This window comes from Cervus elaphus, chromosome 15, assembly GCF_910594005.1.
Source record: "Cervus elaphus chromosome 15, mCerEla1.1, whole genome shotgun sequence".
NCBI lineage: Eukaryota > Metazoa > Chordata > Mammalia > Artiodactyla > Cervidae > Cervus > Cervus elaphus.
In genome coordinates this window covers 14,790,158-15,366,873 of record NC_057829.1, presented here as the reverse complement: position 1 = coordinate 15,366,873, position 576,716 = coordinate 14,790,158, and the positions used below count along the sequence as shown (strand labels likewise).

Sequence of the window (576,716 nt, the reverse complement as noted above, 5' to 3'; positions counted from 1 at the left end):
TGTCTCCTTCAGTGGCAGACAGATGTTTTTACCACTGAGCCACAAGGGAAGCCCAGTGAACCAAAAACTGATACGTTGTTATTAACAAAGACCATAGTTTATTCATATTTCTTTAGTTTTTAACCTTTTTCTTTTCCTTTATAGACTCCTATCTAGGATACCATTTTCCATAGTTTTCATGTCTCTTTAGGCTCCTCTTAGCTATGATAGTTTCTCTGATTTTCCTTGTTTTTTTGTCTTGATAGTTCTGAGAAATGTTGGTCAGATGTTTTGAAGGAGGCCCCTCAATTGTAATTTATCTGATGTTTGTCTCACAAACAGACTTGTAAAATGAGCTTCAGGGAGAAAGACCACAGAGACAAAGTGCCAAATCACTGAGTGCCTTCTTTCACTTAGCCCTACACAGTTTAGATATATCTGTGTCTTTTTGTGGCTTGATAGCTCATTTCCTTTTTTCCAACTGTTCCGTTCCATTCAGTAACTCACTCATGTCTGACTCTTTGCGACCCCATGGACTGCAGCACGCCAGGCCTCCCTGTCCATCACCAACTCCCGGAGTTTACCCAAACTCATGTCCATTGAGTCGGTGATGCCAGCCAACCATCTTATCTGCTGTCATTGCCATTTCCTTCCGCCTTCAATCTTTCCCAGCATCAGAGTCTTTTCCAATGAGTCAGCTGTTCACGTCGGGTGTCCAAAGTGTTGGAGTTTAAGCTTCAACATCAGTCCTTCCAATGAACACTCAGGACTGATCTCCTTTAGGATGGACTGGTTGGATCTCCTTGCAGTCCAAGGGACCCTCAAGAGTCTTCCCAACACCACAGTTCACAAGCATCAGTTTTTCTGTGCTCAGCTTTTTTTTATAGTCCAACTCTCACATCCATACATGACTACTGGAAAAACCATAGCCTTGACTAGATGGACCTTTGTTGGCTAAAGGTCCACCTGTTAACAAATATTTATTGCATTTACTGTGTCATCCATATTGTGATAAAATATCCATAACATCAAATATATAATTTTCATCATTTTAAAATTACATTTAAAGATGTAATTGTCATCAATTTAGTGGCATTAAACACATTCACATTATTATGTAATCACCACTGCTGTCTTTTTTTTTTTTTTTACCATCAGCAACCGAAATTCTGTACCTGTTAGTCAATAACTCCCCATTTTCCTTTCCCTCAGCCCCTGGTAACCTTTATTCTACTTTCTGTCTCTATGAATTTGCCTGTTCTAGGAAGCTCATATAAGTGAAATTGCATGTATTTGTCCTTTTATGTCTACTTTTTCACTTAGGCTAATGTTTTCAAGGATCATCCATGTTGTAGCATGTATTAGAAATTCAGACCTTTTTAAAGCTGAATAATAATCCATTGTCAGTATATCCCACATTTTGTTTATCCACTGATTTGTTGATGTTCATTTGACCTATTTCCACCTTCTTGGCTATTGTGAATAATATTGTTATAAATATTAGTGCTTATTTTATTTTATTGCTGAATAATACTCTATGGTTGTATCGCAGTTTATCCATTCATTTGTTGAAGGGCATTTAGGTAGCTTCCAGAGTTTGGTAATTATGAATAAAGCTGCTCTAAACATTTGCAGCAGATTTTTGTGTAGACATAATTTTTCAAATCAATTAGATGAATACCTAGGAGCACAACTGCCATGTAATAGGTAAGACTATCTTTAGCTTTGTGAAAAACTGCCACGCTATGTCTCTATAAGTGGCTGGACCATTTTTCATCCCCACCAGCAGTGAGTGAGAGTTTCTATTGCTCCACATCCTCACCAGTGTTGGATTTGGCAATGTTGTGAATTTTAGCCTTTCTTATAAATAAGTAGTTGTATCACATTGTACTAATTTGTTTCCTAATGATATGTGCTGTTTAGCACCTTTCATATGCTTTCATATCCTTATACCCTTATCTGTATATCTTCTTTAATGATGTGTCTGTTCAGATCTTTTGCCTATTTTTAAATTGGGTTGTTTATTGCTGACTTTTAAGTGTTCTTTGTATCTTTTATATATAACTCCTATATCAGATATTTTTGCAAATATTTTCCCTTAATCTGTGGCTTATTTTTTCATTCTTTCACAGACTAACTTAATATTTTAATTTTATTGAGATCCGGCATTGCTTTTTTCTTTCAAGAATCATGCTTTTGATATTGTATCTAAAAACTCAAATCTATGGTCAATTAGATTTTCTCACATGCTTTCTTTTAGAAGTTTTATAGTTTGTTTTACATTTAGGTCTATGATCTATTTTGAGTTAATTTTTGTGAAAGGTTAAGATCTATATCAAAATTTTTTTTTTGCATTGGAAAGTCCAGTTGTTCTAGCACCATTTGTTGAAAAAGCAATTCTTTCTCCACTACTTTTCAATCTTTACTTCTTCAAAAAGGTCAGTTTCCCTCTTTAAGTTGGTCTATTTCTAGGCTCTTCGTTCTATTCCATTGATTTATGTGTCTGTCCTTTTGACAGTACTGTGCTCTGTTGATTGCTACAGCTTTATGTAAGATTTGAAGTTGAGTAGTCTCAGTCCTCAAAGTTTCTTTTTCTTCTTTGGTAATATTTTGCTATTCTAGGTCTTTTGTCTTTCCACATAAATTTTAGAATCAATTTATTCATAGCATCTTTCATATCAGAATAGTTTGCTGTGATTTTGACTGGAATTTCATTGAATCTGTGTATCATTTTGGAAAAATTAACGTGTTAACAATACTGAATTTCTAATTCATTAACAAATAATATCTCTCCATTAAGTTAGGTCTTCTTTGATTTCTTTGTCTGTTAATCTTTTCTTTGTTCTGAAGTCTGCTTTGTCTGAAATTAATGTAACTATTTTAGCTTTCTTTCAACTTATTATTAACATTAGTGTTAGCCTGATTAGTATATGTTTTTCCACCCCTTAACTTTTAACCTATATTTAAAGTGGATTTCTTATAGACAACATTGTAGTTGGGTCTATTTTGTATCATCTCTGATAATCTTTGACTATTAATTATAGTGTTTAGAGCATTCAGATTGAAAGTGACTATTGATATAGAGTAATATGTACCATATTGGAACTTCTTTGTTTGCTGCACTTTTCTTTCTTTTCCATTCCTATTTCTCTTGCCTTCCATGATAAATAAGACATTTATAGTAGCTCCATTTTTTCCTCTCTTAGTATATCAGTTATGCTTATTTTAAAAAAATTTTAGTAGCTGCCCTAGAGATTACAATAAATATTTATAGTTAATCTGCATCTTCTTTTAAATAACATTAAATTGCTTCTCAGGTAGAGCAGGTATTTTATAACACAGTATTCCCAGTTCTTCCCTCCTGTCCCAAATAAAATTATCATTTATTTTACTTATTGATGTTATAATGACATAATATGTTGTTGTTATTATTATTTTGAACAAGCATCTATTTTTTTCAATTAGTAATATGAAAGATAAAAAGATTCTATTTCATCTAAATTTATTCCTTCTATGGTGCTTTAATTTTATTATTTTTTAATTTTTATTTATTTATTTATTTTTTCCATTTATTTTTATTAGTAGGAGGCTAATTACTTTACAATATTGTAGTGGTTTTTGTCATACACTGACATGAATCAGCCATGGATTTGCATGTATTCCCCATCCCAATCCCCCCCTCCCACCTCCCTCTCCACCCGATCCCTCTGGGTCTTCCCAGTGCACCAGGCCCGAGCACTTGTCTCATGCATCCAACCTGGGCTGGTGATCTGTTTCACCCTAGATAATATACATGTTTCGATGCTGTTCTCTAGAAACATCCCACCCTAGCCTTCTCTGACAGAGTCCAAAAGTCTGTTCTGTACATCTGTGTCTCTTTTTCTGTTTTGCATATAGGGTTATCGTTACCATCTTTCTAAATTCCATATATATGTGTTCGTATACTGTAATGTTCTTTATCTTTCTGGCGTACTTCACTCTGTATGATGGGCTCCAGGTTCATCCATCGCATTAGAACTGATTCAAATGAATTCTTTTTAATGGCTGAGTAATATTCCATAGTGTATATGTACCACGGCTTCCTTATCCATTCGTCTGCTGATGGGCATCTAGGTTGCTTCCATGTCCTGGCTATTATAAACAGTGCTGCAATGAACATTGGGGTGCATGTGTCTCTTTCAGATCTGGTTTCCTTGGTGTGTGTGCCCAGAAGTGGGATTGCAGGGTTATATGGCAGTTCTATTTCCAGTTTTTTAAGGAATCTCCACACTGTTTTCCATAGTGGCTGTACTAGTTTGCATTCTCACCAACAGTGTAAGAGGGCTCGCTTTTCTCCACACCCTCTCCAGCATTTATTGCTTGTAGACTTTTGGATAGTAGCCATTCTGACTGGTGTGTAAAGGTACCTCATTGAGGTTTTGATTTGCATTTCTCTGATAATAAGTGATGTTGAACATCTTTTCATGTGTTTGTTAGCCATCTGCATGTCTTGTTTGGAGAAATGTCTGTTTAGTTCTCTGGCCCATTTTTTGATTGGGTCATTTATTTTTCTGGAATTGAGCTGCAGGAGTTGCTTGTATATTTTTGAGATTAATCCTTTGTCTGTTTCTTCATTTGCTATTATTTTCTCCCAATCTGAGGGTTGTCTTTTTACCTTGCTTATAGTTTCCTTTGCTGTGCAAAAGTTTTTAAGTTTCATTAGGTCCCATTTGTTTAGTTTTGCTTTTATTTCCAATATTCTGGGAGGTGGGTCATAGAGGATCCTGCTGTGATTTATGTCAGAGAGTGTTTTGCCTATGTTCTCCTCTAGGAGTTTTATAGTGTCTGGTCTTGCATTTAGATCTTTAATCTATTTTGAGTTTATTTTTGTGTATGGTGTTAGAAGGTGTTCTAGTTTCATTCTTTTACAAGGGGTTGACCAGGTTTCCCAGCACCACTTGTTAAAGAGGTTGTCTTTTTTCCATTGTATATCCTTGCCTCCTTTGTCAAAGATAAGGTGTCCATAGGTTCGTGGATTTATCTCTGGGCTTTCTATTCTGTTCCATTGATCTGTATTTCTGTCTTTGTGCCAGTACCATACTGTCTTGATGACTGTGGCTTTGTAGTATAGTCTGAAGTCAGGCAGGTTGATTCCTCCAGTTCCATTCTTCTTTCTCAAGATTACTTTGGCTATTTGAGGTTTTTTGTATTTCCATACAAATTGTGAAATTATTTGTTCTAGTTCTGTGAAGAATACCGTTGGTAGCTTTGATAGGGATTGCATTGAATCTATAGATTGCTTTGGGTAGTATAGTCATTTTGACAATATTGATTCTTCCAATCCATGAACACGGTATATTTCTCCATCTGTTTGTGTCCTCTTTGATTTATTTCATCAGTGTTTTATAGTTTCCTATGTATAGGTCTTTTGTTTCTTTAGGTAGATATACTCCTAAGTATTTTATTCTTTTTGTTGCAATGGTGAATGGTATTGCTTCCTTAATTTCTCTTTCTGTTTTCTCATGGTTAGTGTATAGGAATGCAAGGGATTTCTGTGTATTAATTTTATATCCTACAACATTACTATATTTGTTGATTAGCTCTAGTAATTTTCTAGTAGAGTCTATGGTTTTCTAAGTAGAGGATCATGTCGTCTGCAAATTGCGAGAGTTTCACTTCTTCTTTTCCTGTCTGGATTCCTTTTACTTCTTTATCTGCTCTGATTTCTGTGGCCAAAACTTCCAAAATTATGTTGAATAGTAGTGGTGAGAGTGGGCACCCTTGTCTTGTTCCTCATTTTAGGGGAAATACTTTCAATTTTTCACCACTGAGAGTAATGCTTGCTGTGGGTTTGTCATATATAGCTTTTATTATGTTCCTTCTATTCCTGCTTTCTGGAGAGTTTTAATCATAAATGGATGTTGAATTTTGTCAAAGGCTTTCTCTGCATCTATTGAGATAATCATATGGTTTTTAATCTTTCAGTTTGTTAATGTGGTGTATTACATTGATTGATTTGCGGATATTAAAGAATCCTTGCATTCCTGGGATAAAGCCCACTTGGTCATGATGTATGATTTTTTTAATATGTTGTTGGATTCTGTTTGCTAGAATTTTGTTAAGGATTTTTGCATCTATGTTCATCAGTGATATTGGCCTGTAGTTTTCTTTTTTTGAGGCATCTTTTTCTGGTTTTGGAATTAGGGTGGAATTAGAATGAGTTTGGAAGTTTACCTTCTGCAGTATTCTGGAAGAGTTTGAGTAAGATAGCTGTTAGCTCTTCTCTAAATTTTTGGTAGAATTCAGCTGTGAAGCCATCTGGTCCTGGACTTTTGTTTGCTGGAAGATTTCTGATTACAGTTTTGATTTCCGTGCTTGTGATAGGTATGCTAAGATCTATTTCTTTCTGGTTCAGTTTTCAAAAGTTATACTTTTCTAAGAATTTGTCCATTTCTTCCAAGTTGTCCATTTTAATGCCATAGAGCTGCTGGTAGTTGTCTCTTATGATCCTTTGTATTTCAGTGTTGTCTGTTGTGATCCCTCCATTTTCATTTCTAATTTTGTTGATTTGGTTCTTCTCCCCTTGTTTCTTAATGAGTCTTGCTAATGGTTTGTCAGTTTTGTTTATTTTTTAAAAAACCAGCTTTTAGCTTTGTTGATTTTTGCTATGGTCTCTTTGGTTTCTTTTGCATTTATTTCTGCCCTAAGTTTTAAGATTTCTTTCCTTCTACTAACCCCGGGGTTCTTCATTTCTTCCTTCTCTAGTTGCTTTAGGTGTAGAGTTAGTTTTTGTATTTGACTTTTTTTTTGTTTCTTGAGGTAAGCCTGTAATGCTATAAACCTTCCCCTTAGCACTGCTTTTACAGTGTCCTGTAGGTTTTGGGTTGTTGTGTTTTCATTTTCATTCATTTCTATGTATATTTTGATTTCTTTTTTCATTTCTTCTATGGTTTGTTGGTTTTTCAGAAGCATGTTATTTAGCCTCCATATGTTTGAATTTTTAATAGTTTTTTTCCCCAGTAATTGATATCTAATCTTACTGCATTGTGGTCAGAAAAGATGACTGGAATGATTTCAACTTGTTTTGAATTTCCCAAGGCTAGATTTATGGCCAAGGATGTGATCTATTCTGGAGAAGGTTCCATGTGCACTTGAGAAAAAGGTGAAATTGATTGTTTTGGGGTGAAATGTCCTATAGATATCAATTATGCCTAGCTGGTCCATTGTGTCATTTAAAGTTTGTGTTTCCTTGTTAATTTTCTGTTTAGTTGATCTATCCATAGTTGTGAGTGGGGTATTAAAGTCTCCCACTATTATTGTGTTATTGTCATTTCTCCTTTCATACTCATTAGCATTTGCCTTGCATATTGTGGTGCCCCTATGTTGGGTGCATATATCCTTATAATTGTTATATCTTCTTCTTGCATTGATCCTTTGATCATTATGTAGTGTCCTTCTTTGTCTCTTTTCACAGCCTTTATTTTAAAGTCTATTTTATCTGATATGAGTATTGTGACTCCTGCTTTCTTTTGGTCTCCATTTGCGTGAAATTTTTTTTCCCAGCCCTTCACTTTTAGTCTGTATGTGTCGCTTGTTTTGAGATGGGTCTCTTGCAGACAGCATATATAGGGACCTTGTTTTTGTATCGATTCAGCCAGTCTTTGTCTTTTGGTTGGAGCATTCAACCCATTTACATTTAAGGTAATTATTGATACGTATGGTCCCACTGCCATTTACTTTGTTGTTTGGGGTTCACGTTTATACAACCTTTCTGTGTTTCCTGTCTAGAGAAGATCCTTTAGCATTTGTTGAAGAGCTGGTTTGGTGGTGCTGAATTCTCTCAGCTTTTGCTTGTCTGTAAAGCTTTTGAATTCTCCTTCATATCTGAATGAGATCCTTGCTGGGTACAGTAATCTAGGCTGTAGGCTAGATTAGCTAGAGAATAGTTAGGCTATTCTCTTTCATTACTTTAAGTATGTCCTGCCATTCCCTTCTGGCCTGAAGAGTTTCTATTGAAAGATCAGCTGTCATCCTTATGGGAATCCCTTTGTGTGTTATTTGTTGTTTCTCCCTTGCTGCTTTTAATATTTGTTCTTTGTGTTTGATCTTTGTTAATATGATTAATATGTGTCTTAGGGTGTTTCGCCTTGGGTTTATCCTGTTTGGGACTCTCTGGGTTTCTTGGACATGTGTAACTATGTCCTTCCCCATTTTAGGGAAGTTTTCAGCTATTATCTCCTCGAGTATTTTCTCATGGCCTTTCTTTTTGTCTTCTTCTTCTGGGACTCCTATGATTTGAATGTTGGGGTGTTTCACATTGTCCCAGAGGTCCCTGAGGTTGTCCTCATTTCTTTTGGTTCTTTTTACTCTCTGCTTCATTTATTTCCACCATTTTATCTTCTACCTCACTTATCCTATCTTCTGTCTCCGTCATTCTACTCTTGGTTCCCTCCAGAGTGTTTTTGATCTCATTTATTGCATTATTCATTTTTAATTGACTCTTTTTTTATTTCTTCTAGGTCCTTGTTAAACATTTCTTGCATCTTCTCAATCCTTGTCTCCAGGCTATTTATCTGTAACTCCATTTTGTTTTCAAGATTTTGGATCCTTTTTATTATCATTATTCTCAATTCTTTTTCAGGTAGATTCCCTATCTCCTCCTCCCTTGTTTGACTTGGTGGGCATTTTTCATATTCCTTTACCTGTTGGGTATTTCTCTGACTTTTCATCTTGTTTAGATTGCTGTGTCTGGAGTGGACTTTCTGTATTCTTGTGGTCTGTGGTTCCTTTTTATTGTGGAGGTTTCTCCCAGTGGGTGGGGTTGGACGATTGGCTTGTCAAGGTTTCCTGGTTAGGGAAGCTTGCGTCGGTGTTCTGTTGCCTGGAACTAGATTTTTTCTCTCTGGAGTGCAATGGAGTGTCCAGTAGTGAGTTTTGAGATGGGCCTATGTGTTTGGTGTGACTTTGGGCAGCTGTATGTTGATGCTCAGGGCTATGTTCCTGCATTGCTGGAGTTTTGCATAGAATGTCTTGCTGTGGAACTTATTGGCTCTTGGGTGGTGGTTGGTTTCAGTGTAGTCATGGAAGCTTTTGGATGATCTCTTATTACTTAATGTTCCCTATAGTCATGAGTTTTCTGGTGTTCTCAGGTTTTGGGCTTAAGTCTCCTGCCTCTGGATTTCAGTCTTATTCTTCCAGTAGCCTCAAGACTTCTCCAACTGTACAGCACTGATAATAAAACTTCTAGGTTAATGGTGAAAAGATTCCCCACAGTGAGGAACACACCCAGAGAGGTTCACAGAGTTACATGAAGAAGAGGAGAGTGAGGAGGGAGATAGAGATGAGCAGGAGGAGAAAAAGGGGGACTCAAGAGGAGAGAGACAGATCTACGCAGTACTCTGTTCCCTAAGTGTTCTCTGTAGCCCAGATAACCACAGAGATTCACAGAAAATAATTGGGAAGAGAAGGGGGAGGGAGGAAATAGAGGTGATCTGGGAGAGAAAAAGGAGAGTCAAAAGTGGGAGAGGGCAATCAACACACTCCTGAATAAAAATCGGTACTCAATATTGTATTCTTATGTACAAAATTGATATCAAATACTGAAAAACAAAGATTAAAAATCTAGAATCAAGGCTAGACTCTTAAAAATACAATATTAAAAACAAAAACACAAAAAATTTTAGAAATACATATGAAGTTTGGTTTAAAAATAGGGCCAAAAAAAAAAATAGGGCCTCTTCTTCTTTTTTTTTTTGCAAGGTTATAGTGAAGTGATAGTTAAAATTACGGAGTAATAGAGGACTTTAAAATAAAATAAGAGAAAAAAATAAAAAAAGAAAAAATTTTTTTCTAATAAAAAATAGTAAAAATATATGAAAATGAAAATGAAAGTTAAGGAGTAATGGAGGAGTAGTAGGGAATTTTAAAAGAAAATAAAAGAGAAAAAAATTTTAAAGAAAGAAGAAAAGAAAATTTTTTTTAATTAAAAAAAAAAAGTAAAAATATATCTAGGAATGTCTCTGGAGCTGTTGTGGTCAGTGTGGGTTTGGTTCAGTTTCAGATATCTCCTCGTTCCAGCTTACACTTCTTGATATCTATGGGTCCCTTCCGGTATAGTCGGTGTTAACTACAGGTATTTTAATCTATTGCACCTGTCACTTCTGAAGCGGTTCCCTTTGTTTATTTGGCTTCTGTTTGCCGGTCTCCTCAGTGTCTAATTTCCGCCCTGACACAGGCGGGCGGAGGTGGTCTCTTGTTTAGGTTCGCTTGTTTAGTCGTGCTGCGGGAAGGGAGGGGCGCTATAGACAAATGTCACTGGCGTGTGTGGGGAGCACTCGCAGTGTTCTGGCCACACTGGGTTTGCCCCGCTCATGGCTGTATGCTTTCCCCATCTACACTGCTCAGGCTCCCGGCTGCTCTATAGGGAGCGGGTCCTGCGTTGCGTGGTTCCAGTTTTTGGGTATTCCACAAAAGTGCGGACTTGGTTGGGCCTGCGTTTTGTGCCTTCCCGCCCGAGCAGCTCAGGCAGCCAGGAGCTTGACAGGCGCACTCTCCCCGGGTGCAGTGCGCCTTATCCCCTCCGCGGTCCCAGCCTCAGTTTCCATGTGCGCCAGTCGGGTGCGTGTGCCTTGTGTCTGTTCTCAGGAGCTGGCCTCTAGCTGCGACCCTCCCGGCCGGATGTCGACCATCCAGAATCTCAGGAAGTCTTTGGTTAGAAGCTGGAGCCTGTTTGGAGTTTGGTAGGGGATACTGTCTCTGGGGCCGAGTTTGCTCCTTTCCCCTCCCCGCTGCCTCCTGCCTCCGGCGGGGGATGGGCCAGTCCGCAACCTGCTAGCTCTTCTCTGGAATTGCTCAGTCCCTTTGTTCTGTCCTCTCCGTTCCGCCCCCACTTGCTGGTGACGGATGCGGGCGTCTGGGGTACTTTTCTGCTGGGAGTTGCTTTTAGGCATGTAATCTGTGGGTTTTATTTATTTTTCCTCCCAGGTAGGTTACCCTCCGAGATTTGAAAACTTCCCCCAGACCCGCCAGTGAGAGGGTTTCCTGGTGTTTGGAAACTTCCTCTATTACGACTCCCTTCCCGGGATTGGTCTCCGTCCCTATCTCTTTTGTCTCTCTTTTTATATTTTATATTTTGTCCTACCTCCTTTCGAAGACGATGGGCTGCTTTTTTGGGCACCTGATGTCTTCTGCTAGCGGTCAGAAGTTTTGTGAAGTTTTCTCAGTGTTCAAATGTTCTTTTAATGAATTTGTAGGGGAGAAAGTGGTCTCCCCGTCCTATTCCCCTGCCGTCTTAGCTCCTCCCCCTTTCATTTTCTTAAGATAAATACCCAGAAGTGAAATTGTTAGAATATGGTAGTTCTCTTTTTAATTTTTTTGAGCAACCTCTGTACTGTTTTCCATAGTGGCTGTACCAGTTTATATTCTCACTGATACTGCATGACAGTTCCGTTTTATCTACATCCTCACCAATGTTTGTTATTTGTTGTCTTTTTCATAATAACCATTCTGACAAGTGTGATGTGGTATTTCATTGTGGTTTTGATCTACATTTCTCTGATAATGAGTGACACTGAGCATCATTTCATGTGCCTGTTGGCCCAAAGTCTGTTAATGTTTGCCTTATGTATTTACACACCTACCATAGGACCCCCTACTTGCGGTATGTGAGATCTTTAGTTGTGGCATGTGGAATCTAGTTCCCAGACCAAGGATTGACTCTGGGCCTCCTGCATTGGGAGCAAAGCATCTTAGCAACTAGACCACCCAAGAAGTCCCTTTCCTTCACCTTTGAAGGCTAATTTTGCTGGATATGTAATTATATATTGTTCTGTTGTTTTTTTTTCTTTCATCATTTAAAGTATTTTACTCCACTGTCTTATTGCTTGCAAGGTTTTTATTCTCCCCTGACTTATTTCAAGATTTTCTGTCTTTTTTTCCCCCTGGAGTTTGAATATGACATTCTTAATTGTAAAATTTTGGGTATTTATTCTATTGATGTTTTCTGAATTTCTGGATCTGTAATTTGGTATCTTCAGTTAAATTTTGAATCTTCTTGACTATAATTACTTCATTTTTTTTTCTGCTTATTGTTGGTCTTTTTCTGGTATTCCAATTGTGCTGTGTTACACCTTTTGGGATTGCCCCCACAGATCTTGGCTATTCTTTTTTTTTTTTCCTACATTTCATTTTTGAAGAAGAGTCAATCAAAGGCATTGTTCATTTCTGATACACTTTTTTTTTCTTCTAACATTTATTTTGATTCTTCTTACAGTTTTCACCTCTCTGCTTACATTCTTTATCTGCCCTTGTATACTATCTGCTTTTTCTTTTTATAAAATTTATTTATTTATTTTAATTGGAGTCTAATTACTTTACAATATTGTGCTGGTTTTTGCCATACATTCACATGAATCAGCCATGGGTATACATATGTTCCCCATCCTGAACCCTCCTCCTACCTCCCTCCCCATCCCATCCCTCAGGGTCATCCCAGTGCACCAACCCTGTCTCATGCATAGAAGAACCTCGACTGGTGATCTGGTGCACATATGGTAATATACATGTTTCAATGCTATTCTCTCAAATCATCCCACCCTCGCCTTCTCCCACAGAGTCCAAAAATCTGTTCTTTACATCTGTGTCTCTTTTGCTGTCTCACATATAGGGTCATCGTTACCATCTTTCTAAATTTCATATATATGTGTTAATATACTGTATTGGTGTTTTCCTTTCTGACTTATTTCACTCTGTATAATAGGCTCCAGTTTCATCCACCTCGATAGAACTGATTAAAATGCATTCTTTTTAACAGCCGAGTAATACTCCATTGTGTATATGTACCACAGCTTCCTTATCCATTCGTCTGCTGACGGGCATCTAGGTTGCTTCCATGTCCTGGCTATTGTAAACAGTGCTGCGATGAACATTGGGGTACACGAGTCTCTTTTAATTCTGGTTTCCTCCGTGTGTATGCCCACCAGTGGGATTGCTGGGTTGTATGGCAGTTCTATTTCCAGTTTTTAAAGGAATCTCCACACTGTTCTCCATAGTGGCTGTACTAGTTTGCATTCCCACCAACAGTGTAAGAGGGTTCCTTTTTCTCCACACCCTCTCTAGCATTTATTGTTTGTAGACTTTTTGATGGCAGCCATTCTGACTGGCATGAGATGGTACCTCATTGTGATTTTTGATTTGCATTTCTCTGATAATGAGTGACGGTGAGCATCTTTTTCATGTGTTTGTTAGCCATCTGTATGTCTTCTTTGGAAAAATGTCTGTTTAGTTCTTTGGCCCGTTTTTTGATTGGATCATTTATTTTTCTGGGATTGAGCTGTAGGAGCTGCTTGTATTGTCTGCTTTTTCCATTAGACTCCTCAACATGTTAATCAAATCTATTTTAAATTCCCAGTCTGTTAATTCCAAAATGTGTTTCATATCTGAGTCTGGTTCTGATGCTTGCCTTACATCTTCAGACTTACTTTTAGCATTCTTTGTGATTTTTCTGTTATTGTTATCAAAAGCCAGATGTAACTTACAGTAAGAAATAAGGTACATAGATCTTAAGTGTGAGATTTTATGTTAATCTGGCTATGAGTTAGTCTTAATGTTTGTTTGTAAGTGTAGATGACATGGACCTCAAATTTCCCTCGTGTTCTTGAGTTTACCTTCACTGTTGCCTTTTGGTTTCCCTGAGGACTCCTTCCTAAAGAGTCTGAACCTTGCAGTTCTTTGAGTTGTAATCTGTTATACTGAAGCTGTGTTGATGTGGTGTTTAGGAGTGTGTTAGGAGTAGTATTCTGTAATCTCAAGACTAAATCCCAGTTTTTAGTGAGACTGTATTACTGGGATGTGAGTTTCACAAGAATTTAACTTTTTTTTCCCACTCTCTCTGCTCTCTTTTGGTGGTACAAGAGGCTTGCAAGGATGGGGGCTGGGTAATTGCTCTTCTGCTTGTGTAAGATAAGGCCATGCTAAAGTCTTTTTCAGTGGAGAATAACACTTTGTTATGGAGAATACAATGAACATATTTAAAAATGATTATTTTCCCCCTACACTTGCCAAATATAAGAGGGGATTTTTCTTGGCTCGGCATTGTGAGAACCTGGTGAAATTCCTGGAGCTAAAATCTATGAAAGTGTAAAGGTTTTCCTAAAACTTCAGCCCCCAGGAACTTCTCATTTTCCATGCTAGTCTGCACTTAGCCTCCAGCAATTTATCAAAATAACCATTGCAGTGTTCCTACCAATTTATGGCTCCAGTGGCTTTTGCTCTGGATAGCTGATGTTCACTGTATTTCTTTGTATTCTTCTGTCTCTCTAGATTTCATAGTGGCTGTCTGCCTGTGATTTTAATTCTCTGTTGGTTCAGGAAAACACACTGATTTTAAGTTTATTTAATTTTTTTCTTACTATAAGAATGGAAGTGCCAAAAAAAAAAAAAAATTGTCAGAGCGAAAACCAGAAATCTCTTAATATTCACTTTATAGATTTTAAAAACTTCTTCAAGCAAGAGACCTTCCTAAGTGATCTTCTATGAATCTAAGGTACAATTATTGTTAAAATTTTGTGAATTTGATAGATTGTCATCTTGAAAAAGGAGGAAAGGTATTGCTGTTTGAATGATGAAAGAGGATATCTTTTATCTGCTGTATGTGTGGGCTTGATAAAGATGTACCCTCAGTATAGATTACATTTGGGTCTTCTGAATCTGAAGTGAATTAATTGGAAAGATGTGATGTTTTATCTTAATTAAATGATAAGTGTCACTGCATGGGTCATTTATCCCCCTCTGGAAGCTTGCAGAGAGGAACCATTAAAAACCCTTCCACGTTTGTCAAAATGTAGAGCAAATAAAAAGGCCCATTTCCCCTGGGCCTTTCCCAATCTGCAGGCATCAAAGAAAGAGAAGTGAAAATGGAAAATGATAGTATATCTGAACTGTTAGAAAATTCTCTCAAGCTTACTGGCTGGAAAATTACAAGTGTGCACATACAGAGGACTTGAACAGAAAGCAGGATCTCCCTAATTTATTTCAAATGTGTCTGCAGCCCTCTCTGTGAAAAATAAGACGTGCCAATCTGATAAGGTGAGTAGACATTCAGCTAGGCTATAGGGCAACCATGAAATTCCACGTGGAGAAAGACCTGTAGGGGACATGGTACCAGTTTCTTCTGTTAGATTTTTTTGTTTTTATCAGAAGCAGTCAGAGGGCAGCACAACAGTTTGGTTTTAAATGCCAAAAATCTCTCTAAATGGACCCTTATGCCAAAGAAATGAACTACAGATGGTGTTTCTTATTCAAGGTTCACAGACACCTCCCACAAACACCAGACAAAGATATAGTCAGGCATTCAAATGAGAATAAGAATAAACATCTAAAATTTAGAGAAGCTATCTGAAAAAAAAATGGCAATAAAACTTTGATCAGCCAATCATAGCAAGTAGTGGAAGACTGAATGTATGGAAGGTAGGCAGATTTATTAAGTAGCATCCTGCTAAATAGAACCTTTAATCCTAAATAGAGTGGAAATCCTTTTAGACAAGTTAAAAAAAAAACTATTTTTGTACAGATATAATTTTTTAAAGCTCATTGCAGCAAATGTCTTTTAGAAGCTGTTTTGAAGTCACCTTTAGTCCAATGGCCTACACTGTCTGCCAGTCTATTTTCAGAAATAATCCCTGAAAAATTAAAGTCTAGAACAATGACCCTGAACTCATAAAAATAGACTTAATTCCATTCACCATATTTATACTTTTAGGAATGACTCATACATTTCGGAAATTCTATTTTTGCAAAAGTTGTTTCTGTCTAATCCTTAGGTAATCAGAAAATCTGATTAGCATGAACATTTATTATTGTTAAGTATTTTAGTTAATGTTTTCCTTTTATCTATTGTCCTTTAACCTGGACCATAGTTGTGTAGAAAGTCTGTCATATTCAAGGGCATTTCAGAACATAGCATTCAGTCTGTGAAAAAAGTAGGTCAACATCAAGATAAATTCTCTTTAGTTTATAGCAACATAACAAATTTAAACCAAGCTAACAATCCTATTGCATCATTCTGTAATCATGAGCTATTGTAGAGGAAGAGACTGGATCCATAAATACACAGGTAATTTTTTCTGAACCCTAAATCAGGGTATATAGTAATACTTTTGGGGAGAATGATCAATTATTTAAAATGTTGGTCTCTGCTAGAAAATTCAGGATGAAGAGTCATTATATCCACCATTATTCTTTTCTGCTGACTTGGAAAATTTCAGAGATTGTGAAGAAACTGTCAAATCCATTCATTCATTCATTCATTTAAAGTTCAGCCTTTCCAGATGCCCAGTTCAAATACAGCAGAAGGTCTTTGGGTTTGTGTTGCTTGATTTCTGCTTGACACGTGCAAAGCACTTTTCTTAAATGGAAAATGGGCCTGTTCTCACATGTCACTCTTGTGGAGAAGCATGTTTTCCTATTCTGGCAGATGCTTCACTTATGTCTGGGTTTCAGACCTTGATCCAAATGAAGTTTTTGACCAGTCTAGAATCTTTAATTAACAAAAGCAAAAAGCTTTGGTTGCCTCTGATTTATGTTAAGGTCAACTGGTGGAAATAAGTTCTCTAGGCTAATTTATGAGTGCCCTCGAATATCCATAGTTATTCATTTTGAAACAGGGAACAAATAAGATAACAGAGAGAGGCAAGTGTCTAAGACTTGGTATTTTGATTTCTTTGTTTGTTAGACTTTTGTTTTCCCTCAAGGAAGAGGCAGCATATCTTGCAGTCTTTCAAAACATGAATGTGAAGACGAGAGTATGCTTAATTTGGTGATATATAAAATGCTACTTATGGGTTTTTATCCTTTGTATTTTAAGGTGATTATTGCTGTATTAATATTACCATTATCATGTCTGGCTTCATTCTTTTCATATATTTAATTCTTTTACTCGGTAAGTATTTCTTTAAACAAAGCACTGACAGCATGACTGCTCTCCTTTTCCTCTGCCCATCCACATTCTCCTTTCAGGTAAACCTTAATAACCACTAATCATCTTTGGCATTCATTATTATATATTAAAAAGCAAATGTTTCCTGTTAAACTATGAGGGGATATAAATACAGACCTTTCCATGCCTTGAGTCAGACCTGGGCACAATCTTGGGGTTTAGAGAAAATGTGCGTGTATGTATCAGTTCACCTTGTTTTCAGCATCTCCAACTATACCCTCTCCTGGTACCCAATTTCTTCTTCCTTTCTCTGCTGAATGGCTGCATCCAAGACTCAGAGGGCTTGACTAATTTCTCCAAGATGTGAGCTAATGGTGGTTTATTTGTTGTTACTCAATGGTGATTTCCTATTCCTGGGGAACATTTGAGGGGTAGAAAATATTCGAAATTGGAGGCAATACATTTCTAGTGTCAGTATTTCAGGATACTTGAGGTCTTGGTGGAGATAAATTTCTTTTCACCCAGTGGGTAGCTTGGCATATGTCACCTCACACCAAGCAATCCATCATCCATTCTGCCTGTAATGAAAGCCCACTTAACCTTCTCTGTTTATAGAATCTGACAGCTGAATTTCTTTCTGACTCTGGCAGGCAAACCTTCTGGATGCAGTGTATTCAGCTGAGGTGGAAGAGAAAGGGAAGAGTTAACTAAAGTTACACTTAAGAGTTCAAGTGTTGATTCTCTTGGGAGCAGATTCTTTTGGGCTTGGATTCCACACCAGCTCCAAGCTTGACATCTGGAAGTTACAGATTTTATAGTACTTTCTGGGCAGAGGCTGTGTTTTAAGAATCTAAGTATCCTTCAGTACAGTTTGTTCAGATAGGTGCTCAATAATTCTTTAATGATTGACAGTATGAAGGCAATTAGTGGTTGCTCTCCTCATCAAAGAGAATATATATGTCCTCTATTTTGTGTCTGTGTGAATCTAAACATCAAGTACCAATAAACTAGAAATGATTCAACTTATCAAAAATAACAATGTTTAGTACTTAAGTAGTCAGAATATACCAATGGAGTTAAAAAGCAATAAATTTAAAAAACAATTTGAATTTTTAATCTTTTGATAAAACATTAAAATAAAAGCAAAACCTAGACATTAATAGTTTGGATGTAATATGAACTATTATCTTTCTAATAGTTTGGATGTAATATGAACTTTTATCTTTCTAATGAGAACTGTCTTACATATTTTTATTTCTGATTATGTAAATAACACATTCATTGGAGGAAAAATTAAAAATCCAGAGAATTTTAAAAAAATTTACCATCCAGAAATAGCCACTGTAGTATTCTGTTATATAGCTTTCCCTCTTTTTTTTTTCAATGAATATTGACATATGTTTCCTTTTTCAATTTTTACATAGATGGAATCATGTTTAAACATACTTTTGTAACCAGCCATCTTATCCTGCATATACTTGACTTTGCATGTTGATTGATAGCAGTCTAAATTGCCACATGGAAGTTCCATTATACAAATTTACAGAGACATATGGGCGTTTCTGCTGTTAACATAGTTGTACCATTACTAAGACAACATTTGTTGAAATGTCTTGCTCTTGACCTGCTTTGAAAATGTACTTTCAAGGCCTCTGAAGTGAGATGTTGAGTGAACTTTATAAATCACTGAGAAGAGCAGAAACCATAGGTGCTGGGACTGGATTGCTACAAATTCTGGTTGTTCAGAAGTATTTGCATTCTCAGGCCCCTGCTTTCATCAGAAAGGATTATGCTACCTCTCACAAATGAGGTAGTGCACTTTGAGGGACTGAAATTGGTTTTTCAGGCAACTTGAAAAAGTGTGTATCTTTCTTCTTATCCCCTCCTTCATATCCTGCTTACTGTGAAGGATTTGGAAGTCCTTTCACATTTATCTACATAGCTTTTACTTTCCTACAGAAACATTCCACTTTTCAGAAATACCAAATAAATATTTGTTGAAATCTGTGTCACGATGAATTTTCTGCTTGCTAATAATAATATTATCTTATGTGCAGTAGGAGTGGGACATTTCAAATTTAGGAACAAGAATATTTCTGCAGGAAAACTTGCCATGTGGGTTCAGCTTGTGGGTTGTTCAATTATCTTTTTTTGGAAATAAAATCCATTTGCTGATTTAACTCCAACTTGGATTACTCTGATTTTGCTGCTGAAGCTGGAGGAAAAACTAGTTTCTCTAAATATTTTCGTAAATACTTTATCGGTTGCATTTTGACATCTCAGAATTCTAGCTTCTGGAGCCAGAAGGAATTTAGAGAGTGCATAGATCCTTAACCTGGGGTAATTGAATGAACTTAAGGAGTCCATAACCTCCCAGAAATAATAATTTACAAATGTGTGTGTATCCACTTTTCTTACAGACAATGTCCAAAGCTTTCATTAGATTCCAAAAGGAATCCATGGTGGAAAAAAAAACATTAAAAAACACTCAAATTCAGTTTAGTTCAGTTGCTCAGTCATGTCTGACTCTTTGTGACCCCATGAACCGCAGCACGACAGGCCTCCCTGTCCATCACCGACTCCCGGAGTTTACTCAAACTCATGTCCATTGAGTCGGGGATGCCATCCAGCCATCTCATCCTCTGTCGTCCCCTTCTCCTTCTGCACCCAATCCCTCCCAACATCAGGGTCTTTTCCAATGAGTCAACTCTTCGCATGAGGTGGCCAAAGTACTGGAGCTTCAGCATCAGTCCTTCCAATGGACACCCAGGACTGATCTCCTTTAGGATGGACTGGTTGGATCTCCTTGCAGTCCAAGGGACTCTCAAGAGTCTTCTCCAACACCATAGTTCAAAAGCATCAATTCTTCAGCAGTCAGTCCAACTCTCACATCCATACATGACCACTGGAAAAACCATAGCCTTGACCAGACGGACCTTTGTTGGCAAAGTAATGTCTTTGCTTTTTAATATGCTATCTAGGTTGGTCATAACTTTCCTTCCAAGGAGTAAGCATCTTTTAATTTCATGGCTGCAGTCACCATCTGCAGTGATTTTGGAGCCCAAGAAAATAAAGTCTGACACTGCTCCCACTGTATCCCCATCTGTTTGCCATGAAGTGATGGGACCAGATGCCATGATTTTAGTTTTCTGAATGTTGAGCTTTAAGCCAACTTTTTCACTCTCCTCTTTCACTTTCATGAAGAGGCTTTTTAGTTCCTCTTCACTTTCTGCCATAAGGGTGGTGTCATCTGCATATCTGAGGTTATTGATATTTCTCCCGGCAATCTTGATTCCAGCTTGTGCTTCCTACAGCCCAGCATTTCTCATGATGTACTCTGCATATATGGATCATCGAAAAAGCATTAGAGTTCCAGAAAAACATCTATTTCTGCTTTATTGACTATGCCAAAGCCTTTGACTGTGTGGATCACAATAAACTGTGGAAAATTCTGAAAGAGATGGGAATACCAGACCACCTGACCTGCCTCTTGAGAAACCTGTCTATAGGTCAGGAAGCAACAGTTAGAACTGGACATGGAAAAACAGACTGGTTCCAAATAGGAAAAGGAGTACGTCAAGGCTATATATTGTCACCCTGCTTATTTAACTTATATGCTAAAAACACTCAAAGCCCTCATTAGAAAAGAAAAAAAAAGACCAAGAAACTTTCCCTAAGGTCAGAGAGCTAGTTGATGGCAGAGGACAAGTTGTAACCCCTCTCCTAAATTCTTCTACTCAGGAAGTGGAGCCCAGGGTTTTGTGTAGTGATGTGATAGCCGATGTTTAAGTCAGTTCTCAAGAAAAGTATGCATATAGGTAAAAACATAACTTTATTATAAATTTTATAGATATAAAGGATGTATATCACATCATGTACAAATAGTATAAAAGTGTAATATACTTTCATATAAATTCCATACACCTGTGACTTCAGTGTGACTTGCTATTTCTTGAAAAATCTATCAGTTTTCAAAAATTCTCTTGCCAACAGTAATGTCACAGAATCATTGATGACTATCCAGTCAAGAAGTCACTCACCTCACTGACAATCAAGTGTAGTTCTGACATAAACATTGAGTATACAAAAGTGAAATAACCCTTTTGCCAATGAGTGCATAACTCTTTGGTTTGAACTGACAGTAATTTTGAAATACTGTGATACTGAGAATTTAATTTTTTTTTTTTTTTTTTTGCTGACAAATGTCTGGCTAGTCAAACTTAGTCATGTATGGATGTGAGAGTTGGACTATAAAAAAAGCTGAACGCCTAAGAATTGATGCTTTTGAACTGTGGTGTTGGAGAAGAGTCTTGAGAGTCCCTGTAAGGAGATCCAACCAGTCAATCTTAAAGGAAATCAGTCCTGAATATTCATTGGAAGGACTGATGCTGAAGCTGAAACTCCAGTACTTTGGCCACCTGATGTGAAGAACTGACTCATTGGAAAAGACCCTGATGCTGGGAAAGATTGAAGGCAGGAGGAGAAGAGGACAACAGGGGATGAGATGTTTGAATGGCATCACCGACTCGATGGGCATGAGTTTGAGGAAGATCCGGAAGTTGGTGATGGACAGGAAAGCCTGGTGTCCTGCAGTCCATGGGGTTGCAAAGAGTCAGACACAACTGAGCAACTGAACTGAACTGAACTGAGAATCTGATTACTATAGATATCTACACTTTTCAGTTCAGTATGAATTATTAACTGAATTATTTTCTTCATCACTTTTTTTAGTCTAGACCATCAACAAAACTCTACATCAAGCCCCAGTTTGTATCATTTATTGTTTTCCATAGTATAAGTATTCTCATCATGGCAGATTTCAAACTGCCAATGAAACCTAACTGGCTGAGGAGTTGGGGAGAATTGCCTGATAGCACACTATTAGGTAGTGTCTTCACTCTTCAGAAACAATAGACATAAATAACTTCATAGCAGAGATAATAGTAAAATATAATGAAAGATTCAGAAGTAATCATCTTTTAGTATCTGTCACCCTTATTTTTTTGATGTAATGTGTTACTGTAAGTTTGTATAATTTAATTTTTAATAATGACTGAGTTTAACAATCACCTTCCAAAATTCCTGAAATTTTTAACAGTTGGCTTTCATGATGTAGTTAAAGTTAAGTCCAGCCCACGCCTGGTTCTGTCTCTGCAGTGGTTTTCAAGGCCCTGGTTTATGGTGAGAAAGGAGCAGCAGTGGGCTAACTGAATCCCACTACTTCAGAGCACAAGGGAACTGAAACAGTATGTGTGGCAAAGACAGGCTCCAAAGTCAAGAGCTTTTTCAAAAAAGAGTTCTGCAACACACCACCAGATCATAGGGTTATTGTGGTGGTGGTGATGGTATATTGGAATTTCTTTTTGGAAAATTTATTTACTTTTCTTTAAGACCTATTTTGGTAATTCTAATAATGTTTCCTTGAATGCTGCTGAAAAGATGTACAGATATTGATATCAGAGTAACCCTTATTATTGATGTTGTTCATACTCTTTTTCCACTACTAACATTATTTTTATATTTTGAAGCAATGTTATCTGGTTCATTAAGGGTTCATGATGGCTATGTAGTTTTGAAAATAATTTATTTTATCAAAAACAACAACGAAAAATTAAGTCAAGGAGACTCTTGAGTAAAGTGCCCCATTCCAAGAGGTTATTAAAGAGAATGAGATATATCTGTAAGCACCAAAGGAGAAAGCTGTCCATGATTTGTTAGGAAGTAAAAGTTTGCTTATTGTTTTTAAGTGTCCATGACTGTGTGTGTGTGTCTGTGTACAATGTGTGTGTGTATATAGTGATCAGTATATAGATACACCCTGAACTGTGTAACTGTGTCTACCTGGAGAATTGGTTAGCTATTCTTGACTTATTACAGTTGTTTTTCAGTGAATACTTGTATGTAAAGAAATGGAAACGACAAAAATAAAGCACCCTGAAAAAAATGAAAGACTAAGCTCAAATATAAACAAAGCAACAGACAAAAACTATGAGTCTGTAACTAAGGAATATCCATAGGGAGTAAGGAAATGAGAAGATTCTAAAAGGCAGCAGGAGACAAATCCCCAAGAAATTTCATTGGTAGTGAAACATGGATATCCAGACTCACTTCTATCAAGAAGCTGGCAGCCTTCATGCTGGGAAGACTTGCTAACAGTAAAATTTCCTGTTGCTATAGCCAGCTGCTCTGCCTTCTTGGTTCTTTTAACCGTTCGAACAAAAAACATCAGCATCAACAGCATTTTAGAAACAAGAAGAATGTTACTTTCAAAGACGTGCAAGGGAGTTGGACATCAGAAAGATTTTCTCATCAAATAAAAATATAATATTCATTGAAGGGAGAAAATGCAAGATGTCATTGGTTGCTAAATTAATAGTGGACTGCACCTGTTGACAAAACTAGAAATTTCTCACAATTATCACCACAAAGGCCAGGGCCTGTCTTCAGATGTTAGTATTATAAACACCAGGAATAAAATTGTTTACTTTAACAGCAAATGCTCAATGTTTCATTTATTTCAGGGAGCAGAACTTAACAAACTGACCTGTTATTTTTGGTTTATCTCGGTGCAGAGTTCAGGGAGCAGAACTTAAACTGACCTGTTATTCTTGGTTTATCTTGGTGCAGAGTGTTCTTTCTTTCTTTCTGAAGATGGTCATGATGTAGGTACGTACTTATAATGATAGAGGGCAATGTGTCCATTTTGCTTCCACACTCCTAAACAAAGTAATTTAGAAAGATTTTGAAGGAACAGAAAAATTATCTGGCAACTGAAAACCAAAGCACAGTACATGTCACATTATTAATATTAGAAAAAATTTAATTCTAACCTATGCTGATAATGATGCTGATGATCAACCAAATTGGAAGAATAAGTTTCCCATAAGATATTCTTCTGAGGGAAACCAAATGGGCAGAAAAAGAATGAGATTTTGTTAATAATCAGTTAGATGGACATGAGTTTGAGTAAACTCCGGGAGTTGGTGATGGACAGGGAGGCCTGGTGTGCTGCGATTCATGGGGTCGCAAAGAGTTGGACACAGCTGAACGACTGAACTGAACTAAATGAACTGAATTATTATTTTGAACCAAGCTATTGATACTTTCATGAAGTTCAAATTCAGTAGTGGAGGGAGATATAAGAGTTGCTCAGCCTATGCACTATTAAGAATAAGTTTCTGTTACTATATATAAAATAAAACAAGGTCCTACTGTATAGCACAGAAAATTATATTCAATATCCTGTAATAAACCATGTGAAAAAAAGATGCAAAAGAATATATATATATAAACCCAGTATATGTGTATATATATATATATACTAACATGACTAGCACAAGATACTTCAATTAAAACAATTTGTTAGAGTATTTTCTAAACTAAAATATTTCTTTAAAGCTGTCCTACACTTCACTTGATGTTTATCCTTCTGCTTTTTCTGTTTTATAAGTTGTATCAAAGATGCAGAAGAAATGACAAGCAGTTTATAATTAAGAAGACTTAACCAAACGTCAAGATTGAGGCAGAGGCTGGGTCAGTACTGAGTTAATCTCAGCTGTGCTTATCTCTGGGTATGCCTGGAATCATGATGCAGATCCTTGGCTAAATGTAAGTGCAGCGTCCTATATTCTATTTTCTTTGTTCTACTATTGAGACTTGTCAGTGTCCTGGTTTTTGGCTATATGACCAGAGACGTACAGAAGACTCCTCTTTGAGTAAGTGGTTCTTCTGAGACCAACCATCTTGCACGTATCTTAAATGGTTCTGGACCTGAAGACAAAACCTATCCTGTGAAACTGAGAAAGGACACCAGAATCTGTGCCTAGAAACTTTTTACTCTCTGATGTTTGCCTGGGCTTTATTTCTCCTGCTGTACTGTAATCTCTTAACCTCACTGAAACCTTTCCTGAGTACAACTTGAGAAATCCATGCATTCTTTCAGTTATTTGACCCTATATAATTACTGTAGCAATGCTAGGTTTTCTTCCATACATCTTAACAAAGCGACTTAGCAAGATTGAAGATTAGGCAAAGATATATCGGGCAATTACAATAACAAAGGAATGCAGACATCACATGATTGATATCAGACAACCCTCCATTTATGGGTGAAAGTATTTAATGGCGCAAAGAAGATGAGTTTATAATGATAAATAGTGCAATTCACAATGGTAAGTAACTGAATCTTTTGGAGCAAATTACATCATTATGGGAACATTAATACAAATCTTCCAGATATTCAAGCTGGATTTAGAAAAGGCAGAGGAACCAGAGATCAAATTGTCAACATCCGTTGGATCATTGAAAAAGCAAGAGAGTTCCAGAAATACATCTACTTCTGCTTTATTGACTACGCCAAAGCCTTTGACTGTGTAGATCACAACAAACTGTGGAAAATTCTTAAAGAGATGGGAATACCAGACCACCTGACCTGCCTCCTGAGAAATCTGTATGCAGGTCAAGAAGCAACAGTTAGAACTGGACATGGAACAACAGACTGGTTCCAAATCGGGAAAGGAGTACGTCAAGGCTGTATATTGTCACCCTGCTTATTTAACTTATATGTAGAGAACATCAAGCAAAATGCCAGGCTGGATGAAGGACAAGCCAGAATCAAGATTGCCAGGAGAAATACCAATAACCTCAGATATGCAGATGACACCACCCTTATGGCAGAAAGTGAAGAACTAGCGCCTCTTTCAGGAATTGTTAATCGTCCATCCTCGGACTGTAACCATCCTTTATCAGTAATCTTTGCTCCTCTTTTCTCATATCTTTCTAATTCTTCCTCAGTATATTGTGGCTTTTTCTGTTCCACAGGACCTGTCCAGATCAAAGGCGTCTGTAGTGAGGGGGTTTCGTAAAGTGCCGCTTTTTTGGCTTGAAAGTCAGCTAAAAACGGCAGCTACTTTACTCCCATCCCTGCTGTGCCCTTTGCAATGCATAACCGCTACTTCTTTAGGATAATATATAGCAGTTAAAAGTCTTTCGATCTCTCTGAAATGCTTAAGAGGTTCTCCTGTTGCTGTTTTAAACTGTCTTTCTTTCCATATTGCAGCATGAGCATGTAAAGTCAAATAAGCATACTTAGAATCAGTGTAAATATTTACTCGCTGCCCTTTGCTTAACTCTAGAGCTCGGGTCAGAGCCACTAGCCCTGCCAACTGGGCACTGGTTCCCTAGGGGAGAGATTTTGCTTCTAAAATCTGTTCAGCAGTCACCACAGCATAACCTGCTTTACGCTTTCCATCCCGAACAAGAGAACTGCCGTTGGTAAATATTTCCATGTCAGGATTGTCTAATGGGGTATCCATTAGATCCTCCCGAGCTGCATAGTTTAAAGTTAGGAATTGGGAACAATCGTGATCAGGTGTTTCATTTTCCTTCTCAGGAAGGAAAGTGGCAGGATTCAAATTTCCACAAACTTTAAGCTTAGTTACTGGTCCTTCTAACAACAGTGACTGATATTTAAGAAGCCTACTGTCTGTCATCCAAATATTAACCTTAGAATTTAAGATTCCACTCATGTCATGAGAAGTCAGTACAGTAAGGTTTCATCCATTAATTATTTTTAAAGCTTCAGGTGCTAATTAAGCCGTGGCCCCAATTACTCTTAGGCAGTGGGGCCACCCACGTGCAATTACATCTAATTCTCTGCTTAGATAAGCAGTAGGTTGCTGGTGAGGCCCTCGGGGTTGTGTTAAAACTCCCAAGGACATACCTTTTCTTTCAGTGACAAACACATTAAATTCTGACCCTGTGGGCAAGCTCAGAGCGGGAGCTTGCAGGAGAGCAGTCTGAAGAACCTTAAAAGCCTTTTGAGTATCTGGAGACCAAACCAGTTTGTCTGTTTGGGCCTGCTGAGTTTCAGCTATAAGTTTATGTAAAGGCCGGGCAAATTCCCCATAACCCAGAATCCAAATACAGTAGCCTGTGATTCCCAAAAATCCTCTCAGTTGTTTTAAAGTCATAGGTAGGGGATGGTTTAGTATAGGTTTAATTCTCTCGGGGCCTATGCCCTAGTCCCTTCTGATATGATTAAGCCCAGATATCTAACAGATTGTTGACAAAGCTGAGCCTTCTCTCTTGATGCCTGGTAACCGCAGCCTGCCAGAAAATTTAAGAAATCTTCTGAGGTTCATGAACAAGCTTCCTCTGTCTCAGCACAGAGCAAAATATCATCTACATATTGTAACACCACCGCTTCAGAGCTATTAAAGTTTTGTAGATCCCGTGGCAAACTTCGTCCAAATAAGTGAGGACTGTCACGAAATCCCTGGGGCAAAACTGTCCAGGTTAACTGAGAAGCTGGCTGAGTAGGGTCTTCAAAGGCAAATAGAAATTGACTTTCCTCCGCCAAAAGCACTGAATAGAAGGCATCTTTCAAATCAATTGCTGAGAAATATTTGGCTTGTTCAGGAATTTCAGACAATAGAGTATAAGGATTAGGCACCACGGGGTGTAAAGGAACTACAGCCTCATTTATTATTTGTAAGTCTTGAACCAATCTCCATTTATCATTTGATTTCTTTATACCCAAAATAGGAGTGTTGCATGGACTGTTACAGGGAACTAACAGTCCCTGCTCCTTTACATTCTCAATGATGGGTTTTAACCCTTCCTTAACCTCAGGTTTCAGTGGATACTGCTTCTTATGTGGGAATAGGTGTGGGTCTTTGAGCTTGACAACTACAGGAATAGCATTTTGTGCTCGACCCACAGATTTTCCATCAGCCCATACTCTAGGATTCACATTTTGTTCAACTAAAGGGAGAGAAAGGGAGGGCTCCATATTCATGAAAACAGAGGCATGGATCTTGCTCAGTATATCCCTCCCCAAAAGGGGTGAGGGTGATTCTGGCACGATCAGGAACTCGTGTGAAAATAGCACAGAATCCCAGTTGCAAGACAAAGAATAACTGAAATAATATCTTTTGGCTCATCCAGACAGTCCCATTACGGAAGCGGATCGGGAAGAAAGTGGGCCAGGGGCTTCAGTAAGCACGGAGTAAGTTGCCCCAGTATCTAAAAGGAAATTGACGGATTGGCCTCCCACAGTTATCAATACCCAGGGTTCCTCAGGTGTAATTAGGATGGGAGCTTGTGTGGGGACCCCCGGGCACCTTCAGTCTTGGTTGTCTTGAGAGTCTGACCCCTGAAACCTATGCCTCTGGGGGCAGTCTCTCTTCCAGTGTGGTCCTTTGCAGACCTGACGTGGAGCTGGGGGCGGCTTAGATGCCTGAGGGCAATCCTGCTTGAGATGCCCCTCCTTTCCACAGCAATAGCAAGCCCATCCCTTTTCACCTGGGTCCCTCTGGGCATTTTTCTCAGGCTGTTTAAGAACGGTTTTCATAGCCATTGCGAAGGCTTCTGCCTGTTCCTTTGTCTTTCTCTACCTTCCTTTCTTTTCCTCATATTCCCTCCCATAATAGACTGTCTGAGCCAGTTTTAACAGATTATCTAAAGACTGATTTGGCCCATATGCCCATTTTGATAACTTACGGCAAATATCTGGAGCCGACTGAGTGAGAAATCTATGTTTTAAGGTCACTTTTCCCTCCTCACTTTCGGGATCAATCTCAGTGTGTCTGCGAAGGGCCTCTCTCAGTCTGTCTAGGAATTTACCAGGAGCTTCCTTCTCCTCCTCTTCTATATTTGCCAGTTTGCCATAGTTTAAAGGCTTAGAACGCGCCTGCCTGAGTCCTTCAAGAATGCATCTGACAAAATGACTCTGATCGCATCTTCCTTGTTTAGTACAGAACCGGTCTAATTATAAAACAGTATTATACTTAAGAGACCCTCCAACTGGCCACTGTTCTCCATCCTCCAGTGGGTACCGCGGCCATACAGTATCACATAGGAAGACCACCACGTGTGTCTTCTTTAAGCCCTGTTTTATCCCAGTTTTTCAGGATACAGTTCAGAGGGGTGAGGCTGGAATTGTTAGCTCCCATCTGTAAGAGAGAAAAAAACCGACCAGCGACATTTTTCTACTGGAGGCATCCCTCCCTGTTCTAGATGGGGGTGTAGACAGACTTTACACCAAAAGCTTTTCCTTCCTGGTCGGACTTAGTCTGTCCCTTACTGATGCAGGCATCACATTCGTCCTTCCTGGTTCTACCACTGAGATGGTGTGGGGATGCACCAGGGGTAGACCTGATGGCATCCCTGACTGACATCCAGCTCTTCACCATTAAAACCTTGCTTGCCTCTGATGCCACCCGGGGTGCAACCAGAGTAACCTTCTGGAATGCCTCCCAAGCCAAGACGGCTGGGGGAAACATTCGTCACCTGAGTGCCTGTGCATGACCTTGAGTATATTCCTGATCACAGTAAGACCGATACAAACATAAAACTGAGATGTTTCTTCCAAGCGTCACCACACCAGTGTAAGAGCCTCCTCTGGTCCACTAAGAGCCAGTGTTACCAAAGGAAAAAAAATCCCTTGTAGTTCCAATCTGAGTAACCTTTAACCTCAGAGATGCTCTTGGAGCTAGAGCTCCATCTAGCTTCTGAACTTTCCATGCCTAGTGAGGCTAGGCGCTTCCTGACTACCAATCCAAGTTTGGGACCTAGGCCACAGTACATATTAGCAACATAGATTATAAGTCCCTTGAAAGTCTATGATCCGATAGATTAGGTTGTACTTCTAATTCCCAAAGAGTTATGAAATGGTCAAAGAAGATGGAAAAGTTTTACCGAGAAAGGAGAGTTTGGTCCACACGCTTTGCCCATTTCTGGTCGGTTCCTGAAGGAGACATTGGGTGCCTCTTGGCATTGGCAGGTCGGTATAAACCCCCGACAGGTTTCTGCCATAAGCCATATGAGGTCGCCGCGGAACTGCAGAGCAGGGCTCCTCGCTTGCTTCGCGCAGGGCATTTCATTCATTCACACACCACACTGTAGAGTTAGTAAAGTACAGCGGAAAACGTGTTCGCTAGGAGAACAAAGAACTAGAGCTCCAAGCATCCTTACCTTGTCCTGAAGGATCCCGGATGAGCCCCCAAGATGAAAGCTTGTTGCTGAATCACGCAAAGATGCTGGGGTTCTTGGCCTCCGGAGGAGAAGAATTCAATCCGGGGCCAGAGATGAGGCTGGATCACTCAGAGCTTTTGTGCAATAAAGTTTTATTAAACTATAAAGGAGATAGAGAAAGCTTCTGACATAGACATCAGAAGGGTGCTAGCCTTAGCACTGGAATTATATACTCTCAAATTAGTTATTACAGTGAATCACAAGAATGTCTAGAGGTTGTAAAGACCTCACCAGACCTACTCCCATGATTTACAAAAATGTTGAGATAACAGAATTAGCCAGAAGGTTTTTTCCAGAGACTGTCCTCAAGCAGGATACATTATTGTTATATAATCCTAAGGAATGTAGAGGGGGGGAAAAAGTTTGTCCTTTCTTCCTCCTTGAGAATTCCCTCTCTCCATGGGGACCCCTGGACTTCTTTATCAACCTGTCTAGGAATTGACTCTCTCATTATCAGTGACAGATTTCCTCTTCTTGGGCTCTACAATCACTGTGGATATTGGCTGCAGCCATCAAATCAGAAGATGATTGCTTCTTGGCAGGAAAGCTATGACAAACCTAGACAGTGTGTTGAAAACCAGAGACATCACTCTGCCGACAAAGGTCTGTATAGTCAAGGCTATCGTCTTCTCAGTGATCGTGTACCGTTGTAAGAGCTGGACCATGAAGAAGGCAGAATGCCAAAGAATTGATGCCTTCAAACTGTGCTGCTGGAGAAGACTCCTGAGAGTCCCCTGGACTCTGAGGAGATCAAACCAGTCAGTCTTAAAGAAAATCAATCCTGAATGCTTATTGGAAGGACTGATGCTGAAGCTCCAGTATTTTGGTCACCTGGTGTGAACAGCCAGCTCATTGGGAAAGTCCCGGATGCTGGGAAAGATCGAGGACATAAGGAGAGGAGAGCATCAGAGGAAGAGATGGCTGGATGGCATCACCGATGCAATGGACATGAGCTTGGGCAAACTCTGGGAGATGGTGAGGGATAGGGAGGCCTGACATGCTGCAGTCCATGGGGTCTCAAAGAGTCGGACTGACTGGGCAACTGAACACCAACGAAGTGTATATATGGGGCTTCCCAGGTGGCCCAGAGGTAAAGAAACTGCCTACCAATGAAAGAGGGGCAACAAACCCAGTTTCGATCACTGGGTCAGAAAGATCCCTTGGAATAGGAAATGGCAAAGTGATTTAGCTATCTAATTCCTTTTCAGAATCTTTTCTCATATAGTTACTGCAGAGTCGGGAGTATAGTTCCCTGGGCTATACAGTAGGTCCTTGTTAATTATCTATTTTTACACATAGTAGTGTGTTTATGCCAATCCCAGCCTCCCAATTCATCCCTCTCCCCTATTTTTCCCCCTTGGCAACCACAAACCCTCCCTCTAGGTCTGTGAGTCTATTTCTGTTTTGTAAACAAGTTCACCCTTATCATTTTAAAAATTAGATTACATATGTAAGTGACGTCTTTTTCTGACTTACTTCACTCATTATGATAATCTCTAGGTCCATCTATGTTGCTGAAAATGGCATTATTTTATTTTTTTAATTGCTGATTAATATTCCATTGTATATGTATATATACCACATCTTCTTTATCTGTTCATCTGTCAATAGACATATAGGTTGTTTCCATGTCTTCGCTATTGTAAATAATTCTTCTGTGAACATTGGGGTGCATGTATCTTTTCAGATTATGGTTTTCTGCAGATACATGCTCAGGAATGGGATTGCTGGATCAAATGGATTTATTTTTAGTTTTTTAAGGAACCTCCATACAGTCTCCATAGTGGCTGTACCAAGTTATATCCCCATCAACATTATAGGAGGGGATTTATTGTTTGTAGACTTTTTGATGATGACCATTCTGACAGGTGTAAATTGTAGGAGTATGGTAGTTTTGATCGCAGTTCTCTAATAATGAGCAATGTTGAGCTTCTTCTCATGTGCTCTTTGGCCATCTGTATGTCTTCTTTGTAAAAATGTTTATTTAGGTCTTCCCATTTTTTGATTGGTTTATTTTTTTATATTGAGCTACTTGAGCTACTTGTATATTTTGGAGATTAATCCTTTGTTGATCAATTTGTTGCAAATATTTTCTCCCCTTCTGTGGGTTGCTGTTCGGTTTTGTTGTTTATGGTTTCCTTTGCTGTTAAAAGCTTTTATATTAGGTCTCATTTGTTTATTTTTGTTTTTATTTTCATTACTCTAGGAAGTGGGTCAAAAAAGATACTGTTGTAATTTATGTCAAAGAGCATTCTGCCTATGCTTTTCTCTAAGAGTTTTATAGTATCTGATCTTAAATTTAGGCCTTTAATCCATTTTGAGTTTACTATTGTGTATAGTGTTAGATAATGTTCTAATTTAATTCTTTTATGTGTAGATGACCAGTTTTCCAAGCACCACTTATTGAAGAGACTTTTACTCCATTGTATATTCTTGCCTCCTTTGCCATAAATTAACCAGAGGTTCATTTATTCCTGAGCTTTCTGTCCTGTGCCATTGATCTAGGTGTCAGTTTTTGTGCCAGTAATATACTATTTTGATTACTGTAGCTTTGTAGTAACCATAAGTTCAATAATACTTTAATCAAGATATTTAAGTCCATAGAGCATAGTAACTGGATTCCCTTCATGTGACCTAGATAACAGAAACAGATAAAAATCTATTAAAAGTATGTAACAGAGGAGCTAAGATGATGGAGGAATAGGATGGGGAGACCACTTTCTCCCCTACAAATTCGTCAAAAGAACATTTGAACGCTGAGAAAACTCCACAAAACAACTTCTGATCGCTAGCAGAGTACATCAGGCGCCCATAAAAGCAGCCCATTGTCTTCAAAAGGAGGTAGGACTAAATATAAAAGATAAAAAGAGAGACAAAAGAGCTAGGACGAAGGGAGCTGTAATAGAGGAAGTTTCCAAACACCAGGAAACCCTCTCACTGGCGGGTCTGGGGAAAGTTTTCAAATCTCAGAGGGCAACCTACCTGGGAGGAAAAATAAATAAAACCCACAGATTACATGCCTAAAAGCAACTCCCAGCAGAAAAGTACCCCAGAAACCCGCATCTGCTACCAGCAAGTGGGGGCTGAACGGAGAGGAGTGGGTGGCATTGCTTAGGGTAAGGACCGGGCCTGAATGCCCTCAGGGCAATCGGAGGGAGCTAACGTGAGATAACAACTTTAACTGTGGGAGAGCAAGAGAGAGAGAGAAAATTAACTGGCAAAAAGCGCTAACCGAACACACTGCAGGCCCGTTCGCAGAACAAAGGAAGGACTGAGCAATTCCAGAGAAGAGCTAGCTGGCTGGTGACCCATCCCCCGCCAGAGACGGGGGTAGGGGTGGGGTGGCGGGTGTGGCGGGGAGGGGAAAGGGGCAAACTCAGCCCCAGAGACGGCATCCCCTATCAAACTGCAAACAGGCTTCCAGTTTCTAACCAAAGACGTCCTGAGATTCTGGATGGTTGACATCTGCCAGGAGGGTCGCGGCTAAAGACCAGCTCACCAGAACAGACACAAGGCACACCTAACCGGCGCGTGTGGAAACTGAGGCTGGGACTGCGGAGAGGATAAGGCGCACTGCACCTGGGGAGAGTGCGCTCATTAAGCTCCTGGTTGCCTGAGCTGCTCCGGCTGGGGAAGGCACAAAACGCAGGGCAACTAATAAAAATAAATGAAAAAAAAAAAAAAAAGCAGGCCCAACTGAGTCTGCACTTTTGTGGAGTACCCGAAAACTGGAACCGCATGCAACACAGGGCCCGCCCCCTATAGGGCAACCTGGAGCCTGAGCAGTGTAGACGGGGAAAACACACGTGCCTCGAGTGGGGGCAAACCCAGTGTGGCCTGAACACTGCGACTGCTCCCCACACAGGCCAGTGAGATTTGTCTGCAGTGCCCCTCCCTCCCCACAGCATGGCTGAACAAGCGAACTTAAACAAGAGACCACCTCCGCCCGCCTGTGTCAGGGCGGAAATTAGACACTGAAGAAACCAGCAAACGGAAGCCAAATAAACAAAGGGAATCGCTTCAGAAGTGACAGGTGCAACAGATTAAAATACCTGTAGTTAACACTGACTACACCGGAAGGGTCCCATCGATATGGAGAAGTGTAAGCTGGAACGAAGAGCTATCTGAAACTGAACCGAACCCACACTGACCGCAACAGCTCCAGAGAAATTCCTAGATATATTTTTACTTTAATTAAAAAAAAAATTTCTTTTTTCTTATTTTTTCTCTTTTATTTTCTTTTAAGTTCCCTATTACTCCTCTATTACTCCTTAATTTTCACTTTCTTTTATTTTCCTTTAAAGTCCTCAATTACTCCTTAATTTTCATTTTCATTTTCATATATTTTTACTATTTTTTAATGAAAAAAAAATTTATTAAAAAAATTTTTTTTAAAGTCCTCTATTATTACTCTATTACTCCTTAATTTTAACTTTCATTTCACTATAACCTTGCAAAAAAAAAGACCCTATTTTTAAAGTGAACTTCATATATATTTCTTAAATTTTTTGTTTTTGTTTTTAATATTGTATTTTTAAGAGTCTAGCCTTGACTCTAGATTTTTAATCTTTGTTTTTCAGTATTTGATATCAAATTTGGACATTTAAGAATCCAATATTCAGTACCGATTTTTACTCAGGAGTGTGATGATTACTCTCTCCCCCTTTTGACTCTCCTTTTTCTCCCCGAGATCACCTCTATTTCCTCACTCCCCCTTCTCTTCTCAATCCAATTCTGTGAATCTCTGTGGGTGTTCTGGGCTATGGAGAACACTTAGGGAACAGAGTGCTGCATAGATCTGTCTCTCTCCTCTTGAGTCCCCCTTTTTCTCCTCCTGCTCATCTCTATCTCCCTCTTCCCTCTCCTCTTCTTCATGTAACTCTGTGAACCTCTCTGGGTGTGTTCCTCACTGTGGGGAATCTTTTCACCATTAACCTAGAAGTTTTATTATCAGTGCTGTATAGTTGGAGAAGTCTTGAGGCTACTAGAAGAATAAGACTGAAATCCAGAGGCAGGAGACTTAAGCCCCAAACCTGAGAACACCAGAAAACTCCTGACTACAGGGAACATTAAGTAATAAGAGACCATCCAAAATCCTCCATGATTACACTGAAACCAACCACCACCCAAGAGCCAATAAGTTCCAGAGCAAGACATTCCACACAAATTCTCGAGCAACGCAGGAACATAGCCCTGAGCGTCAACATACAGGCTGCCCAAAGTCACACCAAACACATAGACCCATCTCAAAACTCACTGCTGGACACTCCATTGCACTCCAGAGAGAAGAAATCCAGTTCCACACACCAGAACACCGACGCAAGCTTCCCTAACCGGGACACCTTGACAAGCCAATCGTCCAACCCAACCCACTGGGAGAAACCTCCACAATAAAAAGGAACCACAGACAACCAGAATACTGAAAGGCCACTGCAAACATAGCAATCTAAACAAGATGAAAAGTCAGAGAAATACCCAGCAGGTAAAGGAACATGAAAAATGCCCCCCAAAGCCAAACAAGGGAGGAGGAGATAGGGAATCTACCTGAAAAAGAATTGAGAATAATGATAATAAAAAGGATCCAAAATCTTGAAAACAAAATGGAGTTACAGATAAATAGCCTGGAGACAAGGATTGAGAAGATGCAAGAAATGTTTAACAAGGACCTAGAAGAAATAAAAAAAAGAGTCAATTAAAAATGAATAATGCAATAAGTGAGATCAAAAACACTCTGGAGGGAACCAAGAGTAGAATAACGGAGACAGAAGATAGGATAAGTGAGGTAGAAGATAAAATGGTGGAAATAAATGAAGCAGAGAGAAAAAAGAAAAAAGAATCAAAACAAATGAGGGCAACCTCAGGGACCTCTGGGACAATGTGAAACACCCCAACATTTGAATCAAAGGAGTCCCAGAAGAAGAAGACAAAAAGAAAGGCCATGAGAAAATACTCGAGGAGATAATAGCTGAAAACTTCCCTAAAATGGGGAAGGAAATAGTTACACAAGTCCAAGAAACCCAGAGAGTCCCAAACAGGATAAACCCAAGGCGAAACACCCTTAGACACATATTAGTTATATTAACAAAGATCAAACACAAAGAACAAATATTAAAAGCAGCAAGGGAGAAACAACAAATAACACACAAAGGGATTCCCATAAGGATGACAGCTGATCTTTCAGTAGAAACTTTTCAGGCCAGAAGGGAATGGCAGGACATATTTAAAGTAATGAAAGAGAATAACCTACAGCCCAGATTACTGTACCCAGCAAGGATCTCATTCAGAGATGATGGAGAATTCAAAAGCTTTACAGACAAGCAAAAGCTGAGAGAATTCAGCACCACCAAACCAGCTCTTCAACAAATGCTAAAGGATCTTCTCTAGACAGGAAACACAGAAAGGTTGTATAAACGTGAACCCAAAACAACAAAGTAGATGGCAGTGGGACCTTACGTATCAATAATTACCTTAAATGTAAATGGGTTGAATGCTCCAACCAAAAGACAAAGACTGGCTGAATCGATACAAAAACAAGGCCCCTATATATGCTGTCTCCAAGAGACCCATCTCAAAACAAGGGACACATACAGACTAAAAGTGAAGGGCTGGAAAAAAATTTCATGCAAATGGAGACCAAAAGAAAGCAGGAGTTGCAATACTCATATCAGATAAAATAGACTTTAAAATAAAGGCTGTGAAAAGAGACAACGAAGGACACTACATAATGATCAAAGGATCAATGCAAGAAGAAGATATAACAATTCTAAGTATATATGCACCCAACATAGGAGCACCACAATATGCAAGGCAAATGCTAACGAGTATGAAAGGAGAAATGACAATAACACAATAATAGTGGGAGACTTTAATACCCCACTCACAACTATGGATAGATCAACTAAACAGAAAATTAACAAGGAAACACAAACTTTAAATGACACAATGGACCAGGTAGGCCTAATTGTTATATCTATAGGACATTTCACCCCAAAACAATCAATTTCACCTTTTTCTCAAGTGCACATGGAACATTCTCTAGAATAGATCACATCCTTGGCCATAAATCTAGCCTTGGGAAATTCAAAAAAAGTTGAAATCATTCCAGTCATCTTTTCTGATCACAATGCAGTAAGATTAGATATCAATTACTGGGAAAAAAATTATTAAAAATTCAAACATATGGAGGCTAAATAACATGCTTCTGAAAAACCAACAAACCATAGAAGAAATCAAAATATGCATAGAAACGAATGAAAATGAAAACAACCCAAAACCTACAGGACACTGTAAAAGCAGTGCTAAGGGGAAGGTTCATAGCATTACAGGTTTACCTCAAGAAATAAAAAAAAAGTCAAATAAATAACTTAACTCTATACCTAAAGCAACTAGAGAAGGAAGAAATGAAGAATCCTGGGGTTAGTAGAAGGAAAGAAATCTTAAAATTTAGGGCAGAAATAAATGCAAAAGAAACTAAAGAGACCATAGCAAAAATAAACAAAGCTAAAAGATGGTTTTTTTAAAAAATAAACAAAACTGACAAACCATTAGCAAGACTCATTAAGAAACGGAGAATAACCAAATCAACAAAATTAGAAATGAAAATGGAGAGATCACAACAGACAACACTGAAATTCAAAGGATCATAAGAGACTACTACCAGCAGCTCTATGGCAGTAAAATGGACAACTTGGAAGAAATGGACAAATTCTTAGAAAAGTATAACTTTCGAAAACTGAACCAGAAAGAAATAGAAGATCTTAGCATACCTATCACAAGCACGGAAATCAAAACTGTAATCAGAAATCTTCCAGCAAACCAAAGCCCAGGACCAGATGCATTCACAGCTGAATTCTACCAAAAATTTAGAGAAGAGCTAACACCTATCTTACTCAAACTCTTTCAGAACATTGCAGAAGAAGGTAAACTTCCAAACTCATTCTATGAGACCACCATCACCCTAATACCAAAACCAGACAAAGATGCCACAAAAAAGAAAGCTACAGGCCAATATCACTGATGAACATAGATGCAAAAATCCTTAACAAAATTCTAGCAAACAGAATCCAAAAACATATTAAAAAGATCATACATCATGACCAAGTGGGCTTTATCCCAGGAATGCAAGGATTCTTTAATGTCTGCAAATCAATCAATGTAATACACCACATTAACAAATTGAAAGATAAAAACCATATGATTATCTCAATAGATGCAGAGAAAGCCTTTGACAAAATTCAACATCCATTTATGATTAAAACTCTCCAGAAAGCAGGCATAGAAAGAACATAGTAAAAGCTATATATGACAAACCCACAGCAAACATTATCCTCAATGGTGAAAAATTGAAAGCATTTCCCCTAAAATCAGGAACAAGACAAGGGTGCCACTCTCACCACTACTATTCAACATAATTTTGGAAGTTTTGGCCACAGCAATCAGAGCAGAAAAAGAAGTAAAAGGAATTCAGATGGGAAAAGAAGAAGTGAAACTCTCGCAATTTGCAGACGACATGATCCTCTACATAGAAAACCCTATTTAAGACTCTACTAGAAAATTACTACAGCTAATCAACAAATATAAGTAATGTTGTAGGATATAAAATTAATACACAGAAATCCCTTGCATTCCTATACACTGACAATGAGAAAACAGAAAGAGAAATTAAGGAAACAATACCATTCACCATTGCAATAAAAAGAATAAAATACATAGGAGTATATCTACCTAAAGAAACAAAAGACCTATACATAGGAAACTATAAAACACTGAGAAATAAATCAAAGAGGACACAAACAGATGGAGAAATATACCGTGTTCATGGATTGGAAGACTCAATATTGTGAAAATGACTATACTACCCAAAGCAATCTATAGATTCAATGCAATCCCTATCATGCTACCAACGGTATTCTTCACAGAACTAGAACAAATAAGTTCACAATTTGTATGGAAATACAGAAAACCTCGAATAGCCAAAGTAATCTTGAGAAAGAAAAATGGAAATGGAGGAATCAACCTGCCTGACTTCAGACTATACTACAAAGCCACAGTCATCAAGACAGTATGGTACTGGCACAAAGACAGAAATATAGATCAATGGAACAGAATTGAAAGCCCAGAGATAAATCCATGAACCTATGGACACCTTATCTTCGACAAAGGAGGCAAGGATATACAATGGAAAAAAGACAACCTCTTTAACAAGTGGTGCTGGGAAACCTGGTCAACCCCTTGTAAAAGAATGAAACTAGAACACCTTCTAACACCATACACAAAAATAAACTCAAAATAGATTAAAGATCTAAATGCAAGACCAGAAACTATAAAACTCCTAGAGGAGAACATAGGCAAAACACTCTCCGACATAAATCACAGCAACATCCTCTATGACCCACCTCCCAGAATATTGGAAATAAACGCAAAAAAGCAAATGGGACCTATTTTAACTTAAAAGCTTTTGCAGAACGAAGGAAACTATAAGCAAGGTGAAAAGACAGCCTTCAGAATGGGAGACAATAATAGCAAATGAAGGAACAGACAAAGGATTAATCTCAAAAGTATACATGCAACTCCTTCAGAATTCCAGAAAAATAAATGACCCAGTCAAAAATTGGGCTAAAGACCTAAACAGACATTTCTCCAAACAAGATATACAGATGGCTAACAAACACATGAAAAGATGCTCAACATCACTCATTATCAGAGAAATGCAAATCAAAACCACAATGAGGTACCATTACACACCAGTCAGAATGGCTGCTATCCAAAAGTCTACAAGCAATAAATGCTGGAGAGGGTATGGAGAAAAGAGAACCCTCTTACACTGTTGGTGGGAATCCAAACTAATACAGCCACTATGGAGAACAGTGTGGAGATTCCTTTAAAAGCTGGAAATAGAACTTCCATATGACCCAGCAATCCCACTCCTGGGTATACACACTGAGGAAACCAGATCTGAAAGAGACATGTGCACCCCAATGTTCATTGCAGCACTGTTTATAATAGCCAGGACATGGAAGCAACCTAGATGTCCATCAGCAGATGAATGGATAAGGAAGCTGTGGTACATATACACCATGGAATATTACTCAGCCATTAAAAAGAATTCATTTGAATCAGTCCTAATGAGATGGATGAAACTGGAGCCCATCATACAGAGTGAAGTAAGCCAGAAGGATAAAGACCAATACAGTATACTAACGCATATATATGGAATTTAAAAAGATGGTAACGATAACCCTATATGCAAAACAGAAAAAGAGACACAGACGTACAGAACAGACTTTTGGACTCTGTGGGAGAAGGCGAGGGTGGGATGTTCTGAGAGAATAGCATTGAAACAAATACACTATCAAGGGTGAAACAGATCACCAGCCCAGGTTGGATGCATGAGACAAGTGCTCAGGGCTGGTGCACTGGGAAGACCCAGAGGGATGGGATGGAGAGGGAGGCGGGAGGGGGGATTGGGATGGGGAACACATGTAAATCCATGGCTGATTCATGTCAATGTATGGCAAAAACCACTGCAATATTGTAAAGTAATTAGCCTCCAACTAATAAAAATAATTGGGGAAAAAATATAAAAAAATAAGATAAAATGTAAAAAAAAAAAAAAAAGTATGTAACAATTTGACCTTTGGAGTTGGACTCCAAAAGCCATCATTTAGTACTTAAATAACATTCTAATCTGTTTGTACCTGTTTTATTGAATAAGATTATTTGAACAAAAATATTCTGCTGTGAAAATGATATACCACGTTTAAGTACTTCATTGGTTTAAATAACATTTAAAAGACTAATGACAAGTATCCTTTTCTACTTAGCCCTATTATTTTGAATTCCACCTATAAATCACTACTAAATGATTTTTATTTTATTTGGAGGCCCACATATGTGAGTTAAAATGCCATTGCTCCATTTTGCTACATATAACCTTGTTGACTTGTTTTTCTTTGGAGATCTGTTAAGCAAAGTCTTTGGTGGGGGGGAGGGGGCGCGAATTTTACTTTGAGATAAAACTTGTATTTCCATTCACAAAAAATTAATTCCACACTGGCTATGTCCTAAAGGAACCATAAACAGTGTAAGATAATTATCATTATTAAGGAAAAGGAGTCTCAGATTTTCAATGACTTAATATTTATACCAAAAAAGGTAAAAAATCAGGGAAACTAATACTGGGTAGTATTTAGAAATTTTCTTCCAAATTAGGATACTAGAGTCCCATAAATTAAAATATTTATAGGTAGACATTGGTCCATTGTTCTGTGTTTTCTCTCTTAGAAGCACGTAAGTGAAAGAAGGAAATCTCATTTTACTATTCTGGAGGTGTAGTCAAAGCTATGGTTTTTCCAGTAGTCATGTATGTATGTGTGAGTTGGACTATAAAGAAAGCTGAGCGCTGAAGAATTGTTGCTTTTGAACTATGGTGTTGGAGAAGATTCTCGAGGGTCCCTTGGACTGCAAGGAGATCCAACCAGTCCATCCTAAAGGAAATCAGTCCTGAATATGCACTGGAAGGACTGTTACTGAAGCTGAAACTCCAATACTTTGGCCACCTGATGCTAAGAGCTGACTCATTGGAAAAGACCCTGATTCTGGGAAGGATTGAAAGTGGGAGTAGAAGGGGATGGCAGAGGATGAGATGGTTGGATGGCATCACTGACTTGATGGGAGTGAGTTTAAGCAAGCTCTGGGAAGTGGTGAAGGACAGGGAAGCCAGGCGTGCTGCAGTCCATGGAGTTGCAAAGAGTTGGATACAACTGAAACTGAATCGAACTGAACCTGGAGAAGGAAATGGCAACCCATTCAAATATTCTTGCCTGGATAGTCCCATGGACATAGGAGCCTGGCAGACTACAGTCCATGGAGTCGCAAGAGTCAGACACCACTTAGCGACTAAACCACCACCACCACATTATACTATAACATAAATAGCATTTGCTTCGAGTGATTATTTGTAGAGCTTCAAAGAGGTAATTGTCTATAATAGATTGGATAGTTTTTTAACAAAATACTGTACCTAGACAGAGCATTGTAATATATCCTGGAATGAGGGAGCTGGAAACAGATAGTGGGAGGAGGAAAGATAAAAGATTTAAGACAGCTTCTAGCATACCTAAGGAGATTTGGCAGTTAGAATAATGAAGGCCTTCTATTCTGTGCCAAATGAGTGATAAAGGGAGTTAATGAGGTCACATTTTACATGAACTTGGCCTTGAAAAACACATAACAGTCAAGTTTTGGCCTCAATATTTTTTGGCCTCCAAATCTTTAAAAAATGTATCTAAATATCACAGTTGGCTCTCTGGGTATAGTATAAATTGTGTTTCATGTTTTGACTCTGGCAAATGGCTGGTACCAGTTTAGTTGGTAAATTTTGTCAGAGTTGCTTACTATTGTCTATATACATGTTATTTTGATGATGACTGTACTATTATTTTAACACTTATTATTACAATTTAAAATGTTTTCTTTCTGTAACTAACCATTTAAGTATTCATTATGTGGTTATGCTGGTATAAAAGCTAATGCTAATGTTTTTTAAGAATGCCCAAAATCAAGATCTTTGGAACAAAAAAATAAAGGTGATAAATAAAATACAGAAAAGAAGCTAAAGCAATCCCCAGCCTCCAAGACTTTCTTCTAACGATTAGAGATGGATGATGGTAAAAAAAATAAGCAGAATTAAAGAAAATCTACAGGAGTTATAGATTTATACATTAAAAGTATGCATCTCTTCTATGAGAATATTTGTATGAAAATGTATCAGTTTGAATTATGTGAGGTCCTCAGATATATACTCCTCACATAAAACATTATTGCTAGTTTCATAGGAAAGATGACATATCTGGAAAAGGCAAATTTATAGAGACAGAAAGTAGATTAGTTGTTCTTGAAACTGGGGATACAACTGGGATTAACTGTAAATGAGCATGAAGGATCTTATTGGAATGATGAAATGTCTAAAATGAGTCTGATGGAGTTAAAATCAAGGTGTAAGCACTGCTGCTTTCCTTCTGCAGGCTCCAGGAGCAAGTCTGTTCCTTGCTTGTTCCAGCTTGTAGAGGCTGTATCACTCCAACCTCTACTTCCATTGTTCCATCAACAACACTCCCATCCCTACCTCACTGCCTCTATTTTGGAAAGATCCTTGTGATTACATTTAGGGCCCACTCAGGTCATCCAAGGGTAATCTCCCAAATCAGGATCCTTATTTTAATGACCTATGCAAAGACCCTTTTGCCTTATGTGGTTACACATTCACAGGTTCTGTGGGTGAGAAGTGGGCATCTTTGAGGGTTGTGACAGTAGATGGGTAGAGAGAAGAAGGCAAGGACTTGGTTTCATTCAGCTTTGCTTTTTCCATGTTTAGCACTGTACTCAGCGCCTGGTGAATATGCATTTGCCAAATTGAGGGAGAACATGAGGAAAAGTACAAAGGTGGGAATAAGTAATATGTGTCCTGGGAACTCTGACTAGATTGTTAGATGTGGACTGAAGGATTCTAGAATTAAGGGTAGATGAAAATGGAGTAGAAAGACAGGTTGGAGCCACATTGCTGAGTGTTCTAAATATGAGGTCATACTTTTAGACTTAAACTAGTGATGAATTATTAAAGACTTTTGATTATGGGAAATAAATGATTATGGGCATTTTGATAAAAGGTTAATCTGGTGAAAACCAACCAAATGTGAGAGGAAATACTGGAGGCAGATACACATTTAGAGGTGACTTCAGCAATCCAACCATGAAATGATGAGATTGTGGCTTTAGTTGGAGTGGTCCTAAGAACGACAAGGTAGAACTGAAACAATATAAATAAAGAATTGCCAGCACTTAATAGCTGAGTCACTATAAGCAATATAACTGTTAAGATTAATTATATTTGTGCTACAAGGAATATAAATTCCAATATAGGTAAATAAAAGTTGTTTATTTTCTTTTATAACATAGAGACTGAAGGTAGGTGGCTGTGAATTCACATTAGCAATTTTTCCTATGATCTTCTAGCAAAATCCAGATGGGAGTATTGGGGCTACTGGGAGTTAGAACAACTTTTTTGAAACAAAGAAGTGGGAAATGTGAATACCAGATAAAACAGTGTTTGCCTTGCAAAGCAGAATGGGTTGGAAGAATGTTATCCTTAGGAACTTTCAAGGGTTTCTCAACATGAAATGAAATTTAACTATGCACTCACCATCCTTTGAATGACCTTGAGAGAAGGCAAACTATAAAGTCAGGACTCATATAAACCTCACAGCCTTGGACCACTTCAGATCCTTTGCTGTCTATTGATTGTATCTGCCGTTGGAGTTGGAAGGTGTGAGGAGCAGGAAATGTATTTTTTAATGGCTGTTTAGTGCCTATTAATGTAATGATTTTTGGTAATGACCATATCTTATTTTTCTCTAATATCTTAAGAAAAAAAAAAAAGAAGAGAGCTTTTAGGTCATCTTTGGTGGTCACAAATGGGCAGGAAGCAGAGTAAAAAGCCTTTCTATACAAATGTTTTCCCTTTATAATTGTACATGGTTGGTCTGAAAATCTTAAGTTCTGACTACATTGCAGATGTGGTAAACTCATAAATTTCACAAATAAGAAGAGATTGAATCTGGCAGTTTTTTAAAAAATAAGATATAAACTAATAATCCTGAAAATAACCAAGTTATTGACAGTTTGAAAAAATAGACTAAATTACATTGAAGGTATTCTAGGATTATACATATAACACAAAACATTAATTACATTCTTTACTATAACTTTAGAGAGGAATCTTCCCAGAGCAGAAACTTTGGCTGTCTATACGTGGCATAACCCCTGCTTGAATTTCCTAATTAGTTCCTTTCATTGATGAAAGTTTTTATAATTTCATAGTGGAAGAAGGCATGAAAATCTCAGCCACTACCATGCTTCTATAAAAAAAACTTTAAAAACAGTTGTTTATCAGTGTGATAAAGAAAATACCCACAGGCATATGGGAGCTCTGCCCTGGTCAATTCTGAAATATTCTCTTCCACACATGAAGGGTCAGTCTTCCTTTCAGAAAGGAACAGTTTCTTGTATTTTAATCACCAGTTAGAGTTCATTTACCAAAGGGGTATGTCTTGCAGACTCTCTTAACTCTTTCTCCTGCTCTGTGCAGGTGGTAGGTAGGTGAGTTGAGAGGTTTTACTCTCCAGATTTGAACTTCTCTTTCCAGGTTGTGTGGGCTCAGGCCCTGTCCTGCTAATTGACTCTCTCTGCATATGCATCTGAGAAGGAGTTGAGGATTTAGATTCAGGAGGCAGAAGACCTAAGCCTTTTGCTCCAAGTCCATTCTTTACCAGGGGTCATCAGATGCTGGCTTGAAAGGTACTATGTTTTTTTTTTTTAAGTACAATTGATTTACAATGTTGTGTTAATTACTACTGTCCAACAAAATAATTCAGATATATGTGTGTGTGGCGGGGGGTGCACTTTGTACTTAGTCATCCAGTCATGTCTGTCTCTTGTGACCCGACCCCATGGACTGTAGCCTGCCAGGCTTCTCTGTCCATGGATTCTCCAGGCAAGTATACTGGAGTGGATTGCCATTTCCTTCTCCAGGGGATCTTCCCAACCCAGGAATCAAAGCCAGGTTATCCTGCATTGCAGGCAGACTCTTTACCAACTGAGCTATGAGGGAAGTCCTACAGACACATATATATATACACACACATATATATACACACACACACATTCTTCTTTTATGTTCTTTTACATTTTGGTTTATAGTAGGATATTGAATATGGTTCCCTGTGCTTATTACTATAAGGACCTTGTTGTTTATCCATTTTATATATAATAGCTAATATCTGCTAATCCCAACATCCCACTCCATCCCTCACTCAACCCTCTTCTCCCTTGGTAACCACCAGTCTGTTCTCTGTGTCAGTGATTCTGCTTGTTTCATATGTTCATGTGTGTCATATTTTAGATTTCATATAAAAGTGATATCATACATTCTTTGTCTTACTCTTGCTGATTTATTTCACTTAGTATGATAATCACTAGTTGCATCCATGTTGCTGCAAATGGCATTATTTAATTTTTTTTGACTTTTACTTTTTAAAAATTAATTTATTTTTAATTGAAGGATAACTGCTTTATAGTATTGCATTGATTTCTACCACACATCAGTATGAATCAGCCATAGGTTTACCCATGTCCCCTATTTCATTCTTTTTTATGGCTGAGTAGTATTCTATTGTATATATGTACCACATCTTCTTTATCCATTCACCTGTCAGTAGCCATTTAGGTGAGCACCATCTTGGCTGTTGTGAGTAGTGCTGCTATGAACATAGGCATCATGTATCTTTCTGAATTACAGTTTTGTCTGGAATATATGCCTAGGGATAGGATTGATGGATCGTATGGTAATTCTATTTTTAGTTTCCTGAGGAATCTTCATACTGTTTTACACAGTGGCTGCATCAACTTGCATTCTCACTAACAATATAGGAGGGTTTCCTTTTCTACAAACTCTCTTCAGCATTTGTCACTTGTAGACTTTCTAATGATGGTCATTCTGACTAGTGTGAAGTGGTAGGTACCTCATTGTAATTTTCATTTGTGATTTGAACATCTTTTCATGTGCTTATTGGCCATGTGTATTTCTTCTTTGGAGAAATGTCTGTTTAGGTCTTCTGCCCACTTTTTGATTGGGTTATTTGGGTTTTTTGTTGTTGTTGTTGTTGAATTGTATGAGCTGTTTGTATATTTTGGAAATTAATCCCTTGTCACTCTCATCATTTGCAAATATTTTCTCCCATTCTGTAGGGTTACCTTTTTTTTTGTTGTTGTTTATGGTTTCCTTTACTGTGCAAAAGCTTGTAAGTTTGATTGGGTCCCATTTGTTTATTTTTGTTTCTATTGCCTTGGGAGATTGACCTAAGAGTAAACATTGGTACAATTTATGCCAGAATATTTTGCCTGTGTTCTCTTCTAGGAGCTTTATGGTGTCATGTCTTATGTTTAAGTCTTTAAGCCATTTTAAGTTTATTTTTGTGTATGGGAAGAGGGTGTCTTCTAACTTCATCGATTTACATGTAGCTGTTCAACTTTACCAACACCACTTGTTGAAGAGACAACATTTCCCCTTGTATGTTCTTGCTTCCTTTGTCGAAGATTGACCACAAGTGTATGGGTTTATTTATGGGCTCTCTATTCTCTTCTGTTGATTTTTATGTCTGTTTTTAATACCAATACAACACTGTTTTGATTACTGAAACTTTGTAGTATTATCTGAAGTCTGAGAGCACTATGACTCCTGATTTTTTTTTTTTTTTTTCCCCTCTCAGGATTGCTTTGGCAATTCTGGGTCTTTTATGGTTCCATGTAAATTTTTTTTTTTTATTTGCCCTAGTTCTGTGTGAAGGGTACTTTTAAAATTCAATTTCACCCTTGTCCCCTCAGTAGGAAAGAACCTGGTAGGGATAAGAAAAAGGCGGTGGTCAGCAGATCATTGTTTCATACCTAGCTGTACCATCACTGAATACTTTCACATTTAATTGTCCTCCATGTAAATTGATTTTACCAGTGTGGTGAACCATGTGGCTATGTTAGGTAAAGATAATGTTGCGTATACGCCATCCTCTGGCCAGCATTTCACTCTAGATATAGTGCTGGAGAAGCTTTCACACTTAAGATAAGAAGATACATACAAAAAAGTTTGTTGTAGCTTTGTGATAAGAAAAAATAAAATAAAAAGGGAATTACCTAAATGTTTATCATTGGGAGAAGGGATAAATTGTGACATGTTGATAGAAAACAGTTTTTTTAAGCAGTGAAAAATGAACCAGCTAGAGTTCACTTATAGAACTACTCTCTCATTTATAGAAATACTATATATGCATAGAAATGCATACATAATAGGAACAATGATACATATTTCAGTGAAGACATACACAGTGAAATGAAAATTGAGTTAAATTTACATTGAATCATTTTTTGAAAATTGAATAGCTTTTCAAAAATTGAGTAAATTAAATTGAAGGTGAGAGACACTAAATTCAGGAGAATGATTAATTCTGGATAGGGATACCAAGAAACAGAATTGTAGAAAGGTACTAAAAGGTATTAATTGTAATATTTTAATTTTTAAGCTATGTGTAGGATACACATATGCTCATTACATTGTTTTATATACACTTTCATATGCTTGAAATATTTTATTTCTAAGAATCCTCTAAACCCCAACAAATGCCAATACCAGGCAACGAACATTTACAGAAAGATATTTTTAGATCAAAATTTGAGGAATAACTGATTTGTCTTGAGAAACTCCTATGTTTTCTTTTCACTAGCAAGTTAAATCACTCACTCTTAATACTTCATCTCCTTTGACTGTTTTGGAAGTTCAGAAACAAATTTGAGTGCCAACTTTAATAACCAAATAGTATCTATACACTTTCTTCCTGAACTTTATTTTCTATCACAAAATGAATTTTTCCTTGTTTTTTCTGTTTTATGGTGCTATAAGCCTCTTCCCATTCTTTGAGAAAGAAAAAGAGTTTTAAAAATATAAAAATATTTTTCATGGTCTAGTTCTCTTTCTGTTCACACAAACAAAGTGTTCACACACGGCAGGACTGTGCATCTGCTAGTTTACCTTTATACCCCTCTGTGTCTAGCATAGCATCTGGCATGCAATGAACATTTCATTGTTCACTGATTAAATGAGTTTAATCAATCCACAAATTCATCCTTAAACAAATCTTGATTTTTCACATTTCAGAGGTGTCCAATTTGTTTTGTTATAAATTTAGATTTAGTAAAAATCTTGATGAATAGGGTTTTGAGTTATTTCCTAAGGTGGTTTTTCCAGAAGTAAAATTGCATGGGTCAAAAGAGATGATCACATAATGGCTATTGAAATGTTTTTCCAAGTTGCTCTCCAGAAAAGCTTTTACCAGTTTCTACAGCAACGAGCAATGTATGAGGGTAACATTTCCCCATAACACTGTCTGTGTTCATGCAAAATTTTGTTTTGTTCTGTTTTGAAATGTAATAGATGTAAATTTATACATTGATGTAGAGTTAATAATTTTTAAGTGTTAGTGTACCTACAGTTTTTATGGTGAATTTTATGTGCTCTTGTGAAAAATCACTTGACTTTTCCAGATCTCATCATAGATATTCATCATTTAATATAAACCGAGAGAAATCACCCATGAAAACTCTTGAGGCTTCTTAATTTACCCAAATTTCCTTTATGACTTATGGATAATGAACCTCTCTTGGGTTTAATTGCTCATCTGTAAACTCTATAAACTGGAGGTGAGAACATGTATCTTGGATGCCTATTGCATTACAAATCATGTATCTAAAATACTACCATATGGCAGGGGTCTATTAAATAATAACTATTACTGTTATTTTTTTTTTATTACTGTTATTTTTAATTTTAACCTGTAAAATTAGGTTCATGATCTGGATGAACATTGGGTTCATTTCCTGGTCTGCATATGTAGGAGACAAATATATACTAATGATGGATTCTTTTCATAAACTATCTTGAGCTATCTTAAGCAAAAAGTGAAATTTGCCAATAGAAGGGTAGAATAATGAGGAAAAAGGAAAGGGCAGGGATCCAGTAAGACCTCCAAGTGGAGAAGCCCTCGGTCCTGATGTTGCCAGAATGTTCTTTCATCAGCTCCCATATCTGGTTTTCCTTGCACCTGAGTGTCATTCTCTTTCTCCTCAAGTGAACTTTCCCCACACAACTGTTGAAAAATCCCTATGTTTTACACTTTGTGATTTCAGTTTTTGAGGAAGGATTGTCTGACAGTCCCTCAGGTTCTGAGTCCAAATAGGGAAGGGGCTTTTTGACCTACCTTGACTCAGGTGCCTGTATCTCCAATTTCTACTCAGTTCTGGCTGAGGTAAGGGTGTGGTTGGTTCACTTGAGAATATAACAGCTTCCATAGAAATTGTCAAGAAAAAAAGAGGTATTTTCGAAGGAATAAGGGATGAAAAAAACTTTCAATGTTGACCATAAATCTGAGTGGTCATAAACCTCTTGACTGGGAGGAGTTGATCTTTCGGAGATGGACATTCTTACAAGACCTGGGATAAAAACATGGCTAGAATAAAATAATAGATTCTGAGTGGCAGGAGGGTGAGCCAGTGCTGAATAAGGAGAGAGAGAGAAAGTGTGTGTGTATGTGTGTGTGTGTGTGTGAGAGAGAGAGTGTGCTTTGAAAGTCTTGCAAAGTATCCTACCTTAAGGTGCCCAAGGAATAATTGTTGAACGAGGAGAAACACTTAATAAAACAGCCAACCACAATACTTGGCTCATAATATGTGCTCAATAAACAGTTGTTGAATTGAGTAACTACAAGCCTGGGTTATACTCTGGTGTAATTCTAAAATTGAGTGTGGAGAACCTGCAGAGCCTCTGCGGCTCCTCCGGCTGCCCGGGCAGTGGGTGTCTGACGCCTGAACGCGGACGGTGCGGAGGTACCCTGTTTTTCTGTCAAGAGCTGACCATGTCAGAGTGAAAGGAAGCTATCTTTGTAGACTGCTGTCTGTGGAACCTTTGAAGACGGTAGAATAGCTTCTGCAAGGAGCCTGTGGATCAAGCTATGGTGGAAGATGTTTCGGAAAGGCAAAAAGCGCCACAGCAGCAGTAATTCCCAGAGCAGTAAAATCAGTACCAAGAGCAAGTCTGTAGATTCCAGCAGTGGGGGGCTCTCACGGTCCAGCACGGTGGCAAGCCTCGACACCGATTCCACCAAGAGCTCAGGACAAAGCAACAACAATTTAGACACCTGTGCAGAATTTCGAATAAAGTATGTTGGTGCCATTGAGAAACTGAAACTCTCAGAGAGGAAAAGTCTCAAAAGGGCCACTGGACCTGATAAATTATATAGATGTTGCTCAGCAAGATGGAAAGTTGCCCTTCGTTCCACTGGAGGAAGAATTTATTATGGGAGTTTCCAAGTACGGTATAAAAGTGTCCACATCAGATCAGTATGACGTTCTGCATCGGCACGCTCTGTATTTAATCATCCGGATGGTGTGTTACCACGACGGTCTTGGGGCAGGAAAGAGCTTACTGGCTCTGAAGACCACAGATGCGAGCAACCAAGAATACAGCCTGTGAGTTTACCAGTGCAACAGCCTGGAACAAGCACAAGCAATCTGCAAAATTTTATCCACTGCTTTCGACTCTGTATTGACTTCTGAGAAACCTTGAATTCTGCAAGGGGGAAGTAAGCTTCATGTGCAAATTGAGCTGTTTTCTCAATAGTTTCTGTTTCCAGTCTGCAGTGTTGAACTGTTACGGAAATATGGGCAATCTTTTGCTCTTGATTTTCTGAAGAAAATGCAGTGTATAAAATACCAGTCATTTGCTTTTTTCTAGTAAAAAATAAAATAAAATTGAGTGTGAAATAGTCTGGTGGTGACTGGAGGGCATAATCAAAGAAATGCATACCACAGGAAACAGCAGAATTCATGCCAATAGCAAGTTGACAATCAAAAGCAACTCCACTTAAGAGCACTGGACCCCAGTGAGATAGTGTATCAGGAGTGCCAGTGGGTTCTGGTACAATACAGGCTAAACTTCCTTAATACATCTCATTATGTTGTCTCCAAGGACTTGAAGGTCCTGGATCCTATAACTAGATAAAACTAACCAGCAGTGGTTCTGCAGGGAACTATTTTCTATTATCAGTGTTAGATGATGATGATAACAAAGAAATATCAATAACTCCAAAAGAAAACGTTTATTTGAGCATTTGGTTCATTCAGTTTCATTAGACTTTTCTCAGTCTAGGCTCGTGGGCTATAATCTAGACTATGGAGTGCAGCACCTCAGCGATTGTTCTGGTTCTTTTGGCCCTTCTGCTTCCTTAACATGTCTATCCCTGGACAACCCTGAACATACCCCTTTTCTGCTCGTATGTACAGGTGCTCCTGAAGATGATCACAAAGTGAAATTGGGGTCACCCAAAGTTAAAGAGTTTTCAATGCCAACATTGATCTATTTTACAGCTATCTTGTCTTGGTCTCTCTCCCCTTCATTTGCCACTAGTGCTGTTCTCAAGTTCAGCCTTTCTCCTCAAGCATTATATCCTTAGTTCACCTACTCAGCCTTGACGTGTATCCTAGAAATCTAGTTTCTCAGAGAAAGCAGAAGCCATCTACTGTAAGACATCTAGATATCCTGCCTTTCCCACCTTAAACTTACCTCTACCTGTGTCAGTGGTTGTCAACACTAGGTGCACATCAGTACTCTGTCTTGCCTTTGGATTCTGATTTAATTGGTCTGGGATGGGAATTGGTATTTTTAGAAAGCTTCCCACATGATTCTGTGTTCAGCCAGGGCTGAGATCCACTGACCTATATCCATTCTTCTCTCTTGTTCCCAAATCTCTGAAATACATTTCCTAGTCCCTTCAAATTTATTGTTTCTCCCTTTTTTGGTGAATGAGGAATTCTTGGCAGGAGTGCTAGACCTCTGGGCCTGCACCTGAGTCTTGTCCTAGGAGCAGTTCAGGTGACTTACTGTTCCCAAGAAACTTGAATAATAAGTGCAAATTGTGCCTGGGGAGGGCAGTGGGGGTACATGAGTAGTGTACTAGAGACTCTAGATCTCTCATAGAGTCAGGAACACAGGCTCAGAGTCCATCAAATCAGTTTAGTTCCTGCTCTGCCACTCACCAGCTGTATGACTTTGGCAAGTTCTTAAACCACTAGACCTATGTTTCTCCTTATGTAAAATGAGCTTCCTTTTGTGGTGCTATGAGCATAATTAATTTAAAGTTCTTTACCCAGAGCTCATAGGACATGATCAATAACTGGTGATCATGGACAGATTTGTTAAAGCTAAGCATCTTTTTTTTTTGGATTTCTTCACTAAGCACTCTGAGTGATTTCCTCTGCTTCCATAGTTTCCCAAGAACATATCTCCACTCTGTATGTAAATCTTGACTTTAACCTATCTCTGCCTTGATAATCCAATTTAGATTTATGATCTCTCATGTAGGATATGTCATTAATCAACTCACTTATTCACTAATTCATTCAAAAATGTCTCTTGATAGCTTACTATATGCCAGACCCTGTTCTAAGTACTGGGGATATAGATATGAATAAAACAAAGTCCCTGTCTTCAGGTATATATATTTTACCATTTCTTTTTCATCTTCACAGTCATTGTGTTAGTTAAGCCCATGGTACCAGTTTCCTGGCCCGCCTAGACTCCTCACTAGCCTCCCTGCCTCTCATGCTTTCTTCTAATAATTCTTCACAGAGGAGAGGGGTCATAATTTTAAACTTGAGATCTTTACAATCCAACATCTTGATTAAAATGCTTAAAAAATTCCCAAAAACTTGCTGGATTAACTTCTTAAAAATACCCTAATTCCTTTCTTATCTGCTTCTTTAGCCTCATTTCTTTACATATTCCTGCAAATCTGAGCAGCAGCAACACTAAACTTCTGTGGTTCCATAAATATGGTATGCTTATTTGTGTGTCTGCATAGACTTCCAATTATTGCTTTAACCTGCATACAGGTTTCTCAGGAGGCAGCTAAAGTGGTCTGGTATCCCCATCTCTTGAAGAATTTTCCACAGTTGGTTGTGATCCACACAGTCAAAGGCTTTAGCATAGTCAATGTAGCAGAAGTAGATGTTTTTCTGGAATTCTCTTGCTTTTTGTATGATACAATGAATGTTGGCAATTTGATCTCTGGTTTCTCTGCCTTTTCTAAATCCAGCTTGTACATCTGGAAGTTCTTGGTTCATGTACTGTTGAAGCCTAGCTTGGATGATTTTGAGCATTACCTTGCTAGCATGTGAAATGAGTGCAATTGTGCGGTAGTTTGAACATTCTTTGGCATTGCCTTTCTTTGGGATTGGAATGAAAACTGACCTTTTCCAGTCCTGTGGCCACTGCTTGTGTTTTCCAAATTTGCTGGCATATTGAGTGCAGCATTTTCACAGCATCATCTTTTAGGATTTGAAATAACTCAGCTGGAATTCCATCACCTCCACTGGCTTTGTTTGTAGAGATGCTTACTAAGGCCTGCTTAACTGCACACTCCACAATGGCTGGCTCTAGTGAGTGATCACACCATTGTGGTTATCTGGGTCATGAAGATCTTTTTTATATAGTTCTTCTGTGTATTCTTGCTACCTCTTAATATCTTCTGCTTCTGTTAAGTCCATTCCATTTCTGTTCTTTTTTTGTGCCTATCAATGCAGGAAATATTCCCCTGGTATCTCTAATTTTCTTAAGGAGACCTCTAGTCTTTCCCATTCTATTGTTTTCTTCTGGTTTTCTGCATTGTTCACTTAGTAAGGCTTTCTTATCTCTCCTTGATATTCTTTGGAACTCTGCATTCAGGTGGGGATATCTTTCTTTTTCTCCTCTTCCTTCTTCTTCTTTTCTTTTCTCAGCGATTTGTAAGGCCTCCTAGACAATCATTTTGCCTTTTTGCTTTTCTTTTTCTTGGGGATGGTTTTTATAACTGCCTCCTATACAGTGTTACGCATCTCCATCCATAGTTCTTCAGGCACTCTATCTATCAGATTTAATCCCTTGAATCAGTTTGTCACTTCTACTGTATAATCATAAGGGATTTGATTTAGGTTATACCTGAATGGCCTAGTGATTTTCCCTACTTTCTTCAATTTAAGAAGAAATGTAAGTTAAATTCAATTTAGGTCTGAATTTGGCAGTAAGGGGTTCATGATCTGAGCCACATTCAGCCCCTGGTCTTGTTTTTGCTGACTGTATAGAGCTTCTCCATCTTTGACAGCAAAGAATATACTCAGTCTGATTTCAGTATTGACCAACTGGTGATGTCCATGTGTAGAGTTGTCTCTTGTGTTGTTGGAAGAGAGTGTTTGCTATGATCAGTGCATTCCCTTGGGAAAACTCTGTTATCCTTTGCCCTCCTTCATTTTGTACTCCAAGGCCAAACTTGCCTGTTACTCCAGGTATCTCTTGACTTTCTACTTTTGCATTCCAGTCCCCTATGATGAAAAGAACATCTTTTTTTTTTTTTTTTGGTGTTAGTTCTAGAAGTTCTTGTAGATCTTCATAGAACCAATCAGCTTCACCTTCTTCAGCATTAGTGGTTGGGGCATAGACTTGTATTACTGTGATATTGAATAGTTTGCCTTGGAAACAAATCAAGATCATGCTGTCATTTTTGAGATTATACCCAAGAACTGCATTTCAGACTCTCTTGTTGACTATGAGGGCTGCTCCATTTCTTCTAAGGGATCTTGCCCACATTGGTTAAATGTTATTTCTGATGTATCCGTGAGAGTGTTTCCAGACGAGATTAACATTGGAACTGGTAGACTGAGTAAAGCAGATTGCCCTCCCCAATGTGGGTGAGCACCATCTAATATTTTGAGTGTCTGAACACAACCAAAAGGTAGAGGAAGGGAGAATTCTCTCTGCTTGAAAGTTTGAACTGAGACATTGGTCTTCTCCTAGTGTTGAACTGGGACTTATCCCATCAGTGCTCCCTGTTCTCATGCCTTTGGACTCAGATCAGAACTACCCCACTAGTTTCCTGCATTTCCATTTTGCAGATGGCACATCATAGGGCTTTGCAGCCTCCATGATCCTGTGAGTGAGTTCTTTATATATTGTATCTTTTTGTTATTAGATATAACATATATAGTAAACACATTATATAACTATATAAATATATATATTTGAAAATCCTACTGATTCTGCTTCCTTGGAGAACCCTAATATGGAGTCATAAGCAGCCAACTATAAGAAAGTGCCACCCAAATATAGGAACCTCAAATAAAAAATGAGATTGCTTCTGAAATGGAGGGGTCTCTGAAGAACTTGTGTATAGACTCCAAGAAAGAGAATCCCTTTAAGTATTCAGCAAGCTCAGAGATAGTTACTTAAACTGTCTGCTGCAGCCAGAGGAAACTGATACTGGGTATATCTTTGCATTTTAACTAGGATATTGCCTGCCCTTTTGTTCTTTTAGTTTGGGTTCCCACAGAAGCAGACCCTTAGCTATGGTTGTGAGTGTATATAGTTTATTTGGGAGGTGATCCCAAGAAGCACAGGCGGAGGGGTGGGTAGTGAGGTAAGGAAAGGAAGGAAGTCAGTAACACTTCAGAGATTGAGCAGGTTACTGCTGTGGGGTTGAAGGTCAATCCTCCTGCTCTGGATGTGGTGAAGAATATACCTCAGAGTTATTCCAACCAAAGGATCTGACTCTCCATCACTTCTTGTCAGGCATGTGATGAGGGCTGCTCCTTGAAGCTTGAATTCCTTAAAAGTTCTGGCCTGCTCTGGATGCACAAGGAGTGGGCTCCAGTGGCCAAAGCAAGTCCTCAGGTGTAGTGTTGGCACTTGGAGATGGAGGCCACGGGTGCCCTGTGCTGAGTGTGATGGCAGAGCAATGACAGCGGTTGCCTCCCCACTTCTGCCTGCAAGCACTTGAGTCCTGGAGGTCAGAAGCAGGCTCACAGGTGGGGAGAGCGGAGGAGCAACACCCCACTGGGAGATAGAAGAATCCCACTGCATGAAGGATTCCCATAGGCAGTAGCCCCAAGCTGAAGGAGGGGAGAAGCTCTATATTTGAGTGAAATTCTGAGTTTTTACTTTTGCCAGAACTGAGTGTTTCAGATGCCCAAAATGAGCACTCCTGGGACTAAAAGTGTAGTCATCAGGAATGTCATGGGACCTGTCCTAGATTTCATTGAATAAATGGAGAACGGCTCCAAGAAAAGGGCTTAATTGTAGTGTAAAACTCATTAGTTTTCTCATTGCAAGAGTTCTACTCATGTGCTGCTGCTGCTCCTAAGTCATTTCAGTTGTGTCCGACTCTGTGCAGCCCCATAGACAGCAGCCCACCAGGCTCCTCTGTCCCCAGGATTCTTCAGACAAGAATACTGAAGTGGGTTGCCATTTCCTTCTCCAATGCATGCATGCATGCTAAGTCGCTTCAGTCATGTCCAACTCTGTGTGACCCTATGGACAGCAACCCACCAGGCTCCTCCATCCACAGGCTCCTCCAGGCAAGAATGCTGGAGTGGGTTGCCATTTCCTTCTCCACTCATATGCTATCCAGCTGAAAAATTTAAGGACAGGGAAGCCTGGTGTGTAGCATCCATGGGGTTGCAAAGAGTTGAACATGACTGAGCGACTAAACAAAATCAGGTTTACTCTCTGTAGAGAGTATTCTCTGTAGAATAGCAAGTACTCATACTAATAAGGAGTGTTTATTGAGACATTTCCCTGTGACCAACTCTGCACTAAGAGCTAATATACTGTATAGGATAGGTCCCGGGCCATAAGTAGTGTTCACTATAGTATCGTTGGGAATCCTGGTTATTGGCAGAATTTTTCATTTTAATTGAGCAATTATGTGATCTCAAGGATTGTTTTTTCCATCTATTACTTACATATTGTGTTTTTTTAAAATAGCTATTAGTAATCTTGAAATAGGCCTTTACTTCCTGACATTCACTTAAATATTTACTATTACACTTACTGACTGTTAATTTCTTAAACTTTCTAAGTGGGAAGGAGGCTTCAGGTGAAGTGAAATCACAAATCTGTACATAAGATTGTTAAGTTTGATATATTATTTCACTAATTTGAGTTTATGGGTCACCTATATGATTATATAACTGAGGATTCCCAAAGCAACTGAGATATTTGTTAGCTCCAGATGTATCATGAGGTCAGCACAAGCAAAGGTGATAGAACATTTAAAGTAAATGTTCCTATTATCTAGGGTGAAACAGATCACCAGCCTAGGTTGGATGCATGAGACAAGTGCTTGGGCCTGGTGCACTGGGAAGACCCAGAGGGATCGGGTAGAGAGAGAGGTGGGAGGGGGGATCGGGATGGGGAATACATGTAAATCCATGGCTGATTCATGTCAATGTATGACAAAAACCACTACAATATTGTAAAGTAATTAGCCTCCAACTAATAAAAATAAAAAAATAAATAGAATAACAAAAAAAAAATAAAGTAAATTTTCCTTAAAATTAATATAAATACAACATTAATTAAAAATAAAGTTATTGAAGTTAACATAAAAAATGCAAAATGGGAAAAATGCTATTCTTCTAACTTATTAGACCAATTGACATAAAAGTGTTTGGTGGATAATCAGTCTCAATCATGCATGTGGGGAGGTCCTTGAGAAAAAGTTTATTAGACAGGGTATCTCTTCTTCTTGGTCTGCTTCAGAGTGGTCTGATGTTTTCCCTGATGGACTTGAGACTACCTGGTTATCTATGGTGGGTAAGGACAAGGACTAGGGGGAGGGGGTCAAATCCCCCATTGACCTGGACAGAGTGAGTATGGACTTGTCAGCCATGTTGGGGAGATCGGATGGTTTGGATGGGGAAGGAGGATCCTGTGACATAGTGAAAGAGCAGGGATTTGTCATGAAGAAATCAGGATTTGAATCACATCTTTGTCCCTTGCTCTGATTTTAGGCTATTCACTCGTCTCTTAGTTTCTCTTTCTACACCTGCAGAATAGAGATGCTAATTAAACTGGAAGTAAGGTCTTAGGTTCTGGCTCATGGTCTCCCTGTGCCTGTCAGATTGGAGTGATAATCAATCAATGGATTTTTTTTTTTTTAACCTGAAGGGAAAGACATTAGGTCCCGAAGTTGAGAAATGAACTAAACATCTTGATGATCTTTGATTAGTATTTGTTAATCACCTAGTCATTGTTTAGGCAATATAACATATTTTTACTACACTGAACACTTTTAACTTTGCTACAAGGTGGATGGCATTGTTTTCCCTATTTTCTGTGTAGGGAAACCAAAATTGAGGCAAAATGTCTTGCTTAATGTCACAAAGCCAATAGGGAACAGAGTCCAAGTTAGATAAGAATCAAGTTCTGTCAGAAACTAACACAACATTGTAAAGCAGTTATCCTTCAATTAAAAATAAATAAAAGAATTCAGTTCTCTTTGTCCTAAATCCTGTGTTCTTATGAATATAAGAAAGTTTGTTCAAGAAAATAACTGGGCATGTCCAAAAGCAGAGTCAACGTGTTACAAAATGAGAACAAAAGTAAGACAGGTCACTAGAGAGGTAAAGAATGCAAAAGATTGAGAATTCCCATGGGGGACAGAGAGGACAAACAGAACCACCTAAGACATCAGTCATATTTAATAGTAGAAAATAAGGTGCAAGCCATAAATTTTCTGTCATCCAAGAAAGTAAGTCAGCAAAAAGCTGGAAACCCTTACGTTGTGATTTCATGCCTGAACAGATATTAAAGTTGATATTGGGGAGTACACTCGCACCCTGACTAAATGAAAATAGCCTATTTGACATTAATTGTTACAGTTAAATTCACTGTGTCAGAGGAAATATCAGTCATTTTATTGAATAGGGGTTTCTGTAAAAACCAGTTGAATTAACATTTTTTTTACTTTTAAAATAGATATAAATTTAAATAAATAAATAAATTTAAAATAGATATAAATTCCTGACTTTTCTACTCCACCTCCTCAAAAAGTTGTCCAATAAAATGGACAACTTGGAAGAAATGGACAAATTCTTAGAAAAGTATAACTTTCCAAAACTGAACCAGGAAGAAATAGAAGATCTTAACAGACCCATCACAAGCATGGAAATCGAAACTGTAATCAGAACTCTTCCAGCAAACAAAAGCCCAGGACCAGATGCATTCACAGCTGAATTCTACCAAAAATTTAGAGATGAGCTAACACCTATCTTACTCAAACTCTTCCAGAAAATTGCAGAAGAAGGCAAACTTCCAAACTCATTCTATGAGGCCACCATCACCCTAATACCAAAACCAGACAAGGATGCCACAAAAAAGGAAAACTACAGGCCAATATCACTGATGAACATAGATGCAAAAATCCTTAACAAAATTCTAGCAAACAGAATCCAACAACATATTAAAAAAATCATACATCATGACCAAGTGGGCTTTATCCCAGGAATGCAAGTATTCTTTAATGTCTGCAAATCAATCAATGTAATACACCACATTAACAAACTGAAAGATAAAAACCGTATGATTATCTCAATAGATGAAGAGAAAGCCTTTGAAAAAATTCAACATCCATTTATGATTAAAACTCTCCAGAAAGCAGGAATAGAAGTAACATACCTCAACCTAATAAAAGCTATATATGACAAACGCACAGCAAACATTATCCTCAATGGTGAAAAATTGAAAGCATTTCCCTTAAAGTCAGGAACAAGACAAGGGTGTCCACTCTCACCACTACTATTCAACATAGTTTTGGAAGTTTTGGCCACAGCAATCAGAGCAGAAAAAGAAAGAAAAGGAATCCAGATAGGAAAAGAAGGAGTAAAACTCTCACTGTTTGCAGAAGACATGATCCTCTACTTAGAAAACCCTAAAGACTCTACTAGAAATTACTACAGCTAATCAATGAATACAGTAATGTTGCAGGATATAAAATTAACACACAGAAATCCCTTGAATTCCTATACACTAACCATGAGAAAACAGAAAGAGAAATTAAGGAAACAATACCATTCACCATTGCAACAAAAAGAATAAAATACTTAGGAGTATATCTACCTAAAGAAACAAAAGACCTATATATAGAAAACTATAAAACACTGATGAAATAAATCAAAGAGGACACAAATAGATGGAGAAATATACTGTGTTCATGGATTGGAAGACTCAATATTGTGAAAATGGCTATATTACCCAAAGCAATCTATAGATTCAATGTAATCCCTATCAAAGCTACCAACAGTATTCTTCACAGAACTAGAACAAATAATTTCACAATTTGTATGGAAATACAAAAAACCTCAAATAGCCAAAGCAATCTTGAGAAAGAAGAATGGAACTGGAGGAATCAACCTGCCTGACTTCAGACTCTACTACAAAGCCACAGTCATCAAGACAGTATGGTACTGGCACAAAGACAGAAATGTAGATCAATGGAACAGAATAGAAAGCCCAGAGATAAATCCACGAACCTATGGACACCTTATCTTTGACAAAGGAGGCAAGGATATACAATGGAAAAAAGACAACCTCTTTAACAAGTGGTGCTGGGAAACCTGGTCAACCCCTTGTAAAAGAATGAAACTAGAACACCTTCTAACACCATACACAAAAATAAACTCAAAATAGATTAAAGATCTAAATGTAAGACCAGACACTATAAAACTCCTAGAGGAGAACATAGGCAAAACACTCTCTGACATAAATCACAGCAGGATCCTCTATGACCCACCTCCCAGAATATTGGAAATAAACGCAAAAAAAACACAAATGGGACCTAATGAAACTTAAAAGCTTTTGCACAACAAAGGAAACTATAAGCAAGGTGAAAAGACAGCCTTCAGAATGGGAGACAATAATAGCAAATGAAGCAACAGACAAAGGATTGATCTAAAAATATACAAGCAACTCCTGAAGCTCAATTCCAGAAAAATAAATGACCCAATCAAAAAATGGGCCAAAGAACTAAACAGACATTTCTCCAAAGAAGACATACAGATGGCTAACAAACACATGAAAAATGCTCAACATCACTCATCATCAGAGAAATGCAAATCAAAACCACAATGAGGTACCATTACATGCCAGTCAGGATGGCTGCTATCCAAAACTACCAGCAATAAATGCTGGAGAGGGTGTGGAGAAAAGGGAACCCTCTTACACTGTTGGTGGGAATGCAAACTAATACAGCCACTATGGAGAACAGTGTGGAGATTTCTTAAAAAACTGGAAATAGAACTGCCATATGACCCAGCAATCCCACTTCTGGGCATACACACCAAGGAAACCAGATCTGAAAGAGACACATGCACCCCAATGTTCATCACAGCACTGTTTATAATAGCCAGGACATGGAAGCAACCTAGATGTCCATCAGCAGACGAATGGATAAGGAAGCTGTCATACATATACACAATGGAATATTACTCAGCCATTAAAAAGAATTCATTTGAATCAGTTCTAATGAGATGGATGAAACTGGAGCCCATTATACAGAGTGAAGTAAGCCAGAAAGAAAAACACCAATACAGTATACTAACGCATATATATGGGATTTAGAAAGATGGTAATGATAACCCAATATGCAAAACAGAAAAAGAGACACAGATGTACAGAACAGACTTTTGGACTCTGTGGGAGAAGGCGAGGGTGGGATGTTCTGAGAGAATAGCATTGAAACAAGTATACTATCAAGGGTGAAACACACCACCAGCCCAGGTTGGATGCATGAGACAAGTGCTCAGGGCTGGTGCACTGGGAAGACCCAGAGGGATGGGATGGAGAGGGAGATAAGAGGAGGGATCGGGATGGGGAATACATGTAACTCCATGGCTGATTCATGTCAGTGTATGGCAAAAACCACTGCAATATTGTAAAGTAATTAGCCTCCAACTAATAAAAATAAATGAAAAGGAAAAAATAATAATAAAAAGTAAAATAGATATAAATTTAAATAAATAAATTTAAATTTATAATAGATATAAATTTTAAATAGATATAAATTCCTGACTTTTCTACTCCACCTCCTTAAAAAGTAATATTTAAATGTCACTCTCTTAACCACAATAACTAGGCCAACCACATTCTGATTTTGTCATGGATACCATCAGAGTCCAATGCACAGTTTGGTCCTGCATCACATCCACAGAGGAAATAAGTCCAGAGATGTTTAGGAATTTATCCAGAAACAGGACTTGCACCAATGTTCCCACAGTAGGTTCTTGTTATCAACTAGTCTTTTATTCCTCCAAGCCAATCAAATAAATGCTTAAGAATATTAGATAATAGGATTTGGATTATTCTGTAAAAATCTTTTTAATATAAATAATAAATGCAGCTGAAGACAACCTTATTATAAATATGCTCCATGTAGGGGATAGTGATTCATAGCTCATTTGTGTCATGACTCATAGCTCTTGGAAAAGAACAAGTTCCAAGGAAATAATGATTTTTATTCAGATCTGGTCAGTTACTTAACCACTTTCATCTCCATCTTTTTGAAAAACAGCAACAACAAAAGTACTGCAGCCAGGTAGAGTGCTTATAAAAACAACAATATATAAATCTTCATTACCTGAATCACATTATAATAGAATTTCTCTGCTGTATTAATAAAATATGAGAAATTTGATAATAGTTATTTCTGGAAAGAATAGCTATCGATGAGAGGCTTTGAAAAGTAAGAATTAAGAGTGCATTATAAGAGATCATGATTATTCACTTAAGCTTTTCCATTGCTATGACTCAATCTTAATCCAGGTGTCATTCAGAACCTACAGTGTGTTTTGAAGATTAGCTTGTCATAACACAAATTGAAGAAGGTATCAGAATTCATTCAGACTGAAAGCGTACTAGATGATGGGATGAGTAATAAAATGTGCAGAAGAAAATTCTCTTGAGATAATAATCCTCCCCCAGCAGCTTCAGGGAAAGAAAAACTGCTCACTGCAAAAAATACATGCTCTCTTGGTTTTCCGGCTAAGAGATTATTTGAATGATACCTGTTACTTGACACTAATGCAGAATCTCTCCTTATCCTTTTCATATTTCTTTTTCCTTTGTCTTCCAACTATTGTAATCCAGGATGAAGATGAAAATAGATAACTTGTATAAATCAAGTCAGTTGCAAGTAATAATAAAACCAACAAAAGCTCAGCTCAGAATAGATTATAGAGTGATTGATTTATTGGCTTATATAACTGGAAAGTTCAAGGGAAATCAGGCATGGTTTGGATTAGGGACGCAAGGGATACTCGTGTATTTATGTGTCTGTGGGGTTCTGTCACTCAGGTCTACTGTTCTCCATATTGGTATTGTTCTGAGGCAGACTCTTCTCTAGAAGTGAGGTTTACTGAACCCAGTTCCCAATCTACCAGTTTATCAAGCTTAGGGAAAATGGGGGGAAATTCCATTAGATCTTTTCCAGTAAATCCAGACAAGCCCTTAGACTTCCATTGCACCAAATTGTGTTGAATGCCCAGACCTGTGTTGAATGCCCAGCTTCAGTGAATCAATCACTGAAGCTAAGGTAATAGATTGTGTTAATGGTCAGACCAGGGGGTTCTTGTGACTACCATGCTTGGTGAGGAGTGGGGCAAAGAGGTGAGGTCAGCCTTATGTGATCCACATGCACTGAAAGTGGGGGAGGAAAGCCATGTTTTCTGTTACTGGAAAAAGAGATAGGCAAGCAAAAGCAATTGATACTGTATAACATGCCAGTTTGCATTCTTTGAAACCAAAAGGGTTCCCTGGGGCTCAGAGCAAACTCTTTTTTTCCTTTGGTGGTGTTCCTGATGGGCAAAATGGATCCTGGAAGCCATCTGGCTTCTCCTGTCAACATCCTCTGCTCTGCCTCCATCTTAATCAAGTCTTGGGCCCAAATTCCCTCTTATTAGTCTGCCCCTTACTGGTTTCAACCCAGCCCATTTAGTCTACTAAAGAACCATTTTCTCTAAATTGCCTGAGGTGTATCACTATTCAACTTGAGGGGAAAGAAGCTTAGCAGAGAGTGAAGGGGAAAAATAATTTTTCTTCCCAGTGTATTATAGGAATTCATGTTGATTACATTTCCTTTTCTCAGGAAAGTCTAATTCCCCCATCAATCTGGAGCTATTAACACAAGTCCAAGGGACTGTAGTGGGTAAAGGATTAGATACAGGATGGTAGCTGGTTTGCCTTTGTATACAATCCTGATGTGCCAGACTTACCTTTGTCTAGTAGATACTGAAACATTTTTCTTAGGTTTTAAAAAAACTAAATCCTTTCAAGAAATAGAGCTCAAAATCAAATGAGACAATTGGAGAAGCTGAATTAATAAAAGCTCTGCTTATGATTGTACTTTTACTCCTAAGGAATTTATGAGTAACTGAAATTCTCTAGTCTGGAAATGGAAAACAGCTCAGTCAATATTGACATTTATTTAACATCTAGTTCATGTTTTCTCTGCAAACCAGAACTCAGCTCACTATTCAGCTAAATGTCTGCTTTGTTACATCCCTGCTGTTTTAAATGTTTGGCAATTGAATTGAATTCAAAACGAAGGTGCTAAAGCATTTTGCTCATCTGGAAACTGAATACCAAACCAGAGACATGACAGTTTTAAATTTCTTTTGGCTGCACCTCTCAAGATTGTCATGTCCTATGCCAAGCACCTTCTTCCAAAGTAAAGGATGAACTGGGCAGGTGGCCAGTGGATTGAACTGGAAGATTTTTCCTGAGTGGTGCTGAGATGAGGCCGCAATCACTGGCATAACAATGGAACTTGATTTGAGTGATGACTTACAAAGAGACAGCCTTAAACAACTGACTCACCATGTGAGTCACCCTTGCTGAGCCATGCACTTTCATTATCCCCAGAAAACTATCAAGAATTTGTCTCACTACTTGCCTAATGCAAATGGAAATGTCTAGCATGTTGATTCCACTCCCAGTTTATGCTCTGAATAGAGACCAGTTTACACCTGGCGAGTGTGCCAGGCTCCTGCTGGGGGAGAAGTGTGAAGCAGGTAGACATTGTCTTCCTGCAGTTCTTCTCATGCCCCCTTCTAGTGCATGGTTACCCTTACCTCTCAGAACCCAAGCTTTTCCCTCTCCTCCCCCTCTCTGTGTCTCTCCTTTCCTGTCTCTCTCTCCCTCTTTGCCTCACACGTACCCCACGCATGCACGTACATGCGTGTGCACACACACATACGTGTGCATTCCCCATCACTTACTAGCTTCTCATGGTGTTCCACTGTGACTCTCTCACAGAATGACACCTTCTGCCCTTAAACTTTCCCCAGTTTCTCACTCCCTCCCTCTGCACCACACCAGTTCCTCTATGTTCCTCTCCCTTGGGCCTTGCTAAGGGTTGAAGTTAATCTGATAAATGTGTATTAGACAAGGTAGTTGACAGGAGATATTTACATAATATCAGAGAAACCTAATTTATGGAAGACTCAAAACTTTCCTTCCAGCCAATATATGCATACTTGGCACCCAAATAACTACTATTTTGGAAAGGTATCATGGTTTGGTAACTCCTGGAGTATGGACCAGGAGTTAGACAGATTGTGTTCTCCATCTGGGTAATCTTGAATAAATCCTTTAACTTTTTTCTGATTAGGTATTCTTACCTCTAAAAAAGGAAGAACCAATACTTTCTTTTCTCACTGTGGTGGCCATCTGCTGGTTATGCCTGCTTGGCAGATATTTTCCCTCCTTCCTGATTTTCCTTTGTACAAACACCTCTCCCCACATTCAGTCTTTGTGCTTATCCTGGATGCCACTCAATGCAGCAATTAACTCAGAGTTAGTGTTGAGGCTTTTGCTGTACTACTAGAAAAGAAGTGAGCTCTTTCCACTGGTAACTTCAAGTGCCCAGTGGCCATCTTTACCACCACTTGGGGGGGAGACCTACAGGCCTGACACATGAGGTTGGCAACACCACAGAAGGATGTGATCAACTTCTTTCACTTGGGATCTGCCTATTAATCCCAGGAAAGATCACTGGTTGACTCTGATCTTTCAAGAGCCCGTACTTGAATCTGGCCATGCTTGCTGGCAGATCTATTCCTAAGCTACAGGATCCAGTACGTCCTCCTGTTTGCTTAAACTGTATTTGAGTTGGGCTTTTGTCGCTTATGGACAAGAGAGTTCCAACAAATCCAACTTGAAAACAGTAAAATGAATTCCGTGAACAACTGGCTCTTATTCTATAGCAGGGTTTGGCAAACTTTTTCTGTCAGGGGCCAAGTAGGAAATATTTCAGGATTTGTGGGCTACTGAGTCTGTCACAGCTCTCCAACTCTACCACTGTAGTAATAGAATGTGCGTGTGCGCTCATTCAGTCATGTCTGAATGTCAGTCATGTCTGTCATGTCTGACTCTTCGTAACCCCATGGACTGTAGCCTGCCAGGCTCCTCTATCCATGGGATTATCCAGGCAAGAATACTGAAGTGAGTCACCATTTCCTCCTCCAGGGGATCTTCCTGACCCAGGGATCGAACCCAGGTCTCCTGCATCTCCAGCATTGCTGATGGATTCTTTATCACCGCGCCACCGGGAAGCCCTAGTAAGAGAGCAGTCATAGGCAATGCAGAGATTAGTGAGTGTGGCTCTGTCACACTCATGTTTTAAAAACCTTTTTATTTTTGTATTAGAGTATAGCCAATTAACAATGTTGCAATAATTTTAGGAGAACAACTAAGAGACTCAGCCAGACATATATATGTTTCCATTCTCCCCCAAACTCCCCTTCCATCCATGGCGCCACATAGCATGGAGCAGAATTCCATATGCTCTCCAGTAGGTCCTTGTTGGTTATCCATTTTAAATATAGCAACACATTCATTTTTATATGGATCATATTTTATCTATAATTACTATTTATGGGCACTGAAATTTGAATTTCATATTGTTTTCAAGCACCTTGAAATGGTACTCTTTTTATTTTTTTCAGAAATTATAAATATGAAAATCACTCTTAGTATGAAAAGAAGAGACATGCAGTGGTTTTCTCACCATTGCTCTACAGAAATAGTTGACTGCAGGATGCCCAGCAGCTGTCTTTCTGGAAATTAAAAAAAGTGATTCAGTTGACAGAGAACACTTACAGCCCTCTGTATACTCACTGAATCAATAATTTTCAGTGATTCTGGGGGTTTTGTTTTTAGCTATCCTTGGAGCTAATTTCTGCCCAGTTAAAAGAGCTGGCCACAGAATGAATTTGATATGAATGTTAAATGGCCCAACTATTAGGTTTTCTAACATTTGTCAAACTGTAATTTTCTCTAAGGGACCTTTTAACTTAGAAAATCGACTTAGACACTGAATTGAAGAGATCCCTAAGTTAAGTAATTGATCAATGTAGTCAATAAAAAATAAAGACTCACCTAACAGAGAATACACTGAAGAGTACTTATCCTTTGAGAGGAATGTCTGCAACTGATTTATGTTCATGACACAAATATAAAGATGGTGGCTAAGAGAGGAAGGTAAAATGTGGTAGAAGAAATTCCAAATACTGAAATAGCAGGTGTATCAATGTACAGTGTTCATTATCATTGTTGTTAACACTCTTCTAGTATATGGATGCCTATGTGCTAGAGGCTCTTTATTATTATTACATATTGTTTTATATATCTATAACAGAAATCATGTGGACATCATTTTAAATTATGTGATGCCAGTTGAAAGTTGTTCAAAGACAGGAAAAAAAATATTAAAATTTGGGGGTAACATTCAAGCATGTGAACATAAGTAACCCAACACCTCATTAGTTCTCTTTTCAGATTGCTCAGAGTACAGTGATTATTTTTTAACATTGTGAATTATTTACCTAAAACAGTTATTGCCTATGAATTACAAAATCACTGAATGAATATTATTGAAAGACATTCCAAATACTTGAAATGACTTACAAGTAATCTTCAAGAAGTAACCCTACAGGTCCTGCTTTCATATAGAAAAGTTCCTTAAATGAAACACACCTTTAAAATGACTGTGAGAAAAGCGAGGTAAAAATACCTGAATGTCCAATTACCCTGACACCAAAATGAAAAACAATTCCACTTAAAAGTAAAAATCCTGTGTCTTCTATAGCACTTAAATTTTATTGAGATACTTGTATTCATGTATACCAAATCCAACCTGACTCCCATATAAAGCTGAGTGGGACAATCAGTTCAGTCACCCAGTAGTGTCAGACTCTTTTGTGACCCGATGGACTGCATCACAGCAGACTTCCCTGTCCATCACCGACTCCCAGAACTTGCTCAAACTTATGTCCATCGAGTTGGTGATGCCATCCAACCATCTCATCCTCTGTTGTCCCCTTCTCCTCCTGCCTTCAATCTTACCCAACCTCAGGGTCTTTTCCAATGAATCACTTCTTTGCATCACCGTGGCCAAAGTATTGGAGCTTCAGCTTTAGCATCAGTCCTTCCAGTGAATATTCAGGACTGATTTCCTTTAGGATTGACTGGTTTGATCTCCTTGCAGTCCAACAATGCAACCCTCCATTTCCTTTTGCTGCAGAGAGGAACTGATTCAGGAGAAAATTGGTGGTTTTCTGTTTGGTTTTGATTTTTTACTTTGTTTTCAGATGCTTGAACCTACACACCTTAATTGCTGTTGGGGCAAAGAGGTTTAGATAGGTAGACATCAGTAAAATCAGCATCAGGCTGTAGTGTCTCTAAACAAAAGGGATTCTTACATGTACATTAAAAAAGTCATGTTCTTTCAAGTAGGGTGAAAACAGCGATAAAATAATTTTCAGTGCCAATATCTTTCCATTTCATTTTCTATTATTTCTAGACCACAGTGCTTATTCAAGAGAAGAAATTTATCCAAAGTTGCCTCTCTCTCTTTTCTATATATTTCTCCCCTATTCTGTTCTAAAATCACTGCTCCGACCTTATTACTTCCCCCATTGAAAACTCTCAAGAGGTCCCAGTGGCAAAGAGCGAATGAAGTCCAAACTCTTAGCATAATAGTCAAGGCAGCTACTTTTGAATATTCAAGGATTCAGATCTCCACCGGAGATTTAAACTTGCCTTCCCAACGTGTATTTATTTCCACCAGTGCCCTTCAAATGTTGTTAGATGATCAGGAAATTTCACAATTTCTGGTTCATGCTCTTTCTTCCCTCCTCCCACCAAACCTTTTAGCAAATAGATTCTTCTCATACCATCTGCTGAAATTCTCTCTGTTCTTCAAATATAGTCACTTTCTCTAAGACACTTTCCAATATCCCCAGGTGGGGTTTGGATATTATTGTGTTCCCACAGCACTTTTTTTATAACACTCATTCTAATCTACTGTGGACTATATTAATGCGCATGTTTTTTATATATCATATTTCCTACTAAAGAACTTGCAGAGAATAATGAGATTTTTTTTCAGTCATTGAATTCCCTAGGATTTTGCTTTGAAACACATGTGCTGTGCTTAATTGCTCATGTCTGACTCTGCAACCGCATGGTTTGTAGCCCACCAGGCTCCTCGGTCCATGGGGATTCTCCATGTAAGAATACTGGAGTAGGTTGCCATGCCCTCCTCCACTGAAACACATAGGCAGTTCATAATGTTAGCTGTATTAGAAAACAAAACAATACTTCTCTCTTTACGTCTCCTTTTTATTTTCTTCACTTCTCTCTCTCTCTCTTTTTTTGTTGGCTCTTCCCCCCCCCCCCGCCCCCGTAATAATGTAGACTTTTTTCTTTGTCATTTTCAATTTTCTTCTTTATCTTTCCATTTCTCCTTCATTCATTTTTCTATGCCTTCACTTCTTCTGCTACCCCTTATTTTCATTTTTACTATTGTGGATTTAGCATATATTTTCCACCATTTATTTACCTGTCCTTTTGTGTTTTTTATTGTAAAATGAACATATTCTCAAGCAATTTTTGGCAGTGCATAATTATTTAATAACTCACTCACTGGGCTTCCCTGGTAGCTCAGTTGGTAAAGAATCTGCAATGCAGGAGACTCTGATTCAGTTCCTGGGATGGGAAGATCCACTAGAGAAGGGATAGGCTACCACCCACTCCAGTATTCTTGGGCTTCCCTGGTGGCTCAGCTGGTAAAGAATCCACCTGCAATGTGGGAGACCTGGGCTCAATCACTGGGTTAGGAAGATCCCCTGGAGAAGGGAAAGGCTATCCATTCCAGTATTCTGGCTGGAGAATTCCATGGACTGTGTAGTCTGTGGGGTCACAAAGAGTCGTACATGAATGAGTGACTTTCACTTTCATTTGTTTTACTTCATTTCATTAAATAACTATTTGTTGTTTAATCACTAGCACCAATCCCTGCTCTAAGCACTGGAGGTATAAATTGGTTAAGATGAACAGAGTCACTTTTTTCTTGGAGATTACTGTGGGAGGAGACAGAAAAAATTAAATCTCACCAAGAAACAAAAAATATTCTGTAATGCTGAGTGTTAGGTATAGACTTTGAAAATAGACACAGAATAGCAAATTGTTCATCCCAGCAATGATAGTTATGAGTATTCAGTTCAGTTCAGTTCAGTCGCTGTCGTGTCTGACTCTTTGCGACCCCATGAACCGCAGCACCCCAGGCCTCCCTGTCCATCACCGACTCCCAGAGTCCACCCAAACCCATGTCCATCGAGTCAGTGATACCATCCAACCATCTCATCCTCTGTCGTCCCCTTCTCCTCCTGCCCTCAATCTTTCCCAGCATCAAGGTCTTTTCAAATGAGTCAACTCTCTGCATCAGATGGCCAAAGTATTGGAGTTTCAGCTTCAGCATCAGTCCTTCCAGTGAACACCCAGGACTGATCTCCTTTAGGATGGACTGGTTGGATCTCCTTGCAGTCCAAGGGACTCTCAAGAGTCTTCTCCAACACCACAGTTCAAAAGCATCAATTCTTCAGTGCCCAGCTTTCTTTATAGTCCATCTCTCACATCCATACATGACCACTGGAAACACCATAGCCTTGACTAGACGGACCTTTGTTGACAAAGTAATGTCTCTGCTTTGTAATATGCTGTCTAGGTTGATCATAACTTTCCTTCCAAGGAGTAAGCATCTTTTAATTTCATGTCTGCAATCACCATCTGCAGTGATTTTGGAGCCCAGAAAAATAAAGTCAGCCACTGTTTCCACTGTTTCCCCAACTATTTGCCATGAAGTGATGGGACCAGATGCCATGATCTTGGTTTTCTGAATGTTGAGCTTTAAGCCAACTTTTTCACTCTCCTCTTTCACTTTCATCAAGAGTCTGTCTAGTTCTTCTTCACTTTCTGCCATAAGGGTGGTATCATCTGCATATCTGAGGTTATTGATATTTCTCCCAGCAATCTTGATTCCAGCTTGTGCTTCATTCAGCCCAGTGTTTCTCATGATGTGCTCTGCATAGAAGTTAAATAAGCAGGGTGACAATATACAGCCTTGACGTACTCCTTTTCCTATTTGGAACCAACCTGTTATTCCATGTCCAGTTCTAACTGTTGCTTCCTGACCTGCATACAGGTTTCTCAAGAGGCAGGTCAGGTGGTCTGGTATGCCCATCTCTTTCAGAATGTGTTAGGTAGTTAGAATAGGAAAAAGGAGTCCAGAATGGTGGTGGCTACAAGACAAAGAAGGGGAAAGTCCGCAAATATAGAAGAAAGGAACGTCCTAGGACCGAAGTGAGAACCTCAGGTAAAACAAACAGTCCTCCTGGCTAACCCAATTTACATAGGGCAGGCTCAAGGGGAGAAGAGAAAACATATAAAAAGAGGAGCCAAAATTGGACTGGAAGCTTGTCTTCCCTTTGCGTCTTTTGGGTTGGCCCACCATCACACTTCGAGGATTTATTTTCCTTTGCTTTCTAAATAAAACTGAGCTGTAGGAGCTGTAACACTGTTCCATCTGAGGAAATTACATGGGGCTGTATCACTGGCCCGTCCATTGCTTGAAATTTTTGTTGTGTTGAGACAGAACTGAGGAAATTACAAACTCCCCTGATGTCTATGGTGCTGTGACCCAGATTTAACCTGGCTGAAACAACCTCAGCTTGGCCCCCACGAGGTGGAGGCCAAGCCCAGCAGAAGCCCAACTCAGCAAAAGCTCCCGTGGTGGAAGCAGCATGCAAAGAAAACCCAGTACAGGGGAAGTGACAAGAAGTCCTGCATGCTGGAAACTGGGACAGCAAAAAACAAACTCAGCAGAAAGCTCACGTGGCTCAGTCTCAGATTCCAGAAGACCTCTGCTTAAGGTAGAGGTCCTCGCTCCTATGACTGGAAGGACATATGGCTAACAAAATCTTAACTCCTTTACAATCTCTCTTTTCTTGTTTCCTCAAACCCCCCTCGAACAGGTGAGCAGCAATAAGTGCAACTGAGGGACTCTGGCAGGGGCTACTCCTCAGTGTGTCCCAAAGGCTCCACTATCTGCTGAGCCTCAGTAGCTGTTGCCCAAGCATGTGGGGGTTCTTCTGTCCTTAATGTTTGTGCCCAGGATCAGGCCAATGAAAACTGTGAGCACAGGTCAGGTATTTAGCAGATTTTCCGGCAGGTTATGAAGGGGATTCCTCAGCACGTTTTCCCCACTGCTTTTTCCTCCCATCCTTCAGCTCCTCTCTCCTGGGATTTGAACCTGGCCAAAACCTGTGGTGTCTGGCTTCAGGACCTAATGAAGCTCAGGTTTTAATGTCTCATTGCAAAAATTCAGTGAGAGATACAGCAATAGGTAAGAGCTGGGTTTGTTTGGATTCAGAGCGAAGCACACACCACAGGGTGTGGGCCATCACAGAGGAGTGTGCAGTGGCCATGGAATGTGGTGTGGTTAGTTTTTGCAAGCTGGGTGATTTCATATGAGTGGGAAGATCATTCCAACAATTAGGGAGACACTCTTAGGTCTTTTGACAGTGCCTTGGAACTGTCCTGGTGCCTCTGGGTGTGTCATTTAGTTTGCAGATGGAGGATCAAGGTTTAGTTGAATTTGACTTGTCATCTTGGACTCATCTGATTTTAATCTGTTTATGTTATGCCCTTGGGCTATGCCATTCTTTCAAAAGTTGTGTCCTGCCCCCCTCCCTCCTGTTTCATGCTCTTTTCCTGAGCCCACAATGTTGTCTCTACAATCTTCTGGAGGACAACCAGAAAATAGCTGGCCCTTGCGTGAGAAATACTGTATAATATCCAATCCCTCTAGATATTCAGGCCTTCTTCTTCCATGTTTCCTACAACATGTGCAACAACAGCATCTCTCAGTGAACCTGCTAGGGTGGTGACAGACACGCAATGCCTGCTAGAAGTTCATCTGTTGGTGGCATCCCTTCAAGGGCAGTTTGGCTTCCAGGGATAATGTTTGCCACTTTGGGAGTTGGGCCCAAGTCCTTGCCAGCCTTCTCCTAAAGTTACAAACATACCCCTAGATCAAATCTCTACTCCACTTTTATGGGCCATCTCGTCTATTGCCTCTTATCAGTTTGTTCTTAAGTTGCTTACTAACTCCTACAACCAGGACTCTGCCCCACTGTAAGCAACCTTGCTCCATCCCAGTTATTATTATTATTAAAATATTCCTAACTCCCCTAACAGGACCAGATAACCCACTCTTTTGTCATTACTTCAGTTATTACCTAAAGTGGGTCTATGACAGTGAAATGTTTACCATTGGAGGCACTCTAACCTGCTCTTATGGAGGACTAGGGGAGAAAATCAGTGACTTACATTCCCTCAGAGCAATAAGAGAATAAGTCTTATGGCTATTTCTCCAGGTTCCCAGTCTCAGGGTACAAGCTTGGATTGCTTTACATCATGCTAACTATTCCCATCTGTGGTGAACAAACTGGCAATGAGTTAAGATTACAACCCAGCACTGGTCACGCGGAAGACCTTGGAGATGCCCAGCTCCAGTCTGGGGGTCCCATGAGGTCGACCTGCCTAGGAATCTGGTCCTCGAAAGGTTGTAACACCTCAACCTGCTTGGTGATTCGCCGGTCCAGGGGTTCCAGGAGGTCAACATGCCTCGACCTGCCCAGGGACCCAATTTTCAGGAGGCCAACCTGCCTTGACCTGCCCGGGGATTCAATATGCAAGAGGCTGTCATGCCTCAGCCTGCCTGGGGATCTGCACCCTGACCCAGGGACGCCTAGCTCTCAGGTTGCAACAGTACTGGCTAGGATAAGCTTCAGAAAGACTCATCCCTAAGGAAGCCCACCCATGGAAATAGAAGGAAGCCTAGCTGTGGGACTATGCCTGGTCTCAGCAATAACTCAGGAGTCCAATGAGAACCACATTGCCTTTCTGCAAAGGCTAAAAGTGGCCCTCCAGAAGTTTACAAATCTGGACTTAGACTCTTACAAGGGACAGGTGATTTTAAAGGACAAATTCCTGTCCCAGTGTGCATCAGACATCAGGATAAAGTTACAGTAGCTACAGCAGCAGAACCCTGCTGCCTCTTTAGATGAAATGGTCCAGACGGCCATCAATTTTATAACAGAGAACAGGAGTGGGAAGCCAAGGCTCAGGAAAGGGAGAAAAGGAAAGAGACAAGGCATGCCCAGATGCTGGCCTCCCTCCAGGGAAGCCCCATGGCAAAACCTGAGTCTTTGAAGGACATTGCCTAATCTGTTGACAAGCAGGACATTGGGCCAAAGTGTCCAAACCATGACAAGTCTCCTAAAATAGCTTGCTACATATGCCATCAGTTGGGACATTGGACGGCACTCTGCCCTCAGCACCCAAGAGCCTCAAGATCAAGTGCCACGCCTTCCTTCATGATGGTTCAACAGGACTGAAGTGGCCCACTCCAGCCAGCCCCCCTGTCAGAGATAACCATCATGGGGCTGGAGCCAAGGGTGCAACAGGATGTGGCAGGTAGGTCCAAGAATTTCTTGGTTGACACAGGGACTACCTACTCTGTCCTGATCTACTACTCCAGAGCCTTCTCCTCCCAAACCTGTATCATTTTGGATGCTACAGAAAAAACAATTGCTAAAAGATTTACCCAAGCACTTCTTTGTTCCTGGGATGGACAAATATTTTTCCACCAGTTTCTGGTGGTCCCTGAGTGTCCTTATTGGGAAGAGATATACTCACTAAACTGGGGACCACCCTTGTGATGGGAAGCTTTTCAGCCCCTAGAACCCTACAGCTTCTGGTTACTGCTGAGGACACCCTCTTACACCCTCTCCAATAGAGAGGGACCAAAAACAATGGGAGGACAAAATTAACCCCAGGTGTGGGACCAGGGGACTCCTGGATGAGCCCACCAAGCTGAACTGGTCATCATTGTCCTCCAAGATCCCCCTCAGTTTCCAAACCAGAAACAGTATCCCCTCAGAATAAAAGCTCAGGAGGGACTACTGCCTCTAATAAATTCCTTGCCTGTGGGCTATTGGTCCCCACCAATTTGCTTTGTAACACCCCTATCCTCCCTGTAAAGAAAAAGGATGGGACCTAGTGATTGGTTCAAGATCTCTGGATCATAAAATCATACTACAGTACCCAATCCCAAAGTAATCTTGGGAGAAATCCCACCCAGTGCCAAGTGGTTTACAGTCTTGGATCTCAAAGATGCATTCTTTTGCATATCATTGGCTAAGTAATCCCAGTATCTCTTTGCCTTTGAGTGGGAGGCTCCAGGAGAAAAATACCAACAGATGACTTGGACAATATTACCTGAGGGGTTCAGAGATAGCCCCCACCTGTTTGGGCAGGCTCTTAGCTGGAATCGCCTAGGTGTGGACCTGGGACCTAATGGGAAAATGTTACAATACGTAGATGACCTACTAATTTGTTCTCCAGATGAGAAAAATGCCCAACATGCAGTTCAGGTTCTAAACTTTTTGGCAGAGAGGGGATATAAAGTCTCCTGTGCTAAGGCACCGATGATGACAAAGGTCACTTACCTGAAAGTTCATATTACCCATGGGTCCAAGAGGCTGTCCTCTGATTGAGTACAAGGAATCCTCCAGTTGCCCTCCCCACAACTCGAAAAAAGTTGCGAGCTTTCCTGGGGCTAACTGGGTATTATAGAATCTGGATATCCAATTATGGTCTAATTGCCCATCCCTTATATGAAAGCTTGAAGAGATGGGGTGATTCAATACCACTGACATGGGGAACTCCTCAAAAGAAGGAAGAGGCTACACTAAAACAAGCCTTAACTCAAGCACCTACCTTGAGGTTGCCAGACCCAGAAAAAGCATTACAACTTTATGTCCATGAAAAAGAAGGACTAGCCTTGGGAGTATTAACTTAAAGCTTGGGGCCTGAGCCCCAGCCTGTAGCTTACTTATCCTAGAGGCTTGACCCAACCGCCCGAGGCTGGCATCCCTGCCATCGGAATCTTGCAGCTATTGCAATCCTGATAGAAGATGCTTTAAAACTATCTTTTGGGGGAAAACTAACTATTTTTACCAGCCACCGAGTGAAATAACTCCTAAATGGGAGACGCCATTTATGGATGTCTAATCAAAGAACCCTCAGATATTAAGTCGTGTTGATGGAAAATCCAGGCCTGACTATATCCCCTTGTGAGGTTCTTAACTCAGCCACCCTCCTGCCTGTCTCCGAGGGCTCTCTCCCCTTTCACTCTTGCCTAGAAACCTTGGACCACTGGACAAACCCCTGAGAGGGATTGTCAGAAGATCCTCTGACCAGTCCTGAGGAAATCTGGTACACTGATGGAAACAGCTTTGTCTTGGATGAAAAAGGAAGACCCAGATATGCAGTAGTCTCCAGTTTTGAAACCATAGAGGCTAAACCTTTGCCACTGGTGCTTCAGCCCAATTGGCTGAGCTCACAGCCCTGACTCAAGCCTTAGAACTGGAAAAAGGAAAAAGAGTAGCCATTTACATTGACTCCAAGTATGCCTTTCTGGTGCTACATGCACATGCTGCTATTTGGAAAGAAAGAAGCCACTTGACAACCTGAGGGTCCCCAGTCAAATCTGGTGATCAAATCCTTAGGCTCTTGGAGGCAGTTCATCTGCCCACTGAAGTTTCAGTGTCCCACTGTAAAGGACACCAAAACAGGAGAACGGAAGTGGCATGAGGGAACCAAGCAGCTGAGCAGGCAGCTAAGAGAGCAGCATTGAACAATGACCTAATGGGATTGCCCTCTTAGTTCCACAGACTAATTTGCCAGAAACTCCTTCATATACTGAAGATAAGACTCTTAAGGCTAAGAGTGAGGGCTTTCAAGAAGATCATATGGGGTGGTTCCAAAAGGAGGGACTCCTTTTTCTGCCTGGGAACCTCCAGTGGAAGTTGGTTAACTCCTTTCATGCCACCACTTATTTAGAGGAAAAGTCCCTACAAAGATGACTAGAAAGGTCCTTCAGAGGAACAGGCCTCCAAATGATTATAAGGCAAGCGGTCTCCTCTTGTCCCATTTGCCAATTAAACAACCCCCAAGGAGCTCTAAGACCCCAGCTGGCACAGCCTGTCCAATGATGTGGGACCTACCCAGGAGAGGACTGGCAGATGGACTTCATCCAGATGCCAGTTTCTCAAGGGTATAAATACCTATTAGTCATGATAGATACACTCACAGGATGGATTGAAGGCTTTCACACCCAGACTGAGAAGACTGAGGAGGTGGTAAAAAAAAAAACTGCTCCATGAAATAATTCCAAGATTTGGTCTGCCCAGGTCATTACAAAGTGACAGTGGGACATCATTTACTTCTAAGGTCACCCAAGGGGCCACTAAAGCATTGGGCATTACTTATTATCTCCATTGTGCCTGGAGGCCTCAGTCTTCAGGAAAAGTAGAAAGAGCCAACCAATTAAAATCACCGATAACAAAGATAACCCAGGAGACCTCCCTAGAATGGAAGGAGACTTTACCAATAGTTCCTCTCTGCACCTGTATTGCCCCTAAGGAACAGGTTGGTCTTAGCCCTTATGAGATGCTATATGGGAGACCTTTTGTTTATATCAGTGACCTCTTCCTAAATCCAGAGGCTCAGACCCCCAAATCTTATACCATGGCCATTGGGCAATTCCAACAGGATATACACTTGTGGGGTGTCAACCAGGACCCAAAAGGTTCTAAAGAGTCACCACTATATGCTCCAGGGACTCAAGTCCTAATTAAAGTCTGGAAAGATGGGTCCCCAAAGGCTCAACTGCAGCCCACATGGAAGGGCCCTTACCCTGTAATATTTTCTACCCCCACAGCGGTCAAGGTACCAGGACATGACTCCTGGATTCACTCCTCATGAGTCAAGCATGGAAGAAAACAGAAGAGGACACTCAATATACCTGTGAGACCCTGGGAGAGCTCAGATATCTTTTCAGGACTACAAATGAGTGCCATTCTAATGAACACACCCCAAATTAAGTTTCTGGGGATAACATTTCTCAGGATAGCTCTAAAGAGCCAACAGCTTGGCAGGGGTTGTACTCTAAAACAGACAAGAGCTAGATCTCCTGATCCCTGAACAAGGAGGGACTTGAGCCATCTTGAATGAGATGTGTTGTTTCTGGGTAAATACCTCCAACTAAGTTAAAGTCTCACAGTCCTCAAGAAAAACATTCAGACCCTACAGGATCTCAAAGAATAAGCTGGAGAGTTCTTGGGGTTGCTACAGTCTCTCTTTGGGGGATCCTTCTGCTGGTGAGGGGGAATTTGGAGTTGGCAAATGCTCCTACTAATCCCTGTGACTACCATAATGATGCTGCTTATGATTGTTCCATGTATTATCAATTGTCAAACCTGTTTTGTCTCTGCCCAGGTCAACAAGCTACAATATGCAGTGCTAGTTCAACAAGGATATATAAAACTACAGCTGACCACGGAAAATATCGCTCACCCTTAGATGGACACTGCTATAAGGACTCTGAGGCTTGAGACTAGCAAGAGGGGGAGGCCCAATGCCCCTTGCCATCCCCATTCAGCACGGAGTAGCCAGAGAGACTCGACACCCCTATTCCCAAAGAACTGGGCCTCCCATCTCTTGAGGGGGGAATGTTAGGTAATTAGAATAGGAAAAAGGAGTCCAAAATGGCGGTGGTTAAAAGACAAGAAGGGCAAAGCCCGCAACAATAGAACAAAGGAAGGTCTGAGGGCCTGAGTGAGAACCTCAGGTAAAACAAACAGCCCTCCTGGATAACCCAGCTTACATAGGGCAGGCTCAGGGGGAGAAGAAAAAAACATAAAAAGAGGAGCCAAAATTAGGTCAGGAACTTCTCTTCTCTTCGTGTCTTTTCAGTTGGCCCACCTTCACACCTCAAGGATTTATTTTCCTTTGCTTTCTAAATAAAACTGAGTTGTAATAGAGACCTGTAGCACTGGTCTGATGGAGGAAATTACACGGGGCTGTAACACTAGTCCATCCATTGCTTCAAATTTTTGTTGTGTTGAGACAGAATTGAGGAAATTACAAACTCCCCTGACATGACTGTCAGACTTATCCTTCAGCCACAAACAAATGTGAAAGTCAAAAAGTAATGGTCAGCAGCTCTTTTCAGGCATTCAACAGTAGATGTACAGGACTCCTATCATTAAAAAGATAGAAACATATGAGCTGAACAACACATTTACCCTGGCTTTCTGATCATGAGCACTTTCCAAACCATAGCACAATGAGATAGAAAACAAACAGAGATCAATAGTGTCCACAGTAACAGTTTAGAGATTTGTGGTGGATGGAATTTGTGAAGTAAGTTAATAGAGAGAACATAGCAATTTAAAGATGAAACGTCAGACATCTTTACCAAAGTTTTTTTTCAGCCACTGGCTCTCCACTCAGGTCCAAGACTCCATGCAACTCAGAAGTGAATTCCTTATGGGCTGTGAGATGGATAGAAATTTTAGAAGTTGAATAGTGTTGAGAATCATTAAAGGTCCATTGAGGCAGAGTAATGGGACCTTGTTCTGAATGAATACACTGGGTATTGGGAATTCAATTCAGATGCTAAGAAAACCACATATTAGGGCTTTTATCTACTCTTGCTATGGAGCAGGAGTTTCCTTTAGACATGTTCTAATGAAGCCTAAAGCAAAGCCTCAAGAAGATCAAATGGAGCCATTATCAGCCAGAAAGAAACTCAACACACTTCAAGGAAGAAAAAACAGGGATTTTTTAAAATGTTATGGTAAATCTGAAGTTGTACACCTAAAACTAACACAATATTGTAAATCAACTACAGTAAAAGAAAATTGTTGTTAAAGAAAATAACAAAATTTACTATCTTAAGCATTTTTCAGTGTGTAGTTATATGGGGCTTACTCACATTGTTGTACAACAAATCTCTAGAAATTTTTTCATTCTGCAAAACTGAAAACTCTGTACCAATTGAAATTTCCCATTTCCCTCTCGTCTCAATCCCTGGCAACCATTATTTATTTTTATATGAGATTGATTATTTTCCCAATAGCTCAGTTGGTAAACAATCTGCCTGCAATTCAGGAGACCCTGGTTCGATTTCTGGGTCGGGAAGATTCAGTGGAGAAGGGATAAGCTACCCACTCCAGTATTCTTGGGCTTCCCTGGTGGTTCAGCTGGTAAAGAATCCACCTGCAATGCGGGAGACCTGGGTTCAATTCCTGGGTTGAGAAGATCCCCAGGAGAGGGGAAAGGCTGCCCACTCCAGTATTCTGTCCTGGAGAATTCCGTGGACTCCATGGGGCTGCAAAGAGTTGGACACGACTGAGCGACTTTCACTTCGCATTCACACTTTTACAGTGAGAGCAGAATCTTAAAATATGTCTTTTTGTGACTACCTTGTTTCAATTGGCATAATGTCCTCGAGATTCATCAATGTTGTCTAATATGATAATATTTCTTTCTTTTGAGCTGAATAATATTCCAATGTAGGTAAAAACACATTTTCCTTTAAAAATATTTTTTTACTGAATGATTCTTCAAATTCTATAGTGCTCTACAATTTTCAAAACTTTTCATATGCATGATGTCATATACTACCATAATAACCCCTATCCCCCATTATTCCTGTCTTACCTTACCTCTCCCCACTGGTAACCACTGCAGTTTGTTCTCTGTATCTGCGAGTTATCTTCTTTCATATTGTATTCACTGTTTTAAAAAGATTCCACATATAAGTGATATCGTTCATATCATTCAATATTTGTCTTTCTTTGTCTTAATTCACTTAGCATAATGCCCTCCAAGCTCATCCATGTTGCAACAGTTGGCAAAATTTCATTCTTTTTTTAAATGACTGAGTAGTATTCTATTGTATATATGTACCACACCTTCTTTGTTCATTCATTTTTTGATGGACATTTAGGGTGCTTTCATACCTTGGCAATTGTAAATAATGTTGATATGAACATTGAGGTGAATGTATCTTTTCAAATTAGTGGTTATACACACACACACACACACACACACACTTGGTATATATGGTATATGGTAGTTCTATTTTTAGTTTTTTTGCGAAACCTCCATACTGTTTTCCACAGTGGCTGCACCAACTTATGTTTCTACCAACAGTGGAAATCCTCTCCAGTGTTTGTTATTTGTAGACTTGTTGTATACTATTTGTAGACATTCCACATTCTCTCCAGCATTTGTCATTTAAGGACTTTTTAATGTTAGCCATTCTGACTGGTGTGAGATGGAATCTCACTGTACATTTGACGAGCATTTCTTTAAAAATTAGTGATGTTGAGCATCTTTTCATGTGCCTGTTGGCCATTTGGATGTCTTCTTTAGAGAAGTGTCTATTTAGGTCCTCTCGTTTTTGATTGGGCTGTTTATATTTTTCTTGCTGAGTTGTATGACCTGTTTGTATATTTTGGAAGTTAACCCCTTGTTAGTTTCAGCATTTGCAAATTATCTCATTTGGTAGGTTGTCTTTTCATTTCTTTTTTAGGGGTTCCTTTGTTCTGCAAAAGCTTGTACGATTGATTCAGTTCAGTTCAGTTGCTCAGTCATGTCTCACTCTTTGCAACCCATGGACTGCAGCATGCCAGGCCTCCCTGTCCATCACCAACTCCTGGAGTTTACTCAAACTCATGTCCATTGAGTCAGTGATGCCATCCAACCATCTCATCCTCTGTTGTCCCCTTCTCCTCCCACCGTTAATCTTTCCCCACATTAGGGTCTTTTCAAATGAGTCAGCTCTTTGCATCAGGTGGCCAAGTATTGCAGTTTCAGCTTCAGCATCAGTTCTTGCAATGAACACCCAGGACTGATCTCCTTTAGGATGGACTGGTTGGATCTCCTTGCAGTCCAAGGGACTCTCAAGAGTCTTCTCCAACACCATAGTTAAAAAGCACCAATTTTTCAGTGCTCAACTTTCTTTATAGTCCAACTCTCACATCCATACATGACCACTGGAAACACGATAGCCTTGACTAGACGGACCTTTGTTGACAAAGTAATGTCTCTGCTTTTTAATGTGCTGTCTAGGTTGGTCATAACTTCCTGTCCAAGGAGTAAGCGACTTTCAATTTCATGGCTACAGTCACCATCTACAGTGATTTTGGAGCCCCCCTCCCCAAAAAAGTCTGCCATTGTTTCCACTGTTTCCCCATTTATTTCCCATGAGGTGATGGAACCGGATGCCATGATCTTAGTTTTCCGAATGTTGAGCTTTAAGCCAACTTCTTCACTCTCCTCTTTCACTTTCATCAAGAGGCTCTTTAATTCTTCTTCACTTTCTGCCATAAGGGTGGTATCATCTACATATCTGAGGTTATTGATATTTCTCCCAGCAGTCTTGATTCCAGCTTGTGCTTCATCCAGCCCAGCATTTTGCATGATTTACTCTGCACATAAGTTAAATCAGCCAGGTGACAATATACAGCCTTGATGCACTCCTTTTCCTATTTGGAACCAGTCTGTTGTTCCATGTCCAGTTCTAACTGTTGCTTCCTGACCTGCATACAGGTTTCTCAAGAGGCAGGTCAGGTGGTCTGGCATTCCCATTTCTTTAAGAATTTTCCACAGTTTGTTGTGATTCACATAGTCAAAGACTTTGGCGTAGTCAATAAAGGAGAAAGAGATGTTTTTAACTCTCTTGCTTTTTTGATGATCTAGCGGATGTTGGCAATTTGATCTCTGGTTCCTCTGCCTCTTCTAAAACCAGCTTGAACATCTGGAAGTTCTTGGTTCATGCATTGTTGAAGCCTGACTTGGAGAATTTTGAGCATTACTTTACTAGCGTGTGAGATTAGTGCAATTTTGCGGTAGTTTGAGCATTCTTTGGGATTGCCTTTCTTAGGGATTGGAATGAAAACTGACCTTTTCCAGTCCTGTGGCCACTGCTGAGTTTTCCAAATTTGCTGGCATATTGAGCGCAGCACTTGCACAGCATCATCTTTTAGGATTTGAAATAGCTCAACTGGGGTTCCATCACCTCTGCTAGCTTTGTTCATAATGATGCTTCCTAAGGCCCACTTGACTTCACATTCCAGGATGTCTGGCTCTAGGTGAGTGATCACACCATTGAGATTATCTGGATTGTAAAGATCTTTTTCCTACATGTCTTCTGTGTCTTCTTGCCACCTCTTCTTAATATCTTTTGCTTCTGTTAGGTCCATACCATTTCTCTCCTTTATTGAGCCCATCTTTGCATGAAATGTTGCCTTGGTATCTCTAATTTTCTTGAAGAGATCTCTAGTCTTTCCCATTCTGTTGTTTTCCTCTATTTCTTTGCCTTGATCGCTGAGGAAGGCTTTCTTATCTCTCCTGGCTATTCTTTGGAACTCTGCATTCAAATGGGAATATCTTTCCTTTTCTTCTTTGCTTTTTGCTTCTCTTCTTTTCACAGCTATTTGTAAGGCCTTCTCAGACAACCATTTTGTCTTTTTGCATTTCTCTTCCATGGGGATGGTCTTGATCCCTGTCTCCTGTACAATGTCATGAACCTCCGTCCATAGTTCATCAGGCTCTCTGTCTATCAGATCTAGTCCCTTAAATCTATTTCTCACTTCCACTGTATAGTCATAAGGGGTTTGATTTAGGTCGTACCTGAATGGTCTAGTGCTTATCCCTACTTTCTTCAGTTTAAGTCTGAATTTGGCAATAAGGAGTTCATGATGTGAGCCACAGTCAGCTGCCAGTCTTGTTTTTGCTGACTGTATAGAGCTTCTCCATTTTTGACTGCAGAGAATATAATCAATCTGATTTTGGTGTCGATCATCTGGTGATGTCCATGTGTAAATTCTTCTCTTGTGTTGTTGGAAGAGGGTGTTTGCTATGACCAGTGCGTTCTCTTGGCAAAACTCTATTAGCCTTTGCCCTGCTTCATTCTGTACTCCAAGGCCAAATTTGCCTGTTACTCCAGGTGTTTCTTGACTTCCTACTTTTGCATTCCAGTCCCCTATAATGAGAAGGACATCTTTTTGGGGTGTTAGTTCTAAAAGGTCTTGTAGATCTTCATAGAACCGTTCAACTTCAGCTTCTTCAGTGTTACTGGTTGGGCCACAGGCTTGGATTACCGTGATATTGAATGGTTTGCCTCGGAAACGAATGGAAATCATTCTGTCATTTTTGAGATTGCATCCAAGTACTGCATTTCAGACTCTTTTGTTGACCATGAGGGCTACTCTATTTCTTCTAAGGGATTCCTGCCCACAGTAATATATATAATGGTCATCTGAGTTTAATTCACCCATTCCAGTTCATTTTAGTTCACTGGTTCCTAGAATGTCGACATTCACTCTTGCCATCCCCTGTTTGACCACTTCCAATTTGCCTTGATTCATGGACCTAACATTCCAGGTTCCTATGCAATATTGCTCTTTACAGCATCAAACCTTGCTTCTATCACCAGTCACATCCACAACTGGGTATTGTTTTTGCTTTGGCTCCATCCCTTCATTCTTTCTGGAGTTATTTCTCCACTGATCTCTATTAGTATATTGGGCACCTACTGACCTGGGGAGTTCCTCTTTCAATATTCTATCAATTTGCCTTTTCCTACTGTTCATGTGGTTCTCAAGGCAAGAATTCTGAGGTGGTTTGCCATTCCCTTCTCCAGTGGACCACATTCTGTCAGACCTCCCCACCATGACCCGCCCGTCTTGGGTGGCCCTACACGGCATGGCTGTTTCATTGAGTTAGACACGACTGTGGTCCTGTGATCAGACTGGCTAGTTTTCTGTGATTATGGTTTTAGTGTGTCTGCCCCTCTGATGCCCTCTCGCAACACCTACTGTCTTACTTGGGTTTCTCTTACCTTGGACGTGGGGTATCTCTTCACGGCTGCTCCAGCAAAGCGCAGCTGCTGCTCCTTACCTTGGACAAGGGGTATCTTCTCACTGCCGCCCCTCCTGACCTTGAAAGTGGAGTAGCTCCTCTCGGCCCTCCTGCACCTCTGCAGCAGCCGCTCCTTGGAGGTGGGATTGCTCCTCTCGGCCGCCGCCCCTGACCTGGGGCCTGGGGTAGCTCCTCTCAGCCGCTGCCTCTAACCCCGGAAGTGGGGAAGCGCCTATCGGCCACTGCCCCTGACCTCGGACATGGGGAAGTTCCTCTGCGCTGCTCCTGCTCTGTCGCAGCCTGGCGCTCTCGGTCACCACCCCTGACCTTGGGCGAGGGGTAGTTCCTCACCGCCACGCTTCTGCGCGGTCCGTCGCAGCAGAGGATGTTTTGCCTCTTATCTCTGCTAGAAGTTTTTGGTGTTACGTCTTTAAGTCATTTAAGCTCATTTTAGAGGGTGTGTTTTAACTTCATTGATTTACATGTGGCACTCCAACTTTCCCAACAACATTTGCTAAAGAGACTTTTTTTTTTTCCCATTATGTATTCTTGCAGCATTTGTCAAATATTAATTGACTGTAGGTGTGTGAGTTTATTTATGGGCTCTCTATTCTTTGCCATTGATTCACATGTCTCTTTTTGTGTCAGTACCATGCTGTTTTGATTATTGTAGCTTTGTAGTATTGTCTGAAGGTGCAAGCCTTCTGCTTTGTGCTTTCTCTTCAGGATTAATTTGGCAATTCTGGGTCTTTAATGGTTTCATATAAATTTTAGGATTATTTGTTCTAGCTCTCTGAAAAATGTCAGGGGTTGTCTGAAAGGGCTCATGGTAACTTTGTAGATGGCTTTGGGTAGGATGGCCATTTTAACAATATGAATTCTTCCAATCCTAGGGCATGGATTATCTTTCTATTTCTTTGAATCATCTTCAGTTTCCTTAACTAATGTTTCATGGTTCTCAGCATATAAATCTATCACCTCCTTGGTCAGGTTTTTTCCTAAGTATTTTATTTTGGGGGGTGTGCTCTTAAAAGTTATTTTTCTGACATTTCCTTTCTGATCTTTTATTGTTAGTATAGAGAGATGAAACTAACTTATTTATGTTAAAGATTTATCCTATTACCTTGCTGATTTTTTGTTTCAATTCTAGTAGTCTGTGTGGCATTTTAGGGTTTTCAATATACAGTATCACATAATCTGCATATAATGATAATTTTACCTTTTCCCTTCAATTCTGGATACATTTTATTTCTTGTCTGATTGCTGTGACTAGGGCTTCCAATACCATGTTGAATAGAAGAGGTGAGAGTAGGCATCCTTGTCTTGTTCCAGATTTTAGCAGAAAGGCTTTCAAGTTTTTACCATTGTGTGTTATATTGGCTTTGTCATAAATAGTTTTTATTATATTGAGATATGTCCCTTGTATATACCCACTTTGGTAACAGTTTTTATCATGAATGGGTGTTGAATTTAGTCAAGTGCTATCCCTGCATCTATTGAGATGATCACATGGTTTTTGTTTTTTCTTTTTTGTGGTGTATCACATTGACTTATTTCCTTATGTTGAACCACCCTTGAGTTTAGGATGAGTCTTGCTTAGTTGTGGTTATATGATCTTTTTTATGTGTTATTGAATTCAGCCTGCTAATAGTTTGTTAAGAACTTTTGCATGTATATTCATCAAAGATATTGGCCTGTAATTAACTTTTTTGGTGGTGTACTTGTCTGGTTTTGATATCAGGGTGATGGCTTCGTAGAATGTCTTTGGGAGCATTCCCTCTTTCTTCAGTCTTTTGGAAGTTTTTTGTGTGTTTGGTAGAATTCACCTGTGAAGCTATGTGGGCCTGGATTTCTAGGGAGTTTTTTTCATTTGTTTGTTCTTCTTATTATAGATTGTCTTTTACTTCTAGTGATCAATCTGTTCAAGTTATTTATTTCTGCTTGATTCACTTTTGGTGATATATATAAATGGCAACCCACTTCAGCATTCTTGCCTGGGAAGTCCCATGGATAGAGGAGCCTGGTGGGCTACAGTCCATAGGGTCACAAAAGAATCGGATACAACTTAGCAACTGAAGAACAATGATGGATGTTTATAGAAACTTGTCCATCTCTTTTAGGTTGTTGAATGTTGGTGTATAATTGTTCATAGTATTCTGTTACGATTCTTTGTATTTCTGTGGTATCATTTCTGATTTCTCCTGTTTCTCCTTAGTTTGTTCATTTGGGTCTTCCCTCTTTTCTTCTTGGTGAGCCTTGGTGGTCACAGGTTTACCAATTTTGTTTACTGTTTAAAATAACCAGCTCTTGATTTTATTGATTTTTTTCTTTTGTTTTTTAATCTCCATGTTACTTACGTAGTCTCTGATCTTTAATATTTCCTTCCCTCTGCTGAATTTAGGTTTTGTTTGTTCTACTTTTTATAATTTTTTGCCTAGTAGGTTAGGGTATTTATTTGAGATTTTTCTTGTTTGTTAAAGAAGTCCTATGTATCACTATGTATTATATGCATCACTATGAACTTCCCACTAAGAACTGCTTTTGCTATATCCCATAGATTTTGTGTAGTTTTGTTTCATTGTCATTTGCCTCAAGGTATTTTTAAATTTCTTCTTTGATTTCATCGTTGACCCTATGGGTTTTTAGTAGCATGTTATTTAGTCTCCATGTAATTTTTTTTTCTTTTCTTTTTCTGTGGTTGTTTTTTCCTTTCATATAGTTGTGTTCAGAAAATATGCTTGAAATATTTTCTGTCCTCTTTAATTCATTGAGGCTTATTTTGTGCCTGGAAATTAAAAGATGCTTGCTTCTTGGAAGAAAAGCTATAACAAACATAGACAGCATGTTAAAAAACAGAAACATTGCTTTCCAACAACGGTCCATAAAGTCAAAGCTATGGTTTTTCCAGTAGTCATGTATGGATGTGAGAATAGGACCATAAAGAAAGAGGAACTCTGAAAAATTTACCCTTTGAACTGTGGTATTGGAAAAATCCCTTGAGAGTCCCTTGGACAGTAAGGAGGCCAAACCAGTCAATCCTAAAGGAAATCAGTCCTGCATATTCAATGGAAGGACTGATGCTGAAACTGAAACTCCAGTACTTTGGCCACCTGATGCGAAGAACTGACTCCTTAGAAAACACCCATATGCTGGGAAAGATTGACGGCAGGAGGAGAAGGGGACAACAGAGGATGAGATGGTTGGATGGTATCATCGACTCAGTGGACATGAGTTTAAGCAAACTCTGGGAGTTGGTGATGGACAGGGAAGCCTGGGGTGCTGCAGTCCATGGGGTTGCAAATAGTCGTACATGACTGAGCAACTGAACTGAATATTGTGCCTTAGTATTTAGTTGGTTCTAGATAAAATATCTTTGTGCACTTGAAAAGAATGTGTATCCTGATCTTTAGAATGTAATATCTGAGTGGGTATCCTGTGCTTTTTGGATGTAATGTCCAGAAAATATCAGTGAAGTCTAACTGTTCTATTGTTACCATTTAGGATATCTGTTGCCGAATTCATTTTCTGTCTCAATCTGCCCATTGATGTGAGTGGGTTCTTAAAATCTCCTACCATTATTATATTCCCATAAGTTTATCCCATTATGTCTATTAGTATTTGTTTTATGTATTTGGGTGCTCCTATATTGGGTACATGGGCTTCCCTGGTAGCTCAGCTGATAAAGAATCTGCCTGCAATGTGGAAGACCTGGGTTTGATCCCTGGGTTGGGAAGATCCCCTGGAGAAGGGAATGGCTACCTACTCCAGTAGGGAAGACCACTAGACCATTCAGGTATGACTTAATCATGCCTTTCAATTATACAGTGGAAGTGGCAAATAGAGTCAAGGGATTAAATCTGATAGAGTGCCTGAAGAACTACGGACAGAGGTTTGTAATGTTGTACAGGAGGCTGTGATCAAAACCATCCTCAAGAAAAAGAAATGCAAAAAGCAAAATGGTTGTCTGAGGAGGGCTTACAAATAGCTGTGAAAAGAAGAGAAACCAAAAGCAAAGGAGAAAAGGAAAGATATACCCATCTGAATACAGAGTTCGAAAGAATATCAAGGAGAGATAAGAAAGCCTTCCTCAGCGATCAAGGCAAAGAAATAGAGGAAAACAATAGAATGGGAAAGACTAGAGATCTCTTCAAGAAAATCAGAGATACCAAGGCAACACTTCATGCAAAGATGGGCACAATAAAGGACAGAAATGGTGTGGACCTGAAAGAAGCAAAAGATATTAAGAAGAGGTGGCAAGAAGACACAGAAGAACTGTACAAAAAAGGTCCAAATGCCTCAGATAATCATGATGGTGTGATCACTCACCTAGAGCCAGACATCCTGGAATCCGAAGTCAAGTGGGCCTTAGGAAGCAAAGCTAGTGGAGGTGATGGAATTCCAGCTGAGCTATTTCAAATCCTAAAAGATGATGCTGTGAAAGTGCTGCAATCTATGTGCCAGCAATTGGGAAAACTCAGCAGTGGCCACAGAACTGGAAAAGGTCAGTTTTCATTCCAACCCAAAGAAAGGTAATGCCAAAGAATGATCAAACTACTGCATAATTGCACTTATCTCACACGCTAGCAGAGTAATGTTCAAAATTCTCCAAGCTAGGCTTCAATAGTACATGAACCAAGAACTTGCAGATGTTCAAGCTGGATTTAGAAAAGGTAAAGAACCAGAGATCAAATTGCTAACATCCATTGGATCATAGAAAAATCAAGAGAGTTCCAGAAAAACATCTACTTCTGCTTCATTGACTATGCGAAAATCTTTGACTGTGTGGATCACAACGAACTGTGGAAAATTCTTAAAGAGATGGGAATACCAGTCCACCTGACCTGCCTTCTGAGAAACCTGTATGCAGGCCAAGAAGCAACATTTAGAACAGACATGGAATAATGGACTCGTTCCAAATTGGGAAAGGAGTATGCCAAGGCTGTATGTTATCACCCGGCTTATTTAACTTATATGCAGAGTATATATGTGAACTGCCAGGCTGGATGAAGCACAAACTGGAATCAGGATCATTGGGAGAAACATCAATAACCTCAGATATGCAGATGTACACCACCCTTATGACAGAAAGAGAAGAGGAACTGAAGAGCCTCTTGATGAAAGTGAAAGAGGAGAGTGAAAAAGCTGGCTTAAAACTCAACATTCAAAAAATTAAGATCATGGCATCTGGTCCCATCACTTCATGGCAAGTAGATAGGGAAACAATGGAAACAGTGACAGACTTAATTTTGGGGGGCTCAAAAATCACTGCAGATGGTGACTTCAGCCATGAAATTAAAAGATTCTTGCTCGTTGGAAGAAAAGCTATGATAAACCAATATAGCATATTAAAAAGCAGAGACATTACTTTGCCGAGAAATGTCTGTCTGGTCAAAGCGATGGTTTTTTCAGTAGTCATGTATGGGTGTGAGAATTGGACTATAAAGAAGACTGAGCACCGAAAAATTGATGCTTTTGAACTGCGGTGTTGGAGAAGACTCTGGAGAGTCCCTTGGACTGCAAGGAGATCAAAGCAGTGAACCCAAAGGAAATCAGTCCTGCAAATTCATTGAAAGGACTGATGCTGAAGCTGAAACTCTAATACTTTGGCCACCTGATGCAAATAACTGACTCCTTGGAAAAGACTGTGATGCTGGGAAAGGTTGAAGGCAAAGGAGAAGGGGACGACAGAGGATGAGATGGGTGGATAGCATCACAACTCGATCGACATGAGTTTGAGCATGCTCTGGAAGTTGGTGATGGACAGGGAAGCATGGCATGCTGTAGTCCATGCTGTCACAAAGAGTTGGACATGACTGATTGACTGAACTGATACTGCGCACATATATGTGAATGAGTGTAATATCTTTTCCTGTATTGATCCTTTTTATCATTGTATAGTATCTTTTCTCTTTAATCTTTGTTTTAAAGTGCATTTTGTCTAATATGAATATGTGACCCATGCTTTCTTTTCAGTTTAATTTGCATAAAAAAATTTTCCACTGCTTACTTTCCGTCTATGTATGTCCTTTTTCCTGAAGGGGATCCCTTGTAGGCAGCGTATTGTAGGCTCTCAATTTTCAACCCAATCTGCAACTCTATGTCTTTTGATTGGGACATTTAGTCCATTCACATTTAAGGTAATTATTGATAGATATGTATTTGTTGCCATTTATTATTATTGCCACCTTGTTTCCCTATTGATTTTATATTTCTTCTTTTTCCCTTTTTCCTTTTGTGTTTTGATGATTTTCTTTTGTATTATGCTAGAGTTGTCTTCTTTTTTGTTTTTGTGAATCTATTGTATGTTTTTGATTTGTGGTTTCCTTGTTTTTCAATTATATAACCTGTTCCTATATCTACTTGCTTTAGAATTGTAGCCATATAGCATCAAACACATTCTCAAAAAAAAAATGAAAAATAAAAATTTACATTTTCTTACTTTCCTCCCCCACATTTTATGATTCCTTTTCCATATCTTCATGTTCATCATTTTGCTGTTCATTGTGATTATATTCACTTTTGCAGAAGTCTTTTTATTTTTTTAAGTCTGTGTACTAGCCTTATTGATGTGATTCACTTTCCAGTTATGCAAATCACCTAAATATTAAACCTAAGATAATAACAGGTGCAGAGGAAGACATTCAAGCAAATATTTCTTAGCTGTTGTCGGAACACCAGTACATAAAAAATTGATAAATTAGGCTTTATCAAAATTATAAAATTCTGATCTTTGCTATTCCTTGAAAGACTCTAATAAGCTCATGAACTAGCAAGCCATAAGTTGAATATAATATATTCAAATATGGACTTTATCTGTAATTTCTTTAAATGGACAAATGGTTTATACATACACTTCACTTTTGAAGATATAAAGGCAATATATAAGCACATGAAGGAATATTAACATAATTAGGCATTGTTGTTGTTGTTTTTCAGTTGCTAAGTTGTGTCCAACTCTTTATGACCCCATGGACTATAGCACACCAGTCCTTCACTGTCTCTTGCAGTTTGTTCAGATTCATGTCCATTGAGTCAGTGATGCCATCCCACTGTCTCATCCTCTGTTGCCTCCTCTCCTCCTGCCCTCAGTCTTGTCCAGCATCAGGGTCTTTTCCAGTGAGTCAGCTCTTTGCATCAGGTGGTGAAAGTATTGGAGCCTCAACTTCAGCAACAGTCGTTCCAATGAATATTATTTTTCATTGCTGAAAATAATGAAACATTCAGGGTTGATTTCCTTTAGGATTAACTTGTTTGATCTCTTTGCTGTCCAAAGGACTCTCAAGTCTTCTCCAACACCACAATTCGAAAGCATCAGTTCTTCTGCACTCAGCCTTCTTTATGGACCAATTCTCACATCTCTGCATGACTACTGGAAAAACCATAGCTTTGACTACATGCACTTTTGTTGGCAAAATCATGTCCCTCCTTTCTAATAGACTGTCTAGGTTTATCTAGAGCTTCCCTTGTGGCTCAGCTGGTAAAGAACTACCTGCAATGCAGAAAACCTGGGTTCGATCCCTGGGTTGGGAAAATCCCCTGGAGAAGGGAAATGCTACCCAATCCAGTATTCTGGCCTGGAGAATTCCATGGACTTTATAGTCCATAGGGTTGCAAAGAGTTGGACACAACTGAGCGACTTTCACTTCACTCTAGGTTTATCATAGCTTTCCTTCTAAGGAACAAACTTCTCTTAATTTCATGGTTGCAGTCACTGTCTGCAGTGATTTTTGGAGCCCAAGAAAATAAAATCTGTCACTGCTTCCCTTTTTTCCCTTCTATTTGCCATGAAGTGATGGGATCAGATGCCATTATCACAGTGGTATAATATCAGAAATCTATAGCAAAGGGAAATTCTGAAAATTCACAGATATATACAAATCAAATAATACAGTCTTTAATGGATCAAAGACAAAAATCACAAGAGAAACTAAAAAATACTTTGAGGTGAGTGAAAATAAAAACAGTGTGCTAAAATTATAGGATACAGTTAAAACTGTTATTAGAGAGAAACTTGTTGTTGATACCTATATGTAGAAAGAGGAAAGATCTTAAATTGATAATTTAATGTTACATCTAAAAATAACTAGACAAAGAAGGAGAAATATTGTTTGGCATCCCTTATATGTGGAATCTGAAAAGAAATGATACAGATGAAATTGCAAAACAGAAATAGACCCACAGACTTCAAGAACAAACTTCTGGTTGAGGGATGAGGGGGCAGGGATGAGGGGAGGGGAAGTCAGGGAATTTGAGATCGACATAAACACACTGCTATTTAAAATGGGTAATCAATAAGGACCTGCAGAACCCTGCTCACTATTATGTGGCAGCCTGGATGGGAGGGGAGTTTGGGGGAGAATGGATACATGTGTATGTATAGCTGGGTCCCTTTGCTGTTCACCTGAAACTATCAAAACATTGCTAATTGGCTATACCCCAACACAAAATAAAAAGTTAAAAAATAAACGGAACCAGGAAAGAGAAAACTAAAACCAAAGCAACCAAAAAGAAAAAAAAAATAAGATTATAGGATAATCTTTAATAAATAATAAATAAAATTGAGGATAGAAAAATAGGTCAAATCAAAAGTTTGTTCTTTGAAAAGGTCAATAGAATTGACAAATCTTTATTTAGTTAGATCCACTATGAAAAAAAGAGATAAGATTCAAATTACTAAAATCAGAAATGTCAAGAAGGGGGCATTATTTCTGACCTTACAGAAATAAATCCAGTGATTTGAGAAATGAAGCTTCCATAAGTTTACTTCTGCCTTGAGCCAGTCAGACTTTGGAGAGACCTACACTGTCCTTGAGGCAGATGTGTTGACTAAGGTATAGCAGGTCAGTAGCGTTTGAGAAGAGTGACCCACAGGTCAGACTGAACTGGCAGGTGCTTTTCAGCTGTCTCACTTAGTAGTTTTTTTTTTTTTTTTTTAGTTTTTTTAAAATTTTAAATAAGTTAATGATATGTAAAAGTCAGGAGATTTCACATTTAAAATTTTATGACTTCTATAGAAAAATCTGAAGATTTAGCTGTCTACATTTCAGCATGACAGCTATTAGATATAGCTGAGAAGGACCCTGATCTTTGGAGGAGCCATGTATTTCTATTTCTTCATAGCCCTGTTGTCTTATGCCTCATCATTGCTTTCATTTACTCAATCTTCTAGCCCTCCTAAGAATATTTTCATCTCTGTTAACAGACCTAGATCCATGACCGATTCAGCCCAATATTCAGTGTATGACAGAAGTTCATTTTCTTAATATTAACCATTTTAATTCCTCTTGTAGATGTATGAACAGAGATATAAGAACATAAAAAGCTTTACTTAAGTTCACACAACCAGCCAGTGGCAGATCCGAAACTAGAACCTTAGGCATGTCTGTCAGTTCTTTTACACTGCATCCTGCCAATTTTAAGTCTTCCAAATCGTTTTGACAACTATTTAAATATTACCCGTACTAGTTCTTTGAGTTATGAATTCTGTGTTTGTTAACCTCTGTATAAAAATGCCTTCTCATGAATTGTCTGAGTTTTGCCTCTTTGCAAGGCTGGTATGAAGAGGTTTGGTTTAAAAAAATTCATATTCACCCCTTCTCCATGATCTCTTTTAAAATATGCTTTGGTCATTTCTTCTCCAGCCTTTGTCTTTTTTTTTTTTTTTTTTTTAATGATTTAAAGGTGAAAAGTGTTCATTTCTTTTCCGTATTTCTGCCCTGAGTTGAGCAGTTTGGGTTCATGGGGTAGTTCAGCTCCATGACACCCTTCAAGTCCTTCATTTTCCCTGTCTTCTTCACTAAGGACCACCTGGAGCAGAGGAACTGCAGCTCAAGAGCTCCAGGCCAGCCTGCTCCCTGTGTTAGTGTATAGAGGTTCACTAGGACGCAACCACACCGTGTATGTATATGTTATCTATGGCTGCTTTGAGGCTGCAAGCACAGAGATGAGAATTTCAGTGGCTTCATGGCTGCAGAGTATGCAGTATTTACTGTCTGACTCTTTACAGACAATGTTTAGCCTTTGTCTTTTAAAGAGCCTTAACTTCTTTGTGGGGCTTGCCTAGAGTCTAGAGGTCAGTTGGCTGTAGGTTTCTGTTTGATGCTTTAGGAAGACTCAAGGAATATGTTTGTAAGATTGCTTTCCACTCTACCTGCAAAGACTACCCCATTTAAAAGGGAGCTCCTTATGAGGGGAAAAAGGCTCAGCCCAAGAGCTGTTGAGAATTTCCGCATCGCTCTCCACTAGGTTCACTCTCATGCTCTACCATTTCTTTCCAGTGACTTTTCTAAACTTCGACTTTTCATTTTCAGACCTTTACACAAAGTTTTCCTTAATCCATTTATAGTGATGTTTTTCTGTTTATTTTTTACTTTTGCTTTTTTATCTCCTAATTCCTGCTCTTAATCCCTAATCATCTATATTTATATGAGTTTTGTCTAAAATTTTATTTCATGGATTTTTGTCCTTTATCTCTATTGCTTTTAGAGTTTAAGCCTTTAATCTCATTGACCTCTAGCCTTTTATACTGTATTTTACATGTCATTTATTTTCTTTTGTGATTTTGACTGTTGATCTTTTGCCTTCATTAGACTTTTTAGTCTCCCATTTTAATCCATACTTTGTTTTTCCTCCCTTCTCAATGTTTTAATGTTACTGTCTTTCTAACCTCGCATTCCTCCTTAATTGTTAAAAGTTGATCAATTTTTTAAATCATGACTGACAGAGAGTGTGATCATAGAAGGACTAACCACAGAGAAGATCAGTACTAGAATCCAGGGCAAGGGTAAGCTTTCATTTCTGCCCATGCTGCCTTCATGGGTCTCCTCTGTTTTTAAGAATTTTTATTGGAGTATATAGTTGATTTGATTGGAGTGTAGTTGTGTTAGTTTCAGGTGTACAGAAAAGTGAATCATGTATATCTACCTTTTTTTAGATTCTTTCCCCACATAGGTCATCAGAGAATATCGAAGAGTTCCCTGTGCTATACAGTAGTTATCTATTAGTTTCTATTAGTTTAATAGTTAGTTTAGTTAATCTATTAGTTATCTAGTAGTTTCTATTAGTTATCTATTTCATAAGTAGCAGTGTGCATATGTCAACCCCAATATCCCAATTTATCCCCCACCTTACCTCCTAATAACGACGTTTGTTCTCTACATCTACAACTCTGTTTCTGTTTTGTAGATAAGTTCATTTGTACTCTCTTTTTAGATTCCATGTATAAGTGATGTCATATCGCTTTGATGTCTTATATTACTCATGACAACTCCAGGTCCATCCAGCTGCAAATGACATTATTCCATTCTTTTCAATGGCTGAGTAATATTCTACTGTATATTTGTACCACATTTTCTTTATCCATTCCTCTGTTGATGGTCATTGCTCTGTTGCTTCCATGGCCTGGTTATTGTAAATAGTACAGAGCGACTTCACTTTCACTTTTCACTTTCAAGCATTGGAGAAGGAAATGGCAACCCACTCCAGTGTTCTTGCCTGGAGAATCTCAGGGACGGGGGAGCCTGGTGGGCTGCCGTCTGTGGGGTCGCACAGAGTTGGACACGACTGAAGCTGCTTAGCAGCAGCTGCTATGAATATTGGGATGCATGTATCTTTTGAGATTATGGTTTTCTTTGGATATGTGCCCAGGAATGGAATTGTTGAATCACATGGTAGCTTTGGTTTTTGTTTTTTAAGGAACAATCATACTGTTTTCCAAGGGCCTCCCTGGTAGCTCAGCTGGTGAAGAATCCGCCTGCAATGCAGGAGACTCTGGTTCAATTCCTGGTTTGAGAAGATCCCCTGAAAAGGGATAGGCCACCCACTCCAGTATTGTTGGGCTTCCCTGGTGGCTCAGATGGTAAAGAATCTGCCTGCAATGCAGGAGATCTGGGCTCAATCCCTGGGTTGGGAAGATTCCCCAGAGGAGGGCATGGCCACCCACTCCAGTATTCTTGCCTGGAGAATCCCCATGGACAGAGGAGCCTGGCGGGCTACAGTCCATGATGCTACAAAGAGCTGGACACGACTGAGTGACTATGCATGGCACAGCGCAGCATACTGTTTTCCATAGTGGCTGCATCAGTTTATGTTCCCACCAACAGTGTAGGAGGGTTCCCTTTTCTCCACACCCTCTCCAGAATGTATTGCTGTAAATTTTTTTGATGATGGCCATTCTGACTCGTGTGAGGTGATACCTCATTGTAATTTTGATTTGCATTTCTCTAATAATTAATAATATCATTTGCTTGTCTTTCTCCCAAACTTTTCATCTTTTTCTTGTGATTTCATAAGAGTGTTGAACATTTATTTAATTTCCTATAGTAGAGTTATTTTTCTCTGGGGACCTGAATTTGAGGTTAGCAGTGGTCGTACAGGATTCACCTAGAATCAAAAGGAATGAAAAGATTTATGCCATGTGGAACATTATTTTATTGATATTTATTTCAATTACTTCATCTTTAATGTGTAATCTGTCATTTTTGAAAATGTGAACAACATTCACAAAGTTTAAAGTTTAATATGATCTTCTGAATGCAATATTATAAGGGAAGTAAATAATTCTAGTTTATCTTTTTCTCTCTTGCTTTCATACTCTTTGCTAATCTGTAAAAATGAGGATTATAATGCTAATTCTGTAAACTTACAATGAGAATTAAGTGAGAAAAATACATGTTCTTATGTACAGCATAATGCATAAACTATAGTAGCTTCTCAGTGAAAATTTCCCTTTCTTTTTCTTCCTAGTCAATTAAAAATCATATCAAATAAATTGCATATATTAATCAGAGGGATTAATTTTGAAACCAGAATTTCATTGCTTATAGAAATAGCCAAAGCAGATTCTTATTATCAAATACAATTCAGTTTAGTTCATTTCAGTCGCTCAGTTGTGTCCAATTCTTTGCGACCCCATGGACTGCAGCACGCCTGGCTTCCCTGTCCATCACCAACTCCTGGAGCTTACTCAAACTCATGCCCATTGAGTTGGTGATGCCATCCAGCCATCTCATTCTCTGTCATCCCCTTCTCTTCCTGCCTTCAATCTTTCCCAGAATATGGGTCTTTTCAAATGAGTCAGTTCTTCGCATCAGGTAGCCAAAGTATTGCAGCTTGAGCTTCAGCATCAGTCCTTCCAATAAATATTCAGGACTGATTTCCTTTAGGATGAACTGGTTGGATCTCCTTGCTGTCCAAGGGACTCTCGAGTCTCCTCCAACACCACGGTTCAAAAGCATTAGTTCTTTGACACTCAACTTTCTTTATAGTCCAGCTCTCACATCCATACATGACTACAGAAAAAACCATAGCTTTCACTAGACAGACTTTTGTGGGCAAAGTAATGTCTCTGCTTTTTAATATGCTGTCTAGGTTGGTCATATCTTTTCTTCCAAGGAGCAAGTGTCTTTTAATTTCATGGCTGCAGTCACCATCTGCAGTGATTTTGGAACCCCCCAAAATAAATTCTGTTACTGTTTCCATTGTTTCCCCATCTCTTTGCCATGAACTGATGGGGCAAGGTGCCATGATCTTAGTTTTCTGAATGTTGAGTTTTAAGCCAGCCTTTTCACTCTCCTCTTTCACTTTCCTCAAGAGAGGCTCTTGAGTTCTTCTTTGCCTTCTGCCGTAAGGGTGGCATCATCTGCATATCTGAGGCTGTTGATATTTCTCCCAGCAATCTTGATTCCAGTTTGTGTTTCATCCAGTCCAGCATTTCTCATGATATACTCTGCATAGAAGTTAAATAAGCCGGGTGACAGTATACAGCCTTGGTGTACTCCTTTCCTGATTTGGAACCAGTCTGTTCCATGTCCAGTTCTAACTGTTGTTTCTTGACCTCCATACAGATTTCTTGGGAGGCAGGTCAGGTGGTCTGGTATTCTCATCTCTTGAAGAATTTTCCACACTTTGTTGTGATCCACATAGTCAAAGGCTTTGGCATAGTCAATAAAGCAGAAATAGATGTTTTTCTGGACCTCTCTTGCTTTTTTGATGATCCAGCAGATGTTGGGAATTTGATCTTTGGTTCCTCTGCCTTTTCTAAATCCAGCTTGAACATCTGGAAGTTCATGGTTCATGTACTGTTGAAACCTAGCTTGGAGAATTTTGAGCTTTACTTTGCTAGCATGTGAGATGAATGCAATTGTGTGGTAGTTTGATCATTCTTTGGCATTACCTTTCTTTGGGATTAGAATGAAAACTGACCTTTTCCAGTCCTGTGGCCATTGCTGAGTTTTCCAAATTTGTTGGCATATTGAGTGCAGCACTTTCACAGCATCATCTTTTAGGATTTGAAATACAATTAGCCTATGGAAATTGTACAAATACAATTAGCCTATGGAAATAAAAGACCTAAAAAACACACAGCAGTTGATTTTGTTAGTAGGTATTTTTTCACTTTGAAATGTGTTCTTTTACTGATGATTGGTGTCCTTATTATGGATTATACCAGGCCAGAACAGTATTTTTCTCCCTCCAAGTAAACTTAAGAACCAAAGATCCAGTGTAGGACCATATTTTTTTTTTCTTTTAGTATAAGATGAATCATTTTGTTTCTTAGGGTGACTCCGTGATATATTGGATATGCTTTTGGACTTCTATTATTGGGCTTCCCTGGTGGCTCAGACAGTAAAGCATTTGCCTGCAATGTGAGAGACCCGGGTTTGATCCCTGGGTTGGGAAGATCCCTTGGAGAAGGAAATGGCAACCCACTCCAGTACCCTTGCCTGGAAAATTCCATGGACTGAGGAGACTGGTAGGCTATAGTCCATGGGGTTGCAAAGAGTCAGACATAACTGAGTAACTTGGACTTCTAAATAAAAAATCCCTCAGAACACATACCTAAAAACTGATGATGGTAAAAATTGCAGAGAATGTCTATCCCAGAGCCCACACTGGAAAACATCTGGGGCGTGACCTTGTGTGGAGAACATCAATACAAGCTATAATGTAAGTGATGCCTCCTGGGCTCATGTGACTCTTAACAACCTGCATAGCTAATTTTGATGTCAGCACCATTTACTGTGTCAAGTTACCCTGTCTACTTCTTGCCATCTTGCCGTGCCAAGTCACTTCAGTCATGTCCGACTCCTTGTGACCCTGTGGACTGTAGCCCGCTAGGCTCCTTTTTCCATGAGATTCTCCAGGCAAGAATACTGGAGTGGGTTGCCATTTCTTTCTCCAGGGTTCTTCCTAACATAGGAATTGAACCTGAGTCTCCCATATTGCAGGCAGATTCTTTACCATCTGAGCCACCAGGGAAGCTCTTGCCATCTTAGTATGGTTTATTTTTCCCAAAATAAACATGACATTTTTAATGTGTAGCCTCACTCTCCCAGAGTCCATTACTCGTTCTCAGCTCAGGAGCTGAGAGAAGTCAGGTGGCCCAAGTCTTTGATACTGTTCTGACCTATTGCTATTCAAAGCCTGTTTAAAACTCTGATCTGATGCCTCAATGGAAAGTCTGTTCCTTCTCCTTTTATCAGTGATTTATTTGAGCTTAAATAGGTTCGTCTTCATTATGTCACAGCAAACGTGCGTCATCCAAGTGCCTGTTTTAAAATAAATGGTGGCCAGTTTAGAGTGACCTGGAAAGACTTCCACACTCTTTCTGTCAAATTTAAATGTTATGACAGTTTTCTTATCACTTTGAAAAGCCACTTTAATAAATGAAAGTAGGAAGAACTGAATTTAGATAGCATCTTTGATGCTATCCACAGAGCCAGATTCTGGATGTGTGAGGCTAAGATCTTGATGACTACTTGGCAGGAAGGGTTCATTTTCTCTGTTTTCACAAATCAAACTTGGAACTCCAAACTTTGAGGATCAGAACCTGCTTGCGAATCAGTTCTTCAGTTGCACAGTTAACCAAACAAACAAGCAGACAAGCAGAAAATCTTGCAACTGAGTAAAACACCTTGGGGAGGTGTCTTGCCAATGAAATCACTTTTACCAGAATGATGGTAAAGTCTCATTTGACTGCACCCAGAATATGATCTACTCCAGTGTTTCTCAAACTATGCCCAGACACATAGTTAGACAGTCTATATATTTTTGTGTGAGAATTTTAAAAATACTTTGTATTTATCTCAACAAAAACAATTTTATTTATTTTTTTCATTTATTTTTATTAATTGGAGGTATCTCAACAAAAACAATTTTAAAATAAAATTAAATAAAGCTCTCAACAGGAGCACATTCTGGATTTTCTGGATGACATCCTGTTGACCAGGGATATCCAGAGAAGCTCAGGGCCCATGCTAGGGATTGTATTAACGTCCTTGTGGCAGCATGCTAACTGGGAAATTTACACTAAGGCATGGAGAAGTGGTAGAATCAGATTTTTTAAAGAAGGGAGTATGGAGACCAACCACCAAGATGCAAATTTTCGAAGAAATTATTTAAGAATCGTCTATGACTTTTGGGCTTTTCATCCCTGTTGGAGATAGCAAAAATGGAGGTTTGGTGAGAATATTTTGAGAATTTATTTGGAAAAAACCGTGCTGCGAATCTCTCTCGCATGCTCTCTCTCTCTCTCTCACATACACACATACACAAACACACATGCAAGATGGAGGTGCTTTCATTGCCACAAGCATTGTAAAGGATTGAAGAAGAAAGACTGTAATAGCTTATATTGTTAAATATTAAAATATGGGTGCAGAGTGGATTAGTTCATGTCTCATAGGTAAGAGTCAACACTAGGAGTTCACTATATATTTCTTTTCTTTATAACTAATGCATGTATTACTCAAGCTGTAAAAATAATAACATATATAATTTTTTTAATGGATACCTTTAATTCTACAGAAATAAAAGCTTATTACACAGTTACCCTAAAATACCTTTAATTCTACAGAAATAAAAGCTTATTACACAGTTACCCTAAAATATATGTTTCTCTCTTGATTGCAAGTTTTGGCTTTTGGGGGATGGAATTCTAATTAATGAACAAATAAGAACTCTTTTACTCATCATCATGTGGAATTAGGTTCAGTGCTTTTACTCACTTTCCCCTAGTCTTTGATTAAATGTACAAATATCAGTTATGGGCTCAGTTGATTAGCTTAAAATAAGTCCTTTGTTTTTGATACATGTACTGACTTCAAGTGTCAGGGTTGATTGTTGTACTATTTTGATTAATCACACCACACTTTTCATCTCAGGAGTGTTTTCTGTTTATGGTACCCACCCCTCCTTTTTTTTTAAACTTTCTTGGCCAGGCCCTGTGCTATGTGGGATCTTAGTTCCTCAACCAAGTATCCAACCCGCGCCCCCTGCAGTGAAAGTTCAGAGTCTTAACCACTGGACTGTCAGGAAATTCCCTATTCATGGTTCCTTTTCAATTCAAAACTTTATGTCCTGAAATGACTTTTGCCTGGGACAGAGATAGACCTCTTCCATAGAGTGTAGACAAACATTCTTTGATGTGCAGATGTCATAATTTTATTATCGGGAACCAGCATGCTCCTAATACATAATCAAGTTGGCTCTGTAATTACTGCTGAGAAAAAAAAAAGGGATTGAGATGAAATATTTTAATACCCAAGGTTTTGTTTGGGGAGGGTGAGATTTACCCTGACATTTAACTTAACTCTTTTTAAATTTAACAACATTTCTATATGGCAAGTTTTAACTCTTCAGTTATGTTGTGTTATCTTTCGCAATGAGTTTGTTGTTAGAGGTGATATATCAGAGTACACAATTTTTAATCTGTAGTGTGAAATTTTGGGGCTTAACCACCTTTGCTTGTCTGTACTAAAGAAGAACCAATATAACCTTTCCCCCCCACTTTATACTGAAGGGTAGTTGATTTCCAGTATTAGTATCAGGTATACAGGATAGTGATTCAGTATTTTTGCAGATTGTACTCCGTTATAGATTATTACAAGATAATGGCTCTAATTCCCTGTGCTATGAAGTATATCCTACTTTACACGTAGTCATTTGTATCTATTAATACCATACCCCTACCTTGTCCCTTCCCCCTTCCCTCTCTGCTTTGGTAACGACAAGTTTTCTCCCTCTATCTATTGCTTTGTTTGTCAAGCACCGTTTCTGTATTCTGGAAGTTGTTTATTCGCTAAGTTGTGTCCAACTCTTCCCTATGGACTATAGCTCGCCAGGCTCCTCTGTCCACGGGATTTCTCTGGCAAGAATACTGGAGTGGGTTGCTGTTTCTTTCTTCAGGGCATCTTCCTGACCCAGGGATTGAACTTGCATCTCCTGAATTGGCAGGTGAATTCTTTACCCCTGAACCACCTGGGAAGCCATTCTGAAAACAGTAACCTTTTTTCATTAGAAGTTACGGGCCTACCCTGTTGTCAACTAAATGTCTGTGTCCCCACCCTCATCCCATTTATATGTTGAAGCCCTACCCACTGAGTGTGGCTGTTTTGGGAGATGAAGCCATCAAGGAAGTGATTAATATTAAATGAAGTCATAGGGTGGAACCTTTAGTATCCAATAGTTGCCACTAGTGGTCACGATCTAGGCAAAAGTTGCTGGCCTGAAAGAATGAAGCTAATATTTCCTTAAGGGCAGACATGAGAGAGGGAGAACATACTGATTGCAGTTAAGGCCTTGATTCCAGTTTTTTATGAGGCCCAACTGCACCTCTTTCTGTCTGGTAATTTCATTGTGTGCATGCTTAGTCACTCAGTCATGTCCGACTCTTTGCTACCCCATGGACTGTAGCCCACAAGGCTCCTCTGTCCATGGGATTTTCCAAGTGAGAATACTGGAATGAGTTGCCCTTTCCTCCTCTAGGGGATCTTCCTGACCCCGTAATCGAATCCGTGTCTCCTGTATTGCAGGTGATCCTTTACCTGTTGAACCATCGGGGAAGTCTGGTAATTTCATGGTGAGTCTGTTAATTCCATTTAGCCTAAGCTAGTTTAAACTTGATCTGTGTCGCTTGCAGCTTTAAATTCTGTCAAATACAGGGAGCATGGCTTCCAAGCTTAAGGTACTTCAATAAATGTTTGGTGGAACAAGCATGTTGTATATTGATGGACATGCAGCCCATTCATCCTTCATAAAACTTTCATAAAATTGTGCGCTAGCATGGTCTCAGTCTCCTGCACTGATGCATGGTGTCAGGAGCAACTCTCTAACACTCTTATAATTATCTTAAAAGTTTTAGGGAAATTGTACATGACATACTGTCCTCTATCTTACGATGAACAAAATAAATATATTTCTAGTTGGAGGCACTTAGACTAATTTGAGGATAACATCATGCTTTAGTTCAGGGGCATAGGGTTGGGTTTGAATCCCTAGAAATCAGATGAGGTTCTGCCACTTAGAAAAGTTGTGAATTCTTCATGGATAGGCTTGGAGGGCATAATGCTGACTGAATAAGTCCGACAGAAAAAGACAAATACTGTGTGATATCACTTACGTGTGGAGTCTTTAAAAATACAACAAACTAGTGAATAGAACAAAAAAAGAAACAGACTCAAAGACATACAGAACTAGTGTTTACTTGGGGGAGAGGGAAGGCGGGAGGGGCAAGATAGGGGTAGGGGATTAAGATGTGTGTGCCTGCATGTGAAGTCACTCATTTGTGTCCAGCTCTCTGCAATCCATGGACTGTAGCCTACCAGGCTCCTCTGTCCATGGAATTCTCCAGGCAAGAATACTGTAGTGTGTTGCTGCACCCTCCTCCAAGGGATCTTCCCAACCCAGATAACAAACCCTCGTCTCTTATGGCTCCTGCATTGGCAGGTGGATTCTTTATACTAGCGCCACCTGGGAAGCCATGTATAACATAAGCTACAAGGATATATTGTACAATGTGGGAAATATAGCCAATGTTTTATAACTATAAATGGAGTATTGCCTTTAAAAATTGTGAATCACTATACTGTACACCTGTAACATGTAATACTATACCTCAACTATACTTCAGTAAGAACAAAAGCTGTGAATTCTTGCAAAAAAGTAAGCACATTTGTGAAGTAATGATATATAATCCATGCTGGTGTATCGTACATTGTGGTTATAAGCCAATATATATGCACAGCGCTTTGTAAATTAGGAACCATAAATCATAAATGAGATTAATTAATTCCAATCTCACTTTCATGAATTTCAAGGTACCCTGTTCAGCTCTTTTGTTATTTTTTTTCCAACACTGTAGCTCTGAGTATTGCTGTATGTGGAAAACTGCACCTTGACAGAAGCTGTAGGTTGTGGGGAAAAAGTCAAGAATGAATATTGGCAGGATGGGTCAGCAATTCTGTTGGCCTAGGCTGGTGGAGATCTTTTATATGCTGTGTAGTTCCAGGTCTGGGGCTCTGGGTCCTTTCTGCAGATAAAAACCAAGGTCAGCCAAGGGTTTGTGCGTTCACAGCAGAATTATTTAATTTGGCTCACCCAAGGGTTTATTTGGTTTTCAGCATGTTGTCAGCTTCCATTTTAAATCTGTTTTGTTTCAAACTTTGAATTTTTCCCTTTAGGGTTGTGTGTGTGTGTGTGTGTATGTGTGTGTGTGTGTGTGTGACAGAGACAGAGAGAGAAGAAAGATTTAAATTTTTCCCTTCTGGTAAATGTTCATCAAAAATTATAGGATATGGAAAAAATATTCATAAAAATAGAATTTATCCTGTAACTTTACTGTGTAGAAACACACACTGCTAGCTATATATTTCTTTTCTGTGCATAATGTATTTATATAGTTGAGCTTATGTGTATATGCAATTTTGCATCCTGGCTTTTTGAAGATAATTTTATTTATGTCTGCGCTGAGTCTTTGTTGCTGTGCAGGCTTTTCTCTAGGTGTGGCAAGCAGGGGCTACTCTCTAGCTGTGGGCCATGGGCTTCTCATTGCAATAGCTTCTCTTGTTGTGGAGCACAGGCTCAGTAGTTGTGGCACATGGACTGACTTGTTCTGCGGCATGTGGGATCTTCCTGGATCAGGGATTGAGCCCATGTCTCCTACATTGGAAGGTGAATTCTTTACTACTGAACCATCAAGGAAGCTCCTGACTTTTGGAAATAGCATCATATCTTAATAATTTCTCAAATTCATTAAAATTCTTAGTAAATATAACTCATGTCTGTTTAGTAACTCATAATCTAGGCATGCCTTTTATCTTTCATCATTGCCCCACTTTTAGATATTTAGATGAATTCTAAATTTTTACTCTGATAAATGATCCTGTGATGACTTTTTTTCATTAAAGTCAGTACTCTTTAAAAAGAGTTTTCCATTTATCTGTGGCACTTCCTTTGCCATATTTGAAGATTTCTGCTTAAAGACAGGTTGGTTCTGAACATTATGTGTAAGTCCATTTGTTTTTACATCTAAAAAACCCAGCAAGAACTAGTACCATCTGTTGGCAGTAGGCAAAGACAAGGGACCTTGCTTTGGCTGGTGGTTGTATTTATTTCTGTCTAGGTCTCTAGGCTGAACATTCATAAGCTGATGAATTTATGTTCTAAATTCTTAGGTATTTAATTTGCTTCTAAGCTATTCATTAGTGCTATCCATTTATCCAATTTTACACCTTATTTTTATTTGAAAAGCATGCTCTGACTATATACACACAAAACACATGTACTGCAAAAAGGCAAAAAACATTGGAAATTCTGAAGAATAAAGTTAAAGTAGTAATGATCAGTGAGCGTACTGCATTTAACCTTTTTATACATTATTATCTCCGTGGGTATTTGTTATTTGTACTTCCCCTCCCCATATAATCAAACTTGTACTTTGTTGTTGTTTTTAGTTGCTCAGTTGTATCTGATTCTTCGCAACCCCATGGACTGCAGCACCCGGCTTCCCTGTCCTTCACCATCTCCCAGAGCTTGCTCAAACTTATGTCCATTGAGTCCATGATGCCAACCAACCACCTCGTCCTCTGTCATCTCCTTCTCCTCCTGCCTTCAGTCTTCTCCAGCATCAGGGTCTTTTCTAATGAGTTGGTTCTTTGCATCAGCTGGCCAAAGTATTAGAGCTTCAGCTTCAGCATCAATTCTTCCAATGAATATTCAGGACTGATTTCCTTTAGGATTGACTGGTTGGATTTCCTTGCAGTCCAAGGGACTCTTAAAAGTCTTCTCCAACACCATAGTTCAAAAGCATCAGTTCTTTGGCACTCAGCCTTCTTTATGGTCCAACTCTCACATCCATACATGACTACTGGAAAAACCATAGCTTTGACTAAATGGACCTTTGTGGGCAAAGTAATGTCTCTACTTTTTAATATGCTGTCTAGGTTGGTGATAGCTTTTCTTCCAAGGAGCAAGTATCTTTTAATTTCATGGCTGCAGTCACCATCTGCAGTGATTTTGGAGCCCCAGAAAATAAAGTATGTCACTGTTTCCATTGTTTCCCCATCTACTTGCCATGAAGTGATGGGTCCAGATGCCATGATCTTAATTTGCTGAATGTTGAGTTTTAAGCCAGCCTTTTCACTCTCCTCTTTCACTTTCAAAAAAAAGAGACTCTTTAGTTCCTCTTTGCTTTCTGCCATAAGGGTGGTGTCATCTGTACTTTATATACCTTGTATTCATGGAGGTCATCCTGTAGTGATTAGTCCTGCTGGTGTCCATTTCACATCTGGGTGTGTAAATGACTCCAGTTTTCTGTGGACCATCTTTTTGCACTGTGGCCTATCACTTTGCCAATCATATAATCACGTAACAGTGATAGTGAAATAGGTGCATAAAGTCTATTTTGTGGCCCATGAAGAACACAGATGTAAGGTTTAACTCCACATTGCATCTACTAACTCTTTGACCTGGGGCAAAGTTTAACCTCTCAGAGCCTTTGATTCTAGACCTATGAAACAGGATTGGCATGTGGATCAAATAGAATAATGGATATGAAAAGCAAAATGTGGCCTTTTCAGTCCTGTAGTCTTGTTGGCAAAAAAGTAAGAGATTTTTTAAAGTGGTAAAATGGTGGGAGGAGCATGGGAAAACAGTATCGGAACACTCTTGGCTGCAAAAGCCTTAAATCCAACACTTTGTTCCACTTAGCGAAAGGTTTAAGTATTGCAGTACTTGGCTCATCTTTTAGTTCTTTCCCACTTTTAACACTAGTTTAGAATCTTGTGGAAATTTTATCTTTGTAAGTGACAACAATAGATTTGTATAGTATGTGTTGAAAAGTGTTGGTCGCTCAATCGCGTCCATCTCTTTGCAACCCCATGGACTATATATAGCTTGCCAGGCTACTCTGTCCGTGGAGTCCTCCAGGCAAGAATACTGGAGGGGGTTGACATTCCCTTCTCTAAGGGATCTTCCTGACCCAGGGATCAAATCCAGGTCTCTCCCATTGCAGGCAGATTATTTTACTGTCTGAACCACCAGGGAACTGATTTGATCATTTACTCATGAAATAAAATAGTACGAGTATCTAACTGTGTGTCAGTTACTGTGCAAAGCTCTGGGGATAAGATGTAAGTAAGGCATAGAAATAAATCTTCAGGAGTATACAGTCTGGTGTAGGAAACATAAGCACAATCTTATGTTCATAGTGCAGACAACTTCTTGGGGAAATGAAGGTAAGGAAGCAGTCAGTTCTGAGTGGTAGTGGTGGGGAGAGAGGCTTGGATGATCACAAAAGGTGATGCTGGAATAAGTCTTAGATATGCAAAAGATGAAGAATGAGCCTTCTTGACTAGGAGGACAATGTACACAAAGGCCACAGAAGCCACACTTGGAGAAGAAAGAGGGAAGAATGGGCAAGGCTAGGACAGAGCACGTAAAAGGGAAATTTGTAGGAAACAAGAGAATCAAGTCTGGGATTTGTGGGGCTGGGTTTTTGTCTGCCCAACAACTCAGGGAACTCCCATTTTTAGTTCAAGTCGTCTAAATACAGTTGACCCCATCTCTTGTCTCAAGTGATGGTAATGTGACTTTGATTAAGAAGAATGGGAAAAATTACTTATTTAATAAAGATATCTTGTTGGATTCAAAAAACCTTGCAACAATGTAAGGCTTATGGAGAAAATTAATAAATGGAACTGCTGGCCTTGATGAAGTTTCAGAAGCACTAACCTGCATGGTAAGAAACGTGCCTCCAACTCTAATACTCAATTCAATATCATCTGAGTCAGGTCATGGGTACAGTTCTAGCAGCAACTTCAAGATATTTTACTGGTAGGAGAGAGCATAAAGTCATATTGACTGGGTAACTAGCACATTTGCTCTCGTGTGAGTCTTCAGCAATAATAGGCCATCCTATGGAAACCATGCTCACAAAGTTTGACCATTTATTTTGTCAACTGTTTAAATAAGTTTGTCTAGACTCATTATTTTCCCTGGAGCATCTGTGTCCTGGAGTCAACGCATATTTCTTTAGGCTTTACTTAATTTGTGTGGTGAGCTGGTGCATGTGTTATTGGCAATGTAATAAGGAAGGGAAGAAAATATTTTCAACCAGTGATTTTGGATCACCTTAGACTGCTTTTGGCTATTTCTGTAAACCCCGATTCTGACAGCTGTGAAATAGAGACATTGCCAAAGTGTGGGAGATCATTAGGGTTTTGATGCCATCTTAGAAGCAAACAAGACTGAGGACTACTTGGTTGCTACAGACTAACTTTGTCTTCTACATTCAAAAGTAAAACCAGCCTCCCTCCTCATAAGACAGAACAGTGGTAAGAAGCAGCAACACCAGGTGTTAATGGAAGAAAGGGCAGGCTGGAAGGGATCCCCCAATGAGTTAGAATTAGGAGGAGGGAGCATCTGGCCTGGAATGGTTACTTTTCCATTAATGTGAAAATATTGATGTTACCATTATCTTTACTCTTAGCTTGGTTATTAATCTTAAGGTTTCTCAGCTACGCACTGTTGAGGAAAATAAACTGAGTTGTTCTTTTTGTGCGGGGTTGAACAAAGGATTTAGTTCAGAGGAACTGTTCCTAATGCCATCAATTTGAAGTCCAGATGAAAGATTTTCTAGGCATCTCACCCAGGCAGCTACATGGCAATAAAAGTGTTTTATCTGGAAGATGTGTGAAGCTAGAAAAAAATATATAGTTACAAAGCATACTTTGTTAGAATTTCTGGTTGGGGGAAGAGATTCTCTGTGTTTCTGAGTCACACCATTTTGCTGATTTCTTTTAAAAAAGAAAAAAATGGGACATTCTAGCTTGACACAACTGGAGAGGAAATCAGCTTGATCCAGCTGTCTGAGGCATCAGAAATGATTGCAGCTGGCTAATCTCTAATTATAGAATCTCTATTATTGATGATGTAAGTGGCTGAATCTGTGGTTTGACTTCTGTGATCCCTGGCTTTGTGAAAAGCTGGGATTTTGAGGTAATGTTTTTTCCCTCTGTGTGATAAATTAAATAAGTTTAAATTAATTCTTGGGGCAAATATCATTAAGGAGCTGAAGATGATATTTTTGTTCCTTTGGCTGACTAGATTATGCCCTAACTGTGACTTTGGATGAAACTATTAAATCCTATTTCCATGGGATTCAGTCCAGAGCACTCGGCTCTGACGTCCTAAAGGTATTTGGAGAGGCCAGGGTCAACATCAGCAATTCTGAGTTTCAGAGAAAGTTTATTTCTCTAATGGTTTCTGTTTAGAGAAGATTTCAGCAGAATTACTGCATCTCAACTTTACCCTGAACCCTTCATTGATCATTTGCCTTTCTTGCTCTTATTCTTTCCACCAGTTCTGTTTTTGCAGACTGATTTAGAGAGAAACAAGTGGTGAGGTAAATCATCAGTGTCAATGTACTCATCTATTCAGGCTGCTATAAAAAATAGCGTAGACTGGGGACTTAAAACAACCGACATTTATTTCCCACAATCCTGGAGGCTGAGAAGTCCAAGGTCAACGTCCCGGCTGATTCCTGCTCCTGGTGGGAGCCCTCTTCCTGGTTTGTGGTTGATGGTCTCACTGGGCTCTTGCATGATGGATAGGGAGAGGTGAGTTCTCTGATCTCATCTTATAAGGGCAGCACTAATCCCACCCTGAGGCTTCCAGTCTTATGACCTCACCCAAACCGAGTTACTTCCAAGGCCCTACCTCCAAATACCATTACATTGGGGGTTAGAGCTTCAATATATGAACTTCAGGGGGCACACATATTCAGTCCATAACAGGAAAACCTTGATTAGTTAGAAATTATCAAACTAACTCTCAACATGTCACTTTAAGAGGAAGAGACAAATCACAGATCAACTTGGCTAAAAGATACCTCAAATAGCCTGAAGATGCTCATCCACCCAGCTTCAAGTATCGTTTTGTGTTTGGTATCAAGCCATCACAATCAGTGGTGGGAACATTGCTCAAAACACTGAAAAAAATCTCAAGATTCAGCAGTCAATATGAAGTATATTTTCTAAAGACATTCATAAACCCAGACTCAAACCACAAAAGTTTTCAATTTGGTTTTGGAGTGAAAAGATTTTAATTAAAAGCAAACCAGGAATTTTATATACAGAGTATCTTTTGTTCCTTGAATATGTTAGCAAGATATTATCTGGCTATTATAAAAATATACAATACAACTTCTATTTTTAATTTTTCAAGTAATCAATTGTTGGACAAACTTAACTATTCTTTACCAATCTGTTACCAAGCAATCACCAATCCTTACTCAGAAAATGTGTCTTTTGCTCTATGCATTAGCAAGCAAAGCCTAAGGCAAGGATTGAAGTGCTGAAACTTTATTTGAGAGATATAAATCTGTAGTGGTAAGGCTGAGGAGAAAGGCAAGTGAGCCAAAGAAATATATAATACTGCATGATATGATGTATTTCCACACTGACTGCCATGTCCCAGTGAGCCACAAAGAGAAGCAGCAGGTCATTCAGGAGGCATGCTCACTTATCACAGAGGACCTCCAGGAGGGCTGTCAGGAGGTTGTGCACCTCAAGGTGGGCTATAAAAGTGGTAAAGAAAGGCAGATGATCCGTCTGACACCCACCTGTCCCCAGTTCCCATGGGTCATGTTTCACTCTGCAGGGACTTAACGCCCCAGATTCTGGTTGTGCCGTCGGTCCCCTGCACAGCTTAGGAAGCTGCTGTATGGCTGTCATATCCTCAGAGGCAGGGGTAATTTGGCCTGAGGGCCATGGGACCATGGAGGCCTGAGAATTTAACTTTACATCTCCCGTCTCAGAGAATTTAGTGAATTGGTGGTGTGGTCCAGGAGACAGCCATTGCCTTAGGAGAGTAGGAGTCCGTCAGCCCATTGGAGTGGACATACAAGGTTCAGCCTGATACAAAACCCTACTGTCCAGTTTGAAACTTTTAACAGGGGAAATTTAGAAAAAAGTAAAAATGTAAAAGAAAAAGCATGAAAATGATTATTATTTAGGAAAATAGACCTATCCAGAAACAGGATTCTGAATCCTGAAATCCTAAAATTTAAAATCCTGATTTGAGTCACGATTTTCCATTGAAACAGAACCAATAGGAGATATCCATATCTATCTACTTACCTGTCTACCTACCTATCTACATACATATATGTACATCAGTTCAGTATAGTTCAGTCGCTCAGTCGTGTCCGACTCTGCGACCCCATGAATCGCAGCACGCCAGGCCTCCCTGTCCATCACCAACTCCCGGAGTTTACTCAAACTCATGTCCATCGAGTCGGTGATGCCATCCAGCCATCTCATCCTCTGTTGTCCCCTTCTCCAACTGCCCCCAATCCCTCCCAGCATCAGGGTCTTTTCCAATGAGTCAACTCTTCGCATGAGGTGGCCAGAGTATTGGAGTTTCAGCTTCAGCATCAGTCCTTCCAATGAACACTCAGGACTGATCTCCTTTAGGTTGGACATATATGTACAGAGTTCATTATAAAGAACTGGATTATACAGTGATGGAAGTTGGTAAGTCAAAAATCTGCAAGGTGTACCAGTGGTCCAAGAGACCTACAGAAAGCTATGTTTCAGTTTGAAGGTTGTCAGGCAGAAAGAGCCAGAGTCACAGATGAAGTCTGAAGGCCATCAGCTGGAAAATTCTCTTTACTTCGAGGGAGGGTCTGTCTTTTAGTTCTATTCAGACTTTCAACTGATTAGATGAAGTTCACCTGCATTCCTGAGGGCAACCTGCTTACTGTACTATTAAAATGTTAATCTAATTCAATGTTAAAGTTGAGTGATTTAGATGTTATTCTCATCTAAAAAACATCCTCCAGAAACATTCAGAATAATGTTTGACAAATATCTGGGCATCCTATGACCCCATCAAGTTGACCAATATAATTAACCATGAAAGGGGTCTATCTGTCTTACTAGGAAGTTCTTTTGGAAACAGTAGGAAGATAGTAGAGCTAAGAAGTTAAGAATTCAAGTCCAGGATCTGCTGGTTATTAACTATTTGACCCTTGTTGTTCAGTTGTCAAGTCATGTCCAACTCTGTGCGACCCCATGGCCTGCAGCACACCAGTGTCCCCTGTCCCTCACTATCTTCCAGAATTTGCTCAAATTATGTCTATTGAGTCCATGATGCTATCTAACCATCTCATCGTCTGCCACTCCCTTCTCCTTTTGCCTTCAATCTTTCCCAGCATCAGTGTCTTTTCCAATGAGTCGGCACTTTGCATCAGGTATATATATATTTTTTAAATATTTACTTATTTGACTGCACTTGGTCTTAGGTGTGACATGTGGGATCTTTAGTGGTAGCATATGAACTCTTAGCTGTGGCATGTGGGATCTAGTTCCTTAACCAGGGATCAAACCCAGGCCCCCTGCATTGGGAGCACTGAATCTTAGCCAATGGACCACCAGAGAAGTCCCCACAAATTATATATTTTGTTTAAATTTTTACTGTCTTAAATATCACTTGACATTTTAAGTGTCTGATTTTCTGTGAATAGCTGTTCAGGGCAAAAAAGTAGCTGCTACAACAGTGAAAGTGAAGACTTGAGAGACAAAATTGGGGAACTGGATTTGAAGAGGACAACTGTTGGAACATTGAGTGGGATGCAATTTTTCTTGTCCTGTTCCATCTTTTGTGGCTACACTGTAAAACTGTGGCATTTCTGGTTCTTTGTGATAATTTTCCTAGCACCCCTCTCTTCTTTCCCCAGTTGTTTCCTGTTGCCTTTGTGTAGGAATGGATGTGTTAGCATACAGAATCTAGCACTAAATATACTGCCAGCTATAAGAGGGAATACATCTTCCTAGATAATGATCATCAGGTTGAGTATATGTAACAATTATAATTAGATTACACCATAGGTTGTGTGCATGCATTATTATTAATATTATTATTAGCATATTATTATAAGCATTATTATTAATACCAAGTGGGTTTTTGTTGTTCTAGTGTGAGAGTATGAGAGATTGGCAGGTTTGGTAACTTTGCATAAACTTGAGAAATAGCAAATATTTGGTCATTTGGGTGAAAAAATTTCTTTTGATTTTTAAAAATCCAAATACACCTTCTCAAGGCAGTTTATTCTTTGGCCAATTTGCCATCTCCTGTGGGGGATACCTTTGATGTCCAAACCACATTCTGTAGATACTTCCCTTCCCTTTGATCAATGGTGCTTGAGAGAGACTTTTCTCTCCTTGGCTAGTTAATATCTAATTGTAACTGAAGTGAAAGTGTGTGTAGCAGTCATATTTCACAGTGGAAACAACAGAGAAAGCCAAACTGGGGCAAGAAGGGGCGGGGAGAAGGTAGAGAGAAGCAGGGGAGAAGAGGAGAAAACAGAGAATTAACCATGAAGAGAATAAATGAGAAATGGCAGAAGAACACAAAGCAAGTGTTAGTTCCTGTTCTTGTACCTATAACTTGTATCTAAAGTAAAGATTGCTAATGGGGATTTTATTGGTTAAATCCAATCCATAGAAGCATTTTGTTTGATCTACATAGTTTTAAAAAAATAAATATTTCCAATTGAGTGACTTTATATATATATATAAAATCATCAGTTGAGTTCAGTCGCTCAGTTGTGTCCTACTCTGCGAACCCCATGGCAGCTCACCAGGCTTCCCTGTCCATCACTGATTCTCAGAGCTAGCTCAAACTCATGTCCATCTAGTCGGTGATGCCATCCAACCATCTCACCCTCTGTCGTCCCCTTCTGCCTTCAATTTTTCCCAGCATCAGGATCTTTTCCAGTGATTCAGTTCTTCCCATAAGGTGGCCAAAGCACTGGAGCTGCAACTTCAGCATCAGTCCTTCCAGTGAATATTCAGGACTGATTTCCTTTAGGATTGACTTGGTTTGATTTCCTTGCTGCCCAAGGGACTCTCAAGAGTTTTCTCCAACACCACAGTTCAAAAGCATCAGTCCTTCAGCACTCAGCTTTCTTTATGGTCCAACTCTCATATCCATACTTGACTACTGGAAAAACCATAGCTTTGACTAGATGGCAAAGTAATATCTCTGTTTTTTAATATGCTGTCTAGGTTGGTGATAGCTTTGCTTTAAAGGAGCAAGCATCTTTTAATTTAAAGGCTACAGTCACCATCTGCAGTGATTTTGGAGCCCCCCCAAAAAACAGTCTGTCACTCTTTCCATTTTTCACCATCTATTTGCCATGAAGTGATGGGACCAGATGCTATGATCTTAGTTTTTTGAATGTTGAGTTTTAAGCCATATTTTGCATTCTACCCTTTCATTTTCATCAGGAGGTGTTTTAGTTCCTCTTTGCTTTCTGCCTTATGGGTAGTGTCATCTGCATTTCTGAGGTTATTGATATTTCTCCCTGCAGTCTTGATTCCAGCTTGTGCTTCATCCAGCCCAGAATTTTGCATGATGTACACTACGTATAAGTTAAATAAGCCGGGTGACAATATACAGCCTTGACATATTCCTTTCCCAATTTGGAACCAGTCTGCTGTTCCATGTCTAGTTCTAACTATTGCTTCTTGACCTATATACAAGTTTCTCAGGAGGTAGGTAAGGTGGTCTGTTATTCCCATCTCTTTAAGAATTTTCCAAAGTTTGTTTTGATCCACACAGTTAAGTCAAAAGCTTTAGCATAGTCAGTGAAGCAGAAGTAGATGTTGTTCTGGAATTCTGTTGCTTTTTCTATGACCCAGCAGATGTTGGCAATTTGATCTCTTGTTCCTCTGCATTTTCTAAATCCACCTTGAACATCTGGAAATTCTTGGTTCATGTACTGTTGAAGCCTAGCTTGGAAGATTTTGAGCATTACTTCAAAAACGTATGAGATGAGTGCAATTGTGCAGTAGTTTGAACATTCTTTGGCATTGCCTTTCTTGGGGACTGGAATGAAAACTGACCTTTTCCAGTCCTGTGGCCACTGCTGACTTTTCGAAATCTGCTGGTATTTTGAGTGCAGCACTTTCATAGCATCTTCTTTTAGGATTTGAAATAGCTCAGCTGGAATTCCATCACTCCGCTAGCTTTGTTTGTAGCGATGCTTCCTAAGGCCTACTTGACTTCGCATTATAGGATGTCTGATCTTGGTGAGTGATCACACCATCGTGGTTATCTGGGTCATGAAAATCTTTTTGTATAGTTCTGTGTATTCTTGCCACCTCTTCTTAATATCTTCTGCTTCTGTTAGGTTCATACCCTTTCTGTCCTTTATTGTGCCCATCTTTGCATGAATTATTCCCTTGGTATCTCTGATTTGCTTGAAGAGATCTCCCGTCTTTCCTGTTCTAATGTTTTCCTCTATTTCTTTGCATTGTTCACTTAGGAAGGCTTTCTCATCTCTTGTTGGTCCTTTAATGGACCGGAACCTGGTGGTTCCGAGAGTAAGAGAGAGGAAGAGGCTGATACCCCCTGGTTTACGCGGAAAGCCAATAGAGCCCTGTTCTTAGGGCTCGCGCTGCTGCACGTAGGCACCAGGCGCCCTCTCGAGTGGGTGAAGGCACAGTGCGCCTTCTCGAGAGGGGCTTAGAAGCCCGGGCAAGAAAGTGAGCTCAGCGGGCCTCCACGATCCAAGGGGTTAGCCAGAAATAGAGAGAGAGAAAGAGAGAAGGAATAGAAAGAAAGAAGGAAGGAAAGAAAGAAAGACACAGGGGACCAAAGCTCTGATGGAGCAAAGGTGTTTTAATCAACATGGCGTGGGCATATATACTGTAGTAATTCTCAGCAAAGATAAAGATTAAAATTCCAGACTTACAAAACGTAAGACGATCCCTATCAAAGAGAGACAGTTGCAAACAATCATCTTTTACCATTTGGCTCATAATAAGGAAGAGGGTACTTATCACTGTAATGAGAAATGCCTGGATTCCTCAGCCCCGGGAAAGGCGTGCCTCTCCTCTTAATTCCTGAATATTCAGGAATCAATAAGGGCCAGAGGGTTCCTGACAGATCCAAAAACAGCACACAGGAAGCCTCTTGTTAAATGCTTCCTGACAATCTCTCCTTGCTGTTCTTTTGAACTCTGTATTCAGATGGATATATCTTTCCTTTTCTCCTTTGCCTTTTGCTTTTGTTTATTTCTCAACTATTTATAAGGCCTCCTCAGACAACCATTTTGCCTTTTTGCCTCTATTAGATCTAATCCCTTGAATCTGTTTTTATAATCGTATAGGAGTTTAGGTCATGCCTGAAGTGAAGATGGAGAAGTTGTATATAGTCAGGTAAAACAAAGACTAGGAGCTGACTGTGGCTCAGATCATGAACTCCTTATTGCAAAATTCAAACTTAAATTGAAGAAAGTAGGGAAAACCACTAGACCATTCAGGTATGACCTAAATAAAAAAAAAAAAAAAATCCATATTCCTAACTATTTAAAAAAGCACAGGTTCTGGCAATCTTTGCCCCACATTCCCTCATGGGAACGATAGAACAGTGAGCTGCAGGTGGGCTGTAGGGGCCTCTTATAGACAGAACATAAAGTCTGTCCTGTTCACCACGGTCAACATCACCAACGTGACTCCTTCCCACCTGCTTCACTGGCTTAGGATGGCTACTTGGCCTGTCTGGGCTTTTGAGTTAAGAGTCTTGCAGGAGACTCTTCTATAGTCTGATCACCTTAAAACACCTTTCTTTCTAATCTGGTCAGCACATCATAGGTGCCAATGACTAACTATGGTTGATTCATAAAGATTTTGCTGGAAACAGGGCTGCTCTGAACATCTGAGGGACCTGGAGCAAGAATACAGATATTTAAAAGTAATGAAGCAAGTTTAGCAGACTCTTAAGTAAAATCCATTCTGTCCTCCTACTGTGGCAAATATATCTTTGTGATTGAATATATATATATATTTTTTGTGATTGAATATATTTTAAGCTATAGGTTTAACAGAATTAAATCTGTCACCTGCCAAAGATGACCAATTTTTTTTTTTTTTTAGATTTTTGTGCATCAATGGATGTTCTTTAAGTAAGCTAATGATAATTTGAGGAGTGATAAAATATAGATCTACATAATTTATGAATTACTATATATTTATCCCATAAATTTTTGAATTTTATTTCAGCAAAACAAATACTTATGCAAAATTTTCAAATAATTTATGGTCTATTCTCGACCATGTCATCTTCATGAGCTATTTTGGTTCTATACATTTTTTTAGTTCTATACAGTTTTTGGGCTTTCCTAGTTGCTCAGCTGGTGAAGAATCTGCCTGCAATGCAGGAGACCCCAGTTCAGTTCCTGAGTTGGGAAGATCCACTGGAGAAGGGATAGGCTACCCACCCAGTTTTCTTGGGCTTCCCTGGTGGCTCAGCTGGTAAAGAATCTGCCTGCATTGTGGGAGACCTGCGTTAAATCCCTGGGTTGGGAAGATCCCCTGGAGACAGAAACAGCTACTCACTCCAGTATTCTGGCCTGGAGAATTCCATAGGCTATATAGTCCACAGAGTTGCAAAGATTCAGACATGACTGAGTGACTTTCACTTCATACAGTTTTTTATTAACTATTTCAGGGAAACTTTATTTTCCGAAAGCAATAGCAAGTGAAATTGTGAAAAAACTGTTTAAAGCAGTATTTTGACCTAGAAATAATCAAGAACTTTAAATATCATACACAAACCATGAATTTATATATTATGTTTAAACATTATAATGGGATTGCATGTGATAAAATATGATCACAGAAAATATTATAAAATAATTTCATTACATAAATCTGTTATACTTTTCCTTAATTTTTACCCTATTTTAAAGCAATTTTAGATCCATATCATATTCTAAAGAAATGCTATCATGCTTCATGCACCTATGTCTTTAGGTATAACGAGATGTGTGTGTATCTGGTGTGTGTGTGTGCATTTGAACCATTCAGGTTAATCTACCCCAAAAGGGAAAATTTTATATGGTTCAGCCTGATACATTTTTAAGTCATTTGAATTGTTTCACACTGTAAAGTGTTTCTCAGCTGCCAATAGTTCACTAATTTTTGTCTTTAGAACTATGAGTAGGAAAGAAGAGAGGTGGAATGGGTGCTCAGCACTCCTGGGAAATACTTCATTATGCAGAAGTCTAGTGTATTCTGAGAGGAGGGATTGACAGGTTAGCTAATTTGTCTTTTCTCTTACTCAAGCTTTCCTGTCATTCAAATCCTCCCAGTTCTCTGGAGCAGTATCTGTGGAAAAACCTGCAAACTACTGGGGCATTAGGACACAGTCGCTTTTCTTTCCAAGAATATAAGGCAAGAGATATGGAGCAATGTTGCCCTGAGACTGTAGCAGGGTTAGAGACAGGCGTGAACATTTAACTGCTGGTCACACTTCCTTAGTGCCGAGGTCAAGGTCCCAAAGGACCCAGGAGTCACAGTATGGGTACGAACAGTCCTGTAAAGCACGGGCCCAGAACAGAACCCCTTCTTGCCCAAACCTGAGGGTGATGCTGGCTGTTCATACTCCTGAAGCATGCCTGTAATCAAAACAGGATCCTGTTCACCGATGCACAGAATAGAGTCAAACATGACGGCACAGGCTCCGGATGACTGGTCCCAACACAACCTGCAGGCCTTCCCTCCTCCTCTTGGCCTTTACTAGTCTCCTCAAGGGCAGAAACTGCGGCTAAATCGATAGTTTAGAGATACAGGCCACTACATGTGCATTGTTTCTTCCCATCCTTAAGATCTTGCAAGATTGTTTATAGTAGAATTTGAAACTTAAAAGCATTAACAGATTAGATGTTCAGTAATTTCTTTGCCACTCCCACCCAGATTTGTCTCTGAAGTCAAGCGGTGATTTTTTTCACCAAGGTAGGCTTTTCTCAAAAACCCAGCAGTGGCTTCTCCCTTCTATGCAGTCCCTCCTTGTCACACTTATTTTATTTTTTTAGTATTTTGCTTTTATTGGACTATAGTTGATTTACAATGTTGTGTTAGTTTCAGGTATACAGCAAAGTGATTCAATTATACAGACATCTATTCTTTTTCAGATTCTTTTCTCATATAGGTTATCACAGAATATTGGGTAGAGTTCCCTGTGCTACACAGTAGGTCCTTGTTGACTACGTATCTTATGATAAGATAGTAGTGTGTATATGTTCATCCCAAGTTCCTGATTTACCCCTCCTCGCACATTTCCCATATGGTAACCATAAGTTTGTTTTTGATGTCTGTAAGTCTATTTCTGTTTCGTAAATAAGTTCATTCCTATCTTTTTTTTTAATTAGACCACATATAAGTGATGTCATATAGTATTTCTCTTTCTCTATGTGACTTCACTTACTGTGATAATAATCTCTAGGTTCTTCTGTTTCTGCAAATGCCATTATTTTATTCTTTATTTGCCCCACATTTAAAATATGCTCAATTAATGTTTGTAGCCTGAATACACCCATATTTTTACCAGAAACCCAAAGGAATAAATATTCAAAGTTATGATATATTTTCCTTATTTTCTTTACACAGTATTTTCCTTTAGAAGAATGGCTTAATTTAATAAAAAGGAGCTTGACCTCACCCACACACTCCCCACAAAGTCCTCATTGAAATTTTACTTGCTAGTTCTCTTTGCTCCTGTTAGCATGGCTTAGACTGGCTGTTGGCCACATAAGGTGATGATTTCTGTTTAGAGCTCTCTGAGGTTCTGAATAGTCCTTGACAGTTTTTATTCCTGAGTGTGATAGTGAATTCCTAGCACAAGAGTTACTTCCATGGCTTTCCTAATAAAGCTATGAATAGAATAACTGAAAGAAATTTCAAATTGCATGTATATGAGGGTTTTGGTTGTTAGCAATCATAGACTACATATATGAGCTGGATACCATTTGGTAACTTAAAAAAAAAGCAATAATTAAAAATACTAAAGCACATAAAAATAAAAGTAAGTGGCCAGTAGATGACAGTGGGAACTCAAAAGACACACACCCACAGAACTTACTGTAGACATTAACATGACTTTACTGTTCTGCTGGGGTTTCCCAGGTGGCTCAGTGGTAAAGAATCCACTTGCCAGTGCAGGAGACACGGGAGTCACACGTTTGGCACCTGGGTCAGGAAGATCCCTTGAAGGAGAAAATGGCAACCCACTCTAGTCTCCTAGGCTGGAAAAATTCCATGGACAGAGGAGCCTGGCAGACTGGAGTCCATGGGGTTGCGAAGAGTCAGATGCAACTGAGCATGCACACATGCACTATTTGGCTGCTTAGCCAGTATAACTTTTTTATTCCACTGCCTTCATCAATGTGATTTCACTCTTCCATGGTACTGTTGCCCAGGAAGATAAAAGAAACTAATAAATTTATTGGTTGTTACAGGGTCTTCTCATAAAGCCCATTTAAATGAACATTAAGCTATTTAACTTTTTAACAGACAGCAACAAGCCAGTGTTTATGCCCCAGGACTTTTTTTGAACTCTGTGTCAAAGTCCTTACCTTACTGTATCCAGAGATTGTAAATGATTACATCATGATCCTTACTTAATCCTAATCATACCCCCCTCCCACTGAATGATCCCCCTTAAACTAGACTCCACAATCTACTAAATATCCCAAGTTTGCCATCCTTCCTTTAAAGAGAGTAGTAAGACTCTGGGAAGATGCTCGTCTGCGTTATCAGGTAAGAATAAACTCAGCTTTGTCTTATCAAAAGGCCATTTTGTTGATATTTTGTTGGTAGCCAGCATTTGCTAAAAGGAGAATGGCTGAATACTGATAATTGGTGAAGCCAAATATGTAACAAAAACATATGGTGTTTATTCTACTGATCTCTCTACTTTTGCGTATGTTGTAAAAGTTAAAAAAAAAAAAAAGAAATTTAAATCCTTGAGTTAAAACCTAGCTGGGCTGGAGGCCAACCAAGGAAAGGAGCTGCTGAGTGAGTGCTGAGAGCTCAAGACAGTGTGATACGTAGGGTGGAAAATGGAGCCCTGGTGTCAGTCCTCTGTGGCCCCACGATATAGTCTCCCTCAGTTTTAGGAGTGTGAACCTGAAACTCCCTACCCCGTTCTTGACAACATAGAGCACAGGAGAGCATCTCTGCCCACTTCTGAATGGTACAAGGCAAACACCAGACCATCCCACTGCTCTCGTGAGCATGCTCTATGTCTGTGCTGGTGCTCTCCCCAGAGCCTGGAGAATGTGAGGTGAAACCTCTTCCACTGCATTATTTCTTTTTTTTTTAATTTTTAAAAAGTATATTGAAGTATAGTTGATTTAAGTGTTGTGATAATTGCTGAAGTGAAGTGAAGTTGCTCAGTCATGTCCAACTCTTTGCCACCCCATGGACTGTAGCCTACAAGACTCCTCTTCCCATGGGGATTCTCCAGGCAAGAATACTGGAGTGGGTTGCCATTTCCTTCTCCAGGGGATCTTCCCAATCCAGGGATCAACCCCCGGTCTCCCTCTGAGCCACCAGGGAAGCCCTGTGATAATTTCTACTGTGTAGCAAAATGACTCAGTTTTACACATACACACACACACACACACAGCTTCCCAGGTGACTCAGAGGTAAAGAATCCACTTGCCAAGCAAGAGATGTGGGTTCAGTCCCTGGACTGGAAAGATCTCCTGGAGAAGCAGATGCAACCCACTCCAGTAGTCTTTCCTGGAAAATCCCATGGACAGGAGCCTGGCAGACTAGAGTCCATGGGGTTGCAAAGAGTTGGACATGCCTTAGTGACTAAACAACATCAACAACAGCAAAATACATTACACACACACACACACACACACACAGTCTTTTTCATATTCACTTCCATTATGGCTTATTACAGGAAATAGTTCCTTGTGCTATACACAGGTAAGTTATTTCTTAATGATGGTGGGAACAAGGTGCATACACTGGTAAGGGGATTGTTAGTGTGTGAAACAGCATAGAAGGCAGACAGGTGGGAGAATTTCAGGGCCTAATTGGAAATCCAAATATCCCCATTGCCTCTTAATATCCATACATACTTTGCCTGTCATTTCTTTCCTCACTTCCTTTCATACTTCTCATGACTCCCACTTTCTCCTTCTGAGTCTTCTCCATGACCTCAGTAGCTTCCAAACGCTTTCCTTCCCCCACACTTACTCTCAGACTTCCGGTCATTATGATGGGAGCTTTCTGTCGTCCCTTCCCCCCTCCCTCTCTTTTTCTCCCTCTCCCCCTTTCCTTCTTTCTTTCCTTTCTTCTTCCCTTCCCCACCCCACTTTTCCTCCCTTCCTCCCTTCCTCTGTCTGTCACTCCCTTAGTTCCTCTCCCTCCACCCCTCCCTCACTCCCGCTCCCTCACTGCCTCCCCCTTTCCTTTTTCTTTTTTTTCCCTCCCTTCCAAAAACAAGCCATGCAACTATTTTTTAAAAACTTTTTATTTTGTATTGGAATATAGCTGATTAGCAATGTTGTGCTAGTTTCAGGTAAACAGGGAGAGGGACTGAGCCATGCATATGCGTATTTCCATTCTCCCCCAAACTCCCTTCCCATCCAGGCTGCCACATGACATTGAGCAGAGTTCATTGTGCTATACAGTAGGACCTTGTTGGTTATCCATTTTAAATGTAGCAGTGTGTTCATGTCCATCCCAACTCCCTAACTATTCCTTTCCCCCATCTTTCCTCCTGGGCAACCATTAGTTTGTTTTGTAAGTCTGTGAGTTCCTTTCTGTTTTGTCAGTAATTCATTTGTATCATTTCTTTTTATATTCTACATATAAGAGATGTCATGCAGTACTTACATTTCCCAAGAACCACGAAATTCTAAATCTGCCCAAGTCATTAAGGACTGTCAAATCTAGCTACTTCCTAATTGAGGACAATGAGGTACAGGAAAGTTTAGCCACTCACCCCACACACATGATTGAGTGTGTTTGTGGTAGGAAGGAGGCATCTTTCAAGCCCCAGAACTCTCCACCTGTACTTCTTCTAAAATTATGCTGCTTTCTAGGCTTTTCTGCTTGCAGCATTTTAGTTATTAACAGTGTCTCTAATGAGTGATAAACATTTAAAAAACTTTATTTCTTTGTAAGTTGATTCCAGATACTCTATTTTTGCTCACTAGAGTGACCATTTCTGATCAGTGTTGTGGCAGGAATTCATGTCCTCTTGGTTCTAGGATTTGATATTTACTGTTGTAGCTGAGAGGCGCAGCGTCACACATGAATTTTTAATGATTTTGTGAGGACCATTAAGAAGTTAGTTGGTTTCTATGCAAAGTTCAGCCCAGCAACAACAGACCCAGTGCAGCCGAATCCTGCACTGTGGGATTGATACCAAATATAGAAACAGAGCAGCCCTGACTGCTCCAGGGCCCAAGGGAATGCATTCTCTCTGGATATATGTAAACCACCTGCAAATGACAGGCAGCTCACAAGGTCCATGGAAGCTGGAGCTAAGTCATTGTCTCAAGGAGGTGATAAGGGCAAGTTTTATTTTATAACAGTATATACTTAGTAATTAGAAATAGTTGTGGAATGAGACATTGTGCTTTTGAAACTATAAATATCTGCTGTTTTCAGTGTCAGCAAACAGTTTTCTTGTCCAATCTTAGCAATGTATGACTTCTGAGTTATTTTTTCCAGTATGATTGGTAGTTGGTACATTTTACTGTTTCATTAGCCCATATTTTCGAACTCTGTTGGGAGGGGGCTGGGAGAAGGAGAGAGAAAGGCAGAAGAGACAAGGGAGGACGTGACTAGAAGATTTTTCTTTGTCACTACTGAGCAAAATAAAATTCAAAATTGCTTCATAATTGGATTTTACCCAGATTTTATCTAGTTAGCTAATACTGGCTTCATTAACAACATGCTGTAAGCTGGAAGTTCTTAATCTTTTTTTTTTTCCTCTAAGCCATGCAGGATGGGTGATGGCTGGGGTGTGGAATTTTCCCATCTTGTGCCAGGGTTATGAGCAGTTCTCAGTGAAAGAGCTACAGCAACTCCACCCCTTAAATCTCCCCTGAAGAATGCAGTTGGGAATGCATGGGAGACAGAGTGATGCCATTATAGAAAAAAGCTTGGATCTACTCTAATTTATTATTTAGAAGTTCAGTTGTTCACAAATGTCAATATTTGAGAAATGTCTTGCAAGTTGCAACATGCCAGGTGTTCAGATAACACTGGTGAGGACTATTGCTTGTATTAACTAAATTAGGTAGCCAGACTTTTTGTTGCTTGAGAATACCAGGAATCTTGCCTCTCTTCTTAACAACAATATCATGTATGCGTATATATGTGATATATCCCAAAAGTATAGATTAATGGTCCATTGAAATGAGAAGTATAACTATCTGTCATGATTTTAAGGATAAGGAAGTCAACAATCAGTGTAAATGTCTCTGGCAGATTAAAGATAGATACAAATTCTTTGATGCTCCTCCTCTAAGGAGGTGGGTTCGTTATTCTGCCCTTGAATCTGAGCTGACTCATACCTGCTTTGAGCAACAGAGTATGGCAGAAGAGATGTTATACCAGTTCAGGGCAAGCCTTTCAGTGGACAGGAAGCTTCTACCTTGGTCTCTTGGAGGTCAGCCATCATTAAGAAGATAGATTACCCTGAGATCACAATACTATGAGAAGTTCAAGCCATGTGGCGAGGCCCTGAAGAAAGAGACACTGTGGGGAGATGTTGGCCAGGAACATTGAGTTGTTGTCTATCTGTAAAGAAGACAGTTTGGATGATGGTCCTCCAATCCCACCTGCCCCAGCTGACACCACATGGATCAGAACTGCCCAGCTGAATTCTTTTGGAATTCCTGACCCTCAAAATCATGAGCAAAAAAAAAAAAAAAAAAGTTTTTTTAAATCCATTAAAACTATAGATAACCAGAATCACCTAGGTTGAGAATTTTAAAGAGGCACAGAATGTCATGTGGTAAGCAAAAGCATTTATATAAGGAGATTACCAGTGAAAATGTGAGCAGATTTACATAGGCCCAAGCTCAGAGAGCATGTACAAAGAAGGAGGATGCTATTGAGAGTTAAAAATGAGTAGTTAAATGGAACTGTGGGAGGAGAAAGAAAAACTTAGAAATTTCTCTTGGAAGGTGTAGGAGGAATTATGGGGAGAAAAATACCCTTTCTCCTTCATAGAACAAAGGAAGTTTTGCTGAGTGGGCCCCAGGTATCTGAGATGCGTTCTGTCACGGGAACCCATGAAAGTGTGTGGCTGTCTTTTAGTGGGATGACTCATTAAGTTGCTATCTGTGTTTAACTAGAGTTTTAGCTATACCACTTTGCTGGAAGGAAGATGGTGTTGAAGAGGGGGGAATTGCCATTCCCACCTTGAATCAGTTTATGACTTCCAGCTGTGGCCTGGTAACCACGGGCCCCTCACTTTTCTGTCACTCTAGTAGCACCCCAAATGTTGGGCCCAAGCCCTTTTTCTCATTTCTTCTCTGCCTACCTACTACCTATAAAGGAACATAATTTCAAATAGTCTGAGTTTTACTATATTAAATAATTATTTAATGCATTCCTCCTGATTTATATAAATGAAAAATTTACAAGTTGAATAAAAGTATATTTATTGTAGTCCAAGCTATAGCTTTTCTAGTAGTCATGTACAGATGTGAGAATTGGACCATAAGGAAGGCTGGTTGCTGAAGAATAGATGTTTTCTAATTGTGGTGCTAGAGAAGACTCGTGAGAGTCCCTTGGACTGCAAGGAGATCAAGCCAAGTCAATCCTAAAGGAAATTAACCCTGGGCATCATTGGAAGGACTGTTGCTGAAGCTGAAGCTCTAATACTTTGGCCACCTGATGCGAAGAGTCGACTCATTGGAAAAGACCCTGATTCTATGAAAGAGTTAAGGCAAAAGAGAAGGAGGCAGCAGAGGTGGAGATGGTTAGATAGCATCACCGACTCAATGGACATGAATTTGAGCAATCTCTGGGAAATAGTGAAGGACAGGGAAGCCTGGTGTGCTGCAGACCATGCGGTTACAAAGAGTTGGACATGACTTAGCAGCTGAACAACAGCAAACCATATTTATTGTATGCTCCAGTTTTTGGAAGGACTCTATCTACAACAAACTGATTCTATGACACTGGAAGAGATAGTCATCATAATTTTTGCTAAAAATACATACTCTCAAAAGATTTGAAAGGTTGAATTTGATTGTATACAGTATCACCTCAGACACATAGAATTTCATAGGAACGTATGCAAAGCTGTGACTTGAGTTCCATAAACCCATTGCTCTCCTTTCGGAAGGCATGGATGTGGATCTGGATTAGCAGTTGACTTCAATAATTTGGGGCCATGGTGTGATGTAAATGGTAGAGCCACTCACAGTGGTCTTGGGTCATGCACAAAGAGTGTAATGTTAAAAAGAAGGAGATGATAATCCCATTTCACTCTTCATTGGACAAACCATGCCTGGAGTCATAATGTGTTCAGGGTAGCAGGTGCAATTTTTGAAGACATTTTCACAATTTATCCAATGCTACAACTCAGAAGGAAGTTGAGGGGGTCTTCTTCTTTTTTTTTTAATTTTTTATTTTTTGAAGCTGAAGGGATTCTAAATCACGTCATAAGAGAATGTACTGAAGAAAAGGGGAAAATTTGGCCAGGAGACCAGAAGACCAAGAAGGTTAGGTTTTAGGGGCTTTCAGTCATGTGTGAAAGTAACAAGAAGCAGGGGAGAGCTTAAGTGGAAACATTTTTTTTTTTTTTTAAAGAATTAAAGGAGTCCAATAGAGGAGTTGGTGAGCTGAAAATTTCTTCTTCCTGAAGGTTTCAAACAGCAGTTGGAGGGTTTTCCTGGTACGGGTTTAGATATTAAAAAAAAAAAATTAGACCAATTAGCTCCTGAGGTTCTTAAGAATCCTATCAATAGGAAGGATGTATTTGGTCATCTGAAAATTGAAACTAAGATGCTAATAGCAAAATGTGTTTTTTCCCAGGAAAATTTTTGTTTTAATAAGGTTTTCTAAATCAATAATTCTACTACCATGACCCCATCTTGTCCCCTAGAAATCACTGATGATTGATCAATTCTCCAGTGCTCTTTCTGGCTGGACTGGGACCACACCTCAGAAACAACGTTTTGGGAAGCTAGTACCATCAGCCATGTTGGCCTAACAACATGACATCTGTTTGTTATCCCTGCAAAGGGAAGGAAGGAATGTCTAAAACAGGAAAGCCTCATTACCTGCAGGTAATTTGTCTTGGAAAAAGCCCACTTAAGGTGAGTCACTTAAAACAGGAGCTAACATTTCAAAGTGAATAGAAAAATGAGGGATGAATAGACCTTTATCTTGAAAAAGAAAGTAGAACTGAATAATCACTCATTCTATTTCTCAAATATTTACTCGGTACCTACCCTGGTAGACACCAATTTCAGCCCTGGGGATACAGTAGTGAATAAGACTCAGAAATCTTTGTTTTCAAAGAGCCCCCATTCTAGAAGAAGAGGCAATTATAACACAAATAAACAAATATTAAATGTCAAGTAGCGACAGGTCCTATGAAGAAAAGACAATAAAGTGATGGGAGCTGCTAATTTCGGAAGTTTGGTCAGGGATGTTTTCCCCAAGGAAGCATATTTGAGCAGATCTGGGGGTGGTTTTCCCAGCAAAGGGAATAGCAAGTGCAAAGGGCCAAGGGAGGGATCAAGTTCACCTGTTATAATAAGCACAGGGAGACCACTATGATTGAAGCTAAGTTTCGAGTTGTCTCAGGGCCAGGGTGCATATGGCCTGGTAGGTCATGGGTAAACAGTAAATATATTATAAAAATATTCTTAGTTTATATTAGGAATATAATTTATAATAGTCAGCTAATTCTTAGAAATAGTCAAGAATAAATTATGCCCATTGGAGGTGATAGATACATATATATATGTATGTGTGTGTGTGTGTGTGTGCGCGTGTAATTTTTCTGCAAAAGTTTTAATAGCTCATCTAATGTTCACCTTCACTTCACATTTGACATGTACTGCATAATTATAAAAAGGTAACATTTAGAAAATTAATTAAGGGCTTCATAAATTTTTCCAAGAAACACTTTTAATCCTTTGATGTTTAACTCATTCCCTTCAATATTTACATGTTACCATCCTTGTAAATTTTTATTCTTTAGTCATTATTGCCAAAACCTCATTTATCGTTGGAGAAGGAAATGGCAACCCACTCCAGTGTTCTTGCCTAGAGAATCCCAGGGATGGGGGAGCATGGTGGGCTGCCATCTATGGGGTCGCACAGAGTTGGACACGACTGAAACGACTTAGCAGCAGCAGCAGCAGCATTTATCATTGGTTTTGAATGTGATTTAAGCCAGTCTTCATCATCTTTTACTGAGTTCATGAAATCCTGAATCTTCTGCCAAAGTTAAAATTTTGATAAGCTATCAGTTTACATTATATGTATATTTTGTTGTCAGATGGATCAGAAAGAGATTCTCAGACAAAGTTGGACTAGCATTAATTGGGGGAGGGATGTTTAAATAAGCTGGCTGCCATCAGTTTATATTTGGTATCTCAACTTTGCTTCCCTGGGCATCGTTGAATCTTTAGGAGGATACCACTCACGTCATGAGGCCTGTTTAGTAACGTCAGGTACTGGAACTGGTGAGAGAAAGGACAAGAGGACAGAGAATCAGGGAGAGACTTCTTTATGGAACATTATCTTTTCAGGCAAGAGTCCTCTTTTTCCACAGGGAAGTCTGATCACTTCCCAGGGTCCTGGCAGGAAGCTGCAAGTCACTGTGTGCAGGCCAGGAGAGCAGGCCTCTGTTGACTTCCTGGCATTGTGAAGATCCTGGCTCCTTGCCGCAGGGTCTTGCAGAAAGTGATTTCTCAGAATTGAATGGTCCTCTAGGGATGTGTGAGTATTTTACATGAAAGACCTATAAAGTGAGCACGAAGCCATTCTGGATGGAGCTCATTTCATTTTTAAGAGCAACATATCTACGTTTAGTAAAGTTTTCATTTTTATTGGTCTTAAAAAATACTATGTAAACACTGTGTCATTATAAGAAATAGAAAGAAAATATCATCTTTTAAACCTACTACCCAAGCACAGCAGTTTGTTCATCCTGTCCCATACTCCTGAATATAAAGCATTAACTTTATGTTAATATAGTCTTATTATTATAATAATAATAATTATAACGAGAACGTTTGTTGACCTTTTTGTGTCATTTTCAGCTATGTCATTTTATCTCCATTAAAAGCCATGAGGTAAGTTGTTATTGCCTCCAATTTTACAGTTGAGAAAACTTAGGCATGGAGTGCTTGTCCAAGTTCAAACTTCTATAACTGGTGGGTCTTGAACCCTGGCAACTCTAGAAATTTCTTTCTTGACCACTGTTTATTGCTTTGTATTTTGTATATAGCCAAGTCAATATATTAGACTTATTTTCAACTATAATAAAGACTACTGTTATTTAGTCTGAAGTTCAGATGTTGATTTTAAGAACACTGATAGAAAAAGTAAAACATGAAACTTTTATCATATAAATGAACATATTCAAATCCAGCATCTTCATTTTCCCTTTATTCTACTTATATTGTACAAAATAGGGTTGTACATACAGTGTACACTATATATCATATATGTGTACATACTACATAATTACTCTAAAACATGACAGGGACTATGTCTAGCTTGTTCATAGCTATGAAATAGTGACAATCATGTAGCATTATTTGTTGATTCATTCATTTGTTCAATTAATAATAATACTGGTTAATGTATTTTGCATTTTTCCCCTGACATACTTAGGAAATTCTTCCTCAGAATTCTTAGTTCAACATGATGTTAATAGGTAATGTATTTAACATAAACATGCCTCAGTTTTCTCAATTGTAAAATTGGAGGCAAGTCACTGTGTGCAGGCCACAAAAAACAGTTTAGTCTTCATTAAGTTTGAGAAATGTTGGTTGAGAAACAACAAAATGCTTTACTGCCCTGGAGAAGGAAATGGCAACCCACTCCAGTATTCTTGCCTGGAAAACCCCATGGATGGAGAAGCCTGGTGGGCTACAGTCCACGGAGTCACAGAGGGTTGGACACGACTGAGTGACTTCACTTTCACTTTAATCACAGAACTGCTGAAAATTCTTATTTCTTTTCCATAGACATTATTGAATACTTACATGTGTTTTATACATTTATTGTTCTTTGCAGATACTAATGGTGGTGGTTTTTGTTTTTGTTTTTTTTAACAATTTGAAGGTTTCTGGCAACCCTGTGTCAAGCCTTTTGTTGAGGATTCTTGTGTCTTTTGTCTATGTTCATCAGGGATGTTGGCCTGCAATTTTCTCTTTTTTTGTGATATCTTTGTCTGGTTTTGGTATCAGGGTGATGGTGGCCTTGTAAAATGAACTTGGACACATGTAAATGCATGGCTGATTCATGTCAATGTATGGCAAAAACCACTACAACATTGTAAAGTAACTAGCCTCCAAATAATAAAAATAAATGACAGGAAAAAAAAAAAAAACCAACTCTGTCCAGGAAAAAAAAATAATAATAAATGAAAAAAAAAGAAAGAAGTACTCCTTCCTCTGCAATTCACTGAAGGCATTTCAGAAGGATAGGTGTTAACTCTTCTCAAATGTTTGATAGAACTTGCCTGTGAAGGCAATTGTTCCTGGACTTTGTCTGTTGGAAGTTTTTCAATCACAGTTTCAATTTCAGTATTTGTGATTATCTGTTGATATTTTCTATTTCTCCCTGGTTCCATCTTAGAAGGTTGTTTACCTTGCTTAGAATTTGTACATTTCTTCCAGGTTGTCCATTTTATTGGTATATGATTGCTTGTAATAGTCTCTTATGATCCTTTATATTTCTGTGGTGTCAGTTGTGATTTCTTTTTCATTTCTAAATTTATTGAATCTTCCTTTTTTTCTTGATGGGTCTGGATAAAAGCTTATCAGTTTTTTATATCTTGTAAAAAGAACCAGCTTTTATTTTCATTGATCTCTGCTGTTGTTTTCTTTGTCTCTAGTTCATTTATTTCTGCTCTGATCTTTATGATTCAGGTAAGTCTTTGGCACTATTTTTCCAACACCATTGGCTCATCTTGTGTCTCTGTGTCATATTTTGATAATTCTCATAATATATCAAACTTTTTCATTATTGTTATGTTTGTTATGGTGATCTGTGATTAGTGCTCTTGGATGTTACTATTATAATTGTTTTGAGGGTACCACAAACCATGTCCATATAAGATGATGACCTTAACTGATAAATGTTCTCTGTGTTCTGACTGCTCCACCAATTGACCACTCCCTGTCTCTCTTTCCTTAGGCCTCCCTATTCCCCGAGGCACAAAGATACTGAAATTAGTCCAATTAACAACTCTACAATTGCCTCTAAGTATTCAAGTGAAAGGAAGAATTGCATATCTCTTCCTAGCATCTAAAACTAGAAATGATTAAACTAAGAAGAGGAAGGAATGTGAAAGCTAGGGCTCTTGTGCCACACAGTCAAGTTGTAAATACAAAGAAAGTGTTCTTGAAGGAAATTGAAACACAACATCCATTCTGCAGCCCATGAATCAAGGAGTAATTTAAACTTTCAAGTCTTACTAAGAAATACATTTTGTAAGGCTGTAGCTGCCCCAGGTTGTAATTCCTCTAACATCTCTGGACAAAGTGAATTGAAAACCTTCTGGAAAGAATTCACCATTCTAGACACCATTAGGAACATTTGTGGTTCATGAAAAGAGCTCAAAATACCAACATTAATAGCTGTTTGGAAGAAGTTGATTTTGACCCACATGGATGACTTTGAGGGGTGAAAGACTTCTGGGGAGGAAGTAACTGAAGATGTCATGGAAATAGCAAGAAAACTAGAATTAGAAGTGGAACTTGAAGATGTGACTGAATTGCTGCACTTTCGTGAAAGAACGTCAATGAATGAGTTGTTTCTTGTGGATAATAAAGTGATTTCTTGAGATAAAATCTACTCCTGGCAAAGATTTGCTGTGAGGATTATTGAAAAGACAGCAAAAGATTTAGAACACTATACAAATTTGGTTGATAAAGCAGTGACAGGATTTGAGAGAACTGAAGTTCTACTGTGAAGAAAATGGTATCGAATAGCATTTCCTTCTCCAGAGAAATCATTCATGAATGGAAGTGTAAATTGATGGTTTGATGTGGCTGACTTCATTGTCTTATTTTAAGAAATGACCACAGTCACTCCAGCCTTCAGATAACTACCACGCTGACCAGTAAGCAGTCATCAATATTGAGGCAAGAACCTCCCTCCACCAGCCAAAAAGATTACAGGTTCAGATGAGGTTAGTATTTTTTAGCAATAAAGTATTTTTAAATTAAGGTATATACTCTTTTTTTCAGACATAATGCTATTGTTTACTGAATGGACTAATAGTGTAGTGTAAACATAACTTTTACATATACTGGGAAACCAAAAAATTCCTGTGATGAGCTTTGTTGCAACATTTGCTTTATTGTGATGGTCTGGAACCAAACCTGAAGTATTTCCAAGGAATAACCTATATTAAGCTTTTATTCAGTTACTTTTCAAAATATTTAGAGAGGGGAAAGAAAAATCACAAAGGACATTAATGAAACCTGTTGTTCTTTGAAAACTCAATTTCAATTTTTCAGAGTATGTCTTTGAAAGTTAAAGAGATGACTTTTATAAAAATATAGGCACGTACCAGAGATCTATTAACTTATTAATGAGGGTATCTATAAGATGATGGAGAAGGAAATGGCAACCCATTCCAGTATTCTTGCCTGGAGAATCGCCATGGACTGAGGAGCCTGGCTGCAGTCCATGGGATAGCAAAGAGTCAGACACGACTGAGCGACTAAACACACACACATAAGATGATGATGCTCTTGGTTCCAAGAGTATTTTGAGCATCTGAATATTTACAGGCATTTAGAAAGAATGTTATTAATATTATAAGACTGTTAGGTTAGATACAAAATTGGTTCAAGTTGCATAATGCAATAAAACCATAAATACTGAGGTTTTCTTCTGGACAGATTGGACAAAATGTGCAAGGCTAGCACATAGCTCTGTAGTGTCCGAAATCTAACCAAGAGTGACTAGCAAGTGAAAGACAGTCCATTTTTGTATAGAATTAAGCAGTCCTTGGGTGGACCTGTGAAGCACTGTCTTGGTGTGACACTGAAAGATCTTGCTGTTTCGCCTTATTACCAAGTTTTGAATAATTTTTCTAATAATCTGAAAATTAAATTTTGATTTTTTTGGTGGTTGTTTAACTCATCATCTTATATAATTTAGACTAAAACCACCATCTCAGTCGCTTCTGAGTGTGAAGAGATTAAAAGAAGGGAATGAGGATCTTCTCAATTCAAAATAAGCATCTTTCCCAGGTAACTGTTCACTCCATATCAAGGTCAACCAGGCAGGAGAAATTAACCATGAAAAGAGAACAGGACAGACACCTCCTGGGGAATGAGGCAAGTGGGAGGCTGAGAGCCTTCCCTCCCCAGCAGGGCTGCCTTTATTTAACGCGGGCAGCACAGGTGGATTCCATCTCTCATCTTTTGTAAAGCTGGTTGGCAGCGGAGCTTGGGCCAGCGGCTCTGGCCAGAGCAAGCCCTACCCCGCGCACGTTCCCCCCAGTCACCAGCTAATGCCTGGAATAAATTCTCCCCTCTCCCTGAGTTGGTTCATTCAGAGCTTTGAGGTCCTGGGCTGGGCGCTTCCTCCTGGGGACTGAAATAACAGAGTGCAGACTGACTGGTGTAATGCTACGAGCCCTCTTTCAGGGCTCTTCTTTTTCTTCCTGGGCAATAAACATAGACACCAAAAACAGCAGTTATGATCCCCTCCCCCTTCTGGTTCCCTTCCAGCTTTTTCTGAACGATCTGTGCATCTCTGCGAGCCTCCATCCCTAGAGGGGGTAGCTCTTGTAAAACTGGTAGGAGACGTCTGGAAGAAAGCAAGTCCCCCGGGGATTTCAGCGCCTAGGTAGAAACAGTCGGGCTTTCCAGGGGGTGGCCGGCACGGGGAGGCCTGGATTAAAGGCGGCGCTGGGTTGGCGAGATTGAGGTCCCGGAGTACCGCTCCAGGTGCTCCTCGCGAGGGTCCCGGGTGCGGCTGGCTGCCGCGCCCCGCCCAGCTCTGTCCCCGCAGCCTCTCGGGCTGCCGGGCTTTGTGGTTCGCCCGTGCAGCTGGGCCCCTGCTGGGGGTGTCGTTGCGAGCATGTGCAGACAGCAGCCCAAGGTAGAGCGAGCGTGCCGGGTGAGCCCTGAGACTTGCCTTGCAATGCCATGTTTGTGTGTGTGCTCTAACTCCCAGAGAGCAACCAGGGAGACGGCTCCCCGGCCGGACTTGGCTGATGTTTTCTTGTTTCTGTTTCAGCCTTCAGGATAATTCCTTCAGCAGCACCGCTGTAACAGAGTAAGTGATTCTTGTCAATACAATAAGATTTGCATGCCTTTCTCAGGAAGCAACTAACGTGAAGGTATCCTCCCCCGTCCCCAGCTGCTCTGGGCACTAGATGCATTGTCTCCAGTAATCTGGGGCTGTGAAGACCGGGAGACATGGGGACTGATGGGGCCCAGAAATCTTTACAGGTTGAAATCAGCCTTTTAGCAACTATGGGAGGGCTATTAAAGCAAACTGATGGCTTACGGGAGCACAGTGCTCCCAGATTTGTGTTCTTGGAGTTCAGGTTTTTGAAAAATAAATCTCTTTGACATGTCAGCAAGGAAGCTTTGTTGTGTTTTGCCAACACTGGTATCTGTTTTCATGAGCACGCTGTGTACATTTACAGCAATTAGAAGATGGATGTGAAATGACTCGAGTTGAATTCCAGCATGTGATAAATAGGCTAAACAGCCTCATCCTCTCCTTTGTACAGACTTTTAAGACAGTAAACTTTTCTTGAATGCCCTTTGTCAATTTTGTCTTCTGCCCTCAGAGATCTGGTTATCTTAGGACTGTGTTAATCTAGTCCTATGGTTAAAGCTTTTGATTGGGACAACTAATACCATTCAAACATGGAATGAAGGAGTGTAAATATTTTACTCAAGACCAGCATGCATGGTATTTTTTATTAGATATTTAGAGTTTATGCTTTTAATTCTTGTCATCCTTTCCTTAATTTTTTTAATACTGTATTATATGTATATGTTAAAAATTAATGGGTAGTGTATTATGCTAATCTATATGTAACTGATATGTAATTTACATATATATACATATATATGTATGAAATATCTATGCTTTATTTAGCAGTCTTTCTTTAGGCTAACTCACAGTGTTTACTTCTGGGACCTTATGATAGAAGTTACTCTAAATAGTTTTTCAGGAAAAAGAGGTGTATATGGTTATATACTCAACTACATTAAAAAATGCTGCAAGTTTGATACAGAAGTCCCAGTAACTTGGGAACTATTTGCTGAAGTTCCCTAAAACGCAAATAAATGATGTGAGGTTCAGTTCAAGTCACTGGATCAATGACTTGGTAATGGAGGACTATAGGGCTTCCCAAGCCCTCTTGATTTTTACATTCTTTTGTTTCTCTGGATGCTACTCTCTTAGTGTAGAACTTTGGGCTATCTTAGGTGGAGTTACTTTTAAAAAAAAAAAAAAAAGATCCAGGGTTGATTTTAGAAGATCCAGTATAAAATACTCATTGAAACCTTCATCATGTTAATGAACTTGCTTGGTAACAGTGCTATAACTTTGCTTCTCTAAAAGCCTTAGCGTGGGGAGAGGTGCAGGCCAGAGATGAGGCTGTGACTTGCTGGTCTGGGTGCACGGGTGTTGCTTTCTTCCTTTTGCTCTGCATATAGCACCAAATGCTTCCTGGGCCTGACTCTCAGGACCTGGTGTGGCTGAATCCCCAAAGTCAGCCACAGGCGTAGCAGCTTCAAAATGGAGTTCCTTACTTTTAAATTTCACATGGACAGTGTTTTAAAAATGGTTTTAGTTAAATGCTGGGGAAAGTCTGGTACCTTGTCTTTGGACAGTCCCCAAGGAGTTCTGATTGCATAAGATCTTGTTGTTGTTTTGAGAGAAGTGACAGTGATTTATTTTAAAAGGCACTGAGTGACAATTGGGATGCCATCTGGCTAATCTAAAAATCTGAGGGGCATATTTGAAGCATACCAAGTATTCATAGGTGTAACAGGACAGCCTAGGTCCATTTATAACTAGTCATTGTCTAATATAGTATTTTCTCCTCCCCTCAGTTTTCCTTGGTTCTTTAGGCATGACCCCAAAGCCAGCAGGATCAGAATGTGCTATACTGAGACAGAGAAGTAGCAGGTGATTCATAAATGTTCAGGTCTGGTCTTGGTGTACAGCACTTGCCTCTATTTTATGTTTTGGATAAAAGAAAACATCGCCTTCTCCTGTCTCCACCCTACTCCTACTTCCTGCTACCCACTCACACATACTTATCTTTTCTACTGCCTGAAATTCTACCTAGAGATTTGGTTTTTTTTTTTTTTTTGATGAAGAACTCTGGTGGTGACCCTTATTAAAATGGAAATTTAAAAAGTCTGTGTCCCTGGTAGGTGGATTCAAATTGTCATTAATATTTTAATATAAATTATGTTATTGGGTAGTCTAACCTAAGAGGGTTCTGCTTGGCCAGCTGGGGGTCTTTTAAGAGTCAAAGGGAGTGGGAATTGGGAGGGACTCAAGGACACATTTTTTTCTCTTCCTAATTTTTCCCATGCCTTGTCTGTCTCTCTCTGTGCAAATGTGGCCCAGTTCAGTTTCTTTTTTCTACCCAGATTCTTCCAAGATAAGAATGGCCTTGGCCTTGTGTTCTCTATCTGTGTACCCTCTCATCTGTTGCTTTTCCGTGGTCATTTCCTATGTTGCCCTGGCTAACATGTTATTTGAAATGGAGCATACCCAGCAGTGAATTCTGCGGCAAATTAGTTATCATCCAAAGCAGTAACTCTCAAAACCAAAGGACTGTCAGTATCATTTGGGGAAGGGGTTAGGGGCTTATGAAAGAAAAATCCAGTTCCCAGGCTTTATTCTCAAGTGGAAACCTAGAGATGAGTGATCATGTTGGGATCAGCCAAATGCTGGTCTGGGTTTTGTAAACCTTTAGGTCAGCATTGAACATTTTGGAAGCATACTAGTTATGTGGGGGAAAAGTAATTTAAATGAAAACTCACATTCCTTGGCCCTATTCTCAGAGAGTCGATTTAGTGGGGCTAGCAGTGAGGATGAAGCTGGAACTTAACTGTATTTTTCCATTTTTAAAAATTAATTTATTTTAAAAATTGAAGTATAGTTGATTTACACTGTTGTGTTAATTTCCGCTGTACAGCGAAGTGACTCAGTTACACAAGTATATACATTCTTTTTTATATTCTTTTCTATTATGGTTGATCCCAGGAAACTGAATATAGCGCAGCTTGCCATCTTACTCAGACACTCCAAGTGGTGCCGACACAAATGGTTCTGGGGGCACACTTTGAGAAATCCCAGAGGATTGCAGCCTGTATCTCTGCAACTGTGCCTTCAAGGAACATGGTACTGCAGGGAATGGCAGTCCCCCTCATTACCAATCTGAGACCTCTGTACTTCTTTACCCCAAGTCAGAAAAGAGACTTATGGGTATTTCTTTCTCCACCATTCTTCTAAAAAAACAAGTCTTTCTCTCTCTCTTGAGCCTAGACTGAAGAGACTATTTGGTGGGCTTAGTGTGGAGCAGAAGCACCGCAGGCATCACTGCTTTATGCTTTGGAATCCTGGGAAATCCCTTAGCCACTGGGTGAAGGTAATGCTTACCTCACACCACTGTCAGGCTTATTTGAGATCACATGAAAGAGAAGATGAACTGCAAAGTACCTTTTAACGTTTTTTTGTTTGTGGTTGATTCAGTTCAGTTCAGTTCAGTTGCTCAGTTGTGTCTGACTCTTTGCGACCCCATGAATCGCAGCACGCCAGGCCTCCCTGTCCATCATAAACTCCCGGAGTTTACTCAAACACATGTCCATTGAGTCGGTGATGCCATCCAGCCATCTCATCCTCTGTTGTCCCCTTCTCCTCCTGCCCCCAATCCCTCCCAGCATCAGGGTCTTTTCCAATGACTCAACTCTTCGCATGAGGTGGCCAAAGTATTGGAGTTTCAGCTTCAGCATCAGGCCTTCCAATGAACACCCAGGACTGATCTCCTTTAGGATGGACTGGTTGGATCTCCTTGCAGTCCAAGGGACTCTCAAGAGTCTTCTCCAACACCACAGTTCAAAAGCATCAATTCTTTGGTGCTCAGCTTTCTTCACAGTCTAACTCTCACATCCATACATGACCACTGGAAAAACCATAGCCTTGACCAGATGGACCTTTGTTGGCAAAGTAATGTCTCTGCTTTTTAATATGCTATCTAGGTTGGTCATAACTTTCCTTCCAAGGAGTAAGCATCTTTTAACTTCATGGCTGCAGTCACCATCTGCAGTGGTGGTAGAGAAAGCAAAAGTCCAAGTAGAGAGATAACTAACTACCTTGAGCACTTCACAGGAAAATGATGACAAGGACAAATTATTCATGTATTATCTGGGCAACCACAAATTAAAAACTCTTGGACTTAGAATCTGGTTGATGAGAACCTCCAAGGAATCATTTGATAGAGGTGTCTTTACATTTTTACTGTGAACAGCACTAAAAAAAACATTTTATATTGCAGTCCAGCACACACATACATACATGATTTATTTAAACAAGTTTCGTGAAATAACACTTAGCCCTCACTATATTGACACTTTTTTTCTATTCTGTTTCTCTACCAATAATAAAAACAAAATGCTGGTAGCTGCTGTCTAATTTCAGGACCGTATAATTATTAACCGCGTATAATAGGTCACAATTTATAGTTTGAAAAACATTGTGCTAGAAGATGGTCAGTTTTGATATTTACGAAGATCATTAAAGAGATTGGTCTTTAAATTTCTTTATCAGAATAACATAGGAAGAGAATCTCATGCCTAGGACCAGTTGGGTACTTGATCTGAGTTGATTTTTTTCCCCCAGAGTTGGGATATCTGGATATGGGTTCCCACTGTGAAATCTAGTTTTATAATCGAGCCAGTATTGTGCATTTTCGGGGGGCTCTGGGGCAAGGACTCAGTAGAACAATCAGAAGATGTTAATTGAATAGAACTTGATGATCTTCACAGAAGCAAAGGAAAACCCAATTGAGCTTAAAGAGCTTGTGTATGTGCGCCCTGGAAGCCATAGAAAGATCTATCTCATTGCCATATCTACAACCTAGAAATTGTGTTTTCTTGGGTGATGGCTGGAGTTGTTCCGTAGCCCTTAAAATCTGATCAGCTAATTAGGTCTGGCCTGCTACTTCAGAAAGCATCTGCAACTTTGTATGTTCTAGTGTTGAGTTTCCATTTTTAACTAATTGTGCTTTGAGAAGAAAGATTAATAAATCAAATGAGGGGGATAAAATAAAAAGTTCTTACCAAATTCTTAAACAATAGGTATTGTTGAGCTCAAAGGTTGAACCTCTGTTTGAACCCTAGTTCTTTGGAAGCAACAATTCTCGATTTTTCTTCTTCATTAATCTTTCTACTTAGCTAGGTTGCTTTTATTGGGAAACATTTTAATTCACATTACAAAGTTCAAATGATCTATTAAAGCAGATGCCTCAAATAGTGGAGAACAAGATAGCATTTAGGAATTATTGTTTTCCATGAGGTGGACAGAGTGGGTTATTGGGACTTCAAAAATAAAAAAAAAAGGAAAAGCAAGGAAATTGATCCAAGGTTGCTAGAGTGGTTCATTTGCATGCTCTGGATCCATCCATGTCCCTCAGTGCTTGGCCTCTTTTTTATTTACATGTTTGCCTAGTTGTCCACCTATGGGGGGGGGGAGGGGCAACTAATTAGATATCATGAACAGGCTCAGAGGTTAGTAGGGAGATGTTCTATAGGCCATACATTTTATCATTCATACCTAACTGTCAGACAAACATTGTATATGTACTTTAAGCAGTACTCTTAAAGTCAGCAGTGCTAAACATCATGAGCAGCTATACTTGGTGACAACTTAGTGGAGAATTTTTCCATCCTGAACATTGGGGTTAAAAGTATGATTAGAAATAAAGCAATTACTTTCCATTAGAAGTCTCTGTTACCAAAATCAGTTGAATATTCTAGAAGTTTTTCTTTTTTGACAGAGAGAAGAACCAACTTTGCATCAGTTTACTGTTAGTAACAAAATCCATTTACCTAGTTAAAGTCAGTCTAATCTTAATCCTGACAACATACACATTTTTTTTTTCAAAATTCCTTTTTCACAAACTTTTTGTCACTTTCTAGATCCAGACAAATTTGTGCTGTAATTTTTCATATGGAAACAGACAACCGTAGGAAAAAATTATCATTTTTCCTCAATAAAAATATCTCCATTCTTTATACATTCTCTTTTTTGACAACATATATCCTACTTGCTTTACATACCAAAATGTTTCACTTATCATTTTTACATATGAGGACTCACCAAGAGTCCTCAACAGCAGTTGCAATTTTTAACCCTTGAAAGTTTTAACAAAACCAAGAAACAAGTGATTGAAATGTTACACCAGCATTTTCTGACTGCAAACTTAAGAACATTCTTCATAACTTCAAAAAAACCATACATTTTTTATAGCATAATTTTTCTTCAGTGGTACGACACATATGTTTAATAAACCCAAACATCTTTAGTTACCCTTTTGGTCTTACAAGAATACAAAAGTAGGTAATCAGTTTATGGAGTAGTCAGAATAGCCAAATTATCCGTTCAGTTTTAAAGCCTTTTTTCCTTTGCATAGTTAACCCAAGGCTGAAGATCAAGGCAAAGTGGACTGTGTTTGTATTTCAAGGACATGATAAATGTCACAAACTTTTTCTCAGGCGTATTTTTGTTTTCTCAGGATCTGAAAAAAAAATTATCAAGTTAGCTTTCCCTAACTGCATATGCAAAAAGAACCAGTTTTTTGAATTTCAGGGCTTTCCTCTTAATCTTCTTCAGATTCTGAAGAATACTGTAGCCATACATTGTCCAAAAAAAATCATCTTTCTTTTTTAGTCATAAATTCACAACTAAAATTTTTCTTAATGAATTGAACCTGAATTTCCCATTTTACATCAGGCAACAAGAATACCAATCACCACAGATGGAATATACACTCACACACCAAACAACAGATCCATCATAAACCTCTCTGAGAGTGACCAGTACAGAGTCCCAAACAAACACTTTACGAAGTCCCAAAACAAACGGTCCTCAATGGTAGTCAGATGTCAGAACCAATTGGCAAAATGCCCAAATGACACTCGGTGCTCACAAACAGTCCTCAGCGGTAGTCAGATGTCAGAACCAACTGGCAAGAATGCCCAAATAGCACTTCATGCTCACAAACGGTCCTCAGTGGCAGACAGACATCAGAACCATTGGCAAAAATGCCCAAATAGCAGTCAGTGCTCAAAAATGATCCTCAACATTAGACATATGTCAGAACCAACTGGCAAAATGCCCAAATAGCACCTCATGTCCCAAACAGTTCTCAACATCAGGCACACATCAGAACCAACTGTCAAGAATTTCCAAATAGCACTAGTGCTCACAAACAGTCCTCAACAGCAGTCAGAACCAATTGGCAAGCACTCACAAATGGGAATGTTGCCTGTGTGCGCACTGGTAGACTTACCCAGTCTTGGAGCTCGTCAGCTCAACCCAAATGCAAGTTTCCATTCCACCAAGAAAAGTGTAAGTTGGCAGCCAGTGCCAGTCAGGGGAGAAACAGGGAGGATCCTTAAAACAAATGGTTTCGGTTTTGGTTGTTTTCGGTACAGTTAATCTTCAGTTCCGGGGTGCTCATGTTCCCATTCCTTTGCGGTCAGTTCTCAGAATTGTGGCAGCTCAAGTCTTGGGTACAGTCTGGTCATCATGTAGTTAACTCCTCCACCTGGAGTTTTGGTATCTATGAGACAGCTCATAGGATATGGCTCAGAATATTATGTACAGCCCTTGAGAAAGAACTAAAGGTCCTTGTCTATGCTTAATGACTACCTTATTATTATTTAGTCTCCCTAGACTGTTTTCCTTTGTTTCAGCATTTCTCACTTCTCTGAGTAAACTTATTCTTTGATTAAGGTTTTTTACAGGCACAAGGCAGGCAGAAAACGTGGTGGTGGGGTGGGGGGGAGGGACCATATAGTCCTGCACCGTTTCATGATGACATAGAGGTGTGGGATTGTGAGGTGAGCGGGAGGGAGGTCCAAGAGGGCGGGGGTACATGTATGCACACAGCTGATTCACTTGTTGTACAGCAGAAACTAACACAACATTATAAAGCAATTATACTAAAAAAAAAAAAAAGTAGTGCTGCTCAAAGTGTGGGTTCACAAATTATAACTAGTCTGAGACAAGACCAGTACAGAAACAGGGAGCATGCTTTTAATAACTTTTATAAGAATTTGACATTCCTGTGACATTTTAACCAAATTATTTCTCCACAGTGGATTGGAAATAGAAAACCAACTGGTCAGTCCTGAATCCCAAAATTTTGAGAAGCACAGCTCCAGTGCCTAAGGCAGTACTTGGAAGGCAGTCAGTGCTCAGTAATGCTTGCTCAATTATTTCAGGCCCTTCCTGGTGGCTCAGACAGTAAAGAATCTACCTGCAAAGCAGGATACTTGGGATTGATCCCTGAGTCAGGAAAATTCCCTGGAGAAGGGAATAGCCACCCACTCCAGTATTCTTGCCTGGAGGAAGGAGTTTGGCACGCTACAGTCCGTGGGATCACAAAGAGTTGGACAAGACTGTGCGACTAGGCACACACACTTATTTCAGGGAACAGACTTGCTGAGGGGCCTGGGTTAATGATTTGATTCAAATATTTATTAAGTATCTACTCTGGGGTAACATTGTGGGCACTATGGCAGTATACCTAGAAAAAGACAGGATGGTATTTCTTTTCATGGAATTAACAACTAATTAAAAAGACCTCAGAGGTACAAAGAAACTACATAACAGCACTAGGCAAGAACTAGATGGTTACTAAAACCTCAGAATGAAAAGTAAACATTTAAGTACTAAGGTTAAAGTGGGAACATGGCATGTGGATGAACTTGGCAAGGAAAGTTCACAGAGCTTGTAAGGCTTGAGCAGTGAAGGCTGAGTAGGAGTTGAAGATAGAAAAAGCATTCCAGGTTGGAGCAGGGTGGGGTGAGGTTGGGTGGGATGGGGTGGGGAAGGCTGAGTACAGGAACAAAGTCTCCCTCATACACTGGGGTGAGACTGTGGTCCTCCTCAAGATGCCCTTAGGCAGTGTAGAACTCTGGAGATTTTTCAGTATGGAAAAGCCAAGAATTTTTCATAAGGTTATTTCATAAGTTTTGTGAAAAGGAAGGAGGTCAGGAAAGTCTGGAGGCCAGTGGAGCAAGCCAGATGGCAGCTGATGTGGTTTGGGACTGCCTAAGGCAGAAGAAATGCCAGGAGGCATGTAGCTGCATCCCTTTTGAGCCAACAACCATCTACAAGTCTTGGTGTCAGATGTTCCCTCAAGTGCTGTGAACACTTAGGTTGCTAAGGTCTTGTTAGTTGAGGTGATACAGAGAAGTGGATGAAAAAGGAGTGTTACCTCTGGTTCTAAGCATTTAAGCTCACATGATATGACAACATTGGTATCATTAATGGTAGACATCTGAGGAATTGACACTGGTTTGGGTGAGAGTGGTAAAGATTCTTCCTTTCTTTAGTTTCCTGTGCTAATCTTCAGATAATTCTAGAATATTGCTTCTTCTGCTTCAGGAGACAGTTGGATATGATGTGGTTTTATTTCCTCTCTTCAGGTGTGACGAAGACACAGTCTCTCTGCATGAAGATCAGACTGATTTCTCCAGTCTCAGGTAGGACCCACCATTGCCTGGTTCTTCATTATGAAGAACAGAAACCATCTGGTCTGGTGTCTTAACTCTCTTTGATTTCTAGTGATTTGTTCTCATGTCCTATTTCTTCTTATTAGCTCTTGAAGGAAGTTTTGTTCACTTTTGGATACCTGCTTAGCACTCAGGACAGTATCTTTTCTATGGAGAATGCTCAGTAAATGCCTATTGAATTAAACATTGATTAGTGCATCTAAATGTTCCCACTAAATGTTCCCATCATAGACTTTAAGGAAGAGGTTCTAGAATTATTCACCAAACATGGCTGTCTTGGTCATCAGGGGGTTCATGGTATGATGGCAAAATCTTAACATTAACCATTTCTCTTACAAGTTTGCTGTGTTCAAGCACTTTCACATACATTTCATTATTTAATCTTAACAGCCAAAAGGAAGCTGTTGTTTCCTTCCTCATCCGAGGTGGAAAAAACGAGACTCAGAGGGATTATAGCTCATCCGGAATAACACAGCTGTGATGAGGCAGAGTTTGGACTCTGGTACATGTGACACAAAAGCCCACTTGTTGGATGAGGAACATTTGTTGAAGGCCTTTGTTTCATACTTTTTTGTGTGCATCAGAAACCAGTGGAGACAGATATGGGATGTAGAAATACAAATCAGTCTCTGCTCCCAGGGGTTCAGTGCAACTGGAGGAGATAGACCAAAATATAGATGACGATGCTACAGTACATTAAGTGCTATTTTACTACAGGGAAACAGAAGACTCACTTAGAAGGACCAAATAGCTCAGTGAGGTTTCTCGGATGGATTCCTAAAGAAAATTACCTGTGGCACATGACTCCTTTTTTTTTTTTTTTTGGTGGAATATAAGGCCAAAAAACTATGATGCTACCAAGCAGAGGGAACAAATTACTGGCTAGCCAACAGAGGGCAGAGAGAATTCAAGTTGAAGCAAGCAGTTCAGGATGGCAGGAACCCTGAGAGCTGAGGAGGCCCGGAGTGGTAAGAAATAAAGTTCCAGAGATAAACGAAGACCTGATTACAGAAGGTTTAAGTACCCTGCAAAGGAGTTTGGAATTTATCCTGGAGGCATTGGAAAGACTAAAAATAGCCCTTCAGTTTTTTCTTTGCAAACAGCTACTCACCTTAGGCCCCAGGTAAGAGTAACAATAGCCCCCATTTATTGGACTGTGGTCTGGAGCCAACTTTCTTTGGTAGGCATTTCACAGAGACTCTACTACCTGTACTACTGTACTAGAGATGCATAGTATCTTATGGAGGAGGGCGCAGAGGTGAGGTGGTGTGGCTCAGGATGCATTTCTAACAAGTGGGAGGATCTTTTGGACTCCTGTTCTTTTTAGAACACCATGTTCATTCTCAATTATGGCTGACTGCAATAAGTGACATAAATTACATTACCTGTACTCTGGTTTGGGGATTCTGAGGAACCAGTAATAGGTTGGAAATGTATTCATAAAGACGACTTTTGTATTTATGTTTTATATTTGTATAATAAGAGAAAGATGCTTCCCCCTCCCCTCAACCTTCCTTGTTCTTCAAGTCAAGAATGACATTTACATCTTTTGGGTGCCTTGAAAATATGACATAAAAACAAAATTCAGGTTTTATTTCTAGGAAGCAGTCTATGAAAAGAGTCATTTTAGATTTGAAAAGTCACTTTTTTCTTATTCTTGAGTGTTCTAGAATTCTCCTTGAATGAGGAACATTTCAGTTCAGCTCAGTCATGTCCAACTCTCTGTGACCCCATGGACTGCAGCATGCCAGGCTTCCTGGTCCATCACCAACTCCTGGAGCTTGCTCAAACTCATGTCCATCCAGTTGGTGATGCCACCCAACCATCTCATCCTCTGTCATCCCCCTTCTCCTCCTGCCTTTAATCTTTCCCAGCATCAGGGTCTTTTCCAATGAGTTGGTTCTTCTCACCAGGTGGTCAAACGGTTGGAGTTTCAGCTTCAGCACCAGTCTTTCTAATGAATATTCAGGGCTGATTTCCCTTAGAATGGATTGGTTGGATCTCCTTAGAGTCCAAGGGACTCTCAAGAGTCTTTTCCAACACCACAGTTCAAAAGCATCAATTCTTCAGTGCTCAGCTTTCTTTATAGTCCAACTCTCACATCCATACATGACTATGGAAAAACCATAGCTTTGACTAGACAGACCTTTGTTGGCAATGTCTCTGCTCTTTAATATGCTGTCTAGGTTGGTAATAGTTTTTCTTCCAGGGAGCAAGCTTCTTTTAATTTCAAGGTTGTAGTCACCATCTGCAGTGATTTTGGAGCCCCCCAAAATAAAGTCTGCCATTGTTTCCCCATCTATTTGCCATGAAGTGATGAGACTGGATGCCATGATCTTAGATTTCTGAATGTTGAGTTTTAAGCCAACTTTTTCATTCTCCTCTTTCACTTTCCTCAGGAGGCTCTTTAGTTCCTCTTCACTTTCTGCCATAAGGGTGGTGTCATCTGCATATCTGAGGTTATTGATATTTCTCCTGGTGATCTTGATTCCAGTTTGTGCTTCATCCAGCCCAGCATTTCTCATGATGTACTCTGCATATAAGTTAAATAAGCAGGGTGACAAAATACAGCCTTGATGTGTTCCTTTCCCAATTTGGAACCAGTCTTTTGTTCCATATACAATTCTAACTGTTGCTTCTTGACCTGCATACAGATTTCTCAGGAGGCAGGTCAGGTGGTCTGGTATTCCATCTCTTTAAGAAACATTTAGGTTATGGTAAAAGCTGTTCTTCCTTCTTTTGTTGCTTACCCAAGAACATGGAGTATATACATGAGTAGTATTTGTCTGTCGTGTGAGACAGATATTTCAAATGAACTAGAGACATTTATTTCAAACTCATAGTTTGATACTGGTTTCCAAACCTATTAGTGACTTAGAATTTTTTTTAATTGTAAATGATATTAAGGGAAAATAGTAACCAGTGTTACTGGCAGGAGTCGCAGAGTCAGACACAACTGAGCGAGTGAACTGAACTGAACTAACACGAAGAATTATTTCGCCTGTTGGATTTTCCTTTACCAGATACTAAGTTTGTCCTGAGGCTTAAGTTTAACTCTTTCACATAATTTTATTTCCACATCTTGCCCAACTGCATGCACCCTGGCCATGCTCCAGACCTCCCACCCCCATGTTGTCTTTGCTCTTCTCCCAGGAACTAGCTGGACAGCTCATCCTCCTGGTAGCATTTTAATTAGTTTAATCTTTTATCTGTAAAAAGACATCCTGAGCAGCAGGCATAGCAATCTTTCATTTGCTAGTCTTTTCTCTTGGCTCAACGTATTCTTGAGTCATGAGGAAGTACTTCCATGAAGAAGTGTTTCCTAGCTGACCTTGCCAAAATCTCTTTTTATGGCTGTTTCTGGTCAGTGAGCACGAGAGGAAAGCACCCACAGGGGGAAGTGGCCAGTCCTACAGAATCACATGACCAATACCAAATTGCTGCCAGTGGGTTCAGGACAATGATATTGATCATATAAAGCAGGAGTCCCCAAAACCTCTGGGCCACAGACTGGCTCCCTGGCCTGTTAGGAACCCAGGCCACACAGCAGGAGGTGAGTGAGCAAGCATGACGCTTCATCTGCTGCTCAGTTCCCTAGTTCCCCATTGCTCACAGTACTGCCTGAGCCATCCCCCACCTTGTCCGTGGAAAAGTGGTTTTCCACAAAACTGGTCCCTGGTGCCAAAAATGTTGGGGACCGCTGATGGAAGGGGAATGCTCCATTTGGCCATGGTAGTTGCTGAATTCTAAAATACATCTAGATTTAAGAGGGACAAATGACTTAAGAGTGTTATTACATCACTGTGTTTGAGGAAATTGAAATGGCGGGATGATGTTGCATTGAATTTGATTGATGGGTGAACATGAACAGTGCTCTGCTAGTGCTGAGTATGTGCAGGTAATGCCAGCCCAATCAGTCTTCTCCAGCCATTTCACACCAACAGAACCAAGACACTTGGGTCTTTGGCTTTGCATTGAAAGTGTTGTTTAAATAGGTGGCTTGGTTGGGTGAAATTTGGCCCTTGTCTTATATTCTATTGAGGTTGTATGTATCTTATTAAAATAGATTCTAGTTAAACATTTTTTATAATTTATCTTTAATGAACTCATTAATCAGGCAGCATCGAGTCTTAGTTGTGGCATGTGGGATCTTAAGCTGTAACACGCAGACTCTCTAGTTGTGGTGTGTGGGCCCCAATTGCCTGGGCTCAGTAGTTACAGCTCAGAGCTCAGTTGCTCTGCCACATATGGGATCCTGGTTCTCTGATGAGAAATCAAACCTGTGTCCCCTGCTCTGCAAGGTGGACTCTCAACCACTGGATCTCCAGGGAAGCCCCTCTAGTTAAACTTTTAAATGCCTCTGAAAGTTGTAAGGAGATGATTGAACACTTGCCAGTGAGGAGCAAACATCAACACCTTGAGCCATGGACACAAGAGACTGAGGGCCCACTCCAGGTCTGAGTGAATTAGCCCTTCAGTTTGGCACCTTATTTAGTCACAGAGGTTTAGAGTCTTAATCTATAAAGTTGGGATGATCATAGCTAACTGGGATATGTCACATTATTATTGTGAAAGAAAAATATGACATATGTGAAACCATATTGAAGTGAAAAAAGGAAAGCAAATACGATAGCATGTACAAAGCTACAGCTACAGAAAATGTACCCTCTAGCAAAGACTGGAAGGGGGTGTGGCATGTTCTAAAAAGTGAAGTTCAGTCCCTCTGAAACAGTCTACACTAAAAAGTTTGCCGAGTACCATGTAAATGAACAGCAGTGGGTATCGCCAGCCTCTTTCCCAGGGCGGGTTATTAGAGTCTTCCGTGCTTTCTAAACCCAAGTCTTTCCTATTCTAGAGATGAAGACAATAAAGAAAATTACCCCGACGCCAGGCCTCCGCTAGAGGAGCCCGCGCCGCCGCCCAGTGAGCCGCAGCATGTAGAGCAGCCCCCACGGCTGGACGTGCTGCGCTCCACCATGGGCAACTTCAAGTCGCGGAAACCCAAGTCCATCTTCAAGGCGGAGAACGGGAGGAGCCACGGAGAGAGTCAGGTAGCAACCTCCATCTCCTTGGGCACCTTGGCCGGGCCGGGTGTGTCTCTGGCGAGAACATGGTTCTGGTGAAGTTCTGAGCGCATTATTTTGTAGGCAGTGATTAGCTTGACTTGTCATTGGGCACCGGCGAACCGGGACGCATGCGTGCTCCCCTTCCATGGGTATTAATAGCGCTGTGTGCTGGGCAGTTTGCTCATTAAGCGCCCTTTCAAACTGCTACTCTTAAATGCTGGACTTTGACATTGATTGAGAGGAGCTGCTACACTCTTTGCTGGGGAGAGTGGAGGAGGATCTCCAGTGATCTTCACTTACCCAGGACAGGAAACAATGGCCCCAAACTTGGAGACTCTTCTCAGCAGATCAAAAGTCCCAGGGTTATCTAGAGCCATTCTTTTTAGGCTGCAGTTTAGTGGCTTTGGAAAAACACTCAAGCAATGTATGTGCCTGTTTTAATGTGTGTGTAGAATCTGGTTCTTTGAGGTCAGCAAATATTTACATGTATGAATGAAGCATCTGTCCGACTTGATTCAAGTAATTCATTTTATCTACATACACATATTTGTTTATTTAGTTTTTTTTCTAGTTGTAGAGGGAGGTAGCAAAGAATATTATTTTTATAACTCTTAAAACCCCTCAAATAATTTATTCTCTCTTATAAAAAGAGATGAATACAACCCATTTTAATCTTACTGGGAGGTTAATGGTCCCAGCCTTAAGATTGTACTAGTAATGCACCTAACACAGTTTTGGAGACAAAAGTGCTTCATTAATGTGACCTTTGTTTTTTTGTTAACACTAAGCTATTGACATTGAATATGATGTGGGAGGCTCTCAGTGTAACACGTTAATTGTATAATAACTTGAAGTCCAGTCCTACCCAGCAAATAGGCACCAGGTGATCTCTGTTAGAACAACTTTGGCGGGGCAGTTTATTTCATCTTGTAATTTTCTTATTGGCCTTGTGATTTTTATCTCTCTCTTTTTTTTTTGGCATTGTGAACTCTTATTTAGTCAATTTTGCCATGAGATGAAATGCCCTCTGCATTCATGAAACTGTTGTGATTTTCTGAATTTGAGTTGAGTTGCAGGGCAAGGTTAAGTGTGAAATACCATTGGAGTTATGATGAACTTGAGACCCTGCCTACTGCTGAGCACACCCACCACTTGTTTGTTTAGGAGTGTGATGCTGCGGAGGACACAGGTGCTCAAAGGGCTGCTGGCAGAGTCTGGGTCTGGGTAACCTCCGACCTTGAATCTCCTACTAAGGATCACCTTCAACACTGTGGGCTTTGAGTAACCAGCCATCTCTCCTTGAATGCCCTCTTTCTTGTCATCCTATAGTCTGGCCTGGTAGAAATTACCCAGTCGTCACTTGTAATAAAGTGCTAATGGCACAAGTCATTCCAAGTTTGTTGCTTATGCACAGGAAGATTCTAGGAGAAAGAGAGACTTGTGTAGTCTTCTCTGATAATACAGCATTGGAATCCTGGACTGCAGGTAAAATTTCCAATTCATTCCTAAGATCTCTGTGTACACAATGAGATTTTTACCCCCCTAACGACTAAGAGAACGTCAGTAATATAATTTTAGGTCTCCCATATTTTAGAGGAACTTGAAACAGATTTCGTTCTTCCCATTTACTTTGGAGAGATACATTTAACATTGGTTGAATACTGATCAAGAACTGAGCATCAATAAATAATATTATTAATAAAATCAGCTAACACCTATTTAAGCATTTACTGTGTTCCAGGCGTGTACCATGTTTACGACAGTCCCATGAAATGGTTATTATTATCTTTTTGTACAAATGGAAAAACAAAAGTTTAGAGGCATTACATAACCTCTTGAGTCAGATTTGGAAGAACTTGAGTGGAAACTCTTTTCCATAAAAGCACAATGTTCCTAACAAGAGATACCCAGAACTTCCAAGTATGAGTCTAGCAATTTACTTACCCCCTTTTTATATAAAACCTGTTATTTTACTCTGAATTTTTTTCCTTTTGGTGATATATTGTACTCCTAAGCAATAATTAGTTATTGAGAAAGGATTACTTTGGAGAGACTTTTGTAAGTTTGTTTTTCTTCCCTGTCTGAAAGCTTTCTGATGTTGGTCACATAAGCTAGACAAACATTGTTTGAGTGAGTGTTTTTCTTCCCTGCCTGAAAGCTTTCTGATTTTGGTCACATGAGCTAGACAAACATTGAGTGAGTGTTAGGTCCACTAGAACTTAGGCTCCTTGAGGTCAGTGAGTCAGTCTTTCTTGTCTATCTTTGGATCTCTGGCACTCAGTTACTCAGTATTATTCCCTGAATGACACACAGCTGTTTGTACACATACACACACACACACACACACACACACACACACACACACACACGTGGGGCTTCCCGCTAATGGTAAAGAACCCACCTGCCAATGCAAGAGACATAAGAGATGGGAGTCAATCCCTGGGTTGGGAAGATCCCCTGGAGGAGGGCACAGTGACCCACTCCAGTATTTTTGCCTGGAGAATCCCATGGACAGAGGAGCCTGGTGGGCTACAGTCCATAGGGTTGCAAAGAGTCAGACATGACTAAATCAACTTAGCATGCACACTTACACACACACACACATATATTTCATGTATGTAATTACATAAATAATTTTTTGTAAAATGGTATATATATATTTTTCTATAAAATGGCATTATATCTTTATTCAGTAATAAAAAGTCATGTTTCAAAAGAGGATATAATCATGTCTCTTACACAGATATGAAATAGAGATGTGTCAAAATTTTTATTTAATCATGAATTAATGAGGAAATCAATGAGATATTTACAACCAGTTTAAAACAGAATGCAAAGTATTGCATATTTATAGTCTGACAAGGATTGCTGAGGTAAATTTATAGATGCACACAGAATTGGCAAAATTTGCAATATCTGTAGGGTGATAATCAACTGCTTTTCTGTGATCACAATTTACATTTCTATGGAGAGAAATTATTTGCATTCTACAAGCTAATCTTTGTCTTTGTAACCTTGTAAAATAGCCTAGATATAGGCAAAAAACAAAAAAAAACCCAAAAAAAACAGATTATCCAGATGGATGAGCTAGCCAGAATATCCACTAAATTTCAAAGTCTTTTATAATTTTTCCTTATATTCTCTCCCTCCTTCCCTCTCTCCTTCTTCCTTGTGATCATAATAATATCAAAGAAAGATTAACCTCGATCATAAGGTAAGCCTAGTCTCATTAGGTATGGCCTTATTATTTACCAATGTGTAGCAAAAGTGTTAATTTACCACATTTCTAGTTTTTCTAGTGGTAAAAAATCCACCTGCAATGCAGGAGACCCTGGTTCGATTCCTGGGTTGGGAAGATCCGCTGGAGAAAGAAAAGGCTACCCACTCCAGTATTCTGGCCTGGAGAATTCCATGGACTGTATAGTTGATGGGGTTGCAAAGAGTCAGACATGACTGAGCCACTTGCACTTTTGCTTTCACTCTCACTTAGGTTTTCTTACATACTTTGCAAAATCTAGAGACATAGTTTTTAATAATTACAAAATTCTCTTTGGAGGTTTTCATAAGGAAGCTCAGATTGGACTTTTAATGCCTCTATTATTTGCATTCCTAAGGCAAGGAAATCAAGTTCAACAAATTCCTTCCACCTTATTTCACTTGCAGTACTTATCCATTTGTGTAAGTTCCTCTTTTACTGAAGTCCCCAAAGTAACTAGGTTCCTTGCCTGCCAGGAAGTGATGGTACTTAACCACCTGTAAGGCTGGATCTTGTAAACTGGATAGCAGGGTAGTTATCCTAAGAGCCCTTTGTAGGTATTGACTTCATAATAAAGCCACATCAGTTCCTGCCTGATCCGAGGAGCATCAATCTCAATATGACATTCTAGGCAAGATGTTATTTAGGTAGTAGAGTTCTCCAATTATATTCTGGTAAAAAGGAAGACATTATTATTGAATATGTAAAATAACTCTTTTGCCATTGAAAGTTAAGGACATTTGGTATCAGTTTCTGAACTATGGGAGTCAGTAAGACTCAAATTTCATTTTTAAATATTTCAACTTATATAAAAAATGGTTTTTAAATGTAGGTTTTATTATTGTTCGGGTATAAGGAAGCCTATAGAACAAACCATGACTGCCATTTGGAAAGGTTCGTATTCATAGTTCTTAAGGAGACAGGCATGCCCTGTCATGCCAGGCCATGTAGGAAAGCACTAAAATTGGTCAGGAGGAAGATGGGGCAAGGGGACAGCATGGGCAGGAGACTTCATTATTGTTTTTATTGGAAAAACAAGGCAAGGCAGAGTAAGCAATCTTTAAATTGGCTGGTTTGAATAATTTCAGTGGACTCCAAAGTATAGGAATTCTTTCTAGTGGTCTGGTACCGGGCTCTGGGTTACTTAGGACAGAGGAATATTACATCTTAGAACACATGAAGCAGATAGAAGAGGAAGTTGAGAGTATGAACTCTGGATTGTCAGTTTGAATATGAAAGGCACACTCTGGGGCAAGTCACTTGTTATGCTTGCTACACCTAAGAATTGGTAAGTCCTAGGAGAGACTTTTCCCAGTCATTGTGGCCCCAAATGCCAGAGCAACAAGAATACAGAAAATAATCGAAAACAGTTCATACAGTTCAGTTCAATTCAGTCACTCAGTCGTGTCTGGCTCTTTGCGACCCCATGGACTGCAGCATGCCAGGCTTCCTTGCCTGTCACCAACTCCCAGAGTTTGCTCAAACTCATGTCCATTGAGTCGGTGATGCCATCCAACCATCTCTACCTCTGTTGTTCCATTCTCCTGCCTTCAATCTTTCCGAGCATCAGAGTCTTTTCCAATGAGTCAGTTCTTCCCATCAGGTGGCCAAAGTATTGGAGTTTCAGCTTCAGCATCAGTCCTTCCAATGAATATTCAGGACTGATTTCCTTTAGGATTGACTGGTTGGATTTCCTTGCAGTCCAAGGTACTCTCAGGAATCTTCTTCAGCACCACAGTTCAAAAACATCTATTCTTCAGCACTAGGCTTTCTTTATAGTCCACCTCTCACATCCATACATGAAGACTGGAAAAACCGTAGCTTTAACTATATGGACCTTTGTTGGCAAACTAATGTCTCTGCTTTTTAATATGCTGTTTAGGTTGGTCATAGCTTTGCTTCCAAGGAGCAAACGTCTTTTAATTTCATGGCTTCAGTCACCATCTGCAGTGTTTTTGGAACCCCAAAAATAAAAAAATAAAGTCAGCCACTGTTTCTACTGTTTCCCCATCTATTTTCCATGAAATGATGGGACCGGATGCCGTGATCTTTGTTTTCTGAATGTTGAGCTTTAAGCCAACTTTTGCACTCTCCTCTTTCACTTTCTTCAAGAGGCTCTTTAGTTCTTCTTCGCTGTCTGCCATAAGGGTGGTGTCATCTGCATGTCTGAGGTTATTGATATTACTCCCGGCCATCTTGATTCCAGCTTGTGCTTCATCCAGTCTGGCATTTCTCAAGGTATACGCTGCATAGAAGTTAAATGAGCAGGGTGACAATATACAGCCTTGATGTACTCCTTTCCTGATTTGGAACCAGTCTGTTGTTCCATGTCAAGTTCTAACTGTTGCTTCTTGACCTGCATACAGATTTCTCAGGAGGCAGGTCAGATGGTCTGGTATTCCAGAATGGTCCAACTCTCACATCCACATGACTACTGGAAAAACCATAGCTTTGACTAGACAGACCTTTGTTGGCAAAGTAATATCTCTGCTTTATAATATGCTGTCTAGGCTGGTCATATCTTTTCTTCCAACGAGCAAGTGTCTTTTAATTTCATGGCTGCAGTCACCATCTGCAGTGATTTTGGAGCCCCCAAAAATAGCATCTGTAACTGTTTCCCCGTCTATTTGCCATAAAGTGATGGGACTAGATGCCATGATCTAAGTTTTCTGAATGTTGAGTTTTAAGCCAACTTTTTCACTCTCCTCTTTCACTTTCCTCCAGGGGCTCTTTAGTTCTTTGCTTTCTGCCACAGGTGTGGTGTCATCTGTGTATCTCAGGTTATTGATATTTTTCCCAGCAATCTTGATTCCAGCTTGTGCTTCATCCAGTCCAGCATTTCTCATCAACAGAAAATTGGATTAAAGATTTACTGAGCATGGCCCCGCCCATCAGAACAAGACCCAGTTTTCCCCACAGTCAGCCTCTCCCATCAGGAAGCTTCCATAAGCTTCTTATCCTTATCTGTCAGAGGGCAGACACAATGAAAACCACAATCACAGAAAACTAATCAAATTGATCACATGAAGTACAGTCTTGTCTAACTCAATGAAACTATGAGCCATGATGAGTAGGGTCATCCAAGGTCAACTGGTCATAGTGGAGAGTTCTGACAAAACGTGGTCCACTGGAGAAGGGAATGGCAAACCACTTCAATATTCTTTCCTTGAGAACCCATGAACAGTATGAAAAGGCAAAAGGATAGGACACTGAAAGATGAACTCCCCAGGTTGGTAGGTGCCCAATATGCTACTGAAGAAGAGTAGAGAAATAGCTCCAGAAAGAATGAAGAGATGGAGCCAAAGTCAAAAAACATCCAGTTACGGATGTGACTGGTGATGGAAGTTGTCTGATGCTGTACACAACAGTATTGCATAGGAACCTGGAATGTTAGGTCCATGAATCAAGGTAAAGTGGAAATGGTCAAACATGAGATAGCAGGAGTGAACATCCACATTTTAGGAATCAGGTCCATCTAGTCAAGGCTATGGTTTTTCCATTGGTCATGTATGGATGTGAGAGTTGGACTGTGAAGAAAGCTGAGCACCGAAAAATTGATGCTTTTGAACTGTGGTGTTGGAGACGACTCTTGAGAGTCCCTTGGACTGCAAGGAGATCCAACCAGTCCATCCTAAAGCAGATCAGTCCTGGGTGTTCATTGGAAGGCCTGATGCTGAAGCTGAAACTCCAATACTTTGGCCACCTGATGCGAAGAGTTGACTCATTGGAAAAGACCCTGATGCTGGGAGGGATTGGGGGCAGAAGGAGAAGTGGGTGACAGAGAATGAGATGGCTGGATGGCATCACCAACTCGATGGGCATGAGTTTGAGTAAACTCCGGGAGTTGGTGATGGACAGGGAGGCCTGGTATGCTGCGATTCATGGTGTCACAAAGAGTCAGACATGACTGAGTGACTGAACTGAACTGAACTGAACTGAACTAAAATGGACTGGGATGGATGAATTTAATTCAGATGACCATTATATTTACTTCTGTGGGCAACAATCCCTTAGGAGAAATGGAGTAGACCTCATAGTCAACAAGAGTCCAGAATGCAGTACTTGGATGCAATCTCAAAAATGACAGAATGATCCCTGTTTGTTTCCAAGGCAAACCATTCACTGTCACAGTAATCCAAATATATTCTCCAACGAGTAATGCTGAAAAAGCTGAAGTTGAATGGTTCTGTGAAGACCTACAAGACCTTTTAGAACTAACACTTCCCAAAGATGTCCTTTTCATCATAGGGGACTGGAATGCAAAAGTAAGAAGTCAAGAAATATCTGGAGTAACAGGCAAGTTTGGCTTTGAAGTACAAAAAGAAGCAGGGCAAAGGCTAACAGAGTTTTGCCAGGAGAACACACTGGTCATAGCAAACACCCTCTTCGAGCAACACAGGAGACTGCTCTACACATGGACATGACCAGATGGTCAATACTGAAATCTGATTGATTATATTGTTTGCAGCCAAAGATGGAGAAGCTCTATACAGTCAGCAAAAACAAGACCAGGAGCTGACTCTGGCTAGATCATTAACTCCTTATTGCCAAATTCAGACTTAAATTGAAAAAAGTAGAAAAACCACTAGACCATTCAGGTATGGCCTAAATCAAATCCCTTACGATTATACAGTGCAAGTGGCAAATAGATTCAAGGGATTAGATCGGATAGCCAGAGTGCCTGAAGAACTATAGACAGAGGTTCATGACATTGTATAGGAGGCAGTGATCAAGACCATCTGCAAGGAAAAGAAATGCAAAATTGCAAAATGGTTGTCTGAGGAGGCCTTACAAATAGCTGAGAAAAGATGAGAAGTGAAGGGCAAAGGAGGAAAAGAAAGATGTAACCATCTGAATGCAGAGTTCCAAAGAATAGCAAGGAGGCATAAGAAAGCCTTCCTCAGTAATCAATGCAAAGAAACAGAGGAAAACAATAAAATAGGACTGACTAGAGATATCTTCAAGAAGATTAGAAATACCAAGGGAACATTTCATGCAAAGATAGGCACAATAAAATTCATACAAGAATCTTCTAAATTGTATCAGAAAAAAGTAGTTGAAGTATAAAGAGCAGGGACTTTCTTATAGATACAGAAGATAGACCATTTAAAGAACATTATTTCAGGGGACTTCCCTAGGAGACCAGTGGTTAAGACTCCGTGTTTCCAATGCAGATGTCACAGGTGTGATCTCTGGTCGGGAAACTAAGATCCCACATCCCTATGAGTGTGGCCAAATAAATAAAGAAAGAAATAGCCTATTCCCAAACTCCTTAAAACAATGACAACAACAGTAAAGCAATATTGTAAAATTTCACTTATCAGTCCATTTAGTATGGACTCTAATTAATTCTTGTTCCACTTGATCCTGGGTTAGCAGTAGCATGAAATTGTTTGCTTCTGGACTAAAAATCTGTAAGTCTTGACTCAGCCCACTGGTGTCATTAAACACCTGTATCCAAGAGTCTGTTCTTTGAAATGTCAATTATTTAAAATATCTGGACTTTTACCACAGGACTCTTGAGAGCATTCTTCTTTGCTGAAGACACAAACCCTGGCCTGAACCTGGTAATAGAACTTTCAGGAAAGTATCTGAGGAAAACAAACATCTGTAGATAATAGAAACTGAAAGTGATTTTGGTTAATTTACTGCTAGTAATTTTCAAATGTGAAAAGTCTGATGACAGTTCATAATAAACGTGGTGCATAATGTGACATGGAAAGCAAGGTAATAAAATCATTCCCCTCAAGTTAGAATGTTTTAAAAGATAATAAATAAAGCTATTTTTTTTTTAAAAAGAACTCAGAGAGTTTACTTCTGGTTTTACAAAAATGGAGGAATAGAATACTTACAGTGAAAAAACCTTGAAATATAGCATAATAATCCTATTAGAAGATGTCAAGAATATCAAGTAAAAAATTCATTAAGTCTGGTGTGGGTCTTAGACATCTGCATTATTATTAAACTCCACAGACAAGTCTGTTGTACATCCCTGATTGAAAACCACTGGCCATGATGTTGCTGAATTCAAATGAAAGAAAGAAGGCTGTGGTCAAGTCTATGTTTTAAATAATAGCCACAATTATCACTGATAGTATTAGAGTATTGCTATCTAATATCTTCAGGTGAAGCTCCACAGGATTGGAGCAAATATACAAGAATCTGATAGAGCTATGAATTTCATAAGAGTTTTGCTCAAAGGGTAAATGAACCATCAACTGCATTTAGAATCCACTGTGGTAGAGAGAGTAGTTCTGTTCGTAAAGTTGGGGTTTATGTGGGGAATTTGAGCTTGTGCTACAAATCCTGCTTGATGCTTGTTGACATCAAAGCACAGTTCTAACTGGTCTGTTATGAGAGCATAATTCCCCAAAAGTACCTGTGAAGATCTATTGGACACAACTGTCATAACTTAGAAGCAACCATCTTTGAAGCTGAAGGTTTAGCTATTGCCGTTATGGGTTCTCTTGTCATAATGTTTGTATTCAGGACCCCAAAGTGGATCTTCAGTCTGATTCTAATCATGTTAGGAATGAGGGCATAGGCAAGGGAGAAAAGGTCAGATAGGAACCATTGAAAATTTTGCTTGTTGTTACATTTCTCATCAACCTCAAAGTCAGAATCAGAAATTGCACTTATAGAGGGTCAGAGTCAGTCTTACTTAGAGCAACTTTCCTTTAATTTCTGGAGTATCAGAATCTGAGGTTTTGTGTGTATGTCTGAATGTGATTCCAGTTTTGCATTCACTATGAATGATTTAAAAGAGAAGGGCTTTTAGGCGTATTTGCTGATTCAGCAAATGTCCAGGAACCAGAAGGGCAATTCAAGAATGTCCTCAAATAAATTAAGACATTTAATATCTCAGCATAATAAAAGTCACTTATGACAAAGCCACAGCCAACAGAATACTAAACGATAAAAAGCTGAAAGCTTTCCCACTAAATTATGGAACAAGACAAAGATGCCCACTCTCACCACTTCTATTCAATATAGTTTTGGAAGTACTAGTCACAGCAGTCAGACAAGAAAAAGAAATAAAATTATCCAAGTTGGAAGGGAAGAGGTAAAATTATCATTATATACAAATGACATGATATTCTGTGTATGCATGCATGTTCAGTCACTAAGTCATGTCTGACTCTTTGCAGCCCCATTGACTGTAGGCCACCAGGCTCCTCTGTCTCTGGGAATTCCCAGGCAAGAATAATAGAGTGGGTTGCCATTTCCTTCTCTAAGGGATATTCCCAACCCAGGGTTTGAACCCATGTCTTCTGCATTGACAGGCAGGTTCTTTACCACTGAGTCATCAGGGAAGCCCAGTATTCTGTATAGGATACCCTAAAATTGCCACACAAATGCTATTAGAACTGATAAATGAACTCAGCAAGACAGCAGGTACAAGATTCATATACCCAAATCTGTTGCATTTCTTTACACTAACAATGAAATATGCAAAAGTGAAAAAAAAAATCCCATTTAAAATCACATTAAAAAATACCTCAGAATAAATCTAACCAAGGAGGTTAAAGACTTAGATGCTGAAAACTATAAACCATTCATAAAGAAAATCAAAGATGGAAATGGAAAGATAGAAAGATATCCCATGCTTTTGGATTTGAAGAATTAATATTGTTAAAATGGACTTACTTCCCAAAGCAATCCACACATTTAAAGTGACTCCTATCAAATTGAGTGACATTTTTCACAGAATAAGAACAAATAATCCTAAAGATTTTATGGAACCATAGAAGACCCAGAATTGCCAAAGCAATCCTGAGGAAAAAAGAACAAAGCTGGACTCATAACTCTTCCAGACTTAAGATAATACTGCAAACTTACAGTAATCAAATGAAGTGAAAGTTGCTAAGTCATGTCCAACTCTTTGCGACCCCATGGACTATACAGTCCATGGACTTCTCCAGGCTAGAATACCGGAGTGGATAGCCATTCCCTTCTCCAGGGATCTTCCCAATCCAGGGATCAAACACAGGTTTCCAGCATTGCAGGTGGATTCTTTACCAGCTGAGCCACTAGGGAAGCCCAAGAGTACTGGAGTGGGTAGGCTATCCCTTCTCCAGCAGATCTTCCCAACCCAGGAATCAAACCGAGGTCTCCTGCATTACAGGCAGATTCTTTACCAGCTGAGCTACCAGGGAATCCCCCAACACTAATCAAAATGGGGCGGTATTGGCACAAAATCAGACATATGGATGAGAATAGAAAGCCCATAAATAAACCCACTCACCTATGGTTAATTGATCTTTGACAAAGGAGGCAAGAATATACAATGGAGAAAAGACTGTTTGGCAAGTAGTGTTGGGAAAGCTAAACAGCTGCCTGTGAATCAGTGAAGTTGGAACACTCACTCACACCTTATACAAAAGTAAACTCAAACTGACTTAAAGGCTTAAATGTAAGACATGACACCATTAAACTCCTATAAGGGAACATAGGCAAAATATGTTCTGACATAAATTGTAGCAATATTTTCTTAGATCAGTCTCCCAAGACAATAGAAATAAAAGGAAAAATAAATGGGACCTAATCAAACTTAAAAGCTTTTGCACAACAAAGGAAACCATAAACAAAACAGAAAGACAACCAAGGACTGGGAGAAAATATTGGAAACGATGTGACTAATGAAGGATTAATTTTGAAAATATATAAACTATTCATGCAACTCAGTATCAAAAAAACGACTCAATCAAAAACTGGACAGAAGACCTAAATAGACGTTTCTCCAGAAGTGAAGTGAAGTGAAGTCGCTCAGTCATGTCCAGCTCTTTGCGACCCTGTGGATTGTAGCCTACCAGGCTCCTCTGTCCCTGGGATTCGCCAGGCAAGAATACTGGAATGGGTTGCCATTTCCTTCCCCAGGGGAATCTTCCTGACCCAGGGATTGAACCTGGGTCTCCCACATTGGAGGCAGATGCTTTAACCTCTGAGCCACCAGGGAAGCCCCTATTTCTCCAGAGAAGCCACACAAATAGCCAGTAGTCACATGAAAAGATGCTCAACATTGCTCATTATTAGAGAATGCTGTCTTTCTTAGATAGAAGGCTTTGTGAAAGAATGACTTGGAGAAAGACCATTTGATGACATGTCCCCTGAAGGTTCTTTTTAGAGTATTGATATGATGAACTTGAAGTTAAAACAGAACTTAAGAGTCTGTGCTAAGCAGAAACTTTTCATCAAAGTAGAATCAAGTTAACAGTTTGCTATCTTGTGGAATGTCATATTAAATAGCAATCACCATTTCTAGGAAGGAGAACTAATTGAAGGCAATACAGTATATATGTTGTAATATTTTGTGGAAAATTACACAAAATATGACAAGTGGGTGAAATGGGTGAAAATGGTCAAAGTCAAAAGATACAAATTTCTAGATATAAGTCTTGTGAATGTAATGTACAGCAAGGTGACTAGTTAATAGTACTATGTTGTAGATTTGAAAGTTGCTAAGAGCACAGCTCTTAAAAATTCTCATCACAAGAGAAAAAAAATTGGTAGCTATGTGTGGTGATGAATATTAACTAGACTTTGGTTTTCATTTTGCAAAATACACATATCTCAATTCATTGTTATAATGTTATATCAGTTATATTTCAATAAAAAGTATGTGTGCCTCATCTCATGATTAACAATGAACTCTGGAGGTTTCTTTCATCTCTTTCCTTTAGAATATTTAGGTAATTCTTTATCTTGGTAAACTTCAAAATTGACTAACCCCTTTCCCCACCAGCACTCATACTTTCTACTTTTTGTGTGACTGGTCATTTAGATCAGTCTTTCCTGTTTTTAGTACAATTTGTATCATTTTCTACAGCTATTTGTCTCATATTAATTTTTCATATTCACACTTTCCTGATTACCCAGGAAAAAATGTAGAAACCTACTGTTTAATTAAAAATCCTTATTTGTTGACATTCCTCTACTTATTAAATTAACATATCCTAATTAGGAGTTTAGAATTAACATATGTACACTATATATAAAATAGAAAATCAGCAAAGACTTACTTTATAGCATAGTGAACTCTACTCAGTATTCTGTAATAACCTAAATGGAAAAAGAATCTGAGAAAGAACAGATATATGTGTATATATATATATATAATTGAATCACTTTGCTATACACCTGAAACTAACACAACGTTGTGAATCAACTATACTCCAGGAAAAAGTAAAACTTAGGAAATTCCTTGGTGGTTCAGTGGTTAGGACTCAGTGTTTTAACTCCCAGGACCTGGGTTCAGTCCCTAGTTGGGAAACTAAGATCCCTCAAACCACGTGAAACCACACGGCACGGTGGAAAAGAAAAATAGGCAAACAAAAACAAGTAAATGCATTTGTTTTTCATTTATTTTTATTAGTTGGAGGCTAATTACTTTACAATATTGTAGTGGTTTTTGTCATACATTGACATGAATCAGCCATGGATTTACATGTATTCCCCATCCCGATCCCCTCTCCCACTTCCCTCTCTACGCGATCCCTCTGGGTCTTCCCAGTGCACCAGGCCCGAGCATTTGTCTCATGCATCCAACCTGGGCTGGTGATCTGTTTCACCATAGATAGTATACATGTTTTGAGGCTGTTCTCTCGAAACATCCCACCCTCGCCTTCTCCCACAGAGTCCAAAAGTCTGTTCTGTACATCTGTGTCTCTTTTTCTGTTTTGCATATTGGGTTATCATTACCATCTTTCTAAATCCCATATATATGTGTTAGTATGCTGTAATGTTCTTTATCTTTCTGGCTTACTTCACTCTGTATAATGGGCTCCAGTTTCATCCATCTCATTAGAACTGATTCAAATGAATTCTTTTTAATGGCTGAGTAATATTCCATGGTGTATATGTACCACAGCTTCCTTATCCATTCGTCTGCTGATGGGCATCTAGGTTGGTTCCATGTCCTGGCTATTATAAACAGTGCTGCGATGAACATTGGGGTGCACATGTCTCTTTCAGATCTGGTTTCCTCAGTGTGTATGCCCAGAAGTGGTATTGCTGGGTCATATGGCAGTTCTATTTCCAGTTTTTAAAGGAATATCCACACTGTTCTCCATAGTGGCTGTACTAGTTTGGATTCCCACCAACAGTGTAAGAGGGTTCCCTTTTCTCCACACCCTCTCCAGCATTTATTGCTGGTAGTTTTGGATAGCAGCCATTCTGACTGGTGTGTAATGGTACCTCATTGTGGTTTTGATTTGCATTTCTCTGATAATGAGTGATGTTGAGCATCTTTTCATGTGTTTGTTAGCCATCTGTATGTCTTCTTTGGAGAAATGTCTGTTTAGTTCTTTGGCCCATTTTTTGATTGGGTCATTTATTTTTCTGGAATTGAGCTTCAGGAGTTGCTTGTATATTTTTGAGATTAATCCTTTGTCTGTTGCTTCATTTGCTGTTATTTTCTCCCAATCTGAGGGCTGTCTTTTCACCTTGCTTATAGTTTCCTTTGTTGTGCAAAAGCTTTTACGTTTCATTAGGTCCCATTTGTTTATTTTTGCTTTTATTTCCAATATTCTGGGAGGTGGGTCATAGAGGATCCTGCTGTGATTTATGTCAGAGAGTGTTTTGCCTATGTTCTCCTCTAGGAGTTTTATAGTTTCTGGTCTTACATTTAGATCTTTAATCCATTTTGAGCTTATTTTTGTGTATGGTGTTAGAAAGTGTTCTAGTTTCATTCTTTTACAAGTGGTTGACCAGTTTTCCCAGCACCACTTGTTAAAGAGGTTGTCTTTTTTCCATTGTATATCCTTGCCTCCTTTGTCAAAGATAAGGTGTCCATAGGATCATGGATTTATCTCTGGGCTTTCTATTCTGTTCCATTGATCTGTAATCTGTCTTTGTGCCAGTACCATACTGTCTTGATGACTGTGGCTTTGTAGTATAGTCTGAAGTCAGGCAGGTTGATTCCTCCAGTTCCACTCTTCTTTCTCAAGATTGCTTTGGCTATTCGAGGTTTTTTGTATTTCCATTACAAATTGTGAAATTATTTGTTCTAGTTCTGTGAAAAATACTGTTGGTAGCTTGACAGGGATTGCATTGAATCTATAGATTGCTTTGGGTAGTATAGCCATTTTCACAATATTGATTCTTCCAATCCATGAACATGGTATATTTCTCCATCTGTTTGTGTCCTCTTTGATTTCTTTCATCAGTGTTTTATAGTTTCCTATGTATAGGTCTTTTGTTTCTTTAGGTAGATATACTCCTAAGTATTTTATTCTTTTTGTTGCAATGGTGAATGGTATTGTTTCCCTAATTTCTCTTTCTGTTTTCTTATTGTTAGTGTATAGGAATGCAAGGGATTTCTGTGTGTTAATTTTATATCCTGCAACTTTACTATATTCATTGATTAGCTCTAGTAATTTTCTGGTAGAGTCTTTAGGGTTTTCTATGTAGAGGATCATGTATAAATGCATTTTTAACATTATTCCAAAAAAATAAAATGAGCTTATCCTGGTTTTTAAAAGGCAATAGATTTTATATGTTGTAATGTGTTGTGAGAAATTAAAATCAATTCTGTATTGATGTAGTACTACTCACTAGTAACCTGATTTGGGGATGATTGGATTTGACTAACAGAACCAGCTTCTTGTATTGGACCTGATAAGGGTGCAAAGGGCATTTAGAGTTAGCATTGGTAGATCAGGTCTAACCATCTTTGCTTCCTTCCAGTTGGCCCCAAACTGCACAATCCTTCTGTCCTCCCTCTCTGATGACTATTTTAGCAGAAGACAAAAAGTAGGAGGCTATAGTTTTCTGCAGTGAGCTGTGTCCTGTGATCATGCTGCTAATCCACTTCCTTGGGGAAACGAGCTGTTGGGTCTGGTATACATCAGCATTAGGTTTCTTCCACTTGGCTCTAGTTAATGTGTTATTAGGCTGGAAAAGGATCCAGGTCCAATTATGAAAACTATATGTTTATCGTTCTGTGGAAATGAACTCCACCTCCAAAAAAAAAAAAAAAAAAAAAAGAGAGAGAGATTTTAAGGCAGAATAACTTAACTTTGAAGTATTTACTACATTTCTGTTTGGGAGAGTATAGCCCTTATTCTTTTTGTGTTAGACTCTGAAATAACAGAAAGACAATAGTTAATTCTGAGTCGTTTTTTTTTTAACCCAAAAAGAAGGAAAGTTCTATTTCCAATTATAAATCTACTTTACGTACGTTGTTCTTAATATATTACTGAACGACTGAGCTAGTGCAAATGTTAAAAGTGAGAAAACCTGTACAGCTGATTGACTTTGAAATTGAGAGCCCTGGAAAGCTAAAATGAATTTTGGTAGAATTTCACTTATTTTTCAGTAAAAGGAAGACTTTTAAGTTCTGAGTATGCCTTTGAAGTCTTGCTTTTTGCACTGTCAAAAGCATGAATTCACCATGATTTTAACAATTGGTCTTAGTTAGATAATTGTTTTGACACATTAGTTTGTGATGCATTATTTCTGTTGACTGGTTTTGCAGCTCCAGTGTAAAGGTTTTACTTCAGTTTCTGTTGAGGTATGGATTTGGGGGAAGACTTGTTACTGGCCTGGATGAAATATGGTCCTCTGGATTTTTTTTTTTCCAGGTTCCCCATCACTCCTCCAAGAGTAAAATGGTTGAGGTTCATGGGGGATACAGTGTAGAGAAATTCAGGGTCCTTGAAAGTGAGGCCATTTGAGTCAGTGTTTGGATTTGCTTGTTTCTCATGGTGTATCTGATTCTGATACTCCTCTTGATATAGCAACCAACCTGTTATTAGTAATTAAGCTGATGAAGAAAGATATTTTTAGGAAGGAATCTGAATGTCTGTAATATAAACTTTATTCCTTTTTTCCAAATAAGGAAATATATTCAGCCCAATACTAACATGAAGGAATCTTAAAATTAAGTAATGTGCCTTGTTTGCCTGGACACTGAATCTCAGAAGTTAAAAAAATTGTCACTAAGAGGGAGTCTGTGTTCATATAACTGGTTTGAGACAATGGGGCATTTGAAATGTTAGCATTGTAGTGCCCAAGGCCACATTATCTAATTGATATTCCATCAATGATGGAAGTTACAGAACTTAAATGGGCTTCCCTTGTGGCTCAGCTGGTAAAGAATCTGCCTGCAATGCGGGAGACCTGGGTTTAATCCCTGGGTTGGGAAGATTCCCTGGAGAAGGGAAAGGCTACCCACTCCAATATTCTGGCCTGGAAAATTCCATGGACTGTATAGTCCATTATGTAATTGATATTCCACCTATGATGGAAGTTACAGAAGAATTCCCCTTAAAAAAAAACATGAACAAGATGGTATTGATGGTATTGATTCTTCTGAGTATAGCAATGGGGGATGGCAAGTACTGGTCTCTACTTGCATGCTGCCTATACTGTTTAGCAGAGATACAGGTGGGTGCTATATAGGATGGTTCTTAAGTTTGTTTATCTTCTTCTTCTGCATCCTTTGCATAGATAAATACATTCTGGTTTAAAGAATCTCTAATTTCCCTATGTAGTTCCAAAGGTCGTCTCTGACATTATACATGTGGCCCTATATTTTCAGCCCATAGTCAAGACCTATCAACATATAGAAAGGGGAGTAAAACATCCATGGGACACCCTCCATGGGGTTCCAAGACTTGCTCTCTCTACTATGGAGAATTTTCCTTTACCAACTTGCAGAGCTAAATAATTGGATGGCAGTATAGTGAGGTGGTAGAAAGCATGGTCTGTAGTTCTTAATGGATATGGGTTCAAATTCCTTCTCAGTCATTTACTTTCTGTGTGACTTTAAACATCTACTTACTAGGTCATTTGTTTATTTTTCCATCAATAAAGCTGAGATAATAATTTGTAGTTATCATAAGAGTTTGTTGAGAATTAAAAGTGATAAAGATATAACCTTAACTGTTCAGCAAGTTTCAGGGCTCTAAAGAGAATGTATAGAATGTTTCTTAGACTCATTTGGCTGGATATATACTAAAACTTCAATAATTGCACATCTCCTGAGTTAAGCTAGGCTGGACTCTGCTGCAATAACAAATAATCCCAAACCTTAGTAGTTTAAACCAACAGAAGTGCATTTCTTATACATGTTTTATATCCATCATTAGTTACCAGGAAGTGTGTTCATGGATGTTGACTAAGGACTTTAAACAAACAGTGACAATCTTGAATGTGCTGGTTTTGAATCAGAGAGAGAAGGGAACTCTAGTGATTAGGAGTGATTTGAACCAGTGATTAGGAGATTTAGGCCTGAAGCCACACACAGTATTTCTATTCTCTACTAATTGGCCAGAGCTGATCATATTTCCCCCTATAACCACACTTTATAGCATAGGATAAGGCAGTCTAATCTGACAGTGTGTCCCCAGGGGAAGAATGAAATCCTGGCCAGCAGCATTAATGACTTCCATATCTCTTTTCCAAGTAGCATATAATCTACAGCAAGAAGAAGTTAATTGGTCTTTTTCTCTTCCAGTTCTTCAAAACACTGGTGTATTAAAAGTCTTTATGTCAAGGACTAGAAGAAGGAAGAGAGTGTTAATTAGGCTAATTCACCAAAAGAGATACATGGCATTATATCATTGTTTCTCACAGGAATTGGAGTTTTATATAAGCATCCCCTCCTTTAAATATGTATGTATTTATTTATTTGGCTGTGCTGGGTCTTCTTTGCTGCTCAGGCTTTCTCTAGCTGGGGACAGCAGGGGCTACTCTTGGTTGTGGAGCATGGGCTTCTCATTGTGATGGCCTCTCTTGTTACTGAGCTCAGGCTCTAGGTGCATGGGCTGCTGCTGTAGTTGCAGCATACAGGCTCGGCATTGCAGCATAGGGGCTCGTTACTTGTGGCTGGCAGGCCCTAGAACATGCAGGTTTCAGTAGTTGCAACACATGGGCTCAGTAGTTGCAGCTAACCAGCTCTAGAGTGCAGGCTCAGCAGCTGCAGCACATGGACCCATCTGCTCTGCGGCATATGGAATCCTCCTAGACCAGGGATTGAACCCGCATCTGCAGGCAGACTCCCATCCACTGCATTACCAGGGAAGTCCCACATACCTTCCTTTAAACACCTGCTTCATTATTATCTGGAAAAAAGAAGTAGGTTTAGTTATTGTTTTTTCCTCTATTTGCCAAGAAACTTCAGAGATCATCAGTTATATTTTATCTAGGAATAATCGTGATTTTAGTTTTGCCAGAAGATTGTAGTGACTTTGGGTGATACTAGCTAAACCTATGGTACTGTGATGAAGAGGCATTTTAAAATATAATCCCGAAATAATCCTTCATATAGAAAGTGGATTTGACAATTGGAATATTGTCAACTGCGGGCGCTGGGTTTCTGCATGCACACAGATATGCAAATTCACATCCCCTTGTACTTGGTGATATTTATCCAAGAGCAGGGTGTTCCTGAGGCAAAGAAAACAGCTTAGTGAGGACTTAGACAGCCTGTTTTGGAGCTTGGAGGGAAAGCTGTTTGGGAAGTCTGGAGAGCAGAAACATAATGAACTGACATTTCAGGGAACTAGGAATTGCCAATCTAAACTTTATCAAACATGGTTAAATATCACTTTGGGACCGAGACATAACATATCAACCTCAAGCCTGCAATTTTAGGTTCCATATTTTGCAAGAGATGTAGTTGCCAGATAAAATATGAGATACTTGGTTAAATTTGAATTTCAGATAACACAATGAATAATTTTGTAGTATAAGTATGTCCCATGTAGATAATGTTTTAAACAGGAACAGGAATTTGTGCAAGCAGTTATCTACATGGGGTATACTTTTTTTTTTTTTTTTGCCTTTTAAAAAAATTTATTTATGTTTTAATTGAAGGATAATTGCTTTACAGAATTTTGGTGTTTTCTGTCAAATCTCAATATGAATCAGCCACAGGTATACATATATCCCCTCATTTTTTAACCTCCCTCCCATTTCCCTTCCCATCCCACCCCTCTAGATTGATACAGAGCCCCTGTTTGAGTTTCCTGAGACATACAACAAATTCCCATTGGCTATCTATTTCACAGATGGTAATGTAAGTTTCTGTTTTACTCTCTTCATAAATCTTACCTTCTCCTCCCCTCTCCCCACATCCATAAGTCTATTCTCTATATCTGTTTCTCCATTCCTGCCCTGCAAATAAATTCTTCAGTACCATTTTTCTAGATTCTGTATATATGCATTAGAATACAATATACTTATGCAACAATATTATTCATTGTGTATCTGAAATTCAAATTTAACTGGACATTAAGTGTTTTTATTTACTAATACAGTGACTGTATTAAGAATGAATGGCGTGAACGTTTAACCTTGCTCACCTCTTCCAAGGTAGAAGTAGCTAGTTGCTATATGTAGCCTGAAAGTATCAGGATTAATTTTTTGTTTTTAGTTTGATCCTTCTAGGACAGTTAAAACAAGCAAAGGAAGGGAACTCAGCAGCTTGTCTACATTTTGAGGCTTATTGCTGTATTTATTTTACATCTCCAGCTATTTTCAAGTAATTTGAAGCATTCTGGAAAAAGCAGTCCCCTCTTTTGGGATGATACAGTCTTAAAAACTGGATGGAAGTACAAAAGAGTTTGAAAAATCTGCCCTGGAAGCCTGCAGATTATCTCACTGGACCCTCCTTGCCATGAGCAATGACTGTCATCAAGTAAATAGGAAGGCAGACCTTGAGCCTGTTTCCATATTAAAATGATCAAAAACAGCATGACTGATGTCAGTTGCAGACAGAACAGTAGCACTGTGTTTTGAGCATTAATCCTACTGGAGATAAGCAACCAGACAGAGGACTGCTGCGTTGAAAATTGCTGCTCTAGACTGAGGCTAGTGCCATATGTAAGAATGGCTTTCTTGTCTAAGCATTTCTTCATTATGTAATTGACTGACTCTAGCAGAGATAACTGGTGATCTTTGAGTCATGATGGCACTTGGCCTTCCCACCCAACCAAACCCTGCTTGGTTTTATTATAAATATATATATATATATATATTTTAATAGCTGAGCCCTCTGCAATGTTTACTGTTTGATAAGTTGTGATCCACAATTAGGGGATTTTTTGCAGGAACGTAGATTTCAACTCTGCTTCTTTTGTTCCTAAACATGGTGAACTATGGTATGATGATTGCTTGTCTCAGTCATGTTACCGTGAGCCAGGGAAATTTCCAATAGAAAAGGTCATCCTAGTGTTAGATTTTCACTTTTCAGCTGAAACTAACATTAAATGACAACGGGATACCATCAAGGTTTAAAAAGCTCTCTTAATCAGCCTGCTAGAGTGGCGGAGGTTTGGCTTTCAGTGTGTTTTAATCCAGAAACCACTAACTGTACTGAAGGTATGACCTACCAGATTTAAAATCCACCAGGGGAAAAATCACTGAATGTTGTTCTCGTGGATCCATAGAAAGGCACTCTCCCTTTTCCCCTCCCCCACCCTCATTTCTTTGTCTTCTCTCTACTGCCTTCTCAGTTGTATTGAAACTGACCTTTGATTTAGCCTGGTCCAGATACCACTCCCTTTGAAAGACAAGAGAACTGAACAAAAGACTGAATTAGTTTGCCTCTAAATAAAAAACAGGCAGATACTCATGATTTAAGGATCTTATAAAATGTTGTTTGTTTTTTCAGCTGGCTACTTATAGACTTTAACAACTGTAATCTTTTCTATCTGATATGAAACATCAAGATGGAAACAGAGAAAAAAATCAAAACACAATACCCTATTAAATCTCTGACTATCTCACTTCCACCCTATGCTAAAAAAGAGGATCGGACTGCAGTGATTGGTTTCCAGTGTGATAGAGAGCCCGAAAGAACCAGGGTTTGGATGTTAGAGCCTTCCCTGAGCCAACTGCAGGGCAGGAATCCAGTGAGCTCTTCCATTGCTGTCATAGTCTTGAGTCTCCAGGGTTTAGAGGCAAGTGAGGGTCCCAGCAGACACTGTGATGGGCCGAAGGAGGCATCAGGATGAGAGGGCAGCAGGGTGCTCACCCTAGTAAAAGAGACAGGGATCTCATCTCTGGCAGTGGGGATAAAATTCTAAGTGACAAACAGTGAAAATCTTCTCAGATGCTATTTTTAAAAGACTGTTCTGTTTTTTTTTTTAAATCAGAAAATGCAATAGCTGCAACTATACTTGAGCATTATTTTCCTGTCATTGAAAAAATTTCATTATTTGATTAAAATTTCTTCAGTGACACTTCTAGAATTTATTATAGTGTCTGATTGCAATGCTATAACTGATCACATTTTGTTGTTGGCTAGGGTACTTTTTGGCTTCCTCTTCTTACTTGTGAGCTAATTGTGAATAGCAGTTTATCTCAGAGTCTTTTAAAAGTTGTATTTTTTGGACGGAGGTTTTTCCATTGCAAATAATACTAAAGAACATGTCTTTAACACACATACAAATTATTCTCTCTCTATTTCTAAATGGATGATTTTAAAGTCATCTTTTTTTTGCCTTAGCGATTTTGGCACCTACATTCTATTTCAAAGATGGCCTTATCTATGCAGACTGACCTAGCATTTTCTTTCACTTCCCAGACTGGTGGTTTCGATATTAATTATTTCATGAGCAACACCATCCATCAGGTTTGCTTGATTTGCCAAAATATGCTTAGTAACATGGTGTTTCATCAGTGATGCTGGACTCATATGCCACAGGGGCCTCTGTTTCCCCTCTTATAACTCTAGGGGATAGTGTCTCCCCAAAATCCATGTCCATGTGGAACTTTGAATGTATCTTTACTTGAAAATATGGTTATTGCAGAATGTAATTAAGGTATGAATTCAGATGAAATTATCATGAATATAGGATGGAACCCTAAAACCACTGAATGGTGTCCTTCTAAGAAGGGAAGGGGGCACAGAGAGACACAGGGGAGAGGCCATGGCAAGATGAAGGCAAGAGATTAGAGTGATGCTACCACAAACCGGAGCACTGCAGGAGCCTCCTGGGCCTAGAAAAGCAAGGAAGGATTCTCTCCTAGCGCCTCTGGAGAGAGCGAGGCTCTGCTGACACCTTGATTGTGGACTTCTGGCCCCCACTACCATGAGAGAATAAGTGCTGTTTAAAGCCACCAAGTTAAGTTAATTTTTATAGCAGCCCTAGGAAGGGGACACAAGAGACTTCCTGAAGTTAGATTGTGCTAGGCTGGCTTCTCTGTGCTCCAGGGGAGCTGGGCAGAGCTGGACGAGACAGTCCAGGTGGATGTGGGGCACCGAGCAGACTAGCAGGGCAGAAATGCAGGTAGAGGGTGTTCTGACTGGGAACCAGTCACTGTAGTGGGGCACGTGGGATTCAGAGACAGCAACAAGGAAGACACTCAGAGTAGAACTTCAGAGTGGCAGTTGCAGCAAGACACATCTGTTGCTATGATTGACTATCCTTTCCCTTGACAGAGGGCAGAATGGGCCCCAGATCCTGTTAGAGCCAAACCTGACACAGGCCATGGATGGACTTTTCCATGGGTGCGGCAAGGGGATCAAGTGGCTCATCACACAAACCGGTGGGGTAGCTGGAAGTTTCTGAGTGTACACTTCAGTGTTCACTACACACACAGTTGTTTAGCGCTGTCAATTCCATGCGTTTATAGAAGTGGATAGTGGATGAGTTGAAAGCTCATCCTAGCCCAGGGTGTTGCTCCCAGGTGTCCTCTTTTTGCCAGTATTACTGCAGCAACCCTCATTCAGAACTTCTAGGTGACACCTGGAGAGCTGTACTAATTATGAAAATATTACTTCTATGGTAATGGCCATACACAGCCTTGTCTTTTTTAAATTTATTGAGAAATAATTGACAAATTAATTGTATACATCAAAGTGTACAGTGTGATGGTTTAGAATACATACACATTGTGGAATGATTGCCAAGGTCAAGAGAATTAATACATCTATCACCTCACATAGTTAGAACTGTGTGTGTATGTGTGTGTGTGTGAGAGAGATGGGAATGCTTTTTCTTAAGATCTGCTTAGCTTCAAATATACAATGCTGTATTTTTAAAAAATTTTTTATTGAAGTACCAAAAATACTTCATATATACATAATTTTTCATATTCTTTTCCATTACAGTTTAGCACAGGATATTGAATATAGTTCCCTTGTTATACAGTTGGACATTTTTGTTTATCCATCCTGTATGTAATAGTTTACTTCTGCTAATCCCAAGCTCCCAATCCTTCCTTCCCTTCCCCGCACCTGGCAACCAAAAATCTATTTTCCTTGTCTGCGAGTCTGTTTCTGTTTCGTTGGTATGTTTGTGTCATATTTTAGATTCTACATGTAAGCGGTGTCATATGGTGTTTGTCTTTCTCCTTCTGACTTATTTCACTTCATGTGATAATTTCTGAGTCCGTCCATGTTGCTGCAAATGGCATTATTTCATTCTTTTTAACGACTGAGTAATACGCCATCGTGTCTGTGGTTGTGTATGTATATACACATGTATACACACATACATACATATGTATATCTCACATCTTTATTCTTCTGTCGATAGACACTTCAGTTGTTTTCATGGCTATTGCAGATGGTGCTGCTAGGAACATAGGGGTTCAGGTATCTTTTTGACTTGTAATTTTGTTTGGATATATGCCCAGGAATGGGATTATTGGATCATATGGTAGCTCTATTTTTAGTTTCTTGAGGAATCTTCATACTATCTTCCATAGTGGCTGTACCAATTTATATTCCTACCAACAGTGCAGTAGGGTTCCCATTTCTCCACACTGTCTCCAGCATTTATTATTTGTAGACTTTTTAATGATGGCCATTATGACTGGTACAACCCTGTGTTATTAAACTAGAGTCACCATGAACACAGCCTGATTGTAAGTGCTTTATCATCACAATAAATTTGCATATAATATTCATATGATATTTAGTATACAATAAGTAATATATTTATATAATAATTCTTTCACTTCTTGGAACAACCCTGTGAGGTGCTGGTACTCTTATTCCTTTTTACAGAAGAGGAAACTGAGGCACAGAGAAGCTAAGTAACTTGCTCAAGGTTCCAGAAATGGTATGATTGACTGAATGGTATTACTGATGAGTATATTAAAATTATTTATATTTTTTATTGATTGAAGAGTGGATTAACCACATTTGGGTCCATAAATACACATAGCAAATAGGTTGCTGCAGATTTTTAATGGGTTGAGGGCCTTGGAGGATAAGACCTGATTGGGCTCAAGCAAAAGAGAGATCCAACATTCTTCTTACTTGTTGGAATAAGAAGACTGTATAATTTTTAATAAAGGAATCAATTGCAGAGGGATTTCCTGGCCCTTACTGAGGAGTGATGGGAAAGAAATAGAGACATTTTAGTGGCATATTTTCGTCATTAATGAGAGGGCCCTTCGTCGGGTGAGTGCTCTGGTTTGGATGCTGGTTGGTATGTTTCCTATGACTTAACTTTTTCAGGTGGTGTGGGAATGCTTTCCTTAGGCCATCCTGTGTGATTGGGGCCATTTTGTTTGCATGCAAGCACATGAGCATAGTGGCAAGACAATCAGATGCCACTTTTCTGCAAGTAGATGTTGCTGTCTGTTTTAGGGTTCCTGGAACCTTGCCACCTTGGGGAAGCTGAGGCACGTTGATGACCCCTCTTTTAGGCTTATTAGTCACATCAGAGGTGGAAAATTGGCTCTAAAATAATTTAAAACCAGGTAGAATATATTATCTTCATGCCTGACTTTTTTAAAATTTACTTTTAATTTTTAAAATTGAAAATAGACAGTAGAAGCTCCAAGTCCTAACCACTGGACCACCAGGGAATTCCCAAGCCAGGCTTTCCTAACATCACGGGTGTTGCTGACACTTTGTACTGGGTGCTGGCTTATCGTCCACCGTGGCCATGGGTAGATGGCAAGAGGCAGAGCTTTTGACCTTCAGATCAGGCTGTGAACAGAGTGATGCATGACCCTCTCTTTCTTCCTTAGTGGTGGGCATTAAGGTGCCTCTGCGGGAGAGGCCCTGGACCAGGGTAATTGTGGACTGCTTTGCTTGAGGCAAATACATTATTACTAGGGAGAGGTTGACAGGAGCCAGTGGGATCTCTATAGTGCCCTGGGTGAGAGCACAACCTCTCTCTGTTTCTACTTGGGTCCCAGTAAGCCCGTTAAGTTTGCTCATAGGCGAAGTGGTAGATAATAGTATCCTGTGCTGATAAGGTTGTTCAAGGATTAAATGAGATACTCCTTGTAAAGTACTTACTGGGATGCCTGGTACATAGTAAAAGCTCAATAAATACTAGAATGTCAGCTCTCAGTATGGTTCTTATATCCTAATACATTGTTGCAATAGAATGAAAAGTTCCTATCCTTTTTGGAAAAGACAACTGGTCTGTGACCATGGTTACTGGTAAGCATCAGAACCTGTTTTTAGATTTGTTTAAACTGATCAATAACGGCAGTCAGTCATGCTTCGGGAAGCTAACTGATCAGTGACAGCAGCCCCCCGACCCTGCTAACACACCTAGTTGTAAAGCCAGTCAGCAGTGGCTCTATTCAAATGAGCTGGTCAACTCTTCTCTCTACAGCTTTGCTTTTGCACCTAGAGATCAACTAATGCCTTCACATTCCAGCCGCTGGAAGTTTCCCAACCCTCAACCTTGAGGGATCTCCACACCCTACACAAGACCAGCTCTCCCTGCGCTGCTCGGGGGAAGAGTCTGTTGAGTGCAGCTCTTCCATGCTTGGCAGGCTGTCAATTTGGCTTTTTGTTCAGATACTGAGTGGAGATCTCCCTCTTCAACAGGGGAGCTATGTGTATATAGGGTCACAAAGATGGGGTTGTATGGAGTCTGAGTTGAGGGAACGCACTGTGAGTGACGTGAGCGATGCTGTGCTGTTGCCGTTTGTCGTCCCTGGGCCGTGGATGTGTGAAGGGTGGGGTGTTGGAAATGAAGAGTGGCACAGTTTGTAGCAGCTGGATTGTAAGGGCCTCAGATTCTGGCCTAAGGAGTTCTCCCGTTCTGGTGCTTTACAAATATATTTCTATCTTTCTGAGTCCTTCAGAAGAGACTGATTTTTTTTTTCCCCCATAAGGTGTTTCTTTGAAATCTTCCTGTAGGGGATATTTGTCATTCTATCTTGGCTGCCCAGCATCTGAACTGTGTTCTTGGGCTTGGAGAATTTCTCCCTGGAAAGAAAAAAAGCAGGATTTTTTTCCCACTCTAGGAACTGAAAATGCCAGTATTTGCTTTTCCAGCCTCCCTTTCAGCTAGGACATGGGCAAAGCACAGAGTGGAAGCTGATGTAACAGGAGGTGAGACCTGGGCTGTGCATGGTGGTGCCCATTGCTGGCATATGGGTAAGTGTTGCATATTGTATAATCCTTTGCTCTTCATCGATCCAGAAATTCACAACAGTTAGTAGTGCTGAGATCAGGGCGACCCTGACAATCAGTGTTGTGATACAGTTCAATAAGCTGTTTTTTAAAAAAGTATTTATTTATTTTTGACTGAGCTCGATCTTCACTGAGACATGTAGACTTTATCTAGGTGCGGCGACCAGGGGATACTGTCTACCTGCAGTCCTTGCGGTAGCATCTTTTGTTTCTAGGCATGCGAGCTTCAGTAGTTACAGCACAGGCTCAGTACTTGGGGCACACAGGCTTAGTTGCTCTGCTGCATATGGGATCTTCCAAGACTGGGGATTAAACCCGTGTCCCCTGCATTGGCAAGTGGATTCTTAACCATTGGACCACCAGGGAAGTCCCTCAGTAAGCTGCTTTATCTACTTTTTTCCTTAAAAAAATAAAATAATAATGTAATGGTCTTAAGGTCAACAGCACCGGGGATGCTCAGTGGTGGCAGATGTTGTCCATGTTGAACCAGTTTTGAACGCAGTTTTGGCTTTGTAGTCCCACATCTGGTTCTCCAGTCCTTTGGGTTATTTGGCAAGCTTCCCAAGAAATTAATTCTTTGATTAAATTAAATTAAAGAATCCTGACTGGTAAATGCATGTCATCTTAAAAAGTCTTAAGTGGTTTTTATGGAAGCAGGGTTTTTTATCCCTAAATCTTCACTTAAATTTGATGTCCCAAGAAACTACATCATGTTAATAGCTCATTATTCAACAAGTATTTATTGATAACCTCTGTGTGATATTATGGAGAATGAGCTCATAAAGGAGCTTTTATTCCAACATATATCTGTGGGTTTGCATCCCCCTGGCATAGCACCTAATACCTGCCTTTCCTATCCCGGGGAACTTGACCCAGGTTAAGAAGCACAGTGCAGGTAGTGGAGAGCTGGTATATGCTTTAACCTAAGGAAGTGATGTGACCTGGTTTGTAGAACTGCTTCTTAGGCAGTTTCTTTACATTCAGTTGGTAGAACCTTGTCTCCCTTCAGGGTTTCCTGTATCTTGAAGTTCTATGGAAACAAATTTGGATCTATGACCTTTAGGTTTGTTGAGGCCAGATGCTCCAAATGCTTTTGAGTTCATATGTTCTGGGTTTAAGCTCTTTCTTTATTCCAGATAATTGCTGGGCTTTCAAATTAAAAACTTTCTCAGCGTGAGTTGTACCACAATAAATATTTGGGTCTAACAGATCCTTTGACTTTTCCCAGGTCCACATAAAAACTTTTTCATGAGATACTTTTACTTGAATTATTCAGTTCAGTGCACATGTGTCATCTGATCTTACTGTGCAGAAGGAAACATTCTTTCTAAATGGACCCCTCCTTTGAAGCAAAAACTTTACATGTTCTACTGTGGCTGCTAAAAGACTTAGAAATAACAGTCCTAGTTTATCCGTCTAAGTTCATTGAGAAATTAGACATAGAGACTGCTAGTGCGGCCTTTGATAAGACAAGCCTTGGTTGTAGAGAGTTGGTCTTGGTTTGTACTAATGTTGTAGGTGGAGATTTCTAAGCGGGAGCTAATACTTTGCTCCTTTATGGGCTCCCTTAAAGTCTGGTATCTGGAGTATTACCCAGCAAAGCTGCTGTCCAAGACTTGGCTTCTTTTGTCCGCTGTTAAAATGGACCAGAAGCCATAATGCAAGTGGATGTTAGATATTCACAACATACCACTGTTTTGGATGTGTCTATTCTCTTTAGCTGTCTTAAAATAATTTTCTTATGGAGATTTATTTTCTTACTGCTGTTACTTTAAATTTAAATTTAGTGTAGTATATAGTATTTCATTTTCACTTTAGTTTATTTTAATTCCAGTTATAAAATGCTTTTTAAAATAAGTTTCTGTCAAATTAAAATCCATCCAGGCATTTCTGATTTCTGAGATAGCATTATTTCTTTTCCTTCCACTGCCTTCTACAACCTCCCTCAAAAGAAAAAAGAAGCCTAAAAGTGAACCACATGTTTTAAATATGGGAGAGATCTGATGCTTCCACAAAGTCTTTAAAAGGAGAATATTGGAATGATGTAATGGTCCTTCCTGTTAACTCTTCCACATATTGTGAGAACAATTAGACTTTCCTAAAAGTCCTCCATGACTATTTCAATAGGATGAAAGACGCCTATTTCCTCATTAATACAAGACTGTACTTATTGCCCCATGCCGACAGCTGTGAAACACCTTTGTCTAATGCTGTTTTGTTCCGTAGTTGGATAGCAGTTCAGTGTTCTATAGGAAGATCTAAAGTTTTCATTTGTTCAGAATTTGTAAGAAAAGTTCTGGGTTGAATTTGACATGACCATCAGCTATGACAAACTGTTATAGACATAATAATGATGCAGATAGAATTATAATGGTTATAATATTACATTATTATAAACATTATAATAATAATGTGTGAACCTGACTCTTTCCAAGTACTTAGATACCCTTATTTAAGGAAAAATACTTGATAAATCATGCTAATGGATGGGAAAACAGCTTGAGAAGTTTACATACTGAAAATGCAAGCTGCTGTTAGTGTTTGACAGTTTCTTATTTATTCAGTAAAACAGCTGTTCAAGGCCCTTCCCTAGGCCAAACTCTCTTAGCCTCATTCCAGTTACAGAAATGAATGAGTATGTAAGCAATGAGACACTGGCATTTCAGTACAAATATTTAGTTTTTCTATGTTGTAGAAATGTGTGTGTGTGTGTTTAGATTTCCCAAATTTGCAGACAAGTGATCCTAAGAGTCTGGTGCTTGGTGGACATGTTATGACTGAGTAAGTGAATCAATAAATACTTTGTACAGTGCTGGAACACTTTTAGAGACTGAAAAAAATGTGAAACACAGACATCCTCCATTGGGGTGCTTGCTTACATTTTAACTTGGGGGCCATAAGTTAAGCACAGAGATTCTGCATATATTGTGAAACAAGACCATACAAGATTAAACATACAGAGAAGAGTCCAGAAGGAGAGAGACAGGGCTGTTGATGTGGCCTAAAGTCATCAGAGGACACAGGATTGAAGGGGGACCACTCAGGATCCATGGGATATGGCATGGATTGCATAGTGTATACCTCCCAAATGTGTATGTTGAAGCCTTAGTCTCTAATGTGATAATATTTGGAGTTGGAGCTTTTGAGAGATGGATTAGTGCCCTTGTAAGAAGAGAGGAGAGGGTTTGCGTCCTCTCTCTGCCATGTCAGGACACAGCAAGAGGGCTTCCATCTGTAAACCAGCAAGAGGGCCCTCACTAGGAACCCAACTGGCTGGTCTCTTGGACTTCCCAGCCTCCAGAACAGTGAGAAATAAATCTCTGTTGTTTAAGCTACTCAGTCTGTGGTATATGTGTTACATCAGCCTGAACTGACTAAGACAGGATATAAATAAGATGGGAATGAGGCAAACATCCTGGGAATGAAGAAGCTGCATTGAGAGGGCAAAAGATATGAATTGGTATCCCTCAGGGCACAGAGGGGTCTTCTCAGAAGATACTCTGTGTCTGGTGGTACCCTTAGGTTTATTGGTTTGATCATCTGTTGTCACAATATAAAGTCAGAAATGGGGAGAAATCTGCATCGACTTTGCAAAAGCTAGAACTTTCTTCTTCTTTTTTTCTTTGTCTTCTTCCTCCTCCTCTCTCTCTCTTTCTCTCTCTCTCTCTCTTTTTGTTTTTTGCTGTTGTTGTTTTTCTGAGTGAAAATCTGTTTTGTTTTTCACTATGGTCCCATGGCTAGAACCACCCATGGCACTATAGAAAATACTCAGTATGTATTTGAGTAAGTAGCTATCAAGGAACCAGAGTTTATTAACAATAAGAATGGGAAGGCCTCCTTTGCCACCATTGAGTATGAAACTTTTTCTGAGTTTGAGGATTTCTAACTTTTCCTTGTTCTTGACATTAGTGGGGAAGCTTGAGGAGCTGGAGTCATTTTTGTGATCATAATTTTGGATTTTTCTCATGACTGCTTTGGGAATAGAAGAATAATTTGATTCTTGCTAAACTAAATAAAATAAACAAGGGAGCTTGTGAAATGAAACACTGGGGGATATTTGGAAGCAAAGAATAACAGACATAGTTACATCATTTCAGAAAATAACATGGTAGAGTTTCCATATCAACAGGCTGTTCACTTTCTCTGTTAAAAGGGGAATAAAAGGTTTTTTCCTGGGAAGGAAATTTTCTATAGTAAGAAAGAAGCATCTAAAGGAGTTTAAAACTTAACTCAAAGGGAGATGATTTAAAATATGCATCAATATTTAATTTATATTAAAATCACAGCAATTAGAACTTCTGATTCTTAAAGTGATAGTCATCTTTTAAAGTCAGAATGAGGCACTAGCTTCTGTCATAGGCTAGAGAGACAGGGGGGCAGTGAAGAGAGTGTAGACTTGAGGAAGGCACTATCGTGCCTTTCTTTCATATCTCTGCCTTGTGAGTATGACCAGGTTCTAGTCAGAAGGCTTATGCTTGTGTTGCCATATTTATAGGTGCTGACTCACTGCTCCTGTTGCCCCATTTAGTCATGATTTTTGATACCTTGCTGATGGAAATTGTATGTCTTTATTAAAATTTAGCATACCTAGACTGTAAGAAACAGTGGCATCTATTTTAAAGAACATTATAACATTTTCAGACAAAAGTCATATTATTAAGTGCACTTTTACTAATATTTATGGTTTCTTTTATTGCCTTACCCTGATTTTCCTCACAGGGTTAAAATCATGGACCATTACAGAAAAATAAGGCAAAAGCAGAGTTAGATGATAAGCCTCCTTCTCTCTGCATTTTCTTCCCATTTCTCTTACTTGATCTTTGTGGCAGTTTCCTTCCCATCTGCTTGTCTCTTAAAAATTTGTAAAGTGAAATATTCTTATTTTAAATTATTGAAACAATATATACTCTAAACAACTCAAAAAACAGAGTATAAATTAAAATGTCCCATATTAAAAAAATAAATATATACACACATATTTGATCTTCTCCTCCACCTCTTCCATGGGCTCTCACAGTTTTTTGTTTTTTTGTTTTGGCAACACCTGTGGAATCTTAGTTCCCTGTCAGTCAGTCAGTTCAGTTCAGTCGCTCAGTCATGTCCGAATCTGTGACCCCATGGACTGCAGCACGCCTGGCTTCCCTGTCCATCACCAACTCCTGGAGGTTGCTCAAACTCATGTCCATCAAGTCAGTGGTGCCATCCAACCATCTCACCCTCTACTGTCCCCTTTTCCTTCTGCCTTCAGTCTTTTCCAGCATCAGGGTCTTTTCCAAAGAGTCAGTTCTTCACATCAGATGGCCAAAGAATTGGAGTTTCAGCTTCAGCATCAGTCCTTCCAGGGAATATTCAGGACTGATTTCCTTTAGGATTGATTGGTTGGATCTCCTTGCTGTCCAAGGGACTCTAAAGATTCTTCTCCAACACCACAGTTCAAAAGCATCAATTCTTCAGTGCTCAGCTTTCTTTATAGTCCAACTCTCACATCCATACATGACTACTGGAAAAAACATAGCTTTGACTAGATGGACCTTTGTTAGTAAAATAATGTCTCTCTTTTTTTAACATGCCGTCTAGGTTGGTCATAAACTTTTCTTCCAAGGATCAAGCATCTTTTAATTTCATGGCTGTAGTCACCATCTGCAGTGATTTTGGAGCCCAAGAAAATAGTCTCTCACTGTTTCCATTGTTTCCCCATCTATTTGCCATGAACTAATGGGACCAGATGCCATGATCTTAGTTTTCTGAATGTTGAGTTTTAAGCCACCTTTTTCACTTTCCTCTTTCACTTTCATCAAGAGGCTCTTTATTTCCTGTTTGCTTTCTGCCATATGGGTGGTATCATTGGCATATCTGAGGTTATTGATATTTCTCCCAGCCATCTTGATTCCAGCTTGCACTTCATACAATCTGGAATTTCTCATGATGTACTCTGCACATAATTATATAAGCAAGGTATCAATATACAGCCTTAAAGTACTCTTTTCCTGATTTGGAACCAGTCTGTTGTTCCATGTATAGTTCTAACTTGCTTCTTGACCTGCATGCATTATTTCTCAGGATGCAAGTCAGGTGGTCTGGTACTCCCATCTCTTTAAGAATTTTCTACAATTTTTTGTTATCCACACAGTCAAAGGCTTTGGTATAGTCAATAAAGCAGAAATAGATGTTTTTCTGGAACTCTTTTGAATATTTTGATGATCCAGCAGATGTTGCAATTTGATCTCTGGTTCCTCTGCCTTTTCTAAATCCAGCTTGAACATCTGGAAGTTCTCAGTTCACATACTGTTGAAGCCTGGCTTGGAGAATTTTGAGCATTACTTTGCTAGCATGTGAAATGAATGCAGTTGTGCCATGGTTTAAACATTCTTTGGCATTGCCTTTCTTTGGGATTGGAATGAAAACTGACCTTTTTCAGTTCTGTGGCCACTGCTTGTGTTTTCCAAATTTGCTGGCATATTGAATGCAGCACTTTAACAGCATCATCTTGTAGGATTTGATCTAGCTAAACTGGGATTCCATCACCTCCACTAGCTTTGTTCCTAATGATACTTCCTAAGGCCCACTTGACTTCACATTCCAGGATGTCTGGCTATAGGTGAGTGATTATCTGAGTCATGAAGATCTTTTTTGTATAGTTCTGTGTATTCTTGCCAACTCTTCTAAATATATTCTGATTCTGTTAGTTCCGTACCATTTCTGTTCTTAATTGTGTCCATCTTTGCATGAAATGTTCCCTTGGTATCTCTAATGTTCTTGAAGAGATCTCTAGTCTTTCCCATTCTATTGTTTTCCTCTATTTCTTTGCATACATCATAGGCTTATCTTTCCTTTTCTCCTTTACCTTTAGCTTCTCTTCCTTTCTCAGCTATTTGTAAGCCTCCTCAGACAACCATTTTGCATTTTTGCATTTCTTTTTCTTAGGGATGGTCTTGATCACTGCCTCCTGTACAATGTCACAAACCTCCATCCATAGTTGTTCAGGCACTCTGTCTATATGATCTAATCCTTTGAATCGGTTTGTCACTTCCACTGTATAATTGTAAGGGATTTGATTTAGGTCATACTTAAATGGTCTAGTGGTTTTCCCTACTTTCTTCAATTTAAGTCTGAATTTGGCAATAAGGAGTTCATGATCTGAGCCACAGTCAGGTCCCAGGCTTGTTTTTGTTGACTGTATAGAGCTTCTCCATCTTTGGCTGCAAGGAATATAATCAGTCTGATTTCGGTATTGACCATCTGGTGATGTCCATGTGTAGAGTCTTCTCTTGTGTTGATGGAATAGGGCATTTGCTATGACCACTATGGTCTCTTGGCAAAACTCTGTTAGCCTTTGTCCTGCTTCATTTTGTATCCCAAGGCCAAATTTGCCTCTTGCTCCAGGTATCTCTTGACTTCCTACCTTTGCATTCCAGTCGCCTATAATGAAAAGGGCATCTTTTTTGGGTGTTAGTTTTGGAAGGTCTTGTAGATCTTCATAGAATTGTTCAACTTCAGTTTCTTCAGCATTACCGGCTGGGGCATAGACTTGCATTGCTATGATATTGAATGGTTTGCCTTGAAAATAAACAGGGATCATTCTGTCGCTTTTGAGACTGCATCCAAATACTACATTTTGGACTCTTTTGTTGACTATGAGGGTTACTCCATTTCTTCTACCCACAGTAGTAGATATAAAGGTCATCTGAGTTAAATTCACCCATTCCAGTCCATTTTGATTCACTGATTCCTAAAATGTCGACGTTCACTCTTGCCATCTCCTGTTTGACCACTTCCAATTTGCCTTGATTCATGGACCTAACATTCCAGGTTCCTATGCAATATTGCTCTTTACAGCATTGGACCTTGCTTCCATCACCAGTCACATCCACAACTGGGTGTTGTTTTGCTTTGGCTCTGTCTCTCTATTCTTTCTGGAGTTATTTCTCCACTGATCTCCAGTAGCATACTGGGCACCTACTGACCTGAGGAATTCATCTTTCAGTGTCCTATCTCTTTTCCTTTTCATACTGTTCATGGGGTTCTCAAGGTAAGAATGCTGAAGTGGTTTGCCATTCCCTTTTCTAGTGGACCATGTTTTGTCAGTTTGGTGATCATGTGATCAGTTTGGTTAGTTCTCTGACCAGAGATTAAACCTGTGCCCTCAGCAGTGAAAGTGCAGAGTCCTAACCATGAGACCACTTAGGGCAGTCCCTCCCATGGGCTCTTACTATATCACTGTTTTGCAGCCTAATTTTTAATTTAATGATATATCATCAGTCCCATAAATGCTAGTGTTTCTCAAGGTTCTCTTCCAGGTTTTTTCTTCTCTCCCTTCACATATTGAATGGAGTTATACCACTTGTAGTTTTAGTCTCCTTCATGCTTATTTCCAAATATATATTCCTGGCCCTGATGTGCCTCTAGGACCCCAGCCCACATATTTATCATTGCCACCTTGATGCTACCCGGGTACGACACCCAACTCTTCCATAACATTCTTTCTCTTCCTGCCTCCATCTCAGGGAGCAGCAGTATTAGTCATCCCATTTTTCCAAGCTAGAGATTTGACATCATTTTCAGTCTCTTCTCTTTCTCATTCATCTACATCCTGTCAGTCACCTGTTTAATATCTTTTATACCAATCAGCCTTTCTTCATTCTGACTGCCACCTCTGTAATGCCAAGTGACAATCATGTCTTACTTGGGGTACCCTGATTATCCAGCTGTCCTCCTTTCTTTCACTGTCTCTCTTTACCTTCTAATCCACTTGCCTGACAGGCCCCGATGGTTTTTCTCCAGCGCAAATCTAAACAGGTCTTACTTAAAATTTTCAGTGACTTACCATTGACTTCAGAATAAAGTCCAAACTCTCATAGGGCTCATATGATCTGGCCTCTTCCTGTGTATATTTGACTCCAACCCAAACATAGCCAATGGCCCTGAGTTCCTCGAACATGCCAGTCCCTCACTGACACCTGTTTGCCTTGGTACATTCTGTCTCCCCATCTCTGCTTCATTCTTAGACCACTTCAGTGATGCTTCTCTCATGAACTGGGTCTGGTGTCCCTTCTACATGTTCCCAGAGCATCTCACACATACCTTTATCCTAGTGTAGCATTGCTCATACTATCATACTATACTGAAATAGCCTGTGTGTGGCCACCAACACCACCACTGCCACCACCAGACTATGAGTTCCCTGAGGGCAAGAACTAAGGAGAACACAGAATGTGGCACCTGATAGAAGCCACATATTGGAATGAAAAGTGAATGTATAGGTGACCCTTGGTTAACATGGATTGGAACTGTGGGAGGTCACTTATATGCAGATTTTAAAAAATTATGGTACCTGTATTTTCATTTTACAGATCTTTGAATGAACTAAGTGTGGGGAAAAGTTTGTGTTGACAAGAGATCACAACATGTGGAATCAAAAGAAGAAGGGTTCAAGTCCTGTTTCTATCCAGGTGGTTTTAGCTTCTTGCTTGTAAGTGAGTCACTTATCTGTTCCTTGGTTTTTGAGGCAGAGATGAGAATATGCAGATTTTTGACTGGGAGTGTGGACTCAGGCACCCCTAACTCCTGCATTGTTCAAGGATCAGCTGGAGTTAGAAACCCAGGAAGTCCGTAATGCTGAAGAGGTGGCCTGTTCCTGAATCCTAAGGGTTTTAATGGTCAAGTCAGAAGCTTCAAATGCCTTGAGGGGTCAGGCTGGTTCAGAAGTCATGTAAGCAGTTTTTAGGACCTAGGTGCAGCAGTTTGAGATCCTGTGCTACTAGGGAACAAAGCAGAGTGATGAGGTCCAGAGTGTGCCCTCTGCTTTCCTCTGAGCTTTGTCCTGTTTGAGGTCTTCTGTAGACTCAGTGACATGTTGCAGTTGGCTTGAGTGAGTTAGAGGCTTGTACAAGGCCTAACTCCCTGACAGGAGCAGGCATGAGGCTCTCTGGAGTGAGATGCTTGGATTTGGGGCCTGCAGGACACCCAAGGGTGCTCATCTTGCCTCTCTTGCAGCTGGTTAATCCAGCCACTTTTAAGCTCACTAAAGGAGGACCTTCTGGTTTTTGTGAATCTCTCTCACTTTGGAGTCCTGTGTTCTTTATCCACATGCTGCAGAGGAGCAAAAATGAACACCTCTGAGGACCCAAATGCCTGGTGACTCTCTGATACTCTTTTGTTTGCTCTCTTGACCTTACACCTGTTGAATGTAACTGTGTTCATGCTGATTTTCATGGGATATGTCTTGGGTCTACAGTAATAATGTTACTTTGTCTAACGGGACCCATAGATTGGAGGCATTCCAGACACCCAGTCTCTTCACAAATCTAAACCTAAATCAGCCTACACTTAAAGCAAACAGTTGTCAAGGAAACAGCACAAACCAATCACAGTCCTCTAACTCAGCTTTACCTCTATCTTACCCTTGAAAATATGACCCACCAATCTTATAAGGAATTCCTATCCTCCTAACCCATCATGCTCTCCCTCCCCGTTGCCATTTCAAACACTCTATAAAACTCTTGCTTGCCCAGAATCCTTTGGAAAGAGTGTTCCACTGCTCATGAGGCCCTTTACTCTCCCAGTTCAGAGGCTGTATTCCCTTGGATAAAAGACATCACACTTGTTACTGAGTTATTTTAGTTTTGTCATTGGATAGTGGTGACAAGATGGGGATCTGAAGACAGGTGCTGAAGATTGCAGGAGCAGCTCCTAGATGCCGATGAAGGTTCTACCAGGGCCCTCTCGGTGTGCTGGCTCTTGGGCCATTCTGCTTCTGGTGGAACTCTGCTTCTTTTGCATTCTGAGCTCTTTGAGTTCATTTCACCTAATTCTTGCAGGCAGACAATTGAGTTGTGAGAGACTCTAGGTTTTCAGGGTGAGACTTAAGGTTTCAGGAACTGTGTGCACAGGCAGCTAGAAGCAGGTAAATCTGCTTGAATTAGAGAGGATTATTTCAAGGGAAAATAATAAATACTCCTCAATCTAAATGAAGCAAGATGGCAGCTATTAGGGGACTCACAAAACTACCAGGTAAGCCTTCATAGCATAAACCACAGGTGAATTTGGGGCAATAAGAGAAAAAATTCAGAGATTTTTGACCAACAGCACATCAAAATCTAAGTAGGCACAAGCCAGACTACTAAAAACCATCAAGGCATCCTGCACTATAAATAAATCTTTTTTTCAGTTGAGGTAGATTTGGTACATAACACACTAGAGTATAACATAATAATTAGATTTTGGCATATACTACAAAAGTGATTGTTACAGTAAGTCTAGTTTTCCACCCATCACCATACAACATCACCATTTTTGCCCACTTCCAACCCCTTTCCCCTCTGATAACCATTGATCTGTTCTTTGTGTCTATGAGTTTTGATTGTTCATTCATTTCTAGATTCCACATATAAAGTAAAATCATACAGTATTTGATGAATTATGCAACAGACCCTGGTTCATTTCCTGGGTCAGGAAGATCCTCTGGAGAAGGGATAGGCTACCCATTCTGGTATTATTGGGCTTCCCTTGTGGCTCAGCTGGTAAAGAATCCGCCTGCAATGAGAGAGACCTGGATTCGATCCCTGGGTTGGGAAGATCCCTTGGAGAATATTCAGGCCTGGAGAATTCCATGGACTGTATAGTCCATGGGGTTGCAAAGAGTTGGATACAACTGAGCAACTTGCACTTTCACTTTCTTTCATACAGTATTCGTCTTTGCCTGACTGATCTGACTTAGCGTGATATCCTCAAGGTCCATCCGTGTTGTTGTCAATAGCAAGATTTCATTCTTGCTTATAGCTGAACAGTATTCCTGTGTGTGTGTGTGTGTACACACATACTACATCTTTATCCATTCATCTGTCAATGGATCCTTAGGTTGCTTCCATAACTTGGCTAAATAATGCTGCTGTGTACAGTGGGGTACATACCTCTTTTCAAATTAATATTTTTTTTCCCCTCAGAATAAATACCCAGGAGTAGAATTGCTGGATCATTAAATATTTCTATCTTTAGTTTTTTGAGTAACCTCCATACTGTTTTCCATAGTGGCTGCACCAGTTTACATTCCCACCAGTAGTACACAATGGTTCCCTTTCCTCCAAGTCCTTGCCAACACTTGTTATTTATTGTCTCTTTTATAATAGCTGTTCTGATAGGTGTGAGATATCTCAATATGGTTTTGATTTGCATTTCCCTGTTATTAGTGATGATGAACATCTTTCCATGTGGTTTTTGGCCATCATTATGTCTTCCTTGGGATGATGTCTTTTCAGATCTCTGTTGTTTTTAAATTGGATTGTTTGGAGTTTTTGTTGTTGTTGTTTTTGAGTTATATGAGTTCTTTTTATTTTGGATATTAGTCCCTTGTTATATTTATGATTTGCAAATATTCCCTCATTCAGTAGCTTGCTCTTTATTTTGTCAGTTTCCTTGGCTGTGAAGAAGCTTTTTAGTTTGTTATTTGATTATTTTTGCTTTTATTGCAGTTGTCTTTGGAGTCAGATCCAAAAATATATCCCTAAGAGTGATGTCAAGGAGCTTACCTTATTTTTTTTTTCTAAGAGTTTGATGGTTTCTGGTCTTACATTCAAGTCTTTAATGAATTTTGAGTTAATTTTTGCATATGGTGTGAGATAGTGGTCCAATTTCATCCTTTTGCATATGGCTGTCCAGTTTTCTCAATACCATTTATTGAGGAGGCTGTCCTTTCCCAATTGTACACTATTGTCTCCTTTGTTATAAATTAATTGACTACATATAGATAGGTTTATTTCTGGGTTCTGTTGTATTCCATTGAACTATATGTCTATTTTATGCCAATACAACACTGTTTCAATTAGTAAAAATTTATAATATATTTTGCAATCAGGTAGCATGATATTTCCAGCCTTGTTCTTCTTTCTCAAGGTTACTTGTACTATTTGGTGTCTTTTGTGGTTCCATAGTAATTTTAGAATTATTTATTCTAGTTCTTTAAAAAGTGCCATTGAAATTTTGATAGGAATTGCATTGAATTTATAGATTGCTTTGGGTAATGTGGACATTTTGACACTACTAATTCTTCTAATACATGAGCATGGAATATCTTTTCCATTGACATGTGTCCTTATCCATTTATTTCATCAGTATCTTTTCAAGATATAGGTCTTTCACCATCTTGGTTAAATTTATTCCTAGTTACTTAATTTTTTGATGTCATTGTAAGTGGGGTTGTTTTCTTAATCTCTCTTTCTGATAGTTTATTAGTGTGTAGAAAGGCAAAAGTTTTTGTGTGTTGATTTTGCATCCTGTGCTTTTACTGAATTTGTTTGTTCTATTTTTTGTAGAGTCTTTAGTGTATTCTCTGTATCATGTCATGTCATCTGCATAGTGACAGTTTTACTTCTTCCTTCCCAATTTAGATGTCTTTCTTTTTCTTGCCTAATGGCTCTGGCCAGGACTTCCAGTATAATACCTAAGTCAGCCTGTACTTACTGGAATTGATTGTTGAGGAAGCACACATCAGTTATAATCCAAATCATCTTTAGGTGGCTTACCTTACACTAGAAGATAGGCCTTGCTAGCCTTATAAGGAAATTCCCATCCTCTTAGCTAGTCATGCCCTGTTTCTTTGTTACCTCTTGCCTAAATACTCACTCTTGCCTAAAATCACTCTGGAAGAATGCTATCCTGTTTCATAGGTACTGTGCTCCCCCAACCTATGGATTGTTTCCTCTTGAGTAAAGGGCATCAAATTGGTTACTAAATTGTTTGTTTTGTCATTTGACAATGGTAAACTTGAAATGTTGAAACAGAATGGAAAGAACTCCAAATTTTGATTTAGGAGATTGAAATTATTAGGCTCTAGGTTTTTTAGCTTGAGTGGTACAGCAGGGATACCGAACCCTGGGCCATGGATTGGTACTGGTCCTTGACCTGTTAGAAATGGATCTGCCCAGCAAGAAGTGAGTGGCAGGCAAGTGAGCAAAACTTCATCTGTATTTACATCTACTGCCCATTGCTCACACTGTTGCCTGAGCTCTGCCTTCTATCAGATCAATAGTGGCCTTAGATTTTCATTGGAATGTGAACCCTACTGTGAACTGAGCATGCTGGGGATCTAGGTTGTATACTCCTTATGGGAATCAATCCCCAAACCACCCCCGCCCCCCACTCACCCTGGTCCGTGGAAAGATTGTCTTCCATAAAACTGGTCCCTAGTGCCAAAAATGTTGGAGACTGCTATGGTACAGTATGGTCCTATTTTATGCAATTTGAATTAAAGTATTAAATATAAAATATTAAGTCACTCAATGTAAAAAATTTGAAATAATATAATTCTCCCCCCAGATTTATCAAGATTTGCATTATTTAAAGCTGTTTGGATCTCTTGAATTACAAACTGTTTTTATTTTATTGAAATATTTCAACTTTAGCTGGTGAACAGAAATACCTAATATCTTCTGTTATGGGAGTGGTCTTAAAATGGAAATCTCAGTTAGATTTTGCAAAGTCTTCAGGAAGTCATCGCTTGCATAAAAGACAGTCTTTCCATCCTAGGTAAATCGTCTGTCTTGACTTCTCTTGATTAGTCTAACTTAGTTGCCCCATGGCATGTGGGATCTTCATTCCCTGACCAGGGATCCAACACATGTACCTGCATTGGAAGGTGTATTCTTAACCACTGGATCACTAGGAAAGAAATTCCTAGTGATTATTTTTAAAATGGAAGTGGTAAGACTGAGGAAATATGTAAGTTCCCTCTTTATTAAAGGATCAGAACATTAAGTAATAATCAGACAGTTTTTAAAATAAATTTAAATCATCTCTTCCAGGGCTTCCTTTCCCCCAGTTATGAAATGAATGTGATAATAACAACTAGTTCTTTTAATCAGGGCTAAAAATCTTTAAAACTTCCAATTATTCAATGGACTATAAGTCACTTTCACAGAATTGTGCAAGTTTAAGGTAACAGGAACTTGAGGGTCATATAGGAAAGGGTATATTGATAACACTTTCCTTATTTGTTTTAAAAGCTGAAAATATGTGCCCTTCTGAACTGTGGAGGTATCAGATGCATTAACCTATGTGTTTATTAGAGCTCTTTGGAAAAACATGATGCCATGAATTTAAGACTTTTTTTATTAGCAATGGAGTGATTAGTTATAAAACTATTTAATTTAAAATTTAAGCCTGCAGTTGGAGAAAATAACAGTTTTAATCAATTATGGAATAGAATGGTTACAGGTAAAACCTCAAGTGTGAGAAGACTGAAAAATGACTGTTTTGACTCACCATATCTTTTAAGATTTAGAGGATGTGTATGTCTTTGAGGCTTAAGGGTAGTATTCTGACTTGGCAAACTAGAGCAGATGGGCAAAAACTGGAATGAGGATGGAAAATTCTTCTGGATCATGGATTTGTACAAATTAGGAAACTTGGAAGGGCCTGAAGCAGTGGCCATCCCTTTGGATTAAAGCTAGATTCTCTCAAGTTCTCTATGATCCCTAAAATTCCAATGAGGGTGAAATATCATATTTCACCATTTCTGCTTAAGAATGTCTGTTTTTTTCCAACTCAGCTGGGTTTTTTTCTAATTTATTTATTTTAATTGGAGGCTAATTACTTTACAATATTGTGGTGGTTTTTGCCATACATTCACATGAATCAGCCATGGGTGTACATGTGTTCCCCATCCTAACCCTCCCTCCCACCTCCCTCCCCATCTCATCCCAGCCCTGAGCACCCTGTCTCATGAATCAAACCTGGACTGGCGATCTATTTTACATATGATAATATACATGTTTCAATGCTATTCTCTCAAATCATCCCACCCTTGCCTTCTCCCACAGAGTTCAAAAGTCTGTTCTTTACATCTGTGTCTCTTTTACTGTCCCTCATATAGGGTCATCGTTACCATCTTCCTAAATTCTATATATATGTGTGTGTGTTAATATACTGTATTGGTGTTTTTCTGACTTACTTCTCTCTGTATAGTAGGCTCCAGTTTCATCCACCTCATTAGAACTGATTCAAATACATTCTTTTTAATAGCTGAGTAATATTCCATTGTGTATACGTACCGTAGCTTTCTTACCCATTTGTCTGCCGATGGACATCTAGGTTGCTTCCATGTCCTGGCTATTGTAAACAGTTCAGCTGGGGTTTTGAGCCTCTCAGTCTAATTAATAGATAACTAGGTGGTGGGAAGATTAACCTGGAGGAGAAGATCTTGGCTTCTACTTGCCTCGTTCCCATTGGTCAGTTTGTACCTCCCCATCTGACAAACACATTAACACAGAAGTAGGCAAGTTAGTGTCTGCCATCTCATGCTTTAGTCTTTGTCAAAAACAGATTCTATAGTTCTTTGGGGGCAAAGATGTCTCATTCACTTTTATATAACCCTCTTAACTATCAGCATCCTCGGTATGTAGTAGATGATCGCTTTTTTCCCCTGATGGCTCAGACGCTAAAGGGTCTGCCTGTAATGCAGGAGACCTGGGTTTGATCCCTGGCTCAGGAAGATCCCCTGGAGAAGAAAATGGCAACCCACTCCAGTACTCTTGCCTAGGAAATCCCATGGATGGAGGAGCCTGGTAGGACTCCATGGGGTTGCAAAGAGTCAGACACGACTGAGCATCTTCACTTTTCACTTTCACTATAACTGACATTCAATGTTGTATTATTTTCAGGTGTGCAGTATAGTAGTGCAACATTTGTATGCACAACACACTGATCATCACGACATGTCTAGTAACCATCTGTCACTATACAAAAATGTTGCAGTCCTGTTGACTCTATTCCCTATGTTGTGCATGCCTATGACTTATAACTGGAAGTTTATACCTCTTAAATCCCCTTCACTTGTATTGCACAGCCCCCGCCCACCTTCCCTTTGGTGAACATCAGTTTATTCTCTGCATTCATGTGTATGTTTCTATTTTGTTTTGCTTGTTTGTTTGTTTTGTTTTATAGATTCCATATATCAGTGAAATCATATGGTGTTTGTCTTTCTCTTTCTGACTTATTTCCTATGTCTTTCTCTTTCTGACTTAGCATAATGCCCTCTTGGTTCACCCAAGTTGTTGCAGATGGCAAGATTTCATTCTTTTCTTATGACTGAGTAATATATTCAATGTGCCTGTATGTGTTTATACTATTCTCTTTTTTCCTTCCGTTCTTCTATTGATGGGCACAGATTGTTTTTGTATCTTGGCTATTTGCTGCAGTGATCATAAGGGTGCATGTGTGTGTGTGTGTATGTGTGTGTGTGTAGGCTAAGTAACTTCAGTCATGTCTGACTCTTTGCCACCCTGAGGACTATGGCCCGCCAGGCTCCTCTGTTCATGGGATTCTTCAGGCAAGATTACTGGAGTGGGTTGCCATGCCCTCCTCCAGAGGGTCTTCCTGACCCAGGGATCAAGCCCACATTTCTTATATCTCCTGCACTGGCAGGCGGGTTGTTTTCCACTAGTACCACCTGGAAAGCCCATAAGGGTGCATATATATTTTCAATTAGTATTTTTGTTTTCTATGGATAACTATCCAGATGTGAAATCACTGGGTCATATGGTAGTTCTGTTTTTAATTTTTTGAGAAAAATTCCATGCTGTTTTCTGTAGTGGCTGTCCTGGTTTGCATTTGCACCAACAGTGCATGAGGGTTTCCTTTTCTCCATATCCTCACCAATAATTATTTGTTGGTTATTATCAGAGAGACTTTCTGATAGGTGTGAGATGATATCTCATTGTGGTTTTGATTTTCATTTCCCTGATGATTAGTGATGCTGAGCTCTTTTCATGTGTCTGTTGATAATCTGTATGCCTTCCTTGATAAAAAGTATCTACTCAGGCCCTCTTCCCATTTCTTAATCAGATTTCTTTTTGTTATTGAGTTGTGTGGATTCTTTGTATATTTTGGATATTAGCCTCTTATCAGATACATGATTTGCAATTATCTTTTCCTGTTCAGTAGGCTGCCTTTTGGTTTTATTGATCACTTTCTTTTCCATACAAAAGCTTTTTAGTTTTGATGTATTCCCATTTATTTATGCTTGCATTTGCTTTTAAAATCCATAGGAGTCCTGCAATGTGTAGCCTGAAACCCTTTTCGGCCTATGTGAGTTCAAAGGATGAGATAAAACACTGTCTTTGGGGGAAAAAAAACAAAAACCTACTCTTTCTTAAAAGGGTTAAGTTTTAATAAAGTTGAAATTTCTGTTTTAAATTGTTTAGAAATTAGACCTTGTCATTAGGTCTCCAAGTAGGGTGACTTCTAAATACAATGTTTACAATAATATTATTAGTATAGAAACCTGAAATGCGCATCCCAATGCAAAAATAGTTTGCTTTCACTGAGCTCATTTGGGCTAAATCTCCAAGTATTTCCTTAACACTAGTTGCAGAATACTGAGCTTGGAAGGAATTTTTAGAAAAGGATTATAATTATCATCATCAGTAGCTCCCATTCCATGGTGTGCCTCCAGTTGGCAAGCAGTAAAAGAGCATCTTGTTCAATGCCCTCATGAACTTGGAATATTATCTCCATTGTACAGACAAGGAAACCAAGGTCCAGATAATGGATATAATTTGTCTAAGGACACATATCTCATATACATGCAAGCAGAGCTGTCTCACTTGAAAACCATTGTTTGGGGAAACTTGACCAGTATTCAAGTAGGTGTAGAATTTTTTGCAAGCAGCTACTTGGCTAGCTGCTTGTCTAGGGAACTATCAGACACTATAATGGCTCCCTTTCATGTGGTGTGTCTTCTTGCCTGATGCTGGATGCTTAGAAAACTGAAACTAAAGAAAGGATCTTGGTGTTTCTAATTCATTTCTTTTCCTCAGCTCTGCTCCTGCTTCCCATTTTACCCCTCTTGTAGGAAAGCATTCCTATGGTTTTGCTTCAGAAGTTTGTGATGAATACTTGGCAAATAGCCCCGCCAAACTATTCTCATATTTTAGAAAAATGTTTTCTGAGATGCCTCACAAACTGGCACTTATACTGACTTCAACCTGTACCTGTAAGAGAGGAACTTGGTCTGTATTGTCACCACAATATACTGCACACTCAGAGCCTGATTCACTGTATCACATGAATATTTTGACTGGATGACAGTAGCCATCTGCATTTTCTGAATTTCTTACTGATTTTGGTTTTCGTATTTCATTTTTCAGGTAAAGAAGGGCTATTTTATCCTAAGGAAATTTTGTTAGAGGTTTGGCATGGCCCAAACACTATAGTGTTTCAGTTGCTGAACGTATCTAAGTCTTTCATTTTGGGTATGTGTGTCTTTATATTGAATACAGATTCATTTTAACTTGGGAATGTTTATGATACTCTCTAGACTTGACTTCTGTTAGTTTTTCTAAATTAATTAGTAGAGTTCATTATAGGATGATGGGGCCAATCTAGGACCTCTTTGGGTGCAGTATAGACAGGTGTGTGTGTGTGTGAGAGCGAGAGCGAGAGCGAGAGAGAAAGGGAGAGAGAGAGAGAGAGAGGGAGTGGGGACGAGAGGGATACTAAGCATACTTGGGATTTGGAATTTATAAAAATTATTTGTCTCTTTGTTTTCAGATTCACTTAAATTTCTTTCTTATTATAGGAATAATGTATCCTTATTTTAATAAATGTAGATGAGCACCCCGAAGAAAAAAAATGACATCTTAATGTTAGTCATCGTTAAGATTGTGGTTTACTCGGTCTCAATTTTGTATGTGTGTTTGTGTGTTTGTGTATGTGTGCGTACATTTATACTTATATTTGATTTGGCAAATTGAGCCTATGCTATAAATATTCTGGAGATTATATTTTCAAATCTATTCATTAAATACCTTCTATAATTGTTCACAATTTTATTTACTTTTGGCTGTGCTGGGTGTCTGTTGCTGTGTGGGCTCTTCTGCGCCGTGACTGGGGGCTCCTCTCTAGTGGTGCACAGGCTTCTCGCTGCGGTGGCTTCTCTTATTGCAGAGCACGGCTGTCGGGCACTCAGGCTCCCGCAGTTGCAGCACACGGCTCAGTAGTTGCGGCTCCTGGGCTCTAGAGCACAGGCTCAGCTGTGGCGCTTGGGCTTAGTTGCTCCGTGGCATGTGGAATCCTGCCAGATCAGGGATCAAATTCATGTCTCCTACATTGGCAGGTGGATTCTTTACCACTGAGTCACTAGGGAAGCTCTATAATATTTCTAATGTTTGTAAGATTTAGGTTTTTATTATACTTCTTCCTTATTCTGTATCTGGAGTTTTTTTGGTTGCACTACATGTGGGATCTTAGTTCCCTGACCAAGGGTTGAACCTGCACCCCCTGCCTTGGAAGTGCACAGTCTTAACCACTGGACCATCAAGGAAACCTCCTTTTTAATTTGTAATCTGGCAGCAACTGCCAGATAGAAAGAGACTTTTTAGGTTTTGAATTACTCATCAGCCCCCTTCCCCACAATCATCAGGAGTGTGTGTTTTCTATGGCTTGCTGCCCTGCTCTGTGACCCAGCCCCCACCGGAGAACACTGTGGAACTGTTGGCTGCTGACAGTTCATCTCCCTTTCCTGTTTCTCTTGCAGGAGACAGAGCATGTGGTATCCAGCCAGTCGGAGTGTCAAGGGAGACCAGGAACGGCAGCTCAGAAGAGTACACACAACCCCACCTCCAGGTGCCAGGAAACTGTGCGAGTTCAACCAAGGTGGGCCCTTTGTTGTCAGAAGCTGCAGTGGGCCTGGGATTCCTTTCCCAGACATGGTAGCACCCGTGCTTGCTACCCCCCACACAAGAGGCAAGGCTTTCTCACTTTCGTTGGCATCACTTGAAGTCAGAGAAGCTCTTTAATGGGGCCTAGAAGGAGAACCATTGAGTCTAAGAGAAATACAAATAACCTACTTTCTCTCCCTTCAGTCTGAAGATAATCAGCCTTAAGGCTCAGAGAAGAGTAGAGACCTTCCTGCCCTGAGAAAGAGAAATGCTGATATCATTTTGCCCTTTTTCATTCCTTGCTAGAGATGATTAGCTTTTCTTCAGTGATCATGGTAATTAGTAATAATAGTGTAGGCATCAAGCCAATTGCTTCTCACATATTCTGTCATTTAGCCCTCATCCCTTCTCGGATGTGACTTAGCAGCAGCAGCAGCCTTCCGCAGAAAGTGGGTACTCTTAGCCGAATTTTATGGAGAAGGACCCCGAGGCTGAGACATTAAGGCACCTGCCTGATATTGTACAAGTGAAAAAGGCTGAACCAGAATTTGAGCCTACAAATGTCTGATTGCAGCATAACAGGTGTGGCTTCTGTGCTGATCCAAGTGATGTCTCTAAGCCCTGAAGTGGCCCTGGGCTGGCCTCTCTGGTCTCCTAGACCTGCAGGAGACAACTTCTGGGTCCAGGGCAAGAACTTGGGTGAAGGCTGACTGCAGCAAGGTTGACATGGCATTCAGATGGGAGCCTGGCCTTGCAGCTGTCTATGGAAAGTCTCTTCTGGAAGTAAACAGAAGAAAGAATTCAACCACTAGTTGTGTCAGCTGTCTTTGTAGGATCTTGTGTACAGTGTAATCATAGCTCTCAGGAGAAAGGGAGGGCTGGGCTTCTGTCATGACCTTTCAAAATTTTTTCTAAGGCAGCAGAGTCTCAATGAATCAACAACAGACAAGATTGGCTGTACTATGAAATTGTGCCTTTTTTAAAAATTAATTTTTATTGGACTGTAGTTGATTTACAATGTTGTGTTCTTTTCTGCTCTACAGCAAAGTGAATCAGCATACCTATTTCCATTCTTTTTAGATTCTTTTCTCATGTAGGTCATTACAGAGAATTGTCAAGAGTTCCCTGTGCTCTACAGAAGGTCCTTATTATTTATATATTTTATATATAGTGAAATTGTGCTTTTATATATTCAGCATACTAAATTTAGAATCATAGAGCCTCAGGTGGTTGATGGAGATCCTAAAATTAAGGTGATCCATTATCTGGTTGGATTCTTGGATATCTTTTCTCACCTTCTTTGCTGATTGCCATCTCTTGTCTGTTTATTTTTACCTGACCTTGGATCGGGTGAGCCTCAGTCCTGTCATTTCTCTGCTGATCAGAACACTCACCCTCCGATTGGAAACCTCATTGTAGCAAAGCTGTTTTACAGCCAGTTTAGACAGTGACCCTGTCTTATCCCACTAGAGTGGTGACTCCCTCTCTCAGGAATAATAAGGCCAACTCTATTCCTATGCATATTTCAAAGCTGTAAAGAAAGACGCAACAAAACCCACAACAGACAAAATGAAAACAAGCTACAAAATACACATTCATATTTGTGTGGAATGCATGGTGCCCTTTGGGGTGACTATTCCACAGAGGCTGATGGGGAAAATGAGGTCCGTAATTCAACTTCTCAAAGATGCCGGATGTTTGGTAAAATTAAGACCACTTTATATCCCATCTACAGTGGAAAAGGTAAATGGTATTATTGCTGCTATCAGAGGGCAAGTCAGAAATATAATAGGATTCTGTGATGGGGATTATTCACTTATGACTAGTAAGAATTAAGAGTGTTCAATTAGAGAAGTCCTCATGAGGAAACATACAGGCCAGCACCTCTTATATTTGGAAATGGGGAGTTACAGTTCATTTGGATTCTCAGATCTATGGCACTCTTCTTCAGAAAAAAAGAGATGCACATATACACATAAGTTTGTGTAACATTTTAGGAGGTTCCTAGACCTCTTCTGCATGTCAGAAAAAGGAGCCAGATACACTGGTCACTGGGCTGCCTTCCTTGTTGAGTCAAGCTAGTCTCCCCAACAGAGTGGGCTTTTCTTGCAGAAACAGATCTGGTCTGTCTTCCTCTACACTTCAGCAAATCTCCATGGGACCCCAAATATCTTGTTGTTCTTTTATTCTTTTTCCTTTCTAGCCTTCATGTTCCACTTTGCTTTTCATCTAGCAGCATTCCAGAAATGTCTATGCATCAGCATTGACAATCACAGGATCTGGTGTTAGGTTACAGATCAGGAGTTGTGAAGTCAGTTATGTCTGGCGTATTAGGTTTAGTATTTAGATTGGTATGGTAACTTTAAACTACAGAGTTATTTGTCACAACCATGGTGATGTCACCCAGGATCATTCTAATGGAACTTAAAAAGACATCTCAAAATATTACAGGGATTGTGAAATTTGATGAACTGGTGAAATGAGATCTGAGGCTAAAAACAACTTTGAGTCAGGTAGCTCACTTTCCTGATAACCTTCCTCTTCCATTTTTAAGCCAGCATACAGCCTGGTCCAGGCATATCATGCTCAGTAAGATCTTGATAGAGACATGATACTGTAACAAGATACTTCAGGGCTCCGTCTGGCTCAAAGTGAGGGAATAAGCCAGGCTAAATCTCAGCAGGTGTAAAATGCCATCTTCTTGGGGATGGAGGTTGGGGAGGAGCATGTTCTTAGCATAAAGAACATTTCAAGCAAGAGAAGAAAGATCAGTCTGCAGCAAGGAGTTGTCAGGGATTCACATGTGATTTAAGTGAGACTCAGAAGGGTAGTTAGTGTCCAGAGAATGAATCCATCCTTGTAGAGGTGAGATTTTGAAGCTGACTGTGTCTTGGGGTAGTCTTTGATCTTCTCACGTGTGCAAAAGAGAAATAGTTTTATCTTCAGCTCTGAGATCATGTTGTTCAGCTCTTTCTAGTGCAAGGAGCCTTTATCTGTGTCTCTGGACCGGGTCTATGAATGTTTTTGCCAAATTTTGATTGTCTTTCTGTATATTGGTTTTCTGTTGCTACTGTAACAAATGACCACAAACCTGTAGCTTACAACAACACAAATTTATAATCTTATGGTTCTATAAGGACAGATGGCCAACATGGATCCCACTGGGATAAAACAAACATTGTCAACAGGCTTACATTCCTTTCTGGAGACTCTAGGGGAGAACTGATCCATTCCTGGCCTCTTCCAGTTTCTAGAGGCTGCCCACATTGCTTGGCAAGTGGCCCCTTCCATTTTCAAAGCAAGACACATTGGATCTCTCTGAGCATTCTTCCATGTTTTCTTCTAACTGTGACTTAGTTCAAGCCCCTACTCCTCATCTCACGATAGGCCAGTAAATTAAGAGATGAGTTGTTAGGGCAAGAAATAGCGATTTTGTTCAGAAAGCCAGCAGACTGAGAGGATGGTGGACTTGTATCCCAAGGAACCGTCTTACCCAACTAAGATGCAGGCTTCTTGTCTGAAAGGAATGCAAGCCTGCTGACACGTTTATTTTATCCCAGTGGGACCCATGCTGGCCATCTGTCCTTATAGAATCATAAGATTATAAATTTGTGTTACTGAAAGCCACAGGTTTGTAGCTAGAAGGCATGGTGGTGTGGTTGGTTGTTGCAAACCATTTGGTGCCGGAATTGTTTGTTCTTGCAGCTGTCTATGTAGGTCTGATCACAGTGTTCCTATAAACCTACAACAGGACAAAGGTTATTCTCTTTTTTCTCTGTGTGTGAATGGAAAAGTGTTAAACCTTTAAAGGTCAGAGCCTTGAGAATGGGCTACCATGTTATATTTCAGGCTGTGGGCAACATTCTTTTACAAAAGGTGCAGAGCAAGCATGACTAAACACGGGTGACAGAGCACAAGGTTTAAAGCTAAAAGAATAGATCCAGTATCGGGACAGGTGTGTTCTCTGTTTTAGATTTGGGCAGGAAAGATGTTCTGATTTTAAGGATTCACATGATTAGATTGGGTCTACTGAGGTAACTCACTGTAATCACTCCATGTCAAGTTCCTTAACTTAATCACTTCTACAGAATCCCTTTTGCCATGTAAGGTAACAAGGAGAGGAGAACAAGGAACAACCTACAGACATCTTGGTGGGCAGCTTTATTCTTTGTACTCTCTTAGGTTTATTTTTCCAGGGAAAATCTCTAAAGCATTTATGAGAATCTCATATGCTACCCATGACCACCCAAAAGGTTTAGACTCACTGTCTTAATCTCTTCCTGCCTCCAGGTTTGCTTGTTCTTCAGAATTCCCTCAACAGAGCCAACTTCAGATATTGACTTAGCCCATTATATCCTCTTTCTTTGCATCCTTCCTCCTATTTAGCATCTCCCCCCATCTTTCTATTTTATTCCTTAATAGTATGGTGTCCCATATCAGAGATCTCAAATTTGGTGCCCTGCAAGTGTATATAATATGGAGATATAATTGGCTTGTAGACTGTTTTTAAAACATTTGTGTTGTTCAGTTGCTAAATCCTGTCCAATTTTTTATGACCCCATGGACTACAGCATGCCAGGCTTTCCTGTCCTTCACTATCTCCTGGAGTTTGCTAAAACTCACATCTATTGAGTTGGTGATGCCATCCAACCATCTCATCTTCTGTTGCCCTCTTCTCCTCCTGCTTTCAATCTTTCCCAGCATCAGGGTCTTTTCCAGTTAGTCAGCTCTTCGCATCAGGTGGCCAAAGTATTGGATCTTCAGCTTCAGCATCAGTCCTTCTAATGAATATTCAGGGTTGATTTCCTTTAGGATGGACTGGTTTGATCTCCTTGCTCTCCAGGGGACACTCAAGAGTCTTCTCCAGCACCACAGTTCAAAAGCATCAATTCTTCAGGGTTCAGTGTTTAAATATCAGAGGTTTTATGGATTTTTGACATTCTTTTGAAATATGTAAAAATGGGATAACCCAGGGTATACATTCTTGCAAGGCAATAATTAGTTGGAACTGAGGAGCAGCTCTTCATTTTCCCACAATTCCCACTCAGATCTCTGTGTATGCTCTTTGCCTGGCTCTTATAGGCCATTTGATTTAAATGCCTACTTTAATCCTTTTCTTCCCAGCAACTGCTCATCCTTAGGCCTCTAGCTGCCTGGAGCTAAGCCCTAATAAGGTGATGGCTGATAAATACCTTAATGCTTTCTCCTGAAAGATGATGTGTTTACATTTTAATTTGGATTTTCAGTGCATCTGAGTGGTGGGGCTGCATATTGCCCTACTCTGGCATGTTCCTTAGTATCTGGAGCTTTTTAAAACTCGTAGTTACAGAACTTCATTTAGTTAGAGCAAGAATGAAGCTTTAGTAATCATTTAATACAAGCCTCTCATTTTCTAGTTTGACACCCAGCAAGGCTGTAATTTGCTTAAGCCCTGGCTTCCCTTGCAATAGAACCAAGACAAGCACCATCAGTCTGTTTAGAGCAGTTAGTTGATGAATATGCATCAGTTTGATTGATTTTTATAGCTGAAGCCAGTGCCAATTCTGTAAATGCTCAGATATGACAAAGGGGAATTTATGGTTGTAGGAGAATACTAATGAAGTTGGGTATTTCTTACCCAGCTAAGTAAATTTACTTTTGAGAGTGATAAACTCACTTGTGTTTAAAATATTGTATTAAAATTTATGATAGCATTAAGCCTTTTAATGTCATTAAAGACCTAGCCTGTATAAACAGGAGCTATTCTATAGCAATGTGTTACTCCTAATTAAGTTGGTGGTTACATTTGTGAATTTGAGTTCGTTAGCCTCTTCATCTGGAAGTCCCCAGTTAGAGGGGGTTGAAGATTGGGGTATTAGCAAGGATAATGGCCTTTGATGGCTTTGACTATTTTTGTAACATTTCAGATAAAAGAAAAAGCTTTGTTGCTTTATGGAAGGAGGAAGTTTTGTTGGCAGCAACTTTTCCTTGGGGGATAAATCCTTTCATCTTTTGTTTTTGAGATAGACAACTTGTGTGTGTTTTAATAGCTACTTGTTTCTTGTTCAAATTTTTTTTGTAGAAGTAGGCAGAGTCTAAATGGGCTCTGCTAAAAGGAGAAAGAAATGAGTAAGGGAATGAGCACCCAGAGTTTTTTAATAGTAAAGAACATAAAATGTGCCTTTTTGGACTTTACTAGAGCAGAGATCTGTGTACTATCAGTACGCTCTTCTTGTTAGTGTGCTTTTAGGATTTCTTTTTCGTTTTTTAAAGGGATATGATAGAGATTAAAAAAAATTAGCTTGTCTTGACAGAATTTTGAGAGTCTGGTACATAGTTGGGTAATCACGGATTCTAAAAATAGCTTTCTTTGCTTATACTGCATAGAATGGCAGTCATGTAGTGAGGGTTCTCCTCAGCCCCCATCCTGCCTCCACCCCATGGGTGCAGAAGAATGCTGGTGGAGTGGAAATTAAGAAATTCAGGGTCTTAAATACCATATGGTGTCACTTATATATGGAATCTAAAATATGACACAAAGGAATTTATCTGTGAAACAGAAACATACTCACATAGAATACAGACTTGTGGTTGCCAAGGGGGAGGTGGAAGGGGATGGATTGGGAGTTTGGGGTTGTTGTTGTTCATTCACTAAGTCGTGTCCAAGACTTTGCAACCTCATGGACTGTAGCACTCCAGGCTTCTCTGTCCTTCACTATCTCCCAGAGTTTACTCAGGTTTGTGTCCACTGAGTCAGAGATGTTATCTAACAATCTCATCCTCTGTCACCCCCGTTTGCCTTCAGTTTTTCCCAGCATCAGAATCTTTTCCAGTGAGTCAGCTCTTTGCATCAGAAGGCCCAATTACTGGAGCTTCAGCTTCAGCATCAGTCCTTCCAATGAATATTCAGGGTTGATTTCCTTTAGGATTGACTGGCTTGACCTTGCAGTCCAAGGGACTCTCAAGAGTCTTCTCCGACACCACAATTTGAAAGCATCAATTCTTGGCTGTCAGCCTTCTTTATGATCAAACCTTCACATCCATACATGACTACTAGAAAAACCATAGCTTTGACTATATGGACCTTTTTTGGCAAAGTGATGTCTCTGCTTTTTAATATGCTGTCTAGGTTTGTCATAGCTTTCCTTCCACAGTTTTGGGTTAACAGATGTAAACTATTATACTCCAGATTTCCCCAGTAGCTCAGTGGGTAAAGAATCCATATGCAAGTCAGAAGACACAAGAGACGCAGGTTCAATCCCTGGGCCAGGGAGATCCCCTGGAGGAGGAAACGGCAGCCCACTCCAGTATTTTTGCCTAGAAAATTCCATGGACAGAGGAGTCGCAAAGAGTTAGACTAGACTGAGCACATGGCACGCATACACGAAAGCTTATATATACAGGGTAGATAAACAACAAAGTCCTACTGTACAGCACAGCAAACTGTACTCAGCATCTTATGACATAATGGAAAAGACTGCAAAAGGAACGTATATATATGTGTATAACTTAATCACTGCTGTACAGAAGAAATTAACACAACATTGTAAGTCACCTCTACTTCAAGCACATAAACTTAAAAGAAATGCAGGTTCTTACCTCTTGTCTATCAGGTGACCGCCCTCTCCCCTAATTCAAGTTTCAGTCAGGTGATTTCTAAAGCCCCGTCTGACTCAAGCCTGAAAATTCTCAACACTCCGAATGTTTAAAGGATTAGACATGGAAAGACATTAGCTTAATAATACAAGCTCTTGCAGCCACAGATAAAAATAATTTATCCTCCCTGCTGTAGAGCACACACAAAAGAATCCCACACCAAATCCTTAGTGTTGATTGAAAAAGAGGCCACACATTCTGGAAATGAAACTCTCTTTTCCTTCGTTGTTTATTTATTTTTTTGAAGTATTCTGCCCTTGATCACTTGATAAAATGTTAGCACGTTGACTGGACAATGATCAGGATAAAGATAAAAGGGAAACTCATTTTTCATTAAAAATAATAATAAGGGATACATGGTTTTATTGGAAAATACAGTAAATTCCAAGGAAATAAAAATTTCTTATAATTGTATACCACCCAGATATAACCTCTGTTGCTATTGTAGTATACGTTTTAATGTTCTTGCCTTTGTTTTAGCGTGGGTATGAAAAAGAATGATGTGTGTGTGAAAGGGCCTTCCCAATGCAGTAGAGTTTGAATCTGTTAGAGAAGCAGACCCCACAGAATAAACTAGACTCAAAAGTATTCTGACTATCGAATCTTTATACAGAAACTAATAGAGTAATGGGTTAATTATCACAAGGCTGCTGAGTTCATTTATGACTAAGTTGAATAAATTTGATTTTCTATAATGAATACTTTAATGTACGAGTTTCTATGAGAAACTTATTTTACAGACTTTAGTCTCTTTATGGTCCTATATTTGAAGTAATATTTCTAGAAGATTGAGCAAAAAAACTTTGTCCTTAATGTTTCAACAGCTTGGAAAACTTCTTACCCTAACTTGGAATTGATTTAAGAGAGAAATTTCAGTAATGATTATAGGAGACAGTGTGCATTTAAACTTAAATCTAATTTAGAACCTTGACTAGCTGTTTAAGTATTCAGTGTTCCTGAGGGCATGGGAATGAAGCTGTTCTTCTTACTCTTCATCTTCACAGTGAGGCAATGGCTACTCCAGTGCTTCTGTCATTGTATTATCAACAGGATTATTTCTTTTCAGGACTTACGCTAAACCACACACACACATCATATATAATGGCACATAGGGCTCCCACAAACCCCCTCTATATTTCTCTTATCCTTTATAAATACTAGATAAAAACATTTTTGATAGAGTTTATATATATATATGAAATATATATGAAATTTCTTCATATATATGAAATCTTAGAGACCCATTTTTGTGTAACTTGTTTGTCCCACTTAATTCTGTATTTTTCTATATCATGAGATTTCTAAAATATTAGCTAGTCTATGGATAGATATTCTATGGCTATACCATAGCTGGAAATAACTATTCTATGGATATACCATCATTGATTTAACTAATTCCAAATTATTTGATATTTTGGTAACTTCTAGTATTTTTATCTGTAGATATTTCTGAAGTAAAAATCATTGAAAAATATTTTTATGTACATCCATTATAGTTTCCTTGGTTTATGCTGCTGCTGCTGCTAAGTCGCTTCAGTCGTGTCTGACTCTGTGCAACCCCATAGATGGCAGCCCGCCAGGCTCCTCCATCCACAGGATTCTCTAGGCAAGAATACTGGAGTTGGTTGCCATTTCCTTCTCCTTTTTTGGTTTATACTTAAGGGTAAAAGTTCTCTAGGTTTAGGATTTGAAATGGTTAACCAAACCAAAATTAGAATGTAAAATTTTCAATTATATAATCATGGAAGAAGATAGGAATATATTAGATAATTGATACCCCTGAGAGAACTAGGTAGAAAGTCACATGGCTGGATTTATTTACATGTTTGAATCATAGAACAGTGGCCCTGAGTGAAACAGTTGAGACAGTTTAGTCCAATCCCCTCTCCACACTTGTGTGTTCTAGAACACTTCTATTTTATCCACTAGCCCTCATTGTTTTCTTGCTTTAAATATGTGTTTTGGCTGTGCTATTCTTTGCTCCCGTGCACTTTTTCTCTAGATGCGGTGAGTGGGAGCTACTCTCTACTTGTGGTACTTGGGCTTCTAGTTGTGATGGCTTCTCTTGTTGCAGAGCATGGGCTCTAGGGCGTGCGGGCCTCAGTAGTTGCAGCACAGGGGTTTAGGTGTCCTGCAGCATGTGGAATCTTCTCAGACCAGGGATCCAGCTGGTGTCCCTTGCATTGCAAGGTGGATTCTTAACCACTAGGGCACCAGGGAAGCCCCTCTCATCATTTTCTAGTTAAGACTGTGCAAAGGGCAAGTGCCCCTGGCCCTCACATTCCCAGAAGACATTTGGAAGTCCTGCGGGAGTGGAAAAATTCTTTGTTGTGTGGGGCTGCCCAATGCATGTCAGGGCACTGGCTCCAGCTCACAGAATTCAGTGGGCAGCCCAACCTCTGTGCCCATCACAAATAGCCCCCAGTTTCCTAAATGCTCCCTAGAGGGCCTACCACTGTCTGCCTAAGAAATGCCAATCTTCATGACTGGTACTTAAAACCATGTTTTACTGGAGCCTTTACTTACATGGGCACATGTTCATGATATAGCTGTACATGGGGAAAAAGCAATTACATGACAGTAATGTCCCTCTGAAAGTTGAGGCAGAAAAATGAAGACACTAGGCAGGTGCTTGAGCGGGGGTCATGAGAGTAAGCAGAGCTGTCTGTGGAATGGAAGCATCTGCTAAGACCACTCTGCCCCTTGGGCTGAGCACTGCCTGCCCGAGAGTGGGTATCTGATCATCCTGTCCTGAGTGAGTGGAAGTGTGAGATGGTGGAGGCAGGGAGCTTTGTGTCCTGCTCATCAGACCAGGGGGTCCTCTCATCGTGATGAATAATCATGCATTATTGGGACCTCTGCACCTTCTGGCACTCCTATCCCAGACTCAGCCTCCTTACCTCTCCCGGGCCCAACACTATGAACCTGTTTCACTGCTCGATTTTTCTCCAGGAATCAGTGTGTTTTCTGGCTATTTCTGGGCTCTATTCCAGCCCACTCAGCTGAAGTGCCTGTCCCGCCTTGTATTTGGAGTTTCTCAGAGCACCTCCAGGGACTTAGCCCTTCCTTCTTCTGGACTGTGTCCCCTGGGAGGCCCATCCAGAAACACTGGGTCACTCCTGTACCCCCAAGCCCCTCACCTGCATCCTGCAGCCACTGGTCTGTTCCCAGGTGGATGCCCTGAACCCTCAGGGTGGTGTTTCCAGCTGGGGTTGCCCTGGAGTCCTTGTTAATTTCATATTCCCAGTGCATGCCTTGGGATATCCTGACTCAGTGAGTTTGGGGCCGGGAATCTCTGTTTTTAACAGTGACTGATTCTATTCTTCAGAGAAGTACAAGGTGGGAGGTAGGCTTAGGTCCTAGCTCCCAGAGGGCTTGTTCCTGGGGGTCAGTCCCGACACCCATGTCATCTCTGTGGGAGTTCATTGGCCTGGACACGGAGATACATGGGGTGGGGGGAGTCAGTTTACAAATAGCTCTCAACTTACAGTTCTGTTTTTCATCAGCCATCTTGAACATAATTTTGAACTCTGTCCTTTTGTTTCTTTCTCTTTGGAGTGGCTGTGCAATATTTGATCTCAGTCCTTCAGTGTAGAAATTTGGTAAAAACCAGTAAGAGAATGTCTTTAATACAGCCTACACCCCACAGGGAAAACAACTTCTTACTTGCTTGTATTGAAGGTTATTATTGTTTCTAATAATATTACTGGAATTTCTTGGCATCTTGTCCGTGTCTGTATATGGAGTGATTGTTTGTATATAATGAATATTGTGCTCAGAGGGGTGTCCTCTTGGGATACGCCTTTTGTTTTCAGAGAAGTTTCAGGAAACAACAGCCATCCAGCCCGCAGACAGCCATCCGGGTATACATTAGTGTATCCTGTGTTGTTTTCTGATACAGAGGCTCATCCAAGGCAGTGGAATGTCTTGAGTTCTTAAGATGTGACCCTTGGTGGGCACTGTTTAGTTTTTGGGTTCTAATTCTTTATGAAGGACTCTGAAAAGTGTGTTTGATGCTCTGCTTTTACTTTCTGCCCAGATTTTCTAAATGTGTGTTAGAAAGTCACTTGCTCACCTCAGCAAGAAATGTGTCTGCTCGTGGGGATAAGAGTCAGCCTCTCCTGCTACAGGTGGAGGAGGGAGGGTGTTTTATCGTAATCATTTCACACACTGAGGAATATACCAGAATTGGCAGCAGCCCATAGTCCTGGAACTAATCCTTTATTAGCAAACCGGTGAGTGCCTGTTATGTACCAAATACCAAGATTAGCTCTAAAGATAAAACATTAAACAAGCCTCATATAATCCCTGTCCCATGGAACTTACCATCCTGAGAAAGAGATAATTAAATAATTAGACAGATACACAGATATGAAATGTGCTACATGACAGATGTGAAAGATCAGAATATAATGAGACCTGTGAAGGGGAGACCTGATTGGTATGGTACCTGGTACCTGGTGTCTAGAGGTTGCATGAGTTACTAGGAGAGGAAGAGGAGAGGGAAGAATGTCGTGGATACAGGGGCAGCACATATGATGGCCTGAGGTGGAGAGGAGCATGGAGGAGAAGATTGGTAACTCCTTCAGGATGTCACAGGGTGTTTGAAATATTTTGATCTGTAAGTGTGCAGAAAGTTAGTGACAAGGTTGCCATGTGGGTAGTGGTTTGGAGAAGGTGGAGGAGAAGTAGTAAGACCAGGAAGGACCAGAAGTAGTAAGACCAGAACACAGATGATGGTGACTTGGCCTGAGGTCGTGGCGGGGGGAAGAGAGAGGACTGATGTAAACGTGATTTAGGGTAAGAAACTGAAGGAATTGGTAATGGCTTGGCCATTGGACTTGAGAGAGAGGAGAGGGTCAGGTGACTCTCAGATGTCTTCCACCAGCGATTTGGATAGATGAGGAAGCTTTTTACTGAGATAGGGAACATTTTTGTCTGCTAATTTAATTACAGAAAGTTGATATAAATCTAGCATACTATGCTAAAATACTGCTTCTTGACAAATTATCACATTTCTGGTTTGACATTATCCATCAGCCAAGAAAAACATCTTAATGCTTCGTTCACTTAGCTGTTTTGAATTTCAGTCTGCCTCCCAGGAGATAGTCACTTCAGGATGACCCTGCAGGCTGGGTCAGCACAGGCTTTAGGGTCCTAGGAGTGAGGGAACATCAACAGATGATAGACAAGTTGCACTTCCATGGGCTAGCCACAGTTTTGTAATCACAGAGTCCAGGAAAATGTCCTTTTAATATCAGCACGCAGCTGTTTTATGTTCCTCCGTAAAGTGTTGTTTTGAATTGTATCATGGCAGCCGTCATCATGGTGGCCATGGTGGTGTTGGTGGTGGTGATGGGGCTATTGGGGTTGGGGGCAGTGGTGATTGGGGGCATCGGTGCTGAGAGCCATAATCAGACTCTGAAGAGTCCAGGCTGCAGGTTCCCACTACCTAGGCCTGGACTAGAGGGCAGGGCTGTGTTGGAGTTGGCAGGATTGCACATGCTTCAAGCACTACCTTTAAAGGTCTTAAGAAAAAGGGAATTTGAGATACCTAGCTCCTGTTCTGGTTCTTCTCTTTTCACTGTTAAATATCTTTAGTGAGAAGCTTCCGTTTCTGTTTCCTCGTCTGCCGTGACCTTTATCTCTTCTGATCCACTGGCCTTTTTATTTCTCCACTTTCATTTTCATTATCTCTGGATGACTTTGAGATTTTCTGGCAGTATGAGCTTGGGCAGTCCTCCCGCACACCCTGTTCTCCCTGCCTTGCTTTCTTTTTCTCAGTAATATTTAGCATCTGGTGTGTCACAGATCACTGATTTACTTCTTTAGGTTCTTGCTGCTTCTGTGAGAATGTAAGTTCCATTGACGCAGAAACTTGCTTTATTCACTGCTTTATTCCCAACACCTGCAGTAGTAATACTTGACATGATTTGGTGTTTGATAGATGTTTGTTTAATGAATGGGAAAAATATTTAGTTGCCTTATCTGTGTCCTGTTGGGTCACATAGGTCTAATAATGTTAAACCCTTGTGGTTACCGTGAGGATTAGATGAAATAATATAAGTACAGTGCCTGGCATTTACCTGGAATTGTCAGGCTTTTCACTTCTGTATTTTGTTGCAGTGTAGCTGATTTACAGTGTTGTGTTTAATGTCTGCTGTACGGCATTGTTGTTGTTCAGTCATTCAGCCGTGTCCAGATCTTTGCGAAACCATGGATTGCAGCATACCAGGGTTCCCTGTCCTTCACCAACTCCTGGAGTTCGCTCAAATTTATGTCCATTGAGTCAGTGATGCTATCCAACCATCTCATCCTCTGTCATCTCCTTCTCCTCCTGCCTTCAATCTTTTCCAGCATCAGAGTCTTTTCCAATGAGTCATTTTTTTGTAGCAGGTGGCCAAAGTATTGGCACTTCAGCTTTAGCATCTGTCCTTCCAATGAATATTCAGGGTTGATTTTCTTTAAGATTGACTTGTTTGATATCCTTGCAGTTCAAGGGACTCTCAAGAGTCTTCTCCAATACCACAATTTGAAAGCATTAATTCTTCAGTGCTCAGCCTTCCTTATGGTCCAACTCTCACATCTCTACATGATTACTGGAAAAACCATAGCTTTGGCTCTAAGGACCTTTGTCAACAAAGTGATGTCTCTGCTTTTTAATAGGCTGTCTAGGTTTGTCGTAGTATTTCTTCCAAGGAGCAAGCATCTTTTAATTTTGTGGCTGCAGTCACCACTTGCAGTGATTTTGGGGCCCAAGAAAATAAAATCTGTCACTGTGTCCATTGTTTCCCCATCTATTTGCCATGAAGTGACGGGGCTGGATGCCATGATCTTAGTTTTCTGAATGTTGAGTTTTAAGCCAACTTTTTCACTCTCCTTTTTCACTTTCATCAAGAGACTCTTTATTTCCTCTTTGCTTTCTGCCATAAAGATGGTGTTATGTGCATATCTGAAGTTATTGATATTTCTCCTGGCAATCTTGATTCCATCTTGTGCTTTATCCAGTCCAGCATTTCATATAATATACTCTGCATATAAATTAAACAAGCAAGGTAACAATATACAGCCTTGATGTACTCCTTTCCCAATTTTGAACCAGACCATTGTTCCATGTCTGATTCTAATTGTTGCTTCTTGAGCCACATACAGGTTTCTTGGGAGGCAGGTCAGGTGGTCTGGTATTCCATCTCTTGAAGAATTTTCCACAGTTTGGTGTGATCCACACAGTCAAAGGCTTTGACATAGTCAATAAAGCAGAAGTAAATGTTTTGGAATTCTCTTGCTTTTTCTATGACTCTGCGGATGTTGGCAATTTGATCTCTGGTTCCTCTACTTTTCTAAATCCAGCTTGTACATCTAGGAGTTCTTGGTTCACATACTGTTTAAACCTAGCTTGGAGAATTTTGAGTATTACTTTGCTAGCGTGTGAGATGAGTATAATTGGGCAATAGTTTGAATATTCTTTGGCCTTGCGCTTCTTTGGGATTGGGATGAAAACTGACCTTTTCCAGTCCTGTGGCCACTGCTGAGTTTTGCAAACTTGGCATATTGAGTGCAACACTTTCACAGCATCATCTTTTAAGATTTGAAATAGCTCAACTGGAATTCTAGCACCTCCACTAGCTTTGTTCGTAGTAATGCTTCCTAAGGCCCGCTTGACTTCACATTCCAAAATGTCTGATCTAGGTGAGTGATCACACCATTGTGGTTATCCAAGTCATTAAGATCTTTTTTGTATAGTTCTTCTGTGTATTCTTGCCACCTCTTCTTAATATCTTCTGCTTCTGTTAGGTTCATACCATTTATATCCTTTATTGTGCCCATCTTTGCACGAAATGTTCCCTTGGTATTTAATTTTCTTGAAGAGATCTCTAGTCTTTCCCATTCTGTTGTTTTCCTCTATTATTTGCATTGTTCATTTAGGAAGGCTTTCTTTTCTCCTTGCTATTCTTTAGAACTCTGCACTCAGATGGATATATCTTTCCTTTTCCCCTTCGCCTTTTGCTTCTCTTCTTTTCTCAGCTGTTTGTAAGAAGGCCTCAGACAACCATTTTGCCTTTTTGCATTTCTTTTTCTTGGGGATGGTTTTGATCATTGTCTCCTGTTCAATGTTACGAACCTCCATCCATAGTTCTTTAGGCACTCTATCAGATCTAATCCCTTGAATCTATTTGTCACTTCCACTGTATAATCGTAAGGGATTTAATTTAGATCATACCTGAATGGTCTAGTGGTTTTCCTTACTTTCTTCAGTTTAAGTCCGAATTTGGCAATAAGGAGCCACATTCAGCTCCTGGTCTTGTTTTTGCTGACTGTATAGAGCTTTTCCATCTTTGGCTGCAAAGAATGTAATCAATCTGAATGATATTGACCATCTGATAGAGTCATCTTTTGTGTTGTTGGAAGAGGGTGTTTGCTATGATCAGTATGGACTATGCTGTATAGCATAGTGAGTTGGATACACATATAGAAACATTCTTTTTATATTCTTTTCCCTTGTGGTTTATCACATTTTATTGAATACAGTTCCCCATGTTAAACAGTAGAATCTTGTTGTTTATCCATCCTATATATATTAGTTTGCATCAACTAATCCCAAATTTCCAATCCCTCTCTCCCCACCCCCACCCCTGACAACTACAAGTCTTTACTCTATGTCTATGATGTTTTTTCTGTTTTGTAGATGTGTTCATTTCTCTCATATTTTAAATTCCACATAAAGAGTTATCATATTGTATTTGTCTTTTTGACTTACTTTGCCAGTCTCTAGGTCCATCCACGTTGCTGCAAATGACATTGTTTCTTTCTTTTTATTTACTCTTTTAAAAGAGTAATCTTCCTGTTAGACTTTTCTTGATATCTTTTTTCCTTGCATCCTCTTTTTTCTTCACTGTTTAAATTGCTGTCTTCGCTGGCTTCTTATCTCCTTCGTGATGCATCTGTATTTTCTTCACGGTTCTTCCTTCTGTGCCCTAGCTGCCAGATACCTGCCCAGTGGCCCTGAATAAGTATGACTCAGCTTTTATCTCTTTCAGCTTATTTACTCATGAAGCTTCAATTATTATTTTTAATTATGCCATTTCATTATTATCATTTATAATTCTGTTGTGTTTTTTTACATTTGATTAAATAGTTCATGTGTTACCTTTAATACACCTACCAGTTGCTATAAATGTTTTTCCTGAACCGTCCTTCACATCCTGAGTTATTCCGTGATGTACCTGATACACTTGACAGATGAGGAAACTGAGAGTGAGAGGTTAATGTCTTGCCCATGAGTACCCACACCAAGTTTTAAGTGGTAGATCTGGAAGTCATTCTCAGGCCTGGATCTTTCTGTTTCTTTCTCACTTCATCCATCCAAAATGCATGTACTGAGTGTGTGCCATGTGCCAGGCAGTGTGCTAGGCTCTGGCCACACCCTGAAAAACTGACGCGCGGTCTGGGGCCACCATGCATCACTGTTGCCACAGCCCTCACTCTCCAGAACACTGTCAAGGGCCCTGTGCTGGGTGAGCCCTGCTCAGGTGCTTTCACTTCCCTCTTTCATCCTTGCTTCAAGCTTCAGATATCTAAATAAAAATTCACGAATTGCCCTTCTTTATGCAAGCTACCCGCTCTCCCCTCCAAAATGACCTGCTTTTCTATCTCATTACCCCATCTCTTTCATTCAGCACTTTCAATATACATCCAAGACCTCTTGGTGGTGTTCTCCTTGACAATGTTTCTTTCATCTGTCTCTACCTCCCCATCTCCTCTCTTCACCATTCTAATATCAGCTCCCATGTCTTCATTTCTTGATTTATGAAAGCCTCGAAGCTGGGTTCTGATTAGTTTTATTCTCTGCTTCAGAATTCACTAGACTCTAAGCTTCCTAAAGGCCTAGAGGGCTGCTCATTGATTCTCATTTCCAGAACACTGTCCAAGTCACACAAGAGACATTCAAATGACTACTAAAGCATCTCTGATGTTTAGATCACAGTTCTCAAACTTGATCTGGGGTTTATCTAGAGATGACAAGTAGTTTTCTTGGAAGGTTATGAGAATGTATTACATGTAGCTGTTGTCTGCATCTCAATAATATATAGTATATATTTTAAACCAACTCTTATTTCTGCTTTCTTCCATTAGTGTTTGCTCCCATGTAATTTTTTTTCCCATCTGCTGGCATCAGAGCAGAAATTTATGGTTAAGAACTGATAAATACTCCTTCCATTAGAGAACACAACTCTTCCAACTTTTTCTGATGCTACCATAACTCCATAGAAACACAATTTGAGAACCACTTTAGGTTACAGAGATGTTATGAGCCATTCAGAATTTTAGATGTTCTTGGATAGGCCAGCTTCATGCCTGTCCCCAAGAGGGTTTCTCCCATTTTGCAGGAAAAAGCTACTGTGTATTTTCTGAAGCCTTGGAGTCACTGTTTGTGTCTCAGGGAACTGACAGGCAGAGGATTGGTGTGCCAGCGCTTTCTTCCTCACTTTCTTGTCTCACCTGGTCCATCTCTCCATGATTCATGGTTGGGACCCATAATCTTGTCTCATTCCCAGGAGGGATATTTGTGCAGACATAGTCGACATCAGTGTGACCATCAAATTCTGTTTTACCATCTCCTCCTTTTTCTCATTAGAAGTAAATTATTAGCACAGTTAGCAATACTCATGGAGTGAAAGAAATTTTTGTTCTTAAGAATAATTTGAAGATGACGTTAGACTTGTGGCATTTCTAAATGTGCATCATTACTTTTAGAAATCATTCATCTAGATGACCATTCAGAGGATATATATGCTTTCTTCAGAACTCAAACCAAAGCAGAATAGTAATTGTAAATAATTCTGTCCCAAAATAAATCTTTTTGTAAATGACTTAACACTGACTACAGCTTTTATTCCTTAAGATAGCAGGCCTTTTAATAAGGATAATAACTATAATTTAATGTATTTATTATATAATAGCATGCAAACTGATGCAGAAAATCTTGAATGTTATGTAATAGATGCCATTGGACCATAGCTCTTGATGAATCATGTTTTGGAGCCAAGCATCTGCCAGTAGTGGAGTTTTGTTTTTTGTTGTTTCTTTTTAAACTTAAAAAAATTTATTTGGAGTAGATTTGCCTTAAAGTCTTTTTTATTCAGTTGGAAACTGAGGTGCAAAACCTGGCTTTACTGTGTTACACAGCAATTGCTATAGCATTTATTTTGTTGGGTAAGTGATAGAGCGGAATTTCCAAAAGCTGTCTTCAATGAACAAATGGTATCTTTCTGTAACAACTGTATCAGATCACATTTGATCATAAAAATACTGCATCTTCACTGGGTTTGGAGGATTCAGCAGTGTATAAAATGGACAGAGTCACTGATTTCTTGGAGCTTACATTTTAATGTGGAATTGCAAATAAGCAGCATAACTTTAGGTAGTGAGAAGTGCTATGAAGAAAATCTAAAAGCAGTGTGTTAAAGACTGAAGGAGAGGGATAATTTGGTTAAAGAGATCAGGAGGGACTCGTTGGGAGGTGACACTGGCGCTGAGCTGATGATCCATGCTAGGCAGTGTCAGCTTTGTGAAAATCTAGGGGGAAGCAAGTATGAAGGTTTGAACAAGGAATCAGCACTGTGTGTTCAAGAAACAAAAGGCCAGAGAGGCTGGAGGTTAGGGGACGAGGTGAGCGTGGCAGGAGGTGGGACGGAATGACTGGCTGAGTTCAAACACTGTAATGTGTTACAGGCAGGAGGAGAAAGCGATAACAGAGGATGAGATGGCTGGATGGCATCACCGACTCGATGGGCATGAGTTTGAGTAAACTCCAGGAGTTGGTGATGGACAGGGAGGCCTGGCGTGCTGCGATTCATGGGGTGGCAGAGTCGGACACGACTGAGCGACTGAACTGAACTGAACTGAATGTGTTACAGACCATTATAAGGAGTCTGAATTTTGTTCTTTAGGCAGTGGGACACCACTGAGGGTTTTTAACAGGGATGTGGCCAAATCTGCAACAAATATGCATTGTTGAAAGGTTTCTTTTAAATGGCAGTACTTTTTCTTTGTATCTTACAGAATAGAACAAAGGGCTGCCGTTTGGCCAAAGGAAGAAACTCAGCAGGACTTCCATGAGGTAGGTGCACTCATTGTGGTTTTTATGAATGTGAATTAGCCAATCATGAAATGTATTATTCTTTTTCCTAGTACTAGAAATTTCCTGCTTAAACCTTTAAATATTCTTGCTCTTAAGTAAACTTATTTTCTTTACAGTGCTTTGGGTACTGGGCCAAAGCCAAGTCCAGCAGTCATTTCAACTTTGCTTCAGGATTGTACTACAGCTGTGAGAGTTAACATTTATAAAATTTTCTCTTAATTTTATTTTATCTTCCCCTCCTACTTTTTCTAATCCCTTTTTCAGTCTCAAATATGATCTTGCTTACTGTTTTTCCTTGATGCATGATACAGCTTGGTGTTGCAAAATGGTCTTCTAATAAACTTTGAGACATTGAGGCCATATTTTCCAATTCAAGTGATTTCCCACTGAACTGGACATCACAATGTTAATGTTTGTTCTAGATTTTCTTTGAAATATGTAATTTAATTCTCCCATTGGAAATCACTATAATATAATTAAGGTCCCTTTTTTTAATGAATGCCTTCGCTTTAGTCATTGATTTGGAATACTCTAATTTCTCCTGTCTCATTGTATAATTAAGGAACTGTGGGTGTTATATCTGATTAGGATCATTTCAAAAAAGAATGTAGAGATTTGATGTTCATAAGCCAGGAAGAGAAATGATGGGCTTTAGGCAAATTGTTTGTTTGTCATTTTGTGCCATCTCTCCTCTGTCTCCAAAAAAAAAAAAGACAATTGAACTTAGGTGATTATATTTTTCTTTAAACTGTTGAACCTGGCATAAATGAATAACTAAAGGCAAACTGGGTTCCTAATTAAACCCAGTTAAATAAATTACTGAAGCTGTGGACAGTGTCCTAAGGATAACACAGATCCCTGCTTGTTATTCTTTTGTGCATAGTGACAGGTTTCAGATGCCACAATCTCACTTGTGGTAAGAAGGGTGAAAAAAAAGTTTGAGAGAGAAGAGGCGAGAGCTTGAATCAATGAACACAGCTGTTTGCCCCACTGGGAGCTGAGCAAAACGCTAGTTGTGAAGAAGCACCTATTTGTCTTGACATAAGTGAATAGAAAGATGAAGTGATTGTTAAGAGTCAACTTGTGGTAGATTTCAAGTTTATGGGAGAAACTCTGATTTGTGAGCTGGAGCCCCATGAGAGTGCTAAGATTACTTGAGCAGTGCTCAGATCACAACTGCACAAAGCTCTGTATGAAAATCCGCTTTTCTGTGTTCCTTCACTCTGTTGTATTTGCCCGTTACATGAGATGTGCCAGTTCACTGCCCTGAGAGCACATGGGTACAAGAGCGCTGAGTGAAGACAGGCCTCTGAAGGAGCAGGCACTGCCATATTGTAAATGTGGGCTCTTGCATGAGAAAACTGGTGCCGCTGATGCAGACTTGATAACAGTGTGTGCTCAGGTGGAATTGTTCCAGTAAGGGAGTAAATCATATGTGCAGATCATGTTGTAATTATGATTTGGGGGCTGAAGGAAACCCGAGGAACACACACTGAGGAAACTTGAACAGAAGCAGCTCATGGTCCAAAGCCATGCCAGGAGAACTGACTCATTCAAACTCATTGATGGAGACCTCCTATAGAATGAGAATGTGTTAAACTTGATCTTCCCTAGCTTTTCCTAATCTTAGAGACTGCCAAACTCTCTTCTGGAAGAACCCCATAATAATATTTCTTTTGGCAACATAGTCTTACGGAATACAGGTGGGAGATACTACTTTAGCATTTTTAATGCAAATAGAAAATACATATAGAAAAGTGTACATATTGTAAGTGTATAGCTGGATGAATACTCACAAAGTGTGTAACCAGTGTCAAGAAACAGAACATTGTTAGCATCTCAGGCACCCTTATTTAATTCTTTCCAATCACTCTTCCCCTAGAACGATAGCTGTTCTTTGGACTTAAGTAGATTTGTTTTGTCTTTTGTTTGTTTGTTTGTTTTCTGTTTTTGAACTGTATATAAATGGACTGTATGTATTCTTTTGTGTCTGGTTACATTTACTCAGTAGTATGTGTGAGATTCATATATGTTTGGTATGTAGTTTTAACTTTGATTCTCCTTGCTGTAACCCATTGTATGGTTGTTTCTAGTTTTTGACTCATGATCAGTTGCTACTAGTTGTAATTTTTTAAAAGAACTATCTTTCAGTCTCTTTGTGCATTTGATATTTTATAGGAGTATTCCTTCTATCTCTGAGTGGAAGTGTAAGGAAGAATGTTTTGTTGTATTAACTATCTTCATTGCTCTTTGCCCCTTTTGTTTAGATACTGCCCCCTCCAAAACAGAGCCTTCTAGTTCTTTAAAAGAACTCACTAGTTCCACATCTGCTCTCTTCCATTCTAACTTGTAAGTCTAAAGAAACAAAAAATCAAGTTTCTTTCCTTTTTATTTATTTATTTATTTTTCCATTTATTTTTATTAGTTGGAGGCTAATTACTTTACAATATTGTAGTGGTTTTTGCCATACATTGACATGAATCAGCCATGGATTTACATGTGTTTCCCATCCCGATCCCCCCTCCCGCCTCCATCCCCATCCCATCCCTCTGGGTCTTTTCTTTTCTTAAGTCTTTCTTGAATTTGTTACAATACTGATTCTGTTTTATGTTTTGGTTTTTTGGCCACAAGGCATATGGGATCTTAGTTCCCCAACCAGGGATCGAACCTGTACCCCCTTGCATTGAAAGGCAAAGTCTTAACCAGTGGACAACCAGGGAAATCCCCTAAAATGAGTTTCTTGAGCTTTGTAAGGAGCATAGTCCACAAATATTTTCCAGATGTTTTTGTGGACCCTAATGTTGTAATTATTGGTTATAACAATTTTAAGGTGTTACTGTATTTGCTACAAAGTTCACATCTGGTATTTCATAACTACTTCATAAGCTTCTTAATTCCACTTGCTCAGATGAGGCTCTGCTGTATTTGATTCCAGAGCTAGTGGCTGACCCGAGCTCTCCTCTGTACAGTAAGGTAATACATGATGTCAAATAGCTACCTATGAGCATCCATCTGTGTGTGTATTCCTGATAGCTTCCCAGTGAACTGATAAACTCACTTTTCATTTTCACTGGGATGAGTATACATTTAATTCCTGCCAGCCTCACTTTTCTTCTGCCAGTCTCAAGCTCCCAGTTTTTGACTATGGGTCTCTCAATAAGATTTGCCTCTCCACTCCATGAGCTTTGGTGTCTCTGGAACTATACTATAGGAGTTGGTTTCTGGAAAACTGATCGTGTCGATTCTGGCACTGACCTGAGCTTTCCGACTCTGCCTCTATACAACATCTGGAGATTTTATTTGTTGGGGTCCCCTGGATCCTGGTTGGAAATTATCTGTCTCTATAATACATAAGAAGGTTTTATTTGTTGTGGTGTCCTGTATCTTGACTGGAAAATATTTTCGAATTGAGATCTGTTAAAGTCTAATTCACCATAATCCTTGGATTTATTTATTCTTGTCCGTATAATCATTAAGCAGTCAATAGTTCAAAAAGTTGCTTGAAGGATAAAATGAGAGAAATTACTGTTTTCCCTCTCCACATCCTAGTAGTTCCCATTACTGGCTTCAGTTTCAATTAAGAAAAAAATAACAATATATGAAGAAAACTAATGGATCTCCCCTTCCCTGAGAAAAGTTACCCTATTGGGTCTTCATATTACTTTTCTAACTCCCAAACTGCATACCATAAATCATCACGGCAGCTTCTTTTCATTTTTCATTTGTGAAATTGAGGCAGGTTTTGAATTAGGTTAACTCTAGGAGTGCTTTCGGTTTTAACACTCACTGTTTCTGCTTTTTTCCCTTCCTAGTGCTTATAGGATTTAGTCATAGTTTCCCATGAGGCAAATTGTGCCCCTTTTTGAGTGTATTATACACATGTCTATGTGTGGGGCTCCATGTGAAGGGTTTGATTGTCTTTTTATTACCATCCATAGTTTAGCATATAGATACATTCTGGCATCAAGCCTTGCTACACATCTAGATGGTACTTATTGTTTTGTTTGAGATGTGGTTCTCCCTCAAAACTGTTTTAATTTTGAGAAAATGGTCTAGCAAGAGGCTTCTTTAGGCCCTCAGTTGGCTGAATGGCATTTTTTTCTGTAGGAATAGGCAGCTCTGTTTTTCTATTGAAATACAAACCCAGTCTACAGGGTTAGGGCTTTAGATTAGAATTAACTGGTAGTTTTTCTTCTTCTAGTACGTGGGTTTTCTTTCCTTGTGACTGAAAGTCAATTCAAGCTGGCTTTCATAAACAACAGGATTTTATTGATTCACACACCTAGAACTTTACGGTCAGGATAGATTCCACTCTTGGCTAGATCCAGGGATTAAAGGCTTGTCATGTAGACAGCATCTCTTTCCATTTCAACTCTACTTTCCTATATTGACTTTATCTTTAGATTGACCCCTCCCTGGGGATATGTTATTATTACAGTTAGTAATCCCGGTGTATATTAGTTTTCTATTACTGTGTAACAAATTACCAGAAGCTTAGCAGCTTCTCTCTTTTATTAGCTCACAGTTGTGCAGATAATAAACTTGGATAGATTCTATTAGACTCTGCTCAAGCCCTCACAAAACTGAAATCACAGCACTGGCAATGGTAGATTCTTGTCTGGAGGTGCTGGAGATGAGTCCATATTCACGCTCATTCAGGTCATTGCCTTAATTTACTTCCTTGAGGTTGTAGGACTGTAGACCCCATTTCCTTGCTGGTCAGCATCTGGCAGTAGCTCTCAGCTTCTAGAGGCTGCCTGTGTTCCTTCTCACCTTGGCCTCTACATCTTTGAGCCAGCAGCACCAAATCCTTCTGTGCTCCAAATCTCTGATGTTATATTCTACCAGCTAAAAAAAAACCCTCTACTTTTAAAAGGCTCACCCTGATTGGATCAGGCCCACTGAAGCAATCTCTGTATCCTAGGTCACCTGAGTTAGGACTTTAATTATATCAGCAAAATCTCTTCAACATAGCATCTAAATTAGTGTTTGATTGCATAACCAGGGTACAGGAATCTTGGGGCCCATCTTTAAAATTCTGCTTATAAGAAATGGAAATAGAGTCCTTTCTACTCTGTAAAGTCTCATACTTGGGTCTCATTTATCTGACTTGGGACCTGTAGCCCATTCTTGAACCAGTCACTGTGATCTTGGGATGGTTATTGATTTCTAATATTCATTGAGTTTTAGTAATTTCTAAGGGGTTAAGGTAGTCTCAGAAAAGAATTAAGTGCCCATGGGCCAAAATGATTGGATGATTTTCCCATGGACAGAGAAGGAGCAAATGGTATATCTGGGGTTAAAAGCCTCAGTGGTCCCGGTACTGTGCATGCATCATACTGAATTTAGTTTTTAAGCCAAATATTTTTCAGAGCTTAAAGAAGACTGGAACTTAAGTAGCCACAGAGAAGTAACCATATGGTCTACAACATGGACTAGATTTGTGGACTCCAGCCTAAGGGATATATAATTGATGTTCTGGAAAAAAAAAATGGCTTGTTAGGGCAGCTGTCTATCTTAATGCCTGTGCTTTTGTGCTAGAAATTACAAAGAGAAACTACTAAAGTCCAGTCCTTGAGTTATTCATTTCTTATTCTCTAAAAAAGCTCAGAATTTTTAATTAAAATGTGAGTTCATAAAACTGTATTGGTCTCTCCTAAACATCTTGTTTTTATTGTTTACCTAATAAAGTGAACATAATGAGGTTTCACAAAGAAGTGAAACTCAGTACAGGACTCCCTCTTCCTCAGCTGAAATCAGATCATCTGGCTGGAAAAAGAATTGGTTTGTGTTATCGTGTGTGGTGGCAAGATTGTCCTTGTTTTACAAAGATGTGCTTCTATTATCAGAATAGGACCTGGATCCTCTTCTCAACAGAGGACTGCTTGGAGTGGATGGCTTCTTCTATACTGAATCTCCACTGGGTAGTGTAGGACAGTGAGGGAACAGAAATATTGTTCTGGGGACAGTTAGAGCCAGCATTTAGAGTGGGTCAGTTCCCAAGGGAATAGGGCAGTGTTTCTCAAAGTCTGGACCTTGGACCTCCCGCATCTAAGCACCCCTGCTCCAGACCACAGAATCTGAGTCTGTCACTGCCTGGGAGAATGCATCTTTAACAAACTCTCCAGTGATTCGTGAGCATTTTAAAATTTCTGAACCAAGGCAGCAAGGAGGCTTGAAATGGAGTACTTGGAACGGCCTCCCAAGCGCTGTGTAAAGGGTCTGGGCAAACAAAGACAGTCTACAGTGGCAGTTTCGCTAATGGTTGGCTCCTGTTTTGCTCACTGTGCAGGCTTCAGCAGTGAACAATGGCGGAATGCTCCCAGCCCTTCTGGAGCTGGGAAGAGGCAGTAAACAGTAGAGAAATAAATACAATTCCATATTATAGTGAGTGTTGGGAGGGAAAAAAGCAAGGTGCTAAAAGAGAAATTGGAGGCCTCTGTTTGGATAAAGGTAATCAGAACTGGTTTAAGATTTGATGGGAATTTGACTGGGAAGGAATTACAGCTGAAGTAGGCCTGGGGAAGTAGGGGCAGGGAGCAAATAGAAAGGAAGTGTGGCATGTGTGTATGTGTGTGTGTGTGTGTGTGTGTGTGTGTGTGTTGAGGGAGCATACACAGAAAACCTGGAAGCTCAGGGAACGAGTGCTCAGTAGAATGGAGATGTTCAGGGGCCCCATTGTGACATCAATTTTGAGCAGATTTCCAATTTGATCTTGCTATAGACAATCTATGTAGAGTTCTTGGATTGATAAAGGGATGGGCGAGGGTCACTAAACCTCTTCATGGAAGTTAAAAGTAAGCTACCCTTTTTCTGCAACTGGTGAGTTGTCGACAAAAGCTTCCTAAAATAGTGTTCCACCATCCAGCCTGTGTGGGTGTTCCCCATTCCAACCCAACTAAAGTGAGACCCGGTAATTGTAGAGGAAAGAAAATGAGTAGAGTATTTTCTAAAACAAGTCACATATTTTCCATTGTGTAAAAGAGAAAAATTAGCTTGTAGAAAACCACACCTAGGCTTCACAGACATCTCTCTGGTTTCTTTGGTGACCAAATGGGAGAACTGGGAAGCAGAGGTAGTCATCGTTCTTTAGAGGATCCATCAGCCCTTGTTCAATTTTCCTGGAGATCCTAGTGACCCATTCAGCAAGACTTTGGATGTAAACCTAGAAAAGTCCTGGCAGGCTGGCCTTGAGGGATGGGCTGGGGACAGCCTGATAGAGAAGCCCTGGAGCAGGAGAAGGACCAGATGGAGGTAGCACTCAGCCTGACGGGGTTGACTGCCTGTCATTCTCCTCTAGGGCTAAGGCTTGTTCCTGCATAAGAGGTCACCGAGTCAGGCTGAATTGGAGAGTGAAACAGTGGCTTACTCACTCTGTCCCCAGGCCTGGCCTGTGGTTTCTCTCCCCACCCCACCCCCCATCACCATAACTATGACAGTAATAACTGGCATCGTTGTTTTATTTGTCCATTTGTGTGTTAGCCGTCCCTACACTAGACTGGGGCCCCATGAGGAAGGGGCTGACGTCAGCCTCAGGCTCTGGAGCCCAGCGCAGCTGTTTGTACACTGACAGCTGCCAGAGCCTGGGCGCTGCGTGTGTGCTGGTGCAGCTGTGGTGGTGTGACCCTCGCGTATGCAGTGGGAGCTTCTCAGAGGCAGCTCTGTCGGGCTCAGCCCTGATGGAATTGCATGCCTCCTTTCTCCCCGTGGAGAGACACACATGTGACAGTGGCACAGATGGTTCATGGGTAAAGCCTTTCCTGTCTGGATTCTCTGGTCATCGGGGGCTGTCCATGCCGGGCGTCTCAGTCCCCACACTCTTCCTGTGCTGAGAAACAGGCACAGTAGCAGGCAGTCCTCAGGTTAGGGGTCATTGTGGGGTAGGGACGGGGCATAGCTGATGACTGTTGGCATGCAGTTTCTTGCAGTCCGCCCCCTGGTCCTCAGTTCCAGCAGTTCACGTTTTCCCTTCTCCTTGGATGTCTTCTTGTCCCACGAGACCTTCATCTTCTCTCTCCTGTTCCATTGGGCACTCTCTTCTTCCCTGTTCCAATAAACTTCCTCCTGTCTGGTGTCTGAGAGAGGAACAAACCAGCTGTGCAAATAGATCTCCTCTGATGCTTGGCATCTCTGTTGGGCCTCAGTACTAGTGAGGGAGACGGAGGGCAGGGAAGATGGTTGGGAACCACCCGTGACTGCTTCCAGCTGTAACTGGGTCTCAGCATTACTCACTTTCTGGGAGACTGGAGAGGCCTCTGAATGTGACCTGACAAACCTCTCTGCAGTGAGATTCTTCACTCTTTGTGTTGTGTGAATACTTGGTTTGGTTCCACAAACACCGTCCAAGCACACACACTGCCAGCTTCCGTGCCTCAGCCTCAGTACATGAGCATGATGTTTTTCTGTCCTGGAAAGTTGGAAGGGAACTTACAAGTCACCTGGTCTCAAGTACTTCCTGGGCAGAATCACAGAGTGAGGCCTGGGAGGTGGAGTGATGAGTCAGGACCCAGAGCTTCAGTGGGGTCTGGCCCCCCACCACCAGTGCTCTGTCCAGTGGCCTCTGGGGTTTGGAGACACACATACAGTAACCACAGTGGCCAGGGCTTGAGTATTTGCTGTGTGCTGGCACTGTGCAAAACTCACTCTGTGCCTTCCTCATTTCATTCTTGAAGCAGGTGCCATTGTCATTGTCATCCCTGCTTCTTATTATGCATGAGGAAATTAAAGCTTAGAATAGCCAAGATTCTTGTCCAAAGTCAGCCCCACAGTATGTAGCAGACAGAGCCCCTGGTTCTGTGTGAAGGCCGTGTCCTCATCTGCTTTGTAGAATCTATAAGAACACACAGAGTTGACGAGAGGTGGCTGGTCCCACATCCTCCCACTAAATGTAGAGAAGGACTGTTTTTCTTTTTGTTTTTTAAAACCATGGTAAAATAGACAATGTAAAATTTCACAACTTAGCCATTTTAAAGCATACAATTCAGTGGCATTAAGTACATTCGTGTTTTGGGGCAGCCATCACCACCATCCATCTCCAGAACTTGATTTATCTTCCCAGTCTTCATCTCTCTACCCATTAAACACAAACCTCCTTTCCTTCCCCACCAGCCCCATGGCAGCCACCATTCTGCTTTCCAGCTCTGTGGATTTTACTGCCTAGAATGTGTGTCCTTTTTGACTGGCTCATTTCACTCAGTATAGTGTTCTCAAGGTTCATTCAAGTTGTGGCGTATGTCAAAACTTTCTTCCTCTTTAAGGCTAAATAATATTTCATTGTATGTATTGTATATATCACATTTCATTTATCAGTTCATCTGCTGATGGGCACCTTGGGTTATTTCCACCTTGTATTAATCTGCTAAAATTCTATTAGGGCTACAATTGAAAAAAAAAAAAGATGCCACAGACTCAGTGGCCAAAACATTTGTCACAGTTCTGGATGTGGGAAGTCCAAGGTGAATGTGTCAGCAAAATTGGTTTCTCCTGAAGCCTCCTCCATGGCTTGCAGACAGCTGCCTTCTCTCTGTGTCCTCACATGGCCTTTTGTCTGTGACCATGCATCCCTGGGTCTCTCTCTCTATTGTTCTAAGGGCACTGGTCAGCCTCACCCTTATGACCTTATTTTACCTCAATTGCCTCTTGAAGGCCTCATCTCCAAATGTAGTTACATTGGAGGTTAGGGTTTCATTATATGAATTTGGGGGAGACAGTTCAGTCCATAATATATTTCTTAGTTGTTGTGAATAATGTTGCTATGAATGTGGATGTACAAATAGCTGTTAAGAGTCACTGCTTTCAATATTTTGGGGATGTGTACCCAGCAGTGGGCTGACTGGCTCACACAGTATTTCTGTTTGTAGAAGTACATATTTTTAGGGGTACCTGTTTGTGGAACCACCATTCTGTTTGCTGTTGCAGACAGAGGGTATAGCTGGTGGTGGTGGTGGTAATAGTGTAGTACTTAACTCTTTGCGACCCCATAGACTGTGGCCCACCAGGTTCCTCTGTCCATGGGATTATCCAGGTAAGAATACTGGAGTGGATTGCCATTCCCTTCTCCAGAGGATCTTCCCGACCCAGGGATTGAACCTGGGTCCCCTGCATTGCAGGCAGATTCTCTACCGTCTGAGCTACAGGAAAGATAAGATTTCTTAATTTTCAGAGTAGTTTTGCTCCTTATGAGAGGTCACTCCAGTTTCCAAGGTCCTTCTGTAGAAAGCTAGCCTGGAATCATGCATTTTTGCCTCCCAAATGCTTGATTACTGAAACTTTCCAGAAACCTGGTACCCTTGCTCCTTCTGTACCTCCTATTAATAACCTTGAGCCCTTGCTTCCACATGTAACTGCTGGGAAAACACCCCAGGGAGGAAGAAGAAGCTGTAAAAAATGGGCTGGCATCAGACAGATGCTTCATCTGAGCTGTGGGCCCTTGGCCGTCAGCCCCTGAGCATGGGGGAGGTTTGTACCAGGTCTTACTCCATCTCTGAGCTGAGCAGAGGAGAGGTCCTGAGCCTGTTTGAAAGAAGTTCTGCCACTTTCAAACTGGCCAAAAGACTAGGGATTTAAGACATTCCTCCATGAGAAGCTTTTGAAAAAGCATTTATTTCTTTGGCTGCACTGGGTCTTAGTTGCTGCATAAGGGATCTTCCATCTTCTTTGTGGCAGGTTGAGATGTTTAGTTGTGGCATGCGGGATCTAGCTCCCAGACCAGGTATTGAACCTGGGCCCCCTGCATTGGGAACGAGGAGTCTCAGCCACTGGACCGCCAGGGAAGTCCCTCAGTGAGCAGCTTTTTAAAACACAGCTCTGGGTTTGTATTTACTCACATCAACAGAAGGATGAGAGTATGTGTGCAGAAAGGGGTTGGGGTGTGAGGAGGTGTGGGGGGTTGGCATTTATGTGGGGTAAGGAATCAGGGTGTCTGGGGATGAGGGGTGGGAACAGGATATGTGAGTGGGAATTGAGGATGAGGGTGTATGTAGGGGTGTATATAAAGTAGGGTGTTGGTGTGGGGGGAATGGGGATAAAAGCACTGGGGGAGGCGGGATGAGCCTGTGTATGGGTAGAGGTGGGTATTTGGTTGTAAACTATGTGTGGAGTAGAGTGTGAAGGTAGAGACTTGGGCATGAGGGTGTGGAGGAGGGGGGTGAAGGTGTGTATAGGGTAGGGAGCTGGAGTATGTGTATAATAGAGTGCAGGGGTATATGTAGGACCGGGGTGTGTGTCTGGAGTAGGAAGTGGCAGTTGATTATGAGGGTGTGTGGGGACTAAGTTATACGGAGACAGGGTGTAAGTAGGAGCATGTGTGTATGTGTGTGTGTGTATGTGTGTGTGTGTGTTGGGTCATAATGGGGGGGGACCTGTGGCTCCACTTCAGGTAGCAACCCCTGCCCCCCACCGTCCTTTGCCGGAAACCTGGTGGGTGGAAGGCCCCGGTTGGTGGAGGAGCTCTGAGGCCGTTGCAGGGAAGAGGGCCCGGCCAGGGACTCGGCGTGACTCACTTTCACCTGCTGGGGTCCGAGTTTGCCGAGCATCTGCATCATGGCAGGATACGTGCGTCAGTCTGTATGACTTTGCTCTTATTAAAACACGGGAAGAATTTAAAATGAGAAATGAAGCTGGGGATGGGGGAGGTTGGCTGGGAGTTATAAACGATGAATCACTTCTCCCTCAGCAATGGGGTCAGACTAAGGGACCAAGGTCATCGTCTCCCTCCATCCCTGCCCTCTGTTCTGACAGCAGGCGGCTGTAGCCATTCCATGTGAGAAAAGTAACTTGAGAAGACACACGTACACTCGCACACACAGACCCCCCCCCAGACACAGGCACACAGCCCACGTGCAGACGCAGAAAAGGGAGCCCCGAAGCACCTCCCAGCTGCCAGGCGGCCTCTGCGGCAGTAACTCTTTGTGCACTGCGGGCTGCTGCGGGCTTTGCAGAGGCGGGATGCTGGCTTTTATGAATGGTAGCCGGGGAGGGGCTAATGTCATCTGCTCTTGATGTCAGCACGGTGAATGAAACACTTGGAAAGCGTAAAGGCTCAGGCACCCCGGAAGCAGATACCTTCTCAGATTGGCCCTCTGGGTGCAGCGTCTCTTGCTGACGAAATCACCAGCCCCATGTGTCACAGATAATCAATATACCTTACATTTATATAAAACAGAAACTGAGACTGCATGTGGAGTACCGCGCCTCTGCTTCTGGCACAGCCAGTTCTGCCTGAGACCCCCTTCTGGCCGGGTGCTGGGGAAGGAAGCCGAAGACCCAGCATTGCGTTAGCATCCTAACTGAGCCAGCCCGATGTTCTGCTTTTGCTGGCAGAATTCCTTGCTGAAGCTCCAAGCCGTGGAAACTGATCTGTGCTCTGCCTTTTTGACACACCAGGAAGAAGCTGCGCAGCTGCACGGAGTCAAGGACCCAGCCCCAGTGTCCACCCAGAGTGTGCCTGCTGAAGGGGCAGGGGCCGCAGGTAAGAGGCTGGGCTCGGGGTCCTCATCGTGCTCTCAGGACAGTTTCACCCTTTGCTGCTTCCCCTGAACCTAGCTTCTGTGGGAAACAGTGCCTGGTGCACTGGGGAGCTGACAGGGAGCAGGGGGAGTTAAGACGTGCTGGAATCTAGATCTTTTTCTCTAGCTGGGGACCAGAGCCCCCAGAGATGGTGTCAGGTGAAAAGGCACCCATCATAAGTAGTCTTCATTTTCCTATTTGGAGTCCTGTGATACACACGTGGCTTGTTTATATCACTGGATTTAGATCATCTGGGCTGTGTTGAGACTCTCAATATTTTTGAGGAGTTAGGGGAGTTTTAACATTGCTTGTTAGGTGATCCATAAACCCTGGGAAGGTGGAGGTGAGTGATGTGGCTTCTTCTAATCCTATAGTGTCTTGTTCTGTCTCATTTTTTTCTTTTTTAGCATTAATTTTTGTTTTGGAAAGTCTCAAACTTGGGTCTCATTTGTCTGTTAGTTTCTCTGGTTTTAATCTCGCAGATATCAGGTTGGCTAGCAAGCAGAAGGTGAACAGATGCTCCCAGGAAGACTTCAGTAGGAAAGAAAAGTAAATTAACTTGAGTAGAAATGAGATCACAGAATATCTTTTCTAATACCAGTGGGTCAGAGGTTTGCAGACTGATTTCTGTTTGGATGATAGAAATAGGTTTAGGTGAGCTTGCTTCATGGATCCTATCTCTAGGGACTGAAGGAAAAGATTTACAAAGGTAATGTATTTCAGTACCATTAGCAATAGTGGATTGAACACCTTAGTGTTTAAATCAGACCCACGTGGTCTAAGTAGGCAAAACAGTCATCTTCAGTGTTTAAATATGTATTAGTGGCTAATAATAGCTATTAGTAGTAGCCAGTATTATTGTCAACGACTTTCTATGCCCAGGCACTGTTGTAAACTTCATAGTTATTAATTTAAACCCTTAAACCTGTGAAATAATACTATTCATAGTAAGGACACTGAGGCTTAGTGTGACCCTACTTGTAAGTGATAAATTATTTCCCTATGTATGTAGGTGGCCAGTTGGTTGTATTGTTACGTGGTGAGCTCCTCGGCTTTGTTGGCCATTGTGTTTGGATGAGATGCAAGTAAAATTGGTCAAGAGCCAATGCTGAGCCAATTAGGGATTTGAGTCAAATGATTAGACAATGCCCTTCTTCCACCAACCCCCTATTCCACTCTCTGTAAACAAGCAACATAGAGACACAGAGAGAAGTCTCAAGCCAAATACAAGTTAATTTTTGAATTATCTGATGTTCACAAGTATCTGATAAGGACCATTCAATATAATATTTGTTGCATGTTGGATATGTGTATGTGTGTGTGTGTATATATATATAATATTTTATCATGACTTTTGTGTGTAAATGTATCTTATTTTTTCCAAAGGTTGGTAGTAGTTTTATATTTTCTTACTCTTGATGGACAGGATTTTGAACCAACTTATTAATACATTCTTTATAAAATAAAGATATGTACCCTGGTGGCTCAGTCGGTAAAGAATCTACCTGCAATGCAGGAGACCTGGGTTCAATCCCTAGGTCGGGAAGATCCCCTGGAGTAAGAAATGGCAACCTACCCCAGTATTCTTGCCTGGAAAATCCCATGGACAGAGGATTATAATGGCGGGCTATAGTCCATGGGATCCCAAGAGTCAGAAATGACTTAATGACTAAACCACCACCACTGCATTTATGTGGAGATCGCCCATACAAAGGAGCCATCAACATATTCCGTCTTAGGTGTCAAATAACAGGAATGGGCAGAAGCTTCCTTACAGAGGAGCCTTGTGGGCTGGATGTTGGATTTTCTAAAATGTAGGTAAATCTGAGATATCCCAGTACTTCCAAGAGAGTTTATGAAACAGAGAAGTTTCCACTCTGTATGTTGGTGTGTCTGTGTGGGCACACTTGTATGTGCATACACACACACTGGGCAGGGACAGCTCCTGCAAGTTTGCAAAGATAAAACCCATCTTGATGCTTTTGGCCTTTGCAGAGCTTATGAATAAGGAGTCTCATTTAGCTAAATCGACTACATGGGAGTCGATGCAGGGAAAGTGAAGTCCCTGCCACTGTATTGGGCCTTGACACATGCTTCCTCTAATTTTCTTTTTTAAAAATCCCTTTGACACAATCTAGAAATCACTTACTAGATGTTTTCAGGGATGTAAGGAGTCTCTTCATGTGGTAAGAATGTTGCCAAAGTGATGAGCATTTCAAAGAGGCTTTCACAGTTCAATTTATGGGGTGGTTTGGTCTCACTGGCTTCCAAGACACACTCTTAAAGGAAGGCTATGCATGTTCTAGTCCACGTGTCACTCAGAAGGGAGAAATTTATGTTCATATTAGATCAGCAGTTCTTCGCTCTGGGCCTATGACTGGGTTTCTGGCGTGATCTCTGAACTCCTGGAAACTGTAGTTATGTGCATGCATAAAGCCCCAATGATAGTGTGATAGCATAGATGAGCACAGATGCCATAAGTCTAGAAAAGATTATGGTAACTTAAAATAATATTTTTCTCTTAAAGTATAGAATATAGTCCTGGGCCTTAGATGTCTGTAAATGTTGAATTAGTAATAGTTGATGTTAATATTTGGTATAACAAGGACAAAATCCAGCTAGTGATTTTTATAGAAATATCTGGAATGGCAACTAATTAACCATTCAAAGCAAGCATTCACAAATATAAATCTTTGTGATTTATGTCAGTTTCAGTCTTACTTGAAATTTGATTTAAAGCATGACTTAAGTTGTTTATTTATTTTAAACATCAAAGTTAATCTTTTTTTTTTTTTTGGCCGCACCATGTGGCTTGTGGGATCTTATTTCCCTGACCAGGGGTTGCCTGGGCCCTCAGTAGTGAGAGCGTGGAGTCCTAATCCATGGACCTCCAGACAATTCCCTAAAGTTGTTTAACATTTACGGAGGGCATCTGAAATGATGGCCTGAGCAAAATTTTGTATTCTTTATGTCTTTGACCTTAAATCAAAATATTGAGTTTTAACTTGAATTTACAGAATACAAAGATTCATCTCATCTAGCAAAATATCTGTGATCCTCCCTGTTCTAGAAATGCAACTACAAATCAGCAAGAGCAGATTTTATGACACCCTGCAGGGGCACTGTGTTCTAGAGTGTGTTAGTGAACCTTCCCGCACGTTGCAGTTACCAGGAAGCTTTTATACCTGGGGTTTCTCAGTCTTCATCTCTAGACACTCTAAGGTTCGAAGTCCTAGAGTCTTTATATTTCATTAGCGTTTTCAAGTCCTGGAAGCCACTATTTAAGTGGACAGTATCTTAAATTATGAGAGTGAAAAGATCAGGTTCTCTTAGCTTCTCTTTGACTTAGTTTCATCATCAGGAAGAAGCTTACAGACCACGTGAATTTGCAGGGTCTGTGAGCAGTTGGCTCAGTGTGTTTACTTCAGGAGGAGAAAGGTGCTCAAGCTGGAGCTCGAGATGGGCAGGATGGGGACAGATCTGAGGGAGGTAACGATGTTTAGAAAAAAGTGATAGGGTGGTTGCCAGCTTCAGGGCAGCTCCAGGACTGTGCAGAGGGTCACCGACTGCCCCGGTTTTAGCACTAAAAGTCCCAGTGCTGGGGGATCCTCAGTTCCGGGCAGTCCAGGACAGTTGGTCACCCTGCCTGTGGGCTGCAAACTGCATAATGTGAGATGGAAAGCCACACAGTACTGGGGGCCCAGAATCCCTCTTACAGTTGAAGCAGACGTTTCCACTGGACATTAAAAAGCTCCTCTTCTGGTGTTGTTGATTGGAAAATGGAATGAGGATTGTCTTTTCAGCTTCTTATCATTTTTAACATGTGTAGAAGCACTGTTTGACATTGTGCCACATGACTAAGTATAGTAATGCCTGTTCTGTTTGAGCACAGGTGATGGAGTTTTTAGTATAAGCTATCATTGGAGACTTATTACTAGAAGTAATAATTCCAGGGACTTCCCTGGTGGTCTAGTGGTTAAGCTTCCATGCTTTCACTGCAAGAGACACAGGTTTGATGCCTGCTTGAGGAACTAAGATCTTGCATGCTTGGCCAAAAAGAAATTCCAAAGCAATACATAATTAATTATTTTATTCTAAAATCTTGATTTTCAAGTTGAAATTTCCATTTGGCTAAGAGCCTTGTTGCTAATGTTGATTGTTAGACAATGCTAATGTCATATATCTAGCTGCTGCTGCTGCTGTGTGCTCAGTCTAACTCTCTGTGACCCCATAGACTGTAGCCTGCCAAGCTCCTCTGTCCATAGAATTTTCCAGGCAAGAATACTGGAGTTGGTTGACATTTCCTACTCCAGGGGGTCGTCCCGGCACAAAGACTGAATCTGCATCTCTGGTGTCTCCTGCCTTGGCAGGCAGATTTTTGACCACTGCACCACCTGGGAAACCTACATCTAGGTACAGTCTGTAATTATTCCCAAAAGAATCCTACATGGTCTGCAGGTTTCTTTCTAATGTTGGAGTTGAAATGGGGCAGAGTCAAAGAGAACCTGACCTTCTCTGTCATATTTCAAGACACTGTCTATTTGACCAGACAGTCTCACTTGGCAGGGCTTATTAAATGTACAGTTGTCTGGGCTGTCCACCGTAAGATACAAAATTAAAGTGTATAGATGAGGCCTGAAAATCTCCATGTTTGCAAAGCTCCAGTTGATGATTCTGATGTTCAAGGAGATTCGGAAACACTTGTGAAACCAGTATTCCTGCAAGGGCACCAGGTGCAGTTTATAATTGGGTTTCAGGAGCAGGGAGCACCTCAGGCCTCCCACGAGCTGGGTCTGATCACCCACATAATGTCCCATCCTATCTGGCAACAGCCCCCAGAAATAGTCTTTGGAAGTCAGTATGAGGGAGTCTTTAAGACCTCAACCTCATAAGTGCCCAGAACTCCAAATATCTTTCAGAAACTTCATACACTGAGTTTGTGTTTGTGTGTGTGTTAGTTCTAAATCCTTCCTGAACCTTTTTATGTTTTTTAGTACGTAGCACTGATGTGCTAGTCTAACTAGAAAATGGCAATCACTGTAGAGAGTAGTACTTCATCTTGTTCTAAACTGGGTCCTTTAAAACAGTGGTTTTCACCCCCCCTCCCACGCTCTGACCCCTGCCTTCGGGACATTCAGCGACATCTGGAGATACTGTTTTGGTGTCACAGCTGGAGTGTGAGTGCCACTGGCATCTAGTGGGCAGAGTCCAGAGGTCCTGCTGAACATCCTTCAATGTATAAGACAAGCCATGACCCCAGCACTGCCCCAACAAACTGTTATCTGGTCCAAAATGTCAAGAGTGCCAGAGTTTAGAAACTCTGCTTTGAAGGTCTTTAAATGAATAACATCAGCCTTAGCTAACAATGACCTCTTCTTTTGCACCAGGCATTGTTGCAGTAATTTTCTTACTTTATCATCACAACCACCCTAGGAGGCATTATTATCCCCAAGTGAAAGATGAGGAAATGAACTTGGAGACTGAATATAACTCGTAGATGGTCCCACAGTAGTGAGTGGCAGCGGGTGCTGGGAGGAAAGGGGGGGAGTGGGGAAATTTCCCCAATCAGACTCCATGGTCTGAGTGTTTCACATGATATTTCATTTGCCATCCTACCTAAATGTAAAGTCCACATAGTTCTAATATTCTTAAATTTGAAATTGAGCCCAAAGGCAGCCTAGGTACACACTGTATAACTAATATGCTTTAAAGTCATTTTAAAAGTACATCCCTGACTGTTTTGCTAGAATAAAAACATCTAGATTTGTAGTTGATTAACCACTGCAGCCCCTCTGTTCCTATAGTCATTTCAGCTCCTCCGAGCTTAACCATCTCTGGACCCCCATGCCTTTCTCATGTGTATTTACCTGACCCACATAGTGTTTTCCAGATTAAATGAAATAGTATAATTTTATTTGTACATATGGACACAGGTACTATGCTTTTGCCAAATGATACTATTGGGGGAAATTGGACGAAGTGTACAAGGGATACGTCTATAATTTCTCACAACTACCCGTGAAACTATGATGACCTAAATAAAAAATGAATTAATACCTAAAAATATGGGCAGTGGGATAATTTCATCAACTATTCAAAAAATAATTATGATTGTTGGATTGCTTTCCATACTCTTCCTAGAAATGTACATTGTTTTCTTGACCTTTTTTGTCATATCTTATACTCTATAAAAGCTCCAAAAATCCCATTTCCTATCAAACTAATAGTTTAGTGCTGATTATCTGTTAAGTGTAGATGGGTTAGTTTTCTCCACTGACCCACACTGAGGGTCATCTGCCACTATTGACCTTCCTCCTGGTTTGCAAGCTTCTTCTGTGGTTGCTTTGCATTTTATTCTTTAAAAAATACTAACATCATCTGCAAACTCGGACTCACAACTCTATTTTTGCTTCTATGTTGTTTTTGAAATATGAAAAAAGGTTAATTCAGGATCCATTAGCAAGGATTAGTACTGACATGTCTCTCATAAAGATACTAATTCAACCCTGTTCTTTGGGGCCTATTAGTAAGTGAATTTTTTTTTTTCCATTAAAAAACATTTAGCCCAATCATCATTTGGTTTTGTTTTTAAATGACTTTTGGTATGAACACCATGCCATAGACTTCTTGAAAGACCAAATGAATTATATTCATTGGTTCTGTCTTGCTCAGAAATACAGCTCTTCGTAGAACTTGATATGCTTGTTGGGTAATCTTAGACAGGTTATTTGATCTCTGTGCCTCAGTTTCCTTTTCTTTGAAAAGGGAAAAAGGATAGTATCTACCTCTTAGGATTGCTGTGAGGATGACAGCATAATACATATCAGGTTTTTAGCACATCACCCATGGTAAATGCTCAATAAATGTCAGTGATCATTATTTAAAAAGCTGGCCATTCAGAGCTTATATCTCCTTCCCTCCAGTTGATAATGCTTGCATTTGTCTTTAAATGTCTACTTTATTATAATTTCTGATAATTTTCAAGGTGTGGAAATGACATTTAGCACTGCTTATTCCCTAGGTCCTCTCTTGACTCCTGCATTTGATTGACATTGTACTAGTTCCCTTAAGCAAAAGGTATTTATGACAGCATCTGTCATAAATACCTTTTGCTTAAGGGAATCAAGAGCTGATGGTTGAATAATTACCTCTTATTAAAGTTGAAACTACATTCATTATCATAAAATCTATCCTGTGCTACACCTATGACATAACTTGGCTAGAAAAGATCTTTACTGTTAATAAATTTTCTCTGATGCTTTTATCACCATCTTCATAGTCTCTGAAACAAGGAGCTCCACAATAATCCTTGTTTTCCAAATAAAGCATTTTTAAAAATGATTTCAAAACTCATAGATGACAATATAATTATCTGATAGCCATTTCTATAACTGCCTTATGAATAAAAATCCCACAGCCTGAACCATCAGGTTATTATTTTTAAAAATTTTAAGTTCAAGTTTAAAGTCAGGCCAAGAACTGTGGTGAATGTATGTTATTGTCCCATTTATCCTCACTATACTGTTTACAGAGAATCTGAGTTTTGAAGTGGCTCATCTGGCCAAGGACATAATAGCTGTGAACAAGTGGCATCTCAGACTAAGCTTAGGACTCTGACTCCAGAGTCTAGACTTTTAATCAGTGTGCTTATACATGTGTTAGGTTTTTAAGTAATAGATTTTATTTTTAAGAGGTTTTAGGTTTATAGAAAATTGAACATATAGTACAGAGAGTTGTCATATGCCCGCTTTCCTCTGCACATCATTTCTCATATATTATAGTCATTTTAAAAGCCTCCTTTCTGCCTTTTCTTTCTTTCATGCTTATGAAGAATAGTCTGGAAGAGATCAGACCGTTTGCCTAGATGCTCAGTGTCTGACAGTGCTCTAAACAACCCCCAAGCCCAAGATGGACAACCTCTTCTGTCTCTTCCAGTTCCCTAGAATCATACTTTTCTGTGTCTCTGTGGAGGAACTGCAAGTACAACTTTTTTGACTTAATTTTTCATAACTGACATTGAATGAGCCTATGAAGATATAGACTGCTTTGAAGGTTGGAATTTCTTTCTGTAGCTTTCCTGTTTGCCTTGTATATAATTTCCTTTTGCTTTTCAAAGCACATCGGCTCATTAATGAAAACCTTTTGAAAATGGGTCTTGCTACCTTAATCGCAGATTTTTATCAGCTGTCCCATTGACGTGTTCAGTTGTGCAGGAATCAGCTAGAAGATGCGGAAAGTTGTTTAGGCTGAGAAATGATCAACATTCCAGCACTGAGCTTTCTCCATGTACCAGGAGGGTATTTCTGAATCTTGGACACTCACGGGTGTTATTTGCTCTTTCTCCTCCCCCCTCCCCTCCCCCCCACAGCTTAGCTGAGCACTTGGCTCCACTTTTGTGACACATGGAAGGGAAAAGATGTTTTCAGAGATTAGACCCTGTTCATCAGCCATTTCCCTTGTTTATTTCTCAGTGGTTCTTCGACAGTGCGCATATAGGTGACGAGGTTAAATCTTGAATAATCAGAAGAAAGTGGAAACATTCATCAAGTCCCTTGGTTAGACTTGTCTAGAAGGTCATTTCTTCTTTTCTCCCCGAATTGTGTATTTGGTTTGGTGCTGTATAGAAGCTGCTTGCAAAAATATGAATGATCCCTGCCTCATGTTCTCCAGAACAATGCAAAGTATGGACCTCTTCCCTTTCTCAACACGACAGAGACTCGGCAGTCTGACCTTGTCCTCAGGGCGGGTCCTGCTACTGTAGCCCGCGGCACAGTTTTGAGTTTGGGTGGAAGTCACCAACATCCAAGTGCCTCAGGCTGCCTCAGGTTAGACGTTTACTTCCACTGCAGAATAAACTCAGCCCTTGTCACCCTGCCTTGCCTGCCTGCCTGCTCGCCCACTCCAGCAGCATGGTGTCAATGTGCTGTATGTGCTAAGTCGTGTCCGACTCTCTGCAACCCTGTGATGGACTATAGCCCCCCAGGCTCCTCTGTCCATCGGATTTCCCAGACAAGAATACCAGAGTGGTTGTCATTTCCTTTTCCAGAGATGGGATCTTTGGCTTTCTTCTTTTTCTTCCTCCACAACCTTCTGGCTGCTCCTTTTTCTCAGGTACTACCTTACTACTTTGTCTTCCTGTGTCTCCATTCAGCCTAGTTGGGGTACTTTCCTTTGCTAAGCCAGTTACCATGTGTAATGAAAGCATATTTAAGATATTTATTGAAATTCATTTAGACATTTAAATTTGTTGAATATTACTCTAATACCGAAAATTTGGGTGAGTTCAAACTGTTTATACCTCCCAAAATGATGCTGTAAACAACATATTAGCAGAATACAGTGTGATTTTCCTTTGCTTGGGCTTTTGTTGATACTGCTGCTGCTAAGTCACTTCAGTCATGTCCGACTCTGTGCGACCCCTTAGACGGCAGCCTACCAGGCTCCCCTGTCCCTAGGATTCTCCAGGCAAGAACACTGGAGTGGGTTGCCATTTCCTTCTCCAATGCTTGAAAGTGAAAAGTGAAAGTGAAGTTGCTCAGTCGTGTCTGACTCTTAGTGACCCCATGGACTGCAGCCTACTAGTCTCCTCTGTCCAGGGGATTTTCCAGGCAAGAGTACTGGAGTGGGTTGCCATTGCCTTCCCTATATTCTCCTTTGATGAACATTTAAATTGTTTTCAGTTTTCCTCTATTTAAAAAAGATACATGTATCTGTTGATACTACCTTTTTTAAACTGGAGGTCATTTAGTCCTCATTTTTTTTTTACCATTTAAACAGTGAAAATACTTTAAAAGAACTATAAAAGTGTCTTATCAGAGTGCATCTAAGTTTTAGGATTTCTAAAATAATTGGTGACAGTATACCCTGAAGATTTATGTACTTCAGCGTTTTGTGTACTTGGCAAAAAGTGTTGCATATGTTAGATATAATAGCAGTGAACCAAGAAAACAATATCCTAGAATTGTCTTTCCATAATTCTCTAGGGAACAGGAGTGATAGTATTAAATTTATCTTAAGAACTACTAAAAAAAACCTAAAACATGGGTTACTATTTACTGATGGAAAATTTTTTAAATTAATTTTTACTGGAGTATATTTGATTTACAATGTCATGTTAGTTTCTGTTGTATAGCAAAGTGAGTCAGTTATACATAAACATATATCCACTCTTTTTTAGATTCTCTTCCCATATAGGTCATTACAGAGTGTTGTGTAGAGTTCCCTGTGCTATACAGTAGGTTCTCATTAGTTATTGTGGGCTTCCCAGGTAGCTGTGGCCTAGTGGGAAAGTGCTGGTACAGTAGACAAAGGAGACCTGGGTTTGAACCCTGGGTCAGAAAGATCCCCTGGAGGAGGACAGGACAACCCACTCCAGTATTCTTGCCTGGAGAATCCCATGGACAAAGGAGCCTGGCGGACTACAGTCCATAGGGTCACAAAGAGTCAGACGTGATTGAAAGTGTCTAAGCACAATGTATATATAGTCATATGTGTATGTTCATTCCAATCTCACAATTTATCCCTCCCCTTTTTTCCCCCTTAGTTTTGTTTTCTACATCTGTGAGACTATTTTGTTTTGTAAATAAGTTCATTTGTATCAGTCTTTTGGATTCTATATAAGCAATATCATATGATAGTTGTCTTTCTGAGAGTGTGACAATCTCTAGGGCCATCCATGTTGCTGCAAATGGCGTTACTTCAATCTTTTCATGGCTGAGTAATATTCCATTGTATATATGTACTATACCTTCCTATCCATTCCTCTGCTGATGGACCTTTAGGTTGCTTTCATGTCCTGGCTATTATAAACAGTGCTGCAATGAACATTGGGGTGCATGCTTCTTTTCAGTTTTAACTGATGGAAATTTAACTAGGAAGTTGCAACCAAAAATGCAGAGGCAAGGAATAAGTTTAGATCTGAGCTGAGGCTTCTGGATCAATGTAATTTTCTGGTTTTCTGGAAGGATTTTGGAATTTCTCATTGCTCAGCTGATGCAGTGCCCAAATCTACTGGTGGTTCGTTGGAATTGAAGTCAGTAATTGGCTCCTTCAAAATAAAAATGATGCTCACTAGCTCGTTCCCTCCTCCAGAAGCATGGTGTAAATGGTGACATGCACACAGAGGTCAGGCCCAGTTAGGACATGTCTCCTGAGCACCTCCCTATGTGTGTATGGGGCCTGCTGGGCACCTCCTCCTGGATGATCAAAAGTGCCTCCTACCTCAGCGCATCCAGAACCAAACTCATTTCCCCTCTGGCTCCCCTCTTCAGTTTCCTAACTAGGTCAAAGATACCGTTGTAAATTCCAACAACAACTGTCATTTATGAGCTCTGTGTCATTGGTGAGTTATTAGGCCCCCTTTCCTAGGCACTATACAAAGCACTTGAGGTTCCTTGTCTTTAAAAATCCTTCCAACAGTTTGTGAGGTAGATACTGATGTCATTTTCACTTGAAAAAGATGGGGAAGCTGAGATTGAGAAAGATTGAATAATGTATCCCAAGTCACACATCTGCCAAAGAATCGACTTGATCTGGGTGTTTCTGAAACTGTAGCCAGTGTTTTTAACCTTGATGGCGAACTGCCCCTTGGGGTATGCAGGGTGCTTGCCATGGAGTCCAGCCTTGCTTTCACCATGACAAATTCCTCACCCCTCTAGCTCCCTGATGTTTCTGTCTACAGAAGCTGGCACATAAAATCCTGCTAGGAGTGCCAGCCTTGTGCCATTTGGTAGCTTATCAGCTTCATTCACCCAGAATATGTCTTCATCTGTCCTTACTTTTACCCACCCATCCTCACCTTGGAGATACTGCTTCCCTCCCAGTGGTCTCTGAGCAGACAAGCTCATCTGTTTCCCTAGGCTTAGTTCTTGGGATGACTTCAAGCTCTCAGTGTATTTAGCCGTTTAAATTCAACACATTCTGTAACTGAATCCATTATGTATCCATCAGATGTTTTGAGTTTGTTTCTTGGTTGTGTTTTGGTGGCCCTTTTAGAGATAAGGCTGGCCAAGAACTCTGATGCTTGAGCCTCATTAGAATCATGTACATGTTTCTGGCTTACTTAGTTTTTAATACCATCGAAGGCTGATGTTTGGCATTTTGCGATGTATCTCAGTGCTACATATGGGCCCACTAGGATGGGCATACCCAGAAGCACAAATTAACAAATCCACAAGCCTAGGTCTAATTTGTGACTCAGATCTCAGCAGTCCATCTCAAGTGGGTGCAGAGATTTATTTAAATCTTAAATCACTTTATTTATTTACTTTATAATTAAAATTTTTATTGAAGTATAGTTGATTTACATTTGAATCACTTAAGAGTTCACATTGGAAAAAATATATTTTTAAAATCTGATTCATGTAACAGCTGTAAATAGCATCTGTTCCTGCCTGGGGTTGCAGCCAGCTCAGAAATGGGCTCTGGTCTTCACACCTGATGATAACTACATGCCTCCGTTGTGGCCCCTACTGCTCAGTGAGCAGGCGGCCAGGAATTCTCTCTGGCCTGCAGGGCCGGAGACATGGAGTCTTCTGCCTCAGGCATTGGTCAGACCCCCTGGCCCCGACTGGAGTCATATCACCTTCCCTCCTGAATGTAAAATGAAGATCACGTAACTGCCAGCCCCGTATGGTTATTTTGAAGATTAAATCCTTGCAGAAACTCTAACTGGAAGTTTGGGGGCACAGTGAATCACTGCATAACTATTAGATATGATTATTATTCTTATTTATACATAAGAAGTGGTGGGAGGTACAATGTGTCGAGGTTGTGCTGGCTGTCGTTTCCCACATTAACCCTGTAAGGACTCTTTGTGGAGCTGGTGTTCAGTAAGAGGGGATCATATTCAAATTCCTTATTTTGATAATTGTGGTTCTCAGGGCTACCACATTTAGCAGTTCCTTTGCCTCGTGTCAGTGCTTTACCAAGGATGCTATACAAAGGATGCATGGGTGAACACTGTTTTAATAGGGATTTATTTCAATGTGTATTAGTTGAAGAAATGTAACTAGCACATCAAATTCATGATTTCTTGGCCCTTATTGCCTAAGATGAAGCTGAAATTTTTAAAAATTTATAGATTGTAATTAAGATTATGTATAGTATATAATTTTATATATAATGAGGGAGAGGAACAAATTGGGAATTTGGGAGTAACATATACATAATTCTATATATAAAATAGATAAACATCAAGGACCTACTGTATAGCACAGGGAACTGTACTCAATATTTCGTAATAAACTGTATGGGAAAGAATCCGAAAAAGAGTAATTGAATCACTGCTATACACCTGAAACTAACATAACCTTGTAAATAAAAAAGAAATTAAGATTATATGTATAACATAAACATATGTACATACATAAATATATATTAAAAATAGGTTTATGTGGATATGGCAAAAATTTTGTAGGGGGTACAGTTTTTTTTTCATTTCATCCTCAGTCTTGAGAGGCACCCACCATTATTCTCCCCATTTTACAGATGAAGGAAGAAACAGGTTTTAAAATGTTCACTTTTTTCTGAAGTGCCTCTTAACAGGTGGAGGACCTGGTATTCAAACTCACAGTCTTTCTTCTCTCTTGTTCTGTCTGTGGGGGTTGTTTCTTACTTCCCTTCTCAGGTATCCTTTTTTCCCCCAGATTTTTATATTAACTTTTATTGTTTTTATCTTCCTATACAATTAAGATGTATTCATTACAGAAATTTTAGAACACACAAGGAAAAAACAATTATTGAGCTAATGCACATAATGTGAGATTATGTGCATTTTAAGTGTCAGTGATACACTATTGTTAACTATAGGCATGATGGCGAACAGCGGATCTCCTTTGACTCTTTTGTCACAGCCCTGTTAGATGGTCCAAACAAGGATGTGGAGAGAAATCAGTGAACACACTGGAGTGCCACAAGAAAGTATAAGCACCTCACACTCCTGGTTCCCAGACCCTCCCTCTGAACGCATCACAGCATGGACCCTGGCGAGCTGCCCCTTCCTTTCCCAGGGTCCCATCAGAAGCCACTTAATATTGCCATAAGCTTCTCCCTGTTGGGGAGCCGGGTCTGCAAGTGGAGGCCTGGGCTGTGTTCCCAGGGTGGCAGCAATACTGGTTGGCACTTAGGCTACCCTGGCTTCTTCTGAGCAAGGAGCTCAATGACCCTGTCTCCACAAATGCGCACAAAAGGCTTGTGGCCACAGGTTCAGTTAAGCCACTTCTCAACTTAGATCAGGTGCTACCCGATCACCAGTTTCTGACTGGCGCTTTTCAGCTGGTCACTTTGGGACCTTTCGGGCCCACCACCTCCTTCGGTGGTGATCTGTGGGGAAGAGAGGTTGTGATGTTAATGGCACAAAAAATGCCACAAAAAACAGACGCCACCCACATGGAGATTTACAGTTACAATTGCAGCACAGTTCAAAACAAGCCATTCACACTGGCCTGTGGTTCTTTGAAGTCACATCTTAGGTCTCTGTGAGTTTCAGAGGCTGAGAGCTTTTTGTTCACCCCCACATTAGTCATATGCCTAGGGCCCCAGGCGCCCCCACTCATTATAAGGCACCACTGAGAGGCTCCAGGCCTCTTAGTTTTTACCCTGGCCCCACAGCTGAGCTGAAGGCCAAAGATCCTTTCTATTTCAGCAAAAAATATGCTGGTCCTAGGTGCTTGATAAAGATCTTTCTCTTCCTCATCATTAATACCAAATGATACTAGCCAGAAATAGGTAACATGAATAAAATGAATTTCTTCTTAGAGTCTAATGGTTTACGAGGAGGATTTGGTGAGGCACTCAGACACTCCTTGGTGGATGTTGAAGGTCATTGTAGCATATGCTGTCATTCATGTTACTCCTCAGTGCTCCCTCCAAATGGCAATGTTTTCTGGCTAAATTATTCTTAGCAAGGGTGTCGCCTGTGGTGAGTTGTGTTAGTCATGCTGCCTGTGGGCCTAGCTTTGGCATTCATCTGACTCCAACTTTTCCCCAGCCCTCACCCCATCCATTTCTGACCAGCCTCAGGCACTGACAAAAGTGCTATCAGCAAACTTCAGAGGCCCAATAGGAGGCACTGTCCACCCTCCTAGCCTACAGCCAAACAGGGGAGAAGCTGCCTGAAAACATACAAGGACCTAATCCAACCTTTGTTGCACAAAGCAAATTGCATTTCAAGCTCTAGAAAACATGAGCCATTCATTCTAAACCTGACCAAGATTCATCCATTCCTAAATTGTGATAAATGTTTGTTTTGGAAAAGTGGATTGTCAGTATTTTCAGATTCGCTTATCACCCAGAAAGGCTGTGTTTTTCCTCTTTCTTTAGGAAAGTCAGAATAGGAGAAAGCCTCGGGTTGTTCCAACCTGTTTTCTGGGCAAAATTGAGAAGTTTTCTGACATCTTTTTGAGTAGCTCTGTACAGCACCACAGGATGGAAGACTCTTAATTCGGCCACCCTGACTAGGCATCCTCCTGTTCCCCATCCCCCTCCCCTCACCTGGGTAGCACAAGGGTGCCCCCCATCTGGACTGACCCTGGTGGGGGAGCTAAAGAGCTTATTTAAAAGGGGAATGATCACAGAATTCAGGCAGAGAGATTACCTCACCCAGGAGAGGGTTTAGAGCAGGTTTCGTTCTTGGTTTTTGTCCCAAATAAAATGGTATGTCAAATTTTAGAGAAGAACTAGAATCATTTCTAATCCCACCATGCTTTGTATTTGCTATGTAGCTTCTTTGATCATTTAGTGTGTTTATTTGTACACAGAAATGTGTACCATCTTGTGCTGAAATGTGTGGTTTTCTCATTTAGCATACTCTGAACATCATTTCATGTAAATAAGCAGAGTTCTCCATCATGTTTAAGGAGTGCTGAGTGATTTTCTGTCTGAGGACTCTCTACCCCTCTCTTCCTCCTTTGTTTTCTCCTTTCTCTTCCTTCACTGGCAGTTGTTATAACTATTCTCCCTCATCTTTTGCTCCAGTTCCATGTAATTGTTTCCTCTTTTCCACTCTAACGTTTTATAATGTACTCTCTGACATATGTAAATAATATGAAATAAAGAGAGGATTTTTGTAGTTTTGGGCTATGCTGATGCTGTAATTTGGACTGAAATAATCTGCGTTTCCGTTTTTGGCGTGCGTTGGGCTTGTAATGTTTTCTGTCCAGGTTCTGTGAGAACAAACATGACAGTATTTTGAAAGGCTTTCATATCCCCAGAAGGAAGAAATGACAAAAAGGCGAGACATTGTAATGCATGTTGATGATCTTTGTTTAGGAACGTGACAGTCTCAAGCCCTCTGTCACTTCTGAGACACGATGATGTATCTTACTTCCTCAGACCCTGCGCCCGTGCACAGAGATGGGCAGAATGAAGCGGACAGCGCGCCAGAAGACGTGCTCTCTGTTGAGACTAGCAGGCTGCTCTGTCACATCACCGACGGCGACAACCCCCTGCTGTCACCACGATGCTCCATCTTCAGCCAAAGCCAGAGATTCAACCTAGACCCCGAATCAGCCCCTTCTCCACCCAGCACTCAGCAGTTTATGATGTAAAAAAAATCTTGTTCTTATCTTCACTTCATATAGTTTTCATATACTCCATTTATAAACTACAGTGAAGTTTATAAATAAACTTCAAAAATAGAGCAAACATGCCTACCAAAAGCAGCTGCAGGCCCCGAACCATACATGGCAAAAAATCAGTGTACTTTCTAGTTAAGAATGCCGTTTGAAGCTTTCTTATCTCAGAAGGAAATGGTCTCAAGACACAAGTTGCCATATGGCTCACGTGTTTGAATGATTTTCATGAAATGACCAGAATCCTAAGAAATGTGCACATGCAAATACCGGAAATGCCATTCTTGGTGAGCTCACTATTATTTCTGTGTCCAGGAGTGGCCTCAATGGATGGATTGTGGCAATGCTTGGCAAGTTGTTCATCTCAATTTCTTCTTTGATTCTAGAAAAGTGGTAGCTTACAATAGCTCCCCCACAAAGAAAACTGTGAAACTATGTGTTCTTTTTTTTTTTTTAAGTTCCATTAGTAGTTTTGATGCATAGCTAAAATGAGTCTTCCCTTGATTAAATATATGTGCTGGGAATTCCTACATTCTCCTTAATACCTCCTGCTCTCACTCATGAATTTATCCAGACCTTGTTCCATGGACTGTCTACTGATGGACTTGAGGGAGTTAGTGAATTATTACTATTTTAAAGTATGTTAGGTGAGAAAATAAACATGTTTTCTAGAGAGGGAGTCCATTTCTTTTATCAGATTCACAAAGGCTCTATTATATCAAGAAAACTTAACTACTCATCTGAATCCTTTTTGAACATATTGTTAGTCTGGGCTCAATCCCTGGTGACTCAGATGTAAATAATCCACCTGCCAATGCAGGAGATGTAAGTTTGGTCCCTGGATCAGGACGATCCCCTGGAAAAGGAAATGGCAACCCACTCCAGTATTCTTGCTTGGAAAATCCCATGGACAGAGGAGCTTGAATGGGGTACAGTCCCTGGGGTCACAAAAGACTGAGCACAAGCACACATGCATGCCATTTATTGAGGATAACGTGGTCTCATTTGTCTGAAATTGGCATCCTTCAAGATTTAGGAAATGCATTTCCTAGACTAATATTCTGACCTTTGTAGACAAAATTCCTTGATAACATTTGCCTATAATGGAGTTCTGTGAATCAGGGGTCTCCAATACCCAGCAGATGCTACCATAGGAGGCTCATCAAATGATGAGCTGGCCTCTGGACTTTTCTGATAATCCAGGAAGCTGGGTTTGTAGATAAGCAGCAGTGTTTACTGGAAGACCATTGTTTTTTTTTTTTTTTAATTTGTTTTTTAATTGAAAGAATGTTGCTTTACAATATTGTATTAATTTCTGCTGTTTAACAAGGTGAACCAGCCATAATTGTTTTGTTATAATTTATATCTTTTTAAAAACATTTTCTTGGAGTATAGTTGATATGCAATGTTGTGTTAGTTTCAGATGTACAGTAAAGTGAATCAGTTATACATATACGTGTATCCACTCTTTTTTTAGATTCTTTTCCCAGATAGGCCATTACAGAGTATTAAGTAGTGTTCCCTATGCTGTAGTGCAGGACCATGTTAGTTATCTGTTTTATATACGATAGTGTTTTTAATGACTGTCTCCCTCCCTGGATCATTGCAGGCTCCGCAGTTCTTCCCGGTGCAGCTGTGGTGATGGCAAGGAGCCGCAGACCATCACCCAGCTCACCAAGCACATCCAGAGCCTCAAGCGGAAAATTAGGAAATTTGAAGAAAAATTTGAACAAGAAAAGAAGTACCGGGTAAGGAAGGCCCCTGTGATTTGAAATGAGTGGATTGTGTCAGAGGCATATGGGCTTTTCTGTCCTTCCTTTTTGAGTATACCTCTGTGCCTGGGGACAGCTCAGTTCCCCTCGGCCAACCCAGGACTCATCATAAGTGGAGTCCCTCCTGGGTCTGTCAACTGATCTCTGCTAAGATAATTCCTAGCAACAAATTGCAACTCTTATTTCCAAACTGATTTAATTATTGATTTCTCTCTCTCTCTTTTTTTCCCCTGAGGAACCTTACTATCACTAGTGTTCCTAGGACTCAAATTTGGAAAGATTTTGAATTATGGTCTTATTTGTTCTTTAACTTTTTCTCATTTGTATTTGGGGTAAGAAAGCAGATCCAACATGGAGTCATTTGCATTTAGATAAGAACCTATTAGGACTTCCCTGGTAGCTCAAGTGGTAAAGAATCTGCCTGCAATGCAGGAGACCCCGGTTCAATTTCTGGGTCAGGAAGATCCCCTGGAGAAGGGATGGGCTACCCACTCCAGTATTCTTAGGCATACCTGGTGGCTCAGATGGTAAGGAATCCTCTTGCCATGTGGGAGACCTGGGTTCGATCCCTGGGTTGGGAAGATCCCCTGGAGAAGGGCATGGCAACCCATTCCAGTATTCTTGCCTGGAGAATCCCATGGATAGAGGAACCTGGTGGGCTACAGTCCATGGGGTCGTAAAGAGTTGGACACGACTGAGTGACTAAGCACAGCACAATCCAAGAACCTATTAAGGGCACAAAGGATGGAATCTCTAATTGTGGAACAGAATGAGGGAGAGTTTTCTTTGACAATAAAGTACTTTCTGGTTGATGGATGAGCACCTATCAAGTGACATCTATTCAGGCCACTCTTAGGGACAAACCCTGATCTCATCCTTTCTCTCAGAGAGACACCAGCCTTTGTGCTGGTGTGACAGTGTTGCAAATAAGAAGCGATTAAAGATCTAAGTGTAAGAACAGAAACTATAAAACTCCTAGAGGAGAACATAGGCAAAACACTCTCCGACATGAATCACAGCAGGATCATCTATGACCCACCTCCCAGAATATTGGAAATAAAAGCAAAAATAAACAAATGGGACCTAATGAAACTTAAAAGCTTTTGCACAACAAAGGAAACTATAAGCAACGTGAAAAGACAGCCCTCAGATTGGGAGAAAATAATAGCAAATGAAGCAACAGACAAAGGATTAATCTCAAAAATATACAAGCAACTCCTGAAGCTCAATTCCAGAAAAATAAATGACCCAGTCAAAAATTGGGCCAAAGAACTAAACAGACACTTCTCCAAAGAAGACATACAGATGGCTAACAAACACATGAAAAGATGCTCAACATCACTCATTATCAGAGAAATGCAAATCAAAACCACAATGAGGTATCATTTCACGCCAGTCAGGATGGCTGCTATCCAAAAGTCTACAAGCAATAAATGCTGGAGAGGGTGTGGAGAAAAGGGAACCCTCTTACACTGTTGGAGGGAATGCAAACTAGTACAGCCACTATGGAGAACAGTGTGGAGATTTCTTAAAAAACTGGAAATAGAACTGCCATATGACCCAGCAATCCCACTTCTGGGCATACACACTGAGGAAACCAGATCTGAAAGAGACACGTGCACCCCAATGTTCATCGCAGCACTGTTTATAATAGCCAGGACATGGAAGCAACCTAGATGCCCATCAGCAGACGAATGGATAAGGAAGCTGTGGTACATATACACCATGGAATATTACTCAGCCATTAAAAAGAATTCATTTGAATCAGTTCTAATGAGATGGATGAAACTGGAGCCCATTATACAGAGTGAAGTAAGCCAGAAAGATAAAGAACATTACAGTATACTAACACATATATATGGAATTTAGAAAGATGGTAATGATAACCCTATATGCAAAACAGAAAAAGAGACACAGATGTACAGAACAGACTTTGGGACTCTGTGGGAGAAGGCGAGGGTGGGATGTTCTGAGAGAACAGCATTGAAACATGTATATTATCTAGGGTGAAACAGATCACCAGCCCAGGTTGGATGCATGAGACAAGTGCTCGGGCCTGGTGCACTGGGAAGACCCAGAGGAATCAGGTGGAGAGGGAGGTGGGAGGGGGGATCGGGGTGGGGAATACATGTAACTCCATGGCTGATTCATGTCAATGTATGACAAAACCCACTACAATATTGTAAAGTAATTAGCCTCCAAATAATAAAAATAAATGAAAAAAAAAAAGAAGTGATAGAGTCAGAGCTAACTGTCCTGATGTCCCAATGCTAGTTTTATTTATTGTCTGTAATGGTGATCATGGCATAGAGAAAAATCATATCCGTGTAGAACTGCACAAAGATACTGGATTTTTGGCAAAGGGCCCAGAACAGCTTGTTATTAGAATAAAAGAGAACAGGGGATAAGGTCTCATACATCTTAAAATATTTAAAGGCTCACTAAGCAGTTGGTCCAGAGGCAATCTGCTGGTTCCTGAGGTGTGGGTAAGTTCTTGGGAGGGAGCTGTGAGTAATATTTCTTTTTCCTGTTCTTCCTGTCCTGTGCTTCCCACAGTGGCTGCAAATTCACTAAAAGAGGGGTTGTAAGGAGTAATTTTTAGCTTTGCAAAATGGATGGAAAAGAAAAATCAGATTAGCTTTCAAGACAACTTCAGTCAGGGTGCTAAAGACTCTTCTCTTCCTTGAGGTCAGGCAGCCACAGCTGCTTATGGTCTTTCATGTAGTAAGAGGGTGCTGTGCGCATTGTAAGTACAGGCTTTATTTCACAGATAAGGAACAGGAGGCCCAGAAAGGACTTACAGCCTTCCTAAGGTAGTTGTGTCCTAGCATCTCAGGTTTGGGGTGGTTAAAGATGAGTTGGTTTTACAATGGAGGAGTGGAGTAAAATTCTTAAAGTGTCCGCATTTTGAAAAGTCCATATAGCCCGAGAGGAGCTGATTTTCCTTGTCTGCTGCTGGAGTGTTGCTGGATCTGCAATGCCCTTGTACTGGAAACTGTAGAGAAACAGCTAGGGCCTCCATCCCCAGGGGCCTGTTAATAGTTCTTACTTGGTGGTTCTTGAATCAGTCTGACCTGGGTTTGAATCCAAGCACAGCCACTTATGAACTCTGCGACTTGGGTCTTGTTACTTTATGTTTCTGAGTCTCATTCTATCCATCTGAACAGTGGAGTTAATATTAATAGTGACTTCTTAGGTTTGTATTAAATGAGGGAGGCCATATGTGTTGCTTCTTACAGTTTTAGCACCAGGGAAGTAAGTGGTCCTAGATATTACTAACTTTTTCATCTGTTTGAGTGATACTTGAACAGGCTATCCCATGACAACCTCTGCCTTGTTGAAGTAAAAAGGAAAATTATAGACATTAATTTTCCAGTAGATTTTTCTGCCTGCAGATATAGACTCTAGATTGTGTAGAGTCTGAATATATAACAGGTCACCTGGCAGTTGGCTATTTGAGAAAATAATTCCTCCTGGCACCTCCTGCCTTTGTCTGGAGAAACTTTAGGGCCAAAGCAGACACTTGCCCACACATTTAAACATGCAGATGGATGGGTTTGGGAGCAGTAAAAGACTTCATGGTCACGACTTCTCTCTGTGTGTGAAAGTCTTTGATGTAATCAGAACCTTCTGTGTCTCAGGAAACAGGGCTTCCCCTCACCCTTCCTGTCTGGATGCCAGGCTGTGGTTAGAGGTTTGACATGTCACTGGACTTGAATTGGTTGCTGTGTGTATGGCTTTCCTTCCTGGAAGCCTGACTGTGGAATTAACAGCACCTGCTGCTAATTTTTGAATCCAAGTTCCTGCTGGCCCTCCATGCTAGTCTGATGCCCTAATACAATATACATCCTTCCTGCTCTGTTGAATATAACTATTTCAGTTCCTGTCCAGAGCTGTGTTTGTTTCCTACACGTTTACATTTTACATTTAACTATTGTTAGACTCATGCACCTAGAAAAAAACCTGTTTCAGCCAGATGTCTACTTTCAGTAGAATTAGAGAGTGTTAGAATTAGAAAGGATTAGTTAGTCTTCTCTTGTTTGACCACTGAAGAAACTGAGGCTCAGAGAAGGGAAGTGACTTCCCTAGGTTCACACAGCAAAGAATTAATCACAGCTAAGACAGTAACATGGGTCCTTTCATTCCTGATCTGTAAATCTTTGTAAGATGTCTTTTGAATTGTCTTTGCATGAGTGTGTGTGCTAAGTTGCTTCAGTCATGTCCGACTCTTTGATGCCCTGAACTGTAGCCTGCTAGGCTCCTCTGTCCATGGGATTCTCCAGGCAAGAATATTGGAGTGAGTTACCATGCCCTTCTCCAAAGGATCTTCCCGACCAGGGATTGAACCCACACCTCTTACATCTCCTGCGTAAATATGCGGGTTCTCTACCACTGGCGTGTTTGGCAAATCACAAGTCTGGTCCAGCAGCACCCTCAGTTATGTGACTCAGGAGCCCCATTTAAATCACACTGAACAATATCTACACTAAGTTTGTGGTTTATGGCCCTTGGGGCCTATTAAACTGAAATATTTCAGCCCAGAAGTTAGAAGGCTTGAAGATCCACAGCTTGTGTTTGAAAACTTTCTATGTGATATGAGAGCTGCCATCCTTCTCAGCTTGATTTAACCTTTTTTGAAAGCTTTCCCAGGAGTAAGGAAATACAAAATTCATTTTAGAAAATGATTTCAGGCTTTCAAATATTTTGCCAGAAAATTCAGCCTTAAATTTCTACTAAGTCCTGTTTGCAGTAGTGTAAGTTTGCTTCTTGGTCGTTGGTCCTTGGCTTAGGGTCTTAGATTTTTTGTTTTTAACAGTATTTCAAAAAGAGTACATTAACTGTGTGGAGCATATCCAGTGAAAAAGGAATGTTCCAGAGAACAGGATGTTTTTAGATCAATGTGGAGAGTTCTGTGAGGATTTTGAGAAGCCAAGTATAAAATATTGACTGTTCACATAACCAGACTGTTACCCACAGTCAGAGTACTTAACATTGTATCAGGGAAGTAGTCCAGTGGGTCATTCTAGCAGACGGTGAGTAGGACCAGGAGCAGCCGTTGGAGGTGTGTCCCTGCGTCGCTGTCCATGGTCCTGAAACCAGGGCTTCCCTCCTGGAAACCAGAGTCTCCCTTCTTGGCTCCTGTAGGAAAAAAAAATCACTGGGCTTCCATGAAGGTGAAGGGGAGGGGAATCTTCCCTCAGTGTTATTTTGCATCTTGATTTTTAAACTGTATGGATTTTACATCTCTATAGAAGTGACAGAACCATGTTTTGTGTTTCACAATTAAAACATCCAATCCCGTGTATATTTGATGATCCTCTTACACCATCACTGTTTCTTTCTTCAGACTTGAGAGGAACACAGTTTTCTCCCCATGTCTCTCTGTCTCACCAACAACCTGCTGATGTTACATGGATTTAATAGATTCTTAATCACAGCAGAGCTGCCGGTCTTGTCACTAACACTGCACACATTTCTGGCTACTATTGCAGTGTTTATGATGTCTTCCTGAGCATGCCTATATAGCTCTTTGCTATTAATATATTCCCAATTCAAAGTAACGGCTAATTTCTTGAGCCTGTGTTTAAGTTACCAGAGTGGGTATGTTTGCTGTTCTTCTCTCCTAGTTTCTCTTTTCTATAGAAAATTCACTTTTATACTCTGAAAAGAAATCCAGAAATCAAGGTGAATGATTTGTATGAACTGAGTCATAGTCTTCTAAAATTAAAGCTATATTCTTATTGCCACATCCAGGTGTGATTATTTACTAGTGAGGACATACTATCCTACGTGTGTGTGTTGGTAAGACTTACGGTTCCTTTGAAGATCTGGTAGTAAGACCACCACCACCACTACTGTCCCCTCTGCCAGTAACGATAGCAGTAATAATATTTTAGATTCTAGCTAACACATCTATAGTGTTTAGCATGTGCCTGGGACTTTTCTTCATGCATATTCATCATGTTTCATGTTTCAGACTCATCATGTTTCATGCATATTCACTGATTTATCCCTCATAGAAACCTTATGAGAAAGATGCTATTAAATCCTCATTTGCTAGATCAAGTTGGGGCATGGGGAGGCTAAATAATTTGCCCAAGTCCACACGCATATGGTTGATCTTTAATGCTACTCCAGCAGAATAGTGAGTCTGTAAATAGTGAGGAGTGAAATCTGAGGATGAGGATTCTTCCATACATACTGACTTCTCAGACTTATAAGGTTTTAGAGATCTTGGGGTCTCGTTTCTTCAGCTTGGAGCTTGTGACTGATAGGAGCTAAAGCTTCCAGTTTGTAGTATTCCCTAGACAGGGTGTGGTCGTAAACCGTGAACAGAGGCAAGGGAGGAAGTACTGGTTTGTGTCAGTATGGCCCTCTACATTGATACAAAGAGTGACCTGGCCATGGGGTGTCAGGTGTGGGTAGCCCACAAGGTGATTGAGAGGTAGACTTTATGGGGCACTGGCATGGTGAGGACTATGTAAAAATGCCAGGTGACCAGGCGTGCTTAGAAACAAGGTCCACGGCAAGGATGAAAGAGTGGAGGAAGTCAGGAATGTTTGCTCTGTTTATCAGACGCAACTTCATCTGCTGGAGATAGCTTGCCTGAAGTTCCCTCCCAGCTTTATATATGTTCCTGAACTATCTTTGTGTGCCTCCGCTGCTTAACATTTTTTTTTCCTTTTCTCTCTTTTTTTCTTTCCCTCCCTCCCTTTCCCTCCTTCCACCCCCATTTTCCCCTCCCTTGCAGCCTTCCCATGGTGACAAGACATCTAATCCTGAAGTCCTGAAATGGATGAATGATTTGGCTAAAGGTCGTAAACAGCTCAAAGGTAAATGCCGGCCAAGGGAGTCTCCTTTTCAAGGAAGGAAGAAGTTAAAATTATGATAATGTGCTACAAGCAGTTTTGGATTCTCTTCTACCTGGGCCCTCTTTAACCTTGTCTCCTGCCGAGTTTGGAGGCTCTGTCTTAAAATAGAGTCCTGGGTTTCCTTCATTGTTTGATCCCATTGAATACATCTGCATATAAAGGGACTGAGGAAATCCAGCCTCCCAAGTGGAATGATTCACTTCAGTGCCAGGAACATTTCGATATGTGGAGTGTTCACCTCCTTGGGTTATTGGGTTCTTGGATGTTAGAAACAGAAGAGGCCTGAGTAGTCATTGATTCCACATACCCCAACTTCACAGAGGAGGATATTTATGTCCAGAGAGAGGGGACGGTGACATGGCTGGAAGGTGGTGAGTTCAGAGTAAAACTCGGTTCTCTTGCCTCCTAATCCTTTCTCTGTCTCTCTGGAGATGGTGGTCTGAGTATTAATTAACTCTCAAATCCATTTTAAGGGACTATAGTTTTTTACCAATAAAAATTTATTTTCTTCCTCTTCCTACATTTTTATTTCAATACCTAGAGACATAGGAGCTTTTCCAGATTTCTAGAAGGATGGTGATAAAGAACTGGAAAGGAATACTAAATTAATTCAGTGGTATTAAACTGTAGTGATGTAGCAGGTTTATAAAGTATGCAGTGTTTAAACACCACACCAGAGCCTAACTAAAAAACAAACATCAGACAAAGAAAATGTGCTATGTAATTGAGAAATCAATATAAATGGCCTCATTCAAAAGACCAGTCCCCTAGCATATTCTGAAATAGAATTTCCTAATAAGTCCCAGGTGGCCCTTTTGTTTTTATTTATGTAGGTTTATATCAAGCCAAATTGCAATAATGGTGATTTCTGGATTTTAAATATTGGCATTAGACAAAATTGTGAGATCTGTCAGGTTGGGGCTGGCACTCTATCTCCCGTTCCCTGCCCTTCCTGTATATCCTCAGATGACTGCCTTGTGTAAGGTCTTCCAGTAGACCTTGCATTTCCACAGGGGGCTCTTCATGACTGCACAACTTTCAAAACCTGAGGAAAGGAATCTTTGAGAGTAGTATTTTAGGTGCTGTGGCAGATAACAGGTGAAAACTTTGGGGCCAAGTACCTCTGGTCTTCCTCCTCTGAAATTTAAACTATTCATGATCCTTCTACTTCTATGAGATCCTTACCTCAAGAGCCCTCTATTTTCACATCTGATGGGGAGTGTGTGCTACTGGCCTTGGTTATTAAGGCTGCCCTTGCCCTGTGGAAAGCCATGATCAGCACTGTTCATTTCCACTCGGCATCAGGGGAGAAATTCCTGAAAGGCTCTTTGCTCTTACTAGACCAATGAGTCTGCGTACTCGTGGTAACTCACCACATTTCTCTTAGAACTAAAGCTGAAGCTGTCGGAAGAGCAAGGGAGTGCTCCCAAAGGCCCACCTAGAACCCCGCCCTGTGAGCAACCCACAGTTCGCAGAGAGAATGGGAAGCCGGAGGCCGTGGGCCCTGAGCCGAGCTCCTCTGGAGAGGAGACTCCAGATGCTGTGCTGAGCTGCCTGAAGGAGAAGAGAGAGCAGCTTCCTTCCCAGGAAGACCCTGAGGTACCTCGCCAGCCTGCACAAGGCCCCAGCCCTCCACACGGCGCCAGTGAGACTGTGGTTTTGACCAGTTTGTATCACATAAACAACTTTGTGAGACTGGCGCTGAAGATTTCAGTCAGAGGAGTTCCTAGTGGGCTATAGCTATGACCTAGGGTATTGCCACATGGTTCTGGGTATTGCCATTCTGAAGGTTATAGTGTTGCATGTTAATGAGAGACAAATGGTAAAGACGCTAGAGTATATCATATCTCGTTCTCCCTTACTTTCCCCTGATAAGTTAGCAAAGGAACCCAAGACTAGGATTATAGACTCATTTTACTGTGTGTGTGTGTGTGCGTGCACCCCTGTGGACTGTAGCCCACCAGGCTCCTCTGTCCATGGGATTTTCCTGGCAAGAATACTGGAGTGGGTAGCCATTTCTTCCTCCAGGGGATCTTCCCAACCTGGGGATTGAACTCAAGTCTCCTGCGTCTCTTTCATTGGCAAGTGAATTCTTTATCACTGAGCCACTTGGGAAGCCCAAGGTCTTTATAGATGTAGTTAAGTTAGGGTTACTTGAATGAGCCATATTCTGTTATGAATGTTGTACTTATAAATTTGGACACAGAGAGTAAATGCCTTGTGAATGTGGTTTAATATTTCATATCATAAGAATAGAGAGGTAGGGTTTCTTGAGGAGTGCTAGGTAACATATTTAAAGACTTCAGCTTAGACATCTTAGTTTTGAAATCTTGGTGAGATACCTAGATACAGTTGTCAGTTACACATTTGGATATATGAGCTCAAAGAAAAGATGTATTATATTTTACCAAAAAAAGATGATAAAACCAATTCGTATTTACCTGGTTAGTCCCTCCTCTCCTGCATATCTATGCTCACATTTTACTAATGCCAAGGAGCCTTGCTAGTAGTCTTTTCTGTCTGAGTTCTGAGTAGCAGGGTTGTCTTTCATTTCTTGAATAATCTGTAGCTACCATAACATAGGGCTTCCCGGTGGCTCAGTGGTAAGAAATCTGCCTGCCAATACAGGAGTCATGGGTTCAATCCCTGGTCAGGAAGATCCCCTGAGGCAGGAAATGGCAACCCACTCCAATATTCTTGCCTGGGAAATCCCATGGACAGAGGCTACAGTCCATGGGGTCACAAAAGAGTCAGACACGATTTAACAACCAAATAATACCCTAACATAGCTCGTAACTATTCTGTGTGCCACTTTCTGCCTCTCACAGTACTTGACAACTTCTTGAGTAAAGAAGTTTATTACTTACGATCCTTAGTGTCTGTACAAGGTATTGAATAAGTGTTTATAGAGTGAATGGATTTATGAATGAACAGACTAGCATATTAGACTTTGAAATGAAGTCCTCTTGAGGAGAATGCTGACTTTGTTCTGTTGTATTTACATTATCTAGTCTAGATCTTAAGATGGCAACATATGCCAAATCCCAAAAGGCTTACTGTTTCCCCTTGGACTAGTCCTTTACATTGGTGCATATGACATACAAGTAGAAATGGGCCCTTGGATACCTCTGTCATTAAGAAGTAGCGTTCAACTCAAAAATAACCAGTGTGTCGTGATGAGTGATTTTCACTCAGCCAACGTATCCCCTCCTCCCACCCACAAAGGTTCTAGACTTTGTCATGGTCCTTGGGTAAGTAGATAACTGTGTGTGTGTGTAGACACATGACATGCTCACATATCCAGGCACATCTGTGGTTTTCCATTCTTTAGTGCTTCTGATGGTCTTTCCTATTTTTATAGTTACTTTGACTACATCTATAAAAGCAACGTATAACACTTAGAGCAGGACTCAGTCCTTGAATAAGCCACTTTCTAGTTATGTACTCTTGACGAGTGAACTAATTCTCTGATATTCAACTTCTCCATCGATAATAATACAGATAATACCTATTAATATAGTTGTTCTGACAATAAAGGGCGATGCCTGGAAACTGGTGGGCAGTCATTCATTTGCAAAAAGATCTGAGTACTTACCAGTGTTATGAACTGCAGTATGTGCTGGATAAAAAGATTAACAAGATAGCAAAGTGATGTGGGTTACTGTCTTCTTGGCACTCATGTTTTTCTGGGAGTTGGGATAGAAGAAATAATTCAACAGAGAAAAACCACTAAAGATTTTGATAAGTACTGTGCAAAGAAACAGATGATATGATAGAAAATAATAAGAATGGTTTCTATATTATATATTGCGGTGAGGAAGTCCTGTGACATTTAATGCAAAAGAATCAGCAGGCCAAGAGAGCAGCAAAGAGCATTCTAGATAGATGGAATTGCAAGTATGGTGGCCTTTGAAGGAAGAGCTCACCTGTGGTTGGAATTCTCAGGTCTGAGTGCTCGTGCACAGGGCTGCATGAGATGAAGTCAGAAAAAACAGGTCAGGGCCCATAACACAGGAGTTCCCAGGCCACTGAAAGTATCAGGCAGCTGTTGAATGGTTCCAAGTGTGAAAGTGGCATGGTGTGATTTACACTATGCAGAATAAATCATAGGGAAAAAGAGCGGAAACGGGAAGATGAAATGGGTGGTTTGGACTAGGATGCTCACTGTGGAGATGGAAAGAAGCAGACACATTCAAAGTCTATTTAGGTTCTAGAATCAAAAGGATGTGCTGATTCACTGGGTGGTAGGGAGTAAAGGAAAGGAGATGGGTCCATTTACTGATGGGGAGAAGCTAGAGGGGGAGTACACTGAGGGTGGGAGGGAATGCTTAGGAGGTCTGTTTTGGACATGCTCATTTTAAGATCTTTCAGGACTAGGGTGACCTACCATCCCAGGTTTCCCTAGACTTTCCTAACTTTAGGGTCATCAAAAGCCTCAGTCATGGGAAAACTGGGATGATCCGTCACTCTGCTGAGGCATTTAAGTCAAATAAAAGCATGTAATTGAAAGTCTGAAGGTCAGAAAAACTCTGAGTTTTCTAGTCATCTGGTCATCTCTGAAGTCATCTTTGTTTAAATGGCAGTTTATTTCTCTTGTTTTATTTTACTTATTTTAATTGGAAGACTACTTTACAATATTGTGAAGGTTTTTTGCCCATACATTGACATGATTCAGCCATCCATTGAACTGTTTAGTGTCAGAAAGTGAAAAGTGAAAGTTGCTTAGTTGTGTTCGACTCTTTGTGACCCCATGGACTGTAGCCCGTCAGGCTCCTCTGTCCATGGAATTCTCTAGGCAAGAATATTGGGGTGGGTAGCCATCTTTTTCTCCAGGGGATCTTCCCAACCCAGGGATTGAACCCGGGTCTCCTGTGTTGCGGGCAGATTCTTTACCATCTGAGCCACCAGGGAAACTCCTAGTGTCAGAAGTCCCTTCAGAGAAGCCTTGTATCTCTGCAGTAGAGAAAAGAGATCACCGGCTGTGGAATGTGTGAGTCTCAGGACCTAAAGCTGCAGGATTGTTCCAGGAGAACTTCACACAGCCAACCTGACGTGGCCGGGCAGCTATAGATGGTTCTTAAGGGGGGAGTCTAGAAGCCACACAAGCAGCAAAGGGAGGACTGAAAATTTCTAAAATAGTACTATTCTTGGCTCCTTGGGGAACTGATTAGCATTTGAGGTGATCTCATTAGGTCCCATTTCTTTAAACTCAAAATGACAGATGATTTTCATCTGGGGTCTTTGCTTTACTGCTTAAAATGCATTAAATATTAAAGCTTTCAAGATGAGTTCTTTCTTTTCTAGAGATGCCTTTATTATGACTCTTCCTGAAATTTTTGCCATGGTGTTTAGTCAGAGCTCGTCCTAAAACTGATAAATGCAGGAGACCCTACAGCATGGCCTTGTCAGTTCAGATCCTGCCACTGAGTGATTTTCTCCCTCCATCATCTGTGGGTGATTTTTGGAGACAGTCACTTTCAGGTCGCAGGGTGTGCACTGAGCCCTGGAAATGAGTGAATCATCCCTCAGTTCTGATTATTGTGCCTGTTTATGTCTTCCTCTGACAGCTGAATTGGAACTGGCACCTCTCCCCTTTTTATTGTCCCTTCCAGGAACTGTAGGTAGGGTCAGGTTACCAAGTGGATGAGTAATGACCATTACTTCTTCTGCCCCTTCATCAACTGCAGCATCTTTGAAGAGAAAAGCAGATTTTTAAAAAACATAATAATTATAAAGATGAAATAAATTTAATCATGGATTAGTGAGTTGTGCATTGGAGGGAGGGAAGACATACAGGAAAAAGGCACCAAAAGGAATATCCCATCAAGTTCTTCTGTCTACTTATCCTTTCAGCGAAAATTTAATTTTCTGAGTAGGTAATACTCTCTCACATAGTTCAAAAAACAGAAAAAGCTACACATTAAAAAGACTCCTCCCCATCTGCCAGCTCCAGTTCTGAGTTCTCCCACCCCTGAGCAGGTAGAGCTGTTGTTAGTAATGTTTTTTTGTGTCCTTTTGGAGTTTCTATATAAGGCATATGCAAGAAAGGATCAATATACATTCTTAACTTGCCCCTTAAAAAAAGGTAGCAGTCTACATAATTATGTATCCTTTTTTCATTTTGCATATTCATATTGACATAGTTTCTCATTATTTATTAAACTTATGCTTTAATAGCACCATGGTATTCCTCTTTTAGTAATTTACAACCTTGATGGTAACCTCAAATCAACGAGTTTGATGACTTAAATAACATTTAGTATGCCTGACTCTGTGCCAGAGACATTTACATAAGATAATTAAAAATAATCCTCATTTTGCATATTAAGAATCTAAGGTTCAGAGAGTCCATAATTTTCCAAATTAAATATAGTGTGTAATTTTTTGAAGCCAGTTATTTGAATTTACAGCCTCTCTTTTCAAGGCCGGTATTGATCTGCCTGTGCTTGGAAATCTGAACTGACCTGGTCATCCTCTCCGGCAGCTCTTTTGCATGGTGATGTTCACTAGTGACCTCCTGTCACTAGTTGTTGGACTGACTGGTTAGTTGAAACAGATTTGTTCCACACAGACTGTCTCCCTCAGTGAGGGGCTAGGGAGACAGACTCAGGGAAAGTTTGGCAGGACTTGAGTCCTTAAGGCTAAAGAATAATGGATTCCCATCACTCTCTGTCTAGAGAGGGGAATGTCAGTTCTACCTCCCTCTCCAAGAGAGAGCTTGTTTATGGTGACGGTTTGAGTGATTTCTATGTTTTTGTGAAAGAACACACGGGACCAGTGCCGTGGGGAGAAGGGAAACAAGTGTGGTGGTAGAAGCACTCAGGCTGCGGCAGTTTTTTCTCGAACGACTGTCTGACCAGGGACCAGAAGGAATGAACACTGGGGCTGACCACTCAATAGCAGTTCTGCTTGGAAAACCAGCCTGCTTGGGGCAGCCATTCCAGACCTTGGTGACTGGAGTAACCTCCTGGGTGGGGTGGGGTGAGGTGAGGTGGGGCAGTTTTTATGATGGAGATGTCAAGCTGTCAACAAAGCATATCAAATTTCCTTCTGTGCATGGCCCCCTCTTACTCATCCTTCTTGAAGTTTCCTTTCTTCTGATGCCATAAAATGGAGGAGCAGAACTGATTCAAATGAATTCTTTTTAATGGCTGAGTAATATTCCATTGTGTATATGTACCATAGTTTCCTTATCCATTCATCTGCTGATGGGCATCTAGGTTGCTTCCATGTCCTGGCTATTATAAACAGTGCTGCGATGAACATTGGGGTGCACGTGTCTCTTTCAGATCTAGTTTCCTTGGTGTGTATGCCCAGGAATGGGGTTGCTGGGTCATATGGCAATGTATGGCAAAAACAACTACAATATTGTAAAGTAACTAGCCTCCAACTAATAAAAATAAATGAAAAAAAAAAATGGAGGAGCAGGAAGGAAGGGTTATTTAGCTTCAGGGTTTATCTCCTTAAATTTATCTTTAAAATCGGACTACCCATTCATGCTCTGGATCTCTCTCTGGCTCTTGCAGGTTATTCAACATGATCCTTGTTTTCTCTATTTAAATAAAAAACATGTTAGATACTACTAACATATCATACCCAGCCTATGCAGAGTTGGGGAGCAGGATGCATTTCAGAAATAGCCATTGGAGTCAGAGGAGAAAATGGTCTGAATCTTACTAGAAAGTGGCCGAGAAATGAGGAATAGCTGAGTCAAATGTATCTCGGCCCCTTGATTGGAGTTACCTGTCCTGCAGAGCCTACCTCTGGACTCATTTTCCACCATGAATATCCACTTTGCAGGCCTCATAATAGCTAGTTTCCACAGGCCCCTGAGTAGAAGACAGCTCCTGGCATAACCACTAACCCTTATTCTTCAGGCAGCCTGCTGTCCTGTCAAATGTATTTGAGGATAAGCACTGATGGTATTAAAGTTTTGACAGTGTCCTATACTTATGGCCATTGAACCCTCACATCTGTCTTTGGGGATTACTTTAATAGTGATCTTAAGAGTAAATCATAGAATCATTAGAGTGAAAGATGAATTCCATACGTTATATACATGCCCTGACTTTTATCTAGCATCTGTGGAAGGAACCTTTCTGTAATGGCATTCATCATTCTCACTTGCTTTTTGGTCATTCTTTTCTTTTTCCCTTTTAAGACTAAATTTAGCTTTTCTAGAATCCAGATAATATAAAATATTTTTATTGTAAAAATAAGCAAAATCAACAAAATCAAACTGCAATAGAGAGATGCCAATAATAGTTAAATGCATCCTTTTCAAAGTGCTTTCTATGGGATGTAAGTCCCAGTAAGATACTGAATAAAAAAACATGTTACTGTTTTCTGAACCTAGAAATTTTTTTCTTTGTTACCTGTTAAAATCCCATTTAATATGTGAATTTTTCATGTGTAAAAATGTATCATGACTAAGAAAACCTTTAAGGAATGATTGGGCTAGAAAATGAAAGGTTCTTGGGGTTACTTAACCAATAAATGAACTGCTCTACATAGAGAGGTGGTCTTTCTTTCTACTGAAAATAAAAGAGCCTTGGGTCAGATAGCCTGTGGAATTTATATGAAGATTGCTAAAAATCAGACTGCTTTTACTATATATAAAACCCTGGGTTATTAGATGGGTGGTAGGAAAGCATATACATGTGTACCATGAGAATTTGAAGAAATACATTATATAATTTATTTGGGCAGACAAGGCTACAACACAGACAACAGGTGAGGCCCAGACAGTGAGATACAGGTATGTTTCACTTCCTTTTCTCTGTGAAGATCGGCAGAGGCCAGAATGGTTCTCAGCTGGGATGGAGGTGGGGTAGCATGAGAATAACTAGAAGGCTGAAAACATACACGTTTGAGCCATTTTCTCTTCCTCCAGGGTTCTCATCGGGGATCTGGAGGGCAGAGTCAGGACCCTGGGGTGGGTGTGCCGTGTGCTATTTCTACTGTTTCCTTCCCACCACCTGCCGAGTGAGATCCACTGGGCCAGAGGGAAACAGAGTCTGTGTGTAGTGAATATATAGAACCTTCATGCAGGACACACATCAGGGAGGAAAACCAAAGCAAGCAGAGGAGTTTGGTCATTTTGGATGGAGAGATAGGTCGGTGGGTGGGTAGTTAGGCAGATGATTAATAGGTAAGTAGGAAACTATTTAAAATTGTGTGTGCCTTGTGGCATGTTAAAAGTAGTGTTTAGGGATGAGTCAAAGAGCAGAAGGGTAATAGAATGGATTGGTGGACCAAGATGTTATACACTTTTTTTGGTTGGAAGGAACTTTTTAAACTCCCAACGTCCTTGTTGTATAGATAGGAAATTGAGAATCCAGGGAGGTTTACTGTTTTATTCAATATATTTAGTTTATGCCAGATTTAGCCAGTAAACTAGCATATAATCCAAGTATGTAGTGACAAAGACCTGGACAGTGTTGGTATCTGTGGATAGAATCTTCCAAGTCCAGATAAAATACATGTTTCAGAAGAAAAATTGATAGGCTGCAGTCACCCACTAGTTTCTTTAAGAATGAAGAAATAAATAATTATTAATTCTTTAATTAAATAATTAAAGGTGCCTTACCATTTAAACACTGAGGATTCCTCTAGTAAGCTCTAAAAACATCTTTCTCAACTTGGACCTCTCCTTTAAGAAACTTTTCCTAGAAGAAAATTGGCATGTGCTTCATACAGTATCTTATCAATGACCTACCTTTTGAAGATTACTGTTGCATTTTAGTAGTGTAATCCCTTCAAAACTTTTAGGCTTCAAAACTTTTATTTTTTGCCTCTTAAAAACATTGATGTGTTTTCATTCTTGTTTGAGAAAGGAACAATAATTTCATGTTTTCTAGGTAACGAAGCAAGACAAGAACCTCATAAAGCCTCTTTATGACCGATACAGAATTATCAAGCAAATCTTGTCCACACCTTCCCTTATTCCAACAATTGTAAGTCAGGAAGCTTGCCTACACTACTAACCTGTCCTTGTGCTTTGCACTGATACTTAGTTAGGGAGGCGACACCAGGAGGGTGGTACGCAAGCCTTCTTGGCAGGATATCCTGCCCACACGGCCGGTTGTGTCACAGCGTCGAAACGAGGTCTCCCTCAGCTCCCACACTGTACTTAACAGTGGCTGGTAATTAAAACTACTGTGAGACAGGACTATATAGCCATTCTATTTTTGAAGCCAGTTTTAGCATTTGCTTTCATTGTTTGGGTGAGGAGAACAAATGATGGATTTTAGTCTGGCGTTACCTAATTTACAACAGCACAGTTAGACAAAACAGAACCCTTTTTAGTCTGGTGTTGTTAATTTTTCTCCTTTAATAAGAAAATTGATTTGTGTGTTCTTTGATAATAATGCAGCATTTGTTTTTGTTACCATTTGACCATCACTGTGTAAGATAGAAGCAGATTCATTTCAATAGAAAATATGAATACTGAAATTGGGTTAGACTACTTTTAATTAAGAATGATTTATGGGAATACAGAACTAGAAAAGCACCACAAATCCTACACCACCAATATTAGAACAGTCACTTGCTCAAGATGTCAGTATTAAAAGAAAATAAATATTAACAGATACAAATTTAAGTATACTTCCGTACATTTATACTTCCACAACTCTAAACACAGAGACATAGTGACTCATATTTTGAGATTTTCCCATTAAGGAAGCATAATTTAAAACAGGGAATGGTTTTCAGATTTCCTTGCAAGAAAATCATCTGGTTGTGACAAGCATTATCAGAATAGGTTACAGAGAATCTCCATTTTGTTTTTGGCCTTCATGAAGCTGTTCCCTGAACTTGTCCATTTTCTGAGTATTCTCTGTATCTGAGCCCAGACCAGGATCTGATTTGGGTGACAGCAGGACACAGAGGTCTGTGGTCCATCTCTCCTCACCCATGTTAACTCTTACGAAGCTGGGGCCCATAAGTTTGGGGGAAGGGAAGATTGCTAGGCAGTGCAGCCCAGATTGGAACATCTCCCAGCTGTCTGTGCCTTCTTTGGCCGGCAGAGGAAGCTGAGCTTGGTAAGCACTTTAGCCCAGCAGGGGTGCTTTATTTGCTTATTAACTTATGTTAAGTTCTCAGTAGGCACAGGGGTCACCTACTGTTTTCATAGTGTCTATTTATGGTTCCCTTTTCCTGTTTCTGCTTCCCTAAGAGGCACTTAGCACTTTGTGACTCTATTGAACTCTTCTTATGATAAGCAGGAGGAAGAAGACTCTGATGAAGACTGTCCACAGGGAAGTCAGCAGCCTTCTTTGCCAAATCCAGCATCTCACTCTCCTACTGGCGATCACCTCGCACACTCTAATGAGACTGAGCCTGTGAGGCTCCTGCTCCCCGATGAAAAGAAGGAGGTCAAACCGCCAGCACTCTCCATGTCCAATTTACACGAGGCCACCATGTGAGTGTGAATCCTAAGTGTGGAGTCGTCTTTGAACTCCTTCTGGTCTGGGGGACCTTATATGTACATACAATATACAACTCAGAAGAGCTATTACACTCTCTAAAAAATGCCATTCACCAGAAAACACAATCTGGTTTTATCCTCCTAACAGGGAAATTGAGGAGATAAAGCCATGAGGAACCAAGGCTCCTAATAAGGTCCTAAATAAAGTAAAGAAAGTGTTAGTCATTCAGTCGTATCTGACTCTTTTTTGTGACCCCATGGACTGTAGCCCGCCAGTCTCCTCTGTCCATGAAAATCTCAGGGCAAGAATACTGGAGTGGGTTGCCATTGCCTTCTCCAGGGGATCTTCCTGACCCATGGATTGAACCCAGGTTTCCTGCATTGCAGGCAGATTCTTTATCTAGTCTGAGCCACCAGGAAAGCCCAATATGGTCCTAAAGATATCCTAAGGGCTGATGTTCAGTTTTATACCACTGCACGTCATTTCAGCAGGATCTGGTACCAGTCTAATCCCTGGTAGTGTTGGCCTTTGATGATGCTAGAACAAAAGGAACTGGGATTCTGTGTTGGGTCAAAAGTTGTCAGGACCTTTATTCTATTCTATTTAGATAAAATGGTTTTGCCAGACTGGGACTTAAGTAAATGAGCTGACCTTTTTCTTCTAATGGCTCCTCAGTCAGGAGCCATTTGGATTTTCATTAGTGTCATTATTAGTATTATTCAGTAGCTGGCCTTCCTCTGATCATTTGGCCTTCTTTCGTTTGTATATTATAGGCCAGATTATGAGTTCTTTGAACATGTGTAATAGTGTGGAGAGTATATATGCCCCAAGAAAGGGATGGAATCCCCACAAATACCTGAGAAAAGACCAAGGACTAGGTTGTAAGCTGAGATTTTAGTGTGCTTGTTATCAGCTGGCACCCCAGTTTCAGCTGAGAGAAGAGTGACCTGTTTGGAAGCAGAACTTCAGTCTTCCCTCTTCCTCCATTTTTCCCTCTTTCCCTCCCTCCCTTCTTCTCTCCTTATTCCCTCCCTTTCTTCTCTTTCTTGGTTGACTGGCTGGCTGGTGGGCTGTTCTAAAGCAACTGTACTTTTTTGGTGGGGGGTAGGGAGGGAGTATGTAGGGCTCTTTGGAAAGCAGTGGAATCTTTTTCTTTATAGAAAATGCCCATATATAGTTTCAGGGAGTTCACAGAGTTTCTGAAACCAGACACAAGCTCCCCAGGTAGACTCCTGTCTCAGGTAGTTGACTTTTCTCTCTTAGAATGAAGTAAGTAGAATCTGCAACGTAATTGCAGCTTTCTTTGGGTCTTTGTTTCATTCCCAAGGGTTTTGACATTCCCCCTATAGTCAAGATTCAGAGTAGAATTGTTTTTAAAATCTCTCCCTCTAGCCTCTCTTTAGTCTGTCGCCAGATAACTGATGAGTATGCCTACAAAATGCTTTCTCCCTCATGCACTCATGTGGCCTTTACTGTCCCCACTTTTTATAATGGACTCAGTCTGCTTGCCACCCATCCGTCCTTTCCATTTTCTGATGGTGTATTTTCCTCCTCTGTGATGCCCCCTGCCACGTGCTCCCCCGGTCAGGCTCTACATGTGTCATCCTTATTCAAAAGGCACCCTTTTAAGTAGAACACTTCTGTTTAGCCTTTTCCTAAATATCTAACTCTGCTCATCTCTCTCAGTTATGCCAGAGCTCCATAATGGCAAATATGTATTCTACCTGATACAGGCCTGTACTTCTTGACCATCTCCGAGAAACTAGGGCTGATAAGAAGAGACTCCGGAAAGCCTTGAGAGAATTTGAGGAACAGTTTTTTAAACAAACAGGAAGGTAAGTGTGGGCGGAGATATTTCTTAAGCTAGTAAGTCCTAGAGCACTAACAGGAGTAAGCTCAGATTTTTTTTTTTTTTTTTTTTGCAGTAACAGTGACTTTATACAAGACATAATTTCCAGTGACTTACAACTAGCATTTGTCTAATGCAACATTTGGGTAGTATCATTATTGGGTATGTTTTATAGGAGACTGTAGCTATCAAGTATGAGACATGAATCTTTAAAAAATAAAAGATGAACTCCCCAAATTCCCTAACTTTGCATAATAAATCCCATTATAACTGTTGAATTTATCTAAACCTTAAATAAATCTATTTGATTTTTCAGCCCATGTTAGTTCTTTGTTGTAAGTTGACTGTTATAAGTCCAAGTGACCTACCTTTCTGCTGATGTTAACTATCTAATGAGAAATGTTATGCGGTTGTTAAATTCAGAATATAAAACAATTTTTTTTTCTTTTTTCCTTTACAGAATTTCTGTACAGCTTTTACATTTTTTAACCTATCCAAACCCAGGCAATTTAAAGAGTTTTAGGACTTTCTGGTGTGTTATTAGTCCTGCCAAATGGGTCTGCAGTGGCACTTGGCAAGCCTCTGACATCCAGGGAAGTTAGTTATGTTCTATGTATAGTATTTTAAATGCACCAGTGAGTGCAAAACCCACTTCAGAGATGCTTACTACTTGGTTGAGGTTATCTGCCCTCTTGTGGTAATACACTTAAACTAAATGCAGAAGTGGTACCATATTACAAGTAAAATCAAATAGTGGAATGGCTATGAAATACAGATCTTGCTTTTCTAAAACATTTCATTGGGAAGGGTTACCTGTCCATAGGTAAAATAACCATGCAAATAGATTATTAAAAATTTTAATGTTCTATAAATGTTCTTGGTAATAGTCATCATGTAAGAAGCATAATTACCTAGATATGACCTTAACACTTATGAGCCAGGACCGGTGCTAAATGCTTATGTATGTTTTATATAATGAGAAAAGTGGTTAAGGAAATACTTAGTAAAAATTTTGATCCTGGGTCAATGCATTCTTGTTTTTCTTTTTTTTTTTTTTGCATTCTTGTTAATTAGCTAAAGTGGAGTGTGCCGGACCAGAGATAATTGCATGATGAACTATTAGTGTTTCCCTATAAATTAGACTATTTCTTCACTTAGGTATGTTTACACAAGTTAAGGTGGTATTTAGATACCCAGTTATGATAAGTTTGGCTCAGAATACAGAATGGAGGCAAAGGAATTATGTTAATTTAAGAGGAACTCTCGCTAACTCTGTTCTGAGTTCTGAACTAGAGATTTCAGGGAAGACTCTTTATAGATTTGCAAAGAATATAGTTATCTACTGGTGTTTTAACACTATATATACTGCCCTGAAATTTCTAGTTCAGAGCTCAGAACAGTACACAAATCTATGTGCATTGTTAGCTGTGCTTTTATTGTAAGAAATGTAACTTTATCAGGACTGGGAAAGTGGAAGGGGTGTAGGTTGTCAGCTTTTTACCCATTTTCAGCCATACTTATATTAGAGAGTATCTATATTTATATTCAGTAGCAATGGTGGTGACTTCATCTGGGTTTTCCAGTCCTTGTATTTCAAAGTCATGGGTGGAAATATTTTAAAAGCAATTGGCCATCTTTATTAACTAAGGAGATCCTGAACCAACTCTTGTCCTTTAGAAAACATATCCTGGCAATGTATTTTTCTGGGAAGGCAGATGATTTTATCTCCAGATGTTACCCAATTATTCTTCAAAGTAAATGTCAAGAACATCTGGCAGTTAGGAGGCATATGTATAAAAATGTGCATGATCCTTAGCCTAGTCTTAGTAGAATTAGTGTGCAAAGAACCACTACAATTTAGACTCAGATTCCTGAAAGGAACTTCTCTGTGACTCTTCTATACATTAACAGAGATAGGTACTATAATTACAAGAAAGTTTAGAAATAATTCATGTTTGTAAGGTAGCTACTGAGCTTTTTCCTCCTATTACCATAGATTTATGTTATTTCTGTTAACATAATGTTCATAATATTTTTAGGTTGATATTTTAAACAACTATCACTATAAGGGCTGAATATTCTGCACAGGCTTGGATGATGGGAGAAAGACTAGGTAAAAAAATACCTTGAGGGTTCTGGTTTTTATTTCCCGCAGACCTTTCCACTTCCCCAATGCTATATGTCTATGCACTGGACAATGTATTGGCAGAACACTTATAATATTTAACTTCTCAGAGCACTATTACATTGAAACCTAGTAACACATGGAAGAGGGAATGAATGAAGAGGAAAAAAGACTTGATGCAAAAATCAAGTGGAAGTTGCTGCCCTGTACTTTTCTCACAGAGTTAAAAAAGGATTTTTAGTGACTTGGTTCCTTAATGAACTAATGCATTATATATATATATATATATATATATATATATATATATATATATTTTTTTTTTTTTTTGCAGAAGTCCACAAAAGGAAGATCGGATACCAATGGCAGATGAGTACTATGAATACAAGCATATAAAAGCCAAACTGAGACTATTAGAGGTCCTCATCAGCAAGCAAGATGTGGCCAAAACTATTTGAGGTTCAGGAAATGTTTGTGATCACTTTCACCTGCAATAAGGCAAGTTTATTTTCCTCTGCCGTTCTTGCTAAGTAGTATGACAACTGAAAACTGAAGCACTTTAGTGGTAGTATTAGCTGTTGTTAAGAATGGATGGCAAGTGTAATTATAAATGCATAGAAGGGATTAAAATTGGAGAAAATACAGTAAGTAACATATAATTGGAAAATAAAATTCAGCCTTCTCCATGCCAAGGAGAAAATGCAGAGTCAGTATAATTACTTCAGAAAACATCTATTTTATCAAATCTAAGTAATACAAAGCGTCCACCTGTTAAATGGACCACTGGTTAGAGAAAGTCTACTTAATGTCCAAAGACTGCTTATACTGACATATGAAAAAGAGCATGATTTTTAAAAATCAATAAGAAGAACAAAAGAAACTCATTTTACGTAAAAAGGGATACAGTTAGTAAGAATGTAATTTATTTGAAACTTCTAATAGATTTTTAAGTGATAAAAAAATCTACTTCCTTGTCCCTTAAGACTGCTAGGCTTTCAGCACCCTAAAATATACTAGAATGTGTCACTGCTAATTTTTTATTTCTATATAAAAATAGCACATTATCTGTTCCTTAAAATTTTACATTTCTGATTACCAAAGTTCATTCTGATAGCATGTACTTTGTGAATTATCTTTGTTTATAACTGACAGATGTTTATATTAAAATAAAATACTGTATTAAAATTTGAAAATAGGTATTTTGGATAGATGTGTCTGTAGCATATAATCTAATGTGATCACAGTTATAATAGCTAATCTTTTTGTTTACTGTAAGATTATATAAACTATTTTTCCATTGGGAATATATGTTTTTCTTAATGTTCCAAGGTCTATATTTTGTAAAGTCAAAAATTTTTCCCATGAACTATATTGTTGTTCCTCATTCTGTATAAAATGAAAGGTTTAGAAAATGTTTGCTATAACACCTTGGAAAAGAAGCCGGAATATTTTATTTGCGTCATTAACTTCAGTGTATATTGTTTTGTTATTTTGTATTAAACCACATTTATTATTTTGCTTTTGTAAAAATAAGTAAAAGGTCCACATTTTCTTTCTCATACCAGCCATGTTTGTAGTTCTCTTTTCTGTAATGTTTAAGCACAATGGTGAACAAATTCACATTTTCATGTAATTTGGATGGGATTAATATTGACTATTTCTGAAGCACATGGTTTCAGAGGCTTATTGTTTTCTTTATATTTACCTATATTTACCTGATATTTTATAAGCTTTATGAATCAGAATAATGTCCTTCACAAATTTAACTAAAGTTATGTACTTGTAACAGGACAGATACACAACTATTTGAGGTTTACAAACTACATCTTTGATAAGGGAAATGGTTTCGTGACATGTATACAATTGCTATTAAGATGTAACTCTATATATTCTATAAGATTGTAAATATTTTATACAACAATACAAATAAAATATTTTTCTATTATATTTATTATGTTGAAACACAGTAGTTGTTTCCTGTTAGCTAATATAAATAACATAAATAACACTGTCAAACAACAAGTTGGAAGTGCTGACAATTCTAGGCTTCAAGATTTAACTCATGCTGCAATTACACTTTTTCATGCGGTTTGGAGTTATCCCAATATTTGTTCAGTAGATTAAAATGAGAGCATATTTAAACACCATTTATAAGCCATTATTTTGTATTTTACTAAAGCAGTTTATATAATAGTTTGGTTATGTTTGGCATAAAGGAAAAATAAAAACATTGCAGCATCTAGGCAAGAGAGTGTCAGAAACAACTTAGGATAGTTCATCTCTCAAAGTCATGGGAAGGGTAGGGAACAGGAAAACACTACAACAGCTTGGAAATCTGAAAAGTGGTGGTTCGCTTTTGGTGACAGTGGCATGTGCATGCTTCAGTGGAAAACATCTGGGTGGTGAAAATGGACAACAGAGGGTTGGGGCTCCTACTGGAAGAAGGGGGACTAAGAATAAGAAAAGTGGGCATTAACGTCCAACACTAATATTACAGGTTTTGCAGCTGGGATCTTTCTTTGCATTTGCAGTAGATAAACTCATGAGCTGATGACCAGTGATTTCTGCCACGGTGCCTAGAGAAAGATCCACGGGGTCAGTGTAAATGACTTCTAAAATGACATCCTGGGCATGGTGGTAAACCAGCATCCCATCTTCTTCTCTGCAGGTCAGAAATTTATTATCCTGGGAATTTAGTTGAGGAAGGCGCTGCTTACAAAATTCATCTCCTGGTGATCCCACAGGAGCAATGACCAGAATCACATAATGATAAGCAGTGTACATACAGTAGAAGTCCCCAAAGTATAGGTTAGTATTGGGGTTAAAAAGTTTTTCTGCTGCAATCTCAAACCTGTATCTTCCATAAGGTGAATCCTGGGGTGGCTTCCCAGTATTGAATTCAGTGCTGCAGCTAAAGAAGATGCCTTCTAATTTTCCGCTGATAGGAGAGCCGTGGCTGCCACTGTTATCCTTGACAGAGGGCTGCATAGCATTCCCGTGATGTTCTCTGCAGGAGAAAGTAAACGGTCACTGCTAGGTACAGCGGTGGTAGAGCTACTAATGTATAGAGTCGAATGGTGTTAGACTACAAGTCAGCTGTCTGCCATTAAGAGCCTGGGTGCTCATCCATCCTACCATCAGATCAAGGAGAATGCATCTTTTGACATTACTTACAAAAGGCTAAATTCCAGCCACGGCCCTAGGGTAAGAATGCTCTGCTACAAACCTTGGAGGTCTTTTAACATGATAAATTTCCTGACCAGGAAAACAAAAGTGGAATGAGAAATATTATGGTTGAAATCACATCCACTATAACCCTACTGGGTTTTAGAAGTGATCTGGGGGAGAGAAAACTGGACTGACAACGCGGGTTAAACATGCTGAATGTTTCCTCAAAGTCTGCCAGAATTTAGGTCTAAAAAGAGTGTTGTCCGTGAACATCAGTACAAAAGCATCTTGTTTTATTTTTTTGCATCAGTTTTTTTAACCCAGGCCCAGTTGACTACTCAGGTCATCTTGCTTGCATTTTGCTTAGAATAGAGCTGGTTGTCTTCCTTTACTACACTCAGCTCTTTTCTCTACACTTCTCACCTCCCACTGGGCTGGGCCTCTGTCATCCAGTTCTTCCTGCTCCTTGGTCCCTTCCATTCAGTTCTACCAACGAGAGAGACAGTAAGAGACATGGAAAGATAGCCCATGGTCTTAGACTAGAAGAATTAATATTACTAAAATGTCCATACTACCCAAAGCAGTCTACATTTAATTGGATCCCTATCAAATCAATGTGATCCCCATCAAATTACCCATGAAATTTTTCACAGAACTAGAACAAGTAATCCTAAAATTTATATGAAGCCATAAAAGATTCAGAATTGCTGTGGCAATCGTAAGGAAAAAGAACTAACCTAGAGGCATAACCCTCCTACACTTCAGACAATTCTGCAAAGCTCCAGTAAGCAAAATATTATAATAGCATGAAAAACAGACATGTTAGATCTATGGAACAGAACAGAGTCCAGGAAAAAACCCCGTACACCTCTAGTCAATTCATCTTTGATGGAGGCGGCAAGAGTGTACAATGGAGAAAAGAGTTTCTTCGGCCAAGTGGTGGTGGGAGAGCTGGACAGCTACATGTAAGAGAATGAAGTCAGAACACTCCCTCACACCATACACAAAAATAAAGGTGAAATGGCCTAAACACTTTAAATATAGAGAACACCATAAAACTCCTAGAACACAGGCAAAGCATTCTCTGACATAAATTGTACCAATGCTTTCTTATGTCAGTCTCCCAAGGCAATAGAAATAAAAGCAAAAAATAAACAAACGGGACTTAATCATAGTTAAAAGCTTTTGCACAGAAAACCAAAAACAAAATGAAAAAGAAGCCCACAGACTGGGAGAAAATAATTTGCAAACAATGTGACTGCCAAGGGGTTAATTTACAAAATAAACGGTGCATATAACTCAATAACAAAAAACAAACAACTCAATTAAAAAATGGCCTGAATACCTAAACAGACATTTCTCCAAAGAGGACATGGCCAATAGGCACATAAAAAGATGCTCAACATTGCTAGTTATCAGAGAAATGCAAATCAAAACTACAAAGAGTTACCACTCTCACACTGGTGAGAATGGCCATCATTAAAATGTCTACAAACAATAAATTCTGGAGATGATGTGGATAAAAGGGAACCCTCCCACACTGTTGGTGTGACTGTAAATTGGTGCAGCCACTGTGGAAAACAGTATGGAGGTTCCTTAAAAATCTAAAACTAGAGTTACCATATGACCCACCAATTCCATTCCTAGGCATATCCCTGGAAAAGATGAAAATTCAAAAAGATACATGCTCCCCAATGTTTACAGTAGCGCTATTCACAATAGTCCAGAGATAGAAGCAACCTAAATGTTCAGTTCAGTTCAGTTCAGTCGCTCAGTCGTGTCTGAAATGTACATTGGCAGATAAATACTACTCAGTCTTAAAAAAGAAAGAATGCCATTTGCAGCAACATCGATGGACCTAGAGATTACCATACTAAGTGAAGAATGTCTGAAAGAGAAAGACAAATACCATATGATATTACTGCTTCCTATGTGGCCTTCCCTGACACTGCAGGGGCTAACCTTATTATCATCCCTTGGCTATGATGAAAAGTCCTGGTTTCCACTGGGCTTCCTCTGACACCAGCCCAGTGGGAAGGCTGACAGGCATCTCATTGCCACTGGTGTGGGTTGTAAACACCGGCTCCCCATTAGCCTTCTCTGATGCCACTGCAACAAGGGGTGGAGGAGGAGGGAAGGGTGGTTCCTAACAGTTGGAAGATACAAGTCTAGGTTCCCTACCTGGCCGAGGCCGGTGGCATGGAAAAAAAGGTTTTTTTCTATGGTGTTTAGCTGGAGTAAAGGCAGTTATTGTCTAAAAACTTTGCCTTCATGGCTGTCCCTTTCCTGTTCATTTGGTTAAACACAGAAGACTTTTGGGGCAGATATTTTTTTGTCTGTGTCCACTGATGTTTGTGAGCTGAGGACTAGCACCTAGTCCAGAACGAGAGCTAAACAGAAAATCCATCACTGTGTTGTCCTTTGGGTCCCAAGGTCCCTAACTGGTTGACCTTTCCACCTTTCGGACTCTTATGTTTGCTTTATATATATAACACTCCTGGTTTTTAATTGTATGTAGTAGGAGGAACAGGGAGAAATAGGTCTACTCTATCTGGTCCTGAATCAAAACTGCTTACCCTGTTACATTCTCATGAACAAAACCCAATTATTAATATGACGTGTATTCTGCATAAATCTACAAGTGCAATTATATGAAGTAGGAACAGCAGAAAACAGATAAACAGGAACTTAGGCTAGGGGAAATGTCTTACTATCAGTGACTGACATCAACTCTGAGAATATACAATCTACCGCCAAACACTAATGGAAATCCTACACATGTCTACCCATATCAGTGAATCCCTGGAGAGAAACCTTTAAGATACAGAAAGGTGTTTTAAGGACAAGTAAGCCACCTAGGGAACTTGAAGGAGGAAGAGCAAAAGTGGTATTTTGATCTGGGGTAACATAAAGCAGTACTCATTTAGGAATTCATTTCTAGAGGTAGAGATCAAAACGAGTTCATTCCATGTGGATTGATGCAGAATTTATCTAGGGATTTTTCATAATTCATAATGATTTGGAAAGTGTGTCAGGTAAGTGAAAGGTTCCTTTCTAGTCAAGCACTGTGAATAACAGGATGACATTTTAAATGAATTCTGATAAAGTGTGCCCTGATTAGAATGCATTACATAAAAAGAAAATCAAGATCCACTGATGCTAATGTGGTTTTAGTTAATACAACTATTTAAAAAAGCAGTGTTGAAAAACTGTACTCATGCCTTGGAAAATATATTTTATGTGTACATACTGAAGTATATGTATATAAACTGTATCAACTTTAATGTACATGGATTTTATGACTATCATGGAAAGTCCAACAAAGGTAAATTTCCCTGTTAGTAAACATGCCTTTTATACTAGTATATTGGAATCAATCATACAATATATACAACAATTTTCTTTCCATTTTCCATGCTTTCTGTCTTTCTTTTTTCTTCTTGGAAGAACTTCTGAAAACAGATGGATCAAATTCTAGAGTATCTAAGGACCTGAAAACAGGCCAAAGGACAGAGAGAAGTCAGAGAAACAGTGACCTCCAGTGGCCACCTAAGATTGACGCTGGCAGCCTTCCAGGGCTAAGCCTAGTACCAAAGTGTATTTATTCCATTGCTGTATTTATTACAAAAGAAAATAGCAACAGTGGATCTATTTTATTTCTGATTTTATGCTTAACAAATATAAAGAAATACCTTTCTTGTTAAGTCATATGTGGTTACTCCCATACAACAACTGACAAGTATAATAATTAGTATTCTCTCAGTTCATATTCTCTAAATTATGTGAATAGCATTTTCCATGAATTACATAGACTCAAGGGTAAATAATTTACCAGAAAGAGAATTATAGACTAAACTCTGTATTTATAGGCTATTCAAACATAAGGCAGGAATTGTTTTCATGATCAAAATATATGATATTGCAAAGTACTTATTTTGAAGAACATGCATGCCTAAATTCACCTCTCTCTTTCATTCCCTTTGCATTTTCCACAGCTTGGAGCTTATTTAGATTTGGAACCATCATCTTGACTTAAGAAAAACTAGAGAGTTGTGAAACAAAACAACAAAACTTCCTAAATTTTTTCAGATACAATCCCATCAAGAATTTAAAAAGTGAAAGCAAGGGCTTTTAAAATGACAAATTATAGGGATTACTGTGTAGAAGTTTTAGAACCTGTATAGCACCGTCAACTTAAAGGCTTCAGTCTCACTTAAAAACACACATCTGCCCATTTACTCTCATGAAATTCTCTTCTACAAATATGAAAGGGCTGTAAGTATTAAAACTACTTGTGACACGGAATTCTTTTGAATTCTGGGAAACTGTTTTCAGAGACAAACACAGGATAACTTAAAAATACTACTGATCACTAGAATTCAAAAGTAAATAAGGTTTCCCTCATGAATAATTAACACATTATAATAGCTGAGAGATTTCTATGTTGGCAGAAGCCTGACAATCCTGCCTAACTCACCATATCTCATGAAACAGTCACCCTTTTATTCTCTCATTTTCAGGAGAAAATTCAATAGTTGGTATGAGACAGAAGGTACTGAGTTACTGGGAATCGGAGGAGTCCGTGACATGCTCATCAACCTTAATCTTGGCGGTCTTCCACCCAAACAGATAGGAGTTGGTGTTACAAGTGATCATAGAAAGGAATCTAAGTGAGGTGGGAAAAAAAAATCCCATGATCTGATTTTTTTTTTTTTACTTAATTATTCTGGGAAATAAAAGTCAGTAGAATTAAATATTTTGAGAAGAAAACTAAAATTGCTATTTCACAGAAGCAGACTCAAGGGAAACCTGAGCCTAGAATTTGGAATGGCACTTAGTAAAGTAAATCGGTATGTATCTTGTTTGATTCTTACCGAATATAGTCAAAATATTCTTTGTGCTGGTTACGATAAAAAACAGAAAATTTGAGCATCCGCCCTGCAATCACTTCGGCCTTCTCCAACAGCTGTGTTAGATGAACTTTTGAATAGTCTGAAAATAACAAAAAAAGTTTGTTATTAAAAATACACCATCAAAAGTATTGGCTACATGCTTAATAACTTGTAGATCATTCAGATTCTCTTTTGGGAAACTCATCTCAGTGAATAAGAAACTGCACTTAAAAAGAAAACATTCACTGTCTTTGTGGCACATTTTTTTCTGCAAAAATATTTTTGTTATAGTTTATGGTTGTTTTTAAGAATATGCTTGCATTTTTTTCACTCACTGAAATTAAAGATCCTGAAACCAAAGTGTTAAATAAGGAACACTTATTTAAAGATTGAGTAATGTCAATCAGTACCACACTAGCCTTTCCTTCCATCAGCTGCTGAATCAAATAAAAGAAGCTTGTAACCTGAAAGGAATAGCAAATAGAATTTAAAGGAGTAATAATAATGGTCATCTAATTTACTCCCTAAATCTATGAGGCTGGGAAGACAGATATAATATAACCATTTTATTGATGCAGAGATTGAGGCTTGCCACAGCTTAATGATTTGCCAAATGTCCATAAAGCTAGTAACTTAAGAGACTAGGTCTTTGGCTACTAGTTGGTAGTTTTTGAGTACACAAGAGCTTGTGAAAATATAAAACATCTCTCACAGTAAGCTGATGTCTTCACCAGCTTTTTGTTTTGAAAATTGAGGATTGTTGCCAAACCCCTGTTCTAGAATCTAAGCAAAAATTTTGGTCTGTAAAGATTTCAAGACTTTCCAAACGAAAGCAACCTAGTTGAACTACTCATGGCAGCATAGTTTGTTTACTCACTGCTTCACTGGCTCAATCAATATTTATTTAGATTAGGACATGTGATGTACAAGACATTGTGCAAAATTATATGAACGATCAATTGAAAAGATAAAATTCCTCTTCCTCTCAAAGAATTCAGTCTAAGGGAAGAGGTAATATATAGACAGCCATGACTTATTACGGGGTTTTATCTGTGTCACTGATTAAACTAGATTGGTCAGTGGCATTCTGCTTTATTTCCAATACTTTGCACAGTGCATAGCATACAATATATGCTCAGTAAATTTTGAGTGAATTAGATGTCTAGGTTAAAAGACAATATATAAGATAGCTTTCTAAGATTTACAGAGTAAAGGTGATTGATAAAGCTTAGGTGAAACAGGCTCTGAATTATTTTAATAAACTGAAACAACAAGCTTTGAAAAAAAATTCTCCTTAGACTTTACTCATGGAAACAAAATGATTTATAGAAAAATATTGTGGCACATTTAAAATAAGCTGGCATTTTCCTTATTATTTACCCCTAAAACTTCCTTAGAATAATTAGGGGATATACTTGAATAAAAGAGCAACAGATTGATCACTCTAAAGGAAAGAAAGAAAACTAAAGGTCTTTCTTTATGTACATAGAAATAAAACATGTACTCATGTAGTCATATAGATTATAGAATGGAGTATCTAGACAGATGTTTCTGAACGGAAAATGCCATAGGTCTTCCTTAAGCTAAAGAAGAAACATTATCTCACTTCTCCCTAATGTCAAATGGGGTTTAGGAGGTACATTATAGCTTCTTAAAAAATGAATACAACGATGCTGTTTGGTACATTTCTATGGAAAATAGCATGCTTAAAAAATGAATACAACGATGCTGTTTGGTACATTTCTATGGAAAATGGCATGTATTAAAACAATGTCAAAAGATACTGTGTCTTTTACTGTGTCTACCTCCCTCCCTGGTAGGATGCAGTAAGGGCAAATGGAAAGATGTGTAAAAAGAGTAAGCATGAGGTGGATTCCAAAGAGGAATTTTAATTCAGGAGAAAAGTTGAGGGGATATAGTAATTCTAATGTGACACATAAAATACAGGTAAAATGAGAATTCTTTACACACTATTAATACAACGTTGAAATCTTTAGCAATTTAATTACTGACTACTGGACTATGATGTATACCATATTTCATCTATTCTAAAATATATTTTCCCCACATTTCAGCATCTCTGACATGAGTCTAATAAATGTGATAAGAAAATTTCACATTTTAATTGGCAGTTTAATTTTTTCGTAGAGATACATAAAGTGGTGGATCTTACAGTCTATGACATCTTAGGAAGAAATATAGTACCAGAGGGATACTGTTCGCTGTCATACACTGAGATCCTTAGCAACTTCCTCATAGAACAAACAAAAAAGGTTGAAGATAAAATCACAATAGTTAAGAATTAAAACTTCATCCATTGTACATATCCACATGGGAAATTTTATACTGAGTTTGAAATTAAGAAAAAAAAAGAAGATATTGAGATAAAGCAGTAGCTAAGCACGTTCTGAGTCTGAAATAAACCTACTGTGAGGCTATGGGGAAAAAATAGCTGATTTATCTGAAGGATGCCTCAGCTGGGGAAGTTGCTAAGCAACCTGCAATAGGTGAGGCAAGTGTCTAAGACTTTTTCTACAAGCTCCTTTGTGTGGAAACAAACATTTAGCCTCTTTCTACAGTTTTATAGAGGAAACAATCACCTAGACAAAAAGGAAACAAAGCCATATTCTAAGAGACAGAAAGAATGGATGACAGATGTATTCAGGTAGCTCTATGTCTTTGTGTCCCTTCACCATCTATTTAAGTGCTCAATAAATATTTGTTTCTTGGCTGAATGAATAAAACAAGTATATAAATGCATGATATGAATGGTTACGGTAACCTTTTCAGCCCAGTGGGCTATTAAAGTACAGTTCAAGATCAAGAGGGATGGGCTTTCTACATTAGACACCCCAATGCCAAATGGCTATGAGGTACATTCATGAAGCAAAGACACACACACTCAACACAACATGAGTTTAGAGAGATTGTCAGCATTCAAGTGAAAAATCCAATAACATTTTTGTTACATAAAGTCATTGCGATCTGCCTTCATTTCCTTAAATTAAGAGAATGATATTTCTGGCTTCCTTCTTTCAAGACTGTGAAAATAAGAAATGAAAAAAAGAAAGAAAAAAGATCTCTCTCCCTAAAATGAATCTCAAAATATGCTGAATATATTTTCATACTGCATCAGTTTTTATTTGTAAAGCCTTTACTTTGAAAAATCAAATTGTGCATGTAACACAGAAGTAATGTAATGCCATTATCCAGTTTCTGCTGAGAACCTCCTCTCTAATCAGTTTGTTCTATCACCCAGTGCTACTGGCAATGTAAAAATGACCAATAAATGTCACTTAATAATTACAAAAATATATTTTCTATAATTAGCTTTCCAGGAACTATTAAATAAGGTCCCCTCCCCAATATTTGTACCCAGTTCTCTTACCTGCTGTGCAGAATTCTATAATTTCACTCCATTCAGACACAACGTAATCACCATCAACTTGTTTTGAGGCAGTCTGCACTGCTACTGTATACTCAGTTCTTGGGCTCAAAAACCAGTGTCCACGGACAGTCATCGGCAAGGGAACGGCTTTTGCCACCAGTTTTGTTGGAACGTCCTAAGAAAAGAAAGGAGGAAGGGGGGACAGGTGGGTGGAAGAAGATGAATTAATGTAGCAGTGTAACTTGAGTCAATTGTAAACAATGTGGAAGAACTTACTAAATTCCTGGCTAGTGACAGAAGTTTCTTCTTTAAAGATATTTAGCAGTTATGATCTTCAAATCTCTTATTCTTCATATGTAAAAAATAAGGCCCGATTTGATCAAGAAATATGCAAAGATCACACAGCTAGCTAATGGCATAAGTGTACACGGATTCATCTTCTTGATTTCTAGTATAATGTTCTTCTCTATGCATTCCTTATTATGCTCCTTAAAGTGCAATATTCTAATATTTTAAAATATTATATTTATTTAATATATTGTTGCTGTTGTTCAGTCAGAGAAGCCCATTATTAAATGTTTTATATGTGAAGGGACAGAATATTTTTAAATAAATGACTGCTTCACATACAAATGTGGTAACATTTGTTTTACTTGTATTCAAGTACAGAGCCTATAGGTCACAGAAAGTCTAGGTATTTTAAAACAATGATTAATAATAAGATAACTAAACCTGCTAGTTCGTATTCACTGTACTTCCAAAGATATGGTATTCTAAGTGTGCAATGAAGGAAGGGGGTCAAATCTTGACCCCTCACATTTAATGCTAAACATTTCAAAGCTATTTCAAAGAGGCCAAGTGTCACCAAAGAGAATATCCAACACTCTAAAGATTAAAATTGGGACATGGGAAAATACTGTTTTATCAATCTTGTTCTATCACATTTATCTGTACGTATAAGCCTCACTCACCATTAGTATGTATAGTTGTACTATACACATAGAGTAAAATGCATAAGTTTTAGACAAGAATTCTTCCAAAAAATTTATCAAGTTAAAATTTAGTTATAAAGTATTAAAATAAGATCAGTTTTCATATCAGTGAAAACACTGAAAACATAAAGAATTTTTAAGTCAGAGAACTATTTATCCTCTCTAGAGCTACTTTTGGAGAGAGAGATGTATTAGTTAAGATAGTGATAAGCAGACAGCTAAGAGCATAAATATCAGAGAATTGTTACAAGTCTAAAACACTTAAATGCTACTTTTATTCTCAAACCATAAAATAAAATTGACTACACAAAGCAGTTTTCAGGCCTTAAGTATTTTGAAAAATATTCTAAAGTTTATAAGCTGCCACTGACATTGTCCTTTTGGCGGTTATTTATAGGGAAAAATGTGTGCTTCAGTGGAAAACTATGAACCATCTATAGCACACTCTGCTGGTTGTCTTTTTCTGATTTTGCAGAATATATTCTACAATTCTGTAATTTGTAGACATGTGATACCAATTCCGTTATTCTTGTCTAAACACATGCCAGCGAATTTTGTCCACTGGAAGTATTCCCTCTGCTATTACCCTTGTTCTTCCCCAACACCACACGGGTTTTGCCTCCACTGTACATTTATTTCAATATCCTGATCCTTAAAATGTCTTTTCTGGACCATCCTTTGAATTGGTTCTATTAATAAACTTCATCAGTTACCTCATTAGTGTGTTAAAGAAAATCTTTAACACATGTTCATTTTTTTATGTCTGTAAGAGAGTTAAGATTTCACCTTTTCTGGGAAAAAATATGTATTTTACCCATATATGTGTCATTTCCTTATAAAATTTCTTGGAAAGATACAGATTTTAAGTGACATATAATTTTCATTTTCAATGTCAAGTATAAGTAATCAGTGCAACATTATTCCTTCTTTCAAAATGGCATCATAATTAGAAAGTTTTAAGATACAAATGACTATAAGGATGTGTTAGCATTTTACCTTGTGTTTAAATTTATTGGAGTTCTTGTTCTCTTTCTTATTGAGGTCAATGAAATAGTGTGTAATACGGTCCTTTGATTTTGAATCCATTTCCCATGAAATCTTGAATGAGTCACAGGTAATATTACTTATTTTGATGTTATGTGGTACAGGAAGTTCTTCCATCTCTGCTATGCCACTGTCTTGTGATTTGTTCCCTGCAAGAAAACAATGCACAGATAGTTTCTGACTAGTGAAACTTTCCTAGTTTGCAAGGCCGTTAACTACCTGTTTGTGAACTCATCTAATTACTAAATTTGAGATTTCATTTTGTTCATGAAGTAATGTGAGTGTTAATGACAGTAACACTATCTTTACATAATCACATTACCAACAAAAAGCAGAAATGAATTAGTTCTTACCACCTCTACATTTTCAGTCTTCTTTCCCAGTTTCTGCTTTCACAGAAATAAAAGCAAGAATGCTGTTGATCCACCTCTCTAACCTATGAAAGATTAGCCTTATATGGTAGATTCTGTCTGAAAACCCCCAAGGGACCATTTTTCTTACATGACCAATCGATTCTGCTCTAAAGTAATCCTAGGTGTTTTTAAGCTAAATGAAATCAGAAACGTTGATAATGATATGAAAGAGTCCAGTCAAATAAAGGAAAATTTTCTTTTAAAAAATCTGTGAGTTGTCAGTGACAGTCTATAAAAATTGTTCCTTTTGGAAATTTATATGTAGAAATAGCATGTAATGTTTATATTTACAAATAATATAAAAGACCATTTTTAAAACAGTTACTGTGAAAGGATTACTCTAGGAATCTTTTTTACCTGTTGTAGCCATGCTGATTGATAACATTAAAATCTTGAAGAATTCATCTGACATCTGGTTACTTTACAGACTATGTCCTACATTTTCAGTTAGAGAAAATTCTATTGCTTTGGCCAATATTATAGAGCAGAATATGAGGGATGACAGGACAAAAAGAGAAAATATAGAGTTGACAAGTTTGTTTCATATGCAAGAAAGACATATTGAATGAAATTTTATTTCACTTCTCCTTCCTGTGTTCCTTTTCCCCCAAGACAATGTAAAATTCAATGTCCCAGAAAAGAAAAAATATATATAATTGTTATTCACACTATAAAAGTCATAGATCACAAATCAGCTACCTAACTTTTCTTTAACATAATAGCAAATCTTGATCAACAAAAACTGAAAGGAACAACAGTGAATGTCACTTTGTAACAACACCTTCCACTTTCAGATTAGTTTGTGTTCTTTACCCTCACAAGAGCTTCCCAGCTGGCTCAGTGGTAAAGAATCCACCTGCCAATGCAGGAGATGCAGGTTCAAATCCTGGGTCAGGAAGATCCCTTGGAGTAGGAAATGGCAACCCACTCCTATATTCTTTCCTGGGAAATGGCATGGACAGAGAAGCCTGGCAGGCTACAGTCCACGAGGTCGCAAAGAGTCAAACGTGGCAGAGCACGCACGCACGCACAGCACAACCCCACACACCCTCTCAGTTATTGTTGTAAGGCTTTTGATAATTTGCAGTCTTATTAAATCATTCATCCATTTGTCTCACCCCAAGCTGTGTTGTGGCCAGAGCAACCTGATGACAATCAATGACTAATCTCAAAGTAACTAAAGTTCTTTATTATCATTCTTGAACAATACTTTGAAAAATCCTTCTTTCTTCTCTCATGTACTCCCTCACACCCTAGTTTCCCCAGATACCCATTTGATAAAACTCCCAGAAAAATCACTCCTTCACCCTGTTTTTGCTCCCCCACCCCCCCCACACAGCCTCATAGCATCCCCAAATTGCTTCCTGCTAAAAGCCTTTCAGAAGTCAAGTGAAGGGAAGAAACGAAGTGGAATCTCTTTAATGGCCTTGGGAAAGGGAAAGGCAGTAAATATGCAAATAGTAATTTTTGTTCTATTTAGAAAAGCTGACATTTTCTGATTGCAGTTATCTTCAAAATATAAGCAACATTAAATGAAAACCTGTCTGGACTAACAGCAGAAATTTCTGCAGAAATCACATGTATTATAAGGAGGAACCAAGATGGCTGAGGAGTAGGACTTGGAGCTTATTTCCTTCCATAGATAACATCAAAAACACTTAAACAAATGGAACGATTTGCACAGAACATCTATTGAACACTGACAAAAGACCTCAGCTTTCAAAAAGGGCAAGAAAAGCTCAACATAACGAAGTAGGACAAAAGAATAAAGAAACAAAAAACGAGAGAGAAAGGCACTGGATGGGACCCGTGTCCCGGGGAGGGAGCTGTGAAGGAGGAAAGGTTCCCGCATCCTGGGAAGTCTTCTCACCAGCGGGGACTGGGGTGGCAGAGGGAATCAGCAGGGACAGAGGGAGAACACCAGTGTGTGGAGGGCAAGAGAGTTACCTGCACAGACAGGTGGCACTGCCACCCCGTGCCCCCCATCCTGAGGTGCTCATCCACTGGTATGGGCAGCAGCTGGGTGCTGAAGCTCAAGCTTCAGGTCAGACCCAGGGAGAGGACTGGGGCTGCCCGCGGGCAAACAGCCTGAAGAGGTGACTGTGACAACTGAGGGCGCACTCGGAAGGAGCTGAGTTCACCAGAGAGGCAAGGCGCCATTGCTGGGGGAGCACAAGAAGAGTGGTGGGACCGCCATAGGAGCTTCTTTCCATGCGTGCATGCTCTCAGGCAACAGGATGCCACCTCTATGAGTTCTGGGGTTGGGCAAGAGCTGTTGCCACCATCATGGGCTCCAGAGGTGGGCAGGGGCTGCTGCAGAAACTAGGGGACCTAGCAGCAGAAGCCAGTCGCTGCCCTGCGGTCGGGGGAAGCATGCATGAGCAGTGAGCAGGCACCGAATCACTGCCCCTGCTGTCCTGGGATGGCGTGGGCCTTAGCCCCACTGAGAGATCCAGAAGTGGGCGCCGATCACTGCCTCTGCTGTCCTGAGGCGTACAGGCCACCGCTGCTGTTGGGAGACCCACAGGTGTGCGCTGATCACTGCTGCCCCACCAGGAGAGCACACAAGGGGTGCTGCTCTTACACACCCCATATCAAGGGGATAATGACCAACATACACTGAGGAAGGAGGCAGAAAGCATTTCAAATAAAACAGCCCCTCAAGTTTGGACAAAATGGTGAAGTAAAAAGACTTAAGCTCACTTCCCCTCACAAAAGCACCAAAATCACAACTGCTGAACAACTATCAACAAAAAAGACTGGAACCTATCCAAAAAAAGCCATGAGATGAAGAAGCCATGAGATGGTAGGAGGGGTACTTTCACAATATAACCAAATCCCATACCAGCTGGTTGGGAGACCCACAGACTGGAAAATAACAGTATCCCAGAGGTCTCCCACAGGAGTGCTAGTTCTGACCCCACTTCAGGCTCCAGACCCTGAGGGTCTGGCAGTGCAAGGAGGTGCCTCAGCATTTGGCTTTGAAAACCAGCAGGGTTGGAGTGCAGGATCTCCCCAAGACTGGTGGAGACAGAGACTCCACGCCTAGATGGTGCACAGACAATTTCCTGTACCCTGGGACCCAGAACAAAGCAGTGACTCCATAGGAGCTTGGACTAGACCTACCTGAGGGTCGTGGAGAGTCTCCTGGGGAGGCAGGAGTTGGCTGTAGCACAGTGGTTGGACAAAGAGACTGAGCAGAGCTCCCCCCCCACCCCGCAAATGAAACTGAAACTGTGATTTAAAATATTTCGACAAACAAAAATCTAAGATCAGATGGCTTCACAGGTGAATTCTATCAAAGCTTTAGAGAAGAATTAACACCTATCTTTCTGAAACACCTCCAAAAAATTGCAGGGGAAAACACATTCCCAAACTCACTCTATGAAGCTACCATCACCCTGGTACTAAACCCAGGCAAAGATACCACACACACGAAAAAGAAAATTATAGGTCAATATCACTGATGAATATAGATGCAAAAATTTGCAACAAAATACTAGCAAACAGAATCCAACAATACATTAAAAGAATCATATATCATGATAAAGTGGGACTTTTCCCAGGGATGCAAGAATTTGTCAGTATCTGCAAATCAATTGTCTGATACACTACACTAACATACTAAAGAATAAAAATCACATGATCATCTCAACAGATGCAGAAAAAGCTTTTGACAAAATTCAACACCCAATCATGAATTAAAAAAACTGTACAGAAAGTGGGCACAGAAGGAATATACCTCAACAAAATAAAGGCCGTATTTGACAAACCTCCAGCTAACATCATACCCAATGGTGAAAAGCTGAAAACAGTTCCTCTGAGATCAAAAACAAGACAAAGATGTTCACTCTACCACTTTTATTCAATGTAGCTTTGGAAGCCCTAGCCATGGCAATCAGAGAAGAAAAATAAATAAAAGGAATCTAAATGGGAAAAGAAGTAAAACTGTCACTGCTAAGATGCTACCAATAAATAAAAGGAATCTAAATGGGAAAAGAAGTAAAACTGTCACTGCTAAGATGCTACCAGGAAACTACTAGAGCTCATCAATGATTTCAGTAAAGTTGCAGGATACAAAATTAACACATAGAAATCTGTTGCATGTCTATACACTAACAATGAAAGATCAGAAAGATAAACTCAAGAAACAATCTCATTTACCATCACATCGAAAAGAATAAAATAGGGCTTCCTTGGTGACCTAGATAAAGAATCTGCCTGTCTGTGCAGTTGACACAGGTTCAATCCCTAGTCTGGGAAGAACCAACACGCTGCAGAGCAACTAAGCCCACGCAGCACAGCTATGAAGCCCAGTGCTCTAGAGTTCAGGAACCACAACTACTGAGGCCTCGCGCTGCGACTACTGAAGCCTGTGTGCCCTAGAGCCCATGCTCTGCAATAGGAGAAGCCACCACAGTAAGAAGTCCTCAATACACTGCAACTAGAGAGTAGCCCCTGCTCTCCACAACTAGAGAAAAGCCCATGCAGCAATGAAGAACCAGCACAGCCAAAAATGAATAAATAAAAATTATTTTTTAAAGAAGAATAAAATATCCAGGAATAAACCAACCTAAGGAGGCAGAAGACCTGTACTCTGAAAACTGCAAGATGCTGATGAAAGAAATCAAAGATGACACAGATGGAAAAATATAACACTTTCTTAGACTGGAAGAATCAATACTGCCAAAATGACTATAATACCCAAGGCAATCTACAGACTCATTGCAATCCCTATCAAATTACCAATGGCATTTTTCACAGAACTAGAACAAAATAATTTTTAAATTTGTATGCAGGCAAAAAAGACCCCAAATAACCAAAGCAATCCTAAGGGCAGGGCAGGGGGAAGCAAAAATGGAGCTGAAGGAATCAGGCTCCCTAAATTCAGACTATACTACAAAGCCACTGTTTTCAAAACATATGGTACTGACACAAAACAGAAACATATTAGCTCAATGAAACAGGATAAAAAGCCCAGAAATAAACCCACACACCTGTGGTCACCTAATCTGTGACAAAGGAGGCAAGATACACAATGAAGAAAAGACACTCTCTGGGAGAAGGTGAGGGTAGGATGTTCTGAGAGAATAGTATTGAAACAAGTATACTATCAAGGATGAAACAGATCACCAGTCCAGGTTGGATGCATGAGACAAGTGCTCAGGGCTGCTGCACTGGGAAGACCCAGAGGGATGGGATGGAGAGGGAGGCGGGAGGGGGGATCGGGAAGGGGAACACATGTAAATCCATGGCTGATTCATGTCAATGTATGGCAAAAACCACTACAATATTGTAAAGTAATTAGCCTCCAATAATAAATTAGCCTCCAATAATAAAAATAAATGGGGAAAAAAGAAAGACACTCTCTTGAGGAGATGCTTCTGGGAAAACTGGATAGCTACATGAAAAAGAATGAAATTAGAAAATTCTTTAGTACCATATACAAAAGCTCAAACTGTATTAAAGGCCTAAATATAAAACCTGATACTATTAAACTCCTTTAGAGGAAAACATAGGAATAACACTCTTTCATATAAATAATGGTTTTTTTTTTTTTAAATCCATCTCCTAGAGTCATGGAAATAAAAACAAAAATGAATGGGATCTAATTAAACTCAAAATCTTTTGTACAGCACAAGAAACCATAAACAAAATGCAAAGACAGCACACAGAATGGAAGAAAATATCTGCAAATGATGTGACTGACGAGGGATCAATCTCCAAAATACACAACAGCTCATGCTACTCAATATCAAACAACTCAACTGAAAAAGGGTAGAAGACTTAAATAGACATTTTACCAAAGAAGACATACAGATGGCCAACAAACACATGAAAATATGCTCAACATCACTAATTATTGGATAAACACAAATAAAAAGTACAATAAGTTATCACCTCATGCCAGTCAGAATGTCCTAAGTTGCTTCAGTTGTGTCCAATTCTTTGTGACCCCATGGACTATAGCCTGCCAGGCTCTTCTGTCCAAGGGGTTCTCCAAGCAAAATACTTGAGTGTGTTGCCATGCCCTCCTCCAGGGGATCTTCCCATCATCAAAGGCCATCATCAAAATGTCTATACATAATAAATTCTGGAGAGGGTGTTGAGAAAAGGGAATCCTCCTACATTATTGGTAGGAATATAAATTGGTACAGCCACTATGGAGAACAGTATATGTATTTCCCTTAAGGTGGGATGCATGAGACAAGTGCTCGGGCCTGGTGCACTGGGAAGACCCAGAGGAATTGGGTGGAGAGGGAGGTGGGAGGGGGGATCGGGATGGGGAATACGTGTAACTCTCTGGCTGATTCATATCAATGTATGACAAAACCCACTGAAATGTTGTGAAGTAATTAGCCTCCAACTAATAAAAAAAAAAACAAAAAAACTGAAAATACAGTTACCATATAATCCAACAATCCTACTCCTGGGGTATCTCCAAAGAAAACCATACTTCAAAAAGATATATGTACCACAATGTTCATTGCAGCACTATATACAACAGCCAAGACATGGGAAGTGATGTAAATGTATATCCACAAATGAATGTATAAAGATGTGGTGTACATACACAATGGAATACACAAAAAAAAAAAAATAAATAAATAACATAGGAATAACACTCTTTCATATAAATAATGTTTTTTTAAATCCATCCATTTAAATCCATTTTTTATCCATTTAAATCCATGTTTTTAAATAAATATTCCAAGCCACAAAAAATAATGAAATTATGCCATTTGCAGCAACATGGATGGACCCAGAGATTAGCATACTAAGGGAAGTGAGTCATACAGAGAAAGACAAATGTCATATGACATCACTTATATTTGGAACATAATTTTAAAAAATGATACAAAAAGACATATTTTATTTTTTTACAAAACACTAGGCCATTCAGATATGACCTAAAGGGGAAGTGACAAATGGATTATACAGTGCAAGTGACAAACAGATTTAAGGGATTAGATCTTACAGAGTACCTGAAGAACTATGGATGGAAGTTCGGAACACTGTACAGGAGGAGGTGACCAAACCATCCCCAAGAAAAACAAATGCAACAAGGCACAATGGTTGTCTGAGGAGGCCTTACAAATAGCTGAGAAAAGAGAAGCAAAAGGCAAAGGAGCAAAGATATACTCATCTGAATGCAGAGTTCCAAAGAACAGAAAGGAGGGATAAGAAAGTCTTTTTAAATGAATAATGCAAAGAAACAGAGGAAAACAATAGAATGGGAAACACTAGAGATCTCTTCCAGAAAATGAGAGATACAAAGGGAACATTTCATGCAAACATGGGTACAAGAAAGGGCAGAAATGGGCTGGACCTAACAGAAGCAGAAGATATTAAGAAGCGGTGGCAAGAAAACATAGAAGAACTGTACAAAAAAGGTCTTAATGACCCAGAGAACCATAACGGGGGCGTCATTCACCTAGAGCCAGACATCCTAGAGTGAAGTCAAGTGGACCTTAGGAAGCATTACTACCAACAAAGCTAGTGGAGGTGATGGAATTCCAGCTTAACTATTTCAAATTCTAAAAGATGATGCTATGAAAGTGTTGCACTCAATATGCCAGCAAATTTGGAAAACTCAGCAGTGGCCACAGGACTGGAAAAGGTCGGTTCATTCCAATCCCCAAGAAGGGCAGTGCTGAAGGGAGTACGACAAGGCTGTATATTGTCACCCTGCTTATTTAACTTCTGTGCAGAGTACATTGTGTGAAATGCCAAGCTGGATGAAACTCAAGCTAGAATCAAGATTGCTGGGAGAAATATCAATAACCTCAGATAGGCAGATGACACCACTCTAATTGCAGAAAGTGAAGAGGAACTAAAGAGCCTCTTGATTAAGGTGAAAGAGGAGAGTGAAAAAGCTGGCTTAAAACTCAACATTCAAAAAATGAAGATCATGGCATCATCCAGTCTCATTACTTCATGACAAATAGATGCGCAAACAATGAAAACAGTGAGAGACTTTCTTTCCTTGGGCTTCAAAATCACTGTAGACAGTGACAACAGTCATGAAATTAAAAGACACTTGCTTCTTGGAAGAAAAACTATGGCAAACCTAGACAGCATATTAAAAATCAGAGACATTCACTTTGCTGGACTAAAGGTCCCTATAGTCCAAGCTGTGGTTTTCCAGTAGTCATGTATGGATGTGAGATCTGGACCATCAAGAAGGCTGAGCACCAGAGAAGTGATACTTTTGAACTCCAGTGCTGGAGGAAACTCTTGAGGGTCCCTTGGACTGCAAAGAGATTAAACCAATTCAATCCTAAAGGAAATAAAACCTGAATATTCATTTGAAGGCCTTATGCTGAAGCTCCAATGCTTGGTTACTCACTGGAAAAGACCTGATGCTGGGAAAGATTGAGGGCAGGACGAGAAGGGGGAGACAGAAGATGAGATGGTTGGTGGCATCATTGACTCAATGGACATGAGTCTAAGCAAACTCAGGAAGATGATGAAGGACAGGGAAGCCTGGAGCACTGCATTTCATGGGTTTGCAAAGAGTCAGACGTGACTGAGTGACAACAAAACAGAAAAGGACTCACAGATGTAGAATACTAACTTATGGTTACAAAGGTGATTGGGACGGATAAATAAGGAGGCTGCAAATAACAGTTTCACACTACTATTTATAAAATAATCAACAGGGACCTCCTGTATAGCATAGGAACTCTACTCCATAGTTTATAATAACCTGTATGGGAAAAGAATCTGAAAAAGGATATATGTATACCTGAATCACTTTGTTCTACACCTGAAACTAAACATAACATTGTAAATCAACTATATTACAATATGAAATAAAAATTAAAAAACAAATCATATGCATTATAACTCTCCACATAATTTCCAAAAAACTGAGTGACAAAATTGTTTTTTAAGAAAAGATAAAGCTAGTTTGAATTTGATCCAATTTATTGAAAATACACCTTCAGTATATTGCCAGTATCTAAAGTACTAATTTTGCCATGTAAACTTCCAGTATTTTTACCTTTTCAACTGAAAGTTACAGTTTCTAGAATATAATCTTAATACTTTGTTTTATACAGGTTCTTTTCTACTTGTTGAAACTTGATTAAAATTGTTACCTTTATTGAAAGGTGGAAACTTGCTTATATCAGATTTTGCCATTCAGAACAACATAAAGCTCAAATCTATAGGATGTGTTATATCAGGAACACTCATTTTGAAGCTCCTTATCATAATCTGAATTCTTAATAAAACCACAAGATTAGCCTCTATGCAGCTTTCTTACTCAGAAAGAAAAATAATTTAAATAATTCTTACCAGTTAACATGTAACTCGCTTTTTACTCATGCTATATGAATTCATTTTTAACTGAGATTTTGAGATAAGTGACAGAAAACAATGATTCTGTCTTTAAAACTGGTGAAAACAGGGAGCCATATGATGTTAATATTCAATAACCAGCCAATACTATCTCAGATCTGTACAATCAAGTGTACTTTCAAATGCAGCTTCCCCTTCACCATAAGGGTAATTCAAGCTACATTTTTTTCTACTCTACATGCCAAATAATTCTAATAACTGTGGCTATACTGCTCACTGGTCATACTGAGTGAAGAACAAATAAGTGGGACTTTCTATACATCCAAAATATGAAAATTACTTTTTCCAGAACAAATATTTCAAAATTACTTTTGTAACAACAGCAATTACTAAAATACAAACTGAAAACATAGCCAAATTATACAGATATATTTTATATGTATGGCTCTTCTTTCACTGAACTTAAATAGCCTAGCAAAAAATGGCATTTTAAAAAACAGATTTATTGAAATAAAATTCACATACCATACAGCCATTTGTTTAAAGTGTACAACTCATTGTCTTTTAGTAGATTCAGAGTTCTATATCCATCCTACAATCAGAACTTTTTTTACTTCAGAAGAAACCCCACACACCTTAGCTTTCACTCTCCAATTTCAACCTCTTCATGTTCCCTCTTCCTTCAATCACTAATCAATTTCCTGTCTCTGGAAATACCTATCCTGGAATACCTGTCCTGGGTATTTCATTTAAGTGGTATCATATAATATGTGGTCCTTTGTGACCGGCTTCTTTTATTTAGCATAAAATTTTCAAGTCTCACCCATGTTGTATAAAGACTTTATTTCTTTTTATTGCTGCATATTTCATTGTATGGATATACTAGCTTTTGTTTATCACTTGTCAGCTGAGGGACATTTGGTTTGTTTCTACTTTTTTGACTATTTGTTGCTATGAACATTCATGTACAGCTTTTTGTGTGAATATATGTTTTCTCTTTTCTAGAGTATATACCTGGAAGTTCAACTCTTGATTCATATGGTACCTTTATGCTTAAATCGCTAAGGAACTGCCAAACTGTTTTTCAAAGTGGCTACACTATTTTATATTCCCACCAGCAGTGTATATGGGTTCTAATTTCTTCACATCCTCATCCACACTTCTTATTATCTATCTTGTACTTTTGGTATCATATCTAAAAGACCATTGCCTATTTCAAGGTCACAAAGATTTACATCTAAATTTTCTTCCTATAGTTTTGACACTTATATTTAAGTTTTAGATCCATTCTTAGTTAATATTTATATATGGCTATGAGGTAGGGGTCCAGGTTCATTCTTTTCCTTGCAGATATACAGTTGTCCCAGCACTGTTTATTATTTTTTCCTCATGTAATTGTCTTGGCACCCTTGTCAAAAATTAATTGGCTAAGCTATACTGCTACCTTTCAAGTCCAGGTTGCCATCAATTCTCACCTAGATGATTACAATAGGAAAGCTCAGCTGGCTTATACCCGTGACTCTCCTAAATTCAGTCTCATTAGAGCAAGCTGATTAAAACTATCTAAAAGATTGAGAGTTGGACTATAAAGAAAGCTGAGCGCAGAAGAATGGATCCTTTTGAACTGTGGTGTTGGAGAAGACTCTTGAGACTCCCTTGGACTGCAAGGAGATCCAACCGGTCCACCCTAAAGGAAATCAGTCCTGGATGTTCATTGGTAGGACTGATTTTGAAGCTGAATTTCCAATACTTTGGCCACCTGATGCAAAGAGCTGACTTATGGGAAAAGACCCTGATGCTGGGAAAGATTGAGGGCAGGAGGAGAAGGGGACGACAGAGGATGAGATGGCTGGATGGCATCACTGACTCAATGGACATGGGTTTGGGTGGACTCCAGGAGTTGGTGATGGACAGGGAGGCCTGGTGTGCTGTGGTTCATGGGGTCACAAAGAGTTGGACATGACTGAGCGACTGAACTGCACTAAACTCATGCATTTAAAATAAAATCAACACTCCTTACCTTAGCCTATTAATTTTAATTTGAACTATTTATTATCAGTTGGGGCTCAATCAGATAAGAGATGCATTATAAGTGATATAGAATAAGATTTACCATAAAGGTTTCACACTGAGCAACTAAGAAGTGGTGGCAAGAATACACAGAAGAACTGTAAAAAAAAAAAAAAAAAAGAAGAAAAAGATTTTAATGTAACCATGGTGGTGTGGTCAATCACCTAGAGCCAGATATCTTGGAATGTGAACTCAAGTGGGCCTTAGGAAGCATTACTACTGACAAAGTTAGTGGAGGTAATGGAATTCAAGCTGAGCTATTTCAAATCCTAAAAGGTGATTCTGTCAAAGTGCTGCACAATACGCAAGCAATAAGCAGGGTGACAATACTTGTCATACTTCTTTCCCAGGTTTGAACCAGGCCGTTGTTCCACATCCTGTTCTAACCGTTGCTTCTTTACCTACATACAGGCTTCTCAGGTAAGATGGTCTGGTATTCCCATCTCTTTAAGAATTTTCCACAGTTTATTATGATCCATATAGTCAAGGCTTTAGTATAGTCAATGAAGCAGATGTAGAAGTTTTTTGGAATTCTCTTTGTTTTTCTGTGATCCAGTGTTTGCAATTTGATCTCTGGTTCCTCTGTCTTTTTCTAAATTGAGCTTATACATCTGGAAGTTCTCAGTTCATGTCCTGCTGAAACCTTGCTTGAAGGATTTTGAGCATAATCTTGCTAGCATGTGAAATAAGTGCAGTTGTACAATAGTTTGAACATTCTTTGGCATTGTCTTTCTTTGGGATTAGAATGAAAAATGACCTCTTCCAGTCCTGTGGCCATTGCTGAGCTTTCCAAATTTGCTGGAATATTGAGTACAGCATCATCTTTTAGGATTTGAAATAGGTCAACTGGAATTCCATCACCTCCACTCTTTGTTCCTAGTGATGCTTCCTAAGGCCCACTTGACTTTGCATTCCAGGAAGTCTGGCTCCAGGTGAGTGATCATACCATCATGATTATTCTTGTAATGAAGATCTTTTTTGGTATAGTTCTGTGTATTCTTGCCACATCTTCTTAATATATTTTGCTTCTGTTAGGTCCATACCATTTCTGTCTTTTCTTGTGCCCATCTTTGCATGAAATGTTCCCTTGGTATCTCTAATTTTCTTGAAGAGATATCTAGTCTTTCCCATTCTATTGTTTTCCTCTATTTCTTTGCACTGATCACTAAGGAAGGCTTTCTTATCTCTCCTTGCTATTCTTTGGAACTCTGCATTCAAATGGATATATCTTTCCTTTTCTCCTTTGCCTTTTACTTCTCTTCTTTTCATAGCTATTTGTAAGGTCTCCTCAGACAACCATTTTGCTTTTTTTGCATTTCTTTTTCTTGCGGATGGTCTTAATCATTGCCTCCTGTACAATGTCACAAACCTCTGTCCATAGTTCTTCAGGCATTTTATCAGATCTAATCCCTTGAATCTATTTCTCACTTCTACTGTATAATCCTAAGGGATTTCATTTAGGTCATACCTGAATGGTATGTGGTTTTCCCCACTTTTTTCAATCTAAGTCTGAATTTGGTAATAAGGAGAGTTCATGATCTGAGCCACAGTCAGCTCCCGGTCTTGATTTTGCTGACTGTATAGAGCTTCTCCTGCTTTGGCTGCAAAGAATATAATCAGTCTGATTTCAGTATTGACCATCTTGTGTGTCCATGTGTAGAGTGTTCTCTTGTGTTGTTGAAAGAGGGTGTTTGCTATGACCAGTGTGTTCTCTTGACAAAACTCTATTAGCATTTGCCCTGCTTCATTCTGTACTCAAAGGCCAAATTGGCCTGTTACTCCAGGTGTTTTTTGACTTCCTACTTTTGCATTCCAGTCCCATATAATGAAAAGGACATATTTTTTGGGTGTTCGTTCTAGAAGGTCTTGTAGGTCTTCATAGAACCATTCAACTTCAGCTTCTTCAGTATTACTAGTCGGGGCATAGACTTGGATTAATGTGATATTGAACGATTTGCCTTGGAAATAAACAGAGATCATTCTGTTATTTTTGTGATTGCATCCAAGTACTTCATTTCAGACTGTTATTTTGACTATGATAGCTATTCCATTTCTTCTAAGGGATTCTTGCCCACAGTAGTAGATATAATAGTCATCTGAGTTAAATTCACCCATTCCAGTCTATTTTAGTTTACTGATTCCTAAAATGTCTATGTTCACTTTTGCCAACTCCTGTTTGACCACTTCCAATTTGCCTTGATTCATAGACCTTACATTCCAGGTTCCTTTGTAATATTGCTCTTTAGTGCATAGAACTCTGCTTCTAACACCAGTCACATCCACAACTGTGTGTTGTTTTGCTTTGGCTCTGTCTTTTCATTCTCTCTGGAGTTATTTCTCCACTGATCTCCAGTAACATATTGGGCACCTACTGACCTGGGGAGTTCATCTTTCAGTGTTCTAAATTTTAGCCTTTTCATACAGTTCGTGGGGTTCTCAAGGCAAGAATACTGAAGTGGTTTGCCATTCCCTTTTCCAGTGGACCACATTTTGTCAGAACTCTTCACCAGGAACCGTCTGTCTTCGTTAACCCTACATGGCATGGCTCATAGTTTCACTGAGTTAGACAAGGCTGTAGGGCCACCATAGTTTGGCCCCAGGTAAATAACAGGGAGGGAACAGCTCCACTCATCAATAGAAAATTGGATTAAATATTTATTGAGCATGGCCCCACCCATCAGAACAAGATCCAGTTTCCCCCTCAATTAGTCTCTCCCATCAGGAAGTTTCCATAAGAGTTTTATCCTTCTCCATCAGAGGGCAGACAGACTGACAACCCCAATCACTTCCCTTAAAAATGACTATAAGGAGCAATTTCCTCATTATCATATTTTTTTTTTCTTCCTAAAATTTTAGTGATTAAAAAAATCAGCTACCATAGTACAAAAAGGATTGACTTCATAATTAAAATTATATATGTATGTAAATGTTTAAATAAATATATATGTCAATAACTTTCATTATAAAATCAGAAATACAGTCTGCTGGGCTAAAAACATTTTTCATAAAATAACTTTAAAATACTGTAATATTATTAAAGTCATGAAAGAAAAATTAATTAAAACAGTATTAAAACTGAAAATAGTAACCACAAAAAAACCTGAAATTGTTCTCTGCTTTATTAGCAATGAACTCCCAAAATAAAAGTATTCTTAGTCATAACACTGAATATTGTTGGAACTTCTAGGACAAAACACAAAAAAGAAAATAAAAATCACTTGCAATCACTATGTTATTAACATACTATACAGCACAGGGGTCCCCAACCTCTGGGATTTGATGTCTGATGATCTGAGGTGGTGTTAGTTGCTCAGTTGTATCCAACTCTTTGAGACCCCAAGGACTGTAGCCCACCATGCTCCTCTGTCCATGGAGTCCTCCAGGCAAGAATAATGGAAATGCTTGCTATGCCCTTCTCCAGGGGATCCTCCCAACCCAGGAATTGAACCTGGGTCTCCTCCTTTGTAGGTAGGTTTTTTACCAACTGAGCAATGTAAGAATAATGGAAATAAAGTTCACAATAAATGTAATGTGCTTGAATCATCTTTAAACCTTTCCCATAGGAAAACTGTCTTCCACGAAACCTTTCCCCAGTGCCAAAAAGATTGAGGACCACTGCTATAGCATATGGGTTTATAACTTGGTTTTCTCTTACTACATTATGACTGATTTCCTATGACCACATATATTCTAATCTTGGTGTATTCTAGTCTATCCATCAGTCATCCTAATATTGGACAAATACATTGATGTTTTCAGTGTTTTCCTGTAATAACACTTGGTTAATATTAATCTATGTAATTTTTTTGCATATCTATGATTATTTATCTTTGGATAAATCCCAGGAACTGAAAATATTGAATCACATTTGTTTTCATCAATTTGTATCCCCAACTATAGTTTTAGAGTGTCTTTTTTTTGCAGTTTTATCAATTCCATATATTACTACCTAAAATGTCCATGTGTTTTGATGGGCAAAAGTTGAAATCTTTATCCTAAAAAGGCAAAAAAACCAAAAAAGATCCTTTACATAACTTGCATACCTTACACAAAAATTAGCTCAAAATGGATTAAAAAACCTAAATGTAAAACATAAAAACCACAGAATGCCCATTGTTTCAGCTTATTTCTCCTTTTTGCTTTCTAGATCTTAATGCCACATTGTGTGTGTATATATATGTCTGTGTGTATGTATGTGTTATAATGTGCATACCATCATTGGGCACCAACAACCTTTTTAATGAAAAAAGATCACTTTCATCTTAATAAGTGTAATACATTAATTATACTTTGAAATAATTTATATCCTACTTTATATCCTTCAATTTGCCTGTGTTGAATCTTTGTTCATTTGTGCATTTTTCATTTTAAATCTTTTTGGGTAAATTTGTTATAGATGGATCTGTTTCTGACTTTCATATATATACTAGCTTCTATTTTCATCTCTGGCTTTTCTTTGACATTCTCAGCAAAAAATTCTAAGTGTTTCCTCCATATCTCTGATTTATTTTCTTCAGTATGTATTTCATTCTTTGCTGCAGTGGAATTTTAGAATTGATATAGTATTATTAATTTTTTTATACTCTCTTCCTGTTTACAATTAGGTCTCTTTATGAATTAGTTTATCTTTCATTTTTTGTTTTATGTAAGCTTCATTAAATCCAATCTTGAATTTTACTAAGAATTCAAAGCAGAATCTATAAAATTTACATAGGTTTTCCTACAGAACAAAATGCACGCTAGGCTTTAGCATTAGGCGAACCAAGAACTTCCAGATGTCCAAGGTAGATTTAGAAAAGGAAGAGGAACTAGAGATCAAATCGCCAACATTCTCTGGATTATAGAGAAAGCAAGGGAATTTCAGGAAAACATCTATATTTGTTTCATAGACTACACTAAAGTCTTTGTCTGTGTGGTTCATGACGAAATGTGGAAAGCTCTTAGAAAGATGGGACTACCAGACAATCTCAACTGTCTCCTGAGAAACCTGTATGCGGGTCAAGAAGCAACAGTTAGTACCCTGTATGGAACAACTGATTGGTTCAAGATGGAGAGAGGAGTACGACAGGGCTGTCTGTTGTCACACTGTTAGTTTAACCTATACGCTGAGCACATCATGAGAAATACCCGGCTGTATGAGTTACAAGCCGGAATCAAGATAGCAGGAGAAACATCAACAGCCTCAGGTACGTGGATGATACCACTCTAATGGCAGAAAGAGAAGAGGAACTAAACAGCCTCTTGATGAGAGTGAAGGAGGAGAGTGAAAGAGCTCGCTTGGAAGGAAAATGGAAGTAGTGACAGATTTCCTCTTCTTGGGCTCCAAAATCACTGCAGACGGTGACTGCAGGCCTTGAAATCAGAAAATGATTGCCTCTTGGCAGGAAAAGCAATGACAAACCTAGACACCTAGACAATGTGTTGAAAAGCAGAGAACATTACTCTGCCAACAAAGGTCCATATAGTCAAGGCTATGGTCTTCCCAGTGGTCACGTATGGTTGTGAGAGCTGGACTATAAAGAAGGCAGAGCACCAACAAATTGATGCTTTCGAACTGTGGTGTCAGAGAAGACTCCTGAAAGTTCCTTGGACAGCAACAATATCAAACCAGTCAATCTTAAGGGAGATCAACCCTGAATAGTCACTGGAAGGACTGATGCTGAAGCTCCAGTAGTTTGGAAGCTCCAGTCATCTGTGTGCATCAGATGACTCCCTGAAAAGTCCTTGATGGTGGGAAAGATTGAGGGCAGAAGGAGAAGAGGGCATCAGAGGATGAGATGGCTGAATGGCATCACTGATGCAATGAACATGAACTTGGGCAAACTCCAGGAGAGAGGGAAAGACAGGGAGGTTTGGTGTGCTGCAGTCCATGGGGGTCACAAACAGTCAGACACAACTGGGTGACTGAATAACAACTATTACAGATTGGCTAAGATTGCTTATACTATTTCGACAGACAAGGGTTTGAATTCCAGCTAGGCCACAAGAACTGCCTGATCTCATATAAATATTTTAACATGCTAAGCCTCCATTGAGGGCAGGAGGAGAAGGGGGCAACAGAGGATGAGATGGCTAGATAGCTTCACCGACTCAATGGTCATGAGCTTGGGTAAACTTCAGGAGTTGGTGATGGATGGGGAGGCCTGGCATGCTGCAGTCCATGGGGTTGCAAAAGGTCAGACATGACTCAGCAACTAAACAAAAAACAACAACAACAAAGTCTCCATTTTCTCACAGGGTCAATGATTATTAAATGAGGCAATGAAGACATACAAAACATTTAATACAGGGGAGGAGCCAAGATGGCGGAGGAGTAGGACGGGGAGACCACTTTCTCTCCTACAAATTCATCAAAAGAATAACTGAACGCAGAGCAAACTTCGCAAAACAACTTCGGATCGCTAGCTGAGGTCATCAGGCGCCCAGAAAAGCAGCCCATTGTCTTCGAAAGGAGGTAGGACAAAATATAAAAGATAAAAAGTGAGACAAAAGAGCTAAGGACGGAGATCCGTCCCGGGAGCTCTTAGGCGGCATTGCTTGGTGTAGGGTCCTGGCCCAAGTGCCCTGAGGACAATCAGAGGGAACTTCTGTGAGTTGCCAACTTGAACTGTGGGAGACCAAAAGAGGGAGAGTAAATTAACCGGCCCGAACACACTGCCGGCCGTTCGCAGAACAAAGAGACCGAGAGGGTCCAGAGAGGAGCTTGCAGGCTGCGGACCGGCCCAGCCCCGCCGGAGGCAGGAGGCAGGGGGGAGGGGAAGGTCGCAGCGAGACACAGGGCGCAGGCACCCGACTGGCGCCAGCGGAAACTGAAACTGGGTCCGCGGAAGGGAGGGGGCGCGCCACACCTGGGTAGAGTGCGCCCACCAAGCCCCTGGCTGCCTGGACCGCTCTGACGGGGAAGGCACAGAGAGCAGGCGCAGCTTTTCCTTCCGCGCTTTTGTGGAACACCCGAGGGCTGGAACCTCGCGCAGCGCAGGGCGCGCTCCATATAGAACAGCCGGGAGCCTGAGCAGCACAGACGGAGAAAGCAGCGTCAGCCCCTCCCGGCAGCCCCAGCCCATCCCCGCGGCGCAAGCCTGTCCCCACAGCGCCAGCCCCTCCCTGCAGCGCAAGCCCCTCCCTGCCCCGCAGAGCGACGGAACTAGCTACCTGAATAAGAGTCCACCTCCGCCCGCCTGTGTCAGGGCGGAAATGAGGCTCTGAAGAGACCGGCAAACAGAAGCCAAATAAACAAAGGGAACCGCTTCAGAAGGGACTGGTGCAACAGATTAAAATCCCTCTAGGAAACGCTGACTACACTGGAGGGGCCTGTAGATATCGAGAGCGTAAGCTGGAACGAGGAGCTATCTGAAACTGAGCCGAACCCACACTGACCGCAACAGCTCCAGAGAAACTCCTAGATATAATTTTACTTTTTTCTCTTTTTTTTTTTAAAAATTTTTTTTCTTTTTTTTCTTTTTTCTTTCTTCTCTTTTATTTTCCTTTAAAATCCCCTATTACTCCCCCATTACTCCTTAACTTTCATTTCCACAGACTTTTATGATTTTTTAATTAGGGGGAAAAAAAAAATTTTTTTTTCTTTTTTTTTTTTCTTTTATTTCTTTCCTTTTTCTCTTCTATTTTCTATTTTTCTTTTTCTCTTATTTCTTTTAAAGTCCTCTAGTACTCCTCTACTACTCCTTAATTTTCATTTTCAATACACTATAACCTTACAAAAAAAAAAAAAAAAAGAAGAGAAGCCCTATTTTTAAACCGAAGATTATTCTCTCCCAATCTTGACTCTCTGTTTTCTACCTCAGAACACCTCTATTTCCTCCTTTCCCCTTCTCTTCCCAATCCAATTCTGTGAATCCTTGTAGGTGACTGGGCTACGGAGAACACTCTGGGAACAGACAGCTGCGTAGATCTGTCTCTCTCCTCTTGAGTCCCCCTTTTTCTCCTCCTGTTCATCTCTATCTCCCTCCTCCCTCTCCTCTTCTTCATGTAACTCTGTGAACCTCTCTGGGTGTCCCTAATGGGGGAGAATCTTTTCGCCATTAACCTAGAAGTTTTCTTATCAGGGCTGTATAGTTGGAGAAGTCCTGAGACTACAGGAAGAATAAAACTGAAATCCAGAGGCAGGAGACTTAAGCCCAAAACCTGAGAACACCAGAAAACTCCTGACTACATGGAACTTTAAGTAATAAGTGACCGTCCAAAAGCCTCCATACCTACACTGAAACCAACCACCACCCAAGAGCCAATAAGTTTTAGAGCAAGACATACCACGCAAATTCTCCAGCAACGCAGGAACATAGCCCTGAACGTCAACATACAGGCTGCCCGAGGTCACACCTAACACATAGACCCATCTCAAAACTCATTACTGGGCACTCCATTGCTCCCCAAAGAGAAGAAATCAAGTTCCACGCACCAGAACACTGACGCAAGCTTCCCTAACCAGGAAACCTTGACAAGCCAATCGTCTAACCCCACCCACTGGGTTAATCCTCCACAATAAAAAGGAACCACAGACCTCCAGAATACAGAAAGCCCAGTCCAGACACAGCAATCTAAACAAGATGAAAAGGCAGAGAAATACCCAACAGGTAAAGGAACATGAAAAATGCCCACCAAGTCAAACAAAAGAGGAGGAGATAGGGAATCTACCTGAAAAAGAATTTAGAATAATGATAATAAAAATGATCCAAAATCTTGAAAACAAAATGGAGTTACAGATAAATAGCCTGGAAACAAAAATTGAAAAGATACAAGAAATGTTTAATAAAGACCTAGAAGAAATAAAAAAGAGTCAATTAAAAATGAATAATGCAATGAATGAGATCAAAAACACTCTGGAGGGAACCAAGAGTAGAATAACGGAGGCAGAAGATAGGATAAGTGAGATAGAAGATAAAATGGTGGAAATAAATGAAGCAGAGAGGAAAAAAGAAAAAAGGATCAAAAGAAATGAGGACAACCTCAGGGACCTCTGGGACAATGTGAAACGCCCCAACATTTGAATCATAGGAATCCCAGAAGAAGAAGACAAAAAGAAAGGCCATGAGAAAATACTCGAGGAGATAATAGCTGAAAACTTCCCTAAAATGGGGAAGGACATAGTTACACATGTCCAAGAAACCCAGAGAGTCCCAAACAGGATAAACCCAAGGCGAAACACCCCAAGACACATATTAATCAAATTAACAAAGATCAAACACAAAGAACAAATATTAAAAGCAGCAAGGGAGAAACAAGAAATAACACACAAAGGGATTCCCATAAGGATAACAGCTGATCTATCAATAGAAACCCTCCAGGCCAGAAGGGAATGGCAGGACGTACTGAAAGTAATGAAAGAGAATAACCTACAACCTAGATTACTGTATCCAGCAAGGATCTCATTCAGATATGAAGGAGAATTCAAAAGCTTTACAGATAAGCAAAAGCTGAGAGAATTCAGCACCACCAAACCAGCTCTTCAACAAATGCTAAAGGATCTTCTCTAGACAGGAAATGCAGAAAGGTTGTATAAACGTGAACCCAAAACAACAAAGTAAATGGCAACAGGACCACACCTATCAATAATTACCCTAAATGTAAATGGGTTGAATGCCCCAACCAAAAGACAAAGATTGGCTGAATGGATACAAAAACAAGACCCCTATATATGCTGTCTACAAGAGACCCACCTCAAAACAAGAGACACATACAGACTAAAAGTGAAGGGCTGGAAAAAAATATTTCATGCAAACGGAGACCAAAAGAAAGCAGGAGTCGCAATACTCATATCAGATAAAATAGACTTTCAAATAAAGGATGTGAAAAGAGACAAAGAAGGACACTACATAATGATCAAAGGATCAATCCAAGAAGAAGATATAACAATTATAAATATATATGCACCCAACATAGGAGCACCGCAATATGTACGGCAAACACTAACGAGTATGAAAGAGGAAATTAATAGTAACACAATAATAGTGGGAGACTTTAATACCCCACTCACAACTATGGATAGATCAACTAAACAGAAAATTAACAAGGAAACACAAACCTTAAATGACACAATGGACCAGCTAGACCTAATTGATATCTATAGGACATTTCACCCCAAAACAATCAACTTCACCTTTTTCTCAAGTGCACACGGAACATTCTCCAGAATAGATCACATCCTGGGCCATAAATCTGGTCTTGGAAAATTCAAAAAAATTGAAATCATTCCAGTCATCTTTTCTGACCACAGTGCAGTAAGATTAGATCTCAATTACAGGAAAAAAATTGTTAAAACTTCAAACATATGGAGGCTAAATAACACGCTTCTGAATAACCAACAAATCATAGAAGAAATCAAAAAAGAAATCAAAATATGTATAGAAATGAATGAAAATGAAAACACAACAACCCAAAACCTATGGGACACTGTAAAAGCAGTGCTTAGGGGAAGGTTCATAGCATTACAGGCTTATATCAAGAAACAAGAAAAAAACCAAATAAATAACCTAACTCTACACCTAAAGCAATTAGAGAAGGAAGAAATGAAGAACCCCAGGGTTAGCAGAAGGAAAGAAATCTTAAAAATCAGGGCAGAAATAAATGCAAAAGAAACTAAAGAGACCATAGCAAAAATCAACAAAGCTAAAAGCTGGTTTTTTGAAAAAATAAACAAAATTGACAAACCATTAGCAAGACTCATTAAGAAGCAAAGAGAGAAGAACCAAATTAACAAAATTAGAAATGAAAATGGAGAGATCACAACAGACAACACTGAAATACAAAGGATCATAAGAGACTACTACCAGCAGCTCTATGCCAATAAAATGGACAACTTGGATGAAATGGACAAATTCTTAGAAAAGTATAACCTTCCAAAACTGAACCAGGAAGAAATAGAAGATCTTAACAGACCCATCACAAGCAAGGAAATCGAAACTGTAATCAAAAATCTTCCAGCAAACAAAAGCCCAGGACCAGATGGCTTCACAGCTGAATTCTACCAAAAATTTAGAGAAGAGCTAACACCTATCTTACTCAAACTCTTCCAGAAAATTGCAGATGAAGGTAAGCTTCCAAACTCATTCTATGAGGCCACCATCACCCTTATTCCAAAACCAGACAAAGATGCCACAAAAAAAGAAAACTACAGACCAATATCACTGATGAACATAGATGCAAAAATCCTTAACAAAATTCTAGCAAACAGAATACAACAACATATTAAAAAAATCATACACCACGACCAAGTGGGCTTTATCCCAGGAATGCAAGGATTCTTTAATATCCGCAAATCAATGTAATACACCACATTAACAAATTGAAAGATAAAAACCATATGCTTATCTCAATAGATGCAGAGAAAGCCTTTGACAAAATTCAACACTCATTTATGATTAAAACTCTCCAAAAAGCAGGAATAGAAGGAACATACCTCAACATAATAAAAGCTATATATGACAAACCCACAGCAAGCATCACCCTCAATGGTGAAAAATTGAAAGCATTTCCCCTGAAATCAGGAACAAGACAAGGGTGCCCACTCTCACCACTACTATTCAACATTGTGTTGGAAGTTCTGGCCACAGCAATCAGAGCAGAAAAAGAAGTAAAAAGAATCCAGATAGGAAAAGAAGAAGTGAAACTCTCACTGTTTGCAGATGACATGATCCTCTACATAGAAAACCCTAAAGACTCTACCAGAAAATTACTAGAGCTAATCAATGGATATAGTAAAGTTGCAGGATATAAAATTAACACACAGAAATCCCTTGCATTCCTATATACTAACAATGAAAAAACAGAAAGAGAAATTGAGGAAACAATACCATTCACCATTGCAACAAAAAGAATAAAATACTTAGGAGTATATCTACCTAAAGAAACAAAAGACCTATACATAGAAAACTATAAAACACTGATGAAAGAAATCAAAGAGGACACAAACAGATGGAGAAACATACCATGCTCATGGATTGGAAGAATCAATATTGTCAAAATGGCTATTCTACCCAAAGCAATCTATAGATTCAATGCAATCCCTATCAAGCTACCAATGGTATTTTTCACAGAACTAGAACAAATAATTTCACAATTTGTATGGAAATACAAAAAACCTCGAATAGCCAAAGTAATCTTGAGAAAGAAGAATGGAACTGGAGGAATCAACCTGCCTGACTTCAGACTATACTACAAAGCCACAGTCATCAAGACAGTATGGTACTGGCACAAAGACAGAAATATAGATCAATGGAACAGAATAGAAAGCCCAGAGATAAATCCACGAACCTATGGACACCTTATCTTTGACAAAGGAGGCAAGGATATACAATGGAAAAAAGACGACCTCTTTAACAAGTGGTGCTGGGAAAACTGGTCAACCACTTGTAAAAGAATGAAACTAGAACACTTTCTAACACCATACACAAAAATAAACTCAAAATGGATTAAAGATCTTAATGTAAGACCAGAAACTATAAAACTCCTAGAGGAGAACATAGGCAAAACACTCTCCGACATAAATCACAGCAAGATCCTCTATGACCCACCTCCCAGAATATTGGAAATAAAAGCAAAAATAAACAAATGGGACCTAATGAAACTTAAAAGCTTTTGCACTACAAAGGAAACTATAAGCAAGGTGAAAAGACAGCCCTCAGATTGGGAGAAAATAATAGCAAATGAAGAAACAGACAAAGGATTAATCTCAAAAATATACAAGCAACTCCTGCAGCTCAATTCCAGAAAAATAAATGACCCAATCAAAAAATGGGCCAAAGAACTAAACAGACATTTCTCCAAAGAAGACATACAGATGGCTAACAAACACATGAAAAGATGCTCCACATCACTCATTATTAGAGAAATGCAAATCAAAACCACAATGAGGTACCATTACACGCCAGTCAGGATGGCTGCTATCCAAAAGTCTACAAGCAATAAATGCTGGAGAGGGTGTGGAGAAAAGGGAACCCTCTTACACTGTTGGAGGGAATGCAAACTAGTACAGCCGCTATGGAAAACAGTGTGGAGATTTCTTAAAAAACTGGAAATAGAACTGCCATATGACCCAGCAATCCCACTTCTGGGCATACACACTGAGGAAACCAGATCTGAAAGAGACACGTGCACCCCAATGTTCATCGCAGCACTGTTTATAATAGCCAGGACATGGAAGCAACCTAGATGCCCATCAGCAGATGAATGGATAAGGAAGCTGTGGTACATATACACCATGGAATATTACTCAGCCATTAAAAAGAATTCATTTGAACCAGTCCTAATGAGATGGATGAAGCTGGAGCCCATTATACAGAGTGAAGTAAGCCAGAAAGATAAAGAACATTACAGCATACTAACACATATATATGGAATTTAGAAAGGTGATAACGATAACCCTATATGCAAAACAGAAAAAGAGACACAGAAATACAGAACAGACTTTTGAACTTTGTGGGAGAAGGTGAGGGTGGGATACTTCAAAAGAACAGCATGTATACTATCTATGGTGAAACAGATCACCAGCCCAGGTGGGATGCATGAGACAAGTGCTCCGGCCTGGTGCACTGGGAAGACCCAGAGGAATCGGGTGGAGAGGGAGGTGGGAGGGGGGATCGGGATTGGGAATACATGTAAATCCATGGCTGATTCATATCAATGTATGACAAAACCCACTGGAAAAAAAATAATAATAAAAAAAATTTAATACAGCATTTAGCATGTAGTAGACAATAAACGTTAGCTAATTTAACATTACTCTGATAGACAAAAGCAATACTAATTCACTCTATCCTTTAGTCTAACTAATGCACAACTTTTCTAATTCACTCCAGAATGTCAGTGCCTCCAAGTTTTGAATGATTATTTTTTTTGGAAATCCTATAAATAGGCTGACATTCATTAGGGTCCAGATATATGCAAGTATTTTTGAGTTAATCAATATATGCTGAAAGAGGCTATAAATTCCCAATCTTGATGTGACATTTTAATAGTCTCTAAATTACACCATGCTTCCCACTTGAATATATTCTTAAAAAATCACTGCAGGTCACATCTAATTTCCTGTTTTTAAAGTATTATTTAATCTTAATGCTTGCCACCCTGTTTCTATAGTCTTTCTTTCCACAAGCCTCTAGTTTTTATTTTTGTACAATATATCACTTTCTATTACCTCTTTTCTATGTACCCAATTCTTTTTTTTTTCATTTTATTTATTTTTATTAGTTGGAGGCTAATTACTTTACAATATTGTAGTGGTTTTTGCCATACATTGACATGAATCAGCCATGGATTTACATGTGTTCCCCATCCCAATCCCCCCTCCCGCCTCCCTCCCCATCCGATCCCTCTGGGTCTTCCCAGTGCACCAGCCCTGAGCACTTGTCTCATGCATCCAACCTGGGCTGGTGATCTGTTTCACCCTTGATAGTGTATTTGTTTCAGTGCTATTCTCTCAGAACATCCCACCCTCACCTTCTCCCACAGAGTCCCAAAGTCTGTTCTGTACATCTGTGTCTCTTTTTCTGTTTTGCATATAGGGTTATCATTATCATCTTTTAAAATTCCATATATATGTGTTAGTATACTGTATTGGTCTTTATCTTTCTGGCTTACTTCACTCTGTATAATGGGCTCCAGTTTCATCCATCTCATTAGAACTGATTCAAATGAATTCTTTTTAATGGCTGAGTAATATTCCATTGTGTATATGTACCACAGCTTCCTTATCCATTTGTCTGCTGATGGACATCTAGGTTGCTTCCATGTCTTGGCAATTATAAACAGTGTTGCGATGAACATTGGGGTGCACGTGTCTCTCTCAAATCTGGTTTCCTCGGTGTGTATGCCCAGGAGTGGGATTGCTGGGTCATATGGCAGTTCTATTTCCAGTTTTTTAAGAAATCTCCACACTGTTTTCCATAGCGGCTGTACTAGTTTGCATTCCCTCCAACAGTGTAAGAGGGTTCCCTTTTCTCCACACCCTCTCCAGCATTTATTGCTTGTAGACTTTTGGATAGCAGCCATCCTGACTGGCGTGTAATGGTACCTCGTTGTGGTTTTGATTTGCATTTCTCTGATAATGAGTGATGTTGAGCATCTTTTCATGTGTTTGTTAGCCATCTGTATGTCTTCTTTGGAGAAATGTCTGTTTAGTTCTTTGGCCCATTTTTTGATTGGGTCATTTATTTTTCTGGAATTGAGCTGCAGGAGTTGCATCCAATTGAGCTGCAGGAGTATGTACCCAATTCTTAAGCATCTCTTTTTGAACTATTTCTCTTAGATTTATGCTTACAGCACATCCTACTGATCTGTATATTTTTCATGGTTACTTCACAGCCAAATCATTAATAAAAGTTTTTTGAAAGCATATTTCCCAAGAACCATAGTATTCAAATGGCATTTCATCCCAATTTTGGATTGTAAATCTCTAGTCTGTGAATATTGTTCCTGGGGTTGCTTTAAATCCATGTAACAGTACTTCTTTATTAAGGGAATCCCAGTTCATTTTTCAAGAAACTTTTATGGGGTACTATTTTATTCTTCACCAATGATGAAAGTGCATTTACTGAACCAGCTGCAAGGCTATTGAAACCTCCTGATACCAACACTTTTTCACAGCTTCTCATTACTCTAGAGGTTAAGAGTTACAAATGGAGGACATAAAAATTCAACTGTCACAATATTAGGAAAATAGTTCTACAGGGAACACTAGCACTGGAATACTAATGAAAATTTTCCTCTCTGTTAAGGCAATCTCTGGCTTCCCTGGTGGCTCAGTCTATAAAGAATCTGCCTGCAATGCAGGAGACCTGGGTTTGATCTCTGGGTTGGGAAGATCCCCTGGAGAAGGAAATGGCAACCCACTCAAGTATTCTTTCCCGGGAAATCCCATGGACGGAGGAGCTTGGCAGGCTGGAGTCCACGGGGTCTCAAGAGTTAGACATGACTTTTTGACTAAATTACCACCACCACCAAGGCAATCTATGTGGTCAAAGCAGGGGAATGTGACTACTCTGGAACCTCAGATTCTGAAGTCCAAGTTACTAATATTCAAAAGAATCTGAATATGGTTCAATTACAATGCTCATGGACTTTATAGAATTTTGATCTTCTGTGTGAAACCAAGAAAATCGATCAATCTCTGTGGTGCTGACCCTCCACATACAACAGTGGATACAGCAGTTCAGAGAAGAAACACAATATGTAGCTTTCACTGACATAAGAATCAGCACAAGATTAATGCTTCACACCATTTGTAGGCTTGTCTCTTTTGGCCACACCCAGTGTTAAATTGCAAGTTAAACTGTCTAACCAGTTTTAGGATGGATGTGATCCCTGAGTGTGAAGTTGAACCAAAGCACTAGTAAATGACCAGCAAATCAGAATGTGAACTCATTTGCTATCTATTGTGCAGTTAAATTACTCAAAATACAAATACATGGCCTAAAAATAGTAAACAAAATAGCAACGATTTCTTTCATCATTTCTCCTTATGAAAGCCAAAACAGCAGTGAGGAAGAAAGAGTGCACTTGGTAAACAAGTTTTAAAGGTAGGATAAATTTGTTTTTCACTTGCTTCAATACTCAAATGTTACAAGTATTTATAGAGAGTTAAATTGGGAAAAAAAATTGGCAAATGGTTACATAAAACAAATCTGTAACAAAAGAAACGTCATGATTGAAAAAAACACTAGATGACAATTGTAGATATCAAGAGTCTAGCAGAGGTTCTCTCACTAACTAGGCAAATCATGGTATAAAATTTTTTTTAGTTAACTAAAATCACAATGTTTAAATAAAGCATTTGATCAAAATCTTACAGTAACAAACATCTACTAAACATACCTGCTAATCAGTGTTCTGAATCTATTTTTTAATCATCATAACCTTTGTGAATTAATAAGTGTTATTATTATCATTATCCCTTTTTAACAGATGAGGCAACTGAGGTAAAGAGAGTTTACAGGACTTTCCCAAGATCAAATAACTGATATAAATGCCAAAATTTCTGATAGTTGCTCTAGAATTACTTGTACTGCTTGGGGCAAATCACTTAATCTTTGTTTCATCATTTGTAGAAGTAAGAGAAATGATCTGGAATAGATTCTCTCTAAAGTCATACTTGACTATCACACTTTTTCTCAAGTGTAATTGTCTTAAGCTTCTTTTACTCATGATCAAGTTAATATATCCCTACATCTAGGAACTAACTCTTTTCTGATTATATTCCCTTGTCATAGGGAAACTGTGACACCATGATGTAGTTGAGTATTGTTGTTGTTGTTTAGTTTCTAAGTCGTGTCAGACTCTTTTGCAACCCCATGGACTGAAGCCCATCAGGCTCCTCTGTCCATGGGATTTCCCAGGCAAGAATACTGGAGTAGGTTGCCATTTCCTTTTCCAGGAGATCTTCCTGACCCAGGGATTGAACCTTATTTATTGCAAGGTCTCTTACTGATAGTCTTCATTAGTTAATTCATTTAACTTCTCTTGAATTCAAGTTCCTCCTCATTTAGTTCAAGGGACTTAGTGTATTCCAATATTTTAAGAGATGTTCTCGATTTGAAAAATCTTAAATACAAAAAACAGAACTGATCAACTTTAAATTACATAAAAGTTGACTAGTTATGCCTTTTTGCCATTTTATAGTATTGAACATTCAGCAAGGACACCCAGGAGGGCTTCCAGGTGGCACTAGTGGTAAAGAACCCACCTGCCAATTCAAGAGACATAAGAGACATGCGTTCAATTCCTGGGTCTGGAAGATCCCCTGGGGAAGGGCATGGAAATCTCCTCCAGTATTCTTACCTGGAGAATCCCATGGACAGAGGACCCTGAAGAGCTATAGTTCAGAAGGTCACAAAAGAGTCGGACACAAATGAAGCAATTTAGCATGCATGCACACAATGATTACACAGTGGAAGTGACAAATAGATTGAAGGGATTAGATCTGATAGACAGTGCCTGAAGAATTATGGCTGGAGGTTCATAACACTATATAGGAGACAGTGACCAAAACCATCCCTGAGAAAAAGAAATGCAAAAAGGCAAAATGGTTGTCTGAGGAGACCTTACAAATAGCTGAGAAAAGAAGAGAAGCAAGAGGAAAAGGAGAAAAAGAAAGACATACCCATCTGAACATAAAGTTCCAAGAACAGCAAGGAGAGATAAGAGAGCCTTCCTAAGTGAGCAATGCAAAGAAATAGAGGAAAACAATCAAAAAACAATAGAAGGGAAGACTAGAGATCTCTTCAAGAAAATTAGAGGTACCAAGGGAGCATTTCATGCAAAGATGGGCAAAATAAAAGACAAGAAAGTCAAGGACCTAACAGAAGCAGAAGAGATTAAGAAGAGGTGGCAAGAAGACACAGAAAAACTGTACAGAAAAGGACTACAATGGTGTGAGAGCCAGATAGGTTGGGAGTCTGAAATCAAGTAATTCTTAGGAAGCATTACTACAAATAAAGCTAGCAGAGGTGATGGAATTCCAGCTGAGCTATTTCAAATCCTAAAAGATGATTCTGTTGAAGTGCTGCGTTCAATATGTCAGCACATTTGGAAAACTCAGTAGTGGCCACAGGACTGAAAAAGTCAGTTTTCATTCCAATGTCAAAGGGCAATTCCAAAAACTGTTCAAATTAATGCACAACTGTCCTCATTTCACATGCTAGCAAGGTAATCCTTAAAATCCTTCAAGCTAGGTTTCAGTAGTATCTGAACTGAGAACTTCCAGATGTACAAGCTGGATTTAGAAAAGGCAGAGGAATCAAAGGTCAAATTGCCAACATCCATTGGATCCTAGAAAAAATAAGAGAATTCCAGAAAAACATCTACTTCTGCTTCATTGACTAAACTTTTGACTCTGTGAATCACAACAAACTGGAACATTCTTAAAGAGATGGGAATACCAGACCACCTTACCTACCTCCTGAGAAATCTGTATGCAGGTCAAGAAGCAACAGTTAGAACTGGACATGGAACAATGGACTGGTTCCATCTTGGAAAAGGAGTATGTCAAGGCTGTATATTGTCATCTTGCTTATTTAACTTCTATGTAGACTACATCATGCAAAATGCCAGACTGTATGAAGCACAAGCTGGAAACAAGACTGCAGGGAGAAATATGCATATGACACCACCCTTATGGCAGAAAGTGAAGAAGAGCTAAAGAGCCTCTTGATGAAAGTGAAAGAGGAGAATGAAAAAGCTGGCTTAAAACTCCATATTCAAAGGATCATGGCATCTAGTCCCATCACTTCATGGCAAATAGATGGGGAAACAATGGAAACCATAAAGCCCAAGACTTAATTTTCTTAGGCTCCAAAATCACTACAGATTGTGACTGCAGCCATGAAAATAAAAGATTCTTGCTCCTTGGAAGGAAAGCTATGACAAACCTAGAAAGCATATTAAAAAAAAAAGACATCACTTTGCTGATGTGATCCATACAGTCAAAGCTATGGTTTTTCCAGTAGTCATGTATGGATGTTAGAGTTGGGCCATAATGAAGGCTGAGCAGCAAAGAATTGATGCTTTCCAACTGCGGTGCTGGTGAAGACTCTTGAGAGTCCCTTGGACTGCAAGGGGATCAAATCAGTCAATTCTAAAGGAAATCAACCCTGAATATTCATTGAAGGACTGATGTGGGAACTCCAATACTTTGGCCACTTGATGCAAAAAGCCAACTTATTGGGAAAAAACCCTGATGCTGGAAAAGATTGAAGGGAGCAGGAGAAGGGGGTAACAGAGGATGAGAAGGTTGGATGGCATCACTGATTCAATGCACATGAATTTGAGCAAATTCCAGGGTACAGTGAAGGACGGGAAAGTCTGGCATGCTGCAGTCCACAGGGTCGCAGAGTCAGGCATAACTGAGCAACTGAACAAGAACAACAAGCAAGGAGACCCAGGCACAGATGAAAGTGGGAATACTCAAGAGGCGTTATCAGTTTATTTTGTTAGTTATTAGCAGTTCAGCATAAAATGGTGTGAAAAGTAGCAGAATCTATTAATATAGGCCTGAACTGGTTTTGCTGCTCCTTTTATCCAAGACTATAAAACAAACACAATTTGTTTCCATAATCCTATTATCTGTTTTTTCAATGTACCTGACCCTTTTTTCCATAATCCTATTCTCTGCTTTTTCAACGTACCTGACCCCTTGTTATTTTTATATGAATTCATTAAGACCTGTGTTTTGTGCTACGTATCTTGTATACTAGAAACTCTGATGAAGATATACATTTTAAATGAAATTGCTGTATGAAATAATCCTTTCTTAGGGAAAAAGTTACTATCCATTGTGGATGTCAATTAAGAGTTCTTTCCTCCTTCTGCTTCTCTAATAATGACCCTAGTCCCCCCAGTGTATTTAATAATCTTGAAAAATTATCAATCTATAACCAAATTCAAAGGTCAAAAGCAACAGTGAGAACCAGACATGGAACAATAACTGCTTCAAAATTGGGAAAGGAATACATCAAGGCTGCACATTGTCACCGTGCTTATTTAACTCATATGCAAAGTACATCATGTGAAATGCCAGGCTGGATGAAGCACAAGCTGGAATCAAGACTGCTGGGAGAAATATCAATAACCTCAGATATGTTGATGGCACCACCCTTATGGCAGAAAGCGAAGAGGAACTGAAGAGCCTCTTGATGAAAGTGAAAGAGGAGAGTGAAAAAGTTGGCTTAAAACTCAACATTCAAAAAACAAAGATCATGGCATCCGGTCCCATCACTTCATGGCAAATAGATGGGGAAACAATGGAAACACTGAGATGCTTTAGTTTCTTGGGCTCCAAAATCACTGCAGATGGTGACTGCAGCCATGAAATTAAAAGATGCTTGCTCCTTGGAAGAAAAGCTGTGTATGACAAACCTAGACAGCAGAGACACATTACTTTGCCAACAAAGGCCCATCTAGTCAAAGCTATGGTTTTTCTAATAGTCATGTATGGATATAAGAGTTGGACCATAAACAAAGCTGAGTGCCAAAGAATTGATGCTTTTGAAGTCGGGTAGTGGAGAAGAGTCTTGAGAGTCCCTTGGATGGCAAGAAGATCAAAACAGTCCATCCTAAAGGAAATCAGTCCTGAATATTCACTGGAAGGACTGACGCTGAAGCTGAAGCTCCAATACTTTGGCTACCTGATTGAAGAACTGACTCATTGGAAAAGACCCTCATGCTGGGAAAGATTGAAGCAGGAGGAGAAGGGGATGACAGAGAATGAGATGATTGGATGGCATCACCAACTCGATGGATGTGAGTTTGAGAAAGCTCCAGGCATTGGTGATGGAAAGGGAAACCTGGCATGCTGCAGTCCATGGGGTCACGAAGAGTCGGACATGACTGAGTGACTGAACTGAACTGATAACCAAATTCATTTAATTGACATTTATGGGGGTACTTCCATGTAGTAAGATAATGAGCATCATTTTTCAAGTCTAAAACTTCCAGGAAAATAGTGGTTACAGTTCATAGCAAACTGAAAATAAATTAATAGCTTTATATGTAAATGGATCCAGTTAGCATTTATGTTGTGACTTCTAATAGCAGTTATGGATAGAATACTTTGGGGTATTAAAATAAGCCTGCTTCATGAAATTATGTAGAGAGCCTAGTCAGTGAGCAAAATTTTAATTTATTTACTCACACTTAGGTAAATAAAAGCACTATTAATGTAGGAAACTTATAGATAGATACACTATTTTTACATATCACACTTCAGAACATAAATATTAAAATATTTTTAAAATGCCTACATATGCAAGGCATTAAGCTATTATTTGTGAATAACTATTTATTTGGCTTTCTATAATTTTTAAATAGTAATTTCTTATTTCTTTATGAACATATGCAGGAAACGGTCCCAATATAACAAGGATATTAAAAAGTCTCTAAAGTACTTAGAATATATTTTTTCTGCATGTGGTCATTACCAGCTAATTTCAAGGAAATTTACACGGTATGATAATTCCACAGCTTCCCCAATACAAAAAAATACTGCATAGAAAATCTATACTTCTACATTGTAATGAGATGCTTTATTATGAGGTTAATGAAGCTTAATATTCAAGGCTCCTCATTTGCATGGTCCTCTTCCATGGTCCAATACATAAATTTTTTATTTATAATTATTATTTTTTCTAAAGAGGGTCTTCCAAATTATATAAGGTTGAGATGACACAATATTTAGACCCACTCTTTAAGAGTAGGTTTAAACATTTCTTAATGAATCATGCTAATTTTAATTTATTCTATTTTAAAATAAAAATACACCTTTATACAACTGTATGTAAGGCATTTAACACACCTTTATATAAGGCATACAACATGATTATTTAATATACATATACATAGTGAAATGATAATTACAGTCAAGCTAATTAACATTTCAGTTACCTTTTTTTAAAATGGTGAAAACACCTGAAATATATTCTCTTAGCAAATCTTCAGTATTTGATAAAGTATAGTCAGCTATAGTCATCATGCTATATATCAGACCTCTAGAGTCATGAGTGTAACTTTTCACCTTTTGACCAGTATCTCTCCATTTCCCCTACCCTTCCTACTCCTGTAAACTACCGTTCCTTCCACTCTCTGCTTCTATGAACTCAACTTTTTTTGATTCCACATTTAAGTGAGATCATATACAAATCTTTCTTGACTTACAATGGGATTATGTACCAATAAACCCACTGTAAACTGAAAAGGCATTTAATATACCTAACCTACTGAACATCATACCTTAGCATAGCCTGCTTTAAATACACACTTAGAACACATAGATTAGCCTACAGGTGGGCAAAATCATCTAACAGAAGGTCAACCTGTTGTATATCTCATATAACTTATTGAATCTACACTGAAAGTGAAAAATAGAATGGTGTAACTGTGTTGGTGGTTTACCCTGTGTTCATATTGCTGAATACTGTGGCTCACTGCTACTTCCCAACATCTCAAGAGTGTATAGCACTCATTTCACTAGCTCAAGAAACAAGTACAATTCCAACTTCAAAGTACAGCTTTTACTGAATGCATACTGTTTTTGTGCCATAATAATGTTACAAAAAATTCTTAAATTGAACCATTGAAAGTTGGGGACCATCTGCAGTGATATTCTATATCTGTCTGGCTTATTTCACTAAGCATAATGTCCTTCAAGTTCACAATGTTGTTGCAAATTATGGGATCTTCTCCTTTAAGGCTGAGTAATATTTCATTGTTTATATATATATCACAATTATTTTAACCATTTATTCTTTGACATACACTTAGGTTGTTTCTATAACATGGCTATTGTAACACTGCAATTAATATGGCAACATGGCTATCTCTTTGAGGTACTTAATTCATTTCCTCTGAGCATATATCCAAAGGAAGAATTACTAGGTCATACAGTAACAAGAACAATTAGACTAGAAAAAAAAAAAAAAAAAGGCATCCAAATCAGAAAGAAAGAAGTAAAATTATCCCTGTTTATATATGGAAAATCCTATTTGTAGAAAACCCTAAAGTCTCAACAACAAAAAAATGGTTCAAACTAATAAACAAATTTAGTAAAGTTGTAGGATACAAAAATCAGATGCATTTCTTTACAGCAATAATCTGAAAAGAAAATCAACAAAGTAATATTCGTAATACCATCAAGAATAATAAAATACTTAGAATACTTAACTAAGGAATTAAAATAGCCATACATTGAAGACTAGAAAACATTGATTAAAGAACTGAAGAAGACACAGATTAATGGAAAGATATATCATGTTCAAGAACTAAAAGAACTAATACTGATAAAATGTACATACTACCCAAAACAACATACAGATTCAACATAATCTTTACCAAATTTCAGTGGCAATTTTCACAAAAATATAAAAAACAATCTTAAAATTCATATAGGAAAACAAAAGATCCCCAATAGCCAAAACAATCCTGAGAGGGAAAAATTAGAAACACTTCCTGATTTCAAGCTATAGTAATCAAAACAGTATGGTACTGGCACCAAAACAGACACATAGACTAACAGAACAGGACAGCCCAGAAATAAACCCAAGTATATACAGTCAACTAATTTTCCACAAGAGCATGAAGAATACATAATGAGGAAAGGGTAGTCTCTTCAACTAATGGTGCTGAGAAAATGGAGTATCCACATGCAAAAGAGTGAAATTGGACCCTTAACTTAAACCATACACAAAAATCAACTCAAAATGGATTAAACACTTACACATAAGACCTGAAGCCATTAAACTCCTAGAAGAAAACATGGGAAAAAAGCTCCTTGACACTGGCTTTACCAATTATTTTTGAATATGATACCAAAAGCTCAGCTAAAAAAGCAAAAGTAAGCAGAACTATATTCAATGAAAAAGCTTCTGCACAGCAAAGAAAGCACTCAACAAAAAGAAAAGGCAACCTATATATAGGGAGAAAATATTTGCAAACCATGCAAATGATAATGGGTTAATATCCAAAATACCTAAGGAACTCATACTCAACAGCAAAATGAACAAACAAAATCTTCCCCCAAAACACAGAATCCAAGTAATTCCATTAAAAATGGGCAAAGGGCCTGAATAGACATTTTTCCAAAGAAGATATACACCTATCCAACTGGCAGACAAAAAGGTGCTCAATTATCATTAGTCATCAGGGAAATACAAATCAAAACCACAATAAGATAGTGTCTCATACCTGTTGGATAGCTATTATGAAAAAGAAAAAAAAGTGCTGGTGAGGTTATAGAGAAAAAGGAAATCTTCTACACTGTTGGTGGGAATGTAAATTGGTACAGCCATTATGAAAAACAGTTATGACGTTTCCTCGAAAATGTAACCTATTCTTTAGAGTTGATCTCAAGCCACATCTCTGAAAGTACACCCTGATAACTCTGGGATCTACAGAAACCTTCATATAGTACTGTGTACGCCATAGGTTCTTCTAGGCTACCCTATTTCTATATTACATGGGCTTTGAAATCAGGCAAGACTTTAACATATTTGTCACTTGGGGATATTAAATTATTTGTACTCAAGTCATTCACCTTGAAAATACAGAGAATGATACTACATCAAGAGAGGAATTTATGAGGAAACTAATGAAAATTAAGCTTTAAAGTTCCTTCACTTGTACTTGCTTTTGGTACTTGATTTTACACCCATAATTTTATATTTTTTTTCTCAAGTAAGGCATCTAAATTGTATAAACCTCAGTCACCAGGATATTAGATTCAGCCCTGTCTAGAGTAAAAGGATATATACATATTCAGGCCCAAAATGTTCAAAAACATGCATAGCTAGTTAGGCAAAAATCCTTAGCTCAAGGACTTGGGGACTCATGGCATTGGAATGGTTTAGATTTCAATGAAACTTATGTGAAAATTAGAAAATTATTCTTTACATAGTCAACTCGAAGGTAACATTGAAGATAAAATAAATATCTGATCTTGATCTAAGGTCATAAAGTATTAGGCTGGCACTGTACCAGAAACTCCATTTCTTCCGGCAAACATCCTTAAAAAGGACTATTTCTCAAATAAAGGTAAAAGTGATGGAATGCTATTACATCCATTTAGTAGGAAGTGATATACATTCAGTTTTCTTCACAATTTTGGTTATAAATTATCACAAATTAAAATTATCCAAATTTTATTTTTAATGGGGAATAATGATTTATAAGATGTAATTTTTTATGTACCATGTTTTAAGATATTTTCTTCACATCTGCCTCTTCACTGAAACACAAAACAACTTTATGCAAATATATTTGTGTAAAATATATTAACAATATAAGAGCATCACAGATATCAGTATGTATAGAAATAGCTAAAACACTTCAAGAGCAAATACTTTTTTGAACTAAGAATACTACAATTGTATTTTATAGAAATGAGGAGGAAATTTTACAAAGAAAATGTATGAGGAAAAAATATGTACATTATTTTCTGCACTATAAATTCAAAAAATTAAAATAAAAAAATACATAATAGTGATTGACAAATTACTTATTCATTTTCCTTGATTTCAGTTTTCACCAGAAAGTATGCTTGCAAATAATAAAGAAGCTACTGCATCATAAAGTGTTTTCTTTTAAACCTGAGATTCTATTTGTATTCAGAACATTGCTATAAACTTGATCAACACAATCAAGTTTATCTTACTAAATAAAAAAAAAGATCATTTCCCCCATCCTTTCATATTCCCTTAATACTTGAAGATTAAAATGTGTTTCAGTTGCAAAATACTGAAAGTAATGTGTTTTGTAAAAGGTATACTAGTATACTACTACTTGTCATCTCAAGATTATGAAAAGGCAGTTTTCCATATTTATTTATGTATAAATTATATTTAATTTATATTTATTCATATAAATTTTGAGGATGAGAATCTCATTTCAAGAATAGCAAAATTAAATATTACAAACTGTTTTTTTTTGATAGAAGGCTAATTTTATGTTCATAAGACATTGGTTGAATGCCTAAGGCAAGAGGATTAAAATACGATTCAATGACAGGCCAGAAGCGGGTAGCGGGATACGTTTCAAGTGATGAAAGGGAAAAATCGATAATCAAGAATACCCAGCTAAGCTCTCATTCACATTTGATGGGGAAATCAGAAGCATTACAGACAAGCAAAAGCTAAGAGAATTTAGCACCACCAGACCAGGTTTACAACAAATGCTAAAGGAACTTCTCTAGGTGGGAAAGAAAAGGCCATAACTAGAAACAAGAAAATTATGAATGTGAAAGCTCACAGGTAAAGGCAAACATACGGTAGAAAATCATCTACACAAAAATATGATATCAAAACCAGTGGTTGTGAGGAAAGTACAAATGCAGAATATTGGAAATGCATCTTCAATTAAGAGACTTAAAACAATATTGTTTACATATAGACTACTATATCAAAACAAGGTAATTGCAGATAAGAATCTACAATAGACAAAAAAGACAAAAAAGAAAAAGCAATCCAAACACAACACTAAATATAGTCATCAAATCAAAAGAGAATAAAAGAGGAAGGGAAGGAAAAGACCTACAAAAACAATCCCAAAACAATTCACAAAATGGCAATAAGGACATACATATCAATAATTACCTTAAATATAAATTAATTAAATGCCCCAATCAAAAGATACACTGGCTGAATGAAATAAAAAACAGGACCCATAAACAAGCTGTCTACAAGAGACCCACTTCAGATCTAGGGACACTTATGGACTGAAAGTGAGGAAATGGAGAAAGGTATTCCATGCAAATGGAAATCAAAAGAAAACTGGAGTAACAAAACTCGGATAAGACAAAATAAACTAAAATACTTACGAGAGACAAAGGATACTTCATAATGATCAAGGGATCAATCCAAGAAGAAAATACAACTGTAAATATATATGCACTCAACATAGGAGCACCTCAATATATAAGGCAAATGCCAACAGCCCCTTAAAGGAGGAATTGACAGTAATACGATAATAGTGGGGAATTTAAAGCCCCACTTACAACAGACAGATCACCCAGACAGAAAATCAAAAAGGAAACACAAGCCTTAAATGACATATTAAACAAAATGAATCTAAGTGGCATTTATAGAGCATTCCATCTGAAAGCAGCAGAATATACATTTTTCTCAAGTGCACACAGAACATTCTACAGGATAGGTCACTTGCTGGGCAATAAAGCAAGTTTTGATAAATTGAAGAAAACAGAAATCGCATCAAGCATCTTTTCTGACCACAACACTATGAGATTAGAAATTGATTATAAGAAAAAAAAAACAAACTACAATACACAAACACATGAAGGCTAAACAATATACTACTAAAAAACCCAATGGATCAATGAAGAAATCAAAGATGAAATAAAAAAATACCCAGAGACAAATGACAACAAAAATACAACAATCCAAACCCAGTGAGATGCAGCAAAAGGAGCTCTAAGATGCAAGTTTAAAGCAATACAATCTTACCTCAGGAAACAAAAATCCCCAGAAAATAATGTAATCTTAAAGCTAAAAAAAACTAGAGAAAGAGGAACAAAGAAAACTCAAAGTTAGCAGAAGGAAAGAAATCATAAAGATCAAACAGAAATAAATAAAATAGAGACAAACAAGACAACAGAAAAGATCAATGAAACTTAAAGCTGGTTCTTTGAAAAGATTGATAAGATAAACAAAATTAAGAAATCTTTAGCCACTCATCAAGAAAAAAGAGAGAGCACTCAAATCAATAAAATCAGAAATGAAAAAGAAGTTACAGTGGACATGACAGAAATATAAAGGATCATAAGAGACTACTACAAGCAACCATATGCCAATAAAATGGACAACCTAGGAGAAAAGGACAAATACTGAGAAAGGTACAACCTTCCAAAATGGAACCATGAAGAAATGGAAAATATGAACAGGCCAGTTACAAGTACTGAAATGGAAACTATGATTTAAAAACTCCCAACATAGATGGTGGAGGAATAGGACGGGAAGATCACTTTCTCCTCCACAAGTTCATCAAAAGAACATTTGAATGCTAAGTAAATTCCATAAAACAACTTCTGAATGCTGGCAGAGGACATCAGGCACCCAGAAAGGTATCCCATTGTCTTTGAAAGGAGGTAGGAAAAAATATAAAAGATAAAAAGAGAGGGAAAAGAGGTAGGGACGGAGATCCCTCCCAGGAAGGGAGTCTTAAAAAACAGAGAAGTTTGCAAACACCAGGAAACACTCTCACTGGCAAGTCTGTGGCAAGCCTTGGAACCTCAGAGGGCAACATCAGCTCAGTTCAGTCGCTCAATCTTGTCCGACTCTTTGCGACCCCATAAATTGCAGCATGCCAGGCCTCCCTGTCCATCACCAACTCCCGGAGTCTACCCAAACCCATGTCCGTCGGAGTCAGTGATGCCATCCAGCCATCTAATCCTCTGTTGTCCCCTTCTCCTCCGGCCACAAATCCCTCCCAGCATCAGGGTCTTTTCCAACGAATCAACCCTTTGCAAGGGGTGGCCAAAGTACTGGAGTTTCAGCTTCAGCATCAGTCCTTCCAGTGAACAGCCAGGACTGATCTCCTTTAGTATGGACTGGTTGGAACTCCTTGCAGTCCAAGGGACTCTCAAGAGTCTTCTCCAACACCATAGTTCAAAAGCATCAGTTTTTTGGTGCTCAGCTTTCTTCACAGTCCAACTCTCACATCCATACATGACCACTGGAAAAACCATAGCACTGACCAGATGGACCTTTGTTGGCAAAGTAATGTCTCTGTTTTTAATATGCTATCTAGGTTGGTCATAACTTTCTTTCCAAGGAGTAAGCATCTTTTCATTTCATGGCTGCAGTCACCATCCGCAGTGATTTTGGAGCCCCAAAAAATAGTCTGACACTGTTTCCACTGTCTCCCCATCTATTTCCCATGAGGTGATGGGACAAGATGCCATGATCTTAGTTTTCTGAATGTTAAGCTTTAAGCCAACTTTTTCACTCTCATCTTTCACTTTCATCAAGAGGCTTTTTAGTTCCTCCTCAATTTCTGCCATAAGGGTGGTGTCATGTGCATATCTGAGGTTATTGATATTTCTCTCGGCAATCTTGATTCTAGCTTGTGCTTCATCCAGCCCAGCGTTTCTCATGATGTACTCTGCATATAAGTTAAATAAGTAGGATGACAATATACAGCCTTGATGTACTCCTTTTCCTATTTGGAACCAGTCTGTTGTTCCATGTCCAGTTCTAACTGTTGCTTCCTGACCTGCATACAGGTTTCTCAAGAGGCAGGTCAGGTGGTCGGTGGTCTGGTATTCTTATCTCTTTCAGAATTTTCCACAGTTTATTGTGATCCACACAGCTGAAGGCTTTCGGTGTAGTCAATAAAGCAGAAATAGATGTTTTTCTGGAACTCTCTTGCTTTTTCAAAGATCGAGCAGATATTGGCAATTTGATCTCTGGTTCCTCTGCCTTTTCTAAAACCAGCTTGAACATCTGGAAGTTCACGGTTCACATATTGCTGAAGCCTGGCTTGGAGAATTTTGGGCATTACTTTACTAGTGTGTGAGATGAGTGCAATTGTGCAGTAGTTTGAGCATTCTTTGGGATTGCCTTTCTTAGGGATTAGAATGAAAACTGACCTTTTCCAGTCCTGTGGCCACTGCTGAGTTTTCCAAATTTGCTGGCATATTGAGTGCAGCACTTTCACAGCATCAACTTTCAGGATTTGCAATAGCTCAACTGGAATTCCATCACCTCCACCACCTTTGTTCGTAGTAATGCTTTCTAAGGCCCACTTGACTTCACATTCCAGGATGTCTGGCTCTAGGTCAGTGATCACACCATTGTGATTATCTGGGTCATGAAGATCTTTTTTGTACAGTTCTTCTGTGTATTCTTGCCATCTCTTCTTAATATCTTTTACTTCTGTTAGGTCCATATCATTTCTGTCCTTTATTGAACCCATCTTTCCGTAAAGTGTTCCCTTGGTATCTCTAATTTTCTTGAAGAGATCGCTAGTCTTTCCCATTCTCTTGTTTTCCTCTATTTCTTTGCATTGATCACTGAAGAAGGCTTTCTTATCTCTCCTTGCTATTCTTTGGAACTCTGCATTCATATGGGAATATCTTTCCTTTTCTCCTTTGCTTTTCACTTCTCTTCTTTTCACAGCTATTTGTAAGGCCTCCTCAGACAACCATTTTGCCTTTTTACATTTCTTTTCCATGGGGATGGTCTTGATCCCTGTCTCCCATACAATGTCACAAACCTCTGTCCATAGTTCATCAGGCTCTCTGTCTATCAGGTCTAGAGAACCCCATGAACAGTATGAGAAGGCAAAATGATAGGATACTGAAAGAGGAACTCCCCAGGTCAGTAGGTGCCCAATATGCTACTGGAGATCAGTGGAAAAATAACTCCAGAAAGAATGAAGGGATGGAGCCAAAGCAAAAACAATACCCAGTTGTGGATGTGACTGGTGATAGAAGCAAGGTCCAATGCTGTAAAGAGCAATATTGCATAGGAACCTGGAATGTTAGGTCCATGAATCAAGGCAAATTGGAAGTGGTCAAACAGGAGATGGCAAGAGTGAATGTTGACATTCTAGGAATCAGTGAACTAAAATGGACTGGAATGGGTGAATTAAACTCAGATGACCATTATATCTACTACTGTGGCCAGGAATTCCTTAGAAGAAATGGAGTAGCCATCATGGTCAACAAGAGAGTCTGAAATGCAGTACTTGGATGCAATCTCAAAAACGACAGAATGATCTCTGTTCATTTCCAAGGTAAACCACTCAATATCATGGTAATGCAAGCCTATGCCCCAACCAGTAACGCTGAAGAAGCTGAAGTTGAACGGTTCTATGAAAACCTACAAGACCTTTTAGAACTAACACCCAAAAAAGACATCCTTTTCTTTATATGGGACTGGAATGCAAAAGTAGGAAGCCAAGAAACACCTGGAGTAACAGACAAATTTGGCTTTGGAGTACAGAATGAAGCAGGGCAAAGGCTAACAAAGTTTTGCCAAGAGAACGCACTGGTCATAGCAAAGACCCTCTTCCAACAACACAAGAGAAGACTCTACATGTGGACATCACCAGATGGTCAACACCAAAATGAGAGTGCTTATATTCTTTGCAGCCAAATTTGGAGAAGCTCTATACAGTCAGCAAAAACAAGACCAGGAGCTGACTGTGGCTCAGATCATGAACTCCTTATTGCCAAATTCAGAATTAAACTGAAGAAAGCAGGGAAAACCACTAGACCATTCAGGTATGACCTAAATCAAATCCCTTGACTATACAGTGGAAGTGATAGGGCAACATAACCAGGAGGAAAAATAAATAATTAAAACCCACAGACTACATTCCTAATGGCAACTCCCAGCGAAGCACCACAGATGTTCGCATCTGCCACTAGCAAGCGGGGGCTGGACAAGGAGGTGCAGGCTGCATTGCTTAGGGTAAGGACTGGGCCTGAATGTCCTGAGGGCAATGTGAGGGAACTAACTTGATATAGCAACACAGACTGTGGGATAGATATCCTGCAAAAAGCCCTAACCTAAGACACCACCAGGCCCACTCACAGAACACAGGACTGAGCAGAGCTAGCCGGCTGTGGACCAGTCCATTCCCCGCCAGAGACAGGCAAGCAAGGGCAGCCAGAGCCAGAAGGGGGCAATTGTGGCCCCAGAGAGGCATCCTCTACCAAACTGCAAATAGGCTTCGTTGCTAACCAAGACTTCTTGCGATTCTGGATGGTCGACATCAGCCAGGAAGGTCACAGCCAGAGATCAGCTCCCCAGAAGAGACATATGGCACACCTGAGAAGGTGCGCCGGTTGTACACCCAGAAAACTGAGCGGCAGGGACAGGGAAGGCGATAAGTCACAGCCCCCACCTGGGGGTGACTGCTCTAGCCAAGCACCTTGTCACCTGAGCAGCTCGGACCTGGGAAGGGCACAAAACGCAGGCCCAACCAAGTAAGTCTGCACCTCTGTGGAGTACCTGAGAACCTGAACCTGAGCGGCTTAGACCTGGGAAGTGCATGCAACCCATGGCCCGCCTCAGACAGTTCCTGGCAGAGCAACCTAGAGGCTGAGTAGTGTAGACTGGGAAAACACACACGCCGTGAGCGGGGGCAAACCCAGTGCGGCCGAGACACTGCGAGCGCTCCCCACACATGCCAGTGACATATGTTTGCAGTGTTCCTCCCTCCCCACAGCACAACTGAACAAGTGAGCCTAAATAAGTGACCACCTTCATCCCCTTGTGTCAGGGCGGAAATTAGACACAGATAAGACTAGCAAACAGAAGAAGCTAAAACAAACAGAGGGAACCGCCTTGGAAATGACAGGCGCAATAGATTAAAACGTTGCAGTTAGCATCGATTACATAGGAAGGGGCCTATAGATCTTGAGAAGTATAAGCCAGATCAACGAACTATCTGAAAGTGAACTGACCCCACACTGTCCACAACAACACCAGAGAAAGTGCTAGAAATACTTTTACTATTATCATTTTTAAACTAAAAATTTTTTTTTAATTTTTAAGTCTTCTATTACTGCTTTAATTTTCATTTTTATAACCTACTCTTACTTTGCAAAAAAAAACAAAAAAAGGGCCCTACTTTTTTTAAAGCAAACTTCATATATATATATATATATATGCATATATATTTATAACTTTTGTGACTTTGTTTCTTTTCTTTAATATTGTATTTTTGAGAATCCAACCTCTACTCTAGATTTTTAGTCTTTGCTTTTTGGTATTTGTTATCAACTTTGTACCTTTAAGAACCCAATCTTCAGTACCCATTTTTACTTGAGAGCGAGATTACTGGCTGGATTCTCTCCCCCACTTTGGACTCTCCTTTTTCTCCATGAGGCCACCTCTATCTCCTCCCTCCCCCTTCTCTTCTCTGCCCAACTCTGTGAATCTCTTTGTGTGTTCCGGGCTGTGGAGAACACTTAGGAAACTGATTACTGGCTAGATCTGTCTCTCTCCTTTTGATTCCCCCTTTTATCCTCCCGGCCACCTCTGTCTCCTTCCTCCCTCTTCTCTTCTCTGTGTAACACTGTGAACATCTCTGAGGGATCCAGACTGTGGAGAACACATAAGGAAGTGATTACTGGTTAGCTTGCTCTCTCCTCTTTTGATTTCTCCTCTTCTCCTCCTGGTCACCTCTCTCTCTCTCCTCCCTCTTCTTTTCTCCATGTAACTCTGTGTACCTCTCTGGGTGTCCCTCACTGTGGAGAAACTTTTCACCTTTAACCTAGATGTTTTATCATCAGTGCTGTATAGATGGAGAAATCTTGAGGCTACTCTAAGAATAAGACTGAAAACCAGAGGCAGGAGGCTCAAGTCCAAATCCTGAGAAAACCAGAGCACTCCTGACTCCAGGGAACAATAATCAATAGGAGCTCATGAAACGCCTTCATACATACACTGAAACCAAGCAACACCCAAGGGCCAACAAGTTCCAGAGCAAGACATACCATGCAAATTCTCCAGCAACACAGGAACATAACCCTGAGCTTCAATACACAGGCTGCCCAAAGTCACAGGAAACCCACTGACATCTCAAAACTCATTACTGGACACTTCATTGCACTCCAGAGAGAAGAAATCCAGCTCCACCCACCAGAACACAGGCACAAGCTTCCCCAACCAGGAAACCTTGACAAGCCACCGTCCAACCCCACCCACAGTGAGGAACCTCCACAATAAAGAGGAACCAACTGCCAGAATAGGGAAAGGCCACCCCAAACACAGCAATATAAACAAGATGAAAAGGCAGAGAAATACCCACCAAACCAAACAAAAGAGGAAGAGATAGGGACTCTACCTGATAAAGAATTCTGAATAATGACAGTGAAAATGATCCAAAATCTTGAAAACAAAATGGAGTTACAGATAAATAGCCTGGAGACAAGGATTGAGAAGATGCAAGAAAGGTTTAACAAGGACCTAGAAGAAATAAAAAAGAGTCAATATATAAAGAATAATGCAATAAAAGAGAACAAAAATGCTCTGGACGGAACCAACAGTAGAAAAACGGAGGCAGAAGATAGGATAAGTGAGGTAGAAGATAGAACGGTAGATATAAATGAAACAGAGAGGAAAAAAGAAAAACGAATTAAAAGAAATGAGGACAACCTCATGACCTCTGGGACAACGTTAAATGCCCCAACATTCAAATCATAGGAATCCCAGAAGACAAAAAGAAAGACCATGAGAAAATACTTGAGGAGATAATAGTTGAAAACGTCCCTAAAATTTGAAAGGAAACAATCACCCAAGTCCAAGAAACCCAGAGAGTCCCAAAACAGGATAAACCCAAGGCGAAACACCCCATGACACATATTAATCAAATTAACAAAGATCAAACACAAAGAACAAATATTAAAAGCAGCAAGGGAGAAACAACAAATAACACACAAGGGGATTCCCATAAGGATAACAGCATATCTTGCAATAGAAACTCTTCAGGCCAGGAGGGAATGGCAGGACATACTTAAAGTGATGAAAGAAAATAACCTACAGCCCAGATTACTGTTCCCAGCAAGGATCTCATTCAAATATGAAGGAGAAATCAAAAGCTTTATAGACAAGCAAAAGCTGAGAGAATTCAGCACCACCAAACCAGCTCTCCAACGAATGCTAAAGGATCTTCTCTAGACAGGAAACACAGAAAGGGTGTATAAACTCGAACCCAAAACAATAAAGTAAATGGCAACGCGATTATACTTATCAGTAATTACCTTAAATGTAAATGGGTTGAATGCCCCAACCAAAAGACAAAGACTGGCTGAATGAATACAAAAACAAGACCCCGATATATGTTGTTTACAAGAGACCCACCTCGAAACAAGGGACACATAGAGACTGAAAGTGAAGGGCTGGAAAAAGATATTCCATGCAAATAGAGACCAAAAGAAAGCAAGAGTCGCAATACTCATATCAAATAGACTTTAAAACAAAGGCTGTGAAAAGAGACAAAGAAGGACACTACATAATGATCAAAGGATCAATCCAAGAAGAAGATATAACAATTATAAATATATATGCACCCAACATAGGAGCACTGCAATATGTAAAACAAATGCTAACAAGTATGAAAGGGGAAATTAATAATAACACAATAATAGTGGGAGACTTTACTACCCCACTCATACCTATGGATAGATCAACTGAACAGAAAATAAACAAGGAAACACAAACTTTAAATGATACAATAGACCCGTTAGACCTAATTGATATCTATAGGACATTTCACCCCAAAACAATGATTTTCACCTTTTTCTCAAGCACACATGGAAGCTTCTCCAGGATAGATCACATCCTGGGCCATAAATCTAGTCTTGGTAAATTCAAAAAAACTGAAATCATTCCAAGCATCTTTTCTGACCACAATGCAGTAAGATTAGATCTCAATTACAGGAGAAAAGCTATTAAAAATTCCAACATATGGAGACTGAACAACACGCTGCTGAATAACCAACAAATCACAAAAGAAATCATAATATGCATAGAAATGAATGAAAATGAAAACATAACAACCCCAAACCTGTGGGACACTGTAAAAGCAGTGTGAAGGGGAAGGTTCATAGCAATAGGCATATGTATCCAAGAAACAAGAAAAAAGCCAAATAAATAACTTAACTCTACACCTAAAGCAACTAGAAAAGGAAGAAATGAAGAACCCCAGGGTTAGTAGAAGGAAAGGAATCTTAAAAATTAGGGCAGAAATAAATGCAAAAGAAACAAAAGAGATCATAGCAAAAATCAACAAAGCCAAAAAGCTGGTTCTTTGAGAAGATAAATAAAATTGACAAACCATTGGCCAGACTCATCAAGAAACAAAGGGAGAAAAATCAAATCAATAAAATTAGAGATGAAAATGGAGAGATCACAACAGACAACACAGAAATACAAAGGATCATAACAGACTTTTTTTTTTTTTTCATAATACACTTCTATCAGCAACTATATGCCAATAAAATGGACAACTTGGAAGAAATGGACAAATTCTTAGAAAAGTACAACTTTCAAAAACTAAACCAGGAAGAAATAGAAAATCTTATCAGACCCATCACAAGCACAGAAATTGAAAGTGTAATCAGAAATCTTCCAGGAAACAAAAGCCCAGGACCAGATGGCTTCACAGCTTAATTCTACCAAAAATTTAGAGAAGAGCTAACAGCTATCCTACTCAAACTCTTCCAGAAAATTGCAAAGGAAGGTAAACTTCCAAACTCATTCTATGAGGCCACCATCACCCTAATACCAAAACCTGACAAAGATGCCACAAGAAAAGAAAACTACAGGCCAATATCACTGATAAACATAGATGCAAAAGTCCTCAACAAAATTCTAGCAAACAGAATCCAATAACATATTTAAAAGATCATACGTCTTGACCAAGTGGGCTTTATCCCAGGGATGCAAGGATTCTTCAATATCCGCAAATCAATCAATGTAATACACCACATTAACAAATTGAAAAATAAAAACCATATGATTATCTCAATAGGTGCAGAGAAAGCCTTTGACAAAATGCAACATCCATTTATGATAAAAAAAACCCTTCAGAAAGCAGGCATAGAAGGAACATACCTCAACATAATAAAAGCCATATATGATAAATCCACAGCAAACATTATCCTCAATGGTAAAAAAATTGAAAGCATTTGCCCTAAAGTCAGGAACAAGACAAGGGTACCCACTCCCACAACTACTATTCAACATAGTTTTGGAAGTCCTAGCCACAGCAATCAGAGAAGAAAAAGAGACAAAAGGAATCCAGATTGGAAAAGAAGAAGTAAAACTCTCACTGTTTGCAGATGACATGATCCTCTACATAGAAAACCCTAAAGACTCCACTGGAAAATTACTAGAGCTAATCAATGGATATAGTAAAGTTGCAGGATATAAAATCAACACACAGAAATCCCCTGCATTCCTATACACTAACAATGAGAAAACAAAGAAAAATTAAGGAAACAATTACATTCACCATTGCAATGAAAAGAATAAAATACTTAGGAACATATCTAACTGAAGAAACAAAATGCCTATATATAGAAAACTATAAAACACTGATGAAAGAAATCAAAGAGGACACAAATAGATGGAGAAATATACTGTGTTCATGGATCAGAAGATCAATATAATGAAAATGAGTATACTATACAAAGCAATCTATAGATTCAATGCAATCCCTATCAAGCCACCAACAGTATTTTTCACAGAACTAGAACAAATAATTTCACAATTTGTATGGAAATACAAAAAATCTCGAATAGCCAAAGCAATCTTGAAAAAGAAGAATGGAACTGGAGGAATCAACCTGTCTGACTTCAGGCTCTACTACAAAGCAACAGTCATCAAGACAATATGGTACTGACACAAAGACAGAAACATAGATCAATAGAACAAAATAGAAAGCCCAGCGATAAATCCACACACCTATGGACACCTTATCTTTGACAACGAAGGCAAGAATATACAATGGAGAAAAGACAATCTCTTTAACAAATGGTGCTGGGAAAACTGGTCCACCACTTGTAAAAGAATGAAACTAGAACTCTTTCTAACACCATACACAAAAATAAACTCAAAATGGATTAAAGATCTAAATGTAAGACCAGAAACTATAAAACTCCTAGAGGAGAACATAGGCAAAACACTCTCTGACACAAATCACAGCAGGATCCTCTATGACCCACCTCCCAGAATATTGTAAATAAAAGCAAAAATAAACAAATGGGACCTAATTAGAATTAAAAGCTTCTGCACAACAAAGGAAACTATAAGCAAGGTGAAAAGACAGCCTTCAGAATGGGAGAAAATAATAACAAATGAAGACAAAGAATTAATCTCAAAAATACACAAGCAACTCCTGAAGCTCAATTCCAGAAAAAATAAACAACCCAATCAAAAAATGGGCCAAAGAACTAAACAGACATTTCTCCAAAGACAGACAGATGGCTAACAAACACATGAAAAGATGCTCAACATCACTCATTATCAGAGAAATGCAAATCAAAACCACAATGAGGTACCATTTCACACCAGTCAGAATGGCTGCCATACAGTCTACAAGCAATAAATGCTGGAGAGGGTGTGGAGAAAAGGGAACCCTCTTACACTGTTGGTGGGAATGCAAACTAGTACAGCCACTATGGAGAACAGTGTGGAGATTTCTTAAAAAACTGGAAAAAGAACTGCCATACGACCCAACAATCCCACTCCTGGGCATACACACTGAGGAAACCAGAATTGAAAGAGACATGTGTACCTCAATGTTCATCGCAGTACTGTTTATAATAGCCAGAACATGGAAGCAACCTAGATGTCCATCAGCAGACGAATGGACAAGAAAGCTGTGGTACATATATGCCATGGAATATTACTCAGCCATTAAAAAGAATATATTTTAATCAGGTCTAATGAGGTGGATGAAACTGGAGCCTACTATACAGAGTGAAGTAAGCCAGAAAGAAAAACACCAATACAGTATAATAATGCATATATATGGAATTTAGAAAGATGGTAATGATAACCCTGTATGTCAGACAGCAAAAGAGACACAGATGTATAGAACAGTCTTTTGCTCTCTATGGGAGAGGGCGAGGGTGGAATGATTTGGGAGAAAGGCATTGAAACTTGTATATTATCATATGTGAAACTGATCGCCAGTCAGGTTCGATGCATGATACAGGGTGCTTGAGGCTGGTGCACTGGGATGACCCAGAGGGATGGGATGGGGAGGGAGGTGGGAGGGGGGTTCAGGATGGGGAACACATGTACACCTGTGGCAGATTCATGTCAATGTGTGGCAAAACCAGTACAATATTGTAAAGTAGTTAGCCTCCAATTAAAATAAATAAATTTATATTAAAAAAGTAAATAAAAACTCCCAACAAACCAAAGTCCAAGACCAGATGGCCTCACAGGCAAATTCTATCAAATATTTAGAGAAGAATTTATACTTATCCTTTTGAAACTCTTCCAAAAAATCTGTAGAGGAAGGAGTACTCCCAAACTCTTTCTATGAGGCCACTATCACACTGATATAAAAACCAAAGCAAGATACCACCAAAAAAAAAAAAAAAAAAAAAAACCCACACCAAAATTATAGGTTAGTATCCCAGGTCGTGTTAGTGGTAAAGAACCCACCTGCCAATGCAGGGGATTTAAGAGATGCGAGTTTCATCCCTGGGTTAGGAAGATCTCCTGAAGAAGGAAATGGTAACCCACTACAGTATTCTTATCTGGAAAACGCTACGGACAAAGGGGCCTGGAGGGCTATACTCCAAGGGGTCACAGAGTCAGACAAAACGGAAGCAAGTTAACACACATCACTAATGAATAAAGATGCAAAAATCCTCAACAAAATACTAGCAAGTTAAATCCAACAATACAGTATAAGGATCATACACCATGATCAAGTGGAATTTATCTAAGGAATGCAAGGATTCTCTAATATTTACAAGTCAATCAGTGTGATATACCACAGAAACAAACAGAAGAATAAAAACAATATGATCATCTCAACAGATGCAGGGAAAGCTTTGACAAAATCCCAAACTCATTTACTTATTTATTTAATATTTTGGCCAAGTCACCAAGCATGTGTGATCTTGGTTCCCTGACCATGGGTTGAACTTCCATCCCCTGCACTTGGAGCATGGAGTCTTAACCACTGGACTACCAGGGAGTTCTTACAATACTCATTTACGATAAAACCTGTCTAGAAAGTTGGCATAGAGGAAAATTATGTCAACATAATAAAAGCCATTATGACAAACCCACAGCTACTATCATAATGGTGAAAACTGAAAGCATTTCCTGTAAGATCAGAAATGAGATAAGATTGTCCACTCATGCCACTTTTATTCAAAACAGTTTAGGAAGTCCTAGCCATGGAAATCAAAGAAGAAAAAATGCAAGGAATTCAAATGAGGAAAGAACACATAAAACTGTCACTGTTTGCAGATGACATGATACTATATACAGAAAATTCTAAAGATGCCACCACAAAACTACTAGAGCTCATTGATGAATTTGGTAAAGTTGCAGGATACAAAATTAACATTGAGAAATCTCTTGCAATATAAAATGAAACTTAAAAAGATGAACCAATGAGATAGAATTCATTCTTTCAAGGAGCTTACTTTATAATCTGATAGACACATATATATACATATACATGTATATAAGTGTTTGTTTATAACTATATACGTCAAATTTTTAAAGCTCTTATATACCTTTTCAGATTTAATTGCTTCATTTCCTAACCAAGCTTCTCTGAAACCTGCCAAAATGCACTATCTCCATTTCTTCACCTTCTCCTCACTTTTAAATCCAGTCAAATCTAGTCCTCTTGGACAAGTCCTCACGTCATGTCACCAATAAACTACATGGTAGGAAATCCAAAGGATACTTTTCAGTTCTCCCCTGACTTTACCTCCTAACAGCATTTAACACAGTTGACCATTTCCTGAGTCTTAAAACATGTTCTTAGCTTTTCTCCTTCTTCACTACTCATATTCTCCAGACATTTGTGCCTAACTAGAGGCTAGTGTTTCTCAGGGGTCTACCGTACTGTGCAACAGAACTTTCTGCAATGATGGAAATGTTTACACACACACACACACACACACACACATATAATATTATTATGGCTGCTACTAACCACATATGGGCTTCCCTGGGGACTCAGTGGTAAAGAATCCACCTGTTAATGCAGGAGATGCAGGTTTGATCCCTGGGGGTCAGGAAGATCCCCTGGAGAAGGAAATGGCAACCCATTCCACTATTCTTGCTTGGGAAATCCCATGGACAGAGGAGCCTGGTGGGCCACGTCCACAGGGTTGCAAAACAGACACCACTTAGTGATTAAACGACATCAATCAACCACATATGGCTGTTGAACATTTGGAATGTGGCCAGTGTTGGTGAAGACATAACACTAAGTTTGATGTAACTTTAATTAATTTAAATCTGAAGAACCATTTGACCCTAATGGCTATGATATTGGACAACACAGCTTTAAAGAAAGCTTCCTTTTCTTTCTTCTCCTTATAACCGATCTATCTTTTTGCTTATAGTTTCCAAATTTATATCTCAAGATCTAAAGCATATTTAAACCTCCATATTTAGTAAATGGCATCAAAATTTGCCCAGATGCTCCATCTAGAAATTTTACACTTCAACAATAAATATAGGTTAATTAATCTTTTTCTTTTCCCCAATTCTTTAAAAATCCAAGCTCCTTTCTCCCTGAAGGCTGCTTCTCCTATCTTATAATGTTTCACCTCCAGTCATTTAAAAGCTACTTCTCCTCATCCTTCAGGGCTCTTATCTAAAGTAAGTTTGTTCCTCTAGTACTGATACTCTCCATGAGATTATTTTTTCACAGCACTTTCATAATTTGTATTGTCAATTTTTATCTTTAATCAGTTTTTCCAACTTGGTCATAAGATCTACAAAAACAGGGATCATGACCATCTTGTTACCATTATTTTCACAGTGTTAAAATAAATATTTATTGATACACGATTGCTTAAATAATCAATTCATTCCTCAAATTCAGAAATAAGACATTATTTTTATCTATAATATCACTTTATTAATTTGTAAAGGATATTTTAATTATTATTTGATTTCCAAAGGTTCATACTAAACTATCCAAATTTTTTCTTGTACTAATCAGGTGGTAACCTATTAGCAGGTAATGTTTACTTTTTTAGATCCAATAAAGAAGTCAATGTTGCTCTAAGTCACTTCAGTCGTGTCTGACTCTGTGTGACCCCGTAGACAGCAGCCCACCAGATTCTGCCATCCCTGGGATTCTCTAGGCAAGAACACTGGAGTGGGTTGCCATTTCCTTCTTCAATGCATGAAAGTGAAAAGTGAAAGTAAAGTTAATAAGTATGCTTTAAAACACACATATGACACTACAATGTCATTTACTTAAATCACATTATATGGGTAAATTCTGCTAAATTCAACCTCAAGTAATACGCGCTTTCAGGCAGAAAATAACAATGAGCAAGAATTTCTCTCTCCAAATAAGTTTAATGATTTTATCATGCTGATAAGAAAGAATGCACAAATTCAAAAAAGGACAGAAGTGTACTATAAAAAGTGTACTGTCTACAATGTTACCAAGATACTCAATTTCACCTACTCCTCCCCAATAATAACTGTTATCAACAGTGTTTCTGTGTATCCTTCCAGAATATTCTATACATATACCCTTGTTATCTGCCTTTTCCAGATATGGAATGAACCATTTCTTCAAGGATCCCTAGTTGTTTTTCATGTAAAATGACATTTTAAGAGCATAATCTGGGCACTAAGGACTTTCACTTCTATTAATCTTTGTTTCTAGGATTTTTTTCATTTGACATTGCTAGGAAATAGTTGTTTTATTTTTATTTATTTATTAATTTATTTGGCTGCACTGGTTCTTAGTTATGGTATGCAGGATCTTTAATTGCAGCATGTGGTATCTAGTTCCCTGATCAGGGATCGAACAAGGGCCTCCTGCTTTAGGAGTTCACAGTCTCAGCCCCTGGACCACCAGGAAAGTCCCAATTGTTGTATTCTTAAAGAGAAAAGTTACGAGTTTCACTAATACTTCTAATTCAAACTTAGTACTGTAGAGATTTAATTTAATCCCTTCATTTTATATTCATATTTCCTTTTTCCCATGCCAGGTTTTCAAGGGGGCCATGATGATAAAATTAGAATATTTATTTACTCATTTAAAAAAGAAATAATCCAACATAACAGTCTGAGAATAACAATACAGAAATTACTGCCAACAATATTTCTGTAAATAGTCATTAAAGTATCTTTTTTTAAACGTGGTTTTTCTGTTGGGTATATGTCACTCAGTTCAGTTCAGTTGTTCACTTGTGTCCAACTTTTTGTGACCCCATGGACTGCAGCATGCCAGGTTTCCCTGTCCATCACCAACTCCTCGAGCTTGCTCAAACTCATGTCCTTCAAGTTGGTGGTACCATCCAACCATCTCATTCTCTGTCACCCTCTTCTCCTTTTGCCTTCAATCTTTCCCAGCATCAGGGTCTTTTCAAATGAGTCAGTTCTTTGCATCAGGTGGCCAAAGTATTGGAGCTTCAGCTTCAGCATCAGTCCTTCAAATGATTTCCTTTAGGATGGACTGGTTGGATCTCCTTGCAGTCCATGGGACTCTTGAGTCTTCTCCAACACCACAGTTCAAAAGCATCAGTTCTTTGGTGCTCAGCTTTCTTTATGATCCAACTATCACATCCATACATGACTATTGGAAAAACCATAGCTTTAATTAGATTGACCTTTGTTGGCAAAGTAATGTCTCTGCTTTTTAATATGCTGTCTAGGTTGGTCATAACTTTTCTTCCAAGGAGCAAGCATCTTTTAATTTCATGGCTGCAGTCACCATCTGCAGTGATTTTGGAGTCCCCCCAAAATAAAGTCTCTCAATGTTTCTCTGCTTATATTTGCCATTTAGTGGTGGGACTGGATGCCATGATCTTGGTTTTCTGAATGTCGAGTTTTAAGTCAACTTTTTCCACTCTCCTCTTGCACTTTCATCAAGAGCCTCTTTAGTTCTTCCTCGCTTCCTGCCATAAGGGTGGTGTCATCTGCATATCTGAGGTTATTGATATTCCTCCCAGAAATCTTGATTCCAGCTTGTGCTTCATCTAGCTCAGCATTTCATATGATGTACTTTGCATTTAAGTTAAATAAGCAGGGGGACGATATACATCCTTGGTATATTCCTTTCCTGATTTGGAACCAGTCTGTTGTTCCATGTCCAGTTCTAACTGCTGCTTCTTGACCTCATACAGATTTCTCAGGAGGCAGGTAAGCTGGTCTGGAATTTCCATCGCTTGAAGCATTTTCCACAGTTTGTTGTGATCCACGCGGTCAAATGCTTTGGTGTAGTCAATAAAGCAGAAGTAGATGTTTTTCTGGAACTCTGTTGCTTTTTCAATGGCTTGGAGAATTTTGAGTGTAACTTTGTTAGTGTGTAAGATGAGTGCAATCATGTGGTAGTTTGAACATTCTTTGGTATTGCCTTTCTTTGGGATTGGAATGAAACCTGATCTTTTCCAGTCCTGTGGCCACTGCTGTGTTTTCCAAATTTGCTGGCATATTGAGTGCAGCACTTTCACAGCATCATGTTTTAGGATTTGAAATAGCTTAACTGGAATTCCATCGCCTCCACTAGCTTTGTTCATGGTGATGCTTCCTAAAGTCCACTTGACTTCTCATTCTAGGATATCTGGCTCTAGGTGAGTGATCACCATCATGGTTATCTGGGTCATTAAGGTCCTTTATGTATAGTTCTTCTGTGTATTCTTGCCACCTCTTCTTAATATCTTCTGCTTCTGTTAGGTCCATACCATTTCTGTCTTTTATTGTACCCATCTTTGCAAGAAATGCTCCCTTAGTATCTCTAATTTTCTTGAAGAGATCTCTAGTCTTTCCCATCCTATTGTTTTGCTCTAATTTTTTGCACTGATCACTGCGGAAGGCTTTCTTATCTCTTCTTGCTGTTCTTTGGAACACTGTATTCAGATGGGTATATCTTTCCTTTTCTCCTCTGCCTTTATCCTCTCTTCTTTTCTCAGCTGTTCCTAAGGCCTCCTCAGACAACCATTTTGCATTTTTTCATTTCTTTTTCTTGGGGATGGTCTTGATCACTGCCTCCTGTACAATGTCACAAACCTCTGTCCATAGATCTTCAGGCACTCTATCAGATCTAATCCCTGGGATCTATTTGTCGCTTCCATTTGTATAATCGTAGGAGATTTGATTTAGGTCATACCTGAATGGTCTAGTGGTTTCCCCTATTTTCTTCAATTTAAGTCTGAATTTTGCAATAAGGGGTTCATGATCTGAGCCACAGTCAGCTCCTGGTCTTATTTTTGCTGATTGTATAGAGCTTCTCCATTTTGGGGGCAAAGAATATCATCAATGTGATTTTAGTATTGACCATCTGGTGATGTCCATGTGTAGAGTCTTCTCATGTGTTAATGGTAGAGGGTGTTTTCTATGACCAGTGCGTTCTCTTGGAAAAACTGTTAGCCTTTACCCTGCTTCCTTTTGTACTCCAAGATCAAATTTGCATATTTTCCAGGTATCTCTTGACTTCCTACTTTTGCATTTCAGTCCCATATAATGAAAAGGACATCTTTTTTGCATGTTAGTTCTAGAAGGTCTTGTAGGTCTTCATAGGACCTATGTCACCAGGGAGGTGCATTCTAACTTCTGTGTTTTCAGGTCACTTGGAGTACTTCCTGTCTATGTAATTATGCCACCAATTCCATACGTTTTTGAGATTTAATTTGATTTAGTTTGTTTTAAAATTTTAGGGCTGATTTTAAATTTTTTAGCTGTAGTCAAAGTAATTTTTATTATGGTTTCTTGCTTTGTGTCATCCCTGAGCATCTTCCATATTTCAAGAGCATATATTTAAAAATATTCCTTCATTTTTTTTCCTTGCACTTCTGTGATTTTATTCTCCAAATGTTTATAACTTTGATCTGTATGGAATTATGGTAGAGTAGGAATCTATTTTATTTACTTTGTCCAAATGGCTACCTAGTTCATTTAATAATCCATCTTTTTCCTTGTAAATTAGAAATATCACCATTGCTAAGGGTGCAGACTCATAGCAGGAGTTTCTAGTGGCTGAGAGTTAGTGACAATGGCTGAGGGTATCTGCTGGCAATGGCACTACCAGTAGTAGTACCTCAAGTAGACTATTGCTGTAGTAGAATCTTACCTATGTTGCATCCTTTGTTTTCTGTCCATCCTGGATCCTCTGGGTTTAACACAGGTTAAGAGTCACTTGAATTTTTTCTAATACATTCTGTTTTGTTTACCTTTAGTTAAAAATACTGTTAATCAGCTACACCCTAATACAAAATAAAAAGTTAATAAAAGAGATTAAAAAAAAAAAAAACAAAGTAGTTTAAACTGTTTGCAGCCAAGAAGCCCAACTTACACAATATGATTTTTTTCCCCCACAATTCTGTGGTGAACATTCCCAAAACTGCAGCCTCTGGGTCTCTGCTCTATATTCTGTAGCTGAAACTCATGCCCACAGTAATAATTACCAGAATTTTTACTATCTTTAGTAATTGACTCCTAATATTTATCACTCACCATGAGCTCATCTTAACTCATTATATGTATATACATACACACACACATTTATTTATTTATTTAAGAGGGTAAATATATGTATAGTTGGTTTTCCTAATACTCAAAACTTTTAAGTATTATTTTTAAATAATATTCTGAAGCTTTAAAAGACAGCATAGGGTGTTAAAGGCAAAGGAAACAAACAGAATGATATGGCTAGAAATAACACAGGAGAAACAGCAGGAAATAAGGCTGGTTTAGGTGACAAAAGTAAAATCACAGAGTTTTTTATGTTAGAGAGTTACTATTTAAGAATATGACACAGGGGATCTTCCCAACTCAGGGATCAAATCCAGGTCTCCTGCATTGCAGGCAGATTCTTCACCATTTGAACCACCAGGGAAGCCCATGAATACTGGAGTGGATAGCATACCCCTTCTCCAGGGGATCTTTCCAACCCAGGAATCCAACCAAGGTCTCCTGTATTGCAGGCAGATTCTTTACCAGCTGAGCTACCAGGGAATATAATACCAGGGAATTTAAGAATATGGACAGGGACTTCTCTGGTGGCCCAGTGGTTAATAATCTACATGCCAATGCAGGCGACACAGGTTTGATCCCTGATCCAGGAACTAAGATTTCACATGCCAAGGGGCAACTAAGCCTGTGTGCCACAACTCTGGGCCCATGCTCTGGAGCCTGCAAAGTCATAACTACTGAAGTCCATGATCCACAATAAAAGAAACAACTGCAATGAGAAACTGCACACTGCAACTAGAGAGTAGTTGGCCTGCTTGACACAACTAGAGAAAGCCTGTGTGCAGCAAATGAAGAGCCTGTGTACCACAAGGAAGACCCAGCACAGCCAAAAATAAACACTAAATAAATAAATAAATAATATCGACAATAAGTAACCAATGAACAATTTCGAGTAGTAAGTGAAATGATTATAGATTTCTGTTAGAAAAATCACTCTGTTAGCACTGAAGTGCACAGACATGAGAAATTTTTCCCTTCTTTTTTTCTTTCTTCTTTTTTTTTTTGTTTACAAAGCCCTTTGATCCAAATAGATTTAGGGCCTTACTACACATTTAAATAGTATTCCATAAATTACTAACCAAAAGCTGTAATTTAGAACCATTGAGCGCTGAAAAATTGATGCTTTTGAACTGTGGTGTTGGAGAAGACTCTTGAGAGTCCCTTGGACTGCAAGGAGATCCAACCAGTCCATCCTAAAGGAGGTCAGTCCTGGATGTTCATTGGAAGGACTGATGCTGAAGCTGAAACTCCAGTACTTTGGCCACCTCATGTGAAGAGTTGACTCATTGGAAAAGACCCTGATGCTGGAAGGGATTGGGGGCAGGAGGAGAAGGGGACGACAGAGGATTAGATGGCTGGATGGCATCACCGACTCGATGGGCATGAGTTTGAGTAAACTCCGGGAGTTGGTGATGGACAGGGAGGCCTGGCGTGCTGTGATTCATGGGGTTGCAAAGAGTTGGACACGACTGTGCAACTAAACTGAACTGAACTGAACACAGCATGGGTTCCAATTAATTTATAAAACTAACTGTATGAGCTCACAGATAATATGAACACAACATTGTTTACCAAGTGTCACTTTGAGAATGACAGACAACAAATATGGTTTCTAATCAAATCAAATAATTAACTAAATTATCATTTGTCATTGATTACTTATTTATGATGTATAACTTGATAAGCAGTTAAAAGTTTGCATTTAGGAAATTATTATACATTTGCAATACATACAGGTTATGTTATCATATAATCTTAGGTGCTATGTTGAAATGACTAATTAATTATGAGAATCCATAAATTACAGGGTCCATAACTACTTAGGGGTACACTCACAGTTTGGCTTTACTTGTATGGAAACAATAATATAAGCCCTTTCCTTGAAAATGGAAAATATGAAATCAGAAATACAAGTTTCACTTTAAGAAAGAGATCAGCTTTGATTTAAAGACAGTGAGTGATTTTCCTAGCAGAATGTAAATCCATGGCTGATTCATGTCAATGTATGGCAAAAACCACTACAATATTATAAAGTAATTAGCCTCCAACTGATAAAAATAAATGGAAAAAAAAAAGAAATATAATCATTTACTACTCAAAATTATTCACTGGTCATCTACTGTCTATTCTCTTAAATTTTTTTTAAAGATACATATTTTAAAGATACATATAAACCAAATCAGTTGACTTTAAAAAGTACTTTGGTTTATTCAGATGCTGTGCTGTAAGGCAGCTAAACTTATAATTAATGAACTAAATAAAAGACCTATTTGTGATATTTTTAAGTAAGCTATGCTCTATTCTTTTAAGTAAACTCTATTGTGTTGTTAGCCTATGGTTCATTGAGAAAATTACTCTCTTGCTGTATTGTTTAACTAAAGAAATTCATCTTATCTATTTGAAATGTTAACTATGTTAGCAAATTATATTAATATCATACATTCCACAATTTTGAAAAGTCATAAAACATGATGTGTACAGGAGATAATCTGCACTTATGGTTAATTACTTCAAATGTAGGAACTCAACATGAACTAACAGATATTTTTATCCTTTTCTTCCCACTTATTTTGGATCTAGTTTTCCAAAAACTACTAAAAAATAAAACAGAAACCCAGACCAGTTTATAGTTACAGGTAGCTTTTACAATTTTCTATTTCCTTATGTTATATACCAGTTTGACTCAGATAAATGTCTTTCTATTTCTAAACTTCTAAATACAACATGGAGATACACTCAACAGGCCTCACTGGTCCACTGGATTTTCAGAATTAGTTAATTTTCACACAGAATTTTCATATTACTACCCTAAAAACAGAGATTCAGATTAAGAATGGGTTTTACACTATTGCTAGTCAGTATGCAAAGACCCAAAGATCAGAAAGACCTTTGAAGTAGAGATGGTAATCAGGGAAATTCTAAGTAGCAGGAGGGGAAGGTAATTCAGACAGGCTATTAGAGAAATTTGGCAGTCTATAGAGAGTCTAAGCTCCATTCAATAGGCAAAGCATGACTCAAAGTAACATGAAGTAATCTAATAATACGCAATAGAAAGGAGTACAGGTGACCAGGAAGCTGAACAGAATGTTGCCGAATTCAACCTTTAAGGAACCATCAAAGGCAAAATCTGGGTATTCAAAACATCTCTTATTAAACTGGAAGGAACTAGGATAATGTGCAAGAAAACAAAGCACAGATCCATTTATAGATGAAAACACAAAGATTCAAAGGATTAATCTCAAAAATATACAAGCAACTCCTGCAGCTCAATTCCAGAAAAATAAATGACCCAATCAAAAAATGGGCCAAAGAACTAAACAGACATTTCTCCAAAGAAGACATACAGATGGCTAACAAACACATGAAAAGATGCTCAACATCACTCATTATTAGAGAAATGCAAATCCAAACCACAACGAGGTACCATTACACGCCAGTCAGGATGGCTGCTATCCAAAAGTCTACAAGCAATAAATGCTGGAGAGGGTGTGGAGAAAAGGGAACCCTCTTACACTGTTGGTGGGAATGCAAACTAGTACAGCCACTATGGAGAACAGTGTGGAGATTTCTTAAAAAACTGGAAATAGATCTGCCATATGACCCAGCAATCCCACTTCTGGGCATACACACTGAGGAAACCAGATCTGAAAGAGACACGTGCACCCCAATGTTCATCGCAGCACTGTTTATAATAGCCAGGACATGGAAGCAACCTAGATGCCCATCAGCAGATGAATGGATAAGGAAGCTGTGGTACATATACACCATGGAATATTACTCAGCTGTTAAAAAGAATTCATTTGAACCAGTCCTAATGAGATGGATGAAACTGGAGCCCCTTATACAGAGTGAAGTAAGCCAGAAAGATAAAGAACATTACGGCATACTAACACATATATATGGAATTTAGAAAGATGGTAACGATAACCCTATATGCAAAACAGAAAAAGAGACACAGAAATACAGAACAGACTTTTGAACTCTGTGGGAGAAGGTGAGGGTGGGATGTTTCAAAAGAACAGCATGTATACTATCTAGGGTGAAACAGATCACCAGCCCAGGAGGGTTGCATGAGACAGGTGCTCGGGCCTGGTGCAATGGAAAGACCCAGAGGAATCGGGTGGAGAGGGAGGTGGGAGGGGGGATCGGGATGGGGAGTACGTGTAAATTTATGGCTGATTCATGTCAATGTATGACAAAACCCACTGAAATGTTGTGAAGTAATTAGCCTCCAACTAATTAAAAAAAAAATAAATTAAAAAAAAAAAAGAAACTGTAATGCCAAGAAATGAGTTGATGCTAAGATCAAAAAATCCTCACCTTGAGTTCCTTTCAGTATATGTTCTTAAATATAGAATTATTTCCAGTAACTGGAAAAAGGCTAAACTTAAATGTGGTATTAAGAAAAACTCAAGTTGTGAAATTCAGAAGATTATCAGGCTAAAGTCTACATCTTAATACTAATTCAAATCCTGTTGTTGTAGCTGTCACTCCAGAATTCAAGCCTTAAGCATGATTGCTTCCTCTGCCTGAAAAAAATTTAGCTGAAATAGAATTAAGGACACAGGTTACCAATGAAACTGCAATTCTCCAGCAGCAGTTGAGTTCAGTTCAGTTGCTCAATCGTGTCTGACTCCTTGCAACCCCATGGACTACAGCACGCCAGGACTCCCTGTCCATCACCAACTCCCAGAGCCTACTCAAACTCATGTCCATTGAGTTGGTGATGCCATCCAACCATCTCATCCTCTGTCGTCCCCTTCTCCTTCCACCTTCAATCTTTCCCAGCATCAGGGTCTTTTCCAATGAGTCAGTTCTTCACAGCAGGTGGCCGAAGTATTGGAGTTTCAGCTTCAGCAACAGTCTTTTCAATGAATATTCAGAGTTGATTTCCTTTAGGATGGACTGGTTGGATCTCCTCTTTGCCCAGGGGACTCTCAAGAATCTTCTCCAACACCACTGTTCAAAACATCAATTCTTTGGCACTCAGCTTTCTTTACAGTCCAACACTCACATCCATACATGACCACTGGAAAAACCATAGCTTTGACTAGATGGACCTTTGTTGGTAAAGTAACATCTCTGCTTTTTAATACGCTGTCTAGGTTGGTCATAACTTTCCTTTAAGGAGTAAGCGTCTTTTAATTTCATGGCTGCAATCACCATCTGCAGTGATTTTGGAGCCCTCCAAAAATAAAGTCTGTTACTGTTTCCTCTGTGTCTCCATCTGTCTGCTATGAAGTGATGGGACTGGATGCCATGATCTTCGTTTTCTGAATATTGAGTTTTAAGCCAACTTTTTCACTCTCCTCTTTCACTTTCATCAAGGGGCTCTTTAGTTCTTAACTTCCTGCCATAAGTGTGGTATTATCTGCATATGAGGTTATTTATATTTCTCCCGGCAATCTTGATTCCAGCATACTGGCAAACAAAATGTCATGCCATTCTTTTGGCAGGGAATAGGTGGCTCAGATGGTAAAGAAGCCACCTGGAATGTGGGAGACCTGGGTTTGATCCCTGGGTTGGGAAAATCCCCTCAAGAAGGGAACAGATACCTACTCCAGTATTGTGGCCTGGGGAACTCCATGAACAGAGGAGCCTGGCAAGCTACAGTCCATAGGGTCACAAAGAGTTGGATACAACTGAGCAACTTTCACTTCATTATGACAATAAATACATGACAAGAAGGTTAACAAATATGCTCTCCATCATGAGCTGACAAAATAGGTGACTATATTAAAGACTTTAAAAAATAGAATGAAAACAATATTAATAATGTGAACAATTCAGATATCTTATGTTTGGTGAGAAGAGAGCAATGTTGTAATTACAAAAAAATAAGGCAATACTGTTCTGTGAAAAATAAATGTATCAACTACTTCCCTTTTTGTCCCATGGCCAATACTTGCATAATTCATGAAAAATATCCACTTAGAACATCACATGGCCAAAACTGAGCTGCCTTATCAGGATGATATGAACAACATGTCCACATGTTAACATGTTGGAATTGGGACATCTTCTCATAGTCTAAGTATACTGACTTTACGTTCTTTTAACAACTCTAGGGGCTTCCCTGATAGCTCAGTTGGTAAAGAATCCTCCTGCAATGCAGGAGAACCCAGTTCTATTCCTGGGTCAGAAAGATCCGCTGGAGAAGGGATAAGCTACCTACTCCAGTATTCTTGGGCTTCCCTTGTGGCTCAGCTGGTAAAGAATCTGTCTGCAATGCGGGAGACCTGGGTTCGATCCCTGGGCTGGGAGGATCCCCTGGAGAAGGGAAAGGCTACCCACTCCAGTATTCTGGCTTGGAGAACTCCATGTAAAGTCCATGGGATTGCAAAGAGTTGGACACGAACTGAGCGACTTTCACTTTCAACAATTTTAACAGACTCCTTTCTACTGACTTTGAATTCTTGGCACTGATAAATACTTGGCTGGCAATATTTAATATATTAAGAAAAAAATTCAGATTAAATGCCAATAAAGTCACACAGAAGCCATTTACTCAAAAAGGAAAGAAATTACATTGAGTAAGAAGCTGGTCCTCAAGTTCCCCCAGATAACATGGGAACAGAACCATATTAAATTTGTACTAATCCAGGGACTTTGAAATTAATGAAACTCTTCCTCCCCTTTCTTTTTAAGTAAATGATTCTCATTTGACTGACAGAGGAAATTTAAAGCCCCATTTAAAAAAAGGATCTATTAAAAGTCATCACTCCTAGACTCACTATATGGCTTTTAACACTGTAACCACTAAAACTATTTAGAATGGTTATGAACTATCCTATCAAAAAAATGCCACGCACCCTAATAGTAACATACAATTTAAATAGCAGAAGTTAGTCATGAATTTCTGTATTCCAGTGTTTATTTAATGTCTGGCATCCTAGCAAGCATATCTCCTGCAATACAGGAGACCTGCCTTCAATCCCTGGGTCAGGAAGATCCTCTGGAGAAAAGAATGGCAACCAACTCCAGTATTCATGCCTAGAGAATTCCATGGACAGACCATGGGGTCACAAAGATTCAGACACAACTGAGAGACTAACACACACACATCTTAGCAAGCTAGAACCTTTAAAAGTTAATATTTGTATATACTGAAAGCCTATTTTGTGACTTATTTCATCTTCTTAACCGGTCTTCTAATAAAGTTTATCAGAAACTTGGTTTATTGGCATGAACTCTATAAACATTAAACATTCCCTAGACTTTTAATGGAATTTTACCTTGATGTAGATTTATATAACAAGGAAACAATTTAGGCCTCTTCTGCTCACTTTCCAGTTACTGGAAAGGAATTCTAATATATGCAGCCAACTGATCAATTTATCATAGTCTAAGGTCTCTTTAGTCTGCCAAAGTTGAGACATGTACTGCAGTTTATGTTAGTATGACTCTGAATCTGTGAATTACAATATGTACATAGTTTTATAAATTATAAAATAAAATCATATTAATAAAACAGTTTGAAAAAAACATATCTGAAGTATACCTAGTATTAAAGTATACCTATGTATTGGTTAAGATAAAACTGATACAAATCCTGACTCTGCTATTTACTAGCTATATAACATTAGAAAGATAACTTCAATAGTGCTTGATTTTCACAACTAAAAACAGAAGTTTGAATTAAATACTTTTTAAGTATTTAACTTTCCTAAGCTCTAAAATTCTGTTTCCTTCTGGTTATAAATTTAATACTAGTTAAGCACTCAAAGCACCAAAATGGTTTAAAAGTGAAGTAATATCATTCAGAACAGAAACACACATACACACACCTCTAAATTACCTAAGTAATTTAGCAAAAGTTATTTTGACTTTAATTATCTGATAACAATTGTTTAAATTATTCTCTTCACCGTTCATGTGAAGGTGCTACTCCCATTCCTTAAATCCTTACCCAGATAACCACATGATGAAATTAATATGATGTAACTGTCTACATCGGCCCTTCAAGATCTGGCATATTTTCCTCTCTGGCCTAAATCCTATTAAATATCATTCTCGGTTGTCACTATTAAGCCTCTGTTGGAATGATTTCTCATACCTGGCCTAGTCCTGCCTGTCTTCTATCCCTCTCCCACCCACCATTTCCAGGAATTTTGCCTTCCAAATTTCTATTCTTTCTTCAAGTTACTTTATTCTCCTGATACCCTCCCCCAACAAGTAACTAGGAGACCTTCCTATGTATTTTTCTGTTAGATGAATAAAAAATAAATAAATGATAAACCATTAATCTTCAAATAAGGTTTCAAATATATATTTAAGTAAAAAAAAATCAAGGCCCAGATTTACCCTCAATAATTTCAATTTACAATTTTTATAAATTGTTAATAAGTTTTTTGGTTTAATTTCAGTTTTCATTATTTAAAGTCTGAAACTGGAATAGGAAAGGCTTTACAACATTTTGATTCCTCAAAATCATCATACCATAGCCAGATTAATCTAAAGGAGAGCTGACAACTACCAAAATGAGAAGGCAAGTATCACCTTCTTCTTCCTGTGCACATTCTTTCCCAGTGTTTCATCCCATAAGAGAGTATAAATTCAAATCCTCAAGTACAACCCTGAGTACTTAGCAACAAAAAGCACATAAATGCAACTGTATTTGACATAAGATAAAATAAAAAGTAATGAATATAAATAAGGTGCAAGAGGAGCACAAAATAATTCTGAAGTAGAATAAATGATAATTAAAAGAGGGGATAACTGTGACTTAAGATTGAATTTAAAGGAAAGCAATCTCTGGAATTACTGGGAGATCTAACATGTACAATCCCACAGAAGGAGGAAGTAAAACCTTAAGCAAAAGACAATGAATTATTGCACAACCAGAATAGAAGATGACATCAGTAAACGGTGGGACAAAAATGAAAGGAGGGAATGCTGGCCCTGGCAGCATGGTACAGTGACTTGTACATGGTAAAGCTTTGAACTTGAAAGTGAAATTTTGGAAGGAAACATACAGAATGTAGGGGGATAAACAGTACAGGTGACTAGTCAGAGAGGTGAACTTGGTGAACAATGTGGTGACAGATGCCAAAATCAAATAACCCTAAAAGAGCGAAGGCTGAAATAGCCTTCATGAAACTCTGCACTTGTTTGCAGTTGAAATAAAGTTTCTTAACAGGGAAGACAGATACTGAAAACCTATTGTCAAAAAAAGATTATTTTTAGAGCAAGAATAGATATGACTGGAAGAGAGACTAGTGATGTTAGATCATCAAGGAGGCTCTCAAAATGATTCAGTTTTAAAGTCATAGAAGATAAAATCAGATTAGACCAATGAAGAGAAATAATTAAATAGATACTATCTTAAGATCTGATGTAAAGAATGTCTCTAAAGGTCAATGCCTTGGGAGTTGGGGAGGACAATGACAATATCTCCTGGAAGAGTGAACTATTAATGGAAGTAGTGAATAGCAAGATGTTTCTAAATTTGTTGTGGGATTTTAGTTCCCTGATGAGCACCTAAACTGTGATTTCATATACATAACTAAAATTACCTTTTTTTTAACCCAGGGAATTCATCATTCTGCATCATCTTTAAAAATACATTTAAAATACCTGTTCAAGATGATAGTGTAGGAAGATCTTAGGCTTATCTCCCTCCATAAACAGATAAAATTTGCAGGTAATATGGAACAACTTTCTCTGGAAAAGGACCTAAAAACTGAGTGACTCATGTATATCAGATGAAGAGAGAAGTCTCTCATCAAAATTTGTGGGAGAGTCTGGTACACAGTTTTGCCAGGAACTCCATTCCCATTGCAGTGACCAAAAACCAGGAAGGAGCTTAGAGTCCAGAGTTTCTCCCAAAGCAATAAAGGGCTTGAAACCTACATTGAGCCCCCAGTGTTTAAGTCCTGCACCTGAGAGATCAGCCTCCAAAGCATCTAGCTTGGAAAATCAACAGAGCTTGCATCCATAAGACACATAAGGCTATAATGACATGAAAAATGGCTCCGGAAGGTCTCATGTGTTCAGATTCACCCACCCCAGGGCTCAGGGCAGTGGTGGCCAATAGAGAAGCACCCAGACTTAATGTGAATGACATTCATTTGCTAATCATAAAGCTCTGGCATGAGGGGCAGTCATCTAACTTAGCACACATCTAGGGGCCTGCTGGCTGAGGGACACCATCTTCACAATCTGCCTTAGCTCTGCTACAGCTAGTGTGTAACATCTTTTTTTTTAAGCTATGTTTTTTCCTCCTTTTATTTCCTGTGGGCACCGTCTATATGCTCTTCTCTTGTCTCCTTCCAGGCAGTAGGTGCTATCTTTGTGCTCTCTCTAGCTAGCAGGTGCCATCTTTCTTTTACCCTCTTTCCTGGTGGGTACCATCTATTCACTCTCCCTCTGCATCATGCCAATCAGTGGGTATCATCTTCATAGTTTCCCTCTGTTGTGCTCCAGAGCACCAGTATCTCCCAGCGGCAAGCTTTTATACAATTCTGGTATCCCCGTTTCTATGTCTGGTGTCCCAGTTTTTGCAGCTGCCACCCAGTGGATGCTCCTTGATCATCTGGCTCTGGTGGCCAAGGAGGTTGTGTTTTTTGTGTCCCATGGGATTGTTTCAGCAAAAGAGAGTTCTTGGCAGGTCAATACTCCCAGGGCACTGTGCAGACAGTTGACTAAAACACACTCCAGTCTTTCTGTGAAAGAGACTTAGTTGTCCTAGAGCTTTCACCTAAGGGGCAGGCTTCAGGATTGTCACACAACAGGGACCTAGAGAGGTTTTCACAGGGAAAAAAGGCCAATGAATGCCATCTTTGCAGTCTCCCTCTACCTTTCTATACCTCGCCAACATATTCTGGAAAGGAGGTTATACACTCACATGGAGCCATGATTTTTGTTACTGCCATTGAGAAGACACCTCTAGAGCACATAGCTCTAGGAGTCAATGGGGCTTATACTAGTGGTCCTACAGTACTCTATATATCTGCATACTCTAAGAGCTGCTTTTTGAGGATCTGGCTTCCAAATCAGCCTGACTATTAAATGCTGATTGAAATCCTCTCCTTTGGGACACTGATAGGTCCTGGCACTTCTTCAATTACTGGAAGCCATTAAAAATAAAATAGGCTACTCGAATAATCACAAAGACTTGAGAAATAACCAAGACCTAGGGCAGAGTTCATCTCCTGCATGAGACCACTCCTATAAGACTGGAAGAAGTGGTTGTTTTATCTATTGCTAGAAAACCAACACAGACAATTAAGAAAATTGAAGAAACAGAGAAATACACTCCAAATAAGTAAACTAGATAAAACATCAAAAATTTTTAATGAGATAAAGATAAGTAATTTACCTGACAAAAAGTTCAAAGTGATAGTCATAAAAATGGTAACTGACCTTGGGGAAAGAATAAATGTAGTGAGAACTTCAACAAAGAGAGAAAATATAAGAAAGTATCAAACAGAAGTCACAGAGGTGAAGCATTCAATGGCTGAACTGAAAAATATACTAGAGGGGTTCAACAGCAGACCGGATAAAGCAAAGATAGGATAAACCAACCCAAGGACAGGGCAGTGGAACTCACCCAAACAGTACAGGAAAAAGAAAAAGAAAAGAAAAAGAAAGTGAAGTGAGCTTAAAAGACTTATGGAGTAACATTAAGTGAACTAACATTTGTATGATAGAGATCCAAGGAGGAGAAGAGACAGAGAAAGGGGCAAAATGGCTAAAAACTTGCTTGACTTGGGAAAGGAAACAGAATTCTAGATACAAAAAGGCCAGAGAGTTCCAAAAGAGACGTACTCAAATAAATAATAATAATGAATAAAAATAAAAAAAATAAGATCCATAATAAACCAATATAATCAAAATATCAGAAGTTAAAGAAAAGGAGAGCTTTTGAAAATCAGTAAGAGACAAACAACTTGTTACACACAATGGAACTCCCCCATAAACTATCAGCATATTTTTCAGCAGAAACTTTGTAGACCAGAAGAGAGTAGCATGATTTACTTCAAGTTCTGAAATTAAAAAATTCCATCAAGAATACTCTACTCATCATATGATATCATCTGAATCATAACTTTATGATTCAGAATTGAAAGAGAGAGAATTTTCCAGACAAACAAAAGCTGAAGGAGTTCTTCACCAGGAAATTAACCTTACAAGAAATGTTAGAAGGACCTCTTAAAGCTGAAAAAAAGGGTTATAATTAATTGCAAGAAAACATATGAAAGTATAAACCTCACTGGTAAAGGCAGATAAATATATAGTAAAAGTAGTGGGTTAATCACTTGTAAAACTAGTATAATGGTTAAAAGAGAAAATTAGTAAAAATTACTGTAACTATAATAATTATCTAAGAGAAACAAGACAATAAGATGTAAAATGTCACATCAAAAACAAAATACAGTGTGCGAAAGACTAAAAATGTAGAGCTTAATAGTGCATTAAAGCTTAAGTTGGTATAAACCTAAAATACAGTGCTACAGCTTGTCATATGCAACCCTTGTGGTAAAATCCCAAGGTAGATTCATGAAAGATAAAGGAATTTAAGCATACCACTAAAGATAGGCAAGCCACAACGGAAGAGAGCAGAGAAGAAGAAAGTAACAGAAGCAACCATAAAACAATCAGAAAATAATTTTTTAAATGGTAATAATAATAAAGTGAAGTCGCTCAGTCGTGTCAGACTCTTTGCGACCCCATGGACTGTAAACCACCAGGCTCCTCTGTCCAAGGGATTTTCCAGGCAAGGATACTAGAGTGGGTTGCCATTTCTTACTCCAGGGGATGATCCTGACCCAGGAATCGAACCCATGTCTCTTGCATCTCCTGCACTGGCAGGTGGATTCTTTACCACTACTGCCACCTTCAATATCCATAAATCAATGTAATACAGCACATTAACAAAATAAAGGGAAAAAAATCATATGATAATATCAGTAGATGTAGAAAAATTGACAAAACTCAAAATCCATTTATGACAAAACCTCTAAACAAAGTGCATAGAAAGGGACTGTACCTCACGTAATAAAGGCCAAATGTAACAAATCCACAACTAGTCCATACTCGATGGTGAAATCATGAAAGCTTTTCTCTAAGGTCAGGAATAAGACAAGGATGCACACTCTTGCCACTTTTATTCAACATAGAACTGCAAATTCTTGCTAGAGAAATTAGACAAGAAAAAGAAATAAAAGGCATCTAAATTATAAGTGAACAAGTAAAACTATCACTATTTACAGATGACATGATATTATATATAGAAAACACCAAAACTGTTAGAACTAATAAATAAATTCAGTAAAGCTGCAGGATGTAAAGTCAATATACAGAAAACTGTTGCATTTCTATACATTAATAATACATTATCAGAAAGAGAAATTAAGAAAACAATCCCCTTTAAAACTGCATCAAAAAGAATAAAGTGACTAGAAATAAATTTAACCAAGGAAGTAAAAGATCTGAACACTTAAAACTACATAGCATTAGTGAAAGAAATTTAAGACATTCTTTTTTTCTTTCTCTTGTCTGATTGTCATGCCTATGACTTTCAATACTATAGTGAATAGAAGTGGTGAGAGTGGGCATCATTCTCTTGTTTCAGATTTTAGCAAAAAGACTTTCAGCTTTTCACCATTTAATATTATGTTGGTTGTGAGTTTGTCATAAATAGCTTTTATTATGTCGAGATGCATTCCCTCTATGCTCACTTTGGTAAGATTTTCTATAATGAATGTATGTTGAATTTATCAAATGCTTTCTTGGCATCTATTAAGATGATCATGCTGCTTTTGTCTTTTCTTTTGTTCATATATCACATTGATTTGCATACATTTTACCATCCTTATGACTCTGGGATAAATCCAACTTGATTGTGATGTATGATCTTTGTTACATGTTGTTGGACTCAGTTTGCTAATATTTTGTTGAGAATTTTTGCATCTATATTCAAAGATATTGGTCTGTAACCAACTTTTTTGGTGGTGTCTTTGTCTGGTTTTAGTATTAGGGTGATGATGACTCCATAGAATGAATTTTGGAGTGTATTTCTTTGTCTTTAATATTTTGGAAGAGTTTGAGAAGACTCAGTATAAGTTCTTTGTACATTGGGTAGAATTTTCCAGTGAAACCATAACATCCAAGAATTGCTAAAGCAATCCTGAGGAAAAAGAACAAAGCTGGAGGCATAACCCACTCACATTTTCGTACGATAGTACAAAGCTACAGTGAGGAAAACAGCATGGTATTGGCACAAAAACAGATGTATGGATCACTGCAACAGAAAAGAGCCAAGAAATAAACCAATAAAACTGCAGTCAGTTAATCTTCAACCAAGGAGGCAAGACTATTCATTGATGAAAAGACAATATGTTTAGCAAGTGGTGTTGGGAAAGCTGGTGAGCCGCATGTAAATCAGTGAGGTAAGAACACGCTCTCATACCATACGCAAAAAATAAACTCAAAATGGCTGAAAGACTTAAATTATAATACATGACACCCTAAAACTCCTAGAAGAGAACACAGCCAAAACAATCTCTGACATAAATTATACCAATGTCTTCATAGACCAGTCTATCAAGGCAAGATAAATAGAAACAAAAATAAACAAATTGGACTTATTCAAACTTAGCAGCTTTTGCACAGCAAAGAAAATGAAAAGACAACCTATGCACTGGGAGAAAATATCTGCAAGTGAAGCAACTCACAAGGGCTTATTTTTCAAAATATACAAACACCTCACACAACTCAGTTAAAAAAAAAAAAACAAAACCCAAACGAGCCAATCAAAAAATGGGCAGAAGGCATAAGTAGACATTTCTTCAAACAAGACATACAGATGGCCATATAACAGGATGCTCAACACTGCTAAGTATCAGAGAATGCAAATCAAAACTACAATGATATATCACCTCACATCAGTCAGAATGGTCATCATGATAAAGTCCACACAGTAAATGCTGGAGAGGGTGTAGAGAAAAGGGAATACTCCCACACTGTTGGGAATGCAGTAGTGCAACCACTATGAAGAACAGTAAAGAACTTCCTTAAAAAACTAAAAATAGAGTTGTCATATGATCCAGCAGGGCTTCCCTGGTGGCTCAGTGGTAAAGAATACATCTGCAATGCAGGAGACACAGATTCAACCCCTGGATCAGAAGATCCCCTGGAGGAGGGCAGGGAATCCCAATTCAGTATTCTTATCTGGAAAATCCCATGGAGAGAGGAGCCTGGTGGACTATAGCCCATAGGGTTGCACAGAGTTAGACACAACTGAAGTGACTGAGCACGCAAGCACAATCCAGCAATCACACTCCTGGACATATATCTACAAACTCTAACCTGAAAAGACACATGCAGCCCTATGTTCATAACAACACTACTTACAATAGCAAAGACATGAAAACAACCTAAATGCCCACTGAAAGATGAGTGGATACAGAAAAGGGCATGTAATACACTACAGAATATTAGTCAGTCATAAAAAGAATGAAATAATGCCATTAGCAACAACATGGATGGACCTAGAAACTATAATACTAGGTGAAGTAAGTCAGAAAGAGAAAGATAAATATCATAGTATATCACTTATATGTGGAATCTAAAATATGACACAAATAAACTTATCTATGAACAGAAACAGACTCACACATACAAAGAACAGACTTGTGATTGCCCAGGGGGAGGGTGGGTGAGGAGAAGGATGGTTGGGCATTGGGGATTAGCAGATATAAAATAGTATACATAGAATGGACAAACAACAAGGTCCTACTGTATAGCACAGGAAATTATATGTACAATATTCTATAATAAACTATAATGTTAAGGAATAGGAAAAAGAATATACATAAAACCTGAAACACTTTGCTGCACACCGGAAACTAACACAACATTGCAAATCAACTATACTTCAGTAAAATAAAACAAAAAAAGAAATGTAAGACAATACAAATAAAGGAAAGAATCTACAATCATATAATGAAACAATTTTGTTAAAATGTTCATACTACCCAAAGCAGTCTGCAGATTCAGTGCAATCCAATACTTTGGCCACCTGATGTGAAGAGCTGACTCATTGGAAAAGCCCCTGATGCTGGGAAAGATTGAGGGCAAGAGGAGAAGGGGACGACAGAGGATGAGATGGTTGGATGGCATCACTGACTCAATGGACTTGAGTTTGAACAAGCTCTGGGAGATAGTGAAGGACAAGAAAGCCTGGTGTACTGCAGTTCATGGGGTCACAGAAGAGTCAAAAACAACTTAGTGACTGAACAGGAACAAGGAAAACAACAATGGCATTTATCATAGAAATAGAAAAAATGGTCCTAATACTTTTACAGAAACACAAAAGAATTTGAGTAATTAGAGCAATCTTGAGAAAAAACAACAAAGCTGGAGGCATAATGCTTTCATAGGTTCAAGTGTCATTATTTACCTGCTGAGTTCCAACAGTTTTCTTTATACACTGTAGACTGTTGCCAACGAAGGAAAAATTAGTCCACTGTATTTCCACAGTAGGCACAGTTCAGTTCAGTCACTCAGTGGTGTTCAACTCAGCTGCGTCAGACCCCATGGACTGCAGCATGCCAGGCCTCCCTGTCCATCACCAACACCCAGAGCCTATTCAAACTCTTGTCCATTGAGTGATGGACATCCAACCATCTCATCCTCTGTTGTCCCCTTCTCCTCCTGCTCTCAACCTTTCACAGCATCAGGGTCTTTTCCACTGAGTCAGTTCTTCGCATCAGGGGGCCAAAGTATTGGAGTTTCAGCTTCAGCATCAGTCCTTCCAGTGAATATTCAGGACTGATTTCCTTTAGGTTGGATCGCCTTGCTGTCCAAGGGACCCTCAAGAGTCTTCTCCAACACCACAGTTCAAAAGCATCAATTCTTCACTGCTCAGCTTTCTTTATAGTCCAACGCTCACATCCATACACGACTACTGGAAAAACCATAGCTTTGACTAGACGGACCTTTGTTGGCAATGTAATATCTCTGCTTCTTAATATGCCATCTAGGTTCGTCATAATTTTTCTTCTAAGGAGAAAGCATCTTTTAATTTCATGGCTGCAGTCACCATCTACAACAATTTTGGAGCCCAAAAAATAAAGTCTGTCACTGTTTCCCCATCTATTTGCCATGAAGAGATGGGACCGGATGCCATGATCTTAGTTTCCTGGATGTTGAGTTTTAACTTTTTCACTCTCCTCTTCCCCTTTCATCAAGGGGCTCTTTAGTTCTTCTTCGCTTTCTGCCATAAGTATGGTGTCATCTGCGTATCTGAGGTTATTGATATTTCTCCCAGCAATCTTGATTTCAGCTTGTGCTTCACCCAGACCAGAGTTTCTCATGATGTACTTTGTATATAAGTTAAATAAGCAGGGCGTCAATATACAGCCTTGACGTACTTGACGTATTCCTTTCCTGATTGAAAATCAGTCTGTTCTGTGTCCAGTTCTAACTGATGCTTGTTGACCTGCATACAGATGTCTCAAGAGGCAGGTCAGGTGGTGTAGTATTCCCATCTCTTTCAGAATTTTCCAGCTTGTTGTGATCCACAGAGTCAAAGACTTTGGCATAGTCAATAAAGCAGAAGTAGATGTGTTTCTGGAACTCTCTTGCTTTTTCAATGATCCAACAGATGTTGGCAATTTCTCTGATTCCTCTGCCTTTTCAAAGTCCAGGTTGAACATTTGGAAGTTCACGGTTGACATACTGTTGAAGCCTGGTTTGGAGAATTTTGAGAATCACTTTGCTAGTGTATGAGATGAGTTCAATTGTGTGGTAGTTTGAGTATTCTTTGGCATTGCCTTTCTTTGGGACTGAAAGGAAAACTAACCTTTTCCAGTCCTGTGGCCACTGCTGAGTTTTCCAAATTTGCCAGCATATTGAGTGAAGCACTTTCACAGCATCATCTTTTAGGATTTGAAATAGCTTAACTGGAATTTCATCACCTCCACTAGCTTTATTCATAGTGATGCTTCCTAATGCCCACTTGACTTTGTATTCCGGGATGTCTGGCTCTAGGTAAGTGACCACACCATCATGGTTATCTGGATTATTAAGCTCTTTTTTGTATAGTTCTTCCATGTATTCTTGCCACCTCTTCTTAATATCTTCTGCTTCTGTTAGGTCCATACCATTTCTGTCCTTTATTGTGCCCATCTTTGCATGAAATGTTCCCTTTGTATCTCTAATTTTCTTAAAGAGATCTCTAGTCTTTCCCATTCTATTGTTTTCCTCTATCTCTTTGCACTGATCACTGAGGAAGGCTTTCTTATCTCGCCTTGCTGTTCTTTGGAACTCTGCATTCAAATGGATATATCTTTCCTTTTCTCCTTTGCCTTTCACTTCTCTTCTTTTCATAGTATTTTTAAAGCCTCCTCAGACAACCATTTTGCCTTTATGCATTTCTTTTTCTTGGGGATGGTCTTGATCACTGCCTCCTGTACAATGTTACAAACCTCTGTCCATAGTTCTTCAGGCACTCTGTCTATCAGATCTAATCCCTTGAATCTATTTCTCACTTCCGCATAATCATAAGGGATTTGATTTAGGTCATATCTGAATGGTCTAGTGGTTTCCCTACTTTTTTCAATTTAAGTCTGAATTTTGCAATAAGGGGTTCATGATCTGAGCCACAGTCAGATCCTGGTCTTGTTTTTGCTGATTGTATAGAGCTTCTCCATCCTGGCTGCAAAGAATATAATCAATCTGTTCTCGGTGTTGACCATCTGGTGATGCCCATGTGTAGAGTCTTCTCTTTGTTGTTGGAAAAGGGTGTTTGCTATGACCAGTGTGTTCTCTTGGCAAAACTCCATTAGCCTTTGCCCTGCTTCATTCTGTACTCCAAGGCCAAATTTGCCTGTTACTCCAGGTGTTTCTTGACTTCCTACTTTTGCATTCCAGTCCCCTATAATGAAAAGGGCATCTTTTTTGGGTGTTAGTTCTAAAAGGTCTTGTAGGTCTTCATAGAACCGTTCAGATTCAGCTTCTTCAGCATTACTGGTCTGGGCACAGACTTGCATTACTGCAATATTGAATGGTTTGCCTTGGAAATGAACAGAGATCATTCTGTTGTTTTTGTGATTGCATCCAAATACTGCATTTTGGACTCTTTTGTTGACTATGATGGCTACTCCATTTCTTCTAAGGAATTCTTGCCCACAGTAGTAGATATAATGGTCATCTGAGTTAAATTCACCCATTCCAGTCCATTTTAGTTCGCTGATTGCTAAAATGTTGATGTTCACTCTTGCCAACTCCTGTTTAACCAATTCCAATTTGCCTTGATTCTGACTGTGAGGAGACACCCCACATCCAAGGGCAGAGAAGCCCCAGCAATACAAGCAGGTGCTGGAGCGATGGCTGTGTGGTTCTGAAGTGGTGTTTGTGTGGTGCTGGAGTGACTTTGAGGAGGTACCCCAAGTCCAAGGGCTAAGGGGAAGCCCCAGCAAGACAACAGGAGGGGTGTTAAAATCACATTAAGAATCAAACCCCATACCCACCAGAGGCCTTCAGAGGGCTCAAACATACCTTGTGTGCTCCAGGACTCAGAGAACCCATAGAGACTGAGGCAGAACTGTGTTTGAGAGTCTCCTGAGGAGGTACAGGTCAGCAGTGGACTGCTGCAGGGGCAGGGGCTCTGGGTGGAGTAGACCTGGGTATGGCATAAGCCCTCTTGGAAGAGGTCACCATTAACCCCACCATAGAGCTGCCAGATCTTACACAGGACTGGGGAAACAGATTCTTGGAGGGTGCAAACAGAACCTTGTGCCCACCAGGACCCAGGAGAAAGGAGCAGTGACCCCACAAGAAACTGACCCAGATTTGCCCATGAGTGTCCAGGAGTCTCTGGTGGAGGCATGGGTCAGCAGTGGCCTGCTGCAGGGTTGGAGGCACTGAGTGTAGCAATGTGTGCATAGGACCTTTTGAAGTAGATTGTCTTCATTACCTCCACCATAGTTTGGCCTTAGATAAATAATAAGTAAGGAACACAGCCCACCCCCCTCCAACAGAAAACTTGATTAAAAATTTACTGAGCATGGCCCTGCCCATCAGAACAAGACCCAGTTTCCCCCTCAGTAAGACTCTCCCATCAGGAAACTTCCATAAGCCTCTTATCCTTCTCCATTAGAGGGCAGACAGACTGAAAACCACAATCACAGAAATCTAACCAAGCTGATCACATGGACCACAGCCTTGTCTAACTCAATGAAACTCTGAGCCATGCTGTGTAGGGCCACCCAAGACAGATGGGTCATGGTGGAGAGTTCTGACAAAACGTGGTCCACTGGAGAAGGGAACATCAAGCCACTTCAGTATTCTTGCTTTGAGAATCCCACGAACAGGATGAAAAGGCAAAAAGATCGAACTCTGAAAGATGAACTTCCGAGGTTGGTATGTGCACAATATGCTATTGGAGATCAGTGGAGAAATAACTCCAGAAAGAATGAGGAGACAGAGCCAAAGCAAAAACACATGGCTGTGGATGTGACTGGTGATGGAAGTAAAGTCTGATGCTGTAAAGAGCAGTATTGCATAGGAACCTGGAATGTTAGGTCCATGAATCAAGGCAAATTGGAAGTGGTCAAACAGGAAATGGCAAGAGTGAACATTGACATTTTAGGAATCAGCGAACTAAAATGGACTGGAATGGATGAATTTAACCCAACAGTAAGCACAGAGAATCATATACTTTACTCTCTTTCCAGTTGATATAAGGGAGAGAAATTTATCAAGTAAAGAGCTTAGGTCAATTGTTTTCTTTTATGTTGACTGCCCCAAATAACAACTCCCAAAATTATATAAAGGTAGTTTTCAATGCTCATTTTAGACACCACAAAAAATAATCCCAACATTTGAATTTACTTGCTCAAATGAGCAGTTCAACAACTCAGTATGATTTTAAAGGACTGACTAGAAGGAAAAAACATTTGATAGGGGCTTCGCAAGTGGGAGAGTGGTAAAGAATTTGTCTGCCAATGCAGGAGACATGACCTCGATCCCTGGGTTGGGAAGATCTCCTGGAGTAGGAAATGGCAACTCACTCCAGCATTCTTTTTTTTTTTTTTTTTGTCACTCCAGCATTCTTGTCTGGAAAACTCCATGGACAGAGGAGCCTGGTAGGCTACAATCCATGGGGTGACAAAGAGTCAGACTCGACTGAGTGACTGAGCACAGCACACAGGAAAGGAGAAAGAGAAGCGGTAAAAACAAACAAACAAACAAACAAAAAAACCAGCTTGAAAATGACTATCAAATTCCATCTTTATCTTCAGACACACTCCATTAAAGCAGAGATATTTCTAAGAGCTTCCTGGATATTTCCACATAGGTATTCCACAAATATCGGAAACCTAAGTTGTTCAGGAGATTAATAGCTTGTTAATATTCTGATAGCAAGACTTCTCCTGCACATTCACTCCAACAATTACTTTTTATTTACTAGCATCAAAATGTACCAAATCTAGTAAATTTAGCCATCAACAATTCCTTTTCATATCTCACACTTTCAGTTCAATCACAAAATCAACAGACTTTACTTCAAAACTGTTCAGTTCCACTTCCAATTTTCACCTTCTGTTTCTAAACAATTCTTTTGTCTATAATTGCCCCATAAGTAGTGAGATTCCTGAGCTCAGTACTCCAGTTCATTCCTCAAATGGCTGTACTTATTAAAACCAAATATGTAATAACTTTTCCTTACCTAAGGACGTCTTTGGTAATGCTGCCACAGCAGTGGTTCTCAAAGTGTGGTATCTGACTCAACAACATCAGCGTCACCTGGAAACATGTTAGTTCTCGGGCTCCACCCCAGAACTACTAAATCAGAAACTCAGGGGTGGGGGGAGCAGCCTGCTTTACCAAGTCCTCCTGGTAACAAATGCTGAGATCCATGGTTTAAATTGTTTCTGATAAATGGTTTTATATTTTTAGTAGAAGTGATTGAGAGGTTCAGCAAACACTATCATTTAAGTTCCTTCTGAATAATTTTGAACTATTTTAAAATCTGAGTTCAAAAAGCATATATTAAATTGCACTGTATTATGTGATTTGGGGTAAACATCAAAATAAAACTTGGCCTGCTACTTCAGTACACAAAATGGCATAATGTGTAAAAAGGTTGTGGCTCTGACCATATTTCATGTTTTGTTTTCTCAATTCAACAAGTATACACTCAAGTAAAATTTTGCAAACATTATGGGTTTGCAAGCAGTATTCAATTAGTTGCAGGCATGGCTCAGTGCATCTATTTGTCCCTTCAGCTCGTTCACTTCAGTCGCTCAGTCGTATCTGACTCTTTGCGACCCCATGAATCACAGCACGCCAGGCCTCCCTGTCCATCACCAACTCCCGGAATATACTCAAACTCATGTCCATTGAGTTGGTGATGCCATCCAGCCATCTCATCCTCTGTCGTCCCCTTCTCCTCCTGCCCCCAATCCCTTCCAGAATCAGGGTATTTTCCAATGAGTCAACTCTTTGCATGAGGTGACCAAAGTATTGGAGTTTCAGCTTCAGCATCAGTCCTTCCAATGAACACCCAGGACTGACCTCCTTTAGGATGGACTGGTTGGATCTCCTTGCAGTTCAAGGGACTCTCAAGACTCTTCTCCAACACCACACTTCAAAAGCATCAATTTTTTGGTGCTCAGCTTTCTTCACAGTCCAACTCTCACATCCATGACCACCAGAAAAACCATAGCCTTGACTAGACAGACCTCTGTTGGCAAATGTCTCTGCTTTTTAATATGCTAACTAGGTTGGTCATAACTTTCCTCCCAAGGAGTAAGCATCTTTTCATTTCATGGCAGTAATCACCATCTGCAGTGATTTTGGAGCCCAAAAAATAAAGTCTGACACTGTTTCCACTGTTTCTCCATCTATTTGCCATGTAGTGATGGGACCAGATGCCATGATCTTAGTTTTCTGAATGCTGAGCTTTAAGCCAACTTTTTCCACTCTCCTCTTTCACTTTCATCAAGAGGCTCTTTAATTCTTCTTCACTTTCTGCCATAAGGGTGGTGTCATCTGCATATTTGAGGTGATTGATATTTCTCCCGGCAATCTTGATTCCAGCTTGTGCTTCATCCAGCCCAGCGTTTCTCATGATGTACTCTGCATATGAGTTAAATGAGCAGGGTAACAATATACAGCCTTGACGTACTCCTTTTCCTATTTGGAACCAGTCTGTTGTTCCATGTCCAGTTCTAACTGTTGCTTCCTGACCTGCATAGAGGATTCCCAAGAGGTGGGTCAGGTGGTCCGGTATTCCCATGTCCTTCAGAATTTTCCACGGTTTATCGTGATCCACACAGTCGAAGTCTTTGGCATAGTCAATAAAGCAGAAATAGATGTTTTTCTGGAACTCTCTCGCTTTTTCAAAGATCCAACGGATGTTGGCAATTTGATCTCTGGTTCCTCTGCCTTTTCTAAAACCAGCTTGAACATCTGGAAGTTCATGGTTCACATATTGCTGAAGCCTGGCTTGGAGAGTTTTGGGCATTACTTTACTAGCGTGTGAGATGAGTGCAATTGTGCAGTAGTTTGAGCATTCTTTGGCATTGCCTTTCTTTGGGATTGGAATGAAAACTGACCTTTTCCAGTCCTGTGGCCACTGCTGAGTTTTCCAAATTTGCTGGCATATTGAGTGCAGCACTTACACAGCATCATCTTTCAGGACTCGAAATAGCTCAACTGGAATTCCATCACCTCCACTAGCTTTGTTCATAGTGATGCTTTCTAAGGCCCACCTGACTTCACATTCCAGGATGTCTGGCTCTAGGTGAGTGATCACACCATCGTGATTATCTGGGTCATGAAGATCTTTTTTGTATAGTTCTTCTGTGTATTCTTGCCATCTCTTCTTAATATCTTCTGCTTCTGTTAGGTCATACCATTTCTGTCCTTTATCGAACCCATCTTTGCATGAAATGTTGCCTTGGTATCTCTAATTTTCTTGAAGAGATCTCTAGTCTTTCCCAATCTGTTGTTTTCCTCTATTTTTTTGCATTGATCGCTGAGGAAAGCTTTCTTATCTCTCCTTGCTGTTCTTTGGAACTCTGCATTCAAATGGATATATCTTTCCTCTTCTCCTTTGCTTTTCGCTTCTCTTCTTTTCACAGCTATTTGTAAGGCCTCCTCAGAAAACCGTTTTGCGCTTTTGCATTTCTTTTCCATGGGGATGGTCTTGATCCCTGTCTCCTGTACAATGTCACAAACCTCCGTCCATAGTTCATCAGGCACTCTATCAGATCTAGTCCCTTAAATCTATTTCTCACTTCCACTGTATAGTCAAGGGATTTGATTTAGGTCATTCCTGAATGGTCTAGTGGTTTTCCCTACTTTCTTCAACTTAAGTCTGAATTTGGCAATAAGGAGTTCATGATCTGAGCCACAGTCAGCTCCTGGTCTTCTTTTTGCTGATTGTATAGAGCTTCTCCATCTTTGGCTGTAAAGAATATAATCAATCTGTTTTCGGTGTTGACCATCTGGTGATGCCCATGTGTAGAGTCTTCTCTTGTGTTGTTGGAAGAGTGTGTTTGCTATGACCAGTGTGTTCCCTTGGCAAAACTCTATTAGCCTTTGCCCTGCTTCATTCTGTACTCCAAGGCCAAATTTGCCTGTTACTCCAGGTGTTTCTTGACTTCCTACTTTTGCATTCCAGTCCCCTATAATGAAAAGGGCATCTTTTTTGGGTGTTAGTTCTAAAAGGTCTTGTAGGTCTTCATAGAACCGTTCAGATTCAGCTTCTTCAGCATTCCTGGTTGGGGCATAGGCTTGCATTACTGCAATATTGAATGGTTTGCCTTGGAAATGAACAGAGATCATTCTGTCATCTTGAGATTGCATCCAAGTACTGCATTTTGGACTCTTTTGTTGACCATGATGGCTACTCCATTTCTTCTAAGGGATTCCTGGCCACAGTAGTAGATATAATGGTCATCTGAGTTAAATTCACCCATTCCAGTCCATTTTAGTTCACTGATTCCTAGAATGTCAATGTTTACTCTTGCCATCTCCTGTTTGACCACTTCCAATTTGCCTTGATTCATGGACCTAACATTCCAGGTTCCTATGAAATATTGCTCTTTACAGCATCGGACCTTGCTTCTATCAGCAGTCACATCCACAATTGGGTATTGTTTCAGCTCATTCTGTTCAGTTCAGTCGCTCAGTCGTGTCTGACTCTTTGCGACCCCATGAATCACAGCATGCCAGGTTTCCCTGTCCATCACCAGTTCCCGGAGTCTACCCAAACCCATGCCCATCGAGTCGGTGATGCCATCCAGCCATCTCATCCTCTGTCGTCCCCTTCTCCTCCTGCCACAAATCCCTCCCAGCATCAGGGTCTTTTCCAATGAGTCAACTCTTTGCATGAGGTGGCCAAAGTATTGGAGTTTCAGCTTTAACATCAGTCCTTCCAATGAACATCCAGGACTGATCTCCTTTAGGATGGACTGGCTGGATCTCCTTGCAGTCCAAGGGACTCTCAAGAGTCTTCTCCAACACCATAGTTCAAAAGCATCAATTTTTCGGCGCTCAGCTTTCTTACCAGTCCAACTCTCACATCCATCCATGACCACTGGAAAAACCATAGCCTTGAACAGATGGACCTTTGTTGGCAAAGTAATGTCTCTGCTTTTTAATATGCTATCTAGGTTGGTCATAACTTTCCTTTAAGGAGTAAGCGTCTTTTAATTTCATGGCTGCAGTCACCATCTGCAGTGATTTTGGAGCCCCCAAAAAATGAAGTCTGACACTGTTTCCACTGTCTCCCCATCTATTTCCCATGAGGTGATGGGACCATATGCCATGATCTTAGTTTTCTGAATGTTAAGCTTCAAGCCAACGTTTTCACTCTCCTCTTTCACTTTCATCAAGAGGCTTTTTAGTTCCTCTTCACTTTCAGCTCATTAGAACAAGTTAAATAGAAGGCCTTATGAATTTTGTGTATTTCTTCACACATGTGATAGAGTCTCTAAGTTTGGGTTATAGTTCTACTTATTCCAGTATAGGTTATGAAATAATTACCTATAAAACTAGAAGTGGATTCCTAGTTAAAAGCAGGAATCTTACATAGGTGTTAACATGGATGTATTGAGACTGATTTCGCTCAAGACATCCAAAGCCTTCCTATTAATTAGTAACAGTTGCTCTTTCAACTAATATTTGGGAGCTCTTAAAGCTAAAACACAGTACTAAAATTCAATGACAGTCATCTGTCAGTAGAATTTACATTGTAGTGGCAAATTTTAAATGATCATTTTTCCTTGGGTTTTATACATCAAGGTTTGCAAATAAAGCTATCCTCCACTTTCCCAAGACTTCACTTCATGTCACTTCACTTTTACAAGATATCTACACTAGTATCTGTTTTTGCTAACCACAAAAATCCAAAGAGAATTTTCCCTTCTACAAAAAGAGTCAAAAAGTAAAAAACAGCCTGCAGTGTTTGGCAGGGAGCCACTACTGAGGCAGGGTGCACCCCAAGCAGGAAGAGCTGCACCTCCAAGTTCCTTCCCTGAGAACTACACTCCACATCTCAGGATCAAGTCCCAGAGCTCTGAACTGTGTTTGTGAGCATCTATGCTTTATCTGGATTTATTTTGCGCATACATTAGCAATATGTGTCCTAAGTTAATTGCTTTTTTGCTTTATACCATTTTGGCTCATGAAAGCTTTCAGAAGAAAGCTCTGCTTTCACACATCAAGGGGAAACCTGTAATGATACAGTCTTTGACAAGTTCCACAATTTTGAAGGAAAAAAAGTGTATATGAAGTTATTATACATCTAGAAATTAAAATGTGCTCATAACAAAATCACCATATTACCTATGAACAACAACATACATGACTAGACAAAAGTCTTATTAAAACCTATATGACAGTATGACAAATATGTTAAATTAGTAAACTGTTGTAAAAAACTCAAATAGTGGTACATTTCTAAAAATGCAGAAAATACAAAATTTTTCATCACATATGCTTGATTAATTCAAATGTTGAAATTATGTAAAATCTTTCCAATTTAACTGAATCAGAATTTGAATGTGGTAGATCTCTGCATTTATTTTTGTCGAAGTTTCTCAAATAGGTCAATTCAAGGATGCTAAACCAACATACAAACAACAAGAAAAATTTAATGTTTAAATCAGTTTTTAACACATCATCAACTAAACCATAAGAATTGTTGAGACAACTCTATTAAGGGAAGTAGATGAAAATTTTAAAATCTCAGAAGTGGTAGCTCCTATAAATGTTTTTCCCAGCTTTTATTAAGTACTAAGCATTCACTAATAAGGACTGGATACTAAGATACTTCAAAACAGTTTTGCCTAATCACACATAGATTATCATTTAAATTGATGGATTTTTCTTTTTTTTCCCTGGGCTAACTGTACTGTTACAGATAGAAAATTTCAAAATTCGTTTTCTTCATACCAAACTTAAATAGATGTCCTGAGGCAAAGTATAAATACTTCAAAAGAAACAAGAAATACTTTATTTAGTCATTAAAAAGTCTTCATATAAATATTTTTAAATATAAAGAATAGGCATACTAATATCATTATATAGCACTGTAACAAGTTGAAAAACCTCAATCTGACATAAGTTACAAATGTTACCAAGCTTATAGATGCATATAAAGTATCAGTAATGAAACTGATCCTTACAGTTGAGTCATCATTCAAGTAATTAAGCTGTTCTGAAGTTTTTAACAGAGATCAGCACAAAAATGTGAGCATTTAAAAAATGCTATCAATGAATATCTGAGAATATTACAAGATACATTATTTTCACACTGAACAATGACAAAATGAACTGACAGATGAGTCAATTCTATCACCTCCCTCCAAAAGGACTTACACTTTGAGTTGAGAAAAAAAAATCTTACTATTTCTCTAAAGTCTGAATGAATTTATTTAAAGAGTATCCTGATAAGGTAAAATGAATTAACAACATTATCATTTGCCACTACTTATCTGTATGAACCAGAATTTCCTAGACACAATGTAATAAAAATAAAATTCAGAAATAAAGTGGATGTTCAGGCTGATATAAAGTAACAACTTTCAAGTAAACTGCTAATTTTAATTTCTAACTACATCCATCAATCAATTGACTTTATTTGAAGTACAAGGTATGTTTGAAATTCCAGGATAAGAGTATACTAATAAAATGCTACTTTTACTTATTAAGAGTTCTCTAAAATGTGGTCGTTTTGTTTTAAAAGGTTCTCTACAAATTAGAAAGTTTGGAGTCTACTAGTAAGATTTCAAACTAGATAATTCCAAACTATAGATCATGGCATAATCTGTTAACAGCTCTCCCTAACTAGCTTTTATTTTCTTATAAAGAATACCTCCTTTTTAGCAATACTAAGTGCTATGTATTCCTAGGACATATATGGTTTTATGCCTTTATGTATGCACTTATCTTGCCAGAAATGCCCTTATTCTGCTTCTTCAAATTTTTAAATTTTAATACCCAGAAAATATGTTGCTTCCCTCTGTGAAGTCATCTGAGAGACTCAAGACAGAATTAACCACTATCTCTTCTATACTCTTAGTATATACTTATCATGTATTTATCTATTTAAATGTATCATCTCCCTAATTGCCAGTAAATCCTTTAAATGCAGGATCTAAGTTACACATTCTTGGATCCTTTTTCCAGTTCTTAACAAAGATCCTAAACTTGCAATACATGTATAAACAGTAAAAATACCAGGCAAGTAAAAAAAACTAAAAGGAAACAAAGTGAGAATATTAACTGGTTAAGTTCAGTACCTAAAAATTAAGCTTTGAATAAGGCTAGAATATCACCGTCCGCTAGCTATTGTGCTCAAAGTGTGGTTTGCAAACTATTTACCAATTTGTGATGAGATAAATATAAAAATTAGGATTAAACATTTGGAAACTTGTATAGGATTTTTTTTTTCATTTATTTGTATTAGTTGGAGGCTAATTACTTTACAATATGTCAATGTATGGAAACTTATATAGGAATTTGACAGTAAATTTTATGTCTGGTGAATCTTTTTGGATCTTTTAAATTTCACTTTTCTAATAATTTGTTTTTGTTCTATTTTTACAATGTATCATTCAGTCTTAGGTTAAACACTGAAAAAAAATACAGGTAGACTGAGAAGTAGTATGTGAGATTGTGGAAATAGAAAGATGAGGAAGACCTTGAATCTTTTTCAATAAGAATTTGGTTTAAAAGGAAGAATATGATGCATACATAAATGTTTGTAATATGTATCAATATAAATGTATTTCTCAAAGTTCATATCATGTTTGATTCTTTAAAACACATTTATTAATGAAATTGTGATGCAAAACTAGTATTTCTTTCTAAAGTTATTTATATGATGCCTAGATTTCAAATTAAAATTAGGGCTTGTTTCCTATTATTGCCTGGTAAGCTTTTCACAGAATTCTGCCTGACCAGCATAATCTAAAGCCCTGGTAATCTATGACATCAAAATATTATGATTTTTTTTTTCAGAAACTCTTTCAATATTTTTATTCCTATCAAGAGACATTAATTTATTTTCTTAGCCCTCTACATTAAGAGTTGGCAAACCTTTTGTGTAAAGGACTAGATAATAAGTATTTTAAGTTTTGTGGGGTATGTGGTCTGTTGCCACAGCTACACAACTTTGATGTTTTGGCAAAAAGGCGGCCACAGAAAATATATAAACAAATAAGCATGACTTTATTCCAATAAAATTTTACTTAAAAAGCTGGCAGCAGGTTTTCAGATTTGGCCCAAGGATTGTAACTTGCTGATCCCTGTTCTACATCATAGATATAACTCTAAAATGCAATCATGAGGAACATATCACATGCTTGATGCTCAAAAATAGTCTGTCATTCCTCTTTACATTTATCATCAGCTTTAAAATTTTTAAAGACTGGGAGATTTACCAACATTCAGGCTTAGAGAAGGTAAGGCAGTATTTTTCAAGAAAAATCACGTTAAGTATATTGAAAAATATTTTGTGCCTTGTCTTTACTAGCATACATTGAGGGAAATTATAAGCTTTTCTTACTATTATTAGATAGCAACACTCGCATAAGCTATAGAAAACAAAAAGATCTATTTACAGTAGTATACACAAACCCTACAAGTAACAACAGTTCGTATGCAAAAATCCCACAACCCCCTTTTTTTTTTTATGTTTTCAGTGCATTCTTTTTTTTTTTTCATTTATTTTTATTATTTGGAGGCTAATTACAATATTGTAGTGGGTTTTGTCATACATTGACATGAATCAGCCATGGATTTACATGTATTCCCCGTCCCGATCCCCTCTTCCACCTCCCTCTCCACCCGATTCCTCTGGGTCTTCCTGGTGCACCAGGCCCGAGCACTTGTCTCATGCATCCAGCCTGGGCTGGTGATCTGTTTCACCCTAGATAATATACATGTTTTGATGCTGTTCTCTAGAAACATCCCACCCTCGCCTTCTCCCACAGAGTCCAAAAGTCTGTTCTGTACATCTGTGTCTCTTTTTCTGTTTTGCATATACCATCTTTCTAAATTCCATATATATGCGTTAGTATACTGTATTGGTCTTTATCTTTCTGGCTTACTTCACTCTGTATAATGGGCTCCAGTTTCATCTATCTCATTAGAACTGATTCAAATGAATTCTTTTTAATGGCTGAATAATATTCCATTGTGTATATGTACCATAGCTTCCTTATCCATTCGTCTGCTGATGGGCATCTAGGTTGCTTCCATGTCCTGGCTATTATAAATAGTACTGTGATGAACATTGGGGTGCACAGATCTCTTTCAGATCTGGTTTCCTCAACCCCTTTATAATGAACAACCCCTTTATAAAGAACCGCAAACTTGGTCCAAGTAGTCATAACATCATAAACAAACTAACCATAATTCAAAGTATGCTTTTTGTTCAACTCACATCTAATGAGGGACTTCAAAATGTACTTGTCTGCATTAACAAGCCTGAATTGCATATTTATTTCATCTCGAGGTTCAACTTGGCCTTCCCCAGCATGTGATCATTCCTTACCTTCAAGGGGAGAGACACAAGCTCTTCAGAGGTCACTCTAAAACTGAAGTCAAATTCTAATCTTCCTTGTTCAGCCAAGTTCTAGTCTCCCCAGTGGAATACATAGCTCTGTGAACAATTCTCTTTTTCATTCTAGAACCCTTTTCCCAGGACACAGGAGGAATTGGAAAAGGCTTAATATACGCTTCCAAGGAAGTCTCTTATGCTGGACTTCAAATACCTTAATGCACATGTTCTTTTCACTTTGTACTACATCCCTGTGAAAAGTCTCCTAAGACTCCAAAACTATCTTCATGCAGATGACTCAAAAATCTATTTCATAATCCTCTGCAAGGTATTAAGCAGTTTACTAATGATTCTCAAAATATTATCATTGGATGATAAATAGGCTTAAAGAGCAGGAATAGTGAGAATGAAGAAAAAGGAGTGTCTAAGAAGAATGTAAACGGATTTTCTTGTGTGTCCACACTGAAACAATAATGAGAAAGCAATACATAAAAACTGTTCTGAGAATGATTTCTCAGAGGGAAGCACCCCTGGAAAAGTGTTCAGGATGTATTTAGATGTCCACTGAGGCCTAAAATTTAAGATATAAAATACTGTCATCAGATGTCAAAATACCCTTTCTTTTTTTTGTTTTTTTTTTATTCTTGTTAATGATTCTTCAGATTTCCTAGATCTAAAATCCTAGAGTTACCACTGGTCACTTTTCATTTTGCTTGAAAATTCAATCAATCACAAATTTTTGGTAATTATTTTTAGATTTCTTTTATACCACTGCCACTCACTCTCCTCCCATACAGAGAACAAGCTGAGGCTACCTATTTTTCCTGTCAAGACTCTTCAACTCTTTCGTCACATTTCTGCTAGAAGTCCTCCCCAAATACTAATTTTACTTCTCGTATGTGTTAAAATATAGTCTTATTAATAGGACAGTTTGCTCTCTAGTATTAACAAAATATTTTAAACTCTTAAAATGAGGCAATGCTTTATAGCTGTAAAGACAGAATTTAAATAATTTATGAACAATAAAATGATTACAGAGAAAGTTAAAAGAGATGGAAAATAAACCAAAGAAAGAGGCAAATACTACAAGGAAAACAAATTATACATTTACTAAGGACAGATAAGAAAAATAAAAAACTAGAAGTATCATGCTTATTGCTATAACTGATGTACCTGCTATTATTATTATCCTGAAATCCAGGATAAAATATAAAAGTCATCATAAAACTATTACCTAAGTTAAATGAAAAAATCAACCTTAGGCCTAAAGAGAAGGAAATACCAGCAGTAATCCTTTTAAAGGTGACTTGGATGTTTTCCAGATAGTATTCTATACAGTGAATTTCTAATTGGCTTAATTACCTAGGCAAGAATGTTTCAACTTATGACATATCAGTCATTCTACCACTGGAGGGAGCCCGGCCACATATGCTTTGATGAGACTTTTACTGTAGTAACTTCCTGGTCTTCTCTGGGAATGAATTAGAACCCCTACCAAAGATATGAATTTGTTTAACATAATCTGATGGTTTTCAAGCTGTTTGCCTGTTTCTTTTAGTTTTGTTCTGTTTTCACATTAATAAAAATTCATAGCATCTCCATAGTCATATCTGGGTCAAATAAATGAACCCAGAGGTCCAGATCTATACTCTAAAAAAAATAATAAATAAAATAAAGAAAGAAAACAATTGTTGAATCAAGAACATAGAAGATCTCTGATGCAAATACCTACTCAAAGCAGGTATCAAGGTCACAATGTACATGAAAAACAGCAAACAGCAGGTTTCAAATAGAAGCTGAAAATAGATTTTAGGATTAAGGTTAAAAAGGATATAACTGATGTGATAGAAAAACATAAGCAAAGATTAGAATACTGTAACTGTGATTTTACTGTTCATTTAAAATTCAGAATTTAGTTTCCATTGACAACTTATGAAACTGAAGTGACAAGATTTACTACAAAAAACACAACTGAAATTTTTAAAAAAAGATCTAAACCAAACATTGGCCAAAAAAATGAAGAATTATAAAGCAGTAGTTCAACTCAAGAAGGTATATGGAGAATAATATTCCATTTAAAATAACTAATACTCTCTATTTTGTGTCAAGAACTGCTTTATAATAATTATTTCAGCAATCCCACAGGACTGACATTTTCAAACCCATACTACGTGAGAAAGCTTGAGGCTAAAAAGCGGTTAAGTAATTTGCCTAAGATCATATATCTATCAAGAGTCAACATTTCATGAGAGGTCTGAATGTAAAATGGTATTACCACCATGCTACACGCATGTCAGTGAGACTCAGTAATGCCTACCTTAAATTTTTGTACTATGAAAGGCAATAGTTAAGAGTATTCATCCTAGACATCTGCTTTAAAAAATACCATTAAGAATTATCTAATACAGCACTGTGTTACTAAACACTCCTGTATTACCTTTTGTTTTCAAACTTAAAATTTGTTTAATTCACACGCCAATAAAGAAGACAGTCTCAGCTGATTTATAATTTAAGTAAATAAGGTAAAGTCCAAATTCAAAGGAATTTACCTTTCAAAATATGTGCAGGGAGCTTGGATGCATATAAAGCAACATAAAGATGAATCTTTCCTCCACAGCAAGGAAAGAAAGCTTCCATATAGATGATGAAAAAAAAAAAAAGATGAAGAGAAGCAGTGTAGAATTCTATGTGTGGGGTCAGAGATGTTTTGAAATGTCACAGGTCAGTGAGGGTCTGAAGTATCTATGAGAAGAAACAACTGAAAATAAGTTTCCATATTACTAATGCTTCCAGATAAGAAATTATTTTGATTTTTTTTGAAAACTCACCATTAAAGTGTATCATATACGTCACATGAGGCCACATCAACTTACAAGAGAAGAACAGAAACACTTTTTCTTACAACAGAGGTTATAGAAACTACTAGATCTATAGCACATCTTCAGAGGTTTTCTAATAGAAGTCTGTCCAGAATCCTCATTTTGAACTGTAAGTGAAATCTAGGTAGGGCCTTGTATTAGCAACCAGAGCACACATGCCTAGGATAAAACTACACATGAGATAAATGTGTGTATGAAAACCCTCTTGCTTAATTAAAATGTCCAATTACATAACCACTTGGATTCTATTACAAATTCTCCAGAAACTATTAAGCGTTTTGAGGGATGTTGAGAAAAGAAGCATTGTAAATTGTTACTAATAATGTAAACAGATAAGAAAAAAGGCAAATGACAAGGAAAAAAAAAACATAAGAGAGCCAAGGAAGCATAAGACAGTAAGACAGTTATGTTTACCAGCAGCTATAGCTCTCAGTTGATGTAATATGCAAAACATTATAAAATTAAAAACATCTATAAGTGGAGAGGGTAAAAGGAAATGTTTATTAAACAATCATATGGTATCTTCTCTTATTCTACTTCATTCCACTTCTAAGGAATTAATATTGCACTAATTTTTCCCATCATCAGATTCATATTAAAGTAGGAAAAGTAAAGCGCAAACAAGACACATTTATTTCTACAATCATATAATTATGAAAACATAACTCATTATGTACTTAAGTGCAAAACAGATCTGCCACAAATTTTTGTGTTATATATTTCCAGAAGTAAAACAATGAGACTGGAGAGGGAGTGAAAGGAAATGAAGGAAGCAAATTCATCTAGCTGAAAATTTCTCAATATAAAAGTATGACTAGATTTGATTGAAAAAATTAATGTAACATTTTAAAGTTGTTCTGTAAAAGTAACTATATCATCTGCTCTAAATTATTCCTATGATGCCAACTTAACATTTTTGGAATTGACATATAGAGTTTCACAAAATGTAAAGTTAGGCATTTAACAAAATCTTTACATGAGCTATTTTCACATTTTATACATTTTTTAATAAAGAGTTAACCCTTTGTATTTAAAGACATAAGCTATTTTATCAAATGAAACTCTATTTAATTAATCTGTGTTGAATCTATTAGAAGTCTGCAAATAAGTAGTAATTTTCAAACTGCCCTGTGCCAATACATTCCCAATTAAATGTTACATAATTCATTCATTTTGCAGGATTAGTAATGTGAATCATAGAAACTAAAAAAACATTACCAAAATAAAATAATTTCTACTCCAGGAGAAGAGACATGGTAAATGCAGAACATTAATTTTTGTACATTAACTCTGTAAAGGTCATTTAAAAAAACTTTATTTTTCTTAGTATCTTTGAAACAACTGGTAAGTGCAATTTTAAGTACTAACTACTGACTTTTGAGGAGTAACCATGAATTGCCTATTTCCAATAACTACAGTGAAGAGCTTTTGATAAATCACTGAAGCAGATGAAAATAAAATCTACCTTTATTACTGCTTTCTGTCAAACCAGCATAAGAAAATAAAAATATTTACAATGGTAACATTGCAAAGTCATTTCACAAAAGTATAAACAAACCCATAGGACTTTCTATGTGGTATGTTATAAATAATCCGTACAGTCCAATAGTGCAACTTCCTATATGGAATACCAAAACAATGAATTGTTAATGTCAAAAATATGTCCACTTATTACTATGGTGACCAAAACAGTTTAGGGATGAAGAAACTAAAAGCAGCTTTTCCAAAAATATTTATTATCTATACTACACCTTTTTCAAAATTATTTAAAGTGCCTTTGGCTTCAAAGAGCAATTAATCCAAGAGCGATTGTCCTAAATTTATTAATAAACGGAAATTCTGTGTTCAGTTGAGCTAAACTGTACTATACAGCAACGCCTAACCAAGTTATTACCATTTAAATAACTGGAAACAAGACCTCTGCTCTCTACTTGGATTATATACTGATCAATTTTACCACCTTATTGTAAGTATATTAGTGTATCTACATAACCATTACTAAAAACCATTTTTAAATCATCTCTATACAGTTAAACACTAATTTCATTTATAAGTCAAAACTGTTCAGGGTCATCTTGACAACACATAAATTATTTTTCCTTTGTCACTTGTATAATTTTTTACAATTATTACATCAATCAGTACTAATCAGACGACTTCTTTACAAATGAAGTTTTATTTCACATTACTGAAATAGCACTGACTTTCCAACTACTCCAACTAATAATACAGAAGCGCTGTAACTACCCATACTGCACATTGTACCAGTTTATCTCTAAGGCTTAGACCTGTTTAATCAATTTCCTTTTTAAGGAGACTGTCAACTTTAACAATAGAATAAGCGATATAATATCTAGATACAACGGTGAGTACTCGCGACATACTCTGAATCACGGCAGATATATGAGGCCACTTCCATTACACATTTTTGACAGTTTCTGAATCACAGTTTCAAACCACGAAGCTTGTGGCTGTCCTTGGTGCTGAAACACACTCTTCTGTCCCTTCACTGAAAAAAAAACTGTCACTTCAAATTCCATTTTGAAAGGATAAAAAGACTTCAAAATGTAGGAAGTCTGAAGATGGGAGGTTCAAAAAGGAAGTAGTAAGTTTCTGGGCAGAGACCGCTAACGAGTGTGTGCGGGGGGCAGGGGGCAACGCTGGAAACATCCTGAGGGCTTTTGCCCGGAAACCCAGGAAAGCCGGGACTGCGGCAAAGATCCGAAACACCTAGTCCGGAGCAGGAGACGCCGGCGGGAACGGCGCCCTCGCCGGCTCTCCTCGGCGGGAGCAAGGCGGGCGAGGACGGCGAGTGGCTCCGCGGTCGGGGACCACGGCGACTTCCCCAGCCAACCCGCGAGCCCCGGGGTCCTTTTGTTTCTGGGGTCTGAGGGGAGAGTGGGTGGGCAAAGGGGAGCCCCCAACCAGCGTTCAGCTGCACAAGGGGGACAACAAAAGATCCTACCGCCTGGGCAAGCAGGGTCGGCGGGAGCCCCAGTGGCCGCGGCGTCTGGCAGCGGGCTTTACCCCCACCTCCGCCAATCCTCACCGTCCCGCCCGCTCTTACCATCTCGGTCGCACAGCTGAATGGCCTCCAGGCTGAGGTTTTTGATCACCTCCTCACAGGGGCTGGTGGGGCTGTTGAGGGCATGATCCAGGCGCGGCACCTCCATTTTTCCAACCCCCTTCTCACGTCCGCCTGCTTCGTATCCAGGCTCTCTCCGAGGACAGTGTGGGAAAGAAGGGCGGGAAAGGAAAGGGGAGTGGCGGAGGAGAGGGAGGTGGCCTGGGACGCGGCGCTGAGGGGCCGATGCTGAGCCTCCGGGTTGGAGAGCCGCTGCCGAGGCGACGGCAGTGGCTGGAGCTCCGCGGAGCGTGCGGCTCTGAGACCGAGACAGACCCGGCGCGAGGGCAGGAGGCGGCGCGCGCCCGGCGGGGAGGAGACGCGGCGCGCGGGGAACGTGAGGGAGAAGGCACGGGGAGCGCACGCGCGCGAGAGCACGCTCCCACCTGCTGGCGCGCCGCGCTCTCCTCTGTCCCTTCCCCGCCCCCACCCCACACCCGGTCCTCCCGCGCGCACGCGCCCCCGGCTGCCCTCGCGCCTTGGCGCCCGCAACCCCGCGCCTGAGGCGTCGGACGGTGGAGCGCAAGGGAACGGCAGGCGTCAAGGGGTTGGGGAGGCGCTCGCCCTCTCCTGTCTCTCCTAATGAGGGCGGCTCGGCGTTCTTTTCCCTCCTCACGGTGTCAGTCGGAACCAGGTTAGCACTGCGGCGTCTGCACGAGGAGGTGAGAGTGAGCAGTTTTGTTTGTCAACGATTGGAGAAATGAGGGTCCAGACCCATTTATATCGGGCGTTGGAGCTACCTTCGCCGCGTCAAGGCCCCCAGCTACTCGTCTCCCAAAACCTACATGTTCCGTCTGCCATTCCTCAGAAACAGCTACGCCTGTGCGAGAAATGAGCGTTATCAGCTGAGGAATGGCGCAGTTTAGGGTTTTGGTCATCCTAAAGGAGGGGCAAACAGGGGAATTCAGACCTGCCAGAAATGTAAGGGAATGAAGAGATGCTTGCCAGCCTGCTGGAAAGGCAGCAAACGTGTTTCAGGGACACCAGCCCCTGGTTGCTCAGGCTTTGCAGAATAGCATCGTTCATTCATCCATTTATTCACCCACCGACTAAGTAATAAGTGCTAACTCTGTGCCAGGCTTTGTTCTGGGTGCCAGTGAAGGGTGAAAAGACAGCACCTGCCCTCAAGGATATGGAAGAAAATGTCCTTTCTTAAGTCACCCTAAACCTGTCTGCTTATTGTTTTTAATGTCACTTAAGGTTTAGCAATAACTCCGTGAAGGTGCAAATAATTTTTTTAAAAGAAAATAGGTGTAGGTCACTGCTGATTGATCTCTGTTGCCATGTGCTTCTTTGGAATAGTTTTTGGTTTTGCTGCTATCTCGGTATCAAAAAGAGTGCCTACTCCCCTTTTGAGTATGTATTCTTAAAGTCTCTTCATGTTTTTTCCAATTTAAAACCTAAATGTTAACCAGCAGAGTAACAGTTTACACAAAGATTCCTGTATGCTATCCGTTCTAGTCACATTCATTTAGCCATGACATGACTAAATCTAGTTAATTGAAGCCTCATAAAACAGATGAACCAGCTTAAGGTAAAATAAGCTGATGAGAAAATTTGGCACAACTGCAAGTTGTTAAAATTTGTGGAAGATAATTGGGTATCATAAACTGAAATGTCCTCATTACGAACCTAGATATTAATGAAGATGGATCTCCTTCATATAGTTTGAGAACTTTTGTGTCAAGGTAGGAGGGTCCTCAAGGAGAGAATAAATTATTACTTGTCAAGAAATATGACAAGATGGTGCTTATTGGTGAATTTCCTGTGTTCCAAGGTCTGGCTCTGGAGGACTAGAAATTGATATTGTCAGCCCAGCCACAGGGTAGTGTAAAATTTCAGAGTAGCGTTAAGTTCACAAATCTTAAAAGGAACTGTGTAAGCTAGATTACCAATTTATTGGTTTACAGATGATAAATATAATTCTTACATATAATTAAAAGTATTCTAAGGTCGTGCTAGTGGTAAAGAATCCACCTGCCAAGGCAGGAGAAGCAAGAGAGGCAGTTCTATCTCTGGGTCGGGAAGATCCTCTGGAGTAGGAAGTGGCAACCCACTCCATTATTCTTTCCTGGAAAATCCCATGGACAGAGAAGCCTGGCAGACTACAGTCCATGGGATCACAAAGAGCTGGGCACGACTGAGCAGGCACACACACATATACACATGTGACTCATATATTTAGGAATCATCTGCTATGTCCAAGGATACATAAGTACACAGTACATAAGATGTTGCAAACTATGAGTTCAAATCTTAAGAGGAAAGATATACATTTAAAAAGTAAAATGATGAGTATTATGAAAGAGCAAGTATGGGAGCTTGTGGAAGCACACACAGGGCCCACTGTAGCCTGATTAGTTAGGAAAGCCTCTAAAACGATTTTATTTTAAGGGAATGGAAAATGTTCGGAAGACTTTGAAAAGGAAGTTACCATGAACAGATTGTTGGGCAGAATGTTTGTGTATTGGGAAAGGGGGTAATGTTTTGAGAAATAGTAATGGTGACTTTCTGGGCATAAGACCATTCTATCCAAAGGACCTTCTGCTGAAGATTTAGATTATTACATAAGAAAATGAAACTTCTCCATTTTTCTTTTCATACTGAAGTTTCAGTGTAATTCCAGTCCCCATATACTTAACATCATTTAATTGTTAGCTTGAGGTGCCCATAATTACAGTCAAAATCCTACCAGTAATTCAAGCTCTGACTCAAGTGGTACATATAGATTATTCCCACTGCCAGAAATCCCTGTTTTATTTACACAGGGCTTTGTTTATAATTTACAGGCAAAATCACACTATGATTTGTAAGTTATTATTAAACATGAAGAATCAGGCTCAAATTTGAAAGTGATCTTAAATATATCCCATTTCAATCCCTTCTTCAGTGTTGAAGCCCTTGACAAGAAGTTGTTTACCTTTTAAGAAATGGTAAATTAAAATCCTAATGAAATAACCTAAAGTCTCACGCTATCTGAGCCCAGACACGCCTACTGTGAGGTCAATACAAAGGCCTTAATTTTCCCCTCTGTTGGTCATACACAATAATGATAATCCTTCTTCCTTCTGCCCATATATATTCAGTTCTTTAGATAAATGCTCCTAGTTCTTTAAAACATTTCTGATACCATGTTGTTTTGAGTTCCTCTGTCGCTCTGAACACACTTCTCTGGATAACTCTAACTTTTGTAAGAGTTCATAGGTGAACATACTAAATGTGGAAATATTATATATTTAATATAAATATTATAAATTATATTACAAATATACATAAAGAAATACCCAGTAGTCTATTACTGTGTTTGCTTTATATGCCAGACATCTTTAATGCAGCCCAGGAACACATTAATTTCTGACAGTTTTATCCCTCTGCTTATACATCCTGAGCTTACAATAACATAAAACATATTCTTCCTGAACATTTCTTATTTCCCCCGTGAAGTTGTAAGATTTGAGCACATATTATATGTGTGCATTGAGAAGATACTTCAGTACAATTTGATGAGTTCAGTTCAGTTGCTCAGTCATGTCCGACTCTTTGCAACCCCATGACTGCAGCACACCAGGCCTCCCTGTCCATCACCAACTCCTGGAGTCCACCCAAACCCATGTCCATTGAGTCAGTATGCCATCCAGTCATCTCATCCTCTGTTGTCCCCTTCTCATCCTGCCCTCAATCTTTCCCAGCATCAGGTTCTTTTCAAATGAGTCAGCTCTTCGCATCAGGTGGCCAAAGTATTGGAGTTTCAGCTTCAACATCAGTCCTTCCAATAAACACTCAGGACTGATCTCCTTTAGGATGGACTGGTTGGATCTCCTTGCAGTCCAAGGGACTCTCAAGAGTCTTCTCCAAAACCACAGTTCAAGGGCATCAATTTTTCGGCACTCAGCCTTCTTCACAGTCCAACTCTCAAATCCATACATGACCACTGGGAAAACCATAGCCTTGACTAGACGGACCTTTGTTGACAAAGTAATGTCTTTGCTTTCTAATATGCTGTCTAGGTAGGTCATAACTTTCCTTCTAAGGAGTAAGCATCTTTTAATTTCATGGCTGCAATCACCATCTGCAGTGATTTTGGAGCCCAGAAAAATAAAGTCTGACACTGTTTCCCCATCTATTTCCCATGAAGTGATGGGACCAGATGCCATGATCTTAGCTTTCTGAATGTTGAGCTCTAAGCCAACTTTTTCACTCTCCTCTTTCACTTTCATCAAGAGGCACTTTAGTTCTTCTTCACTTTCTGCCATAAGGGTGGTGTCATCTGCATATCTGAGGTGATTGATATTTCTCCCGGCAATCTTGATTCCAGCTTGTGCTTCATCCAGCCCAGGGTTTCTCATGATGTACTCTGCATATAAGTTAAATAAGCAGGTGACAATACACAGCCTTGACATACTCCTTTTCCTATTTGGAACCAGTCTGTTGTTCCATGTCGAGTTCTAACTGTTGCTTCCTGACCTGCATACAGGTTTCTCAAGAGACAGGTCAGATGGTCTGGTATTACCATCTCTTTCAGAATTTTCCACAGTTTATTGTGATCCCCACAGTCGAAGGCTTTGGCATAGTCAATAAAGCAGAAATAGATATTTTTCTGGAACTCTCTTGCTTTTTCAAAGATCGAGCAGATATTGGCAATTTGATCTCTGGTTCCTCTGCCTTTTCTAAAACCAGCTTGAACATCTGGAAGTTCATGGTTCACATATTGCTGAAGCCTGGCTTGGAGAGTTTTGAGCATTACTTTACTAGCGTGTGAGATGAGTGCAATTGTGCAGTAGTTTGAGCATTCTTTGGCATTGCCTTTCTTTGGGACTGGAATGAAAACTGACCTTTTCCAGTCCTGTGGCCACTGCTGAGTTTTCCAAATTTGCTGGCATATTGAGTGCAGCACTTTCACAGCATCATCTTTCAGGACTTGAAATAGCTCAACTAGGATTCCATCACCTCCACTAGCTTTGTTTGTAGTGATGCTTTCTAAGGCCCACCTGACTTCACATTCCAGGATGTCTGGCTCTAGGTGAGTGATCACACCATTGTGATTATCTGGGTCGTGAAGATCTTTTTTGTACAGTTCTTCTGTGTATTCTTGCCACCTCTTCTTAATATCTTCTGCTTCTGTTAGGTCATACCATTTCTGTCCTTTATCGAACCCATCTTTGCATGAAATGTTCCCTTGGTATCTCTAATTTTCTTGAAGAGATCTCTAGTCTTTCCCATTCTGTTGTTTTCCTCTATTTCTTTGCATTGATCACTGAGGAAGGCTTTCTTATCTCTCCTTGCTAGTCTTTGAAACTCTGCATTCAAATGGGAATATCTTTCCTTTTCTCCTTTGCTTTTTGCTTCTCTTCTTTTCTCAGCTGTTTGTAAGGCCTCCTCAGACAACCATTTTGCATTTTTGCATTTCTTTTCCATGGGGATGGTCTTGATCCCTGTCTCCTGTACAATGTCAGGAACCTCTGTGCATAGTTCATCAGGCACTCTGTCTATCAGATCTAGTCCCTTATCTAATAGTCCTTTATCTTGTCCTTTATCTCATAACATTACCATAACTTTTGCTAAGCTTTAATTATAAATGGTGGAGTGAAAGAAAACTCATGATTGATAGAGACAAGCTTGAAAGCAACTCAGATATTCTAAGTTCTCTGACTCAAGTTGAATAGAGTCTGAGTGGGTAAAGATCAAATGAAATAATGTATATGACAGTGAATGTGAGCTGTGAGGCATTTCAGAAAGTTAGGATATTATTGTGGGACACCAAGAATGCCTTAAGAAATATCTGGTCAATTTTATAGTACACATTTCTGGAAATATTTTAATTAGCTATTTCAAAACATGAAGCACATCCATATTTAGAATGTCTTTGTGATTTAGTGTGTTGGGACCCTTAAAAATTATTCTTGGTTTTGTTTGTTTTCCGTTTTATCCGGTGATAGATTTTTGCCAAATCCATAAGCAAATGATTGACTTTAAATCTCTGCCAAATATTTGATTTCTACATTCTTAATTCTGTACCACTTAATTCTCCCAAAACTGATGGAGAAGATAGAGAACTATAATGACCTAATCCGTTATAAATTCATGCTGTCAGAATTCAGCTTGCTTGACATTTCAGTGGCTATTGCAGACCACTTCTCTTTGAAACCCCTAGCTCTTCTCTCACTTTCAAAAGATGATCTCTCCTTCTCCCTCTCTTGTTCCTGGAAAAAAAAAAAAAAAAGAAGAAGAAGACAATGAAGTTTCTCATTTGTTCTTATCTTTAGCTCAGTGTGTCCTGGTAAACCTTGGTACTTTTCCTTCACCTTTGCTCTCCATTCAGTACCTGTGTATTGCAGAATATAGTTAGATTCCTATTTATATTTTTACCCACTCCAGCTACTATGGTCTTTTTCTTTCCTCTAATTACACAGCCCCCCCCCTTTTTTAGTCTCTAAACATTATCAGATCTCTTTGATTTTAAGAATTACATTCCTTGAACCATCCAGTTACTGTCCGTTTTCTTAATCCTTAAGGTGTATAAAGAGCCCATTATAAATTGTATAATGCCATAAAAGCGTTAACTTGTTGCATCTGTTTCCTTTTAATTCTTATACAGTTTATCACCTATCCTCACCACTATGATTCTTAGTTTTCAAAATCATCTTTGGATTTTATAAGATTTCTCATCACCAAATATAAAGATCTTTTATCATTTGCACCCTCTTTGATATTTCAGCAATTTACTTCTGTAGCACTGAACTCTATTGGCTATCTTCCTGCATGTATGCTTAATGTTTATCTACTCTAGCTTCTAAGCTACCCTCTTGAGTGTAGGTGTTTGGTAAAGTTCATCCTCTGATATTATGTTCCTCTCTGTTGAAAGTCATTTCTTCCAAGAATGCATGCTTTCCCATAAATTTTAATGTTTCCTTAATGTTTAAATTCTCACCTTTAACTTCAAATCCCTATCTCAAGTTCCCAACTATAAACAAAAACTGTTGCCCTGTTTCCAGTTAATGAACATTGTTATTTACATTTCCTTAACCACTTCTCATCAATCAGTTCATCCCCAAAACAGATTCCCTTTTCTGATTTCTCCCTTTTTTGTCACTGGCAGCAGTATCCTTTTAGTCATTCAGTATTACCCAGGTTTCTGATTTTAAAAAATTTTTCTCTTTACATGAAACTACCCTCAAAATAATTACAATTTTGCAAAAGTTCTTGGATATGTGATTTTGTTTCTGGAATATAAGTACTGCTAATATATTAAGTCCTTGTCGTTTTGACCTGATTATTGAAATTACCATATGCATAGTCTTCCTGTCTCCCTTCTTCAATCAGACTGATACTAAGATCAACACACTAAAGCACTTCATTGATCAGAACTTGCTCAATAAAAATGGCTACCTATTTTTTGTTCTAGATTTAATGGTGAGTTACTGAAGTTTTTAAGGCAGGTATATGACAGTTACAAAGCAATGTTTTATAAGGTTAATCTCCCATGTTTCATAGGATGAATGGAATGGAGGAAGACAGGAGTTTAGGAGATTATTATAGTCCAGGCAAAAATAAAATGTATTATAGACCAAGGTAGTAAAATGGGGAATGTACAGGAAGCAATGGATTTGACAGAGTGGTTGTATGCTACTGTTTTCTGAGAATATTTTTAAAAATCATAAAATGGAGAGGTTCTTCAATATTTTCTTATTTTAAATTTTTAAATTGTCTGCTCATATGAACGATAGCTATATACTATAACTGTTAATTTTATAGTATAGCATCGTATGACACCTGAAGCAAGAAAAATGTATTGCACATACTTATTCCATCTTTAAACCCAATAGTTATTTGCCAGTGATACACAAGTAGATTAATCTTAAAAACTAAAGCAACATCTAGCCCTTATTCTATATTTGTAAATAAAGAAAGCTCAACTAAAAATGGCTCTAAGAGAAACATGTCTTAGAATCCCCTCTGCTGTCACTAGTTAAAATATAAAAGGATTTGGTGTTGAAGGGAAGAAATCTTAGGAGGAATAGATGAGAAAGAACTTCTCTATACATTGAACCACTTTGATGGAATGCCTTTCTCTTCTGTGGTTTCCTGTTCTGTTAGTATGTGTTACAGCAGAATACTTTCAGAATGCATTCAGCTCTACAGCTTTCCCTAAGTGTCATGTCAGGGAATCTTGAAAATAGATTCTGTATAGTGAGTAAAGACATATAAGTATATAGTCACAATCAGTTTGCCACAGTTGTAGGTTGTGCTTGCCTTCACAGATGTATCTTTCTAGTTTTGAGTTTTTCGCTGTTCACTTACATATTTACATTATTGACAAACAGGATCTCCAGTCTGTTCCCCTCAAACACAGCTCAAAAATCCTTCCCTGAAATCCTGATTTAGTTAGTGTCCCCTTAAATATAACCACAGAAATTTCCTGATGAGTCTTTTTCTAGGATTTTTATCTCAGCAGAATTAGAGCTGTGACTTTTATAAGGATTAACATTTTGTTTCCTGAAATTCTTCCTAAGCTAAAGGAAAATGCCTATAGGATCTCTCAAAATCCTCTCATTTTTCTAAACACTGAATTCTCTCTGAAATTGTACTGTAACATTGATGATGTTATGTAGCTCATATTTACACTCATTAGTATAAGAAGTGCTGATGCAACAACCACATCTGGCCTTGAGAATTGCTCTGTAATATTTGAATAAGCAAAACTACTAGAAAACCAGTGCACTCAAATGGAGTTTAACACTGCTGACTACATAGGCCTAGAGGCTAGGCCTGCTCCAAGATCCATAATGAAAAAAACTTCAGGGTGGACAGAGGTTTGTTAAAAAGATTATTCAGTCAGTAACATCGAATGAATGATGAGTCAGTGCTCTATGTATGTACATGTGTATGCATGAGGTTAGTGCACGTTATTGAACAGCCATTAGGGTTTCTGTGATAATACAAGGACTCTGCCATGTCAACATTTCCCCTTAACCCCATGTTATTGCTGTTATCCTGTAATGCAGATTAATGGAGTTGCTTCTGGCTAACTAATTTTAGCAAGAGGAGATGGCATCATAAAAATTAGCACAACAGCTATTCATAGGAGAGGCTTCAACTAGAAAGCAGCAGTAGTGAGGGCCATGGAGCCAGATAACTCTCACCTTCTGATCTTCCTAATAAAGCCCCCATCATTCAGACACATAAATGAATGAGACTATGTATTTATTGTCCCAATGTGTGTTCATATTCATTGTCTGATATTCATACATTGTTAAATCCTTAAAGATTGGAAAATTTGTTTTACCACTTGCTTGTTTGAAACTTCTCCACAATAACTAGCCCAAATTGTATGTGATATGTCTGCCAACTAGAAAACTGTTTCCCCTGGAAGTAGCCTGTTTGTATATAGAGGGAGCTCCAAAGTCAACATTGTATGAAATAATAAACTTCCCCCACTGTCAGTGTTTCCCCACTTATCTTGAAGACACAGAGAACAGTTAATTCTTCTTCACATGATTGGCATATTTGTATAATTCAAAACACTGTTATATCTTCTGATTCATCTTTTTCCTAGTCCAAATCTTAGATGTTGCAGCTTGACTCAGCAGATATCGAGTCCTTAGTTTACTCTGAATTTGCTCTAAAATTATGTATTTCCCTCTGAAAATACAATGTTCAGAATAAACACAATATAATGAGAATGATCTGATTACAGTAGAGCAACTTATCTGAACTGTTTGATTATAAGGAAGTACTTTTATATAAATTTTCAATTCATTCACATTAAAAATGTTACTTGATTATTATTTGACAGTGTATGGCTATTCATATTTTAAAGTCCTTCACAATAACTTTCATTTATTATTCCTCACAGCAACCTTTTTGAACTTTTGTTTTTAAAGCTGAAAGAAATGCCCACAATTCTCATTTTTACAAATCACAGATGATATTAAAGCTAATTATGCATAACATATCAAAAATAGAATAACTACTGCAGTGCAGTTATATTTTCTGTAGTCTCTTGATTATTCTATGGTCCTTAAGATCTTTGAACCATAGTATGTCATGAAACTTGATAATAAGATTTTGTTTATGATTAGTGTCACATAACCACAGAGTATCTGTGAATTCACACATTTTGTGGCACAGATCATGGGCTAATCTTACATGGTGTGGCAGCTGTTGACAGTCCATGAAATTCAATAAAAAAGCCTTATTTCAGATAGTCCATAGGGCAAACCTGACAGCCTTGTAAGGATTTAGTTGATGCTGCTATAATGATAAGGGAGATTATTTGTTTGGTTTCTCATATGATACTTATTTTAATACAAAATAGTTTGACATCGCATTGACTTTTCCCCACAAAAATGTTGCTCAGCTTAACTAGTGGTTTGACTGTTTAAGGTGTCTCAAACTGAGGGATGGGGATCCTTATTCAAACATAGCCAATAGACTGAGTGTACAGAGGTACTACATAGACAGTAAGGCTATTGAAAAGATCCTAATACTCCTAGGAATCAGACTGATACAAAGTTAAGTACTGAGCCATTACCTTGCGAAATTGAGCTTTTAAGAGACTAGGCACATTTTCATTCTTGCCACAAGCTACATTTTGTTGCCTTGGTTTCTGTTCCGTATTATCTCACTGTTTTGCATCCATGCATCAGTCACTCTTTCTATATCTTTTTCTTTCTTTTTGTATCATAGAAGCCAAATGTCCACGTGGGATGGGAGGATGAACAAAAGATGAAACAAAACAGATATGATACTTAATAGGACCATTATAGGACATTAGTCAGGTGTTGAAGACTCTTGAGAGTCCCATGGACCGCAAAGAGATCAAACCAGCCAATCCTAAAGGAAATCAGTCCTGAATATTCATTGGAAAGACTAATGCTAAAGCTGAAATTCCAATACTTTGGCCACCTGATGTGAAGAACTGACTCACTGGAGAAGACCCTGATACTGAAAAAGACCCTGATGCCGGGAAAGAGTGAAGGCAGGAGGAGAAGGGGATGAAAGAGGATGAGATGGTTGGATGGCATCGTCGACTTGATGGGCATGAGTTTGAACAAGCTCTGGGAGCTGGTGATGGACAGGGAGGCCCCGTGTGCTGCAGTTCATGGGGTTGCAAAGAGTCGGACATGACTGAGCAACTGAACTGAGTCAGCTCCTCTGTTTCTCTCTCTTAAGGTTGTCTTTATTTTTTATTGATGATATTTTAAGTTGTTTTTTGGCCACACTGCCCAGTATGTGAAATGTTTATTCCTCAACCAGGGATTGAACCCATGCCCCTTGCAATGGAAGCATGGAGTCTTCACTATTGGATTACCAGGAAAGTCCCTTAAGGATGTCTTTATAGGTGACCCCACATAACTTTTTACTTCAGGAAATATATTAGTATGTTTTTAGTCAGAATAATTTGGTGTCACATGAACAAATCAAGCATCTAATCTGTTTTATAGTTTTAAAATACTTTTTTGAATATCTTTTCAAAACTGTGCCAGATTTTTTTAAGTCAACTCGTAATCACTTGGTCTCATGTCTTCATAAGAGAATGGTAATCTGTAGTAGTAGATGGTGCAAATGATATTTTTCTCATCTCAATCACCTTCTTATGGATGAGCAGAAAAGTCCCTATGAGTCAAAACCTATGATTGATTTTTTTCTTCTTGTCAGATGCAAATTTAATTTGGATGTACTAAGTTTCTATTTCAAGACTCTTGTTTTTTCTTTCTCATCCCAAGTCTTCAGTTCCTTTATCAAGATAATGGCCTGTAAATGATTTAAAAGGCTAAGCTCAAAGAGGTGTTTATATAGCTGAGTTATAAGATACTTTGGCTTTCAAGCTTCATCCTTGACCCCTTGACTGGATCCGTCTACTTTCTATCTTTCAATTCCCCAGACTATGAAGAAGACAGCTAACACTAAATCAGTTAATCACCTCTTTTTTTGCTTTTCCTTTTTGTTTTGAGTGGTAGTAGCCTATGAATGGGCTTCCCAGGTGACTCAGTGGTAAAGAATCCATCTGCCAGTGCAGGAGACACAGGTTCGTATCCCTGGGTTGGGAAGATCCCCTGGAGGAGGGCATGCCAACCCATCCAGTATTCTTGCCTGGAGAATCCCATGGACAGAGGAGCCTGGTGGGCTTCTGTACATGGGGGTCTCAGAAGAGTGAGATGCGACTTAGTGACTAAATAACAGCAACCAAGAAGCCTGTGGATACTGAATAGGAGAATATTTGCCAAATCATTGACTTACAGACTAGCGTCAGCAAATGTAAACTCCATTGGTTTGATTAATGCAATTTAACAAAGATTTTTAGTACTTCCTATATATAGGACACTGCAAACCAGGACACAGAGTATAAGACTTCATTCTGAGACTGGATTTACTGATAAGATGATAACAGTCTTCTGCCATTGAAGAGACCTCAAATTCACACAAATAATTTGCTTTTCATGATATGGTATATGCTGTAACCACTTTTTTGTCAGAAAGAACGACACTGGTAGCCTAAAATATATATAAAATATGATGAAGTGAAGAAGAAATTAAAATATGATATTTCATTATAATTCACTCTTATTTTCCATGCTGTTGGTTTGTTTTATAGTGGTACCAGTTGATCTGTACTTGTATTCTGTGTGTCAAGCATGTCCATTATAATAGTTTTAGGGGAGAAGGGCATATAGAGAAGGAGAGGAGATACAGAAAAATCTTAAACATTTTATCAAGATACTTGTCAGTATTGATGTTTCACTTTTTTACACAAGAAGAGTAGAGCCTAGAATAAGGCAAAATGTGGCAAATGCTGCATGAGAGGAAGAAATTGTGTGCTGTGCAAGCACAAAAAAGGGAGAAATTAATTTCAGCTAGGGGAAATCTATGTGAATAAAATGCTTGTCCTGAGTGCTGTTAAGTACAATAAACTAAAGTGCCATCAGCTTGCTTCTCTAGGCTCTGTATTTTACTCAGAGTGCTGCTGAGTCAACCATTTTAATCTGTAGAGGGATCCATGGAAGCATTCGTCTTTTCCCCAAAATACTTTTTTTCTTCTTTTCTATAGATAAGAAAAAATTGTTTAATTAAACAACCTCATGTCAACATATGTGATAGGTTCTTTCAGGTTGGGCCGTTGTAGTGAGTAGGGAGGATGAGTGCTCTATGTGCAGAAACCATTTAACAGTGATGAATAATGAGATCAGTTGTGTAGACAACCTTAACCTTATTGAATGTAATGGAAGTACTTGTGTATACTATAAAATATCTCTGTAATATTATAAAGGCTTATATTGACTCTTTATTTTCTTGTTGAATCTGTAAGGATTACATTTCATTGTAAGATTGGCCTGGCAGTGCTATTTGAAAATCTGGGCTTCCGAATATTGGCTGAGCTCTGGTTGATTTCGAGTGATAACCTATGATACCATAAGTTTGAATTTTTATAGTTATCAAATATTATTTTCTTGCACTGTAGTCTATGGCTATTATATTAAAATTGTCTCAGGCTGTTTAATCTCCTATAAATATAAATATTTATATTTCTCTTAAAATATAACTATAAATATACTGTAATTTATATAAATATATACCTACATATAATGATATATATCATATTAGAACATATGTTAATTAAAACCATAGCAGCTTCCGTGTTTATAGCCTTAAGAATTCTATTCTCTGTCTATGTCTTCAAATAAAGCCTAGAAAAACAAATAGGGCCTGTTTCATAGATGCTGGCTAATAGTGCCACATGTAACTTCCAAACATATTTAATAAATAGCATCACTAGTATATGGTTTCCCTGGTGGCTCAGTTGGTAAAGAATCTGCCTGAAATGCAGGAGACCCAGGTTCTATCTATGGGTCAGGAAGATCCCCTGGAGAAGGAAATGGCAACCCACTCCAGTATTCTTGCCTGGGAAATTCCATGAACAGAGCAGCCTGGTGGGCTACAGTCCACGGGGTTGCAAGAGTCGGACATGACTTAGCAACAAAACTACCATAATCGCTAGTCTGTGTTTTGATCTCCCTACAAGTATTGTATAATAAAATAATTTCAACTGCCAGTTTTTATCTCAGTGGAATTTTCATTGTGATATGCATGTCTTTGTCTTACATGTGAGATTTCCAATTATCCTATATAATTAAACTTCATGCTTACAAAATATAAAACTTATCTTTTTTATCTCAGCTTAAAAAACAGAGATATTACTTTGCCAACAAAGGTTTGTGTAGTCAAAGCTACGGTTTTTCCAGTAGTCATGTATGGATGTGAGAGTTGGACTTTGAAGAAAGCTGAGTGCCGAAGAATTGATGCTTTTGAACAGTGGTGTTGGAGAAGACTCTTGGACTGCAAGAGTCCAGGAAGTCCCTTGGACTGCAAGGAGATCCAACCAGTCCATCCTAAAGGAAATCAATCCTGAATATTCATTGGAAGGACTGATGCTGAAGCTGAAACTCCAATACTTTGGCCACCTGATGCGAAGAACTGACTCATTTGGAAAGACGCTGATGCTGGGAAAGATTGAAGGTGGAAGGAGAAGGCGATGACAGAGGATGAGATTGTTGGATGGCATCACCAACTCAATGGACTTGAGTTTGAGTAAACTCTGGGAGTTGGCGATGGACAGGGAGGCCTGGTGTGCTGCAGTCCATGGGGTTGTAAAGAGTCAGACATGACTGAGCGACTGAACTGAGTACATTATAATATTCTAAAGTCTTCTTTTGTAGTATTTCATATTCCATTACCAGAACCATTCACTCTTCTCTTTTTCCATTGTCTTCTGGGCTTTGCCAGTCATATACCACCAAGAGATAACACACTTTTATCTGCCCCCAGTGTGAAATTACAGTTATTAAAAAGTAAAAATGCATGTAAATATTTCTAATACATCTAAGATTTTTTCCTAGTTAAAAGATATCTAAAATAAGAATATTAAGCACACATAGACCTATTTTGTATCCTATGATTTTGGAGATATAAGATTTTAAGGGGACCCAGATATCATATGTTTTCATAAAGTCTTTATTATATACATTTCTATATATGTTAATAAACATAACCACCAAAACTAAGGTGGGAGGTCTTTGTCTTTACCATGAGTCTGAGCTGCTGATGCCCTCATATTCTTGTCTACACACTTTTAAAGTTACTAATGTAACACACAGATCCTTGAGAAATAAATATGTTTTAAAATCATGACAAATAAAATTAAACTTTCTGAGTTAACTAATTACTTTTTATTTTAGTTTTTACTTTATATTGAGGTATAGTTGATTTATAGTGTATTAATATCAGATGTATAGCAAAGTGATTCAGTTACACATATATCCATTCTTTTTCAGATTATTTTCTGTTACAGAGTATTGAGTAGAATTCCCTGTGTTATATAATACATCCTTGTTGTTTATCTGTTTTATGTATAGTAGTGTGTATGTGTTAATCCTAAACTCCTAATTGATACCTCCTCTCCAGTTTTTCCCTTTGGTAAACATAAGTTGTTGTTGTTTTGAAGCCTGTTTCTGTTTTGTAAATAAGTTAATTTGTCTCATATGCTTAGATTCCACATATGCATAATAATTATATGATATTTGACTTTCTCTGACTTCAGTTAGTATGGTCATCTCTCTAGGTTCATCCATGTAGCAAATGGCATTATTTCATTCTTTTATGGCCGAGTAAAACTCTGTTGTATGAACATGTATGTCCCACATCTACTTTATCCATTCCTCTGTAGATGGGTATGTAGGTTGCGTCTATGTCTTGGTTATTGTAAATAGTGCTGCAGTGAATGTTGGGGTGCATGTATCCTTTCGGATTATGATTTTCACTGGATATTTGCCCAGAAGCGGGATTGCTGGACCGTATGATAGCTCTATTTTTAGTTTTTTAAGGAACCTCCATACTGTTCTGCATAGTGACTATACCAATTTACATTCCCACTAGTGTAGGAGAGTTCCCTTTTCTCTACATCCTTTCTAGTATTTATTGCTTGTAGACTTTTTGATGATGGCTGTTCTGACTGGTGTGAGGTGATACCACATTATAGTTTTGTTTTGCATTTCTCTAATAATTAGTGATGTTCAGCATCTTTTCATGTGGTTTTTGGCCTCTGTATGTCTTCTCTGGAGACATGTCTATTTAGAACTTCTGGCCCATATTTTGATTGCTTTTTTGATATTTTTAAGATGGTTGTATATTTTGGAGGTTAATCCCTTTTCAGCTGCTTCATTTGCAAATATTTTCTCCCATTCTGTGGCTTGTGCTTGTGGTTTGTTCATGGTTTCCTTTGCTGTGCAAAAGCTTTTAATTTTAATTAGGTCCCATTTGTTTATTTTTATTTTCATTACTCTAGGTGGTGGATCCAAAAAGATATTGCTGTGATTTATGTCAAAGAGTGTTTTACCTGTGTTTTTCTCTAAAAGTTTTTTGTATCTGGCCTTACATTTATGTCTTGAATACATTTTGAGGTTATTTTATATGTGGTGTTAGGGAATGTTGCAGTTTGAGTTGTTTTTTAAAACTGATTTAAATGCTTTGGGTATCATATAATAATGGCAGGCAACATTTTCTGAGAATTTATAGCCACTCTTCTAAATGCTTTGTATGTATTAATTATTTTAATACTCATAACAACCCTTGAAGTGGATACTGTTTTTGTCCACATTTTGTAGATGAGGAAAGTGGACACAAAGGTTAAATACTTGCTCAAGGTACCAGAGCTTGAATCTGAACTGAGATAGTTGGCTTCATGCATAATCTTTATATTCAAAAAAGAAAAGAAACACAGGCACACATATACAGGCAGAGAAAGGGAAAGAAAGGGAGAAAGAGAGAATATGTGTATGTGCTCAGATTCAGTGTTTTCAGTTCTTAATAAGAAAGAAATACTGGATACAATTTCATAACTTACTACCATAATTGAACGTTTCATAGAGAAAGCAGACTCACTTCACACTTTCCTTAGCCACTGAGGAAAGTAAAACACCAAATATATAGTCATTTTCAACCCATTTTAGCATTATTTACTGTTTCATATTGTGGTCTGTTGGCAACTTCTTTCTTCCTTCTTTCTCTTTTTTTGATGATGGCAGTGATGGTACACTAGAGATGTGGGGAATGGCTAAAAGCTTAGAAAAATTACATCTCCTGCATCCCCAGCTTCATCAGTCATAATTTGTGAAATATACTTACTTGTATTTAAAATGAATGAATTTTTATTTTGTTTATAAAGGACACACCTATGTGCAAGTTCTTCGAGTGATAGAAGGAACTCCACATGTGATCTGTGATTTAAGGCAGATTAAATTATCACTTCAATTGTCTTCAGACAAAATTAACAGATTCTGGAACCTGATACTGCCCTTGGGATTATCTACAACAAACTTGCTGAAAACACAGAATGAATTAGAATTAAAATACTCTTTAAAATAGCAAATTGGAATGTTTAGTCTCATAAGTAATTTCTTTGATGATGTTTACTTAATTACTATCCTTACTGTACTGTTCAAGGAATGATGAGCCATCTATCTTTAGAACTATTCATTTTAAGCTATTTGCATACATGGAAGGTAACTAAGGAAAAGAAAACAGAACAGAAACCTGATCATAATCCTACATAATTTTTCATGCAAAATGGAAATGCAACTTGATCACATAATCACTTGAAATTTTCTATGTATAGAAGAAGCATTAGATTTAAACTTTTGAGATGCATACAGCAGCATGCTGCTAAATTGGCTATACAAAATTTGATTTGTCATTTGTAGCATTTGACTAGTTTTGTGATACAAATGCTCTTATTATGGATTAATTTCGAGCTGCTAATGGTTTAGCAACTGCCTTGCAAAATTTATGAAAATTTAGTACTCAGCTCTCACATACAACTAAATGCATAATTATATGACTTGATTACTTAGTCCCAATAACAACTGCAGTAGCCTGATATGTTATGGCCCTGTGCTTCCCCTCTCTTGTATCTACATCCTTTGCCACATGGGCTTGTAACACGCTCCCACCGATATTCTTGGACCAGCCAAGTGACTTGCTTTGGCTGATGGGATGTTATCAGTCATAATATAAGTGGAAGCTTGAAAAAGACCATATTTCCACTCTTTCTCTTGAACTTCTGCTGTTACTATTAGAACATATCCAATCTGGCAAAGCCAGATTTTCCTGCCTTGAAACTAATACCATCCTAAATCAATTGACAGCTAGCCAATCCCAAGACATATGAGTGAGCCCAGCCAAAATCAGAAATCTGTTTACTTGACCTACTGTTGAGTACAGATGCATAAGCAAGTCTAGCACAAGTATGTGGAGCAATAGGGACATGGTACATAAATACATTTTTAAAATGTTTTCACTGAGATTTTGTGGTTGTTTCTTATATAGCATTGCTTTATTAATAGATGACTGTTACAATGATGCTATGATTTGGCAAGATTTTATTAGGAAGGAAAGAATTTATACAGGAGATGATACGGTTGCGAAAAGAGATTAGTGAAACCTGGGTCTACCACTTGTAAGTGAATGAACCTGAGAAATTTATTCATCCTTTTCCTCCCTAAGTTTTCTCATTTTAAAATTATGGATAACTAGCCTTGCAGGATTATTGTGAAAATTAAATATATATCAGTGACTAAGAGCACATGACTCACCTCTTGATAAACCTATATGCAGGTCAGGAAGCAACAGTTAGAACGGGACATGGAACAACAGACTGGTTCCAAATAGGAAAAGGAGTGCATCAAGGCTGTGTATTGTCACCTGCTTATTTAACTTATATGCAGAGTACATCATGAGAAACGCTGGGCTGGAAGAAGCACAAGCTGGAATCAAGATTGCCGGGAGAAATATTAATCATACCTCAGATATGGAGATGACACCACCCTTATGGCAGAAAGTGAAGAAGAACTAAAGAGCCTCTTGATGAAAGTGAAAGAGGAGAGTGAAAAAGTTGGCTTAAAGCTCAACATTCAGAAAACTAAGATCATGGCATCTGGTCCCATCACTTCATGGGAAATAGATGGGGAAACAGTGGAAACAGTGTCAGACTTTATTTTTGGGGGCTCCAAAATCACTGCAGATGGTGATTGCAGTCATGAAATTAAAAGATGCTTATTCCTTGGAAGGAAAGTTATGACCAACCTAGATAGCATATTAAATAGCAGAGACTTTACTTTGCCATCAAAGGTCCATCTAGTCAAGGCTATGGTTTTTCCAGTGGTCATGTATGGATGTGAAAGTTGGACTGTGAAGAAAGCTGAGCACCAAAAAATTGATGCTTTTGAACTGTGGTTTTGGAGAAGACTCTTGAGAGTCCCTTGGACTACAAGGAGATCCAACCAGTCCATCCTAAAGGAGATCAGTCCTGAGTGTTTATTGGAAGGACTGATGCTGAAGCTGAAACTCCAATACTTTAGCCACCTCATGAGAAGAGTTGACTCATTGGAAAAGACCCTGATGCTGGAAGAGATTGGGGGCAGGAGGAGAAGGGGATGACAGAGGATGAGATGGCTGAATGGCATCACTGACTTGATGGACGTGAGTTTGAGTAAACTCTGGGAGTTGGTGATGGACAGGGAGGCCTGGTGTGCTGCGATTCATGGGGAATCGCATGTCCAACTTGCAGAGTTGGACATGACTGAGCAACTGAACTAAACTGAAGAGCACAGATCTGGAATCTGACTGCCTGGGGTTGATTCCTAGCCCCTCTATTTTAATACTTGAAAGCATTTATAATTATGTAGTTTTCACTTAGATAACATACTGTAAGAGCTATCTAAACTAGAATTTAGCAAAATAAGGTACCTGACATACTGTAGATATTCATTAAATGTCAGAACCATGTAATATGGCTATTTGTTTACCAACAAAATGGAGGTTGATGTTCTGGTAAAATTAGTAGTATTTAGTTATATTTAAGTGTTAGCAGAGATTATCTGGAAGTGGAGCAGAGTGGCCAAGCAAGGTTAGGGCAGTGTTTGTAGGAATCCTTTTATCTCCAGAAAACTAGCTCCTCCAAATCATTACTCTTTTGGCTTCCAAGGGGAAAATTTCAACTTGGGATCCATAAGTGTAAATTTAGGGGATGTATTTAAATTATAAGCAGAGATACAATGTTTTTGCTTTTCTGCCTAGCATAATTATTCAGGCTAGCTTCCTGCTAAGGTTGAAATTGAGGAATGCCTGTTGACACTGGTTTACATGTTAGGACAAAGACTTCTTGGATAAGATGGGGAAAAGTCAGAAAGAAAAAAGATTCAAGGAGATCAAAAGCAATCAAAATCAGTGCCAAGAGGTTAGCGTGGAGTAGAACCTGCCACAGAATAGAAAGAGGGGTAGAAATGCAGTATAGTTACTTGGGAATGTGTACATTCTGAAGATGACTCAGCATTCCTTGCATCACAGACCAAGAAAAGGAGGTCCATGGGCAATAACAGCTGTTGGAATCAAGTTATCACTTCTTGGAGGAAGAGAAAAATATGGCAGTATGCAGCTCCTTAATGGAAAGTGGAGTGAGATAGGCATATCTAGGTCTGAAGTTGAATTGTCATTTGGAATGTGTGCTCCCTTCCTGGAGTAAGCACCTAAGATGCATGAGCAAGCTTGCCAAGATACGTGAAACCTAACAACTGCTCTCTGTGGAGACAGATTTTCATAGGAGGAATGAGGGAGCCAGAAGAAACTGGAACATAGACTTAGTGACTTGGAAATTTGGGAAGGGAATCTGAAAGACTAAAGGGAGCACAGATGGATTTAGATCTCAAGTTGGAGGTTGTGACTTTGGCACAAAATACAGAATGTGAAAGTTAAATGCTGCTTATGCAGATGCTATTAGAAAGTAGGGTTTTATCTTCCTTATGATGATATGCTATAATGATGGATTCTTGACTAGGTGTAGGATGGTAGGCAGTGAAAAACTAGAAAGAGCATGCATGAAAAAATTTTAATGTGGTTAGGGAAGATCAAATTTGGGGAAGAAAATGTATGAAAAAATATAAAATCTTGACACTTTGGTAAATATCAAGCATACTGCATATCCAGTAATTCTTAAGAGAAAATAATAAAGACGAGCGTCGGGAACAAGGCTAGTTCAGATGTCCCAAGTTTCCAGACTTAATAGATGCTCAATAACTATAGTTATTAATGTATGTAAAGGGCTTCAAAAAACTTTTAAAATAATGCCTATTTTTAAAGGCCTATCCAAAAGTGAATCTAAACATAAAGGGAAGAAAACAGTCTCATAAATGTCAAGATTTGGTGAGACTGAGATTATGACTAGAACATAGAGACTGTTACGAGAGTCATCTACCATGGGCCATGAAGATTGGTGTACTTTCTGACTTGTAATGGCAAGAATGCAAGACCCTGACTGCATTTTGCTCGGGCCGTTCCTCAGTTTTGTGCTTGCAGTAAACAACCTTGAGGGATGAGGTGATGTATTTTCCTCATACAGAGAACAAGTTTACTACTATAAAAGTAGTAAATTCCCCAAGCTCAGTGTTCCTCTCCTGAAATGTAGCCCACTGTTTATGAAGACATCCATTAGGGCCACTTATATTATTCCTGTAGGATTTGAAAGGGCATGGTGAGCCAAAGCAAACCAACAGGAAGTTATGGCTACTGCTTTGTCATGAGTAATAAAGTCCTTTGTCTCTGATCCAGGAATCTTGTGTCTTCTGCTGGTGTTTGTGAAACAGTATAAGATAAACTTATTAGCTTGTAAGCAGGGAAAAAAATCTCAGGGATTTTGTACCTTTTTGAGAGTAATAGTAAGAATATATCATCTTCATAAGAAGTCGTTCTGATGGTAGGATGGAACAGTGCATATCAAAAAGAAGTTACTGAGCATATATTCCTGAGTAATTTTGCTCAGTCTAGTCCTGAAAACTATCAATGGAGTGAGGTTCTTTCAAATCTTAGTGGTGCCCTTTTGCTGTATGATATTTTACTGAAATTCTATCTTTGGCGATTTATATTTTTCAGTGGAGTCTTGCTAAATTATATTCAGCTCTGCCTATTCTATTTGGGTAAAACTGAATTTTAACATCTAGTTCTTGATTTTATAATCCTTAGTCAAACTCTTAAAAAAAAAACAAAGGCTTCCCTTGTGACTCAGCTGGTAAAGAATCCCGCAATGCGGAAGACCTGGGTTCAATTCCTGGGTTGGGGAGATCCCTACAAAGAGTCGGACATGACTGAGCGACTTTCACTTGCCAGTACTTAAAAACAAGTACAGTGACTTCTGTCACTTATTTGTAATAAAATTTAAATCATAGTAGTAATAAACTGTAGAATGATGCTCACATTATAATAAATTGAAAACCTACAAACTTGTGTATACCATTAACTTCCAAATTACAAATATGTGTCTGCTTATTGATATAGTGTAACTTGGGATGATACATATCAAAATGTCATAGTGATGGGATTCAGTATGGGTTTAATACTTTGCATTTTTAAAACTTCTATAATAACTGTGTTACTTTATAATCATGAAATTTCTTTGAATTATTAAATCATTATAATCTATCCTTGAAACTCATTTCTAGTTACTGTGCATGACATATGGCATGTAAAATAAAAAGAAACTTCCAGGGGCTAATACTCAAAATATATAAGGAACTCATACAACTCAATGACCAAAAAAAAAGGTTTAAAAAATGGGCAAAGGATCTGAATAGGAATTTTTCCAAAGACGATATAATACAGATGGCCAGCAGATGCCTCAAAAGTTGTTCAACATCGCTCTTAGGGAAATACAAATCAGAACTGCAGTGAGGTATCACCTCATACCTGTTAGAATAGTTATTATTGAAAAGACAAGAAATAGTAAATGTTGAAGAGGATGTGAAGAAAAAACTCTCATACACCATTTTTTGATACTGTAAATTGAGGCAGCCAGTATGGGAAACAATATGGCGATTAGAATAGAAGTACCATCAGTTCAGTTCAGTCGCTCAGTCATGTCCGACTCTTTGCAACCTCATGGACTGCAGCACACCAGGCTTCCCTGTCCTTTACTATCTCCCAGATTTTTCTCAAACTCATGCTCATTGAATTGGTGATGCCATACAACCATCTCATCCTCTGTCGTCCCCGTCTCCTCCTGCCTTCAATCTTGCCCACCATCAGGGTCTTTTCCAGTGAGTCGGTTCTTCGCATCAGGTGGCCAAAGTATTGGAGCTTCAGCATCAGTCCTTCCAGTGAATATTCAGGCCCAATTTTCTTTAGGATGGACTGGTTGGATCTCCTTGCAGTTCAGGGGACTCTAAGAGTCTTCTCCAACACCACTGTTCAAAAACATCAATTCTTCAATGCTCAGCTTTGTTTATAGTCCAACTCTCACATCCATACATGACTGTTCATACAGAACTACCATATGGCCCAGCTATTTCACTTCTGGGTATTTATCTGAAGAATATTAAAATAGTAATTTGAAAAGATATTAATCCCTATGTTAATCACAGCATGTTTTGGGTTGGCCAGAACATTCATTTGGATTTTTCTGTAACATCTTATGGAAAAACCCAAATATTTTGGCTAATTCCATATCTCTACATTTATTATTACATACATCTTGTCTGTCCATTTTCTTGTATTGTAAATTATTGCTAATTCACTTTGGAAGAGGTAGGATGTAAATAAATAGTTGAGAAGTTTATTTTTTTATGTGGCAAATCTATGTATTTTTAAATGAAAGCCCAGAACAGAATCATGTATAGACAATAAAATCCCAAACAGAAATTTCTCATTGTGAGAAATTAAGTGTAGGGTTAAGCAGTTCTATAAGTTGAATGATGCCTACCCTAAGAATTCATATGTTGAAGTCATAACACCCAAGTCATAACCTCAAAATGTGATGTTATTTGAAAATAGGGTCTTTGTAGATGTGATCAAGTTAAGGTTATTTGAATGAGCTCCACTCTGTTGTGACTGTTGTCCTTATAAATTTGGACACAGAGATAGACATGCACACAGTAAATATCATGTGAATGGTTTATAATGTGTGGCTATGATTCATTGAGATAGGGATGATTACATAGATATAGAATCAGGATAATCAGAAGAAATTAAGTGTCATAGCAACCATGGAAAAATTATTTCAAGAAATAGGTTGTGAACAAGAGCATCAAATTATGGATATTATAGAGAGGCAGTGCTAAATAGGGAAAAGAGTAAATTCAGTCTTTGGAGGTAGAAAGTACCGAGTTTAAACATTATATTCACCACCTACTAACTCTGAAAGCTGTGCCAGTCAGGTTACCTCACTAAAACTCATATTTTCTCAATTATAGTGAAAGTGAAAGTCACTCAGTCATGTCCAACTTTTTGCGACCCAATGGACTATACAGTCCATGGAATTCTCTAGGCCAGAATACTGGAGTGAGTAGCCCTCCCCTTCTCCAGGTGATCTTCTCAACCCGGGGATAGAACCCAGGTCTTCTGCATTGCAGGCAGATTCGTTACCCGCTGAGCCACAAAGGAAGCCCAAGAATACTGGAGTGGGTAGCCTATCCCTTCTCCAGGGGATCTTCCCGACCCAGGAATCGAACCGGGGTCTCCTGCAATGCAGGCAGATTCTTTACCAACTGAGTTATCAGGGAAGCCTGATAGATAAAGAAGAGGTAATAGGAGTTTTTCTTAAGTCTGGTTGTCAATTAGGAGCAACTAGACATCAGTGGGCTTCCCTGGTGGCTCAGACAGTAAAGAATCTATCGACAATGTGGGAGACCTGGGTCCAGTCCCTGGGTCGGGAAGATCCCCTGGAGAAGGGAATGACAACCTAATCCAATATTCTTGCCTAGAGAATTCCATGGACAGAGGAGCCTAGTGGGCTATAGTCCATGGGGGTCACAAAGAGTGGGACACAACTGAGTGATTAACACTTTAACTTTTCACTTCCATGCACAAATACACTTGTGACACACACATACCCACACAAATATACATGAAAGGCTTAGCAGAAATAGGTGCCCAGCAGTGGCTTTTATAACTGCTATATGACAATAAATGAAGAAAAACTATCAGAAGTAAAAACTAGTAAAAGGATAGATTTTCTGTTCTTAACAATAGGCAGTCACTAAACGAATGCTTATTATGTGCCAGGTACTGTTTTCAGAACTTGCATATATTAACTTATTTAATTCTGATGACAGTCTTTTGAAGTAGACACTATGTTAATTCACATTTGACAGATGGAAAAAACAGACACAAAGCAAGTTATTTGTTCAGCTTCACACAGATGATGAGTATAAGAAACAGGGTTTGAAGTCAAGTTATCTAACTCTGGTGTCCATGGTTTTCAATACTATGCTGCACGTTATCTCTTTTAGAATCAATGGTGTGCTATCAGCCAGTCTGTGATAGGAAATCTATATTCCTTTTCTAGTGATTATAGAATTTCTTAAACACTGAGTTGTTTCAGTTAAGGCAATTTTGGAAAATAGTTTCCTACCAAACAGCACCCTCTATATTAAGTATTCTTGGCTAGGAGAACATTCTTAATAAACACTTTGCCTTCTCAGGGATTGATTTAATACAGAATTTGGTTTTGGATTCTAGAGTAAGAAAACTAGAAGATGTGTCCTGTGCATTGCTAAGTCATGTCCAATTCTTTGCGACCCCATGGAATGCAACCTTCCAGGTTCCTTCTGTCCATGGGATTTCCCAGACAAGAATACTGGAGTGGGTTAGCATGTCCTTCTCCAGGGGATCATTGCAACCCAGGGATCAAACCTGTGTTTCCTGCATTGGCAGGTGGGTTATTTACCACTAAGCCACCAGGGAAACCCGAAGATGTGGCCTACCAATAATTAAATACTTGACAATAGGCCCATGAAATTTGGTGGATTTTTATTTTTGACACTATAGCCTGAAAAGTCATCTGTACATTTTTCTGTTAGCAGTAGAGTGTTGTCAGTTCATAACAGCTCACAAGAACTAATTAGTAAATTTTCAGGAATTTTGCAAGCTGGCTGCTAAAAGCAGCCATTATTAAAAATTATATAAATATACAAATAAAGTATGCAAAGTTCAGTTCAGTCGCTCAGTCATGTCTGACTCTTTGCGACCCCATGAATCGCAGCACGCCAGGCCTCCCTGTCCATCACCAACTCCCAGAGTTTACTCAAACTCATGTCCATCGAGTCAGTGATGCCATCCAATCATCTCATCCTCTGTCGTTCCCTTCTCCTCCTGCCCCCAATCCCTCCCAGCATCAGGGTCTTTTCCAATGAGTCAACTCTTCGCATGAGGTGGCTAAAGTATTGGAGTTTCAGCTTCAGCACCAGGCCTTACAATGAACACCCAGGGCTGATCTCCTTTAGGCGGTGGCCAAGAGGAGCTACCCCACGTCCAAGGAGCGGCGGCTGCACAGGCTCAGGAGGGCTGAGAAGAGCTACTCCACGTTCAAGGTCAGGAGGGGCAGCTGTGAGGAGAAACTCCTTGTCCAAGGTGAGGAGCAGTGGCTGCACTTTGCTGGAGCAGCCGTGAAGAGATACCCCACGTCCAAGGTAAGAGAAACCCAAGTAAGACAGTAGGTGTTGTAAGAGGGCATCAAAGGACAGGCACACTGAAACCATAATCACAGAAAACTAGCCAATCTAACCACATGGACCATAGTCTTGTCTAACTCAATGAAACTAAGCCATGCCTTGTGGGGCCACCCAAGATGGATGGGTCATGGTGGAGAGGTCTGACAGAATGTGGTCCACTGGAGAAGGGAATGGCAAACCACTTCAGTATTCTTGCCTTGAGAACTCCATGAACAGTATGAGAAGGCAAAATGATAGGATACTGAAAGAGGAACTCCCCAGGTCAGTAGGTGCCCAATATGCTACTGGAGATCAGTGGAAAAATAACTCCAGAAAGAATGAAGGGATAGAGCCAAAGCAAAAACAATACCCAGTTGTGGATGTGACTGGTGATAGATGCAAGGTCCGATGCTATAAAGAGCAATGTTGCATGGAACCTGGAATGTTAGGTCCATGAATCAAGGCAAATTGAAAGTGGTCGAACAGGAGATGGCAAGAGTGAATGTTGACATTCTAGGAATCAGTGAACTAAAATGGACTGGAATGGGTGAATTTAACTCAGATGACCATTATATCTACTACTGTGGCCAGGAATCCCTTAGAAGAAATGGAGTAGCCATCATGGTCAACAAGAGAGTCTGAAATGCAGTACTTGGATGCAATCTCAAAAATGACAGAATGATCTCTGTTCATTTCCACAGCATGCACAGTGGTTATAAATACTCAGAACACATTATTGCAATGCATTTTACTATTATTTGTGTTTTTGAGTTTATTGATGTCTATTTCATCTGTCAGGAAGGAGCACCATGAAACAGTGTGCTGTGGCATGTCTCTTCTAAACTCTGTGTTCAGTGATGTCAGGTTGGTACTTTGAAACTGACCATAGTGGGAGCATTTATTTCACAGAAATCAGGTAACTAGTGCTACAAATCAGGAATCTACCTACTTCTTCCCACCTAGTTGTTAAAACATTTTACCACACACCAGTGCAAAGCTAACCAACTGTCACTCTGAGCCACTGCTAATCCTGCACCCTAGCACCACCACTCAAACTACCATTTGTAGGATTTCAGAAATATATTTAAAACATGATTTTTAAACATGATTTGCCAGTAGTTTGTGCTTTTAGAGAGTCACATTACTTAATGAGGATTTCAGTGTCAGCTCAGGGATCCCAGATAAATCCCATGTTGCATTCTTTCAAATCCAGGGAGATAGTGCATTCTCTTGTTTTGAGAAACTAATCTTCAAAATTTTGACTTCCTAAAACCTTTGCCTGGAAAATCCTATAGACAGAGGACGCTGGTGAGCTACAGTCCATGAGGTGACAAAAGAGTCAGACATGACTTAGCGACTAAACAACAAAAACAAAACTTTTGCCATTGCTACTCTTTGATCTTTCACTATATACTAGCTCCTTGCATTAATAATAAAAAACCATTTTTGATCATTGTGCTCATTTCTTCTCAACTCAACTATTTTCTGACCAATTCCCACCTCATCCTGTGTCAAAGAGGGCATGATGATAAGAGGATAGAAGTGGCGAAAAGTCTCTTTGAAAATCAGAGTGAAGCTGAATTTAGAAAGAGGGAAACTAGAAGGCAAAAGGAAGGACACGCAGTGGTGCCTAATGGTTGAGGGTACAGGCTCTGAAGCCAAACTGATAGGATCCAAATTCCAGCTCTGCCAGTTACTACTGTGAGATGTTGAGCAAGTTATTTAACCTCTCTATGCCTTAGTTTCTACCTCTGTAAAACAGATAATAATTGAATCCATTTTATATAGCTGTTATGCAATAATGAATGTAAAATGTGCAAAAAGTAACATGGTACCTGGTAGGTATTATGTAAGTATTTGTAACTATTCCCTCTTTGTATCAAAAGAGAGGGATATTCTCCTCAAAGCAACAGAAAGGTGGCTTTCTCATTACACTTTTTCAGTCAAGACTTTTCTTTTAGTTAACATATCTAAAGTTGCTTATATAGTCATTCTACACAAAAATGTAAACTTTGGGGCAAGTGTGTCCTAAACTATTAATTGCCATTTTTTAAATATTCACACATTGTGCAAGCTTTTGGCAGTTGAAAAATGAACAAACATAATGGAACTAGAGATTTTATTCAGTCTATTTGAATGTGCCACATACAAATCAATTGTGCAGTGACCTATTTGAATCATTAAGAGAGCCTGCTAAATGATGTCCTATGCAAGCAGGTGGGTCTTTGGCCATATGTAGACAAAGCCCTTGGGATGACCTACTTGGGATCAAAACCCCAAAGGGCACGTTGCCCTGAGATGTATAGTGCTTATATTTTTAAAAATGCCATTAAAGAACTATGAGTCTTTATTTAATAGATACTGCATAATTAAATATACAGGATCCCAATGGAGTTGTCCCTATTTTTTTTTTTTTTTTACATTTCTCTATTATCTCATGACTCAGAGGTAATTATGGGTGAGAATAATTTGATTTGAGGTTTCAGATGTAACCAAGGTTTAAAAACATAAAGTACTGTGTAAAGCAAAGGACAATTTAGTTTTGTTTTATGAAATACTAATGAAAATTGCAGTGTATTGTTTACTTTTGCTCTAGGCTGTTAAGAAACCCATTGGCTGCAACTATATTCTGTTTTCATTCTTCTTATTTAGAAAATATGATTCTTAGTGTATCTTGAGTGTATCTAGCTTCCTAAGTTACATGTTTTCATAGGAGAAAAATTTTGGCCTTTTGCTCACGAAGTTGTACCAGACATGAATCTCATACATTGATGTTCAGCTAAGTTTAGATACAAGAATAGTAGGCCAACTCGTTATCACTATTTATAATGATAATATAGGATTTTTAAATTGTGACACCCCCCCCCTCAGCTTTTTGTACTAAGGAGCAAAAATACCTTACATGATGAAAACCATATGTAAGAAAAAAAGAAAACAGTAATGAGTTCATTTGGGGCTGAATTTATCAGTACACTCATCGACTTACATGAATGACTTAGTAAAGGGTTAGTTGTATTATTTACATAGAGTCTTTTCCATTGGCACCAGTATTTAGCAGATGATAAGAATTAAAGAAGTTATTTAACTTGTCTCACCTGTCAGGTTTTCTAATTACTGCTCTTTCTTTATGTTTGCACTGGGTCTTCATTGCAGGGCATGGTCTCTTTGTTGCCAAGTATGGGCTTTCTCTAGTTGGCGGCAAGTGGAGGCTACTCTTGGTTGTAGTGTGCTGGCTTTTCATTTCATTGGCTTTCTAGTTGTGGATCACAGATGCACGGGCTCAGTAGTTGTGAGGTGGCATGTGGGATCCTAGTTCCCGGACCAGGGACAAACCCATGTACCCTGCATTGACAGGCGGACTTTTAACCACTTGGCCACCAGGGAAGTCCCTCTGATTATTTCTTTATTTCTTATCAAGTAGGTATTTGAATAGAAGGAGAAAAAAATTTTTTTAATATGAATAAGATATAGCAGTATGGCAAAGACTCTTAATAACTGTCAATTTAATGTCATTGTTAGAATTTTTCCTAAAGGGATTCAGCAGCTTTCTTGTGCTGCTGCTGCTAAGTCGCTTCAGTCATGTCCAACTGTGTGACACCATAGATGGTAGCCACCAGGCTCCTCTGTCTCTGGAATTCTCCAGGCAAGAATACTGGAGTGGGTTGCCATTTCCTTCTCTGGCTTTCTTGTGAGTCAAAGCTAAATATTTATTTCAGAAACTCAATCTGGGATATATGTGTGTGTGTGTGAATATAAGTATTCAGAGTAGCATCTTAAAGTAGCCTCATGATCTGGCCACTGTCCTGTGTAAGATTGAATATTAACGTATGATATCAGGAATTGTTGATTCTCTAGGAATAGACACTAGAAGAACATACTTTAGAGATAGGCACAATCCTACATTTGCCCCTTATTATTGTCTTTGTCTTCCTTTTTTTGCATCTTCTTTCCTGCTTCTCTTCTGCAGACTTAATTCTGTGCATATTTTTGTTGTTCAGGATTCATAAACATGTAAAAAGCTTTGTGAAATGTGTGTCCTCCTGCCATTTCAGCCTGATTTTTCTGAAGAGATGTCACATGTGCATGAGAGAGTTTTTGATGCCTTAGTTTGTGTCTTGCTGTCTTGTGCTGTACTAAGTCACTTCAGTCATGTCCGACTCTTTGTGGCCTCATGGACTGTAACCTACCAGGCTCCTCTGTCCTTGGGATTCTCCAAGCAAGAATAATGGAGTGGGTTACCATTTCCTCCTCCAAGGGATCTTCCCAACCCAAGGATTGAACCCGCGTCTTTTATGTCTCCTGCGTTGGCAGGCAAGTTCTTTACTACTAGCACCACCTGGGAAGCCCCAGTTTGTGTCTTGCTAACATTGAAGGATGGTGTTAGTACCTTAGTTATTAATATAATCATATACATAGTGGCAACAGTTACCACATTGTTGTATCTTTAAAGACAAATAATAAAATAACAAACAGCACCAAATGCAAACAGAATTAAAGTCACAAAAGTAGACTGTTACTTCTCGTTCTTCTCACTCCCAAGGAGGAAAAATATCCATCATCGTATTGTGACTAGGGAATAGCAATTGAAATAACTGATGTGTTTACCTATGGATAAAAAGATCAAGAAGGAAATTAGAAAATTTATGAGCTAAAAGATTGGGAAGCAACTGTCTTATTTTTCTGACAGTAATTCATCTATTTACATTTGGGAAACTGATACTAGACTATGGCTTAAATGATATTCAGTGGAGAAAGGATAGTCTTTTTAACAAATGATGCTGAAACATTATACCTCCCCCAAAGAAAGGAACCTAATGTATACCTTGCTCTATGTACCAGAATTAAGTCAAAATGGATCATAAATTTAAATGTAAAACCTAAAACTATAAAACTTGTAGAAGAAAACTTTAGAGACAGTCTTTGTGATCTCATGTCAGGCAGACATTTCCAACATGACACCAAGAGCACAATTCATAAAAATTGAGCTTCATCAAAATGAAAAGCTTTAGATCTTCATAAGGCACTGTTAGGCAAATGAAAAGAAAAGCCACAGACTGGGAGAAATAATTTAAATTTATATGCCTGATAAAAATCTTGTATCCAGAATATATAAATTACTTTATAAAATTCAATAGAGAGAAAACTGACAACTCAGTAAAGATGTAAATAAGTATTCAGATGCTAAGCACTTAGATGCTCAATTAATATTCAAAAAGATGCTCAACATCATGAACTGTTAGGGAAACACAAATTCAAACCACAGTGAATTACCACTGCACACTTGTGAGAATGGCTGAAATTAAAAGACTGATTGTACTAAGTGTTGACAAGTATGTGGATATACTGGAACTCTGATACACTGCTAATGAGAATGTAAAATGGTGCAACCACTTTGAAAAATGGGCAATTATTAAACAATTAACCATTCATATACTGTATGAATCAGCCACTCTTACTCATCTTTTACCTAAGATGAACAAAAGGATTTGACTGTATAAAGACTTGTGGTGATTGTTCACAACAGTGCTATTTATAATCACCCAGCCAAAAATAACCCAAATATTCATGAACTATTCATGAATCATGAAATATTCATGAATGACAAAGAAACTTATATGTTACAGCATGAGTGAATCTCAGAATAATTATTCTAAGTGAAAGAAAGCAGACAAAAAAATACATACTGCCAGAAAATTTAGAGGGACACAGAGCAAATCAGTGATGGCCAAGGGATGAGTTGGCAGAGGGAGAGTGGGGAGGGGAGTGGAAGAAAGGGAGTTCAAAAGAGCATGAGAAAACCATTAGGAATGAATTTTTTAATTAATTTTTAAAATTATGTTGATGGTTTCCTGGGGAATACAAGTAGTACATGTATTGCATATTGACTGTACCTCAAAATTCTTTTAAGTCATGCATTTTGATCTTACCCAATGCCATTTTTTTACAACACAAATTTTATTTGTAGGAGGTAAGCAATGATTCTAAAATAGACCCCAGCTGTAGGGCATTACAGATTTGTTTACATTTGTAGTTATGAAAATGATAGTGATGAATAAGATCTCTGAAAAGTTTATTGCTATAGAATAGTTGTTATTTTAGAAAATTTTATGTTGTTTCCCATTAGCAAATAAGGAAATGTCAACTAGAGAGCAATTTTGTAAAACACAATGATTTTGTCAGAATTATGAAAGATGTTTTGGCTTATTACCAGCTCTGCAATTCACAATGTTAAGTGGAATAAATGAAAATATAATCTAAAACGTTGCTAAGCTTAAATTTGCATTCCAATTCTTAACAAATTTATGAGCATAATATAGACCCTTGGACACCTGGGAAGATTTATGAATAAACTTAACTTGGCAAACATAATTATAATTTGAAACAAATGGGGCTGGGTCATGACCAACTGATTTAGATTCAATGACTGAAGACAGGAACCCATTATGATGATATTAATAGGAACTCAACTTAGAGAAATTAATTTCATTTCTCCTAAGGATAACAGGCATAGAAGTTGCTATTACTAGAAGAGATTTAAGTCTCAGTGGAAAAAGCTGAATGTGGGTATTTACATTTAACTAATGAAACTCTAGGCAGAGGCCAAGTTGCTGGAGTCTTATCCTTAGTTACAAAGACACCTTCTTCTCATCTGTCCCCTCGAGTGGTGTTCCAAGTTTTTTATTATAGTATGTGAAAGGAAGGGAAAAAAACAAACTGCTGGAAAAAGAGCATTTACAACTTTCCCACAATAATTTGTCAAGGCAACTCAGTGTACAGCTCAGTACTATGACAGTTCTAAACCTCTCTTGAGTTGGTGATAATAAATTATATATAGCCTGTAGAATAAGAATTCAGTGCAGTTACTAAACTCTTTTCACTCAATCTTATTATCACTTACTCTTAAACTAAAAATTATGCAATAAAAAATTATGACCAGCATTTGTTAGGTACATAGAGCATGCAATGCATCCAGTATTATGGATTTCATGGTATTTAAATTTAATTTTTATAAGATTAGGGAGGTCTATGTTGTTTGCTTTCTTTTTACAGAGAATGAACCTGGGCACAGAAACTAAGTAGTAATTTGTTTTGAGTTATTCTGCTACTAGGTTAGAATCATGATTTGAATCCAGATCTCTAACTTTCAGCTACATGTTTTTCTCACTACATAATTTTCCTTTTCTTATACGTATATCAGTGAGTACCCTTTGATTGTTTGGGTCAATCTGTAAGAGATATACAAATGAATATTCATACAAGGTATTTTTGAGCTATGGGTAGAAAGCTAAAATCATGTCAAAACCTTAAGAAATAGGTGTGAACCGCTGGCAAAAGACCTAAGGAAGAATGGGTGATATAACTGAAACTTCATTATACTTTCCTTTGCTCTTTTGTTGGGGCAACTTCTTTGGGTATCTACTAAGTAGGAGAAAATGGGGACAGCTACCTAAGATATTTTTTCTGAATTATCACATAAGGCGGTAGAGAAGTTCTTAGTCCTAGGTCTGTGAAGTGAAAGTGTTAGTATCTCAGTCATGTCTGACTCTTTGCAACCCCATAGACTGTAGCCCACTTCTGTCCGTGGAATTCTCCAGGCAGGAGTAATGGAATGTGTAGCCATTTCTTTCTCCAGGGGATCTTCCTAACTCAGAGACTGAACCCAGGTTTCCTGCATTGCAGGCAGATTCTTTACCACCGGAGTCATAACATGATAAACAGTGGAGTCACTACTATTTTCTTTAATAAGAAAAAAACTGTACTTTTTAAAGACCCAGGAGAAATGAAAACATACATCCACCCAAAAGTGTATACATAAAGTTCATAGTAGTATTATTCATAATAGCAAAAAGGAGAAACAAGATATCCATCATTCACCAAGATATCTATAATAAATGGATAAATAAGATACATATAGAATATACATATAATAGTATATGAGGGAATATTTTTAATTAATAACTTATTTAAAGTAAACTATTTGAGAAAGCACTTAGTAAATATATGTTTAACTGGAAATGTTTTACGTAATTCTTTTTTATTGAAATATAGTTGATATTCAATGTTACATTTCTTTCTTACAGCCTAGTGACTTGACATTTAAATGCACTATAATATCACCACAGTAAGTCTAGTAACCATCTGTTCCCGTGCAAAATTGTTGTTGTTCAGTTGCTTAGTCATGTCCGAGTCTTTGCGACCGACCGCATGGACTAGAGCACCCAGACTTCCCTGTCCTTCACCATCTCCCCGAGTTTGCTCAAACTCTTCTCATTGTCTGTCGTCCCCTTCTCCTCCTACCTTCAATCTTTCCCAGCATCAGGATCTTTTCCAGTAAGTTGGCTCTTCGCATCAGGTAGCCAAAGTATTGGAGCCTCAGCTTCAATATCAGTCTGTCCAATGAGTATTCGGGGTTGATTTCCTTTAGGATTGACTGGTTTGGTCTCCTTGCTGTCAAAGGGACTCTCAAGAGTTTTCTTCAGCACCATATTTTGAAGGCATCATTTCTTTGGTGCTCAGCCTTTTTTTTGTCCAACTCTAACATCTGTACATGACTGCTGGAAAAACCATAACTTTGACTAGACAGACCTTTATAGGCAAATAATGTCTCTGCTTTTTAATACACTGTCATTATTTGTCATTGCTTTTCTTCCAAGGAGTAAGCCTCATTTAATTTCATGGTTGCAGTCACCATCTGCAGTGATTTTGGAGCACAAGAAGGTAAAGTCTGTCACTGTTGCCATTGTTTCCCCATCTATTTGCCATGAAGTGATGGGACCAGATGCCATGATTTTCGTTTTTTGAATATTGATTTTTTTTCAACTGTTGAACTTTAAGCCAGCTTTTTCACTCTCCTTTTTCACCCTCATCAAGAGGATCTTTAATTCCTCTTCACTTTCTGCCATAAGGGTGGTGTCATCTGCATATCTGAGGTTATTGATATTTCTCCCGGCAATCTTGATTCCAGCTTGTGCTTCATCCAGCCTGACATTTCATATGATGTACGCTGCATATAAGTTAAATAAGCAGGGTGCAATATACAGTCTTGACATACTCCTTTCCCAACTTGGAACCTGTCGGTTGTTCCATGTCTGCTTCTAACTGTTGCCTCTTGACCTGCATACAGGCTTCTCAGGAGGCAGGTAAGGTGGTCTTGGTATTCCCATTTCTTTAAGAATTTCCCACAGTTTTGTTTTGACCTACACAGTCAAAGGCTTTAGCATAGTCCGTGAAGCAGAAGTAGATGTTTTTTTTAGGATTCTTTTGCTTTTTCTATGATCCAACAGATGTTGACAATTTTATCTCTGATTCCTCTGCTTTTTCTAAATCCAGCTTGTACATTCGGAAGTTCTTGTTTTACATACTTGAGCATTACTTTGCTAGCATGTGAAAAAGGATGCAATTGTGTGGTAGTTTGAACATTCTTTTGGCATTGTCCTTCTTTGGGATTGGAATGAAAACTGACCTTTTCCAGTCCTGTGGCCACTGCTGAGTTTTCCATATGTGCTGGCATATTGAGTATAGCACTTTAACAGCATCATCTTTTAGGATTTGAAATAGCTCAGGTGGAATTCCATATAAAATTCCTACGTTATTATTAGGCATATTCCTTATGCTTTGTACTACCTCTCTGTGACATTTATTTTGTAACTGTAAGTTTGTACCTCTCTTCCCTTCCGCTAGTTTCCCTATTCCATACTCAATTCTCCTTTCTGCTGCTGCTGTGCTTTGTGCAGCCGTGTCCCAACTCTGCAACTCAATGGCCTGCCATGCTCCTCTCTCCATGGAACTTCCCAGGCAAGAATATTGGAGTGGATTGATGTTTCCTATTTCATCTCCCTGCTGGCAACCACCTATTTGTTCTCTGTATCTGAGTCTATTTTCATTTTCTTTCTTTGTTTTGTCTTTCTAGATTCCACATATAGCAGGTCATATGCTGTTTGTTCTTGTCTGACTTATTTCACTTAGCATAGTACCCTCTAAATCCATTCATGTTGTTCCAAATGGCAAGATTTCATTCTTTTTTGTGGCTGAATACTCAAACACACACATATATCCCATTACATATCCATTTCTTTATTAATGAACACTTAGCTTGCTATTGTAAGTAATACTGTAACACATAGAGGTGCATATATCTTTTCTGATTAGTGTTTTTTTTTTCTTCAGGGAAACATACAGGAGTAAAATTTCTGGGTCATATGGTAGTTCTATTTTTAATTTTTTGAGGAATCTCTGTATTGTTTTCTAGGATTGCTGCACTAACTTACAGTGCCACCAACAGTACAGGAATATTCCCTCTTTCCCACATCCTTGCCAACTCTTGTTATATGTTGTCTTTTTATTGACAGCTATTCAGTCAGGTGGGAGGTGATAACTCATTGTATTTCATGGTTTAAATGTGCATTTCCCTGGTGATTAGTGATGTTGGTCATTTTTTCATGTATCTGTAGGCCACATGTATGTCTTTTTGGAAAAATGTCTGTTCAAGGTCTCCTGCCCATTTTTAACCCAATTACTTGGTTTTATTTTGATACTGAATTGTATGAGAACTTTATATATTTTCTATTTTAACTCCCTAACAAATGTATCATTTGCAAACATCTCCCATTTAGTAGGCTGCCTTTTTGTTTCCTTGGTGATTTCCTTTGCTGTGCAAAAGCTTTTTAGTTTGATGTAATTCAGTTTACTTATTTTTGTTTCTCTTGTTTGGGGAGACATATCCAAAAAAATATTACTGAGACCTATGCCAGAGAGCCTACTGCCTATGTTTGCTTCCCATAGTTTTTGGGTTTCAGGTCTTACATTTTAGTATTTAATGATTTTTGAGTTTATATATAGTGTGAAAAGTGATTGAGTTTCATTATTTTTCATGAAGCAATCTAATTTTCCCAGCATCACTTATTGAAGACATCATCTTTTCCCTGTTGTATAATCTTGCCTCCTTTGTCATAGACTACTTGACCATGTATATGTGTTTATTTCTGGGTTTTCTATTCTCTTCCACTAATCTATGTATATATCATTTTCTGATAGTACCATATTGTTTTGATTACTGTAGTTTTGTAGCATAGTCTGATATCAGGGGTCATGTAACCTCAAGCTTTATCCTTCTTTCCCAAGATTGCTTTGTCTATTTTGTCTTTTGAGGTTCCATACAAATTTTAGGATTATTTGTTCTAATTCTTTGGAGAATGTCATTAGTACTCTGATAGGTATTGCATTTAATCTGTAGATTACCTCAGGTAGTATAGACACTTTAACAATATTAATTCTTCCAGTCTATGAGCACAGTATGTCTTTCTATTTGTTTTTATCATCTTCAGTTTCTCTCATAAGTATCTTAGAATTTACAGAGCATAGGTCCTTCACTTCCTTGGTTAGATTTATTTTTTGCAGATGAATATCTGTTACATTTTTATTTTAGTAAATTTATGTCAATATATTTCAACACTAGATGTCAATATTTTAAATTCATAGCCCAGTGTTTGCTAAAAGATACTTTTCATGATTTTTTCCCCTTAGTTAGCTTTATTACTAGGATTTTATTCTTTTTCATGTAATTGTAAAAGGGATTCTTTTCCTAATTTCTCTTTCTGGTAGTGTGTTACTAGTGCATAGAAATGCCACAGATACATGTATATTAATTTTGTATTCTTCAAATTTACTGAATCCATATATTCTGATAGTTTTTTGGTGGAATTCTCAATGTTTTCTATATACCATGTCACCTGCAAATAATGACAGTTTTACTTGTTCCATTCTACCTTAGATGTCTCATTTATTTTCCTTGTCTGATTGTTGTGGCTAGGACTTCCAATAGTTTGTTGAATAAAAATGTGAGAGTGTGCATCATTCCGCTGTTTCTAATCTTTCAGGAAATGTTTTCAGTTTGTTGAGTATGATACATACTGTGGATTTGTCATATATGGGCTGTATTATGTTGCAGTATGATCCTTGTATACCCACTTTGTTGAGAGCATTTGTCATGAATAGATGATAAATTTTGTTAAAATCTTTTTTACATCCAGTGAGGTGATTATTTTTATCTTTCATTTTGTTAATGTAGTATATCACATAGATTCATTATTACTGAACCATCCTTGCATCCCTGGGATAAATCCCCCTTGAACATAATATATGATCCTTTTAATATATTTTTAAATTTGACTTGCTAATATGATGTTGAGGATTTTTACATTGATACTCATCAGTGATATTGGGGTCATCAATGATACTGATCTGTAATTGTGTGTGTGTGTGTGTGTGTGTGTGTGTGTGTGTGTGTGGTGTCTTTATCTGGTGTTTGAATCAGGGCTGGCCTCATAGAATGAGTTTGGAAATATTCCTTGAAACTTTTTTGGAGTAGTTTGAAAAGGATAAGTTTTTATACTTCTGTAAATGCTTGGTCAGGTTTACCTGTGAAACTGTTTCTGGAACTTTAAAAAATATATATTTATTTATTTGTCTGCATTAGGACTTAGTTGTGGCATATGGGATCTAGTTCCTTGATAAGGGATTGACCTGAACCTCCTACATTGGGAGTGTGGTGTCTTAGCCACTAGTCCACCTGGGAAGTTTCTCTTTCTGGAATTTTGTCTGTTGGGAATTTTTTGATTACTGATTGAATTTCATTACTAGTGATTTATCTGTTTAGATTTTATATTTCTTCCTTATTCAGTCTTAGGAGATAGTACATTTTTAGGAATGATAGTATCCATTTCTACTAGGATGTATGGTTTGTTGGTATTTAATTGTTTGTAGTGGGCTTCTCAGGTGGCTCAGTGGTGAAAAATCCACCTACAATGCAGGAGACGCAGGAAATACGGGTTCGATCCCTGGATTGGGAAAATCCCCTGGAGAAGGAAATGGCCACTCATCCCAGTATTCTTGCCTGGAAAATCCCATGGACAGAGGTGGGCTACAGCCCACGGGGTTGCAAAGACTCGGACATGGCTGAGTATGCATGGAATTGTGTATAGTAGTCCCTTATGATCTTTCATGTTTCTATGGTGTTGGTTGTAACTTCTCTTATATTTTTGACTTTCCATTTGAGACTTCTCTTTTTCCTGATGAGTATGACTAAAGGTTGATCAATTTTGTTTATCTTTTCAAAGACTCACTTGTTGGTTGTGTGTGTGTGTGTGTCTTTTATTTCCACTTGGGTATAGATTATTTCCTTTCTTATATTGAATTTGGGTTTTGTTTGTCCTTCTTTTTCTGTTTCCTCCAGGTGTGAGGTTGGATTATTATTTGAGTTTTTCGTTATTTCTTGAATTGGACCTGTATCAATATACACTTCCCACTTAGAGCTGCTTTTGCTGTGTCTCATAGATTTTCAAATGTTGTGTTTACATTTTCATTTGTTCAGTTTTCAATTTCATTTTTTATTTCCTCAGTGACCCATTGGTTGTTTAGTTGCATGTCATTTAGGCTATATATTTGGGTTTTTTATTCAGTTTTTTCTTGTATTTCATTTCTGGCCTCATACCATTTTGGTCACAGAAGATACTTGGTATGATTTCAGTCTTCTAAATTTTACTGAGAGTTGTTTATGGCCTAGCATGTAATCTATCCTGGAGAATGTTCCATGTGAACTTAAAAGAATGTGTATTCTGCTAATTTTCAATGGAGTGTTTGGTATATATCTATAAAATCAATTTAGTCAATGTGTCATTAAAAAAAATCTTACTATTGTTTATTTATTTGACCGTGTCAGGTCTTACTTGTGGCATGCAGGATCTTCGTTGCATCATGCAGGATCTTCACTGCAGTGCACAGACTCTCTAGTTGTGGCACATGGGCTCCAGAGTGTATAGGCTCAGTAGTTGTGGTGCAGGCATTTAGTTGCTCTGCGAAACGCAGGGTCTTAGTTCCCCAACTAGGAATTGAATGCATGTCCTCTGCATTACTAGGCAGATTCTGAACCATTTGACCACCAGGGAAATTTTTGGCTAATTTCTGCTTTATTGACTATGCCAAAGCCTTTGACTGTGTGGATCACAACAAACTGTGGAAAATTCTTAAAGAGATGGGAATACCAGACCATCTCACCTGTCTCTTGAGAAACCTGTATGTAGGTCAGGAAGCAACAGTTAGAACTGGACATGGAACAACAGACTAGTTCCAAATAGGAAAAGGAGTACGTCAAGGCTGTATATTGTCACCCTGCTTATTTAACTTATACGCAGAGTACATCATGAGAAACGCTGGGCTGGAAGAAGCACAAGCTGGAATCAAGATTGCTGGGAGAAATATCAATCACCTCAGATACGCAGATGACACCACCCTTATGGCAGAAAGTGAAGAGGAACTAAAGAGCCTCTTGATGAAAGTGAAAGAGGAGAGTGAAAAAGTTGGCTTAAAGCTCAACATTCAGAAAGCTAAGATCATGGCATCTGGTCCCATCACTTCATGGGAAATAGATGGGGAAACAGTGGAAACAGTGTCAGACTTTATTTTTTGGCCTCCAAAATCACTGCAGATGGTGATTGCAGCCATGAAATTAAAAGACACTTACTCCTTGGAAGGAAAGTTATGACCAATCTGGATAGCATATTTAAAAGCAAAGACATTACTTTGCCAACAAAGGTCCGTCTAGTCAAGGCTATGGTTTTTCCAGTGGTCATCTATGAATGTGAGAGTTGGACAGTGAAGAAAGCTGAGCACCGAAAATTTGATGCTTTTGAACTGTGGTTTTGGAGAAGACTCTTGAGAGTCCCTTGGACTGCAAGGAGATCCAACCAGTCCATCCTAAAGGAGATCAGTCCTGGGTGTTCATTGGAAGGACTGATGTTGAAGTTGAAACTCCAGTACTTTGGCCACCTCATGCAAAGAGTTGACTCATTGGAGAAGACCCTAATGCTGGGAAGGATTGGGGACAGGAGGAGAAGGGGATGACAGAGGATGAGATGGCTGGATGGCATCACCGACTCGATGGACTGGATTTGGGTAGACTCCGGGAGTTGGTGATGGACAGGGAGGCCTGGCGTGCTGTGATTCATGGGGTCACAAAGAGTCGGACATGACTGAGCGACTGAACTGAACTGAACTGAATGTGTCATTTAAGGGCCAGTATTTCTTTATTGATTTTCTGTCTGGATGATCTTTCCAGAGGTAACTCGAGTAAAGTTCTTTACTGTTATGCTGTTCATGTCAGTTTTCATATAGGTTAATATTTCCTTTATAAATTTAGATACCTTAGGTTGGGTGCAATATTTATAAGTCTCGTATCTTCTTGTTGCATTGATACCTTTATTAGTAATTACTGCCATTTTTGTCTCTTGTTACAATCTTTGCTCTAAAGTCTGTATGGTCTGATGTAATCATCGCTGTCCCAGCTTTCTTTTCCTTTTCATTTGCTTGGAATATATTCTCCCATACCCACCCTTTCGGTTCATGTGTGTACTTAGATCTGATGTAAGTCTCTTGTAGGCAGTATATACATGGGTCTTGCTTTTTTTAATATCCATTCAGCCACTGTATGTTTTTTGATTGGAGCATTTAATCCATTTTTATTTTTTAAATTAAATTTTATTTTTAAATTTATTTATTTTAATTGGAGGCTAATTACTTTACAGTATTGTAGTGGTTTTTGCCATACATTGACATGAATCAGCCATGGGTGCACATGTGTTCCCCATCCTGAACCGCCCACCCCTCCACCTGCCTCCCAATCCCATCCCTAAGGGTCATCCCAGTGAACCAGTCCTGAGCACCCTGTCTCATCATTAATAGGTATGCCCTTTTTGCCATTTTGTTAATTTTTTTCTGGATTATTTTGTAGTTCCTCTCAATTACTTTATACTTTTGCCATTTTGTTAGTTTTTTTCTGCTTATTTTTGTAATTCTTCTCTATTCTGTTGATCTTCTCTTGCTGTCTTCCTTATGATTTGATGAGTATCTTTATTGTTAAGTTTGGATTTATCTATTATAGATTATTAGCTTTTGGTTACCCTGAGGTTCCTTATGACTATGCAGTGGAAGTGAGAAATAGGTTTAAGGGACTAGATCTGATAGACAGAGAGCCTTATGAACTATGGACGGAGGTTTGTGACATTGTACAGGAGACAGGGATCAAGACCATCCCCGTGGAAAAGAAATGCAAAAAGGCAAAATGGTTGTCTGAGGAGGGCTTACAAATAGCTGGGAAATGAAGAGAGGTGAAAAGCAAAGGAGAAAAGGAAAGATACTCTCATTTGAATGCAGAGTTTGAAAGAATAGCAAGGAGAGATAAGAAAGCCTTCCTCAGCCATCAATGCAAAGAAATAGAGGAAAACAACAGAATGGGAAGGACTAGAGATCTCTTCAAGAAAATTGGAGATACCCTGGGAACATTTCATGCAAAAATGGGCTCAATAAAGGACAGAAACGGTATGACCTAACAGAAGCAGAAGATATTAAGAAGAGGTGGCAAGAATACACAGAAGAACTGTACAAAAAAGATCTTCATGACCCAGATAATCACGATGGTGTGATCACTCACCTAGAGCCAGACATCCTGGAATGTGAAGTCAGGTGGGCCTTAGAAAGCATCACTACAAACAAAGCTAGTGGAGGTGATGGAATTCCAGTTGAGCTATTTCAAATCCTGAAAGATGATGCTGTGAAAATGCTGAACTCAATATGCCAGCAAATTTGGAAAACTCAGCAATGGCCACAGGACTGGAAAAGGCCAGTTTTCATTCCAATCCCTGAGAAAGGCAATGCCAAAGAATGCTCAAACTACCGCACAATTGCACTCATCTCACACGCTAGTAATGCTCAAAATTCTCCAAGCCAGGCTTCAGCAATACATGAACCGTGAACTTCCAGATGTTCAAGCTGGTTTTAGAAAAGACAGAGGAACCAGAGATCAAATTGCCAATATCCGCTGTATCATCAAAAAAGCAAGAGAGTTCCAGAAAAACATCTATTTCTGCTTTAGTGACTATGCCAAAGCCTTTGACTGTGTGGATCACAATAAACTGTGGAAAATTCTGAAAGAGATAAGAACACCAGGCCACCGACCACCTGACCTGCCTCTTGAGAAATCTGTATGCAGGTCAGGAAGCAACAGTTAGAACTGGACATGGAACAACAGACTGGTTCCAAATAGGAAAAGGAGTACATCAAGGCTGTATATTGTCACCCTGCTTATTTATATGCAGAGTATATCATGAGAAACTCTGGGCTGGAATCAAGATTGCCAGGAGAAATATCAGTCACCTCAGATATGCAGATGACACCACCCATATGGCAGAAAGTGAAGAAGAACTAAAGAGCCTCTTGATGAAAGTGAAAGAGGAGAGTGAAAAAGTTGGCTTAAAGCTTAACATTCAGAAAACTAAGATCATGGCATCTGGTCCCATCACCTCATGGGAAATAGATGGGGAAACAGTGGAAACAGTGTCAGACTTTATTTTTTGGGGCTCCAAAATCACTGCAGATGGTGACTGCAGCCATGAAATTAAAAGACGCTTGCTTCTTGGAAGGAAAGTTATGACCAACCTAGACAGCATATTAAAAAACAGAGACATTACTTTGCCAACAAAGGTCCGTCTAGTCAAGGCTATGGTTTTTCCAGTGGTCGTGTATGGATGTGAGAGTTGCACTGTGAAGAAAGCTGAGTGCTGAAAAATTGATGCTTTCGAACTGTGGTGCTGGAGAAGACTCTTGAGAATCCCTTGGACTGTAAGGAAATCCAACCAGTCCATCCTAAAGGAGGTCAGTCCTGGGTGTTCATTGGAAGGACTGATGCTGAAGTTGAAACTCCAGTACTTTGGCCACCTGATGTGAAGAGTTGACTCATTGGAAAAGACCCTGATGCTGGGAGGGATTTGTGGCAGGAGGAGAAGGGGATGACAGAGGATGAGATGGCTGGATGGCATCACCGACTCGATGGGCATAAGTTTGAGTAAACTCCCGGAGTTGGTGATGGACAGGGAGGCCTGGCGTGCTGTGATTCATGGGGTCGAAAAGAGTTGGACATGACTGAGCTACTGAACTGAACTGAACTGAACCATGAGGTTCATATAACAACTTATATATATGAACCTGTCCTAAGTTAATAATTTCTTAGCTTGAAAACATTCTAACAACCCTGTATTTTGCCATGCCCCCCTATTTTGTTTTTGATGTCGTATTTTACATTTTTTGATTTTGTATGTTTTTTACTTATTGTAGATAAGATTATTTTATTACTTTTGTTTTTTAACCTTCCTGCTAGCTTTATAAATAGTTGATCCACTACCTATACTATATATTTACTCTTACCAATGAGATTTTTCTTGTTATAATTTTCTTATTTCTCATATTGATCTTTACTTTTCAACTTAGATAAGTCCTTTTAACATTTTCTTCAAGTGATGGACTTGCTTATTGGTGATGGACTCGCTGTAAACCTGTTTATCTGTTCTTCAATTCTGAATGATAGCCTTGCTGGATAAAGCATTTTTGTTTGTAGTTTTCTTATGCTTTTGGCACCATGACTATATCATGTCACTTCCTTCTGGCATGAAAAATTCCTACTGAAAATTTAGCTGATGATAGTCTTTTTTCTTAATTTATTTTTTAATTGAAGGATAATTGCTTTACAGAATTTTGTTGTTTTCTGTCAAACCTCAACATGAATCAGCCATAGGTATACATATATCCACCCCCCCTCTTTGAGCTTCCCTCCCATTTCCCTTCCCATCCCACCCCTCTAGGTTGATACAGAGCCCCTGTTTGTGTTTCCTGAGACATATAGCAAATTCCCATTGGCTATCTGTTTTACATATGGTAGTGTAAGTTTCCATGTTACTCTCTCCATACATCTCACCCTTTCCTCCCCTCTCCCCATGTCCATAAGTCTATTCTCTATGTCTGTTTCTCCATTGCTGCCCTGCAAATAAATTCCTCAGTACCATTTTTCTAAATTCTGTATATTTGTGTTAGTATATGATATTTATCCTTGTCTTTCTGACTTACTTCACTCTGTATGATAGGCTTTAGGTTCATCCACCTCATTAGAACTGACTCAAATGAGATCCTTTTTATGGCTGAATCATATTCCTTTGTGTACATGTACCATAACTTCTTTATCCATTCATCTGTCAGTGGACATCTGGGTTGCTTCCATGTTATAGCTATTGTAAACAGTGCTGCAATGAACAATAGGATACATTTGTCTTTACTAGTTAATAGTCTTATGGAAGTTCCTTTTTGAGTAAATAGTTGCTTTTCTCTCATTGCTTGTAAGATTATCTCTTATCTTTAATTGTTAACATTTTAATTAAACTTTTCTCATTAAATTTTTTTTGGTCTTTTTTCTGTTCAACTTGAATGATTTCCACTACCTTGTGTTCTGGATCACTGTTTCATTCTTCCCTATCATCTAATCTTCTGTCAATTTCCTCTAGTGTGTTTTTTATTCAGTTTTCACATTCTACAGCTCTGGTTCATTCTTTTTTATATTTTCAAGTTCTTTATTAAAGTTCTCACTGTGGTCATCCATTCTTCTCACAAGATCAGTGATAATTTTTATGACTATTACTTTGAATTATTTTCTTTTGGCTCTTTTTCTGAGGTTTTGTCTTATTCCTTCATTGGAACATATTCCTCTGTCTCTTCATTTTGCCTAAATTTCTGTGTTTATTTGTTGTTTTTGGTTTTTTTTTTTTCTGTGTTTATTTGTATGTGTTTGGTAGGTCTGTCACATCTCCCAATCTTGGAGAATTGACTTTATGTATGAATTCTTCTATGAGACCCCAAATCACACTCCCCTTTTGCTCACCTGAGTTAAAAGCTCTCAGTGTGTCCCCTATGTAAGCTATAAGCTGTGTGTGTGTGCTTTTGTTGTGACGGGGCCAGCTGCCATGAGTCTGCTAGGAGGTGGCGGTTTTGTGAGGCCCTCCCTTGTCTACTGGCTGCAGATGTACCGAAGGTTGGGGCTGGCTCCTTGTGCATCTGGCCATGCAGTCTGGTGGTATGTGATGCTGTAGGCCTGCAGGAAGTGCAGTGCTAAAAGGCTAGCAGGGAAAAATGTCACTTGCCAGCATTCTGTTAGCTTGGTAGATTGAGATGCCCAAAATGGCTAGGCCATCACTGTCTCTCAGTCCCTGGGAGGAGTCCCAGATGCCACTTATATCTCTGGGAGGCTCTTCATGGTCAGCACTTGGGTTTGACCTAAGCACCTTTCAAATAACTGCCCCTGCTCTGAGAGTCAGAACATGTGAGATGTTTTGTGTGCCCTTTAAGAACAGAGTCTCTTGTAACCTTTGGGTGCTCCCAAACAAGCCCTGATGGTTTTCAAACCTGGCTTACTGGGTGCAGAACCTCAGAGCTATGGAACCTGATGTAGGGCTTGGGCCCCTCTCTGGAAGGACCTCTGTGGTTGTGATAGCCCTCCTGTTTCTAGCTTAGGAGTGTTAGTCCTGACTCGACCACATCTCTGCCCCTTCTACAGATCTGCTGTGCTTTTTGTTTATATCTTACTTGTGGAAAATCCTTTCTGCTCATCTTCAGGTCATTTTCATAGTTACTCTGTAAGTAGTTGTTTTTGGTGCGCCTGTAGGGGAGTGTGAGTTCAGTCTTCCTACTCTTCCATCTTGATTATCTCCTCCATAATGAAACATTATTCATCAATAAAAAGAAATGAAGTACTTAGAAAGATGGTAACAATGACCTTATATGCGAGACAGCAAAAGAGACACAGATGTAAAGAACAGACCTTTGGACTCTGTGGGAGAAGGCGAGGGTGGGATGATTTGAGGGAATAGCATTGAAACATGTATATTACCATAGGTGAAACAGATTGCCAGTCCAGGTTCAATGCATGAGACAGGGTGCTCAGGGCTGGTGCACTGGGATGATCCTGAGGGATGGGATGGGGAGGAAGGTGGGAGGGGGTTCAGGATGGGGGACACATGTACACCCATGGCTGATTCATGTCAATGTATGGCAAAAACCACTACAATATTGTAAAGTAATTAGCCTGCAATTAAAATGTTTAAAAATGAAGTACTGAAAAATGCTGCAACATGCATGAGTCTTGAGGACATTGTAAGTGAAAGAAGCCAGTCATAAATGATATTCCACTATCTATTCAAGTGAAATGTCCAGAACAGGCAGATCTATAGATATAGATAGTAAATTGGTGATTAACTAGGGTTTAAGGGCATAGAGGTGGCAGGGAATGGCAAGTGACTGCTAATGAGTGTAAGCTTTCTTTTTGGGTGAGTGGAAATGATCTAAATTCTGATTATGGTTATGGTTGGACTCTGGGAGCACACTAAGCAATGTTTTATTGTACACTTTAAGTGAATGAGAAGATCCCCTGGAGGAAGTGAAAGTTGCTCAGTCATGTCCAACTCTTTGTGACCCCATGGACTATATAGTCCATGGAATTCTCTAGGCCAGAATACTCAAGTGGGTAGCCTTTCCCTTCTCCAAGGGATCTTCTCAACCCAGGGACTGAACCCAGGTCTCTTGCATTGCGGGCAGATTCTTTACCAGTTAAGCCACAAGGGAAGCTCAAGAATACTGGAGTGGGTAGCCTATCCCTTCTCCAGGGGATCTTACCAACCCAGGAATCGAACCAGGGTCTCCTGCATTGCAGGCAGATTCTTTACCAACTGAGCTATGAGGGAAGGGAATGGCTACCCACTCCAGTATTCTTGCCTGGAGAATCCCATGGACAGAGGAGCCTTGCAGGCTACAGTCCATGAGGTCACAAGAGTCGGACATGACTTAGTGACTCATATAACTTAAAATTGTTTTGAAAAGATAATTGTATAAACAAAATATATACAGATAGATCAAAATAATCTGAAAAGCAAAGCAGTCTCTTTTAAAAACATCAGTAACAAAACGAAGTAAATAAGACCAACTCTATGTCAAAATAGTTACACATAGAACAAATTTTTCAAGTATCTACAAAACTTAGTAATTTGAATGTACATTCCTTGGAGATATATCCTCAAGAAAAAAGATAAAAAATAAAATTAAAAGATACTTAATAATCATATTGGTATTGATGTTTTATGATTATTTGTATATATACAAGTTCTCATAAATTCATTGAATTCATTACTTATTCTCTATACCAAGTAATACTTATGTTCATATCTTTAGGAATTATTATTTCAGAATAAGTGAAAAGACATAAATATACTGATATTAAGTGAATTAATGAAAAATCCTAAATCTTGAATTGTTAATACCACTATAAATTCATGCTATGTTTTTCCTTTTAAAAAATATTTAGTTCCTTTCCCTATCCATAGAAAAGTTCCTGGAAGCAATATCAGCACAGTAGAAATAAATCACTGAGCCCTCATAAAGTTCTCTAAATAACCTATTCTTACTAAATCTAGGAGAACCTTTTAGGAGCAATGACTGATGCCGCATCCTGGCAAGAAATGTTTATGATTACTTTGGGACATATGCTGGAAAGCATGAAAATTGATCAAAGACCATTGTGGTTGTATACAGAGGATACCATTTTGAAAGGGCTGCTACAGCCCAAAGATGGGCATTTGTGCATCAAAAGAATAATGACTCCAATGGTTGAAGCAAGTACATTAAAATGCATGAGTTCAAAACAAAGCAAAACTCATTTTTCACCTTCAAAGGTTGCTAGGTCACCAAATAATTATTCTAAAAACTGGAAAATAAAAGGGAAAAAATATCAAGCATTTTATTTTCTCTTGCCTTATAAAGTGTTTAATCAAGTTTCTGATAGAAGAATTTCAGCTAATAAGCACAGAATCATAGGAAGTAATCAGTTTGCAACACCTAATGACATAAAGCATTGTGCATGCTAAAGTAACCATAAGAAAGATTTATGGGGGAACTTCCTACTTGGGAGATTACACTGATCACATCTGAACCCATTGATAAATTTTAAATAACACAGAGAGAAACAACTGGTAATTATGTATCTCCTGAAATGATTTGATCAAAAGTATACAACACCAGTTATGATGTATTCATGCCAAGAAAATTTAATTAAGCATCAATTACCATTTTACAAGAAATACAGTGGACAGAGAAACATGCTGAACAACATCCCAAGAAAGCAAAAAGTCAAGGTCAGAATATGGGGAATTCTGTAAGATAAATGAGGTAGTTTCTATATCAAATAAATGGCAGGTAATAAAGAGGATTAATTTTTTTTTCTGTTACTGCTTAAAAATATGGACTTTATCAACCAAATACAATTTGTAGATTCTAGTTAAATTCTGATTAAGAAAGCTAGAGGAAATTAGAGTAGTCTGAATATGAACTGCTTCTTAAAATGTTGCTTCCTTTATCACAGTAACTGTATGGGTGTAAAGAAGTTAGTGATCTGCCAGGGATGTTTTAGATATAGTATTATTGATAGGTTAACATGTTAGCCTAGGCAACTTCTAAGATTCCTTTCTTTTTGATGATACTGATCCCATATTTATTTGAAGAAAACTACCCACTGGGAAATGTACACAAGTGGACATGGGTTTGGGTGGACTCCAGGAGTTGGTGATGGACAGGGAGGCCTGGCGTGCTGTAGTTCATTGGGTCGCAAAGAGCCGGACACGACTGAGTAACTGAACTGAACTGATGGTAGCTTTAGTTTCTAAAGATGATTAACAACTATATCTCATTCTACATGCTCTTTCTAGTCACCCATTAAGAAGCAAAGCCTCTTTCTCTGCTGCTCAATTCTGAGCTGTTCTTGTGGCATGCTTTGGTAAACAGACTGTGTGGAAAGCAGGATGTGTAACTTCCAACTCTAGATCTTAAGAGAGTGTCTGCTTCATCCATCTTAGAGCCCTGAACTACCATGTGAGAAGATTCAGCTACCTGACTGGGGAGATGAGAGAGAGAAAGAGACAGAGATACTTATCCATCCCCTAACTGTTCCAGTCATTACAACTGAGTAGTCAGATGTGTCAGTGAAGCCATCTTGGAGAGTCAAGCCTCAGCCTTTTCCACATTACAACTAAGCATCACTTACAACTGATTCATTAGCTGAATGCAACCAAGGGAATGAACCCAGGTGATATTGCATGGTAAGGACAAAACAGTAAGGACCTAACAGAAGCAGAAGAGATTAAGAAGAGGTGACAAGAATACACAGAACTATACAAAAAGGTCTTAATGACCCAGATAAAAATGATGGTGTGATCATTCAACTAGAGTCAGACATCCTAAAGTGTGAAGTCAAGTGTGCCTTAAGCAATACTACAAATAAAGCTAATGGAGGTAATAGAATTCCAGTAGAGCTATTTCAAATCCTAAAAGGTGATGCCTTTAAAGTGCTGGACTCAATATGCTTGCAAATTTGGAAAATTCGGCAGTGGCCACAGGACTGGAAAAGGTCAGTTTTTATTCCAATCCTAAAGAAGGGCAATGCCAAAGAATACTCAAACTACCATAAAGTTGCGCTCATTTCACATTCAAGTAAGGTAATGCTCAAAATCCTTCAAGTTAGGTTTCAACAGTACATGAACCAAAAAATTCCAGATGTACAAGCTTGATTTACAAAAAGCAGAAAAACAAGAGGTCAAATTGCCAACATCCATTGGATCATAGAAAGAGCAAGAGAATTCCAAAAAATACATCTACTTCTGCTTCATTGACTATGCTAAGGCCTTGGATCACAGCTATGGAAAATTCTTAAAGAGATAGGAATACCGGATCACCTTACCTGCCTCTTGAGAAATCTATATGCAGGTCAAGAAGCAAAATTATAACCAGATGTGGAACAATGGATTGGTTCAAAATTGGGAAAGGAGTAGGTCAAGGCTGTATACTGTCACCCTGCTTATTTAACTTACTTGCTGAGTGTATCATGCGAAATGCCAGGCTGGATGAATCACAAGCTGAAATCACGATTGCCGGGAAGAATATCAACAACCTCAGATATGCAGATAACACCAATCTGGCAGAAAGCAAAGAGGAACTAAAGAGCCTGTTGATGAAAGTAAAAAAGGAGAGTGAAAAAGCTGGCTTAAAACTCAGCATTCAAAAACTGAAGATCATGGCATCTGTCCCCATCACTTCATGACAAATTGAAGGAGGAAAAATGGAATCTGACAGATTTTATTTTCTTGGGCTCCAAAATCACTACAGACAAGTAATTGCAGCTCTGAAATCAAAAGACGCTAGCTCCTTGTAAGAAAAGCTATGACAAACCTAGACAACATATTAAGAAGCAGAGATGTCACTTTTCCAACAAAGACCTGTGAAGTCAAAGCCATGGTTTTTCCAGTAGTAATGTATGAATGTGAGAGTTTAACCACAAAGAAAGCTGAGCACCGAAGAATGATGTTTTCGAACTGTGGTGCTGGAGAAGACTCTTGAGAGTCCCTGGGGCAGCAAGGAGGTCAAACCAGTCAATCCTAAAAGAAATCAACCCTGAATATTGACTGGAAGGACTGATGCTGAAGCTGAGCTCCAGTGCCTTGGCCACCTGATGCGAAGAGTCGACACATTGGAAATGACCCTGATGCAAGGAAAAACTGCAGGCAAGAGAAGGATGTGACAGAGGATGAAATGTTTGGATGGCATCACTGACTCAATGAACATGAGTTTGAGCAAACTCCAGGAGATGGTTGGGATAGGGAAGCCTGGCATGCTGCAGTTTAGGGAGTCAGACATGACTTCATGACTGAACAACAAGACCACATCTTGGGTTACAAATCAAGCCTCAGTAAATTTAAGAAAATTGAAATCATATCACATATCTTCTCTAACCACAACACTATGAGACTAGGTATTAATTACAAGAAAAAAACTGTAAGAAACACAAATGCATGGAGATTAAACAACACATTTCTAAATAACCAATAGGCTACTGAAGAATTCAAAAGGTAAATTTAAAAATGTCTAGAAACAAATAGCAGTGAAAACACGACAACTCAAAACCTATAGGATGCTGAAAAAGCAGTTCTAAGAGGGAAGTTTATAGCGATAGAATCCTACCTCAAGAAACAAGAAAAAAATTGAATAGACAACCTAACTTTACACCTAAAACAACTGGAAAAAGAAGAACAAAACACCCCAGAATTAGTAGAAGTAAAGAAATCCTAAATCTGAGCAGAAATAAATGAAAAAGAAATGAAGAAAACAATAGTAAAGATTAATAAAACTAAAAGCTGACTCTTTAAGATAAATAAAATTGACAAACGTTTATCCAGACTCATCAAGAAAAAAATAAGAATCAAATCAACAAAATTAGAAATGAAAAAGAGATTACAACAGACAATGGTAGTGATACAAAGGATTTTATGAGACATTTATGAACAACTATATGGCAATAAAATGGATAACCTGGACAGATTATTTCTAAGAAATGGACAGATTCTTAGAAAAGTTCAATCTTCCAAGACTGAACCAGGAAGAAATAGAAATTATATGCTGAAACTGAAGCTGTGATAAAAAATCTCCCAAAAACAAAAGCCCAGGACCAGTTGGCTTTGCAGGAGAATTCTATCAAATATTTAGAGAAGAGCTAATGCCTATCCTTCTAAAACTCTTTCAAAAAATTGCAGAGGAAGGAACACTTCCAAACTCATTCTACAAGGCCACCATCACCCTGATACCAAGGCCAGACAAAGACAACACAAAAAAGAAAACCACAGGCCAATATCACTGATGAACATAGATGCAAAAATCCTCAACAGAAGTTTAGCAAACAGAATTCAGCAACACATCAAAAAGCTCATACACCATGATCAAGTTGGGTTTATTCCAGGATTGCCAAGATTCTTCAATATATGCAAATCAATCATTGTGATACACTATATTAACAAACTGAAAAATAAAGACCATATGATAATCTCAATAGATGCAGAAAAAGCCTTTGACAAAATACAGCATCCATTTATGATTAAAACTCTTCAAAGAATGGGCATAGAAGGAACCTACCTCAACAGAGTAAAGGCCATATATGATAAGCCTAACAGCAAACATTATTCTCAATGGTGAAAAACTGAAAGAATTCCCCCTAAGATCAGAAACAAGACAAGGGTGTCCACTGTCACCACTATTATTCGGCATAGGTCTGGAAGTCCTAGGTATAGCAATCAGAGAAGAAAAAGAAATAAAAGGAATTCAGATCAGAAAAGAAAAAGTAAAGCTCTCACTGTTTGCAGATGACGTGATACTGTACAGAGAAAACCCTAAAGATACTATCAGAAAATTACTAGAGCTAATCAGGGAATTTAGCAAAGTTGCAGGATACAAAATCAATACACAAAAATCACTTGCATTTCTATATCCTAACAATGAAAAATCAGAATTTAAGGGCTCAATCCCATTCACCATTGCAACAAAAAAGAATTAAATATTTAGGAATAAACTTGCCTAAGGGGACAAAAGAACTGTACACAAAAAAGTATGACACTAATGAAAGAAATCAAAGACAACATAAGCAGATGTAGAGATGATCCATGTTCCTGGGTAGGAAGAATCAATATTGTGAAAATGACTATACTACTGAATGCAATCTACAGATTCAATGTGATCCTTATGAAATTATCAATGGCATTTTTCACAGAACTAGAACAAAATTTTACAATTCATACGGTAACACAAAAGATCCTAAATAGCTAAAACAGTCCTAGGAAAGAAGAATGGAGCTGGAGGAATCAACCATCCTGACTTAAGATCATATACTACAAAGCTACAGTCATCAAGACAGTATGGTACTGGCACAAAAAGAGAAACATAGACAAATGGAACAAGATAGAAAGCCCAGAAATAAACCTATGCACCTATGGGTACCTTAATTTTGACAGAGGAGGCAAGAATATCCAATGGGGCAAAGACAGCCTCTTCAATAAATGAGGCTGAGAAAACTGGACAGCTACATGTAAAAGAATGAAATTAGAACACTTCCTAATACCATACACAAAGATAAACTCAAAATGGATTAAAGACCTAAATGTAAGACCAGAAACTATAAAACTCTTAGAGGAAAACATAGGCAGAACACTCAACATGAATCAAAGCAAGATCCTCTATGACCCACCTCCAAGAGTAATGGAAATAAAAACAAAAGTAAACAAGTGGGACCTGATTAACCTTAAAAACTTTTGCACAACAAAGGAAACTATAAGCAAGGTGGAAAGACAGTCCTCAGAATGAGAGATAGTAATAGCCAATGAAACAACTGACAAAGGATTAATTTCCAAAATATACAAGCAGCTCATACAACTCAATCCCAGAAAAACAATCCAATCAAAAAGTGGGGGAAAGACTTAAACAGACATTACTCCAAAGAAGACATAAAATGGCTAGTAAACACATGAAAAGATGCTCAACATTGCTTTTTATTAGAGAAATGCAAATCAAAAGCACAATGAGATATCACCTCATACTGGTCAGAATGGCCATCATCAAAAGTCTACAAACAATAAATGCTGGAGAGGGTGTGGAGAAAAGGAAAATGCTCTTGCACTGTTTCTGGGAATGTAAATTGATACAGTCACTATGGAAGAGGGTATGGGGATTCCTTAAAAAGCTAGGAATAAAACAACCATATAACCCAGCAATCCCACTCCTAGGCATATACCCTGAGGAAACCAAAATGGAAAAAGACATATGTATCCCATTGTTCACTGCAGCACTATTTACAATACCTAGAACATGGAAGCAACCTAGATGTCCATCGACAGGTGAACAGATGAAGAAGTTGTGGTATATATACACAGTGAAAAATTACTCAGCCATAAAAAGGAACACATTTGAGTCAGTTCTGATGAGGTGGATGAACCTAGAACCTATTATACAGAGTGAAGTGAGTCAGAAAGAGAAAGATAGGTATTGTATTCTAATGCATATATACAGAATCTAGAAAAATGAAGAAGTTATTTACAGGACAGCAATAGTGACACAGACATAGAGAATAGACTTATGGACATAGGGACAGGGGAGGAAAGGGTGAGATGTATGGAAGAGTAACATGGAAACGTACATTACCGTATGTGAAATAGATAGCCAACAGGAATTTGCTGTATGGGAAACTCAAACAGGGGTTTTATATCAATCTAGAGGGGTGGGATGGGGAGGGAAGTTCAAAAGAGAGAGGATATATGTATACCTACAGCTGATTCCTGTTGAGGTTTGAAAGAAAGCAACAAAATTCTGTGAAGCAATTATCCTTCAGTTAAAAAAAAAAACACATACAATTAAAAAAGAACACATCTTGGGTCACAAAAGTAAAGTATAAGATTTGCAAAACAATTTGCTCTTTTAGAGAACATTAATATATGTTATCTAAGTTAATCTTTTTAACAGTTACTAACGTGAACTTCCAGATGTTCAAGCTGGTTTTAGAAAAGGCAGAGGAACCAGAGATCAAGTTGCCGCCATCTCCTAGGTCATCAAAAAAGCAAGAGAGTTCCAGAAAAACATCTGTATGCAGGTCAGGAAGCAACAGTTAGAACTGGACATGGAACAACAGACTAGTTCCAAATAGGAAAAGGAGTACGTCAAGGCTGTATATTGTCACCCTGCTTATTTAACTTATCTGCAGAGTACACAACGCTGGGCTGGATGAAGCACAAGCTGGAATCAATATTGCCTGGAGAAATATCAATCACCTCAGATATGCAGACGACACCACCTTTATGGCAGAAGGTGAAGAGGAACTAAAAAGCCTCTTGATGAAAGTGAAAGAGGAGAGTGAAAAAGTTGGCTTAAAGCTCACATTCAGAAAACTAAGATCATGGCATCTGGTCCCATCACTTCATGGGAAATAGATGGGGAAACAGTGGAAGCAGTGCCAGGCTTTATTTTTTTGGCTCCAAAATCACTGCAGATGATGATTGCAGTCATAAAATTAAAAGATGCTTACTCCTTGGAAGGAAAGTTCTGACTAACTTAGATAGCATATTAAATAGCAGAGACATTACTTTGCTATCAAAGACCTGTCTAGTCAAGGCTATGATTTTTCCAGTGGTCATGTATGGATGTGAGAGTTGGACTGTGAAGAAGGCTGAGCACAAAAGAATTGATGCTTTTGAACTGTGGTGTTGGAGAAGACTCTTGAGAATCCCTTGGACTGCAAGGAGATCCAACCAGTCCATCCTAAAGGAGATCAGTCCTGGGTGTTCGTTGGAAGGACTGATACTGAAGCTGAAACTGCAATACTTTGGCCACCTCATGCAAAGAGTTGACTCATTGGAAAAGATCCTGATGTTGGGAGGGACTGGGGGCAGGAGGAGAAGGGGACGACAGAGGATGAGATGGCTGGATGGCATCACCGACTCGATGGGCATAAGTTTGAGTAAACTCCGGGAGTTGGTGATGAACAGGGAGGCCTGGCGTGCTGCGATTCATGGGGTCACAAAGATTCGGACATGACTGAGTGACTGATCTGAACTGAATGTTGTTTTATTATCCACACTATGTAGATGAGGAAATAAGAGAGCTGAAAGAATACAACAGATGATAACTTTTTTTCAATAAAAAAAGTTACTGAATGCACACCTTGTTCCAGTCACTATGCTAAGTGCTGGAAATATAATTGTTAGCAAAACAAACATGGTATCTACACTTATAACTTAAAATCTAGTAGAGAAAAAAAGTATTATTCAAATAATCACAAAAGAGGACATATGTCTACCTATGGCTGATTCATGTTTATGTATGGCAGAAACTAAAACAATATTATAAAGCAGTTATGGTTCAATTACAAACAAATAATCTTTAAAAACTATAAAATTGCAAGCAGTTTCAGAAACATGGTACTTTCAAAATGTGGGGTAAAAAGATTTGATCCAGTATTATGATTCTGATTTCAGGTTTTTAAGACAAACAGATTGCAGTTAACTCACTTGAATCTGTCTTGTGAATATATTTCACCCAAGTGTGGTTGTACATTAAGTAATCAATAAACATTTTCAAACTGCTCTTAATTTATTTTAATTAATCACTCTGATGAAGAAATGAAAGCTTTGCTTTATTTTTGTGCCTAGCACTGTTTGCCTCTTTATACTTTGTAGTCTTTAGTCAACAACAGTTAACAAGTTGGCTTAGGGAGGTGAAGGTGGCAGGAGCCCATTTTCATCATGAGAATTTAACCGCCACTCACTTGCTCTGCTCTGAAAGTACCACTCATAACCTGTTAGCTAGGAGATGATTAAAGTCTGTTCCTGTAATCCCTAGGGTTCCCCCCATCCTTTTTTTTTTTTAAGACTTTTCCGTGTAAATGTCCACTTTATGCCATGCCAGATAGAGGATATTGTGATCAGGTAAGACTTGTATTCACAACTTCTGCTCTAGAAGAAAAGCATACAGTACAACCACTGAATATCTAGTAGTACTTCTACCCTAAGGACATAAAACCCAAATGAACAGCATCTTCTCAAATAACCCTGAATGGTTTCAGTTTGTTAATTCATTAATTATTCTAAGAGTTCATGACCAAGGTTGATAAGAATAAACAGGAAACTAAATTACAGAGAGTTGAATTGATGTACTCTAGGTTCCCTAAATTGAACAGGGACCAGTTGTGAAGCACCTTTTTCTCAATATAGACACTGTACCAGCGCTTCTGAATGAAATGGCCACAATTGTCCTTTCCGAGAAATGTACATTTTTATCATAAGTTCTAATAAATCTGATGGTTTCTTTCCCACATTTAATTTGGGAATCTTCATACTTAGATATCCTTTGCTCTGAATATAGCCTAAAACTCAGAGTTTAGGTATTTTATAATACTTTTATATTATTTTGATGAATAATTCTAAGTGACAATATTTGGACATACATTTCAACTCTGCTGTCTTTCAGTCCATCCTGTGGTAGCTTGTCTTCTCATATCCTTTTGGTTCCCCCCAAGGAAATTCTTGGATATCTTACAGATACAGATTTATTTTTAAATTATGTTGTGGTCAGAAAACATATTTTGTGTGATTTATTTCCTTTACTGTTGAACATACTGTGTATACTTGAAAAATGATGTATATTCCTTAGCTATTGAAGGTATCATTTAAGCCCATGTAATTCATGCCAGTTATGTCTTTACTGAATTTTGCCTAGATCTATCAAATGCTGAAGGGAGGATGTTGATAGCTCTTACTGTGATAATGAAATTGTCTGTGTCTCCCTTTCATTTTGTCAATTTTTACTTCATATACAGTTGACCTTTGACAAACACAGGTTTGAACAGTGTGGGTCCACTTATATTGGAATTTTTTTTTCAGTAACTACATAGTACAGTACCACATGATCTGCGGTTGGCTGAATCCACAAATGCAAATTCGGGCACTGAATGCCAACTGTAAAGCTATACGTAGATTTTGGATTGCTCTTCGTCAGAGCCCTCAACCCCTGCATTGTTCAAGGGACCACTGTATTTTGAAACTCTCTTATTAGGTATACACACATTTATGTTTGTTATTTCTTATGAGTTTTAGCATTTTGAAATGTTCATTTTATCTCTGGTTGTGTCCTGTCTTAAAGCTTATTTTATCAAATATTGAGTTTTTCCAGCTTTCTTATGCTTACTATTTGCATAGTAAATCTTTCTCATCCATTTGTTTTCAACCTATTTGTATCTATATTTTAGAGTTCATTCCTGTAGCAAGCTTATATTTGGGCCTTTTTTCATTAATCATTTATGATTTTCTTTAATTTTTAGTTGCAGCATTTAGTTCATTGACATTTATTGTAATCACTGATATGGTTGAATTTGGATTGCATATTTTATTATTTAATTTTTGCTTTTCCTGTTTGTTACATTTGTTTCTCTTTTGCTGCCTTCTTTTAGATTACTTGAAATTTTTTAGAATTCCATTTTAATACATTTATTGACTGTTAAGCTGTATTTCTAAATATAGACAGTAAACAATTTACACTATGCTTAGTTAACATTATTTAGTGTAAAATGCAGTACCTTGTACTTATATAGGCCATTTGTTTCAACTATCCAGTCATAATTATTACATCTACAAAATTAAACCCCACAACACAATGGTATGATTTTTTAAATAGCCATTTATTTTAATAACAAAAGAGCAGATAGTCTTTTATATCTACCAATATATTTATAATTTCAGGGGGGTTTTTTTCACTTCTTCAAGTTCTGAGCTTCCATCTGATTTTACAACCCTCCCACCCCCACCCTATACACTCACAGTTACTTTTCCAGTGACTGTGGTTGTTCTCAACTTTGTCCTCTGGTTCTGCATGCCAGAGAGTATGGGTTTTCTCTGGAATTTTAGCCACTCCATGAGGTGCCTACTGTGGCTTGACCTCAGCTATTAAAGCTTTTCTAAGCCCTCAAAATTTTCACTCATTGATCAAGACTCAGATTAATCATTAACTATTCTAATAAGTTTCTTTGAATTCTAGATCCATGAGTTTGAACTGCATTTGGATTCTTTTAATAGGAAGTACTACTACTGTAGTAACTTGAACAAAACCAGGCTGGTTTTCCACACATAATATGAAATTTAGAAGTTTCCAATTAAAACTGATATAGCTGCTCAGATAGGGCATTAAGGACCCAGGTTTTTCCTTATCTGTTTTTACTTCCATCTGCTTAAAGCTTTTCCCCTTATTGTCTCAAGATGAAAGTTCTATCCCTAGACATTACATTCATTTTTGAGATAGAAGAGGCAAGGATACTTAGTGGAGTGATCAACTAAAAAGTGATCATTTTGCCTGGATTTCCTCATTTTTAACACTGAAAACTACAAATATAATTGTACGCGCAAAGTTGCTTCTGTAATGTCCAACTCTCTGTGACTCCATAGACTATAACCTGCCTGTCTCCTCTGTCCACGGGATTATCTTAGAAAGAATACCAGAATGGGCTGGCAATTCCTCGTCCACAAGATGTTCCCAACCCAGGAGTTGAACTTGCAGCTCCCGTGTTGCAGGCAAATTCTTCAACATTGTGACACCAGGGAAGCCCAAATTAACCCTCGTCTTTAAAAAAAAAAAAAAAAATTATTGAAGTAGAGTTTATTTGCAGTGTTATATTAGTTTCAGATGTTCAACAAAGTGAATCAGTTATACACATATCTACTCTTTTTTTTTTTTTTTTAAGATTATTTTCACATATGGGCCATTACAGTGTACAGAGTAGAATTCTCTGTGCTGTATAGTAAGTTCTTAATAGTTGTCTATCTTATGTATAGTAGTGTGTATATATGACTGGTGATGGAATGAAGGTCCAATGCTGTAAAGAGCAATATTGCATAGGAACTTGGAATGTTAGGTCCATGAATCAAGGCAAATTGGAAGTGGTCAAACCAGAGATGGCAAGAGTAAATGTCGACATTTTAGGAATCAGCGAACTAAAATGGAATGGTATGGGTGAATTTAACTCAGATTACCATTATATCTACTACTGTGGCCAGGAATCCCTTAGAAGAAATGGAGTAGCCATCATAGTCAACAAAAGAGTCTAAAATGCAGTACTTGGATGCAATCTCAAAAATGACAGAATGATCTCTGTTCATTTCCAAGGCAAACCATTCAATATCACAGTAATCCAGTGGATGCTCTGACCAGTAATGCTGAAGAAGCTGAAGTTGAATGGTTCTATGAAAACCTACAAGACCTTCTAGAATTAACACCCAAAAAGATGTCCTTTTCATTAAAGAAGACTGGAATGCAAAAGTAGGAAGTTAAGAGATCCCTGAAGTAACAGGCAAATTTGGCTTTGGAATACAGAAGGAAGCAGGGTAAAAGCTCATAGAGTTCTGCCAAGAGAATGCACTGGTCATAGAAACATCCTCTTCCAATAACACAAGAGAAGACTCTACATGTGGACATCACCAGATGGTCAACACTGAAATCAGACTGATTATATTCTTTGCAGCCAAAGATGGAGAATCTCTATACTGTCAGAAAAAAATAAGACTGGGAGCGGACTGTGGCTCAGATCATGAATTCCTTATTGTAAAATTCAGATTTAAATTGAAGAAAGTAGGGAAAACCACTAGACCATTCAGGTATGACATAAATCAAATTCCTTATGATTATACAGTAGAAGTGAAAAATAGATTTAAGGAACTAGATCTGATAGACAGAGTGCCTGATGAATGATGGATGGAGGTTTGTGACATTGTAGAGGAGACAGGGAGCAAGACCATCCCTGAAAAAGAAATGCAAAAAAGCAAAATGGCTGTCTGAGGAGGTCTCACAAATAGCTGTGAAAAAAAGAGAAGCAAAAAGCAAAGGAGAAAAGGAAAGATATATCCATTTGGATGCAGAGTTCCAAAGAATAGCCAGGAGAGATAAGAAAGCCTTCCTCTGTGATCAGTGCAAAGAAATAGAGGAAAACAATACAATGGGAAAGACTAGAGATCGCGTCAAGAAAATTAGAGATTATCAAGGGAATATTTCATGCAAAGATGGACTCAATAAAGGAAAGATATGGTATGAACCTAACAGAAGCAGAAGATATTAAGAAGAAGTGGCAAGAATACACAGAAGAACTGTACAAAAAAGATCTTCACGACCCAGATAATCACAATGGTGTGATCACTCACCTAGAGCCATACGTCCTGGAATGTGAAGTCAAGTGGGCCTTAGAAAGCATCACTATGAACAAAGCTAGTGGAGGTGATGGAATTCCAGTTGAGCTATTTCAACTCCTAAAAGATGATATTGTGAAAGTGCTGCACTCAAGATGCCAGCAAATTTGGAAAACTCAGCAGTGGCCACAGGACTGGAAAAGGTCAGTTTTCATTCCAATCCCAAAGAAAGGCAATGCCAAAGAATGCTCAAACTACTGCACAACTGCACTCATCTCACATGCTAGCAAAGTAATGTTCAAAATTCTCCAAGCCAGGCTTCAGCAACACGTGAACCGTGAACTTCCAGATATTCAAGCTGGTTTTAGAAAAGGCAGAAGAACCAGAGATCAAATTGTTGACATTGCCTACATCATCAAAAAAGCAAGAGAGTTCAAAAAAAAAAAAAAATATTTCTGCTTTATTGACTATGCCAAAGCCTTTGACTGCATGGACCACAATAAACTTTGGAAAATTCTGAAAGAGATGGGAATATCAGACCACCCGACCTGCCTCTTGAGAAATCTGTATGCAGGTCAGGAAGCAACAGTTAGAACTGGACATGGAATAACAGACTGGTTCCAAATAGGAAAAGGAGTACATCAAGGCTGTATATTGTCACCCTGCTTATTTAACTTATATGCAGAGTACATCATGAGAAACGCTGGGCTGGATAAAGCACAAGCTGGAATCAAGATTGCCGGGAGAAATATCAATAACCTCAGATATGGGGATGACACCACCCTTATGGCAGAAAGTGAAGAAGAATTAAAGAGCCTCTTGATGAAAGTGAAAGAGGAGAGTGAAAAAGTTGGCTAAAACTCAACATTCAGAAAACAAAGATCATGACATCCGATCCTATCACTTCATGGCATACAGATGGAGAAACAGTGAAAACAGTGTCAGACTTTTATTTTTTGGGTCTCCAAAATCACTGCGGATGGTGACTGCAGCCATGAAATTAAATGACGCTTACTCCTTGTAAAAAAAGTTGTGACCAACCTAGACAGCATATTAAAAAGCAAAGACATTATTTTGCCCACAAAGGTCCGTCTAGTCAAGGCTATGGTTTTTCCAGTAGTGGTGTATGGATGTGAGAGTTGGACTATAAAGAAAGCTGAGCACCCAAGAATCGATGCTTTTGAACTGTGGTGTTGGAGAAGACTCTTGAGAGTCCCTTGGACTGCAAGGAGATCCAACCAGTACATCCTAAAGGAAAATCAGTCCAGAATTTTCATTGGAAGGACTGATGTTGAAGCTGAAACTCCAATACTTTGGCCACCTAATGTGAAGAGCTGACTCACTGGAAAAGACCCTGATGGTGGGAAAGATTGAAGGCAAGAGGAGAAGGGGACGACAGAGGATGAGATGGTTGGATGGCATCACTTACTCAATGGACATGAGTTTGAGTAAACTCCGGGGGTTGGTGATGGACAGGGAGGCCTGGCGTGCTGCAGTCCATGGGGTCACAAAGAGTCAGACACGACTGAGTAACTGAACTGAACTGAACTGAACTGAACTGAATGTGTATTTATGTCAATCCCAATCTCCCAGTTTATTCCTACCCATCTTTATCCCCTGGTAACCATAAGTTTGTTTTCTGCATCTGTGACTGTACTTCTGTTTTGTAAATTAGTTCATTCATACCCTTTTTTTAGATTCCTCAAATAAGCAATATCATATTTGTCCCTCTGTATCTGACTGACTTCTCTCAGTACGACAGTCTCTAGGTCCATCCACGTTGCTGCAAATGGCATCAATTTGTAATATTCCATTGTATACATATACCACAAGTTTATCCATTCTTCTTCTTTTGATGAACATTTGGGTTGCTTTCATGTCCTGACTATTGTAAATAGTTTGCAATGAATATTGTGGTACATGTATCTTTTCGAATTATGGTTTTCTCCAGAGATATGCCTGGTGTGGGATCGCAAGATCATATGGTAGTTCTGTTTTTCATTTTTTTCAGGAGCTTCTGTTACTGTTTTTCCATAGTGTCCATACCAGTTTACATTCTCACCAATAGTGTAGGAAGGTGCCCTTTTCTCCCCACCCTCTCCAGCATTGTTTGTGGATTTTTTGATATTGGCCATTCTGACTCTGGTAAGGTGATACCTCATTGTAGTTTCTGTCTTGCGAAATCCCACGGATAGAGGAGCCTGGCAGGGTGCAGTCCTAGGGGTCACAGAGAGTCAGACACAACTGAATGACTAAGCATGCAGTATAGTTTGGGTTTGCATTTCTCTAGTAATTAGCGATGTAGAGCATCTTTTCATGTGCTTTTTTGGCCATCTATATGTCGTCTTTGGAGAAATGTCTTTACCATTTTTCTGCCCATTTTTTCATTGGGTGATTTGTTTCTTTGGTAATGAGCTGTGTGAACTGTTTCTATATTTTGTAGATTAATCCCTTTGTTGCTCCATTTGAAAATGTTTTCTCCCATTATGAGGATTGTCTTTTCATTTTGTTAACAGTTTCCTTTGCAGTGCAAAAGCTCCTAAGTTTCAGAGGTCTTATTTGTTTGTTTTTGTTTTTATTTTCATTTTTAGGTGGATCCAAAAAGATATTACTGCAATTTATGTCAAAAAGTGTTCTGCCTATGTTTCCTCTAAGAATTTTATAGTGTCTGGCATTACATGCCCATCTTTAATCCATTTTGAGTTTATTTTTGTGTACTGTGTTAGGGAGTGTTCTAATTTCACTCTTTTATATGTAGCTGTCCAGTTTTCCCAGAATTGTATATTAAAGAAACTATCTTTTCCCCATTGTATATTCTTGCCTCCTTTGTCATAGTTTAGGTCACCATAGGTGCATGGGTTTATCTTTAAAATTTGTATTCTGTTCCATTGATCTATATTTCTGTTTTTGTACCAGTACCATGTAGTATTGGTAGCTTTGTAGTATAGTTTGATGTCAGAGAGCCCAATTCCTCCAGCTGTTTTTCTTTCTCAGGATTGCTTTGGCTACTCAGTATCTTTTGTATTTACATGAAAATTTTAGTTTTCTCTAATTCTATGAAAAGTGTCCCCCCCAAAAATAGTAATTTTATAGGGATTGCATTGAATCAGTGGGGCTTCCCAGGTGGTGCAGTGGTAAAGAATCCACCTGCCAATGCAGGAGATGCATGGGTTAGGAAGATCCGCTGGATAAGGAGGATCTTCCCTGGTGGCTCAGATGGTAAAGAATCTGTCTGCAATGCAGGAGATCTGGGTTCAATCCCTGGGTCTGGTAGATCCCCCGGAGAAGACAATGGCAACCCACTCCAGTATTCTTGCCTGGGAAATCATATGGACAGAGGAGCCTGGCAGGCTACAGTTCATGGAGTCGCAAAGAGTCAGACACAACTGAGCGACTAACACTGAATAAGGAAATGGCAACCCACTCCAGTATTCTTACTTGGAAAATACTACAGACAAAGCAGCCTACAGTCTATGGGACTGCAGTCCATGGGGTCACAAATGGTTGTACACAACTGAGAGACTGACCATGTATGCATGCATTGAATTTGTCGATTGCTTGGATAGTATAGTCATTTTCACAATATTGATTCTTCCAATCCAAGAATATCCTTGCCTTCTTTAATTTAATTTTTATTTTATAATGGGGTATAGTTGATTTACAATGTTATGCTAGTTTTGGCTGTACAACAAAGTGATTTAGTTATATATATGTTCATCTATCTACTCTTTTTCAGATTCTTTTCCCATTTAGGCTATTATAGAATATTGAGTAGCATTCGTGTGCTACTCAACAAGTGCTTCCTTGTTGATTATCTATTTTACATAAAGTAGAATGTATATGTTAATTTGTAAGGCCTCCTCAGGCAGCCATTTTGCTTTCTTGCATTTCTTTTCCAGTGGGATGGTCTTGATCCCTGTCTCCTGTACAATGTCACAAACCTCTGTCCATAGTTCATCAGGCATTCCGTCTATCAGATCTAGTCCCTTAAATCTATTTCTCACGTCCATTGTATAATCATAAGGGGTTTGATTTAGGTCATATCTGAATGGTCTAGTGGTTTTCCCTACTTTCTTCACTTTAAGTCTGAATTTGGCAGTAAGGAGTTCATGATCTGAGCCACAGTCAGCTCCCGGTCTTGTTTTTGCTGATTGTATAGAGCTTCTCCATCTTTGGCTGCAAAGAATATAATCAATCTGATTTCAGTGTTGACCATCTGGTGATGTCCACATGTAGAGTCTTCTCTTGTATTGTTGAAAGAGGGTGTTTGCTATGACCACTGCATTCTCTTGGCAAAACTCTATTAGCCTTTGCCCTGCTTCATTCCGTACTCCACGACCAAATTTGCCTGTTACTCCAGGTGTTTCTTGACTTCCTACTTTTGCATTCCAGTCCCCTATAATGAAAACGACATCTTTTTTGAGTGTTAATTCTAAAAGGTCTTGTAGGTCTTCATAGAACTGTTCAACTTCACCTTCTTCAGCATTACTGGTTGGGGCATAGTCTTGGATTACCTTGATATTGAATAGTTTGCCTTGGAAATGAACAGAGATCATTCTGTTATTTTTGAGATTGCACCCAAGTACTGCATTTTGGACTCTCTTGTTGACCATGATGGCTACTCCATTTCTTCTAAGGGATTCCTGGCCACAGTAGTAGATATAATGGTAATCTGAGTTAAATTCACCCATTCCAGTCCATTTTAGTTCACTGATTCCTAGAATGTCAATGTTTACTCTTGCCATCTCCTGTTTGACCACTTCCAATTTGCCTTGATTCAGGGACCTAACATTCCAGGTTCCTATGAAATATTGCTCTTTACAGCATCAGACCTTGCTTCTATCACCAGTCACATCCACAACTGGGTATTGTTTTTGCTTTGGCTCCATCCCTTTATTCTTTCTGGAGTTATTTCTCCACTGATCTCCAGTGGGATATTGGGCACCTACCAACCTGGGGAGTTCCTCTTTCAGTATCCTATCATTTTGCCTTCTCATACTGTTCATGGAGTTGTCAAGGCAAGAATACTGAAGTGGTTTGCCATTCCCTTCTCTAGTTGAACACATTCTGTCAGACCTCTCCACCATGACCTGTCCATCTTGGGTGGCCCCACAGGGCATGGTTTAGTTTCATCAAGTTACAGAAGGCTGTGGTCTGTGTGATCAGATTGGCTAGTTTTCTGCTATTATGGTTTCATTGTGGTGTGCCCTCTGATGCCCTCTCACAACACCTACCATCTTACTTGGGTTTCTCTTACCTTGGACATGGGGTATCTCTTCATGGTTGCTCCAGCAAAGCGCAGCTGCTGCTCCTTACCTTGGACGAGGTCGCCCCTCCTGACCTTGGACGTGGGGTAGCTCATTTCGGCCACCGCCCCTGACCTCGGATGTGGGGTAGCTCCTCTCAGCTGCTGCCCCTGACCTTAGACATGGGATAACTCTTCTCAGGCCCTCTTGCGCCATTGCATCCTGGTGCTCTCAGTCTCCGCCCCTGTCCTTGGGTGGGGTGTAGCTCCTCTTGGCAGCGCCTCTGAGTTCCAGAAAAACATCTATTTCTGCTTTATTGACTATGCCAAAGTCTTTGACCGTGTGGATAACAATAAACTGTGAAAAACTCTGAAAGAGATGGGAATACCAGACCATCTCACCTGTCTCTTGAGAAACCTGTATGTAGGTCAGGAAGCAACAGTTAGAACTTGACATGGAACAACAGATTGGTTCTAAATAGGAAAAGGAGTACGTCAAGGCTATATATTGTCATCCTGCTTATTTAACTTATATGCAGAGTACATCACGAGAAACGCTGGGCTGGAAGAAGCACAAGCTGGAATCAAGATTGCCGGGGGAAGTATCAGTAACCTCAGATATGCAGATGACACCACCCTTATGGCAGAAAGTGAAGAGGAACTAAAAAGCCTCTTGATGAAAGTGAAAGAGGAGAGTGAAAAAGTTGGCTTAAAGCTCAACATTCAGAAAGCTAAGATCATGGCATCTGGTCCCATCACTTCATGAGAAATAGATGGGAAAACAGTGTCAGACTTTACCAAAATTACTGCAGATGATGATTGCAGCCATGAAATTAAAAGATGCTTACTCCTTGGAAGGAAAGTCATGACCAACCTAGATAGCATATTAAAAAGCAAAGACATTACTTTGCCAACAAAGTTCCGTCTAGTCAAGGCTATGGTTTTCCCAGTGGTCATGTATGGGTGTGAAAGTTGGACTGTGAAGAGAGCTGAGCACTGAAGAATTGATGTTTTTGAACTGTGGAGAAGACTCCTGCGAGTCCCTTGGACTGCAAGGAGATCCAACCAGTCCATCCTAAAGGAGATCAGTCCTGGATGTCCATTGGAAGGACTGATGCTGAAGCTGAAACTCCAGTACTTTGACCACCTCATGCGAAGAGTTGACTCATTGGAAAAGACCCTGATGCTGGGAACGATTGAGGGCAGGAGGAGAAGGGGACGACAGAGGATGAGATGGCTGGATGGCATCACTTACTCAATGGACATGAGTTTGAATAAACTCCGGGAGCTGGTGATGGATAGGGAGGCCTGGCATGCTGCGATTCATGGGGCGCAAAGAGTCGGACACAACTGAGTGACTGAATAGAACTGAACTAATATGTTAATTGCAAACTCCTAATGTTTAATTTTCATACATTTTCTCTCGTGTAAGAATTATTTCATGCGAATTTCTCCACTGTGCTTCAGCAATGTAAAATGTGTTTGTTTGTTTGTAAAAACCAATTAATTTTTCTTAATGTCAAGGGTTCTTTGGGCCAGAAATATATATTTAGCAATATTCACTGACCCCATGACTCCCATGAAACCATTTCTCTGACTTCAGTTGCAAAAGTAACATAAGTAAGAATGTAAGGGATTCCCTGGTAGCTGGTAAAGAATCCATCTGCAGTGCGGGAGACCCCAGTTTGATCCTTAGGTCAAGAAGAGCCTCAGGAGAAGGGAATGGCTACCCATTCCAGTATTCTTGAACTTGCCTGCTAGCTGAGACTGTAAAGAATCTGCCTGCAATGTGGGAGAACTGGTTTTGATTGGCTACCCAGTCCAGTAAACTTGCCTAGAGAATTCCGTGGACACTGAAGCCTAGCAGGCTACAGTCCATGGGGTTGCAAAGAATGTGATTGTCTTGCCTGAAGGACTTGGAAATAAACCCAGCTAGAATGTGGTTTTGATATGTGGAGATATTTGAATAGAGTGTGGCCTTCCTCAATAAATTTTAACGAGTGATTAATTGAGGATGTATGAAAGTTCCCAATTACATAGCCTCATTGGTGAGCCCTGTGTCGAATCCAGGCCATCCCTTCCTATCAACCATATGCCACACCCTGGTCTAGGTTCAGAGATTTTTCAGTCTTCTCAGCTTGTTAAATTTAAGTCTAGAAATCAGTTCTTTACTTCCAAATCCAACTCCATTTTGATCACATAATTTCAGATATCATCCTGCCTCCCCCATCAGTGCTCTTAATTACTAAGCTTTATCTTTTCTCAAAGTCCCTATATTTTCAGTTTTCTAGTAATAAAAAAAAATATCTTTTAGGAACTGCCTTTCTAAACTTTTTCCAGCTACAGATAGCTCTAACAGCAGAAACACTATACAGCCATTATACTAGTACACAGCCTGTTCACCTCCAAGTGGTCTAACATGCAAAGACTGTGTAATCTTTCAATCATATTAAGATAGTACTATGTTATGGAATTTCCTTTAGTGAATTATTCTTATTTGTGAAATTGCTCTATTTCATCAGAGCAATTGCCTACCATCATCATTTGATAGCTGTCACCACAACCAAGACTTTATTTTTACCATCCATCACTGTACATAAGCCTAATAGCACAAAGCAGTCGGTTACCATGTATAAGAGCTAAGAAGCTGCACACAGAAAATAAACCCATAACACTACACCTTCCTTGCTTATATTTACCTTTTACCACATCTTTAAATCAGTGTATACCTGTAAGTAAGCTCCGATGTCAAAGAACGCATCTTTTACCTCCTAACATGTGAAAGGGATAGAAATTAGAAAGACTAAAAATTAATAAGCGGATGAGTACAAATATTATTAACTGGTAGAAACTTCAGCTTTGCAAACATGTCTATGGATTCATAGTTGCTTTGTAGAGAAGCATCTTATGCTGACACTGATATGATTAAACTCAAAGCCCAGTCCTGGCACGTGGTAAATATTCAGTAAATGCTCATGAAATACATAATATGTTTTTCTGAAGAATAATTTTTTAATTTTCCATTTGAAAGTGGTATTTATGTGGACCTAAGAATATCTCTGTGACCCTGTGAACTGTCACCTGCCCGGCTCCGCTGTCTATGAGATTCTCCAGGCAAGAATACTGGAGTGAGTAGCCATTCCCTTCTCCAGGGGATCTTCCCCACCCAGGTATTGAACCTGGGTTTCCTGCATTGCAGGTGGATGGATTCTTTACCACCGAGCCACCTGGGAAGAAGCCCATAGCTCCTCTTAAGATGCCTTTAAATGTGCTTCCAAAGCTACCTCCAGAAATTCATCAACATGCTATTTTGATTCAAATATAAATTTAGAAAGTTATAATTTCTCGGATTTTTAAATGTTCTCTTGAAGAATATTATTCTCCTAGCATCTTCTTTGCATCCACTGGGTCTTTTCTAACCCTGATTCAATCCACTGCTTTTTTTTTTATAAACCTACATTACTTCCTATCATGTGTGATATGTGAGTTTCCCAGGACACACTATTCGTTCTGACAATCAGGAAGGTATGCCTAAGGCACTGACATCTCTAGAAATGTTGCTGTAGTTGACACTGCTTTTAGAAGATGTGTATGCAAGAACTAACTTTTTAACCTATAGTTTTATATTATTTTCAACTAATGTTTTGCATTCTTCAGCACCTCCACCAACTCCCTCTTTTGTGAGATGTTAAGAACTGAATATTTCTGTCCCCCTCAAATTCATATGTTGAAGCCATAACTTCCATTGTGGCTATATTTGGAGATGAGTCTTTAAGGAAGTAATTAAGGTTAAATGAAGTTATATGGAGAGGGCCCTGATTTGATAGTATTAGTGTCCTTATGAGATGAGATATCAGAGAGCTAGCCCCCTACCCCAGTTCACAAAGAAGAGGCAATATGAACACATAGTGAGATGATGGCTAGTTATAAACCAAGAGAAGAGGCCTTAAAATGAAGCTTTTTTCCCCGGCACCTTGATCCTGGATTTCTCAGTCTCCAGAACTGTGGGAAATAAATTTCTGTTTAGATCATGTAGTCTGTGGTGGTTTGTTGTGACAGCCAGAATGGCCATAACAAAATCCTGTAGGTACAGAATAGTAGTTCCAGATTTTTATTCATTATACTAAAATAGTAATATCTTTTCCTTGGTTGATTTAGTGGATGGAGAGATTACTGTGTGTAGACACATGTGACATCTTATTACGGCTCTTTTGTTGGCTTCTTGATTGACTGCATACTGTTGGAAGCCCTGAAAACAGCTGAATAGTTTTTTTTTGGTTTTTTTTTTTTGTATCAAATTGTGGCTGACTTTTTTTTCCCCCTCAGTGTTTCCAACTAGTTGGCAGAGTTGATGTTATTAACTAGTTGAGAGATACAGTTGCCTTTTCCTGGTGTTCAGAGGCAACTGAATGTGTTCTTTTTATTTGTTATTTTTGTTCCCCTGCTAAATCGATGATGCATGGTTGCCTTTTCATTGTTTCACTGAGGTTTATTTCATTGCCTCACACTTTTTGTTCATTAGACAAACACAGAGCAGATGATAAATAGTCATTGGGAAAATAACATGTTAGACAAAAAATGCAACAATGTGTTTCACAGAAAATGGCATGTCATAGGTGCATTGTGTCTAGTGTAGAACAATTATTTAAAGATCCTTGTGTGTAGGGAATAAACATCTTTTTTAAAAAGCCATAGGGAAAACACCATTTTAGTCTGTTTTACAGGTGTTCAACTGGGCAGAAGAATGAGCATACATTTGGCCTTAGTCCTGACACTTTTTTTCATACAACTCCATTCCATGAGACCGTCTGTGTACTTCTCTGATAGCACTAAACACATCAAAATTAACCCTTTTCTTGTCTCTGTTCTCTCCCAAATGGAATCTCCTTGAAGTCAGAGATTTCCTTTTAGTCAGCCTTGTTTTCCCATCATTCAGCTCAGCACATGGCTCATAAAAGGCTCTCAATAAACATTTGTTGTATTGGATTGCATAGATATATTCAATGGAATCTGTTTTTAGTAAGCCAGACAATATAATTGCTTAAACATTGGAAAACCAGTATTTTCTTCCCCTACTGCTCACACACCAAGGCATCCATTTAATAACATATATTAGATATTTTCCCATCTAATTAAACTGAGTGTTTATAGACAGGATCTTAGGACAAACTGTAATTCTGAAGCAAGTTTGAACAGCATGAAAATGATTAATTGCTGGATTACTTTAGTTTTTGAGAGGTTTAAGATGAATCTTTTTGCTCCAGGAAATAGAAACACTAACTCAAAAATATAAAAGATTGAATTGTGGTCATCCAAGCATTTTTATTTCATTGTGAATGAAAAGAATCCTGGTCATAGGGTCCAAGGTAAATATAAAGTAGGACTGTGATAATAAGGGGAATGAAATGAGAGAGGAGATTTACTGAGGAACCAGGTGGAATCTTTCTTTCAAAGTGTGATGGATTAGCTCCGAGTTTTCTGAAGTCAAGATCTATCTTAGTTCCTCCATTTAGGATTCTTAAAAAAAAAATTAACTTTTTATCTTGGAATAACTTTAGATTTATAAAATGTTGCAAAAACAGTTCTCAGTTCCCCCCAGTCTCAACATCTTGTATACAATGATATTTATGAAAATTAGTAAATTTAACTTGGTACAGTACTATTCACTGAACCACAGACTTTATTAAGATTTTCCTAGGTTTTTCATTGATGAACTATTTTTGTCCTAGGATTCAACCTGGAATCCTCCATTTCATTTAGCAATCTGTGGTTCTTCAGATTTCACTTTTGAGTCTTAATATTTATATTCTGCAGAGCTCTTATATCAGGTCAAGTATGTGTTTGGAGATTTCCTGATTTTATTTCTCTGAATTTCTTGTGTTTATCATTTATCCACCATTATCAGAGGTTTGTAAATCTCTCTCCAATTCACAGTCCCTTTCTGTCCCCCTTTCTCTCTGTCCTTCCTCTTATGTCCAAAGACCCCATGCCTCTGACCAGGTGAGCAATGTATATAAAGTAGATCAGCTAAAAGGTACACTTTTCACTTTTCTTGACACAATTCAGACCCTTATAGAAAACACACAAACAGAGGCTGTCAAATCAAGCTGATAGTCTTGTTGATGTTGTATTTAATTTATTATCACATAAACAGAGTGAAGGTTTAATACTTTCTTAGAATCTAGGACTCAGTGATAACTGTCTTTCCTAGTATTTACCATTTGAGAATATCATGATTCATTTCTGAAAATAATGATTTCTTTTATCTAAAACATCAGTATAATGAGGATAAAAGATTTTCTTCCAGTTTCTTTATTTGAGAATATTTGAGCCCATGAATAAGCTTTATTATGTTCATATCCATAAATGAAAAAAGTTATATGTGTAATATTTTGTTTATAAGTGTGGGCTTTTTTCCTAAAAGGAGGGTCCACAACTCTCATCAGATTCTTAGAAGCATCTCATGGCTCCAAAAAGCTGAAGAACCATTTCTCTGGAGTTGGAAGTATAGGAGAATCTATGTCATCAGATGTGAATTCCAAATTTTAATGCAAAAAATGTATGGAGCTATAAAATAACTCCAAATGCCTTAAATCCACAAAATGTATAATTTTTCTTCTCCACATAATAATTTATGAACTTAAAGTTCATTGTGATCTATCTTTGTATTAATAATTATAGTATTTTTTAATCCCTGTGTTCTTTTATGGTAAATTCTTTCTTTTCCCCTTTATTTCCAGAGTCCTTTTTTTTCCAGAGTCCTTTTTAAGCCTGGTTATTATTCCTCCTGCCTTTGCTTGTCTCTATTTCAGAAGCCATTCTTTCATCCATCATTCCTACCCCATTACTTTTCCTTGACAAGACTACTTGCTGGGCATTTGCTCACAACCTCCTCTCTGATTTCTACTTCTCTGCCTGCTCACAGAAAGTGCTCTGGCTAACAGAATGTGTAACCATAGGAACTGTTAGTGCCAATAGCATACCAAAAGCACAATTCTAGAGAAAACACTAGCCTGACCCTTTCATGGGATTTTCTTAACAGAAAGCAGCCCACATCCCAGGGTAAAGTTAGAAATTTATAGCTTGGAACTAAATTTAAACATAAAGAAAACAGACTCTTGAGACTTTTTATTTGAGAAAGCATACTTTCCCTAGTCTTTCGAAGAGTGCAAGGTTAAGGGGATAAAAGATGGGATCTTGGCACACAGCCTTCCATATTCAGGCAAAATTCTCCTATGCTAGTTCCCATGAAATAGGATAAATCCCCTACCCACCCCAACAGCTATCAAAAACCATGTGGTGTATAAGCAGCTTCATTTAGTTGTATATTACCTTTAACAGCTGTATAGGGTTAATCTCGAATATGATTTTCAAACATAAAATGTAAAATATGACTCAATGATGTATGATATTTTATGATTATCATTAGCATAGCTCTGTTTATTGAGCAGCACTCCTATATGAGATACTCTGTTACATGCTTTGTGTATTATACATTATCTCTAAATCTAACAATAGTCCTAAGAAAGAAACACTATTATTATTTCAGCTTTTCCAGTGAGAAAACTGAGGCTTAATTGGCCCAGGGTTGCTCTGCTGGCAAGTAGTAGAGCTGACCCTGCTTGTGGTTGAATCCCAAGGTCACAAACCCAAAGATGAGGTCCCTTTTAATGGCCAGTTGAAAATGAGCTGTTGTTGCTAGGAATGGAGACCAATAAGGGTGGCAAGGCCAGGAAGAACAGGTAATAGAAATAGTTGGAGACATTCCAGACACTTACCGAAGGATTATATTAACATGTCGGTGTTCCATTTGTTTAGTTAGATTTTCTTTTCCTTGAGGTCCATAATTTTATTTCTTTTGAGTGCCTTATATATAATAGGTGTTTAATAAGACTTTAAAGATGGGAAGGGCCAAGGGGGAGGAGAAGGGACAAATGGACTGAAAATGAAGTGAAGAGAGAATGAGAGATAGCCATGAAGAAGGAAGAAGATAATGGGGAGTATGTATGTGGTGAAAGAGTAGAGAAAAGAAGCTGGCAAAAGAAGGGAGACAAAAAGGGAGGCAGGAAGATGGAGTAAGGCCCAGATCATTTGAACTTCCTGACTCAAACTGTTCACTCAGAGTCTGAGCTTCAGGGAATTGTCATCATAGAATTCAGTCCTTTGATATATTAGCTATAGAACCTCTGAGTGCAGCTTTTCAATGGTAATTTCATTCTTTAAATCCTACAATCCAGGATTTGATGGATTTGATTTATGCTTCAAATCCTAGAGCATCTCTAGGTCCCCTAGAACTGGCAGAACCTTGGAGAAGATAACCAGGAGTTTACAACATATACATAGGTAGCAGTAACCCAAAGAGAAAGGTATTTTAAGTGTCTTATGTGAGCTGAAGAGGGGAAATGACCTTTGGTTTGGGTGGAGAGGGATAATAAAAGAGACTATCAGTGCAGAAATAATTCATTACCTGCCAGTTTGGTAGGTAAAATTACAAGATTAGCAGTGAAATTGAGGGAGAAGAGACTTTTAAGAAGTAGAAACATCATTAGCAATAGTACAGAAAGGGGGAAACTTGTGGAATTACTCATTTTGCTGGAATATAACATACTTGTTTGCTTGATACTGCCCACTTGTAAGCCCTCCCTTACTCCCACCTTTCTAAAAGATTGTCAGCCTTTTTAGTATCCTTTACCACTTATTTGCCTCTGCCCATCCTCTTGATTTTGGTGTTTGATATTACACAGCAACTAGCTGGTTAAAGCAAACTCCTCTGAGTCCTTCTTTCTTACTTAACTCCTTTCCGTTTTTTCAAGTCTTGCTTTCATTAAATTGTACACTCTAAAAAATTAGTAGCTTTTTAGAAGCTTCTGCTTGAGTTGTTCTTTCTGCAGAACTGAGGCTAAGACATAAATATTCTCCTCCCTGCCCATCTCTGTTTCTCAGCCTCATTTATTAACCTCATCTCTCAACCTCATCCACTCTGGTTTCAGTTACCATCTATGTACAAGACATTCTCAATCTGCATCTTTAACTCAAATCCTTCTATTTTTAAATAGCCAGATAAAACTGCTTAAATGTATTATGAGTATTTATGCATTGGTTTCTGACAGGTACTTCAGACTTCTGTAAAGTCAAATTAGCCAACTTCCTCCACCATCCAGTTGCTTAAACTTACATACCTGAGAGTCAGTCTTAGCAAGTCCCTCTCCCTTACCCTTTGATTCTGTTTATCGCCAAAGCTTGCCATTTCTCCCTCCTGAAATCCACCTTGATTCATCAATTTCTCTCCAGTACTACTGCCCAAGTTCAGGCAGACATATCTTTTCTAGATTTCTACAACTAGAGAAGGCCAAGAGAACAGAGGCTATTAGTATTTGTTGAGTCAGGGAGGATAACTGATAGGAGGTAAGGTCTCCTGGTAGGATTTTAAGTCTATGGCTGTAAATTGACTTCAACTTTCTGGCATTTATACAAACCATGAAGGGTCTTTCTCAATTTTATGGAACCCTTTGGTGTGACTGATGTCCAGTAATTCAGTTTCCCTCTATTTATCTGTATGTAATGCATTGTTTCCTGTAGTGAAGGCACCATTGGATTTTCAGACAGCACAGAAAAATCACACTTTTCAACTGCAAATGTAATACCTTTTTTTTTTAACAACTGTCAAAAATCCATTATTGGAAAATCAATTCTACACCCTATTTCCAACAACAGATTAGAGATACCTGGTGAGTAACTTTCAGGACACTGTGAAGTTTATTTTCTTATTTTTGGCATTCTTCCAGAATCTTTATTGAATATCCTTTTTTTTTCTCCTATCCAAAACCATCTAGTTGAGAGTCATACTGCCGACACTGCACTGAAAGATGAACTCCCCAGGTCAGTAGGTACCCAATATGTTACTGGAGATCAGTGGAGAAATAACTCCAGAAAGAATGAAGGGATGGAGCCAAAGCAAAAACAACACACAGTTGTGCATGTGACTGATGGTGGAAGTAAAGTCTGATGCTATAAAGAACAATATTGCATAGGCACCTGGAATTTTAGGTCCATGAATCAAGGCAAATTGGAAGTGGTCAAATAGGAGTTGGCAAGAGTGAACGTTGACATTTTAGAAATCAGCTAACTAAAATGGACTGGAATGGGTGAATTTAACTCAGATTGCCATTATATCTACTACTGTGGAAAAGAATCCCTTAGAAGAAATGGAATAGCCATCATAGTCAACAAAAGAGTCTAAAATGAAGTATTTGGATGCAATCTCAAAAACAACAGAATGACCTCTGTTCGTTTCCAAGGCAAACCATTCAATATCACAGTAATCCAAGTCTATGCCCCGACCAGTAATGCTGAAGAAGCTGAAGTTGAATGACTCTATGAAGACCTACAAGACCTTCTAGAACTAACACCCAAAAACAATGTCCTTTTCATTGTAGAGGACTGGAATGCAAAAATAGGAAGTCCAGAGATCCCTGGAGTAACAGGCAAATTTGGCCTTTGAGTACAGAATGAAGCAGGGCAAAGGCTAATAGAGTTCTGCCAAGAGAATATACTGGTCTTGGCAAACACCCTCTTCCAACAACACAAGAGAAGACTCTACACATGGACATCACCAGATGGTCAATACCAAAATCAAATTGATTACATTCTTTGCAGCCAAAAATGGAGAAGCTCTATACAGTCAGCAAGAACAAGACCAGGAGCTGACAGTGGCTCAGATTATAAATTCCTTATTACCAAATTCAGACTTAAATTGAAGAAAGTAGGGAAAAACACTAGATCATTCAGGTATGACCTAAATCAAATCTCTAACGATTATACAATAGAAGTGACAAATAGATTCAAGGGATTAGATCTGATAGAATGCCTGAAGAACTATGGACAGAGGTTCATGGCATTGTACAGGAGGCAGTGATCAAGACCATCCCCAAGAAAAAGAAATGCAAAAAGGCAAAATGGGTGTCTGAAGAGGGCTTAAAAATAGCTGTGAAAAGAAGAGAAGTGAAAGTCAAAGGAGAAAAGGAAAGATATATCTATTTGAATGCAGAGTTCCAAAGAATAGCCAGGAGAGATAAGAAAGCCTTCCTCAGTAATCAAAGAAATAGAGGAAAACAGTAGAATGGGAAAGACTAGAGATCTCTTCAAGAAAATTAGAGGTACCAAGGAACATTTCATGCAAAGATGGGCACAATAAAGGACAGAAATGGTATGGACCTAACAGAAGCAAAATACTAAGAAGAGGTGGCAAGAATACCCAGAACTATACAAAAAAGATCTTCATGACTCAGATAACCACAATAGTGTGATCACTCATCTAGAGCCAGACCTTCTGGAATGCAAAGATAAATAGGCCTTAGGAAGCATCACTAGGAACAAAGATAGTGGAAGTGATGGAATTCCAGCTCAGCTGTTTCAAATCCTAAAAGAATGATGCTGTGAAAGTACTGTACTCAATAGACCAGAAAATTTGGAAAACTCAGCAGTGGCCACAGGACTGGAAAAGGTCAGTTTTCATTCCAATCCCTAAGAAAGGCAATGCCAAAGAATACTCAAACTACCACACAATTGCATTCATCTCACATGCTAGCCAAGTAATATTCAAAATTCTCCAATTCAGGCTTCAACAGTATGTGAACCTTGAGCTTCCAGATGTTCAAGCTGGATTTAGAAAAGGCAGAGGAACCAGAGATCAAATAGCCAGCATCCATTGTATCATCGAAAAAGCAAGAGAGTTACAGAAAAACATCTACTTCTGCTTTAATGACTATGCCAAAGCCTTTCACTGTGTGGATCACAACAGACTGTGGAAAATTCTGAAAGAGATGGGAATACCAGACCACCTGACTGGCCTCCTGAGAAATCTGTAGTCAGGTCAGGAAGCAACAGTTAGAACTGGACATGGAACAACAAATTGGTTCCAAATTGGGAAAGGAGTATATCAAGACTGTATATTGTCACCATGCTTATTTAACTTATATGCAGAGTACATCATGAAAAACGCTGAGCTGGATGAAGCACAAGCTGGAATCAAGATTGCCAGGAGAAATATCAATAACCTCAGATATGGGGATGACATGACCCTTATGGCAGAAAGCGAAGAAGAACTGAAGAGCCTCTTGATGAAAGTGAAAGAGGAGAGTGAAAAAGTTGGCTTAAAACTCAACATCCAGAAAACTAAGATCGTGGCATCTGGCCCCATGACTTCATGTCAGATAGATGGGGAAACAATGGAAACAGTGACAGACTTTACTTTTGGGGGCTCCAAAATCACTGCAGACAGTGACTGCAGCCATGAAATTAAAAGACTCTTGCTCCTTGGAAGAAAAGTTATGACCAACCTAGACAGTATATTTAAAAGCAGAGACACTACTTTGCCAACAAACATCCATCCAGTCAAAGCTGTGGTTTTTCCTGTAGTCATGTACGGATGTGAGAGCTGGACTATAAAGAAAGCTGAGTGCTGAAGAATTGATGCTTTTGAACTGTGGTGTTAGAGAAGACTCTTGAAAGTCTCTTGGACAGCTAAGAGATCCAACCAGTCCATCCTAAAGGAAATCAGTCCTGAATGTTCGTGGGAAGGATTGATGTTGAAGCTGAAACTCCAATACTTTGGCCACCTGATGTGAAAAGCTGACTTGTTTGAAAGGACCCTGATGCTGGGAAAGACTGAAGGCAGGAGGAGAAGGGGGTGACAGAGGGTGAGATGGGTGGATGGCATCACCAGCTCAATGGACATGAGTGTGAGTAGGCTCTGAGAGTTGGTGATGGACTGGGAGGCCTGGTGTGCTGCAGTCCATTGGGTCATAAAGTGTTGGACATGACTGAGTGACTGAACTGAACTTACCTCTTGGGAAGAAGTATTTTTTGTCTTTTTAGTGTGAAACCGAATACCCTTTTCAGGGTATTAAAGATCATGATTAAAAGATCATGATTTGCATTTTCTTAATGATTAAGATGTTCAGTGTCTCTTTGTGTGCTTATTTTACTATCCATACTGTACACCTCTAGGGTATAATTTCTTAAGTTTAAAAAAAAAAATAACAACATACCCTAATCTTGGCACTCTCAAATTCTGGTAAAGAATGTGTAGCTGTGGAGACATTCATACATTGCTTATGGCACTGCCCTTCTAGAAAATGGTTTAGTAGTTTTTTTGTGAATTTAAATGTACCCTTACCACATTACCCAGCAATCTCACTCATGGGTATTTGCCATAGAGAAATGAGTTCTTATGTTCATAAAAACTTGTATAAAGTTGTATAAAAATATTTAGGCAGCATTATTTATGATCATCCGAACCTAGAAACAACCCACACTTTCTTCAATAGGTAGGTATCTAAACAAAGTATTTAAATTAATACAATGGATTATTCAGCATCAAGCAGAAGCAAACTGCTGACATATGTAACAACATGGATAAGCTTCACATGGATTATGCTAGGTGAACAAAGCTGATCTCAAAAAATTACATACTGTATGATTGCTTTTTATGATGTTCTGGAAAAGGCAAAGCTGTAGTGACAGAAAACAAATCAATGGCAGCTGGGGTTACAAGGTCAGGGAAAGGTAAGATTATAAGAGGCAGCACAAGGGAATTTGGAGAATAATGAAGCTGTCTGTTCTTATTGTGAACATTGTTATAGGGTCAAGGCATGTGTTAAAGGGCTTCCCTGGTGGCTCAGATGGTAAAGAATCTCCCTGCAATGCAGGAGACACAGGTTCAATCCCTGGATCAGGAAGATACCCTGGAGAAGGGAGTGGCTACTCACTCCAGTGTTAAAACTCATAGAAGTGTATATACCTCAAAAATAGGTGAATTTTAATGAATGTAAATTATAGATAATAATATTGATGAAGTCGTCTTTACCAAGTAAGTAGAAGTGGTTCCCACACAGATTAGTTCCTTAATTGTAGTATTTGCACATTATCTAGACTTAACATTCTGACTTCTAATGCTGATTTAAGGCCTTCTAGAGATAGAAACCAGATTCTGGTCTCCTGTTGTTATATTTTTCATGGACAGAGAACTTGAAAATTCTGAAAATTCTTATATTCACATTGAATATTTCTTATTAGAGAAATAATAAGATTTCATCAAGTTTGCAATGTATTTTATCATGGTAGAATAATTATTTGTTCCCTTTTAAAATTTTTATTTTATACTGGAGTATAGTTGATTACAGTGTTGGTTAGTTTCAGATGTACAGCAAAGTGCTTTAGTTATGTGTATATGAATATCTATCATTTTTCAAATTCTTTTCCCATAGAGGCTATTACTGAGTATTAAGTAGAGTTCCCTGTGCTATATAGTAGGTCACTCACTGTTGATTATTTTATAAATAGTAGTGTGCATATGTTAATCACAAGCCTCCTAACTTATCCTTCCCCTTTTGGTAACTATAAGTTTGTTATAGAAGTATGTTTGTTTTGTGATTAAGTTCATTTGTATTATATTTTTAGATTTCACATATAAATGATAGCACATGATATGTGTCACACAGATTAATTTGTGGATTTTGAAAAATCTTTCCATCCCTTGGGTAAATCCCATTTGTATGAACCTTTAATATATTATTGAATTTGGTTTACTTATATTTTCTTGAGGATTTTTGGGTCTATGTTCATCAGTGATACTGCCTGTAATTTTCTTTTTTGTGGTATCTTTGCTTGGGTTTGGTATCAGGGTGATGGTGGCCTCATACAATAAGTTTGGAAGTTTTCCTTCCTCTGTAGTTTTTTTGGAAGAGTTTCAAAAGAATAGGTGTTAACTTTTCTCTAAATGTTTGCTGGAATTTTCCTGTAAAGCTATCTGGTTTTGGACTTCAATTTGTTGAGAGTTTCTTAATCACAGTTTCAATTTCAGTACTTGTAATTAGTCTGTTTATATTTTCTATTTCTTCCTGGTTCCATCTTGGAAAATTGTACCTTTCTCAGAATGTATCTATTTCTTCTAGATTATCCATTTTATTGGTGTATAGTTGCTTGTAGAAGTCTCTTATGACCCTTTGTTTTCATGTTGTAACTTCTTTTTCATTTCTAATTTTATTGATTTGAGCACTCTCTTTTTTTTCCTTGGGGCTTCCCTAGATGGTTCTGATGGTAAAGAAGCTGCCTGCAGTGCAGGAGACCCAAGTCTGCCTAAAAGTTTATCAATTTTGTTTATCTTTCCAGAAAACAGATTTTAGTTTTTTTTATCTTTTCTTTGCATCTATTTCATTTATTTCTGCTCTAATCTTTATTATTTCTTTCCTTCTACCAACTTTGGGTTTTGTTTGTGCTTTCTCTGGTTGCCTTAGGTATAACTTTAGGTTGTTTATTTGGAATGTTTCTTGTTTTCTGAGGTAAGGTTGTACTGCTATAAGCTTCCCTCTTAGAACTGTTTTTGCTGCATCCCATAGGTTTGGGACCATTGTGTTTTCATTGTCATTTGTCTCTGGTTATTTTTTATTTCCTCAATGACTTCTTCAGTGATCCATTAGTTTAGTGATGTATTATTTAGCCTCCATGTGTTTGTGATTTTGTGCAGTTTTTTCCTTGCAGTTGATTTCTAATGTCATTGTGGAAAAGATCATTGAAAAAGATGCTTGCTAATATTTCAATTTTCTGATATTTACTGAGGCTTGCTTTATGGTGCAGCATGTGAGCTATCCTTGAGAATGTTCATTTGCACTTGGAAAGAATGTATATTCTGCTGCTTTTGGATGCAGTGCTCTATAAATGTTAATTAAGTACATTTGGTCTATTAATTTTCTGTTTGGATAATCTGTCCATTGATGTAAGTGGGGTGTTAAAGTCCTCCACTGTTTCTGTGCTGTCGATTTCTCCTTTTATGGCTATTAGCATTTGTGGTGCTCCTGTGTTGGGTGCAAATATATTTATAATTGTTATGCCTTCTTCTTGGATTGATCCCTTGATTATTATGGAGTATCCTTCTTTGTCTCTTATAACAATATTTTAAAGTCTAATGTGTGTGATGTGATTATTGCTACTCCAGGTTTCTTTTGACTTGCATTTGCATGGAATACCTTTTTCCTTCTCCTTACTTTCAGTCTATACATGTGATCTGAAGTGGGTCTCTTGTAGACAGTGTGTATATGTCTTGTTTTTGTATCCATTCAGCCAGTGCATGTCTTTTGGTTGGAGCATGTAATCCATTTACATTCAAGATAATTACTGATGTGTATGTTCTTGTTGCCATTTTGTTAAATTTTTTGGATTTATTTTTGTAGGTCTTTTTTCTTCCTCCTTCTTCTTGTTCTCTTCTCGTGATTTTATGACTCTTTAGTGTTGTGTTTGGATTAATTTTTCATTTTTGCATGTGTATCTTACAGGTTTTTGAGTTGCAATTAATATGATGTTTTTATTTGGCATACATACAAACACAAGATTGATTTAAGTTGCTGGTCTCTTACTTTAAAATTCATTCTCAATATCCAGAATTTGTACTTTGCTCACTGGTTTTGATATTATATTTGTGTGTGGATGATTTCCTACTTTTACTGCTGGTGAGATTTCCCATTTGTAATTTCTTGTTCCTAGTTGTGGCCTTTTCTTTTCCTCCTAGATAAGTTATTTTAGCATTTGTTGTAAAGATGGTTTGGTGGTGGTGAATTCTGTTAACTTTTGCTTGTCTGTAAAGCTTTTGATTTCTCCATTGAATCTGAATGAGGCCCTTGCTGGATAGAGTATTCTTGGTTATAAGTTTTTCCCTTTCATTACTTTAGATATATAATGCCACTCTCTGCTGGTCTGCAGAGTTTCTACTGTAAGATCAGTTTGATAACCTTATGAGGATTTCCTTGTATATTATTTGTTGCTTTTCCCTTGTTGCTTCTCATATTTTCTCTTTGTCTTTAATTTTTTATCAATTTGATTAATATGTTTCTCAGCATGTTCCTTCTTGGATTTGTCCTCTATGGAACTCTCTGTGCTTTCTGGACCTGGGTGACTGTTTACTTTCCCATGTTAGGGAACTTGTCAGATATTATCTCTTCAAATATTTTCTCAGGTCCTTTCTCTTATCTGCTTCTGAAACCTATATAATGTGAATGTTTGTGCATTTAATGTTGTCCCAGAGAAGTTTTAAACTGTGTTCATTTTTTTCTTTATTCTGTTGCACAGTAGTGATTTCCACTATTCTCTCTTCTTGCTCACTTAATTGATTCTTCTGCCTCATTTATTCTGCTATTTATTTCTTCTAGTGTATTTTTCATTTCAATTATTACATTGTTTATCTCTGTTTATTTGTTCTTTGAGTTCTTTGAACTCTTTGTTCACTATTTTTTGTATCTTCTCAGTCTGTGCCTCTATTCTTTTCCTAAGATCTTGGATCATCTTTACTATCTTTCTCTGAATTATTTTTCATATAGATTGCCTAACTACACTACACTTAGTTGTTCTTCTTGTTCCTTCATCTGGAACATATACCTCTTCCATCTTATTTTGTCTAACTTCCTACATTTGTGGTCCCACAAGCTGTAGTAGTGTAGTTCCTCATGCTTCTGGTGTTTTCCGCCTTGTCGTTAAGGATGGCATAAGAGGCTTGTGCAGGCTTCCTGGTGGAAGAGATTGGTGCCAGCCCACTGGTGGGTTTGGCAGGAGCTTGTCTCTCTTGTGTTTTTGGCTTCCCTGATAGCTCAGTTGGTAAAGAATCCGCCTGCAGTGCAGCAGATCCTGGTTCAATTCCTGGGTTGGAAGATCCACTGGAGAAGGGATAGGCTACCCACTTCCAGTATTCTGGCCTGGAGAATTCCATGGACTGTATAGTTCGTGGTGTCACAAAGAGTCGGACACGACTGAGCACTTTCACTTTGTTTCTCTGTTGAACATGGCCATGTTAATGTGTGTGTTTACATGTTGCTATGGGCTCAGGAAGGTTTTAAACAGCCTATCTGCTGATGGATGAGGCTGTGTGCCTGCCATTTTGGTTGTTTGACCCGAGGCATTGGCTGTTTGGTCAGCAATAGAGCCTATAGGCTGTTGTATGGGGCAAGGTCTTGGCATCAAAATAGCAGCCTCCAGGACAGCTCACATCAGTGAATACTTTCTAGTACCTCTGCCACCAATGTCCCCTCTCCACAGTGAGCCACTCTCCAGGAGACCTTCCTTCAAGACCAATTGGTAGGTCTGGTCCAGACTCCTATGAAGTTACTGCTTTTCCGCCTAGGTCCCAGTGTGCACAAGACCTTGCATGTGATCTGCAGGAATAGAGTTCCTGTTTCCCTCAGTCTTGTGGAGTTCCTACAATCAAACCCTGTTAGCCTTCAAAGCCAAATGCTCTGGGGACCCCTCCTCCCAATGTCAGACCCCCAGACTAGGGAGCCTGAGATGGGGCCCAGTACTCTCACCCCTGTGGGAGAAACTTTGCAATATAATTATTTTTCAGTTTGTGGGTTGCCTACCTGGTAGGAATGGGATTTGATTGTATCATGAATGCTCCCCTTCTGCTGTCTTTTTGTGGCTTCTTTGTCTTTGGAAGTAGAATATCTTTTTTGGTAAGTTCCAGACTTTTTTGTTGATGGTTATTCCGCAGTTGGGCTTCCCAGGTGGCTAGTGATAAAGAACCTACCTGCCAGTGCAGGAGATATAAGAGACATGTGTACAATCCCTGGGACTGGGAGATCCCCTGAGGAGGGCATGGCAACCCACTCCAGTATTCTTACCTGGAGAATCCCATGGACAGAGGAGCCTGGAGGGCTACAGCCCATAAGGTTGCAAAGAGTCAGACAGGACTGAAGCAATTTAATACACACACATTTAGCAGTTAATTGTGATACTGTTGTTTTGTGAGATAAGATGCACTCAGGTCCTTCTATTCTGTCCTTTTATCCTCATATCCAAAATAGAAGAGTTATTTGAAGTCCTTATATATCATTTTTAACAATTTTTGAATGTAATAATAACAACAATCACAATGAAACAGCAGCAAAAACTGATATGTCTAGGAATAGACCTAACAAATGATGTACAAGATCATTTTGGAAAATATTGTAAAATATTATTGCAAGGCATAAAAGAAGACTTAAATAGTTAAGACCATAGTCAATGAATTTTTTTTGTTCAGTCTCTTAGTTGTGTCTCTCAGTTGCGACTCCATGGACTGCAGCATGCCAGGCCTCCTTGTCCTTCACCATCTCCTGGAGCTTGCTAAAACTCATGTCCATTGAGTCAGTGATACCATTCAACCATCTTGTCCTCTGTCATCCCCTTCTCCTCCTGCCATCAATCTTTCAAGCATCAGGGTCTTTTATAATGAGTCGGCTCTTTGCATCAGGTGGTCAAAGTATTGGAGCTTCAGCTTCAGCATCAGTCCTTCCAGTGAATATTCAGGATTGATTTCCTTTGGGATGACTGGTTTGATCTCCTTGCAGTCCAAGGAACTCTCAAGAGTCTTATCCATCACCACAGTTCAAAAGCATCAATTCTTTGGCCCTCAGCTTTCTTTTATTTATTTTTTTTTCAGTGGGTTTTGTCATACATTGACATGAATCAGCAATAGATTTACACGTATTCCCCATCCCGATCCCCCCTCCCACCTCCCTCTCCACCCGATTCCTCTGGGTCTTCCCAGTGCACCAGGCCCGAGCACTTGTCTCATGCATCCCACCTGGGCTGGTGACCTGTTTCACTATAGATAATATATATGCTGTTCTTTCGCAACATCCCACCCTCACCTTCTCCCACAGAGTTCAAAAGTCTGTTCTGTACTTCTGTGTCTCTTTTTCTGTTTTGCATATAGGGTTATCCTTATCACCTTTCTAAATTCCATATATATGTGTTAGTATGCTGTAATGTTCTTTATCTTTCTGGCTTACTTCACTCTGTATAATGGGCTCCAGCTTCATCCATCTCATTAGGACTGGTTCAAATGAATTCTTTTTAACGGCTGAGTAATATTCCATGGTGTATATGTACCACAGCTTCCTTATCCATTCATCTGCTGATGGACATCTAGGTTACTTCCATGTCCTGGCTATTATAAACAGTGCTGCGATGAACATTGGGTTGCACGTGTCTCTTTCAGACCTGTTTTCCTCAGTGTGTATGCCCAGAAGTGGGATTGCTGGGTCATATGGCAGTTCTATTCCCAGTTTTTTAAGAAATCTCCACACTGTTCTCCATAGCGGCTGTACTAGTTTGCATTCCCACCAACAGTGTAAGAGGGTTCCCTTTTCTCCACACCCTCTCCAGCATTTATTGCTTGTAGACTTTTGGATAGCAGCCATCCTGACTGGCGTGTAATGATACCTCATTGTGGTTTTGATTTGCATTTCTCTGATAATGAGTGATGTTGAGCATCTTTTCATGTGTTTGTTAGCCATCTGTATGTCTTCTTTGGAGAAATGTCTGTTTAGTTCTTTGGCCCATTTTTTGATTGGGTCATTGATTTTTCTGGAATTGAGCTTCAGGAGTTGCTTGTATATTTTTGAGATTAATCCTTTGTCTGTTTCTTCATTTGCTATTATTTTCTCCCAATCTGAGGGCTGTCTTTTCACCTTACTTATAGTTTCCTTTGTTGTGCAAAAGCTTTTAAGTTTCATTAGGTCCCATTTGTTTAGTTTTGCTTTTATTTCCAATATTCTGGGAGGTGGGTCATAGAGGATCTTGCTGTGATTTATGTCAGAGAGTGTTTTGCCTATGTTCTCCTCTAGGAGTTTTATAGTTTCTGGTCTTACATTTAGATCTTTAATCCATTTTGAGTTTATTTTTGTGTATGGTGTTAGAAAGTGTTCTAGTTTCATTCTTTTACAAGTGGTTGACCAGCTTTCCCAGCACCACTTGTTAAAGAGGTTGTCTTTTTTCCATTGTATATCCTTGCCTCCTTTGTCAAAGATAAGGTGTCCATAAGTTCGTGGATTTATCTCTGGGCTTTCTATTCTGTTCCATTGATCTATATTTCTGTCTTTGTGCCAGTACCATACTGTCTTGATGACTGTGGCTTTGTAGTATAGTCTGAAGTCAGGCAGGTTGATTCCTCCAGTTCCATTCTTCTTTCTCAAGATTACTTTGGCTATTCGAGGTTTTTTGTATTTCCATACAAATTGTGAAATTATTTGTTCTAGTTCTGTGAAAAATACCGTTGGTAGCTTGATAGGGATTGCATTGAATCTATAGATTGCTTTGGGTAGAATAGCCATTTTGACAATATTGATTCTTCCAATCCATGAGCATGGTATGTTTCTCCATCTGCTTGTGTCCTCTTTGACTTCTTTCATCAGTGTTTTATAGTTTTCTATGTATAAGTCTTTTGTTTCTTTAGGTAGATATACTCCTAAGTATTTTATTCTTTTTGTTGCAATGGTGAATGGTATTGTTTCCTTAATTTCTCTTTCTGTTTTTTCATTGTTAGTATATAGGAATGCAAGGGATTTTTGTGTGTTAATTTTATATCCTGCAACTTTACTATATTCATTGATTAGCTCTAGTAATTTTCTGGAAGAGTCTTTAGGGTTTTCTATGTAGAGGATCATGTCATCTGCAAACAGTGAGAGTTTTACTTCTTCTTTTCCTATCTGGATTCCTTTTACTCCTTTTTCTGCTCTGATTGCTGTGGCCAAAACTTCCAACACTATGTTGAATAGTAGTGGTGAGAGTGGGCATCCTTGTCTTGTTCCTGATTTCAGGGGAAATGCTTTCAATTTTTCACCATTGAGGGTGATGCTTGCTGTGGGTTTGTCATATATAGCTTTTATTATGTTGAGGTATGTTCCTTCTATTCCTGCTTTCTGGAGAGTTTTAATCATGAATGGGTGTTGAATTTTGTCAAAGGCTTTCTCTGCATCTATTGAGATAATCATATGGTTTTTATCTTTCAATTTGTTAATGTGGTGTATTACATTGATTGATTTGTGGATATTAAAGAATCCTTGCATTCCCGGGATAAAGCCCACTTGGTCGTGGTGTATGATTTTTTTAATATGTTGTTGGATTCTGTTTGCTAGAATTTTGTTAAGGATTTTTGCATCTATGTTCATCAGTGATATTGGTCTGTAGTTTTCTTTTTTTGTGGCATCTTTGTCTGGTTTTGGAATTAGGGTGATGGTGGCCTCATAGAATGAGTTTGGAAGCTTACCTTCATCTGCAATTTTCTGGAAGAGTTTGAGTAAGATAGGTGTTAGCTCTTCTCTAAATTTTTGGTAGAATTCAGCTGTGAAGCCATCTGGTCCTGGGCTTTTGTTTCCTGGAAGATTTCTGATTACAGTTTCGATTTCCTTGCTTGTGATGGGTCTGTTAAGATCTTCTATTTCTTCCTGGTTCAGTTTTGGAAGGTTATACTTTTCTAAGAATTTGTCCATTTCATCCAAATTGTCCATTTTATTGGCATAGAGCTGCTGGTAGTAGTCTCTTATGATCCTTTGTATTTCAGTGTTGTCTGTTGTGATCTCTCCATTTTCATTTCTAATTTTGTTAATTTGGTTCTTCTCTCTTTGCTTCTTAATGAGTCTTGCTAATGGTTTGTCAATTTTGTTTATTTTTTCAAAAAACCAGCTTTTAGCTTTGTTGATTTTTGCTATGGTCTCTTTAGTTTCTTTTGCATTTATTTCTGCCCTGATTTTTAAGATTTCTTTCCTTTTGCTAACCCTGGGGTTCTTCATTTCTTCCTTCTCTAATTGCTTTAGGTGTAGAGTTAGGTTATTTATTTGGTTTTTTTCTTGTTTCTTGATGTAAGCCTGTAATGCTATGAACCTTCCCCTTAGCACTGCTTTTACAGTGTCCCATAGGTTTTGGGTTGTTGTGTTTTCATTTTCATTCATTTCTATGCATATTTTGATTTCTTTTTTGATTTCTTCTATGATTTGTTGGTTATTCAGAAGCGTGTTATTTAGCCTCCATATGTTTGAATTTTTAACAATTTTTTTCCTGTAATTGAGATCTAATCTTACTGCACTGTGGTCAGAAAAGATGACTGGAATGATTTCAATTTTTTTGAATTTTCCAAGACCAGATTTATGGCCCAGGATGTGATCTATTCTAGAGAAGGTTCCGTGTGCACTTGAGAAAAAGGTGAAGTTGATTGTTTTGGGGTGAAATGTCCTATAGATATCAATTAGGTCTAGCTGGTCCATTGGGTCATTCAAGGTTTGTGTTTCCTTGTTAATTTTCTGTTTAGTTGATCTATCCATAGTTGTGAGTGGGGTATTAAAGTCTCCCACTATTATTGTGTTACTATTAATTTCCTCTTTCATACTCGTTAGCGTTTGCCGTACATATTGCGGTGCTCCTATGTTGGGTGCATATATATTTATAATTGTTATATCTTCTTCTTGGATTGATCCTTTGATCATTATGTAGTGTCCTTCTTTGTCTCTTTTCACATCCTTTATTTGAAAGTCTATTTTATCTGATATGAGTGTTGCGACTCCTGCTTTCTTTTGGTCTCCGTTTGCATGAAATATTTTTTTCCAGCCCTTCACTTTTAGTCTGTATGTGTCTCTTGCTTTGAGGTGGGTCTCTTGTAGACAGCATATATAGGGGTCTTGTTTTTGTATCCATTCAGCCAATCTTTGTCTTTTCGTTGGGGCATTCAACCCATTTACATTTAAGGTAATTATTGATAGGTGTGGTCCCATTGCCATTTACTTTGTTGTTTTGGGTTCACGTTTATACAACCTTTCTGCATTTCCTATCTAGAGAAGATCCTTTAGCATTTGTTGAAGAGCTGGTTTGGTGGTGCTGAATTCTCTCAGCTTTTGCTTGTCTGTAAAGCTTTTGAATTCTCCTTCATATCTGAATGAGATCCTTGCTGGGTACAGTAATCTAGGTTATAGGTTATTCTCTTTCATTACTTTCAGTACGTCCTGCCATTCACTTCTGGCCTGGAGGGTTTCTATTGAAAGATCAGCTGTTATCCTTATGGGAATCCCTTTGTGTGTTATTTCTTGTTTCTCCCTTGCTGCTTTTAATATTTGTTCTTTGTGTTTGATCTTTGTTAATTTGATTAATATGTGTCTTGGGGTGTTTCACCTTGGGTTTATCCCGTTTGGGACTCTCTGGGTTTCTTGGACTTGGGTGGCTATTTCCTTCCCCATTTTAGGGAAGTTTTCAGCTATTATCTCCTCGAGTATTTTCTCATGGCCTTTCTTTTTGTCTTCTTCTTCTGGGATTCCTATGATTCGAATGTTGGGGCGTTTCACATTGTCCCAGAGGTCCCTGAGGTTGTCCTCATTTCTTTTGATCCTTTTTTCTTTTTTCCTCTCTGTTTCATTTATTTCCACCATTTTATCTTCTACCTCACTTATCCTATCTTCTGTCTCCATTATTCTACTCTTGGTTCCCTCCAGAGTGTTTTTGATCTCATTCATTGCATTATTCATTTTTAATTGAGTCTTTTTTATTTCTTCTAGGTCTTTATTAAACAGTTCTTGCATCTTTTCAATCTTTGTCTCCAGGCTATTTATCTGTAACTCCATTTTGTTTTCAAGATTTTGGATCATTTTTATTATCATTATTCTAAATTCTTTTTCAGGTAGATTCCCTATCTCCTCCTCTTTTGTTTGACTTGGTGGGCATTTTTCATGTTCCTTTACCTGTTGGGTATTTCTCTGCCTTTTCATCTTGTTTAGATTGCTGTGTCTGGACTGGGCTTTCTGTATTCTGGAGGTCTGTGGTTCCTTTTTATTGTGGAGGATTAACCCAGTGGGTGGGGTTAGACGATTGGCTTGTCAAGGTTTCCTGGTTAGGAAAGTTTGCGTCTGTGTTCTGGTGCGTGGAACTTGATTTCTTCTCTCTGGAGAGCAATGGAGTGCTCAGTAATGAGTTTTGAGATGGGTCTATGTGTTAGGTGTCACCTTGGGCAGCCTGTATGTTGACATTCAGGGCTATGTTCCTGCGTTGCTGGAGAATTTGCGTGGTATGTCTTGCTGTAAAACTTATTGGCTCTTGGGTGGTGGTTGGTTTCAGTGTAGGTATGGAGGCTTTTGGACGGTCACTTATTACTTAAAGTTCCATGTAGTCAGGAGTTTTCTGGTGTTCTCAGGTTTTGGGCTTAAGTCTCCTGCCTCTGGATTTTAGTTTTATTCTTCCTGTAGTCTCAGGACTTCTCCAACTATACAGCACTGATAATAAAACTTCTAGGTTAATGGCAAAAAGATTCTCCCCCGTTAGGGACACCCAGAGAGGTTCAGAGTTACATGAAGAAGAGGAGAGGGAGGAGGGAGATAGTGATGAGCTGGAGGAGAAAAAGGGGGACTCAAGAGGAGAGAGACAGATCTACGCAGTTGTCTGTTCCAGAGTGTTCTCCGTAGCCCAGACACCCACCAAGATTCACAGAATTGGATTGGGAAGAGAAGGGGAAAGGAAGAAATAGAGGTGTTCTGAGGTAGAAAACAGAGAGTCAAGATTGGGAGAGAATAATCAACACACTCCTGAATAAAAATGGGAACTGAATATTGGATTCTTAAATGTTCACAATTTATATCATATATTGAAAAACAAAAATTAAAAATCTAGAGTAGAGATTAGACTCTTAAAAATACTATATTAAAAACAAAAACCAAAACACACACAAAAAAATTTTAAAAATATATATGAAGTTCAGTTTAAAAAATAGGGCTTCTCTTCTTTTTTTTTTTTGGTAAGGTTATAGTGTATTGAAAATGAAAATTAAGGAGTAGTAGAGGAGTACTAGATGACTTTAAAAGAAATAAGAGAAAAAGAAAAATAGAAAATAGAAGAGAAAAAGGAGAAAAAAAGAAAAAAAAATTTTCCCTAATTAAAAAAATCGTAAAAATCTATGAAAATGAAAGTTAAGGAGTAATGGGGGAGTAATAGGGAATTTTAAAGGAAAATAAAAGAGAAAAAATTAAAAAAAAATTTTTTTTTCTTATTTTAAAAAAAAAAAGTAAAAATATATCTAGGAATTTCTCTGGACCTGTTGCGGTCAGTGTCGGTTCAGCTCAGTTTCAGATATCTCCTCGTTCCAGCTTACACTTCTCGATATCTACAGGCCTCTTCCGGTGTAATCGGTGTTTTCTACAGGGATTTTAATCTGTTGCGCCGCTCTCTTCTGAAGCGGTTCCCTTTGTTTATTTGGCTTCTGTTTGCCGGTTTCTTCAGAGCCTCATTTCCGCCCTGACACAGGTGGGCGGAGGTGGACTCTTATTCAGGTAGCTAGTTCTGTCGCTCTGCTGGGAGGGGCTGGCGCTGCGGGGAGAGGCTGGCGCTGCTTTCTCGGTCTGCACTGCTCAGGCTCCCGGCTGCTCCATATGGAGCGCGCCCCGCGCTGCGCGCAGCTCCAGCCCTCGGGTGTTCCACAAAAGCGCGGAACAAAAGGCTGCGTCCGCTCTTGTGCCTTCCCCGTCAGAGCGGTCCAGGCAGCCAGGAGCTTGACAGGCGCACTCTCTCCGGGTGCAGTGCACCCGCTCCCTTCCACGGACCCAATCTCGGTTTCTGCCGGCGCCAGCCTTCTGCCCTCTGCGTCCCCAGCCCCAGTCCCCGCCCGCACCGGTCGGGTGCCTGCGCCCTGTGTCTCACCGTGACCTGCTCCCGCCTCCGGCGGGTCTGGGCCGGTCTGCAGTCTGCAAGCTCTTCTCTGGACTTTCTCGGTCCCTTAGTTCTGCGAATGGCCGGCAGCGTGTTCGAGCCGGTTAATTTTCTCTCTCTTCCCTGCTCTCCCACAGTTCAAGTTGGCAACTCACAAAAGCTCCCTCCGATTGTCCTCAGGGCACTCAGGCCCGGACCCTACCCCAAGCAATGCCGCCCGCTCCTCTCCGGGCCGCCCCCCACATGCTGGTGGCGGATGCGGGTGTCTGGGGCACTTTTCTGCTTAGAGTTGCTTTTAGGCACGTAATCTGTGGGTTTTATTTATTGTTTCCCTCCCAGTCAGGTTGCCCTCCTAGATTCAAACACTTCCCCCAGGCCCGCCAGTGCGAGGGTTTCCCGGTGTCTGGAAACGTCCTCTAAAGACTCCCTTCCCGGGACGGATCTCCGTCCTTAGCTCTTTTGTCTCACTTTTTATCTTTTATAGTTTGTCCTACCTCCTTTCGAAGACAATGGGCTGCTTTTCTGGGCGCCTGATAACCTCAGTTAGCAATCAGAAGTTGTTTTGTGAAGTTTGCTCTGCGTTCAGATATTCTTTTGATGAATTTGTAGGAGAGAAAGTGGTCTCCCCGTCCTACTCCTCCGCCATCTTGGCTCCTCCCCGCCCTCAGCTTTCTTTATGGTCCAACTCTCACATCCATACATGACTATAGGAAAAACCATAGCTTTGACTAGATGGACATTTGCCATTAAAGTAATGTCTCTGCTTTTTAATATGCTATCTAGGTTTGCCATAGCTTTTCTTCCAAGGAGCAAGTGTCTTTTAATTTCATAGCTGCAGTCACCATCTGCAGTGATTTTGTCAGTGAATAGGAAGACTCTGTATCATAAATGTCATCTCACTGCAAATAATTTATGCATTCTAAATTTCAGTCATACCTGAACAGGTGTTTTAATTTTATGAAATTTTATGAGATAATTGTAATATTCATTTCAATAGTAAAGAGCTAATTTGAATTGAAGTGACTGTGAATAAGAAAGAAAGGGGGTATATGATGTGGCACACGGATCCCTCTGTAGGAATGAAGGGATTTATGCCCCAAATGATGAGTGCTGCCAACAGACTCTCCTTAGTTGTCAGCTGCCTTTGGACATTGCCCCAGTTGAGAAGAGTTTTCCAGCCCAAGGCCATGCCCCTTGTCCAGGGTGTTTTACTGATCAATGCTAGAGTATAAAGGCCATGCCCTTGTCCCACCTCAGGACAATTCTGAGGTTCACTGAGATCTTCAGTAGGAATGGATCATAGCTCAACTTCTCCTTCGGCCCAGTTCAGCTTCCTACCTTTCCCTTCCACATGTTCTAACTCCAAGAGGAATCCGTGACAAAGCTCTTGCATGGTTATATCTATCTCAGGGTTTTCCTTGCTCCCGGAATCTAACCAGTGACTGAAGACTTCTTCGGATATCAAAGCCTGCTTATTATAAAGCTATAGTCCTTAATATAGCATGGTACTGACTTCAGAATAAATGAATAGACATATTAAACAGAAAAAGAATACAACAGAACTTGGTATATGTGAGAGGTGACATTATATTGGGAAAAAATGCACTGTTTACCAATAGTTGCTCTGACAGTTGTCAAACAGGTGGGGAAAAAATAGGCCTTTTGCCAAAAAATTCCCACAATGAGTAAGTACATAAATGTAAAGAACAAAAAAGTAAAATTGTTAATGTGACAAGACAAGAAAGAAGTTCTTAAATAGGATGAAAGGTTGAAACTGTAAAGAAGAGATTGATAAATTTGATTATATGTACATTTAAATTTTGTGTCAAGCTTGGAGATATATAATCAAAAGAATTGAACTTAGAATATATAAAGAATTTCCACAAATTAGTAAGAGATACAAACAACAAACAGTAAGCTAGCAAAAGGTGCAAACTGCAGATTTGCAAAGGAAGAACTGCAAATGGCCAAAAAGCTTAAGAAAAGATGATCAAACTCACTAATAATGAAATACAAATCAGTAGATGCTATTTCTCATCCTTGAGAACTAGCAAAAATAAAGCATAAATATAACAAATTCTGGGGGGAGATGTGAGAAAATAGCAACAACTTCTTTGAAGAGGCATTTGGTAATATCTTTCAAATTTTATATCACATGTACATTTTTGAGAAACTCACGGAAATGTGCATATACTGACTTAACAGTGACGATGAGTGCTCTGTTACTTGTAATAGCAAATATTTGGAAGCAATTTTTCATGTCCGTAAATAAGGGATGGGTGAATACTTGTATATACATATCATGAAATATTTATCATGCAGCAGTTTAATTGAATTAAGCATGTTTACCTGTTTCAACAAAAATCTTGAAAATATATTATGGAATAAAAATTGTGTGATAAAAATATTTAAATTTAAACTTGTTAAATATTGTTTACAATTTATGAAGAAACATACAAGTGGTAAATATTTTTAACTGTGTTACAGAAGGAAAGCATAACAGCTTCTGAAAAATCGCTGTCTTTGAGGAGAGCAGAGAAAGAGATGGGAAAAGTCTTCAACTGTAAGTAACATTTTATTTGTAAAAAATTGATATATTTATTTGACTGCGTTGGGTCTTAGGCAGTATGCAGGGTCTTCGTTGCATCATGCAGGATCTTTTCTTATGGTGCACAGACACTAGTTGTTCTGTCTGGGCTCAGTAGCTGTGGTACACAGGCTCCAGTGCGCACGGACTTAAGTAGTTGTGGCATCAGGCTCTCTAGTTGTGGTGTGTGCTCAGAGTGCATTGGCACATAGTTGCAGTGTGTGAGCTTAGTTTGTCCATGGTGTGTGGGATCTTTGTTCCCTGACCAGGGATAGAACCTGCATCTTTTGCATTGCAGGGCAGATTCTTAACCACTGGGCCACCAAGTAAGTGCCATCATTTCACTTTTAATGGAAGAAAAAAATATTAAGTGAAAGTAATCTGAAAATGACAAAATGATATTAATTTTGGGTTGTGGATATTCTGTGCATTTTTCTGTGTGCCTGAAGTATTTTATTACATAGAGTTTTAAAAATTAATAAAACAAGTGATGTGTAGTAGAGGCCAGAAGTGAGCAAGTCTTAAATTGATTTTGTAATCATTTTAAAAACATCCTTTGAGTTTTGAAAATATTTTGATGGAATTTTTTTGTTTTAATGTAAAATTCATAAAATGTGAAATTTACCTTTGTAATAATTTTAAAGTATGTTCCAATGACTTTTAGTATATTCATAATGTTGTACAACCATCACTAATATCTAATTTCATGCTTTCTGTCACCTTTTGAGGAATCTTGCAAGGAACCAGAAGTCCTGATTAGCAGTAGCAGCTTGAGATAAATGACCAAAATATTAATATTGTGATTTTATTTGGATTCATAGAGAGAGACTTGGGAGCATTCAACTTACATGTTTAAATTGCTGTATAAGTAGAAACTTAGGGTCTTAATACTTCCTTTATAGAAAAGAATAACTGTTAGCAACTTTCAGAATTACTCAGTAATGCCTTTTCCTGGGTAGTAACTTCACCCTCAACTCTGTGTGATTTTATCCTTCTTGTGGCACTGCCCCAAACAGAAAAACATGACTTCTGTCTAAGTCTTCAATGGATTATCCTCTCTTGCCTTCCCAGACTGTGTTGGAAGACTTAGGAACTGCTATAGACTGAATATTGTGTTCCCCCTCAAGGTTCATGTTTTGAAATCCTGATCCACAGTGTAATAGTATTTGGAGTAGCTTTGAGGAAGTGATTAGGTCATGAAGACAATGCCCTTGTGGATGAGATTAATGCCCCCTATAAAAGAGGTTCTGGAGAGTTCCTGTGTCCCTTCCACCATGTTAGGACACAGAAGACAGCTGTCTATAAAACAGAAAGTGGGCTCTCACCAAATACTTAATCAGTTATCACCTAGACATTGAACTTCCTGCCTCTTGAACTGTGAGAAAAATATTTTTTATTGTTTATAAGCCACCCAGTCTGTGGACAGTCAGTCCACTGTCATCACCCAGTGGACTAGGACAGAAACCCCTCTTCTGATATTTGCAGTGCAATGTGTGTCTTTATTTCCATGATAACAATGACTCTTAGTTTTCTAATTACTTACAACAGTCAGCCTATCACCTCAGGAGACTCTTGAATCCTGTGATCATATTGTTTTACCTTTGAATCCTCAAAACTTAGCATCGTTTCTGGAACTTAGGAGATGTTCAAGTAAATGTCATTTGAATGAATGGCTTCAGTGGATGCAGTATCTGTGACTCATTTCAAGTCTGTGCAAGTCCAACAACAGACATTAGTCAGACTTCCCATTTTTGATCAGCTATTGAAAGTGGGACAGTTGATCTATGATTTAGCCTACCTCCAATAAGCAAGCCCAAGAGAATAATGTTAAAATCCCTGCCCTCCTGCAAGAGTCAGCTTGATCAAGGACCTTGATTTGGTGGTTGATTTCCACAGTTAAGTTGTCTCTCACAATCTTTTATTGGATGTCCCTTCACATGATTTGTTGATTTTTAGCAAAACTGAAGAAAAAATAAGAATTCTTTAGAATTTTATATGTTGTCCCATAACGCATTCTTAATACTGAGGAACATACAAATCCAGGCTAAGATTCTTCTATTTGGCTCTGGGAAGACTGAAAGCAGATTACTGTAGTGATCAGAAGTTTGGCTTGCAATCAGATGGATTGTATTTCCTATCTGTACTCTGTCACTTTCTATCTAGAAGTCACTAGGCAAATTACTTTGCTTCTCTAAGACTCAATTTTCTTATCTGCAAAGTGGATATAATAATAAAAATGAATAATAAAAAATGAACTTCATAAATTTTCTGTGAATGTTAAATGAGGTAACACATATGAGAAGCAGTAAGCATATAGCCTAGTATATAGTAAGTGTTCCCTTAATATCAGTGATTGTTATCTAGAACTTTGAGTGACATATAATTTTTGGTCCTGGAAAGAGTCTCTGAGGAACCTCTAGGGTTGTGTGCAATGCAGAAGAGTGTAGTGTGAATAAGTTCAAGGAATTCAGGATTCAAAATTCAATTTTACCTGAATGACCTTGGACAATTCACCTAATCCTCAGGTGTCCTCAGTATTGTTAAAAATACTGTCTTAGCCTTTTTCACATCTCTATTGCTATGTATTTTCTGTTTTTTCCCCTCTTTATACAGACTTCCTTGAGAAAAGGAATCTGTTGATACTTGTTGACACCTTAATGAAGAATTGCTTCTCTCCACAGGAATTTACTTTTCAGTATAATCATTCAGTAAGTTCTGATAAACTATATATCTACTAAAGGAATGTTACTTATTAAGAACTGATGATGGAAGAGGAGTTTTGAAGTGGGTGGAGACTTCCAGTGACTCTGAAATATGTTTATCTATGTATATTTTCTTCTGCCTCTATATAAAACTGGAAAAGAAAAAAAGAAAAACAGACAAACAAAAATCTCATGCTATCCTTTGATTTTGGGTTGCCTGACAAACAATTTTAGTTTCTAAAGCACTTGAAAGTCTTTTTTTTTTTGGTAAAATTTTCAGTCTGGCAACAAGCAGAGCAAGATGAACATCTCTTAATCTTTCTTTCCAGGACAGCTCTGTCATCTTCTTTCTACATATCTGCTTTGTCATTGTATATTCACAGAAAATATTCGGCCCTCTAGGACTCTGGAGACATTCTACAATGAATGTTCTCGGAATTAGGGCTCAATCTGAGCCCCGCAGCTGATTGGAAGCCTCTGTTCCCATATCTAAAACAGTAAGAGAGTGGACTAGGTCCTGAATTGCAAATAGGATTTATTTTGCAGTCCTCCTTTGAGTATTTGGTACTGAGCTGAGACAGCGAAGATAAAACCTGATGCATTGGGAGAGTGTTTTGTGATAAATTAACCATAAGCATGGGATGGAGGAATGAAAGCCCTTATGCCAAATCTTGCTATCCCTAGACCACAAAATCACTAAGACCTTTCTAGTTGTAGCCTCACCTCGGGCTGTGACTGATTCTCTGCTGCTGCTGCTGCTAAGTCGTGTCACTCGTGTCCAACTCTGTGCGACCCCACAGACGGCAGCCCGCCAGGCTCCTCTGTCCCTGGGATTCTCCAGGCAAGAACACTGGAGTGGGTTGCCATTTCCTTCTCCAATGCATGAAAGTGAAAAGTGAAAGTGAAGTCACTTAGTCGTGTCTGACTCTTAGCGACCCCGTGGACTGCAGCCTACCAGGCTCCTCCGTTCATGGGATTTTCCAGGCAAGAGTACTGGAGTGGGTCGCCAGTGCCTTATCCGAGGACTGATTCTCTACTTGCTCTTAATAAGATGTGAAGTGTCTGCCCTCCAAACAGTTCAGTCACCTGCTTTAATTGACTAGAATGCCATTTACATGCACTACATGTGTTATTACCCATTCCTTTCCTAAAGACTTTGAGGTACCATAAATACTTTTTTTAAGCTAAAAGAAAGAATTCAGAAAAGGGAATGGGAAATGAGAATAAATATATGAAAAATAGGAAGTATAAGAACAAGTATGAAATTCGAGGTTAAGTTTTAACCTCCCTAACTTTATTCTCTAGCACTCTATTCTCTGTTTCTATTTAATGCCCATAGACAGTGGCACAGAAGAAGGGATCACATTGGTCTGGTGGTAATATGGGAAACTCTGGACATTTTTCAGATTTTCTCATGAAAATGTCTGGTGGAATCCTGAGATTTTTTGAGGATTCAGCATGTTGTGAGAATGCTTTTGCAGTCTTACTGAGTCAGACTTAAGTAATCAAAATGATTGCTCTATTTAAAATTCATCAACAGTAATGAGTTCTTGCGTCATTTTGCAAAGATGAGACTTGAGTCTCATGTGAAGCCTTATAAAACCTCATTGCTATCTACAGTGCCCTTGGCTGCAGTTACCCAAGGCATAGTAAATGCATCAGCATGGCCAAGTTGGGGCAGGGGAAAGAGTCACATGTTTTAAGACTATAGTTTTATGACTAGGATGATATTTTCCCTCTTCTGTTTTGCATTGAAGATGTATAAAAATAATGATATTGGCATGATTATAAATGATATATTTCTTGAAGCTACTCTTGAGCCTTTCTGCAAGATGGATTTTCAAAGTCTTTCATATTTATATGTTTAAACAAAGATATGCTCATTTAGATTGATTAGGGTTATTTCTTTTTCCAAAATGCTATAGAATTTTTTCCTAAGTGATTTCTGTGCTCTTACTCTCTCTTCCATTTAGTATTGTCAGGTTACTGTTTTTTAAAAGAAAAAAAGTATTGAGAAGGCTTCTGGTCTGGCAAAGTAGTAATAAGAATTAAATTTCTCCTCTTGCCTGAAACAAAAAAAAAAAATCAAAGTAAATTAAGAAATGATTTCTAAGATGTTGTATATTAGGCAATGAAAGACAGTGATCTCAGAGAGATGACCAACAAACGAGGGAACCCTAGGATTGCCAAAATTTGTTGCTTGAGAGTTTCCAGACCATTGCACACCGAGGAGAAACACAGGCAGAGGCTGCAAAACTGAAGTTGAGCTGGAACCGAGAATCTGGAGAGACCAAGACACTTCGAGTTTGCAGGCAGGATGCTGGAGAGGAGAAGTCTGCCAAGAGAGAGTTCTCTCTAGATTGGCAGAGGGTCCTCCTCAAGTATTCAGTCACATAATGATCAGGGCATGTATGTGCAGAAACTGTTTGAGTACAGAGAAAGAAATACTCAAAAAGATCAGAGACAACATCACTCAGATCCCATATGGGGCCAGAGCTAGCGGGATAAACTAGGGAATAGGACTAGACCCATCCCCCCTACTGGAGAGCAAAAACTCGTAAGTCATGAACCATTTGGATAGAATGCTGGGAATAGTCTTGCTTCAGTTGTGGAGAATAATTAGACCCAGACAAAACACTGCTCAAGTCTTGCCTGATAAATCTTGTAAGCAGTGACAGAAGGGATCAAACTATTTCCAAATTACTTAACTGTGTCCCGGAACAAAACCCAAGAGTAGTTACAGGAATACAAAGATATCCAGCACCCAACAAAGTAAAACACAGTATCCTGCATTCAATCAAAAATTGCCAGGCATGTAAAGAAATAGGAAAACTATAATAAGGAGGAAAACTAATCAGCCAAAACTGACCCAGGACTGACAGAGATGTTAAAATTAAATGACAAGTTCATTGGAAAATCATTATACTATATTTCACATGTTCAGAAAGCTAGAGTAAAAACTGAACATGTGAAATAGAAAAAGACCCATGTCAAACTTTTAGAGACAAAAAGTATAAAATAAATCCTAGAAATAAAGCCTAGATGAAAAAAGCATTAATGGGATTATAGCAGATTAAACATCATAGAAGTTATGTGAACTTGAATACACACAATAAACACTATCCAAAATCAAACATAGAGAAAAAAAGGCTAGCTAAAAAATTACAAAAAACATAAAAATCAGTAAACTATGGTACAACTTCAAGTGACTTAATGTATGTATAATTGGAGTTCCCAGGAAAGAGGGAACTAGAAAAAGATAAATGGTGAACAAAAAGTTTTCAAATTTGTGAAAACTATAAACCTTCACAAAAGTCAAAATCCCAAGAATTAAGAAATGGAAAGAATACTACCCCCGTGTACATCATAACCAAATTGCCCGAAACTGGTAATAGTGAGAAAATTTTATAAGCAGCTGGAGAAAATTGTTATATTGTATACAGAGGAATGCAGATAATGATGACAGCAGCTTTCTTGTAAAAAAAAAACACAAAAACAAAAAGAAAGCAAACAATGCCAGTGGAAACATAGAAAAGCAACATTTAAAAATTTCTGGAAGAGCAAAAAACTATCCAGAATTCCATACCCAGTGAAAATATCTTTCCAAAACAATGTTACATAAAGGCTTTTTCCAACATCCAAAAACTGAAATAACTCATAGGCAGTAATTTTATACTATAAGAATGTTTTATGAAGCTCTTGAGGCCAAAGAAAAATGACACCAGTTGTAAATTGGGATCTATACAAACACCATAAAGATTTTTTTATTATTTAAATATATTTAAAAGATAATTGAGTACATAATTAAGAACAGCACACTGATATGTAGAGTTATATGTAGAAGTAAAATGTATGACTGTAACAGCACAAAGACTAATAGGGAAGAAGTGGAAGTAAACTGTTATGAGGTCCTTATAATATCATTTGGAATGATACATTATCACCTGCAGATAAACTGAGATAAATTGAACATGTATACTATAAATCCTAAAACATCCCTTAAATAACAGAACAGAGAATAGGAATTGTTAGTGAATAAGCACACATGCAAATTAACAAAGGAAATAACATGGACTCATAGAAAATACCCTGGTTATCCAAAAGAAGGCAGAAAGAGAGGGAAAAGGAAACGGAGAACATGTACAACAAAGAGAAGTTAAATAGGTTGATTTAAACCTAACCATATTAATAATGTGAACCATGTATAAATAATCTAAATACCTCAGTTAAAAGACAGAGATTGTCCCAAGTATATGATGCATATAAAGAACTTACTTGTAATGTAAAGACAGAAACAAGTTGAAAGTATGGAAAAAGGAATGCCATACTAACAGTATCATTTCATAATGATAAGTATATCACCCATTGCTGGTGGAAATGTTAAACGGCAGCAGTCTCTTTGGAAAACAGCTTGGAGGTTCTTAATAAAGTTGAGCATAGACCTGCCATATGACCCAGGCCTTTCACTCCTTGGTGTATTTAGTAATAAAAGGAATGGATTCTTGATGCAAGGAACAGTGTGAAAGAATCTCAAAATAATTGCTCAGCTTAGATACCAGACAAAAAAAAAAAGAAACAAACTACTATGTAATTCATTACATAAAATCCTAGGAAATGCAAACTAACATGTAGTGACAGAAAGCAAATCATTGGGTGCCACATGGGTGAACAGGAGGCGGGTATTGTGGGCAGGGGTGAGAGAGATGACAAAGGTGCAGAAGGGGTCTTTTGAAAGTGGTGTATTATGTTCAATAACTTTAGTGTGATGATAGAGTCATAACATGTGGACTCATTTCACATATAAAATTGAACCCTTTAAATATGTGCAGCTTATTGTACATCAGTAAAAACTCTTTATACATCAATAAATGTACAAAGCTGGAATCAATTGAATTCCAATCTGGAATCAAGAGAGCAGGGAGAAATATTGATAACCTCAGATAGGCAGATGACACCACCCTTGTGGCAGAAGGCAAACAAGAACTAAAGAGCCTCTTGATTAAAGTGAAAGAGGAGAGTGAAAAAGTTGGCTTAAAACTCAACATCCAGAAAACTAAGATCATGGCATCTGGTCCCATCACTTCATGACAAATAGATGGGGAAACAGTGGAAATAGTGGCAGACTTTATTTTCTTGGGCTCCAAAATCACTGCAGATGGTGACTGCAGCCATGAAATTAAAAGATGCTTGCTTCTTGGAAGAAAAGCTATAAACAACCTAGACGGCATATTAAAAAGCAGAGACATTGCTTTGCCAACAAAGGTCCATCTAGTCAAAGCTATGGTTTTCCCAGTAGTCATGTATGGATGTGAGAGTTGGACTATAAAGAAAGCTGAGTGCCGAAGAATTGATGCTTTTGAACTGTGGTGTTGGAGAAGGCTCTTGAGAGTCCCGTGGACTGCAAGGAGATCCAACCAGTCCATCCTAAAGGAAATCAGTCCTGAATATTCATTAGAAGGACTGATGCTGAAACTGAAGTTTCAATGCTTTGGCCACCTGATGCAAAAAACTGACTTACTGGAAAAGACCATGATGCTGGGGAAAATTGAAGGCAAGAGAAGGGGTTGACAGAGGATGAGATGGTTGGATGGCATCACCGAGTTTATGGACATGAGTTTGAGCAAGCTCTGGGAGTTTGTGATGGACAGGGAAGCCTGGCGTGCTGCAGTCCATGGGATCACCAAGAGTCGGGCATGACTTGACTAAGTGACTGAACTGAACTGAAGGTGTTCAAAAACAACTGGAATACAATAGTATGCACAGAAGATTTCACCTCAGAGTGAGCAGGATGCAAATATTTTATCACTTTCTCCTATCCACTTTACACCTTAAACCTTAGCATTTTATTTTATCAGCAGAACAGTTAACTTGATGACTGTCTCTGAAGCGGAAAGGTGCTGACTAGGAACCTTGATTGGACTTATATTAACTAAATATGTATATGCATGCCAAGTCGCTTCAGCCATGTCCAACTCTTTGCAGCCCCATGGACTGTGGCCCACCAGGCTCCTCTGTCCGTGGGATTCTCCAAGAATACTGGAACGGGTTGCCGTGCCCTCCTCCAGGGGATCTACAGGCAGGTTCTTTGTCATTAGCGTCACCCCAGAAGCCCCACTGAGTACATTACCCCCAAATAATCACCACCGTGTTGACTTTAAGTATCTTCCAGTACAATTATAATTTTTCATCATTTTCAAAAAGCTTAAAACCTCGTTCAAAATCTCCTAATCCACTAAAGAAAATATTCAGACTCTTTGTGGCACAAGTGTAAATGCAGACACAGGCTCACAGAGCTTGAAAGAGCCTCAGAAATAATCTGAATTGCTTTTCATAAAAGAAAGAGACTGAGGATCAGAACAAATGAATGACCACTTTGAAGTCACACAACTAATTGAGATTACAACGTATGTGTCCTGATTCCCTAAGTAGGAGTTCAGTATTTCACAACTCAGAGTGCCTTAAGACAGAAGCCATTCAATAAATACATGTTAAACTCAGAATGAATATTGCAGATTGAACTGGTGACCTGATAGTCTCCAGTTTTAAAATACACTGAATTATTAGAAAAGGAAAGCCAAACTCTGGTGCCATCTTACTACATTAACACACTTTCTACATTAACACACTTCCCTTTTTGGAAAAGGACACAGTAGGAAGAGATTACACTGCCCTTATCCTTTTTGGTCATTTCTGCTCTGTTATATTTAAGGCACAACCCTTTTATTTGGGTTTATGGAAAACATGGGCCAGGTCAAAGTTTCCCATTTCAACCCCTTTCCTATGTTTTCTTAATTTTGCATTGCACTTGATTTTTGTCTATATATTTTTTTATTAAACTCCTGGTAATAACCTTTCCAGGGATCCTGGAAACACTCATTCAGTCTTCTCGAGTTCTAAGTTATTTAAGGTATAAGTTATGCATAAGCATGAGAGAGAGAGAAAAAAAAATTTTAAAAGGACTAGCACACAGCCATTGATCCATCAGAAGGGGTGGAGAGAAAGATCTTTGAGTGAATGTTAAAACTAATATCAATAGAGAAGAAGCCACAATAAACAGGTGCAACACATCTTACCATGAATGCACACTCAGAAAATTTCTCAATTCTTGTTCTTCCTACTTCACTGTTGTTTTGTATGACTATCCCATTAACTTACTATTAAAGAGAAAATGCTAATTCTTTGTGGCCCAGTTTAAGTCTGGAATATAATCTTCTGATACTTTCTGTATGTAGTTTCCAAAAATTCTGACTGCATCCATAGAGACTGAGAAATAGTAGATGACAAAACAAGGCTGATCTTCAAGGAAGTCAAATTGAAGGATAACACCATGTATTCTGCAAAATAATTGAAGCACAGTTTACAGTTATGATATAGCGGTTCTCGAATTGTGGAGTACGTAAGAGTCACTGGGTATTCCCTGACTTTTCTCCCAGAAATTCTGATTTAGTAGGTCGGGAGTGGAGCCCCACAATTTCCACTTTTAAACAAGTTTTACAAGTAATTGTTTCAAGTGGATTTATGTTGGTAAAAAATGTTCAGCCTCTTTCCTTTTCTGGTTTCTACCTAAACTTTGGTTAAAATTACTGTTACACAACTCACTAGCTGGAAGTCCTTAGAAAAGTAACATGACCTTTCAGTGTCTTGACTTTGAGAATAATTCAGGGTTTTGCAAGGATTAATAATATATGTGAAGTGCCTGGTACATGGTAGACATTTAAATAATGTTAAATTCTTTCCCCAAATAAATATCATCTTCCTTCTTAATCTGAGCCTAAACTGGAATGTATTTCTCCTTTAATTCCTAACCTGATTGTAAACAACTCCACTGTTTCAGATCATGAAAAAAATCACATATCTCAACTCAAATGACCAGTTGCCAATCCCAGAAACATTTTTGCTATGTTTGAATGACTCAGGCATGACAGAACATTAATGCATGCATATAGTTATCCATGTCACAAAAGCCAACTAAATCAGTTGATTTAGATTTTGAAACTTACTCAAGTGAAAAACAGTCAAACATACCACCCACCAAACTTACCACCATGCATTGGGTCCTACTTTGCAAACTGAGAAAATTGCTTTAAGGATGAGTAAGAAGGTACAGAGCATGTCTGCTTACAAGCAAATGTTCAAGATAAATCCTTGTCCTTTTTTTTTCAAAATGTGTTGTAGTTCCTCAACCTCTTGTATTCATATTCATCCAAAGACCTTAGATACAGCAAGGTGCTTTGACACATCCAAGAGTTAAACACAAGCCCAGTGCACACCCAGAAGCCCAGAGGAACATTTTTCAAAATGAGAATTATGTTTGGGCCAATAGCCAGTAAGAACAAGGAAGAACTCAGCAGCTCAAAGGAACACACAGAACTCAACATTTTGAGGCTGATGAAATGTTCTCTCCGTATTCATCAGGGCTGGATCAGTGCCAGCTGATGTTATCAATAAAATTTGACCCCGTCCTTTCCAGATATAACCTCAGTCTTAAGGATCTTTTTCCATCCTACAAATTCCACCAAAGTCATCCTAGGCCATATGCTTAAAAAGTCAATCCCCTTCTCCAGTACTGCTCCGCAAAACATGGAGGAAAGTGTGTTAGGTTTGTACTTATGCTCAAAGGGCTAGAAATACAAACTTGTATTTTAAATGTTTGGTTTTTAAATCAAAAATCATACAGATGCAAAGTTCTAAAAGTCAAATAGTGCTAGTAGCTTATAAAAAAACAAAACAGACAAAAAAATTAGCTGCTCCCGCCGCCCCGCCCCGCCCCCCCAGCAACATTTACCCTGTTCTCCAAAGGCAACTCCTTTCAAGTATGTTACCTGTTTCATCTGGTATTTATGTCCATTTTTTAAAGAACTAACTTAAAAATCTGGAAATAGAACTGCCATACGACCCAGCAATCCCACTGCTGGGCATACACACCAAGGAAACCAGAATTGAAAGAGACACGTGTACCCAAGTGTTCATTGCAGCACTGTTTACAATAGCCAGGACATGAAAGCAACCTAGACGTCCATTGGCAGATGAATGGATAAGAAAGCTGTGGTACATATACACAATGGAATATTACTCATCTATTAAAAAGAATGCATTTGAATCAGTTCTAATGAGGTGGATGAAACTGGAGCCTATTATACAGACTGAAGTAAGTCAGAAAGAAAAAACATCAATACAGTATATTAATGCATATATATGGAATTTAGAAAGATGGCAATGATGACCCTATATGCAAGACAACAAAAGAGACACAGATGTAAAGGACAGACTTTTCGACTCTGTGGGAGAAGGCGAGGGTGAGATGATTTGAGAGAATAGCATTGAAACATGTATCTTACCACATGTTAAACAGATCGCCAGTCCAGGTTTGATGCATGAGACATGGCACTCAGGGCCGGTGCACTGGGATGACCCTGAGGGATGGGATGGGGAGGGAGGTGGGAGGGGGTTCAGGATGGGGGACACCTGTACACCCGCGGCTGATTCATGTCAATGTATGGCAAAAACCACTACAATATTGTAAAGTACTTAGCTCCAATTAAAATAAATACATCTTTTAAAAAAGATAATCAAAAGACAACAAAAGGTTAACTTTAGGTTAGTGTAATTATATAAATATAATTCATTACTGTGCCAAGTCATGATATTATTTTCTTTCCCCGAACATAATTTTAGTTTTTCCTAGAGTTATTTATTGCATCTTTTTAAAAAATTTACTTGATTTTCTCTGTGTTTACACTTAAAGTCTTTCTACATCCTCTGGCAGAGAATTGCTCACAAACACAACCTGTCAGATAATTTCTTATTTCTACTTTTTCTAGACTTTCCTCCTAAAGTCAATTTAGGCCTCCTATTTCAATTTGAACTGGTTTCCTGGAAGGGAAACTTCACAGCTCTTATTCTTTGTCATTCCCTTGGCTTGAATCCTGTAGCCAGGATACATAGCTGTTTTTTGTTTTTTTTGCTTTTGCTGGAGGAGAAAATGGTAACTCATTTTTTAAATTAAAAACTATCAAATTGTTGCAAATTATTTTTATAAAATTTTTGAAATTTACTTTACATTCAACTCTTTAAAAATATTGATTGTATTCTCTGTGTTGTACATCTTTAAGCCTATCCTACACCCAGTAGTTTTTACCTCCCAGTCCCCCACCCTCCCCACTGGTAACCACTAATTTGTTCTCTGTGCCTGTGAGTCAGCTGCTTTTTGTTATATTCACTAGTTTGTTGTATTGTTTAGATTCCACATATAAGTTGTATCGTACAGCATTTTTCTTTCTCTGACTTATTTCACTTAGCATAATGTCCTCCAAGTCCATCCATGTTGCTGCAGATGAAAGAATTTTGCTCTTTTTAATGGCTGGATAGTATTCCATTTTGTGTGATATAAAGAACGTTATACCACATCTTCTTTATCCATTCATCTGTTGATGGACACTTAGGTTGTTTCCATATTTTGGCAATTGTAAATAATGCAGCTATGAACATTGGGGTTCATGTATGTTTTCAAATTAGTGTTTTGAATTTTGTTTTTTGTGTACACACACACACACACACACACACACACACACACACTCAGGAGCGGAATTGCTTTGTCATATGGTTGTTCTATTTTTAGTTTTTTTAGAAACCTCCATACTGCTTTCCATCATGGTTACTCAATTTTTTTGTTTGTTTTACTTTTTTCTTTTGGTGCAGACTAACTCATTTTTAACAACCTGATTTTAAGATCAACTCTAAAGGATCCGTGATTAAAAAAAAAAATTGCTCCATTTATATTTTAGTGATACCCCCAAATAGAAAATTAAGCCAATTTACACATTACTCTTAATTGTGGTAACTGCTATGTTCTCCCCTCAAAAAGCAAGATCAAAACTCCCTGGTAGAACAACCTAAAATTGTGATAAGTTTTACAGAATAGAGAGCCAAAACCTGGGATGTTATCCATGGAGAAGTATTCAAAATTTGTATTTCCCCTCAGGTTCTACAATTTTTCTTATAGCATACTGTCATCTGATTCTGGCAATGCACTATAATTGAATGCCATGTATTAGCAACAGGAAAAATCAATTCACTGACCATGAAAAAAGAGAAATGAGCTGCAGACTCACTAGGGAAGTTTGTAAAGCTTCTCTGTAGGGTTGAGTTATTGGTTTTTATTCTGAAGCAGCAGCACTGAAGCACAAAAAATGCCAGTAATTGGGGTCAATGTTCAGTCAGACCCCCCCCCCCACCAAAGGATCTTCAGCCAACTCTGTTAGAATAAAACTTCAAATAAGCCTGTGATGTCTCTAACTTTTCCATTAGAAAAAGTTAATGAGTTTCTTTTGACAAAAGTGTTACAAAGGTGTGATTCTCAGAAATGAAAGTCTTAGATACCTCAGACTCTATGTGTGTAAAAAAAGATACTCTTGAGACAAAATATACATTAATTTCAATGCTTTCTTCCCTCTGTATAAAACCCTGAGGTTCAGCAGCAAAGAAACTGTGTTGAAATGAATAGAAATAAAATGACTGTTTCCTACCAAGAGAAGCACAGTAGTCAAGGACTAGTTTCAATTCCCCTTGCAGAGAAGGAGGCTGTAGGCTGCCAAACGGGAAATCAGGCCATTAGAGCTTTGTGCTGCTGCTTACGGAGAAGTGTGTCCTTCCTGTGTGACCTAGGAAGAGGCCAAAAAGGCAGAAGGAACACTGACTTTTCTGAGGACATTGGCACCTGGCCTGAATATGAGTTCCTCAGAGGTTACATGTTTGTTCCCTCAGGTCTAATATGCACTTGCCTATACACCACACTTCCTTAAAGCCATCACTTACTTTTAGCTCTTCCAAGTGTCAGTTTCCTAAACAGAAAATAACAGTAGTGTTGCATTCAGGAGCTGTTCTGAGAATTGAGATTTTAAAGACATAACAAGTTATATTTACAAAGGTTTTATGGTGTCTTAAAAATTTAGGCCACAAACATATGAGTATTGCAACAGTCCCCTACACTCCTGAAAATATATCCCAAAGTTGATATGAAAAAGTCAAGGTTGATATTTGTTGACTTCAGTTCAGTTCAGTTCAGTCACTCGGTCGTGTCCAACTCTTTGCGACCCCATGAATCGCAGCACACCAGGCCTCCCTGTCCATCACCAACTCCCGCAGTTTACTCAAACTCATGTCCATCAAGTCGGTGATGCCATCCAGCCATCTCATCTTCTGTTGTCCCCTTCTCCTCCTGCCCCCAATCCCTCCCAGCGTCAGGGTCTTTTCCAATGAGTCAACTCTTCACATCAGGTGGCCAAAGTATTAGAGTTTCAGCTTCAGCATCAGTCCTTCCAATGAACGCCCAGGACTGATCTCCTTTAGGATGGACTGGTTGGATCTCTTTGCAGTTCAAGGGACTCTCAAGAGTCTTCTCCAACACCACAGTTCAAAAGCATCGATTCTTGGGCGCTCAGCTTTCTTCACAGTCCAACTCTCACATCCATACATGATCACTGGAAAAACCATAGCCTCAAATAGATGGACCTTTGTTGGCAAAGTAATGTCTCTGCTTTTTAATATGCTCTCAAGGTTGGTCATAACTTTCCTTCCAAAGAGTAAGAGTCTTTTAATTTCATGACTGCAATCACCATCTGCAGTGATTTTAGAGCCCCCCAAAATAAAGTCTGACACTGTTTCCACTATTTCCATATCTATTTCCCATGAAGTGATGGGACCAGATGCCATGATCTTAGTTTTCTGAATGTTGAGCTTTAAGCCAACTTTTTCACTCTCCTCTTTCACTTTAATCAAGAGGCTCTTTAGTTCCTCTTCACTTTCTGCCATAAGGGTGGTGTCATCTGCATATCTGAGGTTATTAATATTTCTCCCGGCAATCTTGATTCCAGCTTGTGCTTCTTCCAGCCCAGCATTTCTCATGATGTACTCTGCATGTAAGTTAAATAAGCAGGGTGACAATATACAGCCTTGACGTACTCCTTTTTCTATTTGGAACCAGTCTGTTGTTCCATGTCCAGTTCTAAGTGTTGCTTCCTGACCTGCTTCCTGTTTCTCAAGAGACAGGTCAGGTGGTCTGGTATTCCCATCTCTTTCAGAATTTTCCAGTTTATTGTGATCCACACAGTCAAAGGCTTTGGCATAGTCAATAAAGCAAAAATAGATGTTTTTCTGGAGCTCTCTTGCTTTTTTGATGATCCAGCAGACTTCATATCCCTCTAAATCTTCAGTGACCTCCTTCCTCTGCCATGAAACCTTTGACCATTCCAACTTCCACTGATTTCTCATTTCTAAATTTCTGCAGCATTTAGTTCCTACCTACATATACACTTCCCAGGTGGTATTAGTGGTAAAGAACCCACCTACCAGTCCAGGAGATAGGAGAGACATGGGTTTGATCCCTGGGTAGGGAAGATCCCCTGGAGAAGGGCACGGCAACCCACTCCAATATTCTTGCCTGGAGAATTCCGTTGACAGAGGAGCCTGTTATGGACTGTAACAGTCCATAAGGTCGCAGAGTCAGACACAACTGAAGTGACTTAGCACTCACATGCACACATACACTCGCCACTTAGAGCCTTTGGCTTTTTTTTTTTCCCCCCCTAATGGAAATTTTCTCCTATAAGTAACTGAAAGCTCCTTGAGTACAGAGACAAGTTTTGGTTGTTTTCTGTTTCCTTGATTGTACCTAGAATAATGCCCTTGCTCTGAAGGTTTGTTCACTGCCTGTTGATTCTTATTCAGAGGAGCATCTCCTTTTTGTTAATGATTGTTGAAAATCTACCCACACATTCCGTTCAGTTGAGGATACTATGTTAAATACCAGTGTCCAACCACATCTCTAAAGATTCTAATTTAATTGGTCTTAGATAAAATCTGAGCATTTGTGTTTTCTAGATGTTCCTCAGGTGATTCTAGTCTGCCACTGCTGCAAGCCCTTTTTAAAAGTAGCTCATCTGTAAAGTTGGGTAGAGAAAGAAACATGGTGAATGGTGAGAGAACAATCTGGCTTTTTTTCATGTTCACCTGGAAGAATAGGCTCCCCTCAACTGCTAATTATGGTGGCTTAGATGGTGAAGAATCTGTCTGCAGTGCAGAAGAAAGGGTTCGATCCCTGGGTCAGGCAGATCTCCTCAAGAAGGGAAAGGCAAACCACTCCAGTATTCTTGCCTGGAGAATTCCATGGACAGAGGAGTCTGGTAGGCTACATTTCACAGGGTTGCAAAGAGTCGGATGTGACTGAATCACTAACACTTTCACTTTCAATGGCTAATTATTTGGCAATCTTAAAAGTTCTCTGACACCCCACTGACCTCTCAAGACACTCATATCTATCTCAAACTTTTCTCAGAGGTCTCAGGTAGTAAATTTAACAAAGTTAAATAGGTTTCTTTGCCATATGCCTTCTCAGAATCTTCAGTAATCCAATGTTTAGTGAAGCTCCAAAAGGGATGTTGTATATAGCCATCTGAAGTTACTTTATACAGAGCTTATGGGGACTCTCACATTTCTCCTTTAGGAAATGCTGCTTGTATGTATGTAAGTATAGCATGGACTAGATGGGTGAGAAATGTTGAAGTAGGGATGGGTGGAATAATTTTGTTCCAGAAGTTAAGAGGATTGATAATAAATCTTCTAAAATCCGGAGACCATTTTAATCTCTGCAGGATTTTGAAAGGGGCCTCAAATTGGAATTAATGGCTGTTCACATAAATGACATTAACACCACACAGTGATATGTTGTGTTTTGTCAACTGACTCTTCACTACTTAGAGATATTTAATTATTTATTCCAGTTTCAAAAAAAAGAGGCTTGTTGCAGTATTTCTAAATGTAAAAGGCAAAGTATAACTGTAGGAGGAATTAATTATATTCATGATTTGAGTTAGAATTAAGGATAAAGATTACTGATCTTTTGAGGATAGCCTGTGCTCTTAATCCATTGAAAAATAACTCATAGTAAATGTGTACTAGATGAGAATTTAGAAGAAGAACTTCAGGAAAACTTATTGAGGAGAGGAAATTCATGTAATTGACTATTGTAGGTGTCTTCCTGTACAAACATGATTGCAAAGATTATTCACTGATTAACCTTTGCACACTAAATTTGCCTAACTGGAATTTGAAAGTCATTAGCCTGTTTCATTTACATGGTTTTGGGAAATATTTTGACCAATTTAGGTAGTTGTATCATAAGCCTCAAAGTAGGAACTTAAAAGGTTTTGTTTTGTTTTATTTTAAGAAGTCACATTCATTGTATTTCCTGGATATTGATAGGATGAGTCTTTTACTTGATTGCTGTTACACAGTAGCCAGTTCATAACCTGACTCTGCTAATTCCTTAAAAGACATTCTTTATTGTTGTTGAATATGTTGATGTAAAATTAATTAATGGTCAATCTAAGAGGAAATACATCAGTCTACTCTAGCCAACCTGTGGATTATAACCTGGGAGACAGTCTTTCAGAAAGCTCTAAAGACTGTTCTGAAGAGGTAAGGGAGGAATCAGGTGTGTATGTAATTTTGGTTAAAGAGGTACATGCAATCAAGGCCACATCTTGGCAGAATGTTACTGCTATTCATGAGGAACAGATATCTTAGTGGTTTAAGTGTTTTCCTAAGTATGGGAAGATGCCAGAAACTGAGCTCATAAAATTTTCTCCTGAAAATATTTAACTATCTGAGGACTAGTACCAATTTTCCTAGAGCACAAAGTAACTCATCCTGATCTTCAAGCGGAATTCCTGTCAGGGTGTGTTATAGGTCAGCAACTGCAGTGGCTAATGACTTGATTCTTACACAACTGGATGGTGGGCCACAGTATTTTACAATCCCTTCCTTTTTGTTTTCATTTTGTTCAAGGTTTGGGAGGCATTTTGTGACAAATTTGTTCCATGGTGCTGGGAGTGCTTATTCCCAGGTCAAGCAAAGGTTTCATTGATAGGCCACTCAGTGTCTTATTACTGGACTAGGTCCTGTTAATAGTAGTCCAAAGCTCTGGACCACCTGTTCTACTAGTCTGTTATGTTCCAGGATATGGTTCTCTCATTGTTTCTTTCCATATCTAGAGTTACATTATTGATCTTATAGAATTATGTATTTGCTCAATCATTTCAAGTCACCTGGTCATAGTTAATTTTTATCAGAGACTCAGTCACATATTTGGTAGTGGAAGAAGTAACAATCTTATAGAGCAGACAAAATACAAGTAACATAGCTAGTGACACTAATGAGGTCATAAGTTAGCATTTAAACTAAGAACTTCCATTATGGTGCCCAGAATATCCCCAAGTTATCTGACCCAATTTGTTCCATACCAGTTGCTAACTTTAAAGGAAATGACACATTGGCCTTGTATGCAAAGTTCACCAAAGATATCTGCATGTACAAGGCCGGTGGTAGCTCATTGCCACACCTTGTAGGACTGATAATGGTGTATTATCTTCTAAGGAGTTACATGGTTGGCTCCAGAAGGAGAAAAATAGATATTTATGGTTGAACAGCTATTTCTGCTACTGGGAAGGTGTGGTTAATGCATAGGGACAGATGCACAATGCACACTAAAGGCACTAAATGGTAGAGAAGAGGCCCAAACAGCAGAGGAAAAAATACGTTTAAATGTCTCTTGCCTTACACATAACAAGATGTTCAACATCATTATTAGAGAAATGCAAATCAAAACTACAATGAAATACTACCTCATACTGGTCAGAATGGCCATCATTAAAAAGTCTACAAATAACAAATGCTGAAGAGGTTTTGGAGAAGCGGGAACCCTCCTACACTGTTGGTAAAGCAGTAAATTGGTGCAACCATTGTGGAAAACAGTATGGAGGTTCCTCAAAAAACTAAAAATAGAGTTGTCATATGATCCTGAAATCCCAGTCCTGGGCATATATCCAGGCAAAACTATATATAATTTGGAAAGATACATGCACCCCTATGTTCATAGCAGCACTATTCACAATAGCTAAGACATGGAAACAACCTAAACAGCCATCAACAGATGAATGGATAAAAAAGATTTGATGTGTGTGTATATATATATATAATGAAATACTACTCAGCCATAAAAAGGAATGAAATAATGCTGTTTGCAGCAACATAGACCAAGAGATTATCATACTAAGTGAAGTAAGTCAGAGAAAGATAAATACCATATATCACTTATATGTGGAATCTAAAATATGACACAAGTGGACTTATTTACAAAAGAGAAACAGACTCACAGAGAGAATAGACTAGTGGTTGCTAGGTAGGTGGAGATGTGTTGGAAGTTTGGGATTAACAGATGCCAACTATTGATATTATATATGGAATGGGTGAACAACAAAGTCTTACTATATAGCATAGTATTCAATATCCTGTGATAAACCATAATGGAAAAGAATATCAATAAGAATTTTATACATGCATATATATAACTGAATTACTTTGCTATACAGCAGAAATTAACAATAAATAAATACATTTATTTATTATAAATAAGCTATATTACAGTATTTATTTTTTAATTTCTTTTGCCTTAAAATGTGAATTTTATTTTATCAAGTGCATCTAAGTTTTATAACAGAAGTAACATGTCACATAATCCCACAACAGTTTGAAAGTGAAAGTCACTCAGTTGTGTCTGACTCTTTGCAACCCCATGTAATCCATGGAATTCTCTAGGCCAGAATACTGAAGTGGGTAGCCTTTCCCTTCTCCAGGGCATTGTCCCGACCCAGGGGTTGAACCTGTGTCCCCCGCATTGCAGGTGGATTCTTTACCAGCTGAGCCACAATGGAAGCCCAAAAATACTGGAGTGGGTAGCCTATCCCTTCTCCAGCAGGGGTCTCCTGCATTGCAGGTGGATTCTTTACCAACTGAGCCATCAGGGAAGCCCTGATATCAACAGTTTAGTGAGGCAGATATTATTAATAGAGAGGGTAATTTTTTGCCTAATGTTACACAGCTGGTAATAGCTAAACTAGGATTAGGATCTCTCACTGACTGTCTCTAGAGCCTAAACTCACGTTAAGGGATAATTTTATAACAGATATACAATGACCACATGTCTCAAAGAAAACCGGTAAGATGTTATAACCAGTTCAAAAAGTATCTGAAGAATAGACTTTATTATAGATCAGGAATGTTGAAATGAATTTGTGAATAGAAGCACAACTATGTCCATAGTGGAAGAGGGAAGTCTTTGAATTTACACTGGAAAGAATTTATTTGCATATATACACACAAGAATTCCTTTGTACTGCTTTCAGTTATCTACGACTTACAGTGTTATAAAATAGGTCAAAGGCAGTGAAAGCTCACAGTCCCCATAGACTAGAATAATCTGGGATGTGTGCTTTAAACAATGAATGTATACTGGCAAGAAGCTCTGTTTGTGAAGAGAATAAACTTTATTACAGCAAGGTTGTATGCTACTTAAAAACAGATGTTATCTTTATAGTATCTATTTCATAGTTGTCATAGCAGGGCTTAATAAACACATGTTGATATTCACTTGTTTAATTGTTGGTCTTTAGATTTTGTTTTGTTTTGTTTTCAAAAATGAATAGTATTTTAAAAGATATATTTACATCGCACAATTCTTGACTTCCAAACCAGGATCTGAAATTTAGTGGCATTTTTCAGAGTCCTTCTTACAGTCAAGGCATAAATCAGTATTATCATCAAGTCATGAGCTGTGACAACAATACAGCTAACTGTGCTTATCAAAAACAACATTATCAAAATCTGTCTGAGAGTTTAGCCCTATCTAATAGATACAAAGGGTTCAGTGAATTCATATTCTGTTCCCTTTGAGGTAATGTAGAATTCTTTTCCCTTTCTTATAAATCCTTTGAGTGGTAGTTGTCTAGAATTGGTATCAATATTAAGTTTAGCATACTCTCGATTCTTAGTCATTAAATCATCTCTTCCCTTTCCCATCCAAAAAAAACAAAAAACAAAAAAAACAGGAAAGAATTGGAAAACCATGGATATGCCTACCGATAATCAGCAAGATTTATTCCTGAGTTTTAAGATTTTGATTGCAGTATGAATGTATGTTTGTGTATGTTCCATAAAACTTTATTGACAAAAACAAGTGGTAGGGCCAGATTTGACTTTTGGGATATAATTTGATGACTCTCAGTTTAGAGTATGAGCTCTGGAGTCAGACTGCTAGATTTTAATTCAGATTCTGTCCCTTACTAGTTTTGCGATCCTGGGTGAATTACTAAACATCTTTGACATTTGTTATCTTTGTGGTAGGGATAGCAGTACCTATCTGGGGCTGTCATAAGGACCCTTGCACAGTGGTCAGAAAAATGTCTGGTATCTAGTAAGCTCGTAGTGAAGGTCGGCTCTTATTGTTCTATATTCAACATGACCCTTTTAAAGGACTGTCACATCATTTATCTGATTTTAATTTTCACTGAGCAGTAAGCTAAGGTCAGCAAGAATGATCATGAACCCCAGGGTTAGTTCAAGTTGATTGTTTTTTTTCATCTTATTTCATTTTTATTTGTCAATAAATAAGTTTTTCTACCAAAACAACATACCATCTTTGCAGTCACTTCAGTACAGTCACTCAGTTGTGTCCAACTCTTTGCAACTGCATGGACTGCACCACACCAGGCTTCCCTGTCCATCACCAACTCCCAGAACTTGCTCAAACTCATGTCCATTGAGTTGATGATGCCATCCAACCATCTCATCTTCTGTCATCCCCTTCTCCTGCTGCCTTCAACCTTTCCCAGCATCAGGGTCTTTTCCAATGTTCTTCGCATCAGGTGGCCAAAGTATTGAAGCTTCAACATCAGTCCTCCTGATGAATATTCAAGACTGGTTTCCTTTAGGATCGACTGGTTTGATCTCCTTGCTGTCCAAGGGACTCTGAAGAGTCTTCTCCAACACTGCAGTTCAAAAGCATCAATTATCCATGCTCAGCTTTCTTTGCAATAATACTTTAAAATATTTTTAAAATTTATTTATTTTAAATGAAACAAAGATGAATGTTTTTTATGATAAAAGATATAATTCACAAAGAAGATAGATATCATAAACCATTAGACACCTCAACAACAAAGAAACAAAGTACAGAAAGCAAAAACCAGAAGATATATAAGGGAAAAAAAAAATAAAATAATAGTGAGACATATTAACATTTCTCTGAGAATATTTTTATCAAGTACAGAAAAAATAAAACTAGGAGCATTTTGAATGATGTCATTAATAATTTAAATATAATAGATTTATATTTAATTAATTTATATTAATCATATCCTACACAAATGTATTTAAAATTTTGTATCTCATATGTTTTTATTAGATGTCCATAGGACATTTAGAAAAACTGGTAAAAAGATAAACATTACTAAATTTCAAAATGTAGAATTAATTTTTGTGTGTGGGATTCAGTTATACATATACACATATATTATTTTTGAAATTATTTTCCATTTAGGTTATTACAAAATATTGACTATAGTTCCATGTGCTATACAGTGAACCTTTGATGCTTGTTGCCTATTTTTTTAAAATTAGAAATCTAGCATTTTATTCATACTAAGTCAAACAAGCAGAATCAAAATGTCATAAATTTTTTTGTTAGGCAAAAATTCATAACTTTTCTAAAATATATATGTTATACATATTATTTGTATATATGTATACAAAAGCTTTTCTACTGTGCTTGATAAAGTCTTGAGAAAGTGTGTCACTAAAAAAAGAAGAGACTGAAAACACAAACTAAGTGAAATGGGAGCACTGAATATGAGATAGAAAAAATGAAACAAACTAGATGAAAGTAAAAGATCCTCTTTATTTTCTTGGACTCCAAAATCACTGCAGATGGTGACTGCAACCATGAAATTAGAAGATGTTTGCTCCTCTTACGAAAAGCTATGACAAACCTAGACAGTATATTAAAAAGCAGAGACTTGACTCTACCAACAAAGGTCTGTCAGAAGCCTGACGTGGGATTTCAAACCTTCACAACAGTAGAAGAACTTCTTTAATGTTATTATTCTTCACTTTGTGGATCACCCACCCGGCAGGCATGGGATTAGATTTTATCATGATTGTGCCCCTCCTACCCTCTCCCTGAGGCTTCTTCTTTGTGTTTAGATGTGGGGTATCTATTTTTGGTAGGTTTCAGCGTCTCATGTCAACGGTTGTTCAACAGCTAGTTGTGATTTTGGTGCTCTTGCAGGAGGAGATGAGCACACATCCTTCTACTCTGCCATCTTGAACTTCTAAAATATTTTTAAAGAAATTTTAAAAATGCAAAATTAAAGTTTGGTGATGGGGAAGAAAACTAATGAAGATCTGTTTTCCAGCTACTAAATCAGCCTAATTCTCTTGAAAGAGTGGTTTTGGCAAAACAAAACTTGATGCTTTTAGGTTTTCAGTGCACATATGCTAATTTTTTGTTTGCTTATTTTTTTGTCTATTTATCTTCCTGCAACTTCCCAAAGGAGCAAGATTAGTGCTGAGAGTATAATTATAAATGGAGATATGGAATCTTTTCACCTGTCCTACTGTGAGCTGCCTAATGAACAGTTGATCATTTTTCATAAACACTACATGTCCCAAATTTCCAAATATTTGGCCATGAGATGAAGATGGTTACAAATACCTTTATATGAGCAAATTCTGTGCTGAGTCACTGAGTTTCCTAATTAGGGCAAGAATTAGCGAACTGCATATTGCTATTAGGAATCCAAGATTCCTCTAATAGAAGCTGGTTACCCACAGCCACAGCTGGCTAATTACATGTTCTATGTAGATTATTTTTCTCTCATTTGAGCTGTTTTGGAATCCTCAGCCCAATATGGAATCAATAATAACTCTTTGGCTTTCTATATCCATGCCTGAATATTTAAACTTCTGAAACCTGAGGGAGATAGGAAAGGGAGAGGAAGTCTGCAAACAAAGGCAAACTGTACTTACATGACTAAAGGCTTCTATGGCTCATGGAGATTGACCTAGGGATCAAACCCAGGTCTCCTGCATTGCAGGCAGATTCTTTACCATCTTAGCCACCAGGCAAGCCCCAATACAGAGATACTGGATTCCAAAATTAGAGACTCAAAATGTCCTGCCTCCCATCTTAGGTCCAAGCAAGTAGTCAAAAATGCCAAAAAGATTTAATTATCCTATATTCATAAAAGTTGTTAAAAGCAGCAATAACAAAAAATATGGTTTAAATTCTGCAGTACCATGATAATAATAAAATAATTATATTCTGCAGTGATTTATGCTTTTTGAAACATTTTCTGATCTCCAAAGTAAAAGTAAAACTCAGGGAGGTACCAGAGGACATATTCTTTTCTTTTCATAAAAGAAAAACATACCATGAGAGGTTAGTGACAGAGGCCAGAGAGAAACCAAAATGTCTCACTCCAAATCTAAATTTCTTTCCATTAAAGCTAATTCCCCTCAGCCATGCTGTTGCCAGCATATCTATACAGTATACTGTCTAATTAAATCCAGATGGCTTGTGAATTTCCTTCAGTTCCATCTGGGTTAATGTAGAAAATGAAGAAGCAGTTCCTTTTCTTGGGTATTTTAAGGGGGAGTGGTTAGGTTTTGATTATCAAAGAAATTTAGAATCATCTCTTTCTTTACTATAAAAAGTCAGTATCCTTACATAAGTACATTAGTGCTCCTAGCAAACCAACAGCTGCCCAAATCAAACTATTAAAAAAATAGATGCATAAAACTCCAGAGTACAAATAAGCTTACTAAACTCCCACTGGGGCCTCCTTCATGGCTCAGATGCTCAAGAATCCGCCTGTAATGTGGAAGACCTAGGTTTGATCCCTGGGTTGGGAAGATCCCCTGGAGAAGGGCATGGCAACCCATTCCAGTTTTCTTGCCTGGAGAATCCCCATGGACAAGACATTCCAAGCAACTTAATAAGCTGGAGGGCAAACTGTAGAACTCAGGAAACAAATGTCATCAAGGATATACAAGAAGCTTCCAGGATTCACGGAGCATTACAACATGGGGGTCTGGTACTCTAGTTCAAAATAAACCTGCCTGAGTATAAACCCCAGTTCTGGTAGTAGCCAGGTTAATTGTTATCACTCTCTAAGCCTCAGGGCTTGAATTTTCCTAAGTACTATAAGTGAGGATAGCAATATAACCTTCTTCATAGGACTGTGGTAGGTTCAAATGAGGTAAAGCTTATATTCTCAGAAATGCATAAAGCATTAATGCTTAGTATTCAGGGGATATTAATTTGAGCATCTCCTTAAACTAGATGGCACATATGAAATGTCCTTATTTTTACAATCAGGGAAAACAAAATTTGAAGGTTAGAATTTTGTGCAGATCAAAGGCATTCTGTCCACTGAAGAGGAATTTGGGTATATTTTAACCCATAAATACCAGATGAATATCCTCTATGTGTTAGGAAATAAGAAGTAAACCCTCACTGAGCATCCTCTCCATGTACCATAAAAGCTTGAAAAGTTCCTAGCTCTAATGTGTAGCATACGGTATAAGAGATACTACCAGACTTCATAGAATTTATTGCCAAATGAGTAGTATTTAGCAGTATGTCTCAAAAAGTAGGATCAATAAACCTCTGTATGGTCCATGGTTGTATTATTATGGAAGATCCTTGTGTAATTTTTTCACAGTTTTATGAAAATCTTTTTAAATTGATTAATATCACATTCTGGAGTATGATTGAGTACTAACACTACATTTCAGTGCCAAAGTTTGTATTTGTAGTTGTGATTATACAATAGCATGGAGACCAAGTTGTATCACTTTTTTGTGCTTACTAATCAGGAGTTAACAAATAAATGAAGTATTCAAACCAATTAAAATGCAAATAAATTGTAGAAAGCTGTATAAATAGCTGAAATAGAAAAGAGTGGAAGAAGAATGGAAATTATCACATGGAACAAGATAACAGGCAGGCTCATCTCAAAACAATGTAGGATGATAATTGTTGTCTGATATTCATGATAAAGACGAATGGATAAGGAAGCTGTGGTACATATACACCATGGAATATTACTCAGCCATTAAAAAGAATTCATTTGAATCAGTTCTAATGAGATGGATGAAACTGGAGCCTATTATACAGAGTGAAGTAAGCCAGAAAGATAAAGACCAATATAGTATACTAATGCATATATATGGAATTTAAAAAGATGGTAATAATAACCCTATATGCAAAACAGAAAAAGAGACACAGATGTACAGAACAGACCTTTAGACTCTGTGGGAGAAGGCTAGGGTGGGATGTTCAGAGAGAACAGCATTGAAACAAGTATACTATCAAGGGTGAAACAGATCACCAGCCCAGGTTGGATGCATGAGACAAGTGCTCAGGGCTGGTGCACTGGGAAGACCCAGAGGGATGGGATGGAGAGGGAGGCTGGAGGGGGGATTGGGATGGGGAACACATGTAAATCCATGGCTGATTCATGTCAATGTATGACAAAAACTACTACAATATTGTAAAGTAATTAGCCTCCAACTAATAAAAATAAATGGAAAAAAAAATTAAAAAAATAAAAATTATACTTAGTTGTTGATTTTATTATTGTTTATTTGGTTTGTAAATATATTTTGATCCCATTGTTATGTAAGTGCCATAAGCTGAAAGTGTGTGTGTGTATGCAGACACATACACACTATGGCCTTTCTAAATTCACTTCATGGTTCTCATAGGGGTTTTTTGTGGATTCATTAGGAATTTCTACAATGATAAGCATGTCTTCTGCAAATAGTTTTATTTCTCCCATCCTAATTTGAATGCCTTTTTTTTTTTCTAATATTGCATTGACTAGGTACCACAGTACAATGCTGAAGTTCCCATTTTGATGAAAACGGACTTGTATTCTTGGTATGAGTTTGTCTTTTTTCGCCTATAGTCCTTAGTCAGCACCACTGTATGCAGGCTTACAGACTGATCCACTGACCACAAGACATTACACAGATTGAGGGACTTATTTTAAAGTAAAGGAAGTACAGCAGTGAACATATTACAACAGGATCTACTAGTCCCATCACACTGTACCACCTTGGATCTGCTGGCCGGTAAGAGTAACAGAACTACCTGTTACAGTGCCAACTTAGAAATGATACCCAGTGAAGATAGGATTCCATTTCTAAGAACAGTGTATGGCATAAATCAGTGACTGTTACATAGTTCTGTTCCTTCATTTAGCAAAATACATGGGTCCAGGAACCTAGAAATAGAGAAATGATCCTGATTACTTCTTTCCCATCACTCCTAGTAACCCAGTCATAGAGTTTTACTTACCAATTCCTACAATTCTGGATTCTGCAGATTATAGAGGGAATAAGAAGAGTTCCACTGAACTCCATCCGAGTCTACTTCTCTCAAGGGATCAGTTGGCAAAAATGAATTACCATTCTAGCAGGAATTATCGACACTAGTGAGGGGAGATAGAGCTGTTATTTGGAGAAGGAAATGGCATTCCCGGTATTCTTGCCTGGGAAATCCCATGGACAGAGGAGCCTGGCAAGCTACAGTCCACGGGTCGCAAAGAGTCAGACACGACTGAGTGACTAACACACACACAGAGCTGTTATTACACTTAGAAAAAACGCACACACACAAAACAAGAAAACCTTTACAATGTGATATCAATTTGAATTCAAATACCTTTTTAATCATAATTTTCACCTATTGAATATTTCCATTAGGATCTGAGGGTCACTCTGCATATCTAGACCTGTTAAGAACACAGCTGCAAGACACCAAGCATTTGCCTGCATCTTGGGGAACTGGGGTCAGGGGAAGAGTAGCAAAAAGGTTACCAAACTAGCAATAGGAATGATTGGAAATGTCCAAGTTTATGTAAAATTTTAAATTATTCAGCAATTTATTAAGCAATATATTGATAAATGAATGGAGAGAAACATAGATCAATAGGTCACACGGTTGTATTCAGCACTAGCTACTCCTCACTTTGTTATTCTTGTTTGTCTTAATCTAACTGCCCTGGCTGCCAAGGCCTGTTTTCCTAGAGGGTATTAGGCTATCGCCTAGCCTCTCCTATTCTATTTTCTTTGTTGGTCTCTCCAACTTCATGACACAATTTCTTGTCTGTTTATCTTCTTCACATTTTAAACCTGGCACCTAGCACAGTGCCTGACATATAGAAGTTTACTGTATTTATAAAATGAATGAGTGACTCACTAATTGTAAAGCCATACAGTGGAATGCTATTCTATTTAAAATTATGCTCTAGGTAGATAACTAAATTTTATATATTTTGAATTTAAAAACAATCAAGTTACTAAGCAGTAAGTACAGTATAATCTTATTTTGAGGTTTCACCAGAAAGATTAATACATAAATAATAATTCTGGCTGTTTCTGAAACAAGGAAGAAGACTGAGTAAGTACCATCTGATAGTTTTACCTGTATTTGTGTATTTGTATGGCCATATATTACTTTTTCTTTTAACAGTGCTAAATTTGTTTTTAATAATAATGATGATGACTTGTGTATTGAGGCTTATTCTTACAGACTTTTGACACATGGGAAAACAGAGAACACCATTTTGATCATGATTGAAAGTAGAATAATAGAATCTTGTTTCTGGGGCTATGGTTCTCAATTTGAGGCAGTTTTGCCTCCTCACGGGTCATTTGGCAGTGTCTAGAGACATTTTTATTGTCAAAATTTGGACAAAGTATGGGGCAGTTGTTGTTGTTCAGTAACTAAGTCAGGTCCAGCTATTTGTGACCACACGTGACCGCACACCAGGCACCTCTGTCCTCCACTGTCTCCCAGAGATTGCTCAAATTTTTTCCATTGAGTCAGTGATCCTATCTAACCATCTTATCCTCTTCCAGCCCCTTCTCCTTTTGTCTTCAGTCTTTCTAGTGAGTCTGCTTTTCACATCAGGTGGCCGGAGTATTGGAGTTTCAGCTACAGCATCACTCCTTCTAATGAATGATTATTCAGAATGTTTGACTAGTTTAATCTCCTTGCAATACAATAGACTCTCAAGAGTCTTATCCAGCACCACAATTCAGAAGCATCAATTCTTCTGTGCTCAGCCTTTTTTATGGTCTAGCTCTCACATCTGTACATGACTACTGGAAAAAACATAGCTTTGACTAGACAGGCTTTTGTTGGCAAAGTGATGCCTCTGCTTTTTAATATGTTGTCTGGATTTGTCATCGCTTGTTTTTCAAGGAGCAAACATTCTTAATTAGTGTCTTCAGTCACTGTTCACAGTGATTTTGTAGCCCAAGAAAATAAAATCTCTCACTGCTTCCACTTTTTCCACTTTTGTTTGCCATGAATGCCATAGTCTTAGTTTTTTGAATGTTGAGTTTTATGCCATCTTTTTCATTCTCCTCTTTCATCATCATCAAGAGGCTCTTTAGTTCCTCTTCTCTTTCTGCCATTAGAGTGGTATCATCTGCATATCTGAGGTTGTTGATGTTTCACCCAGCAGTCTTGATTCCAGCTTGTGATTCATCCTGCCCAGCATTTAGCATGATATACTCTGCGTGTAAGGTAAATATGCAGGGTGACAATATACAGCCTTGACGTACTCCTTTCCCAATTTGGAACCAGTCCATTGTTCTATGTCCAGTTCTAACTCTTGCTTTTCTCCAGCATACAGATTCCTTAGGAGACAGATAAGGTGATCTGGTATTCCTATCTCTTTAAGAATTTTCCAAAATTTGTCATGATCCTCACAGTCAAAGGCTTTAGAGTAGTCAATGAAGCAGAAAGTAGACATTTTCTGAAATTCCCTTGCTTTCTCTATGATCAAAAGATATTGGCAATTTGCACCCTGGGTTTCTCTGTCTTATGTAAATCCAGCATGTGCAACTGGATGTTCTTTTTTTTTTTTTTTTTGACTCATTTTTTAAAAATTTACTTTGTTGATGAGGATAATTGTTTTATAGAATTTTGTTGTTTTCTGTCAAACCTCAACATGAATCAGCCATAGGTGTATATATATATTGCCACCCTTTTGAACCTCCTTCCCAATCCCACCCCTCTAGGTAGATACAAGCCCCTGTTTGAGTTTCCTGCACCATACAGCAAATTCCCTTTGGCATTCTATTTTACATATGGTAATGTAAGTTTCCATGTTACTCTTTCCATACATCTCACCCTCTCTTCACCTCTCCCCATGTCCATAAGTCTATTCTCTGTCTGTTTCTCCACTGTTGTCCTGTAAATAATTTCTTCAGTACCATTTATCTAGACTCCGTATATGTGCATTAGAATATGATATTTATCTTTCTCTTTCTGATGCACTTCACTCTGTGTAGTAGGTTCTAGGTTCATCCATCTCATCAGAACTGACTCAAATGCATTCCTTTTTATGGCTGAGTAATATGCAGCCATGAAATTAAAAGACGCTTGCTCCTTGGAAGAAAAGTTATGACCAACCTAGGTGACGTATTAAAAAGCAGACACATTACTTTGCCAACAAAGGTCCGTCTAGTCAAAGATGTGGTTTATCCAATGTATATGGATGTGAGAGTTGGACTATAAAGAAAGTTGAGCACGGAAGAATTGATGCTTTTGAACTGTGGTGTTGGAGAAGCCTCTTCAGAGTCCCTTGGACAGCAAGGAGATCCAACCAGTCCATTCTAAAAGAAATCAGTCCTGAATATTCATTAAAAGGACTGATGCTGAAGAACTGACTCTGGCCATCTGGTGCGAAGAACTGACTCATTGGAAAAGATCCTGTTGCTGGGAAAGATTGAAGGTGGGAGGAGAAGGGGACGACAGAGGATGAGATGGTTGGATGGCATCACTGACACAATGGACATGAGTTTGAGCAAGCTCTGGGAGTTGGTGATGGACAGGGACGCTCAGCGTGCTGCATTCTTTGGCGTTGCAAAGAGTAGGACACGACTGAGCGACTGAACTGAACTGAATATTCCATTGTGTGTGTGTACCACAACTTCTTTATCCCTTCATCCATCGATGGACATCTAGGTTTCTAGGTTTCCCTTGGTATCTCTAATTTTCTTGAAGAGATCCCTAGTCTTTCCCGTTCTGTTGTTTTCCTCTATTTCTTTGCATTGATCACTGAGGAAGGCTTTCTTACCTCTCCTGGCTATTCTTTGGAACTCTGCATTCAGATGCAGAGGCTGCGATGGACTGCACAGAATTAACCCTAGGGGGATATCAAATAATGGGAACTCACGCAAAGGAAACCACTGGAATACAATACCTGGCATCACCTAACGACCACTAGCACCCTGTGCAGGACACCTCATCTAAAATACAAACAAAACAAAAATACAAACCCAATCATCAGCAGACAGGATTACCACCTCACTCAGCCTTGCCCGTCAGAGGAAAAACAAGCAAGCAAACAAACAAAAACTCAGCTCTAATCTCACCCTATAGGGAGCTTATGCAAACCACTGGACCAACCTTAGGAAGGCAGAAACCAAAAGGAAGAAAGAATTCAACCTTGAAGCCTGGGAAAAGGAATCCTGAAACTCAACAAGTTAAAAAAAAAAAAAAAAAAAAAGGCAGAGAACTGCTACACAAATGAAGGAACAAACTAGAAACACAGAAGTCCAAATAAATGAAGAGAAATTAGGCAAACTACCTGAAAAAAAAATTCAGAATAATGATAGTAAAGATCATCAAAAACCTTGAGAACACAATGGAGAAAATGCAAGAATCAATTAACAAAGGCCCAGAAGAATTAAAGAATAAACATGCAGAGACAAACAACACAATTGCTGAAATTAAAAATACTGATTTGCGAGCTGGATCAGTGAGCTGGAAGATAAAATGGTGGAAATAACTTCTGAAGAGCAGAATAAAGTAAAAAGAATGAAAAGAACTGATAATAGTCTCAGAGACCTCTGGGACAGTATCAAACACACCAACATTTGAATCATAGGGGTCCCAGAAGAAGAAGTGGAGAAGGAAATGGCAACCCACTCCAGTACTCTTGCCTGGAAAATCCCATGGACGGAGGAGCCTGGTAGGCTACAATCCATGCGGTCGCGAAGAGTCGGACACGACTGAGAGACTTCACTTTCACTTTCATGCATTGGAGAAGGAAGTGGCACCCCATTCCAGTATTCTTGCCTGGAGAATCCCAGGAAGGGAGGAGCCTGGTAGGCTGCTGTCTATGGGGTCGCACAGAGTCAGACATAACTGAAGCAACTTAGCAGCAGCAGCAGAAGCGAAAAAGAAGGGTAAGAGAAAATTTTTGAAGAGATTATCACGAGATGGTCAACACTGAAATCAGATTGATTATATTCTTTGCAGCCAAAGATGGAGAAGCCCTATACAGTCAGCAAAAACAAGACCGGTAGCTGACTGTGGTTCAGATCGTGAACTCCTTATTGCCAAATTCAGACTTAAACTGAAGAAAGTAGGGAAAACCACTAGACCTAAATCAAATCCCTTATGACTATACGGTGGAAGTGAGAAATAGATTTAAGGGACTAGATCTGATAGACAGAGAGCCTGATGAACTATGGACAGAGGTTCGTGACATTGTACAGGAGACAGGGATCAAGATCATCCCCATGGAAAAGAAATGCAAAAAGGCAAAATGGTTGTCTGAGGAGGCCTTAAAATAGCTGAGAAAAGAAGAGAAGCGAAAAGCAAAGGAGAAAAGGAAAGATATATCCATTTGAATGCAGAGTTCCAAAGAATAGCCGGGAGAGATAAGAAAGCCTTCCTCAGCAATCAATGCAAAGAAATAAAGGAAAACAACAGAATTGGGAAAGACTAGAGATCTTTTCAGGAAAATTAGAGATACCAAGGGAACATTTCATGCAAAGATGGGTTCAATAAAGGACAGAAATGGTAGGAACCTAACAGAAGCAGAAGATATTAAGAAGAGGTGGCAAGAATACACAGAAGAACTGTACAAAAAAGATCTTCACGACCCAGATAATCACAATGGTGTGATCACTCACTAGAGCCAGACATCCTGGAATGTGAAGTCAAGTGGGCCTTAGAAAGCATCACTATGAACAAAGCTAATGGATGTGATGGAATTCCAGTTGAGCTATTTCAAATCCTGAAAGATGATGCTGTGAAAGTGCTGCACTAAATATGCCAGCAAATTTGGAAAACTCAGCAGTGGCCTCAGGACTGGAAAAGGTCAGTTTTCATTTCAATCCCTAAGAAAGGCAATCCCAAAGAATGTTCAAACTATGGCACAATTGCACTCATCTCACACACTAGTAAAGTAATGGTCAAAATTCTCCAAGCCAGGCTTCAGCAATATGTGAACCAAGAACTTCCAGATGTTCAAGCTGGTTTTAGAAAAGGCAGAGGAACCAGAGATCAAATTGCCAACATCTGCTGGATCATCGAAAAAGCAAGAGAGTTCGAGAAAAACATCTATTTCTGCTTTACTGACTATGCCAAAGCCTTCAACTGTGTGGATCACAATAAACTGTGGAAAATTCTGAAAGAGATGGGCATACCAGATCATCTGACCTGTCTCTTGAGAAATCTGTATGCAGGTCAGGAAGCAACAGTTAGAACTGGACATGGAACAACAGACTGGTTCCAAATAGGAAAAGGAGTTCACCAAGGCTGTATATTGTCACCCTGCTTATTTAACTTACATGCAGAGTACCTCATGAGAAATGCTGGGCTGGAAGAAGCACAAGCTGGAATCAAGAATGCTGGGAAAAATATCAATAACCTCAGATATGCAGATGACACCACCCTTATGGCAGAAAGTGAAGAGGAGCTAAAAAGTCGCTTGATGAAAGAGGAGAGTGAAAAAGTTGGCTTAAAGTTCAACATTCAGAAAACTAAGATCATGGCATCTGGTCCCATCACTTCATGGGAAATAGATGGGGAAACAATGGAAATAGACAGTGTCAGACTTTATTTTGGGGGGCTTCAAAATCACTGCAGATGGTGATTGCAGCCATGAAATTAAAAGACACTTACTCCTTGGAAGGAAAGTTATGACCAACCTAGATAGCATATTTAAAAGCAGAGACATTACTTTGCCAACAAAGTTCCATCTAGTCAAGGCTATGGTTTTTCCAGTGGTCATGTATGGATGTGAGAGTTGGACTGTGAAGAAAGCTGAGCGCAGAAGAATTGTTGCTTTTCAACTGTGGTGTTGGAGAAGACTCTTACGAGTCCCTTGGACTGCAAGGAGATCCAACCAGTCCATCCTAAAGGAGGTCAGTCCTGGGTGTTCCTTGGAAGGACCGATGCTGAAACTGAAACTCCAGTACTTTGGCCACCTGATGCGAAGAGTTGACTCATTGGAAAAGACCCTGATGCTGGGAGGGATTGGGGGCAGGAGAAGAAGGGGACAACAGAAGATGAGAAGGCTGGATGGTATCACCGACTCAATGGACATGAGTTTGGGTAGACTCTAGGAGTTGGTGATGGACAGGGAGGCCTACCATGCTGCATTTCATGGGGTCACAAAGCGTCGGACATGACTGAGCGACTGAACTGAACTGACGGTTAGTTCTCTGGTGGTCTGGGGTCTTGGAGTCAGTGCTCCCACTCCAAAGGCTCAGGCCTTGATCTCAAGTTTTGCATGGTCTATATATTGTTTTCCACTAGTCAGGTACTCCTGTCCGCTCTCAGCTGGTGTTCTGCATGCATTTCTGTGTCTGATGATGTATTCCTGATGCATCTGTTAAGAGAGATATATTCCATGTCCACCTACCCTTCCACCATCTTGTTCCCTATTCTTGAATATGTTCTTGATTCACATATTACTGAAGCCTTGTTTTGAAGGATTTTGAGCATTACTTTGCTAGCCTGTAAAATGAGTGCATTTTTATGGTAGTTTGAAAATTCTTGTCATTGCCCTTCTTTGAGATTGGAATGAAAACTGTCTTTTCCCAATCCTGTGACCACTGCTGAGTTTTCCAAATGTGCTTACATATTGAGTTCAGCAGTTTACAGTGTCTTCTTTTAGGATTTGAAGTAACTCAGCTAGAATTCTATCACATCCACTAGCCTTGCTCATAGTAATGCTTCCTAAGGCCCACTTGACTTCACACTCCAGGATGTCTGGCCCTAGGTTGTGATCACTCTATCATGATTATACTGGTCATTAAGACATTTTCTATATAGTTCTGCTGTGTATTCTTGCCACCTCTTCTTAAACTCTTCTGCTTCTGTTAGGTCCTTACCATTTCTTTGAGGTCCTTTTTTGTGCCCATCCTTGCATGAAATGTTTTCTGGATATCTCCAATTTTCTTGAAGCAATCTCTACTCTTTCCCAGTCTATTTTTTCCCCCTCTATTTCTTTGCATTGTTCATTCAAGAAGGTTTTGTTATCTCTCCTTGCTATTCTCTGGAACTCTGTGTTCAGTTGAGTATCTTTCCCTTTCTCCCTTGCTTTGCACTTTTCTTCTTTCCTCAGCTATTTGTTAGGCTTCTTCAATCAACCACTTTGCCTTCTTGCATTTCTTTTTCTTTTGGACGGTTTTGGTCACCACCTGCTATGCAGTATTATGAACCTCCATCCTAGTTCTTCAGACACTCTGTCTACCAGATATAATCCCTTGAAGATTAGTGAAGAAAGTGTTTTTAGTGGTCAACCGTGTAACTTACAGATAAGTCATACATTTTTTCAAAATGAAGTTCAGAAAAATATATATTTTAAATATAGTTCTTCTATTTTACAGCTGTTTTGTATACATGTTTCACTATAGAGAAGAGAGAGGGAGTATAAAAGAAACAGCTAAATAAAACAAGATTATATTGGATATCTTCATTTAGCAGATTCATGATAAGGCTAAATCATTGAGATGGTAGTGATCCCTTCAGAGCCTACATAATGCTTACCCACCAAAGACTCAGTTTTATTCAGATTTCCAAAAGCAAGTCCTGGCAGTCAAGATGCAGAACACACTTTGCAAGGCAGATTTCTCAATTTCACTATCTAAAGATGTTTAAAATAGAGACTAGGTGGGGGTTTGGAGATTTTGAAATCAAGTGCTTTTAATGTATTTATAAATCATATTTATTAAAGGGAAAGTACAAGATATGATCCAGATGAGTCATAAGAACATGTTTGCACATTCTGTTGCAATTTAACTGGATTAATTGATATCTGTAAAATGCTATTTAGGGCAAAAACAACATCATAGAATCTTTCCAAAAGATTAACTACTTTCCCTTCTCACAGACCAATAATTCCTCTCAACTAGATTAATGCAAAGGAGTCCTGACTGGCCTACCTACCTCTGCTTTACATTGTAAAATTGCTCATGAAGCCAGGTTAACCTCTGTGTTAGTTCCCTCACATGCAAAATTAGAATAAGATTCTTTCCATAGTATAATGGCAAGAATTAAATCAGGTGGATTATATAAAGTACACACCTAAACATACACACCTAAACAATATGTGTATATTGAACACATAATGGATGCTCATTAATACGAATTTAAAGCAAAATAAAAATGTCCATGCTTGTGGAGTGATACCTTTTAACAGCCTGCTCAACTAGCCACTGGTATTTATAATTATATAACAACATATTTATATACAACCATGTCTGAAACTCTGATGATTTGTCAAACTGAGAGTACAGTAAGTTTTTAGCTCACAGGAGCATGAAAATTACTTGCTCCAACCTCTTCCTCCCTCTTCCGTTTTCTAGTGAGTAATATATCTTGGACTAGTGCAAAACCTCATCTTGAGCAGAGATATCTTTTTCCAAGTTGTTTGTTCCTTGGGCAGCAAGGGTAACTATATGAATAAGAAAATAACTGTTCTTCCCATCACTTCCAGAGACAATGAAACTATACTGACAGTTCGGCATCTTAGAAAATGGTCTGTTCATCAGACGTTTTCTAAGTTTTTTAATTTAAAACTACTGTTTAGTGAGGTTTACCTTTTTACACTTACCTCTCATGCCAAATAACATTGATTTATACTATTTAGTGGATGAAGAAATTGAGGTTTAGAAAGATTGTGATTTGTAGGCAGACTGCTTCTCAGCAGCAGTGTATTAGAAAGGAACTAGATAAATTAAATCTATTCAACTTGCTACAGGTAATTGAGAGTTGAGAGTAAGTTGAAGTTTATCTCTAAACCAGAGTTCTTTGTGTTTTTCAAAAACTCAAAATAGCTGACTGACTTATGAACTCTTTCATCATACAGATCTTCTTTTGCTTCACCTTTTAAAAGGTATTGTTTTTGCCTAGATCTTCTTTCATCAATGCTACTATTTCCTTCCTCAATGATAATGCAGTTTTGTGTTATCCCAGGGACCGAAAAAATCGCCTGAAAGAATATGGACCTGTAGCCTAAGTCTAGATTCTATGTCTGTTAGCTCAAATTCACATTCCCTGACCCAATCATAAGTCTGTCTTTTTATTTTCTCAATGGGAGACCATATTCCTTGAAGTTACTTGCAATAAAAATGCACTTCATTGCTCAAATGAGCTACATGCTGCTAAAGAATAATCAATATCATAGTTAACATGAACCCTTAATAAAATATCTAACCAAACAGAGTGTGTAAACATTCTGAAAAGAAATTACTGCTGCCTCACTTTCCCCTCTAATCAAAAGAAACATTCCCCTCATCTTTGCTTACCTTGGCAGCTAGTCAAGATCATCTTTCATTGCTGTTCATGCTCTTTGTTATATCTGTAGCATGTTTCAATAGTCACGGTACTGTGCTCAGCTTTGTAATTAGATGAAGTGTTAAAGTAACTTTTACTTGAGTCCAATTTTTTCTGCATAAAAATAACTCTTTGTCTTCTGATGTAATGAATTACAGGAAGCTTTAGGTAGGACTGTGTCTAAAATTGAAGTCTGATTAGGGCCAGATGCTTCTAAGTGGTATCAGAACAGTCTTTCATTGCCAACTCAGATGGTGTACCATAATTATTCTAATGGATTCAGCATATTTGGAGATTTCTAACTGATGATCAGGAGGACACTGTTGTCATCGTATGAGCTGAATCATATCCAGTAATTACTCTGGGTCCCCGATAGCTTGTTTATACAGTCAAGGATTGAGGATCAAATCACAAAGCTCCTTCCAGGGCTGCTGTTTGCAATTCTACTTACCTCAGTTCCCACATCCAGATATCTAACAAAACTAGTCATGATGGAATTTGCAACTTTGGTCCTGGGATTTTTAAAATGTCACATTTTCTAAAATTGTCAGGATGAAAAGTAAAACTCCCTTCATGCAGTTTACTGGAGGCATTGCACTGTACTGGAATTAATACCTGAATTCATACTGTGAAGCACTTTAACTCGCTCCAGCAATAACAACAGTGGTGAACAGTTTACACCTTCCTAGCCGTGTAATTTACAAATTAAGTTTGAGATGGCAAACTGAAATCCCTATAAGCCTGGTCAAGTGGCCTAAATTAATGAAGCTAGATAGGGATTGATGTAAATGAGACATGGCATGTGTGAGATGCATTGGAACTTCGATGCAGTTTATCAATACACAAAATTTTTTTCCCCAAGATTCAAAGCTGTGGAATGTGAATGAGCAGTGAACCTCTCAATGGCTGGAAAGCCATCTATAAAAGTCCTGGGAAGAGAGGAGTTACCCCAAAGAGTCAAATCCCCTTTATTGCCTACAACCCCCCTCTGTGTGCCAGGGACACTAGGGCTGCTGGGTCAGCCTTCATTACGAAAGTGCAAAAGAACTGGAACATTTCCTTGCTGAAGTACAAAGGCCCTTTGCCTCTCTTTGTTGGCTTAGAAGCTTCAGTCAGCCTCAGAGTTTCAAAGATTCAACCAGTGGAGTTCCAACTGGGCTAGAACTGAGTAGGTCCCTGGGTACCAAGTAGGGAATCAAGTGACTCAGCCCACTCAGTAGCCCTGGACTGGTGAGATCTCCTTACAAAGGTTGAAATGCAATGTTGTATGATTTGAGCCATCACAGGAATAGCAGAGAACAAGCTGTTGAAATACCACTTTACCCTTCACTTTCAAACAACTGTTTATTACCCAGGAAATTTTGAAAGAATATAAACAACTCTTCTTAAGGACTTATCAAACCCATTCTCTAATGTCACACATTCAGAGCAGGCAGCTTCCTTTGAAAGTTAGAAAAGAGCCAGGCCATTCTAGCTGGTAGTTAGAGAGTCAGTGATGGACAGATACATAAAAGCTGAGTTAAGTGAAAGGGAAAGAGAAAAGAAACATTAGAAAGGGGCATGGCAGCTCAGCAGAAAAGTCATAGAGGAAGGACTAGGGACAGCAAGCTCCACTGTGTGTTACCCCAGCTCTCAGCCAAGTCAGGGGAAGACGGAAGAAGACCAGCATACAGAGAACCCACTTATTGTCAGTTTTTGTTATACTCCATTATGGTTAAGAGACCAGATGAGCTTTTTCCCCCTATGATGCTAAGAGGAGGGCAGTTACTTATAAAGGACAGTTTCAAAGAGGAGGCTCGGTGCCACATATAATTCACTAACATCCCCTGGCATGGTCTTGTTACTCCATTTCCACTCACATAAATTAAACGATTATGTTGTTCTGTTGATTGCTAATCAGTTCCACAAATGTCTATCATATACTATATATGAAGCCGCTTTACATAGCACTGGTGATGTAAAGATAAATGAAATGTTAACCTTGTACTCAAGTAGACCACAATCTAGTGGATGGGATGCCACAACACAGTAATTGTAGTGTGGGAAATCAGAAAGAGCTCAGCCTTCAGACTCTGACAGAACTGGATTTGAATCTTTGCCTGGTTCTTCCTTTCCTTCCTCTGTACTTTCTTTCTGCCATTAAACCAATATCTTCCAGGAGCCTTAATATGCAGACCTGTGCTAATAAGTACATAGACATATACTGCTGGTAATACAGAACACCTGCACTCAGGGAGAACTAATCACAAAATAAAAACAGTGACAGAGGCCAATACTGTGATAGGCTTTTGAGAAAAGAGTTTTACTGAGAGATCAACCAGGAAGAAGATAGGAGGTAAAGCTCTCAAGTCTGTCTCCTTGATCCAGGGTTCAGTGTGAGATAGATTGAGGGCTCCTTCATAGGGCAAAAGGCACTCCAGGAACATTGTGGAGTCACACTACTTGCCACATTCTCCCAGGATGCTGAGCCTCACAACAATCCAGCCTTGGAACCCAAGCCTGCCCAGTCCTCAGAGAGGTGATTCCAGCCAAGGAAACCAAGTTATGCAAAGCCACTGCCAACACAATCATGAGCTGCTGTGTAGAGTACCTCATGGAAAAAAAAAAAACACTGAATTCAAATTCTTCCCAAGAGGAGACTTTGTTAATGCTTTGACAACTGAGCACCCCAGGAAGAAGTAGGTGATATTTTCAGTCTGTGCTTTGCTGCTGATTAAGCTGAGGTTTAGCAACATTAAGAAGTTGGCTCAATATCACATAGCAGAGATCAAGCCCTGATCCTTTGGAGTGGGAGCACTGACTCCAAGACCCTAGACTACCAGAGAACTAACCCTAGTGGGTATCAAATAGTGAGAACTCACGCGGAGAAAACCACTGGGATACAACACCTGGCATCACCCAACTAGCACCCTGTGCAGAACACCTCATCTAAACAACAAACAAAACAAAAATACAAACTAAATCATCAACAGATAGGATTATCACCTCACTCAACCAAGCCCATCAGAGGAAAAACCAGCAAACAAACAAAATATACGAAGCTTATGCAAACCACTGTACCATTGTAGGAGGGCAGAAACCAAAAGGAAGAAAGAATTCAACTTGAAGGCTGGGAAAAGGAGACCTCAAACACAATAAGTTTTAAAAAAAAAAAAAACGAAAGAAAAGGCAGAGAACTACTACAAATGAAGGAACAAACTAGAAACGCAGAAGTCCAAATAAATGAAGAGGAAATAGGCAACCTACCTGAGAAAGAATTCAGAATAATGATAGTAAAGATGATAAAAAACTTGAGAACAAAATGGAGAAAATGCAAGAATCAATTAACAAAGGCCCAGAAGAATTAAAGAATAAACATGCAGAGACAAACAAAACAATTGCTGAAATTAAAAATACTGATTTGCGAGCTGGATCAGTGAGCTGGAAGATAAAATGGTGGAAATAACTTCTGAAGAGCAGAATAAAGTAAAAAGAATGAAAAGAACTGAGGATAGTCTCAGAGACCTCTGGGACAGTATCAAACACACCAACATTTGAATTATAGGGGTCTCAGAAGAAGAAGAGAAAAAGAAAGGTTAAGAGAAAATTTTTGAAGAGATTGTGGTTGAAAATTTCCCCCACATGGAAAAGGAAATAGTCAATCAAGTCCAAGAGGCACAAAGGGTCCCATACAGGATAAACCCAAGGAGAAACATGCCAAGACACATACTAATCAAACTAACAAAGACTAAACCCAAAGAAAGAATATTAAAAGCAGCAAGGGAGAAGCAAGAGGTAACATACAAGGGAAACCCCATATGCTTAACAGCTGATCTTTCAGCAGAAACACTGCAGGCCAGGCGAGAATGGCAGGATATATTTAAAGTACTGAAAGGGAAAAATCTACAACCAAGATTACCGTACCCGGCAAGGATCTCATTCAAAATTGGTGGAGAAATAAAAAACTTTTCAGACAAGTAAAAGTTAAGAGAATTCAGTACCACCAAACCAGCTTTACAACAAATGTTAAAGGGACTTATATAGCCAAGAAATACAAGAGAAGAAAAAAGATCTACTAAATTCACCCCCAACAATTAGAAAATGGCAATAGGAACATATATATCAATAATTACTTTAAATGTAAGTGGATTAAATGCTCCAACCAAAAGACACAGACTGGCTGAATGGATACAAAAACAAGACCCATGTGTATGCTGCTTACAAGAAACCCACTTCAGACCTCAAGACACATATAGACTGAAAGTGAGAGGATGGAAAAATATATTCCATGCAAATGGGAAGCAAAAGAAAGCTAGAGTAGCAATCCTTGTATCAGACAAAATAGACCTTAAAATAAAGAAGATTACAAGAGATAAGGAAGGACACTCTAAATGATCAAGAGATCAATCCAAGAGGAAGATATAACAATTGTAAATATCGATGCACCCGACATAGGAGCACCTCAATACACAGGACAAACACTAACCGACCTAAAAGGAGAAATTGACAGTAGCACAATGATAGTCAGAGACTTTAACACCCCACTCACACCAATGGACAGATCGTCAAACAGAAAATTAATAAGGAAACACAAGTCTTAAATGATACATTAGATGAGATGGATCTCATTGATATCTTCAGGACATTCCAAAAGCAGAATACACCTTCTCAAGTGCACAGGGAACATCCTCCAGATAGACCACATCTTGGGTCACAAGTCAAACCTCAGTAAATTTAAGAAAACTGAAATCGTATCAAGCATCTTCTCTGACCACAACACTATAAGACTAGATATCAATTGCAAGGGGAAAAAAACTAAAATACACAAACACGTGGAAATTAAGCAACACGTTTCTAAATAACCAATAGGTTACTGAAGAAATCAGAAGGGAAATAAAAAATTTTCTAGAAACAAAAGAAAATGAAAACACGACAACTCAAAGCCTATGGGATGCAGCAAAAGCAGTCCTAAGAGGGAAGTAGATAGCAACACAATCCTACCTCAAGAAACAAGAAAAACATTGAATAGACAACCTGACTTTACACCTAAAACAACTGGAAAAAGAAGAACAAAAATAACCCCAAAGTTAGTAGAAGGAAATAAATCATAAAGATCCAAGCAGAAACAAATGAAAAAGCAACAAAAGAAACAATAGTAAAGATTAATAAAACTAAAAGGTGGTTCTTTGAGAAGATAAACAAAACTGATAAACCTTTAGCCAGACTCATCAAGAAAAAAAGAGAGAAGAATCAAATCAACAAAATTAGAAATGAAAAAGGAGAGGTTACAACAGACAAGGTAGAAATACAAAGGATTACAAGAGACTATTATGAACAACTGCATGGCAATAAAATGGATAACCTGGAAGAAATGGACAGATTCTTAGAAAAGTTCAATCTTCCAAGACTGAACTAGGGAGAAATAGAAATTATGCACTGAAATTGAAGCTGTGATCAAAAATCTCGCAGAAAACAAAAGCCCAGGGCCAGATGGCTTCGCAGCAGAATTCTATCAAACATTTAGAGAAGAGCTAATGCCTATTCTTCTAAAAACTCTTTCAAAAAATTGCAGAGGAAGGAACACTTCCAAACTCGTTCTACAAGGGCACCATCACCCCGATACCAAAGCCAGACAAAGGCAACATAAAAAAAGAAAACCACAGGCCAATATCACTGATGAACATAGATGTAAAAATCCTCAACAGAAGTTTAGCAAACAGAATTCAGCAACACATCAAAAAGCTCACACACCATGATCAAGTTGGGTTTATTCCAGGAATGCAAAGATTCTTCAATATATGCAAATCAATCAATGTGAAGCACCATGTTAACAAATTGAAAGATATAAACCATATGATAATCTCAATAGATGCAGAAAAAGCCTTTGACAAAATTCAGCACCCATTTATGATTAATACTCTTCAAAAAATCGGCATAGACGGAACCTACCTCAACAGAGTAAAGGCTATATATGATAAGCCTAACAGCAAACATTATTCTCAATGGTGAAAAACAGAAAGCATTCCCTCTAAGATCAGGAACAAGACAAGGGTGTCCACTGTCACCACTATTAATCAGCCTAGTTCTGGAAGTCCTAGCTACAGCAATCAGAGGAGAAGAAAAAGAAATAAAAGGAATCCAGATCAGAAAAGAAATAAAGCTCTCACTGTTTGCAGATGATGTGATACTGTACATGCTACTACTAAATCACTTCAGTCATGTCTGACTCTGCGTGACCCTATAGATAGCCGCCCACCAGGCTCCCCCGTCCCTGGGATTCTCCAGGCAAGAACACTGGAGTGGGTTGCCATTTCCTTCTCCAGTGCATGAAAGTGAAAAGTGAAAGTGAAGTCGTTCAGTCATGTCCAACTCCTAGCGACCCCATGGACCGCAGCCTACCAGGCTCCTCCATCCATGGGATTTTCCAGGCAAGAGTACTGGAGTGGGGTGCCATTGCCTTCTCTGAATACTGTACATAGAAAACCCTAAAGATAGTATCAGAAAATTACTGGAGCTAATCAGTGAATTTAGCAAAGTTGTAGGATACAGAATCAGTACACAGAAATCACTTGAATTTCTATATACCAACAATGAAAAATAAGAAAGAGACATTAAGGAATCAATCCCATTCACCATTGCAACAAAAAGAATTAAATATCTGGGAATAAACTTATTAAGGAGACAGAAAATTATAAGACACAATGAAAGAAATCAAAGATGATATAAACAGATGGAGAGATATTCCATGTTCCTGGGGAGGAAGAATCAATATTTTGAAAATGACTATGCTACCAAATGCAATCTATAGATTCAATGCGATCCCTGTCAAATTTTTCACAGAACTAAAAGAAAAAATTTCACAATTCATATGGAAACACAAAAGACCCCACATAGCCAAAGCAGTCTTGAGAAAGAAGAACGGAGCTGGAGGAATCAACCTTCCTGACTTCAGATTATACTACAAAGCTATAGTCTTGATAGCTGTACTATCAACACAGCATGATACTGGCACAAAAACAGAAATGTAGATCAATGGAACAAGATAGAAAGCCTAGAAATAAACCCATGCACCTATGGGCACCTTATTTTTGACAAAGGAGGCAAGAATACACAATGGGGCAAAGACAGCCTCTTGAATAAATGGGGCTGGGAAAACTGGACAACTACATGTGAAAGAATGAAATTAGAACACTTCCTAACACCATAAACAAAGATAAACTCAAAATGGATTAAAGACCTAAATGTAAGACCAGAAACTATAAAACCCTCAGAGGAAAACATAGACAGAAGACTCGATGACATAAATCAAAGCAAGATCCTCTATGACCCACTTCCTACAGTAACAGAAATAAAAACAAAAGTAAACAAGTGGGACCTGATTTAACTTAAAAGCTTTTGCACAGCAAAGGAAACTATAAGCAAGGTGAAAAGACAACTCTCAGCTGGGAGAAAATAATAGCCAGTGAAACAACTGACAAAGGATTAATTTCCAAAATGTATAAGCAGCTCATACAACTCAATGCCAGAAAAACAAAAAACCCAAACCAAAAGTGGGGAAAAGACCTAAACAGACATTTCTCCTAAGAAGACTTTCAGATGGCTAAAAAGGACATGAAACGATGCTCAACATCGCTGATTATTAGAGAAATACAAATCAAAAGCACAATGAGATATCACCTCACACTGATCAGAATGGCCATCGTCAAAATGTCTACAGACAATAAATGCTAGAGAGGGTGTAGAGAAAAGGGAATGCTCTTGCACTGTTGGTGGAATGTAAATTGATACAGCCACTATGGAAGAGGGTATGGAGATTCCTTTAAAAGCTAGGAATAAAACAACCATATGACCCAGCAATCCCACTCCTAGGCATATACCCTGAGGAAACCAAAATAGAAAAAGACATATGTATCCCATTGTTCACTGCAGCACAATTTACAGTAGCTAGAACATGGAAGAAACCTAGATGTCCATTGACGGATGAATGGATAAAGAAGTTGTGGTACACACACACAATGGAATATTCAGTTCAGTCCAGCTCAGTTGCTCAGTCATGCCCTACTCTTTGCAATGCCAAAGAATGCAGCACTCCGGGCTTCCCTGTCCATCACCAACTCCCAGAGCTTGCTCAAACTCATGTCCATTGTGTCGGTGATGCCATCCAACCATCTCACCTCTGTCGTCCCCTTCTCCTCCCACCTTCAATCTTTCCCAGCAACAGGATCTTTTCCAATGAGTCAGTTCTTCGCACCAGATGGCCAGAGTCAATTCTTCAACAGTCCTTTCAATGAATATTCAGGACTGATTTCTTTTAGGATGGACTGGTTGGATCTCCTTGCTGTCCAAGGGACTCTGAAGAGGCTTCTCCAACACCACAGTTCAAGAGCATCAATTCTTCGGTGCTCAACTTTCTTTTTTTTTTTTTCTTTTTCCTTTTTGTTTCTTTATTTTATCTCCAGTAAAATCAGTTCAGTACAGTCACTCAGTCATGCCCAACACTTTGCAATCCCATGGTCTGCAGCATGCCAGGCTTTGCTGTCCATACTTTCTTTGTAGTCCAACTCTCACATCCATACATGACTACTGGACAAACCACAGCTTTGACTAGATGGACCTTTGTTGGCAAAATAATGTCTCTGCTTTTTAATACACCATCTAGGTTGGTCATAACTTTTCTTCCAAGGAGCAAGCGTCTTTTAATTTCATGGCTGCATATTACTCAGCCATAAAAAGGAATGCATTTGAGTCAGTTCTGATGAGATGGATGAACCTAGAACCTACTACACAGAGTGAAGTGCATCAGAAAGAGAAAGATAAATATCATATTCTAATGCACATATACGGAGTCTAGATAAATGGTACTGAAGAAATTATTTACAGGACAACAGTGGAGAAACAGACTTAGAGAATAGACTTATGGACATGGGGAGAGGTGAAGAGAGGGTGAGATGTATGGAAAGAGTAACATGGAAACTTGCATTACCACATGTAAAATAGATAGCCAAGGGGAATTTGCTGTATGGTGCAGGAAACTCAAACAGGGGCTTGTATCTACCTAGAGGGGTGGGATTGGGAGGGAGATGGGAGGGAGGTTCAAATGGGTGGGGATATATATATACCTATGACTGATTCATGTTGAGGTTTGACAGAAAACAACAAAATTCTGTAAAACAGTTATCCTTCAGCAACAAAATAAATTTAAAAAAAAATAAAAATGGTAAAAAGAGAACAATACATGTATGGCTTGCTTTAGATGATGGGGCCTCCGAACTGATATGCCTCTGGCTTCTTGTCAAATTAGTTAAAGGTGGGTTTGATTAAGTAGGTAGAGGTTTTTGCTCAAAATAAAATCTATCCAGAGTAGATTCACTGGGACCCCACCAAGGCCAAACCTTCATGGAACATGGGTATCATAAGAGGTAATCTTTAGAGTCCCTTCTAGCTCAGACATTCTAAGGTCTTACATTCCTGAAACTAAACAGAGACAGGAAACCAGGTAGGAAGGCTGAGCAGGAACCAGGAAAAACATGTGAATGAGAGCTGACCATTGCAGATTGAAATTCAGGAGTAAGATCAGCAGAAAGGAGAGTCTATCAGGACAGTGATTTGGGGGGCTTTTTTCTAACTTAAATAAACATTGGTTTTGGTGGTTAAGTTGTTGAATGGATCTTCACAGCACTTGGAACACTGTGGCTGGACTCTAAAATATGTAGAAGTCCTGAAACTTCAGAGTACAAAAGAATCTTAGCAGGAACTTGTTTAAAATACAGATTCTCTACCCAGAATTTCTGATTCCATATCTTAAGGGCAGTAACTAGGAATATGTGTTTTTCACAAGAACTTCTAGGTGACTGTGTCTCAGAAGTCCCAAAGTTGAGATTACATGTCTGAAACAACTACTGACTACAATGAGGAACTTCAAAAGAGTCAGGCATTTTAGGCCTTTTCTGTTCCATAATGTGTCAGGTGGCAAATGGACATATCTTTGGAAGCATATTATGGCTCAGCTGGTAAAGAATCCGCCTTCAATATGGGAGACCTGGGTTTGATCCCTGGGTTGGGAAGAAGGGAATGGCTACCCACTCCAGTATTCTGGCCTGGAGAACTTCATGGACTGTATAGTCCATGGGGTCGCAAAGAGTCGGACATGACTGATCAACTTTCCCTTCACTTGGAAGCATATTAGTGCTATGGCTTGCATTACTTTGCTGCCAGCATTTGCCGAGTAGTTATGAGGAAAAGGAGGACTGTGAAAGGCTTTCCAGCTGGATCTTGGTGTTGACACACATCTGGATAAAAAATTAGAAGGACCAAATCAGTCCAAGAGGCATCTGTTCCCCAGCATCTCCCTGTGGACAACACGCCTGTACTCAAGGCTCTTTATTCCCATTTGAGTGGAAAGTTTGGTGTCATCAAGGCAGTGTTTTTCTCACTTTAGACTGTTGACAAAACTATTCTCCTAGTAAGGTTAACTTGTACTCAGAGCTTCCCTGGGGGGATGGAAAATTGGACCCATTCCCACATACTGCAGTCTTGGGCTACGTAGAGCTGCAAATGTTGAGAAGGTCCTACACCTGACTACATGGTATGCAGCTGACCTTTCTCCTTCCACATGTATCAGACTATGTTTGAAAATTTTTTTGCCTTTCATCAATTTCCCTAGACACTTATAGCCCAGCTTCATCTGGAAACAGATGCTAACAGTGGGGATCAGGACATTCCTAAGGAACCATCAGATCCACAAAATAGTCAAGGATAACATCTAGAACCTCAGTTCCTACCCCAGTAGTTACAAGTACACTACACTTTCTTTTTTCTTTTTTTAATATAAATTTATTTATTTTAATTGGAGGCTAATTACTTTATAGTATTGTATTGGTTTTGTCATACATTGACATGAATCCGAATTCCTTTTTCACTTCAGTTACATAATACGAACCAACTGCTATGGTAGAACACTAAGTAAATGAATCCACATACATGAGGAAACGATGCCTTATAAACTGTGGATTCTGAAAATACAACTGAAATAAGCTTTGTGTTGCACCTGTATCTCTGAAAGAGAAAATGCTTAAGTGAAGTTCTAGCTTTCATCGGAGACTGCCAACTTTCCTTTTGACTGGTGGCTGACTCCACAGTTAATTGGGGCCTCTGGTGACTAATGGGAAGGATCAGTCCATCGAATTGTGGGATCTCTGAGTTTTGAAAACATAAGAATCTGGCTGCATTTCAAACACAAGTAGAAGGAAATTGGCCAGAAAGAGTACCTCAAATGTGAACAAATCTTGGCAAGTTATTTTTTTTTTTATTTTGCTGAGTACCCTTCTAACAATTCATATTGATCTTTGTGGCATATATGCCAAGTGGAATGGGCGGCCAGTACCTAGGACCACTTCCAGAGGCAAGGCAAACATAATCTTCAAGTTCTTATATTGTCCTGATCATTATGGGGCAGACAGGGAAACAATATGGAAGATGTGGGAAGCTCCTACATTTGAATCTCTGTCATCCACAGCTCAGGAAGTAAGATTACATAGATTATTATGATCCACAGAGCAGCAGAGCCAGGAGCAGGTCCATATCCTGTATCTACCATGGCAGTCCATGTATGGCCATGACCAAAGTAACACTTTTATAAGCCTTTGGCCTCTGTAATGAGAGATAGGATCATATTTTCCACACAGGCTTGAAGAGGGTTCAGATATTGAGCAGCAAAAACTGATGAGTATCCACTAAGTGACTGGGAACACAAAAGCAAAGGGAAAATGGGCAAAAGAAGGGAAAAGGAGATACCATGATGCCTAATTTGGCCTAGGTTAAACTTTTGTGTAAGGAAAGCTTTGAGTTTATTCATTCATCCATTTAATAGATATTGTGTACTGTGAACCAAGTACTACACCCAACATTGAGAATATTTCAGTTGTAAATAAGCCTCCTTTCTGGAGCATTGTGAGTGTCATAATCTAGTGTGTTAACTGCTGTTAGTGGTGCTATGGGAGTCCACAGGATGGGCAGCTAATGGAGATTTGAGAGATCAGATCAAGAAGGTCTTCCAGGAGGAAACAACTTTGGGTGAGTCACTTCTGGGGGCCTCTATTTCCTCATCTTTAAAATGGAAATAATAACACTACCTTATAAAATTGAGGTGAAGATTAAATGAGATACTGTATGTAAAGTTCTGGGCATGGTTGCTGGGCATAGTAAGTTCTGCCAAGACATAGCTAATCTTAACATTATTTTTGTTAAACTGTTATTTACTAAGCTATTATTACTAATATACTATAACTATTGTTTTATTACTTTTAACTATTTGGGACTTGAAGGATGAGTAGGTAAGAACCAGGGGAAGGGTGGAGATCATATCAGACAGAGAAACAGAATGTGTGAGGGACTGCAGCCTGTAATAGCGGAGCATGGGGTAACTGGACACTTAATACGTATGTGAAGTATATACAGCATATTGTGCACATGCGTATTATGTATGGTATATACATATCATATATATATACACATACATATATATCTGGTAAATGAGAAGAGATGAAATGGAGACATAAACCACATCTGATCATGAACAATTTAATAAGCCAAATCTGAAGAGTTTGGATTTTACCCGAGAACCACTAAAGGATATTACATAATGGAGTAATATGATCACACACAAACACTTCCACTATTCACTCCACACACCCACCCCCCTCCCCATGCACATACTCATACCTGTAATTTACCAGTAATCACATCATAATACAGCTTGGGCTTATATATGGTATAATTTGAGACTTTTATTTTAATTTTGAGGAAGTTGAATCCAAAGGAATAGTAACATGATTTAATACAAGATAATACAACTAGTTACTGCATACCTTTTGACTCCACATACTTTTTTTCTGTCACACACCACCACTTTCCTTAACACTTGTTTCATTGTTATTACTTTGCTATTGGCCAAACTGGAAAACTTTCAGGTTGAGATTATCCCAAGTTATTTTTCCTCTAAAAGTCTGTAGGTACCTGTAGAAAATTCTGACACTGATGAATTGCCTCTAAAATCTAGGCTCAAGTTGCACAAAGTTCATGACAGAGGGTCCTTGGTAATCCAGTGTTTTAAGTTTTTAAGGACTCAGAATCAGCTCTACAATGGTGTGGATCAGGGGCAGAATTTCACTGCATGACCACTTTCCAACCACCACCTCCATTCCTATATAGATAAAATTAAGAACAAAGTGAATTTAAAGACCAGAGGGAAAATTGTCCCAAAGGAGTACCCTGCAGATTTCAGAAGAAAAAAATCCTGCTGGGGAATGAGTTTGTCTTAGTATTGATCCTGGGCAGTTTAGGGCTTGGTTGTATATAATTGTTTTTTGCTAGCCCATGGCAGCAAAGTCCTTGCTACTCTTAGATTCCTTCCTCAATCACTGACCAGCACATTGTAAATTTGATCCATCTTGCTCCCACAAACCTGCTCTTCCCTCACAAACTATTTAAGGGCTATCGTCATGATTTTCCATATACTAAAAACAATTTTGAGTGTATCACCAAAATGTGTCTGTACTAGACATCTCCCTATAGAAATGCCTTTATTGAATCACAACTTAATATTGTATTTTTTAAAATGTGGATTCATGTGAGAAACGGCCATCAAAAATCATCCTGTTAAGAACTGCTATTAAAGATAGGTTGTATGATTTGGACTCATGACATTCTTGTAATTAATTCTACAAAATCCAGTGTCAAAAAGTAAGTTCATCTCTTCTGAAATCATGCATTTTTTTTATTAGAATGAGAGTTATATCTAACATTTTTTTACCCTCCCCAAACCTGCCCCCACCCCCGACTCTTTTCTAGTTTCTTAGTTTGGCTGTCAAGAACTTGGAGTTAACTCAATACTTGTTAATGGTCAGTACCCATTAATAGCTCAACTTTGGTTTAATTGTCTATTTCACCTTATTCCCACTAACTTCCCAAATGACCTGAGTGAAAAAGGGGTCATCTGTGTAGTGATCATCTAGCTGAGGCTGGGAGTCAGTCAGTGCCCCTAAAGTGGCAGTTGTTTTTAGGACGACCATCTGGACTGCCACTATTTTTATTCTCTCATTGAAATCCTTGGAGAATTGGGATTTGATGTCCTTTTCTTATTTATTTTAAACTCTGTGTAAGAGTATATATTCATTTTTATTTCAAGACACTTAAAATTACGTTTGGAAGAAGGAAGATTATAAATTATAAATAAATGGTCATGAATTATAAATATATTTCAGCAATCATAAGTTATCTCCCTGAGACATGCATTCAACCTACTACCAAAATGAAGTGGCCATGGAGAAACACCAAGAAGCACTAAGATATTTGTGCCCTTACCTCATGAACACATCATCTGTACCTTGGGTGGCACTCAGACCCAGTGACCCATGAAGAGAGAGCCATGAAATTGTACATCTTAACTTTTTTTCCCTCTGGAAGGATAAAATTGTGGCTTTATCTTCTCCTCAAAGTAAATGAATACAGATAGTTGTACAGTTTTTAGAATTGCTTCTAAGATGAAGAGGAGTATAATGAGAACAATACCTAGAATGTTCTTAAGCCCGGCCAGCTTTCTTTAGGATATTTTTGTTTGGTGAGAAATTATTTCTTATTTAAAGACTGAATGACTGTGGGAAATTGAAATGAAAGTGAAGATAAGTTAGCTTTCCCACAGTTAAGTGACCTCTTGTCACTGTTCCTTGTTGCTGTCCCAGTACCCTGATACTGAGCCCTGAGAACTGTGGATGCTTAGGCATCTAATGTGTACACATGCAGGGCGAGTTATAGGAGGAAGAGACCAGAGAAGCAGTTGGATATGGTGGCAACTGAGACATGAGAGGGAAAGGAAAGAACATTCCAGATGAGGGAGACTGAGGGAAGAATAGTCAGAAAAGAAAGTGGGAGAAACATGAGGAGGGTGGGGAAGAGTGAGCATACAAACTTTGGGTATCTAGTGTGTTTGGAAATGGAGAAAGTATGAGAAATAGAATTCAAAACAGTGAAAAATAAAATCACATATGTAGGTCTAGATTGTCAAAGGCTGTAAAAACACAGTACTGTTTCTAGAGGGGCTTACTGGGTATACAATACAGAGTAAAGGCCGTAAAGATAATAGCAAGGAATGAAACAAAAAGCTGTTCTGAAAGTCCAGGAAGAGAGGAGGTGAGGGGGTCCTAGATCAGGATGATGACCATAAAAATTGAGAGAAAAGGCATATTTTTTAAAAGGTATATTTTTCAGTGGAGGAAAGAACCAGCATTTGTTGAGTATCTCTCATGCACCTGACTCTTCTACATGCATTATCTATGTACTCTTCATGACAACCCTGAATCTTGCCAGGTAGGCAAGATTACCCCAAGTCTACACATAAAGCAGAAGAGGCAACACTTAGAACTTCATTCAGTTACTATTAACAGCCAAGATATGAATGCACTGCTATCTAACTCCAAAAACTATGATCTTCCCATTTCAACTTTAGCTCTCCTGAGAGACAAAAAGAAAATATTAAATTTGCTCTCAAAGCTGATATCTTCTTCAAAAAAATAAAATAAAATTTCTAACTGTATAGACAGATTTTATTACTTTTCCATTAGCCTAATGCCCCAAGCACAAGCTTCTTTGTTTTGTTAAATCTTCACAAATAATTGTTTCTTTTTATAAAAATGATATCTAAACAACCTGCTTTGACCACTTCATGAGTCCCATTTCTGAGACCTCCATGTATACAAATTAAATTATTGTTCCCCTGTTCAAAAAAAAGAAAGATAATTTCTAGAGATCACTTATAAGAAATGAAAATGTTGTCACAGTTGGAGACATAATAGTTATGAAAAATCAAAGAAAGATCTAAAAACAACCTGTGTACCAGTGGATCAATAAAGAAAATGTTCTATATATATCTGTGTATATATATATGTATATATACACAGATATATATGTTTGTATATATATACACACATGCATATAAAACTCATCCATAAAAAAGAATGAAACCTTGCCATTTGTGAAAACATGGATGGATCTTGAGGGCATTATGGTAAATGAAGCGTTAGACTGAGAAAGACAAATACCATGTGATCTCACTTATGTGTGGAATTTAAAAATAACAATAAAAACTCACAAGTTCATAAATATGGAGAACAGATTCTAGTTATAAAATAGATGTCATGGGGATGTTATGTACAGCATGGTGTCTATAGTTAATAATACTGTATTGCATATTTGAAAATTGCTGAGAGATTTTAAAATAAAAGACCCAATCAAAAAGTGGGCCAAAGAACTAAACAGACATTTCTCCAAAGAAGACAGACAGATGGCTAACAAACACATGACAAGATGCTCAACATCACTCATTATCAGAGAAATGCAAATCAAAACCACAATGAGGTACCATTACACGCCAGTCAGAATTCCTGCTGAATATCCAAAGTCAGAATATCCAAAAGTCTACAAGCAATAAATGCTGGAGAGGGTGTGGAGAAAAGGGAACCCTCTTACACTGTTGATGGGAATGCAAGCTAGTACAGCCACTATGGAGAACAGCGTGGAGATTCCTTAAAAAACTGGAAATAGAACTACCATATGACCCAGCAATCCCGCTGCTGGGCATACACACTGAGGAAACCAGAATTGAAAGAGACACATGCACCGCAATGTTTATCGTAGCACTGTTTATAATAGCCAGGGCATGGAAACAACCTAGATGTCCATCAGCAGATGAATGGATAAGAAAGCTGTGGTACACATACACAATGGAATATTATTCAGCCATTAAAAAGAATGCATTTGAATCAGTTCTAATGAGGTGGATGAAACTGGAGCCTATTACACAGAGTGAAGTAAGTCAGAAAGAAAAACACCAACACCAATACAGTATACTAATGCATATATATGGAATTTAGAAAGATGGTAACGATAACCCTGTATGCGAGACAGCAAGAGAGATACCAGATGTATTGAACAGTCTTTTGGACTCTATGGGAGAGGGCAAGGGCGGGATGATATGGGAGAATGGCATTGAAACATGTAAATTATCATATGTGAAATGAATCGCCAGTCCAAGTTCGATGCATGATACAGGATGCTTGGGGCTGGTACACTGGGATGACCCAGAGGGATGGGATGGGGAGGGAGATGGGAGGGAGGGTTCAGGATGGGGAACACATGTACACACATGGCAGATTCAAGTCAATGTATGGCAAAGCCAATGCAATGTTGTAAAGTAAAATAAATTAATTAATTAAAATAAATAAATAAAAGCTCTCATCACAAAAAATTATATTCTGTAACTATGTATGGTGATGGCTGTTAACTAGATATATTGTAATCATTTCACAATGTATAAAATATCAAATTATTAGAAAATACTGAAAGAGGGAGGGGATATATGTATGCATATAGCTGATTCACATTATTATATAGCAGGAACTAACACAACATTGTAAAGCAATTAACCTCCAATTTAAAAAATGAAAAAAAAAAAGATAAACAACAAACAATAAACAACACCTACTCTGTAGCACAGGAGATTATATTCAATGTCTTATAGTAACATATAATGAGAAAGAATATGAATTTTGAAAGGCTATGTGTGCAAAAGCTTTTAAGTTTCACTAGGTCCCATTTGTTTATTTTTGCTTTTATTTCCAATATTCTGGGAGGTGGGTCATAGAAGATCCTGCTGTGATATATGTCAGAGAGTGTTTTGCCTATGTTCTCCTCTAGGAGTTTTATAGTCTCTGTCTTACATTTAGATCTTTAATCCATTTTGAGTTTATTTTTGTGTATGGTGTTAGAAAGTGTTCTAGTTTCGTTCTTTTACAAGTGGTTGACCATTTTTTCCCAGCACCACTTGTTAAAGAGGTTGTCTTTTTTCCATTGTATATCCTTGCCTCCTTTGTCGAAGGTAAGTTGTCCATGGGTTCATGGATTTATCTCTGGGCTTTCTATTCTGATCCATTGATCTATATTTCTGTCTTTGTGCCAGTACCATACTGTCTTGATGAAACTATAAGCAAGGTGAAAAGACAGCCTTCAGATTGGGAGAAAATAATAGCAAATGAAGCAACAGACAAAGGATTAATCTCAAAAATATACAAGCAACTCCTGCAGCTCAATTCCAGAAAAATAAATGACCCAATCAAAAAATGGGCCAAAGAACTAAACAGACATTTCTCCAAAGAAGACAGACAGATGGCTAACAAACACATGACAAGATGCTCAACATCACTCATTATCAGAGAAATGCAAATCAAAACCACAATGAGGTACCATTTCACACCAGTCAGAAATCCTGCTATCCAAAAGTCTACAAGCAATAAATGCTGGAGAGGGTGTGGAGAAAAGGGAACCCTCTTACACTGTTGGTGGGAATGCAAACTAGTACAGCCACTATGGAGAACAGTGTGGAGATTTCTTAAAAAACTGGAAATAGAACTGCCATATGACCCAGCAATCCCACTCCTGGTCATACACACTGAGGAAACCAGATCTGAAAGAGACACGTGCACCCCAATGTTCATCGCAGCACTGTTTATAACAGCCAGGACATGGAAGCAACCTAGATGTCCATCAGCAGACGAATGGATAAGGAAGCTGTGGTACATATACACAATGGAATATTACTCGGCCATTAAAAAGAATTCATTTGAATCAGTTCTAATGAGGTGGATGAAACTGGAGCCCATTATACAGAGTGAGGTAAGCCAGAAAGATAAAGAACATTACAGCATACTAACACATACATATGGAATTTAGAAAAATGGTAATGATAACCCTATATGCAAAACAGAAAAAGAGACACAGATGTACAGGACAGACTTTTGGACTCTGTGGGAGAAGGTGAGGGTGGGATGTTTCGAGAGAACAGCATCGAAACATGTATATTATCTAGGGTGAAACAGATCACCAGCCTAGTTTGGATGCATGAGACAGGTGCTCAGGCCTGGTGCACTGGGAAGACCCAGAGGGATCGGGTAGAGAGGGAGGTGGGAGGGGGGATCGGGATGGGGAATACATGTAAATCCATGGCTGATTCATGTCAATGTATGACAAAAACCACTACAATATTGTAAAGTAATTAGCCTCTAACTAATAAAAATAAATAAAAAAAAAAAGAAAGGCTATGTGTGAACTTATTACATGTTAATAGAATGAAATGATTTTTAATAATAATAAAAAAGGCTGAATTGCTTTGCTGTACACCAGAATCTACACAACATTGTGTCAGTAAACCAACTATGTTCCAGTTAAAAAAATCAGTTTTCCCAGCACCACTTATTGAAGAGACTCTCTTTTCTCCAGTGTATATATTCTTGCCTCTTTTGTTGTAGACTAATTGGCCATAGGTACATGGGTTTATTTCTGGGCTTTCTATCCTATTCTGTTGATCTATATTTCTGTTTTTTTTGCCAGTGCCAGACTGTTTTGATGACTATAGCTTTGTGGTATAGTCTGAAGCCAGGGAGCCTGATTCCTCCAGCTCCATTTTCTCTCTCCAGATTGCTTTGGATGATTGGGGTCTTTTGTAATTTCATACAGATTTAATTTTTTGTTGTTGTTCTAATTCTGTGAACAAAGCCATTGGTTATTTGATAAGGATTACTTTGAACCTGAGGATTGCCTTGACTGGTATAGTCATTTTGACAGTATTTATTTTTCCAGTCCAAGAACATGGCATATCATTCCATCTGTGCCATCTTTAATTTCTTTCATCATCATCCTATAGTTTCCAAAATACAGATGGTTTGCCTCCTTAGGTAGGTTTATTCCTAGATATGCTTTCTGATTTGATGGTAGATGAGACTGTTTCCTTCGTTTCTCTTTCTGACGTTTGATTACTAGTGTATCGAAATGCAGCAGATCTCTGTGTATAAATTTTGTATTCTTCAGCTTTACTGAGATCATTGATGAGCTCTAGTAGTTTTCTGATAACATTTTTAGGATTTTCTGTGTATATTGTCATCTGTAAACGGTGACAGCTGTACACCTGAAACCAATATAATGTTACATGTTAGTTGTACTTCAATATAAAATTTTAAATAAGGAAATTAAAGGAAATAATAGTAACCCTAACTTTTTGTTGAACTTTTTTTGAACTGTGGTGTTGGAGAAGACTCTTGAGAGTCCCTTAAACTGCAAAGAGATCAAACTAGTCCATCCTAAAGGAGATCAGTCCTGAGTGTTCATTGGAAGGACTGATGTTGAAGCTGAAACTCCAATACTTTGACTACCTGATGCGAAGAGCTGATTCATTTAAAAAAACCCTGATGCTGGGAAAGATTGAAGGTGGGAGAAGAAGGGGATGACAGAGGATGAGATGGTTGGATGGCATCACCGACACAATGGACATGAGTTTGAGCAAGCTCCAGGAGTTTGTGATGGACAGGGAAGCCTGGCATGCTGCAGTTCATGGTGTCGCAAAGAGTCCGACATGACTGAGTGACTGAACTGAACTTTTGCTGATGTTTGCTTTGTTCTTGGTGCCATTCTAGGCACTTTACCTTTATTATCAAACTTAATACTGAGAAAATGCTTATAAACTAAATTTGAATATTATGCTCATTTAAGTTAGGAATCTGAGGTGTGTTTGAAAAAATGAAGGAACTTGCCTAGTGCCTTAAACTGGGATCTCCCAAGAGCAGAATCTGAAATTTAAGGGCTTGCCTGCTGAGTAAGATTATTTTGGAAAGTGACTCCACATAACAGGAATGGAAGACCAAGAAAAGTTTAAGAGAGAAAGAAGCAGGGAAAGCCAGTCCAAGCTGTGTAACTGATGTGGTTGCTGAGTGGGCAACAGGGCCCTAATTAGCATGGGAGGAGGAGCTGAGGAGAAGGCACATCTTTGTCCTCAAAGGACAGAAGAAGGGACTATTTAATAACAGTCTCCCATCTTCCTTTTGGTTGAAGGTAAATTCAAAAGTGTTTAACTCCCCTGCACTTTGAGATTTGCACATGCACTAGAAAGTTGAACTGGTCTAACAGTTGTCCCATGCGGAGCAATGACTGAACAAGAGATAAGAGTGCAGCTGAAGCAAATTGTAGTCGCGATAATTATCACAGAATTGCAGGCGTTACAGTGCAGGCCAAGAGGGTAATGAGGTGGGGCACAGAGGTGTAAGAAACACACAAGTTGCAGAGGCAGAATGAGGATTTGGATCTAGATTGTCTGACTCCAAATCCCATGCTCTTACAGAAGTAGCTCTCAAATATCAACAAGTATCAGACTCACCTGGAGGGCTTGTTGAAAGTATTCTCTACAGAGCTCCACTTCTAGAATTTTCAATTCTGTAGGTCCAGAGGTGGGACCAGAGAATTTACATTTTTCTCAGTTCTCACATGATGGTGCCAGTACTGCTCCAGGGACCACACTTTGAGAAGTGCAGTCTTATTCATACACTATGGTATCTTGCCAAGCGTCTCTGAGATAAACAAAGGAGAAATGCATCCCTTGGGGGGAAGCTGTGCCCAATTCACTGACTTTCAGGTTCTTGAGAAACAGCATGGGAGCCTCTCAAAAGGAAAAACTTCTCTTCTACATGAAAACAAGGTTTAGATCGTAAGCTCTTGTACAAAACATGATAAACCTGGTTCAAGAGGCTCTAGATGATCAAAGAAGTGGCATGATGGACTGTCACACTTCAGGCAAGAGTCCTAAAGAAATAATTATGAAACTTGGAAAGTCATGAAAAGCTAAGATATTTAGAGTATGATGAAACTTCACTTCAAAATAAGAGTGCATGAGAGAGAGAACAGGGCAACTGCTATAGCTAAAACCTTTATCTGAGGTGCTTCATAGGAAACTCTCAATTTTTCCTACATTTAATGAACACCTGTTAAAAATAAGACTGTGAGTAAGTGAAAAAGTAAATAAGAGTTCTTGCTTTCAAGGAGTCTGTAATGAGGATGAGAAAAAAGAATGCAATTAATTAAAAACCTACCTGGTTAAACCTACATAGAGAGGAACAAAAATCTATAGAAGCACTAAAAAGAAAGTAGCAAACTTTGCCTCAGAGAGCTAAAAAGGTGTTCATAAGGATGTAGTTATTAAACAGGGTGTGAAAGAGAAATATTTAAGATTTGACATACAAGGAAGGGAGGACAGAACATTTTGGGCTGAGGAGCAGCATGCACTGAGGAATCAAGAAGGATCTGAAATGTGTCAGGCACCATGTCGAGCTCAGTTTTATTGGAGAGTATCAAGATGGATGCTGGAACCAGAGTGTGAAGTCTTCATGTGCCAACTAAAAGGTTGAAGTTAATCTAGTAAGCAGCAAAGAGAGAGTAGAGTGTTAAAATGAAATTTGGCACAAGTAGATGTGGTTTTTTAAGATTTAATTTTCTAGAAAGATTTTAAGATGAAGTATAGAAAAAGAAGTTGACTGGAAAAATGAAGCATGGAAGATGAAATATAGAAATGAAGATTCTGAAACAAAGCAATGGCAGCAGGGGTACTATCTATATTCTTAGTGAATAGGTCAGATTTGAGGTCTTAGAAAGATAAGAAGCCAGAGTCCAAATGGATTCAGGAAGTGGGAGGGAGAGAAGTAGAATTTCAGAAGTTAGTTATTAGCCTGAAGATCCTTCACAAATGTGTGAGTCTTTAATCTGGCTGTCAGGGTAATGCTCCATGGTTTTTCCATAATGCTTAAGGTGTTTTGTGATTAAGCACCTAGACATAAGTAACTCAAGGAAGTTAAGGCAACACTCCCTATAAAGTTCTCTAAAATACTAAATATGGGTGTAAAAATGTTTCAAGGTCAAATAAGTTCTCAAGGTTTTCTTAGATGTGTATTAGGACACTGTTTCCTGAGTTACCCAGCCCTAGAATCCCTTTTCCATACATCATGTCTCAAGACCAGTGTTCCATTAAGCACAGTCTGGGAAATGCTGGTTTAATAGGTCCAGGAACTTTTCCTTTTCACAGTGAAATAACTTTTTGTGCATGCTCAGTCCCTCAATTGTGTCCACTCTTCACAACCCCATGGACTGTAGCCCACCAGCCTCCTCTGTCCATGGAATTTTTCAGGCAAGAATACTGGAGTGGGTTGCCATTTTTCCCTTCAAGGGATCTTCTTGACCCAGGGATCAAACCTGCATCTCCAGTGTCTCCTGCATTGGCAAGTGGATTCTTTACCACTGTGCCACCTGGGAATCCTGAGATAACTCTTGGCAGACAGACAAATGGAAGGAGACCCCTTCCTCAAAAGACCACTGTGGTGGAATGCACAGGTCATTGGCTTCGGAGACAGTCAAATCTGGGACTGTATTTTGATTCTGCCCTTAGTCTATAAATTGGGGCAAGTTAAGTAAATTCTGGGTCTCAGGATGCTTGTTTATGAAGAACAAATAATGACGCCCACTTTGCAGGGTTGTTAGGGAGTTAGGAGAAACATAAAGTATCTAGTACTTAAGCAACAAATTATAGCTGCTAATTTTACATTAGGGAGGCTCAGAATTTTAGCTTATACCATTTTAGCTTATACCATTTTAGCTTATACTTTAGCTTATACTTAGCTCCTGTTTTAATTTTTGAGTGGGTTGGGAATGTCCTTATTACCCTTCACCTTGTGATGCATCACCTTTTGTTTTTTTATTCTTTACTTCATTGTTTGTGTATAATTTCTACCTACCACCTATTGGTGTCTACTGTTGGTTGATTTGGCCTTTGTTTGCTGAATCACATGGCCAATTCATTGAAGAAATTATATGGATCACATGATGTGGGTCTAGACTTGGTGCTTTTTGGGTGAAATGTCTTAGTTAGGAGAGTTTGCTTTTCAAAAAAAGTCAAAGCAGAGTGAGAGATCTGGGGAAGTGATCCATGAGCTATTTCTGTACATTTCCATGACTCCAGATCCAATTTCTGTTTTGCTAATAGGAAGGATGACTCATAAGACTAAATCATAAGTATGTCAGAAAAAACTATTATGACCTCTTCAGGTTGCAGTTGAAAATGATTAACACACTGTTTTGAGAATACTTCCTCTGTCAGGAGGGTGGATGCTAGTTTAACTGGAACACATAACTTGATGTAGCTGTATTCTGTTCTCAACGATAAGGTTTTAAGCCAGGTAATTTTTTTAATGGTGCATGAAATTTGCTCTGCTAGAAAATTCTCAGCTTCTACTCAAATTCTCTCTCAAGGCAAAGCAGTTTAGAAACCTCATTGTAACAAGATTACCATTGGTCCTCAGGATGAATAAAGTTCAGGCATGTGTTCTTTTACTCTGCTGCTCAAAAATTTTCCATGACTCCCTGTTTACTGAATAACCACAAACATCTTGATGTGCAATTTGAAGCTCTCCACAGACACTATGAGGCAAAGGGAAACTAAATTATGTGTCTTTAGCCAGTGCTTCTCAAACTTTAATACACATACGCATGACCTGGGGATCTTGATAAAATGTGGTTCTGATTCAGGAGGCCTGGGCTGATATCGTTCAGAGCAGGGCCAAAGCAAAATCCTAGGTGATTAGAATTAAGGAAGCAAAGAAAAGCCTTAAGCATTAAATCCCTGGGAGTGGGGAAGGGGGATATGGGGGGGAAAAAAAGCCAGTGAAGGGCTCCCGTGGAAAACAGGAGTAAGAGATGAACAAGCCCAGAGAGATTCCCAAGAGATTTTCCCTCCAAATGTGACATTCTTTCAGACAGAACCATGGGACTCAATATTAGACTTGCTATGTATGGTTTATACTTCTCTTTGTCCAGGTACTTCATACCAAGTTTGGAACTAATAGCCTGAAACCACTTGAGCCTTTTTGATCAACTTTAGAGCAGTGTTCTAGGATGGGGAATATATGCCTTGACTCTCATAATTTAGAAAAGATCTCCATCTTCCTGACATAGTAGACATTAGGGCAATCTTCATCTTTCTTTGGTTTAAGAATTTTAATAGTGTTATTTATTAGATTGGCCATCAATTACAAAGTCTAGTGCAGGTCACTGGGAGCATTCATACACATCAGACTTGTTGTAAGATTCTAGAATCATAAGTTTTTGCTTTTTTTTTTTTCTTTTTGAACTTTAGCCCTCAAAATATACCAGCAAAAAATGGGGGAGAGGTTAGGCTGGGTCTCCTTCAGTGGGGATCTGTTGCCAAGGACAGTGGACTTGCACTTCCCAGGCCACCCCCAACCCATGTCCGTTCTGCTCAGCCTGGGATGAGAAAGAGACAGTAGAACTGGTGGGGGAGCTGGAATGTGGGCCAGGGGAGCAGAGCTTTGGGATCAGAGTTGGACTGAGGGGTAGGGCAAGCTGCCCAGGTCCAGTTGCCTTTGCTCAGTCTTGGAGCCTCAAAGTGTGGCCAGGGTTGAAAGAACTGCACAGATGTGGGTGAGGCAGACTAGGTGGGACAGCTGCAGCTGGCAAGGGCAGGCTGGGGCCAGCTGTCCCCTTCTCACTGATGCTCTGCCGAGCTCATCCTCAGCCCATCAAGCCAGCCTGGGAGGCTCCTGTGTTGCTGCCCATCCGTAGGCCAACCAGGCTAATTTATTAAACACTTACGGTACATGGGAGCCCTTGTTAAGGGCTCTTGTTAAGCCCTTATTAAGGGCTCTATAGAAATTATCTCATATGAATTATATTAAATAAGCACTGAATGAGTATCTGTTAATTAAACTGAATATTTAATAAAATAATAACTTAAACTTTCTCCAGGGTTTTAATTTAGCTTGTCCTTTGCATATATGGTACAAAGTTGTGGTTTTTCTTTGTTTTCAGATATTTTGAGAGTAATAATTACAGAATTAATTACTGAAGGTTCTTTGTCTATAACTGGAGGTGATTTTGAGCATTAAAGATGCATTTGAATTGTTCTTATTTGGTGTTGGGAAAACATACTGTTCTAAAAAGTTTGAGTCCTTGGCACCATTGTTCCTTTTGGGATTTCACTTAGCTCCTTAATTGTGTCATTTTTATTCTAATCAGACTGTTGCTTGGAGCTGTGACAGTACCATAGGAAGTCCTAGTATGGCTCTCACTGTGGCCTTTACATGGCTAATACTCCATTTTGAAATTCAACCCATGGGTTCTGTTTCCCTTCACTGATTTCTGTGACAGTGAAACATTAACAGGTACTAAGTTGTTACTTGTTTATTTGCCCTTTTAAGAGCAATCCAAAGGTTAATAAAATGGAATGTTTTCTTAACAAAGCTTGGGTGTAATATTTAACTTTCAGTTTGTGGGATCACATCCACAAAGAAAGCTTTCCCCACTGTGTGGAATTATTTAAACATGGCTGCTCTTCATCCTGGCCTCTGCTGCAGAGGTTCTAGTCATGGCTGTATGTAGAATAACCTTGGGAGACTTTTGAAATTATAGATCTTCAGTTCTCACCACAGCTGTAGTGAATGTGAGACTCTAAGGTGAGACCAGAGCATCTGTATTTTAAAACCACCAGCAGGCCTCAAGTCTCAACCACCAGCTTCCCAAGTAAGTCTTGTGCCCAGTCAGGTTTGGAAGCCACAGCCCGTAACAGTGAAATGGTCCCAGCTGATGAAAAAGTGAAGAGAGCCATGCCTTTACTTAGCTATATGTTTTAGAAAGTCCGAAGTATGCTCTGGGGAATGTAAAACTCTCCTGTTAAACTTATTTAAAAGGCTGGTTCTAGGACCCTAAAGTGAACTTACTGAATCTGAGTTTCAGTGTCTCAGAAATATCTTTTCTATGAGGGTCCCCTAGAGATTTCCATGAATGCCAGAATTTTAGAATCTCTCTGTATATATGAATGAATGTGCAATCAACTGCCCAGATGGATACTCTATTTAGAGTTCTCTGATCATATTTAATTCTATCCCTGCTCTGCAGGAACCATCAGAATCATTCTAAGGAACTGTTCTCAAATTTTTCTGAATAATGAGTCCTCTTTAGTGAAATCTATGAATCCTCTCCCTAGAAAATTTCACACAGGCACATATGCACATTTACATTTTACTTTTCAGGAGATTCACAGACTGGAGGCCTGTTTGTTTAACACCAGATTCAGAGCTGTTGTTCTGGAAAAGATAACTGAGTTAGTCAACTTCATTAAACACTTTCTCTTGATGGGTCGCAGGACACAGCAAGGTTAAGGACATGCGGAGAAGTCTGGCTCAGAGAGCGAGGGTGGGCTGAGGACAGGGAGGAGGAAGGTTATCCCTAAGTTAGGGCCCTGGTGAACATGAGTCTAGTCTGAATGGAGGCTATCTTTGAAGACCCCTGGACCGAGGGGTGTGCAGAAACTCTTCTTATCTCTGGCCCAGGGGGATTGTGATAGGTAATAGATGCGAAGAACTGACTCATTGGAAAAGACCCTGATGCTAGGAAAGATTGAAGACAGGAGGAGAAGGGGACAACAGAGGATGAGATGGTTGGATGGCATCACCTTCTCAACAGACATGAGTTTGAGCAAGCTCCGGGAGATGGTGATGGACAGGGAAGCCTGGCGTGCTGCAGTCCATGGGGTCACAAAGAGTCGGACATGACTGAGTAACTGAACTGAACTGAATAGAGGTTACTCCAAGGCAGTAAATATTTTTTAGCACCTACAGTATGCTAGGTACTGCCAAGAGCTGGAAGTACAAAGATAGATCAGACACATGCTCTGATTTCAAGTAGCTCACAGCTAGTGACATATTCCATATTGCTGTGTTTTTTACATCCAACTGGTCCTCTCATAAATTTCACTATCATAGTTGTGAAATAGCTAAAGATACTAACTACAATTTCAGAGATTTTTCTGACTACTATCCTATTTGTCTTTCAGCCCAATGCTCAGTATATTCTTCTGTTGGTCCTCAGCTCCCTGGGTCCATCCCAAGTTCTCCATATCTGTATCTCCACATTTGGATTTGATGACCCATTTGGATTTCTTTCTCCAGTGTACTAACTTCATATTTCCCCTGGCCATTTGGCTCTAAATGCTCCCATTTGTGCCCCTGGATTTCTGACTTTCAACAACAGTCCTGGCCTTCAGTACATTCAGTAGGACTGCATTTTCCAACCTAGAGAGAAAGGCACCTTCAATTTATTCATTCAACAGTATTGAGTGTGACAGGTACTATTCTTGACACTGGGAATACATCAATGAGATAAACAGACAAAAATCCCTAGGCACATAGAGTTTTTATTTTAGTAGGAGGAAACCCAATAAATACATAATACTTATATACACAAACATGTGACAAATACATGTGGTAAACACAGTCCATTCCCATTATTTGAGAATTTTATATTTTCAAATCTGCCTACTTTCTAAAATTTATTTGTAACTCCCAAAGCAATATTCACAGCATTTTATGGTCATCTGTAAACATGCCAGAGAAGTGAAAAACTTGAGTCACCTGACAAGCATATTCCTAGGTGAGGTCACACAAGGCAACACTCTACTTTCTGGTTTCCACTTTCATACTTTCTCATACTAACAAGTGTAGTTTTCTCAGTTTATTTAGCACCACATTTCCCTCATTTTTTGTGTTCTTAGTAATTTCACTGATTAAAATGGCCCCACAAACATAATGTTAAGGTTCTGTCTAGTATTTCCTGCTGCAGGAAGGTTGTGATATCCCTTACAGAGAAAATACATGTGTTAGATAAGCTTTGTTCCAGCATAAGTTATAAGTTCAATGTTAATGAACCTACAATATAATAAGTAAAGTGACCATAAACAGAAGTGCACATAAAACAAGGCTATGCATTGATGGTTGAAGAAAACATTATGACTGAAACTCACAGTAAAAACAAGGATTCATTATTTGCTAATTTATTATACACAGTGACATAACTACCATGAATAACAAGAATCGACTATATATATTAGAACAGATATTAGTTTATGTTATGGATAAAAATAAGGTTACAAGTTGTATAGGAAGTGTCCAGGTGGGGTGTGCTTTCTATTTACAATTATTTGTTCGGGTAACGTGTGAGCAAAGATATAAAAGACATGAGGGAAGACACTATCAGAACATCTGAGAGAAAGAGCACAATAAGCAGAGAGAAAGGTAAGCACACAGGCCATAAGGCGGAAGCATGGCTGGGGGTGGGGAATGGGAGGAGGCCAGTGGAGTGAAGGAGAAAGAGGGAAAGTGGTAGAAACTGAAGTCAGAAATGTAATGAGGAGCAGAAGATCCTAAAAAGGCTAGTGGTTTCTCTGAATGGGAAGCCAGTGAAGAGTTTTGAATGAGGTAAATAATATGATCTGACTTATGTTATTAACAGGGTCCTCTGTGTTGAGCATACAATGGACAAAAACAAGAGTGGAACCAGGTACCCATTTAAGAGGTTCACATAATAATCCAGTGGAGAAGTAATAGTGACTTTGCCCAGGGTGGTAACAGTGGAGGAAACTGAGGACTGATTGGATTCAGGCTATATTTTGGAGACAGAGCCAACAGGATTTGGTGCTGATAAAATGTATAATACATAAATGATAGAGAAGAAGCAAGAATAGTGCCAGGGATTTTGGCCAAAGAAACTGGAATAATAGAGTTGCCATTGCTGTTTGATGAGATGGGCAAGCTTATGGGAGGAGCAGGCTTAGCGGTAAGATAGTCTGGACTTATGTATTGTACCCATTAGGTTTGAGATCTAAGAGACACTCAAGAAAAAAACATGGAATAGGTCATTAGCTATATTAGTCTGGATTTCAGAGGACAAGCCCAGACTGAAGAGTCATTATCTCATTGATGGTTTTAAAACCATAATTCTGGATAGTAAAGGGTGATATATATTCAATCCTGGTGATATAGGCTGGGCATAGGTATGCTTATCTGGCCTGAAAGATAAAAAAGGGAAGGGGTTCTCATTTCAACTCTGGAAACTCCAGCCTGATGGAAGATGGGGGGAAAAATGAGTTAGTAAAACTGAGAAGGTACAATAGGTGAGGTAGAAGGCAAAATAGGAAAGTAATGTTGTCCTGGAATTTCAGGGAAGAAGATGTTTCAGTGAGGAGGGAGTGATCAGTTGTGTCAAATTCTGCAGATGGGTCAAGAAATATGAAAAGAAAAGTGAGCTTTGGGTTTAGCACAGGAACATCATCAGTGGCCTTGACAAAGCTGTTTAGGGATGAAAACTTGATGGTAGTGTGTTCAAGAGAGAACAGGAGGAGATCGATCTGAGTCAGTAATCATGGACAAGCCACTTGAGGACTGTGGCTGTAAAGAGAAACGGACAAATGGGGTAGTGGATAGAGAGGATATGAAGGTCAAGAAAGGTTTTTATTAATGATGGGAGAAATTAAAGCATCCTGTTGGAAGGCAAATTTCCGTGCCTCTCTTGCATTTCTGTATGTTTTGTGAACAGAGATGCTGTTGCTTCTCTTCTGGACTTTCTTTTCCAGGGTGCTTATATAATGAACATCTTTTGAAGACAAAAAGGGCATCTTCCTCCAGGATAAAGTGCAAGCATGTTTACTGTCCAATATAATAAATAACTCAAGTTCCCTAAACTCAGGGTTCCTTTCCAGTAATACAGTTCATTGTGTGTACAGAGGTCACCTGGCTCTTTTTGCTTTATCCTGTGAAGACTGGGACTCAGGGAACCAGCACAATAAAATGCTGATCCTCAGGCTACTACTGTTGTTGTCAGTAATAAAGTCCCTTGTCTCTGACCCAGGAGTCCTGTAGCTTTAGTCAGCAGCCATGAAACTGTGGCATGCTCGTTTGTGATTTGCAAGTTGAGTAAAATCTCACAACTTCCATAGTTCTTGACACTTGTATATTGGTAAGGACAAATTAGTAGAGAATAAAAAGCCACTGATGGAGGAGTGAGAAGGGAAAATTTCTTAAATGATACCTTGTAAGAGGCTTCGAGTCTAGTGTACAAGCAGAGTCTCAGACTTTTTTTTCATAATAATAGAAGAGAAGGCAGAATAAATGGGAACTGATAAAGGTAGGTGAATTGGTGTGGTTATGGGAGGGTATGGACATTTGCTGGCTGTTGCTTTTGTTTTCCCCAGTGAAATCAGAAGCATCTTCATTAGCTGAGAATGAAGTTGGAGAGGAAGTATTTGAGGTTAAAGATAAAGAGAAATATACAGAATAGCCATCCATGTGTGTGGATGTACACACATCCATGTGTGTACAAGAGAAAAATAGTTGAATTGATGAGCATCACTGCAGTCCCTAGTTCTGAGTGAGAAGCCTTAGCAGGATATACTTGTACATGCCCTTCATGAAAGTGAAAGTCGCTCAGTCGTGTCTGACTCTTTATGACCCCACGAACTGTATAGTCCATGGAATTCTCCAGGCCAGAATACTAGAATGGGTAGCCCTTCCCTTCTCCAGGGGAACTTCCCACCCCAGGGATTGAAACCAGGTCTCCCACATTGCAGGTGGATTCTTTACCAACTGAGCCACAGGGAAGCCCAAGTATACTGGAGTGGGTAGCCTATCTGTTCTCCAGCAGATCTTCCTGACCCAGGAATTGAACTGGGGTCTCCTGCATTGCAGGTGGATTCTTTATCAACTGAGCTATGAGGGAAGCCCTGCCCTTCATGAGTCAGTCATAATAAATGAATGCTGATAACTCTTGCTCTCTGGGCATCAGAAACCGCTATGATCAGTAAGTCCCCTGTCTCATCCTAGGAAGATCCAGTACACAGTCAAGTAAAATGCATCCAGTTCACCAATTAAGCCCTGAAACTTTTGCCCGAATGTTCTGGGGTTTATGTTTCTGTGCAAACAAATCTTTATTAACAAGTGGCTGTCTGGTTTACATTGTGAAATTTTAATTGTGTTACTAGAGAATGTGTGCTCAATTTGTGTTTTTTATTTGTGATGTTCTGTTTTCTCGCTTAATAGACATTTACTTTACTTCCAGATAATTACTGTGGCTTAGATTTTAATGTCTTAATTAACTATCCTTATTAACTTTATGGCAAGAGCTGCAACATAATAATAATTTCTTACAAAGACATGCTTGATGATAAAAAATATATATACCTCTTTGACCTGCAGAGAGAGGAGGACAGGGAAGCAGGCAGCATTCAATAAAGTTTGGTCCCACTGAACGAATTTTTTTTAAAGCCCAAGCACACGGACCCATTCAGTGTCATGGCGAGACAGCCTTATACAGCAGCTGTCTTGGCTGGGCAGTTACTTCTCAATCAAAACATTCAAGCTCCAGACACTTTTTAAAACTAGCAGAGCATGCCAAGAAGAAACATAAAGATGCCTGTTTTTCTCAAACAGCCTTTATTCAGTTAGGATTCTGATATTTTTATTTGTTGTGATAATTTAATTAGCCAACAAACAGAGACTTCTTGGTACCTCCCCTGTGTCCATGTTGTTATATATATTAGTCAAGATAGACTTGGCTCTGCTGTGGTCATAAATACCCCCACCCAAGCTCAGTGGTTAATATAGTTCATTTAAATATGTAGAACCCTATGTAGATTGAGTCAAGCTCCTTCATCTTTTATTTAACGTAGTCTGTGAGCCCCTAAGGTTGGCATGGCATTGACCCTAAATACCAGGGAAGCTGGAGAATGTGGGAGAGCACATGGATGATTGAGGAGCCTCAGTGGTCTTTGCTGAATTTTTCCAGGTGCTGAGAAGGCGCATGAGGAAAACAAAGACCAAGTCCTTGCCCCTGAGAAGATTTTAACTGTCAGGGCGTTGAAAGGGAACGCAACTGACATTCTCCAAGTACTCCTTCATATCAGACCATTTGCTAGAAATTTTAGAATACTTGAGTTCATTTCTATATTAATGGACTTGTCATTTACCCACTAATTATTGAGCAACTAATAAGGACTGAGAAGTTCGTAGGATTTCAGAAATGTCTCAGAATCCATACCACCATTCAACAAGGAAAGAAGGAAATAAGCAAAAATGCCCAGCCAGTATAATATAATGCAGTAAGTACTGCAGTGGGAATATATTAGTTTCCTAGGGCTGTTATAACAAAGCTGGGTAGCTTTAAAAAAACAAATATATTCTCTCACAGTTCTAGAGGCCAGAAGTCTGAGATTAGGATGTCATCAGAGCTATGTTCCCTCTGATGCTCTGATAGAATCCTTCCTTCCTTCTTCCTAGGTTCTAATGGTGGCCATCAGTCCTTGGCATTCCTTGACCTGCAGATGAATCACTCCAATCCCTGCCTCTGTCATCACATAACATTCACCCTATGTGTCCATGTCTTCATATGGAATATTTCTCTTCTTATAAAGACACTGACCATGGATTGTGTTAGAATAGGGCCCATCCTAATAATCTTCCCTGGCTCAGATGGTAAAGAATCTGCCTGCAATTCAAGAGATGCAGGTTCCATCCCTGGGTTGGGAAGATCCCCTGGAGAACGGAAGGGAAGACCTTCTGAAGAAGGAAGAAGATTCCTGGAAGATCCTCCCTGGAGAAGGGAATAGCAACCCACTCCAGTATTCTTGCCTGGAGAATTCCATGGATAGAGGAGCCTGGCGGGCTGCAGTCCATGGGTTTGCAAAGAGTCGGACATGACTGAGCAACCAACACTTTCACTTTTTTCTAATGATCCCCTATTAATTTGGTTCTATCTACGATGACCCTACTTCCTGATAAGGTTATGTTACAGGCACTAAAGGTTAACACTTTGTATCTTTTTGGTGAGGAGAGGATATAATTCAATCTGCAACAAGGGATAAACCCAGAATGCTAGAGAAATACAAAGGAGTGACACCTGGGTCAGAGAAATTTCCTAGAAAAGTTAATGTTTAAGTCCCCTAAAACCAGCAGTAGGCAGTCATGCAAAAATATGAAAGAAAATTAATTTAGGCAGAAGAAACAGCATGATCCCAGGTCCAGCAGCAGTCAAGAGTCTGATATACTGTACAAGCTGGTCTGGCTGGAGATGAAATTCAAAATGGGAAAGAATTAGATGGGGCTGGAAGGTTGGAAAGAAGCTTGGTCACGAAAGAGCTTTGAACAGATTGGAATCTTATCCTGAGAGCCAAAAGGTTTAAGCAGAGAATTGATAGTATGATGGACAGAGACAGTAAGAGAATTTAAGAATGATCATCCTGGTTATAGAATAGAGCAAAATTGAAAGAAGAAAGGGTGGAGTTACGAAGTTATTAAGATAACTTAGGTAAGAAGGGGTTGGAAACCCTGAAAATGGTAGCAGGGGTGGTGGTGGGAGAAGTGGGTGGGTTTTGGTGATGTTTAGGAAGGAATATTATTCTTTATAATTGTGACTATGTGAGGGAGCGATGAGGGTAAAAGACGACCCCGGTTTTGGCTAGATGTGGCACGGAATTAAGTGAGACGGGACAGAGGAAGAGGAGCAGAGGATGGAGAGTGGGGGAGTTCCTGGGCAGGGGGTACCTATAAGGTGTATCACAGGGAGCCCGGGCACTTAGATAGTGATGTCGGTTTCAATCCCTTTGCTCTTGTAACCACATCCTATTACCTCCTAAAGCCACACTAGCAAAATTCTAACTAATGGACAACATAAACACCATTATGCTATTCAGTACCAAGTATAACAGGGGTTCACTGAAGAGAAAGCTCTAAGATGGAAGAAGAGAGGACAGTCTTAATGAAGGAGGCACACTCTCACACTTGGTCTTTGAATAACAGAACTTAGAAAACCAAAGAGAGGTTGAGAAGGCAACCAGCTGGCATATAGCAGAAGAAAAGTTGAAGAGGGAGAAGGGGCCTGGCCTCCTGGGATGGATAGTTCAATTTGAGAAAAAGTAAGAGAGAAGATTGGACAGGGCAGGTGGAGACTGGTGAGGGAGGCCTCAGCATCCAAATAGCAAGCTCCCTGCATTTGCATCTCTCCCAAATGTCACTGCCTCTCTCTCTGAAGAGCACTTCCTGCTCTCTCTAGGAATAAAGGAGAACTGTCATACCTCAATACTGAATGAATGAATGAATGAATGATTCAATGACTGCTTTAGCCTGGGATCATCAAATCATTTAAGTTTCCTTTTGGTCCTTGAGTCAGCATCTTTATTTATAATTTTTATTTTACTTTTTCCAGTGAGGAGATGAGGCTACTTGTTACGGAAAGAAAGGATTATTTTATCTTTTTAGTACTGGGAATTTATTTTAATCTCAGAGGAGGTACTATAGAAAGAACCTTAGGCCAGAAAAGTCTCGACAGTTTAGTTTTTAGCCATTAATGAGCTGTATGACCTTGGCCACTAGGCCTCTCTAGGTTCTGGTTTCTTTATTTGTAAAATAAAACTCTATACCAGGCCATCTCTAAGGCCTTTTCAAGCTCTATTATTTTATGATTCCTTCTTAGATTTTATGAGGCATGCTTGATTTATAAGTCTCCCCAAAACACTCAGCTCCAGCTATGCAAGGTCATTATAAAGAGCTGAATGTTGACTGTGTTTTCACAATATCAAAATAACTTGACTCTTAAAAAAAAAAAAAAAAAAAAACCTGATTCTTTATATTCACTTAACCAAATATTCAGGTATTTTTATAGTTGGTCTGTTCTATTCATTTCCTGAATGTTTAGAGGCCAATTCTGTTCAACTTTCATATAAGTCCTACCCCATCAGACTGGTCCCAGGGTGGGTTCCTAGTTCAGTTATCTTCCATACTACCTGAAAAGGGCTGTTTAACCAGGTACTTGAGAGCAGGGGTTCTTTGACTGTCGTGTACAGATAATCAACCTGGGTGAACTTGTGAAGATGCAGATTCTTGATCCTCAGAGAGTCTGATTCTGAAGGCTGGAGATGGCACCCAAGTCTCTGCATTTTAACAAGCTCAGGAGGAGTTCTTTGCCAATTAGATCAGCAGAGGTGGGGAGGAGGTTATGTTGAGAAACACTGTCAAACCCCAGCTGAATCATGTATCAGTTTTAAACCAGTAGAACTTAACTGTAGGTATGTATGTGCACAGTTATTGGGACTGCAGGTGACTAGCACTATGATGTGGCTCTGAAATCAACAAATCACTCTGAGAACAGGTTGGGGAAGCACAGAGCTCTGAGTGGCTATCAGTGTCTGCCACATTCTGGTCCTATTGTGCTGCTCTGCCTGCTTCACTTGTCAGCTTCTTATCTGGGATCATCAACTTGCCCTGATGCTGCTGCACCAACTGAGAAAAGGTCTGCCTCTCTATGGAGCATCCAGAACTTCTGGTCCAGGCTCTGTGTCTCAGATGAGAAGCGCATCAACTTCCCAGCTGCTTGCTCTCTGCCCCCATCACAGTGGGTCTGCTGTCATCTTAGCCTGCATAGTGATGCAGCTGAGCTCAAGGATGGGAGGACTCAGGTGAGCAACTCTGAGATGACTCTCTTTTGAGACTCCTTGAGAGAGTTTAGGGCTGCTGAGCAGGGAGAGATTTTAATCAAGATTCCCAGTGTTATATGAGAACATTCTCATTGGAGCAGAGAACAATTTGGAAAAACATTTTAACATTTTCAAGCAGGCTCAGCTGGATATTTGCCTTTTGACTCTTTCAATTTATAATAAGTGGGCCTCTGTTTATAGAAGTTTTACAATTTACAATAATAAATTTACAAACAGTGAAATTCTGTTTATTTGAACACATTTGGAACCGAACTGACCAATCTGTTTGCTAGTATATAGTCGCATAACCACAGTACAAATTGGAGTCATAAATCAGTGTGTCCTCCCCTGTATTCTTCATCCTACTTGAAGTGAAAGTGAAAGTCACTCAGTCCTGTCTGACTCTTCGCGACCCCATGGACTGTATAGTCCCTGGAATTCTCCAGGCCAGAATACTGGAGTGGGTAGCCTTTCCCTTCTCCAGGGGATCTTCCCAACCCAGGGATTGAACCCAGGTCTCCCACATTGCAGGCGGATTCTTTACCATTCCCAACCCAGGGATTGAACCCAGGTCTCCCACATTGCAGGCGGATTCTTTACCAACTGAGCCACAAGGGAAGCCCAAGAATAGTGGGGTGGGTAGCCTATCCCTTCTCCAGGGGATCTTCCTGACCCAGGAATCGAACAGGGGTCTCCTGCATTGCAGGCAGATTCTTTACCAACTGTGCTATGAGGGAAGCCCTTAGAACAGCCTAAATCATGTGTCCTTAACCTATACTCAGCATACTCCTGGGAGGGGTGAGGTGTACTTCTAAAATTAAGGTTACTAGCTCCCACTTCATATATTCTGATTCACTGGGTTTGGGCTGTGGTTCAAGAAGCTGAAACTTAAAACAAATACCCCCCAATGATGGTGATGCTGATGACCACACTTGGCAAAATATTACCCAGGACTCTAACCCTTCAGGTTTGCAAGTTCTATGGACATGCCACATACTTCCATGTCTTAAGGTCTTTATTCATTTTGCTTCTGCTGAAATGCTCTTTCCATTCTGGGTTAGCCAGGAAAATTTCAATTCACCTTTTGAAGCCCTGCAAAGATGTTATTTCTCCTATAGTTTCCTCTGAAACCCTCATCTTCTCTACCACCATTCTCTGCTGTCTCACCTGTACTCCTGTTGCACTTTCTAAATAACTTAGCACAATGTTCTACTGGTAGTTCTTCGCATGCCTACCTTTCTAATGTGTGAGCTTCTGGAATGCAGGGCCCAGTTATCTTTGTTTCCTCAGTGCCCAGCACTGCATCAGATATGTGTTAGGTACTATAAAATGCACTGATTCTAGTAAACTGATATAGACACAGCTACAGGTGTATGATACACCTGCACAAACTGATACACAAGTCAGTTTTTTTTTCTTCCAGGTATCATAAAGTTAGACCTTTTGAGATTTCTTAGCAACAAAATGGCACAACAGGAAATGAAATCTTAAAAGTAATCAGGAGGTCCTATCGTTGTGTAGATTATTTTCTCCTCTTTTGTTCCATTATCAAAATGAGTTATAAAATCAATATTTTCTCTATTGTATATGTTGCTTATGAGGGAGCAATTGCTTCTGGGGATGCACAATAAAGAAAATGTGAGGCAGAGGAGGGGGATTTTAGTGACACGACCTGAGAATTGATTTCCTCACCAAGACAGCTTCTGTTTATCTCCAGCAAGGAGGCCATTTTCTGCCTTGTCTTTGTCTGTTGTGAGCTTTCTTGGAAGCAGCGGCTCCATGGGAACAGGCATTGCCGTCACACGTCAGGCATTTAGGCATCTTTTAAAGGGAGATGAAAAGAATATTAGATGTGGCAGGGCAGAGTAGAAGTAATGGACAAGAGTGCAGAGGACAGGATTTTGATCGGGAATGGATATCTTACTAGTGGGAGTAATATGTGGCTGGAGGGGGTTGCAGTGGCATCTATTATCAGTTCTCTTAAGATTCAATTATCAAAGGATCTGCTGCTGTCCCTCCTTCACTCCAGTCAGCTGCAAAGATCCCAGTGCAAGGAGCACCAAGCAGAGAGCTTTCTAGACCTGAGAGTGATGCAGCATTTGAAAAATGTCAGGTTAATTCTGTACTCCTCTTCCCTCCTGTATCCCCCTAAAAGTCTGAAACTCAGCTTGATTTTTAGCCCAGCATATCTGACTCTCTCCTCCAGCAAGTATTTTCATAAGATATTTACATCTATTACATCCCTCTTCACAACCATGCTTAAAGGAGCCAGTCATGGTAAGAAGTCTGTTCTGTAGATGAAGAATCAGAGGTACAGTAATTTTCCCAAGGTCCCTCAATGATGACAGAACTAGACTGAGTGAAATCTCCCCTCTTCTAGCCATGCTTAGAAGGCACAGGCTTGAAATGTACAGAGGTGGAGGCCTATTATTTTCTCTTCCCAAAGAGAAAGCATGAAAGAATAATAAGAGTAAGAAACTAAATATCCAGCTCAGCCATTTCAGAGATTATGGCCCGATACTCACTAGGCTGTTGATGGCAGATTTGTGAACTCTGAAGTCAGGAAAGGGGGCTTTAATCAGAAAGTAATGACAAACCCAGCCTGGGAAGAATCAATAGATTGTTACGTGAGTCATTGAGCTTTGTCAGGAGCCACCAGACTTTCACAGCAAGCACCTCATTGCCACCATACAGCAAGATAAACAGGGCTTCTTGTTCTCCAGATCATAGGAATTAAAGCTATTACCATGTTAGGCAGAAATTGTTTTTGAAAGAATTTTTTAATCACCTATCTCCCAGCTATTGTGTGCAAAGAACAAAGGCAGGCATTCTCTTCCACAACTCTGAGTGTGGACTGTCTGGCACCAATTAACATTTCCCCAAACTTTTGGTAGGAACTGGTATTACCCAACTTCTGAGTCATTTGGGGATTACATGGTGGTAGTAGTTTGAAGTGCTAAATCTCCAAGAAAATGATACTTTATAAAAAAATCAGTAACCATTTATAAGAGCCTAAACTGCATCAGATAGTAGTATTTCTTTTAATGGAACTGAATGGGTACATAGGAGTACCAGACTAATGATAATCTATTTAGACTTTAGCAAAGCACTTGACACTGTTTTGGGATGAAGATGACATGGATAGGTGGATAATGTGGCCAAAAGTGACTTATCAACTAACTAATTGATTTCTAAAAAGACCTAGATTACCAACAATGCTGCTCCCTATTAGCTTTCTCCTTTAAAAAAATAACTTGATTAGGCATATTTTACATATCAGATAATTCACTCACATTAAGTGTACAAATTCAGTGATTTCTTAATACATTCTCAAGTTGAGCAACAATCACCATAAATCAATTTTAGAGCATCCCTATCACCCCAGTAAATTGCTCACACCATTTTATGGGTTAATTCCCCTCCACCATTCCCCATCCCCATCCCACCCTAGGCAATCACTAAACCTACTTCCTGTCTCTATAGATTTGCCTTTTCTGGACATTTAATATAAATGGGATTGTGTAATATATGGTCTCTTGTGTCTGATGTCTTTCACCTAGCATAATGTCTTTGAAGTTCCTTAACATTATGGGATATATCATCAGTCTATTTCTTATTATTTCTCAGTAGTATTCCATTGTGAGGCTTCCCAGGTGGCTCAGTGGTAAAGAATCTGCCTTCCAATGCAGAAGATGTAGGAGACTCTGGTTCAATCTGTAGGTCAGGAAGATCCCCTGGAGTAGGAGATGGTAACCTACTCCAGTATTCTTGCTTGGGAAATCCCATGGACAGAGAACCCTGGCAGGCTATAGTCCACGAGGTTGCAAAGAGTCAGACATAACAGCACATATGCACATGAAGATATATATTATTTAACTATATATATATATATATATATATATATAGTTAGCCAGAAAGTTCATTCAGATTTTTCACAAGCTGTTATCAGAAGAACCCAAACAAACTTTTTGGCCAACCCAATATTTTGTTCATCTACTCATCAATTGATGTATCTGCATGTTGTTTCCAATTTGGAGCTGTTACGAGTAGTGTTAAGAAACTGCCGTGTAAGTCTTTGTGTGGATTTATGTTTTCATTTCTCTTGAGTATATAACTAGGAGTGAAATTGTTTTTCTTGAGTTTAGCATCATCTCCTTTACCTTGGAATTCCTTTACCATGATGGGTCACTCTATGTGCCATCTGACTCCTCCTTTTGAAAGTCAAAGTGAAAAAGGAGGGTGGATCAGGTAGCCAAGAGATATTTGGGGGCAGAAGTCCCCTAAGGTGCTAGAAATAAATTTTCCCTGAGGGAAAACAGCCAGAAACAGGTAAAACATTTTATCATAAAATTGAATACTAAAGCATTTACATTGTATTATGGTAACATTTGTTGTTCCCCGTGTCCTCTCATTTGTTTTTGTAGTCCAGGGTCCACACTGGGATCACTCATTTACCTTTAACAAAAGGTTTCCAACATTAAGGCATAAAATGCAAACTGCTTAGCTTGCTTTTAAAGGTCCTAAGATGTAATTTCAACACCCCACTCAGTCAGGAAACCTAGTCAGAAAACAGTCCTTGCCAGGTAGTTCAAAAGAGAAAAATTTATATTTTTTACACCGATGTTAAAAGAACTAAAAGGCCATATTAGCACAGAGATACAGATAGAAGCTGCCACATCCCTGGGGCTGGAGGGACAGTAGAGAGAAAGGTGGTATTAGAGTCAAGGGGTACCTGTGCACTCTTGTCCCCCATCAGGTGGCCCTGGAATGGTGGTGCTTGGATTAGGAGCCACCACTTTTAGCTTTATTTTTCCCCAGAATTAAAAATCATTATCAACATGAGGAAATTAATTCTTAGATTTTGGGGCAAAGCAGAAGGAACAATAGGCTTTTCTTTGTGAAAATGAATGTTTATTTAAGATAGCAAGTACCTCAATAAAATGTGGTATCTTGATGCTTTATCATTAAATGATAACATTGGTTGTTTAATTTAATCATTTCCATAGATTTGCTTTCTCTGCCTTGTATCAACAGACTATTCTACTAGCTGAAAAGTTCAAATTAGGAGAAATTCATATCATTCCTTTCAGTCCCTTTGTGTCTTCACTTTCATGCCTCTCCTTTCTTTTTTAGCAACTGGACAGATTAATTTTACACATTGTTACCATGTTTCCCTACCCAGATATCAGAACAGCAATCTAACAGAAACTAGTGTGCTCACAATGGGAGACAATGGGAAAGAATGTTGAAAATCAGAACTGCCCTGGAAAATGCAAAACATATGCTTTCCTGTATCTGGAATCCTGTGATTTTCTTATCCTCAATTATATCTCTAGGCTGTTCCAAGCTGCCTCCCCTGCTACCCCACCCCACCCCCAACACACCAGCTGCTAGGTGTAGCTTAATTAATTTAAATACAGTGTTGGGGATTGCTCTGCACTTACTACCATCCAATTTACTAACGTGGTTCCAGTACAAATTGCTTTGATGATGTAAGCTTTGGAATTATAGAATTTTCTATAAATTATTATCTAAAGTACTTATAAATCTGGTCAGATTTAAAGGATTTTCCTTTTTCCATTCCCTTACCTTCCATTAGTTTATCCACCTGCACACTCTATAAACATCCAGAAAGTGTTTTAGGCCCTAAGTACAAAGATAAATAGAGCTCAGTGTATCCCATGAGCTAGAGGAAGAGAGACAGTAAAACGCATAAATGATTATGAGTCCTAAGAACCACAGTAATATGAACAATATTAGTCATGGTGACCCACAGGATGAAGAAATTGCCTGAGGAAGGATGATACTGCAGGAATGTCTCTACAAGGAAGTGACATCAGTATGGAATCTTCAAAGTTAAATAGGAGTTTGCTAAACAGATGAGACAGTGCAGAGGGAAACATAATGGCTAGACCAGAAGCTGAAATTCGTTCAGAACCACAGAGAGGAAAGCATGAAACTGCAAAGATAGACCCAGAGAGGAACCAAGCATGCTTGTGAGGAACATTCTGTAGAGTAAGGAGCCACCGAAGCGTCTTCTGTAGCAGAATTGCAGAAGACTTCTGAGGTCCATCCAGCACTACCCCACTCCTGGGAACTACTTTAACAAGTCTTCAGAATGAGAGCAGCCATCATCTCCTGAGATTTCATGACCCCGCCTCCTTGGCCCAAGTGATTGATCTAGAGGTGGAGAACTGACCAGCAGTACACCAATCACAAGATCTCGGCTCCCATGCCTGACTGATCGGCCAGGGTCTAGGTGCATTGTAACACAGGCAGGCTCAGAAGAGGGTTTCTTTTCTTGTTCCTGAGAAAGCTTGGAACACGGGGTTGTGCTGCCAGAGGATATTCTCCTACCTGGTAGAGAAAGTCATTTTTATCTAAAATAGTGAATATTCAGTTTTGGGCACACACAGAGAAGCAAAAACATGAGCCACTGAGAGAAGGAGAATTGTGACAGCTTTTAATAACCTTCTAGACTGGGAGGCCTCCAAAGCTACCTTGTTTCCCCCTTCCAAAACTTAGTTCTTCAGGGATTTTTTTTTTACTCTGTGTCATCTACCACCCAAACCCCTTCCTTCCCCAAGTCTTATAATTGCTTGAGCTACTTTGAATTCATTTTGACAGGGGCACCCAGATTCACTGACAGTGTTAAGGTTCTGATTCAACCTTATCTACCTGAAATGCCTACAACTCCTCACCCTGCATGGAAAGAGGGGCATTACCTAAAGCACCACATGTCTTAATAAATAAGATTTATTTATTAATAAATAAATAAATAAATTTTTATTTATTCTTAATAAATAAAATTTTCAAAAGTTTCATGACAAAAGAATACTTAGCAAAAAAGGTCATTCTTGGAAAGAGAATCCTAACAACAAAAAGCAACAGCTATTGTAAGGATACTTAAGGATCATTTCCTTAAGCTACTAAACCAATTACACAAGAAGCAAATAAAAGTACAATTGTAATTCTAAAACAACAAGCAGACAGGGACACAGGGTTAAAAAATTAAAATTAAATTTAAAAATACATTTTGATAGAGGAAAAAAATATTCTTGTTTCTCTCAAGAAACACCAATCAATACAGAGATAAGTATTCAGAATATATATTAAGATGTTAAGTCAAAGTGCATTCTTTGCCTATGCTAAAGATCAACTGCTTGTAAAAGTGCTCTGGAACTAAACTTGGCTTCTGTTCCTTTAAGAAAGAAATAGATGGTCTCTGTCAATGTTAGGAGTCAGGTTGGAAAGGCCTTTGCAAGCAAAGTGCTGAGTTATCCAACTGAGCTGACTGGAGCCTGGCTGTCTCGAGCCCTGGGCAGATAACACACCAGAGCATTGGCCTCAGATTCTCAAGGGCAAACCCCAAAGAGACCACATTTCTGTAACCTGGCCTGAGTGTTCCCACAGCACAGAAGCGAGACGTCTCTGACTTGCCAAAATCCATCTGAAAAGGCACACCCCACTGGCGGCAGCCTCTTCTCTCAAGAATTCTGGGAGAATATCCAGACAGAAGCACTTTATGTGAGGCAAAGAGCCATTGCTTTAGCATCCTGTTTCCTCTCCTGGCAGGCAGACATTTTTCTTTTTTTCTATTGTAGAAACTAGAACTGGATCATGTGCCTAGGATACCTAAAAGATAGAAATCAGTGACTGAGGTAAAAACTGCAAAGAAAGTTATTGGAGGGGCAGAGAAAGAGGAAGGAGGGTGAAGGTGACTTTATCTGAGCTAGGCAGATCCCATAAGTCAAGCTAATGCCTTCAAGGGGCTTCTATGGGGAGGTTGAGATAGATCCAGTTTACTCAAGGGATTTCCATTGGCATAGGAAAGCAAGCCATGTAAAATATTGGCACTACCTGCCGTGTATAGTGTAAGTCTCCTGTTTTTACCTGAGGATGAAGTGGTTATCTTTTTTCTGGCAAGGGAGCACTGAACTACAGTTGAAATGAAAGCCAGTTCTTGCTGGATGGCTGTTTGAAAGCCCTTCCCCCTCAGGCATGGAGCACTCTAGGATCTCTCAGAAATCCCCCAGAACTGACCACTATTAATCCAGCTACAAAGCTTTTATTTATTAAAAATAGTTTTGTTATTGTTTTTCTAGTTTACCTACTCCTTGGAGGAAAAAAAATCAAGGAGCTATAGAAAAGTAGAGTGTTAAAAGTAAAAATAACCCAAAGCCTGTAAACCAGTAAACATTTTGACAAAAAATCCTTCCATTCCTTTCTCCTTCCCACCCTTCTCCTTCCTCACATATTTGTTGAATACCTACTATGTGACAGGCACTAGAGAGAATAGTGTTTCTGTCCTCATGCCTTAGAGTCTAATGTTCCTTGAAGATCTCCACCTCTCTGTGCATAAACACACACATAGAGTTATACATATACATATATGTGTGTGTGTGTCAAAGTGTTAATTGCTCAGTTGTGTCTGACTCTTTGCGACCCCATGGACTGTAGTCCATCAGGCTCCTGTGTTCATGGAATCTTCTGGTCAAGAAGACTGAAGTGGGTTGCCATTTCCTTCTCTAGCACATCTTCCCTACCTAGGGATTGAACCCAGGTCTCCTGCATTACAGGCAGATTCTTTACTGTCTAATCACCAGGGGAGCCCATATATAATTTTAATAATTATACACAAATTGCTTTAAAACCAGCCTGTAATCTACTTGTTTTTCCATTGAATAATAAGCCTTAAACATTCCATCAATATAGATCACCACCTCCAGGGCTCCAAAATGAGATTGCTTAGTAAATGAACATTTTACATTTTTGTACAAAGTGCCACACTGTTCTCTATAAAAGTGAAAGTGTCAGTGACTCAGTTGTGTCTGACTCTTTGCGACACCATGGATTTTAGCCCACCAGGCTCCTCTGTCAATGGGATTCTCCGGACAAGAATACTGGATTGGGTTGCAATTCCCTTCTAAACATCATAAAAAAGAAACTATGAAAGAAAAGATGGATAAACTTGATTACATGGTTAAAAAAAAAAAAGTAAAACATGAAGGCAAAAAAATCAGTATAAATATGATTGAAGGACAATGGTAAACTGAGAGGCACTAAGTTTTCTCAACATAGTTGTTGCTTTCTGTAATCGATACAGGATTCTCTATTAAGGCTGTACCAATTATAGCAGACAACAACTATGTTGAGAAAACTTAGTGTCTGACTCTGTTTACCATTGTCTTTCAATCATATTTATACTGATTTTTTTTGCATTCCTGTTTTGCTTTTTTCCCCATGTAATCAAATTTATCCATCTTTTCTTTCACAGTTTCTTTTTTATGATGTTTAGAAAGGCTTTCCCTATGATCAAATTATCCTAAAAGGTAATTTCTTTTAACATTCTTCTGGTTTCTTTTTTATGTTTAAACCTTTGATCCATCTGGAATTTAGTATAATGATTTACATAAGGCTACAGATTTACTCTTTCCTAAATATACTTATGAATTATTTCAAAGGGCTTTTTTATGATAGGCTGCAAACTTCATGGTGTAATTTTGTTTTTCTTCCATATGCACACTACTGCTAAAAATGCCATCATTAGAGACTATTTTTTTAAGCCACCATTAAAATATAAACATCCTATGAAGGAGAAATACCTCAAGGTGTAGCAGCCATTTCTTTGATTTAGTGTAAACTGAAACTTTTTTAAGAACAGACCATATGAGATGGATTTTGTAGTGAGAAAGTGGAAAATACAGCATTTCTTGAGGAAAAGAGACTAAGAAGAAAATTTGGCATTGTTAGAGTGTGGAGCTAGTGGCAGAATATAATAAGTAATGAAGCCAAATGGGATGACAAAAAGCCAGATACTGGTGGGTCTTACAAGCTATTTTCAGAGGCTTAGACTCTTTGGCGAGGCTTCCCAGGTGGTGCTTCTTCCAGTTAGGTAAAGAACCAACTGCCATTGTAGGGGGGAAGTATCAGACGTGAGTTTGATCCCTGAGTTGGGAAGATCCCCTGGAGGAGGGCATGGCAACCCACTTTAGTATTTTTGCCTGGAGAATCCCATGGACAGAGGAGCCTGGCAGGCTACAGTCCATGGGGCCATAAAGAGTCAGACACAACTGAAGTGACTTTGCAGGCATGGAGACTATCTTTTGGAGGAGGTGTGGAGTCATGGAAATGGTTAAACATGGTGGAAATATAACTGATTCTGGTTTGAAGTAGATTATTCAGATGGCTTTATGGATAATTTACTTGGGAACTAAGAGAAGGGAAACCACTTAGGAAGCCATAGAGGTAAACAAATTGAGAAGTAATTGAGCTCTGAATTAAGATTTTGAAAATTAATTGATAGCAGTGAGCTGAAGGACTTAAGAAATATTTATGTGGTAAAATTAGCATGGGAGGAGAGGGAAGGAGAGAGGCATGGATGAGACACAGATTTCTAGTTTGTGGTTGGGATGGTGGCACCAATCTATGAAACAGAACTTGAAAACTGATTGGTGATTAGTCTTCAGGAAAATGCAGATTAAATGCACACCCACCAGAATGGCCAAAATGAAGAAAAAAATGATAAACCATACTGACTGTTGATGAGGATGGGAAAATTGGAACTTTTATTTGCTGTTGGTGGTAGTATAAATTGGCATAATCCTTTGGGAAAGTGTTTGGAAAGATCCAAGGTTATATCAAACTTAAAACCTTGAGCCAGAAATCCCACTTCTAGATATATACTTAATAGAAATGTATAATATGTTCACCAAAAATCATGTACCTCAATTTTATAGCTTCACTAGTGATAATAGTCCTAAACCTGAAATAATAAAAATGTACAGCAGTAGTAGAGTGTGAAAATAAATTGTAGTTTATTACTATAATAGAGTCCAAGTCCCTTGGGCAGCAAGAAAATCAAACCAGTAAATCTTAAGGGAAATCAACCCTGAATACTCATCGGAAGGACTGATGCTAAAGCTGAAGCTCCAGTATTTTGGTCATCTGATGCAAACAGATGACTCATTGGAAAAGTCCCTGATGCTGGGAAAGATTGAGGGCAGAAGGAGAAGAGGGTGTCAGAAGATGAGGTGGCTGGATGGCATGACCAATGCAATGGACATGAACTTGGGCAAACTTCAGAAGATGGTGAGGACAGGGAGGCCTGGTGTGCTGCAGTCCATGGGGTCGCAAAGAGTCAGACATGACTGGGCAACTGAACAACAACAACATGATAGAGTTTCATGTAATTATGAGAATAAACATGCTACAGCTACATACAACAACATGGATGAGTCCCAAACATACTGTTTAGTTAAAGAAGCGAAGCACAGAAGGAATGTACTCTTTGGTTTTATTTATATAATGATGAAAAACAAGCGAAATCAATCTATGGTATAAGAGGTCAGGATAGTGATACTTTTAAAACAGGGAAGATAGTGATGAAAAAGGGTTGGGTGGGGGGCTACTGGCTACTGGTTATCTATTGGCCATTTTTTAAAAATTTATTTATAAAAAAAATAAAAATAAAAATTTATTTATTTATCTTATATTTTGGCTGTGATGAGTCTTCATTGCTTCATGAAGGCCTTCTCTAGTTGCAGCAAGAGATGGCTACGCTTTGTTACAAGGATTCTCCTTGTGATGGCTTCTCTTTTTACAGAGCACAGGCTGTAGGCTCCCAGACTTCCGTAATTGCAGGGCATAGACTCAGTAGTTGTGGTGCACAGGCCTAACTGCTCCACAGCGGTGGGATCCTCCTGCATCAGGGATAGATCCAGTGTCCCCTGTACTGCAAGGCGGACTCTCAACCACTGGACCCCCAGGGAAAACCTGGCCTATGTTTAAAATTGTTTTATGTATTTTTGGATCTTTGTTGTTATGCACAGGCTTTCTCTAGTTGTTGCACACGAGCTTAGTTACCCTGCAGCAGGAGAAAACTTCCCAGACCAGGGATTGAACCCATGTCCCCTGTATTGGCAGGCTGATTCTTAACCACTGAACTACCAGGGAAGTTCATACTGGCCTATTTTCTGATGTGGGTGCTGCTTACATGGGTGTGTTCACTTTCTGGAAATTCATTGCTCTGTGATCCAAGCTTATGACTTGTGCTCTTTTGGGTATGTATTTCAATAAAAAGTTTAATAGATTCTTTTCAGAACTAAAATAGTACTGTCCATGTGTGTGAATGATTAGTTCTGTCTGAGCTATGTTGAATATTGAAGTAGATAATCAGACACATAATGGATCACTGGGTAGGTGTGTTTGAATCTCTAGCCAGGAGAAACAAACAGCAGGTAAGAGTTTGTAGCAACCCTGTGGGAAGAGAGTGTGAATGAGCTGGGCAGTAGGCCTTGGATACCTCTGGAGAATATTAGCATTTAAAGTGTAGGCACAAGAAGAACTCACACAGGGGACAGAAAAGAAAAGAGTGCATGTAGAATCATGAGCAGAAATTGTACTCTTGGTAGCTAAGGTGGTAAAATTCTCCAGAAAAGAGTGATCAGTATCATCAAATGAAGGTGTGAGACTCTAAGATTAGGAGTGAGGATATCCATCGGAGTTAGTCCCAGCAGGTCGTAGCATACCTCAACTACATTGATTTCTGTGGAACAGTAGGTTTACTAGGGATAGCAGTGGTGGAGACCAGCTGGTTTGTCTCCAACATGTCCTGTGATGATATTTAAAATGCAGGTTTCTGAGATCCACCCTCCAAGATTTTGGTCCTATAGATTTTGCTTGGGGCTCTGATGATTCTAAAAGTCAATAATATCTGGACCACAACTTGAGAAACTCTGAGTTAGAAAGAAGAATGTGTCTTCTATGAAACCTAGAGCTTCCTCAAAACTGGAGAAGTCAACTGATCTCTCTGAATTTTGGCTTACTCATTTTATTAATATGAGGGTACCAATACCTAGTTAGGATTATATTTATGAGAATAAGATAAATTAATGTTTACTTCATAATATATAAATATATCATCATTATGTTGTATACCATAAACTAATATAATGTTATATGTCAATTATATCTCAGTAAAACTGGAAAAAAATGAGCTAATGTAGGTTAAATGCCTATTATTGTGTTTTTCCCTCCCTCCTCTTTATAAGCCCATGACATTCTCTTTCCTGAAGGGAAATGTAAAAATGAAAACGGCAGTGTATATACACTGCCAGAAAACAGTGTCTAATGGGAATCTGGCCTGAAGATGGTTCTTGATTTCGAACAATTTATAGCTGTTAATGCCAGTAATTCTTGAATTAATATTTACTGTATCCTATAAAAGTGTCTGATGAAGGAGCTCTGAGATAACCCAAAATAAAGTTCTTTTACTAATAGAGAAAAGAAAGCCTGATTAGAATAAAGAAATAATCGAATCATGAATTGATAAACTAGATAGATTATCAATAGGACCTTGCAGGCATAAAATGGACCATCAGTTATTGCTTGACAAGTCTTGAAGGACAGAAGGAAGCCCTCGGCACTGAGAAAGGTAATATCATGCCTTAGGGTGGATATGTCCATTAGATAACCAGTGAATTTAGCTTCCTTGATAAGAAAGATACTACAAAAACTACAGTGAATCAAATACTGATGTATAGCATAATCCCTTGTGAAGCCATAAGAAATAATCTTAACTACCAGAACTTACTATGTGCCACAAATGGTGTTAGGTACTTTTGCATAAATTTTACAGTTGAGAAAATTGAGGCTCATAAAGTGAATTGCTCAAGGTCATACCTGACTCTGTTTAATCTATTGCCTCTGCAAGGCCTTTAATAAAGCTTTAGGATCTGCTCTATTTGCACACTAAGGAGATGTAGTATAGAGTACATTCTGAAAGTATAGTTCTTAACTCAATGTGTCAAGCAAATAATATGGAAAAATCACTTCTGTGGCATAGGATGCCTTGGTGTTCACCAAACCTATTTCCTCTTCATTCTGGGACTTCAACTAGACTACATTCCCAAAACTTGTTTCAGGAGGTGTGGTCATACAGCTAAATTCTGGCCCAGAAAAGATGGCTGAACCTGATGTGTACCGTCTCTATGCCTAGCCTCAGAAAAGAAGGTGAAATGAAATTAGGTCTCTTAGTCACTGCGCAGAGGAGGGTCAACCTACAAGTTAGGAGTAACCATTTTAGTTTTGACCAGAGTAAAACAAAACAACCTCTGTTTTGTTAAATCACTGAAGTTTGTGAGTTTATCTGTTAATGGCCATTAGAATGACCTTGGAAGCCTTTTTCACTGGTGTCACACTAAGTAGTCCCATGATTGATATCAGGAACTATAAATTAAGATGCCATCTGGCTTAGCTTGACAAGGTTCCTGTCTTGCTAACAGTTTTAAAGACAGAAATCAAATTTACTGTAAATTGTCTGAAAAAAAATCCTTAAAAATTGGAAATTCAGTTGTTATACAGAGTACAATTAAGAGCAAACACACATACTGAGATATAAGATGAGAAAGACTAACCCCTTCATTGCTACCAAAAAAAAAAAATCTCATGATCAAAATGGAACATAAATTGGATATGAATAAACAATTAGATGTTTAGATGTATTTATTGGTAAATAGGCAAACACAAACACCTAAGGTTTGGGAAGAAGAAAGTCACATTGGTAGAGGAATTGGCAGGGGTGGAGCTGAAGGCTTTTTAAATTTGAAAGTCCTCAGTTCTCACCCAAATCTCAAAAGTAGTCATAAGCATCACCAAAAAAGCAACCTGAAATGAGATATGATAGCATTAAGTTTTTAGTATAATCAACCATCCTTGGCCTTTAACTGCATGTGAAGAATTGATTGTGGGTAATGTGACCTTGTGTCCTAGTTTGCCCAGAACAGTCCCAGTTTATGACTGCTGTCTAGGCCTAATTATTAATAATGCCCCTTTTTTTGCTCCAGAGTGCCCCAGTTTGAATGATAAATTATAGGATCACCGTTGTTTGGGGCCAAACTTCAGGAGCTCAGTACAGGCTTTCCTCCTCACTCCAACAACCAATACTCATGTAGAGCTACCCATGTTAGCAGAGATATTAATGAAAATTAGGTTGATAAAGCAGAAAGCATTTTCCTTCTCTTTTAAATTCATATATTGCTTTAGACTCTGAAGTACCTTATCAAACAGCTGCTTCTTTCATGTTCTCTTTTTTCATGTTTCTGTGCTATGTGCTCAGTTGTGTTTGACACTTTGCAGTCTCATGGACTGTAACCTACCAGGCTCCTCTGTCCATGGAATCTTATAAGCAAGAATACTGGAGTGGATTGCCATTTCCTACTCCAGGGGATTTTCCTGACCCAGGGATCGAACTCGAATTTCTTACATCTCCTGCATTGGCAGGTGGATTCTTTACCACTAGCACCATCTGAGAAGTTTCTTCCATAACATTTAATTATTACCAGAATAAAAAGCAACACATCAATCCTTTTAAAATTGCAATTATCATTTTAGGTAGTCTTCCCTCAAATTTTACCTAGATTATTCTAAATAACCCTACACCATAGACACTGAGTTGTGTTAGCCGGTATTTTGCAGTGTTATATTAGAGGGCACGTAAAGATGTAACTCTGAGTGATGGTTGATACCTTACAGTGCTTTGCTAAGATGATTTGGGGAGAGAGTTCTAAGGAAAAGCATTACAACTTCTTTGAAATATTTCCTATGCTAAAATTATTGTAGCCAAATCTTTGTCTCTAATTCTCAGTTTGGGCTTCCCATAGTCCTAAAGAACTTAAAGTGTCATAAAGATGATGTCCCTTTTTAGAGATTCATTTTGCGCTATTGTTTGTAATTTTAACTTTTTTATGTTTGAATAAATGTGACTATGGTATTAAATGGAAACCAAGACATTCATGAACTTTTAAGATAAAAGGTGAATTCCCAAAGAATCTCTCCTATTTCTGATAGACTGTGTGGTAATTCTCTCCTTGTCTTCTGAATACTAGAGTGGGAAAACTTGTAGAAGCACTGCTCTAAGGTAGAACATTTTGGGTTCTTTTCATCCAATCATCTGTTTGTTACCGTGGTCCCTATCTCAGTGGGCTGGAATGTAGCCTGGGGTTTAAGGAAATAGGCTTTGGCATTGAACGGACCTAATCACTGTCCTGTCTGTGCATTTACTAGTTCTTGATGTGACTTAGCAGCAGCAGCAGCAGCGAACTTTGCATACATGTGAAATAAGGATAGTAATAGTTAATTCATAGAAGTATTTTGACTACTAAAGCAAGTGTTATATAATAAGCACTCCACAGTTGTTCATTATTACTGTATCTCAAGAGGTCTCTTGGCCCTATTCATGGGAACTCCCTATGATCACCTACTCTATATAATTTTTTTCCAGTAAGCATAAAAGGAGATGTGGAGAAACTCAAAGTGATCTTGAAATAAAGCAGCAACAACAGCATTTTTAAGAGCTGGGAAGCTATAAAGAAAGATAAAAGGAGCCAGGGTGTTTTTAGCTTGGAGAGGAAGAAGCCAAAAAATGACAATAGCATTCAAGTGTAAGAATTATTGTGAGGGGGAGGCTGACAGGTTGTTTTCCATTTCTACAGGAGTTAGCAAACATAAATATTACAGAAAAATAACTTGATTTGACACAAATAAGAATATCTTGTCAAGGAGAGTGACAATACTAGAATAGCATGTTAGAGAGGGTATAGTTATATCAACCTGAGTGCATCTAAAAATATCCTAATTTAGGTGAAAATCTAGTTATGGCCGCCCTGGCTGACCTTTTAAATCTGAGTCCCAAAGATCAGTTTTCAATCAGTTCAGGGACACAGTCTTTGGCAGAATTTTTGTCAGACTCTATAACATGTAAGGCAGAGATATATAATCTTTTGGAGACATATAAAAATTTTGTGTGTTGTGTGTATGTGTTCAGTCATGTCTGACTCTTTGCGACCCCTTGGACTGTAGCCCACCAGGCTCCTCTGTCCATGGGATTTTCCAGGCAAGAATACTGGAGTGAGTTGCTGTTTCTTACTCCAAGGGATCTTCCTGATCCAGGGATCGAACCCATGTCTCTTATGTCTCCTGCATTGGCAGACTGCTTCTTTACCAATGCACCACCTGGGAAACCCTATAAAAATTAATGTGATGTGTAATTGGAATAACAGTTTAAAATTTATTATTATTATTGTTAACAACAATAGTTAACATTTTTAAAGTACTTACTGTGAGAAAGACTCCGTTCTAAGTATGCCAAATGTGTTATCTTTTGCTGGTCGATAATTAGTTTATGCATTTAATTCTAGGAACTGTTTGAATCAAGGTACACCCTGAACCTTCTATGTGAAATCTACCCAAGAGTGAATACATGTTGAACAACCCCCCACCTAATCAAATTCTACCCATCCTACCATGCCCAGCTTAAAACATTGCTCTTCTGTATGAGGGCTGCCTGACTTTTCCTAGTCATTTATTTTTTTCTAAACTCATAGTTTTTATCCTCAGTATGACTATTTATATGAGATTTCATCAGACTATTTCCTTGAGGTATTTGTGCTGTTGATGTGTGTGGCTATTCAGTCCTTATCTCTTTAACTCTTCTTGAACATATGTGATGTCTTCTAAGCCCAATTGTAAAAATCTTCAGGGAAACCAATTGTAGTAGTCATTTGTTGGTTTTTGGCTATTCAGTGCCCATTTTTCTACTTTAGAAATGTTTAGCTTGTTTTTCTTTTGGGAAATTATCTTTCTTCTGTTGTGTGTAGTCTTGATAGAATAGGCTATCAGAGATTTCTGCAAGTCCTTTCCCTACCAATAAGTAAGTGAGTTGGAATTCTTTCCCAGGGCTTTGAAACTTGAACAGAGTATCACGAACATAGGGGAAAACAATTGGTTTGTTCTAGTGGCAGTGTCCTGGGAAAGCTATCTTCTGCTAACTTGCCCCCTAGATCTTCCAGATCCTATTCTAGTCAAGCCTGCTATCCTAGCTTTTGTTTTTAACAATCTGATAGCCTTGCAACACGTTAGTCAAATTTTCTGTTGCTGGCGATACACACATGCTAACTATTACAGGGGCAAGTCCTCTACTCGTTTGTGTGGCCCACCGCACAAATCACAGTGCTGTCACAGAGTAAGTGTTCACTAGTAACATTTTTGAAGAACTTATGTGGAAAAACAAGCACTGATGAAAAGACATAAGATCTAAGAAAGCATTTTGTAAATAGGTAAGAGGTATAAAAATTCTACTGGAGAGCCCAGGAGTGCTATATTTATCATAAAATTATTCTCTAGGGGATTTATATAATCCCAACATCCACCCAAGCTACCTTTGCTTTAATAATTAAGGGGCAAGTGGCACACACTGCAAAGTCCCACAAAGAAGCTCCAACATACTCATGGTCCATTCCTACTTCTATAACTCCCTGCACTTCCTGACCCAGAAGGCCTCCCTTTCAGTAATGCTAAAAAAGGTGATCTGAGCCAAGATGAATGACATTCACTGCATCACCCAGGATTTCATCCATTTTTAAATTTTCAGATGGATTTAAGAGTCGTACAAGTGTTTACTACTCAGAGCTGGAAAGAAATGGGGACAGAGCTCAGAGAAGTCAGGTAAGGGTCAGGCATGAGACTAAAGTAGAGAGCAATACCCACATAAGTTGTACTGGTGCTTGCAGTATAGCGAGTTGGATCAGGTAACTCTAAAGCCTTCTCCAATTTGGACATTCTTTGTTTCTACTTCTTTCAGTTTTTCATAGCTATAACTCTGAGAATCAGTCCCTTTAAGAGGCATTGGTAAGTGTAGGAAGATGTAAGAATGTTGAAAATGATGTTTCAGCAGTTTGTTTAAAAACAAACTCTACTAGTCTACAAATAGAATTTTCATTCAGTATGCATTTGTTACTAGCCTAATGTTTACAAATAAGTGTGCTAGGTGCTAGGAGGAAGGGCAAGCAGAGACGCAAAGAAAAATAGTCACATTTGCTGCCTTTCAGGAGCTTATAATTCACTGAAAATTATGCTGTGCCGATGTGCAGTTTTGGTACCAAAACCCCTCTTTGTAAATAGTATCCTTCACAGACTGACTAGTGACAAAGAACTGCCTTCAAGGATCTTTTAGATCTTTACTCTGTCACTGATTAATTCAACAGTCTACACTACACTAGACTCTGTGCTAGGTGCTGTGGACACCATGATAAGAAAGATTTACAAGGTCTCTCCTTCAAGTAGCTCAAGGGAAACAGGATGACCTAAATCTCTATTTAGTTTTTACCATGCTAGTTCTGAATCTTCTCCAAGTCTTTTCCTCCTGTAGTCATAGTGCCATTTTGGAAAATCACATCTGACAAGGTCATATGTCCCCTGTTTCAAACTCTCCAGCGGCTTCCTTTGATGTGTGAAAGTGTTAGTTGCTCAGTGTGTTCAACTCTGTGACCTCATGGACTGTAGCCTGCCAGGCTCCTCTGTCCAAGGAATTTCCCAGGCAAGAATACTGGAGCGGGTCGCCATTCCCTTCTGGAGCAGATCTTCCCAACCCAGGGATCAAACCCAGGCCTCCAGCATTACAGGCAGATTCTTTACCACCTGAGTCACCAGGTAAGCTCCCTCGGTATGTAGTTCAGAGTAATGCAAATAAGGTCCCCGCATCATCTGGCTCTTGGCAATTTTCATTTGAAAGGCCTTTAAGTGGCACCATGGCAACCGTTTACAATCTAATTCAGCCTGGGCAGATTACAATTGTTGGAATGTAGGCTGAAGTGCTATCACCAAACTTACCATAAATACTCATAAGTATTTAGTGATCATCTTTACCCAAGAAATCCAGCAGGAATGTGGTAAAGATCCAGAACTGAAACCCATGGAAAAGTAGATCAAAGGCAGTGCAATAATCTAGCACAAATGATTCACCTTTTATTGCTCTAAGGTAAGCACTCTCGCCTCAGTGAAATAGATATATGCAGCTGCTGCTGCTAAGTCACTGCATTCGTGTCCGACTCTGTGTGATCCCATAAACGGCAGCCCACCAGACTCCCCGGTCCCTGGGATTCTCCAGGCAAGAACACTGGAGTGGGTTGCTATTTCCCTCTCCAATGTGTGAAAGTGAAAAGTGAAAGTGAAGTCGCTCAGTCGTGTCCGACTCTTAGCGACCCTATGGACCACAGCCTACCAGGCTCCTCCATCCATGGGATTTTCCAGGCAAGAGTACTGGAGTGGGGTGCCATTGCCTTCTCCGGAAATAGATATATAGGTGGAAGGAAACTTAAAAAATGAGAAAACATGTTATCCTGAAAGGATAATAGTGGCAACAATTTTTATCACCTTGTTAGACCTCTGAAGCACTCTCTGAACAGTTACTTGAGATGTTCTTGGATCCTCTTAGGCTGCTTTTAAAGACTTTGGGCAGAATTTGACTCTTTATCTAAGAGATGTTCTAAACCATAAATGTGCTTCAAAGGGTCTGCGATCTCTGCTGCCATCCATACAACATTCATCAAATTCCCTAAGTAATTCAGTAAAGGTTAAGAACTATAATCAACAAACCAAGGCTATGGACATAATTCCAATACTGAATTCAGTTCTCTTTGTTAATAAGAAGGGAAAACCAGATTATCAAGTTAGTATATGAGCAAGTGATCCCTGAAATTTTTGAGTGTCTGAAGCTCAGTTTTCTTAGCTATAATTGGGACTATTAGTACTTATTTCACAGGGCTATTGTAAGGATTAAATGAAATAATGTATGTAAAGCACTAAGCACAGTGCTTTAAACTTGATAGGCACTCAAATGGTTGTTCATACTGTTACTGTTTCTCTGATTCTCACAATGTTAGCTCCTGCAACACTGTGAATTTTTTCATTGGGGACCCTCCTATGTGCCATTTCTGTGCTCCTTTTGTCCTTCATGATGAGCACTCTTTTAGGTCTTCAGAGCCTGTTTAAAAATATAGAATATTCAACCCAGAAAGAATTTGGAGGAAGCTCTTTAATTTAAGGACAAATATGCTAAGGCCTGAAGTTTTATCCAAGGTCCCATGGCTAATTAGTGGGCAAAACTAGGTCTTGACTCAAGTTTCCTGACTCTAGCCCAGTGGCTTTACTGTGTTATTATTATCTGCTGCATTTTATTATCTGAAATTGTGAAGGACACCCTAAATCAATACATTAGTATTTATTTACTGAGCATCTACCTAAGTGAACCTAGAACTGCTAAAAAAGTTTTGGAAAGTATTAAATAAGTATGAGACATGTTCTTTACAATTGAATTATTTTAATGTATTCCTTGAGTGAATCAAATTGCTTCTCTCACTGCAGACATCTTTCCTCATTAATTTTATACTAATTTTGAGTTCTCTTTTTTATGTTTCTATCTTCAACTATGAGAATATGGGAAAGCAGTTGTATACATGAATTCTTGCTAAGCAGTTTATGGCTGGTTATTGCTATGCAGAAAACTCTATTATTAGAGTCAGGCATACATTCACACATCATCCAATTAGATCTCCCAATAATCCTATTTTATAGATGAAATAAAAAAGGCATGGAGACATGAAGTAACTTGCCCAAGTCCCTCTCAGATGCCAAAGCCCATGTTTATACCACACATTCCTTTGAACTGTTTAACTTCAATTTTAATCCCCAGAAGCAAAATAAATAAAAAAGGACAATACAGAAGTATGATGCATATAAATTGCTTAATTAGTAGAAATTTATTCCACGAACATTTGTTATTTCCCAGGCTACATCTTAAGAGGGTAAAATGAGCATTACAATAATAGCCACATTGGGCATTTCCTTCATTCTGCCCACACCCCCACCATGGCAGCTCCCATCCAAGTGTCTTGCCAAGGGCCCTCGCCTATTTCTTCTTTTGCTGTTTCATTTTCTGAATGATCAAGTGTACTGCTCAGGCCACTGTGTCCTTGACTTCTTTAGGTTCTAGAAGTTTTCTCAAGGGGGGGAAAGTTTAGTTCACTCTGACCTATAATATTAAGCTGGTTACAAAGTCATGTGGCCTTGTGCTCTAGATGTCCTACAAAGGTGTAAATGAAGGTCATTTATCTTTTAATCTTAGTTTAAGCATGAGACCCAGAGTCAAGACCATAGGACATTTGAGTAGCTGATGCAGTCAATATCACCCTCCTTACAGAGCCTGGTCTGCAGACTCCAGTCTTGAACCTGGAAGAGTTCTTGCCCAGGAGCCTCCTCAGCTCTTCATACAAATAGACTGTGGTGGACCAGTCCCCAAGACCTTCAGATGTTCTCAATCTCAAGTGTGAAGAACATGCAGGATCTCAAACCAATAATTGTCACACTTTTCTATGTGATCCAAAAGAGAGCATGACACCATCTCCACCAGCAACAAGTCCACTTTTCTCCTCTGCTAAACCAGGCTCCTAGATCTCTCCTGGGCTTACCCATGCATTAAACTCTTCCTCTGTCCGGACATCTGAAACAAAAATTCTGAACAGTGTGACTAAGAAGTCACTCCCTCCGTACCAAAACATTTGTTTTAACTATGATTAATTAATCTTTACTGTGTGTCGGATATTAATGGTACTTTCTTTGCATGTATCATTTAAACCTCTAAAGAGCATGATAGTGAAGATTTGAAAAGGAATGTTTAGAAAGGTTAAATAATTTTCCTCAGGTCACTCAGGTCTTAGGTAATAGAACTGGCAATAGGACCAAGTATGACCACATGTGACCACAAAACCTCTTTCCTGCCTAGTACATTATATTGCGTTCCTTTAACTGCCTTAATTTAATACTAATTTCTGAAATGAAAAATAGATAAAAGAACAACGCGAGTAAGAGGAATACAAATGCATAATTAGCATGAGTAAAGTGTGCATTATCATTTTTATGTCAAGCCCATTTCTGTGAATGTTCCAGTATGAGATCATTTTAGTTGATAAAAATTCAAAGATGCACATTTGCTAGTTGAAGCAAGAAAATGTCAATAATCCCACTTTATTTTATTAATTTAGATATGGTTCAGGCAAGTACAGCTGGTACTGCTATTCTTGGAGCTGAAAGAAATTAAGGGGGAGGTGAGAATATTTCCATTAACAGATAGACTCAGTCAGATTAGACTAGAGAAGACTCCACTATTCCAAATCTCTAGTCCTCCCTCATCCTGCTCTACCCCTAACAAATCATGCACTGCAAACTGTGCCAGAGAGATGATTGCGAGAATGGAATTAATCAAAATAAGATGAGGGACCAGCAGTCTATCACAGGTGGCAGTTTGATTAATGAAACCCAGAAAGCAGCAAGTACAATTTGGGAAGTCAATGAGACCCAGCCAAAGGCAAAAACAACAGGAAAGCTCTAGCTCTCCCTAGAAAAAAATAAAAATAAAAAACCCTTTGTATTTGTTTAGATCTTCTGACCTAAGGATGTTAAGGCATTTCACAAGCAATTTCTTTTTTTGTTGTCTCTGTTACAGAGAAACCCACACAAACATTAATGCAACTTTTCCTCTTAGCTAAAAGAAACAGAAGAGAGAAAAAAGAGTCAGGGTTCTCACAGCTTTTCTTGTAATTAATGCCTCCATGAATAGGCAATCAAATCTTTGTGTAGTCACTTTAAGATTTAAGTAGGTATCTTTGGGGAAAGTGAAAGTTGCTCAGTCATGTCCGACTCTTTGCGTCCCAATGGACTATACAGTCCATGGAATTCTCTAGACCAAAATACTGGAGTGGGTGGCCTTTCCTTTTTCCGGGGGATCTTCCCAACCCAGGAATCTCAGTTGGTAAAGAATCTGCCTGCAATGCAGGAGACCTCTGTTGGCTTCCTGGGCCAGGCTACCCACTCCAGTATTCTTACGCTTCCCCTGTGGCTCAGCTGTTAAAGAATCTTTGGGGGCATCTGCCAAATTCAGAACATTTCTTCTCTAAGTTAAACTACTCCCTTTATTCACAGAAATGGCTCATGGCTGCCATGTTTGTTCTGTGTATCTTCCTTTATCCCCACCATGGCCATAATTGACTGGCTCATGGGTAGATACCTGATCCAACTGGGGCCAGTCAGATCCTTTTTCTAATGACTTGGAATTTATATTATTCAATATGTAAATTATTCAGTATGTAAACCAGGCACTTTGAGGTGGCAACAGCAAAGAGTCTGCAGAGAGATAAATGAAACAGTTGTTTAAAGAACTGAGCAGATATACCCCCTTGGTTCATGACAGTTGTCCCATTTCTGATTCTAGCCCCGCTATGAGGCCCAGCCATATGGTCTGCCTATAGATTTAAGTGAAACGCTCCTTAATTCTGTAATTAAATTCTCCTCTTCCACTTAAGTTAGTTCAAGTGGATTTCTGCTTCTTGCAACTGACACTATCATAATAAGTACTTTATTGATGGGTGTGTTGTGTCCACATTCTCCTAGAAATGTCTGTCTTGCAATCTCTTAGTTCTTCTCCTATGTCTCCATCTATTTCTCAACCTCCATTAATTGTGCTGCTTTTTCTGCTACCCCTTAAGTATAGGTATTCCCTAATGCTTTGTGCTCAATCCATCTCTGATCTTTTCAGAGAATCTCACCTCCTCCACACTTTCAGTTAATACCTACGAGCACCTAAATCCCAGATTTATATCTCTAGCACATATCTTGACTGATACTGCCAAGTCACTCTGAAAAGCTTCACAGGTTGTTTAAATTAAAAAAAATAACAGACAACTGAAATCATTCATTGTCCTATTTCTCATCTCAAAAAAATCTGTTCTTTTCTCCCATATTTTCTATTAGAAAATGGCATTACTCTCTTACCAATCACCCAAGCTAGATGGCACAGAGTTAGTTTTAATGGCCCTCTCCCTTACCCCTTGTCATCGTTCAGTCTTCATCTCTCAGTTGGATAATTTATTATAGTTTCCTAAGAATTTTTCCTTCTACAATCTCATATAGTCATCTCTAACCGTTGTCAGTCCATCCTCTATACTCTGCCAGAGTGTACAGCACTTTCATTTCTGTTTCATTAATTTATATGTCTGTACTTATGCCTACCACCCTGGCACTGATTCCTGTGGCTTTCTAGTAAGTTTTGAAATTGGAACATGTGAGGATTTTTTTTTTTTTAATGTAGAGTCTCGGACTTCCCTGGTGGTCCAATGGTTAAGACTCTGAGCTCCCCAATGCAAGGGGCACAGGTTTGATCCCTGATCAGAGAACTAAGATCCTGCATGCCACTAGGCACAGCCCACACCACCCCCAA

At 38.9% G+C, this 576,716-nt stretch overlaps 2 protein-coding genes, 1 long non-coding RNA gene and 1 pseudogene across 10 annotated transcripts; 2 read left to right on the top strand and 2 right to left on the bottom strand.

The window, feature by feature from the left end:
* The first annotated feature begins 50,379 nt into the window (after positions 1–50,379).
* LOC122709157 lies at positions 50,380–51,217 on the top strand (annotated as a pseudogene).
* An 84,411-nt stretch (positions 51,218–135,628) lies between these two features.
* Positions 135,629–273,839, top strand: FAM13C (family with sequence similarity 13 member C). Of its 8 annotated transcripts, none has more exons than XM_043925530.1 (15): positions 135,629–135,736; positions 136,130–136,168; positions 145,588–145,644; positions 150,530–150,725; positions 198,867–198,985; positions 218,689–218,746; positions 231,152–231,236; positions 247,607–247,817; positions 249,455–249,593; positions 256,369–256,450; positions 257,877–258,088; positions 266,350–266,445; positions 267,715–267,914; positions 269,655–269,756; positions 272,227–273,839. In XM_043925530.1, the coding sequence occupies exons 4-15, from the start codon at positions 150,651–150,653 to the stop codon at positions 272,348–272,350; spliced, it is 1,503 nt and encodes a 500-aa protein (XP_043781465.1). In that variant the 5' UTR covers positions 135,629–135,736; positions 136,130–136,168; positions 145,588–145,644; positions 150,530–150,650; the 3' UTR covers positions 272,351–273,839. The 8 variants fall into 8 exon arrangements, with proteins under 8 accessions (XP_043781465.1, XP_043781467.1, XP_043781466.1 ...); XM_043925532.1 differs by lacking the exon at positions 135,629–135,736 and adding an exon at positions 135,856–135,991; XM_043925531.1 differs by lacking the exon at positions 135,629–135,736 and adding an exon at positions 135,873–136,009.
* Positions 141,523–143,548, bottom strand: LOC122708851. The gene is made up of 2 exons (XR_006345332.1): positions 143,442–143,548; positions 141,523–142,667 (listed from the first exon to the last, which is right to left on the bottom strand). It is a non-coding gene; the product is annotated as an uncharacterized LOC122708851 (long non-coding RNA).
* Positions 273,825–381,274, bottom strand: PHYHIPL (phytanoyl-CoA 2-hydroxylase interacting protein like). Its single transcript, XM_043925536.1, has 5 exons — positions 380,812–381,274; positions 285,329–285,525; positions 283,341–283,515; positions 279,935–280,052; positions 273,825–274,899 (listed from the first exon to the last, which is right to left on the bottom strand). The coding sequence occupies exons 1-5, from the start codon at positions 380,915–380,917 to the stop codon at positions 274,365–274,367; spliced, it is 1,131 nt and encodes a 376-aa protein (XP_043781471.1). The 5' UTR covers positions 380,918–381,274; the 3' UTR covers positions 273,825–274,364.
* Between the last annotated feature and the right edge of the window lie 195,442 nt (positions 381,275–576,716).

Coding starts and splice junctions, on each gene's coding strand:
- FAM13C (XM_043925527.1), top strand. CDS start 136,107: ATGTTTTCTTGTTTCTGTTTCAGCCTTCAGGATAATTCCTTCAGCAGC. Junction 145,645..150,529: donor ACTGATTTCTCCAGTCTCAG/GTAGGACCCACC, acceptor TTCCTATTCTAG/AGATGAAGACAATAAAGAAA. Junction 249,594..256,368: donor AACAAGAAAAGAAGTACCGG/GTAAGGAAGGCC, acceptor CCTCCCTTGCAG/CCTTCCCATGGTGACAAGAC.
- PHYHIPL (XM_043925536.1), bottom strand. CDS start 380,917: ATGGAGGTGCCGCGCCTGGATCATGCCCTCAACAGCCCCACCAGCCCC. Junction 283,516..285,328: donor CCAATAAATTTAAACACAAG/GTAAAATGCTAA, acceptor TTCTTTTCTTAG/GACGTTCCAACAAAACTGGT. Junction 280,053..283,340: donor TATAGAATTCTGCACAGCAG/GTAAGAGAACTG, acceptor TGTTATTTTCAG/ACTATTCAAAAGTTCATCTA.